At 46.6% G+C, this 576,716-nt stretch overlaps 1 protein-coding gene and 1 pseudogene across 1 annotated transcript in view; both read right to left on the reverse strand.

Annotated features, from left to right (window-relative positions):
• Window positions 1–26,013, reverse strand: part of ATP6AP2 (ATPase H+ transporting accessory protein 2) — a 59,290-nt gene extending 33,277 nt beyond the window's left edge. The window contains exons 1-2 of the mRNA XM_086933280.1: window positions 25,878–26,013; window positions 1,830–1,960 (exon numbers count right to left, since the gene is read on the reverse strand). Coding sequence (XP_086789406.1) covers window positions 1,830–1,960; window positions 25,878–25,926 — 180 coding nt within the window. The 5' untranslated portion in view covers window positions 25,927–26,013. The remainder of the gene's footprint in view (window positions 1–1,829; window positions 1,961–25,877) is intronic.
• Window positions 26,014–52,690: 26,677 nt separating this feature from the next.
• LOC147697047 (uncharacterized) lies at window positions 52,691–55,457 on the reverse strand (annotated as a pseudogene).
• Between the last annotated feature and the right edge of the window lie 521,259 nt (window positions 55,458–576,716).

A 576,716-nucleotide genomic window follows, 5' to 3' on the forward strand; every position in this document is an offset into this window, starting at 1 on the left:
GGGGGGGGGGTAAGAGGGGGTGGCGTGGCGAGGGGAGGTGGAGTCTTTCCCACCCCCATCTCCTTCCTCCTGTGGCCCGCTTACCCCAGTGGGGCAACACAAGCCTCCAGGACAGCCAAGAGTCTGCCAGCATGTCCGCTCAAGCAAGCAGGGATAGCACTGAGGCTAGGCGGTATGCCCTTTGCCACCGGAGCACCAAACAACTTGTTGGCAGGCAGGGCCTTAGCGGAGCACATGTGTCACCAAGGCAGGCTACAAGCCACCCCAGAACAACAATCCACAACGGGAGGGGAGGGGATTAGTAGCACAGCCTTTGAGTGGAGAAGAGGGGTCTGATCCTTCCCCTGGGAGCAGGCATATCGTGCTCAGCCATTCCTTTGGCAGCCCCAGCAAAGGTCTAATAGTTAGGAGTGTACCCACGATCTTCAAGTACGATCCCTGCCTGCCAGCCCAAGCAGTCTGCAGAGGATGAAATCTAGGAGCTCGTGTCCAGCACCCCACCAGGTAAGCCGCAAAGAGGGGGTTTCTCACAAGTCAGCGAAACTGGACCCCGCAGTCATCGGGCCTCCTGTCACTGCCAAGGGAGACAGTAGCGATATCCGTGGTCTTGGTCACGGGGCTCTGAGTCACAATGAACTCTGCTCAGGGGCAGGGCATGGAGAGGGGAGCCCAAGCAACACCAGTTCAGGCCAGCCGCCCCTATCTCTAGGTGCGCACGGACACTCCCTCAATTCTCTGGCCCCTGCACCTCCTCCTTTGAAAGTCCAGCACTGATGGCACACCTCGCACCGCAGCATCTTGCTTACTTCCAGGCCGGTCGGCCTCTCAGACCCGCACTTTCCAGCTTCATGGGAGACGCTAGTCAGCTGCGACGAATAGTAAGCGGTGGCTCTCCTCCACAACAGGCCCCGCTCCGCCGTCCCCGCAAAAGAGCCCCCTCAGAGCCGCTGATGAAGTTGCTGCTGGCCCGCTAAGGTCTATGGGTCCTGTCTTCCTCCTCCAGGCCTGCAGCTTAGTCGTGGCCCCCCATCTTGCTGGCGCATCGCGGCAGTCACTTCAACTCTGGCCCAGAATGCAGTCCTGCTGCGAACAAACATCTTGGCCCGGCAACTGGGTCCCCTCCCCCACAAGACGCAGCAGAGGAGGATAAACCTTTGCTGTCGGGCAAAGGATGACAAAGGATTCTTTTTGGAGCCGCATGAGCAGCCCCAGAACGCACCCGCCATCTTGGCTGCTGAAGCCACACCAAGTGACATGTTACTGAAAGTTGAACCACAGGAATGAAATGTTAACCTGAACATCACCATGTTCAGTTTGTGTACTGATTTCAGGGTGAAATAGCATGAAAATGCTTACTGTGGCTATTAATTAATTGGAAATCCTTTCTAACGCACGATGGAGAGCGAAATGTTGTCACTCCAGATCATGAAGGTTTCACTGAAAAGATTTATTTTCAGTGAATTCTTAATATTTTTATTTAACATGTAAAAAGAAAAAACCACAAGTGTGCTTCAGTAGGATTTTTTATGCCAATATTTGCAAAGCGGTTTAACAGTGGCATACTGAATGTAACTATTTGCATACTCAAGAAATGACTGTTTAGGGAATGTTTGAAAGGCCCCAGTACTTGGACTGGCTTCATAAATCCCAGTGTAGGCTGTGATGGTTCCCAGAGGATCCATCACAGCCTACATTGGGATTTATGAAGCGAGTTCAAGTACGAGTGCGTCTTGCACTACGCATGGAACAATTTGTAGGTTGTTTAGATAGGGACACAGTAAAGAAACACTTTACATCCTCTCTCACAAGTTTTTTTGGTTGACACTTACTTCTTCAACGGAAAAGCCCATAGTCAAGCTAACCAGATCTGGGATCCGCTCACCAGGAACCGGCCAACTGCCATCTCTGAACGTGACAGACGGGGGAGATTTCAGGATGTTCAGCTCATCAGAAAAGGTGCCTTAAATAAAAAGATTTTTTTGTTTTAAATGTGCATGAAACATTACCAACCAAGCATAGTTTGTGTGTGTCTTATCAAAAAAAACTCCTTCAAAGCTGAAACAGGTGCCAAATAGCAAAGAAAATGTGGGGCTGCAGAGAGACTTCACACGTTTCCCTCTCTGCCACCAATTAGAGTATAAAGAGAAAATACGTACAAGCAATATTCAAAGGTTAAGATGCACACAGTCTAGAGGAGTTTCAAAACAACTCCCAAGTAGCACAAATGAGCCAACTAACTCGCAGGAAAACCCCTTGTCAGGAAGATGAAACCTGTATACAAAAAGCTCAAACACATTACTCCGCTACCACGAAAACATTCGCTTTCATTCCTGGGGTCGGGGCAGGTGGATTTATTACTACTGTACTCTAAGTGGAGAGGAGGGAAGAAACTTACTACCATATTCAGCAGAGTAGATATCAGTGCTTTAAATGGGCCAGTACTGTCTGGAACGGAGTACCAGCACTTTTTTTTTTTGCAAGGGAGAATACTGGCCCTTCTCAAGAGAAATGTAACACTTTTAATTGGAGAGTACCAGCCCTTCTCAGAAACAAGCCGGTACTCTGATACAGGAGTTCCTGCACTTTTATTTTTCCATTTCATGCACTGGCAGATATGCTCCACAATCCATTACTTGTATTGCAATGGAACATTTATATGGCGCTTACTACCCCTATGGCGGGAGCGGAAGCCCTTGCCTACACTGTCAGCGTCCTGTACCACTGCAAAGTCTGTTTGGATTCGGCAACATGTAGCTCCTCCTTATTGACGTACAGGATGCCATCAAATGTAAACGAAAACACCAAAGCTCCAAAATGAAATAAACAGGTACTTTCTGTATAGAGCTTGGATTTTTGCCCCTTATGGGAATCACCCTGTACACATTTATCACCATGCATTTGTAATTCGGTACATTTTCAAGCAGCTCTTTATGTATGTTTTTATGTTCTGCCTCTGCTTTTCAATTGTAGAAAGAAGGGGACCCGGTCACTCGTTTTTTTGTTCTGCTCTTTTTTTATTTTGGGCAGAATCGTACACTAAGGTATTTAATCCTTATGTGTAACTTATATTTTTGAATTTTAGAAAAGAAATTGCAATGATTTTTACAAATTTAATGACAGTCCGAAGAGTTACTTACTGTCCTGCACAAGAACACATGTATTTACAATAACTCAAAATTTACATTGAAAAGACAGAAAAGAATTACACATTCATATGCTTTTACAGAAAAACATTTAACCATCAATTGCTCATTAATGTTGAGAGTACCCTGTCCACATGTTTTATGTCAGGCCACTAGAATCATTGTTTTCCTTTTTCTTTTGGCCTAATTGCGCATTGGGCGACTAATATAACAAACATTCAATTTATTTGAGAAAAACAAAACAAAAGCCTTATGCGCAGTGAAAGGGCATTCGGAATTAAGACGAATGCAGGGTCATAAGCCTGTAAGCCGACGCGTTTCTGAGCCTGTCTATATACTTATTCAGGCTCGTCTTCAGGGCTTCGGGGCTGGGTACCTATATGAATACAAATATAGGGCATGATAAGTTTTTGACCCTCTTCGATGTGTCACTAAGACTGTTCAACTTGCGTTATCGTTACCTTTTTGCTTAGAAATGCAACTTGTATCAGTTCATCTGATCGATTTCTCTTGGTGAGACTCTTTAAATTCTGCAACGGAAACAATAATATGTGTATGTTTCCAAAAAATTCTTATGTTACGTTATGGGTTTATTAGCATCGCATGTTTCACTCACGTGTTTTTCAGCCACAACGTTTTCTAGCGGTTTGTAGATCTTCCTTTTTTATTAAAAAAAGGGGTGAATGGACGCTGGCGCTACAAAGTGAATAGGCACGTATTTAGCAATGTGGGAATATTATGAATTCAATGCATGAATCTAGCAATATTATACAGGCAGCTGATCGTTTCTGCACTTACTTTTCAACGTTCATTGAGCGCGGAGCGCCTGGCTTGTCTATCGTGGGGCGCCACCTCTTATTGATTGGCAGTAGTCGGCGCTGTAAGTTTAAGAGGGTATTATTTTTTATGCTTTTCAAAGCACGTGCCCTGCAATTTAATATTTCGTTTTAACAGGTGCGGTGGCAGTGAAGGAGGGGGTTCATTCAGCGCGCACTTTCTTGCACGCCTGCTTTACAAATAAGTTCACTTATAAATAAGGCTCCCTATTTTCCGTTTTTGCTGATTTTAACAGATAAATACAGACAGAAAACATTTACTTGTCTGTATTTGTTTTTAAATGTGGATAAAAACGGAAATTGAGTTGCTTTTTGGGTAATACTAAATACTGTCTGCCATGACTAACATGCCAATGGATGTGTGGATTGATAGATAAGGGGGTTAAAAAAAATAAGGAATTTTAGTAAAGGGGCTTTAACAGCAGTAGATATGTGCAAGATTGATACTGAAATGTGCATATTTTCATATAAGTGCACTGATTTATATTTCTGCGTGTGTTCACAGCACTGAAACCAGGCAGACATTCAAGCATGAGTGCATATTTATTGGTTAAATAAATGTGGAAATATCCTAATTTCAACTAATTTTTTCAACAAAACCAAAAATAAATATAGATACATACAGATAAAATTAGCAAAAATTAAATATGAATACAGATGGAAATGGCAAAAAAATAAATACCATAAAACCGGGAGCCCTACTTATAAACACTCACTCTTGCCTCTTCGAGGTCTGTCACTTCAGAAAAGATTTTGTCATAAAAGTCCACAACGTGAGGAGTGCAGTGGTATAATACTAGCACACCTTTTTGTTGGTTAATACAGTTAACACAGAGAGAGTAAAAGTACAACACTTCTTGTTCAAAAACATGGTAATGAATACATAACCTAAATCGAACTGAGCTGACTGACGCAGCTACACGTTAAAAGAGCTGGCCAGAAACCAGGTGTGCTCGCGACTACGAAGAAACGTGCTGCTCTTCAATGGCAAAACTGCCTAGAAAAAATTACAATGACTAAAAACCGTAACGGGGATGGACTCTGTAATGCCACTGTAATTGTGTAAACACTGCATCACCAGCTCAACGGCTGTAGTCAGGTCACATGACCTTGAAATGCGGACAGGGTTGTGTTACTGTCAACCAAACCTGTTGACAGTAAACAGCTCCCTCAGCATCAGTAAAACATTACCAGAGTTTGAGTGTAACGCGTTTCTGTTAGGATGGTCTTTAATGAAATTTGTCACATTTTAGAAACCCACATCTTAACAAATGATAAAGCGCAACGATCCCAATACCTATCCTCCATAAATTTGTAGATAGAGATGCTGGTGGAAGGTGCACAGCTTGAATTCACATGAGCGTTGGAAAAGTCCAATAGAAGGTCAGGCCTTACCCAGCTGGTGCGAATTATTATTATTATTATTTTTAACTACTGCAAGCATATACCACAAAAATAAATGGAAAACATCCCATCTTAACGTGACAGCCATATGCTTTCAATAAAAAAAATATATATATATATACACATTTTTAAAAAAATAACAATCTCCGATCATTTTAATCAAATATTATGGTTCTTATACAGAACACATGCACATAAACTATCTTTATTTTAATTAACATCACAGGAAAAAATTATTCTTGTGGGTGTATAGAAAAAGCTCCTACTTAGTTTAAAAATATAGGCATGACAAAAGCTAAGAATGGAAAGGAAAAAAATAGGCATTAGCAAACTACTAGCCTTGGCACCGAATTGTATTTCTATTTTAGTCTGATCAGGGGAAATGCCGCCACTTACAGTGCAAGAGAGAATGACTGAAATGGGCTAACCCACTCGACATGTAGTATGTGAAGGAAGGCAAAGGCAAAATGTGAATGACAGTATAACATATCAGTCGATGAAAAGGGCTAACCCAAAGTGCCTCTAGGTATGTATTTTTTTATTAAATTGTGAATGCTTTTGTATCGTTGAGGCTGCTGAGACAGCAAAAGCCATCGCTATTACAAACCTAAACAATCGTTGTTAAAGCCAATAGGTCTGGTATATTGAAGAGCCATAGGCTTTGTCAATTTCTTTTAGCTATGTTGTACAGCAGTGTGGCTACTGTCCAGCAAAGCTGAAAGATAGAAAATTAGTGCTATGGTGCAGCTAGCGCGGACCGTGAAAGGGCAAGGATTTGTTTTCTTGATATGGGATTATTCACAGCCTTCACAAAAAAATACATTGTTAATTATCTTATATACGAGTTAGTGTGCCATTTTGGCTCCACATGAAGACAGCGCCAAAAAGACCATGCCGAGTAAGGAGCTCAGTGCCATTTGAATCTTTGTAGCATCTGGACACACCCTTGGCATGACTTTGGGGCATTTTTTTTCCTGATGGGACAGAAGGAGGTAAGCAACAATGAGAAAGGGGGGAGGGTGGATGGGCAAGCAATAACGTGGGAGGGGCAGACCAGAAAAACAACAACGCAAGAGGAGGGGTGGGGGGGTGGCGCGGAGCAAACAAATGAGGGAGAGGGAGGAAGGGGATGCAAGTGAAAGGAAAAAAAGAACCCATGAAAGCAATGAGCAGTGAAAGGACCCTGGGTATGGGGAGCAGTATTTGGGCCATGCTTCAGTGTAGGAACAAACACGCAAAGAAGAAGTTAACCTGGCACTTGGTGACCAATGAGAAAGAAGGAAATGAGTGTGACGATGAAGCCAACCAATGTTAAGCAATAGGTGGGTTCTAAGCCCACTAAGTAAACAGAATTTCTCAAAATCTACAGAACATACCCTGTTTCCATCAAGACCTTAAGTATAGGGGCGAGAGGTGTGGAGGGAGGGGGTAAAGAGAAGAAGGCGCCCGCCAATCATACTGAACGGCATAAAACTGCCCATGCCCCACCAACATCTGTGTTACGTGTGAAGGAAATAGCCTTTATCTCACAGCCTTTACCATGCAAGACCTTCACCTGCAGTCTTTACCACACAGGAAAGTATGTGTTCCTTTAACCACACACAACTTTACCATGCAGGTTATGTATTTTTTTAAATTACAGACTTGTATGTTATGCTTTTAAAAAATTATTTTAGGGTTTAGGAATGGGTAGAGATAAAGGGAGGTAAAGGTGGGTTGAGGGTAAGTTGAGGTAAATGGAGGAGAGGTTGACTTGAGAGTTCAGGGGTGGGTAGTAGTATAGGGGAGGTGGGGTGAATTGAGGCTCAAGGGTGGATAGAGGTAAATGGAGGTGAGTGACTTGAGGGCTCAAGGTTAGCTAGACATAAAGGGAGGTGATGGTAAATTGAGGGTTCAGGGCTGAATAGCTGTAAAAAGAGGCGAGGGACACTTGAGAGCTTGGGGTATGTAGAGGTAAAGGGAGGTGAGGGTGACTTGAGGGTTAAGGGTATGTAGAGAATAAGGTAGGTGAGAGTGCCTTGAGCTCAGGGGTGGTTACAGAGAGGTGAGGCTGACTTAAGGCCTCAGGGTGGAAAGAGGTAAAGGGAGGAGAGGATGACTTGAGGACTCAATGGTGGGTAGTGTTAAAAGGAGGCGAGTATCTTGAGGGCTCAAAGTTATGTAGTGGTAAATGGAGGTGAGAATGAATTGGGGACTCAGGGGTGGATAGAGGTAAAGGGAGGTGAGCGTAAACGGAGGGCTTAGAGTATGTAGAAGTAAAAGGAGGCGAGGGTGTCCCGAGAGCTTAGGGTATGCAGAGGTTAAGATAGGCAAGGGTGACTTGAGGGTTAGGGATATGTAGACGTTAAGGGAGGTGAGGCTGACTTGAGGGCTCAAGGTTATGTAGAGGTAAATGGAGGTGAGGATGACTTGAGGACTCGGGGGTGGGGAGTGGTAAAAGGAGGTGAATGACTTGAGGGCTCAAGGTTATGTAGAGGTAAATGGAGGTGAGGATGACTTGAGGACTCGGGGGTGGGGAGTGGTAAAAGGAGGTGAATGACTTGAGGGCTCAAAGTTATGTAGAGGTAAAGGGAGGTGAGTATGAATTGAGGGTTCATGGATAAATAGATGTAAAGTGAGGTGAAGGAGTCTTGTGGTCTTGGGGTGGCTAGAGGTAAAAGCGAAGTAAGGAGGACGTGTGGGTTCAGTGGTGGGTAGTGGTAAAGGGAGGTGAGGATAACTTGAGTTCCAGGGTAGGAAGAAGTAAAGGGAGGTGAGGGTGACTTGGGGGTTGGTAGGTGAGGGTGACTTGGGGGTTAAGCGGTGAATAGCAGTAAAGGGAGGTGAGGGTACATTGAGGGTTGGGTAGAGGTGAAGGGAGGTCAGGGTGACTTAAGGGTTCAGGGGTAAAAGGAGGTGAGGATGACTTGATTGGATAGTATGATATGATACGATATGATACGGCCAGTATAGAAATGAACGGTATGGCCAGTCATTGTATAGTATTCCCTGTTATTGTATGGGGTGTTATGCTATGGCCTCTTATTGTATACTATGGTATAATATGTTTTGGACTGCCATTGTATTGTACAGTCTGGCCTGTTATTGTATAGAATGAAGTGGTATGGTTTGTTATTGTATAATATAGTATGTTATGTCGGTTATTTTAAAGTCTGGTACAGTGTGATAGGTCATGACCAGTTATTGTAAAGTATATTATGCTAGGAGTATGGTATGGCATGTTATTGAGGCATACAATATATGACCTGCTAACAGAACACATGTATTTAGGCAAGCACCAATATTAACAGTTGGTACAATTTAAAACATGTAACTTATGCTTGCTTTCCCAAATTGGATAGAAAGGCGGCATTACACGGAATACGATCAAAATTAGTATGGTCATAAACACACCCTTAGTGAATGCTTCAACATTTAACTTTATTAAAATACAATACATTTTTTCATGTGTGGGTTTGAAAAATCTGGAAAGCAAACGCTGAGTGGTGGGCCAAAGGTGAAAAAGCAAACATGAATAGGCAGAACAGCAGCTAAAAACATGACGGAACAGCATAAGAATATGTTAAAAGAACAAACAAACAATATACACTCGCAGAAAAAAAAAACGTGTACAACAATCCAAGCGCAAGCAGCACGGCAACACAATAATCAATCATTCTGTACTAGGTACATTCTCCAGGAAACAAAAGAAAAACACGGAGACATGAAGACAACATGCACTCACTACTGAAAAGTAAGAAAATAAGAATTACAATGAAGCCAACCAATGATAAGTACAGGCAGGCTAAAAGCCTCTTTTTAGAGATTTGGTTTTCAAAGAACGAATAGATAGTCGTAAGCCACAGGTTAGACATATAACCCCCCCCCCCCCTCAAAATACACATTTAAAAACAAAACAAACAAAAAAAATAGCTTATGTCGCAGTCATTCAGCTACTGCAAACTGCACAACATAAAAGCTATGTTTTGCCTATCAATCATGTCCTGTTATAGACCTTTCTGGGGCGAGTTTGTGTAGGATACCGTTCACTATTTGGACCACCTGCATTGGCCAATATGTATTTTGACAGGTGTTTTAATACTGCAAATTGAACACAGGCCACTTACCTTCAACAAACACCTAAAAGGTTAAAATACATCCAGCATGGATTCAGAAAGGGTGCTAGGAGCACAATGCAAAACATGCATCTTTGTGGCCTCTTTGGGGCTATTAAGTGCCATTAAAATGCTACAATACAATATACCTTTTTCCATGCCGCTGCGCCAGCACCGAATTATAAGCAACCTCTACTTCGCCTTCCAAAACCAAAAGAACGCACACTCCAAGGAAAGAAAAAATCTTCAGTCTATTTCTTTCAATCCACGTTGGGCAAAAAACACTTATAAATCTGCTTTTCCTCTAGGAGGAAGTGGCGCAATTTAAGTTGCATTAATCACACAGTAGGAGGTAGGTAAGATGCTGCATTAATTAATAGAGGAGACTATATTATAATGCAAATCTGTGTTGAATTGCATCATTGTGTCCCTAGCCAAACGGAAAGGAACACACATGCAAGGCCAAATCACCAGTTCATTCCAGAAAAGCCACTGGATCTCAATACATGCATCTACAGAACGTGACTTCTAGTCCTTCTAAAGCACAAAACAGATATGAAGCACAGGGCACTGCACAAGAATATTAAATAGAATCGGAGGCCATGAGGGGTTTCCTCCAAGGCCATTATGACTTTGGATGTAGTACTGCAGATCAGGGCCGGACTGGCCATACTAGGCATCTGGCGTTTCCCCGGGAGGTTGGAAGGGTGGGGGCGGTTTTGTTACTGGGGGCCGGTTTCGCAACGGTGCTGCAATATCGACCCCAAGTAACAAAAGCAGCAAGCAAGTAAGTGTTTCCAGCCTCCCAGGTTCAGGCAGTGCTTCTCCAGGGGCTGGTCCGAGTGAATTGCCAGGGCTGCTTTGTGTTCCCAGTCCAGCCCTGTTATAGATATGAAGCAGTTGATGGATGAGTTGGGAAACTAAGACATGGGCATCTTTGCAGACAGACATCCTTGCTCAAGTTTGCAGTAACTGGTAATGAGCACAAATGCATCTTTTGAAAATTTAAAATACGCCTTCGACAAGTAAGCCCATTTGTCAGAGAAGCAGTTTTTAAGGCAGCGGAGTGTGGGTACCATGGAGAAATTCATGATTACTTGAGAAAGAACTATGCCTCTGGGCACACTGTTGGATCCAGAGATTAACTTAGACCCTTGAAAAGCTCATCTGTGCAAACTGGAATCTGTTGTTCAGCATGAACACAATTTCAGGACTGTGTAGCTGGAGCACATTTTCAACTAGCGGGTTTTGAGGAGAGATTGATGGTTAGTAGTACTGAATGCACAAGTGAGGTTAAGCAAGCCTCGGAAACAAAGGTTGCCATACTCTGCCCGCAGAGAGGGAGCTAGTTTCTGCCACCCAGGCAGCATACTTTTGAAAATACTATGCAACCCTTGCAAATGCAACCAAAATAAATTAGCTCACTGAGAAAGGGGCAATGACTAGCCTTTGGCTCGTGGTAATGTGGGCATATTACAAGCCAAATATTACCCAGACGTGCATATACGCCTTTTCTTCTATGCCCCACCCACCTCAAGTATAAGACATGCTTCTTCAGTTTGTTAGACAGGCCCCCCTCTTCTACAACTAGGAAGGAATTGAAAATATTTCTTCCCCAGCACCAACTTCCGTCAACCTATGCAGTCTGTACAGCTACCCATTAGTCCAGTTATGCCTCCTCATCACCATACTACTAGCCGTCTGAGGCGGTCTGCCTCCAGCCTTTGGCTAACAATACTCAAGTGAAGTGTGACTAAGTGGCCTCCGTGTGGATGTAACATTGATCTTCAACCTTGAAACTGGTCTTTGATAATTTGCCTCTGCCATTCAGACACACCACTTTGAATCTTACACCATGCCACTGCTCTTCCCTACACCTTCTAAGCCATCTCAACCCCGATCTATTGTACTATTGAATCGTGCACCATTCTCTCTATAAGGTGCAGCACTACTTTCTGTAAGAAAGGCGGACCTTTAAAAACTTCTAAAAACAAGAAGCACTCTTCCTCTCCACCGGACAATGACTTAGTAGCAATCTGACCGTGGGCTCTCTAGGTTAGCTAGATAGACTCGGGCACAGTAAACTTGTGCAGTTCTTCTTTTACCATTGCTGGTAAACACTGAATGTTTCCGGTGGAAGAGATGGGTGTCACATGCTCGTTTGGCAGGTGCTCAACTTAACCTGCTGATATGGTTTCCAAACAGAACACACGCCTGTTAGACGCAGAGGGCTTACACAGTCGTCCTTTGTTCAGAGCAGACTACCGTTTCCGGGTACAAACCAGGACACAACTGGTGCAAACTTACAGATCCAAGAAAAGCCGAATAATTTTGCCAAAAGGAAATATTTTATGTTGATTGGCTAGAATACCAATGCACTTTTACTAATTCAAAGTACCGAATTTAGAATATAAAAGCGGGTATTACAAAGATAATCCACATTAGTGTCAAAAGTGAAGTTTAAAGCTAAGCATGAATCAAGGATTTTATGATTTAAAGTGTTATCTAAGAACGGTTTTTTTTCAGGAGGTAGTTGCTTAACCTTAATCAGAGAATTCGGGCAAGAGTGAAACTGGAACTTACACTTTGCAGTTAGCCTCTTATCAAAGCAGTGCCTCCCCTACGACACCAAATCATGTCCTAAAGGTTTTCCCAAGTTTTCACCACTAAGAAACTTAAAAGGAAGAGCTACTTCTCTCTTACAGCAAGCACGCAGCTACCATGCCCAACCCTCGGTGTATAATTTACAAATGCAAAATCACCAAGAAACCTGCCTGTGTTACCAAACAAAAGTCTGTTATTTTCAACACAAGGTGGTGTGTTCAAACCAACTTCAGCCGGGAAGTGAGCCCAATGTGACTTTTGCACTGTCTCTTGCTGGAACAAACAGCAGAGAAGTCGACCGAGTCAGACCTCTTCCCTGCACCAACTAGATAAATCTGGACCGAATAATGAACACAATTACGGAAGGAAAAAAGCTCAGAGGTTTTCTGCATTCTACAGAATAGCGTGGCCGGTCTTGTTCACGCACACAGGCATCCTTTCTTGCATTTGGAGCACACTGGATGGTGTGTGGCATGACCGAGTAAAATACATATATTCATGTGATACAACATGGGGCAGAGGGTCGGCCTAATTCTGCCATTGGCTAACTACAATGTGAGTGGAGGCATTCTGCTCTTTCACAGAGAGAACATGCAAAGTAGCTCCATTCAGTGCAAGGGACTACTATTAATGTGTGCGCTTTTTTTTAGTTCAAAAATTATTTTTGCTTATAATGTATTTAAGCACCCAGCAGCTTCCCCAACAACATTTTACAGAAAAAACTCAAAAGAAACAGACAAAATCCAGAAGGCTGCCACTGGGTTGGCTTTGCTGGCGTGAATCAGAAACATGTCGCTCTCTAGTAGATTGAAGAAAAATGTGAATGACACAACAGCCCAATGAATGAAGAGGGCTGACTGAAACCTCTGTAAGAAAGTATACTAAACATTTAATTTTAGTAAAATCAAAAAAAGGTCTTGGCTAACGCCTCAGAGTGGTAGATGCGGAAAGCAGCCTTAAGGCTTAGTCCTGAAGGAGTGTAAAGCAGCTTGTTTTACTAACACTAAATCTTATAGTATGGGTTAAGTGAAAAAGAACCACGCAGGGTAGTTATAAAAATATGTATTTGTTATTAACACTCACTAACACAATACTGTATCTCCTACCTGGAGATATATGCATAATACACACAATAATTGTCAATAGAATAAGCGAGAAGCACAAATGCACAGTGGTCCCCAGGGGGAGACCACCAAACCATATACTAAAATAGTGGAATGCGAACCACAACTCAAGTCAAGAGTGAACCCAGAAGACGTAGAAGAGTCGGGGACCCAAGGAACCACCCAAGGTGAGTATCTAGGAACCCCACGGAGGTCGTGTGCAGTGTGGGAACACAACTGCGTACTCATTTCAAGTCAATGGGCAAGTCGCGGTCGCAATTTTAAAGAAGGACCCATCCCAGCGGACCCTGAAGCAACCCCTTAGAGGACGGAAGGTTGGAGAGCCACTCAACCCATGGATACCCAAGGAACCAGAATACCTATACCAGGGAAGTCAGGTGCATAGGTGCAAAGTGGCATCGGAAACCGCCGTGGGCCACAATGGAGGACTTCAGGAAGATGCCACTGATGAAGAACGTGAGAAGAGTCCACTGGAACCCAAAGGTGGATTCAAGTTGAGAGGTACCTGCAAGCAGAGGGGACAGAGTCTATGCCACTCAGGAGTGCCCAGGAGGCACGGAAGACGAATGCCCCCGATGTCGGAGATGCAGGAGAGTCGACGGTGCGCGGACTCAGCAACACTGACGAAGACCAGGAGCCGTTCACGAGCAGTCCCACATCGGATATCAAGAGGAAAAGGGTTCAGCGTACGGCATGAGCGCCAACAAGCCTTGGCAGCAGCAAACAACGTAGTTGAAGATAAAGATGCAGTGTCGGGATCAGCAAGGTCCAAGTGACTCACCACGAGCAGGTAAGTCAGAGTAGGCCCTGAGCAAGCAGGGGAGCCCAATGGAGCCAAAGAAGACCCTCAAGAGGACCCCCGGGCCGGAGGCACAGGAGTCGCAAGAGGACCTTGAGCAGCTCACCAGAGGATTAAGTCCCACGGTGCAAAGAATGCGATGTAGGCAAAGATCTTGGCTGTAGGATATGCTTTAGGCTGGAGTTTCTTGGAGCCCTAAGATCTCTGGAGATCAGGGGTTCTGTTCCAGCGGTTCTGACGAGGGATACTGGACTCAAACAAAGGTGAGAAGACAGTGCAAGCCTTAAGGGAGTTGCAGAACCACCACCTGTGTTCCTGCGCCTTTCGGAGTCCGTGGGAGCACATGATCAGCAGACCGTTCAGCTGTGTTGAAGGTGTCTGCTGATGCAGGGGAGAGACTCCTTCACTCCAAGGGAGATTCCTTCGGGTGTCTTGGATGTCCACAGGTCTTGTGAAGAACCTATATGGGGCACAGGCACAGATGTTGCAGCGGACTTGCAGGACGACGAGACCAGGAGCAGCAGTAGTCTTCCCAGTTGCAGTCTCCGTTCCCAAACCGTAGTCCAGAGTGCCCAGGCGGTAGAAATAGAAGTGATTTTGGATCTGAATCTTGTCCCACGACGCATCTAAGGAACCACCAACAGGAAAGCCCTTAAGTACCCTATATAAAGCGTTGGGACGATTCAGGGGTCTCTCCCACTGGAGGGGCTGGACAGTGGGGAGAATACACCCATGTCCTTTGTCCAGTTTCATGCCAGAGCGGGAGCCAACAGCTCCCTGAACTGGCTCCAACTGGAATATGCAAAGAGGGCACAAAAAGTGCCCTTCAAAGTAGTCTAGTGGCGCTGGCAAATGCCCCTACCCTGACTCAATACACTAAATCCTGTCTGGGAGGTGGTCACACCACACTGCGACAGGAAACCTATTGTCCTGCCTTCCCCTGCTCGAGCTTGGCTCAGCAGCAGGAGATCAGAATCGTGTCTCTGGTCGGCAACAGCCATAGTTTGCTGTCCTGGTCTAGAAGACTGGTACCGGGAGCACCGAGGGCCTCCTGGGAGAGCTTTATTTACAGTGCATCGAATCATACCTCGGGTGGTATGATGCCAACATTCTTGAAACCAAACATGACAGGGTTTGTTACAGCCAGTTTAGAGATGTTATCGCATAAAGACACATGGCCACTCTATGTATCTTAATCTTAATGGCTGATGCACATACAACCTGGGAGAATGGACTCCGAAGGTTGTAGGGGTGTCCTGCTCATGCAGAGGCTTTCCCACACTTAGAACCGGGAACCCTGACTTCAGGATAAAAAGGCCTGCCTTAAGGGGGACATAGATTTAGGTGCAGTGACCTAAGATATAGGAAAACGTATATATGTCATAAGTGGTGCTAGCAACAGCTTACACAGGCTCACAATTGGAGTGGTCTCTCATGGGTGGCATAATACATGCTTCAGCCCATGGGAGACCCCTGATGTACCTATGCCCTGGGTACCTTAGTACCATATACTAGCGACATAAAAGGCTACACCAGTAGCCAATCTACAGTGTACCCAAGTACTCGCCATGTCCAATTTAGGGAAGTAGCACAGACACTGGGGTCTTGGTTAGCAGGATCCCAGTCAGACTTGTTAGTAAAACAATGACACCAGCAAAAAGCAGGGGTGACCATGAAAGCAGATCCTACTTTCCTACAACTACCTGTGAATAAAGCTGGAAATCTAGCTTAAATGGGGATGCATGGATTTCATAAAAAGTCCCTTCACACGGCCAGCTGCGATAAGCCGCCCTAATGTCACTTACCTGCACCTATGGAACTCTGTGCAGCCTTCATTGCATTATAGGCGTCTGAAGGCCTAAAGCATTTTGTACGAGTCATGTTTCCCCCCCTTCTAACATTGATAATAGGATGTACTCCTCCCTCAGCTCAAATGGTCCCTCAAACAATGTGCTTAAATGTGCCATCCAGTGTAGAGAAAAAAGAATGGTTCCCTTTATTCAGTCCTCCATCACTAACAATCACCAACAATAGGCATTCCAGAATGATCTTTTCTTTGATCATATCTGCTAGTTTTTTATGATTTATTGTGACCTCATTCACTTGATGGCTCCTTTACAGGTTCCTAGTGAAACTTGCATATAAAAAGGACTGGGGTAAAGGAGACCTAAACGTTCAAGAATACCTTTTTGTTATTGCCAGTCAAGACTGAAGCAACATAAAACCATTTTTACCACCAAGAGAGATTCTGCTGAAGCTTAAATCATACCCTACAAATTAAAATTCTGGTCCTTTAAGTAATTTTTTTCGAAGATTAAGAAAAGGTTTCAATGACCCTACTACTTGAAAATGTGGTATGACCAAGGCCATCCATCTTGTAATAAATTCAGGTCCGAGGTCCAGATTGTAATATTACATTTCGATGTACGTGTAACTCCAAAGCGACCTAGCAAATAACCTGTAGTCCGACACAAAAGTACTAGCAACATCTTGTCTTATAAAAGGGCGCATGCATGCACATATGTAGTTTCCGTTTACACTAGAGGTTCTTGCCAAATCAACTACTCACAGGCTGTTGGAACCGGCCTCGTGGCGTGGTCCCACTCCTCCCGCATGGCGGGCCCCGGACGACATCGACCCCTGTCCCCAAGCCTGAGGCGACCCCCTCCGACCTGCACGAGAGCCGCCACCCATTGCAAACCCGGCTCTCCCCCTCCAGAACATGGCGACCCTTACTCGCCCCTCGCTGCTGGTCCGATCCCTATCCTGGGCCACCCTCTCAGGCCCCGACTCCATCTTGGGCCTTCCCCGTCCAGGCCTGTGGCCTCGGCCCGACCTCGGCCGCGGCCTCAGCAAAGCCCCGACATCGAGGCACCAAGATCCGACCAGGGGGTAAACCGGCCACTTGACGAGGAGGGGAGTTTCGATGGCCCTCCAGCCGTCCCCGGACGCCTGGTTTTGATCGCCCTCTGGCCCCCCTGGGCACTGGCTCCGCCCTCCTGCTCGGCCCCTCTGACCCCCATGTGCGAGGGTCCGGACATAAAAGGACTCCAGACCTATATCTGGGGCAGCCCTGGAATGGGTCGGGAGTTGTATCCTGGAGTCGAGAGACACCGAGAAGAACTCACCTACTTCGAACCCCGTAACCATCTTTGGAGCCCTGCTGGCGCTGCCGCGGCCCCACCTCGCTGAAACCATCCTTGGAGCCCTGCTGGCGCTGCCGCGGCCCAACCTCGCTGAAACCATCTTTGGAGCCCTGCTGGCGCTGCCGCGGCGCAACCTCGCTGAAACCATCTTTGGAGCCCTGCTGGCGCTGCCGCGGCCCAACCTCGCTGAGAACATCTTTGGAGTCCTGCTGGCGCTGCCGCGGCCCAACCTCGCTGAAACCATCTTTGGAGCCCTGCTGGCGCTGCCGCGGCCCAACCTCGCTGAAACCATCTTTGGAGCCCTACTGGCGCTGCCGCGGCCCGACCCTGAGGAACCCCCCAGCTCGAGGATTGAGAGCTGAGCGTAGGGTATCCCGGTACCAAGCTGGTACCAAGACTGTCCCGCTACCCTCTTCCCGCAGCTACCACAACCTTACGGATCCCTCGATCCATTTGTACTTGTATTGCTGAGATAACCTGCCTTGATTGCTGATAAAGACGTTAAGAGCCTATCCTTGTGTGGTGTCCATCTGTAGTGGTGTGATTGCTCGACTTGTACGATCCTAGGAGAGGAACCTCACGCGGAGGCCTCTCGACCTCGCTTGGCCAGTTCTAGAGGGAGAGGTGGCTCTTGGGGTGGTCGGTCAGACGATCTCTGCCTACCCCCCTAAGATCGCCTTTCTAGCACAGGCCACCCCACCTTTTCCACAATACAAGGTAATACAAAATTACCTCTGCATTCCTCGTCCTAGATCCAGTCATAACCAATGAGGTAGTATCCAATCAGAGACAGGAAACACTTGCTAACCCCACCCACCTTCCGGCTAAGGGTTATAATAACAATAGCCTTACCATAGCACTTCCTGTTTCCTGTCTCCGATGGGATACGGGGGACGCTGAGGTAACTGCTGGGCTTTTACCTCCAACGAAGTTGCGTGATTTTCTCTCTCTGCTGAGCTTGGGGGAGCGGGACGCAGTTATGGTCGCCTGCAACTCCAGGTTTGTGCTTCTTCCTATTTTCCCCAGGTAGAACTGCATGCTGGGCTGGCTTTTCTCCAGGTGTGCCCTCATGCTGGTTGGCTTAGGCTGATCGACGCTCCTGCACGGTCAACGTGTTGGTAACTATAGCGGTCACTGCATGGGGTTGCCCGAGTGGTTGCCATACATAGTTTGGGGGGAGACAAAGCTGCTCTATTCTCCTAGTCAGCAAGGGCTCCACTGACTTATGTTGCCTGCCTCGTCCGCTGCATGTTTGGGGGAAGGAGGGGCGGGGAATGGAGGAGCATGGCTCTCATTTTGTGTACCAATGGGAGCTTACGTCAAGTCCAGCTGCAGCCGAGCGCCGATGGTGCAGCTGGGATCTGCACAGTGGACCATTGCTGTCCATGACAGGGCGTGCCGATGGTGCTGTCTGAGGTTACTGCCCCATACAGGGTGGCGTTTGTCAGCATTATAAGGATGTCCTGTCAATCACACATTGCTCATGTTGGATGCGGTTTTAACTGCATTGTTCGGCTGCTTATATCTGTTGATGAGCCGGGTTGTTGGCTCTCATTGTACTGCTCTTGGTGTGGTGTTGGTCTCCTTCTGCTGGCTGCCCTACTGGTAAGCATGCTGGGAAGAGGAGGCATTGTTCACCCACGTCTTCTTTTGTGGGGAGTTCAGCTCCTCCCCCTAAGGCTAAAAAATTGGATTACGAGGAGAGGCTTAAGCATCTTATTTTGGAGACTGTGGCTTCAGTCAAGAGGAAGAAGCCTGGTTCACATTCTGGTGGTGGGCAGGAGCTGTATTCAGACATTTCCAGCTCGAATTCGTCTGAGGATCCCTGTGTGAGTTACATGGAACATAATAGGAAGTAAATCTCTAAGGACATGTTGGCGGACATTCTTTCCCATGTGAGTGGGAAAATGGGCTTGCCCGATGAGGAGATGGCCAGCACTTGTCAGGACATGGTGTTGCCGCAATTTCTGAAGCATTCTACTAGAGCCCTGTCAATTCAATTCAAATCTTTATTTCGGTTAAACAAACCATAAAAGAATCATTGACATATAACACAATACAATCTCTAAAAACAAGTGGTACCAATAGTATCAGTTTCAGTTTCCAATTAATAGTGGGCCATAGAGAAAAAAAAATTGTTTTTAAAAAAAAAAAATTAAAAAAGAAGAAGGGATATAATAAGGAGTGTGACATTTTTCTAGGGGGGACTAACCGAACCAGACAATTATAAAATTCTTAAACCACAATTACAATCAGTCGGTCCTTAGTTTGCTAAATGCACGAGAAATACACGGTTTCGAATTTTACGACAATTATAAATAAATATAAATAAAAACCACGTTCTTAAATTAGTTAAAAGTATTCAGAATTATAAAAACATGTTAAAAAGAGATTAAAAAAATAAAAACATTTTTTAAAAAACTATTTCATCCATTCCATATAACAAAATTTAGATGTAGAAATGATTCAGTGACATATCCACCACTAGGCCAAAACCGTATCCATCTACACTATTACAATTTCAAACCTTGTTTTCTTCGTACTATTGCTACAGCAAAAAGGTATCGGCTTAAACTAAATACAATGGTCCGTGTGGTATCAGATTTAAACACTCTTTCTGCCTCCTTGATACGTCTGAATCCTAGGAGACGACAAATAGGTTTTAGCTACTTCTTCCTGCTATGTTGGTATGCTGGGCAAAGAAATATCACATGGGCCTCATCCTCCCTTGTGCCCATATTGCATAACTCGCAGTTTTCGAGCGAAACATCTCCTATTCGACCCTAGCGAAACATTTCCTATTCGAGCCCTGTCCATTCATTCCTTTGTGATGGATGTTTTATTGAGTGAGTGGAAGGATCCGGAGCGTATTCGGATGACTTGCTTCACGTCCAGGCTTTATCCTTGGAGGGATATGGAAGATTTGAATCCTGAATCAGTCCACGTGAAGTGTATTGTGACCAGTCTTGTAGGGCGCCCATCAATGGTGGAGGATAATGTCCTTAAGGAGGGGACCGACAAAAAGATAGACTCCTCTTTGATGAAGCTCTATGCAGGGTCTAACCTTGCCATTCTTTCTGGTATATATAGAGCGTGTGTTGCGCAGTCGCTATTGTCAGACTTCAAGGCATTGTTCACTACTATGCAGGAAGGTGGACGTTGTCCTGAGCTTTTGGATTCTATGGAGCACCAGACTGAATTCTTTTTAGACATTGCATTTGATTCAGTCAGAGTATCAGCTTTGTCCTGTGGTGCTTCTATTGCGGCCAGGTGCAATCTGTTGCTAAAATCGTAGAACGCAGAGGCTGCACAGAAAATTGATGGCTTTGAGGTTGCCATTTACATGTCCGAGACTTTTTGGCAAAGGGCTGGAGAAAAAGTTGCATACGGTTTTCAAAGAGTGGAAACATTTTTACTTTAGGAAGAAGCCTTTCTTCTCTTCAGCAAAGTCATTTAGTCAGCCTTCCTGTCTGGTGCCGTGGGCCAGGTCACACATTCGTCCCTTGCTGTGGCACCTACACCGGTTTGTTAGTTTCCCAATTTAGGATATGGCCTTGGAGGTACATGTGTCTCCGGATGTTATGCGCAGCTTACAATGGTCGCTGGACTCCTCAAATCTCATCAAGGGCATGTAGTTATGTCCATCTCCCCTGACGGTGCTGACTACGGACGCCAGTGCTCTGGGTTGGGAAGCAACTTTGGGTCGGTGGTCCATTTAGGCTCGTTGGACCCAGTCAGAGGCCCTGCAGTCCTCCAACTGGAAGGAGATGTCTGCTTTGGAGAGGGCCCTTCAGTATTTCCAGGCCCACCTGTCCGATTGCTATGTTCTGGTGCGTTCTGACCATACTGTGTCTGCGGCATATGTGAATCATCAGGGTAGCCCTCACAGTCGGTCATTGAATCGGGCGGCTTGTGCTGTGGCCAGTTGGGCAGAGCTGCATTTCCAGGCCATTTCTGCACAACACATCCAGGTATGGACAACATGGTAGTGGATGCCGAGCCGCAAGTTTCCTTCATCTCAGGATTTGTGTGCCTCCCAGAGAGTTCTGCATAATCTGCCAGAGGTTCGAATGCCTGGAGGTGGATTTGTTTGCCTCCAGTAACAATGCTCTGTACCCGACATTTTGCTTCAGGATTTCGGAGGAGGGGGCCTGGGGCATTGATGGATTGTCGATCCCTGTGCCTCCGAGGTTTCTGTATGCCTTCCCTCCCTTTCCACTCATTCAGTCGTTTCTTTTGAAGGTTTTGAGGGAAAAGGCTCCATTGGTGGCTGTGTTACCGTACTGGCCACAGAGGTTGTGGTTCCCACTGCTGCTGAGTCTGGCTCTGGGACCTCCTTGGATCTTGCCTTGGGGACTGTCTTCTCTGCAGTCTCTCTGTCATCTCTCACTGGTCCCTCTCACCCTAGTGGCTTGGAGGTTGAACAGTGGACTCTAGCGAGGAAAGGTTTGCCAGCCCACATTATTTCTGTGGTCCAGGGTTCACATAGGGGCTCTACTCTGTGTTATTCTAAGAACTGGTCTGCTTTCGACACTTGGTGTTCGCTTTATGGTCTCTATTCTACATTGTGTCCAGTTTCTTCTATCCTTCAATTATTTTTGGCTGGTTTTCGGAAAGGCTTTGCCCTGTCGCTGTTGAAGGGCTAGTGGGCTGCTATCAGCGTCTTCAGGGATTCTGCTTCTTTTTCCTTCGATGCAGGGCCGTTGGTTTTCCCGGTTTATTCAGAGTTTCTCTCTTACTTCCCCTGCTGTCTGTTCTTCTGTACCATCATGGGATCTTTCTCTGGTCCATCACGCTATTGAGTCCTCTCCTTTTGAGCCCTTGGCTTCTGTGGATTTGAAGTTCTGGTCTTTTAAAGTGGCTTTCCTCATGGCAGTCACGTCAGCAAAGAAGTTGGGGGACTGTCTGCCCTAAGGTGTTCACCTCCATTTCTTAGGTTCCTGGAGCTGTGGTGTTGAGGCTGGATCCTAATTCTTCCCCAATGTTCGTTCTAAGTTTAAACCTCACAGGAACTGGTGTTGTCTTCTCTCTGTCCTGCTCTTTCTCCTGAGGAACAGTTTTTACACACCCTGGATGTGAATTGTGACTTATCTGTTTATATGGACAGGTCTGCTGAATTCCATTCTTCTGCAGGTTGTGTGTCACTTTTGGTCTTGCAGGGCAAGGGAAGGCTGCATCTAAGATGACTCTGGGGCATTGGATTAAGGACACCATCTCTTTGAAGTATCAGGGAGCTGCTTTGCCATGTCCTTCCAATGTTTAAGCCAGGTCTACTAGAGGAGTTTCTGCCTTGTGGACCGCTTTTAAGGGAGTGCCCTTGGAGGAGATCTGTTGGGATGGGATTTGGTCTTATGAACATACCTTTATCAGACATTACCATTTGAATTGAGCTCAAACTGACCGCTTGAATTTTTAGGAGTTGGGCTTTGAAGGCTGTGGAGCCTCCTGCTCAGTTTGAGTTGTTCTTTGGATATGGCATTAAACTTCACTGTGGGGTGCTTCTATCCGTTGTGGTTCTTTGATTCAGACAGTATTTCAAAGACCTTCTATTTATATATCTGCTTTGGTATACTTCATTGGTTATAACTAGGGTGAGGGACGTAGAGGTAATACCCTGATTACTTACCAGTAATCCTCATTACTCTTAGTCCTACTCGTTCTCAACCCAGTCATTCTTCTCACCCACCCTCCTGGTACCAGGCCTTTGTGTTGCATGGTATTTTAGGATGTGCTATGGTATGGCTATTGTATTATAGCCCTTAGCAGGAGGGTGGGTGGGCTTGGCAAGCGTTTCCGGTTTTGTTACCGGTCTCTGATTGGATACTACCTTATTGGTTACGACTGCGTCGAAGACGAGTAGAACTAAGAGTAATGTGGATTACCGGTAAGTAATCAGGGCATTACTCTGTAGATTGGTGGAGAGTGGTGCACCACAGTTTCAGACTTTACATAAATGTAAGACTCAACTAGGAGCAAATGGGTATGGATTGGGTCATCCAAATAACAACAGAACAATAAGTAATTGGACTGTGGACAAGTGTGAGAAGTGTGGCTCAAGTGGTTGGAGCGGCAGACCCTGATGCAGAGGTCTGGCCCGGACCAGGGTTCAATTCCCCGCCTCGGCGGGTCTTGGGCTCAATTTTCCCCGGACCTGACAATTCTCGCCTCGGTGCCTATTCCAATCATGGAGTCCCACTCTGTAACTCTGAGCAATAGCTTGCTTAATCTCCACAACGGCCCCTCGCAGCGGGATGCCTGGCTTTCACCTTGGGGATGCCGAGTAATGGGTTATCTCGCAGGGGAATACCAGGACGGGTTCCCTAAGCAAGCGCTGGGACGCTTTCGGGCAGCCATGCGCTCTACAAATCAAATTTCATTTCATTTCATTTCATGATGTTTGGGGACCTAAAGAACACATGCATCTCACTCTTTCACAAAACCCATTTAAAGCTGTCAATTCAGACCACTAAAAAGAAACCCTTTGCTACAAACCATTAGTCGTTCATTCTACCAGAAGGTAAGAGCTGTGGCCAGCTACAAAGACAACAAACTCCCTGTCCAAAACAAATTCAGTACTAATCTTCTAGAATAAATGAATAAAGTGTGCCTAATGCACATACCATATGATTCCACACATCTTCTACACTAGGGATCAAAATAAAGATACAGGAAACATTTTCAGTATAACCACCGACTATGAAAATGAGTTCTACTAGAAACCACTGTACATAAATTTGTCTTCGGTGTACATCCTGTGAATTTGGCAATGACACAGACCATCTAACCCTACTTCAGATATCCACATTGTAGACTAAACTACACAAATAGGAATCACATTACTCAACAGTAAATCACAAAACATGCAAAAACGTTTTAAAAAAAACGTCTGTTTCTCTTACTCATTTTAATATATTATAGATCACTTAAAACTAATAATTCAAATCATTTTCTAGGTCGGAAACTTTAGAAGACATTTACCAGCAAAAAGGATTAATCTACGCAAAAGGCTACAGTCAAATTCAAAACATGTTCATTAAAATATAGTCAAAACCTGCTCCTCTATATGTTGTTACTGCAGGAGAACTCTTGAAATAGGAAAAAACAATCAGAACGTTTATGGAATCATTTATTTTAGGATAGTGAAGAGATCATCTAACCTCCACACAGCCGAGGATGTGGTTGTGCCTTCATCTCCTTTACCCAGTGCTCTGCCTAGAATGCCTGGATCTAGTTCCGTACCATGGTCTTCCTAAATCTAATTTTCTGACTGGGAGTAGTTCATGTCAAACCCCAGATGTGGTCAGGTAGTAAAACACCATGTATTATAACCATATCCAAAAGAGACAACATTGGGTATGAACAGGATATGACCCTCTTTTGTATGATCATAGAAATCCTCGCAAATGCAAAATCCGGGTTAGGCACAGTTGAGACTCCTATATTTCACAGTAATGCAAGCATCCAACGAGAACGCTCACGTGTGCTTTTGCCCCTGCAGGGTATGAATTTAAAATCAACTACAATTACACATTGGATTGTAATTTTAATTGCATTTATATAGCGTTTACTACCCCTGACGAGGCGTCGAATGCAAATAATCCCTAAATCAGATGAGAACAACATACCAAGATTTCCAGCTCAGTATATTTGTATTTCAGAATAAGGCATAATTTCATAGCCCTTGCGAATAAAAGAACAAGACTATAATTACACCATTCAGAGACTGCCTTACCTTTCATGCGAATAGCAGAGCTGGTGTATGTAAAAATGTTTGAAGATAACAAGTAATCTGAAAATACATCAACACGTTTAGGACGTAGAAAATGGCACCGTTTCAACGCAAGTGCATAGACCTGTCTGTACCTGATAATCAATAACAACTTATTACCACAGTATAAACAGAATTCCTAAAAAACGTACATGATTGAACTCTGGAGTTTCCCCATCGTTTCTTAGTTTATTTACAACGTTTTGTCTCGTTTAGGATTTACATGTTCATGACATCAGCTGACTGATGTTTCGTTGGACAGTAGTAAGGAGGCAGCAGTATCATCTCTCTCGGCCTGTAAATTCGTTGCTGTACGTGGTACTAAGGCCTAAATGCTGGCAAGCGGGTGCATTCTTCCGCTATGTCATGTGTTCCATGGGGGAAGATGTGGTTAAAGAAAACCCAGTACGACTAAAGCTGTGAGTAAATGCAGCGTTGGAAAGGGGAAGCATTAGTAGAAATAATGAGTATAAAAAGAGGATGTGTGGTAAAAGGTGGAGTAGGGAGATGTTCCGGTCCCTCCTCTCCGGTCACGCTGAGAGATCAGCTGATGCGTCAAGCGCACGACAGCCCATGGTCGTTTCCAATCGAAGGACATCCCTCACTTTATGCATTTCTCAGTTTTACACACTGGTCAAACCCACCGCACATCCCGATGTAGGTGTCACAGTCCCCATTTAAACCCATTGAATATTTATGCTTCGGAAGCTGTGCTTTACATTTTTTACAGTCAACCCCTCGAACGCATTACTGACCAGACAGAACAAACCCGACTCGGATCGTCTGTGCAAACTCTCAAGACATTAATGATCTTAGATATAGCGGAAACTCATTCTGACCCATCATTTAGTGTGTGGTGTAAATGGATGAAAATGCTCATCTTCTCCGTCTTGCACAACCCGTGCAAGACGGAGGTGGCCCCTAACTGGCCTACTAGCTCACAGGCTTCTTTCACTTACCAGCCACAAACGCAGCAACCACTATTAAACAGTGAATGAGCCTCTCCATTGCCGCAGCGATATTCGGTTTCGCCTTCCTGCTCCACCACTGTTATTCCTTCAAGCAACAGCAACGACTGTATTCAGCAAAGCACTGTCAGAGTGACACCCCCTCCCCCATGCCACCTCAGCCAATCACCGTCCACGCAACCAGGTCACGGAAGATGAAAAAGCCAATAGAAAAGTAATGCTTCCCATTCCTGGTGTATCGCTATGAAAATAGAAGAAGGAAAGATCACTAGCCACGGTTTCCGAATAAATGCAGTGGCCATCTTGAAGGAGTCAGAAGTCATCACATAGAATTCAGCAATTATTAATTACAGAGAAAACATGGGCAGAGTCGAATTTTATGTAAGGATTCTACCGTTTTACTTAAATTAAGGCGCGTGCGGAAAACAAAACAGTTACTAAAGAATTGAAAATGTAAATTTAATGGCACTCGGAAGCGCTCACATTTGTCTTTTGATAACATTACCACGGAAACGATCAACATTTTGCCTTTAATAGTAATGGGGTTGATACCTCCCCGTAGGCAAAGGTCTTTCTATGAAAAAGAAATTACTCCAATTTCAAAACGGACGCCAAGATTACCAAAATGACAGAGTAGCAGGAATCCTTGTAAAAATATGTATTTGTTGTCCTATATAGTGTGAACACTGCTCAAACGGGGTATAGGGCCCTCTGGAGGAAGTGTAACCAACAAGACATAAATGAGGACATTGCATCTAATGAGGACATGAAACACACGTATGACAGAAGGTTTGTTCATTATATTTATAGAGATAATTACAGCACACTGGATGTAAATAAATGTAAAACCATTTGCCAGCACACTATGCTCTCACTCAATCAATCAATATAAAGCTTTATCCGATTTCTTAATTAAGTAAATCATAAAAGCAAACAGAAAATTACAGCATGAATGAATATTAGTTGCTGTTGGGGGGGACAAGAAGGGTATCAAGACTGGACAGACATAGCACGAGGTATGTCGGACTCACCTAACAAATAGCTGAGGACCCCTAATAATAGGTTGAAGAGGATTATGAGTGAGGATGGAGTAAGCTGATGATGTATACCAAGAAAATTGTACCCTTCATGTATAAAACGAATAAAATATGTTTTTTAAAAAAATGAATGAATATCAGATCATAAAACATTTTAAAAATAAATATACAAAATTAAAGGATCAATTATGTACATAGTTGTCAGTCCATTTTCCTAATCGCACTCAAAGCGGGCTTACATCAACATAGTTTTCCTACATTTAAAAATATGTTTTAAAAACAAAATTATAGAGGTAATACAAAATTAATTCTCTAAAAGTTGTAAGACCAATACCGCAGGACGACATTGTCTAAGACTGTGAGTTTTAAAAATCAGGAAAATCCACCTCCTTCTCTCCACAGCATAAAATTTGCAAAAAAAGAATGCATGTAGCGTCAACTGTTGAGATAAATCATCACAAGGACATTTGCACATCGGTCTAGACCGATCATTCAGATCAGGAAAACTAATTGTTCTGTGTATATTGCCTAATCTAAAACGAGTTAACAAGAAACTATCATAACCACCTTCAATAATCCTTAAATACGGCTGAATACTGTATGTGTCGGCATAAGTTGGTGCGCTGGTACAGTTGATTATGATAATTTGGTTGTATTTCTATTTAATTCCAATAGGGACATGCAACAGCTTTTAAGGTCTTTCCTAGCAATTGCGCTCATGGTATTGGGGTCATTATAATATTCTGGGTGGCCAAGGTTGATTGTACATTTTTTAATATAAATTAGCCACCTAATGTTCATGCCCTCATGTAATCTGCAACTGTCATTCAGGATTTGGCGAGTTAATAAAGTTTTCTCCGGGGTCCATATCCTGTGCCACAGTAGAATTGGCTGTATTTTTATGATGTCCGTTATATAAGGCATTCCTAATTCTGCATGTCAGATATGGGTGGAAGTGCTATCTGGAACAGCCCAGCAAAAATCTGAAAAATAATTAATGACCATATGATCCCAAATACCAGCACCATAAATGGCAAATGACATGCACTTTGCCTTGTAAATTTGCAACAATTCTACTCGTGGGCGCCGCCCAATTTTCTACTGAAGTTGAATAGGGCAGCCAATGCCTTGATAAACAATAATCTCCTGGCTTTGACTGCCTGAGTCCAGGTACCCTGTTGGTCGAACAGAATCCCTAGGTAAGGAAAAGTTGTTGAACATTGGATCCTTTTGGCATCATGATAAACAATAATCTCCTCGCTTTGCCTACCTGAGTCCAGGTCCCCTGTCGGTCGAACAGAATTCCTGGGTAAGACTCTATGCTCTCACAGACAGCTGCAGGAAAACCAAACTCTGTAAGAACCTGCTCTACTTGTGCATTTTATTTTCTACACTGATTAACATTGAAAGCAGTTTTAGATGGTAGGCAGCTAAAATAGAGCAATTTTTGGCTTTGCAAACTGGGAGTCGCCCGCTTGCATCGGATCTGTTGGCATGTATGATGTCATCTTAAGTCACTGATAAATAAAATGTTGAGAAAAAGTGGGTATCAATAAACTTAAATAATATTTTTCTATGAGTGGGATGACTCGGGTTAAGGGCCTAGGCTGAGATGTATTTTAGACTCAGTTAAAAAAGGCAATTTGTTGTTGATATGACAATTTATTTTTTTAATGTGAAAGTACTCATTTACTATTTTGGTATTTTTAATTTTGAATAATTTTACCAAAATAAATATTATTACATTTGAAATTATTCGATTTGGTAGCAGGATGTTTGGGTTTAGATGCTCAGGGTGTGGAATATTTTAAGATTAGGTAAAGAATAGGTATGTAATATATGATTTTGTCACTTTAAAAAAAATAGTTTGGCACACTTTATTTAAAAAAGAAATACGAACAGGCTAATATGTACTAAACTTAAATTTTAGGCAAGTAGTAGAATCATAGGGGCTAATTGGTCCTGGATTGTGAATATTTTAAATTGAAGAAAAAAATTGATTTGATTTTTAAATATTAACTTAATTATACCATATTTTAAAGTTAAATGCTTTTATTAAGCATTTAACCATGAAAGATTTACATTTATGTTAATATGAAACAATAGGTATATTTTAATCATAAATGTAGCAGTCATACATTTTATGTAATTTTATACATAAAAAATAATATGACACAAATATATTTAAACAAAAATAATTAATTTTAAAATGTAATAGATTAATAATTTGTTTTTCCAAAATACCTTTGTTTCATGTAAAAATATTTTCATACTAATGTAGTACAACCAATATTGAAATAATTTTTATAAATTCCAATGAAAAAAATATATATATAGTACATATACCCATGTTTTCTATGAGTGAAAGTCTTTTTTTCTCTTTTTTAACTGTAGCCATTTTTTCACATCTTTCTTGTGTTTATGTTTCTTTCGTCAGTTGGTGGAGCATCACGATGCAAGTTTCTACCGGAAGGCACTAGGATATAGTGAGAACACCTGGAACTCATAAACTCCTCTCCTGGAATGTCCGGGGATTAGGGTCATATAAAAAGCTTTACAGGGTGTTATCACTCCTTAAGGTGCATAGAAGCACATTAGGATAGTGGTCAGACAAGCGTCCCCCTGCCATCACTGCAGGCGGGCGACCGCCCAACAAGACGTTGGTGGTCACCCGCCCAATTTCGACATGCCCGCCGAGCTGGCGGGTGAAAAGTGCTCAATAACACTGCGGCTTGTGCTGCAGCCCTGGGAAAGGTCTGCTGCAGAAGCTGCAGTGCGATTGAGCACTTTGTGCACATTCATGCACCATGTGCACGAATGTATGTGGTTTCACTACATGTGCCCCCAGGGCCACATTATGGTGGCCCACGGAGGACAGGGGTCCTGCTTGGGGCTAGTCAACAACAAAGGTCTTAGTTCTCATGGCAATTTTCTTTTGCTACACTGTAAACATCTATGGTCAAAATTTGTTATCCAAAGGATCTCTTTAGTCTCAAGAGAATCCTAAGATGTTTCAATCTATTGCCTCATTAAAACCACAACCTCTCTGATTGATACATACAGGGCAGCACAAACAAAAAATGTGTGAAAAGCGAGATGACACCTCACGGGCGCACCACCAATGGGACCCCTGGTTGGTACTCACCAGGATGGCCCTGTTCTCATCATCGGTGCCATCAAGCTAAAACCAAAAAACGTGTCTCGAACCTCAAAAATAAAAAGACAGTGAATGGTGCAGTGGACACAACTTATATGTGACAAAACTAACAACATTTAACATATAAGACACTGGGCAACTGGGACCATAAACTTTACTATTTTTCCCTTTCTCTGTTGCAAAACAGTGAACACACATATACTAAAAAAGAAGAGAGTAAATACTACCTATCGATTTACTCTCTACTCACAGCCGACATGTTTCATTGCCTTGGTTTTTATCAGGCAATTTCTTCAGGGCAATACACTTTAAATGCCACTGCAAGAGACACTGAAGCTTGAGTGCCTGCATGCAGTTTTGCCTCTCATACCAGTGATGAAGTAATGGGGATGCAAGATGGGGAACGGCCAGGAGCAGCTTCCGTTAATCTGCATTGTGGCCCACGGCTTACATTAAAGGAGGGTCACTCACGATATAAAAGAAGGAGGGAAGCCCATCCTCTGTAACCCTGCAAACAGGTAGTCCCATTCCAGGGAATCAAAGGTCTTGGTGGCGTCTAGGAAAACTGCCACTGTGGCCAAATCGGGGCTCCATATCCTGTAGCAGCACAAATAGCATGCACAAATTATTGGATGTAGCTCTTCTGGTATGAACCCTGACCTTCCATCAGCAAACTCAGCCGATTGGCCAGGACTTTTGCTAATTTTTTCACGTTGCATCTTATGAGGGATAACGGCCAGTAGACCTCGCATTGAGTAGCTGCCTTACCCCGCTTGAGAAGGGAGATAATTGTGGCCTCTCGCATGGAGAGTGGGAGAATCCCCATAGCACATGCTTCCTCGTACAGCTTTTTATGGACCTGGACTAGGGTTCCCCAAAACATTTATAAAAGACTGCCCGGTAGGCCGTCAGGGCCCGGCGCATGTCCGGATCTCAATTACATTATAGCTGCATGTATTTCCTCCTCCTCTGTGTCGGCAGCAAGGAATTCCCTGTGTGCGTCACTGAGCTATCCCAGAGCTATGTGGTCAAGATATGGGGTCATGTCAGTAGGGTGAGCCCTGCGTGAGGTGTAAAGAATGGAGTAAAAAGTAGAGAAGGTGAGCAGGATATCCAGAGTGTCCTTTTGCAGAGACCCTTCAGCGTTCTCCACTCCCAAGATGTAGTTGATGAATCTGGAGCAGATATTGCCTCAGCCAAAGACTTCCCTGGCCAGCAGTGGTATTTAGATCAGAACAAACATCCTCACTGAGTGTAGGGTCTGCTTCCTATGGTTACCCCCACTTTTTGCTGTGATTCACTGTTTTTTTGACTTTAGTCTGGCTGTGGCCCTGCTAATCAGGACCAGAGCCTAGCTGTTCTCTCTCTAAATTGATACCATGTACTTTAGGTACATACCTGATTGGTTACTGGGTCACCCTTGTACCAGGTACACAGGGCATAGGTGCACCAGAGGCCTACCAGGTGCTGCAGCATGTATTGTGCCACCCCTGGTTAGCCTTTCAAACTGAAACCACAGGTCTGCAATTGCAGCCTGGGTAAGGTGGTGTAATCACCCCTTACTTAGATATAGTATACCTATATCTATATATATATAGACACATATTAACATATAAGTCACTCCTATGGCAGGCCTTGACAATCCTGGAGGCAGAGTGTTTGGTTTTGTGTGAGAGGGTGCCCTAGCATGAGCTGAGCCCCTCTGCAGCTTTCGGAACCATCTCCTTATAGCTGTTCTATGATATAGCCATACTGTATACTCTTAAGTGCATTATAATCTTTGCGGTTAATGCTAACTTTGGTTTCGCTTTATCAAAACATGTTGTGTAAGGTGTCAAACACTTTGGAATACTACCCCCCCCCGCGCCGGTCCTAGCTGCGGGGGTAGTGTTCCACCCTTCTAGAGGGAGAAGGCATGTAGTTACTGGTAAACTCGGTTAAAGTTAAACAGAGCCTCAGCATCACAAAATGACAGGCAACAAAAGTGTCTTTGCCGGTCTGCATTGTCGAGGCTCGCCGGATCCCGAAGAATCTGCGACACAGGAAACAGACTTCCAGACATCTCTGACACTGACCTGTGCTCCCAGCAAAGCCGAGACCTGTAGCAAACACAAGAGACCGGAACTCCTGGACATCCTGCATTTTTGTAACTGCACCTACTTCCCCAAGTTTCCCGAAGTTGTGCATTGGGGTATTTGAAGCCCATGCCCGATCCCAAGCCACGAGTGTTCCGTGGGCCTGCATTGTGCATTTCCGCTCAAGGCCCCTTTGCAGTTCCTAGTCCGTTGGCTAGTGAGCCCCCACGAAGGACAATCCTTTGTTTCTTGAGTTTTACTGGTTGCTCCAGAAGTGCTCTCACTCCTCTCCAAAGGAGAAGTCCCTCAGGCCTTGCTGGTCTGAACCAAAGCCAATCTCGACATCTTGCGTGGTTGCTGTTGCCAAGGCTTGTTGGGTCCAATATGGATTCCGACACTGCAGCACTTGACATCCTTCGTGGGACAGCTTTAATCCAGCTCCTTCTTGTCGTCGACGCCTCCTGGTCATCGTGGCTGAAGAGTCAAGCTTCATCTCTTTCACCTGAAAACACCCGACATCGACTGGCATCTTCTCCTCGCCATCCTGGTCACTGGCTAGTGACACAGACTCTGTCCCCTCTGCTTTCAGGTTCTTCACATCTCTGATCCACCCTTGGATCCACCCGGACACTTTCCACGGTCGCCTGCAGCATTTCTTTGCAGCTCTCCATTGGAATCGACGACGAAACCCGACACCAAAAGACACCTTTGCTCCCGGCTTCCCTGGCTGAGGTAACATGAGTTATCCGGTGCTCCCGTGGGCCTTGACTCTCGAAGTGTCCTAGTTTAAAAGGGTTCCATCGTAGTTCACCTCTAAGTGCCCTTAATCTTTAAAATTGTAACTTGTTCGTTCTCCATAAAAAGTCAATGGTGATCCACGGCTGTGTTTAGACACCGCACGCGTTCCCCGTGGGTCTCCTGTGTCCCTACTTTGGGTAGTTCCTGGTTGTCCCAGTGGTTCTACAGGCCCTATGCCTGCTTTCTAACCCTCACGTGGTTCTCATACCACTATTTTAGTATATGGTTTGTGAGGTCCCTAGGGCATAACGTATACTGTACAACTTATCGTATGCCAATTAAGTTCCTTGTATTGTACTTTTACCTCTGACCTCATAAAGAGACCAGAGGGGTTGTATTTAGATTAAATACATATATATTTTATATGTACCTTGTGTGGTGTGCTTTCATTTGGTCATTCAAGAGATAATTGGTAAAACAACTTGCTTAACTCACCTCTAAGTCTTAGCCTGAAGGCTGCTCTCCACAGCTACCACTAGGATAGCTTTCTATAAGGTTGACTTTACAACCTACCATCAATATGGGTCGTTTGGACTGCTGCAAGGTGCCCTTTAGAATAGTGGACATCATATACCAGGCCAACTTCTCACATTGGTGTGCAGCATGTGGGATTATAGCTAGCATTTTTTTACCAAATAATCTTGAGAATATCATTTGAAAAATCACATTAAGGTACATATAAATCAAGCTTATAATACATAAGTTCTACTGAACATAGGAGTTGTAGGTGGTAAGGGCTTAGCACACCCTGACTACAACTCCTAGAGAGATTCTAGTAGGAAACCAAGTAGTGTAGGTAGGTGCACACACCACACCTCACTAGTCATGGCTTTAAAAGCAGAGCCTAGTGGGCCTCTTCTGGATGACAGCCCAGTGCTGCCAACTAAGTATGCCACATTCACCTTTCAAGAGTTAAGGGGTCTGTGTGCCATAAGGAAATTAAAGCAAGGGCAAAGTCCCACCACCCAACACCTAGATATCTTAGTGGCAGAGGACTTGGAAAAAGCATCAGATCCCGATAGACTAGGTAATGGGAATGGGGTGAAACCATCAACTGAAGGGGATCCCAGTGGAGTACCCCACCAGGACTCTGAAGATCATGAGGATGCAGACCAGGTTAGTGTCAATGGACCCAACTTGGGAGACACAGGGCTACCTGGAGATGAAGTGGGCCAGAATGGGACTCCCTCCATCCCCCCACATAGACCTGGTGATGTACCTAGAAGGAACAGATCACCTTCAGTGGAATCTTATCATTCTGATACATCAATAGGGTCATCTGCCTCTGCTAATAGGAGAAGAACTTCTCCTAAGAAGAGGGAACATAAAGCTAGAATGAGAGAAGTCAAGCTTAGGATAAGAAGGCAATAAATTGCCTTAGAAAAATATACCCTAGCTCTTGAGAAAGAGACAAAGAAGATGGGGATAGAATCCCCTGGTGGCAGCAATATCCCTAGTGGTAGGGATAGGTCTTATGACCATAGAAACCTAAACAAGATTGTCCCTCCCTATCAGACTGGGGGTGACATCCACAAATGGATCACTACACTGGTGAGGGCCTGCAAAGTACTGAAGGTACCCCAGGAGCAGGGGGCAGCAATCTTGTGGCTCTCCTTTGCAGACAAAGGTAGAGATAAGCTCCTCACTGTCAGAGAAGAGGATGCTGATGATTACAAAGTCCTGAAGAGTGCTCTAATAGATGGGTTTGGCCTAACCACTGAACAGTATAGGTTGCAGTTCAGAGATACCCAGAAGACACAGACTCAGGACTGGACTGACTTTGTAGATTGTGCTAGTAAGGCTCTAAAGGGCTGGTTACTGGGCAGTAAAGTGTGTGACTATACAGGATTGTATAATCTAATCATGAGAGAACAGATTCTTAATAATTGTCAGAACCAGTTGTTGCATCAGCACTTGGTTGACTCTGATCTGACCTCTCCCCAAGAATTGGGTAAGAAGGCAGACAAATGGGTCAGAACCTGGGTGAAGCAGAAGGTACAGAACCAAGGTGATGACCAAAAGAATCAAGACCAAAAGGGTGGGGAGAAAGCTAAAGACCAGAAGTCTTCACAAGATCCCCCAAAAGCTTCTAATAGTGGGGGTCCCCAATCCAAAAAGAAAGAAGGTCCAAAGAAACCATGGTGCAAAGTTTGTAAGAATAATACTGGACTAGTGAGTGCACCAAAAAGGAGACAGCTCCAGCCACCATTCCCCTAAGGGAACTGTTCCCCCTAGTTCAGCTCCAAGTGGTGGTTCTCAACAGAAGGGTGTAGTAGGTTAAAGCCTGGGAACTGAGATGGACTCTGGCCTAGTCAGAGTACCAACTCAAGCTGTTTTGATCTGTGATGGAGACATAGATATGTCCTCCTATGTGAGTCCCAGTAACTTGGGCAAGTACAGACAAACTCCCTTAGTCAATGAGAAAAAGGCTCAGGCATACAGGGACACAGGTGCCAGTGTCACTATGGTGATACCAGACTTTATGGACCCTGGACAAGTGATACTTGGTGAAACTTACCAAGTGATCAATGCTAGCAATGTCACTACCACACATAGTATGGCAGTTGTTAATTTCTCCTGGGGAGAGGTAACTGCCCTGAATGAGGTTGCTGTTAGTTCAGACCTCCCTGTAGAATGTTTGCTTGGCAATGACCTAGAAACTGTAGCCTGGTCTGATGTGGAGTTTAGAACTCATGCAGAAATGTTAGGAATCTCAGCACATGTCCTTGCAGTGACTAGGCCACAGGTCAAAAAGTCTAACACTGAACAGGCACTGTATTCTGGAATAATGGATCCGTTGCCTACCAGGAAAAGGAGCAGTACGGTTAAGGCAGTACCTTCCCCCTGACTCAGGATGAGTATCAGCCTTCTGAGGAAGCTGATTGTGAGCCTGAAGAAGGAACTGTCCCAGAAGAGTTTGAACCTGATCAGATTGAGTTTCTTGGGACAGGGGGCCCTTCCAGTGCAGATCTGAGTCAGGCGCAGTTGAACTGCCCTTCTCTTGAACCTCTCAGACAGCAAGCTGCTGCTGAGGCTGCAGGGAATGCTAGTGGCACCCATAACGTATATTGGGATGAAGGGCTCCTGCATTCAGAGAGTAGAGACCCCAAGCCTGGAGCTTCCAGGAGGTTGGTCGTACCTTTGGCATTCAGGGGCTTACTTTTGACACTAGCCCATGATATTCCCTTAGCAGGACATCTTAGCCAGAACAAGACTTGGGACAGGCTTGTCCCTCACTTTCACTGGCCCCACATGTCAGAAGACACAAAGGAGTTGTGTTGCTCCTGTGTAACCTGCCACACCAGTGGCAAAGCAAGTGGCCCTACAAAGCCCCCCCTTATACCACTACCTATGGTGGGGATTCCCTTTGAAAGAGTGGGGATTGATATTGTTGGACCAATGGATCCTCAGACAGCATCTGGGCACAGGTTTATCCTGGTGGTAGTGAATAATGCGACCAGGTACCCAGAAGCTATACCCCTTAGGACCACTACAGCACCTTTTGTGGCAAGAGCCCTCTTGGGAGTTTTCTCAAGGGTGGGTTTCCCTAAGGAGGTTGTATCAGACAGAGGTACACACTTTATGTCTAGTTACTTAACTACAATGTGGAAGGAGTGTGGAGTGAACTACAAGTTTACCACACCCTATCATCCACAGTGCAATGGTCTAGTTGAAAGATTTAAACACAAAAAGTGGGATAGGCAATGCACTGCGTTGTTAATAGGTAAGGTGAAATTAAATCTTCACAAATACATTCATGTGAGTTTAAAGGTGCTCCAACTGGTAGCGTAACCGTCCGTTTACGCCAGATTTAAGACTTTAAATACGTGTGAACATTGGAAATGCGCACATCCCAGTATTTGGGCACTCCCTCTGGTTCAAAGAATGGGTTGACTCCATATGGTTTTATAAATTTATTCGATTAAAGTTATTTCGTGTTTCAAAAGTTCATCAGTGGATTATTTTCATCCAACTAATTCTGTTTATCACAAAATCATCATCGCTCCGATGCATTTCGGGTCCAAAACCCTTTCTCAAGGAGCACTGCAAAAAGAAGAACGATCTATATTGACATCATAGTAGTGTATTCAAGCAGAGCAATTCCCAAAAAAAAGTAAAACCAAACGTGTACATTCCAAAACACAAAACAAAAAGTTTGTGCAAACATTTATACAGAGACTATAGGAAAGTAGTATAGACCGATGTATGAATAACCAGAAAATGTAGCAAAGTAAGTTAAACGAAGGTTGGCTGTCGGTTTTCCATTCGTTTAACACTGCACTCGCGTTTCGAGTGATTACTTAACCGCCCGTTTTTATTTCTCCTTCTAGCACCGCGTTACAGCTTCACTTACACGTGAGCTCGGATTTTGTTACCCCCGCCTTCTTGTAACGTATGCACTCCTCTGTTAGGTGCATTAATTTCATTCTGACACAGCTTCCTGTCTCCCAGTTGGGTTTACTTTGCTACATTTTCTGGTTATTCATACATCGGTCTATACTACTTTCCTATAGTCTCTGTATAAATGTTTGCACAAACTTTTTGTTTTGTGTTTTGGAATGTACACGTTTGGTTTTACTTTTTTTTGGGAATTGCTCTGCTTGAATACACTACTATGATGTCAATATAGATCGTTCTTCTTTTTGCAGTGCTCCTTGAGAAAGGGTTTTGGACCCGAAATGCATCGGAGCGATGATGATTTTGTGATAAACAGAATTAGTTGGATGAAAATAATCCACTGATGAACTTTTGAAACACGAAATAACTTTAATCGAATAAATTTATAAAACCATATGGAGTCAACCCATTCTTTGAACCAGAGGGAGTGCCCAAATACTGGGATGTGCGCATTTCCAATGTTCACACGTATTTAAAGTCTTAAATCTGGCGTAAACGGACGGTTACGCTACCAGTTGGAGCACCTTTAAACTCACATGAATGTATTTGTGAAGATTTAATTTCACCTTACCTATTAACAACGCAGTGCATTGCCTATCCCACTTTTTGTGTTTAACCGTTGACCGCCCATCATAGGCAGTAGCACGCATTTAAGATGCAATACGAAACCATATCAAAATCCACAGAAGCAAGAGCAGACCTCCTAGCTTATGGAGATGAGGAAAAAGAACGCATCTACGCATTAATTCAAGATGATGTATCACAAGAGTCCAGCACTCGCACAAGAGAACAATGTGTCAAACATCTCTTATACTTATCTAAACGACGCATCAACCAGCAACTGCACGCAAATACATTAATAAAATACCACCAAGCCCTCCGCATTCCCCGTGGACTCAGAATCGCACTCAAACCGTCTTTGTGCAAGAATTCTAAAAACTTCCAAGCCAAGTGGAACGCAATCCTAAACAAATGCAGTTTAGATCTCATACTGCTTATCATCGAAGAATTGTCCAACATCCTCGTTGACCTCACTAATGAAATCAAAGAAGTTGAGAAAGAAATTGAAGTGTTCAAAACAACAGAAGATATTACACAAATGCTAGAGGATATGAAAATCCAATTGGATAAACACACAAAGGATATCAACGACAGGAAACTCAGGAAATTCAAACGTGATACTTTAGATTATCAACTGGATGAGGTATATACTTGGGCTGATATTTACGCCCAACGTCGTCGCAATAAACCGACAAGTCAACACACGGATACCTCCTCCTCTGGGAGCGACACTTCGAGCAGACAAACTAAGAAGACAACCCCCGACACTAATAGGGGTCAAGATCAAAACAGAACACAAACGGAAGAGAGCGCTTCTACATCCAACACAGGTCCTTTTTTAGAGAGAGGCCCCCCAGAAATCGACGACCCAGGCGAAGTAAGAGAAAAGGAACCAGAAGCTCCAAACACAAGAGGCTCCAAGAAGGACAAAAAGAAACAGAATCGCTAGTGATTAACATCTCTGATATTCAACTTTCAAAACACGAGACTGAGCTCCTGCAAAAAGGTACATCGTTTGTTCCCACCTCTTACACCAACCTATTGGAACTAGAAACCAGCACATTTAAACTGACAAGGAAATTAAAGCTACGACACTTCTTTGAGAATGTGATTCCGCCAACTACAGATCAGAAACCGGATCAACTTTGTGGATTACGCCCAACTAGCTCATACATACCACCCACCAGTCACAAAAGCATAGATACATTTGAGACTTTAGTTAAACAAGACTTGGGTAAAATAAACTTCAAGAAAAGAACTGGGACTAGAAATTTGACTCAGAAAGACAATGACACACTGAAAAAGATCGCCAATAACAAACTGATTAAATGCATAAAAGCTGACAAAGGCGGGGCTCTCGTCGTCATGAACTCTAGTATGTACGACACCAAAATGAATGAACACGTCAGTGAATCTGATACTTACATTCCGCTGGAATCTAACCCTACCTGTTCATACAAAGCTGCATTGATATCAATCATAGATAAAGCTTATGATACAGGCACTATCGATGAACGCACTAAGAAATACCTAGTGGTTGAGTACCCAAGAAGTCCCACCATAACTCTTTTACCTAAGATACACAAAAACCTGATGGACCCGCCAATGCGGCCTATAGTATCCACCAAGAGATCCCTTCATGAGCCTGTAGGCAAATTTTTGGATCGTTATCTCCAACCATTTGTTAAAGAATCAAAAAGCTACGTGAAAGACACCACCGAATTCATACTCAAACTGTCAGAGATCAAAATAAACCGACACGACAACGTAACCTTTTGCACTGCGGATGTGAACAGTTTGTACACCTCCATTCCACACAAAGGTGGAATAGAAGCTATTGAGAAAACCCTAGCACACAGCAACATCCCTGAAGCCATGAAAGTTTTCCTGATGGAGCTCATGATTTATACACTTTATCATAGTTATTTTTGTCACAACAATCACTGGTTCCAACAATCATCTGGGATGTCCATGGGCAATTGCGCTGCTCCAGCGTACGCTAATATCTATATGTCTAATTTCGAACAGCAGTACATATACGACAATCCATCTTGGACCGAAAACTTGTTGATGTACGTTAGGTACATCGACGACCTATTCATCATGTGGAAAGGCACCAAAACCACGTTGGAAGATGAACTCAACAACCTCAACACCAAAGACCACAGGATACAAATGACATGGAACATCAATGACAATCAAATCAATTTCCTGGACGTTCTAATCACTAGATCTGATACCGGCTTGAGTACAGACCTCTACAGAAAGCCGACAGACCGCAACAATACGTTGCATTTCGCTAGCTTTCATCAAAATTCGTTAAAATGTCACCTACCATATAGTCAAATGCTGCGAGTTAAACGCATTGTATCCAATCCGGAGATTCTGGTTCAACGGATAGATGAAATGAGTTCAAGATTCACATCCAGAGGATACCCAAAGGAAACCACAGAGGAGGCCAAGACTAAAGTTTCCAGAATTCAACGCCAAACAGCTTTGAAAAAGACAACCAGAAAAGAGACCAACCGGATGGTGGTCGTCTCTAAATACTCAACAGTGAGTGGAAGATTTAAAAAAATCATCTTACAACATTGGAGAATTCTGGCATCTGAACCTGATTTTAAAGACATGTTCAAAAACCCTCCGATTTTTGCTTACACCAGAGCTAACAACCTAAAGGAGATCCTCTCAAAAGAGACACCCATTTCACCCACCTATAAGGGCACCATACCGTGCCTTAACTGCAACAGTTGCAACAACATCATAAGGGGTAACAAAATCAACCACCCCATGAGAGGAACAGCGATTAATTTGAAAGTCAACGCAACGTGTGATTCGTCCAATCTAATTTACCTCCTCAAGTGCCCATGTGGCAAGACTTACATAGGTAAAACGGAGCGAAAAATCAAAGTTAGATTAAACGAACACAAATCTAATATCCGGACAAAGCAAACCAAATCTAGTGTGGCGGCACACTTCATGGAAAATCAACATACCGTGGCACAATTGAAATTTTTGGTCCTCGAGATGATTGAAAAAAAAGAAGGAAGAGACAACAATAAGTTTCTACTACAAAGGGAAACTTCATGGATCTACTTTTTGCAATCGTATAAACCTTTTGGGCTCAATGATCGAATAGAGCTAAGTTGCTTCCTGTAAAGTACCCAGCCGGGTACATAATGGACACATTCATATTGTGCGAGTTCTTTGAGATGTCAATTGCACTTCCAAGTTTATTATTATTTTTTAAGTTTATGTCAATGTAACTGATTTGCATCCTATTTTCATCTTACTATTTTGTTTAATTTTTGTTTTCCATTTTCCTTCCACTTGTCAACTCGTTTACTGCACCGTGTCAGCTGCATGCCCTTTATGTTCACGTTACCTCCCACTCTACACCGTTCCAACATGGCCCCCATAGCTAATAGTATTAAGTCCTTCGTTAATTTCCTTGGTGGCTGATCCCGCGTTACTTTTAAGCTTGTCTATTTCACTCGCGAGCTGTCACTTCAGCCCGGCGAGCCTGAGCTGCAGTAAGAACTAGGAGACTTCTTCTGTCCCTTCTTGAATATCACATATCGGTAAGCGCATTAATGGAAAACCGACAGCCAACCTTCGTTTAACACTGCACTCGCGTTTCGAGTGATTACTTAACCGCCCGTTTTTATTTCTCCTTCTAGCACCGCGTTACAGCTTCACTTACACGTGAGCTCGGATTTTGTTACCCCCGCCTTCTTGTAACGTATGCACTCCTCTGTTAGGTGCATTAATTTCATTCTGACACAGCTTCCTGTCTCCCAGTTGGGTTTACTTTGCTACATTTTCTGGTTATTCATACATCGGTCTATACTACTTTCCTATAGTCTCTGTATAAATGTTTGCACAAACTTTTGTTTTGTCTTTAGGAATGTACACGTTTGGTTTTACTTTTTTTTGGGAATTGCTCTGCTTGAATACACTACTATGATGTCAATATAGATCCTTCTTCTTTTTGCAGTGCTCATTGAGAAAGGGTTTTGGACCTGAAATGCATCGGAGCGATGATGAATTTGTGATAAACAGAATTAGTTGTATGAAAATAATCCACTGATGAACTTTTGAAACACGAAATAACTTTAATCGAATAAATTTATAAAACCATATGGAGTCAACCCATTCTTTGAACCAGAGGGAGTGCCCAAATACTGGGATGTGCGCATTTCCAATGTTCACACGTATTTAAAGTCTAGTTGAAAGATTTAACAAGACCTTAAAGGGTATGATTAAGGGTCTCCCAGAAAAGCTCAGGCGGAGAGGAGATATACTGCTATCCGGCCTTTTGTTTGCATACAGGGAGGTTCCACAGAAGGGGGTTGGCTACAGCCCATATGAACATTTGTTTGGGTACCCTGTCAGAGGACCACTTTGTCTGGTGAAGGAGGGATGGGAGTTACCGCTCAAAACTCCCAAACAGGATATTGTGGACTATGTACTTGGTCGCCGCTCCAGGATGGCTGAGTACGTGAAAAAAGGCAACTAAAAACCTGGAGGCTAGTCAGGAATTACAGAAAGCCTGGCATGACCAAAAGGCTATTCTGACTGTTTGCCAGCCAGGACAGAAAGTATGGGTGTTGGAACCTGTGACCCCAGTAGCTCTCCAAGACAAGTGGAGTGAACCCCACACTATTGTTGAACAAAAGGGAGAGGTTACTTATTTGGTAGATCTTGGAACTCTCAGGAGCCCCCATAGGGTGCTTCATGTCAACAGACTGAAACCATATGTTGACAGGGCAGACATGGGCTTGCTCATGGCTACTGATGAAGGACAGGAGGAAGAGAGTGACCCTCTCCCAGACCTGTTCTCTCAGAACCCTGATGATGGATCAGTAGATGGTGTAGCCTTGGCAGGCAGCCTCACTGATCAGCAGCAAGCTGACTGAGGAGAAGTTTTGCAGCAGTACAGACATATGTTTTCACTGACTTCAAGTCAGACTACCTGGTGCACTCATGAAGTGGACACTGGAGAGAGTCTGCCTGTTAAAAATAAGATTTACAGGCAACCTGATCATGTCAGGGACTGTATTAGGACTGAAGTTCAGAAAATGTTGGAATTGGGAGTGATTGAACCTTCAGATAGCCCTTGGATTAGTCCAGTAGTCCTAGTACCCAAACCTCACACCCAGGGTGGTAAGAGAGAGATGAGGTTTTGTGTAGACTACAGAGGTCTCAATGCAGTCACTAAGACTGATGCCCATCCAATATCCAGAGAAGAGGAGCTCATAGATAAGTTGGCATCTGCCAAATTTCTGAGCACATTTGATCTGACATCTGGCTACTGGCAGATCAGACTAGCTGATCATGCAAAGCCAAATACAGCATTTTCAACCCCTAGTGGACATTATCAGTTTGTGTCAATGCCCTTTGGTCTGAAAAATGCACCTGCCACATTTCAAAGGTTGGTGAATAAAGTCCTTACAGGACTGGATGACTACTGTGCAGCTTATCTGGATGATAGTGCTGTCTTTAACTCCACCTGGGAAGATCATCTGATCCACCTGAAACATGTTTTGGAGGCCCTGCAAAAAGCAGGCCTAACTATCAAGGCTACTAAGTGCCAGATAGGGCAGAGTCAGGTTGTGTACATGGGCCACCTTGTAGGTGGAGGCCAGGTTCAACCATTGCAGAGCAAAATCCAGACCATAATGGACTGGGTTGCTCCAACCACCCAGACTCAGGTCAGAGCTTTCTTGGGCCTGACGGGGTACCATAGGAGATTTGTCAAGGGGTATGGTTCCATTGTGACACCCCTGAACGACTTAACTTCTAAAAAAATGGCTAAGAAAGTTCAGTGGACAATCAGCTGTCAAAAGGCATTTGAGGACCTGAAGCAGGCCATGTGCACTGCACCAATTCTGCAAAATCGTAAGTACTCAAAAGAGTTCATTGTTCAAACAGATGCTTCAGAGTTGGGGGTAGGGGCTGTGCTATCACAATTGAATGAAGAAGGCCAGAACCAGCCAGTAGCTTTTATTAGCAGAAGGCTGACCCCTAGAGAGAAACGTTGGTCAGCTATTGAGAGGGAGGCCTTTGCTGTGGTTTGGACTCTGAAGAAGCTGAGGCCATACTTGTTTGGTACTCACTTCACAGTTCAGACAGACCATAAGCCCCTCTTATGGCTAAAACAGATGAAGGGTGAAGATCCCAAACTACTCAGGTGGTCCATTTCCCTACAGGGGATGGACTATACCGTGGAACAAAGACCTGGGAGTAACCATGCCAATGCAGATGGACTCTCCAGATATTTCCACTTAGAACATGAAGACTCAACTATTCAAGATTAGTTTAATGTCCCTGCGTTGGGGGGGGGGGGGGGAGGTTGTGTAGGAGAGTAGGGTCTGCTTCCTATGGTTACCCCCACTTTTTGCTGTTATTCACTGGTTTTTCGACTTTAGTCTGGCTGTGGCCCTGCTAATCAGGACCACAGCCTAGCTGTTCTCTCTCTAAATTGATACCATGTACTTTAGGTACATACCAGATTGGTTACTAGGTCACCCTTGTGAGCCCCTGTATATGGTACCTTAGGCACGCAGGGCATAGGTGCACCATAGACCTCAGGGGCTGCAGCATGTATTGTGCCACCCCTGGTTAGCCTTCAAAACTGATACCACTGACACCAGGTCTGCAATTGCAGCCTGGGTAAGGTGGTTTTGTGTGAGCATGAGCTGAGCCCCTCTGCAGCTTTCGGAACCATCTCCTTATAGCTGTTCTATGATATAGCCATACCATATACTCTTAAGTGCATTATAATCCTCGCGGTTAATGCTAACTTTGTTTTGGCTTTATGAAAACATGTTGTGTAAGGGGTCAAACACTTTGGAATACTACCCCACCCCCGCCAGTCCTGGGGTGGCATTCCATCCTTCTAGAGGGAGAAGTCATGTAGTTACTGGTAAACCCGGTTAAAGTTAAACAGAGTCTCAGCATCACAAAATGGATGCTGCTGCCACAGACACGAGTCTGCCCTCCTGCTGCTGGTCGAAACTCCTGCAGGGAAGGCCTTGACAATAGGTTTCCCGTCCAGGGAGGTGCCAGCACCTCCCCAGACAGGCTTTAGTGTATTGGGGCAGGGTGGGTTGCATTCAGTGAATGCTTTTCAGACACTGCCTGGGGCACACAAGGTGATCCATGCATTTCCCAGTTTAAACAGGTTGCTGGGGCACTCAGCCGCAGCTCTGGCACGAAACTGGACAAAGGGGAAGGGGTGTAACCACCCCCTCCCCAGGTCCTCCCATAGGTGGGACCCTAGAGTTAGTCCAGCCCCTAAACTTGCTATAAGAATAGGATCCCAGTCCCTAGGACTTTAGATTACCCTGGACGAAACTCTGCAACATATATCTTGGACCTATGACATTCCACATCGACTGGAAGACAGACGAAATCTCCCTTGTGGTCAAGAAGTGACCACCCTGTTCAAACAGGCAACAAAAACATCTTTGCCGGCCTGCATTGTCGAGGCTCCCGCCGGATCCCGAACACTCTGCGACACAGGACATGGGCTTCCAGACATCTCTGACCTGTGTTCCCAGCAAAACTGAGACCTGTAGCGGACACAAGAGACGTGTGACCGGAACTCCTGGACATCCTGCATTTTTGCAACTGCACCTACTTCCCGAAGTTTCCCGAAATTGTGCATTGGGGTATTTGAAGCCCCTGCCCAGAGCACCTTTTGCACCGAAGCTCAGAGGCCTACACTCCACGAGTGTTCCGTGGGCCCGCTTTGTGCATTTCCGCTCGAGGCCCCTTTGCAGTTCCTAGTCCGTTGGCTAGTGAGCCCCCACGAAGGACAATCCTTTGTTTCTTGAGCTTTCCTGGTTGCTCTAGACGTGCTCACATTCCTCTCCAAAGGAGGAGTCCCTCAGGCCTTGCTGGTCTGAACCGAAGCCAATCTCGACATCTTGCGTGGGTTGCTGTTGCCAAGGCTTCTTGGGTCCAATCCGGATTCTGATGCTGCAGCACTCGACATCCTTCGTGGGACAGCTCAAATCTAGCTTCTGGTCATCGTCAACGCCTCCTGGTCCTCATGGCTGAAGAGTCAAGCTTCACCTCTTTCACCTGAAAACACCCAACATCGGCTGGCATCTTCTCCTCACCATCCTTTGTCACTGGCTAGTAACCCAGACTCTGTCCCCTCTGCTTTTAGGTTCTTCACATCTCCGATCCACCCAGACACTTTTCCTCTGGTCGCCTGCAGCATTTATTCGCAGCTCTCCATTGGAATCGACGACGAAACCCGACACCAAAAGACACCTGTGCACCCGGCTTCCCTGGGTGAGGTAACACAAGTACTCCGGTCTTGACTCTCGAAGTGTCTTAGTCTAAAAGGGTTCTGTTGTAGTTCACCTCTAAGTACCCTTAATCTTTAAAATTGTAACTTGTTCGTTCTCCATAGAAAGTCAATGGTGATCCGCTGCTCTTCTTATACCACTATTTTAGTATATGGTTTGTGAGAGCCCTAGGGCATAACGTATACTGGGCAACTTATCGTATGCCAATTAATTTCCTTGTATTGTACTTTTACCTCTGACCGCATAAAGAGGCCAGAGGGGTTGTATTTATATTAAATACATATATATTTGATATATACCTTGTGTGGTGTGCTTTCATTTGGTCATTCAAGAGATTATAATTGGTAAAACAACTTGCTTAACTCGTCTCTAAGTTTTAGCCTGAAGGCTGCTCTCCACAGCTACCACTAGGATAGCTTTCTATAAGGTTGACTTTACAACCTACCATCAACAAGGGTCGTTTGGACTGGTGCAAGGTGCCCACTAGAATAGTGGACATCATATACCAGGCCAACCTCTCACACTCAGCCAAAGCCTTCCCTGGCCAGCAGTGGTATTTAGATCAGAACAAACATTCTCGCTCTGCTGTCAATTGGTACTCAGTTACCAAGACCCGGAGTCTAGCCTGTTTATTGCCATCAGGGGCATCCCCAATTTGGGCCTCAGTTTACTTAAAGTCAGCCTCTAGTTTCCAAAGTGTCCCTCCGATTTCCAGCAGAATACCCCCTCCTTCCGCAAGCATCATCACCTTGAAGGCCTCCCAGACAACAGTCATGTTCAGGACTGAGCCCACGTTCCTGAGAAAAAAATCGCCTATTTACCGTGCTTATTCCTTACAAAAGCATGTATCCAGGAGAGTCATAGTGAGAAGTCGCCATGCCTAGTTGGAGGGGGGGGCACACCTCTGCAGCTGCAGATGCACCAGCACCAGAGAATGATGAGAGTATGTGCACGCAAGATGCACTGCTTTATTTAGCCGGGTCCCAAGCCCCCCGTGAAAGAAGGCAGTAATCTACACGTGACCAGCTAGCATGGACATTAGAATGGAAGGTGCCCTCTTTATGGGTAGGGTGTAACGTTCTCCAGACATCTACCAGTTTGTGTTCAGCAACAATATCACTAAAGTGTCTCCCCACCCTGGTAAGTGATCCTGATGTGGTGTGAGATCGGCCCATGCAAACGTCTACAACCGTATTGAAGTCCCCTGCCCATATTAGGTATGTGGAGCCAGTGTCTAGAATGATTCCCCATAATTTGTTAAAAAAGGATGCATCATCTATGTTGGGGCCATAGCAATTGACCATGGTGACGGAGTGAGCAGCAATGCATCCCCACATCACACAGTAGCAGCCTTGTGGATCTTGGGGGCGCCAGTAGGAAAGTACTGGACGTAATGCCTTATCAAGATGGCCATAACCCTGTCATAGGTAGAGTAGGATTTAAAGCATCCATGGGCCACCCATTTCGATGCAAAGGTAGTCAGTGCCGGGTCTAGGTGCGTCTCTTGCAACAGCGCAATGTGGATATTGTGTCTGTCAAAGGATCCAAGTATGTGTCTGCGTTTTCGGGGGTTGCGCAGGATGTGCACATTCCAAGTCAGTAAGTTATGGATGGGACTAACAGGGGTTTGTAACATGATCATTTGTCAGAATCGCCAGTGTCTGCAGCAAAGTGTGTGTCTTCATTAAGGAGAATTCAAACCAATATGACCATCACAGGAACCATCTGCATGACAGTGAGAAACAGCAAGGTGCACATTAAGAACAAAAATCCTGTATCCCATCCCTCCCCCCGCCCACACCAGCGGCCCAATCCAGCGGGGGAATCCCATAACTCAATAATACCCAACGGAAGAATAAGAGAGGCAGCAGTCTACCAAGTGTCAATGGTTGAAGAGACACACCAGAGGATGGGTCCCGAGTTTGTAGTGAGACAGGTAGAGCTAAGATAAGGAAGAAAGAAACATTGCGAACAAAAGGTAGAAAGAGAGTGGAAGAGGAAGACCAAGCCTGGGGACAGTTAGAGGAAAGCATATAAGGGAAGTTTAAAAATAGAAAGCTTAGAGACATAAGTCGTAGTATTGACTAGGGAATTCCCGCAAGGGGGTGTCACCAGAGATCCTGGCGGTTCTCCTTGAATGAATGAGGGTCGGGGAAGAAGGATGAGGCCTACTTGGGCTCGATGAGGCCCGTGGTCCTGGTGGGACCTGTTCAGCATGCCATGTCTATGTTGCTCCCAGCGGAGAAGTAGGTGAATTTAAGAGGCCTAGCCAAGTTCCGAGAGCAAAGATGTGGCTCTAGGGCTGCCCGCAGACCACCTGGGTGGGGATACACCGCGGTTCTTGTGCCTAAAGAATTCTTGAGCTTGTTGCAGGGTGTTGAAGCCATAGTGTTTCCCCTGGAAAGTGATTCATAGTCTAACTGGGTAGAGCATGGCATAGGGGATATAGGCCTGCTGCAGCTTCCGCTTTACTGGCATAAATTTCTTGCGGTCTTCCTGCACCATTATCGTGAAATCCAGATAGATGGAGATAGAGCACCCCTCATAGTTTATATTGCATTTTCATTGGCGAAGTGCTAGATGGTGTCACGAACTCTGTAGTTCAATAGCCTGTCAATGATGGGCCAGGGAGCAGCACCTGGAGGGAGCGTGGCAGTAAGGGATCAGTGCACCCTCTCCATCACCAGCTGCTTGGAGAAGGACGAGGCCTCAAACAGTTCCACCAACATGCGCTTCATGCATTCTTCCATCCACCCGGCATTTATGGACTCTGGGAAGCCCAGGATGCGAATGTTGTAGCTGCACAAGCGCACCTATAAATCCTTGTTTTTGGCCGCTATGACTTTAAGCAAGTGTTCCATGTTTTGCAGTTGTTCCCCTCTCATTGCAGATATATCCTTCAGACTAGAGATACGATGCTCAGTTTCACTAATGCGTCCATCATGTTTCCCCAGTCTTTGTATAATGAAGTCTATGCGCATACTCATGGGGTCCATTTTAGCCTTGATTGATGCAAGGCTTTGGCATATGGTGAGTAGTAAGGAGCACATGTCGACATTGACTGGTTGTCATTATGATGTGTGTCCTTCGGCCATGGCGACTCCAGAGTCTCCAGAAGGGCCTCTTAACCAACTTCCTGGAGTCAAAGGGCAGCTTGGCCTGCTTGCCCTCCATTCTGCCCATAGCCACGGCACAAGTTTGTTAGTGGGGAACAATGCAGCGGGGAACCAGGGTTAGCAAATTGAGGGGAGCAGCTAATAGGCAGCAAGCAGCTAATATCAATGCGGGTCACCCTGCGACAATGCTCAGGGGAGTCTGTGCATACTCCCGGGGGTAGGGGAATAAATTGCACTCCTGCAATGGCTATATACAGCTGCCGCCTATCCTTACAACCCACCTGCAGTCGCAATGCCTCGCAGGGCCCGGCAGTCCCCGTCGCCAGCCTACTCACCAAGCTGCGGGAGCCTGCTCACAGGCCCCTGCGGTCTCAAAGTCCTGCTCTGTCCAAGCAGATCCATGCCGCTCCCTGGTAGGCGCCTGTCCCAGCCGGCTGGCCACCCCAGGAAAGCATTGGGTCCACCCCTGGCAACAGCCTCCACATCCGCAGTGCCGCTCTTCCTCCACCTGATCAGTGGCAGTTGCAGGGAGGAAGGCCGCGATTAGCGCACACAGGCCCAAATGGATCATGGCATTGTCCCAGCCTGGTCACAGTCAGCTCGGCCTCCTCTGGCATGGGGAGCCGAGTGCTGCCTTGGGGCGCCCATCCACGATGGCTGCCAGCGGCTATCTGGGCCCAGTACCTCATGGGCTCATCGCGGCTCCAGCAGAAGCCCCCGCAAGATAACCCGGAACTCTATACATCGCTCTAGCTGTTCCCGGCCACCATCTTGCCGGGCCCTTGGCGCCACTCGCCAAGAGTAAACACGCTGAATTTCACTGGCGGTGTCAATATTCTTTCAATTTTATCTAAGGCCGTCACTGGGGAGCAATTTTAGATAGCAGTGGTCCAGATCAGGACAGGATGTTGTAGGATTCATGTCCCGGATGACAGAAGCCTCATGCAAGTGCGGCCATCTTTCTCACTGACTCTCTGGCTCATCCCGTGGGCTGAGGATTTTAATTGTGTTTTGGATGGTACCCTTGATTGACATCCCCCACTCTAACACTAAATCCAAAATAACAACTGCACTGCGGGAGGTGACAGACCTACCATGGCTTTGTAATATTTAGAGGGCCTCCCAGCACAACTAAAGGGAATATTACTCCACAACACATGGCACCTTTAGCAAACTTCACTGCATCCTATTTTCAGACTCCCTGAGCTCTAGGGTACTGGAGGGGATGCACCTGTCCCACTATCTCTCTGATCATGCTCCTGTATGTTGTGTGATTGAATGGGCGAGAAGTACTCAATCTCCCTATGCTTGGAGGTTGCCTCAGGAACTGTTTCAGGAAACTATAGGCAGGGAGACCATAGATGATGCTATTACAGAGGTTTTGTAGCTTCACTGGACCTCCACGTATAGTAGGGCGACTGGTTGGGAGACCATGAATACAGTGATGCGGGGACGGTGCATTGGGCTATCATGTGGTGTCAGGCGGGCTTTGTAGGCAGAGCTCATACGGAGGGAGGAGGAGCTGGTGTGTTTTCAACAGCTTCCCCAGATGATGAGGAGAGGCGCAGGGGGGAGGTATCGGCTCAGAGGCTGGTGATGTCTGTATGAGCTAGGTTGGAGAAATATACTTTAAAATCCTATCAACAGTTACTCCACTTGGAGGGAGACAGTTCCTGGAAACTCTTAGCCAATGTTCCCTCTATTTTTTTCCACTGTGTACAGCAGTGTAAGGTGCACTGCAGCCAAGGGTACGTGTGCCAAGATATTTACCATTTATGCAAATGCAGTGTGCAATTACAGAGCTCAGAGGCATTTGCCACTTCATACTTTTGTTTTACAACTAAATCAAAAAAGGAACATTTTAACAAACATTGCTCCATTTAAAAGGGGATTAAGGCAGTTTTGTGACCTAGTGGCACACCCCAAGGACATGACCTGTTAAGTAACTTCTACACCCTAGCTAGAGACAACAAAAATCAGGATGTTGAACCATCATCAAACTTCACCGAATACTCTCAGAGTGCTGAAGAGGGCCTTACACATCAAATGCAGCAAGTTGTACAATTACATAGCATTAACAATTTGATGCACATACTACTGATAAATGCCATCATGCCCTGCTAAGAGGCAGGGTGAGAAATGTTTATATCCACATCGCACATGGACTCACTGTAAGAGGAGCCGCGTCAGAGTGTAGACTAGTCAGGTGGCGACACTAGATGCGGACATGTTTGCTTCTCTCAACAGTTCTTGCCATTCTTCCAACGCTTATAAACTTGGTCTGAGTCAACTTTCCCATTTGAGAGTTAGGCCGTTCTCCTCATCAGCATATCTAGGTGACTCTCTTCTAGTCTGTTTCTTAATTTAAACTTGATTGTGTTCATGAGCTGGAATCCTTATTCGCAGCCTGCATTTGAAGCCTGAAAAGTTGCACAGACATTAACAAGCTGAGACAATACATTATACTGTGCAACAATCCTCAGAATGACATTCGACATGTCCGGAAAGGTCCTAAACAACCCGCCTTTTACATGTTCTGTCACCACATATTTATAATCTCTGTATTGCTGAACGACATCATCAGGTGTGCCACAATCACCCAGGACCAAGACCTTCTTATACTTTTCAAAAAAGTTTTGGTACAGTCTCAGTCCCAAAATCAAACTGTGATTGTGTTGCTACTGCATGGAAATCAAAACTTGTCCATTCCTTTAATTCATCTTCTGGGAACCTTCTTTCCATGTGCTCACAAAGAAGTTTAATGAAAGATAACATGGGCTCACTATCATACCCTTGATCTTCTCTGTACAAAGCCATCAGATCTATTACTGTGTTGCTCTAAAAGACAGTGTCGCCAAGTACTGTTCCTTGATTTGGCCAATTTGTGCTCTTACATACTGTGCAGCTTCAACAGTGGTCAAAGACTTTTTCTGAAACAACTTGCAAGAATATGCAAATTCACCCAGAATGTCATTCAGTGCTGCTAGGAAAAAATTGTTGTTTAAGCCACATAGTTTTTTTATAGCAATATTTAACAATTGGGTCATTCTCCTCAACTTTTTCATGTTCAAATTATTTAATGGCAACCTCATAATTATGCAAGAGTGCACCAACAGCAAAATGCCTTGAAAGCCACCACACTCCATTCAGTGGCCAAAAGGAGATTGCTTCACATTGAGTGACTAAAGCAATTTTGTCCAGATTGGACTTTCTTACAGGAGTCCGGGAGAACACAGTGTAGACAGACCTCAATAACGTCTCCATTAGCCTGATCATCATCGCTTATTTTCCAGACATCATAAACTTCCAAATCTCCTCGATGCTCAACAAAGTGCTGCTCAACTAGATGGGGAATGGATTGCTTAAGGCAGGTGGCACCACCATTGTTCTTTCCTAGCATCATTGATGCACCATCTGACGGAAACATGACAATTTTCATAAGGTCCAGTTTACTGGCAGTGTAGAAGTCTTTTACAGCTCTAGTGATAGCCTCGGCATTACATGTACTCAGAGTTACTATTGCACCAAACACTGTTTTGTGCTCTGTTGATGTTACAGACCAGAACTTGAAGTAGAGGATGAGAATTTTTGTAACTGAAATATTAGTGCTCTCATCAATTATCAATGTGTGATATTGATAATTGCCAACAAAGTTCTGCCATGGCGTCAGAGCTTATCACGCTGTGGATGGCCTCTAAAAACTCAAAGGCATAGCTCTTGCTCCTCCAGCTGTCTGGTGTCTTCACATACAATGCTAGGTGGTCATGGATGTCTTGAACAGACAACATTGAAGTGTTCATCTTGACCTCTAGCAACACATTGTTGATGAGAATCTTTATCTCTTCAGGAAGGGATCTTTGCTGTTCAACCACTTCTAGTCTGATTGCTCTTTTTTTAGTTGGTCATCATCCTGCCAATTAACCTGTTGGCGATACTCACATTCACCTGCGAAAGCAAAATGGGAATAGAGTCTTTCTAGACAAAAAATCTAGCTGTTTCCATTCTAACCCCTCTTACGCTTAACACGCAAGAATACCAAAGAGGGGGACTCGGACCGGAGCAGAGGAGTTGGCCTAACGGCTAGGACTTTCGACCTCGGACCTGGGGAACTGGGTTCGAGTCTCAGTAACGATGCTGAACATCCTGTGATTCTGGGCAAATCACTTAATCTCCCTGTGCCTAACAAAAAAATGTATGTGTGTCCTCATGTAACGTAACTGGTGCTATGTAAAGCGCTCTGATACCTGATTCGGTTGCGGGTCAAGTTCGTGCTATATAAAACTCTGCACACAAAAAAAGAAAAAAGACAGCTATTTGTTGGCTTGATCATTGGACCCTGTTCCTCTGGCACCACTCAACCAACATAGCCCAAGTCTTTCCTCTGCTTCTAGGATCGCACGCCATATCTTGTTGACTTATATATATATGATGCTGTTTTTACAGTCAGAGAAAAGGGGTGGGACAGCCGATTTCCACGCTTTACAGATCTCTCATCTTCCCAATTAAACAACATACAAAATTAGCCTTGCCGCAGCCTTATTTGAAACCAAAGTACTATCCTGGCCTAATCTAAAAAATATAAGCGTAGGGGTTGCTTCTATTCGGATTCCTGTTACATCTGTCAAAAATTCCCATACATCCATCCAAATTTTTTTAAATACGGGGCAAGTTAAAAACATATGACTATCATTTGCTGAAGGATCCTGACATCTTGAACAAATATGCTGAGTATAGAGTATAGTACATGGAGACTAGAGGGGGTTTATTCCTGGAAGGCAGCTTAATGAACTTACCTTCACTATGATGGGTATAATAGAGTTGGCAGAATCTTTTAATCCTCCAGTGACGATGGTGACAGTAGATGCTGCTAAAGCGTTCAACCAGGTTCACTGGCCGTACCTTTGGGAAGCTCTAAGAACGTACAGCTTCCTATAAACTTTATAAAAGCGTTACAGTTGCTTTATAGTGCACCTAAAGCCAGAGTTATTGTTAATGGAGAATTAACGGATTGGTTCAGTATTATGCGGAGAACAAGGCAGGGATGCCCTGTGTCCCCCTTGTTGTTTAACATATATATTGAACCCTTCGCAGCCTTAATTAGGCAGGACCTTTCTATTCTTCCTTTTAGATATAAAATTCTTGAGGTTAAAGTAGCTTTATACGCGGACAACCTTATTCTTTATACTTAGAATCCTAAGGAGGCTATTCCTAAATTGTGGGATAAAGCAGATGTATTTGGGAAGGTCTCCGGATATAGCGTAAATAGGGATAAGACTGAGGTAATGGAGTGGAAACAACCCTCTCAGACCCTTGGAGTGAAATCTCAAATGCGATATCTTGGCATTATAATCACACAAAAGTGGATATCCCTGGGGTCAACTGGAGAAAGATCAACCAGGAGGTTGGAAGATTATTGATCAGATGGGCTAATCTTCCCCTTAATTTATATGGAAGGGTGAATCTGATCAAAATGATTATACTTCCTAAGATTACTTTTTTTTAAAATAATATACCTCTCCCATTTGATAAGAACGAGGTAGCAGAATTACAGGGCAAGATAGGAAGCTTTGTTTGGGAGTCAAAAGGCCCACGTATATCTTGGAAAAAGTTGAGGAGAAGGTTAAAGAGTGGTGGTCTTGCCCTCCCGGATTTATGGGTCTATGCACATGTATTTGATTTTAAGAATTTTCGAATGTTATTAAATAGTATGATTGCTCTGTCACTGGCAGTTTCTGTCAGCATGGTGCACCGTCCAAAACCCAGCCTGTCAGGAGCACTTTTGTTTCTTAGGGTCACCAAAGCAGATTCATGAACTTTGCTAGATAGATGGCGTTTCAAGTAGTCCAGCTTCCAGCCATCACTCCGTGTCTTGCCAGTAGAAAAGGCCCCTGCAATCTTTGGTTCGGCATATACTTTGCAACTCAGGGCTACATCCGGGTTGCAGTGAAATAGCTCACCCAGTTGTATGCAAACCTTGCTCTGTGACTTCTGTGTCTTAGTCTCCACAATTTCTTTCACCCATTCTTCTTTGAACACAATGCAGCATTTCTTTCTCTGTGGTGAAGCACTGCCCTCTGCAAAAGTGACAGCTTTGCTCTTGAACATTTTGGTGGCATTCAGTCTGAGCCTAATATTCTACAAGGCCTGCAAAAAAAGGAAACATTTTTACAGTTGGTTCTTCTGCTCATGAATGCAATCTGTCTGACAGTACTGAGCTATCGCTAAGAAAATGTAGCAAGCAATTACCTGGACCTTTCTGTTTGTTCTCACACCGCCCGTCAAACTCTGTATGAGTACTGTCTGTAATGCCTACAATGGAAGAAAAGATGGTTAAAACAGGTTGTTGGTTTATAATCTACTAGATGCACTGCATGTAAGGTCAACCAGATCATTAACTGGTCTGTCTGCTTCATGTCTGCCCGTTGAAATTTAGGTGTAACACTGTCCGCAATAGAAGTAAATAATTGTTATAGCACATGGTTATGTTCCAATGTCCCAAGTGCACCACAAGGAAAAACTACCAAATAATTACCTGTTCTTTCTGCTTGTAGTTACGTCTGTCCATTCTAATCAATGAGTGTCACTGTCTAAGAAGCCTGCCAAAGAAGAAAGAATTGTTGACGTTGTTATACTATAATGTACAAGGTGCACCACAGGGGAAATCTACCAAATAATTACCTTGTCTGTCTGCTTCTACTCACATGTGCTTTTTCTAATCTATGAGTAGCACTGTCTGAGATGCCTACAACAGAAGAAAAGGTGGCTAAAGTATGCTGCCATTTTACAGTGTACCAGGTGCACCACAACGGAAATCTGGTAAATAATTACCTTGTCGTTCTGCTTCTACTCATGTATGCCTGTTCAAATGTATTGCCTGCAAAAGAATAAAAAATAGGCAAATCACCTGATTATGTTTACATGTCTCAGAAGCACCACAAGGAAAAACTAGAAAAAACTAGCAAGTAATAACCTGCTCTTTCTGCTACTGTTCCCGTCTGCCTCTTCTAATCTATGAGCAGTACTGTCTGAGATGCTGCATCAGAAGACACGGTGGTTAACAGATGGTTACAAAATGTTGGCATATTATAATATGCCAGGTGACCCAGAAAGGGGCTCTACCAAATAATCAGCCCATTCAACTCTATAACTTGCACTATCCGACAAACCTGTAATAGAAGAAAAGGTGTGGATCATGAACTTGATTTATCTAGATTCCCCTAATCCCACCTGGAACGTCTACATAATTACCTGGTCTTCGTGGGTACTTAAGCCTGCCAGTTCAAATCCAAATGTTTACCATCTGCAATTGGAAAGAAGATATTTAGCATAGATTATAGAACTTATAAACAAAATCAGGCGCATGCATCAAAGCCTTTTGCGATCGCAAACGGTGCGATTCGCAAAAATCGTCCGTTTGCGATCACAAAATTAGCTTTTGCGGTGCATCAAGGGTCAAGGCCCTCTCAATTTGAGAATTTGCAATTAATTGCGAGTTCTCAAATTGCGATTGCATTTAAGGAATTGCATTTTGCGATTCCTTTAATGCAATGCATGAAAGTAAAAAAATCTGCGATTTCGCTATTTGGGGGAGCAAATTACCACGAAGTTGAACTTCATGGTAATTTGCAAAAACTTTGAAAAATGCACTTTTGTGCATTTTTCAAAGTTTCATGTTGCGCACACACATGCCCTTAGGGCATGTGTGTGCGCAACATATGTGCACAGATCAATTTCAGGGGGTGAAACAGGGTGTCCTTTTGACACCCTGGCACCCTTGAAATTGCATTCTCAATTTGCAATTGTCTAATTGAGATTCGCAAATTGAGGATGTCTTCCCATTCATTCCTATGGGCCTACAGGCCCATAGGAATAAATGGGGCTGTATTCCTTAATTGCGACTCGCAATTTGCGAGTCACAATTAAGGAATGTTTCGAAATTGCTATTTTTAAGTGATTTCTACATGCATAGGCTTTTGCGATTCCTTAATTGCGATTCCTTAAAAATCGCAATTACGAATTGCAAAAGCCAACAATGATGCATGTGTCTGAATGTGCATAACAGTTCCAGAGGCTCCACTAGAAAAAGTAAGCGAATAGTTACCTGGGGTTTCAGTTTAGACAAACTCAGGTGAGTGCTCACATGGTTCCATATTTTCATCCGTTTAAAAACCTACATCATGCGTTAGACCTTCTGTGATGCAGCCTTTACAGGCCTCGAGAGACCTGCTCACCCATTTGCTATGACTAATCCGATTTTAGCTATTTTTAAGGCCTTTTGACCCGTTCTGGCAAGCTGACAAAAACAGTTGATCTGTTCATTCAGAAAGTGAATGAGCAATAAAGACGTCTTTAAATCTTGTTTTTATCTTGTCACATTTCCTGTGGGTTCAAAGACAGAAGTCCAATGCAAGCTTATGTCTTCTTACAATTTGATGCTTATTTTATCCTGTAGACTGTTGGTTACATTTCTGTCTCTGACTGCAAAGTTAGAGGATTTAGTAAAGTGAACTGTATGAAAATCTTGCTGTTCAGGGAGTGTGAAATGAAAGGCTGTTGGATATCAGGTTTTTTTCTAACACACAACATTTAAATGGCTAGTACATGAACTGTACAAATATTTTGAAATGTATTTCTGTAGTTTCGAAAGCACATTTTTTGGAAATCTGTGTGGTGGAAACAAATATTTTAATAGGATCAAAACAAGTCAGAACACTTTACTTGGTGATGTGCAAATGATAAACCTAAATTTGTACTGCGTGAGTGGTTGAGGTGGGCAAGCTAGGAATTTCATGGAGATGGGTCGGACATATAGGAGCTTTCAACTCTAACACTCAGTATATTTAACGTGAATCCCCATTTCCTAACAATGGTGCACATGGCTTTGTGCCCAAAAAATACCAACTCCTTCCGGCAGACATTAATAGTTAGACATGTTTTTATTTCTCATAACTTTGCAGGTTATTATGTTAAAATGGTAATACAAGAAGTACGTATGAAATTGCCACGAGTAAATTGAAACTCTGTAAGGTGTGATATTCAAAATGTTTATTAATGTATCAAAAATGTAACATGTGCTTTGTTGCTGGCGTTTAACCTGACACAATGGTTGTTATCACCATTGTTGGACTTGGCCCTTTTTGCAGGGTTATCTCCAAACTTTTTGCCTTCTTCCTCCTATTTGTTCTGACCTGTTTTTGTTGGTTTTAGGACTCTGGGCACTTTACCACTGCTAACCAGTGCTAAAGTGCATATGCTCCTTGTTTAAATTGTATTGGTAATTGTTTTATCCCTGATTGGCATATTTGATTTACTAATACGCTCCTAGTAAAGTGCACAAGGTGTGCCTAGGGCCTATACACCAAATGTGACTAGTGGGCTTGCAGCACTGATTGTGCCATTACAAAAATAGCCCTGCAAAACATGTCACAAACCTGCCACTGCAGTATCTGTTGAGTGCAGTTTTTTAAACTACCATGTTAACCTGGCAAGTGCATGCACCTGCTAGGCCCAAACCGCCCTTTTGCTATATGAAAGTCACTCCTAAGGTAGGCCCAAGGCAGCCCCAGGGGAAGTGTGCAGTGAATTTAAAAGGTAGGACATGTACTGGTGTGTTTTACCTGTCCTGATAGCGATATACTGTTAATTTTGTTTTTCACTATTGTAAGGACTAGCTCTCCCACAGGGTAACAAGGGGATTGCCTTGAAAGATCTTTAAAGTGTAATTTCCCATTGGGAGCTGGTTGAGATTTGGAGTTTGGGGTCTCTGAACTTATTTAAAAATACATCTTTTGGTGAAGTTGATTTTTAAATTGCATGTTTGAAAATGCCACTTTTAGAAAGTGGGCATTTTCTTACTTAACTATTCTGTGCCTCAGCCTGTCTGTAGAACACATGTCTGAGTTGGCTGACAGTTGAGATCTTGTGCATTCACTCTAGACAGTCACACAAAGGGAGCTGAGGTGTGCCTTGCATATTTTGATGGCCCTTCACCAGGCTGACCGGTCTTCCTGGGCTAGAATGGTGGGAGGAGTTGTCACTGACACCAGGATAGGGCTGGACCTGTCCTCACACAAAGCTGTCTACACCCCCCTGCAGTGTGTCTGGAGCCAGGCAGGGAGAGGCACTACAAAGACTTTCCTTTGAAGTTTGCCTACTTGAAAGGCAGAAAGGGGTATAAGTATTGGACCTCTGACACCCCTAAATCAGAACACTTCTAGACTAAGGCCTTTTTGCCAGGAAGAAGAGGTGGATTATGTAGGAGGCACTGCCACTCTGTCTGTTGCTTTGTTGTGCCAGCCTGCTGCTTGCAGCTTCTGTCCTTGAGCGAAAGGACTGGGCTTTGCTTTCTGTAACCTACTTCCAAGGTTCTCCAAGGGCTTGTGCATGCTTGCCTCCTGTTAAGAAGTCTCAAGTCCATCAAAGACTTCAACTTCCAGTGCGTGGGCTCTTCTGCTGAGAGCCCTGACTTGCAGAATGGTGCCAAATCTCGTTCCAGGGACCTTGGAAGTGTAACCTGGTGAGAAAATCCACGCATCGACTTTCAGCACCTGTTTTCTCAACGCAGCACCTGCTTTGCGTCTGAAGAATCGACACAGCACCTGCTTTGCGGCTGAAAAACCACTGAAGCGTAAGTCCCAAGAACTGTGTCACCAACGTTTGTGGCACCCGCTCCGAAGCAGCATCTGCATTGCGGCTAAAAAATCAAAGCAGCTCCTGCTTCGGGCTGTGAAATCGACACAGCACCTGCATCCCAGCATCAGTGTAGCACATCTGGATTTTTGATGCATCTTCCCTTGACGCCGGCTCTTCATCGACACCAGGCAGCAGTAAGGAACTGAGGCCGCATGTCCAGAACTCAACGCATCACCTCCTCTCCCAGTAAGGAACCAACACATCACCTCGCCTGCCAGTAAGGAACCAATGCAACACCTCCCCTATGGAGTGTTTCTCCGGCACCTCACCTCCCCTTCGCCTGTTCTCGTTTTTTGATTTTTGACACATCTAAGGAACTTTGGGGCAGATGTATCAACATTGAATTTTGCGAGTCCATAATAGCAAATTTTACTGATTCGCTATTATGGAATCGCAAAATGCAATGTATGTAGGTTTCGTGGAAAAAATTGCAATTTGCACATATTCCTTAATAGCGAATCGCAAATTGCCTAGAGGCCCATAGGAATGAATAGTAAGACATTCACAATTTGCGATTACCAAATTGGTAATTGCAAATTGCGAATGCAATTACAAGGGTGATAGGGGGCCAAAAGGCAACCCTGATGCACCCCCAAAAAAGGTAAGTGTGCACATGTGGCGCACATACATGCCCTAAGGGCATGTGTGTGCGCCAGATGGCACTTAAAAAATGCAAAAGTTGCATTTTTCTAGGAATTTGCAAATTACAACCAACTTGAAGTAATTTGTGATTCCTTAAAGCAAGATTGCAATTTTTACCTGCTTCCTGCATTGCATTTAGGGAATCGCAAATTGCAATTCCCTAAATGCATGTGCAAAATAGGTAATCGCAAAAATTGCGATTCTCTATTTTGGAAATGCCTTTTGGGATGATACATCCCAAAAGGCTTCTTACATTTCGCAGACGGGCCGATTCGGTTTGCGACCGGTAAAAGGCTTGATACATCCGGCCCTTTGTGCTAAAACAACTGCGTCCATTGATTTCTATGGATTAAACGTGCTTAAACTTTTAAAAGCGATATCTTGACTTGTGTATGTTGGATTTTTGTTGTTTTAGTCTTGTTTTATTCAGATAATAATTAGCTATTTTTCTAAACTGGTGTGAATCCCCCTTGTAGTGTTTTCACTGTATTACTGCGTGTGTATGTACAAATACTTTACACATTGCCTCCGGGATAAGCCAGACTGCTCGCGCCAAGCTACCAAGGGGTTGAGCAGGGGTTATCTAAGCTGTGTGACTCCCTTACCCTGACTATCGTGAGGGTCCCTACTTAGACAGGGTGCAAACCCCTGCCAACTAGAGACCCCTTTTCTAACAACCGTAGAGAAAAATGTAATCAAGAAATTAACACCCAAAAATACCTAAATGTTGCAGTTCTTCCCATTTTATGTAGACACCTTGTTAGAACATAGTCAATGGGTCAAGGCCAATGGAATTATGTGGCACGAGAGGGACAAATTATATGCCAGAGATGAGTAAATTATGTAGCAAGAAAAGGCAAATTATTCAGCATAATGCAGGACATTTTGTGATGGCATTATAAGCAACAGAAAAAGTGACCAGTCCACCTTTGCAAAAGGCCTTCCACTGCGCAACACGTGTTGGTGCATTTTAGTAACCTTTGAACTGTTTGAGCTAGAAACAATTTTTGGTGGTTGAAATCTGCAGATTATGCGGCAGATGATCGGATATATGGCGAATCTGTATTTATGCGAAAATGCTGCAGCCACACAATCGCATAATTCCAGTGGCCCTGAATATAGTGCATCCTACAAACTGAAGTCACAGGTGCTCAACAAAAAGTAAAAATTAAGAAGTAGGTTGCCTAGCCCCAAGATCTCTAACACGGAAACTGACTTTACTCCATCAACAACCCTGGGTAATCCTCACACAATCCCATACAATCAACACAATAGTTATACAAATACAAACAACAATTATGAACAATAACAATTGATGGGAAACATAAGAACACAGAACAAGAATATTAACACATTTGGTAATTCATGGTTAAATGTGAATGCCTGTTTTGAAACCACCAAAGCAAAGTGAAAAGGGGGCAAGAGCTTGCACAATGTCCATTAACATAGATACATTTAATGTGTTACTGCGCTCTTGCGTAATGCCGACGCGTTTCAGGTTCGAGCAGAACGTATTCGAACCCTCATCAGGGCTTTGTAAATAGTCTGTGTGAAAAAAGAGAATTGAAAAAAATATTGAAAGCCAAGACTAATGTGAAGCAATTAAACTCATGGGGTTGTGAAAAAGGAGGGTACCTGTGGTTGTCAGGCTCCCAAGAACTGATCGATGGACAGGGGGCGGTGTCACAAAGGTTTAATTCTAGAATGAATAGAGCACATGATGTTTAAGGCGTTTCATATAATTATAATCCCATTTGCACCAAAAATGGGTGGGAGAATCAAGAATGGAACCTACCTCTATGTGCACCGTCCGGCGCCCCTTAGAGGGAGGAGATCGAGGATAAAAGTCTTTATGTCCTGTCAATTAAAAGCAGAGGCTAGTGATCTGATATCGACCTCTTAAGGACAAATTTTGCATTATTTAAAAACCGGGTGGGCCCCATACCTTGCGTTTTATGTGGAGAAAAGCGGTGCCCCTCTAGGTTGAAATCAGCGTGAAGCATCTACCTAAAAAAATTCATTAAAACGAGCGTCACACCGGCTACACATAGCCAATATTCATCAACTGAATCGCATGCGGGTGGACAGGAGCCTACCTGGGTTAGCTGCGAAAGTCGTGGCGGCCCAGGGATCAAAGAGCGGAGTATTTCAATTTGTCTCCGTTTCTGCGGCGCGCTGCAAAATGGGGACAAAGGCGCGGATGAGTTGCGCGGCTGAAAGCTGACGGTTTGAACGTGAATGAAAGCTCCCGGAGGGAGCGGGTTCCTTACCTGTCCTCGGACAGTCAGTATTCGAATGTGAGGCTTCTCAAAGAATGCCCGACGTTACGTGGGGCCATTTTGGAACTGCTAGATCAAGGGACGACCAGCGTCCCATTGAATTCTGGGATATGTAGTCCCGATTGGGAAAATTCAAAGACGCACCGGGTGAAAATGAATTAATATTTACACTCGTGGATGGGATAAAAATTCGAACACAGAGAAGGCAAAAGGGAGCCATTGTGTAGAGGATCATTATGACTACAAAGGGGGTCCACCTTATGAATACAAAGGAGACAAATGCAAGGCAGAGGGGGGCAAGAGAGCTAATCGAAGCTGGGTCATTGTGGGAAAAACCAGCTAAATTCTTGATAATTCAGACATGCTGTTCAGCCCTGTGAGGGTGCTATTAAACTTGAGAATCAGGTATGCTTCCTTCTGGAGTAACACCTTGTCGATGTCTGCCGGGCGCTGTATTGTACCAAGTGTAAATAGTACTGACCATTTAAATTCCAATTCTGAATGAGATTTATCAATAAAATGTTCAACCATGGGTGCCGTAAGCACTTTCTTTCTGATCCTGGACCTATGCTGGCTGACGCGGAAATTGACTTGCTGGTTTGTTTTCCCGATGTAAATCTTGGGGCAAGGACACTGGATGACATATATAACGTTTTTAGTTTTACAGTTAGAAAAACCGGAATGCTTCCATTTGATCCCCTGATGTTCGAATTCATTGCCCTCAATCGTGCTAGAGCATGCTATACAGTTGCCACATCTATGGTGGCCGTCAATTGGTTTCAAATTCCAACAGGATAGAATATCATGTTTGGATTTTGGCAATGACACATCAGCTCTGACAATTTGTTGTCCAATGCTTTTGTTTTTCTTATAGGCAAAAATGGGCCGGGGAAAGGGGCATTCTAAGCCATCAAGAAGGTGCCAGTTTTTGAGAATTACTTGAAGTAGGTGGTAAACTGCGAGTTTTTTACGACTGCAATTGCGGTAGCAAAACAATTGTATATAGAAGTGCGACTGGCTATTAAGAAGGGACGCCATTGGCACGCCCCTTCCTAACAGCGAGTCGCAAATCCTATTTTGCGAGTCTGTAACCTAATAGGGTTTGTACATTGCACAGACTAATTTAGCAGCTGCAAATGGGACGATTTCTCGTTTGCGAGCGCGAATAAAGGTCATACATCGGGCCGTCAGCTTCTTATGTTATGTTATGTTATGTTATTTTTGTCTTGTATAGCGCACGGCTACTCAAAGAGTGTCCCAGCGCTTTATTGCATACCTGTATCACAACATAACAGAAGAAAAAAACAGAAAAGTGGGGAGATCCCTGACTAGCGGTGAAAGCTGATATCTACAAAATAAAAAGCCAGGTTTTAAGGCCCCTCCTGAACGCCACTAGATTGGAGGTACTACGCAGTGACACTGGCAGAGTATTCCAAAGTTGCGGAGCTAACAGTCTGAAAGATCGACCTCCTATACGTGCCCTTTTTATACGAGGGACCACAGCAAGAAACAAAGACCCCGATCTCAGGGACCTTGCAGGATGGTAAAAAGCTAGCCTTTTTTGAAGGTACTTTGCTCCTGAAGCATGTAAAGCTTTATGGGCCAAGGTCAGGGCCTTGAAGACTATCCGCTTCCGGATAGGGAGCCAATGAAGAGACTGCAGGAGGCCCGAGGTTCTAGCACGGCCGGGTAATCCAAAAATGGCCCGTGCTGCCGAGTTCTGGACCACCTGCAGTCGTTGCAGCAGATACTCCGGCAGGCCGAGGTAGAGGATATTCGAGTAGTCCATTCTCGAACCGATTATAGCCTGAACCGTTATCTTCCTATGTTCCTCCGGTAATATAGGAAGAAACTTGCGGAGCATCCGGAGAAGCCCGAAGCAGGTGCCGGTAAGACCAAGAATCTGGGATCGCAGCGTCAGGCCATTGTCGATCTTAATCCCCAGGTTCTTGGCTAACTGGGAGGAGCCTGCAGGAGGAAACATATTCGCAGGCCACCATTCCTGCCAGTCTGGGTCCGATCTGCAGCCGAAGAAAAGTACCTCCGATTTATCCGAGTTGCACTTGAGGCTGTTGAGCTGGAACCAATTAAAAACAGCCCCAAGGCAACCCCGGATACTCTCTCCATCAAAATCTGCTCCTTTCCCGCAAGTAAAGAGGAGCTGGGTGTCATCGGCATAGGAAACGATCTGGGCCCCGAAAGGCTCCGCTAGTGCCGCCAAAGGGGTCATAAAGATGTTAAAAAGAGTCGGGCTCAACACTGAGCCCTGAGGGACTCCGACACCCAGTGACGGCATCTCGGCGGAGCAAGAGGAGGCCCAGACCGTTTGTCGGCGGCCGGCCAAGAATGAACGAAACCAGCTGAACACCGTCCCCCTCAGACCGATCTCATAAAGTCTGGCGAGGAGACCCTCGTGGAGGACGGTGTCGAAGGCCGCCGACAGATCGAGCATCACAAGCATCGCTTTGCCTCCTGAGTCCAGCACCTCCTTAATTGCTTCCGAAACTTCTAGAAGCGCTGTTTCGGTGCTTAGGTTAGTGCGGAAGCCGGATTGAGTGGAGTGCAGTAAATCATGGGATTCCAAAAAACCGGAGAGCACCTTGTGTGCGTGCTTCTCAAGGATCTTGGCATAGGCGGGCAGAAGCGCCTATGCCTAGCCCCTTATAGCCTTTGTGTAATCTTCTTCTGCACTCTCTAGTTCTAGTCTGTGTGCACTTCTTTAGAGTGTCTTCAGCTGGCGAGTGCCATGACTCACTACTGAGTCAAGAGCAATATTTTTGGAAAACGCTGGAAGCTTTGACTACCTCGCAGTATCACACACGTTTTTAAATCTCTTCTACATTTTAAGGCCAACTGTCCAAAACGGGCACTTTACAAAGTCATGTAAAAAGTGTTTGAATCACGTTTACTCAAAAATGCAATCTGCCAGCTACTGCACCGCTGAGCCCTGGTATATCTATCTAACTGTGTCAAACAGAGATATGGCGTACAAAAAAACTAAAAACACCACACAAACTGAAATGTATTAACAAACAAGCCACACACTGCTTACTTAGAGTCGGTGGTTGCGAGTGGTGGGCACCCACACCTATTTTTCTTCATCAGCTTTTTACTGAGTGCAAGAGAGAAAACACACAGATCTGAAATTCGGGAAAAATGAAAGACTGCAAAAGGAGAAAGCAGGAGCCTGCACCATTGAGAAAAGAGGGCAGAGAGTGTCTGGTAGTGAATTAAAGGCTACCAGCCGTGGTATTCGGGTGCACAGAGGGGCGCACAGGCATGTAATTGCTCCGGCCGCTGGCACCTGGGCAGAGCTTTAGGAACAGTCAATAATAACTTAAGTTAAGCATTGAAGCCACTTAACAAACAACCATTTACAATGGAATCGGACAATGTATTTTTTTACCTGTGGGTTTTGCTTTGGAGTGGGGTGGATTTATGTGGGTTGGAGTGGAATTATGCGGGTTGAATTGGGATTGTTAGATGTGGAATTGTGTGGGGTGGGATTGTGTGGTGTGTAGTATATTTGTATATTTGTGTAATGAAATTATGTGGCATGGTGACTTGATGAGCTTCGCAGAATAGATAGAAAGGAAAATAGAGAGGGATTAGTAGTTTGTGCACGGACTGGTGAATGAACTCAAGAAGAGAAGCAGAAAGAGTATGTGAGAAAGAGAGAAAGAAGGGGAGAGCAGGCCGCAGACGCATAAAGAGTGTGCGTGTGTAGGCAGAAGACACCCTAAGAAGAGGAGGAGAGCGTGGGCTTGGGGGACGGATATCTTGAAAAGGCACTGGAAAGATCTACACTCGAAGATCTGAAGGAAACCAATTTGAGAGAGGCTGGAAGAGTGCAAGAGACAGCGAGAGAGAGAGAGAGAGGGAAGAGTGGGAGGGGCTCTCAGAGGGGAAGTGGAGAGGCAGGAGGTGGACGAGGATGCAGCGCGAGGAGGTACAGGAAGGGAGCATGTGTGAGCAGGCAGTACAGAGAGGAGGGAGGGTTGAGAGGGGGCCATGGAATTGCAAAATGAAACGGGGTAGTGGGAGTGTGAAGGAGAAATGAGAGGGGCATTGGGTGTGTGGAGGAGAGATGACAGGGTTGGTGTAAATGTTATGTTATGTTATGTTATTTATTCTTTTGTATAGCGCACGGCTACTCAAAAAGAGTGTCCCGGCGCTTTTTGGAAAAGAAAGGCTGCAACACAATAACATAACATCATTAAAAAAAGAAGGATAAAGGCAGAACGAGCAAATACACAAAAGAAACGGGCTACTGGGTAAACAGCCAGGTTTTAAGGCCTTTTCTAAAGGCAAGTAGACTAGTAGCTCCCCGCAAAGTGAGCGGCAGAGAATTCCACAGCTGTGGTGCCAGTAGTCCAAAAGAGCGGCCTCCCAGGCGAGCTCTCTTCACAAGTGGGACAGCCGCCAAGAGCAGGGATTCCGACCTCAGAGAGCGCGTCGGATGATAGAAGGCCAGTCTCTTTTGAAGGTACTTTGCTCCCACAGCTTGGAGGGCCTTATAGGCCAGAATCAGAGCCTTAAAGGCAATCCGCTTCCGGATTGGGAGCCAATGCGATGTAGATATGAGTTGTATTGGAATTGTTTGTTGCGAAATTGTTGTGTAGTGGAGATATGTGGCATGGTGTGCTGTGGAATTATGGGGATAATTGTGGAATTATGTAGAGTGAGATTGTGTGTTATGAGTCAATAAGTGGAATGGTATTATGTATTGTGTAGTAGCATGTTGTGGAGTTGAATTATGTGGTGTGATGATTGAAATTAAGTGTCATGGTGTGTAGTGCATTATGTGGATTGCTGGTATGTCACATAAAGTGCATTTATGTGAGGTGTTTTTGTGTTGTATTGAGTAGAGTGTAATTATGTGGTGCTGAGTAGTATTATGTGAAGTGTAACTATGTTGTGTGGTGCAGAATTGTGTGGCATTGAATTGTGTGGTGTTGTGTGGAATTATATTGGATGGTTTAGAGTGGAATTATGTTGTGAATTTGAATTTATTTTACGGAGTGTAATTATGTGTTTTGAAATTTAGTGGAGGTATGTGGATTGTAAATATGTGAGGTGAAATGTAGTTGAACTATCTGGAGTTCAATTGTGTTGTGTCAAATGTAATTATATTGTTTGGTTTGTAGTGTCATTATGTAGCATAGTGGTATTAAGTGAAGTGGAATTCAATGGCATGGAGCGGAGATGAATTATGTGGAGTTTTTTTTGGTTTATAATTATGTGGCATGGAGAGGAAATGATGTGGAGCTGAAGTGTGTGTTGTGGAATTATGTGGCAAGTTATTGTGAGATGTTAAACGTGTTGTGTGTAGTGGAGTTATGTGGCATAGATTTGTATGTTGTGGGATTGTGTGACACCTTCAGCCAGTTCTGATGCTTTACCCAACTACGCTTTGCATTTTGGACCTTACAGGTCTATACTTATAATAGGAAAAGTGAAGCCACAGGCTCCGACAATCAAAATACTGCTTGACATCTGTCACTTACTTACATTAGCAATACTTTTAATATATATATTTTTTAATTCCTGGCATATTTTGAAAATTATGGGAATACCAAAAGAATGTGTTTAAAGTTACAGGTTTGCAATTGAAATTCCTAATAGCATTACTTGTGTTAGGACTGCCTAGACATTTAATGGGAGAAATAAAGACCAAAGGCTGAAGTGCCAGCATACGCCCCCGCACAGCTTTCATTCAAACTTTCAGGGTTGTTTAACTGCATGTATCCACATTTCCCACTAAAAACGACCATGCCCCTGAAGCTGTATTGTGCTGCTCCCTCTCAGCCACAGTCAGGCACCTCCTTCACAGCTCCTAGAAAACTGACATAGTGACATTGGACACCCTGAGCACCAACAAGTCTGACACTTGGTTTCCAACGCCGGCTGAGTGCAGGCAACGGGACGACCCACCCCAGTGTGTGAAAAACCTGCAAAAATGGGACGCTGGCCACGTTCGTGGTTGCGTGCATTACCTTGCAGGTCGCTGGCCACTTTCATAGTTGCACGCATTACCTTGCAAGCCGCTAGCCCCTTTCGTGGTAGCGCGTGTTACCTTGCAGGCCGCCAGCTACTTTCATCGTTGTGCATTACTTTTTTCAGGTCACTGGTACTTTTGTGGTTGCGCGCATTACCTTGCAGGTCTCTGGACACTTTTGTGTTTGCATGCATTACCTTGCAAGCTGCTAGCCACTTTCGTGGTAGCGCGTGTTATCTTGCAGGCTGCTAGCTACTTTCATGGTTGCGCATTACTTTGGAGGTCACTGGTCACTTTTGTGGTTGCGTGCATTACCTTACAGGTCGCTGCTCACTTTTGTGCTTGCGCGTATTACCGTACAGGTTTCTGCTCACTTTTGTGCTTGCGCATATTACCTTACAGGTTTCTGCTCACTTTTGTGCTTGCGCGCATTACCTTACAGGTTTCTGCTCACTTTTGTGCTTGCGCGTATTACCTTGCAGGTCGGGGTGGCTGCTCAGAGCCAGCGAAGGGTGGTTGTGCATGGCTAGGGTCTTCCATTAATTCTGGGTTGGGTGAACTTGTTGCAGCAATTGACTGCAAGTGAAGGGGCACCATTTAGGGTTTAGTACAGCTGTTGGTAAGAGACATTATTGGCAGCATCCTGTGCACCATCTCCAGCATTCTACCTCGGTTTGCATCGATACATGTGTCCTCTCAAACATAGATGCAAGATGACAGAGAATTGATTTCGTCACCAGGTGGCACAAACCCTTTTATTCACATTCTGATGTCACCAATGAAAAGGTGGTTTGTAACCCAGGGGTAAGTGGTGCACTTCTCCATATAGGGTAACACCACTGCTGAGCAGGTGCACAGGTGCACTAACCTAGCAAGGGTGTAATGTACCTTAATTTAAGGAAGGGAAATCCTCAGGTTTGAGAGTAACAAACACCCATGAGCGAGAAGCAGCTTGCCACCACACCTGCTGTACTATTGGTAGCTACCCCCCTGAACAGGCAATACGCCATAATCTCTCCTAACAGGCAGTCGAGTCAGCATTATACTTCTCTGATTCACGTCACTCCTTGACACTCTCACTGAGCGAAGAATGTAGTCAATTCGCATTGGTTGAGTTAATCTCAACATCATACATATAACGAACTTAAAGAAAGTCTACCCCTCACATTAAGGTCTAAGAAGGGAATGTCAAGTACAATAGACAAGTTTTTGAAGAATATCCTTCCAAATGACCGGTGGAATGTCTGAATTGTTCACCTACATAGCTCAAAGGGCTATTGGTTTCTTCCTTTTTTGGTCCACGCCTACCAGACAGAGCAGCTGTCTAGTTTGCTAAAGGCATCTTGGGGACATTTGGGAAGCTTCCCTGGAAATGTATTCTGCCCATTGCTTATCATTAGCTTTGTGGTTTGTAACTGGTTTCTATTTGCTGACTTTAATTGTTTTAAGCTGTCTAGTTTGAGTTCGTCCTTCCCTTGGAGCATACCCTATTTACTTCTACCAGTGCTCAATTTCTTTAACCAGGCCTTTAAATCTTATTCTTATCTTGTCACATTTGCTGTGCATTTAAAGACAGAGGCCAAATGACAGGCTCTGTCTTCCAGGGAACTTGGTGTTTACTTTTTTTTGTCTGTTTTAAAGTGAGAGCATTTATGTGACAATCATGCTGGCAACTGGAGGTGTGCTGAAGGAAGGCTGGTACGATGTTATTTTTTTCTAGCACACAAAAAATGTAAATGTCTGTGAATGAACTGTGCAGATATTTTAGAATATATCAGAAGTAGCAAAGCACAAATTAAGCAAATTGTTTGGTAATTTTGAAGTGAGATGGAAACAAATATTTTTATATGATCAAAACAAATCAATACACTAGGTTAAAACATGTTCTCATATTATTGTATGTGCACTGTATACTTTTAGCACTAAAACTGTATGTCTGTGCAAATGTATTGGTCATTTCAATTGAAGATGTGTTGTCTGTAATGGCAGTGCACTACTACACCATGCATACTCCACTTTATGACACTCTTTTCTACTGCACTCTACACCACTGCAATGTACGCTGCACCATTCCACTCTACGGCACACCACTCTACTCAGTACCACTGTATTTTTCATCCTTCTACTCTAACCACTGCTTTCTATACCACTGCACTCTACGCCAACACACTGTATACCACTTTACTCAAAACCAATGCACTCTACGCCAATCTACTCTGTACCACTGCACTATACTCTATGCCACTGCATTCAACACCATTGCTTTCTACATCACAGCACTCTGCACCACTCTATTCTACTCTGTGAGAGTGCACTCCATGCCACTGAACTCTGCACCAATACACTCTACAGCACTACACTCTACTCCCCTGCATTTCATGCCAATGCATTGCATTCCACCACACTCTGCTCTGCATCACTCCACTCTATTCCACTGCACTCTACCCTGTGACTCTCCACTCCACTCTGCACCAGTCCACTCTATGGCATTCCACTTTGACACTCTCCTCTGCAATACTGCACTCTTCGCTGCTGAACTCTCTGCAACTCTACTTCGTATCACTGCACTCTATGCCATCACATTTTACAGTGCACCCCTCAAAACCACTTCACTCAGAAACAATCTACTCTGTACCACTCAACTCTATGCCACTGTTCTATAACTGCTGCTCTCTACACCACTGTACTCAAAACCAATGCTCACTGCGCTGCTCTACTCTGCCCTGCCCCACTCTACTCTCCACCACTCTACACTAACCATTGCACTCTATGCCACTCTAACCTAACCACTGCACTCCACGCCAATGCACTTCATGACATTCCAATCCACAACAATGCACTCCATTTCATGCTCCTTTCCGCCACTAATGTTTAGCCGAGCTGAACAGCAGCCATGTTGGTGTACAACATGGTTAAAACACATTGATAAAGCCAATAGCTTTTACATAAGCGAGAACTACATAAGCGAGAGCTATTGGATTTGACAATGCTTGTTTGCATTGCCAGAAGATTAAATAGCCTTTTTAGGTCGAGACCTGCCAATGCGCAAGCATTGCAGCTCTAGACATATAGAGGTGGATCAGGAAAGTTGACCAAGGGGCTTTGGCAGGCGGATTACGCAGAGTGCATGTGCCCGTGCACGCGCTTGCCATTTGCTCCCCGAGCCGCCTCGCATCATCGCATCAGACCCGCCACAGCAATGCAGAGAGCTTCAGATTTCAAAGGAATGCTCTCCCCCCTCTGCGCAATGCCACTCCGAAGACTTTTTTTTTACACCCCATATGCTCAAGCCTTGGCATCAGACTTCAAAGGGATCCCCTCCCCAGCCCCCTGTCGCCAGCGCTTCCCTCCCACTCGCTCACTCCCCTGCTCCTTTCGCGGCCGATTTTTACTTCGTGGCTGCCGCTAATGCTTGTTTTTTTCGGAAGGTCATATCATCAGTTCTGCCCGCTGTGGCGCAGAGTAATAATAGTGTCAGAGGTTTTTGGCATGGTGATCCTTGCTTGCCTCGTTTGTCACCATTTTGTTTTTACTAAGTTACTTTATCAATATAATTATAAGCGTTTGTTGTTTTGTCTATCGACAAGAACGTAATTTACAGCTTAAAAGATGGAAATGCTATTTTGAGGTCCCTCCCCTGTCTGGCACTTCCAGACTGACCGTTTAACCTAATTTGTGAAAGCTTGACTCCTCATTTCATCATGCTGAGGTTGAAAAGCATGAGCACTCGAATGAGGTAATATCACCTATTGTTTCCAGTGCCTTAATTTAGTGCTCATAATGAACCATTATGGTATTTATATCTACTTACAAATAGCTTTTTCCTCGCTTGCCAATTCTTAGTTCCAAGTCAATGTTTTTCAATCCCTCATATAACAAGCATTGATAAGGTCAATAGGTCTGGCCGTGGCTGCCGAGCTACCGACTTATTCAACCCTCACTTTCTTTTGGTTAAGTATAGCAAAACCTTTCAAGCTGTTCCCCTACACAGGAACAAGTTTATGGACAGACGGGTGGCCATCTTGCAATTGTTTTTGTTATAATTTGTTATGAAACCAAGGGGATGTGCCGAGGCAGGCTGCACCCAAAGGTTTTATGAGCTGCAACTGGCCCCTTACAAAGTAAAACAAGCTGTGGAAACGCCAATAGGTTTAACGTCTGAATGGTGCCTGATGCCATGCACCTAGCTAAAGTCACACACTATCCAGTTGGACATGGCATGGTGACCTGTGGAAACTATCTCATGCTGATTGAAAATCAAAAAGGCAAGTGCGAATGGAGTGCCTTCACATCTTGATTTCATGCACATTAGAAACAAGGTGTAGCTTTTATTTAATGGTAATTCACTGAAGTGCTATTATTTGCGATGTTATTCGGGTTGTTGATAAATTGAGTCAACCATTCAACCATCCTTTTGATCACTCGGCCATACATTCATGAATGCATATGCTCAGTCTCACACTCATCCACTCATGGTAAGTCACTACTATTATATTGAGGCGGATGGAGCGCTGAGTCAGAAACTCTGGGATTGAAATCGTTGATTTTGCAGGTTACCACATCATTGATACAGCAATACGTCAACCCACTAAATTGGCTGTTCAGTTTTCACTCAGATCCACTAACCTTTCAGGAGGCATGGAGCCCACAGCATACCTGTCACACGACTGGCTCTGCCCCAGCCCTGCTGGCCATTCAGATGCATGGACATTTCATCCTATCTCCAGATGTTCCCCTAGACTAGTCGCTGTTACGGGGACTCCTAATTTCAGCAGCCTTTCCGGAAACACACAAGCATTGAATTTGTCAGCTGCCACAACCTCTCCCGTGGCCGCCATGCGGTTGTGTAGAGTTGTCTGCACAGCCTGCAATCAGCCAGGGCGCTTCACAGACCGAAGAAGAATCCGTGAGATTAGCATCTGTTTTATTGTACTGTGTTTTTTTCTAAAGCGCTCAGAAATCTTAGCGCTTCCGTGTAACACTATTGCGTGTTGTTTAGTTTGTAAAAGAATCCGTGGAAATCGCAACCAGACGAAAAATAACGGCCTCCTATTGGAAGATGCAAATCCTACATAACAAGAACGTAATACAAAGTGTTTTACAGTTGGCAAAAGGGTTCAGAAAATTACACGGGTCCCCGTTGTATTCCGATCATGGGCTTGAGGGTCGTCGGTTCGAATGCCAGAATCACCCACTCTCTCTGCAGACTTCCGTAAATGACTTGCCTTTAAATATGGAAATAATGATGCGCTGTTTGCAGCTCAAACGGAATAGCGCTCCGAACGGCTGTATGCAGCGCTATACTGTCTGAGACTAGTAGAATAACATTGGGCTTTGTGTTTTTTGTAAATTGTGCAAATGCAAGAATGAACAGAATATTCTGGTTTTAAGGTACTTTTTTACCCCTCTTTTTTAGATATTAACCGTGGCTGCTCCAGAAGAAGGCGCTGGTTCGCCGAAACGCGCGTGAGATTAATTTAGCCACATTTTTCTCATTATATTGTTTGTGTATTTTATGTAAACCTCATTTGTTGAATTAATTGCTTCTTTTTAATGATGGTGTTATATATTCCTGATATATTAAGTTATATGTGTTAAATATAATTTGTGAATGTATATTTTTTCCCTATGTGTTTTTAAAGAATCTTTGTGAATAAAATTGTACCTCCCCTCTTTTTACAAAAACCTTTGTTTCAAGCTCAGTTCATTTCAACCAACTAATTTGCTGTGTTGCCTAGATTGATACATATCAATTGATTTGCAGCGCTATAAAAGACAAGTTATTGTTCAGACTCATAGTGAACCATTCCATTCGCCGTGATGAGATCTGCGCGTCGATATATGTCACATTGCCAGGGAAGTTTCCAGGCACTAAGCATAGTGGATAAATGAAAACATCTGTATACTGCCCTGAGAGGAAACGATCCCTATGTTCTATTCATTGGAGCGACTGCGGGTTAATAAGTGTGACGTCATAAATACGGCACTCAGTTCATTTAGACATGTTGGCGCCAAAAGCTTTGTGCACTAGCGCCTCGGGAATACTGCAATCTAGCGCTCAACGCGGCCGGACAGCTGTGTTTCATCCTCTCAAGCACAGACCCTATGCACAAACACAGGGGCAACCCTGACACCCAAAAGCTCACTTACGTACATTTATAGTAAACCATACATTTTTAAGGTAGTAAACATTTCACTAACTTACATGCACACATCTAATACATTTTGGGGCATATTTACTAACATTACACGCAAAGCAGGGCCGCAAGCAAAGTTGCTGCGCTGCTTGAAACAGAGAAAAGTTGGCAAATCTACAAAGATATTGTGCATTTCTGCTGCCTCCTAGCGCTGCCTCGCACCAATGCATGCGCCCTTGCACCACACAGAGCCACACACACAACTACACACAACCACAGCCACACAACCACACACACAACCACACACAGCCACACAACCACACACACAACCACACACAGCCACACACAACCACACACACAACCACACATACAACCACGTACACAACCACACACACACACCCACAACCACACACACACACGCTACCACCACCACACACACAACCACATACAAACTACCACAATCACACACACACTACCACCACACACACACACAACCACACACACTACCACCACACACACAACCACAACCACACACACTCACACACACACACACAACCACACACACAAACAAACACAACACACACAAACACAACACACACAACCACAACCACACACAACCACACACAACACCACACAGACAACCACACGCACAACCACCAGCACACACAAAACCACACACACATACAACCACACACACAACCACAACCACACACACAAGCACACACACAACCAAACACACACAAACACAACACATACACAACCACACACACACAACCACACACACACACACAACCACAACCACACACACAACCACACATACAACCACACACATAATCACACACACAATCACACACACACAACCACACACAACTACAACACACACACCACACACACAACCACCATCACACACAAAACCACACATACAATCACAACCACAACCACACACACAACCAAACACACACAACCACAAACACAACACACACACAACCACACACACACACACACACAACCGCACACACAACCACACATACAACCACACACACAACCACACACACAATCACACACACAACCACACACACAACCACACACACACAACCACACACACACAACCACACACACACAACCACACACACACAACCACACACACACAACCACACACACAGCCACACAGTCAGTGCACACTTTCAACAGGCACAGACGCCATCAGTCGCCAGTGCACGCTTTCACCGGGCACAAACACCACCAGCCGCCATTGCACGCTTTCACCAGGCACAAACACCACCAGCAGTCAGTGCACGCTTGCACGCTTTCACCAAGCACACACACACACCACCAGCCGTCAGTGCACGCTTTCACCAGGCCCACACACATCACCAGGCCCACACACACCACCAGCAGTCAGTGCACGCTTTCACCAGGCACAGACAAACCACCAGCCGTCAGTGCACGCTTTAACCAGGCACACACCACCAGCCGTCAGTGCACGCTTTTACCAGGCACACACCACCAGCCGTCAGTGCACGCTTTCAACAGGCACACACACCACCAGCCGTCAGTGCACGCTTCCACCTGGCACACACACCATCAGCCGGCAGTGCACACTTCCACCAGGCATACACACCATCAGCCATCAGTGCACAATTTCTACGGGCACATCCACCACCAGCCATCATCAATTGTTAACGCATCCACAATTAACTATTGTAGCAATCGCAGTATGGCGCACTTTACTTTTAAACATATTCATCTAAAGTTCAGCAAGCCACCATTGCTACAAAAATACACATTTTTTTGCCTACAATTTATAGACTTTTGTTGCAATTGGTGTTGCAATATTTAGCAATGCCAATAGCTCAAACTTAATTAATGCGAGACCTATTGCATTGCAAATGCTTGTTTAGCCAGTGCGAGTAAACATGAGCATATGTGCACTGATAAAAGTGCCTAGTTTTACGGTTTTCGCCGTGATGGAAGCAAATGTGTCATTGCACATCATAGAACCGAACAGGGGCATTATTTTATTTTCTAATTAGTCGTCAAGAGCTGATATCAAAATACCAAATTATCTCAGAAAAGATGTGTTGTGGATTTTAGTTCTAAAAGTGAAAGTCTTTCTATGACCTGTGGGTGGAGCTGTGGTTCCAGGAATAAATGGTCGACCCTCACACAAATAAGAAAGGGAATGTTTGCTTTTCCGCACTCCTCTGTAGACTTCACTTAGATTGGAATTAATAACGGGCCAATAGAAACATTAGTGATTTTCATTTCATTCTACAGCTTCGGTTTTGTGCCGCGTTTTTTATCAAACCGCAGAACTCTTCTCCAGTGCTCAGCTATGAACGTTTCTCTTATTGAGGTCACAGGTCGCAGAGCAAACAGATTTTACGGGTGACCTTGTTGACGCGAGTCAGACTCGCCTTTGGTTGTCCGAGTTTGCATTGGAGAGCGGTACGGATGCCCAAGGCAAGGGTACGAGTTTCTTCGGTGCTTAAAACGTCTTTTTTACTCCACTGGAGTGGAGCCGGCCCTGGTCTCCAGAAGGAGTGTCGGTCCCCGCAACTTGCAGCCACCGGTACAAATGAAGCACTGGCTTCCTTATCAGAGCAACGAGGGGTTTTTACTATCAGAGTAAGAGTAGCACTGTGTCTGCCAGTGGCGTAACGAAACTTTAGGGGCCCCCCTGCAGGATATGCTGATGGGGCCCCCACCATGTCTCCCCACTCCAATAAATCCAGTAAATATATATATTTGGCGGATGAATTATAGGCTAGATATAGGATTGCCCATAGTGAAACCAGCAGAACTAACTTCTATTTAGTATATATTTGTATTTTGTTTTCAGGTATGCAAAACAGAAAAGTAAATATTTTACTAAAAAATGATTTGAAAAAAGTCCAATTTAAAACATATTACATCTTTAACCGCTACATGCCCCTTGAATATAAATGAATTTTTTTTACCGAACATAGAGCATAAAAAAAAAAACGTTTGAATTCCCAGTCCCCTGCTAGTCACAAAGTCATAGGGGTTGCAACCACAAAATGGCTTTTTAATGTGCACTAAGCCCATTTTGCAATTCAGTAAAGCCTTTCAGACTCCCCTTTCGGCAATAATTCCCTTACAACCGTCTGGCATTCTCCTCATCTGCCAATAAAATCATGTGCTTGGTCCGCTGCCTAGCCAGCCACAGATTCCCTTGTTATACATGAGAGAAGGATGTTAGTTTGGAAACTAAGGGTCAGATTTACAAGCCCCTTGCGCCTCATTTTTGCCGCCGTTGCGTCACTTTTGTGACGCAGCGGCGGCGCAAATCCTGCTTCATGGAGCGGGGGTACTTACAACGTGACGCATCTGGGAGATGCATCACGTTGTAAAGCCCTGCGCCACATGTAGGCGTTCCTGTCCAGCGGGGGGCGTTCCGGCGCAGGAACGCCTCCTAAAAGTGGCTGAGTGAAATCTACAAGATTTCACTCAGTCACTTTTGAGCCCATGCTGCGTCAAAACCCTGCGTCTGCCTGAAGCAGGCTAAGGATTAAGGCAGCATTAACTACATAGGGCCCCAGAGCACTGATGGAGCTGCGTCGCGCTTGCGACGCAACTCCAGCAATGCGTCACTTTTACCGCACAGATGCGTCACGCATCTCTGCCGTTTTTGCCCCATGGTGCGCCGCATTGTAAATGCGGCGCATCCATAATGGCGGAGCTGTGGCACATAATAACTGCCACATCCCTGCTGATTTGCAGGGATGCGCCAGTTATTGTAAATCTGCCCCTATGGGGCAGATTTACAAGCCCCTTGCGCCACGTTTACGTCGCCTTGCGTGACGCAGCAGCGGCTGCGAGGCATTTACCACGTGAAGCATCTAGGGAGATGCGTCACGTTATAAAGCCCAGCGCCACAATGGGGGCGTTCCCAGCAGGGTGGGCGTTCCGGCGCCTGTGCGCCTCGCAAAAGTGCCTGCGTGAAATCTACAAGATTTCACGCAGGCACTTCCGCGACGATGCTACGTCAATTCCTTACGCCTGCTTGAAGCAGGCGTAAGGACTGACGCAGCATGTTAAGTATTGGGCGGCCCTGAGCCTTGCTGGAGTTGCGTCACACTTGCGACGCGACTCCAGCGATGCGCCGCCCTTACGTCACGAGATGCGTCACGCATCTGCCTACCCTTGCACCACGGCGCGCCGCATTGTAAATGCAGTGCATCTGCCATGACGCAAGGGTAGTTTTGCGTGCGCATTTGTTCTGGCGCATCTCTGCTGAATTGCAGAGATGCGCCAGAACTCGTAAATATGCCCCTTTAATTGCAATGCTGCTGAACATTCTGTTGTAATAAAAGGAAGCTGGAACTGTAGGTTCTTAAGTTACTTTATTAAGATGTTAAGTTATAATGTTAACCCCATCAGGAGCAGCTGTCCTGCTGCTCAGCCCTCACTCAACTGACATTCATAACATACTAACATTCCACTCATCCAACATTCTACAACACATGCATTCTAGCTGAGCAGCAGAGAGACTCAAGATACAACATATCTCCCTTCGTTATAGGGGAAAGAATTGCATAGTGAACAAATAAGATAATGACCACATGTTAAGTACACATAGTCACAAACTTAAAACAATGCACAAATAAAACATATGCAAATATGCAACACCATTCTACCAATGAACTTACAAAGAAGATACATCCTGAATCGCTATACCACGATTCACCAAACATCAAAAGAAAACAACCCGAGGCACTATGTAACGCCTCATCTCACACACCACAGTCTGAGCAGAACGTCACGAAAGATCCCTGAAATAAAGCGCTATCCATCATCATACACCATCAATCCGAAATGCCACACATCATACCAGTTGGCCAGACCAGAACAACATGCAGCACTCACCCGAACAAACCATAGCACGAAATAACAGGAATCAACGTGTACACTACAGACAAATGAACAAGCCCTTACAAAACTCATTCACACACCAGATCGAGCACTTACATAACTCAATCATAACCAGAACGAGCACTTACATAACTCATTCATACACCAGAATGAGCACTTACATAACCCATTCCTACTCCAGAACGAGCACTTACATAACTCATTCTCACACAAATTAACAAGCTCTTACATAACTCATTCATACACCCGATCGAGCACTTACATAACTCAATCATAACCAGAACGAGCACTTACATAACTCATTCGTTCACCAGAATGAGCACTTACATAACCCATTCCTACACCAGAACGAGCACTTACATAACTCATTCTCACACAAATGAACAAGCTCTTGCATAACTCATTCATACACCCGATCGAGCATTTACATAACTCAATCATAACCAGAACGAGCACTTAGATAACTCATTCATACACCAGAATGAGCACTTACATAACCCATTCCCACACCAGAACGAGCACTTACATAACTCATTCACACGCAAATGAACAAGCCTACATAACTCATTCACACACCAGATGGAGCACTTACATAACTCAATCATACACCTACCACCACTCATCCATAACACCGTAATAAACTCAAACGCAGTGGTGAAGTCCTGAAACCTTTGACCCTAACCATCAGACACCATTCTTTTCCGTATCGTCTCAAGATCATGGACGCTTTCCTTTTCCAGACACCTCGAGGCTCCCTAGCCTTTGACCAGTCACAACTCCAGAGCAGATGATCCCGCTTCCAAAACTTTGACCATTGTTCTATTTTAACTTCATCTTTGCTCACCGACCAACTTCCATTAGTGAAACCAATGTCCCGATTTAATTGGGCACTTAAACTTCTATTTGGACGCTGTTGTGAGCCTACTGCCGATAACCCCTGAGCAAAGTTCATATCCGATGGAAGTTCTTGTCTGTGACATCCTTTGGTAATATAAAAAAAACTCCAAAACGCACTTCTTTACTCCTTTAGGCAGAACTAACTGTAAATAGAAACAATTCCAGTACCTGATAAACTTCACGGTGCAGCGTCCACTTAACACCACTCAGACGACAAATCTACGGAGGCACGCATGTCAACGTCGTGCCGGTTGGTTCACGGCACGTTTTAGCACCACAAACGCCGCACATTTGTCTTCCGGGAATGGAGTGACGAGTCGTCACAGAGGATGATGCCGAAGACGACTGATGAGGTAAACCCTGGGAGTTTAGGCAGGCTCGTGCCGATTTTAAAAGGAAACAGTAACCGCTATCTTTTCCTTGCCTAATATAATGGTAAAAATGATAAAAATATATTACTTTCATTTCGAATAGCACAAAAGTACAGGACTGTCTCTTCCAATCCACTCAGCATTCACGTTATGCCACCACAGCGCCGTACTTTTTTCCCTCTTTTTATTTATGCAAAGGCTTTACCAAACTAAACACCGAGGCTCGATTTCCTGCCTCCGAGTTCAAAACTACTGCACTAAACGTTGCATGGTGGATTGATTTAATTAATGCCTGTACTTGGTAAAAAGAAACGCTGTATAAATTATGCACTTCAGTATTTTTTCAAATTTAAACGCCCTTCACACTTCACTGTGGGTCGCAACCTACACAGAGGCTCGATTTGTGCCCCCGGTCAATTAATTGCTTTTTTCTTACTTCCACCGAAGATAAACCGACCACACAGCTGTTGTTTTTAAAGGATTTCACTTTCAAAGTCTCGATCCATCACAGTGCAATTTCCATCCTTTCAACACCGTGACTCGATTTCACTGTCCCACAGAGGCTCGATTTCCTGCCCCTGAACTCGTTTTTTTTTAAATTCTCCAAATGCTCGGGAATCATGCACCATCTAACAAATGGCTTTCACTTTTCTCTGAGGCCCGATTTTTTTTTGCCGCCGAGCAACCAATCAACTTTTAAACAAGACCACAGCTTTATCTCCTGAATAACATTTATCTGACACACTTATGTATCAGGGCGACCGATGGTAAGGTCACTGATGGGGTTCTTCCTTTTTGTGTCAGACAACGTTTGAAACAGGCATAATTCATCAAATAAAAGTCATTTACCTCAAAATTGGTCTTTTCCAACGATGTTCTTTGACAGTCCAGTTACACTCTTTTCCTTTTAATTTCTCTTCACTGTTTCACTCTTCTCTTTTCTTTTTTTAATTTGCACGCGTAGATTCTTCTTGACAGTGATCACCAAATGTCGCCAAAATGTTGTAATAAAAGGAAGCTGGAACTGTAGGTTCTTAAGTTACTTTATTAAGATGTTAAGTTATAATGTTAACCCCATCAGGAGCAGCTGTCCTGCTGCTCAGCCCTCACTCAACTGACATTCATAACATACTAACATTCCACTCATCCAACATTCTACAACACATGCATTCTAGCTGAGCAGCAGAGAGACTCAAGATACAACACATTCCTCTTATTCCAGTATGAAAAACACAAATGTACTTTGTGGAAACAATGAAGGAAAATGGTTTCATGCTCTGTGTGTGTACAAGAAAACAACCATTAAACCCTGCACAGTGACCTCGTGTTTTTGCATTGCAGGTGTGAGTAGTCGATGCATTGCATTATGGTTCTTGTAGTCCTGTCTATAATGGAAAATGCAAAATAACAAGTGTGAGAAGTTGGCCTGATATGTAGTGCTCACTATTCTAGTGATCACTGTGTATCATTCCAACGACCCTTATTGATGATTGGTTGTAAGTCAACCGTAGACCAGCTATCCTAGTAGCATGGACAAGAGCAGTCTTTAGGCCAGACTCTAGAGGGCGTGTTAAGCCAGCTGTTATACCATCACATATACCCCTTGAACACCAAGTGAAAGGACACCACACAAGTTGTTATGAAAATAAAAGTATGTTTATTTAGAACACAACAGCCCTGGACTCTTTATGAGGACAGGGCGCTAAGCACAATACAAAGCTCTTAGGAAAATACGCAAAGTTGCACAATTTACACAAATGCCCGAGGGGCACGAAAAACCATATACTACAAAAGTGGAATGCGAAATTACTAGCAGGTAAGTACTACGCTAACAGGCTTTGGGATCGCTAGGACTTGACTACTGAACCTTCAGATTACTAGCAGGAGGCCTAGGGAGATCGGGTGCAGAGTGTGCACTCTCACGCGGGATGCGGGACAAAGTCTATGGATGCTAGATTTCGTAAAGTTAGTGATATCGGACGAATCCGACTAGGTAGAGCTGAAACGAAAAAGGATCTGGACCCTTGGATAGCAAAGCTATGCTGGAGCACCGAAATGCTGAGTTTACCTAGCCCAGGGGCTGCGGATGCATAGGTCTGGAAAGACGTCGGGAATCCTCGTTGCAGTCTATGGAGCCTGAAAGAAGAAGTTGCTGGCTGGCGACCAGTGAAGAGATTCGGATGGATCCAAGCCTGGATCGAAGATGGAAGACACCTGTAAGCGGAGGGGACCAAGTTCTGAATCACTAGTCAGTGATTAGATGGGCACCAGGATGGCACCGGATGGAGTCACCTGGACCAGGTGAGTGGGCGATGCTGGGCTCTGCAGTCTCACGGACCAGGAGGCGTTGTCGGCGACCAGGATGGAGGTGCGAGCTGTCCCACAATGGTATCTGCTGTCGACGTCGCTGGACCCAGGATTGCGGCAACAAGTCTTGGCAAATGCAAGCCCACACGGTGGACTCAAAATGGCGTCTGGAGTGGACCAGGAGGGTCCGGGGTGCTCCTCTGTTGGAGGGGAGCAAGGGCCAGTCTGGAGCAACCAGACCAGCGGTGTTGATGTGGTCGTTCATCGTCGGGAAGGCCACAAGCCAGCGGGCTAGTAGCCAGACAACGCGGTGAGCAGCAAAGAGCAGAAGGGCCCCACGCAGATCTCGTGGAGGCTGGGAGGCTGAACTTCGGTGCTGGAGCTGCTCAGGGTTGGGGATTCTCACTCCCCAAAGCACTCACTCGAGGATCCCTCGGCGGTCGTGCTGGGCAAGCGTCGTGCAGTCCTGAAGATGGCCGGTCCCTCGAGGTCTCGTCACACCCACGGATCTCAGCTGAGCTGAAGATGTAGGTAGAGGTCAGAGGTGCCAGGGAAGCCGGTTCTCGTCGAGCTGGGCAGTCTTGATCTGGAGGAGAGACTTACAGCAGACCGTGATGCTGGGATGGTGCCTGCGGATGCAGGGTGGCTACTCCTTAGTCAGAAGGGAGAAATCTTGAGAAGAAGTCGAGAGTTCCTTTCGTAGAAAGTAGTTTCAGGATTCAAAGATGATCTAATTTGGAAGGGTTCCCGCTCCCACCTTTATACTAAAGAAAGGGGCTGGTACGGGACTAGGTCCTGCCCATGGGTGGGACCAGGAAGGGGGGTGGTTACACCCCTCTCCCCTGTCGGACTTTCCCCAGCTCAGGGGCTGGTGTGCCCCTGGAACTGGTTCTAGCCGGCAGATGCATAGTGAGCACCGGGGTGCCACTTGCAGTCACCTTCCTCTAAAGCCCTGCCTACCCAGGATACACAAAACCCTGTCTGGGATGGTGCTAGCAGCGCCCCTGACAGGAAACCCTTTGTCCAAGCCTCCCTCGCTGGAAGGACTCCCAGCAGCAGGAGGTCAGACTTGTGTCTGTGGTGGCAGCATCCATTTTGTGATGCTGAGGCTTGAGTTAACTTTAACCGGGGTTCACAGTTACATACATGTCGTGTCCCTCTAGAAGGGTGGAATGCTAACCCCGTCGCCAGAATTGGCGAGGGGTTAGTATTCCAATTCGTATGACACCTTACTCGACATGTTTTGATAAAGCGATACCAGAGTTAGCATATAACTGCGAGGATTATAATGCACTTAAGAGTATATGGTATGCGTTATCATGGAACAGCTATTAGGACTTGGTTCCGCAAGCTGCAAACGGGCTCAGCTCATGCCAGAGCACCATCTCACACGATTCCAAGCACTCTGCCTTCAGGATTGTCAAGGCCTGACATAGGAGTGACTGATAGGAATACGGGTGTCCATTTTAGGGTTAGATATAGGTATACTATATCTAAAGCAAAGGGTGATTACACCACCTTGCCCCAGCTGTCGTGCAGCCAGTTGTGTCAGATTTAGATGGCCAGCCAGGGGTGGCATAATACATGCTGCAGCCCCTGGAAGGCCCTGGGTACACCTATGCCCTGAGTTACAGGGTCTGATAAGGTGGCCCAGTACCAATTGGTAAATGCACCTAAGGTACACGTGTCAATTTAGTGAGAGAACAGCAAGGCTGTGGGTCTGATTGGCAGGCCCACAGCCAGAGAAGTCGTAAACCAGTGAAGCAAAAAGCAAAAATCTGGGGTGATCATAGGATTGCAGACCCTACTCTCCTACAACAAGAACCAGGTTGCAAAAAAGGATACATCTGACAAGAGAGGTTGAGATATTTGCTTTAAAATACTGCAATTTAAAATGATTATTTAAATATCGAATTCACTGAATATTTTTATGTAACACAAAGCCAATCTGATTTGTAGACTACTTGGAGAAGTGTGGCTCAATGGAGAAGTGTGGCTCAATGGTTAGAGCGGCAGACCCTGATGCAGAGGTGTAGCCCAGGACCAAGGTTCGCTCCACAGCGGTATTCGTACAAGCGCCTTGAGACCCTTGCGGGTGAGTAGTGCGCTATACAAGTATCAATTTACTACTTTGGTTAAAAAAAAATACAGAAAACGCTTGGAAATATTTAAGTGAAGCTGGGCACTTTCGTTTTTCAATGTCATGCTTTCATGCGTGGAGTGGTGTGGCTCACTGGTTAGAGGCGGCAGACCCGGGAGCAGAAGTCGGCCGGGACCAGGGTTCAATTCCCGACGCAGCAGGGTCGTGGACTTTGGTCAGCGGACTCGATAATTCTCGCTTCGGTGCCTACCCTAATTCAGGGGTCCCACTTGGCAACTCTGGGCATCAGCTTGCCTAATCTCCACAACGGCCCCTCCAACGTCTGGGATGCTTGGCTCCACCTTGGGGACTCCCAGCAGGGACCATCCCACAGGGAAAAGCCAGGACGGGTTCCCCAGCGTTACACAGCGCCAGGAAACCTCTGGGTAACAGTGCGCTTTACAAGCTCAAACATAATAATAATAATAATAATAATAATAATTGGTATATATTTGTCAATTATTGTTAAACTAAATGTATTGCCTGCCACCTCATTCAAAGCATGTCTAGGGAATCAAGAACTGTGGGATTCTTTCAGATCCTTTAATAGAAACATTGGGAAATCACTTGCAATGACTAACATTTAATGGCTGGCATTTATTCCCTTATCAATACATTCCTTTAACAGTTAATGTAAGAAGAAAACATGTTAAAATGTGTTTTCAGCTGCCCTAATGGCACCTGGCTGATAACTTAACTAAAGAAAGACAGACAGGCAATGTTAAAATGAATACAGTATTTCATATAAAGTTCTAGAGAACTTTATATGACTTTATGTTTCTAGAAAATAAGTGACGAATACATGAGGTGGACATGTAAAACAGTAGTTCAAGAAATGGGCAGGAGGGTGAATAATGAACAGCATTAGTGAGTATACCAACCAGCTAGTGTTTAATTGTCTGTGAATAAAATGGGTTATGGGTGAAACAGGAAGTGCTTTAAAGTAAAGAGGATGCATTGAATGGGGCTGAGGCAATGGGCAAGAGGGTGGTGAATGGGTAAACAAGTTTGTGGGAAACTTGGTGATTGGTTGATTAAATTAAAGAAATATTGACCATGCTAAAATGCTTGGGTATGAGAGTGAACGGCTGATTTATGGGATGGAAGAATGAGCGCATGGAGGAATGAATGAAGGCAAGATAAGTGAACAAAGGGATATTGACTAAAAGAATGAGTGAGTGTTTGATTGCCAAGGTGAATGATTAATGAAAGTAAGCCAGAAAATTGGATCATGCATCGTTTCTGCCTCCTGTGCACCCACAACCATGATTCAAAGCACTGTTATATGGGAGGGAGCTAGCTTCATGGACCTATGTAAAGAAACCTGAAAGAATGTGAGACATTTACAAGCAGGTGCACACTCGGGATGACTGAAGGACATGCACCCTGACGTTGCATCAGCCACAATGGCAGTATTTGATTGTATTTATTCAAACTGGGGTTCATAGCAGGAAAATCATGTAAATGTGTGAATGTAAATGTATTTGAGCTTATATAGCGCACAGCTACCCGCAGTGGGTTTCCCAGCGCTTGCTTAGGGAACCCGTCCTGGTATTCCCCTGTGAGATAACCCCGGCAGGGTATCCACAAGGTGAAAGCCAGGCATCCCGCCGCGAGGGGCCGTTGTGGAGATTAAGCAAGCTATTGCCCAGAGTCGCAGAGTGTGAACCCATGAGTCGAGAAGGCACCGGAGCGAGAATTATCGAGTCTGTGGAATTTTTAGCCCAAGACCCGCCGAGGCGGGGAATTGAACCCTGGTCCAGGGCCGATCTCAGCTTCTGGGTCTGCCGCCTCTAACCCCTGAGCCACACTTCTCCACTAGCCACATTTCTCCACAATCATCCCCTGTTCCTGACAGTGAGTTTCATACCAGAAAAGTGGCCTATGTGTGTCACCTTCAGTCGGGCCAGTCTTTGTAAAAATCAAACTTTATATGTTCACATGTGTAGGCCACAGCTGTGATAGGAACAGAGCCGATGTTTTCTTAAGGTGAGGAGAGGCATACTGCAAAGTTGTGCAATAGCCGCAAAAACCTGAACATTTGCTTTTCTGTCGAGGGGAGCACTCCAGCGGCAACATGCTTCTTTCAAGGGACTTGCATGTCAAACATCCTTGCGTTGTTCATGAATAAGAAATCCAAAACTACAAGTTTCAGACTGTTAAAAGGCCAGATTGAGGAATGGTGCTGGTGGGGCCTGTGAACAGGCTAAGGCATTAGGATCATCAAAAGGGAGGAGGGACCCATTTTCCTTGCTTGCATTAAGGTCAGTGGCACCCTTGCTACACTTCTGAGCAGTACAGGGACTCAGCCGTAGCTGCTGACATCAAGCTTGACTATACTGGTAACCCGGTGTCAAATGGTATAGATAGTTGACATCTAACTATGTCCCCCATGATCTGCGCATAGGCAGACTCACAGTTTTCATAAACATATACTTTTCGTTCTTTCTTAAAAGCTTTCCTTAGACGTGCTGTCTTGTTAGCAAAGAATGGCACAAGCTTGGCATAATACTCTGCTAACAGTAGGAATTACCTTTACTGGTCTAGGTCCCCTTCGGCATAAGACTCCTCACCAGTCCTTGTGACCCTCATTTTGAGTTCTACCTCCTTCTTTGAAATTTGGTGCACCTGATAATCCACCTTTTCTCCAGGAAACTTACACTTGTCCTTGTGTAACGTTAATCCATGTTCCCATAGGACTTTCAACACAACCTACTGCCCTGCTTCTTCTCATCTTTCCAACAAACCAGGATGTCATCCTGAAAAAAATGCCAAAACACTAATGTTTTTGAGCAACACTCCTATGCCCCTTTGGAAAACAAAGAATGCTGACACTAGCCCAAATGGCATGTGCTTATATCGATATACATCCTCCAGTGTTACAGAATTTGTAGGGTGTTTGGATTCTTTGCACAACAAAAAAAAAACGATAGACATGTCACGGCATGTAAATACTTCATCATTCTTGAGGGTGTTCAGTATTTCAGCTATATTGGAGAGAGGTTACAGATCAACCCAAATGTCACAATTCAGGTTACCTAAGTCAACACACAACCTTAAAGTTGTGTAAGACCACTGGGGTCAACCACTCTGAACTCTTGATAGGTTTGATGATATTCAAATCCCATCCTCTTTTAATTTCTCCCTGCAATTCTTCTTTTCAGCACACTCTGCACCTTGTTTATTACACTCTGTTTAAGGATGATCGTATGCTCAAAACCTTAAGCCTCCCCATGTTCTCGCTAAATAGCACGGGAAAGATCCAGCCATATTTCAGCCTGCAGATCACTATTGCCGACTTGACCAACAATTAGTACTTTGGGTCTGGGAATCACTTAATTGGTGTGTTTGGGGTCAACAATGATATTAATTTCTCCAAGATCCTCTCACCCTAACAAGTTCGACCCCTCCGGTGCACATTTACCACACCGTCGAGTACTTTGCCATCAAAACATACGTTTTTTCTCAACATAGGCGAAAATCCTTATCTTGGATTCCCTAAGTACCTTTGAGGAGAAGCGTGGCTCAATGGTTAGAGCGGCAGACCCTGACGCAGAGGTCTGGCCTGGGACCTGCGTTCAATCCCCGCCTTGGCGACTCTTGGACTCAATCTCCCCGGACCTAATAATTCTCGCCTCGGTGCCTAGTCTAATCATGGGTCCCATTCTGTAACTCTGGGCAATAACTTGCTTAATCTCCACAACGGCCCCAGCTTGGATGCCTGGCTACACCTTGGGGGTGCCCAGCAGTGGACATTTCACAGGAAAGCCAGGAAGGGTTCCACAGCGGTATGAATACAGCGCTACAAGACCTCCGGGTAGAAGCGCGCTATATAAATACAAACACATTTACATTACATTTAAGTACAGCAGGTTGAAACATTTGAAACATATCCTCTCCAATCAACTTAAAAGGCGAACTATAGTCAGCTATGACCTTAACGCCGTGACCATTTATACTGGTATCCCAATATGGGGGTTTCCTCTTCCTCCTCATTACTACAGCTAAATCTCCTTTACATATGCTGTTCATTAACTGTATCACTCAGTTATAGTCAACACATAGTTACCCTCTCTTCTCATCTTCCCCTCCTACTTTAGATACAGTATTACTTTACCTTTCACAGCACTATTGCATTTATAAATGCAGGTGAAATGACCATTCTTGTTCCATTTAAAACATGTTTGTGACAACACTGGACAGTGTTTCGCATTTCCCACGTGCGATTTACTCCCACTTTTGAAGCACACACAATCATAGTTATTCAGGGACTTTTTTTCTGGCATCCTGACTGTACTGAATCTTATGACTGCTTTTGGCTACCATCTTTCCCGCTTGGCCATTGTGCTGTCTTATTCTCCTCGCATTGCCTGGCATCACTGGAGCTGCCCATTTCGCTTATGTTCATTTCGGAGCGTTCAGTCCCACTTGCAATGTTTAAGGCTGTTTCCAGATCTGGTTCTTCTATGGACAACAACTTTTCTTGAATTTTGTTGTTGTTGGTTTTGTCCATGGGATACACCCAGACTATCTCATCCTTCAAGTCATGATAGCTGCTTCTGGCTGACAAAGTTCCTAAGGATGCTACAGATTTATCCACAGGGCCTCCTGATTGTTGAGCTCTTTGTAAAAAAAAGTGTGTCTCTCCAGGACAGCATTCTTGTGAGAACAGAACCTCACAAAAACTTTTTAGAAGATTTTCAACACAGTAATATATTCATCATAATGTCTACCGAATTGAGTTTGTCGCCTGCATGAATCTTTACCTCTTGTACAGGTAAGGTCTATAAATAGTACTACCTTCCATGCATAAATTGTGTATTAATAGTGGCTCTTTAATTCATTTGTAAAAGCATTCAAATCAATTTCATCTAAGTAAACATCAAAAACGTACTTTCATTGTGTGCCAGGGACTGTCAAGAATGGTGCAGGGGGAGACACTCCCTCCATGATTCTCAGTCAATGGATGTCAACAATACGCCAGAGGTAACCCGCACCAGAGAGAAATGACACCATATACAATTGTGAATTATTAGACCTCAAGCAAGCATTTACACATTGGAGACATCACAGAATCGACTGATCAAAAAGTTGTAAGTGTTCTGAACAGCATGCAGTGTGCTAATGCCTGGCATGACAGGTGGCCTCTTTTCTTGTGCTCTGCTATGATACCACTGATAGACCAGGTTCAAGGCAAGGAAAAGCTGATGTTCTCCCAAGACAAGGGCATGGCAACTGGAATGCTGCAATTCTGCAGCTGCAGCGTTTTCTGCATAATTATAGGTTTTCCTTGTTTCCACATGATCCATCATCTGTGCATATTGGTTTCCTACTTGATCTACACTTGTTGTTTGTGATTCGATGTGACCACCACTTCTCAGCATCTCCTAGTGCTCATGGAAGATTTTTGGGTTCTTCCTGAGGTTGTTACCTGTAATTACTAAGGAGCTTCGGTAAAATACAAGGAGATGTGGATTCTAATATGAATGTTCTATTAACAGGACTTGTATTGTTTAACATCTATCTTTGTTGTTCTGTCAGAGGTAGCTGTACCATTGGTAGAGAAGGGTTTCCAAAGTCAGTCCTCGAGGTCCGGACCTAAGCCAGATTTTTAGCATATCCCCATTTAGATAAATGTAGTTATCCTAAAAATCTGGCATGGATGGATCCTGCCCTCCGGGACCGACTTTGGACAGGGCCGGACTGGGAACCACAACCGGCCTTGGCAAAGTGCTCGGCCGCCGTCCCCCTCACTCGGGGGCGGGGGGTGGGGGGGTGGGGGGGTTTATTGGTGCCGCCGAGCTCTTTGCCGGGGCTCGTTTTCGGCCGATTTTGATACAGAGCTGATTTTGCAGCTATGATTGCCCGGTGCCTGCTATGGCCAGTCCGGCCCTGACTTTGGAGAACCCTGGGAGAGAGCATAAGCAAGAGTCTTACCATATACCTGCTGTGAGAGGAGCCATCTGCTCCAATGTGCGTCTCTTCTACTTGTTCCCCATTATGAACCTGTAGAAAGGAGATGTCCTATTCCTCCTCTTGCAATTCTTCATTGGTGTAGATTTGTGGATGAGCTTCAGGACCTGCTCCTTCTACCTGGCTCACACCGAGCCGCGGCAGAAGGGTTATAGAATGGTCTCGAGGAAAGGTGGAGGGCCAAGGCAGAGGCTTTAGTGTCTGTTAGAGACTATTAGATAACCAGTGGATCTGCATTCTGAGGTTCTGTATCTGACAACTATGTTGTGGAACTCTGTGGAGGGGCGGAAGGAACATCATTTTACTTTTCTGATGTTGGGCTATTTTGTTATGCTGGAGATGCAGCTTGTCTGTCTCAATGTGCTTGCCTTTTTTTCTCCAGCATCTGCTCTTTTTTGGACCACCTTCAGTCCTGATTGCATGATGACATCTGCAAATGATTTTTTTATTCACTGTTATAGTGTCCAGGGTGTGGCCGTGTCCCGCTTACAACTGGCGTAGATCTGGCGTAGATCAACAGTGCCAACATGTATGAGGTGTTCTAGGTGGGGCAGGTCGGATCTGCGGAGCTCTCCCAGAATGCATATGCTATGGTAATCAAATGCAATGGATGAGATAAAGTCTAGTAGGGCCTCTGCAAAAGATCATTTGAATTCAGGGGATCTGTAATCCAGCAGAAATGCAAATAGGTCCCTGTTAGATACACATCACATTACAAATAGAGATTTACACTCTGCTACTGAGCTCCTCCTGAAAGCAAGTGGTGTTTATAGTATTCCTGCAGATGAGAACGACTCAATCCATGGTTGTCTTGCTTGTTAACTTCAGGGTATGGATGTTGGATGAAGGTATAATTGTCTTATGTAGATGAAGTAGGCAACAACGTCTTCAAGCCATGTTGTTGTTATGGAAATGTGGACCACACAGCATTCCGAGTCCAGGTCAAAGATGTGTGACCATTTCTTGATGATGTATCTTGCACTGACAAGAATAAGGGAGACAGAAACATAGAAATGTTGGTTAGGGGAAATGTTGAGGGGTGGGGACTGGTGGGAATACAAGTGGCAGAATCAGAGTCCGCCTGAAAAAGGATCACAATAGATTTGACAAGATTGAGGCGAAAGTGGTGTCAGAGGAAAATAGAATTTAGTAGGAGAGGCATTGTGGAAGTCAGTAGGGTGGTGGAGGAGGTATATGTTTAAACAAGCGAGAGGTGCAGAGGAGGATAAAAGGTGAGGAAATCAAGGGGCGAGGGAACAGTAGGACTACAATTATATCTTGATGTGTGGTACTGAGTATGAGTGGGAGTGTGGTAAAGTGGGTGGGAAAAAGGAACTGCTTGAATTATGGTTTTGTCGGCCGAACTGGAGATATGTCAGTTTAGAAGGGTGTACGGAGTACAAGGAGAGGAAGGGTTGGAGTTGATGGTGTCGAGGTAGGTGTTTCTTCAGGTGGATGGAGAGGGGGGCAGAAGCATGATGGAACAGGGGTGTTGGTTCACTTGTGAGTGGAGCCCATTCAGGAGGGATGAAAGCAGACTTTGCCAATGAAGAAAGGTGAGTGACAGTCATCAGTGGCCATTTAGACTTTATAGATCTAGAGGGTAGGTTTCAGTGGCAAGGTCAGAGTTTGAGGTTAATAAATTTAATAGGAAGGTACCAGAGAGGGACACGTAATGGAGTGGGTGGAATGGTAAAGGGAGAGGAAAGAACTTGAGTAGAGAGTTTATATGGGGTTGAAGGTGAGGCAAAGGAGTAAGAGAGAAGGAGGGGCGAGAGTGTGTGGTGGGAAATCTGTCTAGGATGCAAGCTCACAAGTGAGTAGCCTGGGCCAGATGGTGGCAGTTTGCATGACGTACACAAGAACATGAGATTATGGGTCCACTTAGGTCGGGCACTGGTCTAATTTTCAGTGGTAAAGGTTACCTGAGCACTGTGAGGCAAGGTCTGTATTGTTGAAGGAGTGAGCAGGGTAAAAGGCAATTTTCTAGCGAAAAAAATAACAAACCAAGTTGTTTAAATTGTATGCTTTCCACTTAAGGGAGGCAGTGGTGTGACTAATGGAAGACCTAATTGCTACTAGAATCAAAATTCACTGAAGATTATGTGGCCCACTCAGGAGTTGCAAGGGTATGACCAAAAGAAGATGTGACTTCCTAGTAAAAAACCAATGTTACCTCAACACTGTGAGGCCTTCTCAGGAGTTGTGAGGGAACCCAGTGGCAGATGCAGCTTCCTCATCAAAAAACAATATTACTTTAGCACTGTAAGGTCCAGGTAGGAAAGGCAAATTATCAGCTAGTGTACTGCAGAGCTTCCTTGTAAAATACAAATATAACTTTGAGGTATACCCAAGAGCAGCTAAGGTGACGCCAGCAGAAAAATCAGCTTCCAAGTACACACGACTATGGGCCGACACTGGATCAGGAAGATTTTGTCTATATAGATGACCAGGAAGTACTACCACTGCCTGTTGGTCTTGCACGAAGACATGCTACTCTGAAACTATTGAACATATGTGTCTTCAGGACCAGAAGATGATGGAGAGGTGCATAGAGCAAGGATGCCACCTGGAAAGAGGAATTGTGTCTTCGATGAATGTACTACACTAAAAGCCTGAATGAAGGCAAAAAGGACTACATGTCTCATGGAGCTACCAGATTCTCACAAGACTTGCAATACATGGCGGTCATCTTGAATGCTTTAAGTATAAGTTTCTTGTGGTCTATAGTGTTATTACTAGACAATCACTGTGCATATTTGAGGCATCCGGGCCCTGTTTCTTTGTTGGAATGCACTCAATCCATTATTCCTGCAAGTTGATGAAAGCCATACCTGGATTCAAGAAGTATCTTCTCACTACTCACATAAAAGGAAAGAGACGCTGCACTTGAGGTTCCGTAAATTCTGAACCTGGGTCATAAAGGTTATGGTTCCGTTGCGATTTTGGTAACAACGAACCGTAAACAGTGAGATCAGCAAGCATGAGTGTTTTCGTAAAGTTACACTGATGGATTCACTGTGTATTTGACAATTTCATTCTGAAACCCTTGGGTTCCATTTTGTCCATGGCAGCCATTTTGTGATTGCCCTCACATAGGCTGATGACTGTGGCCAAACGAGTGTTTGGGACACGTACACCTTAGCTTGAGTTTGTGCTGACTTCTGTTTGACCTGAGTGAATTGACCCTGTTGCCTGAAGCTGACCTTGCCAAACCAGTTCTTGCCCTTTAGCTGATCAAGATTAAGGATCAGAGCACAGGACATCGTAAAGTTTTACCACACACAAACATGCCTTATCCTACTTCTATCTGTTTTTGTTCCTTCTTTATGGTCTATTTATGATGTGGGCTGCGGGCCTTTTTATTATGGCTTTGTCCGGCCTTGTTTAAAGAAGAATGTTGGGTTTGTTTAATAATTTATTATGGGCTGGACAACTGGAATGTGGGTTTGTCATCATGCAATGCTTTGGTCGTGTATACATGGGATTGGTCAACTGTAAATAAGGAATGTTTGCCTGAAGCACAATTTTTTGTATAAAAAGGGATGGCTTGCTTTGTAAAGTTGAGCAGTCTCCTGAGAACATACACCGTGTTGTACTTCTAGGACCTCTGTTACTGGCTGCAGCCAATACATTTGATCTTTGACGCCACCAAGAATTATCCTGTGTCTCTGTATTCTAAGACAGGAGAACCCGAAGACTTTGGGCGTGCCCCTGGCGCCGCTGGGTTTAAATCCCTGTTCTTCAGTTGACGCCCAACGTAGAGCGACTTCAGGGGTACCGGTCCAAGCCTGAAGATCATGAGGAGCTTCGTGTGAAAATTCTGGAGGAAGGCCTACCACTTCATTGACCCCTGTATGTCGTCGTGGTCTGAAAGTCTTTGCTTCAAGGTTCCCCGCTTTCCAACGGCTACGAAGGACTGCTGCCCTGATTGTCTCCCTGTCTTGGAGCCCTTTGGTGATTTGTAGAGCGAGACGATAGACGGGTCTTCTGGCGACGTCATCGATACTTCAGTTAAGTATGAGTGGAGCGTCTCCCAGTCATTAGTTTTTGGGAATCCCTTGGGATCTTTGATTTGGGACTTGCAAGCTCCAAAGCCGAGGGACTCGTGTATTCACGAGGCTATCGTATTCAATATTCCCTTGAAGTTTGAAGCTAGACTAATAGCAGACTTGGAAAGATATTTTGTTGTGGTTGTAATAGGGATTCCCGATTGGAGGACTCGTGTCCGGTGCCTCCGATTGGAACTCCGACCTATGAGCTCTATTTGAAACATGGCGTGGGCCCCATCACGTATAATGAAGTATGGATTAGATATACTAGGAAGGACGGTGTCCTAAAGTGGCCCCAATATGGTAGTTATGATGCGGAGATTTTAGGGGGCGTGGTTTGGCGCCGACCGGGATGGCCATGTGAGCATGTAGCTCCTCGCTGAGTCCCGTAATTTATCCTGTTGCTGCCGCCTACGGGACCTATGGAAGCATAAATTCGCCGTGAGGGGTGAATTCTGGTCGGTGCAGAGAGTCTGGCTGCTGGCGGTGCCTCGGGGACCGAGCGGAGACGGGGATCCGGAGCACGGAGGTGCCTGGCCGTGCACAAAGGCAAGATGGCGGCGTAAGGCTCCGGAGCGGACCGCAGACTGAGGGCGTTTACAGCTGGTGTCCTGGTGGCTGCCGAGTGGAGTGAGGGGAGCGGAGAAGCGCTTGAGGGCTCCTTCAGGATCCGCGGAGGGGCTGGAAACGTTGTCCCCCAGACTGTGGTTAGTGCAACTCCCTCGCGCCCTCCCCCCTCCCGGTCCTGGAAGCTGGAGCAGGACGGACTGCCTGGGGCTGCGGCGCCTGCGGCGGGCGGTGGGCGCACACACAGAGCGCTGGCCTGAGACGCCTGGAGGGGGCCTCGCTGGCAGGCGGACCCGATCGCATGAGGATCGGCTGGTGCAGGCGGGCGGCGGACACTGAAGCCGCGGTAGCAGAGGGGCCGGAGCAGGCGCAGCTGGGGACCCGGGCATTTGGGAGGCGATGCAACGCCTGTGAGCTCCTGGGAACGGGAGGTGCCCTGCATTCAACTGAGGACCACAGGGGCTTGCTCTATTAGCGGGGATCGCCCGCCTGGATTACAGCACTTGCGGAGGTGGGGCACGTGAGGAGCAAGGACTGAGGCTGTACAATTGGCCTGCTGCAGTGTCCTGGTCGGGCGGCCGACGTGAGTGGCCCCGGGGGGCACCCGCCTCCTGGTCTGGGGGAGCGTTGCTGACCCGGGCGGCTGGATTTGGGAGGTGGCCCAGGGCCCTGATGGTAGCATTGGACTGCGTGTTGCTGGTAGTGGCCGGAGCCTGAAGGTGTGTTCAAGGGGCACGGTTGGCATTAGATTACCCAGAAGAGCTGCTTCTGCAGCGGCTCTCCGGTCCTTGCACTGGCTCCCGGTCAGAAGCAGGGTAGAATTTAAAGCACTTTGCACGTGCCATCGGATCATTCATGGGAAATCCCCTCTTCCTCTACAAGGACTCTTGACACCTTATGAGCCTCCCCGCTCTCTGAGATCTTCTGGCTCTGGACTCCTGGCTGTCCCTAAGGTATCCAGAGCTCGGATGGGGGGTAGATCTTTCAGATGCCTTGCAGCCGTTAGATGGAACAAGCTGCCCATGGCGTTACGACTAGAGCCATCTGAGTCAATTTTTAGAGCTAAGCTCAAAACTGCTCTATTCGCTGAGTAGGTGTGTCGTTGTATGGTCCAGTAATAAAGTAGCTCCTCAGCGCGGGGACACGCCGTTGTTGCGTCACCATGCGCTTTACAAAACCCCCAAAATAGAAATAGAAAATAGGGCGGGCACAGGAACTGACTTTGCTGCGTTGTGGGGAGCCCTACTACGTGTAGCCGCTATCTTGCCCGGGAAGGAGCAACAGGTGGTGTGACTGGAAGGAGAGCTGTGGATGGAGGGGCCATAAGCGGTGGCCTAGGGGGAGCATCTTCCGAGCGCAAGATGGCCGCTGCGGCCGGGGTTCTGAACGCGCCGCCAGGACAAGACGACGCGTCCACCTCGAATCAAATGGGGGGTACCCGGGCCCCACAGGATGACACTACGCCGGAACAGAGGCTGAACTTGCGTCTAGACGCTATCCTGGCTGCGATTACCACGACAAAGGAAACGCTGCACGATGATATTGCGCAGGTTGCCACGGGGCTAGGCCTCCTGAGGGCTGACCATACCAAGCTCTCGGATAAGGTGAAGTAACATGAACAATTACTCCTGGACCTGAAACCTGCTGTGGTGACGGCGGAACACAAACTGACGGATATTCTTGGTCGTTTGGCGACTCTGGAACGACGGGCGGAGGATGCGGAAAGTCGTAACAGGAGGAACAACGTGAGGGTGGTGGGCCTTCCGGAAAAGATCGAGAAAGACGACGCAGTGGCGTACATGGAGGACTGGTTTAAGACTGTAGTGGCGCCGGAGGGGCTTTCTCCTTTCTTCTCCCTGGAGAAAGCACATAGGGTCCCGGCTAAGCCACCCCTGGAGGGCCGACCACCCCGACCAATGGTGGTGAAACTGCTGCACTATAAGGACCGCGATCTTTTGATACAGAGGGCACGGTCCCAGGGTCCCTTCCAAGTGGATAATAGCAAGGTCACGATATTTCCGGACTACACGCAGGAAGTGCAGAAACACAGGGCATCCTTTCTGTCAGTTAAGAAAGAGCTGAGGAAAGAGGGGATTCAGTATTCCTTACTCTTCCCTGCTAAACTAAGGATTATCCTCGATGACAGGACACACTTCTTCCAAACTCCGGACGAGGCCTGGGCGTGGCTGGAACTATACCGTGCTGGGATGGACCGCACGAATAAAAGCGGCAGGGAAAGACCGAAACCGATCCGGATCAGGAAGTCGCAGCGCATTCGCTCACGGAACAAGCTCCAGCGGGCAGTGCGAGATGCCCAGATGGCGGAGGACAGGAAAGGGGCAGTGGCTGAAACGGCAAGCATTACAGGATCACAGCAGGAAAGAACGTCGGAGGGGTCGGCCTCGGAGGAAGAGGGCGAGAAATCTGGAGGCGATGAATCGGAGACGGGGAGTGCCAGGGTGCCAGTGGTTACCCCACAGACTTCGGATGGATTGTTTAACGAGTGACGTTTCGATGACGCTGGTAACTCCGGGGTACCTGCTGGGACTGACTCTCCGGACTATTGGCTTGCTGTCAGGTATGGGGCTGAGCAAGCAGTATGGGGCTGGGGCGCGGGGTGGGAGCTCTGTCTGCCCTGGTTCGGTGCCCTATCACCCTCTTGTGGCCCTTAAGGCCTTCTGTGGTGGCGACCACAGATTAGTGTGAGTGTGTGGTTTTGATGGTTTGGAACGGGACTGAAGCTGGGTTATTAGGTCCTGTCCTGGGGAGCGGGGTTTGGGGTGTTTTATGGGGGGGTTGGGAAGGGGGACGCAACTGCTGCAATGCGGGGAACAACTGTTTAATGGTGGTATTGTGCAGAAATATCTATTATGGGGTCGTTACCTAATGTGAAATGTATTACGTGGAATGTCCGAGGACTTCAGACAATGGTGAAACGCCATAAGGTGCATGCATACTTGGTGAGGTGGGGAGTGCAGATAGCAATGCTTCAAGAGACTCATTTAACTAAGAAAGAATGCGGAGCCTTGCAAAGGAGATGGCGGGGTCAAGTGTTTGGCACAACCTATTCGGCATTTGCCAGAGGGGCCCTAATATGGGTAAGAGCGGGGACTCCGTTCCAAGTCACGACACAGCGGGTAGACCCCGAGGGTAGGTATGTGGCGGTAGAGGGACGACTTTACGGTAGAGAGGTGGTCCTGTGTAGTGTGTATGCCCCCAATTCCGATCAGGCCCGTTTTTTTGACGGCTTAACGAGTTCGCTGGCTCACTTTTTGGCTGGCCCGGTCTTCTTAGGGGGCGACTTTAACTCGATCACTGATGTGGAACTAGATAGGTCACATCCGCCGTTGGTCGACTCCCCAGTGCGCAGGTTGGTGGCGCATAGGAAAGATTGGCAGGAGAAGTGGGGACTGCTTGATGTGTGGAGGGAGCAGCATCCAGAGATGAGGGACTACTCCTACTTTTCTACAGTACATGAACTGCATGTTAGATTGGACGCAGTGCTGTGTAGTGGCGCTTTGGCGACGATGGTGACCCATACTGAGTACCTGGCTAGGACCATATCGGATCATAACCCCTTATTGGTGTCAGTGCAGTGGCAACGGGCTAGGTCGGCGGTCCCATCGTGGAGGCTGAGGCCTGAGACACTGGAAGATCTGGTGTTCAGTGACATGGTTCAACAGGGCATTGACCGCTACTTTGCGGAGAATGAGGGGTCTGCCTCGTCACGATCAGTAGAATGGGATGCGATGAAAGTGGTGGTGAGGGGTGTGTGCTTGGGTAGATTCTCGAATGCGCGGACGGCGGTCTTGAATGATTTGGAGAAAGCGGAAGTGGAGTTGCGAGGCCTGGAACGACAGAGGCCTGACCGGCCAGATCTGCAGGAGAGATTGGTGGAAGCTAAGGAGGTGGTGGCGACTGAGACTGAACGGCTGCGGTGCTATGACTATAAGTTGTACAACATGAAGGTGCATGAGGAACGTGATAAAGTGGGAGCGCTCCTTGCCAAGCTTGCAGATCCAGACCCTAGGGGGTGCCCGATTATGAGTATAAGAACGGAGGGAGGGGAGGTAGTCTACTCGCAATCAGCTGTGCTGGCGTGCTTTCAGTCATACTACTCGGGATTGTATGAATGCCACCTGGAGGCGGAGAGGGATGAGATAGGCGACCACTTGGCCTTGCTCCCACTGCCAGTGCTGGACAGTGAGGATGCTAAGGAACTGGGAGGTCCGATAACACTGGCAGAGGTGAGAGTGGCTATTAAACAGATGGCTCGAAATAAAACCCCAGGGGTGGATGGCTTGCCGATAGAGTTCTATGCCAAATTTGTTGATACCCTAGCGCCAAAACTAGTGGTGGTGTATTCGGAGGCCCGGCAGAGGGGTTGCCTGCCTGAGTCAATGAGGGAGGCACTAGTGGTGCCACTGCTGAAGCCCGGCAAAGATGCGTTCAATGTAACGTCTTACAGGCCATTATCGATGCTGACGGTGGACTATAAGATTTTGAGTCGCATCCTGGCCACCAGGTTACTGCCGCACATGACAACATTGGTGCATAGGGACCAAGCGGGGTTTATCCCGACTAGGAATACCTCCATGAATATACGAAGGCTGGTCCGAATTTTGGATAGTGCCGGATCTTCGGCTCTTGATTCCGTGGTATTGGCAGTTGATGTCGAGAAAGCTTTTGATAGCCTTGAATGGGAGTATTTAGATGAGGTACTGCTGAAGTTTGGAGTTGGGGAGGGGTTCCGGAGCTGGACGAGGGTACTGTACACGTTGGCTAGGGCAAGGGTGCGCCTGGGCCCGCTGATATCTTCGGCCTACCCTGTTTGCAGAGGGACGAGACAGGGCTGCTCATTGTCCCCCCTGCTATTCGCACTGGCGATGGAACCGCTAGCGGCGCAGGCGAGGACGGGTGCCATGTATGGAGGGATCACGCAAGGGCCGGAGTCGCATTATATATCGTTATACGCTGATGATTTGCTTCTGTACTTGGCGGACGCCGAGCGGTCTCTGGAGGGAGCGGTGGATATGCTGGCTGGATTCGGTCGGTTGTCGGGCCTTAAAGTGAATTGGACTAAGACCTGTGTATTCCCGCTGCGGGCAGGTACACCCTGTCCCCTGTTAGCGAGGGAGGTGGTATGGGAGCCTTCTGGCTTCACCTACCTCGGGGTGCGCATATATCACGAGGCGGTTGACCTACTGGAGGGGAACATAGGGCGATGCATACGTGCACTGAAGAGCAGCATGACATTTTGGGCCTCGCTCCCCCTGTCGGTCATGAGCCGAGTAGCGCTGTTAAAGATGGTGGCGCTACCGCGGCTGCTTTATTATTTTCGAACACTGCCGGTGTGGGTTCCGCAGCGGGTCTTTAAGGAACTGAAGACGCTGGTGACTGGCTTCCTATGGGGCCAAGGCCAGCGGAGGGTGGCATTGGAAACTCTGATTAGGCCTAAGACTGAAGGGGGAATGGCAGTCCCCGTTTTTGAACTGTATTACTTAGCGGCGCAACTGCAGATCCTAACACAGAATGTGGCTCGAGAATTTAGGGGTCCTGAGAATGACCGTGGTGCTGGTATTCCGAGGTGCATCCTCTCTTATATATTATGCAACAGAAACTGGATTCGAGGGAGCTTACGGTGGAGGAAAGGACGCTTCGGATGTGCTGGCAAAGAAGTGTGAAGAGAGCGGGGAAAGTCCGGCCGTATGCACCGGAGATACCGCTGGGGATGTTAACCGCGCTGCCGCATGGGGGTGACTGGTCCAGGCTTCTGGAATGGGAGGAGTTGGGGCTACAGATGGTGGGGGACCTGTACATTGATGGAGCATTGGTTCCCTATCAAGTGCTTCAGGAGCAGTTTGGCTTGCCAGACGGTACCTTTCTATTGCACGTGGCAGTGGTGGTGGCGCTGCAAAAACATTGGGGGGTAGGGCTCGCTGAGCCGGAAGTGTCCATGGCGTGTCAGTATGTGGTGATGGCCGCAGGCACTGTTAAAGCGGTAACGTGTCTCCACATGAGGATGTTGCACGAGGGGCTAACACCGATGCTGGCATTGAAGTCGCGATGGGAGGATAGCATAGGCAAGCCCATTCCGGACACGGTCTGGAGTCAGATCCTGAGGCGGACGTGGAAGGGCACGAGGAACGCACGGTTTCAGCAAGTGCATTTCTTTATATTACACAGGGCGTACCTGACTCCGGAGAGGTTAAAGCGGTACTTCCAAGTGTTTGACGCAGTGTGCCCCAGATGCTTGGCATCCGAGGTTGACTTAGATCACCTGTTGTGGGGATGTCCGAAACTGGGGACGTATTGGCTGGAAGTGGGGGTGCTTTTGAATGCGGTGACGGATAGGGAGGTGGACTTTGATATGGCGGCATGTCTCCTGCTCTGGTTCCCGCATACTAAAAAAACGAGAATTACGAGTAAATTTATTGATTTGGGACTTATGTTGGCACAAAGAGAGATAACCTGGCACTGGAAGTCTAGAGAAGGCCCTTCAGTGAGGAGGTGGATGAATGAGCTGTTGAAATGGGCGGGCTGTGAGAGCATCATTAGAATGCGACAGGCTACTAGACTTGGCAAGGAGAGCTGTTTGGACATGGCAAGAGCTTGGGAGTTGGTGGTGCAAGCGTTGCATGATTACATGGTAGGAGATGACGAGGAGGAGTAATAGTCCATGAGGATTCCATGCGCTCTTATCGATTGCGAACGACTCCTGGTAGGTGGCGAGCCCCTGAGATGGTACAGATTTGGACAGCCCGCATTAGCAGCAGCAGCAGCAGTAGTTTGGGGGATGGGGGGGAGGGGCGGGAAAGGGTGTCTTGAGGGAGGTTGCTCGACATAGCGGCCTGGATTGAACTTGGTGGATAGTGCGTAGGTCTGGCCCAGGTAACGGGGGACTCCCGCGATGGTAGGCAGGCACTCTGGTAGTCATATTGGGGGGCCCGGGAGGGGGACTCTGGAACGATATGGTCTGAACTATGTTGAACGGGGTAGGAGCTGGTGACGGTGTTTCCTGGAGAATCCTGTGTTTGCTTGTTGATGCATGGGGGGGGAGTTTTAGGGGGTAAAAGCAGATACTAAAAAGTGATGTTGGTCGAATCCTGGGAAAGGGATACACGGAAGCATCATCCTGGGAAGGATAGTCCTGAAGCGCCGCCCAACCTCCGGGATGTGGGCTAAATGGCTGTGTATGGTATCTCTGGCATCTTTAAGGTTGTGATGCTGCACGTGTACTGATTGGCCTATGATGTGGTCTTGTTCCTAATTCTGCAATAAAAACAAATTAAAAAAAAAAAAATGATGCGGAGATTTTAGATAACTTAGAAGTTAAACTGTTCAGGTAGAAAGCCCGGCCGGCAATGTTTGACTCTTTCCGCCTATGGCGAAAGGAAGCCAAACAAAAAGAAATTAAATTGGCGAAGAGAAATAAAAGAGAGAAGGGTATTTCGATAATGCAAGCTGCTATACAGTTTAGAGATAACGAAGAAGAACAAGCAAGTGAGCAGTTGCAAAGGCAACGTAAACTGGCGATTGATAAATGTTATCCAGCTTTGCCGCCTCCTCAGCAGAATGCAGCGAAGGACCTTGAGAAAGATTCTTTGATGTCACATCTATTGAGTTCGCCACCCCTTTATGTACAGAGTGCTACAGCACCTCCGCAACCTTTAGTTGCGCAACCTCCGGTTGCTTTGCCTCCTGTTATTTTACCACCGCCAGCTCCTCTTCAGTTGGCTCCTACTCCTTTGGTGCAGCCTTCTCCAGGGCCACCGATTTTTCTACCTGCTTCGTCTCCAACTCCTATGCCTGTATTGTCTACTCCTTCTGCTACTACTCCTATGCATACTTTGTCTCATCCTGTTTTTCCTCCTGTCCTTTCGTCACCTCCTTTTTCTGTTCGACTGAGAATGACCGATACTGTTACTGGTCTCTTTTCTCCTCTTTTTGGGTCATTGGGTATGACCCCTGTTGCAGAGCGTAAACAATTGCGTAGCCAATTGCCTGGTTCGGATGAGCGGACAGTATTGGATCATTTAGTGCGTAAATGGGTTACTTATCCTTTGAGGTATAATTTTGAGTCTGTTATGGATGTCTTCCGTCAATGGGAAGCACCGACGCAGAGATATGTTTTTGGGACAATGTGTACTTTCCTTCGTGAAGAATGGGAAGATGGTGATTTGGGACAGGCTCCCCCTGAGTTGTTCCGTGTACAGTCCGAGTTTGCGAAGGGAACTATAGTGGGTGTTGACGTTGAAAGAGCAATTGCGACGTTGTTGTCGTTTAGGAGTGAGTCTCCTTCTCAGCCGTTGTTTGAGCCTGATCCTTCTGTTAGGAGAAAAGTGCGACAATATCCAATGAGAGAGGTTCCTCCGGTGTGGAAGGAAGCAGTTCAGGCTGACGCTGGGTTGGGTATTGTAGCCGCGCCGGCTCATTTTCAGCGTGTTTGGGTACATGTTCCATGGAAGCAAGCTGAAGTTTTGGCCCTTAAGCAGACTTTGCCTGATCCTCATAAAAATCCTGCAGGGTACTATAAGGAATTATCACAGACTGCAGACTCATGTACTATGAATTTAGCCGATATAGACATGTTGTTTGGAAATGTAGTTCCACAGCCTTTATGGGGATTGATTCGTCATACGGATCATGCGCAAGAATTAGGTGATACATGGGCCAATATTGGTGCCTCAGATGGCAGACAGGTTGGTGGTGCTAAACCTGAGCCTTTAGTTGCAGAACTTCCTGGTAGGATTATTAATTATATGAAAATTTTGATGCCTGCTATGCGTGTAAATTGGGACCAATTGTCTGCATGTAAGCAGAAGAAAGACGAAAGTGTGTCTGATTTCTTCACTAGGTTTGAAGAAACGTTTATCGACCATAGTGGTCAGGACATGAGTACGGAAGGTGGTCAACGGTTGTTTGTTGATAAGTTTGTGCATAATCTGCTTCCAGAATTGTGCACTAAGTTGAAGTATTCTGAGAGTTCTTGGGCTGTTTCTTTGTCAGCGCAGATATTGGCTACTGCCCAGTACTATGAGAATAGAGATAAGGACGAGAAAGCCGACAAGAATACTAAAGAGTTAAAGACGAAGGTTCTTTTACAGCAAGCGTATCCGCCTCGTAATAATCAGCGTGATTATCAGCAACCTCATCAGTATCAGAGAAACTCGCAAAGGTACGAGTCTTCTCAACAGCGATTTCCTGTAGGCCCTAATCAGTGTGCGTATTGTAAAGAAGAGGGTCATTTCAAGAATAGTTGTCCGGTTCTGTTACAGCGCACAAATGGTGCTTCTGGTGTGAGAGGTCGAGGTGTTCAGCAAGCTCCGCGAGGTAGAGGACGTGGTGTGTCTCAGAATGCGCGTCCCTTGCCTCCACAGAATATGATGAATAGTTTTGATCAGCAGAATGGTGTGTTTGGTGGACGGCTCAGTACTATTCGGACGATTATTACGTCGAAGGTGAGAATATGGATGGTAATGATTGCTAGGACAGCCATAGACAAAGAGAGGGAGTTGTTTCAGTTCCAGTAGATCAGAGTGGACCTTATGTTGAAGTGATTGCATCAGGTGTGTCAGAGCCTTTTCTGTTGGATACTGGTGCTGCGAAGAGTTCTATCATGCACTCTAAACTCCCTGGCGCACCTTTGTCTGGCGTAACAAATGTTTCAATAGGTTTTTCTGGCGCCCCGGTTAGTAATCCGATTTCTAGTCTTTGTCTCTTTCTGTTGGACCTTGTAATTTCGAAACACCCCTTATTTTGACGACGGGTTGTGGTGAGAACTTGTTGGGATTAGATTTGTTGAAAAGATTGTATGAGACGCTATATTGTTCTCCTTCAGGAGTACAGCTTACATTGGGAAAGAGAGTAATCTCTCCGATGTATTTGTCTAAAGACCGACTTCCAGCTGAATTGTCTTCTCTCCCTAATTCTCTTTGGGCTACTGGTCCTAATGATGTGGGTCTTTTGGAGATCCCGCCATATGTTGCGACGCTGAAAGCGAATGTTAGATTGCCTCGTATTCCCCAATATCGGATTTCCAGCGATGGTGAAAGAGCACTTTTTGCGATAATTTATGATCTGATTGAGAAAGATGTGATTGAAGAAACGAGAGGTAATGTGTGCAATAGTCGGGTTTTGCCTTTTATGAAGCGTACTGATTCTTCACAGCCGCCTGTATATAGGTTTGTGATTGATCTTCGCGAGGTGAATAAGATTGTAGTTCCGCAATTCCCTGTTGTACCGGATATCACTGCTTTACTTACTTTGATTCCAGCTTCTGCTACTTGGTTTTCGGTGATTGACTTGAAGAATGCTTTCTTCAGCATCCCGATTGCTGAGGAGAGTAGGGATATTTTTGGCTTCTCTTTCGGAGGCCGACGTTTCCGGTTTAAGCGTGCTCCTCAACACTATTGTGAGAGTCCATCGATCTATAGTCAGGCTTTGAAAACACAGCTTGATTGTCTTACCTGATGGTGCTGCCCTTATTCAGTATGTCGACGATTTGTTAGTTGCTGCTGACAATGAAGAGATTTGTAACAAGGCTACTTTATCGTTGTTGCGTCATTTGTATGATTTCCATCATAAGGTGTCTCTTTCGAAGTTGCAATATTGTCGACAATAAGTAACCTACTTAGGTCACCTCTTATCGAAGGAGGGAAGAAGATTGACCCCAGAAAGAATTCAAGCTATTGCAAAAATGAGTGTGCCTACGACACAGAGAGAAGTACGTGCTTTCCTGGGTATTACGTCGTATTGTAGACAGTGGATTCCGAATTTTTCACTTCTTGCGAAACCTTTGATAGCTCTTACTGTTAAGGATACTCCGAATCCTATTCATGGACTGACGAATGTCAGAAGAGTTTTTCAGAATTGCGTGATGCGTTGTGTTCGGCTCCTGTGTTGGGTACTCCCGACTACAGTAAGCCTTTTACACTCTATGTCCACGATAGAGAGGGATGTGCATTGTCAGTTTTGACTCAACAGTTTGGCGATAAGCAACGTCCATGTGCGTATTTCTCATCGACTTTGGATCCGGTAGCTAGAGCGTTGCCGAGTTGGTTTGAGATGCTACAGCGGCTGTCTCTATTAGACAGTCTGCTGGTTTGGTAATGTACAATACGTTGATTGTAATGGTTCCACATGCAGTGGATACCTTATTGAATCGAACAAAGACACAGCACTTAGCTAGTGCTCGGTTGTCAGGTTACGAGTTGACACTTTTAGCGGGTCATGTGCATATAAAGAGATGCAACACGTTGAATCCAGCTACGTTGTTTCCGATTTCAGTTGAGACAGATGTTTCTGAACAGCATGATTGCTTCCTTAGGACAGAGGAAGAAACGAAAGGGAAAATAGATCTTAGGGACACTCCTCTTGCAGAGTGTGATGGTACCTTATGGGTTGATGGTTCGTGCTTTAAGCTTCCAAATGGTGATACGACTGCGGCATATGCTGTTACGACTTTGCATACGATTGTTGAAGCTGCACGTATCCCACATAATTCAGCGCAAGCAGCAGAGTTGATTGCATTGACAAGAGCGTGTGTGTTGTCGAAAGGGAAACAAGTGACTGTGTATACCGATAGCCAGTATGCGTTTGGTGTGGCTCATAGTTTTGGACGATTGTGGAAAGAGCGTGGGTTCCTGACTTCGCATGGGACTAAGATTCAGCATGGTCAGTTGGTGAATGAGCTCCTTGAGTCACTTACTTTGCCGTTGCAAGTTGCGATTGTGAAATGCAGTGCGCATAAGAAAGTTACTGATGATGTAGGCCGTGGTAATGCGTTTGCAGATGAAGTCGCGAAAGAAACTGCAAGAGATGTGATGAGTCGAATGTATGTTGCAGGTCCGGCGAGATGGGTTCCGGATAGAAGTATGTGTGAAGATACGATAGTGTGAAGTCTATTCAAGCTGAAGCTACAGAGAAAGAGTTGAGTGAATGGAGAGAAAGTAAGGGAAAACTGGATTCGAATGGTTGTTGGGTTGAGTTGTCAGAGCATCAGCGATGGTTGTTACCCGATGCGTATGTGCTTCCAGTGGTTACGATGGCGCATGGAATGGCTCATATCAGTGCGAAAGGGATTTGTAAGTTGTTGGCTCCAGTATGGCACAATGCTGGTATTCCTAAGTGTGCAGAGAATTTGGCCAAGAATTGTATGGTTTGTCTGATGTACAATCCTGGTAAGGGAACTCCAACTCCAGCTGGTCATTTTGCGCCTCCGACATATCCGTTTGAGGCTTTGCAGCTAGATTTCACCCACATGGAGAGGTGCAACAACTTAAAGTATGTGCTCGTTGTTGTTTGTGCCTTTTCTAGATGGGTAGAAGCATACCCCTTGAAAAATAATACTGCCTTGTCCACAGCTAAAGCCCTTGTTAAGGAATTTTTCCCTAGGTATGGATTGCCGAGAATGGTCTGGAGTGACAATGGAAGTGAATTTGTGGGTCAAGTAATGAAGAGAGTGTGTGATGGTTTAGCAATCCGCCAGAAATTTCACGCTGCAAATCATCCCCAATCAGCTGGTTTGGTAGAATGCTATAATGGCACCCTTAAGCTAAAACTAGCCAAGATTCAGGCGAGCTCTGGTCTACAATGGCCAGATGCTTTGCCACACTCACTTTTGTCAACGAGGATGAATGTACATTCGCGAATGGGACTTAGTCCGTATGAAGTGGTGTTTGGTCGCCCGGCAAATATTTGGGTAGTGCCTCTGCCGACAAAATTTTGCAAGATAGAGCACCCTGTATTGCTTGATTACCTTTACGAATTGACGGCTAAATTGCGTGTTTGCACCAACAGGTTCATGATACACTGCCACAAGCATCTGAAGATCCAGGACATGCTATCGAACCTGGCACATGGGTCTTCGTGAAGAATTTCCAGCGGACTAAGAACGAGCAGCCCCGCTGGAACGGTCCCTACTTGGTGCTTTTGTCCACACGTTCAGCAGTACGAGTGCGCGGTAAAAAGAACTGGATCCACGGCGTACATTGTAAGAGAGCTCCTTTGCCTCTGCCGTACGACTGGTGGGTCCAGGATGGTATTCCAGACGCTGAGACTGAAACCGTGCCTCGTTTTCTGCCTTTTAGCGATGCACGTTTGATTGGGACGAACTCTGAACGAGAAAGTGACGATCTTCTGCAAGAAGCTGTGCCTCTGTCAGTTCGCTTGGACACTTCCGAACCTGAACTTTGGTTTCGAGATCAGACATTGCCTGGCAAAGGCCGTTATAATTTGCGACCAAGAGTCGTGGGACTAATAAAAAAATTAATTCTTTCTTTGCTATTTTTAAAGGTTAAGCTCTCCTCTGAGAAACATTTTTTTTTTTTTTTTAAATATTTTTGAAAACCTTTATTCGTGCATATAAAAAGAACAAATACGGGCCTACAACCGTCAGGCCGGCCACGACACGTTTAAGCACTGGTGCAAACATTACGCCCCCTTAGCATCAACGGCCAACAATAGCAACGATTTATGGATATTACACTGGAGAGACCCGTGACACCAGGGGATAGGAGAAACGAAGGTTAATTTTAAAGTTTTTATGTAGTTCCATCAGGAAAAAGTCAGTGAAGAATAAGAACCAAGGAGATTCGAGTCCGCACGGTATCTTCACAGCACGGGAGAGCGGCAACATTATATAACAACAATGGAAAGTAAAATCCCAGGCAGTGAGGCGGTGCAATTCAACAACTGGATAGTCACATCAGCAATTACGCACCCCTTCAGTGCCGCCCCCACTCTGTCAACCCCACACCCGGACCCAGAATCGAAGCAAGGAAAGCGCAGAAACATAAAAGAAGAAAAAGGCCCATAGAACTAATTAGAAATAGTAAATTACCCCCCCACCCTACACCAATGCGGAGGCTACGGCCTGCCCCCCCCCCCAGCATAGTGCCTGTCGCCCTTCAAAACCCGAAATATAGAAAAGAGAGGAGAGCGAGAGTAGAATAAAGAGAAGATAGAAAAACGTTTAAGAATTGTAAAGAAAAGTTTCACACTTGAGACATAGGGAGTGAGAAAAGGACAAGCTAATCTACTTCTCCCAGGAAAATCGCGGGGAGGGCCAATTCTACACGCTCCCGGTCCCACCAGCCACCCATATACCTTCCTCCTACAAAGCATCAGTACATTAGCAAATGGCAATATAAATACAGTTGGAGAAAGTCATTACACGGTGTGCGCACGAAGCATATGCAGAACTGTTCCAACCCCGTCCCCGCCAGCCCGTGAGTCGATGGCAAACAAAAGCAGCCTAGCCCTGACCCGATCGTGGAGGCACCCCTGCATACATTCCCCTGGGGAAACCCACCCCCTCAGACATAAAGAGACAAAATGGCCGCATGAAAGAAGGAAGACCACCAGGAGCGCAAGATGGCCGTCTATAGTCACCACAAAGTCCTTTGTCCACATGGCATAGATCCACCGGGATATCTGGAGGAGATTGGTGCCACATGGAAAGAAGCGAAGGCCACGGTGAAGAAGCCTGTGAGGGGGCCAGAGGTTGCGTTGTTGGTTTCCCAGTCAATAGTGATGGCGAAGGCAACAATGAGTCAGGCTCCGGAGGAGGAAGAAACAAAGTAGCACAAGCGGGTCTGGCGGGCGGCCGGCCGCGGGCGCCCATGGAATCAGCAGCAAGCACACAGTCACTGCAATCACTGAGAAACACTGTATCGCCGCAAGACGGCAGGGGCAAATCCAATCCTGCCTGGAAGCAGACATCGCATTCCTGTCCCGGACGGGACACCATGTTATCAAATTGTGCACCCAATACCTGGAAACTACTGCGCATAGCTAGGCGAAAGTCACACAGGGCGGCCAGAATAGACTCACATGATGATGGTAGCTGCAGCTCCCCTGTCCCCGCATCCCAAGAGAGTGCATGCGAGCTGGTACACGGCGCAGGCAGGGTGGCACAGTCCGTGGGCAATAATGGGCGTCCTCCATTGTGCCAAGGATCTTTCATCAAAGCCATGGTTCCGATGATCCGGTACAGGAGATGAGGCAGCTGCGGCACAAGCGAGAGCCAGTCCAGGTCTCAAATGCCACCAGGGGCGTCCAAGCAAGCACCCGTCGCCTGGAGCCGTCCCGTGTTGAGCTGAGCGCTGGGACAGGGAAGCAGGCAGCCTACATCGAGTCCGGCCGCCGAGCGACCCACACAGCACACACTCGGCTCTGCAGAAAGGGTCCTCACCTCCGAAGCGTCCCGCCCCAGCGAGCTCGTTCCAAGCTCAGCTTATGGTAGTGCACAGCAGGCAGAACAGTCAGGACAGCGTCTCATGAAAAAGGCGCCGCTTGCGAGTCTTCAGCGCTACACGGGCAACCCGGCCGCCATTACTCCACCGAGGTCCGGTGACGAGCGGCAGTACAGACGAGGGTCCAGGGCCGCCAACAGTCTTGCAAATATCTCCGACCCACGGGCAGGCTGAGAGCTCGGGGAAATACGGGCGGAATCAGTGCATCTTCACAAACGTTCCGCCGCCAAAATAAATCAGGATGGTAAACAGGATAACGGTGCGGAGCTCAAGGGCTGGTGGAGCCGGGAGCCTACACGTCTGCTCCGGTCGCCATCTTGGCTCCTCCCCATGAGAAACGGTTTTGATCGATTTTTGTTTTTCGAACCGCCATCCGGGTTCAGCTGTAAGGTCGTGGTGCAAAGACTTTGGAGTGCAAGCCGAAGACGTTAGTCGACGGTTCTGGTTGGTCTAAGGGCGTTCACTGGACTGACAGACGCCTTCCTTAGCACGGAACACCCTACCGCCGCGAACAGCACGATTAGAGGATGGAGTTTTTCGAGATGGAGAGACCTGCTGAAAGAATGAGCTTCAAGAGCAAAATGTGTACAGTAATGAGCAGAAAAGTTTTTTAATATTATGCTTGTTTATGTTGTTTAGCTTAATGATGTTTTTAATAGGATATGTGACATTTTCTTTCAAAGTGACGTTTGTACCCACTACGCAACCTATGCCTCCTCCTACTGTTTCTTCGCATTCTTTTCACCCTCTGCCCGAACATGAATCTATTAGGAGATTAGAATTTGCTAATAATTCCTTTGTTCAGCTTCTGCAACAACACCAGCTAGTAGTGAACACGACTAATTGTTGGGTGTGTGGCCTTATGCTCCATACTACCGATAAAGGTATTCCTTACCTGGTTCTGCCTTTTAGTTACAATGGTTCTGTGTGGGCATACAGAACGATGTTCATCTATGCTCGTGAAGTTAATCCCCTACGTTCTGTGAAGGATAATCCGAAGAATAGTGCTCTGGTCAAGGGTATAGTCGACATGATTAGAGGAATTAGTTCCTATGAGACTATCCCGAGAGATGAGACGCAAGCATATATTGGATGGAACGTGACTGGATATGGAGTTAGTCTGAGTGTTAACCAGCGAGCGAAAAGATCCCCTCCGATTTGGATAGTGCCCCATCAGGGTCATTATTGTCTGCAAGGTAATGGCAAGAATCCAAGAGATCAGTTAGGGAAGAGTGTCTGCACTGAGACGTATGTTTTTGCGTCCCAGAATTCTCCATCGTTTCTAGCAGCTAAGGGTACCTACTTTGTCTGTTACGATAGAGCGTACACATTGTTGCCCTCTGATTTCTCTGGCACATGTTTTGTCTCGTTCCTGTTGCCTCCTGCATATACAGCTGCGGCAGATTACCACAAGACGAGAGTTGCTTGAGGTGTCTTCAGTAATGAAGATACTGCAGGACAAGAATTGGGAGATTTTCTGAAGGGTTTTCTGCCGTTTTGGGGACCTATGGCTAACAGCAGGAACATTTGACAGTTGATGAGAGTGGTTGAGTCCACCATAGTCGAAACTGCCGGTGCCCTTAGTAACTTGACTGCTGAGCTCCAGTCGGATCCCCTTATGACTCTTCAGAACAGAGTTGCGTTAGATGTCATACTTGCAGATAGAGGAGGGGTATGTAAATTGATTCAATCGAGCTGCTGCGTTTTCATTCCAGACAATGCTCCAACAGTTTTCCAAGCCATTTCCAAGCTACATAAGATCTCCGAGTCTGTACATGTGGACGAAGGAGATTGGTCGTTAATTGGATGGTTTTGGGGATTGTTATCCACCTGGGGATGGAAGATTCTGATGGTCATTGGGAGGATCTTAGCTATCCTTTTCCTGTTCTGTCTTTGCGTACAGTGTGCTCCTGCTATATGTGGCCTGTGTGCTACTTCGTGTGCAAGGAGACCTGTCCAGATAGAATTACTAAGTACTAGGATGTTGCTACAGCAACATCTTGATGATCTGATGAATATAGACCTGGATTCAGATTGACGTGAGTTTAGGTTATTGCCTATGTAAGGGCAAAAGGAGGGTCTGAGGTTCCGTGAATCCTGAACCTGGGTCATAAAGGTTATGGTTCCTTTGCGATTTTGGTAACAACGAACCGTAAACAGTGAGATCAGCAAGCATGAGTGTTTTCGTCATGTTACACTGATGGATTCACTGTGTATTTAACAATTTTGTTCTGAAACCCTTGGGTTCCATTTTGTCCATGGCAGCCATTTTGTGATTGCCTTTACATAGGCTGATGACTGTGGCTAAACGAGTCTTTGGGACACGTACACCTTAGGTTGAGTTTGTGCTGACTTCTGTTTGACCTGAGTGAACTGACCCTGTTGCCTGAAGCTGACCTTGCCAAACCAGTTCTTGCCCTTTAGCTGATCAAGATTAAGGATCAGAGCACAGGACATCGTAACGTTTTACCACACACAAACATGCCTTATCCTACTTCTATCTGTTTTTGTTCCTTCTTTATGGTCTATTTATGATGTGGGCTGCGGGCCTTTTTATTATGGGTTTGTCCGGCCTTGTTTAAAGAAGAATGTTGGGTTTGTTTAATAATTTATTATGGGCTGGACAACTGGAATGTGGGGATTGCATCATGCAATGCTTTGGTCGTGTATACATGAGATTGGCCAACTGTAAATAAGGAATGTTTGCCTGAAGCACAATTTTTTGTATAAAAAGGAATGGCTTGCTTTGTAAAGTTGAGCAGTCTCCTGAGAACATACACCGTGTTGTACTTCTAGGACCTCTGTTACTGGCTGCAGCCAATAAATTTGATCTTTGACGCCACCAAGAAGTATCCCGTGTCTCTGTTTTCTAAGACAGGAGAACCCGAAGATTTTGGGCGTGCCCCTGGCGCCGCTGGGTTTAAATCCCGGTTCTTCACACTTAGCAGACTTACTTTGCACGTGTCTGTTACACAACAAGTCATTGTTCAGCATTACAAACTCTTACCTTGCACTTGCTTATCACATAAGCAGTCATCCATTAGGATTACAAACTCTTTAAGACACTTGTGCCATTTCTACTAAGGGAGTTAGGTACTTCGTCTAGCACAGGCGTAATACTTTATGTATTATAATCTACACTAATATAATAAAGAGAGAGCCCAAACCTTTGAGGCGGGTAATCTCAGGAACCACAGCACCAATCACAACACCCTATACAGCGTTGAAAAAGGCAGTTGCAGCAGAAGGGCATAGGCTACGCAGACGCCCACCATATACATTTAAAAGGTAAAAGAACCGTGCCAGCAAAGTAGTCCCTTGTGGGCGTGTCTGCATTGTGCTGTGGGCGTGTGCTGGGGGCGTGACAAACGCTGGGGGCGTGTGGTACGTTCCGCCCTTCATTCCATGTCTCATATCGTGTGCTCTGGGCGAGTACTGGGGGCGTGGGCGTGTGCGGGCGTGGGATTACGGAAAAAAAAGAGAGCGTTGTGCCCAATATTTCATTGTTTTTTCTTCCCAAGTTCTGTACATTCTAGCTCCAAGTGTCCACCCTGCTCCCTTTAAATACCCCTGCACCCCATAATCATAACCCACCCTTACTAATTAAAATACCCCAACACCCTTAAATACTAATGTATCTTAACCCTATAAATATACCCTGTACCCCAAAACCCAAACCTATCCCTAAACCCTAAAAATACACCTGTACCACAAACTCCAAACCTAGCACTGAACCCTAAAAATACCCCTGTACCCCAAAACCCAAACCTAGCCCTGACCCCTAAAAATACCCCTGTACCCCAAAACCCAAACCTACCCCTGAACCCTAAAATACCCCTGTACCCCAAAACCCAAACCTAGCCCTGAACCCTTAAAATACCCTTGTACCCCCAAACCCAAACCTACCCCTGAACCCTAAAAATACCCCTGTACCCCAAAACCCAAACCTAGCCCTGAACCATAAAAATAACCCTGTACCCCAAAACCCAAACCTACCCCTGAACCCTAAAATACCCCTGTACCCCAAAACCAAACCTAGCCCTGAACCCTAAAAATACCCCTGTACCCCAAAACCCATACGTATCCCTAAACCCTAAAACTACCTCTGTACCCTATAACCCAAAACTATATCTGAACCCTTAAAATACCCAAACACCCCAAAACATATACCTCAGTACCCCAAAACATATACCCCTAAACCCATACTTACCTTATCCAAACATTAAAAAAAACATGCTTTTATCATTCATGCATTTACAACGAATTTCGTTGTAAATGTATGCGTGGTAAAAGCATATCAAATGTAATTCCATGTGTTATAATGGCATTGCGGAGTCATGGTACTTTCGTAATGAAAGTATGCGGAGTCATGGTATGTGGAAAGAAAGTTGCGGAATAAAGGGTGTTTACCCTCCCGCGGTAAGTACATTGGTGGCACGGCGGCCCACATCTCCAGCAACATACTCATATTTTTTCACCACCGATTTGAAAAATGTACAGGTCTCTCTCATTGATGGCCAGCACCGACATATACTTTTAGACACACCTCCCGCCACAAGTTCTAGAATTGCGAACTTTAGAGCTGGGGAGCTACGTTCGAATCTCGGCATCAGCTCAACATCCTGTGATTCCAGGCAAATCGCTTTGTCTCCCCGTGCCTACCACAAATGAATGTGTTCTTCTGTAATGTAAATTGTGCTCATGCCATGTTGTCGAGTTCGCGCTATATAATATTGCAAGGAAAAATAAAGTAGGGAAACTCGAGTTCACACACTACTGAACGCGCACTCTTAAGTGCATCAGCAGTGCACTGTGAATCGGAACGTTTCACATGCCTGTCACAGATATGAAAGCTATCAAAACGAAATCCTACAAAACAATATACTACTGACTGGCAGCAATTCATACCTGGACAACGCCGGGACTGGCTGCTAGTAAAGATATAAAGGTAATGCTTTGAACAAGTATACGATTTTTGGTTGTAATGCAAATTATACACTGGTACAGCTTTCAACAAGTTATGTTGAACATAATCAGAACTACGAAATGTTACCACAAAATGTTGTCACAAAATATTGAAGCTTGTGCTCTTCAGCAAACAATGTTGTTGTTCACAGTTATTATATCATCTCTAATTGTGTATAGTTCTTAGAAGATTATTGAGTTTCATTCCACAAAAGAGAGTTGAAAATATAGACATTGTCAGCTGTTGATTTGTATATAGTATCAGATCAATGACAAAACCAAAACCATAGCAATACTAAAAGTATTTTCTTGTCTTAAGAGATCAATGCTTCTGCAGTGCAGATCAATCCCAGTGGTGCAACCAAGCAGGGCGCTGATATCCGATGTCACTATTTCTCTCTCTTTTCCTGTTCCCCGGGTCTTCTTTTGACCTACTTGTTGTTCATGTACTGTTTGCAGTGGGTTCGGAGAACTGCAGGAGCACACAACGCTACTTTTGGATCTGGATTACAAGGTTAGTGAATCTTGACAGATTTTCTGTCAGCACAAGATTTAACTTCCTAGTAAAGAATCAGCGTTACCGGTGGAGCATGAGGCCCACAGAAGAGTATCCATATGAGACACAACTTCTTAATAGACCAAAGCAGGGCTATGGGTCCACTCAAGGAGCAGCGAATGGTGAAGTGAACTCAAGATGTGACTCTCAAGTAAAGCATCAAGGATGCCTGAATGGCAGCAAATGTTTGACCAGAGGAAAGCACAGCTGCCTACTAAGCTCAAGACTTCTGAGGACAATGAGGTCCACCAGGAGTAGCAAAGGTGCAAACTGTGAAAAGTGCAGTTTCTAGGTAGAAAAAAACAAGTTGCCCGAGGACTATGGTGTCCACCAGCACTCTGCAGAGGGTGCAAAAAGTGAGAGACTTACCCTCCTTGGCGATGATCAGGGATGCTTAGTGACCCGCCCTGAAACAAACAAAGTGCATTCAATAGAATGCACAACTTCCTAAAGTATACTTCCTGAGTGGGTGTTCTAGACCGCTTCCTTGGAAGAGAAAAGGGAGGCCCATTGATGGCAACAGCATATTTATGTAAGGGCGGAAATGACAGCCACTCACAGCAGGAGAAGAATGTTGCTGGGCAGGTCAGCAAGTAGAGCTGGCAAACTCATACCAAATGGGTTCTGTCAGTTACTTACTTATTTATGTAGTCTTGAAAAGCAGACATTACACAAAGATGTTAGAGCCCATTTGGCCTGGATGGAGCTGAATGTGAGTTCCCTAGAACCACATTTGTCATAAAGTTTAAGGGGCCTGTACAGAGCCTGCCCTGATTATCATCCATGAATCCCTACATCCAAATCCATAAAAAGAACAGAAGCTTGGGGACCAAGTAAAGTTGTACATTTTGATTGTATTTACCTTGCCATAGGAAAGTGCAAGTATAAAAATCGAATAGAAAGTACCGAGTTCCATAAAGTGCAAAAAGGGGGTGGAGGTTGACCACATGCTCCTCAATGATTCACTCACAATGGGAGCTTTCTCAAGCTCACATGACTAAAATCTATGCCCTGTTAAATACCCACATGCCTCAACATACTCCACGTGCCTCCACTTAATTATTAAACTCACATTTGCACTTGATTTGTTATATTTATAGAAGATCCATGTACATAAACATTGATTGACTGTTTTTTAAACATTAATCAAGTGGAAACGATCTCTAACATAAATATTTCTAAAAATAATTAATTGAATACTGTTGGAGAATACAGAGATACTAGGCTACAAATTGCCAAAAGAAAAATGGTGGGGAGAGAGAGGAAAAGGAAAAAATCAGTGGCTAGAAATAGCCCAATTTAATTTCTAAGCCTTTGACAGACTAAGTAATAACTTCATTTGTCTTTCCCCCTGTATAAGAGTTGATCACAGTAAGTTTAAAAATTGTTATACTATGGATAATATTTCTTGCCTTATTTCTTAAACCGGAAATAAATAGGATAATCACTTAGTATGATGTATACAACGTATATCCAAATTATTTAATCAGATAGAGAGTAAACTGATTGGAATTCACAAATTTTTAATTCTGAAGGAATTAATGTTTCCTTGTCCTAATTTAAACCATTCGGATGCTGGGTAGTTAATTGAGTTCTAATTTTAGATTTAAAATTTCTTCCCGCATGTTCATGATTATAGCATAATTGATGTTTAAACAGCGTACAAATTCTGACAAACACACATGATTTTAGATTCAGATTTGCTTACTTTAAGATCATGATTACCTGCACAGACAGGTTAAACTGCTTACATAGTCTAACACATTTATATTGATAATAATACCCATTATGTCTTGCATGGAAAAGAATGGCTACTGAGTATCAAAGATGATTTTTCTTATACAATAATATGTTTTGTGACTGGATGCTGTAATAGCGAGATTATGCTTCCTGCTCATTGTAGGCCACATGGGCAATTCAAGAATGAAAGATCAAATGTAGTTTTGCAGCTAATGAAGGACTTCATATTAAATTGGTGGCTTTTATTGCCCCGTACTTGCCTCCAACTATCAATTGCTAAAATACACAAATTCAGTCACACATCTTTTAAATCTACTGTCCTTCAGCCAAGTTCTCTTTAGTTGTGTGGTGTAAAATACACTTTTAATGACTTAGTATCCAATGTTCTCAGCATAAAAGCATAATATATTAGCTTTCTAATCTAAATAGGTCTTCAATTTCGAATTAGACAGTAATACTTGGCTGTGTTGATTGAGAATTTTCCACTGTTGACTTCCTTGATTTGAATATCAGGTCAAAAATATTTTTCCACAATCCGGCCCATTATCATTAACTTTATCTATGTTTTCTTAACTAGTTATTCTCATTGATCTCTCAGTTCAAGTCTCTCCCTAGCCTATATGGCCTGTTTAAGAATTTGCTTCAAATAACGTCAATGCCTGAACCGATCTAACACATCAGAAGCCACCAAAATAAGTTTCACATTGGATGCACAATTTCTTTTAGCTCTAATAAACTCTTCACATGAGAGCTGTTTGACAGTACTACAAGGATGACAACTTTGCACTAAAAGTACTGTATTGGATGTAGTTGCTTTCCTAAAGGAAGAACTATTAAGCTGATTATTTACTGCCGTAATATGGAAATCTGAATAATCAATCCAATGGTGATATGTTGGGAAATTCAACTTCAAGTCCATGGATTGTTGTTCAGGACCTAAATATATTCAGTTAATCACTCTTTGCAGGAACTCCATATTAAGAATACATGACCAATATATCTAATCAAGATTTAGATACCTTTAAAATATTGATCACAATCGGAGTTCCAGGCACAAATATTTCAAACATCTTCTACATAAGATTTGTATATGATGATGTGCAACAAGTGCCCATGGCCAAAAAGAAAGCAGATATTGAGGATAAAGTAAGCTTGTTCAATAAGCATATTACTATGACCAAAGTAAGAGGGTGATCTGTTGATAGTATATTTATGCATCTAAGCCATAAAAGGGCTCAAAAGATCTGTTGGGAGAGCATCAAGAGTCACTAGAAAGCATCCACTTTAGACAGGGATACCTTACAGCTTAAAAGTTGAATCTTTAACGTAGAAAGGCAGAACTGCCACTTATAAAGTTAGAAATGTGCTGATACATTTGAAAAGATTCTATGTTAAATTTCCATTATTGCTAACTACAGGCCTACCTGGGGGGTTATTCAGGGATTTATGGATTATTTGGAGACAATAGGTATCAGTTAAGACAGGATGGCTTGCACATAAAAATCTTCCCCCTTCATGGTAAATATTCCCCGAATCAATTGACTTTTCAATGACAGTTTTCAATTTACTCTGTAGATATATTGCTTGATCTCATTTAGTTTCCCTTAACATTGTCTATTATTAAGCTGGTTATATGCTTCAGCCATATATTGTTCTCTTGACATAATCACAATATTGCCCCTCCCCCTTTATCAGCGGATTATATTAGAAAGAAATCATCTTGGGATAATACAGATATGGCTTCAAATTTTTCTTTCTTTCATCAATTTATATTTTTTAGTGTTTTACTTGGGATATGTTTTGATAATGCATAGGACAGATTGATATACATTACTCCCAAACATCTGGCATCTTGCATCTCCAACAAACTGTATCATACATTGGTCTGCAAATGTTTGGCAAATCATACCACACACAAGCACAATGGGGCAGATTTACAATCCCCATGCGCCTCTTTTACGCCGCCGTTGCGTCACTTTTGTGATGCAGCGGCAGCCCAAATCCAGCGCCATGGTGCGGGGTGCTTACAATGTGACACATCTGGGAGATGCTTCACGTTGTAAAGCCCTGCGCCACATTTAGGCGTTCTGGCAAGGGGGGGGGGGCGCGTTCCAGTGCAGGAACGCCTCCTATAAGTGGCTGAGTGAAATCTACAAGATTTCACTCTGTCACTTTTAGGGCCATGCTGGGTCAAAACCCTGCGCCTGCTTGAAGTAGGTGTAAGGATTGATGCAGCATGTTAGAGATAGGGCACCCCCGAGCCTTGCTGGAGCTGGGCCGCGCTTGCGACGCAACTCCAGCAATGCGCAGTTTTTCCCCCGGGGATGCGACACGCATCGGCCCATCCGTGTGCCACGATGCGCCGCATTGTAAATGCAGCGCATCAGTGGTGGCGCACGGGTGGGCAGATGCGTCGCAACTCTCCTGACGCATCTCTGCTGATAAGCAGAGATGCGCCAGAAGTCGTAAATCTGCCCCCATGTGCTGTGGTTATACGAATGGCAGATTGTGTGCTATACAGGTGCTAATTAACAATAAAAGGTAAAAGCAACTTTACTGAACGCTTGGTGCTTTTCCTACAAGGTATTTCTGATATCAAGTGGAAAAGGATGCTTTTTAAGGCACATAGTAGCAGTAATATATGTTAAAACCTGGTTAGGTATCAAAGACAAAGTCACAAGAGTATACAAGGCTTTTATTCGAAAAGGCATAGGCTTCTCTTATAGGAATACTTTTTTTAAATGTAGCGCATGGATAAAGTGTCTTGTGCCTACACTTTTTTTTTTTTAGAATACCACATGCAATGAGGCAATAGATTTGTTTAAGCAAACAAGAGCAATGGCTGAGATATACAGTTGCCTCTTTACTTTGAACAGCCTGGACACCTAGGGAAAAAAACAGCAAGCTCTTTACTATTGAGCATCATTGCTATATAGGACCTTTGATCTATCCATTTAATGTGAAACTATCACTTGCAAAAGGGGTGTGTGTGGCGCAGCGACCAGAGCGGCTGACACCGGAGAGCAGGGCTCACGGTTCGATCTCCGGCGCCGATGGCAGCTCAGCTCAGCATCATGTGACTCTGAGCAATAGCTCACTTAATCTACCCGACGGCCCCCAGTGCCTTGTAACCCTTAAGGGGGTGATATGTTCAAGCTTTACAAATAGGAATTATTATTATTATTATTAAAAGTATTAGAACTAATTCTACAAAGTTAAGGTACTTATAGTAATTGCTGTTATGTCTGGCTGATAGACAGCTTTAGCATATAAGCATATAGCAAGAGGATTGGAGTCAGCCTTCTTCATCCATTGACCGGTACACATGCCATTCACATTTTGCTTTCACCCACCACAGCATATAGAATGAGTAATGGGCCAGCCCACTTCAGACACTGGATCTCTTGCACTGTGAGTGGTGGCATATTCCTGATGACATGAACATCTGGTCAAAAGAAGTGCATTTCAGTTCCAGGGCTAGTGGACCAGTACTTTACTTTGCAAACGCTTTTCTTCTTTCCATTCTTTATCCTTCCAATGTTTGTTTTATCACCCTCAAATGTTTAACATACATTTTCAGGTTACAATAATTTAAACCTGAAAACCTTTTGTGCCACTAACAATCATATTATTATTTTAATGTACATTAAAACTAAAACAAAGGGGCCAATACCTAGTTTTAGGACACCTATCAGCTAAAAAGCATTCATACCATTCAATTAAAATTATTTGTATCAGTTTTCTTTTTTATTCTCATTTTTAAGGCGTATGCTTGCAAAAATCTAAAAAGAAATGTACCCATTGCACAAGTTTACCAAGACCAGACATAATGGATTTGCCAGTGCTTGTTTATATGGTTTGAAAATAGTGCTAATATAGGAATGCTGAATGGGTTATTGGATTTATATATATATATAGCCACAAAAAGCACTTAAAATGATTTGTTTTAATCATGTATTTATTGGCTGCAATCTTGCGTGCTTTCTTTTGACTCGTGTTTGTGTTACCATGACCAGAAAATGTGAAATAAAGTTAACCAAACAGACTGTACATCAAATTATGCTTTTAAAGCACCTTGAGACAGTAATAGGAGTCAAGGCTGCAAAAGGTTGTGAGACAACAAGGGGGTCTGTGAACATATAGAGAAAACAGTGCATAGTAAGGCACACCAAGTCAACAATAATGATAACGAGCATTTACAATGCAACGGTCTCGCCTTTGCAAAAGTTAGAGCTATTGGCATTGTAATTGACAACATTTTTATTTATGTGTTGATTTTGAAAATAAATAAATAAATGACATTGCCATTTACAATGCCAATAGCTTAATCTCTAGCAAATGCGAGACCTATTGCATTTGCACCCACACAGAGCAACACACAGAGGCACATGCACCCACACCGAGCCCCACACCCACACACACACACAGCCCCACACACACACCCACACACAGAGCCCCACACACACACCCACACACACAGCCCCACACACACAACCACACACACACAGAGCCCCACACACACCCCCCACACACACAACTCTCTCTGCACAAATATGCAGATATAAATGTGTATATGTAATGTACATATACATATATAGAGAGAGTTTAAGCGTGATATATTTTCGTGAAAATACTGAATACATTCCATTTGCATGAAATCCTTTTTGACAAGGAGCTCTCACTCTTGCTCTAGTCTAGAAAGTAAAACTTCCCTTCTTCCGATTACTCTTAATTCCGAAGGGTGAGCTTTGCACGTGTAAGCCATTGGCTCCATATCTCACTCCTATGGGTGCCGATATTTTATTAAGTCAGTTAAGAGTTGTTTTGTGCACGAGCCCCACCCACCCAGGTTGAAGAGCGCTGCGCAGGGCATCTTAAGGCTGAATTCAAGTACATGTTGGCTTAAGCAATTTGCCTACTCGATATTATCCAAAGAGAGTTTACAGTTGCAAGGCCCACATACTTGTGCACACTAATAATACGCTTTATAACACATAAATCATGTTTCCAAGCATAATTAATAATAACTAGGAAGGGTAATATGGTGAATATATGCAGAGAAAAGAAAAGTCGTCCAACGGTAGATTTGCCCATTTCTCTTTGCTCTCAGTTTCACTTAGGAATTCATTTCGACACAAATAAAACTGCGATAAACGAATTTGCCCAGATCACACATTTTGATATAGCCCATAGTCTCTTGCCCCAGAGCTGCTGAAAGTTGCCATCCACTCACCTTCTCGACAACCTGCCCCTGCTGCACCTTGGCGCTTCCCAGCGAAAGACCAGCACGTGTTAATGATACATCTCTGTCGCCCTCCTCGTTCAGATGTGTTGAAGATGGGGGTGCTGCGTGTCTTTTTATCCAAGCTTCCCTTGGCTCAGAAACCTCTCCTGCCAGCTCCCCCATTTCCAGCAGCCAATCAGAAGCCCTCAATATCACCCCTTCTCACCCACCCACCCACCCCGTACCCTCTGTACTGCACCTGCTGTTGCAAAGGCCACTTTGCTGTTGTTGTTTACAGTGCACACTAACTGCTGTCCTCTGGGGCATGCACAACCGCCATGACCACAACAAGCTGCTGCCTGCAACAGCGACTCCAACACAACAAGTTATCATAGGGTAACCGCAGACCACAGGGCTCCCCACTCCCGCCCCTCTCGCACTCCCCAACTCCTCACTTGTCGCAAACCTGCGGCGTGTTTACTCCTAACCATATGACGAAGAATGTATTTCTGAACCTGCTCCTTCACGTTCTGCAGCTTAGCAGCTAATAGGCACGTGGCATGGTACTCATCTTATCGGCTTTGCACGGATGAAAGTTGGAGCTGAACTCCCTGGTTCTCAAGCCGGTGAACAGCGCACTGAAACAGAATTCTGTATTAGGCGCCTTTGCGCGACGGTCTGTGTTATGCCACACGTGGCTGTCTGGTTGGATGGTAAAACGTGATTGAGGTAGAGAGAATGGTGGTTGAAATGAGGAGCCAATCATGTCAGTCGGAGATGTAGCAGGAGGTGTAGTGTTTGAATGAATTTCTTAAGATACAACGATATCTCTGCGGGTATAGGTACGGGGAAATCTGAACGTACCGTGGTAGATTTCCAAATAGATTGGCGTATCCGAAAATTCAGTGGGGCTGGGAATGTTAGTCGGTGCCTCTGGAAAGCTTTTCTAATTGGGGCCGAGTCAGTCACTTACCTGGCCTCTGCCCCAGAAAGGGTGTTATAGCTGCGTCCAAGTCACTCACTGAAAGAGCCCGGTGCGTGTCAGGACGGTGCTTCTGAAACACCAGTGGGGCCAGAGACTACACAAGCAACCCGGCCCCTTCCTGCTAGAAGGGAAACCCAACACCACTGTCACCGCACAATAGGGTGTGCCCAGCGCAGCGCCTCATTTGTCTGGAATTTGATCCCGTCTGAGTACACAGCAGGCAGCATATGGGCTTTGCAAAGAAGCTGTGTCCAGGAGGATTGCAGACAAATGTGAAGGTGGCGAGCCGAGAAGTCCCGAGCCTCGTCCCGGGCAAATGCGCAGGCGCGGCTCTTGTTCCTTGGTGCTGGCGGTGAACACGAGACCACCTAGGAACCCAGCCCCTGCCCCTTCGCCAAATGTGTGAGACAAAAACAGAATAGTACGCTGCCTAGTAAAATAAAACGAGGAGCCGAGCTCGGATCACACGAGGCAGAGCTCGGATCTGGGGGCGGCAGAGTTAGGGGGGGGACAGCACCCCTCGGGGTGAGCAGGGCTCGCTCGGGCAGTCGTGACAGCAGAGCTCCAACTGGGGGCTCGAAAGAGGAGAAGGCAACATAAAGAGCGCATCCCACTCCTGCAAAAGGGACAACGGTACACTGAGACGACAGTAGACAAAAGAAGCCACGAACAAAGCTGAAAGAGGAGACGGCAACATAAATAGCGCAGCCCACTCCTGCAAAAGGGACAACCGTACACGGAGACGACAGTAGACAAAAGAAGCCACGAACAAAGCTACACGGAGACGACAGGATACGGCAACAAAAATAGAGCAGCCCACTCCTGCAAAAGACACAATGAAAAGAACAAAAACATCAGTGAAAAAAATAAATAATTAAATAAACGCCCACCGTCGCATGACGTACGAAAAGAGGCTGAGAGCGAAAAAAATCGCCGGAACGCCCACGAATCAGCTCCGGCAATGACGGACAGATCTCTCTTCCAATGGCTAGCCTCCATTTATGGAGCTAGCCAATGGAAGAGCAGGCGGGACAAAGCCTCCGTACTGTTCTAACATAAGATTTCGCCTGCGCGAATGCTGCTGCGCAGCGGACGCCAGGCAAAACCTAAAAACTAGATAGGAGTTGACAACATCTTTACAAGACTGTTGTAGAAATGCACTCACAACCCACTCAATCACTTCGGGGATAAAAACTGGAAAATAGAGAATTTTACAGCACCGTAATTCACTAAAAGTCAAAAGTGGATAGGATTTAATGACAGCTTTAGAATGGGGCATTTTAAAACACATTTGGTTAGAAGAGTCGATGAAACCAATATTGGATGCGTTTTCTGAAATGACTTGATGTAATAGCCATAAAATTCACATAAGCTTCCAATATATATAAAATCCTGTCTCAAATTCCTATGCGGTGTGTGGCTGTCCTTCAGAGCCATTATCGTGACTGCTGACGTTCAAACGCAGCCTTTCACTGCTCTCAGGTCTCATCAGTGAGAAAACAAGTTTTATTAAAGACTGTGATAGAGGAGGCTCCAAGACGGTGCACCTTTTTTGCGGCGATTTGCCTCCTCGTGGGTGGTGCTTCTGTGCTACTGACGCAGCAGCGGCCCGTCAATATGGGCTACGGGGACCCCCCCCCCCCCCACCGTTTTCCTAGCAAGAAAAATGCATCTCAGGCTGACAAAGTTCAGCCTGACGGACTCTCTTGTGACCTCTGTAGCTTGAAAAAAGTGCCTCAAAGGCCCTCCTCCTCGTGACAAAGTTAAGTGTCACTGATTGTCTCGGACATTCGCACTTCAGTTTTAAGCCCTGAAGAGTCCAGGGCTGAGTGCCAATCTGTGTCACAGACTGGGGTGGGGTCAGCAGTCTCACTGACCCCATCCCACCCGGTGACAAGTTAGGGACTAAGGTAAGCCAATGAGGGAAGGCAGCAGTCCCAACCCTCCTGGGACCTCTGAGGCTTCCCTCCTGGAGAGCAGTCAGCGCAGCGCTGCCTCCCCTCTCACACTGAGAGCAGAGAGCCCAGCTCTTGGCAGGGATAGGGAGGTAGGTTCTGAAGGGGAGGGAAACATATTTTACAACGCGGTGTTTACACCGCAGTACCTTTACAACAATGTCATTACAACGCAAGTCGTTACTACGACTTGCGCTGGATGGCGCTGTTGGATAAGGAATATTGTAATTTTATATTCCAACACCTTCCCTACTGTTACGTGGGCTGGTGTTGGAATATAAAATTATAATAATCCTGAATCTGGGCACACCAACGCAAGTCGTTGTAACGACTTGCGTTGTAATGGCAGCGGTGTAAAGTACCGCGATCTAAAAGATCGCGTTGTACTGACGTACATCCTGAGAGAAGGATATTGCTGAGTGTGGATAGGGAGAGTTTTCGATTGGGGAGGAGGAATATGTTCTGAGGGTGACTGGGGAGGGTGGCAAGATACCAGGTTGTGTTTTGGACTGGTTGTGGAATCAGAGGGTTCGGCTTAGAGTGGTACAGTAGGGGACTGGAAGTTAGTTTAATACTTGAATGAGGAAGGTGAGGCCTTATTTTGCATGGAACCCACAAAGTCAATGATTCATTTACACCTGCCTTGAAAATCTGAGCGGGGGAGGAGAATCCGGGGGTGGCATACATCACATAAAATTGTAGGTGGGTAGTTAGTAGTAAAATATAGCTAGAGCTTTGCCCTGGTTGTCTATTGGATTTCACTTGGAACGACTTTGTGTGAAACATCCCTGTGACTGACAGCTACCCGTCTACACTAATAAACATTACAGCCTACTTGTGATATCACTGATCGGCCATAATAAGACAATTATACAGGTACTCTATGATAATACGTTATTACACTTAAGTTGTGATATCACAATGCATGCTGCCATACCCAACACACAGTTTGAAATGCAGGTCACCGAGCAGGATTACAACTGATGCTTAAAAAAATGATTTTTTTAGGTATTTTTTCCAGAAATGAAGAGAGAAGTAGAAAGGAGACATTTATGGCAGCATACTTTTGTTTTGGGCGGCTGGTAAGACTTTATTACAAGACGGCAGGAAAGTCTATAAACGTTACTGTAGCAAATTCACCTTTTCTGCTTGGTCACCCCAGATTTTTTATCGTTTTGTGGACCGTATGTTTGCTGGCTTTATCGTCCACTGCTACAGAGCTGCACAGTGCGTGAACTTCCCATCTAAATGATGTGATGCTCACTGGAATGGGCTATTTGACTATTTACTTTCCCCATACGTCCACTGTAAATGGTGCCTAAAGTGTGTCCATGGCCTGGAAAGTTAAAATCACCAGAAAGGCTGCAATGAGTATTTACACCACCAACAGATATGATAAAAATATGTTTGCCAGGAGCACTATTGTGATCTGTCTATGCTGCTGCTTAAATACACTGCAGTAAATACATGGCAGAGGAACATGTCTTTGACTAGAATTTTCTCTAGTAGGCCCAGGTGGGTTTGAGGTCGTTATGTTCTATCTCTGCTTAGGAAAGTGTTAGAAAAATGCTTAAAAATTAATTCATGCTTAGTTTATTTAATCTGGTTTAATGGTGAGATCAGATTTTTGAAAACCTATGCAGAGAAACATTCTTTATGCAGCCTGTGCCAACACTAATTTACCCCGAGTTGTACCACGCATCACACCTCCAGAACTGGAATACACACACTTGGATGGGAGATTTACCAATTCAGCTTGCCTATGAGATTAAGAAATGCCAATGAAGGCAGGAATCAGGGATCTGGGAATGGAAAGAAAAAGTTGTCAGGACAAAGGACAACTTAAGAACGATATCTCTTAACTTGGGGATGCTAGGGAGGTATTTTCTCCTATTCATCCTCAGAGCCATCCTAGACAATTAGGTTACAGCCACAACACGAGGAACAACCAGGTTTTACCCTGTCAGGTAGGGGTGTGGCCAAGAAGCTGGAGATAGGTCTGCCTGGCGGCAGCTAGGTCCTGCCATGTTGAAACAGTAGATCAGGGGTGGCCTTAGGCATGTGCAAGCTGTGCACCTGCACAGGGCCGCCAAACCCCAGGGGCCACCACACCAATACTGTAGCCTTGTTCTGAGTCTGCTTAAGTGTGAGAAATTATGACGTTGCATGTTCATGCGTCCTTGCGCACACACCAATTATATTTCGGCTCCTCAACCGGCACCGGCGTTTTCTAAACCATGAGCTACGGCCGGCATTGTAAGGTAAGCGAGCTTGCTGCTCGATACCCCTCTGTTCATTTGTCCTACGCTGCACCAGACAAGGCACACACCCATAGCTGAACCAGCTTTTTACCGATTCTTTTTGATGCACGATACCCTGCGTGTCCCGTCTGAGGATTAGAGGATGGCCTACCGCCCCCACCTCTCTAATTTATCAGGAGGCGTTCGCCCCCCGCCTTCAAATAATACCGCAACAGCATGTGCCCATTTTTGTAAACCTTTGCCGGGCGGGGAACATTCTCTAACTCAGGAGGCCCCTTCCCCGCATACAATGACCATGTTTGACTGTGTAACCATTGCCAGCATTTATGAAACGTGAGCACGCCCCACGTTTTGGTTTAAATCATGTCGCCCCTACCTAGCCATTTTAACCTTTGCCAGTACCGGTAATAATTGTGAGTAGGCGCACGTATTTTAGGCCACACTCAGCCTTTCACGTTGAGCCCCGGCCTTTTGTGGACCTTTTATTAAAACACCTTCTTGAGCTCCGGGGGGCTTCGCCCCGCCCTGACCCCCTCTTCCGGGGCCCCTTACCTACGCTCCCTGCCCAGGGCCGCCATGAGCATAGAGCCGCCCCTGACGAGATCCTGGGTAATTTTACAGTAAGGTACACAGGAAGTGCTGCAAAAGAAAGTTGGAGGCTGCAAGTAAATAGTTAGATTTGGGTGTTCAATTTTGTAAAACACCTGATAGCACCCAGGATTCAACCGCTACCTCATGAAAACATTCCTGGACCTGGAAAGTCTTTTCTAAAGAAGGTGACCCTGCTGGAAAAAGAATAACATGAAGACTCAAGGACAGGAATTCTTAACATGAACGGGAGTGATAGAGGGAAGAAAAACCGAGACCTTCCTTATGTTTACACACGAACACCTGAACTAATAATTTTAAAGTTTAAACAAGCAGGCCGAGCAGTGAAATGCAGAACAAGACTACAAACGCGAAGGACGAGGAATGTTGCCACAAGAGTATTCCAAGTTTTATTATTATTATTAAATTACATTTATAAGGCGCACAGCTACCCGTAGGTTTCCCGGTTTCCAAACCTCAAAGCAATCCTGTGGTGATGCCAGGAAGCTCTCCTTGCCAAAGTAGAATGTTTTCGAGTGCGAAACTTGCCATTCCAAGTGTGAAAAATAAGATGCTCTCAATCCACAATTATTATTTTCCCAATCTAAGAAATACACCACTTTTTCAATCATGCAGTTTCACATTTTTGAGTGTGAGAAAAGTAGTGAAGGGCACTGCAAATTTCACACTGCATCCAGTAAAGAATGCATCCTTATCAGGCAAGACTTTGGCTTTTACCAGCATAAGAAATACTATGAAGTCCCTCATGATGGCAATGCTCTCCGTGTTCTGGTGGCGCTGGCGACATCGAAGATTGGGTTTTGACGTAGTGAAAGATATTCTCTTTCCTTCCAGCACCTACCTTCGGGAGCTGACTGTTGTTAAGAAATAAGTGCAAAAGCTGGAAACTGAACTCTCACGTTTGCAAGAAGCAATAACGAATGGTGGAACACTCAGGGGTAGATTTACAAGCCCCTTGCGCCATTTTTGCAGCGCCGCTGCGTCACTTTTTGTGAAGCAGCAACGGCGTAAAAATGCAGCCCATTTACAACGTGGCGCATCTAGGGAGATGCGTCACGTTGTAAAGTGCTGTGTCACATTATACCTGCTTCAGGTATAATGTATGCAGGGTGGGCGTTCCCAAGCAAAAAAGCCTTGTAGAAGTGACGCAGTAAAATCTACAAGATTTCACTGCGCCACTTCTAGGCCGCCACTGCGTCAAAACCTTACGCCTGCTTGGAGCAGGCATAAGGAGTGACACAACACAATGAAGATAGGCCTCCTCGTGCATAGCTGGAGTTGCGTTGTGGCAGCTGGTAAATTTTTTAAAAGGTGGGACTTAAATACCCTAACTGAAGTGAGTGAGTCTGACTATTCCTAGGTGGGCGTTTGGGGAAGGAGTAAATTGGAGCATTTTTTGCCACAGTATACACAACCAATTGGCCCAGAAATTATATTCTTTAAGATGCAGTTCTTAAGGGGTGCTTGTTAAATATTCCTATAAGGCACTGCAAAACAGCATGGAGTCACAACCAAATATTGCCTCAAGCAAAACCAAATTGATTACACATTTTAAATCGGGCTGTGTTTATAACCTAACACAACACTTTAAATAGGGTCAGAGGCCATATTTAAAGACCTACTGGGATATCTTGTCCAAATTTACAGACTTAACAAACCAGAAATACCCCAGGGTCTAGACAATACTAGAGAACATTGAAACCTACTTCTTAGAAGCTCTACCGCCGAAAGAGTAAGAAATATTTAATAATTTTACAGACCAATCACTCACCAACCTGGTGACATGCTTCATCATCTGGGTCTCCTCTGAAAGTCAACCTGGTGACTTTAAGGGCTACAGCTCCATCATAGTGGTGGAGGAGCCCGAGGATGTTTTCATATCAAAGGGAGCATATCTATCCAATGTATCAGATGTGAGCAGAAGGGTGTGTGGGAAATGAATGCAGTGCAACAGTGAAGTGTGAAATTTAAAATTGAACCATTGCAGACCCAATATTTATTATTGTCCACCGTAACTCAAACTAAAAACAGTGCAAAAGACAGTTTCAACAAATAGCTGTCTGTAATAATAAAGTGGTCAACATGTTTCAGCTCATGCGGACAACAATTCGCCCAGTGCCTTCGTCAGGACCAAAAAACAGAACAAAATTATTTTACTGCTGCATAATGTGAAATTACAAAAGTGTAAAAAAAAATTATATATACACAAGTACACCATGAAATGGTTGGAAATTATACAACCGGGTCACCTGATTTGTGGTGTGTACAATCCTTCCTCAAAGATATTCGGATACCTCGAGATATCTGAAAAAAGTAGGAGGGATTACAGTCTGAGGTAGTCAAAGAAAAAGGAAAAATGTTCTCTAAACTGCAAACTCTAGTGACAAAAACATTGCCAGCTATCATTCTCCATTTTGCGATATCAGTCACACATTCTTACCTCAAATTTATGAGGAGACTACCTCGCCCCACCTGGCAACAACTCAGGGGAAACGAGACACTGCTCTAAAAGGAAAAAGCAGAACAATCCTTCATTTATCATGGTGTTCCGCTTGTCCTAACGTCCTATTGCTCATTGTCTCATTCTCAATACGCACACAGAACCCCGCATGTATGCACAGTTAAAACAAATAGACACCTCTCACTGAGGGTACTTATATCATGTGGTATGTATTTCATGTATTCTCATATTGTACTAGTTCTATAGCTATTAGTAAAGATTTTGTCATATACTGCATCCTGATGTTAAAGGAAAACAGCTCGTTATATTTTCGAATATACTTTTGAGATGTTTAAAGTCTCAAGAGAAGTTCTCTCCAACAATGCTGAGCAAAATGTATAAATTGGTCCCATTTTCTACAAACTCGTTATCTTTTTTTTTTTTTTTTCATTTTTTTTTATCCTCATTTGCTTTCATTGGCTCCAAACTGTCAAGACAGAAGACTACCGCAAAGCAGAAAGTCAGGCCATGCCTCTGTACTAACTCAGCTTCAGCTGGTGGGGATAACGTTGGAGGGATGAAGGACAGACACCCCATTCAGTAACAGCTGGCTGGCCCTGAGATTCTAAACATGCGGGCTCTGTTAGACCATTGTGCCCGAAACATCGAGGCCCTTTTAAGCAACGACACAAAACATAACTGTGGCGGAGCCAGAAGGTGAGCCATGCCAGCATTAATCATCGGACCTGGGGAAAGAAAAAAAAAAAGAAAAAAAAAAAACCCCAGGTATCAACGTGGCCTCTCCAACAACTTCCAAAAGGCTCTTTTCACCTGATTTCCTCCCCTTGCCAAATCAAGTTTCGAAATCTGGAGAATTGAAGAACGCCATTCGTAGAAGGTAGGTGGCAAAGCGTCCTTCCAGTGTCTACAAATTTCCCTGCGGGCCGCCAGAATGGAATAAAACACTATGTTGGAAGCAGCAACTATGTTATCGTGCAGCACCCGTCAGACCATGATATCTACTGAATATAGCTCCTTTAGTACTTTCATCTGTACTGTTATCTGGTAAATTGAAAAGCTACTTTCAAGTTTAACCTCTCAATAATCCCTTTTGTTTCATTTAGAAAGGGAATACATTTTTAATTTTTTTTACAATCAACGATCTATATTGCCATGAGTCTCATAAGGCAAGCATTTCTTTCGATATCTATGGCATCAGCCGTCCGAGCCGTTGGGGAGGTCCCGACTCCGCGGAGCTATTTGGCACAAAGCGTTACCTAAACAGTCAACCACATAGATAAATAGTTAAGAACTCCGTAGAGTCGGTACCTCCCCGACAGCTCGGACGACCGTCTTGAGGTACCGACGGACAGGTGAGGAGTCGTGCTGGACTGATGCTATAGATATCAAAAGGAATGCTTCCTTTTTAACTCCCGCGTTCACTTTCTGAGCAAGATCGAGTACATTTGAGTGAGAGAGTTATTCTGCCACCCCCGGTTCTTGATATGCCTTGCAGTTTTTTTGTAATAGCGGGACATGGACCATATGAGATTAGAGGAGAATAAGAGGGGCTGAGTGGCCTTATGAGACTCATGGCAATATGGATTGTTGATTGTAAAAAATGTATTCCCTTTCTAAATGAAACAAAAGGGATTATTGAAAGGTTAAACTTGAGAATAGCTTTTCAATTTACCAGATAACAGTATAGATGAAAGTACTGAAAGGAGCTATATTCAGTAGATATCATGGTCTGACTGGTGCCGCATGATAATGAGTTTGTAGAAAATGGGACCAATTTATACATTTTGTTCAGCACTGTTGGAGAGAACTTCTCTTGCGACTTTAAACATATCAAAAGTATATTCGAAAATATAACAAGCTGTTTTCCTTTAACATCAGGATGCAGTATATGACGAAATCTTTACTAATAGCTATAGAACTAGTGCAACATGAGAATACATGAAATACAGAAATATACCACATGATATAAACACCTTCAGTGAGAGGTGTCTATTTGTTTTAACTGTGCATACATGTGGGGTTCGGTGTGCGTATTGAGAATGAGACAATGAGCAATAGGACGTTAGGACAGGCGGAACACCATGATAAATGAAGGGTTGTTCTGCCTTTTCCTTTTAGAGCGGTGTCTCTTTTCCCCTGAGTTGTTGCCAGGTGGGGTGAGGTAGTCTCCTCATAAATTTGAGGTAAGAATGTGTGACTGATACCGCAAAATGGAGAATGATAGCTGGCAATGTTTTTGTCACTAAAGTTTGCAGTTTAGAGAAAATGTTTCCTTTTTCTTTGACTACCTAAGACTGTAATCCCTCCTACTTTTTTCAGATATCTCAAGGTATCCGAATACCTTTGAGGAAGGATTGTACACACCACAAATCAGGTGACCTGGTTGTATCGTTTCCAACCATTTCATGGTGTACTTGTGTATATATAAAACATTTTTACACTTTTGTAATTTCACAATATGCAGTAGCAAAATAATTTTGTTCTGTTTTTTGGTCCTGACGAAGGCACTGGGCGAATTGTTGTCCGTATGTACTGAAACATGTTGACCACTTTATTATTACAGACAGCTATTTGTTGAATCTATCTTTTGCACTGTTTTCAGTTTGAGTTACGGTGGACAATAATAAATATTGGGTCTACCGTGGTTCAATTTTAAATTTCACACTTCACTGTTATACTGCATTCATTTCCCACACACCCTTCTGCTCACATCTGATACATTGGATAGATATACTCCCTTTGATATGAAAACATCCTTGGGCTCCTCCACCACTATGATGGAGTTGTAGCCCTTAAAGTCACCAGGTTGACTTTCAGAGGAGACCCAGATGATGAGGCATGTCACCAGGTTGGTGAGTGATGGGAATCCGTAAAATTATTGAATATTCCTTACTCTTTCGGCAGTAGAGCTTCTTAGAAGTAGGTTTCAATGTTCTCTAGTATTGTCTAGACCCTGGGGTATTTCTGATTTGTTTAGTGTGTTTATAACCTCCCTCACAGTCCAGACGGAAAGGCATACAAATTTCGAACAGAATACTGGAAGCAGACATAACTTACAAAATTCAATTATAGATCTGGTGGCCTACTAAGTGCATCCCCTGGCCCCGGTACATGTTGTAATGATTTCCAATAAATTATAACTTTTGATGGGGTTTGACGAGCGCAGCCTCAGGGACAACTGAAATTGATGGGACACTATAACCTATATTAACCATTTATAAAGGTCAGCTTTAGTAGTCTGGTGACCTTGATTTGGCCAAATGCTGGTGCATCATCACTCACCAGTCACTGTTAGTAGGTATGTGTAATACATTTAAGCGGACATCATGATATTGGTTGCAGGATCACACAGACTGCATTGCAATAAAATCGAATGCAAGCATTTTTAAAGTGAGCCCATTTGACTGAGTTTTTGTGTCCGGGTGGGGGAGGCTGCACTAAGATGTCCCTATTATCGGTATAAAAAACAATAAAACATGATCAATGGTGGCTGGTGTCATTTTAAAATGGTGGGTGTAAAATATTAGTTGGAGTGTACCACGACGAGCGAATGTAGTGAGCGAGCACTAACAACCTAAGGGGGTTCGGGGGGATTCTCCCCAGAGAACGTTTTGAAAAAAGAGTGGGCAAATGGCGCATTTTCAAGCAAATTTTAGAAAGCAAAGTTGTATTGTGCGCCATTCCTGCCAGTATGAATGTCTATGCATTTTGGGCAAACATTGAAGTGAGCACAAATCGAGTTCTCTACTCCCATTTTATTGTTAATTGACTGCTCTCTCTGACCCTTTTCACCACTCCTTATTACATGACATTTTTCCAATTAAAATGTGCCTCAATCTGCTTTGTTCCACCAGTGGAAATTAATCTATTCATTTTCACATGTACTAATGCTGAGCTGTCACCCAGTAACTGCTGCCTTCGTTCTTCAGCCCCTGCCGCCTAAACTCACAACCACACTTCTGTCTCATCCCCACTTCCTTCCCATCTCACTAAGCCCACTGCATTCTTTATTTATTATATTTTGCCAAAAGTATCTGTCATAATGGCTCCCCAATTCATCTATGGACAAAGATCTTTAAACAAAATCTAGATAGTAGCATATGAGCATTTACTTCAGTTGGGGGCGTGGCTAAGCGCGATCCTTGATGGCTGCGTAGTCCCGGAGCTTCGTGGTCGATGAGCCCCGCACTTATCCTGAGACCATATCCTGAGGTCCGGAGTGTCTCCCTCGGGACCAGAAGAGCCGTAGCCTCTGCCGCTTGTTTTTGCGCTGCCTACTGTCCTGGTAGTGGAGCTGGGGAGCGGATCGTCGATTGCAGAGTGAAGGCCGCAGACCGGAGCCCACAGTGGAAGTCCAGGACCGATAGCAAGCAACTTCCGGTTCGGCCGGAAGGTGGGGCCGCGACATACGGAGTTCCGCCTCGGGCCACTGTCTGGCCCCACTATTGAATTTGGGCTGCCTGCGCTCCTTTGGTGTGAGCGCCGAAAATTGCAGGGAGCAGCAGCGGCGCAGGTGCTGCAGGGAGCAGGGGCAATGAAGGTGCTGCGGCGGCCGCGATTTGTGAGGACGCCGCACTTGCTGGGATCTGCTGTTCTGGGGGGGAAAACGGATCTCCCCCCCTGTCATTTTGCGGCTGAACTTATAAGGCCTCCTCCCGTTGCCCCTGATGGACATAGTTTTTGTGCGCCTCAGCGAACTTTGTGGGGACGGGCAATTCCACCCTCTCCCCCTTCCCTTCTTCTATCCTGGTGGAGGAGCTCCTGCACAAAGTGGTGACTACTGGGGTGCCTTTTGAAGCCGGCTGCTGTCTTGGTGGGGTCCTTCTCCCCCGTCTCCCCCTCCAGACTGGATTTCAGTGGGCACTATCGCATGCAGGATTTCAGGGAAGGTGGTGACCTCGATGTCAGAGACTGGGGACCTTCTGTGATTGAGCCATAATGCAGCTTTGAGGTGGGGTGCGAAGGTGGAGCTGTAGTGTGGAGTGTTGGTCCTGTGGGTTGGCATCGTGTTGGTGGAGGAGTCTCCCCCCCCTCTCCTGTGTTCTGTGGCTCCCCTTCCCTGGCTGATCTTCTGAGGCACGGAGTAAGGTCGTGAAAACAACTGTTGGCACATTGAACGTCTCTGGTTGCCATCACTGCCTGGTGAGCCGCGCATGGGCATTACGACGCCACTTGCTGTTGTGAGTGGGGGTGCTGGCCAGCGTCTTACGGTCCCGCCTGGGGGGCCCTAGCACCAGCCTATCACAGGAGGACTGAGGCGAGGCTGATCTTGCGGGTAGCAGCGGGTCACCTGGGGCCCGAGGGGGACCTAGCTGGGATCTCTGTTAGGGCCCCACAAGGCGAGGATAAATGTGGCAAGGACTGCCCTGGCTTTGTCATGAACCGCGGATAGCGAAAGAAATCGCAGAGTAGCGCTGCCCCAGACTGATACTGCGACCAGCCACAGGAAGTCAGGTAACCGGGACAGCTGAAGGGAAGGCGGAGGAATCGGACCACGAGAGCCGCCCGGCTGGCGGAGAGCAAGAGGGGGTAGTAGTTGAAGCAGGACACAACCGCTGCTGCACCTGGAGGGAGCTACTCTCTAGCGGAACTGCGACCTGAGCTGAAGAACCGAGCAGAGCGAAAGCGCGGCTGCTGAGACACCTGAGGGACGGCCCCAGCGCAAGACCAACTGGTCGCAAGGAAAGGGCGCAGGAGTAGGCCGGAAACCATAACAAGCAAGCGCTGCCAAGTGTAACCGGAGGCGGCGACTCCCCGGGCTCGGAGCAGATCCCCCATCGCGGACAGCACCACGAGGTGGAGAATGCGGTGATGGGAACGCGGTGATATACGCCCGATGGGCTCCTGAGAACCCGAAATGAGCACAAACAGCGGCAAGTAACGGACTCCCTAGTGGCTGATAAAATTGGGGGCCCATTGTTAGCACTCAAAAAGGACACTGCTAGAGGCGACGCACCACCTCCCCATAACACCGTGTGACTGAAACTGGACGCAGCTAGCTCGCTGGTGCAGTGCAGAGGAGACCAGTGCTTTGTGGGAGCGATCACGGGTAGCAATCCCTGGGGCCCACTTAAGAAGACTTGACCACAAAGGACGGCCCAGTCCAATCAGTTCCAGCAATACCTGATGATGGGGAAACCGAAAGGGAGTAAGAGCGGTACCCAACCAACTGTGGAGGAAGAAACACCTTTGCGGAAATAGCAAGGAGACCTGGAGCAAGTGAGGCACCCTCACCTACAGCAACAGCTTGATAGGATCCTGTTAGCAATAACGGACACACATACGGCGCTCCAACAGGACATAGCACAGGTAGCCACGGGACTGGGCTTATTACGAGCCGATCATGGGAAATTAGCCGACAGAGTCACAGCAGTGGAGGGCGCGCTCCAAAGCATCGAACCACTACAAAAAGACCTCAAAGCTACCCTGACCAATGTGTTGGACCGAGTGGATGCCTTGGAAAGAAGGGCCGAAGATGCCGAGGGTCTTAATCGCCGGAACAACATCCGCGTAGTAGGATTGCCGGAGAAAATTGAAGAGTCGGACATGGTACGATATCTAGAAACCTGGCTCCAAACAGTGGTGGCACCAGAGGGCCTATCTACCTTTTACACCTTGGAGCGAGCACACCGGGTGCCGGCTAGACCACCTCAACAAGGCAGACCTCCACGGCCAGTAGTAGCCCGGCTCCTGCACTTTCGGGACTGGGACTTGATCCTTCAGAAGGCACAGACGGATGGCCCATTCCAGGTGGAGAATAGTACGGTCAACATCTTCCCTGACTACACATACGAAACCCAACACCTCATTCTTGGCAGTCAAAAGGGAGTTAAGCACCGAAGGACTCCAACTCTCTCCTATTTCCGGCCAGACTTAGGGTCATTGTGGACGGCAAAACATGTCTTTTTAAACCCCGGACGACGCCTGTCCCTGGCTGGAACTCTACAAAGCTAGAAAGGACAACGACGAACAAAGAATGTGGACCACCTCAGAGAGCTTGCCTCCGCGGAAATTGCGACGGATTCGAAATAGGCAGCGAAAGGAGGCCCTCAACGTCACAGACGGAAGCAGAACGGCGGGATGTGTTGGCAGCAGTGTCCACGTTATCGACTACACAACAGCCTGCATCGGTGGATGGCACGGACTCTGAGAAAGACAACACCTGATCTGATACGGAACACTCGGAAACGGACAGCATGAGCTTACCGAAAGTCACTCTAAAGACGGCTGAGGAGATGTTGGACGAAGGGTAGCTGATCCTGCAGAGTCGACTGGATGGAGAACTTGGCGCTGCAATGGACTTCCTGATGGGGCCTAACAAGGGAGGTTGGTCGAGTGAATGATATGGGGGGTGTGGGGGGGCTGGGATGTTTCGGGGGCACTAGTTACCTGGGCTTAATGGGACAGGGAGGACTGTCGGAGTAGGTGACCACCGGTTGGCGCACGGTCCCCCCTCACTGCCCTTAAGGCATGCCCACAGTGTCTGCTGGCGGGCTTCGAAATGTGTTAGAAGTTGAATTAGTTTGGATGGGAACTAGATGGTTGTTGCTAGGTCCTGTTCTGGGGGGGAGGGATGACAGGGACAGTTTGGAGGGAAGTTTGGGAGGGATAGTCACTGATGCAGACGCAAAATCAGGAAACATGATGTGCAGGACACTGATGGAAATTGGGTGATACGGCAGATTTAAGATGTATAGCCTGGAATGTGACAAAACGACACAAAATACATGCATACTTGGTCCGCAGGGGGGTACATATAGCACTGCTCCAGGAAACCCATTTGACCAAGGCCGAGGGTATAGCGCTACAGCGTAGGTGGAGGGGCCAAGTATATAACAGCACATACTCTGCGTTCGCTAGGGGCGCACTGATCTGGGTTAGGGCGGGAGTCCCTTTTCAGGTAACTAGCCAATTGATAGATCCTGACGGTAGGTTTGTAGCAATACAAGGGAAACTTAGAGGTAAGGACATAGCATTCTGTAGTATATATGCACCTAATGTCGATCAACTGGAATTCCTGGCGAAATTGTCTGGGTCTCTGGCACACTATGTTGCCAGCCCGTTAGTAATGGGTGGAGACTTCAACTCCGTTGCGGATGTTTCTCTTGATAGATCACATCCCCCATTGACCGAGTCCCCAGTCCGTAGGTTGACTAAGGGCAGACAAGACTGGCAAAGGAGATGGGGCTTAGTGGACATCTGGCGTGCACAACACCCGAAGGAACGGGACTACTCCTACTTCTCCGGGATGCATGAATTACACGCCAGGCTAGACGCGGTGCTATGTTCCATGACAGTACAGCCCGCCGTAATACAATCTAGCTAGGACGATATCAGATCATAATCCTCTGCTCATCACGATGCACTGGATGACCGGAGTATCTTGTATCCCCACTTGGAGATTGCGCCCCGAGACAATGGACGACCCACTTTTTCAGGAAACGCTAAGAGAGGGGATTACCGACTATTTCACAGAGAATGCACATTCGACGGCCACGAGAGCAATGTAATGGGAGGCTTTCAAGGTGGTTGTCTGGGGAATTTGCAAAGGGAAGCACGCAGGGGTGCGAAAGGTACTCTTAACAGATCTGGCTTCGGCTGAAGCTAAACTGCACGAGATAGAATTAGCAAGACCCAGTCACCCCGAATTGTAGGAAGAGGTTAGCACAGCGAAGGAAGCAGTAGCAGCGGAAATGGAACGGTTGCGTAGCTATGACCATAAAGCTTACGTGATGAGGGCCCATGCGGAGGGCGATAAAGCAGGGACGTTGCTGGCCTGGTTGGCAAACCCCACTAAACGAGGTTCATCAATATTGGTGCTAGAGGCAGGGGATGGGAATGTAGTCAACACCCAGAACGAGATCCTGCAATGCTCCTTGCGCTACTACGAGACACTGTATCAAAGCACAGTAGTAGCCGGGGATCCCGCTGTTGATGCCTTCCTGGAGGCACTACAACTGTCGGAACTAGAACGGGAACAGGCAGAAAGCTTGGGAAAAGACATAGAACTGGGAGAAATCAGGGGCGCAATTAAGCACATGGCTCGCAACAAAACCCCAGGTACAGATGGTTTACCTATTGAATTCTATGCAAAATATATAGATGAACTAGCGCCAAAGCTCCAAGAGGTCTACAAAGAGGCAAAAGAACTCGGACAGTTGCCCCAGTCTATGCAGGAGGCGTGGTGATCCCGCTGCTGAAACCGGGTCGAGACGGAGGAGAGACGGCCTCCTATCGCCCGCTGTCGATGTTAATCACTGACTAAAAAATACTTAGCAGTATATTGGCAACCCGGCTTTTAAAACAAATGACCACATTGATCCATGCAGATCAAGCTGGCTTTATACCGACAAGAAGCACAACCACAAATGTAAGGCGGTTGGTGCGACTACTGGAAGAGGACCACCCTGGGGCACAGCAACCCATGATATTATCAGTGGACATCGAAAAAGCATTTGATAGCTTGGAATGATGTACCTTTACAAAGTGATGGGGCGCTTTGGCCTAGGAACGGACTTCCTACAATGGACTAAGGTGCTATATACATCGGCAGTAGCCAGAGTAAAAGTAGGAACGCTGATATCAACGTAATATCCGGTCAGTCGGGGAACAAGGCAGGGACGTTCGCTGTCCCTCCTGCTGTTTGCCCTGGCGGTAGAACCTCTTGCGGCGAAGGCCCGGATGGGAGACTACTATGGGGGCTTGGGAAGTTGAAAGGGTCAACAATACATATCACTTTATGCAGACAATATGCTGCTCTTCCTTGAAGATGCTGGTAGAGCATTGGTGGGCGCTGGCTCCCTCCTTTCGGAATTTGGAAACATATCAGGCTTGAAAGTGAACTGGCCGAAAACATGCCTATTCCCTGTGCAGCAGGGGGAGACACGGCCTATAATGGAGAGAGAGGTGAGATGGGAACCCACCTGTTTGAAATACCTAGGGGTACATATTTATCACACAACTGCAGACATGTTAGAAGGGAATGTGGGGCGTGGCATAAGAGCGCTAAAGGGCAGTATTGCTTTTTGGACCACCCTCCCGCTGTCGGTGACAGGCCGGATAGCCCTATTAAAAATGATAGCGCTCCCGCTCTTCCTGTATTATTTTAGAACACTGCCGATATGGATACCGGGTTCAACCTTTAAGTTGCTGAAATCGCTCGTTGTGGCCTTCCTCTGGGGTACGGGTAGGCGTAGAGTTGCCCAGGCAACGCTCGCCCGGCCTAAAGCTGAAGGAGGATTGGCGGTCCCAGACTTCGAACTATACTATCTGGCAGCCCAACTGCAGTTTTTCACTCAAGCAATAGCAAGGGAATTCAGAGGACCGGAACAGCAAAGAGGTAGGGGAATACCGCGCCATATCCTATCGTTTATAACATTACAACAGAGGCTGTACCTTAAAGATCTTTCACTGAAAGAGAGAATGCTTAGACTCTGCTGAAACCGCTTCCAACGCAGAGCGGGAGTCCTGCACCCACACGTGCCCGAAATTCCGCTGGGAATGATAACGGTGCTGCCGCACGGCGGGGATTGCTCACCATTGCAAGCCTGGTAGGAAGCGGGCCTCCAAGTTTTGGGAGATCTATACGAAGATGGGGCCATGTTACCCTACCAGACACTACAGGAAAGATTTGATCTTCCGAGAGGGAGATTTTTGTTGCATGCAGCCTTGACGAGGGCAATAGAGGCACACTGGCGGGAAGGGCTTACGGACCCAAGACGACGATGGCCTGCCAATATACTATGATGGCGGCTGGGACCTTCAAGGCGGTCACGTGTCTCTACTCTAGAATGCTTACTGAGGGGTTGACTCCCCTGAAGACGCTGAAAGGGAGGTAGATATAGGGAAAGAAATCCCTGAAACCGCCTGGACGCAAATAATACGGAGAGCATGGAAGAGCTCAAGAAATGCAAGATTCCAGTTAATACATTTCTACATCCTCACAGAACGTACTTGACGCCTGGTAAGATCTGTAAATATTTTAAAGTTGCTGAAGCAGCATATCCCAGGTGTGCACGGGCCGGAGTAGAATTAGAACATATGCTGTGGTCTTGCCCAATGATAGGGTCCTACTGGGTGGAAGTGGGAGACACCCTAAATGAGATAACAGATGGACAATTGACATTTGATATGGCCACTAGCATCCTACACTGGTTCCCCCACACATCCAAAAACAAAATAACAAGTAAATTCATAGACATGGGGCTCATATTAGCAAAAAGGGAAATCACGAGACATTGGAAAGTGACAGTCGGGCCCAACAGCAAGAGGTGGAGAAATAAGTTTGTAAAGTGGGCGAATAGTGAGAGCGCGCTGCGATTTCAGCAACCGCGAAGACGAGGCAATGATAAGGAACTGGAAACAGCGGCAGCGTGGGAAGCGCTAATACAGGCATTAAGGGTCTATGAGACACAAGAGGACTAGCTGGAGTGTGACACCATACAGGGGAAGCCCCATAGCATAACAGGAACATCGAGAAGACTAGGATATAGTGTTTTCCTGAACACAAATGATATAAGGGATTACTACTGCTGATGCATCAGTGACGAGAACTGGGAGGAGGGGGGGGGGGGCAACTGTTGTTAGAAAAGGGAGTTGCGGGTAAAACTAACAGGGTTTATTGGGATTTCCTGGGGGCACTGCTTGATTAAGGTTGACACATGAATATGATACGCAATGAGATTTAGACCGGGATATCCCACCATAGGGAAGGTATTATCGAGGCCATTGGGTCACCTGTATTTATGTCTGTTTTGTACGAAAACCAATAAACTACGTTTACATTTTTTTTTTTTTAATGAGCATTTACTTCAGTCATATCACCTTAACAGCTTATATGTTTGTAAACCATTATAACAGTTTATGTAATGTAAAGTGCAAAGTTTGGTCTACAATGCAAGGGTATGATCAGCTCTGTGTCGGCGGCCCGCTCATAAAAGTATTTGATTAATTGTATGCCGCTTAGTAAAAAAACAGTGTTTCAGAATGATACAAAAGTGCTCTGTGCCTTAATGTGAGTAATTTCAAACACAATTCTTGGGCAGTCGTTAATTTAACAAGCAAGTAATTACTTTCTGGCATTCTGTGCAGCCTTTGGTTTGGCCTAAAGTGCAAGGATTAGGTCAGCGCTTGAGACAAGTACATGATTAATTTGAAGTCACTTAGTAAGTAAGAGAAAGTGCTAAAGTGCAAGGTTTGATCTAAAATACAAACATGACAACAGCAGTCCAGGTACAAACACAAGTGCAATGTGCCTTAATGAGAGTCACTGTGACCAGCATTCGTGGGCGGGCGCGGAGAAACTAGTAGTTCCTTTCTGGGTTTCTAGGAGGGGGATATACAACCAATGACCGTCAAATGTTGTCTCCCCTTAGCTGGGCCGCCTCTATGGAACAGTATTTTGCTATTCCAGCCGGTTCCATTGGACCATCACACATGTACATAAGTAACAGCTCCCGGCAAGTTCCTATCACAGGCTTCATGTAAATGTAAATGTAAATTGATACTTGTACAGCGCACTACTCACCCGCAAGGTTCTCAAGGCGCTTGTACGAATACCGCTGTGGAACCCATTCTGGCTTTCCCTGTGAGGCGTCCACTCCTGGGCACCCCCAAGGTGGAGGCCAGGCATCCCCAAGGTGGAGGCCAGGCATCCTTAGCGTTGTGGGGGCCGTTGTGGAGATTAAGCAAGCTATTGCCCAGAGTTGCAGAGTGGGACTCCATGATTGGAATAGGCACCGAGGCGAGAATTATCAGGTCCGTGGAATATTTGAGCCCAAGACCTGCTGAGGCGGGGAATTGAACCCTGGTCCCAGGTTAGACCTCTGCATCAGGGTCTGCCGCTCTAACCATTGAGCCACACTTCTCATGAATAAAGGTGTCCGCAAAAAGCGTCTGTCATCAGCGAGGGACAACAGCAAAATAGGTGACTGCGCGATTAAGTAACATACGTGCACAAATGACACCACTGCTGGAACGCAGTTTTTGATTTATAATGTGCTCTGAATTTCCATAATGGTAGTACCAGGATCCTCATGTATAGTATATTTTTTAGAGCTGACCTGCCTATTGGGGCCTTCAAATATAGCTCAACGCCTGCTGCCTCGTATGAATGAAGCAAACCTGGAGCCCCCCAAAGTGCATTACTTCTTGCACGCCAAAAGCTTCGGACAATTGCCTACCTTGAGTTTTTAGAATGCGCTTTATCTGACGGTGTATTACCGCAGTATGCTTTATGAGTCTGGAATTCAAGTTCAAGTATTGAGAGCATGCTGCAGGTAATTTGGCCAAAGGCCTAATCCTTCTTTAAAGATGGCCTGCAATGCGCTCTTCATTGTACCTTCCTTAGCAGAGGCAACCTGATGGGGATATTTTACAATTGAATAGCCAATTTGCACTCAATTTCCTAGCGTAACAGCCCAAACAAAGTTGGATGCGCCGTGTGTGTTTCGGCATGCCAACAATTTTCTTGTTAGCTGGTTCGGGTCGGTAGGTTATACTGGGCCCCACTTTCCACATCATTCAGTGTGTCCATCACTTCCGTGCACTATGCCAGTCAGAAGTGTACCTGAGTCCAGGGACCTTATCTTCCTAGCAAAATATTTTGAATCTAATAATACCTTCAAAAGTATATTTGATCTGAGCTGCTGATGTCGGGCAATACATAGATCAAAAGATAACATGGATCGAATTTGCTTCACAGCGATTGTGATTGAGCCGTGACTCTGCACGTAGGATGCATAGTCACAATACTTGCGGGGGAGGGGAGTGTCACGAGGGGGGGCGGGGTAGTTTAAAATTAAATAAAAAGAAAACTTACCTGACCAGCTGCAACCCCTCTCGGGCAATACTGACGCTGCTCCAGCAGTGCCAGGATTGGCTTAGCAGGGATACTCGCCGTCCGCCAGCCCGCCCATTAGGAGACCGAGGTTTGTGACGTTGATCAACTCTCGATCTCCTAATGCGCAGCCGCCAGCCAGAGCAAACACTAGTGCGCATGACTGGGCTGTTCGGAAAAATTCTCTGACCTAAACCCAACATGCACACTTGTGCTGCTGCCTGCTGTGCGGTCCGTGCCACCCCCCCTGGTCTGACAATGCATGTCAGTCAGCATGACGCCGGACCGCCCACCCCCTTCAAACTCTGAAGGGGGTGGACGGTCCGGAGTCTTGTTGACTTACATGCATTGTCAGTTCAGACAGAGCCGCCAAGGGAGCTGGGGTGCGGCTTGTGGGTCAACGCTCCAGCGCCCTAATGGATGCACCGCCACTGAACATGAGGTGAAAGAAACACCTGCCAGGTCGACCCAGCGGATTAAGGGGAGTTTATGTATTACATTTCTAGTTAAAGTGCCTGCCCTGAAATAATTAAAAAACATTAAATATGTACTGATCGATACTTCTTCATCCTCTGCTCCTGCCTGGCCCATTACCAGGCCGTGCTCCAGAGTCCTGCTGTCGGCATCCGTTGCACTCTTAAGAGACCTAGGAGTCACATTACATAAGTGCCTGCTGCTTGTGCACAGTTTTACACCCTGTGGCACTTTGCACCATTCTTCTGTCATATCTTTTGACACTTTTGAGGAGTTGACGAAGATAACACAGGTGCACATAGTTTTATAAAACAGAAGTGTTCTCACCCGAGCCTTCCGCTGTCACTGCAGTATATACTTTGCGCGCCAGTGCTGGTTTCCCTCCTGAACGATAAACAGTCAACACAAACACCTGCTGCGTGCTGATTATAACTGAAATGAAATCAGAGCTGCGTAGACAAACTCTTCCACACTTTACTCTTTTCATTGTCGAATCAGGAGGCTTAAACAATAGTGCAAACATGAAGGGAGTGCTTCAGTTGTTGCCACCCACTTCACTTTGTCGATGTAGGACAGCCCTGCCCCATACCATTTAGTTCGCTGGCGCTCTGCTGAAAACGCCTGGGCTACAGCAGAAGCGCCCCATTTAAAAAGTTAATCATTGTCGCTTCCTCCGGCCACTCCCATCATGCTGACATCCCTCTCCTCATGTGTGCCTCGAGGGTGAGCAATGCCCCGGTTACTTACCGGTAATCTTCATTACTCCGAGTATAGTCTTCCTCGCCACATGACCTACATAGTGAGCTTCAGCTCCACACCAGAACCCTCCAAAGCAAAAAGTTAGCCTCCCATGCCTCCCATCCCTTCCCAAGATGGCCGACCCATTACCACCTGACCTCTATAAGAGGCGGGACGGCCCAACCCATCAGCCTGAAACCACCAAGCACAAACATGAAGCCGACAGCCAGACAGGGAGGGAGGGATGGGAACTCATGTGGCGAGGAAGACTATACTCGGAGTAAGGAAGATTACCGGTAAGTAACCGGGGCATTACCTCCTCGTTAGTCTTCCTCGCCACATGACTTACATAGTGAGCACATACCAAAGCCAAGCGGCTTCATGGAAACTCACAAGAAACCAACAGACCAGGGGATGACCACGAAGGAGCCCAAACCCAACAGACCAGTACGAGCGGAAGGACCACCCAGGAGAGAGGCAACCACGAGTAGCAGAACCAACCCAGGACCGAAGACACCGGGAAGGCCGAAAAACAAACCGGACCCCAGAGACACCAAGAGTCGCCAGGAAAACCGCCCCAACCGAAGGAAGGCAGAGAAAGGCACAGGACCGTACCGCACTGAGCCAAAAGGCAGCAGCAACCAGGGCCAGAACAGAAACGAGCAGGTCCGAACAGCACACCAGCGCAGCCCAACAGGCAGCACAAAGCGAGAAGGGAGCAAAAACGAACAGAGGACATCCCCACCACAGCGACCCAACAACAAAAAAAAATCACCAGTGGAAAGAGACAACCAGACCGCACAACACAGCAACACCGCAAGGGCGGCCACAACCCACGAGGGAGCCGAACCAGAAAAACTGGGAAGCGGCACCAGAGCCATCCAACAGACAGGCAAGAGCCGGAAGAATGGAAAAGGGAGCCGAAACGAAACAGAAAGGGGACAAACCCCCGTCAAACAAAGGACCCCCGGAAGGGACCGCGACCCCAAGGAGAGAACCCAGGCAGGCACCAGGGAAAACGAACCCAGGAAAGGAGCCGGAAACGACACCGAGGGGACCCGGAGGAGACCCAACCAGGCAAAGGCGAAAAAACTAAAAAACCCACAGGCCCGCCAACGGCCAGAAGGGAGAAGAAGAGGCAGAAAGAAGCCAATCGGACAGGCAAGGGAACACCCCGCACAGGGACCAAGCAACCGGCCCAGGAAGAAACACAAGAAGGGAGCGAGCCGCCGAAGAGAGCACCCAGGCGGGCAAACAGACAGCCAGCCCACAACCAGGCCCAGCCCAGCGAGAAAAAGAAGAACTGACAGGCACAGGAGCGCGGCAGCAACACACCAAAGGCGTGAAGGACAGAAGGGCAGGGCGAAGACGAGCCCGAGCCATGACAAAACACCCAGGGAGCCAACAGGACCCGGGACCCCAAAACCAGGGCAAAGAAACGAGGACACACCCACACCGGAAGCGCAGGACCCCGCCAGGGAACCCCAAAGCACCGCCGGAAACAAAAACAGCCAGCAGGAAAAGGGACCCCAGGAAGCGCAAAGTCAGGAGCCCAAAGGTGAAGGCCGAAGAGCCCAAAAAAAACAGAGATCCAAAGGAAGCAGACAGGGCCAGACGGACCCAGGAGACTCCCGAACCAGGCACAAAGAGAGGTCCGACCCACAAACCACCGGAGGAGAGGCGAAGAGAACATGAGCACCCAGGGCCAGAAAAGCCGCAGCCAAAATGGCCCAGGCAAGGACAGTACCAATGCGCCAAAGAAACAAAAGGGGCGAACCCCGCACACACCCCGGAGCACGAGGCAGGGGACAAACTCACCACAGGGACCAACAAGCCCCAGCAAGGCAGGGGAAAACCACAGAGAAACCAAGGAACGGCAAAACAGAAGCCAGACGGGAAAAACGACCACAGGGAACCCACCGACCCAGCACAGACCAGGAACCCAAGCATGGCCAGAGGAAGGTACCACCAACACACGGGCAGGAGGAACCCAGTGTCAGGCTCCACCGGTCGATCCTCAGGATGGTGCAGATGTAGTTTAAAAAGCCCACCTCTAGATTGCCCCAAATCTGGCTCGTGTTACAACACAGACTTAGAGGGAATCAAGCGAGGGGCGCGGGAAGGGAAGGGGACAGCGGGGAGGGAGATCTTGTGGGAAACAAAATAATAACACCAAGGTAAGTACAGTTCAAAGATATACTTTACACAACAGGCACATAGATTTCATACCCTGTCTTTTCCCCTCACCTGAAAAGAAAAATACTTGAAGCTCCAACCATAGAAGAGAGGAAAGGGCAGTAGAGAGGCCGCTACACACACTAAATGAGCAACACACAAAAGACAAAGAATACTATGTTACCCTCACAGCTAGTATTTATGTCACTCTTCAAGAGAACTATAAGGAATGAACACAAGTCAAGTCAAGTCAAGTCAGAGAATTTATATAGCGCACTACATACCCAGAGGGTCCCAAGGCGCTTAAAGAGGAGGGGAGGATTATTTGTCAAATATCCACGTTTTAAGTTGCTTTCTGAATGCTAGGTGGTTCTGGGTGAGGCGAAGGTAAGCGGGGAGTGAGTTCCAAGTCTTAGCGGCCAGGTATGAGAAGGATCTGCCTCCCATGGTGGTCTTGTTGATGCGAGGTACAGTGGCGAGGGCTTGGCTGGAGGAACGTAGGTGGCGGGACGGGGTGTAGAAGGACAGTCGTGAGTTGAGGCATTCTGGTCCGATGTCGTAGAGTGATTTGTGTGCGTGGGTTAGCAGTCGGAAAGTGATCCTCTTACTGACGGGTAGCCAGTGGAGGTCTTTAAGGTGACCGGAGATGTGTTCGTTGCGAGGGATGTCTAATATGATCCTGGCTGAGGCGTTTTGGATACGTTGGAGTTTCTTCTGGAGTTTAGCGGTAGTACCTGCGTAGAGGGTGTTTCCGTAGTCCAGTCGGCTGGTGACCAGAGCATGGGTGACCGTTTTCCTTGTTTCGGTGGGGATCCAGTGAAATGTTTTTCTAAGCATGCGAAGAATGTTGAAGCAGGAAGATGATACGGCGCTGACTTGTTTTTTCATTGAGAGTGAGGAGTCCAGGATGATGCCCAGGTTTCGTGCGTGGTCTGTCGGGATGGGTGCCTTTCCGAGGGCTTCCGGCCACCATGAGTCGTCCCATGCAGAGGGGGAAGTACCTAAGATGAGGACTTCTGTTTTGTCTGAGTTCAGTTTCAGACGGCTTTGTTTCATCCATTCGGCAACTTCTTTCATTCCTTCGTGTAGGTTAGTTTTGGCTGTGCTGGGGTCGTTGGTGAGAGAGAGGATAAGTTGAGTGTCATCCGCGTAAGAGATGATGTTGAGGTTGTGTTGGCGTGCGATGGTCGCGAGGGGGCTCATGTATACGTTGAAGAGGGTGGGGCTGAGTGAAGAACCTTGAGGTACTCCACAGATGACTTCGGTGGCTTCGGACTTGAATGGTGGGAGGCGGACTTTCTGAGTTCTTCCTGTAAGGAATGAGGTGATCCATTCGAGTGCTTTTCCTTGGATTCCGATGTTATTGAGGCGTTGTAACAGGGTGTTGTGGCAGACTGTGTCAAATGCTGCTGATAGGTCGAGGAGGATGAGGGCGACTGTGTCTCCATTGTCCAGTAAAGTTCGAATGTCGTCTGTTGCTGCGATGAGGGCGGTCTCAGTGCTGTGTTTTGCTCGGAAGCCAGATTGTGAGGAGTCGAGGGATTTGTTGGCTTCGAGGAAGGCGGCGAGCTGGTTGTTGACAGCTTTTTCGATGACTTTGGCCGGGAATGGGAGGAGCGAGATGGGGCGGTAATTTTTGAGTTCGGTGGGGTCCGCTGTGGGTTTCTTCAGGAGGGCGGTGAGTTCAGCGTGTTTCCAGTCTTCCGGGAAGGTGGCGGAGTTGAGGGAGCTGTTGATGACGTCTCGGAGGTGCGGTGCTATGATGGAGTCTGCTTTGTTGAAGATGTGGTGAGGACATGGGTCTGTGGGGGATCCTGAGTGGATGGAATTCATCAGGCGGATTGTGTCCTCAGTGGAGATTGGGTTCCAGTCGTTAAGGGTGTTCACGGGGAGAGAATGTTCAGCAGATGGTTGGGTGGGTTGGTCTCCGGGATGGTTGCAAAGCTTAACCTCAACACTTCATGTGTACTGACCCCCTCAATCTCTCTCCTGTAAGAACAAAACAAAGGAATTCTGAAATCTTGTATCCCAAGAATCACTATATAAGTCTCATAGCAGGTACACTCCAGTTGCAATCACATCAGCATGAAGAGCTTGTTTTAACTGAAGTCACAGTTCGTCTGAATATGAGGAAAACAAATAGAATGGCCAAATCCCAGTGTGAATAGTTTTCAGGGGAACACCTCGTACAGCAAATGCCTCTTTGCTATATGGAAAGCAATTCAGCCTCTCTGCACGAGATCTAAAGTCTGATCTCCTCCAACAGAGAAGCTTCGAAAACACACAGAGTCCTGACCCGGTTCAACTCTGCAATGAGACCTTAGGAAACTAGGTCTCCTCCATCAGAGGATGTGGTCTGGACTCGGAAGAACAACAAGTCGGGCAATCCCACTCTTCCAAACCTCAGAGCGGACCCGATTCACCGAGTTGAAGAACTCAAGAGAATGCGGTATCAAGGTTGGTGCAGGTGCACCCTTACCGCCTTTAAACCAATTCCAAGCAGAGCCGCTAGCCAGGGACCGCCAGCATCCAGGTTCCAAGGAAAAAATCATCTGCAAACTCTCCTCCGGGCGCCGCCATGATAACGCGGCTGCGGAGGTGACGTCACACGCATTGCGTGCCCCGCAGGAGTCTGGGTAGTGTAGTTCCGCCTTCCTCCGCATACACCGGCATACAGTGACTGCCGGAGAACGAGCGCGAGTATGACAGAACATCCCCCTTCTGATATTCACTGTATGCCTGAGGGCTTGCCTGGATGCAAGCGATGGAATCTAGCCAGGAAACGAGGGGCATGTATTGCATCTCGGGGCTCCCAAGAGTCCTCCTCTGGGCCATAGCCCTTCCATGACACCAAGTACCAGACCTTCCCTCTCACCAACTTAGAATCCAAGATACCCTTCACCTCATATTCCCTCTCATGTTGTACCCAAAGATGAACAGGAGCTTTAGACACAGGTCGAGCAGAGGGCTTAAGCAAGGACACGTGAAACACAGGATGTATTCGGAAATGGGCCGGCAAACGCAGCTTCACTGAGACCGGATTAACTTGTTTCACCACTCTGTAGGGGCCAATGTACTTAGGATTGAATACGCTGTGTTTCTTAAACTTAATGTTTCTTGTGGACAACCATACCCAGTCCCCTCTATGGTAACCGACCCCAGGCCTACGATGTTTGTCAGCCTGTGCCTTGTATCTAGCCTTAGCCTTATCCAGATTCCTACGAGCCTCCGAAAAGTTTTTGCGCATCATCAGCAACCTGGAACGCAATTCTGGAAACCTAGTCTCAGAGGAAGGCAGAAGAAAAGGAAGGAAACGTGGATGGAAACCATACGTGCAAAAGAAAGGAGTGAGTTTGGTAGAGGAATGTACAGCATTGTTATAGGCTATCTCAGCTGCCCACAACCAATCAACCCAAGCATCAGTGGTGGTGTCCACAAAACATCTCAAGTACTGCTTCAGGGTTTGGTTCAACCTCTCAGTTTGACCATCGGTCTGAGGATGGAAGCTCGTAGAGAGGGAAGAAGTTACTTGTAATTTAGTGCACCATGCCTTCCAAAACTCTGCAGTGAACTGTGCGCCCCTATCGGATACGATGACTCTGGGAAGGCCGTGGAGCCGAACGACATGTGTCAGGAGTACATGAGCTAATTGAACAGAGGAAGGAGCCTGTTTCCATGCCACAAAATGCCCCATCTTTGTGAGATAGTCTATAATCACTATGATCGCAGTCATTCCTTTGTCTTTCGGAAGCCCTACAACAAAGTCCACAGAAAACCTTTCCCATGGTAGTTCAGGAGTTGGCAGGGGGTGCAACAACCCCTGTGGCCGTCGATGGTCAGTTTTCATTTGCATGCATATGGTACAGTTCTTTACCCATGCGACCACATCCGGACGTATGGAAGGCCACCAAAACTGTCTCAACATGGTCTCCAGTGTCTTTATGGGTCCCATATGTCCTGAACATGGAAGAGCATGACACCAGGCGAATGCTTGTTTTCTCAGGGCAAGGTTGGTTAGGAGCACTTGTTTGCCTCTTTTAGGAATGCCTTGGACTATCCGCCACTCCGGATGGCTCCTGAGCCATTGTTTCCATTGGAAGGTTTGGACCCCTTTCTGAATTCTCCGAAGGAAATCTTCTATTTGAATAACTCCTAGCACCTTGCTAGGTTCAATGATGGCTCTTTCGGCAGGTATTCCGCTTGATATCCCCTGCTCCAGGCGCGTGAGGGCGTCCGCTTTTTTGTTATCCGTTCCCGGACGAAAAGTGATGATAAATCGGTATTCCGCAAAAAAAAGCATCCATCTTAATTGTCTTGGGGTTAAATGGCGGGCTGCTCTCATATACTGTAGATTACGATGGTCCGTAAATACAGTAACTGGGTGAGACACCCCCATTAGCCAGTGTCTCCATTCCATAAAAGCGTCTCTGATTGCTAATAGCTCCTTTTCAGCTATGGTGTAGTGTTGTTCTGAAGTGTTCAACTTCCTGGACATAAAGGCGATGGGATGAAGATATCCAGTGGTGGCATGCCTTCGCGACAGTACAGCACCTACTGCAATATCGGAGGCATCTGCTTCCACGACGAAAGGTAACGACGGATTTGCGTGGATCAGAACGGGTGCCGTGGTGAAAGCTTCTTTCAATTGGTCAAATGCCTCTTGTACTTCCGTTGTCCAATCAAAGGGTGTGTTCTTCCTGGTCAACCTGGTAAGAGGAGCTACCAAATTTGAGAAATGCCCAATAAACCTCCGGTAAAAGTTGGCAAAGCCTAACAGACTTTGAATGTCTTTAACGGTTTGAGGGCGAGGCCAATCCAAGATGGCTTGTACTTTTCTCTCTGCCATAACTTGGCCTGTGGGGGTGAGCATCACTCCCAGAAATTCAACGGTCTGCACGTGAAATTCACACTTCGTGAGCTTGCAGAAGAGGAAGTGCTCTTGTAATGCCTGTAGTACTCTTCTTACGTGCTGGATATGATCCTCCACAGAGTCTGAGTAGATAAGAATGTCGTCGATATAGACGACTAAGAATATAACCAGAAAATCACGCAGCACTTCGTTCAGAAAAAACTGGAAAGCTGCGGGGGCATTACACAGCCCAAAGGGCATTACTAGATATTCAAACAGCCCATACCGCGTTTTGAATGCCGTCTTCCATTCATCCCCCTCACGCATACGAACAAGGTGATATGCCCCTCTGAGGTCTAGTTTCGTGTATATGCGTGCTTGCCTCACTTGTTCCAATAATACCGGGATTAATGGGAGCGGGTACTGGTTCTTGATAGTTATAGCATTCAACGCTCTAAAGTCAATGCAGCATCTCAACTCCCCATTTGCTTATGGAATAAAAAAGAGGGGAGATGCTGCGGGGGATAGTGATGGACGAATGAACCCCAGATCCAGGAGCTTGTCCAGATAGATCCTCAGATGTTGGTTCTCTGGTTGTGTTAGTGCGTAAATCCTCCCACATGGTACCACCGCTCCTGGGACCAAATCAATGCGGCAGTCATATTCTCTATGAGGCGGAAGAACCTCTGCCCTTGTTTCGCTAAACACCTCGATGTAGCTGTGATAGTGGACTGGCAGTTCTACCTCCTTTTCTGCGGCTGTGGCTATGTGCATCATGGTAGCTAACACAACCGAGGGTTGTATCATTTCGGTATTGCAATGTAATAGGCAATAGTTTGATTGAAACTGCAATGAGTGTTCCGTCCAGTTGATCACAGGTTCATGCTTCTTCAACCAAGGTAATCCAAGAATCACCCCATATAAAGGGGCTTGAATGATGTTGAAGGAGAGCCTCTCTCTGTGATGATCGTTACAAATCAGCTCATACTCCTGAGTATGATGACTGATGGGACCGGATTCCAACTTGTGCCCATCTACCGCAAACACCTGTTTGGGTGTCGATTTACTTATCAAACGGACCCCTAAACGTAGGGCTTCTTTAATGTCCATGAAACAGCCCGTAGCCCCTGAGTCCACCATGGCTCGCAGGCTTTTTATGTCTTGGTCAATACAAATTTCCATGGAGATAAAAAAAATGATCCGGATCATGGAATTCCTGGGTATCTACAGAAGGAATGATGTTAATGCTTGAGTTGTTCCCTTCTCCTTCACTCAAGCGTTGCAGTTTTCCGCCCCCTTCTCGACAACCGCCATCTGGCCCGGACGGAACCTTCCAGTTTTAGGCTTCACAGGACATTCCCGTAGAAAATGGCCTTTCTTCCTTCTATGGTCTCTTTCGCTCAGCGTAAGGGAAGCCCGGACTGTTCCTACTTCCATGGGTTCGGGCCTTACATCCGATTTCTCCACGGTATGTCCCTTCTCGGCAAAAGTGGAATCCTTTCTTTTGTGGTCCCCTTTCCTTTCTCTGATTCGATGATCCAATCGCAGAGCCAGGTCGATGAGGGCCGCACATGTTTGTGGTTGTGGGTCCACTTGCGCCAGAACGTCCTTCATGTCTTCTGTAAGTCCTTGGTAGAACATCACGGATTGTTTGGCATCGGGCCAATCCGTTTCAGCAACTAACCTCCGAAAGTGATTCAGGTAGGTAACCAAGTCGTTCGGCCCCTGCTTGAGTTTTAACAGTTCTATGTCCGCAGAGAAAGTTTCAGCCCGACGATCAAAAGTTTTCTCAAAGGCTGCACGAAAGGTATCCCAGTCAAAGAGCATGGCATTGTCTCCCCTGACGATAGGGACTGCCCATTGTGCTGCCTCACCCCCTAAATATGAGATGAGGAAGGCCACTCGGGATTGGTTGGTTAGGAATAGTTTGGGTTTACATGCAAAGTGGAGCATGATTTGCGTCATGAACACTTGCACCTTCTTTTTGTCTCCGTAAAACCTTTCAGGAGGGGCAAGAGGTACTTGGACAGGCATTTCCACCACCACTGATGTTGAGGGAGAGGGAGCACGTCCATCAAAAGGATTGCCCTGTATCTGGTCTACCCTGGCCTGAAGTACTGCAGTTTCTTGACGAGAGGCCGCTAACTCAGTTTGCACCAAGACCAATGCGGCCAACACGTCATCTAGGGTACCCATTCTTAATATCACCACCACCGGGAGGAAATACGTATCGTGGGCCGATGATTCTGTCAGGCTCCACCGGTCGATCCTCAGGATGGTGCAGATGTAGTTTAAGAAGCCCACCTCTAGATTGCCCCAAATCTGGCTCGTGTTACAACACAGACTTAGAGGGAATCAAGCGAGGGGCGCGGGAAGGGAAGGGGACAGCTGGGAGGGAGATCTTGTGGGAGACAAAAGAATAACACCAAGGTAAGTACAGTTCAAAGATATACTTTACACAACAGGCACATAGATTTCATACCCTGTCTTCTCCCCTCACCTGAAAAGAAAAATACTTGAAGCTCCAACCATAGAAGAGAGGAAAGGGCAGTAGAGAGGCCGCTACACACACTAAATGAGCAACACACAAAAGACAAAGAATACTATGTTACCCTCACAGCTAGTATTTATGTCACTCTTCAAGAGAACTATAAGGAATGAACACATACCATAATGGCTGTGGTGCGAAGCTTAACCTCAACACTTCATGTGTACTGACCCCCTCAATCTCTCTCCTGTAAGAACAAAACAAAGGAATTCTGAAATCTTGTATCCCAAGAATCACTATATAAGTCTCATAGCAGGTACACTCCAGTTGCAATCACATCAGCATGAAGAGCTTGTTTTAACTGAAGTCACAGTTCGTCTGAATATGAGGAAAACAAATAGAATGGCCAAATCCCAGTGTGAATAGTTTTCACGGGAACACCTCGTACAGCAAATGCCTCTTTGCTATATGGAAAGCAATTCAGCCTCTCTGCACGAGATCTAAAGTCTGATCTCCTCCAACAGAGAAGCTTCGAAAACACACAGAGTCCTGACCCGGTTCCACTCTGCAATGAGACCTTAGGAAACTAGGTCTCCTCCAACAGAGGATGTGGTCTGGACTCGGAAGAACAACAAGTCGGGCAATCCCACTCTTCCAAACCTCAGAGCGGACCGATTCACCGAGTTGAAGAACTCAAGAGAATGCGGTATCAAGGTTGGTGCAGGTGCACCCTTACCGCCTTTAAACCAATTCCAAGCAGAGCCGCTAGCCAGGGACCGCCAGCATCCAGGTTCCAAGGAAAAAATCATCTGCAAACTCTCCTCCGGGCGCCGCCATGATAACGCGGCTGCGGAGGTGACGTCACACGCATTGCGTGCCCCGCAGGAGTCTGGGTAGTGTAGTTCCGCCTTCCTCCGCATACACCGGCATACAGTGACTGCCGGAGAACAAGCGTGAGTATGACACCCAGCACCCCCAGGAGCCAGAGCGGGAAGAGGCGGGGGAAAAAGAACCAAGGAAGGGCCAGAGGCACCGAGACCAACAGGAAGGGGAGGATCCGCAAAGGAAAAACAGGGGTGAAAAAACACCGCCAGTCCACAAGACCCAAACCACGACCAGAGGAAAGCCCCACCAAGGCAGACAACCCCAACCGAAAAACCCACGAACAGGACCCGGAGAGAAAGGTGCAGCGAAACCGTCAAAAGCGACCCTGCAACAAAAAGGAAGAACGCACGCCCCACCAGAGGCAGGCGTCAAATCCCACGCCCGACCAGGCAGGCAACACCCAAAGGAAGCAGAGCCACCAAACGGCCATAGCCCCAAGGGCAACGTAGGCCCGGAAGAGAAGGATCGCAACAAAGACCCGACCCCCAGGGGGCAAGGAAAAGCACGGTGACAGCAGAAAGCCGATAGGGAAAGGGAGCAAGAGCCGCCCGCCGAGTCCCGACAAGACCAGGAGAGCCCTCCAGGAGCAGAAACAGCCAGCAAGAGAACACTGACGCAGCCCAGAGACGGACGGACAGACCCCAACAGCAGGAAGACCACCACAGACAAGCCGTAGCCCACAGCCCCCGGAAAAAACCCCGGAGGACGGCCAACAAGGAACCAACCGGGACCGACCCCACACAAAAACAGCGGGGACAGGAGTCCACAGGACAAAAGGACCACAGGCCGAAAGCCCGGAAGGTAACACAGCGAATCACGAAGCAGAGGCCCCACAACCCAACGCCACAGGCGCCGTAAAACAAGCAACCCAAAAAAGCACCACACACGGATACAAATACAACGGCCGGAGAAGAACCCCGGCCTGAGACGGGCGGGCACCACCAAAGGGACAAGACATATCATGGACCCAAGCCAAAGCAAGGAACCCTGCGATAAAAGCAGAGAGAGCAACCCATCGGGAGACCCTGAGGTGACAAAGGAACGTCACACGAATAAGCGTGACAACCACCGGCAAACCGGCAACCCCAGAGCCCGCAGGAGGCGAAGCGAACAAAGCATGTGAACCACACACGAGGAAGGAGAGCACTGGAGCAGGAGGAGGGAAAACCACCGCCAAGGAGGAAAACCCGAACCAAAAGCCAACCCGGAGACCACAGAAGCAGCCCGAGAAGAAGAACAGGAGCAACAGCCCCCGGAAACCCCAAAGGCCACACCAAGCAGGACCAGGAACAACTGCAGAGGGCACAGAAATGTCCAAAAAACACAGCCCTACAAGAGGAACCGAGAACCACCATGTCGACAGTACCAGGCAAACACAGGAGGAGACCCACCCAGGCACTAGCCCCGACCACGCCCAACGACTGAAAACAGACGAGAAGAGGAGCACAAAGACCCAAAATGGCCGGACCTGACCCCGACACCCGAGGGCAGGACAGAGGACAGAGACACGGAACGTGGGAAACCAGCCACCCAGCGACAACCAATACGTGTAAAAGAAGAAGAAAAACAACGTATGACAAGGAACCGCCCGAAGGTATGGCCCCAGCAAGGCAGGACTCCAACCCTGGGCCGCAAGAGTAGGCGTCAAAAAAAAGGTAAACCACTTGCAGAGCCAAAGCCCCATCCAAGAGCGAGGCACAGCCACATAAAATGAGCGCAGGGACCGGGCATGGAAAACAGCCACCCAGCAAATGTAAAATGAAATACTAGAACACTGAGCCACAGCACCCGTAATTCAAAAAAACAAAAACTGATTGAAAATATTCCACCTCGGGAAATTGCTACAGCAACGGCAGGAACCGAACCCTGGTCCGCGAGGGCCGTCCACACCAAAGGCACAAGACACACCCATGAGCTATAGCCCCCTGGCTGAGACCCGAGAGCGACAGAGAAACCACTCTAAAACATGCATCAGCAGGGCCCACGGCACACAGGCAAAGCCACCGAACCGGTGGCAGAAGAGCGGGGGACCGTACATAAGAGACCCACAAAAAAATAAAAAAACAAAATGCGTAGACTAATCCTCCTGCAAACAAACATAAACAGAATGCCAAACCAGGGATTGAACCAGGGACCACCAGAACCGCAGTCCAACGGACTCCCAACTGAGCTAACCCGGCCTGCCTGCCGCACCACGTGAGCGAAGTCAGAGAAACCCGGACCCGCCCACCAACGGAGGAGCAGAACGCCACAGCCACCCAGGCTGAAAAATGCGGGAAGAAGGACACCCACCGGACCGACACAGGCCGCGGAAGAGAGGACCGGCCAAGGACCGCACCCGCCCGGACGGTAAAGGTGAGTCCGACATTGAACCAGGCTGTCAGGTCCAAACCGTGAACACGACCGGAAGACACCGGAGCGCCCACAAGAGCACCATACAAAACAAGGCACACTCGGCAGGCACAGGCAGAGCCTAGGAGCTCGGAACACCAATGCGGGACACCGCAGGCAGCAGACAAAAAAAACGGGGGCTACCGGGGACTGCAGGACGGCCCACCGGACCCCCCCCCCCCTCCGCCAAAAACAGTGCCAGGGAGGAGTGAATAGATCCCACGAAGGGAACCCCATACGCCAAACGGGCGCCAGCCGCAGCGTCCAAGGACAGGCGGCGCTAGCTGACAGCCACCGCCCGCCGAAGACCGAAGGGAAGGCGGGCGGCGAGCATGCACACACAAGAGCGGGCGTCAAAATGCCCCCCAGCCAGCACGCAAGCAGCAGAAGGCAGGCGTAGCGCCACGAGGGAAATGCAAAGCCGCCACCCGCCGCAGCGCCATGAAAGGCAGGCGGGTAGAGGAACCGGGCACGGGGTAAAGGGAAAGAAAAAGAAGAGGCACGGCAGCGCCGGCCACTCCCAAACAGTACCCCGGCCACCCCCCCTGCCCCCAGGAAAACTAAGGCCCGCTAGAGCAGAGCCCGACCGGCACAATATAGACACCAGGGGAAACAAAGGGGGGGGGGGAATCCCAGGTCCCGGAGTCCGCTAGAGCAGGACCTCCAACCTGAGACCCAAGCACCAGCTAGCGCAGGCACCACTTACCTGAAGACGCATCTGGAGGGAAATGACGCGCAGAACAAAAAAAACCAGGCTGATGGGTTGGCCCGTCCCGCCTCTTATAGAGGTCAGGTGGTAATGGGTCGGCCATCTTGGGAAGGGATGGGAGGCATGGGAGGCTAACTTTTTGCTTTGGAGGGTTCTGGTGTGGAGCTGAAGCTCACTATGTAGGTCATGTGGCGAGGAAGACTAACGAGGAGGTAATAGCCCTCGCCCCCAGCCAGCACATGCGCAGGAGGATTCATCTCTGACCTCACTCCAAAAAAAACCTAGAATTTGCACGAAGCAGTGAGCGCTTAATTTAAAGCTGCTCCACATGGTGTACTTTCTCTCTCTTCTCCCGGATGCTAGTAGGGCAACGCCCCTTTCGCCCATGAAAACCAGCCCCCACTGATCCCCCCCCCCGTTAACAGGATATTTAAAATACCCTGTGTTCTCATTGCCATCATCGTTTGTCCTTTCCTTTACAGTATTTCCGATAGTATGAATTCCCAGATTCAAGTTATCCTAATATATTGTTGTGTTGTCTTTAATCTATAGTTGCATTCTTTTCATGCTCGAAGTCTGAAAAAGAGCTTTGCTGCACTGAAAACTAAATGTGTATGTAGCCTAATTGTTGGTGAAGAATTAATTGTCTTGCTTTTAAAATATTGTACTGTACCATGTTTAAAATACTGCTTTTAGCTTATATTAAATATATATATTGTTGTCAGCCAGGGACTGGAACTGCTCTCCAAGGGTCAGGTGGTTTGCCACCTACTTACCTACTTCAGGGACACAAAAAGCAGGTTAACTACTGATTTTAAGAGGGTCCATCTGACTATAAAGGACTAGACTCTAAAGGATATCAGGCAGGGGAGAGATCTGGTGCCCAGAAGCCTGTGTTAAGGAGCTAGGGGCTTCAGGCTGAGCAGAAGGAGCTTTCCCAGCAGTTGGAGACTAACAGCCTTGTTTAGAGTTTTGCAGGAGGGTACTCCATCACAACAGTCACAAAAACATGTTAAAAGTTCGACAGATGGTACCATCATTTTTACAGTACCATCCGTCAAACTTCAAGTACATTGACAGAAACCTCCATCAGAGCAGTTCTTGCCAATGTTAAGAGATGTGCGCTGGGCAGGCGGCATCTCTAAATATGGCTGGTGGGCTCTTCTGCAGTAGCCACATAGTTGCATGGTTTCCTACAGGTGGTCACAAACACAGTGGTTTGTAGTTTTTACAGCACTAGTTGGGGTGATGCTGTTCATGATGTTCAGTATGAAAAAAATAATTCTTCTTGTCTTATCTTTACCCTAGGTGGAAACAGCAGTGGAAATCTTTATGGCTGTAAATGGACCACTGGATGCACTGGTTTTATCATATGAGATATAATATTTCAATCGCTAGAGCAGATTGACTACACTTTTTGGTCCTGATGAAGGCCTTACAACTCTTTGCAGTGTTTCTAACAAGGTAGAAACATGTTGATCCCTGCATTCAGATCCAGGTTGAAAATTCCCCATTTGCTTCTGCTTTTACCTCCACCCCTTGGGAATAACATTGTTTTTAGGCCACCATGAGGTAGTTTTAATCCTTATGTTTCACATTCTGCATCGCCCATTCATCCACACCAGTTCACAAACAGGGCTCTCCTTCTTTTCAAAGAAAGAATCATCCTCAAAAGAGCTCCTTCTTTGTTGACGGAAGTAGTAGCCAGCACAATTATACACCACTAATGGTGGGAGGATGAACCCTATGGTGAAGCATTTCGCCTAAGGTTGGATGAGGATTCTCATTCTTAATAGGCAAACTTGTCATATATCATACACAGCGGACACCCAGACAGCGGCGGACAGCATGGCTCATGGGTCGGGGGAGTGGGCGCATGGGTTGAGAGGGAGGAAAGAGGAGGAGTGTTGCGGGTGGTGTCGCGAAATAAAAAAACAACATACCTTGAGGCCGGTACTGCCTCGCTGCTCCTGCTCTCCTTTCTGCAGCCAGGCTTCCTCCCCTAAGCTTATCACAACGCTGCAATGCAGCATTGTGATTGCCAGGGGCTGCAAGGGTGGACACGTTCTCCATGCAGGCTGTAATGCAGCCTGCATGGAGAACAAGGAAGTGCGCATGACTAGTTTTGGCGGCCCGAGAGTGCTGACCAAGCAGTCAATCATTGCGCACTTAGGAGCGGGAAAACCACTCATCCCCTGCCCTGCACCGTGAGTAGAGGAGCCCTGCCCGCCAGCGAAGTAGCAGGACATGCCACGAAGCATAAAATGAGAATAACAAAGTTATTATTGTTTTATGTTTCTCTTCTTCACACGGCTTAAAAGCAGTGGGGCGACGTTCCTCCGCCATAGTGGAGGAGCCGCCCCTGCACCCTGATGATCCTCCTAATGAGGAGGATCGCAGTATTAGACTAGATGCTTTTTTTGTGGCATTGTTGCTACAGTTAAGCATTATAGGCAGCAGGCTCGCAGCATGACTATAAACGGCCACAAGAGTGCGCCAGAATACCCCAAATGGCTCATAATGGCTTTGTTGCTGGGGGAGTAAGGGCCCCAAAATAATATTGCCCTGAAAATCCTCACAAGAGGTGGCCCTTGTTCTGACACTAAGGCCAAGGTGGTCGAAACAAAATAATATCTTGCAGGCGAAGCTCAGTTTTAGGTGTTGGAAAATCCGCCCCTGCACTTCTGGTTTAACGAACACACGGACAAAGACAATATATTTACTTAGCAAGTACGTGGACGCAATACCCAGGAGAGAATCCAATTAAGTATAAAAGGAACCTTGCTGGGCATCGGTGATTAGCATCAGCACTAGCCGGTGATTTGAGGCACTTTTGCTAATTAAAATTCCATCGTTGGCTGAGAAAACAACCATTTTATTAGAAAATGACAAATCTGTAGAATTAATGAGAGCGAAAGCAGCATAATGCGGGAGGAGAGCATGGACTTTTTAAGGCCTACCCCAAAAACAATAATGCCACGCCAAAGCACAAAAAATACGTTGTCGTTCCTCCTTTCGCCTCAGCCGCACAGAGGTTGTTCATCAGACCAGAAGGCGCAGAGGCAAGTGTAATGCGCTCGTGACTCATGGGCGCGTGCTGCTGCCAGTCACTGATGCGCTCTCACGCGCTGCCTGCAGACGAGTTTCAGCGGGTGACGTGATGCACTGCCAGTCGACCACCTGCAGGCTGCAGCGTGAGTAACAGGGCTCCTTATGGCAATAAAATGATAAAGACTTAGACTTGCTTTATGCAGCAATTGAGACTTCGGTGAAGCAATTTAAAGAACATGCCTTATTATTGTTGCTTTTAAAAGTATCGACCTCGGAATACTGAAACCCTGTATTGGCACAAGCGGGATTCAAACTTTTGACCTTGGGCACAGTGATGGAAACGCCATTCCTGAACTAAATGGTGGGACCGAGTCCTGCAAACGCCTCCAACTCTTGCAGAAAATGAGAGCACATTGCGCATGTGTCAAATGCTAACAGAACTTTGGGGCTTTTGAGCGCAGGGGTGGCTCCTCCATTAGGGCGGAGGAGCGTCACCCCACTGCTTTCTCGCAGTGCGAGAAGCAGAAACATAAAATGGTATTTTAAATACCATTTTATGTTTCTGCTTCTCGCACAGCGAGAAAGCAGAAGGGTATGCCTGTTTGGGGGCGGGCAGATCGCCGGGCCAGGGTGGAGTGGCTTGCCCAATGTTACGGGCTCCGACTGTTTGGTCGGCCCTCTGGACCAAACCTGGCATGCCCATTCTGGATTTTATCTATGTAGGCTACATGCAGTCTACATCAGGGCACAAGTCCTAAATAAAGAAGTGGGGGGTCGCTTAAAGACTGGAAGTGACGTCACGACAGGAAGTGTCGTCACGAAAGGTAAAAAAACATAACTTCTATGGGGGATCTGAGAATTAAACGGTTATCGCTGTCTTATGTTGTTATCTGCATCTCAACTTCCAATCCAGAGAAGACAATGTCAGTTTTCATCGTTCCAGGGTCGATAAAGAGAGCACTGCTCACTGCGTAGCGATTTTATAAACAACAAAAATGGAGAGCATAGGTTCGAAATAAAATACCTTACCTGTCTACTTTGCACAGAAATAGTATCCTGAACAGAAAAACGATCTGCACATAGTAATCTGAATTCCTAATGAGCGCTGCGGTCTTCTCATCAGAAAGAACGTTGGCTAAATCATCACAATCGCAGCCGAAAAGTTTCACGCTGATGTCGAAATTGTGTGGCAAACGGATTTAGCTAATTTTTTTACACTTTATTCCTCAGCAAGGTCATCTTTGCAGGGGGGGCGGCGTTCACCAGGTAAAATAAGTGGGGGGACGTCGTCCACTCGCGTGGTACCCGACTCGAGCCCTGGTCTACATAGAGATAATGGCATCCGCATAGGCACCAGGCTGGGCGCCGTCCTCAACAATCACAACGCTGCCATTGCAGCTTTGTGATTGGCTTAGGAGAGGGGAGGGAGGCTGCCTGCTTCCTGTTCCTGCCAGAGGCAGGAGAGCAGGAAAGCAGCAGGAAAATGCGGGACATGGCCAGGAGCGAAGGCAGCCCGGGACAGGTAAGGTACGTTTTTATTTTTAAATCCCCCCCGCGTGAACGCCCGCGTGACCACCACACACGCTCCCCCCGCCCGCGAGTCAAGCTGGCCGCGACTACTTGCACCGAAGGTCGGTCACTTTTTCCCATATTAAAAGTGACGCACCGGCTGCGCAAGGGGCTTGTAAATACGCTCCTTTGTTTCAAGCACAGCCCGAGTTTAAGTTCTGCCCACATGAAAGAGAAATGCTTCTTTTCAGCGAAAGCAAAAGTAGTTGTATACAGTGTTTAATTTGTAAAAAAACATTAGTGCCAAGGCTTTAATCGGGGGCCACTGCAGTTTTAACAACACATTGACCAAGCTATGCTGCCAATGATTGTAAAAACACAACTACTAACCATCACACTCCTACAAGTGTGTCAATTCAGATTATTCCAGGCCCCCAAAGTTATAAGAATGGCTTGGGCGGCAAGTAATAGTCATGTTAATGTATATTGAACTGTTGGTGTGATCATCTCTAAATTAGCCAGACAGCACCACCTTGTGGCAGACTGTCACAAGCCCCACTGTTAACAAACAAGTGCCTGTGTTAAGCACCGGAAACGACTGGTTGAAATTAAGCACTGGTTGTATACAGACTAACATTTGCTTGTGGTTTTTAGATACTGCTTGTTTCCACATGCTATCAGTTTCTTAGCAATGTTCTAAGGCGCGTTACAACTATCTAGCAGCCTTAATTTTATTCACCTATAAGAATGAAGGCTGAGTTTGCCACAACCACATTCACGCTTTGCCGATTCTCAGATTGTCCTTAGGTTACTACTGAAGGAGCAGTGTCCAGTGAGTTATCTTTTCAGCTACATCCACTGGCCATTTGTATTGAATGGTTGTGTAATAAATTTGTGCTCACACCAAATCTAAAAGAATAAAAATGTGTATTAACAAAATAAAATTAACCTCTGATTCACAGTGTTGGATAACAAAGGGATCCCTGAGCATAAAGCTAAAAGCAGTCATGTATAGAACAGAAAGTTTTGTTCATATACTCAGGACTTCAATGCAGTTAATGTGATGAAACTGAAATAAAGGACCAAAGCCGGCTTTAGTGTGGTGCGTCTAGTGCCACCACACCAGGCGCTGAGCTCAGGTGGTGCTGCGTTTTGAAATATGTATTGGTTTAAAAGCACCTGCTACAGAGTTCCTTGTGTGTCCAGCAATTTTAAGGCAACAATAAAAATGCCAGGATAACGCTGGTGATTAATGTGTCTGCTGGAGAGAGATCAGTTTTGCCTAGTGTCAGTGTTGACTGAATATTGAGTAGCATAGAAGGCGAATATGCTTGCTGCAAAGAATATGTATCATGCAGATAGCTCTGTGGGTTCCTGCTTTTGTCACAAATATATTTTTGTTAATTGCAGTACATAAGTTACAATTGTAATATAGCACAGTGAGCTATGAACTGCCATCAGAGCTGCATGCAAACTGCATTGGGTAGGTTAGAACATTATGATCTTTTTTCCAGTATTTAATTATCCTACTATCGCTTAAAAAAAGGTTTGTTTGGGTAGAAATAAATTCCTACTAGGTGAACAGCAAGGGGTATGATGTCTTGGTTTGGAATATAGGTGTCATTGACTGCGAAGCCGATAAGGATAGTAGCATATTCATATTCATCAGAGAGTTGCTTATGTAGGTTCAATTTAAGACATAAGTTCCTCTTTACCATAAGGAACAGGGACCCTTGGCACGCCCCCTTGAGTGCCGGGGGGGAAGTGGCACAAATCCATCACAAGGAATGTTTGAGACTCTGTTGATATTGCTCTAAAGGGTACAAAAAGCTACTATCAAGGATGGGCACCATTCCAGGTACTGCTGGTTTGCAGGCACCTGTTTCTGGTTCCTCCAAACAGAGCCACATCGTGACCAGGGCCGGACTGGGAACCACAACCGGCCCTGGCAAAGTGCTCGGCCTCCCCTCCCCAGTCGGGGGGGTTGGAGGTGCTGCCGAGCTCTTTGCCGGGGCCGGTTTTCGGCCGATTTTGGTACAGGGCCGATTTTGCAGCTATGTTGCAAAAACAGCCCTGAAACAAAAATGGCACCCAGGGGTCCAAAACTGGCCCCCACCCGTGCGGACACCGGGGGATTGCCCAGTGCCCGCTATGGCCAGTCCGGCCCTGATCATGACCCAGATCAAGATGGTTGCAGAAAAGAAGGTTGGCCGGACCCACAGAGGGATCAAGTAGCTGCAAGGCTTCCAATGACCTTGGGCCGAGGTGGTAATCATAGGATGGATGAGAGCTGCACCCTGTTAAGTGCAAGGTGGAGGATAGTTGGCAGCAGAAATTTCTTTTTGAGGCGTTGAGGTATGGGTAGTTACTGCAGCAGGAAGAGTATAAGTAGGAGAAGCCTATCTTACAGGCATGGAAGCAGCTACAGGTCTGGAGTCTTTCGACTCAGTGGTCCTCCATCAATGGCTGGCGGACTCCCAGGCTGATATTTCGTGACACTTTACAGCAGTGTTTATGGTCAGCAGGACTTGGAAGGGACCACACCAGTAGGCCTAAAAGGCAGATTTCCACTAGTAAACGCGCACATGGACCCAATCCTCTGGTTGTGGGCTGTGAAAGGTTTCGATTAGCCAGACAGGTAAGGCAGATCAAACCTGAGAACAGAGGCTGCAGAGACAGACAGCAAATACGATGTTAGCAATATTGGTGAGTAATATCGTTTAGGTGCAAAAGAAGGGCTGATGGGGACACAGGGGATTTGACAGAAACAGCTTGGATCGGCCCACGACAGTCTCATATGCACTTAGCTTTGTATTTTGGTTTGGGAATGCTTTGATTGACCTGAGTGGCAACGTAAGTGTGTTGGGCCACTTAAGACCTCTCTCAGCAAAAATATTAGCCATTTTGTTTTTCAAAGCACAGCTGAAACACCCTACTTTTCCTGAAGACTTGAGGTGGTGAGCACAGGGAAAGTTTTAATTCGATTCCTGAAGTCTAGGATAGCTCCAGCATTACAGCAGACACAAAGTGAGTGCCCTTATCACTGCCTATCCCAAGTCCAGGAATGAAATTCCTAATCCGCCTTTTCACAACTGTAATCATATCAGCATAGGAGCTAGGGTAGGCTTCCATCAATTCTGAAAACATTCAGACTAGGACCAAGATGCTTCAATGGGAACAACATTTAGACATTGGGATGAAATCCATCTGGATGTGGACAAAGGAGTCCCATGCAGGTGGGTGACAAATGCAAAAACAACAGTTGATGGACAGAATGCAGAACAATGTCTTACATTCACCCCAGTACAGAGATCTGGGCCTAAATCCATTGTTTTTTTCTCATCATGCCATTCCAGTTTTAACCCAGCCATATGAAAATCAGTCTTGACCCTGCACCCAATGGTAACAGTCCAGCCCGAACTGCCAGGCCAGGTCCTCCCTGGACTGGAAACAAAGCATCCTAGGACGGGTTCAGGATTTCACCCCTCATCAGCTAGGATAGCTTGATACCAGTGGCATGGAAAGCACGGAACCCAAACCTGGGCATACCCGTCCCACTTGGGAAGACAAATGCAAAAACAACAATTGATGGACAGAATGCAGAACAATGTCATACAATCACCCCAGTACAGAGATCTGGGCCTATATCCATAGTTTATTTACTCCCCATGCCATTCCAGTTTGAACCCAGCCACATGCAAATCAGTCTTGACCCTGCGCCCGATGGGAACAGTCCAGCCGGAACTGCTAGTCCAGGTCCTCCCTGGACTGGAAACAAAGCATCCTAGGACCGGTTTCAGGGTTTCACCCCTCATCAGCCAGGATAGCTTGATTTCAGTGTCATGGAGAGGACGGGACCCACGTCTGGGCATACCCGTCCCACTCGGGGTGACAAATGCAAAAACAACAGTTGATGGACAGAATGCAGAACAATGTCATACATTCAACCCAGGACAGAGATCTGGGCCTAAATTAACCAGTCCCAGGCTGCTTGTTTCCACTTCAGGGAAGACCTGGCTTGGCAGTTCGGGCAGCAGTGTTCCCATGGTGCACAGGGTCAAGACTGATTTGCCTATAACTGGATATGAACTTAGGTGGCGAAGTGAGCTAAAGAACGATGATGGATTCAACCAGATCTGTGACTGGGGGTGAGTGTCTGAAAAGTTTCAGCGCTCCGTCCATCATCTCCTTGTGTTTGCTTTCTTCGCCCTAAGTTGTCAAGGTATGCCCGGACGTGGGTCCCTTGCTCACTTTGCCACTGGATTCCAGCTAGCTTGGCTGATAAGGGTTGTTACCCCGAACCCGGCCCCAGGATGCTTGTTTCCGGGTCAGGGAAGACCTGGCTTGGCAGTTCGGGTTGGACTGCTCCCATGAGGCACAGGGTCAAGACTGATTTGCATATAGCTGGGTCTGAACTGAGGTGGCGAAGTGAGCTAAAGAACAATGATGGATTCAACTCAGATGTGTGACTGGGAGTTAGTGTCTGAAAGGTTTCAGCGCTCCATCTATCATCTCCTTGTGTTTGCTTTATTCGCCTTAAGTTGGCAGGCTATGCCCAGACGTGGATCCCTTGCTCACTTTGCCATTAGATTCAAGATAGCCTGGCTGATGAGGGATGTTACTCTGAAACTGGTCCTAGGATCCTTGTTTCCGGTTCAGGGAAGAACTGACATGGCAGTTCGGGTTGGACTGTTCCCATGAGGAACAGGGTCAGGGCTAATTTGCATATAGCTGGGTCTGAACTGAGGTGGCGAAGTGAGCTAAAGAATGATGATGGATTCAACCCAGATCTGTGACTGGGGTGAGTGTCTGAAAGGTTTCTGGGCTCTGTTCATCTTCTCCTTTTGTTTGCCATGCAGGTGGGTGGGCAGCAGGGGTGGGTTTTAGATCCCTTACCAGTATTTTGGTATTGATAGGTGGCACAGGAGTATCACTACTGTTTGGCAACTTAAGGGAAAATAGAGCAAACCAGGGGGTATTTGCAGCACAGGCTTATGCCATCTCTGCTGACATGGGTGATACTTCTGTACAGTAGGGCAGAGCTGGGGAGGAAAAACTTTAGAGCAACTGTTCTCTAGGGGCTAGCCCTTCACACTCCATTGGTGTCCCTTTTACAGTTCTGTTTTATCAAAGCATACTCCTCTGCTTTAGGGGCACATGAGGCACAGGGTCAGACTGATTTGCATATAGCCATGTCTGAACTGGGGTGGCAGAGTGGGCTAAAGAACGGTGATGGATTAAACCCAGATCTTTTGACTGGGTTTGAGTGTTTGATTAGTTCAGATGCTCCGTCCATTACCACTCCCTTTTGTACCGCTTTTGGCCGCCATAAGTGTGGCAGGGTATGCTCAGACATGAGTCCCTTGCTCACTTTGCCACTGGATTCAAGCAAGCCGGGCTGAAGACGGCTGGAATGCCAGAAACCGGTCCTCGGAAGCTTGTTTCCGGTCCAGGGAAGGCATGGCTTGGCAGTTTGGGCTGGACTGTTCCCATGAGGCACAGGGTCAGACTGATTTGCATATAGCCATGTCTGAACTGGGGTGGCAGAGTGGGCTAAAGAATGGTGATGGATTAAACCCAGAATTTTGACTGGGTGTGAGTGTTTGGTTGGTTCAGATGCTCCGTCCATTACCACCCCCTTTTGTACCGCTTTTGGCCGCCATAAGTGTGGCAGGGTATGCTCAGACGTGAGTCCCTTGCTCACTTTGCCACTGGATTCAAGCAAGCCGGGCTGAAGACGGCTGGAAAGCCAGAAACCGGTCCTCGGAAGCTTGTTTCTGGTCCAGGGAAGGCATGGCTTGGCAGTTCGGGCTGGACTGTTCCCATGAGGCACAGGGTCAGACTGATTTGCATATAGCCATGTCTGAACTGGGATGGCAGAGTGGGCTAAAGAACGGTGATGCATTAAACCCAGATCTTTTGACTGGGTGTGAGTGTTTGATTGGTTCAGATGCTCCGTCCATTACCACCCCCTTTTGTACCGTTTTTGGCCGACATAAGTGTGGCAGGGTATGCTCAGACGTGAGTTCCTTGCTCACTTTGCCACTGGATTCAAGCAAGCCGGGCTGAAGGCGGCTGGAATGCCAGAAACCGGTCCTCGGAAGCTTGTTTCTGGTCCAGGGAAGGCATGGCTTGGCAGTTCGGGCTGGACTGTTCCCATGAGGCACAGGGTCAGACTGATTTGCATATAGCCATGTCTGAACTGGGGTGGCAGAGTGGGCTAAAGAACGGTGATGGATTAAACCCAGATCTTTTGACTGGGTGTGAGTGTTTGATTGGTTTAGATGCTCCGTCCATTACCACCCCCTTTTGTACCGCGTTAGGGGCACTTGAGACAAATCTTTTAGGGTAGACATGAGTGAATAAATAGCTTCAGAAACTTAGAATGACTTCAGAACCTCACGACAAAGCAGTTTTTTGGGAGATTGATCAACAAAAACTTTTTTTCTTGAGACTCCGGAAGGAACTCCAACAGAACCCAATGAGCACGCAATAGGACGTGCCTTACTTTAAGATTGAGACCCAATTGTACAGACCTTATCTCACCATAACACTTAGGCTGATAGCGAGATCCGGGCGTACCCTTGACCCTTACCCACACCCAATGCTGACACTGCTGCACCTGACAAGCACTTAGCCCATATGACTAGCACATAGCTGACTCATACGGGGGAGGTGGGAGGGAGGACTTGAAACATAGTTTCATTATGGGATACTAAGATGTATAAGTTTACACATTGTTATCACTGGATCACAAGCCACGATGTATCCAAAAAAATACAAGAGTATTTCTCCTAGCACCTCATCTGGAAAATACTGATGTGCAGCACATTTTCCAATTGCAAATTTCCATGGTAGCATCATGCAAACCTTTAACATAAGTACCATTGTTAATGTGCATCTAGAGGACCCAAAAATTCATGGGCTACCCGGAGGACATTTTTTGAGTTAGTAACCTTAGTAACAATCTTTCTAGCTGCAAGAACACAAGCACGGGTTGGAGCAACCAATTCAGCAACTTGAGTAGAATGTGCTGGAGGTAAACGGCATTCGACAACTTCATAAACGGCTACCAGTGAGGCACAGTTATTCATCAACATAATCCACAAGATCACAATTGTGGATTGGTGCATCAGATGGATCATTATGAGGATTAGTCAGATGGGAGCTTAGAATGAGGCAGTCTTGTAGCTTACCACCCTGGTCAGCATGGAGGTGGGTTTTAAAACAAAGCAACAGACTAAGGTAATGTGGGAAGCGGACAACAATCGAATTTTGGATTGGGATAGTCTCCTCATGAACAAATGTTGGGTTATAGTTCAAAAAGGGCATCTATTGCATTACATACAGCGACTATGGGATTGCAGCTAAAGGATAATGCAAACCAGCCAACTTGAAGAACAATGTCACTTTGTGAGAAGGGGCGGGCCCCTTGAAGGGGTGGGGTCTCATGCTGAGAAGTACCAACGAGGCACTTTTGAACCCCACCCCGCCCTTAAGCCCCCACCCCAAAAAAAACTTGCTGAGGCTGACGCCGATGTACTGAGGTATTTTCACACCCCTTAATGGACATCGGCAGTTCAAATTCTATGAGAAAGAAGGGGCCCCTACAATGTAAACAGTTAGCTACTCGTAGGGAAGGTAAACTATGTAGAGAAAGGCAGTGTAGCTAAACTCTAAGGGAAAGGATACTCCCTGAATCAGAATCTAAACAGAATAATAGACCCTTTAAAACAATCAAATAAATGTGTGCTGAAACGAAAATTTATACAAAAATCCTTTAGTTTATTATATATTATTTGTTTTTGGTATATTTTGTTTGTTATTTATATCTTTTGTGCAAAATTCATTTACTTTTTTAATTCAATGTTTACATTTAAGAAGAAGGTTGATGTGTATTCCATGATATCAAGAAACAATAATAAGTGAGAACAGAAAAATTTACATAGACACAATTACATATATACATTAACCCCGTGATATACGAAATATTCAGTTGTTGGTAAATTGATGAAGGCAATGCGGTTGAGTGGAACTACGCGCGTTTCGGCCTGAGGCCTTCGTCAGGTGACCGTCATTCGTATGTTAAACATAAATCAAAAACAGTGATTTAACACAACAAAGAATAGGATGACGTATCAACGTTTTTGCCTCTTGTGGTGACACATTTAATATCATTAATCCAATGTTGGGTATTCTTATTTACTCCTGCCGCGTGGTTTTGTATCCATTAAATCACATCATATGTTGAAGAATAAAGTGAAACTTTGGGATCCTTAATTTAGAGAACTGGTTCTTAAAAATCTGATATTTCTGAAGTATTTTTGTCGCAAGGTAAACCACTGAAGAGGTACAGGCTTTTGAATCACTTTCTTTTTAGTTAATCTTGATCTAATAGCGCTGTCAGCTGCGCTTGCTGAGGGTATTTGCCACTTATAAAACTGGTGCTCGAACGTTCTAACGGGGGTTCTGTTGCGATGATGCTTCCGATGTCGCGGTCTATTATTCTGTTTAGATTCTGATTCAGGGAGTATCCTTTCCCTTAGAGTTTAGCTACACTGCCTTTCTCTACATCGGCAGTTCAAAGCCTTGGAAAACAAGATGGAAAATCACTATTTACGGTGGTATTCAGCTCGTTTTCCCTGCCACAGTGTAATATGGGCCCCTCACCGGATAACAGTGAGAGCCGATATCACGTGTCACACGGTGGCACCGGCACCGTGTGATTTGGCAGGTATGATAATGTTTTTGACGGCTTTACTGAGATGGGCAACAGCTACCACAGTTCCTAAACAGGTTAGAAGTTGTGCTTTCGCTGTATTAATGATGTTGGTTAGTATGCTGCCGGTTTCTATGGGGAACAGCCGACACACTGCATCTGAACCACAAGTGTTCCAACTCTACAACCGGGTTATTTTAAGTGGTGCTGGGGGAGTGGGTTGGATTCTTTTGTAGGCTGGACATGTCAGGATGGTTTTGTGGGCTGGGGATGGGTGGACAGGGTTATTTTAAAGTGGGGCTGGGGGTGGGTTGGGGTACTTTTGTGGGCTGGGGGTCGAGGGTTGTTTTGTGGGCTGCGAGGTTGGTCAGGAATGTTTTGTGGGCTGGGGATGTTTTGTAGGCGGGGGGGGTCAGTGGTAGTGTAGCTATGGACGAATGGAAGCAAGAAGAGATCTGGGGTGATGTGAGTGAGTCTGGGGGTTGGGTTGGGGTACTTTTGTGGGCTGATGGGTCGGGCTAGTTTTGTAGGCTGGGGGGTTGGTCGGGGGTAGTTTTGCGGCTTGGGGGAGGTCGGGTAGTTTTCTGGGCATGGGTGGGTCAGGGGTAGTTTTCTAGGCTGGGGACGTTTTGTAGGCGGGGGGTCTTCGGAGCTGGGGGGTTGGAGGTAGTTTTTAGGGCTGGGGCTGGAGGTAGTTTTGGTAGTTTTCAGAGCTGGGGGAATGGGGCTAGTTTTCAGTGCTGGGGGTGTGTCTAGTTTTCAGGGTTGGGGGTGGGGCAAGTTTTCAGTGGGGGTCAAGGGTAGTTTTCAGGGCTGGGGGTCGGAGTAGTTTTTAGGGTTAGGGAGTGTTGAGCTCATTTTTTAAAGTGGGTGTTAGGGTATTAGGCCTCAGGGCAGGGGAAGGGAACTGGATAGTAGGTTCATTTTTAGGACTTAGGGGAGGGCGGGGCAGTTTTTAAGGCTGAGTCAGGGCTGGCCAGGGTCAGGTTAAAGGACAGGATTAAGGGGCTGGGTTATGGGCATTAGGGCAGGGGGAGGCCACTGAGTGTGGGTTGGGAGGGGGTAAGGGTATTTGCATCTCAGGACGGGAGGGGGGAGTTTGTACCCTTGGGGGGAGTGGCGACCTTAACCACGAATACCCCTTTACCATGCATGCGTTTACCACGAAAATTCGTGGTAAAGGCATGCGTGGTAAAGCAATGCGTGGTTGAGGCAAAGTCATTATTCAGACCACGTGGTATAGGAATGCGGGGTTGTGGAACTCGTTGTTCCATCTTACAACCGGTTTCCATTGATCTCTGTGATCTTGCACCAACTCTCTTTATGCAAAGCCATATTTTCATTACCAGTACAAAAGTAAATGGCTTATAATCAGGTATCCCTAATGCAGGGGCAGTGTCTGGCTTGTTACCCCCTGCCACTGATGCGGAGATGTGGAGGCCCATCGAGGGTGACGCTATATAAAAACGCATAAAATAAATAAATAAATAAATAAAAATGCTGAGCTCTGGAGGAGAAAGAGAAAAATCACAGGATTACGGATGTAAAGGCGGTAACGCACTCACTCACCAGCGGTATTCTGTTTGAGACTGCAGCCTCAGAGGAAATTTGCCCGCTATAAATCTAATTCTAGGTCTGGGATAAGGGGGAAAACCCCTCAAAAAATCTCACTTGACCTGTATTTCTTCTATTGTGTTTAAATAGCACTGCATGTTCTGACCTTGAAAAGCACAACACAATATACATGTTTGTAGAAAAGATTTTTTATTGAAAATGTTTAAAAACAATTTTTGTTCTACTTAGTATCATCAATAAATGTATCACTCTCATATATCTATTGATTTCACAAATATTAGCCATATCATAACATCAACATCTAAAGTGTAGCTATTTAGGTCTGTTTGAGACCAATTCCTCTTGTCAGAGGGCAGGCTATTAAAGCATTCCCCTTCATTTTGAATTACAACAGTCTTGCTAACGTGGAATACTAAAAGCGACTAACAGCCTGCCCAAATCAGTCTGTTCCCTCCTGAAGAATATCATTGTTACGCATGCATTTCGAACTATTACAGTTCGGTGAGACTTGGTTATTTTACTGCAGGTTGTATTATTTTACATGTAATTTTCTGAGTAATACTTGTGAGTGTGGTTAACTTATGGTGTTATTGATAGAGCTATAAACCTTTTGAGACACAAAAAAAGGGTATTGACTACCAAGAAACTGAAATTATGTATAATGTGCTTTTGGTTGTCTGCATAAGACATTTTCGTGATAACCTCCCTTACGTTTTTAAAGGCTCTAGTTCATGGGCTCCAGGTGTTGTCCAGTAGCCTTGTGTTATGTATTCAGTTCCTGTCCTATCCATGAATTAATTATATGGATATATACACATTGCCTAGACAGATTGACAACCCTTTCCCCAGTGGTTAATTTGTAAAATAAAAACAAATGCTGGGGCTCTTGTCAGGAGGCAGCTTGCACCAGCCCATTTCTCCTGTTAGCACTGCCTAACATAGAAGCAACTAGTAACCATGAAATCCTACAAGTTGGGAGAGGATGTGGTGTGGCAGGCTGCCGACTGCAGGTCTCGGCGTGGGCTCAACATCTTCTGATTCTGGGCAAATCACTTAATCTCCCTGTGCGCATCAAAAACGAATGTGTCCTTAACTGGTGCTCAAGCGCTGGTGTTAATGATTCGGTGCCAGTGCCGAGCACCGGAAACCACCAGCTCAAATTAAGCACTGCCTTTCCTTGTCTATGTTTGTTAAGGTTTTTCTACTTCCCGAGATTTCTGCCGTTACCTCTGCTCACTCCCCAACGGAACACTTACTAGAGCAGCTAAGTGCAGGCGGGGAAGAGGGATTAAACGGGTATATTATATCACTAGGAAACAACAGGAGGGGGAACATTATTTCTTTATATATAACTAACCAGGCTTTCTTCCTGCCTTACAGGAAGTGGAACCAGAGCGAGTCTCCCTTGGCGGACTTCAAGACTAGAACCTGAGAACACGTAGGAACTGGAGCAGTCTTTCTTTTATCCATTCCCCTCTTCCCCGTGGGGCTAGAGTTGCCTTGATTGAACCTAGGTCAGGTAGCTTAAGGCTGGTGGTGGAGTTGGGATCCAACCTTGCCCACTCCAGCTCACTCCAGCGGGAAACTCAGGTGAGTGCCTGACAGGCAGATGATGGTTCCAAGGTCAAAGAACAAAGGCTTCTCCTGCACCAGTGGTCCAAGGCACAGGCTCTGGGGTATCTTTATGTAATCTTGAAGGGGTTCAAAATAGTTGCATACCCCAATATCTTGGTCCGGGTAATTTATGGATTGATTCAAAGCTGTCTGTAGACAGGTGCCTATTACATGCTGCGATGTCGTGATTTAGTTAGCAATAGCACATTGTATTTTCTCTTTAGAAGCTTTGTGTCCTTTCTTAGCTTATTCTGTAAGGGGATACAGGGAGTCAGTCGCGCATTGGTCCGCGAAGTGAGATGTCACCGACAAATCATCTACATATTGAACCAAAGTAGATCCTCCAGGAAATAGGGGGGTGTCGATCTTTCTTGAGTGCTTGAGAGAAGATTGATGGTGGCTCAGTAAACCCCTGGTGAAGTTGACACCATTTTAGCTTGCCCCCTACGAATGAAAATATAAAATGATATTGGATGTCGGGGTGACCAGGGATTGAGAGGAAGGATAGATGATTAGGGCTGCCGGTTTTATGGTATTTTTTTTTACATTTCCATCTGTATTCCTATTTATTTTTTGGCCATTTTATTGGTATTTTGCGATATTTATTTTGTCTTTTGAGAATAAAAAGGATGGAGACCGGGTAAGGTTCTACCACATCTAAAGAAGCCCCCAGCTGACCGCCAAAGTGTTATCTAACTTCAGGCCCCTCGCCCTGCTGCTATCCAGCAAAGGTTCTGGAAAAAAACATTTACACCCTGCTTTCTAGTTTCTTGGACAACTAACCAACTTCAAGATGCATTGTAATCAGGCTTCTGTGCTGCCTTCAGCACAGAATCTTCTTTTATATTGTGTCACGGATAACATATGCTGCATCCGGAATCAGGGAGCATTGGCAGTCCAATCTTGGACCTCAGCAGTTTTCGACACAGTGTCACATGATATACTGCTGAAATATCTGCGTTGGTTCACAAGCTGCCTATATGCCCTCATATGGCTACATTATTTTAACACTGATCGTACTCAATCAGTCTGGATTGCATCCTTCCAATCTCACGCTACAAAAATTACCTGCAGCCTCTCAAGGTTCGTAGCTGAGCTCCACACGTTTTAATACCTACCATGGCCCTCTAGCAGCCATTATCAAAACTCAAGGTTTCAAAGTTATGCGATATGCAGATAACACACAGCTGATCATCTCCATATCTGGCAAGAACTGCACCGTCCAATACAACTTCAACATCTGTAAGTAAGAAGTCGCCAAATTGCTCCAAGAGAATGGTCTCAGGCTAAAGGCCAACAAGATGGAGGTTGTTCTATTTGGCAGAAGCACCACCTACTGGTCCAGAGACTTTTGGTCCAAGAATTGGGTCATACCCCTACAGAGGTCAACGCTGACAGAATCTTGGGTATTATCATTGACAACGAGCTCTCTATAGACAAGCAAATCTTGGCTGTCCCTTTAACATGCTTTGGCATCCTCAAACTCTTGCTCAAACCTTTGCCTGGGTATCTATAAACATCCACAATATGGTCATAAGTAGACTGGACAATGAGACTGCCCTCTATATCGGCATTCTTGACTATATGGTCAGAAGCCTTCATGTAGTCCAAAACACAGCTTCAGGACTTGTGCTGAAGCTCCCAGCATGCACCAAGGTCACCATCATCTGCTAACCCTCCAAATGTTCCCAGGACATAAAAAAGCCCTTTTCAAATTATTAAGTCACTCTTTGCACGACAAATACTATTACATTGTGGCGCGTAAAGTGTATCATAATGAGGCCCGTTCTGCTAGATGCAGTGTCTCACGTACTTGAGCTACCTATTCTAACCCCATTCCGTCCATTTTACAGTCTTTAAAATTATTCTATTTGTAAATACATCAACCTAGATCAATTTGGTTCCTTGATTCACATCTGACAAATTAGGTTTGTAACATTCAAAAACGGTTTGCAATTTCTCTTAGAATTTGGATTTTCAGAGATATTAGGAAACTATTTCTTAACATTACCAAGGGACATGAATGGTAAGTTGACCTACAGCTGGTCCCAGGTACTCTTGCAGAGGAAGGATGAAATAAGATTGGTTGAATGATCAAACAGGGAACTTTTTCCATTTCATCTGGGACTGTCCCGCTGTGTGGAAATATTGGGATGAAGTCACCAAGCAAATGAGAAGGGCGGGAGGTAAGACTCTGCAGACCACCCCACAGCTCTGCTTACTGAATATTTGGGAAGCGTCTGACCTTACACAAACTGAGAAAATGTGGGCCTCACTGGGTTGGGCCATTGCTAAACGAAACATTGCGCAGAACTGGGGGCGATCCCTACCATGCGTGATTGGGCAACGGATATGGACAAAGCAATGATAGCTGAAAAAGATGTCTTTAAAAACAGGGGATACCTCAGAAAGTGGGATCGTAAATGGAGTGGGTGGAATAAATACAGAGGTGACATCTGCCGGTCTCCGACATTCGAACTGAGGCGTGACCGGCTCTAAATGGCAGACGTATCTGGCATTGAGAATGTGAGTTTACATGGGGATGAGTAATGTAAATGTTTATAATTTGACTTTGCATGTGAAAAACTACCTTAGTGGGAACTTTGGTATTTGAGTGTCTCATGGGTCTCTTTCATTCCCCACAGCTGAGACTCCTTTTTGTGTTTGTCGGTTTCCTAGAACTAATTTAAGCTGATCATTGATCAGTTTCTATTTTACGTTTGGGTTATTTTAATCTTTTTCAGGGGTTATTCCAGTGCTTTAAACCAGATACCTCCCTGTGGAAGGAGCTTCTTCCCATTCCTATAAGTGAGTTGAACGCACTGCATTATATACATCTACTTGCTTTTGATGTACTGGTGGTAGACCGCATGGGCAGGAGCCCCTTTAGCCTGGGCATGCCGCGGTTTCCACTTCCATGCCTCAGTTTCCCTGACTACACCCTCACTCACCACCAGGAGCACGTTCAGGCGTTTGCTAGCCTTGTGTGGCAGGTCATCTCATGGAGCGGGTGCGATAGAAGGGTAAATGTGTAACTGTGGGACTAACATCTATCTTCAGTCTGTTCTCATAGAAGGAGGTAAGAAAGCATCTTGAACACTTGCCAGTTGACCCCATTGCTTTGAAAGTCTCCGGTAACAGAGAAAACGTGCTGCTGCCTAAAAGTGACAGTCATTGCTTGCAGTAAAAATTCACAGGTCAACCCCTTAACCGCGGCGCGAATTACGCCGCAGTCAGGAGTTTAATTGAGTGGGCAGGGCCACGTCGGCCTACGGACGTGCGCAGCACTATCGAGGTAGTGCTCGCGATGGCCGTTGGCCGACGCGCACACCAAAGGGGTTAGACCCACAAATATGGCAAAAAAAATAACAAGAATATTTAATGGAAAGAAAAAGGATTGAAGAAGTGACGCATTTGCCCTCCAGCTCTGGCACTCAGGTGTACCTCAGTTTCGGCCGATGTGCACATACAATCAGGCAAAATCCTTTCACTCACAGAGCAAGAGAAGGAGCTGCTGAAGTGGGCTGACCCATTGCCATATGCTGTATGATGTGGTGAAAATTGCAAAAAACACAGTTGATGGACAGAATGTAGAACAATGTCATACATTCACCCCAGTACAAGGATCTGGGCCTAAATCCATCGTTTTTTTGCACTCCACACCACCCTGGGTTAGACACTGGCTATATGCAAATCAGCTCTGACCCTGTGCCTCATGGGAACAGTCCAGTCCGAACTACCAAGCCATGTCTTTCCCAGACCGGAATCAAGCATCCAAGGACCAGTTTCTGGCTTTCAGCCTTCATCAGCCTGGATAGCTTGACTCCAGTGGTGTGGAGAGCCTGGGACTCACGTCTGAGTATACCCAGCACACTTGGGGTGAAAATTGCAAAAAACACAGTTGATGGACAGAATGTAGAACAATGTCATACATTCACCCCAGTACAAGGATCTGGGCCTAAATCCATCGTTTTTTTGCACTCCACACCACCCTGGGTTAGACACTGGCTATATGCAAATCAGCTCTGACCCTGTGCCTCATGGGAACAGTCCAGTCCGAACTACCAAGCCATGTCTTTCCCAGACCGGAATCAAGCATCCAAGGACCAGTTTCTGGCTTTCAGCCTTCATCAGCCTGGATAGCTTGACTCCAGTGGTGTGGAGAGCCTGGGACTCACGTCTGAGTATACGGCGGCCGGCACAGGTAAGCGCGGTAGGACGGGATGGGGCGCAGCAGGGTGAGAAGTCGACAGACAATGGAATAGGTATTATTTATTTATTTAATTTTACCTATGCCGTATATGGCCAATCTGCCATGGCCAGGTCTATTGGGTAAGCACTAATTGCTTCTTTCACTATTGTGGGTCTGACTCCTTTTGAAGTGAAAATCCCGTTGGATGTAGACTTGGGCGCTCTAAAAGCTGGACACAATAGTTGCAGCCTCAGCAGCCAGGTGCAGCAATGTGGCAACACTTGGGCATTATCAAGATGAGTCTCAACTCCCTGTGTCACACAGATTCAGCAGTATTCATATGACATACCCCAAGATACAGTCTCACTCTGGCAGTGCGGGCCTGTAGAACGGTGCAACCAGTGCCGCCACACAGGGCACCAAGCTTGAGTGGGCACCCTTTGCATCACAAGCTGAGGCAAGATAAGAGTAGCCTGTAGAGATATGTGGGTGCCAGGCATTTTTAATGGGATAATAGCAACAGCCTTATAACTCTGTTAGTTAATGCACTTGATAAAAAGATCTGTGATTGGTCTAGTCACAGTTTAAGTGAAGATAAAGTAGTAGAGAGGGCTAATGTCCGCTCTGCAAAGCACAACGTGTAACATGCAGATCACAGGTTTCTATTTCATGTAGATGCCTCAGCGGGTTACTGCTTTTGTCACAGAGATTCTTTTGTGACTTGTATTTCATAAGTTACAATCCTTCTAATATAGTGCATTAAGCTATGCACTGGCATCAAAGTGCTGCATTCAAATTGCAAGCGTAGGTTTTTCCCCAATCTTTTGTTATTATAAGATTGCTAAAAAGGGCTCCTTTGGGTAGTAATACAATGTTATTGCTAGGGCATCCCCAGACGTGTTAGGTTTCAAACCCTGAGTTTCTGGGGTGGATTTACTAACATTTTGCACCTGATTTGCATCACAAACCTGATGCAAACCTGGTGCAAAGTGTTGTTTTGGTGCTTATATCCAGCGTGAATCCTGAATTGCACTGGAAAGTAACACAAAGAAGCGCTATGCACTCCTTTGCATCAAGGAGGTGTACCTTGGGGGAGACATGGGCGTTCTCATGCACCCATCCCACCTATCGATTTTGTGCTAATCTCTATCTACTAACATTGATAGAAAAGGATTTGCATAAAAAATTACACCTCCTCAAGGCAGGTGTAAAGTTGTATTAAAGAGTTATCTTCTTCTAACCTTTCCAACTTTCCATTTGTAGAGCACCATGCAGCACTTATAGAAAGAGGTAAAGTGTTAAACTTTGTCACAACATAGAATTTTGTGCCAGAGCGGTACCCTTCCAGTATGCAACCTATGTTTGTCATCTCACACATACAGCCTTGCACAATGGTGCAAGAGTGTGTGCACTGGTGCAAGGCAGTCTAAGGTACACCAGCACAAGAGGAGAGAGCAACGGCACCATTTCTTAGTATGTGTGGTGCTGTTGTGATCTCTCCTTTTCAGTAACACAGCACATCAACGTTGGTTCCTACACTGTGTGAAACTTAGAAAATGTGCCCCTTTGTTTCTCCAGACCAAGCAATCTGACGTTCTCTTTGCCTTAAGTAACATTTCATATACATTGATTTCCACAGTGGTATGACTCATTGTCTCTCTATTATATGTTTGTGATGTAAAGTGCTTTGATACTCTACATTGACACGAGTAGCGCTATAAAAAGAAATAAATGCGAGAGAGGAGCTAAGGAGAGATGAAGGGCATGATTGGAGTAGTAGTAGTTGTGAGTGACTCCATAAGCAAGGTCATTGTAGGGGCGTTCCCCATCTAAGATTGTTGCACGGGGTGCCACCAAAGCTAAAGGCTGTCCTACACATGGGGGAATACAATGTGATCTGAAAAAACGTGTTTGAAGGGGTCGATACCGACCAGATCTGTGTTGAATTTTACAGCCTCAACAAGGCATGTGAGGCTTAGCCAAATGTCATGGCTTCTGAAGGTAAACACTGGTTGAGCCCATTGGCTATTGGCACTCCAATGAGTATGGGACTAACAAAGGAGCCAAAGAAAAAAGAAAGAAAGACAAATAATAACAATGTACCCCAGAAAGATTGACATACAGTTCACTTTTCAAAATACGGTCACTTTGCAATCAGAGAAAGAAAGTGAACACCAATCTCCTGGCAAAAAGAGTAAGCAGCAATTTGTCATGAGACACAGTCTGACATTTGACCTCATAGCCAATGTGACAAAATAAAAACCAACATTTAAAGACAGCTTTATTGCTCACTCAACTTCTGAACTCCAGCAAGGTCATTTTGGGGGTGCTACAGCACCCCCTCCCTCCCCCTCGCCCATTGTTTCAGCGCCTCTGGTGAAGAATGCATGTGGAGCCTCTGAGAATGTATGACTGGAGGCAAGAGAGACTCTCATTTGGCTTTTTATATGTGTATGGCCACCTAATATGGTGGAGGGCTTTGTGCAGGTTCCCATGTCTTTGCTGATCCGGGAGCCTGGAAAGAAACGGAGAAAAAAAATGGAAGAAAGAACTAGAGAAATAAGGAGTGAGTAAAAAGAAAGAACAAGAGAAGAAACAATGGCAAGGCAAAGAAAGAAAGGGTAAGAAAAATATTAAAATTAAAGAGTGAGGCAAAAGGATGGAAAGGTAAAGAGCTAAGAAAAAACTCACAGAGTTGGTAAAAAAGAAAGAAAAGTAAAGACAAAGCAAGAAAGAAATAGAAGAAAGACAAAACGGGAAAGAAAAAACTGACAAAGAAAAAAATGTAGCGAAAGAAAGAAACAAAAGGGTAAAGAAAGAAAGGAAGGAAGAGTAAAGAAAGAGAAAAAAAAGATGGGACTAGGAATGAAAAAGGATGAATGAATGAGAAAGAAGAAAGGAAGGTAGAGAAAGAAAAGAATGAAAGAAATAGGAGGGGTGTGTAATCGAAAACGGCATAGCATGAAAAAGGATTCAGGGTAGAAAAAAAGTCAGTCAAGCGGGTGAAAGGGAGGATTGAAAGAGGATAGGGGAGGGGAGAGATAGAGAGAGGAAGGAGATAGGTAAGGAGAAGACTGGTGAGAAGAAAAATAAGCTCGAAATGGAAGTGTGTAAGGCAGTTAGGAGAGTGATGAGATGACAGGAAAAAGGGATAAAGAGAAGTAGGGAACTAACAGTTCTTTGATAGCCATAAGAGGGACATATGGAGATATAGGGGAGAAAAAGAGAGGAGTCAGACGAGAGAGGGGTGGATACATGGAGGCCTGAGAAGCAGAGAACTTGAGGTCATCAAATGAAAGAGAATTGAATTTGAGAAGAAAGATGGAAGATTGCGGTGAAAGTAACACTGATTGAAATTGAGATAGACAGTTTGTGCCACACCTTAGCACACTGTGGGCAATCTATGCAATTTGATATCCCTCCTCTGGATGCAGAAGCCATTCTAGATACAACGGGGCCCTGACAAAACATGTTCCTCATTGACATAATGTGGACATTCTAGCCATCATGATTTGCATAATTATGTAATGGCGGCTCTGGAGATAGATGGCTGTCCTGGGCATACTGATAGCTGGCTTTACCTTACCATGGCCATTATAGGCACGGTGATGGGCATTTATGGCATGTAATCAATATTCAAAACAATTGTTCTTGCCTAATATTTCCAAACTATAAATATACTTTTATACAACAATCATACCATACCACTTCATCAATTTAATCTTACGCGAGTATGATACATGGACATGAGGCAGAATCCATCCATGTTGAGCAGTAGTTCAAATATGGTCTTGGTGAAAATGTCAGCGTGTTATTTGGGGATCATCTTCATGAATTTTCTATAAATAAAAAGCTGGTATTTCGGAAACCAAAAAGAAAATCTTGTGTTCAGGAACAAAGGCGAAACTCACAAAATTCCAAAAAGATCTCAAAAAATTTAAATTTGAGAACATATATCCCTACTCCGATCCAAACTATAGTGCTCCAAAAAAGGACACCAACAAATCAGATGACTCAGACAGCAACTCCTCAAGTGGGAGTACAGCAAGCAATCAGAGTCCAAGACAAAGGGGACGGAGAGGAGGAAGGGGTAGATTTAACTTCCCAAACCAACAACCCAGATGGCAGAATTATGGCCAGCCTAGCAACGGTCCTGTACCAATGTTCTATCAACAACCCCAGTTCCCTATGATGAACTGGAATCCGTACATGCACCCCCAGTTTCCCCTCAATCACCCTCCGATGCCTTTTTTAGGGAGGGGCGGGAGAGGACGTGGACGGAACAGAGGCAACACACAAGTGACCTGGGAAGACGAGGATGCAGTGGGGAAACACACCCGCAGCAGAACAGCGACAGCCAGCACCAGCGCAGTGTAAGCCTGGCCACCAACCTCTCTAAAAAAGTCATAACTCCAGAAGAAACAAAAGTCTTGGAAAAAGGCCTGGGATTTGTCCCTACCTGTCGTCCTGACAAATTCCTCCTACACTGTGAACTTTCACAGTTTTTTCGGAAATTAAAATGAAAGGCCTTCTTTGAATCTAAGGACCAGCCCTTGACAGAAGAACAGGAGTTTGACACTAATCTCAGACTAAAATCCACGTTTATGCCACCTCCGCATACGATCCCTGCAGCAATTACTGCCTTTGAACAGGCAGTTATAAAAGACCTGGAAAATTGCGAAGACCCCAAACGATTCAACAATTTTTCCGCTGCAGAACACAAGGCCTTGGACAACCTGAGAAACAACAAAGAAATAACCATAAAACCCGCTGATAAAGGCGAAGGGATTGTGATCCAGGACACCACTGAATATGATAAGGCCTGTATGACACTTTTGAACAACATAACTAATTACTTGCTCCTCAACACAGACCCTACCACAGAAATGAAGGAACGCATTCGAACCTTAGTACAGGAAGCAGAGACTGATGGTCACATCTCCCCGCATGAAGCAGCATTCCTTATGGCAGGGGGACAAACCATACCCTACTTTTACACTCTGCCTAAAACGCATAAAAATGTGGTCCCACCTCCAGGTAGACCAATAGTATCAGGGATCGGGTCAGTTCTGGAACCCTTATCCACCTTTTGTGACCACTACTTGAAACCGCTAGTACAGAACTCCAGAACCTACTTAAAAGACACCAAGAGCTTACTCAAATTACTGAACGATACCACTCTACCAGAAAGCTCAGTAATACTGGTAACAATGGACATAGAGAGTCTGTACACTAGTATCCCACAGGAAGACACACTACGGGTACTAGGGGAAGCATTAGACAAAGAAAATTGGGAATACACCACCCCCAAAGAATTCATCCTGAAATGTGCACGAATGGCACTCAAAGAAAATTACTTTGAGTACAAAGGCCAATTGTATTTACAATGCACTGGGACCTCTATGGGGAGTACTTTCGCTCCTAGCGTAGCGGGGTTGTATGTTTATGATTTCGAAACAAAACACATCCTACCACCTACCAACCCCTTTGCCTCCTCCATAGGATTATGGAGGAGGTACATTGATGACATTCTTCTACTATGGACAGGGACGGAAGCCAGTCTTTTGCAGTTCCTAGATTGGGTCAATACTCTGGATCCCTTCTTGAGGTTTACTAATAACTTCAGTAGGGAATCGATCATTTTCCTTGATGTGGTAATCAAAATAGAGGGCACCTCTCTCACAACTGTGACCCACCACAAACCAACGGCGAAAAACAACCTCCTTGACTTCAGGAGTTTCCATCCAAGACCTTTAAGGGAAAACTTGCCCTACGGCCAATTCCTACGGCTGAGAAGAAATTGTAGTAACATTAACGACTACAAGGAAAAGGCCAAGGAGCTAACAGACAAACTAACACAAAGAGGGTATCCCAAAGGAGTACTGAAAAAAGGCCAAACTAGAGCACGAAACCAACCCCGAGATGCACTACTAGAGGACAATGTAAGGACAACCACGGAAACACCACTCACGTGTGTAACCACCTACAGTACCCTCTCAGACACAGTGAAAAAATCCATCAATAAAAATTGGAGAACTATCAGCAGCAATTTCAGTAACTGGGAAAAACCCCTTTTTTCCTTCAAGAAAGGCAGGAGTATTAAAGATGCCTTGGTGCATACAAGACCATTAACGACCCCCAGTGCAAACACAGCCACCAGGTCTATCACAGATGCTTGGCACCTACCCCCAGTTACGGGTCATTTCCCATGCACAGACTGCAGTGTCTGTCATCTGACCACTCATTCTAAACAACTCAACTTGGAACCGGGAAAAGTGTGGACACAAAAATCCCACACAAACTGCAACTCAACAAACGTGATTTACTTGATCACCTGCCCCTGCGCGAAACGCTACGTGGGGATGACCACCAGGAAAGTTAAGACACGCATCGGGGAACACCGTAGCAACATTCGATGCAAAAAAATCACCACAAAACTCAGCGAGCACTTTCTGCAAGCCAATCATACCCCGAATGACATGACCTGGACAGTGATCGAACAGGTCAACTGTGTAAAAAACAGAGAAAACATATTGTTTGAAAAAGAACAGCGCTGGGTCTATCGACTCAGCACCCATATTAATGGACTAAATGACCAAATTCCGTGGACCAGCGTCCTCAAACACTAAAACCAACCTGAGTTCTCTTTTGCCCTCCCACCTCTAATGCAAGTACCACAACCATAGGTGTTGAGTGATTTATTCACACCAGCGCTGCTATCAGCATTTTCTTAATAATAATTCCCATGTTGAAAACCTGAATCAGCTAAACCTGATTAGGGTTCCCACATTATTGCTGTTCTTTGAAGCCTTCATCTATACTGGGCAACATATGCTGGACATCGCGCTGTCCCGCAAAGTACTATCAGTACGCTAGGGCGGACCCCACCCACTCCAAGATCTAGGCTTGCGTTTCATTACAGCTTGTGTTGCAAGCCTCACTGTCACCTCACGCGACCTCTCACGGGATCTCGTGAGCACCTAGACAATAGCCCTGGGAGTAGTATACAAGGGCAGACCCCGCCCATCCCATGATCGAGGCTTGCGTCTCAATGCAAGCCTCGCTCTCACTCCACAAGACCTCTCGCGGGATTACGCGAGCGCCTTCCATCGTCCCCCTATTGACTGAATGGCTTCTGGCTCCAAGCCTCGATTTGATCTAAGGACTCAGATTGGCCCGTGCGCAGCCACCGCTCCATAAACGCCCCGCTCGCCCTTCGCTAAGGATCCACGAGATCCAGCGAGGGTGCAGCTAGGTGCAGAGCGGGTGCTGAGCGTTGCGGGCGTAAGAGACCTTACTTTGGAGACATCTTCTAACCAGATAAGTTGTATGAATGGGACCCTGCCAGTTCTAAAAACCTCCTTTGTGTGTATCTGTTTCTCTCCCCCTTATTTACAGGGTGTGCCATTGTCGCTCCCACCCCCCTCCTGTGTTCTATGGGGCGTGGATCGATTTCTTTACAAGTGAGGACATCTTTCCTATACCTTGTACTTAGTGTTGAGTGCTTGGGTAATTTATATACCACGGCCAGCAGTGTCACGGCGCTTTGCACCGGAACACTGCTCTAACGTTGTTTTCCTTCGGGGTTCATTCCCTGACACCCCACCATAGGTAGTGTGATACTTTCTTGTTCTACCTCACAAATAGACTTAGACACGATAAGTCTTCTTGTTTAGCCACTGTTGCTATACCACACATATGCAACAGCCCGCGCTGAATACATTTGATCAGCGTTAGTTGAGGCCCCTCCACCTCGGATTTCGGCATGACCTCAACCACGCATCCCAGGCATACCGGCCACGGCCCTTGATAGGTATGCAAGCACGTGTCATGCCACAAAGTCACTCTTTATGGCCACTGTACATATGCACAAATCATTGATTCGATATCTTTGTGTTTATGTTTGTATTTGTCTGTTTGTCATTTTCTTCCTACAGACTCCTAGGTTCCTCGTAAAAGAGGTAAAACCCCACTACTTATGAGTTTGTTTTTCTTTCTTTTTTGCACCATTTTACACATAGTGCTATTTTTAACTTTCACGACCATTGGCAGGGCGGGCCTTAGCGCGCCCCTCCTGTCATTGGCACACTCGCTTACCGGTCCTGATGAAAGCCCAGTAAAGTAACACATAGAACGGGCAGAAACATGTTGACCTTCTCTACAGGGTAAACACCAGTATAAAGTAATTGGCTAGTTTCCCTTCACATATCTTGTTTTTAATATGTCAGGTTGACCAGTGAATAAAGTTTTTTTTTGGTACAACCTTTGACATTTTTAAACCTCGTAATTTTTCACACTTCATCTTCACACAAAAACCTGCTCCGCAGTCTCCTGGCGTCGCAGCACACCGGGGAGGTATTCGATCTCTCCCGGTGGACCCGATGATGAAGCATGTCACCACTAGGGTGAGTGAGGGTTTCCTGAAAAAACAGTGTATTTTTTCTTGAAATTGGTCTTACCACCGGACCACTTACAACTGGCCTCAGACTTCACGTGCGACAACCACCTTTTTGATATACTTTACCTTTATGGTCACTCTTCCTTTGATTACCAGGAACAAAGTGTGTCTGTTTTTAAGAACAATCAAGCTGACATTTGGGGAGAAAATGGTTGCACTTCATACTAGATGCATGTAGGCTGGGTAATCTCAGTGGTGTTTTGATGTCCTTAATGTCAGAATGGGCTTGCAGATGTGATTGTTATTTCATGGTTTGCATGGAGCCTTTACATCAGCTATATTAGTAAAGTATTTATGGTATTAACACAGGTATAGAGGTTTTGGGGAAAAAGTCTTTACGGTTGGTGTAACTTTATGGATATGTTGACTGTCTGACCATGTTACCTAGTGGTACCCATGCTTTCTGAGGCTATGAGTTGAGATGTGTCTAGCCTGAAATCCAACCCTGCAGTCTACGTACAGAGAATGATGTGGGATTGACTTTATTGTCCCAATCTGCCAACTCAACAAATTCTCAGTTATACTAAATGACTGCCAATTTACTTGCAAAGGACAGGATTGCTAAATTAAAGGCGGTGTAAGGGCAAATTGAAGAAAGATGTAATATACATCTTAGAAAAGATTGGGTGTGTTAATTTACATGGGTGTGTTAATTTACATATCCAGATTATTTGAACTGCCTGTAAACCATTTGGTTTGTTAACATAAGTTCTAGGAAAGAAGACAATTGTTTTACAATCTTTCTTTACCGAGTTTTCTTGGGAGATAAATCTCCCTGGAACATAAAAAAAGTGAACATGAAACTATTGAGATATAAGGGGTGCAACTTCAGAACATCCGGTAACCCCTACTACTTATATCGGCTTTTTTTAATAGTAGTGTTAAAGGTAAAATGCAATTCCATCTTTTTAAAAGTTTTATATGGAGTGATACACTCCGGAGAGAAGAGCAACATTGGTAGGCAGTCCTTCACATTTTGCATTATATCTTGATATCATCTGTATCTGTCTGGAAAACAACACATTTTGGTCAAATTCTTTAATAATGTGTACTGTAAAATGCACTATTGGGCCTCTTTCTTCAAAATGCCTTATAGGGAGAGTGAGGCTTTCAAGTTTCATTTGCTTGGTTGATGCCATTTAGGAAATCGTTTATAAGTGGGGGGTGAGGCTATTGCATTTTCTGACTAATCCCTTAACCAATCCAATACAACACCTGCCTTTCCAATGTCCCCTTAATTTCCCCCAATCTCTTCCCCACAATTTAATAGGAACAGTCAATGACCGTGGATAATTTCAATAAGGGAGTATAGGAACAGTGAGCCTGCGTGGGATGGACAAAAATGCTGTTCTGAACAATTAATGAAACAATCAAATTACAAAATATTTACATTGTTTTGGGCAGAATTTGTATGTAACCCTTGAAAGGGAAATCGGAAAAGACTGATAATAGATTGAGTGTAGGATCTTTTTTTACTCTGCACACAATGTGCTCGATTCATAGAACTAACTTAAGACAAAATCCTAAACTTACTACCATTTTGGCATTCACAGAAGGGGCTTACTCATTTTGGTATTCACAGAAGGGACTTGCTCATTTTGCTATTCACAGAAGGCACTTATTGATGAGTAAGTGCCTTCTGTGAATATCAAAATGAGTACTCATTTTGGTATTCACAGAAGGCACTTACTCATCAATGAGTAAGTGCCTTCTGTGAGTACTCATTTTGGTATTCACAGAAGGTACTTACTCATCAATGAGTAAGTGCCTTCTGTGAAAGTGCCGTCTGTGAATACCAAAATGAGTAATTGGAAGTAAGTTTAGGATTTTGTCTTAAGTTAGTTCTGTGAATCTGGCCCAATATTTTGTTCCAAAGTACAGGAAAGGCTACCTCTCTGTTGCTCCTGTCATTAACGACTTAACCGCGGTGGCAATTCCGCCGTAGTGCGGGCGTTCTGAAAGGTGGGCGGGGCTGTGATGGCCGTTGGCCGTTCGCAGCACCAGGGAGGAAGTGCTCCCGTCGGCCGTTGGTGACGGGAGCACGGAACGGGTTAATCCATCTAGAGATGCATTAATCACAGACACAAACGTGATTTCTTGGCCCAGGTGGTGAACGGAGAGAAGAAAGGCGGGTATTTTTATTTTATTCTCGTCCATTCCTTCCATACAGTTTTTTTCAAAGTAATGTCCACAAACCAGTCAATTTACAGCAGCAGAGGCGAGATAATCTAAAAATAAATAATGGCCCTATGATAAAATTGTGCTATAATCCATATTCTAGTTGTTGAACTGTTTGGCACAGATATCCTGAGAATACTGTGCATGCATTGTGTAGGATGGAGAAAACATTCCTCCGAAATGCGCACAATCCTCCTGTTAAGGAATTTCTCAACTGATTCGCTGTGATTTTCGTGAAACCCTTCGATCTCATGAAATTCCATGGAATTTTACAGGTATGTTTTTTATGAGAACTTTGGCGAAACAGTCAAAAATTCCAGTTTCCTAACTTATCTCTGCCACATTTTTCCTGAGTTTCAATCAATCCAGAAGCAAAATTCACTAAATGAAAGCAATTTTGGGAAACAAGAAAAATATCACCCAGTTCTAGTAATGCGTAACTTTTGAAGAGGATGATTCTTTAACCCGGTGAGCCATAGACAACCACTGCTTTACTGTGGGGTACTAGTTGTGAGACAGTGTATCGTTCATAAGAGAGCTTCAATTATCACCAAATAGAAAACTTGTTTTTACTTCAGCGACTTAAGTGTAAGTGAACTTATCCTCCATTATGCACTGAGATTGTATGTCACTGAATGCATTTGACCCTTTCTGCTTCTGTGCAGTATTTAATAACCTTTAGCAGCGCACTATGTGGCATCAACATTCAGTGTAATTCTCTCTTAAAACAGTCACTGCCAACATAACCCTACTTACCTGTACTCCTCAATGAACTCTGATTATAGACTCTGTTTTCGAATCAAAAGAGCAGAAATTCATACACACATCATTATTTTACAAAAAATAAGACTTTAAAAAATTGTAGGAAAAAAAACCAAAACGAATGTCTAACATCCAAATTCATGGTTTTTAGGTTATTTCATTACAGACATTTAAACAGAAGAGGGATGCCAAACCTATTACTCATGATCAGATTTCATGCAAGAGATTAGTTTATCCATTTGGGAATATATGTTTTCTTCAAAGACAAATCAAGTTGGGAGTTCTGAATGTCAGACAATACACAAAGGTGTCCATGAAAAATATATGGTTAAAGCCCAAAATGGTATTTTATGGCTGACTCTGGGTAATCCAGGGATGACCACTTTGTAAATTACCATAAACACTTTCTTTACTCCACTATCGCGTAATTATCAATCCAGCTTTGCCAATTATCATTCTCGCTAATAGACATAGGTGTAAACAGAGATGATATCGGCCCTTGCACTGTTATTATGGGCCCTGTGTATTAACCCTTTGGCATTTGATATGCAAAATGTTTCTGAAATATCCTCCCTGGTTTAATAATTTTTTAGGTCTCGCCTGCTTTGCAGTGCATACGCTGCTCGCCTTGGCGAGACCTATAGTTGTTGGTTTTCTGTCTGTGTTCATCGGAAGCGGGGTTTGTGTCAGCCCTGTCTATTTAGGCCCCGCCCACCCTGCCTGGAGATTCTGCTCGCGCGCGTCATCAGCGCAACACAGGACCTTCAGGCAGTCTCCTAACACCGTCCACCCTCATGCAAGCAGGCTGCCGCACACTCACTGCTGTGTCCCTCCCTCTTTTCTCCCATGCATTTTTCCTTTCCTGACTCATCACCTCATTTTGATTTCTAATAGAACTCGATCTTTTTCTCGTCTCTCTCACACCCTCTTCCCGTCTTTCTGTCAGTCGTGTCTTTCTCGTACTCTCAGGGCCCCTCTCTGTCTCTCTCCAACACTGTCTCTCTCATCTCTTTCTGTTTCTCCTTTTGCCTCGTCCTTACTTTCTCCATCCAATGTGTGTCTGTTTCTCACATCCTTTTACACAGCATCTTCTTCTCTACGACTCGACTCGCATCACTCCCCCCTCTCCCGCCTGTCTCACGTTGCCCCCCTACCCCCTCCACCCCCTCCCTGGGTAACTGCCATGCGCATCTCTCACACCCCGTTTCTCCTGCCCACACATGCACTTCCCTCTCTTCTGTCACCCACAGGTTTGTTTCTCTCCTCCCTTTGCATATTTCTCTCTTCTCTCCCTTCCTTCATGTGTCTGTGTCTGTGTTGCTCATGTTCGCACCCACCACCTCTGTATATTTTTTTCACAAATGTTGATTGAATAACGCATGTTTTTAATATATTCCTTTATAGTAAGAAGCACCCCGGAACTAGTCGTCAATGTCCGGGTTGGACGGGGCGGGGCTGGCTGCAGAGACTCTGGGCTACCCAGTCTTACCACTTCTCCTGGTCCTGTAGAGGGTGGTAGAATAAGGGAGGGTGTGATGATCAGTGGAAGGGTGGGAGTGACTGGTAAACATGCAGTGGTTATTTTCCACGCAGGCCAAAGTAGCCGGGAAACAGCCCATTCCAGTTCAAAGTTTAGTTTGCAGCAGTTGAGTGTTGGAAGGTTATTGAGAGCCAATGGGATGTTAGATGCATGTTTTCATCTGGTTGTGGTGACCAATGGAGTTTACAGTTCAGAGGGAACGCAATCATGTCAGTTGTTGATTATTATCATAACTATTGTATGCTTAAATAGTGATTTCTCTGTAATAAAGCATTGCAGCGTTTTTATATGAAGTGATTTGTGTATGATTTCTACACTGAAATAAAATCAAAATATATAATAAATATATATTTTAAAACATGTCCAAGCTATGAGTGTTGTGCAGCCGACTCTGCCCAGTCTTCCTGCCTTAAAACCTGCCAATTTATTTATTTCCTGTCCTGTGACGTTCCCTTTCCCAGCCCCTGAAAGAAACAGGAAAGGGGGGGCCGACATTTTCCAGCCGCAGTTATGGCGGGGCTCACCGGCCCCCACCCGCCCCGGGTCCCCTGGTTACCCGGAAGTGATTTTTTAAAAAATTTAATACGATTATATATAGCGCGAACTTTACCCGAAGGTGTCAGAGCGCTTTACATAAGAACCAGTTGCAAAACATAAGGACTAAGGGTTACATGCATTACATAAAAGATACAAACAGAAAAAACTGCAAATGTACAAGATGTAAAGTCACACAAGGAAGAGATACACACAGAAAGAAAAATTGCACATTTACAAATAGTAAAGTCACTCAAGGAAGAGATACGAATGGATATACACTAAGAGTCACATAGGAATGGTAGAGAGTACCAAGGTCTACTTCATATACTAGTGATTAGAGTTATCTCTATATACATAAGGAAGGGATACAAATGGATATACTCTAAGAGTCACATAGGAATGGTAGAGAGTACCAAGGTCTACTGCATATACTAGTGATTAGAGTTATCTCTATATACATAAGAAAGGGATACAAATGGATATACTCTAAGAGTCACATAGGAATGGTAGAGAGTACAAAGGTCTACTGCATATACTAGGGATTAGAGTTATCTCTATCTACAGAAAAGCAGAGTTCCATTAAGTGGGGTCGGAGGGGAGATGCTGTCACAGCACCAAGGGAGGGTGGGTGGGATGCACGGGTAGGGAGAAAAGGCAAATCAGAAAAAGAAAGAAACATTTGAGGATTGTCAAGGGGAAAACAAAGGAAAACGGTTAAAGGACGAGGGAATGGGAAAGATGGTGGGTCAGGGTCCAGAGAAAAGCGGCCGAGAGCAGCAGTAAAATGGCGGCCAGGACAAAAGAAAAAGTAAAGAAGTCCAGGAGAGTCCATGGCGTAGTTTCTTTCCTTCGAATGTGGCTGCAGGGCTGCTGCCTGCATCTGGTTTTTTCACGCCCGCTGCTTTGTTTTATGGAGGGGTGTGTGTGCCCCGAGGGCCGCTCCGCACGGGCTCTCTCTACTGGCCCAGAATTGCGGGGGCTGCTGCAGATGTGGGGCGCCGGTGAGCACAGCCAGGGCTCACCTTTCTCGGCGGGGGCTGCATGGTGATCCTGCAGGTCCAGGAGACCACCTGCGGGTCACGAAGGAAACAAAGGCCAGGCCGTTTAGATCCGGCCTGGCCGACTAGAGGTTAAAAGGCCGTGGAGCGCGAGAGTCTGCCTCTTTGACTCCTGCGCGCCACTGCCTGCCCTTCCAGCCTCTAGGAGGCTGTAATTATTTTCTGTCTTTGTTCCCACTGCAGGTTGCCGCGGATGGGTCACCAACGTTTGGAGTGTCGGCGGAGTGGAGCGGGTCCGCTGTGAGCGGCATGAGTCGGTCGAGCCGAGGTCTATCTTCACTGCATTCACTCTTCTGGGCTGGGACTAGTGGAGGCACGGAGAGCGGGGGACCAGCGGTTCCGGTCTTCGGGAGTGGTTCGAGGAGTCGGGCGCTTTGCAGAGCGGTGAGCATTTAAGCATGCAGGCTCTTGATCGTTCCGTGTTGCTGCAGTACGCCCTTGAGCATCGGGCACATCGTGGGGGTGGCGCACTTGCGGGGTTCAGCACAGGCCCCCAAACGCGGGGTCACTATGGCATGTGGAGGCATTGTCAGGTGATAAGCAGCGTCTGCAAACACCATTTGATTGATGGAGTAGCATGCTACTCGTGGGCAAGTGCTTCTGCACCCCACGTAGGGGTAGTAAGCAATATGGAACTGCTGCAATGAAATTCAATACAAGTCCAGTGGAAGCTATGCCGCAGTTGCCCGGGAGTTAAGGTGAAACTGGACTTAAGGAGGCTTGGAGTGTCTATGCTAATGCAGGAATATGGTCAGCTCAGCGGTCATTTGCCTCTGAGCACTCGACCAAAGTCCGAGAATCGGTAGAAGATTTCTCACATGCTTATCGTGCATGGTTGAGTGTTGATTGGTTTATATGCTGTGATTGTTGTCCCTAATTTTGTAAAGCAGGGTTCAGAGTGATGTACAGTCAAACAGTAGTGATGCTAGAGTGTCACTTGCTATGCCCTATGGTGATTTCCAATGCACTGACGCATTGAGTATACCCGACTTCCTTCTTTCCACGCTGGTTCCTACCAGACTCTACCAGGGAGAGGGATATTGTGTCCACCGTGTGCTGCAAGCACAGAAGTGGCAATGTAACACATTCTATGCCGCGGGAAACATTGGTTTTGGTTCTTCTGCTGAGCAGCGCTGCATATGACCGGTGCTTAATTTGAGCAATGGTTTCCGATGCTCTGCACCAGCACGCACATGTCAACACATGTGCTTGTGACAGTCTGCCACAAAGTGGCGCTGTCTTTCTAATTTAGAGAGGACCGCGACAACAGTTAATTATTAATGCAATGTAAATTAAAATGACTATCACCTGCTGCTCACACCATTCTTAATATTTAACAACAAGGGGTGGTGATGGACAGAGTTTCTGAATTAAGCAGAATACTCTCACCCAGTCAAGAGATCAGGGCTAGATCCAACACCGTTTTTTAGCTCACTGCACCATCCCAGCTCAGAACCCGGCTATATGCAAATTAGTCTGTTCCTGTCCCAGTGCATGATGGGAACAGGGCAAACCAAACTACCAAGCCAATTCTTAAACTGGGAAGGAAACAAGCTCCCGGGACCGGTTTCTGGCATTTCAGCCGTCGTCGGCCCGGTTTGCTTGAATCCTGATGGTGCAATGAGCAAGGGACTCACATCTGAGTATACCCTTCCACGCTTAGGGTGGACAAAATATTTAACAACAAGGGGTGGTGATGGACAGAGTTTCTGAATTAAGCAGAATACTCTCACCCAGTCAAGAGATCAGGGCTAGATCCAACACCGTTTTTTAGCTCACTGCACCATCCCAGCTCAGAACCCGGCTATATGCAAATTAGTCTGTTCCTGTCCCAGTGCATGATGGGAACAGGGCAAACCAAACTACCAAGCCAATTCTTAAACTGGGAAGGAAACAAGCTCCCGGGGACCGGTTTCTGGCATTTCAGCCGTCGTCGGCCCGGTTTGCTTGAATCCTGATGGTGCAATGAGCAAGGGACTCACATCTGAGTATACCCTTCCACGCTTAGGGTGGACAAAATATTTAACAACAAGGGGTGGTGATGGACAGAGTTTCTGAATTAAGCAGAATACTCTCACCCAGTCAAGAGATCAGGGCTAGATCCAACACCGTTTTTTAGCTCACTGCACCATCCCAGCTCAGAACCCGGCTATATGCAAATTAGTCTGTTCCTGTCCCAGTGCATGATGGGAACAGGGCAAACCAAACTACCAAGCCAATTCTTAAACTGGGAAGGAAACAAGCTCCCGGGGACCGGTTTCTGGCATTTCAGCCGTCGTCGGCCCGGTTTGCTTGAATCCTGATGGTGCAATGAGCAAGGGACTCACATCTGAGTATACCCTTCCACGCTTAGGGTGGACAAAATATTTAACAACAAGGGGTGGTGATGGACAGAGTTTCTGAATTAAGCAGAATACTCTCACCCAGTCAAGAGATCAGGGCTAGATCCAACACCGTTTTTTAGCTCACTGCACCATCCCAGCTCAGAACCCGGCTATATGCAAATTAGTCTGTTCCTGTCCCAGTGCATGATGGGAACAGGGCAAACCAAACTACCAAGCCAATTCTTAAACTGGGAAGGAAACAAGCTCCCGGGGACCGGTTTCTGGCATTTCAGCCGTCGTCGGCCCGGTTTGCTTGAATCCTGATGGTGCAATGAGCAAGGGACTCACATCTGAGTATACCCTTCCACGCTTAGGGTGGACAAAATATTTAACAACAATGGGTGGTGATGGACAGAGTTTCTGAATTAAGCAGAATACTCTCACCCAGTCAAGAGATCAGGGCTAGATCCAACACCGTTTTTGGTTCTGAGCTGGGATGGTGCAGTGAGATAAATAACGGTGATGGATCAAGCCCTGATCTTTGGACTGGGTAATAGTAGTCTGCTTAATTCAGACACTCTGTTCATCACCACCCCCTTTTCTGAATCGATTTTGGCCACTATAGGTGTGGCAGGGTATACTCAGACATGAGTCCCTTTCTCACTGCACCATCAGGATTCAAGCAAGCCGGGCCGAAGACGGCTGAAATGCCAGAAACCGGTCCCCGGTAGCTTGTCTCCTTTCTTGTGAAGAATTGGCTTGGTAGTTTAGTCTGCCCTGTTCCCATGATGCACTGGGCCAGGGACAGACTGATTTGCATATAGCCAGGTTCTGAGCTGGGATGGTGCAGTGAGATAAATAACGGTGATGGATCAAGCCCTGATCTTTGGACTGGGTAATAGTGGTCTGCTTAATTCAGACACTCTGTTCATCACCACCCCCTTTTCTGAATCGATTTTGGCCACTATAAGTGTGGCAGGGTATACTCAGACATGAGTCCCTTTCTCACTGCACCATCAGGATTCAAGCAAGCCGGGCCGAAGACGGCTGAAATGCCAGAAACCGGTCCCCGGTAGCTTGTCTCCTTTCTTGTGAAGAATTGGCTTGGTAGTTTAGTCTGCCCTGTTCCCATGATGCACTGGGCCAGGGACAGACTGATTTGCATATAGCCAGGTTCTGAGCTGGGATGGTGCAGTGAGATAAATAACGGTGATGGATCAAGCCCTGAACTTTGGACTGGGTAATAGTGGTCTGCTTAATTCAGGCACTCTGTTCATCACCACCCCCTTTTCACACCATTCTTAAAGCATTAAGGGCCTGAAATAGTCTGAATTTTACTACTTGTAGGAGTGTGAAGATTCAGTAGTCGCGTTGTTAAAATCATTGACAGCATAGCAGAGCAGCGTGGTGCGCGCTGCAATGATCTCCTGACGAGAGCCCTGACACCTATTTATTTGTTCTGTTACAAATTAAGCACTGCATGTGACAGGGTTAAAAGTCCACAAATGGCTTTGTCTGCTGCGATTTTCCATCTGTGAACACGCTGAACTCCACTGAAACGGGATTCATGTTTTGTGCTGAGAAGTAATAGTGTCGAAAATGTCTGTGGGGGAGATTCCAACCAGGGGAGTAAGAGATTGTGAACCACCTTGAGACGGTCTTTACAAGAGGTGTCTAGGCAACGTCCAAGAAAACCGTGCACATATCCACTCTATCGATGGAAATGCATTTTCACAGAGTGAATTTGAAGGTATCAATTACATTTACTTCAGAAGTTCTGAACAGTACATATTCTTTAACAAAAAATGATAAAGCAAATTCTTCGCTAGACTCAAAATGACCCCAGCGGTTTCAGACCTGGGTAGCGCCTCCGGGGTGGGAGACTTTTGCCGAAAGTAAATGGTTGCGGTAGTACGGGTCCGGGATCAGTCGGTAATTTCTTGACTTGAGCCCAGGTTCTCGCACCGCTCCCGCCTCCATGGTGCTAGTTGCTGGCCGAGGGGTACTATGAGTTGTACTGGATAGGAGGACGGTAGTCCAGAAACTCGGTAGGCAGAGCAGTAGCAGAGCCGAGACGTAAGCGGCGGTGCGATTGGTCCTTGACACGCTACAGCTTGATCGCCCAAAATGACCAGACTCGGACACATGTTCCTTGAATAGCAGAAAAGGCCACCTTTATTTTAGATCAGGTAACTCCAGAATTCTGGCAAATACTTTATAAGATCCACAATTTAGTAAAATATTCCAAAACCATTACTATTTCCTTGGGTATAAAATATTAGCATTTTCAGACCAAAACCATCCAATATTATGTGATCACAATCTTTCAAAACCTTGTGTTTCATTACCCTTCGTTGTTTACCTTTATTCTTTTCACCTTTCTTTTTCTTTAAATCCGGGGCGGGCAAGCCGCTACAGACTTACCCCCCCCCCAAACTACCGCCACGAAGGAAAACCGAGGAGTTTTCCTGGACCTCACCCATGTCATGTTTCAAAAATTTCAAGCCATTCCTGTGCACCACAAATTGACTTGCAGTTCCTTTGCTAACAAATCTCGCAGCTCAAGCAAATAATACGCTAAACCCAGATCTGTCAAATGCACCCCATCCTCCCTAAACAAGTGGCCTTCTCTGCTACCAATGTGTTCATGGCAAATGTACTTTATATCCATTCCTGCACAAAAAACCTTCATAGCCCAGTTCAGTTTCCTTCGAGCCTTGTCCATCGCAGAATGATCCCTAGCATTCCTCCAGTGTCGTCTGTATACGAGTACCTAACCAATTGTCTTTTAAAACTGCTAAATCTAGCTGCATACATTTTATTAATGTTAATCCAGACAGGGGCAACAAGTCATTTTCGCCAAGATGTATTGCTAACACAGCTGGCAAACCTCTATCATACCTCATCTTGGCTAAAGTAGGGAATAGTTCCTCCCATCGCATACCACCTTTCCTGCGCCACTGTAACTCGTGTCCATCGCTGGGAATGCCAAGGCTCCTTACATAAATTTGCCGCTCAGCAAAGATGGCCACCCATTTGACGAACGAATGTCCGACAATCCAGATTTGTTTCTTTCCTGTAACCCCACGAATATCACCTATATAGAGAAAACTATTTGCAAACAAGAAAAAACACAGCAAACCCAAACATTATTTTTTCACGTAACGTGCGCAGCAACCTGATTTCCATCTCCCTATTTTTTTGATAGCCTCCCATCCCAAGCCCAACCTTGCTGCTTCTGTGGCGCTCCTATCCTGAATGAATGCACCCCGTATGCTGCAGGGTTTTCTCCAATGATGCACAACGCCTTCCTTAAGACCGCAAACAAATGGGCGCTTGATATATGTGCACCAGACTTATGGACAAAAACCTCCTTTTAAAATCCCAGAGCAACTGAAATTCCTCCCACTCTAAAACTGGGCCACAACTCAAAATACCACTCTTTCTCAGAAAAACCCAAACTCCCCTGCCCAAATGGTCCGTTTTGGAGCGTTTCAACCATATCCTGATACTATTGCCCTCCAATACCACATCCTCTGACCTGAGGCCTTCTTTACCCCTCACTCCCAATAATTCTGAAAATCGGAAGGCTCCAAAAAATAACCAAATCATGCAAAGTCTGAATGAAGCCACTTCATGTGAATTGTAACAGCAACTGGGTAGATTAACTAAAATCTTTTGTAACAATTGAAATGTAATGGGCGCTCGAGGCTTGGGGGCTATATTTGCCTTTTTACTCAAGCCTTTCAACATCCTTGTGACCAGAAAGATATCCACTGGGTCGATGCCCCAAAGTAAACGACTACAAAAGGAAACCCCAGCTAATTTCCCTCTGATTGTATTAGACAATAAACCCTTGGTAGACAGAAAAAGGATATAATCCAACATAATGGGGACCGTTATTATTGCCTTGCTACTGATCTGCAAAGAATTAACATAACTGATGAACTCCACCCATGCTTGTCAGTAATTCCTTTTAGTAGTGTCGGCCAAGGAGTCCTCTATCAGTTGAGTATTTCTCAGACCCTTAGGGCCCAAATCCTGGGGGTTTTGCTGGCCTCTGCCCCTGGCGCCAAAGTACAAAAACGCTGCCAATTGAAACGAGCCAAGGCGTCAGCAATGCAGTTATCAACCCCAGGGATGTACTTTGCTTTAAAAACAATCTTCAAGCACAAACTGATCAACATAAATTCCCTGAGTAGTCACAAAACCCTCAAATCCTTTGCTTTCTGATGATTGATAAGATTCACTACAGCCATGTTGTCTACATGAAAAAGGAGCGACCTGTTTTGAAATTCTACGCCCCATACCATCAGTGCCCCTTTGAGGGGGAATAGTTTTAAAAAGGCTATACTCCTCCCTTGTGACTTCCAATTCTCTGGCCACTCCTCGGCGCACCATTGACCTTCCCAAAATATGCCGAAACCTTTAGAACCCGCTGCATCCGAATATAGTTGCACCTGCCAAACCTACTGCTCATCTATAAAATGCAATGGTACCCCGTTAAAATCCTGCAAGAATGTCAACCAAATCTTCAAATCTTCATTCACTGTTCGAGACATGCGAACCCTATGATGTGGCCGCCAGGCACCAGACATAGCCATGCCCAGTGTTCTACAAAAAGTCCGGCCTGCTCTGATGACTCTGCATGCAAAATTCAGATAGCCTAATAAACGCTGTACCTGTCTAAGTTCCAGTTTTGTTTGTCTCAAAGCACTTGTAATACAATCCTTAATCTCCTGTAATTTGTCGTGTGGCAGCTTTGCTATCATTGCAACTGTGTCAATCTCAATGCCAAGAAAAGTTAATCTTGTAGTAGGTCCTACGGTCTTTCCCGGCGCTAAGGGCACACCCAGGTCCTCTGCCAATTTCTGAAATGTAGTCAATGCCACCTGACAATCCTGTGTCCGCCCTTTGCCCATGAAAAGAAAATCATCCAAGTAGTGACATGCTTCACCCTGCTGCCAAATCTGCTTGAACACCCAATTTAAAAACATGCTAAAGATCTCAAATAACGCGCAGGAGGTCGCGCAACCCATGGGAAGCATCCTGTCCACATAGTAAAAGCCTTCAAAAAACATACCCAACAATTCAAAATCTGCCGGGTGTATTGGTAATAACCTAAATGCAGATTGAATATCACACTTTGCCAATTCTATGTCTTTCCCAAATTATTTACCATTTTCAGCGCCTCATCCACTGATGTGTATGAAACTGTTGTATCCATGGGCGAGATAAAATCGTTAACTGATTGGCCCTCCGGCCAGGACAAGTGCTGTATCATTCTAAATTCCACCAGTTGTCTTTTTAGGGATAACTCCCAATGGTGACACAATCAAATTAGATAAGGGACACTTCTCAAAAGGACCTGCTACCCTGCCTAAGGACATTTCTTCCTCCAATTTCCTTCTCACTATGGGCCAGATGTAGGTAAATCTCATTTACCGATTCATAAATACCGAATTTTACCGATTCGGTATTTATGAATCTGTAAATGAGATGTAGGTAAAAATTCGGTATTTTTTACAGAATCGGTAAGATTCGGTATTTACCAATTCGGTAAATACCGAATCGGTATTTGCTATTGAATCCTATGGGCCTTGAAGCCCATAGGATTCAATAGCAAATACCGATTCGGTATTTACCAAATCGGTAAAAATACTGAATTGCTAAGGGGGACAGGGTGCCACTTTGACACCCTGTTGCACCCCTGTAACTGGCTTTTGCGCCATGTGGCACACAGACATGCCCTTAGGGCATGTCTGTGTGCCACATGGCACAGGTGTACATGCACAGATGTGCATGTACACAAGAATTCGTAAATTACCATGCAATTGTATTGCAATGTAAATACCGAATTCTAAAGGCCCTGTAGCACTGTTAAAAGTGCTACCTACATCACGAAATAAATTTTCGGTATTTTTACAGAGTGGTAAATTTACCAAATCGGTAAAATGTACAGAATCGGTAAATTTACAGATTCTGTAATTTTACCGATTCGGTAAAATGACCAATTCGGTAAAATTACCGAAAATGTACGTTTTTTTAGCCCCTACATCTCCATAGCCCTTTACCGGTCGGAAACGGCCGAAAATCGGTACTTTCGGCCGTTTCCGACCGGTAAAGGGCTACCTACATCTGGCTCCCTGTTTGGAAATTCTTTCGCTGACCTTAGATTTTCCGCCCAGCGTTGTACCCTAGGCCCTTGATAGCAAATCTGAAAACCTTCAAGAAATCCCCAATACAACTTGTTCGCTGATGCCAGTCCGGGTAAATTTCTAACCATGGAATCATAGCTTGTAACTTAATTGGCATATCTACCTTTTTGAACAACTGGGAATGGGGTCACCCTTCCTCTCGCACCAAGATTCGCCTCTGGCACCCTTTGTCCTCCGGCCCCTGCTGGCACTGCAACGCATTGTGTGTAATAGGATGCCGGCCCTCGCATTGGGAACATTCTTGTCTAAAACGGCAGACTGGGGTAGGGTGGGGGAGAGGGTAGTTGGGGTTTTTCGTACAATGTATGCATTGTTACAGCGACCAACTGATTCTCAATCTTTCAAACGCGGCCGGCCCAGCTGGGTTGTAGGCGGCATGCTGTGTTTAATATGCTTCGTAAGGAACTCGCATTGGCAATGGCGCGGCAACTGTATTGTCACTGTTCGGCCTGTGACTCCACAAGCACTAGTCGGTGTATTTGCTTTGAATAAAAAAGATTTAATACTAAAACGGCAGACTGGCCTGCCGCAATAACCTCTGTTGTAATTTCAACATGTTCCACACCCTGCCAACTGACCTCTCCCTGCATTACCCGCTCCTGGCTGAGCGGGACGCGGCAGAAAGGGCCGATAGACTACTGGTAGCTCGCTAGCCGTATGTGTTGTCGCTGGCGGATTTGTTGATGACATCCATTGTAGCCACAATTCCGCATCTACATCCCCCCACGGTTTCTCTGGATATATACTCATTCTGGCTCTAAATTCTTCCTCATAGTTAAGCCATGAATAGCCCCCAAAGTGCATCTGTGCTTTTCTTACTACATCCAGATATTTAAAAAGGGAAACCGCTCTCACTGGGTATTTCTCAGTGTATATGCTGGCAAAGATGAGAAATGCCAAAGTCCAGTTCTCAATACTGCGGGGAACCCTAGGACGCCTCGCTAACTCCCACTCCTCCTCCTTTGATCCCTCCTTGGCCTGCACATCCCTATGTAGCAATTTAAACACGTCTACATATTAGTGGTCCCAAATGTTTAGGTTTTTTTTTTTTGTATAATTTTTATTAGGAAAACCTCAACGGTACATCACAGGCAAAAGCAAGCACAGGCCGAAGAGCCATTAGACAATAACATTCAAGGATTCAAATATCGCACAGCGAGGGGCGACATCACAAGAATCTTCAGACCGTCTTATACAATTAAGTCAGGATTGATGAATAAATTCGTCCACAATGTTCCAGGATATGGGAGGATTCCAATTTATGATAAGGTTGAAGGATCGGAGAGCATGCAATATCACAACATCGTATACTAAGCGAGTCACAAATCAGGATAGTAAACTTCAATAGAGGCGCACCATTGGGAAAACAATAAAAGGATATGCAGCTATAAATGCTTGTACTGAATCACAGCGTCCTACTCATGAGAGCAAGAGACGGCAACAAACTTTGTTTTAAGAGTACACAAACATAAGTGCTCCCAAGGAAATCGAACCCCCGTCCCTCATCTAATAAAGAGGTATATAATAAGAAAGAGAAGATGTACAAAGAAAGGAGAAAGAGAAAAGAAGGAGAAAGTGGGGCCATAGAAACAAAGAGAAACAAAAAACACATCCCATCCCCCTACCCCCACCCTGCATGCTGCGGAAGGCCACGGCCCCCCCCCCCCCAAAGGCATGCCTGTCGCCCCAGTGAGAACCCCGAAAAAGGGAAAAACGGAGGAGCTCCCTAGCTCGGGCCCCAAACACGCCCCCCCCCCACAAACCCGAAAGGCGTGTAAGCCCATCAAGATGAAGAGCGAGCGGCAAGTTACGTGCATCCCAGTCCTCCTAAGTCACAAACACAAGCCATGTTACAATTCGTCACCGGAATAATCCACAAAGCACCATAAACAGTCTAAGTTCAGCCCTGTCCAGTCCGAACAGAAGTCGACAAGTTCCGCATTCCGAGGGCAGGCAGACTCAGTAGACCAGCAAACCCTATATAGGCCACCCCGGCCGCAAGTGGAAACAGCAGCATTGATTCAATGGTGTATCTCCATGGTTCACTCGCCTTCGAGAAAACTAGATGCTGTAGAGCAGGAGATGAAGAAACAGAATGGAGGGTAGAAGGGGCAGCAGACACACAGCCTCGGTCGCATTGCTCACCGATCCCACAGTACAGTACTACACACTCCAGGGAGTCCTCAGTGTCAGCAAACTGGGAAAGGTCGGGCACCCGATCCTCCTTGTGCCCGACCGTCGTTGAGGATCCTGTGGTCGACTGTAGGTCGTTCACGACCAACCACCGACATCTCAGGGTTGAGTGTAAATCCTGGATAGCCAGAAGGATATCCCTCACCGTCGGCTCCATCACCCCTTCGCCGATATACACAGCATCAACAGGCAGCCGGGAAGTCAATCGCTACTCGCGGCGTCCGAATGGGTCGTAACTCGGCACACTCGAGCCAGCATTCACACACAGCGCCGCATACCGCTTACCACCCGTAGCTGGAGTCTCCCGCTGGTAACAGCCTCACACTGAGTGTAGTCACTCTCCGGCAGCCCTCGGAGTAAGGCAAGTCCTGGCCGTGTGTTTGAACATGCTGCCGATTTCACACGCAGTCACCGGCACCAACAAAAACATATGCAGTGATGCTCGGGAGCTCCAGCGTCAAGTCACGCCCACTCGCTTATAGCCTTGTGCAATTTCAAGTCCCAGTCCGGGTCACCGGACCGGCGCGGCCGACCAGGGCCGATGTTGTTCACTTCTGTGTCGGCTGCGGCGCCACTCGAGGTCCCGGCTCGCCCACTGTAAGGGCCGGACACTTCACGACGACGGTTCTCGGTCGTCCGGGGCTGTTTTCATGTCGGAGTCACATGGCCGGGCGCCGCATGCCTTCATCTGTACGGGGCCACGACTGGGATGTAGGATCGCCGCCAGGATGGTATGGGAGGCGAGGGCGAGCGGCGGAGCCGGGCGTCTATGCGGCCATTTTGGCCGCCGTCGTGGCTCCTCCCCCTTTAGTTTTGTTTTTAATGATAAATGTGTCCCTAATGGCCTCGCCAAACCCATATATGGCAGGCGCTTCCTTGTGTTGACCTCATTACCTGTCGTCTTTTGAAGTAAATGCTGTTTGTCCTGTTGGACAACCTCATCACTCCCTCCCGCTTCTGCAATGGGGACGCTTCCAAAGGTATCTTGCAAATTACGCTTCTTGCTAGCCCTTGACCTTACCTGTTTGTCCTGGTCCCGTACTTCTCCCCCCACCCCTCTGTCTAAAGCGGGACAAGTTGCATCCCAAACAGACCACCACTGTTGCTTACCTCTAGGAATTTGCTCCGCTCTGTCTCGGAACTCTTGCATGACGTTCAGCTACTTCTGACGTGTCGTCCTCTCCGCATTCGTCATGTCCGCTCTTGACTTCTGCAATGAGTGAGCACAAAAAGTTGGCCCCCTTCCCAACCCACCCGCTTCCCTCCCTTCACCTAACCCACCACTCACAAATTGTACGTTAAATAATTCACTTTCTTCTAAAAGATTGCCATCGTCAGCAACCTTAAAAGTTGCCTCTCCACCACAAGACCGCTTAGTACTAGTGCAAGGGCATTCGCCGTCACCTACGCCACCATCAAATTGAATCCAGTCTCTGGCAGACCGCCGCTCGACCGGTCTGCCCGCTTGGAGGGAATCCACACGTGACCCGTCACTCACAATAGTACTGTTGGCACCCGCAAACTGTGCCGCTGGCCGAGTCTTCCCCACCATACGTTTGTCATGCGTGGCAGCTACCAAAATATGCTCCCGAGTCCTATTACCTGATGAACAATTAGGAGAAAGGGGCGAGTCCTTCCCTGGATATAAGCCGTAAAAAACATTCTCCTTGTCGCCAACCTGAGACTTGTTGTGTGACACCCACACCCACTGGCCTTCCTCTTCCCACATGACCTGAGCTGGGCTATGAGACCTCTGTCCGGGGGGGGCCTAGCACAAGGAAAAACATATTCAGTGTTATAACGGCTTGGCTGCTCATCCCCAGTATACTCCTGACTTTCAAGCCTCTGTGGAACTGACGTCCTGTGGGCGCTCACCTCCACTACCTCAAATTCACAGTCAGCTGCCTGGGTTAGGTCATCGCCGTCCGTCACATTCCCCATTTCAGGCTCAACATAAGAAAGCATCTTGCCTGCACGCCCCGCAAACTGGTCCTTCGTCACGCTATTACTATTAACCTGCTTCAGAACACCACCAAGTGCGTTTGCCAAAGTAAAAATCTCTGCATTTAGCGCAGGCTCCAACACCTCCTGTTCATCCTCCGAATCACTAGAATACAGTACCAAAGAAGGGGTCTGCTGTGGAGTGGCAGACTTAGTAAAAACAAGCATTTGCAATGCAATAGGTCTCGTATTAGGAAAGTTTGAGCTATTGGTATTGTAAATGACACATTTTTGTTTTTTGAAAATAGCGAAATTAATAGCTTTGTCATTTACCATGCCAATAGTTATAACTTTCGCAAATGTGACACCTATAACATTTGTAATGCAATATGTGTTGTATTTACGTGACTTACATGTATTGATATTGCAAATAACAATGGTTTTTAATTTTTTTAAATAATTAATACTTAAATAAAAGTAATTGTAATTTATAATGGCAATAGCTTAAACTTGTGTAAAAAACATTAGTGAAGATTATGTTCAGTGTATTTTATTGTGACGAAAATCCAAGAACATATGTCAAATACTAACATCTTTTTGTTACATTTGTAATAAAGCTTGAAACATTGAGATAACATATTTTAACCAGTTGTTGTTGAATGGTTGCACAGATTGATGCTGTGGTGGAGCTCAGTGATGTTGTGGTGCAACTGAATGATGCTGTGGTGGTGCTGAGTGATGCTGTATGCTATGCTATGTTTTGTTTTGCTATCCTATGTTTTGTTTTGTTATGCTATGCTATGCTGTTTTGTTATGCTATGCTATGTTTTGTTATGCTATGCTATGCTATGTTTAGCTATGCTATGCTATGTTATGCTATGCTATGTTTTTTTATGCTATGCTATGCTTTGCTATTCTATGCTATGTTTTGCTCTGCTATGCTTTGTTATGCTATGCTATGTTTTGTTGTGTTTTATTATGCTATGCTTTGTTTTGCTATGCTATGTTTTGTTATGCTATGCTATGTTTTGTTGTGTTGGTATGCTATGCTGTGTTTTGCTATGCTATTATGTTTTGTTATGTTTTGTTCAGCCATGCTATGTTTTGTTTTGTTAAGCTATGCTGTTTTGTTGTGTTTTGTTATGCTATGTTTTGTTATGTTATGCTATGTTTTCTTATGCTATGCTATGTTTTATTTTGCTATCCTATGCTTTGTTTTGTTATGCTATGCTATGTTTAGTTTTACTATCCTATGCTTTGTTTTGTTATGCTATGCTATGTTTTGTTGTGTTTTGTTATGCTATGCTATGCTATGTTTTGTTGTGTTTTGCTAGGCTATGCTTTGTTATACTATTCTATGTTTTGTTATGCTATGCTATGTTTTGCTCTGCTATGCTTTGTTATGCTATGCTATGCTTTGTTGTGTTTTATTATGCTATGCTTTGTGTTGCTATGCTATGTTTTGTTATGCTATGCTATGTTTTGCTGTGTTTGGTATGCTATGCTGTGTTATGCTATGCTATTATATGTTTTGTTATGTTTTGTTAAGCCATGCTATGTTTTGTTGTGTTTTGTTAAGCTATGCTGTTTTGTTGTCTTTTGTTATGCTATGTGTTGTTGTGTTTTGTTATGCTATGTTTTGTTATGTTATGCTATGTTTTGTTATGCTATGCTATGTTTTGCTATCCTATGCTTTGTTTTGTTATGCTATGCTATGTTTAGTTTTACTATCCTATGCTTTGTTTTGTTATGCTATGCTATGTTTTGTTGTGTTTTGTTATGCTATGCTATGTTTTGTTGTGTTTTGCTAGGCTATGCTTTGTTATGCTATTCTATGTTTTGTTATGCTATGCTATGTTTTTCTCTGCTATGCTTTGTTATGCTATGTTTTGTTATGCTATGCTATGCTTTGTTGTGTTTTATTATGCTATGCTTTGTGCGGCTCGAGATTGAGACTCTGTCCTTCTGTCCTTGGTGTCAGCTTAGCTCGCTACAGGAGTAGCTGGGAGCCAACGCGTCCTGTGGGGGCATATTGCAGTTGTCCAAAGGAGGAGCCGGCCGCAGTGGAGGTGAGAGGCGCGGCGAGCGGGACTGCGAGGACCAGCATTCCTGAATAACACCGCCAGCTGGTTCCTCTTCCCGCCGCGCCCCCTCCCAGTGCCACGCCCCCCCGCCTGAACGCTCATTACCTCTCGCGGCCCCCGCTTCGCGGGAGCCGCTCGAGATTGAGACTCTGTCCTTCTGTCCTTGGTGTAAGCTTAGCTCGCTACAGGAGTAGCTGGGAGCCAACGCGTCTTGTGGGGGCATATTGCAGTTGTCCAAAGGAGGAGCCGGCCGCAGTGGAGGTGAGAGGCGCGGCGAGCGGGACTGCGAGGACCAGCATTCCTGAATAACACCGCCAGCTGGTTCCTCTTCCCGCCGCGCCCCCTCCCAGTGCCACGCCCCCCCGCCTGAACGCTCATTACCTCTCGCGGCCCCCGCTTCGCGGGAGCCGCTCGAGATTGAGACTCTGTCCTTCTGTCCTTGGTGTCAGCTTAGCTCGCTACAGGAGTAGCTGTGAGCCAACGCGTCTTGTGGGGGCATATTGCAGTTGTCCAAAGGAGGAGCCGGCCGCAGTGGAGGTGAGAGGCGCGGCGAGCGGGACTGCGAGGACCAGCATTCCTGAATAACACCGCCAGCTGGTTCCTCTTCCCGCCGCGCCGCGCCCCCTCCCAGTGCCACGCCCCCCTGTCATACTTAGGACCACTTGGGAACGCGCATCGCGGGACGCGCGCGGGGCGGAGAACGGGGCGAAGACCGGGCAAAGAGCGGGCCGTTCTAGGCCGTTAGAGGCCGGCAGAGACCGGACCGGGCCACCCCTCTGACGCCTCCTGCCCCACAGCCCCTTTCCGCTTAATCCCATAATGGCGACCAGGGTTTCAAGGAGCAAATCCGCGCAACAGTCTTCAAGTACACTGGAATTTTTTTTCCCAAAGGCGAGTGCTCTAGCTAACAAATGTCAGTCAGTCACGGAATCGCACCTGGAGCTGGGACCTGAAAGCGTGACATTGGACCCCGGGGATACTTTCTCTACTGACGTTAGTACGCCTATACTACTGGATGCCACCCATATGTCACTAATGGACAGTATCGACCAGACCATTGAGTCGGTTCTCCAGCAGCTAAGAACTCCATCATTCCCCCAGAGGGATAGTGACTCCCCTCGGCCATCCGGGAGCTCTGACCACTCCTCTATTCCGGTCAACACGGGAATAGAGCTGCAGGAAGCGAGACAGGTTGTCCTGCTTACAGAGCCAGCAACTAGTGGAGTGGAACAACCGCCAAAAAGGAAAAGGTCGAGGAAACCTAAGAAGGCAAAAAGGGCTAAAGTTGATTTAATTGAGTTAAATCTGGATATCAGCACAGACATCTCGGCCTCCCCTGAACTCAATTCACCAGGGGTTAGGTCGGACCATATAGCCTCCCCAGCAGCCACGGCCTTACCATCGCACTCGGGTCCATTTATTTTCGGAGGGGTAACTTCCAGTAGCACTGAGATAATAATCAACTCACTCTCACAGACCTTTAAGAACTTGCTGAGTCCTATCTCGGACAAATTGGATGCTATAGAGGCTAGACTCAAGGCTTTGGAAAATATTCACAAAAGGAACAGTCATGGGTCAGCTACAAATGCTCCTTTAGTCCCCCGGGACACATCTGGGAACAGACCGTCGTCTGCCGCACTGACCCAGGACCTAAATCTGGTCCCTTGCAGCACAAATGGTGCGCTTGCCCCTCAAACGCACCCTTTGTCATCCCCAACACCTAGGCCCCCTGTTCCGGCCCCCAGAAGATCTAAGCCACTTCCTGCTCCTCAGTCGAGGGGAGTTGAGAATTCTACTAATGGTCCCACTGGCAACACTAATACCCCCCTGGATAGGCGGAGGGTGGTTATTCTGCCCCCAGAAGCAGTACCATACACTGCAATCATGGTGGAAGTACCGGAGCTAACTGGTGACACAAGGGAGCCCCAGGACTCTCTACGCAACAAGGTCATAAGTTGGCTCAGTATTAACAGGCCTCTGCCCTCAAATCTGAAAGGGGAGGTTCTAATGGTCAGGAGGATCCCATGGATTGGCCATACCCCTAAGAACAGGGCAGGGGATTGCATTATTGTCAGTTTCAAAAGCCCACATGTCGCCAACTACATCTGCAACTGGCTCGTAAGGCCTGACAAGTCCAACATTGAACTAGTACCCCTCTCACACTTCTACCCAAATGTTTGCAATACGGAGGTGGGGAGGGACAAGGGGTGGACTAGAGTAGGCTTTGCCGTAGACGGCTCACGTTATAGACCAAAGCATTACCTACCACCTGTACCGGTCAATGTCACACACTACAATAGATTTTCATGCCTAGACCAAGTTGACTGACCACAAACTGGGGAGACTTTCCTCAGCCCTGGAAAGCTGGTGGGTGAGGCGCAAAGTTGGGTGGGATTGAGTGCTGCCCCTGTAACTGAGTGTGGCCCACAGGATACCGTCAAAGAACAAATGGCTACTCAGGATGATACTCTGGGCCAGCAGGGGCCATCACCTAACACTGGGTCTGATCACAGTGTGCAGACCATGGAGGTGGAGGTGGATGGTCCACCCATCACCATGGTCTGTAATACTGCTCCGTCAGACCCATATCCCCCCACAGTTACTGCACCACCTCCTACTGGAGGCCAAGGTGCACTACCGCAAGATCCAGGGTTGAGAATTCTCTCCTGGAATGTGGCAGGAATCGCAAACAAGGTAGGCACACCGGAGTGGGATCACTTATTAGGCTCAAGCGATATCCTCCTTCTTCAGATAACATGGGCGAGGGAACCCCAAATCAGGAGAGGGTTCGAAATATTTGAAATCCCCGCTAAATGGAGTGGGAGAGGGAGGCCGTCAGGAGGCCTGGCAATCTGGATAGCGAGTCACACTCGGTGCCAGGCGGAACAGGTGCATACGTCCTCGCAGGACATCCAGTGTGTATTGCTCACATGGCCTGTCAAACCATCGTGGGCCATTGTCAATGTCTACTCGCGACCAGTTGCTGCGTCAAATGAGTCACCCACTTTAAATGATTTGTCCTCCTTCCTGGGTCAACTGCCGGGAGACTTTAAGGTAGTGCTGGGAGGAGACTTTAACTGTCACTTTGAACCCCTGGAAGGCCTACTGGAGGGTGCCCTCACTGCTGAGGATGAGTATTGGGGGGTACCACCCTCGTCCTCACCCCACCCTAAAGCCTGGTCCCCTCTAGCAATACAACTCATGTCCCTCACCTTGAACTTCGCACTGAGGGCTTGTAATGGCCGTACCCCTTCCGACACCCCCTCGGTGTGTACTTTCAATAGAAGGGGCCATGAGTCGAGGCTAGATTACATCATGGTAGATATTACAATTTGGTCAAAAGTCCTCGACTTTAGGGTAATAAATAGGTCAGATAGTGACCATAATGCCCTCTGCTTAAACATCCAGCAGCCCCTGCCCCCAGTGGGCCTTCCCGTAGAAGATGGTGGAGTAGACATGGGAGAGTTGCTCCTTACAACAAATAGGCGTCGGGTCAAGTGGGGAAAGCTCCTGAGCTCAGAAGATGCTATCAATAAGTTATATGGGTTGGCACTCCCAAGGTTCATGGAGGTGGATGTGCTTTTAAACGAACCACGAACCCCAGATTATAACGAGAAACTGGGCAGCATACACCAGGAATTAGTGAGGGATCTGGCGGAGGTATTTCACCCGGTGGTGCCAATCCGAAAGAAAAAGACCCATGTCCCCACCTGGTACACCTCCTCCTGTAGGGCAGTCAAATCTGAGCTTATTGCCGCAATTAAGGAGGGGTCAAATAAGGCCAAGGTACGTGACCTCAGGAAGGAGTATAAATTAGTGATGGCAAACACCAGGACCGAGTGGGACTGGAACCACTGGCAGGACCTCCATGATGCCCTAAAAGCCAGGGACTCCAGGAAATTCTGGGCCCTGGTAAACAATGGGATGGGGGAACTTAAGAAAGCAATTGAACCCAACATTGCCCCCGGGGTTTGGGAGGCTCACTTTGGGGCATTATATCAAGACACCAATACTTGCCCAGATAGAGCCCTGTCAGTGCCTATAGGCTCTTTGGACTCAGCCCTGGAACTATCCCTAGGGGAGTTAGAGGCTGCACTGGAGCACTTATCGTTGGGGAAGGCGCCGGGTCTGGATAAGCTACCCGGGGACCTCTTTAGGTACCATCCGGACATCAGGGGTCCGTACCTCCTTATTCTTTTTAACGCCATCCTAGGAGGTATGGCGATCCCCGGGTCTTGGCTGGGGCAGAGATCGTACCGATTCACAAGAAGGGGTCCACTCTGCTCCCGGCCAACTACAGGCCCATTAGCCTAATAGATGTATCCCAAAAGCTCTTTGCGCGCCTCATTCTAAACCATCTGCTGGATTGGGTGGAGGACAACGACATCATGAGCCCCCTCCAGGCTGGCTTCAGAAAGAACACGTCGACCATGGACCAGATCTTCCGCCTCCTCCTCCTCCATTGGAAGACGGTGACGATAGAGGGGGGAAGACTGTACATGGTCTTCGTGGATCTGAGGTCAGCCTTCGATCTAGTCCCTCGAAGGAAATTATGGGAGGTTTTGGAAAAGCTAGGAGTACCCCCTCAGCTACTCAGCATTATCATCAGGTTGCATGAGAACAACTATGCACAAGTGAGGTGCGGGAGGGATGGCAAGCTTTCGTCCAGATTTCCAGTCCGTAGAGGAGTCAGACAGGGCTGTGTCCTGGCGCCGACCCTGTTCTGTCTTTTCATCAATAGCGTTATATCACATCTTGATAACGTCAAGGACAATGATGCCCCGCTCCTGGCAGGCAGGAGGGTCCCGGCAATAATGTTTGCTGATGATACCCTCCTGCTTTCCAAATCCCCCATGGGGATTCAGAGGATCGTGAACGGTTTTGGTCTTTTCTGTCGCCAACACGGGCTGGAGGTGAACACAGAGAAGACCAAGTTCATGATCTTCAATCCCCCCTCCAAAACCAGACCCAATCCCACACTGGGGGAAGTTAGTCTTGAGAGGGTCTCGACCTTCATATATCTGGGGGTAACACTCCAGGAAAATCTCTCATGGGACAGCCAGATAGCTAGATCCAGGGTAAAACTGTCTCAGCTATCGGGTGCAATGCTGAAGGTGGCTAACAAGTCCACCTTTAAGCCTGTAAGCCCGGCCCTGGAAACATATAGGTCCCAAGCCAAGGCAGCAGCCATGTATGGTAGCGAGTTATGGGGACACAAAGCAGGGAAGGCTTTGGCAGGAGTGGAAAATAGTTTCTTAAGACGCCTACTTGGTCTTCCGAAAGGCACGCCACTCCTGGCCCTAAGACTAGATTTGGGTCTTCCCTCCATTGCAGACGATCTTCTGTCCAAACCCGTGAAGTTCTGGCACCGGATATGGACTACTGATGAACTGCACCATTACAGACAGGATCTTATTCATGTATTGAGCCTGAATGGTAACAACAAAATTCCCTGGCTGGCTTTTATTAAGACGGAATTGCTCAGTTTGAACTTGCGAGATCTATGGGATGATCCAGCCCAAGGCTGTCAAAGGATTACCCGCAAAACCCTGGCCCAGATGTATAAGAATAAGAACTTGTCCCACATGGAAAATGCTTTTAATAGTGGCACCCTGACGGCCCGTTTTATGGAATCCAAAAATTCTTATGTGTTCGAACCTTTTATTGATTTTATCTTCCCTGTCCTGGCGAGGAAATTGTTTGTGCAATGGAGGTTCGGTTCACTCCCCACTAAAACATTTACCTGCAAATGGTCAATAGGGGGTGACAAACTCTGCCCTTGCTGCAATGTACATGATGAAGATGACCTACATATAATGTTTGTATGCCATGCTTACCATAGACCCAGGAAGCACTGGATAGCACCGCTTTGCTGGAACCTGGGCTTCAGGAAGTACTTACAGGCTTACAGGGTCATGAAAACCAGTACACTGGGCCACATTGTGTTTGCTGTTTCAAAATTCTTAATGGCAGCGTGGATATTTAGGAAGAAAATGTCCCCCGGAACTGGTACTGCCTTGCACCTTCTATCCCTCGCTGGTCCAGTATAGAGTTTTTATATGTATCTAATACTGTATTTTAAATGTATGTATTGTATTTTACTGCATCTTTTATGGCCTATATGGCCGAAATAAAGCATTTTTGGAATTGGTTTTGTTATGCTATGCTATGTTTTGCTGTGTTTGGTATGCTATGCTGTGTTTTGCTATGCTATTATATGTTTTGTTATGTTTTGTTAAGCCATGCTATGTTTTGTAATGTTTTGTTAAGCTATGCTGTTTTGTTGTGTTTTGTTATGCGATGTGTTGTTGTGTTTTGTTATGCTATGTTTTGTTATGTTATGCTATGTTTTGTTATGCTATGCTATGTTTTGTTGTGCTATGTTTTGTTATGCTATGCTATGTTTTGTTATGCTATGCTATGCTTTGTTTTGTTATGCCATGCTATGTTTTGTTGTGTTTTGCTATGCTATGTTTTTTATGCTATGCTGTTTTGCTCTGCTATGCTTTGTTATGCTCTGCTATGTTTTGTTATGGTATGTTTTGTTATGCTATGTTGTGTTGTGTTTTGTTATGCTATGCTATGTTGTGTTTTGTTATGCTATGCCTAAACAAAACTCTGCCAGTTCCTACAACTAACTTGTTGCTGACCTCTTTCTGGCGCCTTGACCCCTGGGAACATCGCAGGACCACCGCAGCAACTCGCCGGACCCGCTTCGCGGGTCCCGCAGCGCGGTCCTAACCGCCGGAGCCTGCTGCAGCTGGAGTGGGGTTCTCTGTTGCTCTTTCTGACGGCGGATACCGGCAGGGCTGCGAGTAGAAGCCAGGGACTCCACGGACCAGGAGTCCCTGCGTGCCTGATCTGCTCCACCTGGGCTCCTCTCCCTGCCGGCCCCGCCCACCCGCTCACGGAGGTAAAAGGGAGCGCCTTGAAGAACCAAATATTTACAATACTCCTTCTCAGGGGTCTTACCAATAAGTAGTCCATTCAAAAGTGGCAAAGAAATCAAAAGAGAATCTGAAATATGAAAAGACATCTTTATTATAATTAATTGTGAGGCTGCGTCGCCCAGTCACGCTTAAAGCAACTGGATAAGGGAGTCTGTCTGCATGGCCTCTGCACAGACCTTTTATACAAAATATTGTGTCCTAGGCACACATTCCTGCTTTGAAGTACATTATTGTTGGTCACTCCCAGGACGTACACACAAAGCACCACTTTCAAGATAAGTCCAGGCCATAAAAGGATCGCACACATGCTTGGTTTCCTGTTCAATCAGGCCGGACAAACCCATCATAAAACCTTCAACCCAGATCGATGAACATGTCTTAAAGGAAAGGCAGAAACAGATGGGAAGGAAGATAGAGGAGTGGGAATGGTGGGCCATTAAGTCGGACACGTCCTGCTCTTTGATCTTTATTGCGCCAGCTGCTGAACAAGGAACTGGCTTTCCGAGGTTAGCCTCAAGCAACAGGGTCAGCTTTCGTCAGGCCATGCAGAAGTCAGCACAAACCCATGCTAAGGTTATGTCCTTTAAATGCTTGTTCTGCCATGGTGAGAGCCTACTGTAAGGGCAATGCATAACATGGCTGCTATTCACAAGATGGAACCCAAGTGTTCAATACAAAACCTTCAAATGCACAGTGAATCCATTGGTGTAACATGATGAAAATACTCACAAACTGAACCGTTGGTACTCCTACGTGACCCTGCAACTGGCAAATGGTAACCAATCAAAAATTTAACAAAAAACATAATACAATTTCAGAAAAAGCAAGAGAAAAAGAAAAACAAAAGTCAAATGCAAAATACTTGCACAATCCTAAGCAGAAAGCAAATCCTAGAATTATCTAATAACATTTTATATAGCTATGCATTTCAGTAATTTATTATATGTTCAAGTGAAACAATGGTGTTCCTGATCAATGCTCTCAGATGAAAAAGGGATACTCTTCCACAGAGAGTGGACTTTATTCTGCTTTTACTAAACAGAATAGTACTTTAAAACAATGCCAGCAAAGCAGCAAAAATTAGTTTCCAAACTTCAAGTCTATACAAGCTCACAGAAAATACCCAAAGTCCATCAAAGCCTCTCTTGGCAGGCTTCTATTGTCCATCAAATCCGCTTCCAGTGTTTTCTTTGCGTTGGGCCTCTTCAGTTCAGGCTTTTTCATGAGAAAACAATACTGTTTAGTTGGAGTGCCCTCCGGGCAAAACACTCACAGCTCACTCGAAAGTCTCAATGTCTCAAAACAATGCACCAGTGTCTCTTCTTTGTGGCAGACACTACAAATGATGTGCTCTTCAAGGGCACAAAGCATCTCGTGCAGATCCAAGCACTACTTAGAAACAACCCAAGAAAGACTCCAACACTCATTATTTAGTGTCAGAGGACGCTCAAGCTGCTCTCTCATGGGCACCAGAATGTAGTGCCTTTTTCCAAACGTGGATCCTTGGGTGCACTGCCTTTCCACTGGAGTGAAGCAAAAGAGGTGTGAATATGGCCAAAACTCGGGCCAAGGGCTCAAGGGAATGTACACTGACAGAGGTTTCCAGCACATAACAAGTACAGAGCCCAAACAACGAATAAAAGAATCAGCTCCTCCTTTCTTCTGCAACGCCTTTCGCAAATCAAATGCCTTGCTTTGGAGGTACCACTGATGTCGCGCTGATGATCGCTGTCCAGCTTCGCGACTTTCTTGTTGCAAGAATTGTAGAGCCAGGAAATCTGTTCATCTTATAGCGGTCACTGATGGGGAGTGAGCTTAGTGTTGATCACAGGTCTGCAGGGAATCACTCTTCCTTTAACTCTGGAAGGTCTAGCAGAACCTAGTGATGCAGGGAATGTAACACAATTGTTAGTTTCCTCCAAATCAAGCACAAAAACAATTCATGGGTTTTAACAAGGGGACTGGCAAGCAGGTGGCCTGCAATCTGCAAGGGAGTGACAATGTGCCATGGGCATAAAATACAAGAGCAAAGGCAAAAGGGCAAACCAGTATCTTTAAAATCTTCAGTTATGTTCTTTTCATTATTCTCTGTCATCTATAGCTACACAGGAATTCTATCCAAATGAATTTCCTCACACAGTGGCATTGTCTAATGGGATAAATACATGTGTTCCCTCAATGACTAAGCCTAGGTGTTCCTAAATTCCTTATCTAGAACATCTCGAATAGAAAAATAACATGATTCAAATTATCAAGGACATGAAGAAAAGTCCCTTAAAAATGTGCATTAAGTGCACTATGCAATACAAAGGCTAATGATCAAATGTGAAGACAAAGAACAAACACTAGAAAGTCCTGGTATTTGCATGATTGGAACACATCTAATCCCACCGAAAATGAAAGCAGCAGGAACAAAAGAGAACTGAAAAATTAAAAATTGACATTGGAAATTCGTCATGTTTAAAAAGGTAAACGTAAGGTATCTCCTCTCGGGATGGAAAAATTGTCTTACTATAATATTGAGTCAGTTAACCAGCCTATCACTACCTTGACAGTCAGTCTGAAAAAAACATTTTACATAACATGGGGGGTCCCTGATACATAACTACAGTCTAGAAGTGTGCACATAAACAATACACCCATAATAATAAATGGGCTGACTGGTGAAAGGAACATGGAAGAGTGAAATGAAAGTAGGACACAATTAAAATCCCTAATAACTAAGCATAATGCGACATTGGTCAGGGGCGGAACAACAAAAGAAAAATCTATAGGAAGAACAAGAGTTTGCTTGGGTGCCTCAGGCATGTGACACAGCACCAAGAGAACGGGGAATACACAAAAGGGCCAAAGTTACACACATTCTAACTCCACCATATACAGTAATCTTAGCTAATGTTCCAATTCCTTCTTCAGGGAGAGAAAAATGAAACCTAGTTTCCTTTCAAGGGACAAAGCCATATGCTATTTGGGAAACAAAACATGATTAAGTAATGCAATATAGAAATTAGGTCACCTTGAGTCACAGATCTATAATTCTATCCTTAGGTCCAATCAAGGATACATAACAATTTAGGGCTGCCTATTCCTTTAAGGGAATGAGCAGTAAGTAACATCAGGTGATACACTTTGAACCTGTTATATTTGTTTAGTTTTCTTCAATATCAATATAGCCAAATTCAGGCATGCACTGGTAAAAGTGCTGCCTGTCTTCCTCACAGTATGCAAACCATATCTGTGAAATTTATCATTATACCAAATTCATCCAACTGTTTTGTGCAATGGTACGTATCGTCATACGAACCCCTTCACAACACAGGAGAACTTGTAATGGTAACAACATAAAACAAAACATACCCAAAATAAAAAAATGCACAATGCACATGTCAAGCCATCAGATATATTCGCTGTATACTTTATGCACTGTAAACCTGCAGCCCAAAATGCATTATTTGGGCCTGTCTAAATTGTCAGGTCTAAACTCCATACAAACTCTATACCCTCCGTTTGACAGTGAGCACAACGCAGTTGTAGGTCTATTGTCAAATATAATATATCATGACAGCTGTAAATACCTCAAAAAAACATGAACATTTTTTTTTTCTGTCAAAGTAAATGACGCAAAAACACATCTTTTGTCAATTAGCCAAACTCACGTGTCTTCACCTCTTAAGAACAATCCATAAACAATCTGTTGGCAAAAAGCAGAAAAATACACAACACCAAAAAACACATCGGAACAGACACAGAAATAATTTTACATTACTTAACTGTGACTCTCTTGCCAGTGCACTTCGCAACATCAAACCACCTTATTCTTACCGTTCTAAAAGAAATTGTTACACTGACACTCCATATGAATGTGGCACCCATAATGTGCACTGAAAAAAATAATACCTAAAGAGCAATTTTTTAACTAGGCCTATAACCTTCAAAATTGTGTTAAAAGGATGCATGTTATTTTTATCTAAGACTGGATGCAACACTTCATTGTCTGTAAAATAAACACAGCTAGCAAACATTATTTTCCTTAGAGTGGAAACACAATGTATCAGTTCTGCCAAGCATTTAACATGATCTTTGGGACTTTCAGAAAAACCCCTATTTTTTCTTTGAAATTAAGTTCTTTCATTGTATTTATTTTCTCACGAAGAAACCAGAAACCTCACCCTTAGCAGCTCGTTCAGAGAGGTCATTCTGCATTCCTTGGAAACAAAGTCCTAATTAAGAGGCTGTAAATGTCAACACACAAGGGGCCTTCTCCATTATTTAAGGGGAAACACTGAAAAGATGACATCAAATTCTCCCGGCCCCCGGCCTCTGCCACAGTGGAACTGACAAAGCCAGTAGGCTCTATTTAATCCTGCAAGAATGCAAGCTATTGTAAAAATAATTTCTCCTTTTAGGCGCTAAAATTATCACTATTCCAGATTATTAGACTACATTCACTGTCAATTTATCTCAAAAGCTCAAGACACACAGACCAGTTTTTTTTTTCAAAATGCAGTTTAAACTGTGATTTTACTCAAAATCGACTTTCTCATTTTGGGCATTAAAAAATGAATATCCTACAATTTTCTTGCAGAATATGGATTACTAGAAAGTCTATTACATAACCCATGAGTCAGGTATTTGAAAATAATAATTTATACGTTATAAAAATGAGCTTGCTTGCGCCTATGGCAAGCGGAATTATACACATGAATTCTTGTCATTTTAGTGATGCAACATAACTAAAATCACATTTTAATGCTAGGAGGTCATAGTATGAGTGTTAAGCTTTATAAATATTAAAAAACGATTTTTGTAGCACTAATATTTAATAATTATTTTTCCATAATTAATAATTTTTGTCTTCTAATAAAACCCAATTGTTCCTTTTTGTGATTGTTCTACGTATAAGAGCCCGCTGCATCCCTTGCCTCTTATTTAGATGCATTAACTCACAAACCTGAGCACATATGCCTAACTTAAAAAGCGTCACATTCTGCGTCACTTTTTGGGCCTCTTTTATGTAAAAGGGCCGTCATGCAAAATTCCACCCGTGTTTAACTGCAAAAAGTGCTGGCTGAAGAAACATTCCTATCAAATATACTGCAGCTAAAACGTTTGCCTGTGAACATTTAACACAGTGCATTTAAGTGAAAATGCTGTAAATGTATTTATTTTTGCAGAAACATGTAATTTCGTTTTTGTCTGGGGCCTTATCTATATCCATTAAATGTGAACCACACACATTGAGCTCATTTCAGACATAAACAGAAAGTATTGAAACATTTAGGACACACAATACAACGCTCTCTAACCATTTCTTGTAAATAGCGCCGTCGCAATTTACAACAAAACCCACAAACAAAATAGACATTTAAACACACATTTTAACCACGCATTCAAACACACATTTAAACCCACAAATCAACACTCAGGACGAAAACAGGACAGTCCGGACTGTACGTAGCTGTAAGTCATATTTACAAGAAACACTGCTCATTAATTAATTAATTAATTGCAAGTTTATATAGCGCTAGGATCGACTCCCGGAGGAGTATCTCCGCGCTTCGACCGCTGCGAAACCCTTCCTGGCTTCCCTGAGAGATGGTCCCTTAATGGGTATCTTCAGGGTGAGACCAGGCATCCCCGGCGGTCTGGTGGGGCCGTTAGTGCAGATGAGGCAAGCTTATGCCCAGAGTTGCCGAGTGTGATCGCTGATCAGAGTGGGCACCGAGGCGAGAGAATTATCGAGTCCGCTGACCCTGGTCCAGAAACCTGCCGCGTCGGGAATCGAACCCTGGTCCCGGGCCGTCCTCTGCTCTCGGGTCTGCCGCCTCTAACCAGTGAGCCACACTACTGGTTAGTGTAAAAACCAAAAATACACTCAATTCACTAGCTGTAGCTGGCAGAACACCAAAAAATCGTTCTGCATATCCATTCATAAAATTGCACAGAGCAAAAGATCCTTGTTATGCATTATGTCATATTTTAATTCCCTGGGGATACAAAATCACCAAGGAAGAAATATGTTTGTAAATCTAACCTATTTAGATAAACCGGCTAATTCAAACGTATACAAAGTTGGCCAACACAAATCTCCAAATTTGCTAAGATCAGGCATCTTATAGCTCACTAATCCAGCTTCAAACTTCAAGGGGTTATCTCCATCGATACATTTGCAAATATACAAAACCCTTGGTTATTGAAAATTGCAATCTTCAAATAATACTAAGAACCAAACAAAGAACAACAAAGGACTGGGAGCGACCCACTTAAATACTAAGGACCAAACAAAGAACAACAAAGGACTGGGAGCGACACACTTATACCTCAAGTAAAGCACATTACCTGCCTACACAAATTGCAATTCGCATATACAAACCTATACAAACTTATCAAAGCTGTACCAAACAAATAGTTGTCCAAATTCTAACTGCCAAGTTCTAACTGCACTAACAGTCTCTTTTTTAACAAAAAACTTACGCCAAAAAGGGTTGCTCAGTCAAGAGTGACATCTTTTGGAGAGTTTTAAGTCAGAAAAATCAAAAATATACTGGGCCGCAAAGACAGAGAATCCCCCAGAACCTCCGTGCACAGAGTACTTCTTTTAGTAGATTTCTGTCTTGCCTTCCCCAGCAGAATTCTGTTCTCTGACAAAATTTCTCCTCCAGGTAGTCACTTCATGATGAGGCCCGCGTTGGTTGCGCCAAACTGAAGAACCAAATATTTACAATACTCCTTCTCAGGGGTCTTACCAATAAGTAGTCCATTCAAAAGTGGCAAAGAAATCAACAGAGAATCTGAAATATGAAAAGACATCTTTATTATAATTAATTGTGAGGCTGCGTCGCCCAGTCACGCTTAAAGCAACTGGATGAGGGAGTCTGTCTGCATGGCCTCCGCACAGACCTTTTATACAAAATATTGTGTCCTAGGCACACATTCCTGCTTTGAAGTACATTATTGTTGGTCACTCCCAGGACGTACACACAAAGCACCACTTTCAAGATAAGTCCAGGCCATAAAAGGATCACACACATGCTTGGTTTCCTGTTCAATCAGGCCGGACAAACCCATCATAAAACCTTCAACCCAGATCGATGAACATGTCTTAAAGGAAAGGCAGAAACAGATGGAAAGGAAGATAGAGGAGTGGGAATGGTGGGCCATAAAGTCGGACACGTCCTGCTCTTTGATCTTTATTGCGCCAGCTGCTGAACAAGGAACTGGCTTTCCGAGGTTAGCCTCAAGCAACAGGGTCAGCTTTCGTCAGGTCATGCAGAAGTCAGCACAAACCCATGCTAAGGTTGTGTCCTTTAAATGCTTGTTCTGCCATGGTGAGAGCCTACTGTAAGGGCAATGCATATCATGGCTGCTATTCACAAGATGGAACCCAAGTGTTCAATACAAAACCTTCAAATGCACAGTGAATCCATTGGTGTAACATGATGAAAATACTCATGCATACCGCATTCGTCATTTGCGGTTCACTGATACCAAATTCATAACAGAATCATGATATTTTAAACACAGATTCAGAATTTTCAGAACCACAGCCTGGCCACAAGCGTTGGGACCACCTAAACAAAACTCTGCCAGTTCCTACAACTAACTTGTTGCTGACCTCTTTCTGGCGCCTTGACCCCTGGGAACATCGCAGGACCACCGCAGCAACTCGCCGGACCCGCAGCGCGGGTCCCGCAGCGCGGTCCTAACCGCGGGAGCCTGCTGCAGCTGGGATGGGGTTCTCTGTTGCTCTTGCTGACGGTGGATACCGGCAGGGCTGCGAGTAGAAGCCAGGGACTCCACGGACCAGGAGTCCCTGCGTGCCTGATCTGCTCCACCTGGGCTCCTCTCCCTGCCGGCCCCGCCCACCCGCTCACGGAGGTAAAAGGGAGCGCCTGGCCACAGGCGTTGGGACCGCCTAAACAAAACTCTGCCAGTTCCTACAACTAACTTGTTGCTGACCTCTTTCTGGCGCCTTGACCCCTGGGAACATCGCAGGACCACCGCAGCAACTCGCCGGACCCGCTTCGCGGGTCCCGCAGCACGGTACTAACCGCGGGAGCCTGCTGCAGCTGGAGTGGGGTTCTCTGTTGCTCTTGCTGACGGCGGATACCGGCAGGGCTGCGAGTAGAAGCCAGGGACTCCACGGACCAGGAGTCCCTGCGTGCCTGATCTGCTCCACCTGGGCTCCTCTCCCTGCCGGCCCCGCCTACCCACCAATCACACCCTGTATAGGCTACTTTAGAAGGTCGTGCACACGCTGCGCGTGAGCGCGCGGGAGCGCCCGGGGCTAAGCCCGGGCAAAGGGCGGGCCCTCTAAGGCCCTCGTAGGCCAGAGTAGTCTGTAGATCTGCTGTCCCTGTTACAGGCAAGTGTAATGGCTATGTCGTCTGAAGAGGGAACATCTGGGAAAAGAGGAAGACTACGTAATGGGTCTCTGGACAATTACTTCCCTAAGGTCTTGTGTGACGGTGATAAGGAATCATCTTTGGCTGAGCGAAGGGCTGAGCGGCGACGTTCAGTCGAGAGTTTGAAAAATAGATCCCTCACCGACAGTGCTCCTCTTACTACGGCCCGGGTAGAAGGTTCACTTGATATGAGCGGGGAAATTGCTAGTCAAGAAGGTGTCCCTTTTTTGCTGCGCGATTGTACCCCCACCCCCTGCTTGCCCTCAGACCACATTGTAATTGTTTCCCCTACTCCTACTTGTACTACTGTTACAGCAAAGCCTAGGAAGATGAAATCTAAGCAATTAGTTGTAGCCCAGATCCATGGCCCACCACCTAGTAAAAAAAGAGGAAATTAAGGGCGGGCCTAGGCAAAGTTAAAATTCCCCACTCTGACTTTGGAAAAGTGTTAAAAATCCCCACTACTCATGAGAGGGCAATAGGGGAGGTGCCAGAATTTCCATCATCCGAGGCACCACCGCCAGAGATTAAATCACCCGAAATGGCCACAAATGTTGTAGGTTCTGATAGTAATGCGGGGGTTGTAGTATCAGATACATCATCTCCTCCTACATTAATAGGGAACTTGGAATTCTTACTGAGATCTCTGCTCCTACCCATTAATGAGACCATTAAGAAAGTTGAAATCAGATTGACAATCCTGGAGACTGCTATAAACAGCATGGTCACCTTAACCAAAGCCCAGGGGAGCGGGGTGGCCCATCCCATACCTCCAGTTAAGCTACCTATTAATAATGCTACTAATACCCCAATTGCTCCATCCCAGCCGACTAAACAGAAGCCACAGCCTCAGGGTAGGGCTGAGCCCGGCCTCCAAAATCCACTCCCCCCTAAACATATAAATACTCCAGTAGTAGAAACGGGTGGTGACCCCAAAAGGCTAGTGACGAAGGCCCCCATAACAAACAAACGGGAGGAACATGGGGAAGGTAGATACACTAGAGGTCCAGTAAACAAGGGGCCGCAAGTGGAAATTCCTCCAGAAGCAGTGCCCTTTGTGGTAGTTTTGACCGGGGTTCCACCGTTAGTAGAGAACAAGGAGGGATATGCTGAATTAAAAAATAAAATCATACATTGGTTGAGGACATATAGGCCCATAGCACACAATATGGATGGGGACATAGTGCATGTCAGGCGGATCAACTGGCTGGGTAGTAGACGCAAAGATATTGAAGGGGACATAGTGGTGGTTAACTTTAGAGACCCTCGGGCAGTAGACTACATTCTAAACTGGCCCACTGGAAGTGGGGACAATCGTATTATCCCTTGGGCTCTAACATATTTCTATCCTAGGTCAGTTGCTTTTCCCCCCAATCACCAAAACAAGTTCCACCGTTTTAGACCTAACCCTCCTTTACCACATAGCAACATCTATCCTCCGTACGGGCAGTACCCTGCCCAGGCCGCTGATCACTTTGGCTGGACTACAGTACCCCAGAGATACAAAATGAACCACGACACTAGGATGGAACATCTGAGACCCTTTACTCCTCTGGACACTTGCAATAGGTTTTCGCAGCTTTCTGGTATGGAAGACTGCGATTGATGTTTACAGTCTAAGGGGGAGAGAGGTGGACAGTTAGGTGTGGAGGCTCTGCGGTTAGCTGGACATAAAGGTACAAGTCAGGAGGGATCCTTTGTAGTTCAAAATGCGGCTTGCATCAGTACCACTGGGGCCTCGTTGGAAGCTCTGAGTACGGATAATACTGTTGGCTGTACTGTACACCCCAAACCTTCTATCCGTGTGGTGGATAGCTGTACGACTAAGGCGGGTGGTGATGGGGGGAGCAAGGGGGTCCATGCCAAAGTTCTTAAGGGCCGACGGGTAATAAACCTGTTATCTTGGAATGTAGCGGGGTAAAAAAGGAAGATGGATATACCGGAATGGCATACATTCATCGAGAAGTTCGATGTTTGTCTGTTTCAGGAAACCTGGAGCCTGCTACCAATAAATAAATCGGGTTATACTACCTTTTTTCTCCAGCAGTAAGTAGAAGGAAGGGCAGACCGGCGGGAGGCCTCACGGTCTGGATAAAAATTGATCTGGACTGGGATGTGATCCTCCATGACTCGGAGTGTAGTGATATACTACATCTCTCCTCTAGGGGTCATATTGAGGGACATAGGCTTGAACTATTCAATGTGTATGCCAGAGGGGCCCCGGGGGATACTATTTCAGCAACTAGACTAAGTTTAGACTCAGCATTAGCCAACTGTCCTCCTGCAGCTAAAATTATTGTGGGGGGGGGGGATTTCAATTGTATGTTTGAACCTCTCCTCGGAGATGACCCCCTAGGTATTGAAGAAGAAGATTCTAAATGGTCCATCCCACTCTTGTCATTACCCCCCATTCGAAAATGGTCTGCAAGGGCAATCCAAATTAATGGCCTTATCAGGGATCACAAACTAAGAGCACTTAACGGTAGGACCATGTCCGACCGGGCAGGTGCGATGACCTTTAATAGGCTTACAGGGCCGTCCAGAATCGATTACATCTTAATGGACGTTAGTATGTGGACTGACCTAATTGATATGGAGGTGGTATCTACTCTGGATAGTGACCATAACCCCTTGTGCAGCAAGTTTAAGTGGGGTAACCTTAAAGATAGGGGGGTGAGTGCCCCCATGAAGTTAACTGAAGAGATTATACCATATAACAATAATCGTAGACTGAAATGGGATAAGGCAAACTTGAAGGAGGACCAACTAGGGACCATTAAATCCCTTGTGGTGGGCCTGCATTTTGATCTGGAGGTTTGGGATCGGGAAAACGGGAGTAGCCCGAATCCTCTCATCACCCTTGATACAGTTTATAAAGCCACAATAGAGCAAGTAAGTCACTATTTTCTCTCTAAAGGGAAAAGTTGCAGAATGAACAACACCCCCCCCCCATTTCAAGCTACCCTTGGTATTCGGCCCAGTGCAAGGGTAAATGGAAAAACCTGACAGAAGCCCTTCTCTCAAGGGATCCTTTACTAGTTAGAGCGGCTAGGAAGGATTATTTGAAAGTATTAGCGCTGGCTAAACGTGAATGGGAGGAACAGCATTGGCAGGATTTAACAGATGCTGTGAGTATGAGGAACCCGAAGCTATTTTGGGACTTAATCAATAGAGCTAGACAGGGGAGATCGCAACCACTAGCAGCTCATATAACTAGCCAGCAATGGTTTAATCACTTCTCAGCTTTATATGGCGGAACTGAAGATACAAATAGCCCCGAGGTAGCCAGCGGTGGGGGTGGGGAACCTACAGGGGAGGACGAGCATCCATTTACGGCCTCAGAAGTAGCAGTGGCTATTAGACACTTGACCCCAAAGAAGGCGGCCGGTCCGGATGGGATCCCAGGGGACCTCTTGATTGCGGAACCTATGGCCTGGGCCAACTTAATTGCCATTTTAATGAATTTGATTGTAAGGGGCCATCCTGTGCCAGATTCCTGGAAGGGGGCTGAGGTGGTTACTGTGTATAAGAAGGGGGCAAGAGATGACCCTGCCAATTACAGACCTATCAGTTTGATAGATGTAATCCAGAAAGTGGTTGGCAGGGTCATTATCTCAAAGGTTGGCGATTGGATGGAGGAGGCTAGCATCCTCTCCCACCTCAAAGCTGGATTCCGCCGGAAAGTGTGCACGATGGACCAGGTCTTTCGCTTTTTGTTATCTATTGGAAGACAGTTACCATCAAAAAGGGCAGTCTTTATATGGCCTTCATAGATCTCAAAACAGCTTTTGACCTGGTCCCTCGGGCTAAATTGTGGGAGATTCTAGGAAGGATGGGCTTCCCCGGTAGACTCTTGAGTTTAATTGTAAAGCTCCACGAGGGGAACTACGCGAGGATCAGATGGGGTACCCAGGGACAGCTGACTGATAGGGTCCCCGTGAGGAGCGGAGTACGCCAGGGCTGTGTTATGGCTCCAACTCTTTTCTCCTTGTTTGGGAATGGAGTGGTGGATCATCTGAGAGGGGAAGAGTCGGATGCTCCATCCCTGGCGGGGGAAAGATTTCCCACTCTACTCTTCGCTGATGACTCTATACTGATCTCCAAATCCCCAGCAGGATTGCAAAAGCTTTTGAATCGATTTAGCTCCTTCTGCATAGATAGAGGCTTAACCATCAACACCTCGAAAACCAAGCTGATGGCTTTCTCACCCTCCAAAAGATTTAAAAACAATTTCTCGCTCAACAGGGCACCCCTGGAGATGGTCGATTCATTCGACTATTTAGGGGTGCGGATAAATAGTTGAATGAATTGGAAGGACCACTTGGCTAAAATGTTACTTGGTCACAAAAGAGTAACTGGGGTGACCTTGAGGGAGTATCGAGAGTCAACAAGTAAACCTGTGTCTCCGGTCATGGCCATTTATGAGGGCCAGATACTCCCGGCTGCATTATATGGCTCTGTGCTTTGGGGGTTCGAAAACGTTTTGGAACTTTCCTTAGCGGAAAATAAGTTTCTGAGGGAGGTGGTGGCTCTCCCCGCCTCTACCCCGTTGATCCCCTTGCGACTAGATTTGGGTAGACGAGCCCTAAAGGACCTAGTGAGGCTGCGCCCATTGCTCTTCTGGGTCCGCCTAAGAAGGACCAAGGAGCTTGCCAAATATGCTGAAGGGTTGGATGACCTAATATTGCTTGATACTGGCAACAAGATTGGATGGCTGAAAAATGTGAGACACCTGGTTCTCCAATTGGGATTGAGAGATGTGTAGGAGACCCAAATGCCGCCGCCCAAACTAGTGATCAAGAAGTTATACTGGGATTGGGTGCAGGGCGAGGCAATACGTGGTGGGGCTGGGGGTTTACTCACTGAACGGTTCTTAGAGTTCAAATGGGCTAGAAAGCTGGAACCCCTTTTTGATTTTATAACCAAGCCTCTAGACAGAGTGTTATATTTAAAACTAAGGTACGGGACCCTCCCGGTGCATGAATTCACCGCGAGATGGTCCAATTCTGGTGGCCCTTCGCGTTCGTGCCCTGGTTGTGCAGCCCCTAAGGAGTCTGTGGCCCACTTACTTTTTGCCTGCCCCGCCTACAAAGTGGCACGGAATATCTGGCTGAAACCTGTATGCAGGGAGTTGGGGCTGAGGTGTCACAGACTGGCCTTACGTGTACTCTCTACTGACTCATCATCCACTGCCATGATATGCGGGGTGGCAAAATATTTGAGCAGTGCATGGCTGACGCGCTCAAGGATACTGAAGCTGCACTCTAGGCTACCAATCGATTGACTGTATGTAATTGATGGTTCTCCTATTATAACATAGTGAACTGTTGAGGATGTTTTGGCTAAGGTCCATATTAATTATATTGTTATATTTTATCATTGTTCTAGCGGGGGAAATGTACTTTTATTGTGTATATGTACTCTTTTATGGTGAGCAATTTTACCGAATAAAGATATTCAAACAAACAAACAAAAGCTATGCTAAGCTTTGTTTTGTTATGCTATGTTGTGTTGTGTTTTGTTATGCTATGCTATGTTGTGTTTTGTTATGATATGCTATGTTTTGCTATGCTATATTTTGTTATGTATGCTATGTTTTGTTATGCTATGGTTTGCTGTGTTTTGCTATGTTTTGTTATGCTATGTTTTGTTATGCTATGGTTTGTTGTGTTTTGCTATGTTTTGTTATGCTATGTTTTGTTATGCTATGCTTTGTTATACTATGCTATGTTTGTTTTGCTATGCTTTGTTTTGATATGCTATCCTATGCTTTGTTTTGTTATGCTCTGCTATGCTTTGTTTTGTTATGCTATGCTATGCTTTGTTGTGTTTTGTTATGCTATGTTTTGTTGTGATTTGCTAGGCTATGCTTTGTTATGCGATGTTTTTTTATGCTATGCTATGTTTTGCTATGCTATGCTTTGTTATGCTATGCTGTTTTGTTATGCTATGCTATGTTTTGCTCAGCTATGCTTTGTTATGCTATTCTATGTTTTGGTGTGTTTTATTATGCTATGCTTTGTTTTGTTATGCTATGTTTTGTTATGCTATGCTTTGTTATGCTATGCTTTGTTATGCTATGCTTTGTTATGCTTTGTTTTGTTATGCTATGCTATGCTTTGTTGTGTTGTGTTATGCTATGCTATGTTTTGCTATGTATGCTATCTTTTGTTGTGTTTTGTTATGCTATGGTTTGTTGTGTTTTGCTATGGTTTGCTATGCTATGGGTTGTTGTGTTTTGCTATGTTTTGTTATGCTATGTTTTGTTATGCTATGTTTTGTTATGCTTTGCTTTGTCATACTATGCTATGTTTTGTTTTGCTATGCTTTGTTTTGTTATGCTATCCTATGCTTTGTTTTGTTATGCTATGCTTTTTTTGTTATGCTATTCTATGTTTTGTTGTGTTTTGTTATGTTTTGTTGTGTTTTGTTATGGTATGCTATGTTTTGTTGTGTTTTGCTAGGCTATGCTTTGTTATGCGATGTTTTGTTATGCTATGCTATGTTTTGCTATGCTATGCTTTGTTATGCTATGCTATGTTTTGTTATGCTATGCTATATTTTGTTATGCTATGTTTTGTTGTGTTTAATTATGCTATGCTTTGTTTTGTTATGCTATGTTTTGTTATGCTATGCTTTGTTATGCTATGTGTTGTTATGCTATGTTTTGTTATGCTATGCTAAGCTTTGTTTTGTTATGCTATGCTATGTTGTGTTTTGTTATGCTATGCTATGCTTTGTTGTGTTCTGTTATGCTATGCTATGCTATGTTTTGTTATGTATGCTATGGTTTGTTGTGTTTTGCTATGTTTTGTTTTGCTATGTTTTGTTATGCTATGTTTTGTTATGCTATGCTAAGCTTTGTTTTGTTATGCTATGCTATGTTGTGTTTTGTTATGCTATGCTATGCTTTGTTGTGTTCTGTTATGCTATGCTATGCTATGTTTTGTTATGTATGCTATGGTTTGTTGTGTTTTGCTATGTTTTGTTTTGCTATGTTTTGTTATGGTATGTTTTGTTATGCTATGTTTTGTTATGCTATGCTTTGTTGTGTTTTGCTATGTTTTGTTTTGCTATGCTATGCTTTGTTATACTATTCTATGTTTTGTTTTGCTATGCTTTGTTTTGTTATGCTATGTTTTGTTATGCTATTGTATGTTTTGTTGTGTTTTGTTATGCTATGCTTTGTTATGCTATGTTTTCCTATCCTATGCTTTGTTTTGTTATGCTATGCTATGTTTTGTTATGCTATGCTGGTGAGGGTGAGTGAGGGTGGGTGGGTGAGGGTGGGTGAGTGAGGGTGGGTGAGTGAGTGAGGGTGGGTGAGTGAGTGAGGGTGGGTGGGTGAGGGTGGGTGGGTGAGTGAGGGTGAGTGAGAGTGAGTGTGTTAGAGCGAGGGTGAGGGTGAGAAGGTTGTGAGGTTGTGTATCCTATGCTTTTATTTGTTATGCCATGCTATGTGTTGTTATGCTATGCTGATGAGGGTGTATGAGGGTGAGTGAGTGAGGGTGAGTGAGGGTGAGTGAGCGTGTGTGAGGGGGTGTGAGGGTGAGGGCGAGGGTGTTATGGTGTGTGAGGGTGAGAGGGTTGGGAGGGTGAGGGGGTGTGAGGGTGAGGGTGTGAGGGTGAGTGAGGGTGTGTGAGGGTGAGGGTGTGTGCGGGTGAGGGGGTGTGAGGGTGAGGGGGGGTGAGGGTGTGAGGGTAAGGGTGTGTGAGGATGTGAGGGGGTGTGAGGGTGTGAGGTTGAGTGAGGGTACATAAGGGTGTGTGAGGGTGAGGGGGGTGAGGGTGAGCAGGGGTGAGGGTGAGCAAGGGTGAACGGGGGTGAGGGTGAGCGGGGGTGGGTGAGGGTGTGTGAGGGTATGAGTGTTGTGAAGGTGAGGGGTGTGAAGGTGAGGGGGTGTGAGGGTAAGGGGGTGTGAGGGTGGGTGGGTGGGTAAGGGGGTGTGAGGGTGGGTGGGTGGATAAGGGGGTGTGAGAGTGAGAGGGTGAGGAGGTGTGAGGGTGAGGGGGTGTGAGGGTGAGGGGGTGTGAGGGCATAGAACATAATCTGTGACATAAATAGACTAAGAACATATACACTTCTAGAAACAATGTCTTTAAGACATTTTCTAGCCGATCACTACAATCGGACTGTGCATCCGTCTTACAAAAATCCCTAAAAGGGTAAATTGGAAACAAGTGCAACAGGTATATATGTACATGTGAGTGCAATAGGTACAATAGGTACACGTGGTACATGTTATTACATTACATGCCATTACAATATGTACACGTAATTACATCCAAGTACAATATGTGCATTTATTTAGATGTAAGTGCAATACGTGCATGTAATTACACCTGTGGATCTGCGTGACTGGAATTTATAAACGTTTTTTAAACTGTTTCAAATTAAGCGCTATAAACTGTAAAACTAAGTAAATCTGTATTGTTTATTGGGACTCAAATTTGCTGCCAGATACACGATAATAGGCCACTTTGCCCTAGAATATGCCGACACAAGTGAGCGTCAAACAATTTGGTACATAAAGTCTGTGGGGGTCGCTTCATTCAGGAGCTCAGAGTCTAACAAATACCCTCTGATCTGAGAAAGAAGTTCTTTCTCGTGCAAGGCTCAAAATTACGTGTGAGTTCCTTTAGGGACCATCGCTATAACCCAGGAAACCTCTTAAAACTGGTTGAATGCGCATTAACAGTCAGCAGTTAGTCAATCATGATGCGTGGGCTAATGCAGAGAAAGCAGACATCCAAAGCAAACTAAAAACACAATTGATAACAGTGTCTCATCTGAATAGTTCAACTGGAGAAGCTAAGGGAACGGCATGCCTGGAGAGAGGTCTGCCGTCTGGGCAAGAGCCAGTTTAGGAGAAAGAAAAAAAATGAGGGCTGACAGCAGAAAACCACAGAAGTGAAGCTAGTGGGAGAGAAAAGGAGATAAGGAGAGAGGTGAGAAAGGCTCAATAGAAAGGACAAGCGGCAGGGGGGGGAGGCGGGGAGCGGATCCCTTTGAAGTAGCTCATGGCCTCGCGGCCGTGATAAGAGAAAGCAATTAGGGGGGAGGTGGGAGGGAGGCTGATGGCTTTGTGTGAAGCAGGCAGGCGGCTCGGGAAGCAAATGGAGAGCGCGTGCACGGACACACATGCACTTGGCAAAATCCGCCTTTTACCTTTCTGGTTTAACGGCAATAGGTCTCCAATTTTCAGGTCTTGTACTGCAAAACGATACCACCTTAAGTCCTTCAGACCATGGCCATGTGCAGCAGAGCTAAATCCAGTACTAGGTAGCAGCATACTGCACAGACTCACTGTGCACATGCTTTAACATGCCTATCTTCTACTGAGATGCTGATGTCACAAGCGCAGTAAAAAGAAGGGATAGGTAGTCTGATGGGGAAGTGCAGGAGGTCTGGCAGAACTGTACACTGAAGCCTTGTTGAACTAGTGCCTGCTGAAGGTACAGGTCAGACCGCATTCTGCTGCCAGGCTACCTCTTAGCAGGCAGGCAGGTGGAATGGTATGAGGGGGAGGGGTACATTTCTGGAGGCAATGTAAAGCGGTTATCTTTTGCACTAGGGGCCTGAAGCAGGCACCGGTCCCGCTACAGTCTACACCACAGGTGTCTGAAGCAAAGTTCTTGCCATTGGTCAGAGTCCTGTAGGCTGCCTAGAGTCACACGGTCTCTTGCGCTAGGGAGCTGCAGGAGGCACTATTCACATCCGACCTGTGCTGCAGAGCAGTCTTGCAGCAGGATGATGTAGGCAGTGTACCTCAGAGCTGTGTGTTCCACTAGGGCGCGATAGGAAATGTCCCACTAGAACCTGGAGGAGGGATAGTACCCACAGGCTGTGTACAGCAGAGCGGCCTTGTACACGAGGACGCTGCATGGTGTCCAAGGTTGCTGTGTACAGCACAGATGGTAAGCTGCTGCTGATAATCGACCTGGCCACTCGAAATATGCGATTTTGCAGCTCTGGTATTTTCTGCATGATTATGGTTTTGCCACACTTGCCATATAATTTCTTATCTGCTGCTTAATTTACAGATTTTAACAAAAATTACTATCCCAAAAGGATCAAAAGTTCATGAAACCGCTGCCACTTGTGTTACAGCAAACTGGAGGACCTTTACCAAACTGGTCGTCTTCAATTTACTGATTTGTTTTTAGTTGTTGCAATGTGTAAAGTTGACAAAATAATGTGGTAATGGTGTTACAGAATGTTCCGCATTACACTACATCATTTGGCTTTTCTTGCTGCATAATTTAGTTCCCCGGCTGCCTAACTTGGGCCTCCGCTACCACATTATTCCAGTGGCCCGGCTCATAGCCGCCTCTGTTCAGCACCTCCTTGCACAGGCATGCTGGGGTCGAGCCATGTGATGGAAAGCTTCTGTGCTGGTCAGTGCTGACGGCGCATATCCTGGCAGGCAGGCGGGCGGGCACTAGCTTTGCCGCATATGCAGACCGGGGATTACAAACCCGTGCGGCGCGACTCTTCTGGATAAGGACTTCGGCCACTCGTGTATTTAATTATTCATTTGTTCTTGGGTTGTTGTGCATCCGTTGCAAGGTTTCTTTAGATCTACTTTCCCCTAGATTCAACAGTTTTACGTCTGTATTGATCATTCATTGAGCGTGAGTGATCGCGAGTGACATTCTTTAGGCCGCATTACCTTAAAATAAAGGGATTCAAATGCTGCTATGTTGGCATAAGGGGCAGCCGGGGGTGTCTGCCATGTAGCTGTGTCAAGAGTGGCTGAGTGACTTGATGACGCTTCGGTCGGGAAGCCTCGGTTTCTAATCGTGGCTTCATTTCATATCTAAAGGATATGGCCACGGAGCAGCTGGCACACACTGGACATGCTGTACAGTGTGTGGTCCAGCGCCAGGCATTGGCGCAGACACAAACATTCAGCGGGTTTCGTGTGTCCACCGTGATGCACAGATGAATGATGATGCTGCTGCTGGGCAGGTTGTAGCGACTGTCCATGCATCACGTTATCCCGCGATATCTGCGTTCATCTCTCCTTATCCGCTTTGATACGGCAGAGCGGGATTGTATCGGCATGTTTTCTGGCCCTAAAAAGACCCCCTGTGCCACGAGGCGGCCGTAAAGTGTGAAGCAGTGGCCGGGGTAAGGGGCAGAAATGCGAGTCACGGCCCATGAGAGTGAGAGGGGGGGATGGGGAAATGCAGCTGACTGACATAGATGCTGTAGTCGGCGTGTTTGCGTGTTTGCTCGCAGTAAAGCTAAATAATTAAAATTAAGAGCCTGGTGGGGGTGGCTGGGGAGCGAGCGAGTGGGAGGGAACAAGCATATGGTGATGGGGTGTGAGGCCGGCCGAGCGCACGCTGGGGGAGCCTTTGAAGTCATGGGGAGGGAAACCTGTGGGAGGCTGATGCAGGGGGGATTAGAAATGCGAGTCATGGCCTGCGGCCGTGAAAAGTGAAGTGAATAATTAGGGGAGGGAGGCTGATGCCTTTCATGTGGGGAAATGCTTGTGCTTGTTAGGTCTTGTGATTCACGTGAACTGTTAGAAATCCGCCTGGTTAGGTAATTTTCTGGTTTAACAGTAATAGGTCTCTCTACGAGACCTAACAAGGGCAACATTGCCAGGCATCCCTGAATCCTCCGTCAAAGGCTGCTGCGCAAATCCCTTCAGGGTATCCACCACCTGGCCTGCGTAACCATCAACTCGCCCACCACGCTTCACTCCCTGCCTACTGTAACCTTTAAAAGGAGCCTTGCACACCCCAGAACTGCTGCCAACTCCGGCCAACTGGCCCCTACCTTCGACTGGTGGCAGCCATTTCACCGGCTCTGCAATCGCCAAACTTCCATCCACAGGAACCCCAACTGGTGACAGGGAGTGAGCCTGTCTCTTCAGCGCTGTTCGCGCTATGCACCTGGCTCCACAAACACTGGCAGGCCTTTTTCTTGTCACACGACGTGCTCCCCGCCCTCTCTCAGCTGTCGGCGATAAGCATGCCGCTACAGCGCGTTGAACGCCAGTCGCCGCCTGCCTTCTCTGTCTATACGGGGAATGCTGGGACACTCTACAAGCCTCTGCCGATAATACATCGGCCCTGCCTGCTTCTTTGATGACGCGGAGCGCCTCGAGCAGCTCCGCTTTTAAGGACATGCTGCCTTGATAATGGACGCTCAATATTCTGCACAAAATCATGAAAGCACTTTCAATAATTCAAAGCGCGCCGCAAAACACAAGTAAGAAGCCCTGACACACTTGCAAAAACGACCACCTGCCTCCCATCTGCCACCTCGTAGCCTCCCTCAGCGCGGACTGTGAACATTCCACAGCGCGCCTATCTCTCCGCCTGACTCTGCCCTCGGGCTGGTCCTCTGGGCGAATTACCCCAGGGGGAGACCACTCGCGCTCTGCTCACCCTGCTGAGGCCCCCATTCCGGTTGACTGTGCTGCATTTCTGGCACAGCTGGGTTTGTCACTGTATTATTGCACAGAAGCCTTTGTATCTTTCAGAGCGAGCTGTGTTTTTACGGAGATTGTGTAAAATCCCAAAATGTTCTTGTACAGCATACCTACCAGAGCAAAGAGTGCCTGTATCTTTGCTTTTCGTTTGGAGATAGGTGTTTTTTATTTTTTAATAGCATCCATTAGGCTCTTCCGGGATGATAATTGGCTGCAGCCAACATTTTGCTGCACTGTTTGCAGATATAAATGTTATAAGTTACCTGTTGTACGTGCCTTTGGGGCAATTCAATACCTGTTTTTTTTCTCGCTCAAAGCAATGAGCTGCCAAGCCACCTTCTACTACTTTTACTGTCTTCTTATAGGCAGTCAGCAAATGTTTGACCCCTGCAGTCATAGGCAGGGCTATTCCACCAAATGCATATATTTGCCCAAGTAGGAAGCTAGTAAACAGCATGTTGTACATATTTGTCAGTAATGACTTCTGAGTAAATAGTAAGCAATACTATGTGTTAGAACTGGCTATTTCTGGTGGGCTAAGGCTGACGCCAAAGCCAGGCAGAAACCACCATTCTAGTCAGGGCAAGGAAGTCACACGCCAAGATAACCCCTGCTCACCCCCTTGGTAGCTTGGCACGAGCAGTAAGGCTAAACTCGGAGGCAATGTGTAAAGCATTTGCGCCAGCACACAACAGCAACAACATACTAGGCACACCACAAAAGGAACTCCACACAAGGTTATTATAAAATAACTTTTGTATTGTAAAAACACATCATATAAAAGAATCACACATGTACATTGTGCCAACTGGCACGGGCAACATTCATAAGGGATTATATACAAGACTGGGCCACAGGGGCCACTGTCAAAATCAGCACTTAGTAGAAATGAAATACTGTCAGTAATTAGAATTAAAGGATATAAAATCACTGTAGCACAAAGTAACAGTTATAAATCACATCCAGTAACTACTGGGAACAGGTACCAGCACCTCACTAGGACCACCTGTACTAAAAAGAACAACCACCTAAGTATCACACAGCATTTAGGGGTCTAGGAAAGAACACATTACCCATGATGCATAAATATACATTCAGAGGAGTAGTAAAGAGAAAAACACATGATGCATAAACCTACACATTCAGCGGTGTTAAGAATAAAGCACATGATGCAATAAGATACATTCAGAGGTGCAGCGCAAGAAGACACATGACGCCTAAAACATTCAGAGGTGCAGCGCAGGAAAGAAAGACACATGATGCATAAAAATACATTCAGAGGTGTAAGACAAGGGAAACACATGATGCATAAACCTACACATTCAGCGGTGTTCAGGACAGGACACGTGATGCAATAAAATACATTCAGGGGTGCAGCGCAAGAAGACACATGATGCCTAAAACATTAGGAGGTGCAGCGCAGGGAAAAGGAAGACACATGATGCATAAACCTACACATTCAGAGGTGCCAGAACAATACAATAGCGCAAAAACTCACATAAGCCACTACCTGTGGCAGTCCCTAGGCCAACTGGCCTTGTTGGGGCAAAGATGCCCTGGGTCCAAATGTCAGCAGCTTCTTCCTGGGGACCCGCCAATCAGAGCGCGGCTCCCCAGGACCAGCCCCTCTCGATGGCCCAATCCCCTCGCGGCCTCACAGGGCGAGCCTCCCAGGCCCGCCAATCGCAGCACGGCATTCCTCGTGGCTCGGCCAATCAGGTCGCGGCATCTTCATTTCTCTCTCCGCGGCTCCTAGTCAATTGCAGGTCCCCAGGCCGCGATGGTGAGAACAGAGGGCAATACCGGGTGGGCACCGGCTTCCATTAAATATGCAATAAAAGCGCTACTAAGCGCTTGGGCAAGATAAAGCGCTCCAAAGCGCTAAAGGGCAAGAACACGCACCCTCAAGCCCAGGAATTCAAATAAAGCGCTATCAGCGCTAAGAATCCAACTACAGCGCCCCCAGCGCTATAAGGACATCCAAAGTCCTGTAAAATCTTTCAGGAGATGCAGCAAAGTCCTGGGGGGATAAGAAGGTACAAAGGATCCCAGGGCAAGTCCATCAAGTGTCCAGGGGCTGGGCAGGGCCCAGGGATTCTCCTGAGCCCCAGCAGCAGCATGCCTCTGGCAGATTCAAGTTAGAAACAAGAACAAATTGGAAGGGGACAGAGCCCCTTCTTATACACAGAAAAGTCTTTGAAGTCTTTGTGTAGGCAGTGTGAGAACCAGCTAGAAACTGGTTATAGGGAAGTCCTGTCAGTATCAGGGACAGAGGTGACAGTCGCCCGGCAGGGTGGAGCCAGCATTGTGGTTTGGCAGGCACAGCCCTTCACTATCAGGTGCCATCTCCTCCCACTTCCCTGGCAGCAGATGCTGCCTTTCATCCATGGGCTGACTCAGACAACCTCCTGGGCTCTCCAGCCCCTGTCACCCTCAAACCAGACAGTCAATCCACAAGCAGGCCCAGGCACTCCTGACCCAGGCTCACCAGCCAATCACACGCCAGACACAAATTACACAAATATGCCAACTTCTAAAAGTGGCACCTCTAGACTAGACACACTCATGCCGCATATACCATTACGCAGCATTCAATCTCACGGGTTCGCACGTATCAAACTCGCCCCTGCACTCCCCACACATCAGGAACTACCATGGGCAAGGGCCGGGTCCAACACTATGGATAGCATCATGAAAAATATGCCAATGTAAAGTATACTAATGTACAGCGTCGTTTAGGGGGGGTCACCAAATATCATGGTCATCCTATCTGTCTTGGGGACAGAAATGCCTAGGTGCACGCTGGACATTAGAGGAGAATACCTCTATGCCATTCACCAGTGTACAGCTAGTTTGTTTACTGAATAATAACGTTATGATACCCAGTGGGGGCCACTAAAATTATTAGATAGCAGTAAGAAGCAAGACAAAATCTGCTAAACGAGGAAATTGAAGGGGGCAGATCAACATACTTTAATACTTGTGCTATGAAGATTGAGACACTGCTGGCTATTATACACCACTACTGGATGCCTACAGCAGTGAATTACATTCCCTCCACCACCACCAACAAGTATAGATCATATCTTCTTTTAAAGAGCAGCAGGTTCCTGCTTCAGTGGTTTCCCTGTGCCCACTAGATCAAGTGTTGGCATTGCAGTAGTACAACGCCTGGATATGCTAATGTGTCAGTCACATGAGGCGAACAAGGGAATTGGCATGGGAACCCGATCTATTGGACCAAAGGCTAAGAGCACTGATCATCTGTGGCAGTGTCCAGGCGAGCATGCTATGGGGCGCAAGTCCAGCTCAGTACACAAGCATAATTTGCCTGCTCGGATGTCCTTTACATTAGCTGCATTTGGGTGGTTTGGGTTTCACACAGTTACACATAACATATGTCACATCAGGTGTTGGGCTATATAACACATTCTCATTTGTTTAGTGCGAAACATGAATTGCCTTACTGTTTGCATCACATCTAGAGATTCCAAGCCGGCATGTCACAACCCATTCCACAGTTTTGAGGTCAGTCTTGCGAGGCTACACATACGAATTAGGGGACTGTTAAAAAAGCATTGAGGCACCCATTACAGGTACACGTAGGCATTAGAAGTGTATGTCACATGGATGGGCTCTGCTCTACTTATGAGCATACGACCAATGTTCGGGTCACTCAGTACCTCTGCACCAGGGCGCCTGGACACTTGGTGCATTGGACGTCTGTGTGGAGCCACATGGTACCGGTGTACCCTATGTGCCTGATCAAGCATTATATGCCTATTGTGGTCGAAATTGTAACAGTAACCAGGTTTACAGTTTTGTATGGAGCTATAAGGGGAGGTGCCATGGCCTGTAAACCAAATACTGCTAGTGGGCTTGTACCACCGGTGGTGCCACCCACAGGGGTGTCCTGGAAAAAGTACACCCCAGTTGGCAATGGCCTCGGGGAGGGTCACTCAGGTACACTCTCAACATTGATGACGTCAAAACAGTACACCCCAGGCCCTGTTGTCATATCTTCAAGTTGCGGCGGTACATGGGAATGTGGGGCCTGTGTCTAAAGCCCTATGCACCATGCGCGGCTACACATAAGCTTCTGGGTGGGTGTCATGTCACACAGATACGCTCATACACGTATGTGTTGACAGACTCCGGGAATGCCAATAGCAGCGGCCTGGCAGGAAATGTGCTTGGCAGCAGCATACCTTTAAGTTACCAGGAATGCGCTATTTCAATGCACTTCACACTTTGTACTCGTCTTAAGTAATCATGAAGGTGCTATGGCATTCACTGTAGACTCCAGGACTATTCCTTAATGAAGGTCATACTACCAGGCACCCTCACTGTAACACTAATTTAAATGCTCCGCAAAAGACACAAACTGATGCTATGCTAAACACTTGCAGTTGCAAGTTTGAGGGGAATGCGTCTGGTGCTAATCTTAGCTAAGGCTTAGCATGTGACAGCAATGTAATACGGGCAAGTGTACTGGATCTTTCGTCAGGAAGCCAGAAACACTAATTGTTTGTGTTTGTTTTTTCATTTATGTATGACCGGATCCAAGGCGGATACCTGGGAAGTGCTCCACACCGCAACAACTGCAAGAGGTGGACAGCCAAGGCATCCTATACACCCGAAACGGGAGTGTCAAACAACTGCATCAAGTGTGATGGGCGCCATGTTGTATTAGGGGAGGCCAGATAGTCGGTCAACTACGCTGGCCTGTGGCGGTAAGGTCATGATTGGTGAGCAGTTAATTTAAGGTCCTTAAAGGGCGGCGCCATTCTCGAATGGGGTCACCCAAAGGGAGGGACAAGTGGTCTCTCCTAGAACTCCAGGGGCAGTTACAGCCTGTTGGCTACATGGGTACGGGGGAGGGGAGAGTCACGCTTTCTCTACAGGGGCGGCTATAGGTTCATAGTGGCCCTGGGCAGGGAGCGTAGGTAGGGGGCCCAGGAAGAGGGGGTCTGGGCGGGGCGGAGCGCGGAGGCCAGTGAAGAGGGAGGGTCAGGGTGTTTGGAAGTGGAATAGAGCCAGAGGCCACCAAATCCCCGCCAGGGGCCGCCACACAAATATGTATCCATCCTCAGAGGATTATTATATTAAGGAGATATATTGATGTGGTGGCCCCTGGGGTTTGGTGGCCCTGTGCAGGTGCACAGCTTGCACATGCCTAAGGCCGGCCCTGTTCTCTAGGCTGGTTGGCCACCCCGCACGTGCACAATGACACCAGTAAACGGCGCAGAGATGCAAGGGCCCCCTTTAATGAAGTTAATAGAGCGTACGAGGTAACCGGGGGGCCAAAGTACCCTCCCGGTAAGCCTGCCCTCTGCGCATGCGCACTTCGACGGAAAGGCATGGTTAATAGGGAGTACGGGGGTAACTGGGGAGGGGGTGTACCCCAACAGTAAACGGGCCCTCTGCGCATGCGCACTCCGACAGGAGGGCGTGGTTAATAGGGCGTACAGGGGTAACCGGGGAGGGGGTGTACCCCCACGGAAAACGGGCCCTCTGTGTATGCGCACTCCTTCAGGAGGGCGTGGTTTAGTGATAAGGATCTGACACCAGTTATTGACCTTGCCGTAGGCCCAAATAGGTATGCAGAAAGTTAATATTGTATAATGTGATTGATATGTTAGTCTCGGATAGGAAATACCTTGTATTAGAAGTATGTTAAGGTTAGCCATCTGATATCTGTATATATCAATTGTAACGTTTTCTGTGTAATTGTGTAAATATTGTTTATTTCAATTTTTTATTTATTTTGTATGTTTTAATAAATACGGCTGGGGGGTAGAAAGACCCCCCGCCTTCCAAAGAAATCCCTCTCATGTCCTGTTAATAATGTTGGTTAACGGAAGGGTGGGGGTCCTCCGGCAGTCCCTGGCCATAATGCCTGCAAGCATGTTACTGACTCGATCCAGTCCAACTGGCCGTTCAAAGCCACTGGCATTGCCGGACGCGTTACTCCTTTCCAACCTTTCAGTAACACCTGTCTCTAGGCAAGCACTGTGACTGACTTTACCACTGCCCTACTGGCCTTTCAAATATTGTTGTCTCTGGCCTGACCCATGGCTAACTCTGTGCCTGCCTGTCGGAGACACCTGTCTTTGTAAAATACATTATGGCTGACTCTGTCACTGCCCTACTGGCTCGTGAGTCGCAGTGTGCCAGGTTTTAAGTCTCTACTCAGAGAGTAAGTGGGAGGGCAGACCACCATTGGGGTTTGTGAGTCCTAGTAAGCCTGGTTTAAGTGGCTCTACTCAGAGAGTAAGTGGGAGGCCAGAACCACCAATGGGGCTCGTGAGTCATAGTGTGCCTGGTTTAAGTGTCTCTACTCAGAGAGTAAGTGGGAAGCCAGAACCACCAGTGGGGCTGGTGAGTCGTAGTGTGCCCGGTTTAAGTATCTTTACTCAGACAGTAAGTGTGGGAGGCCAGAACCACCGGTGGGGCTCGTGAGTCGCAGTGTTCTTGGTTTAAGTGTCTCTACTAAGAGAGTAAGTGGGATGCCAGAACCACTAGTGGGGATCAGGAGTCGTAGTGTGGTGGTTTTAGTGTCTCTACTCAGAGAGTAAGTGGGAGGCCAGAACCACCAATGGGGGTCGTGAGTCATAGTGTGCCTGGTTTAAGTGTCTCAACTCAGAGAGTAAGTGTGGGAGGCCAGAACCACCGGTGGGGCTCGTGAGTCGCAGTGTTTCTGTTTTAAGTGTCTCTACTCAGAGAGTAAGTGGGACGCCAGAACCACCAGTGGGGATCATGAGTTGTAGTGTGGTGGTTTAAGTGTCTCTACTCAGAGAGTAAATGGGAGGCCAGAACCACCAATGGGGGTTGTGAGTCATAGTGTGCCTGGTTTAAGTGTCTCAACTCAGAGAGTAAGTATGGGAGGCCAGAACCACCGGTGGGGCTCGTGAGTCGCAGTGTTCCTGGTTTAAGTGTCTCTACTCAGAGAGTAAGTGGGATGCCAGAACCAACAGTGGGGATCATGAGCCGTAGAGTGGTGGTTTAAGTGTCTACTCAGAGAGTAAGTGGGAGAACAGAACCACCAGTGGGGCTTGTGAGTCTTAGCGTGTCTGGTTTGCTTGTCTCTACTCACGGAGAGTAAGTAGGAGGGCAGAACAAGTAGTGGGCCTCGTGAGCCGTAGTATGCCTGGTGTAAGTGTATCTACTCAGGAAATTTGTCATTAGCTTGTGATATTGTCCTTCATAAATACTGGCTTCTGATTCGTCAACAGGCTTGTTAGTCCCTCCTTAGTACCGCCTTGTCTTCATTTGTAACCTTCCATTAGAACTGACCCTTTTACTTCAGTTGTTACACAGTACGTCTTATATACTCTGTAAGCACTGTTTTCTGCAATGGTTTCTCCTACTGCAGGCAGTACATGCTTTCCTGCAACATTCAATGCACCATGTGTGCTTTTACAAAAAAAGCATTTGTTTGTCAACTTGACAAACAAATACGTTTTTGGGTAAAGGCGCCCCATATCACGCTTTCAGTATAATAGCGGCCACAGACCTTTCTTTAGACATGGCTTGTCTAAAGAAAGGGGTGTGGCCACTAGTGAAAGCGCAGCATGGGGCACTTGTAATCAACAGGCATTTGCAATGCAATAGGTCTTGCATTTTAGAAACTTTGACCAATTGGTATTGTAAATGACAATGCATTTTAATATTGCAGGTTTTTTAAACCCAAATAAACGTTTTTGTATTTTACAATGCCAATAGCTCAAAATCTCGCAATTGCGAGACCTATTGCATTGCAAATGCTTGTTTTCAGAAGGCTAACCTGCAGACCAATAAGCTCCTGCTTTCCCATATCTATATAAGTACCTGTCTTTTTTCCTGCATTGACATTAACCTGAAATTTGTGTTCCTCTCAGCTAACTAACTATGCCCAACCTTTGGAATTTTTTAGAGTCCATTGCAATGCCAGTGAGCGTCCGTTCACGCCGGAGTCATTGGCTCCTGCCTTTCACCCTTCCTGGGGATGTTTAAGTCCCAGCCACTTCCCGAAGCCCTCGATTGATGGCTGGCGCTACATGGGCAGGTGGTATCCACACATATGGGCAGAACCTCAGTGCCAGTGATTATTGAATTGGATTTTGGAATGTCTGCACATAACAGGGAGATGTTTGTATGAGAACAAGCTCTGAGGGACTTAACTGCCCCGGGTGCAGTATGGATGTACTCCAACCAGACTAACTATGCACCTATTGGAGAGCTTGCATCCAGGCCATTGTCAGATAATCAGACCACATGGGTGAACATGCACTTAGGAGTCCCCTGAGCTAGTCAGAGGGCTGACTGTTAATGCTACTAGAGATGAATTGTAAGCATTTTGTAGAGCTGCGGGTTGCATGGTTTACACTCATTAACTGTGAGATGCACACCCACTAACCACTTAATACAGAATCATGATGGCTTTTACATTTTTACCTCTAGTATGATCTTATTTCGCCCTCATTTTCAATAGGTTCTTCCACTTGAAGGCACAACTTTATGGTTGGTGAAATTTGGTGAGGGTACGGTTCCACATGTTTGCATGTATATTAACCGCCCCTCGGTGAGCAGCTAAAGGGATTACTGGTCCTGAAGAAATGCCACGATCTAACAGACACCAGTAGGCATGAACATGTAGCCCCACATCCTTACTCAACACATGCTTGATAGGATCATTATATCCTTTACTTGCAACATCGAAGGTTATTTTAATCATAACATAGAATCCGTTAATTAAAGCTGGTTGAGCGGGTACTCATAGTTATTTTTCACTCACACTTTCCCTACACTCTACTCACCATTTATATACACCACACACACCACAAACACCCACTCTTCATCATCGGCTGAGATACCAGGTAAAAGATCTCCAGCAAAAAGCCCCCTCGTGGGGCCTGTTGGGCATTGCAGCGCCGGCCCAACGAGGAGCTGCCCAATGATGAAGCATGACACCTCTTGGGGTGTGTAAGGGCTCTTGCTCCTATTAGGAGCACTCCCCTCCTGTGTTCACCAGATTAGGACATCCTCTCATTTCTCTGTCCCCTCCCTTCACAGGAACAGCATACCACTTGTTTTCTCAGTTAACCCCTGGGGCATATATGCTGGACCATTTTTCCCCAGGCCCCTCCTTGTTTTTTGTTGACAAGTGAGGTAGGCAGAGATTGAATGTATAAATCAGTCACTAATGGACATTTATAGTGTTGACTGTATTAGAAATGTTCTAAGTTGTATTAGAGCATTGTAAAGTTGGGAGCGCCATTGAAAACAATGGAGTGCTCCGTGCTTCTAATGGCCGGTAGAAGCCTGGAGCTCCAACATTCTAATGTTGTCATTCACAGCTGTTGCTGTTATCAAAGGCTTCACGGAGCCCAAGGGGATTTCAATACCCTCTGGCTCAGTGAGGCCTTTGTTTTATTTGTTAGAACACTCTGCCTTCTAGTGGCGGAATGTTCTTATAATCTTATAGCCCTCCGTAGCTGGGCTATACTGGCATTAAAGTCTCGCTCCCTTGTTAAAGGCCCTTGCCTTTGGCTCAGGCCTTTAACGCTGGAGTGGGCCTTTAATGGCCGGTATAGCCCGCGACGGAAAGCAATAAGGCAATAGTAGAACATATGAATGTTGGGAGCTCCCTTGAAGAAAATGGAGTGCTCCAGGCTTCTAAGAGCTGGTAGAAGCCCGGAGCATCAACATTTCAATGTTTTCCTTTCCCAGCTGGTGCTGTGAACAAAGGCGTCATGGAGTCCTAGGGGATTTTAACCCCCTCAGGCTCGTTGAGGCCTTTGTTTTACTAATTAGAACATGTTGCCCTCTAGTGGCAGAATGTTGTAATGGCCTTATAGCCCTCAGTTGCGGGCTATACCAGCCATTAAAGGGAAGCTCCCTTTTTAAAGGTTCTCGCCTTTGGATTAGGCCTTTAAAGCTGGAGGGGGCCTTTACTGGCCAGTATAGCCTGCTACGGGGGGGCTATAAGGCTATATTTGAACTTTGGAATGTTGAAAGCTTCATTGAAGACAATGGGTAGTGCCAGTCTTATAATGGCTGGCATAAGCCTGGAGAAATCCAATGTTTGTCTTCATGTTTCTCCATTATTAATTTAGAACATTCTACCCTCAGTGGGTGGAATGTTCTGAATGGAACAGCAAACAGTTGGAGAGGATATGGCGCACTAACAAGGACACTTTCAACAGGCAGCTTCGAGACCTCCCTCAACCTCTACCACAGCCTACGGAGGGCAACAAACAAGACAGCCCTTGCTGCATGCATCAAAACCAGCACCAACAACAACAAGGAATGTTTCAACATTGTTAAGGAATTCTCCATCCCAGCTGCCAGCAAAAACAACATCACACCCTCACAGGAGCTGTGTGACAACTTCTCCCACTTCTTCCATGACTAGATCGCAACCATATGCAGAAACCTCAACCCACACCTATGGACTTCCTCAACAGATACACCACCATTGTTACCGACTCGAAACACACACTGGTGACGTCTCCACCTAGGACACCCCCTCCACCATGAAATCCATCCACTTGGGAGCTATCTCAGACCCATGCCTGCACCACATCTTCAAACTCAGAATTCAAATGGTCAGCCAGGAACTCACCACCCTACTCAACACCTTTGCTGTCACCACTGCAACATTTCCCGAAACCTGGAAACACGCCGAAGTCAGACCACTACTCAAAACACCCTCTGCCAAACCTAGTGAACTCAAAAATTACAGACAATCTCCCTGCTCCTAATCCCAGCAGAGGTACTGGAAAAGATCATCAACAATCAACTCATGACACACCTGGAACAGAATTAGCTCCTCAACGCTTCTAAATCCAGCATCCGCAGCAATCACAGCACCAAAACCGCCCTGATGGCAGCAACCCACGACATCTGAACTATACTCGACAGAGGAGAAACAGCAGCTTTCATCCTCCTCAACTTCTCTGCAAACTTCAACACCATATCCCACCACACACTGATCATAAGACACCACCACATCGGCATCTAAAGGGATGCTCTAAAGTTGATCACTTCCTTCCTCCTTGGAAGAACCCAGAGATACGACCTCTCACCTTTCACCTGTGAACGCAAGGACCCACAGGACTCATCCCTCAGCCCAACGCTCTTCAACGCATGTATGACCCCGCTGGCTAACATCATCAGATCCCATGGTCTCAACATAATTTCCGAAGCAGATGACACTCAACTCATCCTCTCACTCACTGACATCCCCACTACCACCAGAATCAACTTCCACAGATGTATAACAAACTTCCCCGACTGGATAAAGAACAACTTCCTGCAGCTGAACACAGACAAGACGTAGTTACTGATCTTTGGCAACAACAGCAACACATGGAATGACTCCTGGTGGCCATCAGACCTAGGACCCGCACTCACTCCCTCCAATCACGCCAGAAACCTCGGAATCATCATTGATAACAATCTCACCATGAAATCACAGATCAACGCTGTCTCCACCACCTGCTTCCTCACACTGTGCACGCTACATAAGATCTTTAAGTGGCTATCCCTACACAAGAGACACACTGTGACAAACGCCCTGATCACCAGCCGACTGGCTGGATTACGGCAATGCCATCTACGTAGGAATCTCCGCACACCTTCTACAGAGACTTCAGACCATACAGAATGCCGCAGCCAGATTCTTTCCCAGCAAACCAACATCACACCCCACTTCAGGAAACTGCAGTCTCCCCGTACAGAAGAGATGCCAATTCAAGCTGCTGACCCACACACACAAGGCTCTACACAATCTAGGACCTACCTACATTAACCACTGCCTGAACTTCCACCTACCATCGAGAAGATTACGCTCCACCTCCCTTTCACTTGCAGATACTCCCCGCATCTACTGAAGTAGAAGTGGAGGGCGCTCCTTCTCCCACATTGCAGCAAAGACCTGGAACATCCTCCCTATGCACCTCCGGACCATCACCTCACTTCCAGAATTCCGAATGGCCCTCAAGACCAGGCTGTTCAAATAAGCCTCTTGTGCCTGTAAGAACCTGGATACCCTATTGGATGATTAGCCGCGCTTTATAAATCCTGATTGAATGACTGATTGATTGAAAAGCCTTGTAGCCTTTCTGCCTCACGCTATACCTGTTGTTAAAGGACTGTTGTAATTTGGCAGCGATTAGGTTAGCATTAGCAGAAGCCATCCTGTATTTAGAGACTATCTTGTCCGTTTTGTGGAATCCATTTTGTATTTTGTCAGCCATTTTGTTTGCCTTGTGCTACCATGTGCTTGCCATGTGCTCTGTCCTACCTTCCTGTTAACTGCTCTTGAAATCTGCCTAGTGACAAGGTATATTTAGCCTCTTCTGCTCAGCACATGCTCAGTTGAGCTTGCAGCTGTCCATGCAGCTGCTGTTAGTCTGTAACTGTCAGGATGTGTTCACCTGAAGTACCGAAAATTATTTACCACCTCCCAATTATAGTTATATCCCCAACCAATCCCATTCCCATTACCAATAATCCGTCAGTTGGCAGTGTAGAAGGTCCAAGCATTTATTAGACAAACAAACTCTGCCAGAGGAGCTCCTTGCGACCTAACCCCACGAGGTCCGCCAAGAAGACTGCTGGCACACTGTCAAGACATCATATATATACAGTTGCATTTGCGAAATCATGGCCCAACATGGAAAAGTACAAGCTGGTACAGTTTGGTACAGAAAGGAAAGGCCATATATGGCAGACAAAGCGCTCTTGGTTTAGCTCATCTTAGATTAGCAAGGTCGGACGGGTGACTCCCTTCTGCCAGCTCCGAGACAGTTCGCCCAGCACCCCTCCCGGAATGTGCTTATCAGGCCTTCTCCTACTACCTACAACCTTGACGGGCCTAACGAGCTGAAACAGCAGTTCTGCAACAGTTGGGCTATTTCTCAGGAGAACTACGAGGGTAGAGAGAATGAATGGAGTCTGCTAATGTAAGGCTTCGAGCGAGACCACAAAATGGCGTCGGTCGAGTCAAGTGAGTGTAAAATTGCAAAAGAAGTGCAAGCTAAAAGTGGATAATGGTGTAATATGCATTTATGCTAATGTTTGTGTGAGTATGCTAAATCATTTAGATACACCATGCTAATCTCAATATATCGATTATAAGTGTTGCACCACCGAAAATCGATTCCGGTTCCTCAAACCCTCCTTTTAGCGTGGTGTGGCTAAATACAAGGTCAGACAGTTAGTCTTTAAAAATCTCCTCGTTAATAGCCATTAATTCATGAATCTCTTTCTGCAGCATCCGAAGCTTCGCGGGAGCTGGGGCGGGTACACACAGTGTAGTAATACGGGAGGCACAATAAGAACAACAGGCGGGGCCCCATTGCATTAGGACGCAGCAAGTAAAGATGATACCGGCTGCCCCTGCTAAAACCAACAATATCTTCCATCCCCAGGTGGACAGGAGCCCCCAGAACCACCCTGATAGTGACCAAGACCCATTGTCAACATGCATTTCGGAGGCAATGCGGTGCAACTTCTGAATAGCTAGATGTACAGAGGGGGCGGAGTCTGGAATATATACACAGCAAGAGCTGCCAATCACGCGGCATGCTCCGCCTCGATCAGCTAAGATAACGTCTAAAACCATACGGATTTGGAGCGCAACGAGCCTTGTCGCCTAAAGCTCAACAGTTAAGTTGGCTAGGATGTCAGTTGTAATGTTTATGACATTTTCCACGATTCTGGACAACCTCCTTATTTCTCTGCTATTGAAAATGGGTCCCCAGAAGGGTACTAAACCCTTGCTAAAATCTGTGAATTGCTGCAAAGAGGTGTCAGTTTGGTCGACATCTGTCATGTCAAGTTGTGTCCGGTACCTAACAGGTAACCCAGTGGGGGCTGTGCCTACGTTATGTGGCTGTACAGTATGCAGTCGGTGTGTTTTGTGATAATCAGATGGGGCGACATAAACAGGTGGGTATAGGAAGGACATGTAGCAGCGTCCGGCCCAGTTACGCGGTGTGATACGGGACTGTCGCCAGCCCCGTCCGTACCTCCCGTTCTCGGACATACTCCCTTCATGACAGCCAGCGAGGAAGCGTCCTTGGACACAGCCCTGACAACCAGCAACCCTCCCCTCTCTGTCTTCCAGGGACCAATCAGGAACGGACGACTCCCGGAACCACAACCACCTGACCCCGGAAGTCCCGCCTCGGAATCACCGCCGGAACCAGGAAAAAGCGGAAACGCAGACAGAGACGCCGTCGGAGCAGCGATCTCGTGGCAGGAGGCTCGGACCGGCGTTGAAGCAGACCAGACGAAGGAAGAAGCCGAAGAGTGGAGCGAAGACTGGTGGAGTCCAGAGGAGGAGGCTGGAGAGCGGCTGCAACTCACTTGGGAGTTGCGGCGGAGCGTGTGAGTACCACCGAACCCACCTCAGTAGCACACTAGGTGCCTTGTAAATATTGTTCCCCTCTCTCGTATAGTCACACCAAGCCTGGCCTGCACTGTAAAGACTTGTATAGCACGCCCCACTTGTAAAGGACTTAGTTCTTAGGTCTCCCGCGCACATCCCTCACCAGACACCCTCTCTTTACCCCTTCCGAATCCGTCCCGTTGCCTTCCCTCACTGTCGCTTATTCCTCTTGCACACTCCTGGTGTTGGTTACGGGACCGTACCATAGCCAATCAGGCCAGACTAACGGCTCCTTGTGTTCTCTCCCTTTCCTCCGAGGACCACCACGTTCACATCCTCACCGGAGTACCCGTTCGATCGCCTGAGGGAGAAGACCGAACATCGTCGCCAGGAGCACCATTCCCGACCCACCTCTTCCCTGCTTGTAAAGACTGTGTTCTTGTTGCAATTAAAGACCCATCATTGCCCACTACATACGGCCTCCTTGCCTGATTTTCCGGCCCGCCATAGCCCCACGATCACAGGTGGTGTCAGAAGTGGGATCAGCTGGAAGTATGGAGGCCGTTGTCAAGCAAATGGCGGAAACCCAGGAGCAGTGGGGAGCCTTAATGGAGAGGTTCCTTAAAACCGCAGAGGACGACCGGGGTCAACTTCATGACGTCCTCAAGGGCCAAGGAGCCGCACACAACCAGGCTATGGGAAAACGTAGTGATGCCCTGGGTCGGCAGAGGCCGGTTGCCTCCCACCCATCGATCGTTCTACAGAAATACGTGCCAGGGGAGGATCCGGACAATTTTTTTACCAACTTCGAGAGGCTCGCCCAGGCGGCCTCATGGCCAGAAGATCGTTGGGGTCAATACTTGGGCCCGCTTTTGACCGGCGATCTCCAGGCCGCCTACCAACAAGCCAACATACAGGGGAACACACCCTATGCAGACATCAAGACCTGTATCCTGGAGCGCTTAGGTATCGATGATGAGACGTACAGGGTTAAGCTGCGACAAGCTAAAGAGGGACCGCAAGAAAACCCCAGAGCCCTCTCCTTCCGCATCAAAGACTTGGCAAACAGATGGCTGAAACCTGAGACATCTTCAAAGGACGATATCCTAGGGAAAATATATTTGGAACAATTTCTGGCCTCTCTACATCCGGCTACTCAGAGATGGGTGCGACAACACGCCCGTCTCACACTCAATACGGCTGTAGAGATAGCCGCTGCTTACAACAGAGCACAAGAACTGCAACGAGGGCGTGAAGAACCTCATAACCGACCGCACAACCCGGGTGGTAGCCGACCACCCAGACCCCTGCTTCCCCGAAGACCGGAGCCTCCTCCCCTGCTGCCTAACCCCATAATGTACAGACCACCACACCCAGGGCCGCAATGCTATAATTGTGGGGATACGGCCACATTGCCCGCATGTGTCCACAAAAGGAGGAACCCATGGAGGTGGGCCTCGTACGGAACTATGGTTGTGTCAACCCGGGGCTGCCCCTCCTCCATTCCATATACCGGTGCACATTGATGGACAACCTGTTCTCGCCCTAGCTGACACTGGATGTCGGCAAAGTGTCCTACGTCCTCAAGACCTGATCCATCCCGTTGGACCACACCGAGGTATGGTCGATATACAATGTGTTCATGGCGACACGAGAAGGTACCCGACAACTCGAGTCCGGGTGCAGCACCCTGCTGATCCCGGAACCGATCTCACCGTCGGATTGGTCCCAAACCTCCCAGAACAGGCGATTTTGGGGAGTGATTATTCCGGCCTCCCCGGACTCCTACAATACACAACTGATTATTTTTCTCGTTGGTGGAAAGAGGCCCCGTTTTCCCAGGAACAACCAGTGATGGCTCCAACACCTCGACCCAAGAAAACAAGAACCCAGAGACGCCAAGAGAAAAAGAGCCACTCCAGTGCTTTCCCGGTGATACCTGTGGAACACCCCTGGCAAACCGATAGAGAATTTAGGGCCGCCCAAAGGGAAGATCCCCTCCTGCAGGAAGCATGGGCCAGAGCCGTGGATAATGAAGACCCCCTACTTGTAGGTCCCTATTTTTTTAAGAAAGCAGGACTGTTATACCGAAAGGGAGGGCCCCAACAGGTATCCCAACTAATAATCCCCGGTCCGCTCAGAGATAAGGTTCTGTTTCTTGCCCATAGTCACCTCCTGGGGGGTCATTTCGGAGACGAAAAAACAAGTCAGGCTGTCCTGGAAAAGTTCTATTGGCCGGGTGTCCATCAACAGGTGAAAACCTACTGCCGGGAATGCCCAGTCTGTCAGAAAAACAGCCGATACCGTCCTCCCAGGGTTCCCCTGCAACCGCTCCCCCTCATCGATGTCCCCTTTAGCCGGGTCGGGATGGATATTATAGGTCCCCTTATTCCCTCCCAAAGTGGGTGTCGGTATGCCTTGGTCCTTGTAGACTACGCCACCCGCTTCCCTGAAGCTGTTCCCTTACGGCAGCCCACCACTCAGTCTATAGCCAAAGCACTCATCGCTATCTTCTCTAGGGTAGGATTTCCTCGGGAGATCCTTACGGATCAGGGCACCCCTTTTGTTTCCCACCTCATGCGAATGGTGTGTTCTCACCTCGGGATAAAACAGATCCGAACCGCAGCATACCGCCCCCAAACGGATGGGTTAGTGGAACGCTATAATGCTACCTTGAAACTGACTCTAAAGAAACTGTTAGCCCTAGAAGCCAGGCGCTGGGAAGAGATGCTGCCATTGGCCTTGTTTGCCATACGTTGCAAAACCCAGAGCAGCACTGGCTATTCGCCCTTTGAGCTCCTGTATGGTCGGCCCCCCGTACCCTTCTGGACATGGCCCAGGAAGCCTGGGAAGCCGAACCAGATAGGACCCGTCCCCTTCCAGAGTATGTGGAGAACCTTAAAACCCACCTGGCCGTCATACGAGACATTGTCCGTCAAAACCTGGACAAAGCCCAGACCCACCAGAAAGGACAATATGACAAAGGCACCAAAACCCGTACCCTGAATGTCGGAGACCTGGTCCTCTTAATGATGCCATCATCTGATCAAAAGCTACTGGGCCAATGGCAAGGCCCCTACACCATTCTCCGACAGGTGACCCCTGTAACATATGAACTAGAGCTAGACCCCACACGGGGTACGACCCAAATATATCATATCAACCTCCTTAAGAAGTGGGAGGGGCCACAACCCGTCTTGACTACTGTACCTTACCACACAACCCCCCCTTTGAACCCTGTTTCAACCCTGAATTAACTACGAGGCAAAAACAGGTTCTTCATGAAGTCCTTTTGCCCTCGTGCCACGTATTTTCCTCCTCTCCAGGGCATACCACGATCACGGAACATGCCATCCATACCGAACCAGGGAAAGTAGTCAGACTAAGGCCTTATAGGGTCCCTGAAGCCCGACGGGCCGTTATCCAACAGGAAGTCGAACAAATGTTGCATATGGGAATCATTGAACCCTCTAGGAGCGATTGGAATTCGCCCATTGTTCTAGTTCCCAAACCGGATGGGTCGGTACATTTCTGTATAGACTTCCGCGAGGTAAACAAGATATCTTCCTTTGACACATATCCCCTACCGCGTGTGGACGAAATGGTCGAGCGGATAGGGAAGGCCAAGTACATCTCCACACTCGACCTATGCAAGGGATATTGGCAGATCCCCCTGCGAGAACAAGACAGGAAAAAGACCGCTTTCTCCACCCCAGCAGGGTTATACCACTTCACTGTTTTGCCCTTCGGCTTACATGGTGCCCCTGCCACATTCCAAAGAGCCATGAACCAAATACTGAGGCCCCACTCCCAATACGCAGGGGCATATCTCGATGATATCATCATCTTCAGTGACAGTTGGGAACAACATCTAGAACACCTGGGACAGGTTGTCACTTCATTGGGTTCCTATGGGTTTACCATCAACCCCGCTAAAACCACCTTAGCCGCCCAAACCGTCAAATACCTGGGTTTTCTCTTGGGAGAAGGAGTCATCAGACCCCAACAGAGCAAAGTAGAAGCCATCCAAGCCCTTCCATTCCCCAAAACTCGAAGGGACCTTCAAGCCTTCCTGGGTCTCCTAGGATATTATCGGAGGTTCGTCCCTAACTTCTCCCAAAGAGCGGCTCCCCTTACAGACTTGTTAAAAAAGACCTCCAAAACCGAAGTCACCCTACGAAACCCTACACCTACACTTCTGCATGCCTTTCAAACGCTTAAAGCTTCCTTGACCACAGAGCCCGTATTAATCAGTCCCGACTACTCCCGTCCCTTCTTGTTACAGGCGGACGCATCAGACCAAGGCCTAGGGGCCGTTCTTTCTCAAACAGACAAATATGGAAACGAGAAACCAATACTATATTTGAGTAGGAAATTGTTTCCCCGCGAAATGAACTATGCGTTGTAGAGAAGGAGGCTCTTGCCATTAAGTGGGCTGTTGAGAGCCTACGCTACTACTTGGATGGAAGGGACTTCACTATCTACACGACCATGCCCCGCTGGAATGGATGGCCCGGAACAAGGGTCATAATGACCTGGTCCTCCGTTGGTTTTTATCCCTCCAACCCTATCGTTTCACTACCATCCATCGTAAGGGTTCTGACCAAGGCAATGCCGACTTCCTCTCCCGGTACCCCCTCAGTCCAACCCTTACAAGAAGGACAGCTGGGGGAAGGGGATGTGATATGGGACTGTCGCCAGCCCCGTCCGTACCTCCCGTTCTCGGACGCACTCCCTTCATGACAGCCAGTGAGGAAGCGTCCTTGGACACAGCCCTGACAACCAGCAACCCTCCCCTCTCTGTCTTCCAGGGACCAATCAGGAACGGACGACTCCCGGAACCACAACCACCTGACCCCGGAGGTCCCGCCTCGGAATCACCGCCGGAACCAGGAAAAAGCGGAAACGCAGACAGAGACGCCGTCGGAGCAGTGATCTCGTGGCAGGAGGCTCGGACCGGCGTTGAAGCAGACCAGACGAAGGAAGAAGCCGAAGAGTGGAGCGAAGACTGGTGGAGTCCAGAGGAGGAGGCTGGAGAGCGGCCGCAACTCACTTGGGAGTTGCGGCAGAGTGTGTGAGTACCACCGAACCCACCTCAGTAGCACACTAGGTGCCTTGTAAATATTGTTCCCCTCTCTCATATAGTCACACCAAGCCTGGCCTGCACTGTAAAGACTTGTATAGCACGCCCCCACTTGTAAAGCACTCAGTTCTTAGGTCTCCCGCGCACATCCCTCACCAGACACCCTCTCTTTACCCCTTCCGAATCCGTCCCGTTGCCTTCCCTCACTGTCGCTTATTCCTCTTGCACACTCCCGGTGTTGGTCACGGGACCGTACCATAGCCAATCAGGCCAGACTAACGGCTCCTTGTGTTCTCTCCCTTTCCTCCGAGGACCACCCCGTTCACATCCTCACCGGAGTACCCGTTCGATCGCCTGAGGGAGAAGACCGAACATCGTCGCCAGGAGCACCATTCCCGACCCACCTCTTCCCTGCTTGTAAAGACTGTGTTCTTGTTGCAATTAAAGACCCATCATTGCCCACTACATACGGCCTCCTTGCCTGATTTTCCGGCCCGCCATAGCCCCACGATCACACGCGGCAACCAAGTATATGCATTTTCCCCACAGACGAAATACACATTGGGTGGCGTAGCTAAAGGGGGGCTAATACGTTTCTTTAAACGGTAGGTGTAATTGCAGATGCTGTCTCCAACCTGTACACGGCCTACCCCTTGCACACAGAACACTGAGGAAACATTCAAAATAGGAATAGGTACAGTACGATCTCTTGTAACATTTCGTTCAATAAAAAGCTGGAAATATTGAGAAGCATTGAAATTTCTAAAATCATAAAGCTCATTCTGCAACCAGGTGTCATTGATAGATACCATGTACAACTGCATGCATGCCTGCGGGTCTATTGTTCCCCGCCCCCCATTTCCCGACTGGTTAAAACCATAGTGTGCGCTGATATAATCCATAACCATATTATGCTCATTAATATCAAAATCCCTACGATTTTCACCCCAGTGTCGATAGATGGCTGCAAACAATTTAAACCAGGCTTCACAGCTCCCCAGATAAGAGAATGGTAGCGAGAGAAATAGATCGTGGTTATGGACTACGGATGGCAGAAGCCCACAAACCCAGCAATCAGTAACATTGGTAACACTGTGCGTTTGATGCAACATCTCAACAAATACGTTTTTGGCATAAGTCTGGCGATGTCGTTCTTTGTGAGGTGCTAAAGTGTACAACAAATGCTCAGAAGGGACAGCAGTGGTGGGTAAAAAATCCTGCAATGGGTATTTGTGTTCTAAATAGACAAATAAACCCATAAACACAGCAATAATGACAGCTATAACCACTACAAATGCTATTTTGACCTTCGTGGTCCATGTGGAAAACATTGGCTCATAAAATGGCACGTGACGTGGTGCAATTGGAAATTCTTCTTCTAGGACAATACGGCCAAAAGGGTACATTTCTAGCTAAAAGTCCAAAAATAAACTCGGGCCTAGCAGTCCGTCCTGCCAGAGGGTTCTTCTCCCTGTGTCCGTCAGAGTCTCACAGGCAGACTCCTGTTGTTCATCCAAGCAGCAAAAGAGTGGCAAACAAAACCTTTATTTTGTTGTACAACCTGGCCCTTTGCGCTAGCTGGCCTTCTTTCTGAACAGAGCACAGTGATCAAAGTTCCATCTCTCAACGTGTTCAGTCCAGTGTCTCGCTCAGTACCTCAGACCGACAAGCTAGCAAACCCTGACTATTCAATCGAGTCTTTCCTTATCTCCTGGTGTTGGGGTCTGAGGCACTGTTTTTCTCTTCTCTTGGCCGCAGGTTGTATCGCACATTACCCGGCACTTCCTGATCAGGGAATAGTACACCAGGCACATTTTGCACATGAGAATTTTTGCTTGCCAGGGTACTGAGAACAGGATTCAAAGCGCTTGCAGATTCAGTAGAGACCAAGTCGTCTGATCTCGTCACTCCCTCTTCTAGCCTTGTTTCAATCTCACAGGCATCAGAAAAGGGTACAAATGCAGCAGCTCTTTCAGTTTCCTGCGTCAGAATTCCCCCTGGGCGTTGCTGATCATAGGGAAGTGGAAACGGCAGCTTCTTCAGATGGGAGACATGTATCCAGTGTTTTCTCCCATCCACTTTAACTGCCGTCCGGGTGGCTAGAAGAATTTGCCGGGGCTCGGACCACCTTGGAGCCAAGCTGGTATCTCACTCAAATTTCTTCACCAGTACCCACTGGCCGGGTTGTAGTCGATGTCCGGGGCCCTCTGGCAGCGGCTGCAGTAAGGAGGCTACCTGCTGATGAACAGAACGAAGGTCTTTAGTTAAAGCATAAAGGTAATCGATCAACATAGGATATTCAATATCAGAAAAGGATCGTGGCCGGGGTACTCCCCATACATTAGCGGGTCTGCTGAAGATAATCTCATATGGAGAGAGACCAGATCGGGAATGTGGGGTAACACGCAGTGACATAAGGGCCAGAGGCAAGGTGTCAGGCCATTTCAACCCTGTGCTTTCCTGTATTTTGGCCATTTTAAGTTTGAGGATACCGTTGTATTTTTCCACGAGCCCTGGTGATTGGGGATTGCGGCCAGCGTGGAACTTTTGCTTAATCTGTAGGCCCTCGCAGATATGCTTGACAAGGGCCCCATGGAAGTGCCCCCCGTTGTCCGACCAGATCAAGCGGGGCAAACCGAAGCGGGGCACAAACTCTTTGAGAAGTGCTTTAGCTGTGGCCATGGCAGTATTTTCTTTAGTGGGGTAGGCCTCAACCCATTTGCTAAAAGCACAGACTACCACCAGGACGTATTTCAAATTGTTGACACGCTCCATATGAATGTAGTCCATTTGGAGTACTTCAAAAGGCAGCGTCGGCGGTGCAAAATTCCCACTCAAGACATTCTCTCTCTTCCCCGGATTGTGTTGCAAACAAACCATGCAGTATTGGACCAACCGGACAGCCGTCCTTTGGATATTAGGGTTGTTCCAAACTGGATCCAGAAGCCCACAGATACCTTTCGCTCCTATGTGTGCAGGGCCGTGGGCCATAGTCACAACGGCCTGTACTAGTGCATTAGGCAATAACCATATCTGCTTTTCTGTCAAGTCAACCCAACAATTATTTTCATCCAGTCTTCCTACCTCCTTTTCCCATTTTTCTAATTCTGCGGGTGTGGCCTCTTTCTGTAATACCCGCACACACTCCATGATTCTTGCATTCGGTGCCTGAGGCTTGAGCCGGGCAGTTACATTTCTTTTTACTCCTTGTTGAAAGTGTTTTTAAACTTTTGTATCTTGATTGCACTACCCCCTGTGTCCTCTTCCCCCCTGCACCCAGCGCGCGAATTTAGCGCGACGCTGATTGTCTTTGCCGATTTTGGGTCAAGACATCTTTTAAAATTGCTAAAATAATTCTGACCTTATCTTTACTCACCACACCCAGCGCTACCTTCCTCTGAGGGTCCGGCCGATCTTGGGGCTGTTTGACCTGGGGTTAGGGCAGAGCTAGTGCGGCAGCCATCTTGGGCAGGGCTTCCTCCCTTGGGGCGAGAGGAAAGACTATAAAAATAGTAAAAGGACTCCAGGCGCGAGATTCTTGCATTCGGTCCCTGAGGCTTGAGCCGGGCAGTTACATTTCTTTTTACTCCTTGTTGAAAGTGTTTTCAAACTTTTGTATCTTGATTGCACTACCCCCTGTGTCCTCTCCCCCCCTGCACCCAGCGGGCAGATTTAGCGCGACGCTGATTGTCTTTGCCGATTTTGGGTCAAGACATCTTTTAAAATTGCTAAAATAATTCTGACCTTATCTTTACTCACCACACCCAGCGCTACCTTCCTCTGAGGGTCCGGCCGATCTTGGGGCTGTTTGACCTGGGGTTAGGGCAGACTAGTGTGGCAGCCATCTTGGGCAGGGCTTCCTCCTTTGGGGCGAGAGGAAAGACTATAAAAATAGTAAAAGGACTCCAGGCGCGAGATTCTTGCATTCGGTGCCTGAGGCTTGAGCCGGGCAGTTACATTTCTTTTTACTCCTTGTTGAAAGTGTTTTTAAACTTTTGTATCTTGATTGCACTACCCCCTGTGTCCTCTCCCCCCCTGCACCCAGCGCGCGGATTTAGCGCGACGCTGATTGTCTTTGCCGATTTTGGGTCAAGACATCTTTTAAAATTGCTAAAATAATTCTGACCTTATCTTTACTCACCACACCCAGCGCTACCTTCCTCTGAGGGTCCGGCCGATCTTGGGGCTGTTTGACCTGGGGTTAGGGCAGAGCTAGTGCGGCAGCCATCTTGGGCAGGGCTTCCTCCCTTGGGGCGAGAGGAAAGACTATAAAAATAAACGGCTATGACTCCGCGCAGCGGACGCGTTCAGCGGACGCGCCGTCATCACGCCGGAGTCAAGCCTGAGTCCTGCCCGTCTGCGCCCGTCCGCGCCAGGACGGGACCAGGGGCCATTCCTTCTGCCCCTGGCTACATAACATACTCCCGCTCTGACTTATTATCTTTACGGACCTCCTCCTGCACCTTGGCTCCAATTTTTAATTGCCAAGGGGCTCCTTTAAAATGTCGTGCCTGTGCCCTCACTCTCGATGCCATCCCTTCGGTCACAGACTCCCTGGCCTCTTCCTTCTGGACCACCACCCAGGCCACGCACTCGACCCCCTCTAATATGCCTACATCTATTCCTTCTATGAATTTCATCAGCATAAACTGCCGTTCACTGGCAAAACATAAAAGAGATATTTTTGATCTTCTCGAATCGGCAAGTCCTACCGCCATGTTCCTAACGGAAACATGGCTTAGCAATAGCTCTGGCCCTGACATTGCTATGGCTCTCCCTAACAACTACACCTATTTGGGGAGAAATCGTGTGCTCAAGGAGGGAGGAGGCATAGCGATAATTTTTAAAAGAGAGTTTTCTTGTAAATGGGAGGACTTAGATTTCCCAAACTGCTAGGCTGGCCTCTTTAAACTTTCTCTCACCCCGCATTATACTTTGACTGGGACCCTGATTTATCGCCCCCCGGGCTCGGCCAATACATGGGCTTCTTCCTTTCCCGAGCTTATTGCCCCTCTCATTTTACAATCCACTAACTTTTTAGTAGTGGGTGACTTAAAAATTCATTTTAATCTCACATCTTGTCCCATTAGTATGCATTTACTTCAGGACTTAGCTGCCCTGGATCTTCACCTACACAATTCTGGCCCCACCCATAAAGCCAGTAATTTACTGGATCCCATTATCTCAAACCTCAACTGTATTACCTACCACTCTTCTTCTCCTGTCACTTGGTCTGATCACTTTATTGTAAACTTCTCAATTAGGATTCCAGCTCACAATAATTCCTCTAGCTCCCACCCTTACAAAGCTAGTAGGAATTGGAAACGTTTGGATATAGACAAACTAAATTCCTGCCTCGACAACTCTAAACCAACGTCTCCTATTATCTCTACCAAGGAGGTACCTGTGGTCAATTCCTGGCTAAATACAGCCCTAGATTTGTGTCTTCCCACTCAGAGGAATAAGTCACAGTTCCATCACCCACCAGCTCCCTGGTTTAACGACTCATTGCGTCAGGTAAAATCCCGTTGCAAGAAATTGGAGCGCATATGGCGTTCTGACTATTGCACACTTAAGAAATCAAACTACAAGGCTGCCCTTCGGGCATACCACTCTGCCTGTGACACTGCCAGAGCCAATCATGCGAACAGCATCATACTCAAGGCCCAAAATAGACCTAAAGCTTTGTTTAAGTTAGTAAAAGACCTCTCTGGCATGTCCTCTGCACCAAAAGATCCTTCTCTGGATTATTCCCAATGCAATGTTCTGGCTGAATTCTTTTTGGACAAAATTGATAAGATCTATGCCATTTTTGACGCCACTCCCAATGCTCCTACTATCCCTGAGCCCCTACTCCCCACCCCCTGCTTCTTTGCTGCTGAAGATGGTATTCATACTACTTCACCAATTCACTCTTGGGAACCGATATCTCGCCCGCTCCTCCAGAAATATTTACAGGAAATAAAATCGGGCTCCCCCCTTGACCCTCTGCCCCCTCAAATAATGGGCACCTTGGACCCAAACCTGCTTCAGATCATTTTAGATATGCCTCATTGGAGGAGGCTACAGTCCCCAGTGAATGGAAACACGCGATGGTGGTTCCATTGCTAAAGAAGGCCAATGCGGATTCTAATAACCCTTCCAACTTTCGTCCTATCTCTCTCCTTTCCTGTTATTCTAAAATTCTTGAAAAACATGTGAATTCTCTTCTCACCTCTTATGTCGAATCTTCTCACCTCCTTCACTGCTCTCAGTCTGGGTTCAGGGCTGGCTTCTCCACGGAGACTACGCTTCTAGGTGTGTCTGAAACCATCAGGCGACAGGTGGACAATGGGGAGACTGTGGCACTCATCTTGCTTGATTTGAGTGCCGCATTTGACACCGTCTCCCATCCCATCCTATTGTCCACCTTGCAATCCGTGGGGATTGATGGTACAGCCCTGGCTTGGATTGCTAGTTTTCTCTCTAATCGCACTTTTCAGGTCTTTTCCTCTACTTCTGTTTCTTCTATCTACTCTTCCCCTCACGGTGTTCCCCAAGGGTCGATTCTTAGTCCCCTCTTTTTTAATCTCTATGTGAGACCGCTTGCTTTCTTGGCAGAGCAGGCGGGTCTCACAATATATTCTTATGCTGACGACACTCAAATCGTCTACTCACTCTCCACCAAGAATCATTCGCCTACGTCTTCCTTGCAGGCTGGTTTGGAACAGATCGCCAACTGGATGCAGAGACATAAATTAAAGCTCAATGGGGACAAAACGGAGCTGCTCCTATTTGGTCCTAACACTTCTCTGTGGGGCCGCAACATTGGCCTCTGCAGATGGGCCCGGTACCTACCCCCTCAGATTCAGCCCGTAATCTCGGGGTTCTGCTTGACAACCAGTTGTCATTGAAGCAACATGTAGTAAAGGTCTCTGCCACCTGCACTACCATCGTCAGGTGGCTTAGAAAAATCACATGGATGCTTCCAGTGGATACCCTGAGAACCGTGGTCCAAGCCCTTGTCATCTCACGGATGGACTATGGCAACACACTACTGCTTGGCGCCTGTAAGGAGGTATTAAAGAAACTTCAGGTGGTTCAGAATATGGCTGTGCGCCTGATTTGTAACTTACCTGCTAGGTCTTCGGCCACTACCCATCTGCACAAATTGCATTGGCTACGAATTTAAAGCCGTATCAAGTTCAAAGCCCTCTGCATTATGCACCGTATTAAAATGGACAAAGCCCCGAAATACCTATCTTCCTTGGTCCAGCATTATGCCCCATCCCGCACTTTAAGATCTTCTACCCAAAACAAGTTTCAAATCCCACGTGTTAAGCGAGCCAAAATGGGTGGACGCTCGTTCGCCTTTTTGGCTCCTTCTTTATGGAACTCCATGCCCCAATTTCTGCGCTCGGAATTATGCTATATGACATTCCGCAAAGGTATTAAGACCTGGCTTTTTAACATGTAACTGCCTTGCCTATGGCCTTCTTCACTGGTTCATCCTCCGTTTGCTCTAGCGCCGGGAAACCTCCGGGTAGCTGTGCGCTCAACAAATGCAATTATAATAATAATAATGGTGTTATCAAACAATTCAGATTCCTCCACCCACCGTGCAGAAGAGTTCACAAACATCGTCGACATTGGGGACTGCGCTGTCTGTTTGGCCACCTGATCTGCGAAGGCATTTCCTTCCCCCACCTCATCCACTATCGATTTGTGTGCACTGCATTTGATGATGGCTAATTTCTTGGGCAAGGTGAGGGCGTCCAGCAGCCGCAAAACCAGGGGACCGTTTTGTATTTTCTGACCATGGGAAGTAAGAAAGCCCCTCTCCCTCCACAGCCGCCCAAAGCTATGGGCCACACCGAAGGCGTATTGGCTGTCAGTGTAAATGTTGACTTCGAGTCCTTCACTTAATTCGCAGGCTCGCAGGAGGGCCAGAAGTTCAGCAGCTTGGGCTGACCGATGAGGTACTCGGAATGTTTCGACTACTGTTTTCAAAGTCGTAATGGCATATGCAGCTGTTGTTGTTCCATCTGCTAGTTCAAAACAGGACCCATCTACATATAACTCTCCTTGGGGTTCAGCTAGAGGAGTGTCCGTGAGATCGATCCTGGCTTAGTTTCTTCTTCAGTGCGATAAATGCAATCATGTATATCATCATTAAGTTCACTCGTAGGGAGTGGTAACAACGTGGCAGGATTCAGTGTTGCACATTGAGTGATCGTAATATGTGGTGTAAATAATGTTAGTTCATATCCAGTGAGGCGCGCACTTGTAAGATGCTGTGTTTTTGTTTTGTTTAGTAATGTTTCCACAGCATGCAGCACCATCACTGTCAGGTTGGAATTTAGGACGAGTCCTTCCGACTGTCGGATCGCCCCTGCAACAGCTGCTGTGGCCCTCAGACAGCTAGGAAGTGCTTTTGCGACATTATCCAGTGTGGCTGACAGATAAGCGCAAGGTCTTTGCCTACCACCAAAGTCCTGCGTTAACACCGAAAGTGAACAACCGGCGACCTCATGCACGTATAGTACAAAAGGTTTACGGTAGTCAGGAGTGCCCAAGACAGGAGCGGAACATAAAGCAGTTTTTAAAGAGTCAAAAGAGTGCTGACATTCATCCGTCCAGGGGAGGGGTTCATGCACGTCCTTAGTAGTCAGATGCAACAGAGGTTTAGCAAGAAGGGAAAAGCTAGGTATCCATTGGGGACAGTAAGAGGTTATGCCAAGAAAAGCGCGAACTTTGCGTTGCGTGCAAGGGTCGGACATTTTAGCACTAGTAGTAATACGTTCAGGTGTTAGTCGTCTACCCTCCTTCGATAGTAGATGACCAAGGTAGGTCACCTCCTGTCGACAGTATTGAAATTTCGACAAGGATACCTTATTCCCTTTAGCAGCCAAATGGTGCAGCAATTTGACGATGGCAGTTTTGCAACCTTCTTCCGTATCCGAGGCAATCAGTAAGTCATCCACGTATTGCAAAAGGACATTACCCTCCGGCAAGTCCAGATCGTCTAATAAGGCCTTAATGGCTTGGCTATATATGCTCGGGCTTTCAGTATAGCCTTGGGGTGCGCGACAGAAGCGGAAGCTGCGTCCAGATAACGAGAATCCGAAAATCTGCCTGCTATCAGGATGAATGGGAATACTGAAGAAGGCATTCTTCAGATCAATGACCGAAAAGTACTGGGCGGTCGGTGGAATCATTGTAAGGATCGTGGTAATGTCGGTCACCACGGGATACTGTGGCACCACAATTTTATTGACAGCTCTAAGGTCAATCAGAAAACGATAAGCAGCATCCTGACCCGGTTCACCAGAATCAGAACTCCTTTTCAAAATCGGAAGAATCGGGCTATTACAAACATTAGCAGCTGTTTCCTCCACTACTCCCTTGTCGATCAAATCCTGAATAGTCAACAGCAAAGCCCGTTCCCCTGCTGGTGCCATCTTGTACTGCGGGATGCGCTGCATTTTCGCACCTTGTTTCAGCGTAATGTGAACCGGGGGAATATCCAACTTACCCACATCAGCATCCCCTGTTGCCCAAAGCGTGGCTGGGATGCCATCAAACTCTGGGGGAAGGGGTTCATTTTTGGCAAAACATTGTTTCATGTGTTCAGTGCAGGGTCGAATTGTCAAATAAACCCCATCAGCAGAACAATGTATTGTCGCATTTAATTTTTTCAACATATCCAAACCCAGCAAGTTCTCTCCACAATGTGAGGTCAGCAAAAGAGGAGTGTTAATGGTGGCGGGACCAATCGAGAAGGGGAGAGGTCTGGAGATGGGACTGACAACTGGGACTCACGAGAATCCCACTGAGACATTATTTTGCCCAGACAGAGCCGCCCCTGGAACCAATGATCGAGCAACAGAACTATTCATTGCTCCCGTGTCAATTAGGAAATTCTCAGAAGTCCCCATCACTTCCCCTTTTACATAGGGTCCCTTTTGATTGACCGGGATCGACACTTGGCCCCTACTCTGTCCCTGGCTGTCCTATGCTTGTACATATGTATCCTGATCTTCATATTCGTAATCATTGTGATAGTACTGCTTGCCCTGATGATTATCGAAATGATTACGCTCAGACTTGCCTGCTCCTTCTTCTCTGCGCATATCATTCCGGTCGGGCCTCCCCGTCCACGTCCTCGCCCTCGGACTGCTCCGTTCTGGGCAAGCAACAACGGACACTGCGCTTTCCAATGCCCCTCCTCTCTACTATAGGAACACTGGTTCAAGCCCACAGTCGGAGCCCCGCCCGTGCCTCAGCCTGTACCCGCCCCTCTGCACATAGGCCCTCTAGCTCCTCTTCCCCCTCCTTGTTCCCATATTACCTGCTGCAGCAATACTCGTGTTTTAAGGTCTTTGGCCTTCTTTTCCACTTTCTCCTTACATTCGTTCTCTCTATGTTTATAGTACTGGGCCATGCTTAATATCACAGAAGGGGTAGAGGTAGTCCAAGTACTCTCTGCCGCTTGCAAACGTGCGGAAACTTCCGGAGCCAAGTTCGTAACAAATCTATTCACAAACAACCTAATTCCACCTTCCGTAGCCAAATCCTGCCCACTAAAGTCAATAAAAACTCCTTTAAACCTAGTGAAGAAGTCGGACACACTTTCATCCTTTTTCTGCCGGCATGCAGTCAGTTTGTCCCAATCAACCTTCCTCGGAGGTATCAAGGTGTGCATAAAGGCAATGATTTTTGCCGGTAAGGATGTTATTTCATTTCTAGGTTTGTCTCCCGGTTTGCGGTCTTGATCCCACCCTCGTAGCTCATCCCACGTCCCTCCCAGTTCAGCGTGATCAGAGTCATGCACCTGCCGCCATATATCAACGGGCACAAGCAAACCAAAGAATAGCTCGACATCTGCTAATGTCATTACGGCAGAGGCCGCAGCTTCGGTCAAATCTTTGTAGTAGGCGGTAGGGTTCTTTCGGGGGTCGGGCAGTTGGGATTTCAGTGAAAGGACCTCACTTCTTTTCCACGGAGTGTACACCCATTGCTCCTGAAATAGGGTGTCTATCCGTTGTCGGGTGATCAGTTGGTTATCATCACGTAGTTCAGGAACTTCGGGATGATAAATGGGATGGACCTCTCGCATGGGGTGCTGCGAGGTCCACTGAGTCAGTGGGTGTTCTGAAGTCCACTGAGGGCTTTTTAGGAACAATCTCCCTCGATACTGGACCAGGTTGACCATATTTTTGTACACCTCTTGTGGGGTCAAATTAAATCTATGAGTCCAGTCTCGAATTTCGTACAGTATTTGAGGAGCGCTCCCGTTATTGAAGCTGACCTCCCAAGACCAAATAAGGGAATTAGACATTTGAAATATCACATGTTGTTGCATTACCAGTTCTAAATCTTTTACTGTACTCCATATGTCTTCCACTGTGTATGCATCGCTCCTTATCCATTGGACAGCCTGATCTGCTAACACTTCCTTCTCACCATACGCCACAGATGACCTAGTGAATAATCGTTTACCATCCAACCCTCCGGATGCCCCTTTCGGGGTCTGATCCGCCATACCGGGTGTGGTGCTGGCCGAATGAGAGACCCCTACAGGACTCGGGACGTTCAATTGTACACAAGGGAATGGTAAGGTCTCTCTAGAATCAGGGACAAGGGTGACCAAGTTCCCCGGAGAGGGGGACGGGATGCCGGCATCATGTCTAGGGGTGACAGAGCTTCGTTCCTCTGGTGCGGATGCTTGGGGTGCAGCCGCTGTTTGAACAGGGACTGCGGGATATATGCGCTACGGGGCATATGGCGGAGGAGGTCTTTTGTCTAGCAGATCCTCAATCTCATCCTCAGCTTCATTTTGCGTTACATAGCTCTTATCAACTTGCAGCCTAAATCGTCTATCTTCTTTTTCAATATTCTTTTCTGTTTTATTTTTGTCATGAGCAATAGCTTTCTGTGTTATTGTTTGCCCTTGCTGTATCTTGAGTAATTTTTCTGACCGAATACGTCTTCTCTTTGCCTCTTTCTGCCATTTGTTAAGAGTGTCAAACATGGCCTGTCGGCTGCGTTTAACAAAGAGGCGCTCTTGTAAATACTGAATCTTTTTCTCATCAAAGGATCCAGTTTTCGGCCACTGTAGTTCTACGTTATCCTTGGTGTACTTATGCCACAAGGAATTAAAGAGAAGGGGGCCAATACCGTGTTTGCAATACATATCATGGCTGGGTGTTCCTTCCGGAGGGGCAGGTTGACTTTCGTCTAACCTCACGCTCTCTCGGTGGATACAGCCAAAGCATAAATTACTAAAGCACGGCATTTTCCTTCTCTATTCTATGTGAGCTGAAAAGGAATCGATTATTATTATGCAAAACAACAAAATCAAGTTACATCGGTCACAACTCTCTTAAACAAATGGCCATGTTCTCATTCGACAGACATACACACGTTTGTGAAACGAAAACTCTCAAATTGAACATAAAACAAGACACGGTGCTTTTGCACACGATAAAAACGAAAGGAATACCAATATTCTGCAAACAGAAGGTGGAGCCCGTCGACTCCCACCTGTGGAGAACCCTTTATCCAAATATCCAAAGTTGCAAAGATCACCTTTCAACAACAGTCTTGTCCTTAGACTGCCTGGAGATAGTTTACACAGGTTTCTAAACCACAGACCAACCTACAGGCCATCCAACAGTATTCATGGTTCACCTCCCGGACTATGCTGGCTAAGCCCGCTTTTGCAAGCGCCTCTCCAGATCTGTCCGAGTGCTACCCAATCTCAACTGTTGGCGTTCCCGAGAACAATCCGGCCAAGTGAGAACCTCAGTTCCCACAAAGGCGTATAATCGCTATCTCCAGTTATTCACCCAAATCAAACCAGAGGCATCTGCACGTGCTATTTCAACATTGCCCCGTCAGATCCCCAATTCAGAGTATCTCCGTGACCACAGGTCACCAAATGCCAAGAACCAAATCCGGAATTCAAAAACGCAATCCAACACAAAACTGGACAAAGCACTCACCTGGTGCACACAGGTCTGATTGCACGTTCTCCACTGCCAACTTTCGATAGGGCCAACGTGGCTGGTTCTCGGGTCACACCCGAAGGACTCCGGCGTGGGGCCACTAGCAGCTGAAGTCCTCGCGATCGGGAGGGCAAAGCAAAACCCCAAATTCTTGTTGGTCTATTCTGCAACCCCCCCGATCTGGAGCACCCCTTTCAATGTCCCGATTATCTTCTGAAATACAAAGGGACGACCCCAACGCGGAGTCCCGGCGGAGTCGCCAACTGAAGTACTGAAAATTATTTACCACCTCCCAATTATAGTTATATCCCCAACCAATCCCATTCCCATTACCAATAATAAGTCAGTTGGCAGTGTAGAAGGTCCAAGCATTTATTAGACAAACAAACTCTGCCAGAGGAGCTCCTTGTGACCTAACCCCACGAGGTCCGCCAAGAAGACTGCTGGCACACTGTCAAGACATCATATATATACAGTTGCATTTGCGAAATCATGGCCCAACATGGAAAAGTACAAGCTGGTACAGTTTGGTACAGAAAGGAAAGGCCATATATGGCAGACAAAGCGCTCTTGGTTTAGCTCATCTTAGATTAGCAAGGCCGGACAGGTGACTCCCTTCTGCCAGCTCCGAGACAGTCCGCCCTGCACCCCTCCCGGAATGTGCTTATCAGGCCTTCTCCTGCTACTTACAACCTTGACGGGCCTAATGAGCTGAAACAGCAGTTCTGCAACAGTTGGGCTATTTCTCAGGAGAACTACGAGGGTAGAGAGAATGAATGGAGTCTGCTAATGTAAGGCTTTGAGCGAGGCCACAAAATGGCGTCTGTCGAGTCAAGTGAGTGTAAAATTGCAAAAGCTGTGCAAGCTAAAAGTAGATAATGGTGCAATATGCATTTATGCTAATGTTTGCGTGAGTATGCTAAATCATTTAGATACCCCATGCTAATCTCAATATATCGATTATAAGTGTTGCACCACCGAAAATCGATTCCGGTTTCTCACACCAGAATTAGCAACTTTTAGCTCCTCCCACTTGTTGACTGTGCATTTTCTGTGTGACCATATATGTACCTAAAACCAGCATTTTGTACTTGTACCGCCTTCTTTTGAGCCCCCGTGTGGGTATAAAAGGACCAAGCTCCTTCCATTCAGTGTGCTACTTCATACATTACCGAAGGGTGTTTTGTGAATGTAGTTCCACTTCATGAGGTTTAATAAATCTTCTATTTTCTATTCCAGATTATGTGTTGACTTCTTCTATTGGTCTGAGGACTCTGTGCAGAGAAGGGAGAACCCCTTGCACTGGTAGGCCTTGCGGAGGCTCACCACCACAGGACCTCACCCTCGTTATAGACCCTCACCTGCAGCTCGGGCCTATAACTCGGGTTCATGGCCTTTAACAACCGGTATAGCCCTCAGCAGTGGGCTATAAGAGTGTCTAGGGTGAAATGCCTCAGTAACCCTCACAGTCCCTCATTAGAAATCATAGGAAGATGGTGGTATTTTTACTGTGGATAATTTAAAGCTGTGATGCTCATTTACATTAAGGTAATGTCTCTTCAAAAGTCAATTTTATAACATGAAACTCAGCTGACACTTGAGATCAGAGCTCTGTAAGCAAGATCTACTGGCCTTCAGAAGACTTCTCAAGACCTGGCTCTTCAATCAGTAGCAGCACCCCCCGCGCCTTGAGACCCTCACGGGTATGTAGCGCGCTTAACAAATGTCCTGATTGGTTGATTGAAGGTATAGGCTAACGCCAGACCCAGAAAACATAACCAGGAAAAGGAAGCCATTCGTGCAAAAAATGTGCATGGCAATGACCAAATAACCAGCAGCAAAAATAAGAACAGGACTATATATTTTTTAGGTCTCGCTGGTGTTAGCAGCGCGAAACGCTGCTCCAGCGAAAAGACCATATGTTGTTCACTTGCCGGGAATGTTGGACAGGGGAAGGGTACGCGCTTCCCCTCAGCGATTTCACCTCGTGGACGCGCACGTCCAGCCCTCCGACGTGGACATCTCCTGTCCACATTCCCAGCAAGTCAGCCTCTTGCCTCTCTCAATCGCGCGCGCACACACACACAGCCACACTCACGCAGCCTGCACACACACACACACGCACACACACACATGCAGGCACACACACACACCCCTCCCTCTCCCCCCTCTTACATCACCGGGCTCTTGTCGCTGCGCTGGTGTCATCTCTGCATCATCTGGCACACGCGGGGCTTCTTCTGGTTAACAAGGTGGCCTGCAAAGTAACGTACGATACAACAGCACAGAAAACAAACACATGTAAACAGTTGTCCTACCGTTGGCGTGGCATGTTAGTACATGAAACAAGACTGCAGGTGGGAGCGACCCTGATGCAGCCGGACAGGCAGGTTTGCACACACCGGTAACTTGCACACAAGTGGCAGAGTCCGGCTAAGGCACTCAACTGCTGTGCGCGTGCGCCTCTCACGCTGCTGACGCAGTCTCTCACGCACTCGGGCTCGAGCAGTCCCCAGGCGTCACGAGGAGGTTTCCTCTCACATACCCAGGCCAGAGCCCGCCGGGGGCTTCCCGCGTCTGCAGACGGCTCTATCTAGCCATCCCCACCGACGAGCTGGGAACCAGGAAGCTAGTGGCGGCAGCAGAGGGCGAGGCCTAGAACTGGTTAGTATTTCAGCATCTTGCATTGTCTCGGCTCGCAGGCCTCGCGCAGGGCTCCTTGGAAACCGGGGCAGCGGGCCTGAGACTGGTCCGCAGTCCGCTCGATAGAGCGAGCCATACACGCACAGGAGAAGCACTGAACACACACGCAATACAACTGCCACATAGATCACCGTGCAGTCTGAAACACATACACACACAGACACTCTTCATAGAAGATTCAGACTCTTTTTTTATCGTTACCTTCCAATGTCGGACTGGCTTATACTATAGGGCTTTCAGGCAGTCCCAGAAGGGCTGGTGTGACAGGTCAGTGTAGGTGTTTTTTTGGCTGGCTTGGCCTGTTTAAAGTTTGACTGACTGGTTTTTGTTGTCGATTTCTCAGATATTACTAAAAACATTACCTGCAGCAAACTCGAATGCATGCAGTATTCCACATCTTACAAACTAGCATTTGCAATGCAATAGGTCTCGCATTTACTAGAGTTAGAGCTATTGGCGTTGTAAATGACAAGGCCTTTATTTTATGTGTTGGTTTTTAAAACATAAATAAAAGGCATTGTCATTTACAATGGCAATAGCTTAAACTCTTGCAAACGCGAGACCTATTGCATTGCAAATGCTTGTTTTATTTAGTTCTATGTTCCATAAATAATACATTATTAATAGGGCTCCCGGTTTTCCGTTTTTACGGATTTACACATATAAATACAGACGGAAATCTATATTTCCTTTATCTGTATTTATATTTATAAACGGCAAAATACTAGCAAATTTTATCACGCTGCCGTCTGGTATTTTGTTACCGACGGGGCACTTGGAATGACTTGGGATGCCTGCTGTAGTAGAGGCTTCCCACACTTCAGTCTGGCAAGAAGGGGTGAAATAAACAACAAAGCCTCGTTAACATGTGAATGGTCTTTTTAAAGACCTGTGAAGTACTCGGGTGAGGCTTGTCAGCTTCGTTATCTCGCGCAGCAGGAAACTCCTGTCAGGGCGCCCCCGGGCCCTCACCACGGCGGCGGATTCCTTTCAGAAAGAACACTGGTTTAGAGTATGGCCCTCCTTTGCTGGCTCATGCTGCGGGACCCCCACGAGAGTAAATAGCTGCCTCTGGGAGCTGACTGCGTGGCGGCTCACTGGTGTTTAGTGTATTGCCTCCTTCTTTGCTGCGGGGGAGGAGGGGGTATACAATGAGGTAGCAGTGACCATTTGCTGGAGCCGAGTAGAGATTGTCACCAGGCACGGAGAGAGGTGAGCCAGGCGGCCGTGTTGCTGCTCTCGGTGGCACAGGCCATTGGTGCTAAAGTAAGTGTGCCTACAGTGTGGAGCATAAAACCATTTACCAGCGCGCTGGTGTTGTAATGTTTTAAATTCCAAAGTGCTGGCTGCACCAAACACACAACCCGCACTCGCGGCCACAGACACTTTATTTGCACATTTAGTTTAACATGCCATGCACAGACTGCAGTGCTGCTCTAGGTACGAACCGTTTTACACAGACTATTAACAAAGTTGCCCTCTCCAGGCAGTGCAAGGCGTGCATGATCTGTGATATGTATTCGGATACTGCCGCACGATGAAAGGAGCAGTGGTCAGAGTGAGCATGATTTGAAACTCAAACAAAACCTTACCTTCTTTCAGTGTACCACCTGTGTCTGAAGCCAGCTCAAGCCACGAGTCTGCAGACCGAGTGCGGCTTTTTATTAGACAAAATAATTAATGCACAGCCTTTATGCCAAAAGTGTCAGTGAGACTGTGCCAGCCACGTGTTAATCTGCAAATTTACTTTTTATTGCTAGTGCGCGATTATGACTCGGTATCACTGATATCGGACACGCCAATGAGGATGTTTAGTGTAAAATGTCCTAAATACTGTGTGCCATCCGGCCTCCAATGCTGCAGCACTGGCAATCACAGCCGTCCGGTAGGAGGTCTGAAACTACCCGATGGAAGCAAATTTCATATGCCCAGCTCTTCAAGTGTTGCGCCCCACCTGACTAAGAAAACATCTGCGTACTTCCGAGGGGCCTGAGGCACACCTGTCTGGTTCTGCCAAGGTCACTGAGCGCACAGTGACTGGACGCCGCTCTCCAGCAGCATGAGTGACACAAGTAAGCTGTGAACTGGACTGATGCATGATTTGCAGCGATTTACAACTGTCCTGAGCTCTAAGACAGTAAGACACAGCCTCTGATAGTGTGCCTGTCTACCTTACCGTGGATTACTAGACAGCTAATCAACCCACTCTTAAGTAGTTTTTTTTTTTTTCAATTTCAAAGCTTTATTCGACATTTGTCATAAAAGCATCCTTCCTAACCCTATTACAATAAATACTACAGCTAAAAATAGTTCTAAAATACATATTAAACGTTGACAGTCGAATATTATACATAAAAAATACAAGAAGATTTCCAAATATTCCTAAAAAATTAGTTCTTTTAAAAACAATTCATACAATGGAATGATTAATTAAAGCAACCCGATTTCATGTTATTGTTACATTTGACTTTAAAGTGCGCGTGCGAATTGCCCATGCCCAAGCAAGAAATTTAGCTACAGCAACTACAAATGGTGTGGAACAATCAGATTCTAGTATTCTAAGGGCTGTCGATTGACTACGGGTGCCAATGTTTAAGCAAACTGGCTTTAGCCATTTACGCCTAGGGCTAGCATATAATGGGCAGCAGAACAACAAATGGGAAATGTGCTCTATTTGATCTTTACAATAATAGCAATGTTCATCCCACATTGGAGACCAGTGTTTTTTGAAGGCATTCACTGGTAATGTTCCTATACGAAATTGAAAGTATAGTTTCCTATCATGTGGTCGTTCAATTATATCCCAATATGTTTCGCATGATGGATACATTTTAATGTCACAAAAGCGAGTTGTCAGTTTTGATTGGGAACCTTTACAGAACATTGTTACATACACCATCTCCCAATATAGTTCTTTCAATTTTGCTTTCGAGGGAAAGCTAGCCACATCATGATTGCCCCAGAGGTGTTCCAGCTTTAACGTTACAAGAAGCCCCAGTAGTTCTTTTAGCCATTCAATACAATGAAATCGATCGAACTTGACAACATCCGCCAGAGCTGCAGCATAATGGCTCAGCTCTGGGGTCACCATCAAGCGTCTCCAGTACAAGAGTGGCCGTAGTCTAGCTATGTCCTCGATGTTTTTTCTGCCAAGGTCCAGTTTCAAAGGAGTTGTGGGTGTACTTTGGGGGACCATAGCAAGCCCTCGTAAAAATCTGTTTTCTGCGTGTCCCAGCTCTCCAAGATTTGAAAACCCCCATAGTTCGGATCCGTATAAGCAGGCGCCCAATACTTTCATATTGTATATTTCAAGTGCACAATTAACCGGCTTTGTTAGCGATTTACGATGTTTTAAAGCAACTGCGCCTGCAAGCTGGTTAAACTTCAATAATGTCGTATTGATATGCGATTTCCACTTCATGGTTCCCTGAAGGGTGATGCCTAGGTAAGTAAAAGCATCCACTTTCTCTAAAGGGGTACCTTTGTATTTGATTACACCTTTGAAAGAGGACTGATAGTTTAGGCACATGAATTTGGTTTTAGTAGTGTTCAGTTCAAGGCCCCTACTATCACAGAATTCACCAAAGGCATCAACCACTTTTTGGAGACCTCTCGGCGTGCGTGAAAGTAAAAGCGTGTCGTCCGCAAACATTAGAACCGGCACGTGGGAGCCTGCTATAATTGGGGCGTCGCTTGGGGATTTCATTAGATGGTCAACAATTCCATTTATGTAAATAGAAAATAGTGTTGGCGCTAGGACGCACCCTTGCCTTACTCCTCGTTCTACTGGGAAAGGGTCTGTGACTTCTCCCTGCTTGCCCCATCTGATTTTAGCGAAATTATTTTCATGGAGGCGAACAAGGAAGGTGAGGAGTTCCTGGCTTAATCCTACATCAGCCAGGGTCTGCCACAATTTTTCTCTAGGGACTAGGTCGAAAGCTGCTTTTAAGTCCACAAAGACAGCATACAACAAACCCTTTTTAAGTGTGACATTTCTCCAATAGATGGTTATGAAGTAGAGAACTTGGTCAACACTACTAGTCAGTGGACGAAATCCTGCCTGGTTAGGCGACAGTATGTTCTTTTCGTCGATCCATTGTTGCAACTTATTCTGGACTAAGCGCCCCATCAGTTTTTGTGCTGTATCTATAAGACTGATGGGTCTGTAGTTTTGGGCTAGTGTTTTATCTCCTTTTTTAAATATGGGGATTATTTCTGCACCCTTCCATGAAACGGGCACTTCCCCTCCCATCGCCACAGCATTTGCCAACATTTTAAAGTAAGAGCACCAGGAATTCCGGTCCGATAAAAATACGTCGGCCGGGATACCTTCCATACCTGGAGCTTTTCCCCCCGCTATGCAATCCAATGCTTTGCTCACATCCTTCTCATTGAATATTTGGTGTTTAAAAAAGGTGGATGGGGGGGGTTGATCAGAAGTGTGGGCAGGATTTTGGGCATACTGTGGTTTAAAAAACTCAGTCCATTTATTTATGGCAACATTATTTTGTGGTTGGGCAGCTATCCCTCCCCTCTCCCATTTTACTATGGCCCAAAAACGCTTAGAATCCTTTGCTGCACAGGCCTCCTTCAATTCCAGCCAGCCTTCTTCATCCCAGCGTTTCCTGGCCTGTTTTTGGGTTTGTCTATAAATGTCTCTCGCCCTCCTGGTTGCTATAACATTGCCTGTTTTCAATTCCAAGCTCAGGTTGTGTCGTGCCACCCTGCAACTCTTATCATACCAGCCTTGCCTTGGTTGAACTTTTTTCGCTTTACAGGGATCTGCTCTTTTAGTGAAGAAGCTTTGTATTTTAGAAAAGAGGTTTTCGTGGGCCTCCATCATGTAGTCTTGGAAGCTAGACTTCCCTTGGTGGGACTTGATGTTATTTACTTCATCGACTACTAGTTTTTTGAGTACCTCTAGTTTTGCTGCGTCTTCTATTAGCATTCTCCATTTGAGGTGGCGTAGGTTGTTCGAGCATGCAACATCCTGCGTCACCATTCCATTGTTATTAATGTGCATTATAGACTCATAATGGGAATAGAAGGTCAATCGCAAGGGGTTGTGATCGCTTTCTAATCTTTCTTCTACAACCATGTCTAGCATTTTGCTCCAGGTCCTTACGTCTAATAGTATATAATCAATTCTGCTAGTTGATCGGCCGTTATCAAACGTGTTATTCCCTTTTAAGTCAGAGGACGAGCGCCCATTTACCGCTCTCAAGCCTCTAGCTAGACAGAGACTTTTTAGCTGGATTGCCACTGTACTCCATTTTTTAATCGCCGGCAACTCCAACTGGGGTATTCCCCACTTGGCGTCCTCTTCCTCAGACAAGATCCTATCCTCGTCACCCAAGGGCTCAAAAGTGGCGTTAAAATCCCCTCCCACTATTATTTGACTTTGCGGTGTTAACATTTCAATATTCTGTTCTAAAGTTGTTACAACATCTGAGGATTTGCCACCAGCCACTCCCCTGGCGTAAACATTGAACAGGATAAGCTCTTGACCATTTTCCCATCTAATGTTGAGTGCCATAATATCATTAGATGGTATAGATAGTTGTTTTATAGTGCAGTTCAAGGACTGGCGTATTCAGATTAACAAGCCTCCAGAGGGGCGTCCTAAACGATTTCTGGTTGCTGGGATGTAAAAATTTAGATACCCCTCTCGAAAGGTTGGAGTAAGAGACCAGGTTTCTTGTAGCATGATGATATCATGTTGGTCAATGAAGTCAACCCATTCCAGTGTAGTTACCTTGCTTGCTATGCCTGCAATGTTCCAAGATACAAGGGACAGTAGTGTGGTTTCTTGTAGTTGCAATAGCTGGCCATTTTCATCATTGCTTGCAGATGTTTTGCTTTCTGATGTTGTTATTTTTCCCTCCATTAATGTAGCCTTAGTCCCTTTCGTCTCTCTAATACAGATAGTACCCTCTGTAACTATCTTTTGCTCTTCGGGTGCAGGGTTTTTACATACCATGGGATCTGATTTCTGTTTGCCTATTTTCTGGTTGACCAAGTAAGTACATATCATATTTTCTACACTTCCATTCTTTTGCATCATCTGCCTATTGGGAGAGACTAGTTCACGGCTTGTGAGTCAATCACATTCGTTTAAATCGGATAAAGCCGAGAAGCAATTTTCCAGATTTAGCCCCCAATCACAGATGGGTCCAACCCTGGCCCTTCTGTTTCCAACTACTGACCACTTAGTCCTTAATATACTTGGCTTTGCCACAAGGCCTCTTCTGCTATAAAAGAAGTCTAACGTAAGTGGGATTATTTCTGCCGTTCTGCGTTGCGGCGGAAAAATATTATGCAGAATGTCTGGTAATACATCTGGGACCCTTAAGGTTTAGTACCACACAATCTCCAGCGAATTTCTTGGCTTTAGTCCCTATCCACTTTACTCTTCTTGCTGTTAGCAGATCTTCGGACAGCTTTTCTTTGCCCCATGGAGATATTTGCATATTATTACTTAACCACTGTAGAGATTTGTTTAAAAGGGAATCAGAAGTCTCAATCTGGTCTTTTTTCAGCGGTGGGACATTGGCAAGTACTAGAACCAGGGGTGAGGCTTCCACTATCAGCTCCACAGGGTTTGATCCTATATGGAGATCAGGTGTTAAAGCATTCCGTTGGGTTGTCGGAGGGACTATAACTATGGAGTTGTTAAGATCATTACTAGATCTGGTGGTACCTATTTGGGTTGGGTCAGGTATAACTTTTGGGTTCCCTATCATATTCCCCTGTTTTTCATCCATTTTACTTATGATCGGATTTGGTAATTCCCCCATGTTGTCATTTGTTATTTTTAAAAGGGTCTCCTGTTTGTGTACTTTATCGGACAAGTGGTCTATTTTGGATAGGAGAGGTTTGATTAATCGTGATATCTTGGATTCTAGCATACCCATGAACTTACTCGATAACAAGTCATCCCATCCTGTGGTGCCATTCCCTCCCTCCCTTATTTCTTCAGTGACACTTTTATGTTTAATTTTAGGGGGGTTGCTGGTTTTTTCCTACTGGACCGAAGTCCTGGTCTTTTGGGGGGAACCTTGGTGAACCCTTTTGCTGCTCTAGGAGCGGGGACTGGCGTTGGTGGAGTGATGCTCTCTTCAACTATCTCTAAGTCATTGCAGGACATGTGTAACTCATCCCCCATTAATAGATCAACATTTATATCTGGTTGTGGGGCAATAGGTGTTATAGAAGCATTTAATACTGAGCAATCATTATTTTCTTCAGTGTGTACATCTATTACATTCATTGCATCAGAATCCAGTTCAATCAAGCCTATAGTTTCTCTTTGAGCACACGGAGGAGAGTCATTAAGCCCCAAAGAAGACCTCAGTTCACTATTTATTTTTGCCACCATGTGCACTAAATAATTGTCCATAGTGTTGGCAGGGGTGATAGGAGTTTTCTGTTTCGACATATGGGTGGCAGACAATACTACAACAGTTAGAACAGGCTTGTAAGATGCTACAGGCAAGATGTTAAACCTTACGTCTATAGACAGTCAATGGCAACAGGGCGCAAGAGCAAATGACTCACGATACTGATGATGTTAGAGTCCTGGTCCAGTCCAGTCGTGGCCAGTCTTGGACTGTCTTAGACTGTCCGCCTTTTGTCCGGGCTTCGTCCGGGCGTCCCGCTCGCGTCCCGCGACGCGGAGGGCACCGGCAATTTCAAGCGCCTCCGGGCGCGGTGACCCCAGAGATGTCTTCCGGGTCGCTGGGCAGTCTGGGAAATGTAGTTTCCCTCCGCTCGGCGGACGCGAGGTGGACTCGAGCGGCGGCGGGAGAGAAACCAACTCCAATGTAGGGCGAAGCAAGGTTCTGGCAGCTCAGCGTGGCAGGTACAGTATCCCCAGGCAATTAATGGCAAGACACCCGCTCCACCGAGGGCGCCGGCAATTTCAAGCGCCTCCGGGCGCGGTGACCCCAGAGATGTCTTCCGGGTCGCTGGGCAGTCTGGGAAATGTAGTTTCCCTCCGCTCGGCGGCCGCGAGGTGGACTTGAGCGGCGGCGGGAGAGAAACCAACTCCAATGTAGGGCGAAGCAAGGTTCTGGCAGCTCAGCGTGGCAGGTACAGTATCCCCAGGCAATTAATGGCAAGACACCCGCTCCACCGAGGGCGCCGGCAATTTCAAGCGCCTCCGGGCGCGGTGACCCCAGAGATGTCTTCCGGGTCGCTGGGCAGTCTGGGAAATGTAGTTTCCCTCCGCTCGGCGGCCGCGAGGTGGACTCGAGCGGCGGCGGGAGAGAAACCAACTCCAATGTAGGGCGAAGCAAGGTTCTGGCAGCTCAGCGTGGCAGGTACAGTATCCCCAGGCAATTAATGGCAAGACACCCGCTCCACCGAGGGCGCCGGCAATTTCAAGCGCCTCCGGGCGCGGTGACCCCAGAGATATCTTCCGGGTCGCTGGGCAGTCTGGGAAATGTAGTTTCCCTCCGCTCGGCGGCCGCGAGGTGGACTCGAGCGGCGGCGGGAGAGAAACCAACTCCAATGTAGGGCGAAGCAAGGTTCTGGCAGCTCAGCGTGGCAGGTACAGTATCCCCAGGCAATTAATGGCAAGACACCCGCTCCACCGAGGGCGCCGGCAATTTCAAGCGCCTCCGGGCGCGGTGACCCCAGAGATGTCTTCCAGGTCGCTGGGCAGTCTGGGAAATGTAGTTTCCCTCCGCTCGGCGGCCGCGAGGTGGACTCGAGCGGCGGCGGGAGAGAAACCAACTCCAATGTAGGGCGAAGCAAGGTTCTGGCAGCTCAGCGTGGCAGGTACAGTATCCCCAGGCAATTAATGGCAAGACACCCCCTCCACCGAGGGCGCCGGCAATTTCAAGCGCCTCCGGGCGCGGTGACCCCAGAGATGTCTTCCGGGTCGCTGGGCAGTCTGGGGAATGTAGTTTCCCTCCGCTCGGCGGCCGCGAGGTGGACTCGAGCGGCGACGGGAGAGAAACCAACTCCAATGTAGGGCGAAGCAAGGTTCTGGCAGCTCAGCGTGGCAGGTACAGTATCCCCAGGCAATTAATGGCAAGACACCCCGCGTACTTCCGAGGGGCCCGAGGCACACCTGTCTGGTTCTGCCAAGGTCACCGAGCGCACAGTGACTGGACGCCGCTCTCCAGCAGCATGAGTGACACAAGTAAGCTGCGAACTGGACTGATGCATGATTTGCAGCGATTTACAACTGTCCTGAGCTCTAAGACAGTAAGACACAGCCTCTGATAGTGTGCCTGTCTACCTTACCGTGGATTACTAGACAGCTAAGTCAACCCACTCTTAAGTAGTGTTGCCACCTTCTCTAAACAAATACCTGCCATTGGTTCACCTCATTTTAGGATTCAATAAGAGTCAAATAGAATTTGCAATGTTATGAAAATTGTCTTTATAAAGTTTCTTCGTTTTTATAAATCGCCTTTCTGTCTGTTTACTTTAATTAGCAGCCAGTGATCATTAGGTTGGCTGTTCCAGAACATTGCAAAGTGCATTCTTCTTGTTTTTATTGTTTAATGTATGTACAACTGAGTATTGTGCTGCATAACCAAATACTTATAAGGTCCCAAAGGCGAGACCTATTGGCTATGCCAATCATACATGCCAACATTTCAGGAGAGCAAAGTGGGAGATTTAAAAAAAAATCGGGAGAATGGGACTTTGAATCGGGTTACTGGCATGTATGGGCTTTGGAAGTGTGCTGCTGTAGGATCGGACATTTGAAACGTAAATGCACGTTTTTTTTCTTACCTTTCAGAAGCATGGAGCATAATGGCAGGCAGAGAGGGTGATGCAAGTGTTGGGCACTGGCTTGGCAGGTAGTTGGCAGTGCATGCACCCCCACCCCCCTGTGGCAGCCCGGGCTGAAACAGCCCCCCCCCCTCTACTTCGCAGGTCTTTAAAAGACGATTCCCTTGTTAATGACGCTTTGTTGGTTTTTCACCCCTTTGAGAGCCCCTGCATCGCCACTCTTTGCTGGAAGAATTAGCACTTTACATAATACCAAGCCCTGTCAGCTGAAACCACCGAGGAATCGGGTTTTTGCTTGTAGGAATCGGGAGGCGGGAGACTAGCCTTCAAATCGGTAGTCTCACGCCTGAATCGGGAGGGTTGGCATGTCTGACCAATGCTTGTTATTTGTTTTCTAGTACAACATAGACTATATTGTAATAGAAAACGAATAAAATTGTCAATTTGAATAAATGTGGAAAAATACTAGCTGTAGCGTCTTTTGCTTGTGGCAAAAATAAATGTGGATAAATACAGAAAAAATGGGCAAAAAATAAATATGGATAAATACAGACGGAAATGGCAAAAAAATAAATACCATAAAACCGGGAGCCCTAATTATAAAGTACGGCTCTAGAGCGGATTGCGATATTTGTCGATGAATTCTTAAACCGGTCAAGAGATGGCAGTGTTGCACCAGCACCCGACTTTTCCTCGCAGACTGGTTTTACAAGGACAACTTGCGATGCGCGCACAATCCAGGTGGTAGGTTAAAAAGGGCTGGCGCGGTATATTAAACCAGCCATTCCACAATCTACGCCCACGCTGTGAGGTTCTTCAGTTTCGGCCAGAGCAAAGGCAGCAAACAAACCAGTGATGAGTGAGGCACAGGCAGGTGACAATAGGAATCTACCTCCATTCAACCCTTTTTGTGATGTATCGAGTCGAAAATGTCCGCAGTCCAGGTGCCTAAGGACTCGAACCAGAGAGGCTTAATTTGAAAAGGCGGTCGTTTTTAATATGCGCCTTTTATTGTTTTTTGTATAAATAGTTCATAAATCTTCATTGTTGTTCTGCTGCTTTGTACAATTGTATTTTTTATTGTCATAAATGACTTTCATAAAGTTGATGACATAAGAACTGCTTACGTAAAATACTGTTTCGCCTTTTAGACCTGAGTGAAAAAGAAACCACTGGTGACCGAGTTTAAACTTCTGGAAATTTAAGACAAACGTCAAAATTAAAGAAAACCCCCTACCGAAACCGTGTCAGAAAAGTATTTTTAGAAAGTGTAAAAAATGTATATTTAGAATGAGAATCCTTTAGAAACATCGCATGTCATCCGCCAACTTTTTTCCCCGGTCGACTGCGTTGTTGTGGTCACACATGACATCACGCGATACACCCCATGCGGGATGGGATTTCAGGTCTTGAGCAAGGACATTTCATCACCCGTTTTGAAAATCTGATTTAAGGAAGCTCGGTTGTCGTCTAATTTGAAGGCGTCAATCATCTTTAAAGCGATTATTTAGGACGTTTTGTCATTTCCGGAGTATTTGGGTGTGACGGGATTATGGTCGAATTCATACAAACCTAGTTTTATTTTTTCAAAGACTCAATTATAGCTTTCCATGAAGCGCTACATAAATGCCACTATAATACCATAGCTGTATCCATTTGAAAGAGCGTTTTTGAAGGGAAAACCATCAGCTCTGGCGAGTGCTACACCCGGACAGGTACTGTCAGGTTCTGCCCCCCCTCCACCTGCTGTCGGGCGGGGAGGCCGGTCCAGGGGCTGCCTGTGTGCTGGAGGCGACGCCGTGAATAAACAAACGCTCAATGTAGTCCAACCAGGAATGCGTGGGATTAAGAGAAGTTTACGAGATAAGATTTAAAAAAATGAGAAACAAACAAAGAGCTTTATTGTGCGTGGGTTGAGAAAGCAGACAAGAGTCGAGCCGGTTTAAGTATTTCTCTCTCCGCACCCCCTGTCCGGAATCCCTCCCACCCTTCACAGGCTGAGGAATCTGATCAGGGGGTGGGTTCAGGCTCTGGGGCAGCTGACTCATGTTTGTGGAGCCCTCCCCACTGAGCTGGGGGTGGGGGGGGGGGGGGGGGGGGTGACATGCTCTAGAACAGTGGTCTTCAAACTTTTTAATGCTGACCCCTCCACCAGTGAAAAAAAAATCAGCTGTCAAATGTTTTCAGAATTATTCTTTTAAACTGCCATTGTTTAAATATGCCTAGACTTATTTAAATTTTGCAGTTAAATTCTGTTACCGTTTTAAAAATGCTGTCAAATACATGATCGCCAAACTTACTATTCTGGTCAGGCGAGCCTTACTTACTGTACACATGTCCACAGTGTGATTATTTGAAATGGAGGTGGGGGTTTTAACCCCTTCCTTGCTGATGACGACCCCCAGCATCATGGTGCTCGTGTGCTGATGACGGCTGGGGGCCGACATGAACCCGCCCACTATTAAAAAGGGCCGCACAGGCGCAGAATCGCGGCCGCGCCCAAGGGGTTAAAGAATATTTGGAGCCCTTTCCCTTTTGACACCTTTTCCCAGGCAGGATGTTAGTGCTGGACCATTGCAGAGTGTCTTACTGCCGCTCATTTTTTTTGTGCTGAAAACAAAGCACTACTAGCAGCATAATGCTCCTTTTGGCCAGAGCATTGTTCCCACCCTGGGATCCCTTGAGGGGCCCCCTAGTTTGAAGACTTCTGCTCTAGAAGGTACTGCGCCCAGGAGTGCGACCCCACGCAGCATTAGTAAATAGCCCGGCGCCAAGCTCTGCTCGTAGCATGTGGCGAGGTGCTCAACGCCCATTGGGCTGAACACTTTCCAGAGACTGGCTAAAAATGAACACAGTATTGTGAAACTGTCTGTTGACCTTTCACCTTCAGATAAACACATATAACCCAGATAATTCAAATGAAAAATGAATGCAAGGCAAATTAATCAGTGGGGAATGTGTTCTTTTAAGTTCTGAGAGATCTGTTAATACAGCCACCGCAGATCTGTGTGTGTGTAACCAGTCACAGAACTGAATTGTTGTTTTTACACTGGGGTACAACATCTGTTGCGTGTTTATCTAGGTTCCTGATCGATACTGCGACCTTATGCCCCTATTCGGCTATAAATCCATTTATTCCCTATATTGGCATAACCGTTCAAGTGCGATATTCAGAAAGTCATCTCTGGCCTCACACGAACAGAGCCACATTCCAGAATAGTTTTCTGCCACTTCCTTTGCAACCAATTAGTGCAATGACAGAGCAGAAGTCACTATCTGATATTCCTAGATTAACACTCTGAGTTCTTCAACAAGATAAAAACTCAGCAAACCTGGAAATCTCCGCTTGCTGTGTTTTGATTAGTAATGGAACTCTAATGAGCAACTGATAGCTATCACTTCCTAGTGACATCTTTAATTGACGTCTTATGTCCAGCAAACTTGCGTCAAACCCGGCACCTGTCAGGTATAAATACTACCAACGTTGCCTTAAGCAATTGCTGTCGTGCACCCTGTTGTGCATCCCGTTGCTGTTGTAAGCTGCATGCAGTACGCTGCTGCTGCTGTCCCCGTGGTGGTGAAGCTACTGATACCCTTATCGCTGCTAAAGCACGGACGATGGTGTGGTAAGCTTAGGAGCTGAACAGCCGTCCCTCTGCGAAGAGCCCAGCAGATTCCAGCTGCTGCGGACGCTGTCCCCCGCCTCCTCCTCCCGACGCGCTGAGAAGAGAGCCGCTGCCTTTCTCCTGCAGAGAAATCCAGCTCCAGCGTTTCCGGTCTGCCCTCGCGGGTGACTGGGATATTGAGTGCCCCCTGAAGGAAATACCAGACTTCCATCATTCTATTCAGAGGTATGGTGTTGACTAAACCCTTAGATGAGAATTCTTGAAGCAAACCTTGGCAAAACCAACTTAACTTAAAGCTACTTACTTACTCCCCTTCCACGTGTTAGGCTTAGGTCAGGCACACTGGGGTAGGCTTAGTTAGAAGCACCAGTTGAGTATTTTAGCCTAATGTAGATATGAATGTATATATGTTTTATTACTTTTAACCATTGTATGGCTAAGAAACCATATCAATGCTTTTACAGTATTATTTCGCAATCCTTATCTTACTGTACGTACTTTTTATAATAACAAGTCTTGCAATTGTGGCAATACATTTCTCTTGTACGAGAAGAAAGACTGTTCAATAAATGCTAACCCTTTATTGACAAACGCCCGTCTCTCTATTCTCTACATCTCGTGAAAGTAAACTGCACTAATCTGACTGAGTGAAATACATGTCTATTGTTTCACACGACCCTAGAGATTGACTCTTGATCTGAGGAGCAAAGTTGTCATGTTGCACGGTTGTTGGAAAGCTGAATCCCTTCTTGTCTGTGCCAGGGAAGCTGATAACTTCCTATACAGAGAAGAAAGTTTCCAGTGACCTCTGAGCTAGTTGGTAGCACACCCAATTAAGTTTAGCATAGTCAGTGGAGGCCTGGAATATCCGCAGTTCCACGTCGATACTACTGTTTATGTTATTCAAATGCGCAGGGCCTAGTGGGAAACTAGGAACTACACTACACATCATGTGTGTGGAAGAGTGGCAAGATGCCCCAGCCTATGACTGAAAGCACTAAATGTGCAAGTCCTCATTTAAAAAAGATCTCACACAATACAAGATAGCCTGCTGCAAAATGTGCATAGAGATTCAGGGCCAGATGCAGGAACCCTAATACCGGTCGGTAACGGCCGAAATTACTGAATTTCGGCCGTTACCGACTGGTATTAGGCAGTTGGGATGTAGGTGGCTACATTTCAGATTCAGTAATTTACCGAATCGGTATTTAAGAATTCGGTAAATTACAGAATTCTCAAATACAGATTCGGTAAATTACCGAATCTGAAATGTAGGAAGCACTCAAGTGAGCGCTTTTCACCTGTAAGGATTCGTTATTTACCACCAACTACAAGTTGGTGGTAAATAACGAAAACCGTTAAAAAAGCAATTTTTTGCTTTTTATTCAGTGCCATGTGGCAGACATATATGCCCTTAGGGCAGGTATGTGTGCCACATGTGCACCCATGCACTATTCAGGGGTGCAACAGGGTGTCAATGTGACACCCTGCCACCCTTGAAAGGGTTCCACCTATTTCCGATTCGGTATTTATCGATTCGGTATTTATCGATTCGGTATTTACAGAATCGGTAATTCCCATTCATTCCTATGGACCTCTAGGCCCATAGGAATGAATGGTAATTACTGAATCGGTATTTACCGATTAGGTAAATACCGAATCGGTAAATACCGATTCTTAATTACCGAATCTTACCGATTCGTTAATTTTTACCGAAAAATTGTCTACATCCCATTTACCTATTCCTAAATACTGAATCAGTAGAATTCGGTATTTAAGAATAGGTAAATTGAGATTACCTACATCTGACCCTCAGTGTTTGAGATAAAATAAAAGCGTTAAATTATATTTTTTTAGCAATGCAAAATCCGACTATCCAGTGCAAACTTATTTTATAAGTTTCCACTAGAAGGACACACTCCAGAATTCAACTGATAACACCCATACATTAATTTTGAAAATAATAAATCTTTGCCACTGTGAAGCCTTAAATAAGTCCATCAGTTAAAACCTACTGGCTTCAAGCAGCCGTTAGATTTGCTGATTAACCAGTTGCATACATTTACATTTCTTTCAGGTAGCAGGCACCCTGGTGAGATGGCTTGTTTCTTCTTTCCCTGCCTACCTCTACCACAGGTTCACAGAACAGGAGGCCTCCTCCCTACAGTATAAGTCAGAGGCACCCAAAGATTGGCATTATCTGTTCTGGAACTGTTATTGTAAAATTAAAAAAGGATTGGAAACATTGTTCCCAACAGATCCTGCCCACTTTAGCCACTGAGGTCATTCAAAAGACATTTACAGTTAGAAGAGGCTTTGATTGCGTGTTCATTGCTCGACATGACTCATGGTTTCGTGCTCTCTCTGCCAAATCAGCCAAATTACAAGGTACCCGTAAAAGACGCGCCCGATCGGGAATTGTGTGAAGCAGAAATCCTGTGTTAAATTTCACCCTGCACAAATATAGGTGGTCCAGAGTTCCTGCACCCAGTTTTACCAACCGGAAAGCCCAGCCGGTAAAATCACTGCGGGAGATGGCTGCATGGTAGCATAGACCCCTTCCATGACCTCTGCCCACACCGTGGACAAGGCACAGGGTGCATTACTTGCTTCTGGTGCATTAAAGCCGCTAGCATATGGTATATAATGCTAAAGAAAACGCCCAAAATGATCTGATAAACAGCAAAGCCTCCTTCTTTAGAGTAGGATGGGCTAGAAATATAGTGGCAGATTTACAACCCCCTTGCGCCTCTTTTGCGTCATTTTACCCATGTTAAAAATGACACAGAAGTGGTGCAAGGGGCTTGTAAATCTGCCCCATAGTTTAGATATAGCTGGTAGAGGTCAAGGGAAGAGAAAAAGGGCTGTAAACCCTTACTTTTGTGTGTAAAAAGTATACAACTGCATTTAGCAAAACACACACTTGTGTATACACACACACACATACATACACAAACACACAGACTTTCAAAGCACCACATAAGCGTCAACAACGCATGCATTACACATTGTCTCTTGCTGCTACTAAGGTCTCATTTCAAATTCAATTTCTCAAGCACCAACTCCTCAAGGGCACCTTCCAAGATTGTCTCCAATCTCACCAATGTGCCCTGTGCTAACATGACTGTTCTCCCTCTCACGTAGTTTGTGATAATTTGGCCACTTTTCTTCAATGAGAAGATCCAGGCCATTCATTATTGTATTGTCCGGCGGCCAATTTCATCCTGTCTCATGCAGAATGATTAAATCTTTTTTGTCACTCCTCTTGCATCCCTCCCAATGATCAAGGAGGAGAATGAGGATTCCTCCTCGCCGCAAAGACCTGGAACACCCTCCCCATCCACCTACGGCAGACCCAAGACCTGCTGACCTTCAGAAAACTCCTCAAGACCTGGCTTTTCGAGCAGTAGGACCATTCCCCACCCCAGTGCTTTGAGACCCTCACGGGTGAGTAGTGCGCTTTACAAATGATATGATTGATTGATTGCTTACCTCCCTAAAGGCGGGATGAACAGTCGATTTATGTTTTGTCAGAGCTCTATAATTTCCTTCCTCTGTAACACTTGTTTTATCAGGCCTGTTTCTAGTGGACGGAGGACCCCTTTTAAAGACGTGAGACCCAGGATGTGCTCCTCACACATCCCTAACTCAGAGGCTTTAAACTACTAAGATCAACACTCTGAGACCTATTCTTGTGTGTGGCCTCAAACACGTATATGCTATCTCTCGATGAGCAGACTGAAAACGTATTTTTGGTCAATAGTCAGACAGTGGCGTCTTTCTGTAGATAGAATTAAACTGTTTGAAGAGCTCATTATCATTTCACAGAAAGGAATTTTCAGTGAATTGTCAAAAAATGTAATTGTCTTGAAATGTCTGCGAAAACTGTCTCTAAAGTGCTTTCTATTGAAATTTTTAGTATCTGCTATTTACTTGTCAAATCATTAATTCCTATTTTTAAAGATCTCTGTCAGGAGCCTATAAACATTGCCAAATTCACAAACATGTTTGTTGTAATTGTGTTGGTTTTGACTAGTATGTTTAAAATATACAATTTATCACGCTGTTTTCTTCTATTGGGACTAAGGATAGCTCCACCCTACTATCTGAAGAGTTAGCCCTGCCTCAGTTGCTGAGTCTGTTAGCCCCATTGAAGATCGAGCCTAGTTGCGCCCCTGCATCTGTCTGACTGTTTCAGCCCCACCTGCTTACAGCCAGTGCTTAATTTGAGCCTGTGGTTTCCGATGCTCAGTACCAAGACCTAATTGTCAACACTGGCACATATTACGGTCTAAAACCAAGGAGACGATGGACTGAGCGCTGAAACATTTCAAAAACTCACCCCAGTCACAGATCTGGGTTGAATCCATCATCGTTCTTCAGCTCACTTTGCCACCCCAATTCAGACCCAGTCATATGCAAATCAGCCTTGACCCTGTGCCTCATGGGAACAATCCAGACCGAACTCCCAAGTCAGGTCTTCCCTGGACCGGAAACAAGCATCTTGGGACCGGTTTCATGGTAACACCCCTCATCAGCCAGGATAGCTTGAATTCAGTGGCAAAGTGAGCAAGGGACCCACGTCTGGGCATACCCTGCCAACTTAGGGCGAACAAAGCAAAATAAAGGAGACAATGGACGGAGCGCAGAAACTTTTCAGACACTCACCCCCAGTCACAGATCTGCCACATGGTGGCGCTGTTTGCCACACTCAGAGATGAGCAAAGCAACACGTTTAATAATTCAATATACATTAAAATGACAAAAACCTGAGCCCAAGCTATTTTGTTTATAGCTTTGGAGGCCTGGAATATTCAGAATTATCCCACTTGTAGGAGTGTGATGGTTAGTACTTCTGGTGATACTGCCATTGGCAGCCTGGCAGGGGCAATGGATGGTGCAAGCTGCACCAAACTCCTGAGGTGGGGCCAGGCATTTAAAAAAAAAAACAAATTTAGCACTGCTCACAGCAATACTCTTGTGTCAGGAAATGTCCCAATTGCACTGTTGGCAAAAGCATTCAGGAGCCGTCGGTGAGGCAAGAAAAAACTCAAAAAAACCACACTTCAAACGGTGTAAAGTCCACTGAGTGTAAATGGGACTGCTGCTAAAGTAAGTGCCCTTGAGGGTTGCATTCTAGTAATGTGTGATGGTGGAGGTCTCTATCTCTGTCTACTATTGGTTTGCAGTGATGAAAAACCTAGAGTGCTTCAGGTTATGGAGCAATAGGAAATATTTATTCCTCAGAGCTCTTAGCACTTCTGCCACAGGTGCTAACACAGGACAGTGATGCTATACACACAACATACACCAGTGTGGTTTTCAGGGGCATGTGCAGGTTGCACAAGGAGATGACGGACGGAGCTCTGAAACTTTTCAGACACTCAGCACTCAGATCTGGGTTTAATCCATCATCATTCTTTAGCTCACTTGGCCACCCCAGCTTTGTTCACCCTAAATTGGCAAGGTATGCCCAGACGTTAATCTCTTGCTCACTTTGCCATTGGATTTAAGCTAGCCTGGCTGATGATGGGTAATATGCTAAAACCGGTCCCAGGATGCTTGTTTCTGGTCCAGGGAGGACCTGGCCTAGCAGTTCGGGCTGGACTGTTCCCATGGGGAGCAGGATCAAGACTGATTTGCATATGGCTGGATCTAAACTGGAATGGTGTGGCATGCAAAAAAAACGATGGGTTTAACTAAGATCTGTGACTGGGGGTATGCTTGATTTGTTCACAGCGACGGCTCGTGGAGGGAGTTACGGTGGGGCAGGAGGGTGGGGAGGGGGAGGGGCAGGGTGGAGGTTGCTAAAAACCGGCATATGGATAATTGCAGGTAAGTAAACAATTTAATTAATAAAACGAATTTCGTAGCTCGCACTGCATTGCATTTTGCGATGCAAGGCGCACTACGAAATTCGTTTTATTAATTAAATTGTTTACTTACCTGCAATTATCCATATGCCGGTTTTTAGCAACCTCCACCCTGCCCCTCCCCCTCCCCACCCTCCTGCCCCACCGTAACTCCCTCCACGAGCCGTCGCTGTTTGTTCAGCATTCCATCCATCATCTGTTCTTTTTGCATTTATAGCCGTAAGTGCGAAGGGTATGCCCATACGTGGGTCCCGTGCTTGCTATGCCATCAGATTCAAGCTAGCCTGGCTCACAAGGGGTAATACCTCAAAACTGGTCCTAGGATGCTTGTTTCTGGTGCACAAAGGACCTGGACTGGCAATTCGGGCAGAACTGTTCCAATGGGGAGCAGGGTCAAGACAGATTTACATATGGCTGGGTCTAAACTGGAATAGCATGACGTTAAAAAAACGATGGATTTAACCAAGATCTGTGACTGGGGGTGAATTTTGGATTTGTTCAGCATTCGCTCCATCATCTCTTCTTTTTTCACTATTCTTGATTCCTTCACCATATAATTCCAAAGAGGTTATTGTAGTATATTTGCGTTCAATGTTTCTGTTATACTCAATTTTAAACCACTTGTCAAGGAAATGTATCCATAAGCAATGACACTTGGTCTAAAATGGATTATGTTGGTGGGTAGAGCAGGGTAATTGTTTGTACGGAGAGTGATGTTGGGGGGAAGTCGAGTATTACCAGCTGAACACCGCCTGCTGGTCACTACACCGAAAGCACTATTTCTATTACAAATCAATAAAAGTTGTAGAGAAGCAAAAGGAGTGCTCTGTATCTTTAAGAGAAATGGAACAAAAAATAGACACGGCCTCCTATGCGAGTACAATGTGCAAGCACTAAATCAATGAATACTAGAGGTGTGAACTTTAGGACGTTAAAAGTAGGGAGTCAGATCCATTGTTACACATGTTAAATCCCTGGAATGGTGAACTGTAATTTTATCCCCAAACGCATCTGGAAGGTGTTGTTAATTTCCAAAAGAAAGTAGCTTGGATACATATTCGAGGTGTTCATTTGTAGGTAGAAGAAAAGTTAATTGGGTTGGAAGAGGAACAGTTTCTCTACATCACGCACAGCCCCGCAGCAAGAAAGCAGCTGATGGACCAGCCTTGCTCTCAACATGTACTGAAATAAACCAAAATGCTTGGTTTTGTGGTTAGCATCTCTGCTTGAAAAATGTCTTCAGGATGGATGTGTGGAGTCTGTAAGCAGGACCCCTAGGAGAATCTTGAAATCTGGCATGGAAAGTGGCCAGTATGAAAGGAAGAAAAAATGTGTACTTCTGTCTTTGTGCGAATATTTTTTAATCCCGCTTGCACATAGTAAAGAATATGCTTGTATTCCCTTCTCTCTGTTGACTCCAATGTAATATATATAGTGCATTCACTTTTTATGTCTTCCAGATACACTACCTGAAATGACTAATATTCAGTTAGTGATGTAAAATCCTCATCGTCTGTAAGGCCACACCTTGCAGTGACAGCCCACCATCATTTTAGCTGAGTAATAGTTTTCCAATTGACCGTAAGGAAAGCACTTTGATGCAGTCACTCCTCAGTTTCACCTAAATATGCTTCTAGCGTATTTTCAGTCTGTCTTGTCAAGGAAAATAGGATTGTTATTTTGGGATAACCCATGTACCTGGGGGATGTTTTCCTGAGGCAGACTGAAGTATGCTAAAACATTACCCTTCCAGCAGATGCACTTTTGGGCAGTTATGGAACAAATTATTTAAAATGTAACCAGAAACTGAGACTTCGCTAGAGCAAATCTGCAAATTTTAAATACATGTCAGGTGTCATATCGCAAGTAGTTGAACACACATACGACTGAGAAACTTAGGGAAGTTGGCTGGTGGGTGAAAATGTTGGGCAACATTGCAGCAGCTTTAGAGGTTCCCCATCTTCAGAACATCTTCTTAGCCCTGTTCAGCTTCCATGTGACCAAAACAGCCCTCATGTGGTGGTCTAGGACTTGACTACTTGTCCTATCATCCCCGAATGCACAGCAAGTGTTACATGTCTCCAAGGAATGGCCATAATCAAGTTGAGTAAAGTCATGCAAGGATGTTTCTTGACAGCACATTGTGCTATGTCTTACTTTCTTTGTTTAACCTACTTAAAGATTTTTCCATGAACTAGCTAAAACGAATCTTTTCAAGTCTTGCAGGACCCTTTGTATTCGGAGCACATTGATGCACATTGCTCTACATTGGAAGACATTTTTTGTAAACGTAAACAGGTCCCCATCTGATCAAATTGTCTAGTTTTGATTTCTCCTACTTACTTTCTTTTTGGCTAACCATGTGACCTAAATGTAAGAATTTACATGTAATCTTTCCTTTATCTATCCAGTTGTTTGAAGAACAAGAGCCTTGTCTTCTGCCACCATGAACATTTGCTTTCTCCCTTCTGCAAGTGAGAATTACACACACAATCGCTAGTAAAATTCAAACGCAAATCCTGAACTGCTGATTGAAAAGGTGCCTCTGATGACTTTCTTTTTCTCAAAAAGATAAGCTGAGTAGTAGAAAATGTTCTGGAAGAGATACATATTTTGAAATAGAAATGGAGAGTAAGATGTGGGCAGAAGTGAATTTCCAAGCCTGCTAATTTTTCTGTGGCCATATACTGGTTTTGAACTGCAATCAAGTTTAAAGTATTTGCTGGTATTTAAACAGATAGGCCAAGGTTGCTTGGAAGCAATATCACATGGCCATGGTCTGAAGGAACTGGTTACGCTTTAAACTGCGGTAACCATTTTTGCAAGATCAGAATTATTGCTGGAATAACTTTCTGGAGAATTACTTTGAATGAAGTAGCATTGTGGCTGCCATGTTTTAGAGTAATTGTCGTTTGTCTTACCAAATAACTTTGTATTGAACCGGGGTTATGGTTGTCTGAGGTGCATTGCTTATCTCCTGAATTAGATATCCTATATGTTATTATATAATGCAAGGCCTTTTTCAGAAGAACAATTTATTCTCTCCCACGAAGATAAAAAACATCACAAACCTTATTTTACAATGAGAAGTTGCGACACAAAATGTGACAGAGGTGATGTAAAAGTTATGAAACTTCTGTTTTAAGGTTGTCTCACTGCCAAAGAGTCTTTTTTAACATGAATCAGTAATTATACATAGAAGTAATTGGTTAGAAATGTGGATACCTTTTAGATAAGAACTCTGGATAAATACTTAACAGGAATGTGATCCAGATATGTTATTATTTTGCATCAATTTACCATAAGCAGTATATTTATACATCTTTACACAAAATTAGCATTTTCTGACAATGGAGGCAATTTTCATTTTGTCTCTGAAATATAGATACAGGTTCATCTTATCTCTTTTATCTGCCACATTGTGTGATTATAATAGTGTTTCTTCATGAGTATATGAGGAAGATTGCAACACATAAATGGAGTGCACTTGATACATTGGTCATTCTTTAATGAGCTACAGATCTTTTAAACTTTGCATATAAGTTTATATGCAGTCATGCTTTCAATATATCTTACTTTGTACCTTAATGTAACTATTCCTGCAGGTATCTTTTAACGAAGATAAATTAACATTCATGGTTGGCTTTATGTATATATATATATAGGGAAAACAAAGAATTTGAAACTAGCCAGTAATATGAGTTTCTCTACCGCCTTAAGTAGCTCCCAGAACTTTGCTCTGTGCAACATTGATGATAATTCCTCTCAAATATTAGACTTTGCTCTTGTGGTGATGCCCAAAAACCTTTCTGCCAATAAAGTACCCATTGTAGTGGCTACTAATAAAAAGCCAAAGAAAGATTCTCCTTCTCGGCTCAAACCCCCAACACCAATTTCTCTAGAGCTCCTTAATATATAAATTAGAGCACTGAAAGCGTACATTAAGGAAGCCATAAAGTATTGTAGGGATTGGATGAAAAATTATCTTTTATTTTAGAATTATTTATGTAAGCATGTTGATATTGTATGTTTGTGCATGTGTATATATATATATATATATATATATATATATATATATATATATATATATATATATATATATATATATATATATATATATATATATATATCAACGGTTACAGGGACGTTCTAGTTAGGCTCAGATATCACATGTATAAAATCATAGAAATGCAGCTGTTATAATTACCTGAGCTAACTATAATGTAGACCCACGTAATGAACTGCTTATGACCTCACATATTACATCACTCATGACATTGTCAGTGACATCATTCATGACATTTCAAATGATATCACTGATGACATCATCCACACTGCCACTAACACACCTACTCACACCCCAATACAACCTCTCATACATTCACTTGCACACCCACACAATCACTCATATACCCATTCACAGTCCCATAAAACTACAGCCACTCACATAGACACTTACTCTCCAATAGAGCCATGCACACACCAGCTCACTTAACCAAACACCCACTCAAAGAGCCACTCACTCACCCATACAGCCACTTGCCCAGTCACTCACTCATACAGCCACTAAGTCACCCATACAGCCCTTCACACACCCACTCACACACCGATACAGCAACAATCACACACTCACCCATACAGCCCCTCACACACCAACTCATTCAACAATACAGCCACTCCCACACCCCTGCAGCTACTCACACGCCCACTTATACAGCTATACAGCCACTCACACATCCATACAGCTACTCAGACACCCACTCACACATGGATACACACAGTCACCCAGCCACTCACATAATATATGTTAGAATAAGTATCACTCATTAACTTTTAGGTTTAAAGTATTTTATTGAAGCAGGGTGGGGTAGGACACAAAGGGGCAAAAACAAGTGACCCACAGGATCCGCTCATCAGTGCGCATCATCCAGCCAACACAACAATACAATTACAAATTAATAAGAGGCTCTGTCTGACTCTTGAGCCTAGCTTCAGCCCCTGTGGGCACTGACAAACCTCGAAGGGGAGGGGAGGGGGGGGGGACGGAGGAGGGGAGGGGGAGGACGGGGAAAGGAAAAAAGGGGGGGAAAAACCAGGAGGGGAAAACAAAAGGAAAAAAAAAAAAAAAAAAAAAAGGGGGGGGGGGGGGGCGAAGGGAGGAGAAACAACCCCGCTCCAAAAACCTACCTAACCAAACGTAAACCCCCAACTACCATACCCCGACCCACCCCCTGTACTGTGCCAGCATCTACAGTCTCCGCCTCAGCGAACTCTACATGAATCTCCACTATGCAACACCAACCCCACCCACTCAGGCAGGCGGGTCCAGCGGCGGTGTCAGCCTCAACAATCGAAGATATCTAGGGCAGGTAATCTCACGGAACTCGGAACACAATAGGCTGTGAAAGGGCTCCCACAACTCCTCAAAGGTATCCGTATCCCCCAGGGCTACCAGTGACATCTTTTCCATTCCAAGAACATGCCATAATCTGTGCAACCAACCAACTACAGAGGGAAGTGTTGTAGTGCGCCAGTGTATGAGAATATTCTGCACCGCTGATCCCAGCGCAATTGCGATCTGCCTACCCCTTTTGGACCTAAGGGGATACATCAACCCATTCGGCAACCCCAACAGGACATAGGCCGGGAACCTAGGCAGTTCTATCCCAAAGCATTTGTCCACCTCGCTCAGGACCTCTTCCCAGTACGGAGCCAACAGGGGGCAATCCCACAATATGTGCGTTAGTGTACCAGTGTGGCCACAGTCGCGCCAGCACGTCCCTGGTATCGCCCTGTCCATCTCATGCAGTTTCTCCGGAGTGCGGTACCAGTAGGTCGAGATTTTGGTGAAGGTCTCCGTGAGACCTGTGTGGTAGGCCGAGTGGCGCGCTCGGTAGGAGATGTTGTCCCATTCTTTATGACTCAGCTCACGCCCAAGCTCCCGCTCCCATCGTCCCCGACCAGGGTTGTGAATGTGAAATGAGGGGGGCTGCAACATTCTATACAGGTCCGAGATCAGTTTGGCGTCCGACGTGCGAGTAATTAACCAACGCTCATACTCCGTGATTTCTCTGTGTGCCGCGTCGCGCACTTGCGGTTGTAACGCCCAGTGGCGCGCCTGCAGGTATCGCATGCGTTCCGTCTCGGGGAGGCCATATTCTCGCTGCAGGTCCCGGAAGGAGACAACTCCCTCAGGGGAGTACAAGTGGTACAGAGTGCAGCAGCGGGCCGCCCGCCAGCGCTCATAGGCTCCCTGTTCCAGCCCCGGGCCGAAGTCCGGGTTGCCAATGAGCGGCGTGAAGGGAGAGGGGAAAGTAGTTAACTCACACCTGGCAGCTACCGAGTCCCACGTCTGGAGCGGGGCCCGCGTCACCAAAGACGCATAAAGATTGGGGGGCCGATGGGCTCGCCGCAAGAACTGTACCTCCTGCAGCGTCCTACCCGCCACCGCTTGATCTTGGAACAACCAGTGTTTATCAGATTCCCACCGGCTCCATTCCACGAGGTATCGGAGCTGAGCGGCCTGAAAATATTTCCGTAAATCCGGTATCCCCAACCCTCCGGATTCCGGTGAGAGCATAGCGATGCTTCTCTTGATCCTCGGCCTGCGGCCCTGCCACACGAAGCGTGCAATGGCGGTCTGAGTCTCTGCGAGCCACCCCGCAGGAGGGTGGAGCGGCAGTGCTCTGAAGAGGTAGAGCACCTGGGGAAGAAGGGTCATCTTCACTGCGGCCACCCTACCCAGTAGTGACAGCGTGCCCCTATCCCACCGGCCCAGTTCCTCCTTGATTTTCGTGCCCAGAGCTGCGTAATTGGCCTTAACCATCTCCGGGAGGGTGGGCGCCAGCAGGATCCCCAAATAAGGGATCCGGTCCTTGGACCAGCTCAGAGGATAAAGCCTCTGCAGTTCCACTCTAGTGGCAACGGATAGCGAGATGTCCAGGGCGGCCGACTTACCCAGGTTCACCCTAAAGCCCGCAACGTCAGCAAATAAATTCAGTTCCTCCACACAAGCCGGCAGTGATCTCCGCGGGTCATCCAGCGTCAGAATGACATCGTCCGCGTACAAACTAATCGCGTGGCGAAACCCGCCCATCTGGACACCGATAACGTCAGGGTTCTGCCTAACCCTCTGGGCAAATGGCTCCATGTACAAAGCAAAGAGCAGGGGGGAGAGTGGGCATCCCTGTCTCGTGCCCCGTTCAATTGGGAAGGGCCGAGAGCTGCCGCCGTTCACCCGGACCACCGCAGATGGGAACCCTATCCCAAATTTGCCCAGGACCCTCTCAAGGTAGGGCCAGTGCACCCTGTCAAAAGCCTTCTCCGCGTCTATGGACAGGAGCATCCTCTCTCCAGGGATCCTAGAAGCCTTCTCGAGAATGTGCGTCACCCTCTTCGTGTTATCTGTCGTTTGCCTACCGGGCACGAATCCCGCTTGGTCCGGGGCAACCATGCCGGGGAGATGCAACGCCAGGCGTGCCGCTAAGATACTGGTGAACACCTTCAAATCGGTATTCAACAGCGAAATAGGACGATAGGACCCACAGGCGGTCTTGTCCTTGCCCGGTTTAGGGATCACGGAGACCGTGGCCTGGAGAAATTCGGAGGGGATGGCTCCGGGGTCTGCGAAAGAGTTAAAGAGGCGAGTCAGCAGAGGTGCCAGTTCCTGACAGAAGGTCTTGTAAAACAGCGGGATGAAGCCGTCCGGACCCGGGGCCTTGCCCAGTTTGAGTCGGGATATCGCCGTGACCACCTCCTCAATACGGAAGTCACGTTCCAGATACTGGGCCTGGTCCTGTGTCAGCGACGGGAGCGGAACCGAGTCCAGGTAGTCCCCCTCAGCCTGGGCCGAGGGGGGTTCCCCGGAGTAAAGGTCCGCATAGAAGCCGCGGAAGACATCCGCTATGTGTTCGTCGGTCGTGACCCGGCCTCCGGCCGGGTCTAGCAGTTCCTTCACTCGGTGCTGTTCGTGCTGCACCCTTAGTTTGTTAGCCAGGAGCCGCCCACACCGATCGCCTCCCGTGTAATATTTGTGCTTCAGGCGGAGCACCGCGTACTCCGCCCGATCCGTGTCCAGGGCCGCCAGGAGCTTCCGCGCCGCCTTCAGCTGCCGCCACACCCTGGGGGCACCCGTCCTGTGATGGACCTGCTCCAGCTCCCTCACCTGCTGGGTGAGCTCCTCTCTCTTAATTTGCCGGTCCCTATTCTCAGCGGCGGAGATCGCGATAAACTCGCCTCGGAGCACGGCCTTAAGGGCCGCCCACTGTGTCGCGCGGGAGGTATCCCCATTATCGTTCACGGTCTGAAAAGCCAAAATGGCCGCCCTGATCTGGTCCACTACCGATCGCCTGTGCAAAAGCGTATCTCGAAGCCGCCAAACCCCCCTCGACCGAGTCACCGGCGGTAGAGCGAAAGCGCCTTCAACTGGGGCATGGTCAGAGAGAGAGAGGACTCCCATGTCCGCATTCGGGGCCAAAAGGAGCATCGGGCCTGACACTAGGAGGTGGTCTAAGCGCGCATAAGATCTATGGGCATGGGAGAAATAAGAGTATGCGCGAGTGGTAGGGTGGAGGCAGCGCCACATGTCATGCAGGTCCAGCTCCGCAAGTCGAGTTCGAATCGAGCCCGAAAGCTCGCCCAACTGCTGGCGCCGCTGCACAGACCTATCCAGCGCCGCGTCAAAAACCAGATTCAAGTCACCTCCCAACACTATGTGCCTATCAGAGGTGAATGCAACGTCGTCCAGGGCCCTGTGTAGGAATTGGTCCTGATGATCATTGGGGCAGTAGACGGAGCCTACAGTCAGTGCTAAGCCCCCCACCTTGATTCTATACACCAGGAGTCTTCCTTTCTGCTCCGCCACCTTGCTCACCACCTCTCCCCTGAACCTTCTAGAAAACAAAATGGCCACCCCTGCCGTCTTGGAAGTGCTAGAGGAGAATAGCTGTGTGGGGAACTTGGGGGTTCGCATCCGCGGGCAGTCCTTAGCCAGCAAATGGGTCTCCTGCAACAGGCAGATATCCGCTTGTGAGTTTTCCAGCAGGGATAACACTGCCCGCCGCTTAACCGGGTTGTTCAGCCCTTTCACATTGAGTGTAAGCACCTTAAGAGCCATCAAAGAGAGAGTTCAAGAAGCACATATCACAAGGCAAAGCCCCATCAGCAAACACAGAGGGCACCCTTCGAGACCTCAAAACATAGCGACGTTGAAGCAACCAGTGGCACAGTACAGTCCCCGATCCCCAACACCCCACAACCAAAAACACCCCCCCCGCCTCTACCCCAACAAATCCACACCACCCCCCTCTACCAATCCCCCCTCTAGGACCCAAGATCAAAACAGCTGCCCGTCCACCCCGACCCCTTCCCCCGCTTCCAAAACCTTTCAAAAAAGACATTGTCCCAGTCCGGCCCAAAACGGGCAAGGCCGTGGAAAGTCAATCTAGTGGACGTCCAGCCACCACCTCCTGCACTCGCCCTTCCTCCCATGCCACCCCCCGAAACCCCGCACCTGCAATGAGAATGAGCTAAAATAGACTCCCCCCGGAGTGAGTTCAGGCCGTCAAGGCCACTTCGCCGGTCGCCGTCACTCTGGAGGCCTCCTGGATGGCAGCCGCCATTTCAGCCCGAATTGCAGGCGAGCCCGGGCGCTCCGCCGGGGGAGAGGCCCCCCCCTCGGCTCGTTGCCAACCGTCACGGGTGCTGCGCCTCCGTCGCGGGGCCGGGGTGTCCGTGTCCGTTGCAGTGAGGCCCAGTACCGCGCAGACGTCCTGAAGGGACCGAAGCTGATGTAGCACACCGTTCCACCTGAAAATCAGGCGGAAGGGGTGCCCCCAGGAGTACTGCGTTTCGTGTTCGCGAAGGAAGTCCGTAGCGATCTTGAAGGATTTCCTCTTCTGCAACGTGACTGTGGATAAGTCCTGAAACAGTGCCACAGGATGGTCCCGGAATCGATAAGGCTGCTGTCTCCGCGCCTCGCGGAGGATCCGCTCCTTCAGAGGAAAGTCCGGGAGAAAGGCCAGAATGTCCGGCGCGGGCGCCGTGGCTCTGCGGGGGCGACCCACCCTGTGCGCTCGGTCGATGCGAATCCGAAAGTCCTCCGGCTCACCCAGGATCGCTCGGAAGAGGGCCACCAGATATGCCGTCACATCTTCCCCCTCCTCACCGGACGGCACTCCGCGGACCCGTATGTTGTTCCGCCTGGACCGATTTTCAAGGTCCTCGGCGTGGGCCTGTAGCTCAATCTGTTGCTCCCGGAGCCGTAGGACCTCCTGCTGCAGATGGGTGATCTCCTCATCCCTGGAGTGGCCCGCTTCCTCTACTGTGTTCACCCGATCCCCCAGGGAGTCCATGTCTCTACTCACTTCGCGGACCTCCCCGGCCACCTCATTCTTGAGTGCATGGAAGTCTTCCCGCAGGGTGCTGAACAGGGACTCGAGAAAGGACCTCGTCACCGGGGGTTCGCCACCTTCTGCCCCCCTAGTCGGTGCCGGGGAAGTCGCGGCCGGTTGAGCGCCTCCGCTGCGCAGGGCGCCCCTTCCCAGCATTTCCGGCAAGGTCCGATCACCTCTCCGCTGTCCCCTTGCATTCGACATTGCAGCACAATAATGGATCCTGAGGCTCGCCGAACAGCAGAGAAAGCAACTAAATGCAAGCCGGGGGCGATCCACACAAAGAGTACCAGGAGGGACAGGCTGCCCGGCCGAGCTCCACAAAATGGCCGCTCAGTAGTGTCGTAGGGACAGCGCCCAAAATGGAGACCCTCTCCTTCTTCGATCCGAGAGCCAGATACCCGGCTCGGGGGCTAAGTCACAATGCGACAGTCACCAGTGGCCGCCACTCCAGGGAGAGATCAGCTTCGGGGGACTCGGTCTCCAATTCCGCCCAGTTAACCAGCCGAGGCGACCTCCTCCAGCAGGCCACGTCAAGCCACGGGCTGGCGTAGCGAGGTGGCGCCGACTCCGCCACCGCTCTGCACCTCCGCTCCGCTCCGCTCCGCACTGCCGCTGCTGGACAGCTCCCAGCCTCACGCGAAGCCGTCTCCGAAACCCACTCCAACAGCTCATGCACCACAGCGGGCTGCACACCTCGGAGGCCGGTCACCTCGTCGCGCTCCGAGGGTCGGGGGACTCGCGACTGCCAGCTCTCACTCGGGTCGTACACGGGGTCCGACCTGGGCTATTTCGGCCAAAATCTCGTCCCCGACGGCGCAAACCAGGCTCAGCAGGCTCTTCACACCTCCGCCGCAAGCACCAGGCTCAGTGGCCGCGTGATCCGGGGGGGAATCAGCGGTTCCGAGCGATGCAGGAGTTCAGGGGTCCGGGAGCCCTCGGCAAGTGCGACCGCTCAGCCCGCCATCTTGGCCACGCCCCCACTCATTAACTTTTAGAAAACACTCACCTCACAATCATTGCATGATGTCATCAGTGATGTCATTAGGGATGTCACATACCATGTCGATAGTGATGTAATATGTTTAACTCATAAGCAGTGCTTAGTGCGGACGTAAGTTATAGTTAGCTCACTTAACTGGATCCCTCCTTGTCCATCACAGCCAACGCCGGGAAGAAGGCCCCTTCCAGGAATACATCTCAAGGCAAGGGGAGGTGATTTATGTTTTCAGTACACTCCCTGTGCAAGGGAGTTTCAACTTAATAGTGCCCCATTCGCCATTGAAAAGGCAGACCTTAATACAACCCCCCCCCCCCTTCAATTATTATTTTGGGACTGTGATGTCATGTGACGTCTCACTATGACAGAGAGGATAAACCTTATGCCAGAGGTGCCACTGGAATTATTAAACTCTGCGTCCTAAAATTACTCCACAAAAATACAGATTTGCTGCACTTTCCACACAATCCGCAATCTGCTATATAAAGTGCAGATCTCTACATAAAAAGTTTCTAGCTCAAATGCGTCATAAGTTGGTGCCATACAGTTTCCAGCTGTAGAAGATCATTTTATTGACCGGATGCCACCAGGGCTAAAAGTTGGCCCTGAGCCTCAAATTGTAAAGCGCTCTGATATCCTTCGAGATCAAGTTTGCGCTATATAAAACTTTATAAATAAAAAAATAAAATAAATCTGAATACCAGTGCACCACAGTACCCTTTCTGCCTTCGACTAAATCAATTATTTGAAGCCCCTACCCATACAATTAATCTAATTTCTGTTGCTGCGTTGCAGGGGTAAGTGAAAGCACTTAAGATTTATTCCAAATTATTGCTATCCCAGATAGTATTCGGTACTGGGTAAATTCTTGTATAATAGGCGCAAGTGCTACTGGGGTTACAGAGATAAAGGGTATTGTCATCTGCATACAGGGATATAAATAAATTTTGTGGCGCAAAAGCTATTCCCCGATTACCATGCTACTGTTGAATAGCACAGGCCAATGGCTCTGTCGCCAAAGCAAATAATAAAGGGGATAAGGGACATCACTGGCGGGTGCCTCGCTTGATCACAAACAGTTCGGTGTCAAGACGTTTATCCGTACATGCACTTCATGAGCAGTGTATAACAGGCATACTATCCTTAGTAAAAGGATCTGGAAGCCCGTGTGACCAATTAAGGCAAAGAGATACCCCCATTATGTAGAATCAAATGCTTTAGTAGTGTCCAACATCACATACACTGCTTCCTGCTGTGTGTCAAGTAGATGTAATAACACAAACAGTGTGCGTAAGTTGTGTGATGTAGAACACCCTTGTATGAAGCCCACCTGGTCAGGAAGGACCAGGTTTAGCATCAATAACATGATTCTGTTAGCGAGGATCTTGGCGAGAATCTTTGCATCAGTATTGGTAAGCAATAGTGGATGATGCGAGTCCGGGTATTGTCCCTTTAAGAGGGTAATTAGGATAGCTTCTTGAAAGCAGGGGGGCAGGAAGCCAGCTTCCCAAGCCTCCACATATGTTAGCTGGAGCCAGGGCACCAGCAGAGGCACGTATGTTTTATAAAATTCAGCTGTGAACCCATCGCCTCCCGGTGACTTGCCTGTGGAGAAGTTAAAAATGGCTTAATTTATTTTGTCTAATGTAATAGGTTCATCTAAAAAGAGGCAAAGCTGTCCCTCCAGCCGAGGTAATCCGCTCAAAATAAGTAGTACATTCCTCCGGGAGGACTGAATGTTTCACTTCATAAAATTTAGTGTAATACTCCCACAAATTCTTGCATATTGGCCTCTGACTCCTGGAGCAGCACTCCATTCTCGCCCTGCATTTGTAACACAGGATAGGATTCCCTATCCTGGCTCACCAGGCGGACAAGAGCTCTTCCCAAACGGCCTGCTTTCCCCTATGTTCGGGCAATAGCAAAATGAGAGAGATACGTCACCTCTCTGTTTGCTTTCTTTCTTAACTCCTCGAGGGTGGCTCGGGTGTCCGGCAGAACATGCAAGGAGGGTTCTGATTGTATTGGTGATTTAAATTATGTAGTGCTGTTTCTAGAAAGTGTAACCATTGACAGATAGCCGATCGTACACTGCGCGTTTTTGGCAATGCATCTTCTCCTAATATAACCTCAAAAGGGCCTCCTATAGAAACACTGGGGAGGCAATAGAACCCTCATTACTAGAAAAATACACCAAAATCTCATCCTTATCTCCTCCACAAATGCTGTGTCAGTGAACCGTAGTGAGAGAAGGTACCACACGAAAGTGTGGTGCCTAGAATGTGGTAGCTTAATAGTGAGCTTAACTGGGGAATGGTCAGAGTACGTGTGCAGGTGATGCTCCGCATTTGTAACCCAGCCCCTAGTGTCTGTGGTACCCAGCGATTAGTCCAGTCTGGCCCAGGTGCTGTGCACTGGAGAGACATATGTGCCTTCTTTTAAGCCTGGGTGCATAGCACGTCATAGGTCTACAAGGCCGTAAGTCGCCAAGAGGTTCTGAAGCACGCTAGTTGCTGCATGATGTGTGCATGTGAGCTCATTAGAACTGTCGAGGTGCTTGTCTAGTACCAGACTGAAGTCACTCCCCACCCATAAGACCATCCAAGGGGACATCTCACATCGCTCCCACACCTGGCATATAAACCTCGGGTCCCCTAGGTGTGCCCGTATATATTAACTATTGTGAAATGTTGGGTAGCTATTCAAGCCAAAATAATAGTGTACCTGACCTGGGGATCATTGTCTTCTGTTGTGACAGTTAAGGGCACCTCACGGGGAATCAATATGAATGTCCCTCTCGCGTTTGTGGAGTAGCAGGAAAAATACCGGTTACTTCTTCAGCACGAAGCAAGAGGCGAATTTGTCAGCGCCCAAAGGTGAGTCTTCTGCAGGGGCAGTATGTCAATTCTATGTCAGTCTAAATATGCTAAAGGATTTCCTGCCTTTCGATGATCCTCCTACAGCTCGACTGTTCCAGGTCAAAAAGTTTGCCGTAGATTTTAATAGCTCCGTTGCAGCAATTAGCCTATTGAAGTTCCAATACTTGCAGTCAGGGTGTTGTGAGGCAACCACAACCCACCAGTAGTCTGGATATCTAGATATGCAAAACAGTCATGTGATATTGTACAATTACAACTGTCCACCTCCCCCACCCACACTAGCCACACCAACCTGTCAGTGAATCATACCCACCAGAAACTGTCCCTTAGCAATATGTTCAGAAAACACAAAATTTCCATGCCTGCCCATGAGGTAAAACTATCAGGGGGCTCCCTACGGAGGCCAAGGGGGAGCTTCAGGAGGAAGTCGGGGACCCAATGATTTATGGGCTTTCTCCACAGCAAAAAAGGATTAAAAGGCATTGGCACCAAACAAGTGTTTGAGGACATGTTCAACAAAGGTAGCCATATTTCCAGTGTTGGTGGATTCTGGCAGCCCCACCAGCCTCAAGTTATTTCACCAGGATCGGGCCTCAATGTCCTCGTTCTTTGCCTGAATCACATCAAGGATCTTTGGCATATCCAGTAGTTTGTCATTGGCTCCACCTACCGTATTTTCTAAGAGAGAGATACAGGATACAACTCAACTCGGTGCGTGAACGTATTAAGTTTGCTGTCGATTGATTACGAGCTTTGCTGCATTTGGATGAGTAGTGACTGAATATTTGGCTTAGTTGTGTCTACAGCTGAGTTCCTTTTTGAACTTATCAATGTTGGTACTTGAGATATACATTCCACCCACTTCTTTCCTTTTTCAATGTCTGACGGTTTATATCCTCTTTGTAAAAATTTCCATTCAGGTTCCTTCTTTTTTTCTTTGAGTTCTTTATCATCCGAACAGTTCTGTTTCATCCTTAGGAATTCACCATAAGGAATGCTCTTCTTCAATGGCTTCGGATGGAAGCTCGAGCCATGCAGGACAATGTTGGTTGCTATTGTCCTGAATGGCTCGAGCTTCCATCTGAATCCTTTGAAGAAGAGCATTCCATATGACGAATTCCTAAGGATGACCCAGAACTATAGGGCACGAGTTATAGTTACTTAATATGAAAAACAATTGGTGTATTTCAGTGGTTTTATTAGTTTAAAACAAAATGTTTTAACTGACATTTATATCTAGCTATAATGTCATCTTACCCTTTTTTTCCCAGTGAATGCCGATGGGTTTTTAACATAAAGTAAGATGACCACTGCTGTGCATGGCTCGGGGTCAGACACTGGGCCCGGCGACCCCTCCTTGCAGGCACCCGATTTCTGCTGCACACAGAATTTAGCCTTGCATAGCATGGGGTTGAGCGCAGGGCCAGGCCTACGGCCAGGCCCTGCAATCAACATCACACGTGCCCAAGACCTGCAGGCACCGACCCCACTGCGCAAGGCCTTAGCATGCTTGTGGACCAAGATATAGCTTAATGGCAAATTTGGTGTAATGTATAAGAAATTAAGATTCAAAACTAATTGTATATCTGGACAGGTGGGTTAGAGGGACTCTCGTGAGAGTCCCGTGAGCTCAACCTAAAAAGAAAATAGAGTCTTCTGATTGATCTAGGGGGCTTTTTTCCCTTGAAACTCCTCGCTTTCACAGGAGTGAGCTTCCTACAGGAGCAAACTCTCTGATTGGCTGGCCACAACATGAAAGTAAATGTTTCAGTAGCCATTGCAGGACTCGGGGGCAAAAAAACACCCTGCGACCCTCAGGCGAATTTTCTTTTAAAAAGGGTTTTTCCTGCAATCCTTGCATTTCCCTGCACTATTTAGAATTGACGGTAACACTATGTTTACACCGGTGGCGCCTCCATTTGTTGTTCCAGTGTAAACCTATGCTCTGGCGGTCCATTTGACAAGGTGCCACCAGGTCGCAATAATGGTCATCCCACCCTTTTAAGGGCAGGGCAACCGTCACTTAATTTCCCTGTCTTTGTTTGTCATGCACTACCTATGGTGGACATGGGGGAGGGAAAATGCAGAATGCCCACATGCGAAGGGAGAAACCTCCCTGCGGGTCACAGCAATTTTTTTTAACAGAAAACAAACTCCGCTTTGGGTGTTTATTTTCTTAATACAAAAACATTTGGTGAGTGTTTCTCTTAAACATGATGCCCACTCCTTAAACCTTCAGCGCTGTGAAGGGAGGTAAGATTGCTTCCTTCACAGTAGAGATCCCGACTTGGCAGGTGGGGAATCTTTTAATAGGGCAAAGAGACATCTGCAAAGATAGATCAGTCCATGGCCTCTATCACCATGGTGGACCCACAGATCATCCATCAGGGTCTAAATAACCCTCTAAGCCAACCCACAAAGAGATTGTGTTTACAATTCTAGCAACTATACTACAGTTTTCCTCATTTTAGAAAAAGTAAAAAATAAAAAATATAGCAATATTATAAAAAGATTAACCAGAGCCAATGGATGCAGACTCTCAGCACACACCACTGACTCATCAGCCAACCTCAACCAGGCTCTCCACAACTTCTCCAACTGGATCAGCAAATGCGCCGAGAAAGTGGCCCCCCCTGAAACTGGCAAAAACTAACAGATAGAGCAATACAAGCTCAGAACCGCCAAGTGCAAATGTCTTCTACTCGAGAAGTCATGGCGCATCCCCAAGGATCCCTCTGACAGAGCCACTCACCAAACAGCACTCAACAACTACCATCGGCACATCCGGTAGGTCAAAAAAGCAGCAATCACGAGCCGCATCAACGCCTCAGCTCCTCATCCCCAGGAACCTTTGAAAATCATCAAGGAAATCTCCAACCCAACTGCCACAGAAAACAAAGTACATCCCTCTCAACAACTATGAGGATGACTATCCGACTACTTCCACAGCAAGATTGCTAACATCTACAACAACTTTAACTCCCAACCCACCTCGCTTAGCCTTGACAACCTCATCCAACCCGCGAACCCCAGGCCAGCCATAACTACCTGGTCCCCACTCGACGTCTAGACCACCATGACCATCATGTCCTCCATCAACTCTGGGGCACTCACTGAGCCCCGCCCCCACCATCTCTTCAACCTCGAATCCAACATAATCAGCCCTGAACTCACCAACCTCCTCAATGCTTCCATCCTTTCATCTCCACAGCATCCTTCCCAAACGGATAGAAGCATGCAGACATCAGACCCCTCCTAAAGAAGCCCTTAGCCAACACCAGTGACCTCAAAAACTACCAGACGATCTCCCTACTTCCGTACCCAGCCAAAGTACTCAAAAAGGACATCAACCAACAGCTCACAGACCTCTTAGAACAAAACCACCTACTCTACACATCACAATCATGTTTCTGGGCCAACCTTGGCACAGAGACCGCACTGATTGCCGCAACTGATGACATCAGAACCCTCCTCGACCAAGGAGAAACAATGACTTTGATTCTCCTCGACCTGTCTGTGGCATTCAAAACCATGGGCCACAACATCCTCATCGACAGACTCCACAACTTAAGACACAACACGCCCTCACGTGGATCATCTCATTCCTCTAAGGACACACCCAAAGCATCCGTCTATCTCCTTTCAACTCCGCTCCCAGGGACATGATATGGGGCATCCACCAAAGATCATCTCTCATCCCCACTCTGTTGAACATGTACAAGACCCTCCTCATGGACATAGTCAGATCCCACGGACTCACATCATCTCCTACACCAATGAAACTCAGCTCATCCTCTCGCTCACCAAGGACCCCTCTAACACCAAAACCAACCTCCACAACACCATGACCATGTAGCCGACTGGATGAGAAACAGCTTCCTCAAACTGAATGGGTTACCCCATTAAAACTTAACACTCAAACTGAACTCCGACAAAACTGAGGTACTGTGCTTCGGAAAGAACACTTCCATCTGGGATCACAGTTGGTGGCCGGAAGAACTTGGGCCCACAACCCCACGACAGACCATGTTTGCAACCTCAGCATAATCCTGGACAGCTAACTGACCATGAAATAAGTTAACGCAGTCACCTCTTCCTGCTTCCACGCCCTCTGCTAAATTTTCAGATGGATCCCAGTAAACACCAGAAAGGTCGTTACGCAAGCCCTCATCACCAGCCGCCTCGACTACTGCAACGTGCTCTACACTGGTATCTCCACCCAGCTCCCCAGAAGTCTCCAGACAATACAGAACACGGCAGTTTGACTCATCCGGGACCCCCCCAAGTGTACCCACATCTCTCCTCATCTCAGAAACCTCCGCTGGCCCCCTGTCCAGAAAATATACCAGTTCAAGACACTCACAGACGCCTGTAAAGCCCTCCACAAACACAGAACTTCCTACATCAACCACCGGCTGAACTTTCATCTTCACTTGAGACATCTGTGCTCCACTTCACTTGCCCTCGCACATGTCCCCCACATCCAACGCACCCACATCGGTGGCACGCATTCTCCTACATTGCCCCCAAAGCCTGGATTGACCTTCCGCTACACCTCCGATCTGCACCATCCCTGGCAGTCTTCAGAAAGCAATGCAAGACCTGGCTTTTGGATGCTGAAGCAGCTACCTCAGTGCCCAGATACCATTTGGGGTGATACTGCTTTGCATTAGAAATGATTGATTGAATGATTGATTGATAATAACACAAATGAGATTATATTCATAATTTGATAACAACACAGAACCTCAATGTAATTTTGTAATACAGAGAGTTAAATTTAGGTGAACTGAAATCCAAGATTCCTACTATGTGTGATCCCTAATTTACACAAAATCATTTATAACAATGTGGGACACCTACTCCTATTTGGCATTCACATACTATTTTTAGCCTCAATTACAGTTCATGGAGCATTTTCTGTGCTTCCTTATTACAGCGATTAAACCATACTCAAACAGCATGTTCCAAAAATCTGAAGGAATTGCACTTGAGCCCACCACTGATAGTTGCAGTATCTCTCAAAAGGCATTGCTCATTAATAACCGTGCAGAATTATTGAACTTAATGAAAATCTTCTTCATTGTAAAACACCAGTTACATTCCCAATAAAACACCAGCTTCTGTGCAGGCAAAATATCGCTCATTTGATTGATGCAGCACCATTTGTTTAATTTGAACAAGTCCCACAGCGGCGGCTCCTATGCTGTGGCGTAGGAGCATCGTCTCACCCAAAAAAGGCAGAAAAGGACAAATAAAAAACTTGTTTTATTTCTCCTTTCCTTTCGTTTTGGAGGCGGGCCTGGGTGGTGACTACACTGAGGGGAGGGGAGTGGTGTGTGCACTCCCTTCGCTGCGCATGATGTTTCGGCCGGCCGTCTCTGGCCAGCCAAACCATTGTGTGCAGTGAAGCTCTCTTCAACCACAGCTGCATTGCTGGGATTGGAAAGAGTAGGCACAGGCTCCCAGTCTTTCCTAGAGCGCTAATTGAGAGTGCTCAGGCCAATCCTGAAACTGCTCTCATGCGAACAGCTAGCTGCTTCAGGATTGGCCACAAGGCAGGCTGGGATCCTGTGTCTGAAGACGAGGAAGCAGCAAAGGAGCGGGAAGCAGCCAGCTGAAGGTACATTTGAAAAACATTTTTTATTGTTTTTTATTCCCCCCTCCCTTCACGACCCTGTGCCCCCTCACCCGCCACTCATTGAAAACACTGGCCGCTACTGCAGTCACAACACTAAACTGTGTTTTGCTGACTGGACCAACCTGCACATCACCATCCAAACAAATGATGCAATCTTTCTTTCATTAATCTTTATTTGGTCATCCAGTGACCATAGAAGACCGAGTACAATAAAATTGCACAAAGTACATAAAAAACAGACATTAAAATCCAATATCATATAAAACCATAAAACGATAAAAGCAAGGTTGTATCTCACAGGAATATGAAGTTCATGAAACAATTGCGGAACACACACGAATTGATAACTTTTGCAAAAACTCCTTACAGCCTGATTCATCAAGCCGAAATCGGCTCGCAAAGGGCCAGATTCTGAGAATCTGGCCCTTTGCGAGCGCTATTTTTGCATTTGGGATTCATCATCCCAAATGCAAAAATCGGTAATAGCGATTTCGCTATTTTGCGAGGAATTACATTTAAGGAATCTCTATTTGAGATTCCTTAAATGCAATTCATCATCCATTTAAAAATTGCGAATTCGCAATTTCGGCCCGCTATTTACCGCGAGGTCAAACCTCGTGGTAAATAGCGAAAAACTTAGAAAAATGCTTTTAAAAGAATTTTTCTAAGTTGCATGTTGCACTCACACATGTCCTTTGGACATGTGTGTGCGCAACACCTGTTTCAATTTGCATTTAAGGGGTGCTACAGGGTGTCCTTTGGACACCCCTGGCACCCTTTAAATCGCTATCTTATTTGCGATTAGCTAATTGCTAATCGCAAATAAGGAATACTCACCATTCATTCCTATGGGCCTTTTGGCCCATAGGAATGAATAAGGAGTTATTCCTTATTTGCGATTAGTAGTTTGCTAATCGCAAATAAGGATTGTGTTGGAATCTCAATTCTTTTTGCGATTCCTACATGAATCCCGTTTTGCGAGTCTGTAATAGCGATTCCTTGTGAATCGCTATTATAGACTCACAAAACGGATCTTTGATGAATCAGGCTGTATGTGCATAGTGCTTTGTGCGGAAAATCCATCGCATTGACGTGCAGGCAAGCTGTCAGCAAACATACCTTGCTTGGGGTATGGAACAAGAAAATGAACAGTGTTCAGGCGTAGTCTGGCCAACAAGAAAGTATGATGTGAGTTGCATAGGCAACAACTGTGGACCTTCCTGAGTTTTTTAACATTCTCTCCTCTGCACATTTAGCTAAAAAAATTTTGTCAACGGTCTAGTGAAACTAGCCATGAAGGTGCACGGGTTCGAAAACGGCTCATTTAAATCCATCAACTGCAAATCTTGGATATGTATACAAACCAAGGAATTTTTAGGTTTTCTTTCGATTTCAAGCAATCAGCTAGTATTGTGGAATTCAGAAGGTTTTCCTCCGTGGTCCATATTATAGGCCATAGCAAAAGAGGTTGCAACCTCACAAAATCACCTATATACCTTAGCCCAATTTTCATGTGGCATATGTAATTTCTAATGGACCTGGGTACAGCAAGCAACTTTTTTTATAGCCATTTTCTACCTTCTTTAGTCCCAGTTGGTCACAAAAACCCTAGACACCAGCTCCATATTTGGCACCTGGGCAACACTTGGACTTGTACATTTTTAATAACTCTTCGGTTTGCTTAATACTTAGGGCCTGATTACAAGTACGGCGGTCCATAGGACCACTGTACTTACAGTGGCATGGCAGGGACCCCTCCACTCGGAGTCCCACCACCACAAGACCACCGCAACCGATAGGGGATCCGCGATCCCTCGGCCGTGGTGTAGCGGTCTGGCCCAGAAATATGCTGGCTGTGCCGCTGCAGCACCACCAAGCATATTCTAATTTTCCACCCCCCCACAGTTTTCTGTGGCGGTGAGGAAACAAAGGGGACCCTGCAAGGCCCTCTGTTTCCTCAGGGCCATGGGGTGCCTTCATAGGGCACATGTGGTGCCCCCATTTACTGCATTGCATGGACTGCATAGCACATGACTTGCAGAAATGGCCTTTGGCGCTCCCATTGCAGTGCCTTTTTGATTGGCACCAAACGGGACCGCCAAAGCACCGCCCACCAGACTCGGGAAAACATTGGAAAACTCATGGTGCCCCCGCTACCACATGGCCAAAGTCAGAGTCAGACCTCTAATCTGGCTGCAAAGCCTATAACTGCTTCTATGCTCCTATCTAGAGTGGCAGCACTGCCAACTTTCAGAGTACCCCAAGTCAGCTTCTCAAGAATAGATCTTACTAGTCTTTTTACTGTTATAAAAAAAATCCTTATTTTCCTTGTCTCGTGGTCCAAAGACCATGATGTGAGTTTTGGATTTGGTTACCATCAGGTCCAGACTGCTCAAGAAGGCACAGAACTGGTCTAGTAATTGCTGCAAGCCTATTGCTATTCTGACCAATAAAACAGTGTTGTCAGCATAGATCAAGGCAGGTACACTTTATTTGCCAACCATGGGGCAATCAGTGCTAGAATTTAGTAAATGTTTTTCCAGACCGTTGATGTACAGAGAAAAAAGAAAGGAGGTCAGTACGCATCACTGGGGCATACCACTATCAAGTCTGAAACTTTCTGTTGTTTCCCCAGCTGGGCCATATCTCACTCATGTATCTCTCTCAGGAAATAAATTATACTAGGCTCGACCCCTAATTCCTTCATGATTGCCCAATGTTTTGACCAATTAACTGAGTCAAAGACCGCCTTTAGAGATTGACCTCTTGATCAGGATCTTCACCTGTGACACTGCCCGTGATCTGTCTTTGCTGGGGGCCCTGTTTTCTGCCAGCGGGTGAGCCATTCAGCCTTGAGCGCCTCTCTTCATCCGCGGACCGCGCGCTGCCCAACTACAACATGCAGCGGGCAGCGCGGTCTCGCGTGAGGAGCTCGGCAGCGGCCCCGCCCCCCCTCTGCCCTTTAAATCAACTGAGGGCCAACGCGCCGCGGGACGCCTTTAGAGATTGACCTCTTGATCAGGATCTTTACCTGTGACACTGCCCATGATCTGTCTTTGCTGGGGGCCATGTTTTCTACCAGCGGGTGAGCCAGTCAACCTTGAGCGCCTCTCTTCATCCGCGGACCGCGCGCTGCCCAACTACAACATCCAGCGGGCAGCGCGGTCTCGTATGAGGAGCTCGGCAGCGGCCCGCCCCCCCTCGGCCCTTTAAATCAACTGCGGGCCAATGCGCCGCAGGACGCGTGCGGGTTCGCCCGGGCTAAGCCCGGGCCAAGGGCGGGCCCGTCCTTGCCCGTCACTGACCGGACCTGGCTAGGCTGGGACATTCCCCTTTCAATCTCAGTTCAAACCGGTAAGATCAAGCGGGCTCACAGTTTTTACATCAACTCGGTCTGGGATACATGCTTGTTTTCCCTAGAGAGCATTTGTTGTTTTATCCTTGGAGTTGCTATCTCTCTGGACTGGAGTCGAAAAAATGAACTGCAGCAACTGCTAACTCTTATTATTCCGTTTTTAATTTGTTGTTTATTAGTATTATAATTTTGTTAAGTTGGTGTCTTTATTGTTGTACATAATTTAAAAAAAATCCCAACTAACTTTTATGTATTAAATATTTTATTGAGCACAGGCAAAAAATGCACCTCAGCGACATCTGTAGGGGCCGCCACCACTCTAGGGAGGCCGAGGTCAGCGACCCCGCGGATACCCCACATAGGGCCAGCGGGTACGTCATCTTATTAACACAGCAAGCCGCCTACAACCCAATGGGCCGGCCTCGTCTTAAGAGGTGCTACTACGGTGCAAGCTGGTCAGTGCTAGAGCATTGTAATAGAACACGAGAAACAAAGAACTGTAAACAAGCCCCCCACCCACCCCACCCCAGCCCTCCCTTCTCCTTGTCCATGTCTGGAATTCAGCTATAGGTTGTGAACCACCCTCAACAGTCAGTGGACGCCACGTGCGCGGGGCCTGTGCGCTTACGGGTGTGTGTTTTGGGGTCCGGGAGAGGTGTTTCCGCCAAGCGTAGCAGACGCAGGTAGCGTGGGCAACTCACCTCCCGAAACTCCCCGGTAAGCAAGGCGAGGAATGGCCGCCAGAGTTCCGCAAAGTCCGCCCCCCTCCCTGATGCTGCCAGCGATAGTTTCTCCATTCCCAGGATCGCCCATAGTCGGTGAAGCCACCCCAGTTGTTGCGGAGCCTGGGTCGCCCTCCAGTGTGCCACAATGTTTTGGACCGCAGCCCCAAGCGCAAGCGCGATCAGGCGCCCGCGCCAGGATTTCAGAGGGTACATGAGTGCGTTTGGGAGGCCTAGTAGAATGTACGCTGGGAAGCACGGCAGTTGTGTGTCCAGATGTGCATCTATAAGATCCAGGATAGGGTCCCAATAGGGGCGCAGCGCCTTACAGCTCCAAAGCAGGTGTTCCAGTGTCCCTAGTTCCCCACATCCCCTCCAGCATCTGTCACTGATTCGGGCATCCCAGTGGTGTAGTCTCTCAGGGGTGTGGTACCAGTATGTTGCTACCTTAGTCAATGTCTCGGTAAGGCCAGTGTGGTGCGCCGAGTGTCTGGCTCTATGGTACACCCCCTCCCATTCCTTCCTAGTGAGCTGCCTCCCCAGATCCCTCTCCCACCGGACCTGGCCCGCGTTGTATGTGTGTGCCTGCGTGAGGAGCAGCTGCTGATAGAGGTCCGATATCAACTTCTTATCCGAGGTGCGTGTCAGCAGCCATCGTTCGTAAGGCGTGAGGTGCCGTTGGGCTCCGGGCTGGATCGAGGGATGGAGCACCCAGTGGCGCACCTGTAGGTATTGCAAGCGTTCCGATTCGGCCACGCCGTAATCCGCCTTGACCTGCTGGAACGGCAGGATGCCCTTGATATCGAACATGTGTCCCGCCGCACGACAGGGTGTCGTCCGCCACGTCGTGAACGTGCCGGTGTCCAAGCCCGGTGTGAAGTTCGGATTCTCAAAGATGGGAGTCATGGGTGAGGGGAAGGTGGTCAGCCCCTTGGCCACGGCTACTCTATCCCACACTCGCAGGGCGGCGCTGGTGATTTCAGAGGCGTACAAGTTAGGGGGACGGTGTTGGCGCGGAAGGAAGGGCACGCCTTGGAGGGTACGGCCGGCCACTGCCTGGTCCAGGAAGAGCCAGTGCTTACCGGACTCCAGCTGGAACCATTCCACAAAGGTGCGCAGCTGTGCCGCCTGGAAGTACAGGGTAAGGTCTGGCACGCCGACCCCTCCGTTCGCGGGGGGTAGGGTGGCGAGAGTATGCTTGAACCTGGGTCGCCGGCCGTTCCAGATGAACCGTGACAATTCCGATTGAGTTTGTTGAAGCCAACCCGCCGGGGGGTTCAGGGGGAGCGTCTGGAACAGGTACAGAATCTGCGGCAGCAGTGTCATTTTGACTGCGGCAATTCTTCCTAACCATGACAGCGTAAGTGGTTTCCAACGCCGGAGCTGCTCCCGGAGTTTGCGGGTGAGGGCCTCGTAATTGACCCGCGCAGTGCCTCGGACAGTAGGAGCCAGGCGAACGCCCAGGTACGGGACGGTTGCGTCCGACCATTGGATTTGGAATTCCGATTTAATCTAGGCCACCACATCCGGGCTCAGTGAGATGTTCAAGGCCTCAGATTTGGCTTCGTTGATTTTGAAGCCCGAGGCCAGGGCGAAGGTGTGGAGCTCCACAAAGAGAGCACGCAGGGATCGCATTGGGTCAGTGAGGGACAGCAAGACGTCGTCGGCGTACAGGCTGATCTTATGCGTGTCGGCCCCAAATTTGATACCCGAAATGAGAGCATGTTGCCGCACCCTCTGGGCCATCGGCTCCATGTACAATGCGAATAGGAGCGGCGACAGCGGGCAGCCTTGACGCGTGCCTCTGCCAATGTCGAACCTCGGGGAGGTATGACCGTTCACTCTTACCGCGGCGTTGGGCCGGCGGTAGCAGTTGAAGATGCGGTGGCGGAGTTTCTCTCCAAAGCCGAAGTGACGGAGGGCCTGGTCGAGGTATGGCCAGTGTACTCTGTCGAAGGCCTTCTCCGCATCAATGGTGAGCAGCATGCAGCCGGGTTTAGTGCGCGATCCGGCCTCAATGAGGTGCAGCACCCGCTTGGTGTTGTCGCTGGTTTGCCGTTGGGGGATAAAGCCCGCTTTGTCGGGGTCTATCAGTTGTTGCATATATGGGGCGATGCGGCTCGCTAGTATGCCAGTGTAGAGCTTCAGGTCTACGTTCAGTAGCGATATGGGTCTGTAGGAGCCGCAGACTGCCGGATCACGGCCCGGCTTGGGAATAACAGAGATAGACGCCTCCAGCAAGTCCGGATGTATGGCGCCGGGCGTGTCAAACGTGTTAAACAGGTCGCGCAAGAGGGGGGCAAGCTGCTGGCAAAAGGTCTTGTAAAATGCTGCAGTATAGCCGTCGGGTCCCGGGGATTTCCCGACCTTGAGGCGGGCAATGGCCGAGATGACCTCTTCCAGGCCTATGGGCCGCTCCAGAAAGTCCGCTTGGGCCTGGGTAAGGGTGGGGAGTTCCGCGCCCCGCAAATAGGCTGGGCCGGCGTCAGGGTCTAGGTGATCCGCGTCGTAGAGCGCCGCATAGAAGTTGCCAAAGGCCGTCGCAATCGCTGCGTTCTCTGTGACCAGGTCGCCATTGGGCAACTGGAGAGAGCGCACATGTTGCCTCTGGGTTTGCGCCCGAAGCCTACTTGCCAGCAGTCTCCCGCAGCGGTCGCCACCGGTATAGTAGACGTGTTTGAGGCGCATAGCGGCGTATTCCGCCACATCTTGGTCCAAGGCCGCTAGCATTTTCCGCTCGGCGCACAGTTGACGCCATGCTCTGGCCGCCCCTGTGCGTTGGTGCATCTGTTCCAATTCCGCCACGCGCTGGGAGAGCTCGGCACGTTTCAGCTCCCTCTCTTTGTTGTTGGCCGTGGCGATGGAAATGATTTCCCCGCGCAGGACCGCTTTGAGGGCTGCCCACTGGGTAGCTTTGGTGGTGTCATCATTGGCGTTGTGCTCCAGAAAACGGTTAAACGCTGTCGTGAGTCGGGCCTGGGTGTCAGGCAGCTGTAAGAGACCGTCCCGCAGCCTCCAGTGCCGTTGTGGAGCCGGCATGGCTCCCACCCGAAGCGTCGCCACCACCGGGGAGTGGTCCGAGAGCGCGGCTGGCAGTATCTCCACGCTCTCCACCTGTAACGCCAGCTGCGAGGAGCCCAGAAAATAGTCTAGCCTCGCATACGTCTTATGCGCAGCCGAGTAATACGTGTAGGCAGTAGTTTGGGGGTGTGTGTGCCGCCAAAGGTCGATGAGGCCCAGGTCTGTCAGGTGTGCGTGACCCGCCGCCGTGAGCGCCCCTACTTGACCGGATCTCTGACCCGAGCGATCCGCCGTGTTATGAAAGACTATGTTGAGGTCCCCCCCCAGCAGCAAGTGAGTGTGTGTGGTGGCTGTAACGGTCTCTAGAGCTGTATGCAGGAACTTTTCCTGACCCTCGTTCGGGCCATAAACGGAGCCCACAAGCAAGGTGTGGCCCGCGAATTGGAAGCTATAGAGTAGGAGCCGCCCTCTAACTTCGGCCTCTTTCTGGAGGACTTTCCCCTCGAAGGACTTAGCCACTAGGATCGCCACCCCCGCAGACTTCTTCGGGGAAGAGGAAAAGAACTGCCATGGAAACGCGCGGGATTTGAGTCTATGCTGGTCGCTGCGCACAAGGTGTGTTTCCTGGAGAAGGCAGATATCCGCCTTGGAGCGCTCGAGATAGGATAGTATCGCCCTGCGTTTGTTCGGACTGTTGAGGCCCCGCACATTAAGCGTGAGCACTATGAGGTGTCGTGGCATATCTGGGATCGTACGAGTAAAGCCAAGCCCGCCCGGCGGCCGTGACTGTGGGCCCGCGGGTCGTGAAAGACACTGCGCTGGGGGCCGCGTCAGAGCACCTCTTGGCGACCGAACCCTCTGGACAAGGAGAACCCCCCCGCCCCTCCCCCCTCTCTCCCCAAGACCCCCCCAACCCCAACTGCCCCCCCATGTCCCCGCTCAACCGGAGCAACTGGAGCCGCCTCCCCGCCCGGGTCCCCCCCTCCCCCGGTGCAAACGCTTCCCATCCAACTCCCCGTGCCCGCCCCCCTACCCAACCCTTCTCCCCAACTGGCAAAGAAATGCGGTCCAACATTGTCCCAGGTCCAGGCACATGGCCGCTGGACCCGTGGTAAGGTAAGTCCGTAGAATGGGGGCAGTGGCGGCGTCGCAAGCAGGTCGGCCCGCTCGAAGCACTCCGCCACAGACGAAGAGACAGAGTCACCATCAGGGAAGACCAAGGAGCGCTCTGCACGCGCCCCCGCCGCCGGACTAGATTAGCCCGAACCAACCATGGCTTGTGGAACTCGTGCGTCGCTCTCCCAGCGGTCAGCCATTGTTTGCCGGCGCCAGGCCCTGCGCCACCGTCTCCACCGCAGCCCTCTGCCCCTCTTCTATCTCAGTTGCCGCGGGGCGTCTCGGCCTGCGTCTGCGTCGTTGCTGCTGCCAGCGACCTGGGCCAGCCTCGTTAGAAGTCTTTTCTCCCGATGACCCATCGTTGACCACCGGCTCCTCCAGGCCCAGCACGCGGCAGGCGTCTCTGAGGGTGCGTGGCTGATGGAGGACATTGCCGAGCCGAAACACCAGGCGGAAGGGGTGCCCCCAGCTGTAGGAAATGTTGCGCTGTCTCAGTTCCGCCGGTACTGGCCGAAAGGTGCGCCGTTTCTCTAGGGTAAGTGCAGCCAGGTCCTGGTAAAGCGCCGGCGAATGGTCGCCGAAGGTGATTCTCTCCATGCGGCGTGCCTTGCTCAGGATCTCCTCTTTTGTCCTGAAGTCCTGCACGCACACCAGGATGTCCGGTGGGTGAGTTGCGTCGCCCCTTGGCGGGCACGTCCGATGGGCCCTGTCCAGTCGCAGGGGGGCGTCCGCCTGTCGGCCCAAGATGTGGTTGAAGAGACCCTGTGTGAACCGAAAGAGGTCCTCCGTGTCCGGGGCCATTTTCACTCCTCGGATCCTGACATTATGCCGCCGGGAGCGGTTCTCCAGATCCTCGGCATGCGTCTGGAGATCCACCTGCTGGTTATGGATGCGGGCCAGTTCCTGCCTTAGGGCCTCTATTTCGGCGTCCCGTGTGTCGCTCTTCGTTTCCAGGTCTGCCACTCTCTCCCCTATGGCATCGGTGTCGCGGCGGACCTCTTTGATCTCGTCCTGGAGCTCCTTCTTTAGGGCGTGGATGTCCTCCCTCAGCCCAGTGAACAGGGACTCCAGAAAGGACCGCGTGACTGGAGCCTCGGGATCCGCTCCCCCAGGGGGCGACGAGGCCACTGTCTGTTTGTCCGCGTCTCCCCGGGGATTTCACCCCGCGGGGCCATTCCGCTTCCCCACGGTAGGGGGGGTGAAGAGATCCTTAATGGTGCGGTCCTTCCTGGGCCTCCCGCCGGACATACCGTCCTAGAGCCCCCAGCCGCGTCCGCCGGTATCTCCCTCTGCTGGCCGCAGATCGATCCTCAGGTCTCGTGGGCACCGCTCCGGCCCCGGGACAACCAGTGCAATGTGAGTGGCACCTCCGCGATCCTCCTAGCCTTCCGCCACTCCGGGTGAGCAGTGTGGTGTCGCCGTTCCACGAATCCGCAGCAGGGCTCAGGGGGGGCCGCGTGATGGGCACAGGGGCGCCAGTTCCAGAGGACGAGGCAGGGAGCGCCGGCCAGGCCGGGCGGGAAGCCGCCCAAGATGGCGCTCGCGGTACACCGCGGTGCACTGTCCAGGGGGTGAGAGCTCAGTACGGTCGCAGGGGCCTCTTCGCAGCAAGGGGGGCCCGCTCGCCTCCGTGGGGGTCGTGGTCGGGAGGGTTCGGCCACTCGTGTGGGTGCCTCCAGCGTCTGCGCAGGTTGAGAGCTCCCGTGCTGTCCCACCACGTGCGTGGCCCCCGTGGATCTTCTCCGCGCCCCCCGCGCCGACAGGCCACCACCTCTCCTGTCGAATGTCTAGGTGCGTGGACGCAGCCAGGGATTGGGGCAATGCTGCAGGCGGGGACCGGTGGCCGCGGGGGGCCACACCGATAGGCCCTGCGCTGGCCGATCGTGATCTCGACCGTCCCAGACTGTCGCCGTGTTGTGCTGCCAGTGGACGGGCCTGCGGGGGTGCCAGCCGGTCTCCGCTGTCTCCCGGCGGCACCACGTGAAAGGGGGTCTGCTGGGCTGGGGGGGTAGGGGGCCCCCTCCACCACCGCTCCTCACCTCCTTGTCCTGGGGTCCCTCACTCGACCCAGGCCGGGTCCGTCGTCGATCACCGCCGGCCAGGCACTCCGATAAGCCGCAGGTCAGTGTGGCGAGCCCGCAGAAGCCCCCGACAGGTGACCACGGGGCCACGCGCTCAGCAGCGCGGGCCGGGCTCGCCGTCTCAGCAGCCGCCGGGCACAGGCGCCTTCGACTCGGCGTGCAGGCTCCGCCCCTCGCGGCCTCGCTGTCGCGCCGTGCTCCTTCCAGGCCGTCAGTGCCACCAGGTCGCCGGGCCGGGCCCAGCCGGGGTTCCGCGCCGGGAACCGGCCGCACAGCCGTCCTGCACCCCCCCGCAGCAATGCTGGCCTCAGGCCCGCCGGGGAAGTGCTCGGTTCAGGGCGTTTCGCTAAGAAATACGCTGTAGTTAACGGCCGGCGGCGGGAGCTCCGACAAAGCACGTCTGCTCACGCCGCCATCTTGGCCACGCCCCCCCAACTAACTTTTAAATAGAAAATATGGGGAAAAGGAAACTACCCAGCCCCAAACTCAATGCCGGGAAAAGGGTGCACATTGAGTCCCAACAAACTCTACTAGGCTAATTAACGGGAGCCATGGGGGCATTAGAAAGACAAATAAATTCTGTAGTGGAATCACTTCAATCCAGCTCAGCACGATCCAATGAAGAGGGGGGGACACACTTGGAGGTATCAGACTCCTTGGAACGGGCCAAAGCCACGAAGAATCCAGTTAATGGGTGTATCCAACATATTTCAGATAAGATTGTGTTAAATGATACAAATACAGCACCTCACTCGCCCCAAAAGAATCAAATCTCCCCCCCTCTTCCATCAAACAAAATACCCTTTTCAACTTCTGATAAAACCAACTTACAGAAAGCTCACAGTTTGCAAAGTCCTAAATATAACAAGAGAAGAAATTCCAAAAAATCTCAATCTAAAGATAGAACCCGGCTTACGAAACCACCAGATCCCTTTGAAACAGATTCTAAGAATTTAGTACCAACAATCGAGAGGTTGGACCTGTATCTTAGAGTCAGACTTGACCAAATGGATCAGAGACTAACATCGATCGAAGAATATATAACTATTGCTAAGAACCACATACATCCTAACGTGTTTGCTCAGTTAGTTGAACCAAGTTCACTTACCCTAGCACCCACTTCAAGTACCATATCTCGAGATTCTATCTATAATTCCTCTTCAAAACCTCAGCATAGGACTAGTAGTACATCTGTTCGCCCCGAAAGTACCTGTGCTGCTTGCCACAAATCAATAGCTCATCAGATAAATCAGGGTATCCTTCCTTTGGGAACAACAACAGAGGAAGGGCCAGGGTCTGGCTCCTCAAACCGGGCCACTACACGTGACCCACATATCAGCCGTCCCTCAAGTCACCCAAAACATAACATTTGCCCGGAAATATCTACCCCGAACGACCATCTTGAGCTTCCCCCTGCTGCTACACCCTATGTTATTGTTTTGGCAAATGTGCCAAAAAATCATCTGTCGGTAACAGAAGGTTGGGAATCACTAAGAAATAAATCTCTCCATTGGTTGGGAAGTTAAACAGGTCTAATGGATTCTCTGTTGAGAGAATTTAAATGGCAAGAAGAGTTAAAACCGTGGGTCCATGGGGGGATGTTTTCAATGGTGATTTAATTGTCCTTACCTTTCGATTGCCCCAATTGGTATTTGAATATTTTGGCAGCCTAGGTATATCGCAGAGCAAAATAAATATACTTCCATTAGGTTTCTTTTATCAACCTCCTTTGCAACCGCAAAATCACTTAGGGAGGGGCAGAAATATTCCAATTTACAATAGACCGTTCGACATTTTGTCCCGTAATAGATATGAGGCTATATCTGGCCTGGAAGATCTTGATTGACTGTCCCTTCCCTTCCTAAGCTCACAGGGGAATCCAGAGAATGCAACTAGGGAACCATACTCATGTCTACCCTCAATCCCCCTTCCTGAATTACCACTCCAATACAGTAAAACTATACATGACCTAGATTCAGCTATGGATTCACAAGAGTATCCGATATCAGAAATAAGGTTAGCACCAAGGTTGTCCGACAATGTAGAACCAATTGTACCCAACACTAAACACATTCCCGTATCTCTCACTGAGATTACGGCAAATAACATAGATAAAAATAAGTCCTCAATCGTTGTTCTCTTCTGGAACGTTGTTGGACAGCGTTCCAAGGTAGATAATGATATTTGGGTGAATTTCATCCAAAATTTAAAAATACTATGTTTTCAGGAGACATGGACGACCTCAGAGATCCATATGGAAGGCTATAAAACTTATGTTTCATCTGCCCAACCATCTCCCTCTGGTAGAGCAAAGGGAGGTTTAACAATTTATATTTCTAATCTGATACAGACAGTTGAAATAATTCCATTAAAACTTGAAGCTAATTATCAGGTTCTTAGCCTCCGTCTTAATAAAGTGGATACCTTCCTCTTGGTAAATTTCTATAACAATCTCCCCGAGGGAGAATTAATGCTGCTAATGCGCCAGATTCGTCTCCTACTAGTAAATATAATAAAGGGATCAACGAAAGGGGTCAAAATTATTTGGGGTGGCGATTTTAATCAATACCTATGCCAAGCCAGTAAGCAGACCATATGTGGTATTACGGACGAAAGACACAATCCAATCATACACTTCTCTCATACAAGAATAGGAAATAGTTTAAATGAAATCTTGTTTGACCTAGACCTAGGAGTGGCAAATAAAATGATTCATTCTAACTCAGCGATGGCCCCTACTTTTCATGGCAGAGGTAGACAAAGCACCATAGATTATATTTTTGTTTCTAACAGAGTGGAAAATATAGCTATAAATTGTACAACACATATAAATGTACTAAGTGATCATTACCCCCTTAGCATTACACTACCATTATCGCATAAACCTACTCGAAGTATTGCCAGCATACTGACACAAAACAGCTTGACATTAGATAGGCTAAATGGTTCCTCAGTAAAATGGGAAAAAAATGATCCAATTGTAATTACCAACGTAGTAGTAACAAAAGCGTATTCTTCCATCCAGAAATGCTTAGATTTGACTACATCAGACATGGAAGTTATCATTAACTTTGGGCGGTTATTAAAGCAATAAACGTAGCATTATTTGTAAAAATTAAAAATACACAATCAAATAAGAAGGGTTGGTTTAACCATAGGTGTACAGTAGCCCACTCTAAACTAAAATTTGCCCTACAGAAGGCCGTTAGGGTTCCACATGAAATTGTAAACCTCAGAAGGGATTACAACGCTGCGATAAAGGATAGGAAATTAGAACTAAAACAACAACTTTGGGATCAACTTCATAAAAGTTGTACCCAAAAAAATAGTTCTGCTTTTTGGTCTGTGGTAAAATCCCCTTTTCTGACCGATAAAAGAAACGAACCTAGCATTGAAGTGTCCATTGACGAAAGGGCCTGAGTAGAGCATTTTTCAGAGATTTTTTCAAGGGATTTAGTGGTTACAAATGAACAAGAAACAATTGTTTTCGACCAATTGCCCCCCTCCTATCCCATAGACCTAGATATTATCATTGATCCAGTAGCCCAGGCCTTAAAAGCAAGTAAAAACGGGAAGGGTCCAGACGGGGTTCCAATAGATTTTTTTAAATCATACCCCGACCTTTGGACCCTGCACTTGACCAGGGTTCTTAAAGCATCATGTGCGGTAGGGCTTTTAGATTCATGGTCCAAATCAATCCTGGTCCCTATTTTTAAAAAAGGTGACCGGTAGCTGATATCCTTCTATCGTCCAATCTCACTGTTGGACTCTCTAGGTAAAGTGGCTGGCCGAGTAATTCTTGAGCGTCTACAGAGATGGGCGGACGATGGCAGGATTTTATTGGATCTCCAATTTGGGTTCCGAGAGGGATTAGGGACCACCGAACAAGCCCTAAAGTTGTCACTGTTGATAGATAAGTATGTTAGTATGAAGGCAGGTGCTCTGTTCATGGTGTATGTAGATTTGTCAGCCGCTTTGGACTGTGTTTGTCATGCTAAACTCTGGTCTGTCCTACTGGAGATGGAGGTAGAATTGAACTTGGTAATTTTTTTGAGGGAACTATACTCAAATGCTTCTGCCAGGGTGAGGTATGGGGTATAGGGTGAGTTAACCGCGTCGTTCGGAGTAGAGAGAGGAGTCAGGCAAGGTTATGTCCTGGCCCCCTTTCTCTTCACACTTTACACCAATGGTTTGGAGAGGGATATGATCAAGGGGTGCCAGGACCTGCCGATAATAAACCACCGCCCGATTCCGGTATTACTCTATGCCGACGACGCGGTAATACTGGCCCGTACTCCCCTTGAACTACAGAAGGCGCTAAATAGATACTCTTCCTTTATGGCTAAGCTGGACCTAAACATCAACATCGGAAAAACTTTTGTTATGAAAGCAGGGTCCTGCAATAAACGAAAAATAAAGGACATCTACCTGAAAAATGAAAAATTAGTGGCCACTGATTAATACCTCTATCTTGGAATTTTGATCGACCAAAAACTCACCTGGAAACCGGCAATTGAGGAAAGAAAACTCCTCTTTATGAGAACCACTACTGCCCTTGTAAATTTCTCTAGAAAAATAGGGAAAAGGCCTCCCTTTGAGCTCGTACAAATTTACAAAGCTAAATGCTTAACAGTTGCACTGTTTGGGGCGGGTGTGTGGGGGCACGTCAGTACGGATGTGTTACAAGCGGTAGAAAATACCTTTCTGAGGTATCTTCTCACTGTACCTCGGAGTATGGCTACCTTTTCCTGTCACATGGAATTGGGTCTTTCCTATTTGGCAGACATAGTGAAAATACGGTCACTTCTCCTGTGGCATCGAATCTGGTCTTCAGACAAAACCGCCTTTTCTCAGGCGATCATTTTAGACTGTATTGCCCTGGAGAACGTACATAAATCTGGATGGTTATTATATATAAAAAGGTTTTTATGTGACCTAGGGTTGGAAAAATACTATCACGATCCTCCCTCAATTCAGGAGCTATCTAGGAAAGCTTTTGAGGCGCATTGTCTTACCCACCTTGAAGAATTGCATCTTTCCAAAGAGGTCACTAAACCGTCCACTAAACATGTTTTGGCTGTACAAACAACCTTTGCCATTCAGCCCTATCTAACTTATGATTTTACCACCTTTGAGCATTTTCTTTTGATTCGGTTTAGGCAAAAAAAAATTCATCGACTGGTTGCATTTCCAACGAGAAACAATTGGGCAAATACATTACCAGCTTGCCCATGTGATGACATTTCTAACCAGTCAACTATACACACCATTCTATTCTGTAAATTTTGTAGCGAACACAGAAAGATATGGCTTACACCGTTATTAAAACAAATGGGTATTAGAAGATGTCGACCAGCTTTGCTGTCTCTACAGTTCCTGGATGAGGAATGGCTAGCAAAGACTATTATTAAATTTTTGAAGTGCATTGTTCGTCATAGACCCAACTTAGAATGAATGAATAAATAAAATATCTACCCGTGTTAAACTTTTTATGTATGTGTTAAACTTCAAAAGAAAATGTCTCTATATATAGCACTGTACATACAGTATAATTATAAACCGTTTCCCAGCCTGTTCTTTCTCTATGGTTTTTAATATAAAAGTTTTATTATTTTATCAAACTAAATCTGGAAAATGTATATTATTTTTATCTAAATGTGCTTTTATGGTTTTGTACATGGAAAAAACCGAATAAAGAAACATTTGATTTGATTTGAGTCAAAGACCGAGCTCAGATCCATGAAAGTTTCATAAACTTTGCCTTGCTTTGATACTGTAAACTTATGAATTAGCAGGTATGAATTTAGATATTGCTCTATGGTCCAGAGACTAGCACGGAACCCAAACTGAAGATCAGAGAGCATGTTATTATCAGTTGCACAGGTTTGCAACAGTTCTCGCAAGATTCTGCCCATTATCTTAGCTATGAAGTTTTTTTTTAAAGATGTAGGGCAGTAGCACTTTGGATCCTCCTTAGATCTTTTCTTGAAGATCAGAACTTTTGTTGCGTATGACCAAGCCTTAGGTGGGCCCACAGTTAAGGTAGCCCTAAGAACATTTGTCAAGAGAGGGGCCCAGAGATGTAAATTTCCCCCCAAAAGGTCCGCTGGTATCCCATCTGGGCCTGGAGCTTTCGCGTTGTGGCAACTATTGATGGCCTCGATCACATACAATCAGTTTTATGGTTTGGAAAGTAAAAGTCTCACAGGGTTTCTTGTAGGTTTCATGTCACGATATCATTGACAAAAATATCGTCATACATAATATTGCATCTTAATTGTTGTTAACAAAAACATCATCCGGTGGGTGCAGATTTTGTACTATTATCTACAATGGGACAATATTTTCACAAACTATATTTAGTGCAAGAAGATTTTGTCAGGTGATGTTTGGTCCACAAGATCTGGTACCATACTCTTGGTATCTGGCAGATTCGATGCAAGAACATGTGAAAAGCATCTCGGGCACATGTTTTGGCCTGATATGAATGCTCAGGAAGGATTGCCCATGGATCCTTCACTCAGCAAGAAAATCTCTAATTCAAGCACTTCTAGTAAGTAGACTTGACTCCGGCAATCCCCTACTGGTAGGGATAAGGGAAGGTCTACTCTCAAGGCTGCAGGTAGTGCAGAACACAACCGCTCGCTAGCCCTTAATCGGCCTTCTCGGACACCATCTGAACCCCTCTTGCGACTGCACCGCTGGCTGCCCATTAGGAAACGGGCAATGTTTAACAACTTGGATGCTTGAGATATCTCTCTGCTGTGCTGGGCCATAATGTTAATGGGTGTGGTCATGACTAGCTCAGCTCGTCATGAGCACCATAGATATATACCTCATGATGAGCTGAGCTCGTCATGAGCATCGAAGGGGTTAAGCTTCTGTGTCTGGTCTTTAAAACACTATAGGGGAATGGTCCAGGCTACTTAGAAAAGTAGCTAAAACCATATATTCCTTCTCCTCAGAGGATAAAGAAAACCAGAATGGGTGGCCGCTCATTTTCGTATCTGGCTCCCAGTCATTGGAACAAACTGCCGGCCCATATTCGCTTATGCACTAACCTCACGCAGTTCAAAAAACTTCTTAAAACATGGCTGTTTAATCACTAACCAGCTGTCTCCGTTCTGTTTGCCTGTTATTGTGGCACCAAGAGATCCCCTTGGGGATGATTCTTCCTTGCGCTTAATAAATAATAATAATAATAATTCACGTTTTATGGACAAAACCAACTGATAGAACTATATTCATTCACTACAAAAGCTTACATTTGCCATGTCTAAGATAAAATCTACAGCTGGACAATTTTTTCATCTGCGACAAAAATTCCTCTTAACAAAAGACGACGGAGAACGTTCATGTCTTTTAAAACAAAAAGAACCTTAATGAAAGAGGTTACCTAAAAAGGTCAGTAAAAATAGCCCATAAGTGGATTCTTAAAAGTCTAACAGACGAATTTCTCTACCTAAAAGAGAACAGTGACTAATCCGAACGATTAGACTGTGTGAACATTTCAGCAATGAGTAATAAAACAAAAGAACCCAATGCAGAGCTACTGACATATCCTGAATATTGAGAGGAAAAAACTATTTTTTTCAAAAACAGGTGAAAATCAACTTTTTGCAAAAACACCAAACATCTAGTGTAGATGTTTACATTGAGATGTATGTTGAGGACCCCTAGTTCTAATACCATTGTGGAATGTTGGGCTATATTGCCAATATTCATATACATAATTATTTTGTACACCAGCTCATAAAACAGCAAACTAATTGCAGAATAAAGATCTGAATGTAAGTTACATGCTTTTATAACTCACAACAATCCTTTTTTTTTACTTTATGTCATTGTTTGCCCATACAACATGATGCACATAGAACAAGTTCCTCAAAGGGTAAAAAAAAATTGCCCATACCCCCCTTTCCTTGAAGCAGTCCATACAAATGAAGTTTATATGTGCGAAGACCTTGAACAATCCAACAGAGTTCTAGAGATCGCACCTTGGAGAGGCAGTTATTTTGATCAACATCAGTATATTCACTAAATACAATAAAATTAGGCCTGAATGACAGGTGTGACCATTTCAAATAGCAATATATATCTGTGTTTAAACTGGAATGGCATGGGGAGCAAAAAAACAATTTAAAAAAACCGATGGATTTAGGCCCAGATCTTGGTACTGGGGTGAATGTATGGCATTGTTATGCATTCTGTCCATCAACTGTTCTTTTTGCATTTGTCACCCTGAGAGGGATGGGTATGCCCAGACGGGGGTCCGTGCTCCCCATGCCACTGGAGTCAAGCTAGCCTGGCTGATAAGGGGTGAAACCCCGAAACCGGGCCTAGGATGCTTGTTTCCAGTCCAGGAAGAATCTGGCCTGGCAGTTTGAGCTGGACTGTTCCCATTGGGCGCAGAGTCAAGACTGATTTGCATATGGCTTGGTTCAAACTGGAATGGCATGGTGAGCAAAAAAATGATGGATTTAGGCCCAGATCTCTGTACTGGGGTGAATGTATGACATTGTTCAACATTCTGTCCATCACATATTTTATTTGCATTTCAAATATCAGTCAGCTGTAGTGGTCTGACTACTTACTGGTAAACGACATGAGAATGAATCCTAACCTGTTATGTCACAATCTTAATAGTACGAGGGTGAATCAAATCTATAAAACAGGCAACGGTGTTAGCCCTGTGAATCAGCGGTTTTTGCTATCAGTATTAATCCCAAGCGGGCACTAAAGGGTATAATACTTTATCGACCCCCTGGCCCCCGTAACCCTTTTCTCTCTACCCTCTCTGACCTGAGTGACAATGTCATCTGCTCTGATAAATTTACTATATTGGGAGATTTTAACTTTTATTTGGAAGACCAGGACAACCCAGACACTGCCCAACTTACGACTGATTTTGCCAATCTTGGACTGCACCAACTAGTCAAGGGTACTACACATCAAGCCGGACACTCCTTGGACGGGCTATTTACTAATGATCCTGACATTACTGTATCAGACATTATTCCAATTTCATGGTCAGACCATAGGGCTATCATTTTTCAATTAGATACACGACTCTCTGCCTTTCCGCACCCCAGACCTCGCATCAAGATTGGTACCCGGGCCTGGAAAACGGCAGATCTCCCACAGATGTTGCATTCCTTGGCCTCCTCCTGTCCTCAGGGAGGAAATAGCTTGTCACCATCAGCTTCAGAGTTCCAGGACTGGATCAGAAGTGCCGCTGATCTAGTGGCCCCAGAGAAATTTATGCAACCAAATAGAGTATCTCCTTCGGCCCCCTGGTATAATGAAGATCTCCGTCTACATCGCCAACACTGTAGGAATCTAGAAAGGCGCTGGAGGAAAGCTTACTGTGACACAGCTAGACAAACTTACAAAGATGCTCTTATGATCTATAAAAAGGCGATCCTGGCCCGAAAAACAGTCTTTTACTCAGCACAAATTGAGACTGCTGCTAATTCTGCCAGAGAACTTTTCGCCGTCGTCACCACCCTGTCCACCCCCTCCACTGTACCTGGAGTGGAGCCCTCACAGACTTTCTGCAATGAACTGGCCATCTTCTTTACTACTAAGGTTGCAGATATTTACGCTTCATTTGGAAATGACATTAGAACTGAACATAGAGGTGACAGCAGGAAAGAAATTCTGTCACACCTTAATCCCGACTCCTTCTCTTGTTTCTCACCTGTTTCACATCAGGATGTGATCAAAATCATCTCCTCCATTAAATCAGGCTCTCCTTTGGACCCCTGTCCCCCGTCCGTGATGCAGAAACTCACAGAAGTGATCTCACTCCCATTGATGGAAATCTGCAATAACATATTCCTAACAGGCCAATTTCCTAGTATATGGAAGAAGGCTGTTATTAAACCCCTCCTAAAAAAACCGTCCTTAGATCCTACTGCTGTCGCAAGTTATAGACCAATTGCGTGCCTGCCCTTTCCTGCCAAAGTATGCGAATATCTGATGAATCAGCAGCTCTCAGAGTTCGTCGAGACTCACCAACTTCTCGACGAAACGCAGTTTGGATTCAGGAGAGGGCATGGAACAGAGACTGCCTTGATAAAGGCCTCTGATGAGATCAGGACGATCATGGATCAGGGAGGGGCGGCTGTTCTTATCCTTATGGATTTGTCAGCAGCCTTTGACACGGTCGACCATGTCACTCTTGTCGACCGTGTCACAACCCTGGGGATAAATGGTCGGGCTAAGGATCTTATTTCATCCTTCCTGGCAAACCGTACCCAGACAGTAAGGCTCGGAGACTTTTACTCTCCCATCTCTGCACTCCCTTGTGGAGTCCCACAAGGCTCCTCGCTAAGTCCCATGCTCTTTAACATCTATGTAGCGGACTTAGCGAGGATAATAAAGGCCTATGGGATACAGTTAACATCGTATGCAGATGATACCCAGCTGGTGCTGGGTATCCATAAGGATGGCCTTACTGTAGCAGCCAACTTCCAGAAAGCTATGCTCGAGGTTAGCACTTGGATGGCCTTGAATTGCCTCAGGCTCAACTCGGACAAGACCGAGATCATGACCTTCGGAAAACTCTCCCCTGAATGGTCCCTCTGTTGGTGGCCAGATAAGCTCGGCCATCCACCTGTCCCAGTGGAAAAAGCCAGAAACCTGGGAGTGATTTTCGACAACAAGCTGGTCTTTGACCTCCATGTCAATAAGGTTGTGTCATCTTCATTCTACATCTTGAAAAAGATCAAGAAGCTGCTACCTTATCTCCCTCCGTCAGCTGGGAAGACTCTGGTCTCTACCTTAGTCTTCTCAAAAATAGATTATGGGAACGCTCTCTTCCTCCACACTCAGAAGCGTGTCATCATGAAGCTGCAATCTATTCAGAACGCGGCTGCTAGGATTCTCCTCAACATCCCTCGCCGCAAATCTACCACCTCTGGTATTCGTCAGCTTCACTGGCTGAGAGTTGAGAGCCGCGTTAAATTCAAGGCTCTCTGCATTGCTTATAAGGCCATACATGGCACAGGACCCAGATTCTTGATCGAAGCTTTTCAGCTCTATACCCCCAGAAGGCAACTAAGATCGGCCAATTCCAGTCTTCTGCCGGTGCCACGTACAAGATCAGTCACCTGGGGCGATAGGCGCTTTCTCGTGGCCACTCCAAAACTTTGGAATCTCCTGCCAACTGCCATAAAAGCTGCTCCGAATCTGATTAGTTTCCGTAGGCTTCTGAAAACATGGCTGTTTAACCAGTGAGAAGACGGTATGATGATGAACCTTTGTTGCTCCACAGCGCCGAGACACCTTCGGGTATTTGTCGCGCTATAAAAGTTGCGTAAATAAATAAATAAATAAATAAATACATTTTAAGTTTAAGAGCAATGTTTTGGCACTTTCCCTTTGCCAGAGCACATAGAAATATTGGACCTCACAAACTGAAGCCCTCTTTGAATCTCTGGTTGTATTACCCCCGCTTTACCATAGTGATCAAAGACCACCTTTGAAGGATTAAGAGAATTGAAGAAGGTGGCGACAAAGAGTTGGAGGAGGAGTTGGCCTAAAGGCTAGGGCGGTTGACCTTAAATCTGGGGAACCGAGTTCGAGTCTCGGAAATGACGCGCAACATCCTGTGATTTTGGGCAAATTACTTAATCTCTCTGTGCCTAACAAATATGAATGTGTCCTCATGTAACACAACTGGTGCTCAGGTAAAGCGGTCTGATACCCGATACCTTCGGGTCAAGTTCGCACTATATAAAACTCTATTCATTTTTTTGTTTTTTAAAAAGAGTACGACTTACTGTTGCAAATATTACTGAAAAGAAATCAGAGAATTACCACTTTGTCCTTCATCCTCGTTACAATTGTGAATAAAGAAAATGAACAACTGTTGAAAGAGACTGACATGTAATACCTTCCGATGAACTTTCACCAAATAATTAACAAGACTTCATGATGGAAGTGAAAGGAAATGAACACATTTTTTCTGAGAAGCAAACGGAAACTTATTGGACCACCAGCTGTGCTGATGACGACTAAATTGACCCAGAGCTGGGACACATGCCTAAAGCATGTCAACGCACACCATAGAGTATATGTAAAGCACTACATTTCAGTAAGGTACTGTAAGGGAGATACATGAATCAAAGAAGAAGGATCTTCCTCCCTCAGTACATCAGTCTTGAGCGTCCAGTCCATGAGGCCTAATGGACATCTGCGACCTCAAAGTTACAAAGAACATGAAAGCCCCATGAAAAAAAACACATTTGCCCACATAGAGAAGTCCTGAGGAGTGATCAAACAGCCACCTTCAGAATCCTTGCTGGTACTGTCAATAGTAACTAACGGAAAAGACCCATTGTATTAAAACTAACCCTCAGAAGGGGACCCTGGTGAATGCTAGAACTTTAAATTTTCTGCGATGAACGCAAGGTGATAGATGGAATATTTTAATTAATCTCAGCAGCTGATAATTATTCTACACTACATTCCAGTCCATCATTATTTGCACGTTGTGTTCCTAGACGAAGGGACCAACCAGATGCAATTCCGCCTTGATTCAACCCCCAAAAGGACCTTCCAGCCAAAACTGGTAGGCCATGCCACTCTGCTCAGGGACATAAGGTAGCCCAGAAGATTACCCATGGGAAATGAGTCAGCACGTCATACTCCAGAAACTTATAAAGGCACGATTTATATCTTGGCAGTATAGGTACTCAGTTAACACGAAGTACCTATACCAGCAAGATAATGTTCCGCCCGCCCAATTTAGATGCGGGCAGACCATAGATTTGGCTATGGCGGTGACTACAACATCACCACCATAGCCACATCTAACCGACAGTTAAATGTCCTCCACCCACCCAATTAGGATGGGTGCACATATAGCTAGTTTTTATACTGTCTGCCACTGCCAGGCAAACCCTGGTGGTGAGGGACGGGAAAAAAAGGAATAGTGCTCCTTCGACATCGGTGATAATTCCCAAACCAAGGAGTGCATCTATTTTTTTTATTTTCAAAATGACAATCAAGTTTTGGGATTATGTGTTTGAAAATCCTGGCGCAGGGCTGAGTTATCTTGCCGCAGACCTACATCAAACAGTGTAAAGCATTTTTATGGTGTGCCACTGGACTCGGCCTGCACCCTACTGATGAGGGTCAATAAGGCTGAAACATAGTATGAGGACGCTTCTCTTTGTGTTCCCTTGCAGAGAGGGTGTGGCCTGGCAGTTCCAGGATGGACGGTTCATTCAATCAATCAATCAGTACATTTGTAGAGCGCACAACTCACCCGTGAGGGTCTCAGGCACTGGGGGGGCTGCTACTGCTCGAACAGCCAGGTCTTGAGGAGTCTCCTGAAGGCCAGCAGGTCCTGGGACTGTCGTAGGCAGATGGGGAGGGTGTTCCAGGTTTTTGCGGCAAGGTGAGATAACGATCTGCCCGTGCCGGTCGCTCGACAGATGCGGAGGACAGTGGCGAGGGCGAGGTCAGCGGAGTGAAGCTGGCGGTTAGGGGTGTAGAAGGTGAGTCGTTCATTGAGGTACGCTGGTCTGGTCTTGTGGAGAGCTTTGTGAGCGTGGGTGAGGAGCTTGAAGGTGATCCTCTTGTTGACGGGGAGCCAGTGTAGGTCTTTCAGGTGGGCTGTGATGTGGCTGTGGTGGGGGATGTCGAGGATGAGGCGTGCTGAGGCGTTCTGTATGCGTTGTAGTCGTTTCTGGAGTTTGACTGATGTTCCTGCATAGAGAGTGTTGCCGTAGTCCAGTCTGCTGCTGACGAGCCCCTGGGTGACTGTCATCTGGGACCAGTGGGGATCCATCTGTAGATCTTGCGGAGCATGCGGAGGGTGTTGAAGCAGGAGGAGGAGACGGCGTTCACTTGCTGGGTCATTGACAATGCAGAGTCCATGATGACTCCTAAGTTGCGTGCGTGGTTAGTGGGCGTCGGTGCAGCTCCCAGTGCGGACGGCCACCATGAGTAGTCCAAGGTGGAGAGGGTGGATCCGATGATGAGGACCTCCTTCTTGTCCGAGTTCAGTTTCAGGTGGCTGATCGTCATCCATTCGGCGATGGCCTTTATTCCTTCGTGGAGGATGGATTTGGCGGTGGTGGGGTCCTTGGTGAGGGAGAGGATCAGCTGGGTGTTGTCGGCGTATGAGGCAATGTTGAGGTCGTGTGATCTGGCGATGTTGGTGAGCGGTGCCATGTAGATGTTGAAGAGTGTTGGGCTGAGGGACGATCCTTGGGGTACGCCGCAGATGATCTTGGTGTCTTTAGAGCGGAATGGGGGGAGGCGGACACTCTACCGGTGAGGAAGGAGGTTGTCCAGGTCAGTGCTTTGTCGAGGATCCCTCTTGTGGAGGCGTGTGCGGAGGGTGTGGTGGCAGACAGTGTCGAAGGCAGCCGAGAGGTCCAGGAGGATGAGGGCCTCAGTTTCTCCATTATCCATCATGGCCCTGATGTCGTCAGTTGCAGCGATGAGGGCTATTCGGTGCTGTGGTTGCTGCGGAATCCAGATTGTGACGGGTCAAGGATGTTGTTCTTTTCGAGGAAGGAGGTCAGTTGCCTGTTGGCGATCTACTCTATAACTTTCGGCGGGAACGGGAGGAGGGAGATGGGACGGAAGTTCTTGAAATCCTTGGGGTCAGCTTTGGGTTGCTTGAGTGGGGCATTGATCTCGGCGTGCTTCCAGCTCTCGGGAAGGTGGCGGTCTCGAAGGAGCTGTTGATGCTCTTGCGGAGATGGGGTGCGATGGTGGAGCATGCTTTATTGAAGATTTGGTGCGGGCAGGGGCCTGATGGTGAACCGGAGTGGATGGTGTTCATGATTTTGATGGTGTCTTCGTCGTTGACGTGGGTCCAGGTAAGCAGGGGGTCGATGTGGCCGGGGGCGGTGAGTCTGAGGTGTCTGTGTCTGTCGGGGGGGCCTGGTTGCTGAAACTGTCATGGATTTTGCGGTGGAAGAAGGTGGCGAGGGAGTCGCAGAGGTCTTGTGATGGCGGGATGTCGTTGGAATTGGAGCTGGGATTGGAGAGTTCCTTCACGATGTTTAAGAGCTCTTTGCTGTTGTGGGTGTTGTTGTCAATGCGCTCTTTGAAGATGGTCCTTTTGGCTGTTAGGATGAGTTGGTGGAGTCTGCAAATGGCGCTCTTGTAGGCTGTGTTGCTGTCTGGTGTCTGTTTGTGGTGCCACTTCTTCTCGAGCCAACGGCAGGCCTGCTTGGATGCCTGGAGGTCGGCGGTAAACTAGATGGCTTTCCTGTTGGTGCGTCTGTTCGAGGATATCTTGATTGGGGCGAGAGTGTTGGCGCAGTCGTCAATCCATGGCCTGAGGTTGAGGGCGGCGGAATCAGTGTCGGTAGTGTCTGTTGGTGGGTTTCGAGCGAGGCTGGTGACTAGCTGGTACTGAAGGACTGGGTTTTATTAAGACCCAGCGGTGCCAGGGGACAACACCTGAAACCTTCGTGGGTAACCTGTTCCGGCGTACCAAATGACAGAGACACGGGACACTTCCTTCGGCATCAAAGATTCGAGGTTTATTACTGCAGGGAAAACAGAAGTCACGAGAAGTACAACACGTGTAAGTTCTGGGAGACTGCTTCAAATTGTTGATGTGGGTCGCTCCTTTTATACACATTTCTCTCATAGGTTAACATGATACACAAAGGTTTACAGCTTGGTTCCCATAATAAACCACAAGGAGGTTGCTTTCATGCTTTCAGGGCCCGGAACATAAGTACGGAAACATTTGGTGGTTCCCAACTATAAAAACCCATCTTCCCACCATTAATACATTCCAATCAGCAATAAACAGATCGAAGAAGGAACAGGAACAGGTGTAGAGGAAGACAGAAACAGTGGGGAGATCGAAAAGGGTGTAAAAGAGGTGGTATCGGGAAACACGAGTTGCAAGCATCAAAGGGACGCGCCTAATGAGATGCACGGCTAAGACAATAAACCGGCACGGCAAGATGAGCCTCGAGCGGGGCCATCTGCCTTACAGTATCATCCCCCTCATCATAAAGACACTTTCAAAGGAAACGTGTCTTCCGCAAGAGTCTTGGGAAACCCAGGGTCGCGAAGCGGACAGCGTCCGTTCGCTGGCTACTTGAGGGCAAGGGACAAAATGGATGCCGTATCTAAGATGGAACCCGTGGGTACAGATATAGAAACCCACGAAACAGACGAACGGTTTAGGATAGCACAGCGAAACTGCGTACACCCACTAAACTCGTCATTTGCGGTTCATAGATACCAGACTCGACTATATTCGTGCGAGTCAAAAACACCACTTACGATCGTCACGGAACCTCAGACGCTCCTTTTGCCCTCATGTAGGCAAGCACTAGTCAGAGTCATATTCAATATTCATCAAACCATCTAGATGTTGCTGCAACATAACTCTATCCATCTGAGCTCCTTTGGTAACAGGTGGCTGTCTCATACACGTTGTAGCACAGAGGCCACATAAGGCAGGACCACACTGCACGCAAAGGCAACACGTGAACAGAAACGCTGCAACAACTCCGACGATCATCAGAATCTTCCAACCCCAAGTCGACATTAGGCCCCAAAACCACCCAAGTAGCGTCCAATCCCCTACGTCCACGTGTATGGACTCAGAGATCTTATGCAACTTCGAGATGGCTTGATAGACAGTCGGAGCGTTGTCTGGAATGAAAATACAGCAGCTCGAATGGATCACCTTACATACTCCACCTCGATCTGCTAAAACAACGTCTAAAACCATACGGTTTTGTAACGCCATGAGCCTATCTGCCTAAAGTTCTGTGGTGATATTACCAAGGGCACTGGCAGTGATATTAGCTGTCGATTCCACCACTCGAGTCAACTGTCTCAGGTTCCTACTATTGACCATAGGCCCCCAAAACAGAAAGAAACCCTTGAAAAAGTCTCCTGCCTCTTGACCGGCAGTGTCTTCTTCGCTAATCACGCCTCTCACAATTCTAGTCTTGTGATAGTCTGCATCAACAGTAAACGTCGGAGGCAACAGATTTGCGATATAACATGAGCCCACAAAGTCAGAGGGCAACCATGTATACGCACGATCATGACAGATGAAGTATGTACCCTTGGCAGCCAGAAACACAGGGGAAGAGAGCATTGGTAGGAGATAAGTCTCGGAGCAAGCGCTCTCTCCAAGACGGGCTCTCGATCTTCGGCCACGACCTAGCAGACAGAGATTACCACGGTGGGGTACGATCCATATCGGAGGCGAGCTTCTGAGCTGTTTTTCACCCACGAGCGCACTATACTCGGCCTCACTCAGGTCCCTATAGGCTCGCACCTCTTCCTCTGGGATGAGCGATGGCTCATAGATATCCCTATCTAAGTCCGCAATTGCTATAGCCAAAGGCTTGTGATACGGACCAGGACCAAAGTGGGGAGAAAGTGGCTCTCGATTGGGGTAGGAATCTAGTGCGCTTCGAAACATAGTTTGGAATGCTCGAGCTGAACCCTGGGAACTATAAGGAAGGACCAGATATGGAATTCCCTTATCCGTGGTATGTGGCATTAACCCACACACCCAGCAATTTGTAGTATTCACCACTAACTGATGCTGATGAAGGAGCTGAATAAAGGAATTATTTCTGAATTCTGCACGTCTAGCCTGCTCGTGTTGTGGTAAGATGTGGAAAGAATGAGGAGAAACAGTGGAGGTAGTTTTAGGTTCAGGAGAAGGGGTAGGTGAGGCAGTAGGCAAAAACGTCAGTATCAGATAATACACCCCACCCACCAATAATGAAGAAACAGTTAAAAACAGTAGGAGCACCTGAAACATAAAGCATTTGGTACGGGTAATTTGTTGCAGTCTGAATCTTTGCGCCTGAGCTTTTTCCAAGTCCACAAGCTTTGAAAGCGCCATCCCCTAAGACCGTCCGCAACGTTTCTTGACGCACTTCGTTCTGTGTAGCAGTAGTCAATCCCTAGGAGTTCCCAGGAACCGACGGCCTTTGACCTAGTGTCAAGACCTACTAACCAGAAGGAAGTACACGCGCGGCCCTACGGTACACCTGGATGCAAGGTATCTTTTTCACAGATATATGCAAAAGTCTCTCAGCTGTGGAAGCAAAAACACAGATGTGGAAAAAAACTCAAAGTTTACAAGGAACAGTTATGTGAGTGTTTGGACTGATCATAGCAATGGGGTAACGTGAATGTCGAGGAATAAAAGCAATTTTTATTAGTCTTTGGTGTTGGATCGCAAAAAGTATCGGCTCTTCCCAGGATGTGTCTGTTCGTCAAACAATGAGTCCGATGAGGGAACAGAGTTCTGCTGATCAGTCAAATTTCCGGATCTTGAGCTTTGGGATGACAAATGTTCAACAATGTCGTTCTGCTGCGCTGAGGATTCTCCAACAGGCTCGGCATCGCTAAAAGGTACGAAGGTCTGGAATTTCTCTGTTTCAGATGAAGCAATGCCTTTCCTCACCCACGAGTCCGCCGGTAAAGGTATAGGTACCTTTTTAGTATGGGCGGCATGCACCCAGTTCTTCCGGCCTTCCAAATGGACAGCAGTTCTCGTGGCAAGGAGGACCTGGAAGGGTCCAGTGAAACGAGGCTCGAGGTTTCTCTTTCTTCCGAAGTTCCTCGTCACCACCCAGTCTCCGGGCTGGAGCTGGTGGCCTGGACCCTCCGTCTGCGTCGGCAGTGCTTCAAAGACCTGTTGGTGAATTAACCTCAGTTTAGCAGTCAGATCATGAAGATAATCGATCAACATTGGGTACTCAAGATCAGAAAACAAACTCGGTCTAGGGACCCCCTAAACATTCACAGGACGGCCGAACACTATTTCATAGGGACTGAGCCCTACTCGGGAGTGTACAGTCGCCCTTGTTGACAACAAAGCTAGAGGCAAAGCGTCAGGCCACGAAAGACCAGTCGTAGCCTGAATCTTAGCTAGTTTAAGTTTAAGGGTGCCATTATACCCTTCAACCAAACCTGCCGACTGGGGATGATTGGCGCTATGGAATTTCTGAGTAATTCCAAGACCCTTACACACACTCTTCATCACACTCCCTACAAACTCACTTCCGTTATCAGACCATACAATCCGAGGCATTCCATACCGAGGAAAGTATTCCTTCAGTAGGATTTTCGCAGTGGACAAGGCTGTGTTGTCTTTAAGAGGGTAGGCTTCGATCCATCGGGAGAATGCGCAAACCACAACTAAAACGTATTTCAGGTTATTGCATCTCTCCATATGGATGAAGTCTAGCTGAATCACTTCAAAGGGATATGAAGGGGGAGCAAAATGGCCAGGTGGTGTAGGGGTTCCTTTACCAGGATTGTACATCATACATATCATGCAATTCTTCACCAATCTCTCAGCACACTTAGTGATACCATCATTCTTCCACACAGGGGACAACAATTTACAAATACCTTTCGCACTAATATGTGCTAAACCGTGTGCCATCGTCACAACAGCTAGCACATACGCATCTGGCAACATCCATCTCTTATGCTCCGACAAATCAATCCAACAACCATTCGCATCCAACTTTCCCGTACTCTCTTTCCACTTCGTCTTTTCAGTCTCGGTGGCCTCGTTCTGTATCGTTGTCACGCTCTCGATGGTATCCTCGCACATACTAGTTTCTGTAGGCCACCTAACCGAACTCGTCACGTACATTCTAGTACTAAGGTTCCGGGCAGTCTCCTTAGCAGTCTCATCCGCAAACGCATTACCACGACCAACATCATCCGTCACCTTACGATGCGCACTACATTTAACAATCGCCACCTGCTTAGGTAACGTAAGTGCATCCAAAAGATCATTCACAAGCTGTCCATGCTGAATCTTAGTGCCATGCGATGTCATGAAACCTCTCTCTCTCCACAATCGTCCAAAGCTATGAGCGACGCCAAAGGCATATTGGCTGTCGGTAAACACATTCACCCGTTTCCCTTTCGACAACACACACGCTCTAGTCAGAGCGATCAGCTCTGCAGCTTGGGCAGAGTTCTGATTCAATCTCGCAGCTTCCACAACAGTATTCAACGTCACCACAGCATACGCAGTCGTCACATCACCATTCGGCAATTTAAAACATGAACCATCCACATACAAGGTCCCATCGGGATCTTCCAAAGGAGTGTTTTTAAGGTCCACACGACCTTTTGTTTCCTCCTCAGTCCGCAAGTAGCAGTCATGAGGGGTTACTTCATCTGACTCCATGCTAATGGGCAACAAAGTTGCCGGGTTCAGGACATTACAACGTCTTATCTGAATATGACTTGCCAAAAGCGTCAACTCGTACCCAGACAATCTCGCACTCGTCAGGTGCTGAGTTTTCGTACGATTCAAAAGAGTGTCAACTGCATGCGGAACCATCACCGTAAGCATATTATCCATGACCAATCCTGCTGATTGTCGGATGGACACCGCAGCTGCCGCAGTTGCTCTCAAACAACTCGGCAATGCTCTAGCTACCGGGTCCAAGGTCGAGGAAAAATATGCGCATGGACGCTGTTTACCGCCAAAAGGTTGCGTCAGGACACTCAACGCACAACCTTCTCTCTCGTGAACGTACAGTGTAAACGGCTTACTGTAGTCAGGGGTACCTAACACAGGAGCCGAACACAACGCGTCACGCAATTCAGAAAAACTTTTCTGACATTCTTCCGTCCATGGTAAAGGAGTTGGAACATCCTTGCACGTAAGAGCCACCAATGGTTTCGCTAGCAATGAAAAATTTGGAATCCATTGCCTGCAGTATGACGTGATACCCAAAAAGGCACGCACATCTCTCTGAGTTGTTGGCACAGTCACTCGGGCAATCGCTGCAATTCTCTCTGGGGTCAACCTTCTTCCCTCCTTTGACAATAAGTGACCTAGATAGGTTACTTCTTGACAACAATATTGAAGTTTAGAAGGAGATACCTTGTGATATAAGTCACAGAGATGTTGCAACAATGATACCGTAGCAATTCTGCAAATGTCCGGAGTATCTGCAGCCACCAATAAGTCGTCGACATATTGGATCAAAGCTGCGCCAACCGGCAACACAAACGCATCAAGTTGGCCCTTCAAAGCTTGACTGTATATAGATGGACTTTCACAGTAGCCCTGAGGAGCACGTTTAAACCGGAAGCTGCGACCACCAAGAGAGAAACCGAAAAGGTCTCTGCTTTCCTCAGCAATCGGGATACTGAAGAACGCATTCTTCAGATCGATCACTGAAAACCATGACGCCGAGGCTGGAATCAGAGTCAGTAGCGCCGTGATGTCAGGCACAACAGGGAACTGAGGAATCACAATTTTATTTACCTCCCGTAAATCGATAACAAAACGATAAACAGGCGGTTTTGATGGATCTGTGCATTTTAAGATGGGCAGTACAGGACAATTGCACACGTTTCCCAGAGTCTCCTCGATAACATCTTTCTCGATCAAATCATAGATGATCGCTAACAGCGCTCGCTCACCATCAAGGGAGATACGATACTGGGGAATACGTGGCAGTCGCACATTAGATTTCAGGTGAACAACATAAGGGGAGATATCAAGCAGGCCCACATCATTGGGACCTGTTGCCCACAAAGATGCAGGAAGAGAACTCAATTCCGGTGGAAGCTTGTCGAGAGACAAATACATTGGAGAGACAACTCTCTCACCCAACGTAAGCTTCACTCCCGCAGGAGAACAATACAGTCGCATACAGACGTTTTAGCAAATCCAAGCCCAAAAGATTTTCACCACACCCAGTGGTCAAAATCAACGGAGCTTCCAGCTCACGTGGCCCAATTGTAAGGGGCAAAGGGCGCGAAACCGGATTGCTAACAGGGGAGCCAGAGAATCCAACAGCAACATTTGTTAAGCCAGACAAAGGTGCGCCAGGGAGTTTCGAATGCTTTATAGAACTTTTCGCTGCACCAGTTTCCAACAGAAAAGGCTCAACGACGCCCGAGGTGGCAACTGCGACGTAAGGCCCTCTCTGATCGACCGGAACTGATACTACTCCCTCTCCTTGTCTATGGCTGTCCTAGTAATTAGCGTCGTCAGCATCCTGATCGACGTAATAATCGTCCACATTATACTGAGCAGATCGCCCTTGTGACGATCCACGCTGATCAAAACAAATATTGGAGTCAGAAGTGTTAGTGGAACGATCGTTCTGAGCACCGCGACCTCTACCACGTGATGTCTGTTGAGAACCACCACGACCTCCTCTGGACGAATTACCACTATTACGCTCATTGAGAACCGGATAATCGAATTTCAAATGACCCTCCTGTCTACAATAGGCACACTGATTGTACCCTAACGATGATCTCTGCAATGAGGAATCATTTTGTGATTGTGACCTATTAGATTGCGACTGCGATCTATTACGTTGTTGTGAATCATTCTGATTCGAACGCGGAGGATACGCCTGCTGCAACAACACTTTAGTTTTAAGATCTTTCGTCTTCTTGTCAGCACGATCGTTCTCCTATTTCTCCCTATTCTCATAATATTGAGCCGTAGCCAATATGTGAGCAGAAGTAGAAACAGCCCACGCACTTTCAGAATTTCGCAATTTGTTGCTTAAGTCGGGCAGTAAATTTGAAACAAATTTGTCCACAAACAACCTCTGACCACCTTCGGTACCCATATCCTGACCACTATGGTCAATGAAAGCCTCCTCAAATCTCGTAAAGAAATCAGAGACGCTCTCATCCTTCTTTTGTTTGCAAGCGGACAACTTGTCCCAATTTACCTTCATGGCTGGCATAAGCGTTTTCATTAGGGTAATAATTCTCTGAGGCAAAGCCGTAATGAGCTGTTCAGGTTTAGCCCCACCAACTTGCAAGGCGTCTGCCGCTACAATAGCAGCCCAATCACCACCTAATTCTGCCGCATGATTTTCTTGACGAATCTTTGTCCATACCGGTTGCGGTACGACATTGCCAAACAGCATATCAATATCGGCAAGATTCATTATCGTAGCATCCACGAGCTGCGATAATTCTTTATAATACCCTGCAGGATTTTTGCGAGGGTCAGGCAAAGATTGCTTCACCTGCAAGACTTCCGATCGTTTCCATGGGAGGTGTATCCACACCCTTTGGAAGTATGGTGGAATAATGGGGTTAGCATTAGGATCGCCAGGCATCCATACTGGTGGGACTTCGCGCATGGGAAACTGACCAGGCGCGTCTAGTGGTCCCTCAATGTCTTCTACAAACAATGCTCTCGGCATTATAGAAGGACGAAAGGATAACAGCTGCTCAACAGCGCGTCGAACATTTGAATCCACTATCATTCCGCTCGAAAACTGAAGCTGCAAATTAGTCAACGCAGTCAATACATCGTCAGATGCATCTGCCGATATTTGATCACGTAAAACCTTACACATTTCCTCAAAAACGTATCTTTGCGTCGGTATATTGAATTGACAGAATGTGTCAAGCACCACACGTGGAGGATTTCTAAGAGGGTGTCTCATCCAACCCATCGCCATATTATACAATGCAGCACGTTCCCGATTACCGGGAAGCTGACTACGTCTTTGAGTACCGTCCGAACCAGCGGACTCAAGAATCGGTCCAAGAGAATTGAAAAAGTTAGTAGCAACAGAAGGGGTACGACGTCGGGTAGATGGAGAAGTATAACATAGAGGATTAACAAGAGAAGAGTTAGAAGCAGATGAAACAACAGGAGTAAGTAGAACAGGAGCAGCAGCGGGAGCAGGAGTATGAGGAAGTACAAGCGGTGGAGCAGTAGGAACGGCAGTAGGCAAGGGAGCAGGAACAATCGGAAGAATGGGTACAGGTTGAGGAACGGGTTGAGGAGCAGGTACAAGAGCAGGTACAGGGGGAACCACAGGAGCTGCGGTACCCTGTGCGTACGGAGGTGGTGATTTCAAAAGATAGGACATTAGAGGGTCCTCAACTGATTCTTCCTTCTTATCCGACTCCGTTGGCAAAGCGGGGTAACATTTATCTATAGACATACGCTGAAGCCTATCGAAAACGTCCTTTTCCTTTTCCTCCTTATCTCGCTGAAACTGTTCTGCTTTCTTTACGATAGTAGCAACTCCATCTCTCTGATTACGTTTTGTCTGTCTGATTTCTTTCTGTTTGGCTTCTTTATGCCACAACCGAAAGGCATCAAAACATGGCCGGCCTTGACTTTTTCTTAAACAATTTAGCCTCGAGGTTATCTAAGATTGGGGTCTCGAAACTACCATGAGGTGGCCAACTAAGTACACCGTCTTTTCTAGTGTAGCGAATCCAATATTCATTAAAGGTAATCAGACCCAACCCATGTTTGCTATACAATTCGTAAGTTGGAGTTCCAACCGGAGGTATCGGACACGAGTCCTCCAATCGGGAATCCGCACCGCAACGACCAAAACAACTGAACAAAGTACTACGACCAGGCATCTTTCACACTAGCCAAGTTTCACAAACTTCAAGGGTTACGGGATTTACCAAGTCCCAGCAAAGAGCAAAAACCATCGGTCTTTGGCGACTGCAGACGTCAAATATTACAACAAAGAACCAAGTACTAAGAACCACAAATGCAATGGAACCATGCAACAACTAAGCACCCACAACTAAGGACTCTGGGAGCGACCCACAAATACTTAACTCAAAGATCGATGGCGTCACCAGGAAGGCCCGTCAATCGTCTCGCTGTACCAAGGTCTACGCCAGGCGCCAAAACAGGTCTACAGTCAGGGCAGCAGTCCGTCGCAGCCGTCAGGAGGCGGGAATCTTCGCGGGAAAAGTCGTCGGGCCACTTGTTTCGACAACAGGATCGATGAAGCGGGGTGCACCTTCCCTCGGAGATTTCACACGAAGTTCCTCACGATCGTCGGGCTTGGACCGGTACCACTGATGCAGCCCCACGTTGGGCGCCAACTGAAGGACTGGGTTTTATTAAGACCCAGCGGTGCCAGGGGACAACACCTGAAACCTTCGTGGGTACCCTGTTCCGGCGTACCAAATGACAGAGACACGGGACACTTCCTTCGGCGTCAAAGATTCGAGGTTTATTACTGCAGGGAAAACAGAAGTCACGAGAAGTACAACACGTGTAAGTTCTGGGAGACTGCTTCAAATTGTTGATGTGGGTCGCTCCTTTTATACACATTTCTCTCATAGGTTAACATGATACACAAAGGTTTACAACTTGGTTCCCATAATAAACCACAAGGAGGTTGCTTTCATGCTTTCAGGGCCCGGAACATAAGTACGGAAACATTTGGTGGTTCCCAACTATAAAAACCCATCTTCCCACCATTAATACATTCCAATCAGCAATAAACAGATCGAAGAAGGAACAGGAACAGGTGTAGAGGAAGACAGAAACAGTGGGGAGATAGAAAAGGGTGTAAAAGAGGTGGTATCGGGAAACACGAGTTGCAAGCATCAAAGGGACGCGCCTAATGAGATGCACGGCTAAGACAATAGACCGGCACGGCAAGATGAGCCTCGAGCGGGGCCATCTGCCTTACAGTATCATCCCCCTCATCATAAAGACACTTTCAAAGGAAACGTGTCTTCCGCAAGAGTCTTGGGAATCCCAGGGTCGCGAAGCGGACAGCGTCCGTTCGCTGGCTACTTGAGGGCAAGGGACAAAATGGATGCCGTATCTAAGATGGAACCCGTGGGTACAGATATAGAAACCCACGAAACAGACGAACGGTTTAGGATAGCACAGCGAAACTGCGTACACCCACTAAACTCGTCATTTGCGGTTCATAGATACCAGACTCGACTATAGTCGTGCGAGTCAAAAACACCACTTACGATCGTCACGGAACCTCAGTCTTCGGTGACTTTGCTCCAGCTGTGGTAGGGGGGCCTGTTGTGTGCAGTGGTGCGTGGTAGGCTTCTCGAAGGTGAAGCGGATGCAGCGGTGGTGGAGTTTGGTGGTGTGGCTGAAGGTGACGTGGTTGCTGGCTGAGATGGGGTCCGGCGGAGTGGGTGGGAGTCGTGACGAGCTGTTTGAGTCCGAGATTGCCAAGGTTGTCGAGAAGGGTGGTGGAATAGCTGTCATTGGTGTTCTCGAGGCGGAAGTTCAGGTCTCCGGGGAGGATGTAGTCGGTGGATGCAAGGGCTTACGTGCTGACAAAGTCGGCGATGGAGTCACTGAACTGTGGTCGGGGGTCGGGGGCCGGGTGGTCTGTAGATGAGGGTTTCTCTGAGGGTGGTGTTAGGGTCGGTGTAGATCTGGAAGTGTAGGTGTTCGGTGGTGATAAGCATGTCATTGGTGCTGGTGCTGGTTGAGATTCTGAGGGTGTTTCTGTGGACGATGGTGATTCCTCCTCCTATTCCGTTGGTGCGGTCCCCGCGAGTGATCTTGTAGCCGTCAGGGATGGCTATGGCGATGTTGGGTGCTGAGGAGGGGTTCATCCAGGTTTCTGTCAGGAAGGCGACTTCTGGGGAGGGGGAGTCGAGTAGGTCCCAGAGTTCGATGACGTGTTTGCGGGCGGAGCGGGTGTTGAGTAGAAGGCATCGGAGGCTGATGCGACCTACCCCGGTGGGCGTGGTGGTGGTTTGGAGGCTGGCGTAGCGGTAGTTCCAGCAGGAGAAGGGTCCATGGGTCCGCTTCGGGGTGACCCGGAAGCAGGTGTGTGATCGCCCGGCGTTGAGTGCGTGGAGGGTGCTGGCGTCGTAGCGGCGTCGGGTGTTGTGGTGTTTGCAAGGGCCAGGGTGTCTGGCGCTGGGCGCGGTCCAGGCACGGACAGGCGCAGACGGGCTTGCCTTTGGCACGCCAGCTGCTGCCATAAAAAGGGGAGGTGGGAGGGAGGAGCAGCTGGGAGGCTGGAGCGGGACGAGTGGGTGAACGGGCGGGCGGGGCTGCAGGGGATGCAGCGGCGGGAACAGGAGCGCCAAGCGGGTGGAATTTGCAGAAGGGCACAAACTGGCACAAAGCAATACAGGAAAATACAAACACAAATTAAATAAATAAAGGGCAAAGCGAGCGCACAGAACCTTCGGCGACCTGCCTGGAACAGGGTCATGGGTCTCTCTCCTCACCGCGCAGCGGCCGCCATAAGAAGGGAGGTGGGAGGGAGGAGCCGCTGGGAGGCGGAAGCAGGATGAATGGGTGAACGGGGGGCGGGTCGGAAGGGGATGCAGTGGCGGGAACAGGAGCACCGAGCAGGTGGAATTAGCAGAAGGGCACAAACTGGCACAAAGCAATACAGGAAAATATAAACAGAAATTACAGCGCAGAGCACAGCAAAAACACATCGGGCAGACAGGAAAAAAATAAAGGGCAGAGCGAGTGCACAGAACCTACGGCCTACCACTGGCCACCAGGGATGAGGCGCAGGTGGTAGCCTGCAGGTAGAGAAGGGCCTCGAACTTCCAGCCGAAGCAGCAGCAGTGGGCTCAGGGACACGGACACACAGGTGGTGCTGTGTGGCGTGGGGGGTGACCTGCCTGGAACAGGGTCAAGGGTCGCTCTCCTCACCCCGCAGCGGCCGCCATAAGAAGGGGAGGAGGGAGGGAGGAGCAGCTGGGAGGCGGAAGCGGGACGAATGGGTGAACTGGGGGGTGGGTCCGCAGCGGCGGCAGCGGCGGGAACAGGAGCGCCGAGCGGGTGGAATTAGCAGAAGGGCACAAACTGGCACAAAACAATACAGGAAAATATATACAGAAATTACAGCGCAGAACAGAGAAAAAACACAGCGGGCAGACAGGAAAAAAATAAAAAGCAGTGCGAGCGCACAGAACCTACGGCCTACCACTGGCCACCAGTGATGAGGTGCAGGTTGTAGTCTGCGGATGGAGGAGGGCCTCGAACTTCCAACAGAAGCGGCAGCAGCGGGCTCTCAGGGACACGGACACACAGGTTGTGCGGTGCGGCTTGGGGGGCGACCTGCCTGGAACAGGGTCAAGGGGCCAGTACTGATTTAATGTGGTTACTCCCTGTCTGTAGGAGTACAGTGAGCACACCATCCCTTCTGAAAACTTCACTCAAAATTGTCCAGTGTTCATACGATCAACACTAACTGGCTGCTTACTGAAGAAATCCACTAAAACCATAATGTACTTTTCAGCAATAGTGCCAATTTGAACCAAACTCAAATCTCCTCCTACATTTCCCCATAGCAACCCATGACACATCACACAGAGTTATAAGCAAGACATACAGCTTCACACAAACTACAACTTCTTGCTCTACAAGGAACGTCTGTACTTTGCCTCAAATATCTCTCTCATTGTCCTCTTTATTCTGCCAATGCTTAACTGTTCATGGAACATGCTCACTTTGTTATCTCTTAATCCAATTGGAGGCTTAATTATGCCCCATTTGGAACACGAAACCCTTCTACGGACAATTCATGGCGCACCTCCCAATTCTGAGGTGTCAAAGCGATTTTCTTCAGCTATCCAGTTACAGCCCACGCCTTTATTTTCTGTGACAATTCATCTTTGAAATCCCTTAATTACACTCCTTTTACAGAAATATACTTTTCTCATTGCCTCGCTCCGAAACCACATTTTTACTTTCCCTGGAATGCTCGTCTTATGCTTTGTATTGAATAGGAGTCCTTGACAAAAATCAGCTGTGACAATCCTCACATATAGCATGCATTCCACCGTCTAACTGCATTCGGCTCTGGTCGGGTCTGGTGTGTCTCAGTGGACTAATTCAACCCTTCTAGGAATCCGTGTTTGACCTCTTGGTCGCACATTTGAGCCTGGTGAGTCGAACCAGCTATTAATTCTGCCAAGGTCGATAAAATGAGTACTTTTGAGTTGAATACCAAGAAATACATATGATTCAGTCAAAGAGATTTATTATGGTCTCCCTTAATGGATTTTCTATCCAGACATGTTCCCTGATTATTTAGTTGCCTATACCCTTTCTTTAGTGATTATTTGCTAAATCTTGATATTATGAATTTGTGTATTTTATTGCCTCCTTCTTCCCCTCTTTCCTTTCTTTTCCCCCCTTTTTTCTCTCTTCTCCCCACTTATGAAAACTTCATAAAAGCATTGTTTATAGGTATAAGCTTTTCCCCTTCATGCGGGTATGTTTTCAATTTGCATTCCTGTTATTCGATGTATTTTACTTCTTTGCTTTATTTTCAGATGTACTGAAAAAGAAGAGGCCACAAGGGTGAATTTGTGCTTTACAAATACACATATTATTATTAAAGCTGCACTGACAGTCTCAATGCCCTGGGTAAAGCTTTCTGCGTTCCCTCCTTGCATTGAAACTGAATATATGTTTATTACCACTTCTTACAATAAATGTCTCCCTACTCATACTGCCTGGAGTAATTCCTCACTACTCCCTCTCCACACACCAGCATGTCTTCCCCCACCACAGAAAATGTTTCCTTTGTACCTGTCAGTCTTCAAGGTGCACAACCCATAAGTCTATCTTTTCCCTCTTACAATTGAGGCACAGCAGCGCCCACACCTTGTTACTTACATTCTGACTGAAGGGTACCCGCGCGGAATCCAGATGTTCTTTGCACCCCACCACGATGGTCCCTAACCAGCGCCTGGAGGACACGGGATCCTCGATGAGGACACAGAGGGGGAAGGGGAATCCGATGTACGCGATATCCGCTGGCTGACCATCTGAGGAAATGGTGTCTCCTAGCTCCTAGGTAGTCTGTGCGCTCAGAAGAGTTCAAATCTCCCTCTGAGGAAAATTAATAGTTGAAAACAGAGGGCACCAGTACATAACCTAGACATTACCACAACCCCAGATGTGTTTACAGCTACACCTACATCCTGCTGGATTATGTCTTCGCCCCTTGGGATATATTTACCAAGAAATTACGCAGAACAGCTCTGCAAGTAATTCAGCTGTGCTGCGCCATTTTAAAAATGCAGGGATACGCCATATTTACAAAAATACGGCGCACCCCTGTGTTTTCCCTTGCCCCGGCGCTGAAAAAGTTCCTAGCGCCAACGCAGGCGTCCTTGCACCATGGTGCATGGGTGCCTGCGTTGCTGGGATGACTGTATATGTGCAGGAAAGGCGACCTTCCAGCACATAAACAATCTTTAATGCCGATTTGCTCCTTCTATGTGTGCTGTGGAATTCAACACACATAGAAAGAGTTAAAACCTAGGAGAAATAAAAGTATTTCTCCTTGTTGCGCCATTCTAATGCCACCCTTTCAATGGCCTTAGTTGTTGGCGGTGACTCAGATTTACCATTTGTTATAAATCTGGGGCAGTGTCAAAAAGCGATGGGTGTTGCATGGGGACGCCCACAGCAACACCCCCTTTGCCCCAAAAAACTGCACAAGGCAATGTTAAGCCACGCAAAGTGGCTTACCGCCGCCTTGTAAATATGGAGAAGAGCATTGCGCCACCACAGCTTCATAAAAAGTGACGTTCTAGTGGCAAAATGCCCTTGTAAATATGCCCCTATGTTACTGGACACCTGTAGACAAGAACAACCGTCCTGGTAAACTGTCCTTAGGTCCTATGGCTGGTTTCCCTTTTTGCCTCGCTTTCTTACCAAGCACAAAGGTATGTGCTCTATGGAAGACATGGAAGAACTGTGATAAATAGAAGGATGGTTCTTCACACTCCAATGTCATATGTATGTAGCCAAGCAACAGTATCTGTTTCTCGCACTGAGGTTCAAGCAGTATGACCATAGCCATTGTATTCTTTTCTTCTTCACACATAACATTGTATGCTGTGTAGGTGACATATGCAAAGCTTCTTCTCACTCCCCAGTGCAGTTACATCTTGACTCTCCTGTTTCGGGTTACGTTTTCCACAGAGGATGGTTAAGAGCGGGTTGCTCCTTCTCCTGAAGGTTTATTGGAAATCGAAACCATGGCTTTGGGTGAGACCCTTATAAACCAGCCCTGTCCAAAATGGCAGCTGTCTTTTCTGCTAGATTGGTGAAGTCTCACAATAAGATCGATGCCACTCAGGAACTGTTGAGCGCATCCCGCGAAAGGAAAAGGAGATCCTGTGGGACCCGCTGGAGTCTGTAAATCCTTCTGGGTCCTTGTAGATAGGTTCATTCAGTTGTGCAATCTATTTCTTGAGTGATGTCATGAGAGGGAGTCAGATGCACACTGCTATCTGTGAAGTTGGTTGTTATGGTTGGGATGGCTGGGTCCTCTTTCTCTCCCTGCTGCCTGGTATGGTTAAGGGTTATAACCTGACTGTGTGGCAGCGTACTTTCTGCTTGGCATGACACTGATATAAACTTGGGGATCACTAAGCCTACTATTGGTGAGGCAATCTTGCTAACCTGCTGTCTGCCTACAATAGCTTCTGGCCCCTTCCGTCCCTTGAGAGATTGCATTAAGCTTTGGCAATGGAAACCTACGAATATATGACGTTACAACACAAACAATTACAATGCATGCTTTTACAACACGGTTTTTAGATCGCAACTACCATTACATCGCATGATTTTACAACGCATGCCATTACAACGCATTTTTTAACACTACCATTACAACACATTCCATTACAATGCATACCTTTACAATGAATACCATTACAACGCATAATACTTTTAGGGCAACAGTAGGGTAAGTTTTGGATAGTGTGGGGGTAAAAATTACTATTCCCACTCCAGTGAGTGCAACTGTAGGGTAAGTGTTGGATAGTGTAGGGGTATAAATTACTATTCCCACCCCAGTGAGTGCAACAGTAGGGAAAGTGTTGGATAGTGTAGGGGTAAAATGTACTATTCCCATCTACCCCAAAACCCAAACCCACCCTAAAACTGAAAAAACTCTATTAATTTTCTTATAATGCGTTGTAATGGCATGCGTTGTAATGCCATGCGCTGTAAAGGAAGTTGCATTGTAACAGGTGCGTTGTAAAAGCAGTGCGATGTAATGACTGCGTTGTAATGGATGATTCCCGAAACCTACCCATCCATGTCCTCTTTTTCGGGTCTCTTAGATCAATGGACATACAAACCTTCCGGCTAATTTTTCTAAAAGAAACTAGGTGAGTTATCCATAAGACGGCTTCTATGAGTTCCATGATGCCTACAATTTCCACTTTGTTTCAGATTCACCTCAGCTTTATCATGAACACGAAATGGAATCTGTCCCATTTTATTGATATTGCCTTCTGCTGTATCAGGTATGGCACTCGAATACTGCTATCAGAATATAGTCTGAGGTAAATATTGTGCCATAAATATTGTTTACAAAAGTGTTGCTTCATTGAAGATCATGATAAAAACTCAATACCAAATGGCATAATATTTGTGTAAACGATATGTATGTCCCAATATTTCTGACAATGATACTCTGGCATACAGCCGCTTTATCTTTTAGAACCATCTTATGCACAAACACTTGCAATTGTCCAATAGCAACTGTACATGCCTCTGGGAACTCCTAAACATAATCACATGCATTTCCATTAAGGATTTTAACAACTAACAAGTGTTTTTCCCCACATGAGTCTAATTTATTATACAATAATTTTTTATCCTAATATTCACAGTCGTATGGGCTGATTATGAGTTTGGCGGTCCGAGACACCTCCAAGCATATTACGACTTTCCTCACCACCAGCTATCTCAAGGAGGTTCTTCTTCCATTAAACTTCTGGTGGAGGGGAATGAAAGGGGGCACTGCAGGGCCCCTTCTTGCCCCTGTGCACTGGGGTGCATGCAGGGGGGCAGATATTGTGCCCCCCTGTAGTTTTACACTCCCAGTTCCTGCACCGGAAGGAAAGCAAGACATGGTGCATTCCTTCTCGTGCAGGAACGTGCACTGGCGGTCCTGTGTCGGTTCAGTTTAAACCTCATTATGAGCCTTTAAGTTGCCCCGCCGTGAGACCACCACACTGCCCACCCGCCAAACCACAAAAATACTTGTAATGGCACGGGCAGGCTGCCGTGAGTTTTGGCAGTAGGTGAGCATGGTGGTGAAGCGCTGCCCGCTCTGCCACAACTCTTAATCAGGCACTTAGTGTGGGACGTGCATCTTCCCAAACAACGTCTTGGCTTTCAAATAATACTACAGTTTTCTAAACCCTATCAGATTTATAGAAGCTCCATTCATATTCAAATCCAAAGTATAACTGTCAATTTTTTTCCAAGGTTCCCCCTTTACACATTTTACTATTTTGTTACTATTTTTTATACAGTCTTTCACAAAATGTCTTTTTCTCTCACATTTATCACACTCTTACCAAATTGCTTGGGGGGTTTTGTTGTTTAGAACATGGTTGCTGCTTCCACAGCAATGGTATTTCTATATCTTCTTCATCTCTATCCCTTGCCTTATTTATGCTTGATTTTGTTCACCCTTTATACTAACTCCTGGAGGTGTCCCTCTTCCTATTCTTTCCTATCAACTCCACCATACCAGTACTATTACTCTTTGTAGTGTAGGTTCCCCTTGCTCCAAAAACCTATCTATTGTTGTATACATCACTACTCTTTTAAGTTACAAAGCCTATAATTTGCTTCTGTGTTTAATAAGCAATGAATGTATTTATCCACTCTCGCCTTCTTTCTTTGCTTTCTTGAGTAGAATATGTGGCTATGAACTCAAATCCATATATTTGGACCACGAAGCATATAAAGTTGCCACAACAATTCTATAGACATCTCTACTTTCATGCTCTGTTTAAGGGATTTGCCCTGGGTTTGTTGTGCTTCTGTCTCTAAGACTAGTATATCTTTTTTTCCTGCAAAATAAAGTGATTCTTCCACTGTACCCTGGTAATTGATAACATGTTCCCTCCCCTCCCTCCAATCTAAAATGTGTTTGCCTGAGAGCAGTAGGAGTGGCTGTGGCAGCGTTAGATTTACCCAAAATGTCCTCATCGTGAATGAGATCAGTTCCTAGTCTGTACTTCATATCTGCAGGTTTTGTCTAAATTCGTCTTTTCCCCACAGTCACTAAAAATCCATACCCAACTTCTGATTCCTTTCCTTCTCTTAAATTCTAAAATTCCCTGGCTATTTCAACAGTCAAGAAGATCTTTAGCTAAGGAACCTGCACCTCAGGCCTCCGGTGAAACCAGGAAATGTAATGGGAGACAAAATGCCCCCTACATGGGAAACATCCTTTAAAACAATGTTTTTGCCTCGCGGTGTCTTCACCATGTAGCGTTTACCATGCAATCTTTATCATGCATTCCTTTACCACTTAAAGTAAGAATAAGGCTGTGATTTTTTGTTCGGTGATAGGGTGGTAAGGGTATTTTTAGGGTTTAGGGGTGGGTAAGGATAAAGTGTGGTAAGGGGAATTTTAGGGTTTAGGGGTAGTTAGGGGTAGAGGGTAATAAGGGATTTGTAGGATGGGCAGGGTTATGTATGTATATGTGTGTGTACATATATAGCACAAGATAAATATTTAACTTACCTTATTTATACTTACCTGCGTGGTAAAGGCATATGCATGGTAAAGTCATACATTGCAAAAATGCATGGTAAAGGCATGTGTTGTAAAGTCATACAACCCTCTTACACATCTGTCATCACTTCCTGTTTGATCTACTTCATTTCCAGCTAGTTGTAATACCCTGCTCCTCCAATGACCTTTCCTGGAGTCTTAAGAAGAGGCCAGTGTTTATTATGGATACTTGTTTTACTTCTTCCCTCCTGATAACATCTTCTTTTCCTCTGTATGTTGCTCTGTACACATTTAGCTGCACAAACAGTGACTCCAGCCGCTGATGCTCTCTTTCCCTCAATTTCTTTCCCTCGTGTGCTTGCCAATGATGTGCTCTCCTTAATATTTGGCATAGTCACACATAAACCGCACACCAGGCGTCACAGTCACAGTAGTCCAAAGTTGTAGCTTACTGAAGGATGAGGAGTCTGAACTTGTCTAAAATGTATATCTGCTTTTGTGCTCACTCTCCCACTGGCTCGAGTTGCATTGTAACAAATCTGTCTATGCCTACATGCACCATAGGCCCCAGCCCCATTGGAATTATATGTTTTGTACTTCCACGCGGAAATGTCATCTGATGAAAACAGCTGAAATCTCCCTGTGAAATGAAGAATTCAGGGGAAAACTAGACCCAGAATTACCAATTCCTGGGTAATTCCACATTTCTTAGAAGACCACTATGGACCAATTTATAGGGCTTCGATTTTCCCCATCCCAAGAGTTACCGGTACCCAAAGTATTAGTAAATTCAGAGTTAGGGAAAATCCAGCCCACTTTCTGGGCCATTTCATAATGAGGGCATAAGATTGTGTGGCTGTTCAACTTGAGCGTCACTATTTACTGGCAGATATACATTGTCTTTCTTTGAGAAGTTCTGCTGTGTAGTAAATTGGTGATAGCCTCAAGTTTACGCAGGGGTCAGTCTACTCATTCATGGCCAGTTGAAAGGTTGTAGATGCTCTATCTCTCAAAGCCTCATTACTAGCACAACACAGGTTACAGTGAAACATCCAGCAGCAACAGCCTCACTAACATGCCCAAGCCTCAATGCCTTACAATTATACAAAAGCCTACAGAACTCTCTTACATCATGTTACTCATCAAACATAAAATAAACACGACAGAACTATATTACGCATGCAAATCTCTTGAATGATGGGTTTGCCCAGACATAGGTCCCATTCTCCTTTGCCATAGGAATCAACCTGCACCTCACTGATGATGCCTTATAAGGCTGAAACCCGTCTGGGGTTGCTTGTGTTTATGTTCTAGCAGTTAAGACTGATTATGATATGGTTGTTCCATGTCTGGAGTGGCACAGTGGCCATGCTGGAATGCTGCCCGAGAAACTGCTTGCCAATGAGCCATCTCCAAGCATTCCCCCCATCACCTTTTGTTATTTCTCCATTGTATGTATCACTGCTCCTCTTTGTAGCTCATTTTCGTGTTCTGTCCACATGACGATCTTTGGTGATCCCTTTTGATTATACAGTTCTCGTTCATAGTCAATCAGATTCCGAATTCAGATTATGAGCCAGCTCACAAAGTCTAAATAAAATGATTACTGTACATTTTGTTTTTTAATTTTGAGAAAACTATCGACCAAGCACAATCTTCTGGTGTGACTTTGGTGTCGCGAACAGCACAAATTCATATAGGAATTTGACAAGGAAATACAACTTTTGGGAACCCCACTACAAGAATGTAGCAAGGCAACCACTATGACAGCTTCAGTAGGGGTTGATGACCCTTCTTAACTTAGATCACTGATTCAAGGACCACAAAACAGATAGGGAAACTAATAAATAACACTGTAAGTATAAGGCGAAGGCCAAAGGGTGGCAGGCGGCAATGAAACAATTAGACCTGGCATCTTTTGGCCTGGTTTCCCATTCTTTTTGCTTCTGACCTCCTGTTTTTGACTGTATGCTGAACTTCGTTTTTGCTGGCTTTGGGACTCTGGACACTTTACCACTGCTGACTAGTACTAAAGTGCACATGCTCGTGTCTAAAATGTAATGGCATTGGTTTCTACATGATTGGCATATCTGATTTACTGCTTAGTCCCTAGTACAGTGCACCACATGTGCCCAAGGCCTGTAAGTAAAATGCTACTAGTGGGCCTGCAGCACTGATTGTACAACCAACATGATTTGCCCTTCAAACCTGTCTCAGGCCTGTCACTGCAGAGCCTGTGTGTGCAGTGTTAAACTGCCATGTGGACCTGACAAGTTCACCTACTTGCCAGACCCAAACTTCCCTTTTATTACACACAAGGCACCCCTATGATAGGCCCTAGGTAGCCCCATGGCGACAGTATATTTAAAAGGTAGGACATGTGCTTTTCAGTTTTACGTGTCCTGGTAGTGAAAAACTGCTAATTCGTTTTTCACTTCAGCAAGGCCTATCTCTCCAATAGGTTAGCATTGGAGCTGCCTTGTAACATTTTACAAGTGCATTTTCCAATTGGGAGCAGATAGAAAATTGGAGTTTGGTGTCTCCGTACTCACAGTTTAAAAACACATCTTTTAGTGAAGATGTTTTTTAAATTGCAGGTCAGAAATGCCACTTTTTCTTATTTTAACCATTCTGTGCCTCTGCTTGTCTCTGGAATACATGTCTGGGTTGGATGACAGTTGGGCTATGTGAATTCACCCTGGACAGTCACACACAGGGAGCTGAGGTGTGCCCTGCATATCCTGATGGCCCATCACCAGGCTGATGGATATTCCTGAGCTAGAGTAGTGGAAGGAGTTGACACTGGCACCTGAATGGGGCTGTGCCTGTCCCCACACAAAGAGCTGCATTCCCTCCTCTAGTGTGTCTGGAGCTAGAGCCAGGATTGACATGGTCTCGTGCACCTTTCTTTAAAGTCTCCCTACTACAAAGGCTAAAATGGATATAAGTACTGGACTTTTGACACCATATACTGAGAGCACTTCTGAACTGAGGACATGCTGCCAGGATGAAGTGCCGTTGTACTGCCAGGAGGGACTGCCACTTTGCTGCTTGCTTTGCTGTGCTGGCCTTCTGCCTGTTGCTTCTTGCCTGGGAGTGAAAGAACTGGACTTTATTCTCTGCATCCTGGTTTCTAAGGTTCTCCAAGGGCTTGACTGAGCTTACCTCCTGTTGTTGAAGTCTCAAGGACATCAAAGACTTCACCTGCATCTTGAAACCAGCACCTGAGCTCCTCTGCTGTGAGTACTGACCTGCCAAGTGGTGCCAAAACTAGCCCTGGGCCCTTACTGGTGAATTTGGTGCTGCAACCAAGAAATCGATGCATCGACCCAAAGTGTGAGTTTGGAATCGGCACATCCCTTTGAAACCTATGCATCCCTGCTGTCTGCACCGAAGGACAACACCCGTGGACAACACCCGTCGAGAGTGCGACGCAAAGACCTCGACTTTCAATGCAGCCCTGGCTTTGCCGATGCAGCGCCTCCGAAGAACCGCCGCTGCGTGAGTCTCGAGCACCACATGACCAAAGGCCGTGACACACCACTCTGACTCTGATGCAGGTTTCAACCGACGCACCGCCTTCCGCCCAGCGGTTCGACTTTGACACCGCGGAATCGACGCACTGCGCTCTTGACCTTGATGCATCATCAATTGCGTGCCACCCTCAGAAACCAAGAGCTGGCACCTGCACCTGATGCATCGCCTCCTCTGCGCAACGTATCGTCTCCAAGGGTGGAAGCTCAATGACCCTGTACCGCCTTAAGGAACCAACGCATCACCTGCAACTGTGACGGTTCGCCTGCTCTGATTGACACATTTTCTTTGATTTCCAACACATCCAGAGTACAGAGTAAGGGAATCTCCGTGATTCCTGTATCTGGCCTGTGTGCCATTGCAGTCGGACTGAACTTTTGGATTTGTCCCGGTCAAGAACGACCAGATGTTCCCAGTGGGAGCTAAAGACTTCTAAGCATTGCATTTTACTTTAATCTTTAAAAATTAATATCTTGACTTTTTTCTGTTGGATGTTTGTCGTTTTGGTCTTGTTTTACTCAGATAAATATTGGCTATCTTTTTAAACTGGTGTGGAGTACTTTTGTGGTGCTTTCACTGTGTTACTGTGTGTGTGTGTGCACAAATAGTTTACAGATAGCCTCTTTATTTTAGCCAGACTGCTCTGTGCCACTCCACCAGAGGTTGAGCAGAGGCAAACCTTTAGTGTGTACTACACTTATCCTGACTAGACTGTGCGTCCCTACTTGAATAGGGTGCATACCTCTGCCAACTAGAAACCCCATTTCTAAAAAAAAAAAACTAGTTAAAGAGAAAAGTTAGAAAGTGCAAAGAAAAAACATAGGGGAACAGCAAATGGAATGTGGGTTTGAAAGAAGAAAGAAAATTAGATTACAAAAAAGGAAAGAAAGATGGAAATAAGAAAAGAGATGAAAGGAAGGATTGGGGAAACAGTTCCAGGGGACCATCCAGAAAAGTATCAGGTTTGCATGGTTCGCTCACTCATGTAGTGAGATATGGCTCAAAGTAGTTAGTATATTATTTGTCTGGAGAGTCCCATGCCCCGTTATACATACATATTTTATTTGATTTGTCAAAGCTATTAGCAGTAAAAAATAAAGAGCCCCTATTTTGGTTTGAGCTAGTTCGGTCTTTTTAAGAAAACTGAAAAACTAATTTTGGGAATGTTTTGTTAGATGGGATCCTCGAACTGTCAATCTAAACTCGGCCTTTGAAATGAGTTTTAGCCTACACTGCTATTTTGTGGTTTATGAAACCACTCAACTGGTTTGCGAAACTTGTAAAGAAAATAAATTGCATAAGGGCCATCCAAGCCAAAATTAAGAGTGAGCTAGGGCAAGAAAGATTTTTTTCATCCAAAAATTTCAAAAATTCTTTTGAAACATTCACCTCATAGGCTAGTGGACCAATGGTTCATGGACCCGAATCCTGGACAAGGGGAGCACACACATCTACAGGGAGTTACGATGCTTTCTTAATTCACAAGATCTGAAAAAAATGAAGGGCAGGAGTTTGGGAACAGACTTTTTTGTGAATTAGTATGCAAATAGCTTGAAATACCTTTAGACTTTGAGCACCAAAAACAGCACAACTCTAGTAATACACACCTTCACCAACATTCAAGGCAATTTGAAGGCTCTGTACCTCTGTCAACCTCCAGATGGCTTCACTGGCTATTTATACAAAGAAGGCTACTACTATTTTACTCAAAACTCATTGATAACTTTTTGGGCATTAACAGCAGCTGTTTTACTGCAGTGTTAGTGTCAACACCTAAGTGGCCTTGCACTGATTATATGAATGTGAAAGTCTCCTGTAGTTTCACTCCCAAGTAAAACATGTTGGTATTCACATTAAATGCATCTCAAGGGCTGTAGTCTCACTGCCAACTACGATACATCCCCGCAGACATCATACACATGGGGGAATAGTGTTTACAACGCAACTTTTTCCACGCACTACCTTTACCACGCAACTTTTACAACGCAAGTCGTTACAACGACTTGCGCTGGGGGGCACTGTAGGATAAAGAATGGTTTAATTTACTATCCAAAACCTTCCCTACTATCCACGAGGACTGGAGTTGGAATAGTAAATTAAACTATTCACTATTCAGCGGCCCCCAACGCAAGTCGTTGTAACGACTTGCATTGTAAAAGTTGCGTGGTAAAGGCATACGTTGGAAAAGCATGCGTAGTAACAACATACATCCATACACATGGGAGAAGGCTGGTGCAGTTGCACTCACAGCTCATAGATACCTTCTTATGCTTGAAAGGCAGATGTGAGGCTGCAGGACCACTGTCAACAAGTTGACATATCCGCAGAAATTATATGAATAACAACGACTGCAGCAGTTATAATTCAAATCACATAGGTTTGGTAACTTTTCAGCATATGTTCAAATAGTTAATGATAATTCAGTTAAATCCTCGGTAGGTCCTGATTCGCCTGGAAATTGTGTTTCCAGGTGAACTGGAAATTACATCAACTTAGGAATTAGCACATTCATGGTAATCCCAGCCATGGAAGTTTTACCAGCTAAATACTGGTGATATCTCTGGGTGAAAGCAAGCTGGAAATAGGGCATTACAATGAAAACCTAGTGCACCATACCTAATTCCTGTGGTAATTCCCAATTCCTCAGGTCACCCTCAGGGACATACCAGTAATACTGCAGTATTGCTGTATACTATAATTAATGATACCCACAGTATCAGTAATTAAGGGTGCGGCAATACTGATGCGGTAGTGCCAAGGGACCCGTGGTGGGGGCTTCAAAAGTCATCAAGTGCACAATATATGTAGACCGCATTTAATTATTAAGTCTAATCATTGCACAGTGATGAAAAAACACAAATATATATTTTAAAAACACTCTTCTTTTTTTTCATTCAAATAGTGATCATATACTACAGAGCTTTCCAAACGGTGTGTCTCAACACAATACTGTGTCGCCTGTAAATGGTGGGTGTGTCGCGGGATGCACCAGTATTAAGGGCACTTAGCACATAACTGCTGCTAATTAAGAGGCATTCCTTTGAAAGAGTGTTTCGGAGTCAGCCGCAGCGGCGCGGACTCCGAGACACTCTGCTCTATGGGGGCCGGGCGATTCACAACAAAGCCCCATTAACAAGTAAATGGTCTTTTAAAGACCTGCGAAGTACTCGGTGCGGCTGTATGTGGGCCCGGGAAGCTGGGGTGAGGTGACAGAGGGAGAAAGGCAGTGGGTGACAGGCAGAGGGAGGGAGGCAGAAGGAGATAGAGGGAAGAAGACAGAGAGAGAGGGAGACAGAGAGAGGGAGAGAGAGAGACAGCGGGAAGGGTACAGAGGTAGACAGACAGGGAGACAGACAGAGGGAGGGAGGGAGACAGATAGAGGAAGACAGACAGAGGGAGACAGATAGAGGGAGACAGACAGAGGGAGGGAGACAGAGAGAGAGAGAGGAAAACCATGGGAGACAGAGAGAGAGGTAGACAGAGGGAGGGAGTCCGGGGTAGACAGTGGGAGGGAGAGGGAGACAGAGAGAGGGAGGGAGACAGAGAGAGAGGGAGACAGACAGACAGAGGGAGACAGAGGGAGAGAGAGAGGCGGAGAGACAGATGGACGGAGACAGAGGGACGGAGACAGAGAGAAAGAGACAGAGGGCGACAGACAGAGGGAGACAGACAGAGGGAGGGAGACAAAGGGAGGAGGGCAACAGAGGGAGGAGGGTGACAGAGGGATGGAGACAGAGGGAGGGAGACAGATAGAGGGAGACAGGTGGAGAGAGACAGGTGGAGGGAGACAGACAAGAGGGGGGAGAGGGGGAGACAGAGAGAGGTAGACAGAGAGAGAGAGAGGGAGACAGACAGAGGGAGGGAGATTGAGAGGGAGGGAAACCGTGGGAAACAGAGAGAGAGGGAGACAGAGGGAGGGATTCCAGGGTAGACAGAGGGAGGGGGAGGCAGAGAGAGGGAGACAGACAAAATGATACAGTGGAAGACAGAGGAAGACAGAGGGAGACAGATAGAGGGAGAGAGACAGAGGGAGGGAGGCAGAGAGAGAGGAAGACAGAGAGAGAAGGAGACAGAGGGAGAGAGAGAGGGAGACAGAGATAGGGAGACAGAGGGAGGGAGACAGAGGGACGGAGACAGAGGGACGAAGACAGAGGGAGGGAGACAGAGGGAGGGGACAGACAGAGGGAGGAGGACGACAGAGGGAGGAGGGTGACAGGGGGATGAGACAGAGGGAGGGAGACAGATAGAGGGAGACAGATGGAGGGAGACAGAGGGAGGGAGACAGACAAGAGACAGACAGAGGGAGGAAGACAGAGGGAGGGAGATAGAGGGAGAGAGAGGGAGGGAGACAGGGAGAGAGAGAGGGAGACAGAGAGAGGTAGACAGAGAGAGGGGGAGATAGACAAAGTGAGTGAGAGGGAGACAGACAGAGGGAGGGAGTTTGAGAGGGAGGGAAACCATGGGAAACAGAGAGAGAGGGAGACAGAGGGAGGGATTCCCGGGTAGACAGAGGGAGGGGGAGGCAGAGAGAGGGAGACAGACAAAATGATACAGTGGAAGACAGAGGAAGACAGAGGGAGACAGATAGAGGGAGAGAGACAGAGGGAGGGAGGCAGAGAGAGAGGAAGACAGAGAGAGAAGGAGACAGAGGGAGAGAGAGAGGGAGACAGAGGGAGGGAGACAGAGGGATGGAGACAGAGGGACGAAGACAGAGGGAGGGAGACAGAGAGAGGGAGACAGATAGAGGGAGACAGACAGAGGGAGGGAGACAGAGGGAGGGAGACAGAGGGAGGGGACAGACAGAGGGAGGAGGGTGACAGGGGATGAGACAGAGGGAGGGAGACAGATAGAGGGAGACAGATGGAGGGAGACAGAGGGAGGGAGACAGACAAGAGACAGACAGAGGGAGGAAGACAGAGGGAGGGAGACAGAGGGAGAGAGAGGGAGGGAGACAGGGAGAGAGAGAGGGAGACAGAGAGAGGTAGACAGAGAGAGGGGGAGATAGACAAAGTGAGTGAGACAGAGGGAGAGAGAGAGAGATAGAGAGAGGGAGGGAGACAGAGAGAGGGAGGGAGACAGAGAGAGGGAGGGAGACAGAGACAGAGACAGACAGAGACAGACAGAGACAGGGACAGACAGAGACAAATAGAGGCAGAGACAGGGACAGGGGCAGACAGACAAAGGCAGAGACAGACAGAGAGGGAGACAGAGGGAGGGAGACAGGGACAGACAGAGACAGGGACAGACAGACAGATAGAGGCAGAGACAGGGACAGACAGAGGCAGAGACTGAGACAGAAAGAGAGGCAGATGGAGAGGGAGAGAGAGGGAGAGGGAGGGAGACAGATAGAGACAGAGGGAGGGGGGCAGAGGGAGACAGTCAGGGGGAGATAGAGGGAAGGAGAGGGAGACAGACCGAGGGAGATAGACAGAGGGAGGCAGAGAGAGACGGAGAGAGAGGGAGACAGAGGGAGGCAGACAGAGGGAGACAGACAGAGGGAGACGAACAGAGGGAGAGAGAGAGGGAGGGAGACAGAGGGGCGGAAACATAGGGAGACAGAGAGAGGGAGGGAGACAGAGGAACAGAGACAGAGGGAGGGAGACAGAGGGACGGAAACATAGGGAGACAGTGGGAGACAGAGGGCGGGAGACAGAGGGCGACAGACAGAGGGAGCCAGACAGAGGGAGGGAGACAGAGGGAGCGAGACAGACAGAGAGAGACAGAGTGAGGTAGACACACAGAGGGAGACAGACGGAGACAGACAGAGGGAGAGAGAGGGAGTGAGACAGAGGCAGAGAGAGGGCTAGACACAGAGAGAGGGAGATAGAGAGAGAGAGGGAGACAGACAGAGTGAGGGAGAACCCCCCCAAACCTCCCTAAGGTGGTTCGGGCTCGCTACGCTACGCTCGCTCGCTACACTGCCTTACTGTGTCCCAAAATGATGCATCTCCAAAAAGTGTGTCCCCAACATGAAAAGTTTGGTAAGCTGTGATATACTAGATCGGGAAATTGGTAGGTGAAAATGGTAATGAAGGTCCTAAATGTAAAACTGGGACTATCTAGAGCACTGATCAAATGAGTAGACGGAACTGAGTCTCCTGAAAATTGTTTGAGGATAGAGATTCTCCAACGGTCAGCAGTTATGTGATCACCTGTATGGATTCCATCTTGGGGGAATTATTAACGATTTTTTTGTATATTAGTCAAATGGCCTTAGTATTTAGGGGATCAGTGAGCAGCCAATCCTCCAACGGCGAGGTGTACCCCAGATCCCCCCCTTCCCTTAAATGGTGCTTTAGGGCATGTCCCAGTTGAATGTACCTCAGCCCCTCCCCTTGCCCCATTTCGAATTCATTTTGTAGCGTTTGGAATGTGATATATCTCCAAAAGTCCCCCAAACTGCCGAGTCCCAGAAGTTTCAACTTTTCAAACTATCTGATTTGGCCCACCATTGTCAGTTGGTCACTATCCCAAAGAGGGGTCATCCAAGTCAACTTCCTGTCCCCAACACAAGAAACTAGTAGAGGCTCACCATGCTTTTAACATTGTCAGTGTGTGGGGGGTAGATCACTCAATTTTGGTTAGTTGTACAGGAGGAAGGGATAGCCCCTGGTTCCCATCGCCACTCTATCTACCCGGAATGCTGGATCCAATCTGTCAGTGAATACCCAGTTGTTGAGGCACACCATTTGAGCGGCCCAGTAGTAGGCCTTGATATCTGGTATAGCCAGTCCTACCTCATAGACTCCTCTGTTTAGTTCACGTAAAGCTATGCGTGGCGTGTTTCTGTTCCATATGAGCGTCCTCAGTTCTGCGTCTATTTCCTGAAAAAAAAACCTTAGGGATCTCCTAGGGCACATTCGGGATTGTGTATAACACCCGAGGGAGTGTCATCATCTTAAATAGCGCTGCTTGGTCCATTAGCATAAAAGGTAGCAAGCGCCTGCGATAAGTTACACTTCTTTGGCCAAGGCCCTTTTATAGAGAACCCCCATCCCCATTGCCATCCTAATTAAAGCACTGGTAACACTCTTCTCCTTAGGGAGCTATGTTAAGGAAAATGAGATTGCAAACAATGGATAGCTTATCTTGTGGACTGGCCGGAGTTAACAAAATGCAGACTCTACAGATCAGGCAAAAGTGGGCAGTGCCACTCCTATTGGTACTGCTGGTGCATAGCTGACTGAGCAGCTGCTGCGGAGCTCCTTGCTGGAGTTCAGTGCTGGTACACGTACTTCTAGAGAGCTGTGCTGTAGGCAGTAGAGCAGTAGGTGTCCTTAGTTCAAGGGAGAGTGCATAAACAACAACGGCGGTCTGTGCAGGTAAGCGAGGTGGGTCAGAGTCGACAGATGACGGAATATGGAAAAATAAATAAATCCAATTCCGTTCACTGTCGACATCCCCCCTGCCCCACCACATTTACCTGCATGGACCGCTGCTGACAATGAAGCCAAATAACTGATGTCTAGATGTTATGCCGAAATCTTATCTCGAGTAGCCTTGTAACATGGCATTCAAATTAGAAATGTGAACAGTTTAGGCCTCTGCAGGAGCATGGTTAAGTTTCAAGGTAGGTGGTAGGTAGGTAGCACATTTAAATAGCTGCTTGGCCTGCTTCCAGTCATCGAAGGCTTGACTTGCATTCAGGTCCTATTTGAGTATCGCATCCTACCCTGATGAGGCTCTGAAGCACTAGAAAGTTTTCCCTATGGCCCAGATATACTAATGCTGTATGCCGAGTTTGTATTACTTTTGTAACACAAATCAGATGCAAAGTGTAATGCTGGGATTTACTATCGAAAGGCCATAGGGACTGAACCTTTTCAAGCACAGTGTTCTATGATTGTAGATAGTCACTGATAAGAATTGCTTTATTATTGCGCTTGGTCATTTTCCCTTTGTAAATATCCATAACAACAAAATTGTACAGATCACTCATTGTTTCATGTTCTGTTTTTTTGTTCACAAATCACTGGGGACACATTGCACTTTTTTTGTATATATGTCGCTGTTATAACTATTAGACTGAGTGTCTTAAGTTGAAATACAAGAAGTAATTTCTTTAAAAAATTAGTATATATGTGTGCTTCTTTCCTTGCCAAACCCTTTTTCTGTTATAAGTCAATAGTGCTTATTTAAGCTGTTATATTAAATATTGTGTAAAATAAATATGCCACAGGAACCACTGTTCTTTGGATAAAGGGATTTACTATCGAGCCCAAATCTGGATTTGCATTGGATAGTTTCCCAAAGTATGGCAAAGTAATGTTAAGTGGTGCTTTGCGTTAAGGTGGTGTTCCATGCGAGGTAGGTGGCATTTCCATGCAGCCACCCATGTGTTTTGATGTAACTACTGATCTACAAACATTTCCAGACAGGGATTTGGGCCAAAATCTTGCTCCTCCCAGAGGCAGCCTGTCGACATTCCTTAGACACAGGCCTCGGGCTTCTGAGCAGAGCTTTGGGCATGGCATCGATTCTCTTATAGCTTGAGCAGTGCACTCCCACACAGATAGATAAGAAAGAAGGAGCCCTAAAGCCTCATTGTGCCCATGGTCATATTGTCTGGCTATGAGGAAACAAGAGGCAGACCCAACCTCTGTGCACAGCAATTAAGTTAAAAAAATGAATGTTATCTTTACATCACCACAGAAGCAGAAACCAAAAATAGCTCTTAGTTTCGTTTGCTGCAATTCACTGAAGTCTGCTCAAGGTGCTAACCCTGCAGGACATCTCAGCTATGCAACTGCAGCAGCATGAGACATGTGCATTCTGGGACACTGGTCTATATATGTCAATTGGAAAAAGCATTGAAAATCAAGTTGTTAAATGAAAAACAACTGCAGAGGCAGTATACCATTAGGCGCAGTAGACACCAATATCTGGTTTCAAGGCACAACTGGGGTCTCTTGGAATGTTCTCTGTGCACTAGGTTTCTTCACCCAGTTGTGAGGGGAATAAGTGATTTGCTGAGGTAGAATTATACCAGTGGCGGGAACTGTATAAAGAGTTTTCTGTATGAGCAGCTCATCCGGTCCAGCTCTATGCTTTGCATTCTAGAACTTGCAGTCCATAACTCCATTCTAAATTTCAAAGTTCAAGTGCAGGGCAAGTGCAAGGCAAAATCTGGGTTGGGGTTGGACATAGCGGATTGTAGTGAATTATACGCCGCCCAACCCCCGGGATGTGGGCTAAATGGCTGTGTCCGATAGACATGTTATTTGACCTGTAAAATGTCGCGAGAGGCGATACCTCTATGTTTGTATGCGATATGACTGTCACGGTTGAAAAATAAAATAATTATTATTTTTTTTTTTTTAAAAGGCAAAATCTGGGTTGGAGGGCCACTCGTACATAGCCCGGAGAGCTCTGTCTTCCATCTGTGCCAACCACAGAGGGCATGAGCTCTCGCCTGGCGCTCAGTGTTGTTTCCGTAAGGCGCAAGGTGTTGGTGTCCCTCATGCCTGAATAAAGTACAGGCAGGTTGTTGCTACAGTTTGTGGTCCCAAATACATGCTTTTTCCAGGGGTGTTGTTTCAGGGGGTGGTGTTTTGAGTGTTACACTACCCCTAATAAATGCATTTTCTGCTAAATAGTTGGGTACAGGTGCTATCAGTCGGGTATTGTGAGATGTCAGTCAGATTTCACTCAGGAATGTTTACATACACACAGAACAAAACACACACACAGTCACTCCCTCTTTGTTTTTGAAGGTCCTGAAAAATAGTGTTCATTTTGACAAAATATTGTGTTTTCTCTTAGTCCTCCTACCAATCCACACTCCTCTCCCTTTGCACTGCCCCTTACGCCCCTTTCACTCACCCTGCTTGTCGTTTTACGTATTTAAACATTATATGCCAGCCTGATGGTCGGAAAATCTGAAGCTACCACCCTCTCAATCTTACTGACCAAGCTACGCCCCTGCCTTTTCCCCATCACCTCCAGAAAGTCTGTGGCATGACTTCTGAAAGTAAGGACAATCTTGTCCTTGTGGCTGGTACCCCTCCTCCTCTCCTCAGCTCCTTTCCCATATCTCTGGTTCATATTCACCTCCCATTCAGGAGATGCACTGGGACCTGCAAAGGGTATTAGTTGAATCCTCTACACAGCCTTATAAGAAGAAAGCATCAGGGAGGCTTTTTTAAGATGACATATGACAAGCCGGCCTTAAAAGCGGTGAAATGAAAAAAATGTACAATATGTTTTTATCAAGTAATTTCTCTCTCCCACCACCCTACAAGGCAACCCAGTGAGGGTGGCAAGCCTGGAACTTGAGATTTCCCCCCTCTTCAGATCCTACTGTGCTGCCTGGATGAGGCCTTTTAGCGGGTGAGAAATGGAGCAGTGTTATCTCACCCCAAATCCTAGCAATGGAGACCATACCTACAATTTAGAAGAGGAGAAGTCTCAGTTTATTGGCTGATTTCACCTACAAGCAATCTGTCATATGTTCCCTTTGTGCTCTACGTTTTGACAGTTTCTCTATTGTTTCCCTGCTGGTAAATGTTCTCTGGTATCACCTTCAGCTGTTCAGACATACTGTGGGGCGTCCACTTGTGGTGCTGATGTTTACGTCTGTCAGGCATGCTGAGTGAACCCTTCACTTCCGGTGGCATAGTTCAATAGACACCATCTGATAGAAGCTACGTTTCATTATCTTCAGTCAATCAGGCATGCCGGGTGGCTGACCACTTCTGGTGGCTGAGCCTTACTCAGTCAGGCACACCGGAGACCCCTCACGTCCTGTGACCGCGCTTCGACAGTCGCACTCTTGTAGCAGTAATGTTTGGTTCACCTTCAGTCAGGCAGCCAGATGGCCATCCTCTTCCTTTAGCCATGCCTCTGTAAGTCAAGCACAGCATGGTTCCTTCACTTCAGTGACCGTGCTTCAACAGTTGCAATCTTACAGCCGCCATGTGTAACTCACATTTAGTCACTCGGGCCGACCACCGATGTTAGCCATGCCTCTGTCAATCAGGCACTCTGGATAGATCTCCACTACCAATGGCTGTGCTTCACTCACCGTCACATCGACCAGGTCTACCATATACCCATACCACTCCCTAGTCATATACTCCATTCCAGCATAATGAGAAGACACACCCGTGCACCTCCAAGATAGTCTCTTTGATCCCTTAGCTTATTTAGCGTTTCATCTGGATGCCGCCGGGTTGCAGGGACGGCGTACACAGTGGACTAGGACATGTGTGAAGATTGTGGAACGTAGCATGGCTCCACAACCATAACCTGAATTGAGAAAAACTGATATCACAATTGGAAGAATCAGTAGTATCCTGCATCAGCATTCATGATTGCTCTAAAGATTGGTTGAACAAACATATATGAATTGCATCCTCAAAATTTATAATCACTTATCGGAATTGAAAGTCTTTTCTACAATTTACAAAGCCTTGAAAAAGCCCAAAGGGGGCGAAACGCGCGTCGGCTGTGGACCATAAAGTTTGGAAAAATAAAGACTTGAATCCTTTACGTCTGGTGTGATGAAATTGACTGTTTGACCAAGGATATGAATTCCAGATGAAATGCTAAATAAGCTAAGGGGTCAAAGAGACTATCTTGGAGGTGCACGGGTGTGTCTTCTCATATTGTAAGGACTTCCATTCCAAATGAACTTTGGTAAGGGGGTCGTGGTTTGATGCCAAGGTGGATGTGCATCCAACGCCAAGTAGCACTCCATATTGAACAGTGTGGATATTGTACTTTGTCTTTTGACTATTGAGAACTAAGGTTGATGTGCAAATCAAAATAGCAAATCCACCATTTTTTTGTCCGTACTCCATTCCAGCATAACATTCACTGGCATATTTGATGTCTCCTGTCATCATTTCTAGGTTCTCCGCGTGGCTGTGTCGTTGTGACCTGTGTTCCCATGTTTTTCTGGATGCCACCTCTTCGACATGGGTTGGTAGCTGAACCTGTGGTTGTAGTGGATCCGCTTGTAAATTGTGCCACATCTTTCTAGTGGCTCCTATCGCCATCAAGTCCCCAGGCTAGCCTTTTTCTCTTCCAAACTCTATTTGCCACCCCTGGTGATTAGAATGTGGTGTCTGCTCTGGCTAAATATACCCATGCTTGCATTGGAAAGATGTATCAGTGTCCACAGCTGCAAGACGCCTGTACCTTATTCTTATGCGTCCATGTCCATATTGTTTAGGTATTTTAATGAGACTAATTTTTAGCTTCCTCCTGGACTCTTTCTTGTGGGTTTGCCCCATGCTAATATTGCCTGATAATCCTATTCTACCAGATTATTACCACGGCATCATGATCTCTACTTATAATCACCATAGCAGTCTGTAGCAATGATCCCGCTTGCTTTTCTCCAAGAGGTCATTCCCACCGTGGAGTATCACTATAGTGGCAGCCGTGACTTGAATGTATCTTCATGCGTCCTTCTCAAACCTACACTGGTCAGATGAAGCTCGGTGAAGCCTGTCCCACAGCATGACTGGTGTGCCCCTCCTTGTCACTTTTGCACATCCCTTCACTCAAACTGGCTCTTGTCTTCTAGCTAACCATCAATATGTGGCTATGGTAATCTTTATGGCAACCTTCTTTGTTGCGAACTATCTTTAGTAGGGCACAATCCGTATTACAGGTTTGATATCAAGTGCTAGTTGTTCCCCTGTGTTTGAGCTGCAGTCAAACATGCAGCATTCATAACATATCAGTATTCTCAGACGTGCACCTTCGGTAAGGGTTCCTGACCATAAAGAAAAAGGTTATTCAAATACGTTACTATCAGTATCATGAAATGCCATACCTAAGAACTTACAAAATCAAGTATTCACAAAAGGTAAGCAGTTCCTGTGCAGATAAAATCCTTTAATCTGCGTGAACTGCATACCTTCTATGGATACTTAAAGTGAAAGGTTGCAGATGTATATAGTGCAGCTTATCACCCGTAAGGGTATCCAGGCGCTGTCCATGGGCACGCGGAGATTGGGTGATTTGCCCAGAATCACAGGCTGGTGAACCAATGCCGAGACACGAGCTCGGATCCCCAGATCCTGAATTGGCAGCTTTGACTGCTGAGGAAAAGACAGACAAATGATGAACGGAATGCAGAACAAATGAAAACATTCACCCTCAGTCAAGAGATCTGGGTTAAATCCATCATTCTTTTCCTCGCCATGACACCTCAGTTTAGACCGAGCCATATGCAAATCAGTCTTGACCCTGTTCCTCATGGGAACAGTCTAGTCTGAACTGCCAAGCCAGGTCCTCCCTGGACCTGAAACAAGCGTCCTAGGACCGGTTTAGGGGTTTCACGTCTCATCAGCCAGGCTAGCTTGAATCTAGTGGTACTGTGAGCCCGGGACCCGCGTCTGAGCATACCCAGCGCAATTAGGGTGTGAAAGCAAAAGACACACAAACGATGGAAGGAAAGTGTGCATTAACACATTCACCCACCAGTCAAGAGATCTGGGTTAAATCCATTGTTCTTTTGCTCACCATGCCACCCCAGTTTAGACCCAACCATATGCAAATCAGTCTTGACCCTGTTCCTCTTGGGAACGAATAGTCCAGCCCGAATGGCCAAGGCAGGACTTCCCTGGACTGGAAACAAGCATACTAGGACCTGGGCATCACCCCTCATCAGCTTGGCTGATGAGGGTTGATGCCCCGAAACTGGTCCCAGTATACTTGTTTCCTGTCCAGGGAGGACCTGGCTTGGCAGTTCAGGCTGGACTGTTCCCATGAGGAACAAGGTCAAGACTTATTTGCATATGGCTGGATCCAAACTGGGGTGGCATGGTGAACAAAAGAATGATGGATTTAACCCAGTTGTCTAGACTGGGTGTGAATGTTTGATTTGCTCTGTATTCCGTCCATCATCTGTGTCTTTTGCTTTGGCTGCTGCGACCCCCCCTAACCTTATACACTTAGGGGCGCATGTATGCTGAACCTTACACGGGCTCCCTGACCCTCTTTGTTGTTTTTACAAAATCAAGTAGCTCAACCTCACTCAGCATGGCGCCAGATATATTCTGTTTTCCTTATGCCCTTCCAAAAGGATGGAGTTGGCAATACAGTGAATGCATAGCATGTTAACACCCATTGTGTCAGTCCGGCTTTTTCGCTGTCTTTTTTTGCCCATATGGGTTACCCGGGCGACAGCAAATTAATGTAAATGGGATTTGAAGATACAAGGGCGACCTCACTTGAGACCCGGAAGTCTTTTAAAGTGGCTCGTGGCCACAGGCAGCGGTTTGCATCGGCTGGTGGGTGATGCGTGATCCTGTCAGCAGAAACGTGAAACCTGCGAGGAAAGAAAGCCGGGCAGGCGCTGCCTTGTTTCCTGCTTCACCGACATTGTGTAAAAGAATGTGAACATTCAAATATGTATTTACTTTTTTTGTGAGTGTAAAAGACAGGTGGCAGGAAAACGCAAAGTACATTGTGGGAAAACACACAAATTGTATAATTTGATAACTATATTATAAATTACAGAACCAGAGTTTTATTATAAACGCGTGGAAAAGTCAGAAAGGCACATGGTGCAAAAACATTAAATTTAGCACCTTGTACTTAAGACATTAGGACATTGCCAAAAAGATGTGGGCGATTTTTCAGACACAAATTAAAGTTACTACTGTTTTTTATGCTTCCAGAGTGAAGATTTGTTTCTCTGCCTTGAAAATCTGGGATTGTAACCCTCTGATTTATTTCACACATCTTTAGGTTTCTCCTTTACCTTGTTTTCATTGTTTGAAATCTCATATATGCCAGCCCTCCAGATTCAGGGGGGGAGACTACCAAATTCAAAGCTAGTCCTGCATTCAATTTCCCAATTCCCCTGCGGCTTTCAGTCAACAGGGACTGCTCTTGTGTGATTCGGAGTATGAAGTGCCAGTACCCTGCTCCTGCATGCCAGTGCACACGTTTGTCATGCTCTCTCTGCCTGCCATAGAGCTCTCTCTGTGCTCATGACAGGTAGGGCAAAACACGTATGTTTGCATTTCAGCTAGCCAGTCCTGCAGCAACACACTTGCACTTTGTTGTCTAATGCTCGTCGTCCACCTCCCTCATTTCAGGAAAAAATTACCTATAAATATACGCAAATGGCACACGAAATTGCGTTCCTTACCCTTCGGTATATCTGTCTGCCTCTTACCTCTGTTCATCTGTTTCCACTTCAGTTTCAGTTTCATTAACTTTTATTCGATTATCATTTCAATAATCATAAAAAGTACATAGTTTAAAAAGAGAAGAATTTTAACACATGATATAGAAAACACAGTATTAATAACATTTTTGAGTGGAAATAAAGAGCTAGGGTTTAAAATACTGTTCAGTTCTCATTTAACTAGAAATGCTGCGACGTAATGTTAAGACTTCTTTAAGAAAGGTCGCTATAAATTTGGCTTCATGCATTGACTTTAAAGATTGCAAATACAGATATGCTGCATGCGTTTGTCTGTAACCACTGATTCGGAGAATCGGAATAATCAATTTTTTCCTTGATGTTTTATAATATTTGCAGAAGAGGACTACATGGATCGTAGTTTGTTTAGAAATTCCGTCACAGGGACAGTTCAGCAACTTTGGTGACCAGTTATTCGTTTCAGGGAATGTAACTAGACGAAAGAAAATGTTAAATCGAAGTCTTGTTAATAGATACCTTTCACAATTAGATAAAAAATACGTCAAATAAGGCTGTATGCATTTTCCAGTTTGTTGGGCGCCGATTTTTTCGTTTAATGGTTTGATAATCTCTGTCTGGTTCCGTAATTCCCTTAGGTGGTCCAGACACATTACCTTTAACTGCTTCCTGGAGATATCTTCTACTGAGGGTGGTTCTTCAAAGTAGGAAACGCGGTCCAAGTCTTTAAAGAAGTTGAATACGTAGGTTAACCATGGGATTTTGCGCCAGTTTGCCAGAGCTAGGCAGTCAGCGATGAGGGAGCGGGTTAAATGACATTCAGGGTTGCACCATATTCGATGCCACAAGAGAATGGGCTGACATCGAATGGTGTCAACAATATACTCCATACCAAGCTCCCGATGTGAGGCTAATGTCGGCGAGCTTTGAGGGAGGGACAGGATGTACTTTACAAAGGAGTTTTCGGTGACCTGTAATTGGTCAATACGTCCGTAGCCCCAGATTCCAGCACCATAAGTAGCCACGCTATGACATTTTGCGTAGTATATAGTCAAAAGTTCAGATGGGGCTGGTTTCCCCAGTTTCCGTGAAAAAGATGTTAAGGCTGATGTAGCTCGACGAAAGTGAAGATTCCTGGCCTCAATTGCCTTCCGCCAATTCAATGCATCGTCCACTAGGATACCCAGGTATGGATAGACCTGGGTTTTTTCCAATTTGATGTTATCTACCACTATTGGTTTTGTGGTTTTGGTCCTGGGACCGAGGTGCATTGTAAAGGTTTTCTTAATGTTTACTTTGAGGCCAAGTGACTCCATAAATGCTGTGTACTTGTTGGTTTGGATCTGGAGTTGGTTTAGGGTCCGTGCTAGGATCACTGAGTCATCAGCATACAACAGCGTGGGTATCGGGCGATGATTTACCTGGGGGAGATCCTGGGCCCCTTCCAGCATAGCCTGTTCGAGTCCGTTCGTATAAAGATTGAACAGGAAGGGAGCCAGGACACAGCCCTGCCTTACTCCCTTCGTTATCTGAAATGAACGTGACAGCTCGCCTCTGATGCCATATCGAACTCTGCCTTCAGCATTTGAATAGAGTTCTCGCAGGAATGTTATTATCGGGGGATCCACACCCAGGTCGCTTAGTATCTGCCAGAGTTTCGCGTGCTGGACGCAGTCAAATGCCGCACTTAGGTCGACATAGACGAGGAAGATGTTACCTCCTTTGGCGTGTACATATTTACCAGCCAGTAAGACGAGATTCAAGGCCTGCTCCACAGTCCCAAGTCCCTTCTGGAAACCATATTGCAGATTGGTTAAGATGTTATTCTCCCGGGCCCAGGATTGTAAACGGTCCAGGAGTACCCGACCTGCAATCTTGCCCATTGAGTCCAGAAGGGAGATTGGTCTGTAGCAAGCGGGGTCATTGCGGTCACCTTTTTTGAAAATGGGCAAAAGAATGGAAGTGGACCACGAGTGGTACAGGCCGATCTTAGTTACTGCTGACATAACCCGGATGATTAGCTGCGACCAGAAATCCACATCATGGAGAAACAGGTCCATTGGAACACCGTCAGGGCCTGGGGCTTTGCCGGGTTTGGAAGCCCTGATTGCCTTTATGATTTCATTTAGATGAAAATGGATCTTAATTGGGTAGATGTTGCTTCTCCTTGGCTGAACCTCGTATGTTGTGTTTTCTGTTGCAGGGACTGGGGCTGTTCCGAAAATTTTGGCGAAGTGGGAGACCCAGTTTTCCTCTGAAATAGCCACATCAAGGTGTTCAATATCTGCGTTGTTGGCCAGGAAGGGCGATCTAATGATTTGCCAGAATGCAGTACTGTCTTTTCTTTGGGCACTGTCGTGTAGGCGCAGCCAGAGATCTTTTTTAATTTGTTTTCTACGATCTTGCCTTGCTGAGTTGTAGATCTTCCTCAAATGGGAGATTTCCTTAGGATCCCTGGTAGGCTTATGCAAGGCGTCTTTGAGTGATGAGAGGGCCTTTCGGCATGCGGTGTCGAACCATCTCGCAGTAGGGTGTTTGATCTTGTTTTTTGTTTTGACAAATAACTCATCCCTTATTGTTTCCTGAATGAATTGTTTCCACTTTAGTTCACCTTCCCTTACATTTGCAACTGAATGTGGATGAGCGTTTTGTCAAACCAAGGCTAATGAAAATAACGTTCCACATACTTGAAAGCTATAGATACATCAAGGACATCTGCAGCAGGCAAATACAGTATCTCTTCTAGCAAACAGTCTGCATACATCTGTTCCAGAAGTCCGGAATTCCACCAGGGACCAATTCTACTGTTTACTTTCAATTTCTCTTTTTCATATGACTAGGGGCAGTGTTCCCAGGGCAAACATTCAAGGGTTCGAGCCGTTCAAGTCCTTGAGGTAAGTACCTCAGTCGCAAATGAAGGGTAGAATAATACAGGACCTAAAAATAATTGTATTTCTATGACCCCGGCAAATATCTACATCCTTGAAAAGGACTGATTCATCTGGTCCAGGAACAATACTATGACTGATGTTCCAATATATTTATTTATTTATCAGGTTTTATATAGCGCGAACCTGACCCAAGGGTATCACTGGTAGAGTCACCTCGTATTACTTGTGGGACCCTGAGGGTCCCCTATAAATAGAGAATATAACATGGGATGCTCCTGGCCTGTGAAGTATCAAATGTCAATCAAACTGGGATTATCACGGAGTTCCTAACGAGCCCCTGGACTGGGTGACGTCACCTCCTGGAAGCCCGCATCCCTCTCGGAGCTCTGACCGCCTTTTCAGTAACTAGTTGAAAAGATATTTAGCTGCTGCGCAACGATCTGACAGAGGGACGGGGCCTTTGCCTCGAGGGCACTAGTTGAATGCTGGCTGAGGGCAGAAGTGACTGAAAATCATTACATTCCGATCGCTGTGCAGTCATGCACGGTAACGTTTGTGGATGCAGCGCTGTGCTCGGTGGGCTGGCGCGCTGCATGTAAAAATCCGCCAATATAATTGACAGCTCTTTTGGAAATGTCAGCACAGCAACCTCAGCTGATGCTGCCTGCCTCGGAAGGAGGCGACGAGGTAAGACTAGCAGGCAGGCCAGGCGGCGGCGCGTGATTCTGTATCGGGGGATTCAACGAGAATCATGCGTGGGCCATAAATATGCATTTGGAGGACAAAGTAAACACAGGATCTAAGAAAACAAGGCATTTATTGTTATATTGTTAGATATGTGTGTGTATTAATATATATATATATATGTATCACACGAAACCCCTTTCGGTAGGATGGGAGAAGAGGCCACTTGGGGAAACTTGTGGAGCCATTTAATTAGGACAGCAAAGCAAGATGCATTTCGGCGTTGTAGCCTTCCTCAGTGTCCGCTGCTACCGTGATGTGACTCCACCCACGCCTTATGTGTGTCCTGCATTACCCTCATTGGAAGGTGAGTGAGTTCCAACCCCAAGTCACATGGTTGTTCCCCGATGTGGCCCAGATACAATTTCAACTCCCAGAAAGCACCGCACCCCGGTGAGTAAATATCACAATATTCAGGGTAAAGGTGCAGTAATAAAATGGGGTTCCACAGTGAAAATGATGTCCACGAACTTTCTCAGGTCCCCTTTACGTTCCAGCCCCAAGTATTCAATTCAGTCGGGTCTTCAGACGAAAATACAGTGATATCACCTCCTTGTGCAGTCACGAGCTGCACCTGGCAGTAGTGCCTGGCTGACCTTGTTCCAATTCCTCGGAAAAAAGAAAACAAGCTGAGACAGCTGGTGCCAGCATTTCTCCTGCCGCTTTGTGGAACGGGGTCTCCCTGCACACCTCTGGCTAGGGAGCAAATTGTATCACACAAAACCCCCTCCGGTAGTAAAGGAGAAGAGGCCACTCGGGGAAACTTTGGGAGCCGTTTAATTAGGACAGCAAAGCAAGATGCATTTCGGAGTTGTAGCCTTCCTAAGTTGCCTCTGTGACCGTGATGTGACTCAACCCACGCCTTATGTGTGTCCTGCATTACCCTCATTGGAAGGTGTGTGAGTTCCAACCAGGGCTGGACTGGGAACCACAACCGGCCCTGGCAAAGTGCTCGGCCGGCCCCCCTCCCCACTCGGGGGGGAGGGTGTTGGAGGTGCCGCCGAGCTCTTTGCCGGGGCCGGTTTTCGGCCAATTTTGGTACAGGGCCGATTTTGCAGCTAAATCGGCCCTGTACCAAAATCGGCCCCCAGTGGCCCAAATCCGACCCCCACCCGTGCACCGCACCGGGGGATTGCCCGGTGCCCGCTATGGCCAGTCCGGGCCTGGTTCCAACCCCAAGTCACATGGTTGTTCTCCCGATGTGGCACAGATACAACTTCCACTCCCAGAAAGCACCGCTCATATATATGTATATACACACACACACACATATATACATAAATATACATAAACACACACATTAGTTAGGATGTAGTTTCCATAGGAAGGGTGTTTATTCATTTATCAATAACTTTGGCGTATTTGAAGAATCCTTGCGGAATTTTGAAAACTAATGGGGCAGTCACTTCAGCTGCTGTCTTGAAAATTTTGGGTTGATCTGTCAAGTGGGGGCCGAGAAAAAGGGGGATCCCAAAATGCATTTTCTCCATGTTCATTTCCACAGGAAACTTTAGACTTGGCTACAGCTCAAACTGGTGAACAGGATTACACCAAATTTGGCAGAAAGGTAGCTCTTGGTCCAGAAAGCGCCCTTTTTGTTAAATGGTGTAAATTTGTTCAGTAGTTGCTGAGAAATGTAAAGATTACTCAGATATACAACTGAGGCCGTGGTGGACCTGCGCAACCCACCTGATCAGGTGCCTGAGATATTATTGGCTGCCAATACTTCAAACCAGGAAGTGATGGCAGCCATCTTGTGACTTGATTGAACTGAGTCACAAGAAAAAAACATTTAAAAAAAAGATATGGGGCAGGGTAGAAACACCCTGACCCCCCAGGCCTCTTGAGGGGTTCCCACAATGACACCACAGGGCCCAAAAAGTATTTTTTTAAATGAGTTGGGTATCGCATTGGATTTGCGGCTCCAGTTGAAAATGAAAAAAAGGCCGAAGTGCGGGCTCCTGCCCTTTGTTTAATTAAGGCCCCTGGGGAGCTCAGGTCCTGGGGGCAATGGAAAATAATGATGGGGGGCCCATGAAGGCCCCCGCAACCCCGGGGACCGCCACCTCCTTGGGGCCAAACTGTGTTTTAAAGAAATTGTAGGGCGCTGCATGCCCCCTCCCGGGGCGTTCTCGGCCCCGGGGTAGGTCCTAGTCTAGGAAGGAGGGGGGCTGTGTTGACCCCCCTCTTGGAGCCATACATGATCCTGGGACCGCCACCCACCAGTGCCATCTCCAGCAGTGTCCCAGGGTTCCCCCCCTCGGGACATTGCAGTTTGCTATGGCCATAGCAAACAAGTGCTCCTCTTTGACCAAGCAAGAGCATGCTTTTTACGCACAGGGAGCTGCATGTCAGCATTAGTCACCAAGCTCCCCTCTTATATCCAAGACACAGGGGATTTTTACGTAAGGTCTATGACATGCCATGGAAACCCGATTTTCTTTTAATGACAATTGATGTGACGACATTGTACACCAGCGTTTGCTACAAGGATGGGTTAAATGCAGTCTGGCACTTTCTAGGTGGAAGATCAGCTAAATGTTGGCACCATACTCAAATGCTGTTATCCATGATCACCACATGTCTGGAAAATAATGTTTTCCTGTTTAATGAAGAGCTTTACCATCAACGCTGTGGTACGGTGATGGGCACCTGCTTCGCCCCCAGCTATGCTAATTTTCATTTGGGCTGGTGGGAGGAGCAGGTGGTCCAGTCGCTTTTTCCACAAGAATGGCAAAACAATGTGATCAGTGGAGTCGCTATATTGATGACTTATTTGTAGTCTGGAAGGGAGACAAGATCATTGCCTGTGAGTTTGTGAGAAAACTGCAAAATAATCATCTTAGTTTGAAATTCACCAGTGCCATCAGCAGTGTCGAGGTGAACTCTCTAGATCTGACAGTCGATATCCACCAAGGGAGATTACAAACAAAACTATTCCGTAAACCCACCAATGGAAACACGATGCTACATGCAATGAGCTTCCACCCGGTGAATTTGGTAAGAAGCATTCCCTATGGGGAATGTCTCCTAGCCATGAAGAATTGTAGCTCCAACAGGGATTTAGAGATGGAAATAGAATGTCTAAAGAGTGGGTTCGCAAAGAGAGGGAATGCACAAGAATACATTGATGCAGCAGTACGCAAAGCAACTAACAAATCGAGGAAGGCATTACTTTTTAATCCCAGTGGGAAAAAAGGGCACAAATGCAATAGTGGATTCCAAGTGCAGGATGATTACCACTTATAACAACCAGCACAATGATGTGCGGCGTATTCTACAAAAACATTGGCATATCATAAGTAATGACCCAATTTTGATACAGTGGGTTGAGAGAAGGCCATTGATCACTTTCAGAAGGGCACTTTCTTTCAAACAAGCAATAGTCAGTAACATGCTGTCGACAGGCAAAGCCTCAAAAAACAACAAAACATGGCTATCTAGGAAGGACGGTTTTATAAAGTGCCCAAAATGCAAGGTTTGTACCTTCGGAAAGAATACAAGCAGTTATCTGCCAGGGTTCACCACGAAAGAGCAAAAAATAAAAGGCCAATTCACATGCAAGACAGAATTTGCTGTCTATGTGCTTCAGTGCCCGTGTGGCCTGAGGTACGTAGGCAACACAATTCTTCAAGTCCACAAGCGAGTGCTGCAGCACCTACGAGCTATAAAGAATGCAGACAAATCCAATCCTGTTGCCTGCCATTTTGAGCAATGCCATAGCAAAGATGTGAAGGGACTAACATACTTTGTAATAGATGCTGTACCAGCCAACACTAGAGGGGGTAATCGACAGAAAACCTTACTCAGACTTGAATCAAGCTACATTATCAAACTTAACACCAAGGACCCCATGGGTCTGAATATGGAAGAAGATTTGTATACATACCTATGAATTATTCCTGTGATCCTGTTAGTTTTAACAGTTTTCTTATTAATTATTATTCACATTATCACATTGAGCACGAAGGAGAAGACTACGTCGTTTATTAAAGCATTGTGTATGATATCTAACATTCAGGGAGGATAATGGGCCCACTTGGGCATAATTGGTAGAATCAATGATTGAGTTTTGCATACATGCACTGTTGGAGATTGTTTAAACTATTTAAAAGTACTGATGCCACAATGTGCACAAGGTAATACAGGTAATGATGCAATGCAACCGGGGCCCCACAAATGTTTACAAATGTTTTTAAATATTGAAGAGGCATTAATAACACATGTGCATAAGATTATGAAGTAGATATACAGTACTAAGGATGGGGAAGAAATGAGGCGGTTCACTGCAACAACGGCTCATGTTTCCCCGACAGTTTGGTGCATTGCTACATGCTGAATTAGAATGAATTGCTAAATATCCCCAAATGTGCTATATGAATGCCGGCATACTGATTTTGTCATAAGTTTTTAATTTGGAACCTCGTTCAGACAAATAACAATTGAATGGTATATTGTAAAATACAATGAACTACGAGTGTGTCTTCACTCTCCATGGTTGTAGTTTGCACGTGACCCGGAAGTAAACACAGTTAAAATGGCAAAATAACTTTAATGAAATTGTTAGTGAGCAAGCTTGCTGGGCAGGCGAAATGCGTCTGACTTTTTCAGCTGACAATAAAGAAGATTTCCAAATGACACGGCGTCGACATTCCGTTATTGGAAAACTGTGCATATTTTAAGACCGGGCTTCGGAGGTCTATTAAGCGCCCACGCGCCTTTCGCTTAGGAGGTGGCGGGTTTTCTGAATATATATATATATATATATATATATATATATATATATATACATATATATTAAAAGGAGCAGGCCCCCTGGGATCGGGTCCCCGGGATGAAAATGACACTCTGCCCCCCTCTCATAAAAAATGTTTAAAAAAAGAAAGCCTCCAGCAACTTGCTGGAGGCCATGCCTCCTTCACCACCACTCTGCAAACGCAACTCCTGGCACAGTGGTAGTTGAGGGATGAATTTCCGTATGATGTTGAGGGTCTGCAGGGTCCAGGAACCCCTTCTGTTACCTCCAGTAACTCCCAGAGAGTGGGATTGCTGAGAGGACTTGCAGGCCATGCCTCATTTCTCCACAACTCTGCAAATGTGCCTCCTGGCGCTTCTGGTTGGGGAATTATTTCCACGATACTCCTGAAGGCCTCGGCACTAAAGTGGACTTCGTCCCCCAACTAGTAGGGCACTAGGAAGCGAATTTGCTCAGTGGTGGAGAGGGAGCATGGCCTCTGATGACCTGTCAGCAATCCACCTTTGTGAATCTTACTGGAGGTAACAGGAGGGCTAGTTGGCCCTCAAGGACCCTCAGTATCCAAAGGGACTTCATCCCCTACTAGTAGTGCACCAAAAGGTGCGTTTTCTATACCCTCTCAGCAATCCTGCTGTGTGGGACTTACTGGAGATAACAGGAGGGGTAGTTGACCTTCAAGGACATTCTTGTGGGCCAAGTACCCCTTCTGCTCTCTCCAATAAGTCCTACACAGTGGGATTGCTAAGAGGTCTGTGGTGGCCATGCCGCCTTTCTCCATCACTCTGCAAATGAAACTCAAGGTGCAGTATTGGTTTTGAAAGGAAGCCCACCTTACTCCTGAGGGCCCCTGGGGGCCAAGAACCCCTCTTGGTACTTCCTGTAAGTCACACACAGCGGGATTCCTGAGAGCTGGTCGGAGGTCCTACCTGCTCCCTTTCTCCACCACTCTGTAAAGGCGACTACTAGTTAAAACACCTTAGAAAGTCACTGAAAAATCAAAGGTTACAAGGACGTTATGGTTAGGAATTTGCATTTAAAAGAAACGTAGAAATTCATAAAAAAAACAAAGGTTACAGGGATGTTACAGTTTGGAAATAGAATTTAAAAAAACATAGAAATTCACTGAAAAAAACAAAGGTTACAGAGACTTTATAGTTAGGCTAACATTTCTGCCGTTAAAGTTAGTGAGCTAACTATAACTTGCGCCCCCGTGATGTGCTGCTTATGACCTCACATGTTACACCACTCATGACATGGTCAGTGAATTTACTGATGACATCGCTGATGACATCTCTATATCTTTAGCAGCCCTCTCAAAAAATTTAACAAGTCTGGCTATGAAGTGTTTTTTTACCAAAAAAAAGGTATCTAACCAGAAACACTGATGTATGAATTTAGAAAAGATGCAATGCACTGTATTTTGGATGTAAACTAAAACAATGTTTTATTTTGTTTAGAAAAGTGGCTGAATATTCATTGTCCTGATGAAGACAAAAAATATTGTCGAAACGCGTTGACAGACACAGCCCAGTCCGCCAGAATCAGGGATCATTTTATTGCTGATTGTTGATTAAATTTCGTGATTTTTTAAAAAGAATTATATCAGGAACTATCAGATTTTATTGTGTAAACATATCATGTATACAGGATTATATGTATTTATTCACTTTTATTAATATAATTAAAAATTATTTTATATATCATTACAGTTCATTGCGCTACTTTCATGTTTGTTTTTGTATAATGTGTCCTTAAAAAGCCAGTTCTTGTTATGTAAGTCTGCCTGGGCGTATACCTTTGCACAAAAAAAAAAAAGACATCTCAAATGACATCACGGCTAATCACCCAATAGGTTTTCTAGGCACTTGCATATCCCGTAGCCTTATTCGAACAGCAAGGTCTTGAGGATCATGCGGAATTCCGGAAGTGAGGTGATGATCCGAAGGAGCGTAGGGAGGCTGTGCCAGGTCTTTGCTGCAATGTGGTAGAAGGAGCATCCTCCACTTCTGCCTCGGTAGATGCAGGGAGTATGGGCAAGTGAAAGGGAGGCAGAGTGTAGTCTTCTTGACGGTTGGTGGAAGTTCAGGCAGTGGTTAATGTATGTGGGTCCTTGGTTGTGTAGAGCCTTGTGTGCATGGGTCAGCAGCTTGAATTGGCATCCTTCTGTGCGGGAAACCTGTGGAGTTGCCTGAGGTAGGTTGTGATGTGGGTTAATCGGGTAAGGCAGAGGATGAGTCTGGCCTTGTTTTCTGTATGGTCTGAACTCTCTGTAGGAAGTGTGCAGTGATTCCTATGTAGGGCACGTTGTCATAGTCCCATTTATTGATTTGTAACTTTTTTTGCACACTTGATAGTATCTAACCTGGTTTTACTCTGATCATGTCTGAGAGTGTTATTTCCTTGAATTTTTCTCTCTCGAACTGGCTGACACTACAGTGTCCACCAAAACTCCAGACCAGGATAACCATGCTGGCCAGAGAAAATCGAAAGTTCCCTTCCTCCTGAAGCACAAAAAGAGCACATTTTTGTTTCCTTATTAGGTGTATTACGATGTGCCCAAAGCATAGCTCTGTTAGAATCTTCCACATCCACACCTTCCAAAGACACTCCGCGCACACATTTCACTACCATCTTGTTCATACGCTCAAAGAGTCCATTTCCTTGAGGATGATATAAGCTACTATGTTTGTGCTTAATGCCAGTCCCCTGTAAAAACTCCAACATCTCCTCTGAGGTAAATTGCACTCCATTATCCAACATTAATTCAGCAGGAAACCCCTATCTAGGAAAAATGTCAGCACTCTTTGTGTGAGTTTATACCCCTTACATTTGTAGATGGGATAAGTTTATCACTGCAGAAAAGAAACTCTCCTTCAACTGTTCATCTTGAATTTTCAATTAACTCTGAAACGCCAAAAGTAACTTTTTTTCTCTACGCCAAACACAAGCTACATACTTTCTCGCATGCTTAAAAACATTGTCCTCTTTCACAGCATCAATCCACTCCTGTTCAGACATGCATCCTATATCTGACCAATCAATACTGGCAACTAAATATTCTGCATCCTCTTCTTCTTGGTCAACAACTTGGTTAGAAATATCCAATACTAAAGGAATCTGTAGTCTTGAAAGGCAATCAGCCTTCTTCTTCCCACCCGGGATGTGCACAACATCAAAATGGTGTTCCAACAGATTTGTACGAACTGTAACCCATCTGGCTTTGGTCTTACTACTGTTTACATTGGGACAACTTAATATAGAAATCAGCGGTTTGTGATCTGTTCTGATAAAGAAATTTGTTCCCTAGGCATAACAATGACATTTTTCCATGGCCCAACTGCAGGTCAATATTTTGTGTTCTATAGTACATTCTTTCTTGTGGTTTCAAAGTACATGGTTCAAACGCGATGGTATGCTCCTTGCCTGCACACTCCTATGTCAAAAACCGCACCAAGTTCAACTGTACTGGCATCTACCGTTATACACATCTTCTCTCCTGACGAGAAAGGACTCAGTAAAGGAGCATCACTAAGTTTCTGTTTTATGACACCAAAAGCTACTAGCTGTTCCACACACCACACAAATTTGGCACTCTTTTTCAACAACCTTAGTAAAGGTTCACCAACCGTGGCAACATTTTGAATAAACTTGGCATAAAATTCGCACATGTCCATCATCACACAAAGTTCATCATGATCTCTGGGTGTGACAGTCTCCCTTATGGATTTAGCAACCCTGGCCTTGGTAAAAGTCTCTTGCAAGATACCACATGTCCCAAATATCCAATTTCTTTAACTCCAAACACACACATTTCCTTTCTTAATTTCAAACCTCTTGCTGCCAATGCTTTTAGTGCTCTATTCAGTCTGATGTTGTGTTCACATTCATCCTTCCCATGAACCAACACGTCATCCTGAAAAATTAAATACCAGGAATCCCTACAAGTACATCCTCTATCATTCTCTGAAAATTGGCAGCTGGAAGGACAGAATTGAAAAACACCACCCGGAGTCGCAAAAGCAGTTAAGTTATTGGAGTCCTTACTGAGAAGAAGCTAATGATCGGCAGACAACATGTCCAACTTAGAAAATAAAGACGCACCAGACAATGAAGTCATAAACTCATCATTTTTCGGAAGGGGATGCCCATCCACCCATATAGCTTTATTTAGGCTTCTCAAGTCTAGGCACATCCGTAATTCTTTGTTTTTGTTGCAAGCAAAAATAATAGGGATACCCATAATGAGGACTCAGTTGGTTCTAAAACCCTTTCCTGAGCGGAATCCTTGTGGGCATGCCTCGACATAACAGCATCCTGCAAACAGTGTTCAATCTGTATACTCCTGTCCAGGAAAAAATGAAGTTCTTCCGGGGATTGCGAAATGCTGGACTTAACATTTTGCCACACTTTACACTGGGAGGCTCCCTGATTTATAGGCCCCCAGGTCCTGCAGGTGCTTTTCTTAAGGCACTGGGGGATGTCATTGTTCCCCGAGCACTCTGCTTCTCCAACTATATTGTTCTTGGGGATTTGAATATTCACCTTGACCAGAAAACTGCGAGGGATACCCTTGAGTTTGGGGACACATTGAGCCTTGCTCAGCTTACCCAATGGGTCAGCCTCCCGATGCATTCAGGGGGCCATATTCTCAACCCTATTTGCTCTAACTTTCCCATTTGGGTTGAAGCTCCTATTCAGGTTCCTTGGTCGGATCACTTTTTGACATACTTCTCTTGGGTAGCGGCAGACGTTAACTCCCAGGCCAGGCCTAAGTGCGAGCCGGAATTTGCAAGAATTGAACCATTAGTGTTCAGCCAGGCCTTGGAGGTCTCCAGACCCAATCCTATGGGTGACATTGAAGGAGAGCTTGCTTTTTTCACAAGCTGGATCTCTAATACCATAGATCTCCTATCCCCATCCACCCAGCATAGGCATTCCAGGGACTCTCCCTCTAAACCATGGTTTACATCTGCTTTGAGGGTTCTAAAGCAGGAATGTAAGAAACTGGAGAGAGACTGGTGCAAGGTTTACTGCCCCAGGGCCAAATTTGCGTTGAGAAGTAAACAAAAAACCTATTACATGGCTATAGCACAAGCCAAAAGCCTTTACTATGCAACCAGAATTGACTCAGCCAGGAATAACTCCAAGGACATTTTTTTTTGCTCAGAGTTTCCTGATGCCCAAAGTGCAATCTAGCACGCTTCCATCATCAAACTCCTGGTGTGAAAACCTCTCTAGCTCTTTTAGGAAAAAAATTCTCATACTACAGGCATCCTTTACTTCCTACAATAGGGCTACAGTTGCCCCTTTGGTTGTAGGAGTCATACCAACTCCTCCCCCCCATCATTAGTTGCCTTCACCCCTATTGACCTGCCCAGTTCACTTAAAATTCTTAAAGGTCTGAAATCAGGCTCTCCTTTGGACCCCTGTGCTGCCAGACCTATGGCGGCCGGAGCGGATACCGTTAACCCAGAAGTTAACAGACTCATTAATATGTCTCTCCAGGAGGCTTTTGTCCCAACAGCCTGGAAGCAGGCCAAGATTTTACCTTTATTAAAAAAAACATCATTTGACCCGCTGTGCCCCGTGAGCTACCGTCCTATCTCTCTTTTGCCCAGTGTCGGTAAGGTGCGGGAAAAAGGGGTAACCAGACAGCTGACCGAGTTTACTGAAAACTCAGGCCTTCTACACCCAGCTCAATCAGGGTTTAGGGCCACTCATAGTACTGAATCAGCTCTGGTGGAAGTCTCAGAGGCCATCCGAGATTGTTTGGATACCGGAGGGAGGGCAGCCTTCATTTTGCTTGACCTCTCGGCGGCGTTCGATTCGGTTCCCCACTCATTGCTGCTTACCACATTTGCTGAGATATCTAGCCTTGGGCTGGCTTAAATCTTTCTTGGAGGACCGGATGCAACAGGTTTGGCTCCCTCCATCCTCCACCTCACCACAGAGAGTGTCCACAGAGATCTTCCCTGAGCCCCCTTCTTTTGAATATTTATGTCACCCCTTTGGTTCAATTGGCAGAGGATTTGGGGGCAAAAAATAATTGCCTATGCTGATGACACCCAGCTCTTGTTTACATGGGGGAAAAACGAGGGCTCCACCTCAGTTGCTAAAGAATGCCTGACCGCAGTTTTTCACTGGCTGGCCTCTGCAGACCTTAAATGCAACAAGGAGAAATCCGAAATTCTCCTCTTTGGTAAGTTTCTCCCCCAGTACCAAGCAACACTTTGGCCGTCAGACTCTGTTCTGCGAGTTTTAACTGGGCACCCCGTTAAGAATTTGGGGGTCTGGTTCGAGGAGAACCTTACTTTCTCGGCCCAGATTAAAAAGCTGTCCAGGACCTGCTTTGGGTTATTGAAAACTCTTAGGAAATTTTTTCCCCTTCATCCCAGGGCTGCCAAGGAAACAGTACCCGAGCCCTTATTCTATCGCGTATAGTGTTCAAGTGGTTCAGGACGCGGCAGCCAGGCTTCTTTTGAACATTCTTCCCAGATGCAGCTTCAGACAACATCTTTGTGCTCTTCACTGGCTGACCATAACTGAACGGGTCAAATTTAAAACACTATTAATAGCTCATCACGCCCTCTATGGCTTCGGACCAACCTGTCTTCAAAAACGCTTCTCCTTTTACACTCCCCCAAGACAATTGCGCATGTCCCTCGCTTCCGGTTGCATAGGACGGGTGGCAGCTCCCTTGCTGTAAAGCCTGCTCTAGCATGGAATGCGCTGCCTCTTGCGAAATGCAGCATTCAAGACCCTCTTCAATTTAAGAAAAATCTGAAAACTTTTCTTTTCATCTAATCTGACCCTTTCTATCTCTCAAGGCTGTGCCGGGACACTCTTGAGTATCTATGCACGATATAAGTGTTAATACCATAACATAACATACTAAAGCCCTGTTACTTAACTAATGCCCTACTGCTGACAGTCTTTACCTGTATCAAATCCCTGACAGTCACTGACTCTACATTGTGACAAGAAGTGGATATTAGTAGAAAAGTGGGTACTGCTGACACTGTTTACTCTATGGAGAGATTTTACCACTCTGTTTGCACGCTGTGAAACTCTCATGAGAAATACACCACAGAGTATTAAAACATATCTACTAAGAACAGTGTACACTCTATGCAAAACTTGTCCAAAGAGCGACTAGTCACTGAAAGTAAGCACGGTCTGAGGGTACTAAAGATCATACTACCTGCAGCCTTCATACTGTGGTGAAACATATGTATGCCCATATTCTGAAGCAAAACAAGCACATGTACATAGGTTAGTACCTGGTGCACACAGTCTTCCATGATAAGTAGAAATTGTCATGCTGAGACGAATCTGTCTCTAATTCAAGCTACTTATAATACTTAGTAGGTAGAGTATTTGCCATGCTGCAAACTTTATCAGCAGCACTAAAACACTTGTGTGGAACATAATGAACACAAGTCATCAACTATTATTATTTTCACTAGTTTAATTTCAAGAGAGAATATTTGCACTGTCACTTAACATTTTGGGAATCCATCTGTGTATAAAATAGAAAAACATTTTTGAGAAAGACTTTGGAGCCAGTCGAAACGCGTTAACCAATAGCCACAATAAAGCCTACCTTGAAAAGCGAGTCTGACCGTGCTGGAGCCTGTTTTTGAAGTGTAAAGCGGGCAAGGCGAAAAAATGAGGTGGGCACTCCAGACAAGGCAAGCAATTTCACGTAATCTTTATTGCAGTATTCACATAATATATATTTTACACAAAACAGAAAAATATTAACAATTCAATTTCAAAACATTAAATAAATTACCAAATAAAATAAAAAAACACATTTACAAAAATATAAGTATATATATATATATATATATATATATATATATATATATATATATATATATATATCCTAGCGTAGTTTTGGCAGAAATCCAAGCCCCAAACACGGCGGGCAACACGGCAGGGAATGCCACTCCCTCAAGATTCATACAAAATCCAGTCTAAGAAAGTAAATAACTTTACTGGTGCCGTGGCCACGTTTCATAAACGGTCTTTATTTTTAGGCTTTGCCCGAAAGCCTAAAAATAAAGACCGTTTATGAAACGTGGCCACGGCACCAGTAAAGTTATTTACTTTCTTAGACTGGATTTTGTTGGAATATATATATATATATATATATATATATACATATATATATATATATATATATATATATATATATATATATATACAGTTTCACAAGGTGCCCAAAAGCAGAGTGCACTCCCTGCTTGCTTTCTCCAGTAAGGGGGGGTTTGCAGATGCAATCAGCGCCAGCAGAGCCTGATGCGTTTTGAGTTATCCACTCTTCCTCATAGGCTGTCTGCAAATTGAGTAACTGCAAGCAAAAAAACAAACCAGTATCTTAGTCCCTTAGTTATTGCCATTATGCACCATAGAAATCACCTGATACTTTTCATCACAAATGAACATTATAAACATGATGTGTGCTGGGACTGGTAGTCTTCCAATATAATACCCAAGTGGGCTGCCTGCAGTTGCCTCAATCAAATCATTCATGTTCACGAAAGCACTTGCATAGTAACCTCCCTGTTCAAGTTATCGGCAAACCATATATATATATATATATATATATATATATATATATATATATATATATATATATATATATATATATATATATATATATATATATATATATATATATATATATCTGGAACACTCCAAACTTTCTCATCCAAGTAAGGCACTGACTCCGTGAAATTTTGTTGATTCCAAATAAGTTTATTCTTGCATATAGGCTGCTTGACGCGTTTCGGCGGTAAGCACCCGCCTTGTTCACAACATCATGACATTCTGTGTTTGTATTTATACCCCTTAGTCATTGCATTACATCATGCATGTTCAACTCCTGTTTTTACGCACAATTTAGCTTGTTTTTCTCATTCCACACACTAGTCACACCCAGTTTCCATGGTAATCTGGGGCGTCGTCCACTTACAATTGACATGAACAAATTACTTTCAATTTCATTGCTAATTGGTTACAACATCCTCCCCCCTGTTTGGTTTCGTTACTATAGAAACCCTTATGTCACATGAGCCTGGTGATTTTCTCATTCCTGCCTTGCCTGTTGCTCGCTGCATATGTATGCATTGTTTCTGCCTGGATGGACTGAATGCCACGAGTTGATTCCCAAATGGAAAAATTTTCTCGGCGCTGGTAAGTTAGTAACCAGACACCATAGGCTATTCCTGCATGTTTGTTCTCAATCCGAGTTTTTGTGTCAGTCGCGCTGCTGCGTGTACGATATATATATATATATATATATATATATATATATATATATATATATATATATATATATATATATATATATATATATATATATATATATATATATCGCTTGGAAGGGCACTCGACAGGAAGATAGCCATCCGGCTTTCATTTGCTGGTTCCTCTCACCTTCAGGATTAAAATTCCATTGCCTGACGTGTTTCGATGTTTGGCACATCATCATCAGAGGCTTGTTATCAACAGCATCACAGACGAGGCTCTCTTTTATTTCTGCATGCAAATTTTTATTGGTTCATTTCCCTAAGTGGGCTCCTCATTTTACAAGGTTTAACATGCTGCATGCTGCATGCTGGGAAACATGGTCCCTTTCAGAGCGATATATATATACACAGTTTCACAAGGTGGACCTGGAATGCTTATTTAATTATTACTTAATTAACTTTCCTCAAGACCAAGTCAACAAGTTCTAGGATTTTACATCCTAAGGACCAGATGTACAAAGCATTTTTCCTGGGCGCAAACAGCCCGATTTGCAGAATAGGACCGTTTGCAACCTAACAAAATGCCTTCTCAAATGCACAAAATGCAAAATGTGATTCGTAATTTGTTACCGAATTCCATTTTGCATTTGCAATATGGTATTTGGAAGGGGCGTGCTTAGGGTGTTTCTTCCAAATACCAAATTGATATGGTATGTATTACTGTTTAGCAACCGAATTCTGGTCATAAAACAGTAAAGCTTTACCACCAGTTTAAAACTGGTGGTAACCCATTCGCAAAGGGGAAGGGGTCCTCAAGCGACCCCTTCCCATTTGAGAATGTAAATAAAAATATTTTTTAAGACCAGGCAGTGGTTCCACGGACCACAGCCTACTCCTAAAAAATGAAACGCCAAGGTTTTTCTTTAAACACATCTCCTTTTCCTTTAAGGAAAATAGGCTGCATTAGAAACAAGAAAAAAAATGGCTTTATGCATTAGGACTACCAATTTCCTACTTGCGAATCGAAGAGAATTCCAGTTAGGAAATCTGTAATGCTAATGTTTGTACATCTGGCCCTATATGTCTTATTTAGAGTTTGGGTGTAAAGGACATCTGCAAATAAGTACAAGATGTTGTGTGCACTGTCTTTACAGTGCCATGCGCCACATCCGCCAACCTCTGAATAAGGTCCTAAGACCATCGATTCGCAGCAGTTGTGAAGGCAGTTTTTATTTTTTTGGTTTTATATAGCACAGCCCAAGTCGAAGTTGTTGACCCAACGCATGACATTTTACATATACAATAAATGTCATTGTGATTCAAAGTGATTCAATTCTCAAATCAAAGTTACAAACAGGTATGAACTTCTTTGGTGGTCAGAAAATGCTCCTGCTGATGATTCACAGCAGGTGAAATGATCTTATTGTGATCTATTTGTTGAGGTCTAAGGTGTTGAGGACATTATGTTAGTACAAATGGAAAAGGGGCCTGTAGGACCCCAAAATTTGTACTGTGGAACTCATGCACGTAAAAAGCCCTCATTTGATCAGAGGGAACCATCTTGCTGGTTTATTCATAATTATTTTAGTTCTCTGGTAAAAGTGATGTATGAAGCATCTGCCTTGAGATCCGAAAGGATTCAATTCCATATTCTAGGTGCTTCCCTGCAGAAGGATCAGATGGGTGTTTTTGCTTAATGAATTTGATATTTTTTCCATCAACAATTCTTTCTGCCTGGAATTTATCTCTTACTTTAGGTCTTTTAGCTCTTGTGTTGGGTAGGTTAGTGAATATGAAGTATGAAGTATGACTGTACTTCATGCACATAGTTCTTAGCATACTGTTACTCTCCATTGAAAGGCTGGTCATGTTAGAGGAAACCTTCCAAGAAACAGAAACCAAGTGCTGCATATGGGTTTGTGGGCATTTGACTATATATGACCACAAAAATACCACATTGGAACCAACAGACACAACTATACATAGATAGAATAAAAAGAATAACAATGGACTCCAGGCCCATAATGTAAAACGGAATTAACTGGAGTCTACCTCAGACTCTTTGTATATATTTCTGGGATATGTACGGAACAAAAAATGTACATAATGAAAACATAGACTTAAAAAAATAAAGTGAAAAAATGCAAACCTGAAAACGTCTACTACCAATATATCTGTCATTCACAAATATCTCCCTTCAAAATGCTGGCTTGCTTCTAACTCGACTGTCAAACACTTGCCCTCAACACGAAAGAAGCTGGTTTCGAATACATATTCTAAGATGCCTTTGTGAATTGGCCCCGAAAGCTCTGAAATTAGAATAAATTGGGCATATTCAGAGAATATTCATATACAATTAGCACAAATAAAAAGGAATGTACCTCTTTTACTTTGACTAATATGGACATGGAAATTTCAGGACCGCCACATAAAGGTATATAGGAGTATGTAAAGGGTATTCACGCAGTACTAAGTCCGGTACTCATGAATGCTTTTTTGAACTGGCCCCTTAAAGTTTGCATTCTGTGTTTTGTGATCTGTCTTTCCAGATGCCACTAAAGACCACCCCAGTGAGAATCTTAACATGAATGTATTCACCAAAAGAAAGTGGTAGCGAAAGTGATATAATTTTCCTTGTAATGCCCAATGACATCATAAGTGTGACCCCTTGTCCTACCTTTATTTTCCTCAATAGATAATGAGTGGAAACCACAGAAAGTAAACATGGCTCATAGAGCCCTTCTTACTTTTTGTTCTTCACACTCCTTCCCAGCATGCCCCCAGAGAACAGTAGTAAGGTTTGTGCTAGGGGTACCAAATACATATTAGGCATAGTAGCTATTACCCCTAGCTACTCCTTATTAAAATCCAGGATGGTTTAAAAATCAAGGCGCTTTCCTTTATTTTCGGGTGATTGCACAGCTTCATCTTTAGTGATGAGGTCTACTCCAGTCTGCCCAAGCTCTATAGCAATGATACTCAAATTACGGCCCGGGGGCCGCATGCGGCTCTCCTGACCTTTAGGTGCGGCCCTCGGGTCAACAGCAGCCCTGGGCTGCTGTTTACTCGACAACCTACTGACATTAAAATATGTTAAATAAACGGGCAAGCGTTTATTTAAAAGTTAATTGTGGCTAAAGAGAGTTATTAACTTGGGTGTCCTTGATAGAGCGCGCAGGTCACCCGGCTAGGATATTTTTACTAAATACTCACCTGGGCCCATAATATTTGATACAACCATAATATTCACCTTGGGTAACTCACGCTCTACTATCAGTATATCTTGAGATTCTTCTACTTATTTTGATTCCTGTATCTATAACCTAGCAATGTAGATATTAGGAACCTAATCACCTAGCATCAGGGAGTTGAGTCAAAATATTAGGTAGTCAAGACTTTATAAGCATTTGAGAAATATGAAATAACCACAGACTCTGAGTAGGTTCAAAACTTTATCTAATCATCATCATATGTCATGAGCAGAAAATTGAATGTGATAAGGCTATCAATAACTAAAATCAGAAACAGTATATAGCTATGAATAAGACAGAGTATGCTTAGCATCTAGAATTTTAAACTGAAGGACAGGTAAAAACAAGGAACATACTAATCTTAGATACCAAGCTTACGCAACATTGATTAAAGGAGGGTAAAGAAAGGGAACATGCTATATTTGAGAGTCTTTAGAGCAGTTAAAGAAACTTATTGTAATTCGAAATTCAATTTTAGCTCAAATACTAAAGGGTAGGTAAGATTTGGAACATACGATTCAGTTCAGCTTATCTCCTAGAGGGAGGGTAAGATAAGGAACATATACTAATATAGAAACGATTTAGCATTAACTAAAGGTAGGTCAAAGAGTGGAACATGCTAATAGACGAGTAATGCATGAAAAGCTCATTTATAAAGGACTGGGGAGAAAAGGGAACATATGCAATTGTGCTTTACAATATTCGAGAATTAGAAATGCAAATATAGATAAGCAATCACCCACACAGACTTTATATTTACCTAGGATAGAGTGAAGACCAACCCTGGCCATGGGTCAGTTTTGGAAAGACGGGAAGGAACCCTCAAGGACTTAGGTGCCAGTAGGCGAGCAGGTACAGCTCATGGACAGTCAGGACAGGATAACCCCAGAATTGGATCAGGACCAGGTTCACCAAAGGGTACGACCAACACCCGCAGCTTCGGTTGCAATGCCTGCGCTACTCCCTCTCTGCAAGGAATCTGCCAATTACCCCGATTGGGTTCTCGAACCACCCAGCAAAGTGCTTCGCCAGAACTTTCAATTACCAGAACCCCGGAATGGGTTTCTCGAACCTCCCAACAGAGTGCTCCGCAGCTCTCTGTATCAGTCACCTAAAGAGTGTGTTGGGTCTGTGGCAGGTCAGCTATTCGGACAAGTCGGACAGTCTCTCTAGCTAAACCTACGCTAGTTATACTGTTTTTCGGGTCAGTGTACCACCCCCCAATGTTGCAAGTGTAAGGATCCCCAATTTTGATTGGACAAAGGAGGAGGTTAAGTCATCACACCACCTAAATTTTAGACTTTCTCAGGCTTAATATTCATTCTCTGTACCCACCCCTTAACTTCCAACTTCTCATGACATATGTCTTTCATATAACAATAGTGAATACAAATTTTTAATACATTTGTTGCAAGTTTGGTACAGTTCAGCTTCGTTAAGCTAGGTCGCAGGTCAGGTTCCCAGGAGCATCTTGGCTGTGGCTGCCAGCTGGCTGGGTTCCACTGCTGCAGAGTTTTCTATCTCTGCATCAAGACCTGCGCAGTAGGGACTTCCAATATGGAGTAATAAGCACCTCCCAGGCCCAAAAGGATACGATACATGAAAAGCAAGAGAAAACAATTTAGAACACAGTAATAAATGATTACACTGTATACCATGAATCACTATACTACACCCATTACTTCATAGTAACTATAGCATTATTGGTTATGCAGAACAGACAGCTTTGCGAAAGCGGCAATGCAAGCTTGTAGCATGTGAAAGCACAGAGCGGCCATGTTAGCTGTATTGCGCATGAGCAAACACTTTCCCACCAGAACTGCGAGTACGCCACGCCACATGGGTATGACCGACGCATGCGCAGTCTAAATTCCCGCGTAGCAGCGACCATTTTGTAGTGCAAGCGTATTAGGATTAATAAACACATAGGCAAGCGTCTCTTGGACACCCCGTATAATGAAAAAATTTGCAAATTAGTAAGACGAACATGTTGATTATTTTATTAACATTATTTGAGGTTCATGATACAAGCAAGTCGCTTAACGTGCGAATCCTTGCTCCATCATCCTGAACTACTTAACTTTAGGAAAACCTTCATTTATAAAGACATCTTGCAGCAAGCGTGAAAACATATGCTAAAAGTCTCTTCAAAATTTAAAAAGTGCATTTCATTAACATAATTAACCTTTCACTGTAGTAAAGCAGATTCTATTAGTGCTTTGAGAAGTATATTTTTTTTTACAAAGGTGAGAGTTTTCAAACATGAATTTAGAAACATTCATGCTACCCTCCCGTCCTGGCAACGTCAATAGTGAACTAGGAGACATGTCAGGGAATATGTGCAGCCTTCGGGTGCCTGGGGTTCCTCCATACATGAACATTATAGTTTATCAAATTAAACACATAAGAAGGTTTTTTACAGCGCACATTCTGAAGTCATGTATTTCGAAGTCCTCTTGCATGTGAAAATGAAGGGAAAGGAGGGAAAGTAAATTAAAACAATGACCCAGGTTCACACAATTAGGTCAAGGTGGAAAGCCGTGATTGTTCCCGGGTTTTCGGTTTCCACATTGTGCAATTCAACTACGCCAGTAGATGTTCATGCTTCTTTTTTTCTCACACCCACCTTATACCTCCCCCCACTCCCTGCTGGTATCTGTGCGCCCCTCTGTCCCATCAGTGACCAAACCTTTTGGCCCCCGGGAAAATGTTTGCGAGTACCCATGCTCTATTGCAGGGGTACTCAAAGTACGGCCCGCGGGCCAGTGGCGGCCCGGCAAGCCTTCAGTGGCGGCCCGCGGAGCTTGAGACATTGCACCTGTGTGGTTTTTTCTTAAACTTCAGCAAACACCTCGGGGAGCAGCAGTGCGTAATCAGAGAGACTGCTCTGTGGGGGCCGGGCGATTCCAGTCACAGTGAGAGTGGAGCTGCAGGGGCGCTAAGAGGTGAACAAAGCCTGATTAACAAACAAATGGTTGTTTAAAGACCTGTGAAGTACTGGGGTGCGCGGGAGGCTGTGTCAGCCAGGCTGACACACAGGGGAGAGGGGGGAGGACAGCAGGAACTGAGAGCCTGGTGAGGTGGGAGGGCAGAGCAGGGATTGAGAGCCCGGGTAAGGGAGGTGGGAGAGCAGCAGGGAGTGAGAGCCCGGGTGAGGGAGGTGGGAGGGCAGCAGGGAGTCAGAGCCCGGATGAGGGAGGTGTGAGGGCAGCAGGGAGTCAGAGCCTGGGTGAGGGAGGTGGGAGGGCAGAGCAGGGAGTGAGAGCCCGGGTGAGGGAGGTGGGAGAGCAGAGCAGGGAGTGAGAGCCGGGTGAGGTGACAGAGGGCAGAGCAGGGAGTGAGAGCCCGGGTGAGGGAGGTGGGAGGGCAGAGCATGGAGTGAGAGCCCGGGTGTGGGAGGTGGGAGGGCAGCAGTGAGTGAGAGCCCGGTGAGGTGGGAGGGCAGCAGTGAGTGAGTGCCGGGTGAGGTGGGAGGGCAGCAGGGAGTGAGAGCCGGGTGAGGTGGGAGGGCAGCAGGGAGTGAGAGCCGGGTGAGAAAACGCAAACCTGAAAACATCTACTACCAATATATCTGGCATTCACAAATATCTCCCTTCAAAATGCTGGCATGCTTCTAACTCAACTGTAAAATACTTGCCCTCAACACGAAAGAAGCTGGTTTAGAATACCTATTCTAAGATGCCTTTGTGAATTGGCCCCAAAACCTCTGAAATTAGAATAAATTGGGCATATTCAGAGAATATTCATATACAATTAGCACAAATAAAAAGGAATGTACCTCTTTTACTTTGACTAATATGGACAGGGATATTTCAGGACCGCCACATAAAGGTATATATGTAAAGGGTATTCACGCAGTACTACGTCCAGGTACTCATGAATGCTTTTGTGAACTGGCCCCTTAAAGTTTGCATTCTGTATTTTGTGATCTGTCTTTCCTGATACCACTAAAGACCACCCCAGTGAGAATCTTAACATGAATGTATTCACCAAAAGAAAGTGGTAGCAAAAGTGATATCATTTTCCATGTAATGCCCAATGACATTATAAGTGTGACCTCTTGTCCTACCTTTATTTTCCTCACTAGATAAGGAGTGGAAACCACAGAAAGTAAACATGGCTCATAGAGCCCTTCTTACTTTTTGTTCTTCACACTCCTTCCCAGCATGCCCCCATAGAACAGTAGTAAGGTTTGTGCTAGGGGTACCAAAAAACATATTAGGCATAGTAGCTATTACCCCTAGCTACTCCTTATTAAAATCCGGGATGGTTTAAAAATCAAGGTGCTTTCCTTTATTTTCGGGTAATTGCACAGCTTCATCTGTGATGAGGTCTACTCCAGTCTGCCCAAGCTCTATAGCAGTGATACTCAAAGTACAGCCCGGGGGCCGCATGCGGCTCTCCTGAACTTTAGGTGCGGCCCTCTGGTCAACAGCAGCCATGGGCTGCTGTTTACTCGACAACCTACTGACATTAAAATATGTTAAATAAACGGGCAAGCGTTTATTTAAAAGTTAATTGCGGCTAAAGAGAGTTATTAACTAGGGTGTCCTGAACTACTTAACTTTAGGAAAACCTTCATTTATAAACACATCTTGCAGCAAGCGTGAAAACATATGCTAAAAGTCTCTTCAAAAGTTAAAAAGTGCATTTCATTAACATAATTAACCTTTCAATTTAGTAAAGCAGATTCTATCAGTGTTTTGAGAAGTATTTTTTTTCACAAAGGTGAGAGTTTTCAAACATGAATTTAGAAACATTCATGCTTCCCTGCCATCCTGGTAACAATGCCAATAGTGAACTAAGAGGCAAGTCAGTTAATATGTGCACCCTTCTGGGTGGACTTGAGGTTCCTACCATACATGAACATTATAGTTTATCATATGAAACACAAAAGAAGGTTTTTACAGCGCACATTCTGAAGTAATGTATTTCGAAGTCCTCTTGCATGTGAAAATGAAGGAAAAGGAGGGAAAGCAAATTAAAACAAGACCCAGGTTCATACAATTAGGTCAAGGTGGAAAGCCGTGATTGGTCCCGGGTTTTCGGTTTCCATATTGTGCAATTCAATTACGCCAGTAGATGTTCATGCTTCTTTTTCTCTCACACCCACCTTATACCTCCCCCCACTCCCTGCTGGTATCTGTGCGGCCCTCTGTCCCATCAGTGACCAAACCTTTTGGCCCCCGGGAAAATGTTTGCGAGTACCCATGCTCTATAGCATCACGCACTCATTTCGAAGTTCAAGTATTTTGCACACCTCAGTAAGCAGAAAATGAAAATGGCTGATCGATAAACATCTTGAAATGTGTGTAAGTTGAAGTTAGCAAATAACTAAAACAAGCAAAGAAAATGGGCTGCAATGTCACAGTTGCGTAGTAAATAGCACTGCCACAAATGGGGTTTAGTGGAACCTGATACACCGGGGTACTGGTGCAACTGCACCTACTGCACCAATGAAAGCTAAGGCCCTTACTTGGACGAAAGCAAATACAAAGCGGTGGAAGGAAAAATTAAGGTTTAAAGTGAGGGCTTGAGGCATTCCCCCAGTAAAAGGAAAAGGGGAGACAGACCATTTTGAAAAGCTAGGGTCATTGACTGCATTCGCTCTTCTTGTGACCGCACCTCAGCAGTGACATATACTATGGCCAAGCTTTGGTAAAATGCTATTTTAGTCACTGTGGCAGAAACGCAAATTGGCAACTTTCTCCTGATAGCTGCACATATTACAATTATGCATCGCAGCCGGTCGAGTGAGGTTCAGCCATTCCGTGAAACTCAGGGCCGGACTGGACATTGGGAGGGAGGAAAGGAGGGCAAGCAACACCGACACCCATTTGTGTGTGTAAACAGGCGCTTTGTTGAAACAGGTGCACGTCACACTTTATTAAACTGGCCATTCGCCTTACAAAACTAAAATCTCTCTAAACATCGAATTACCTAACCCCCTTTGACATTTCCTCCCCCACCTCTATGATCCCCACATGATAAAAACCCCCATCCTGCATCATACAATACATAAATGCAATACCTTAAATACACAATCCTCTCACCTACCAATAACTCGTACCCTCCCAAGACCTACAATCCTATTTGCCTTCCTGCAACTGTAACTAACGACCCTCTAATGTGAATTTCCCAACCGCTTAACGTTTCCCCGCTCCCACTCACCAACTCCCCAACTTAACGATAAACTGCCAAACTCCAGTCAAACTTGGCCAACTTCAACAACAACTCCGCCACCCAGGGAAAGGTGGATGGGTAAGTGGTTACACCGCCTCTGCCTTTTCCTGCCCCTCGTTCCCCCCCCCAAAGCCTGCTCTGCAAAACGTCCCCACTCACCTCCTCACTCCCGACGCACCCCCAACAGCTTGGACAACACTTCCCTTAATTCCAGGAGGTACAAGCCATCCCCAAACGAGAAAGGTGGACCCCGTCCCCCCGAAACAATTCCGGCGCGTCGTACCGCAAATCCTGGTGCCAGATCCTCGCAAACCCCAAGTGCCTACAAAACCGCACCATCTCCACATTAATCTTAAGTCTGGCCTTATCCACCGCCTGGGGTTTGACCGCCCCCCTCCAAACCCGCCGCAGAACAAACTCCGTCCAAATTACTGATTAACCCGCCCAGTTCCTCCTGATTTCCTCCAAGTCCCTTTTCATGGCCCTCATGAGAACCAAACCCATGTCCCTCACCATATCATTTTCTCCCAAATGGAGAACCAACACATCCGGGCACCAGCCCCCCACTACCAGCTCATTCAGTGTCCCCACCAGCTCCTTTCAACGCATCCCCCATCGCCCAAACCAGTGGACCTTAAAAACCTCAGGATTGAAACCCAGATTCTCGCCAAAATAACTATCCTGCGCCTGTAACTGAGCTCGCTTGACAAAGGAGTGGCCCACTATCCAAATAGTCATGTCACGGGCGAGGAGACCAGCCACAGAACCTGCAACGAGAAACAAAAGTCAAAACATGGCCGACACAAAGCACCGCGCTAGCATTGCTGCCCATCGCTGCGCAGATAGCGTTTATAGCAGTCGGATGTCCAACGCCCCAAATGCATGATGTCTGCACGCCCCCATCCCCTCCTGTGCGCTTCCGACACCGCGCCAATGTGAAAAGAGTGCGTCCCAAATTTCCTTCCGTCCATCCCCAAGCACTCCAAAGCCTTCTGCAACACTGCCAACAATTGCGAACCCGACGCCCCTTTCCCATCCGCGTGGAAAAAAAAAAAACGTCCTCGCCACCCACCGCCTGCCATCGCCACCCCCAGCGAAACGGACACACCACTTTCCTGTCACTGCTAGCCAACGGCACCCACCTGCCCACACTCCTCTGGTCCGTCTTGGATTTTCGAAGCCATAAGCAAACCACCCCCCCCCCCTCCAAAGGAGACTTCCGCCCACCGCAAACCATCACCCGACCGCACCCCCAGCAATTCAGATACCCGAAACACACCTGCAAACAACCAAGTCATCAGGGTAGCAAACAAACAAGCCACCTTCTCATCCCGGCACACGCCTGACAAGACCCCCACGATACTCCCTAACAGCGCCCCCGATAAAGGGAGCCGAACCGAACCAGCACTCCCACATTCACGGGCCCAACCCTCCAACATCCGTGACACGAGCTCACCTGCCAACAGTGCGTATCCCCACAAGAGTTTGCCCATGAAAGCAATTCCGGCTAACTTACCCGCTGTAGTGACCCGCGTAAGACCCTCAACGATCAGCGACAGTATAAACTGCACTACGTCCTCCGTCCTCTCCCGCCCCGGGGCCCGCCAACATGCCCCGGACGCCACAAACTCTCCCCATGCAGAAACATACATGGTCCGTGTCGATTCCGCCAAAGACCCTAGAACCATCTGCAACATCCTGTGTTGCCGACTCCCCACAGCTGCTGGGGCATGGCCGTCGGGTCCCGGTCTGCATCCTTGGCTAACCCACGGAATCTCTCTCACTGCGAACGAGATAAAGCATCCGCAATGTCATTATTGATCCCCGGGACGTGCACCGCGCAGAATGCAATGTCATGGTGCAGGCAACCCAACACAAACACCCGCAACAGCTTCAGCACCTGCTCATCTATGGCGGATTGGCGGTTCACCACCTGCACCACAGCCATGTTGTCCACATTGAAAGTCAAACGCCGATGGGCCAGCACCTCACCCCACAGTTCGATCGCCACCACCAGCGGAAAGAGTTCCAAGAACGCAATGCGCCTGCCACCCCCCGCCCACTTCGGGGGCCACCTCTCCGCGCACCAGCGCCCCTGCCAGAACAGCCCACACCCGTCGCTCCCCGCCCCGTCGGAAAAGATCTTCACCTCCCATACCAGGTCCTCCCCTCTCTGCATCGGAACTCCATTAAATCGCTGCAGAAAAAACTGCCACATCCACAGATCTTCGCGAATGCCCGCAGACAGCCACACATGGTGATGCGGCGACCTTTTCCCCGCCAATGCTCTTCCCAACCTTCTGCAGAACGTGCGCCCCACTCGCACCACTCTACAAGCAAAATCCAGATGCCCCAACAGCACTTGAATCTCCAAAACCGTCACTTTTTGCCTGACAACATGACCGCTAGCAGCCCCAATATCTGCTGCTTCTTTTCAACTGGCAATCGGGCCTCCATGGCCCCCGAATCCAGGTCAATGCCTAGGAATGACAGTGCCGTGCCTGGTCCCACTGTTTTCTCCGGTATCTTAGCTGCAAAATTGGCCCGAAAACAAAATCGGACGAAAACCGGCCCCGGCAAAGAGCTCGGCAGCACCTCCAACCTCCCCGAGTGGGGAGGGGGGCTGGCCGAGCACTTCGCCAGGGCCGGTTGTGGTTCCCAGTCTAGCCCTGGTGATACTGCATCGACGAATGGATTTAGTAATTCTTTTATTTTAGGTCAATTTCTAATTTCAAAATGGATTGCTCATTTTGTGAAAACCCCAAAGTTCTGAAATTCAGCAGATTTTGGAAAGTGGTCTTTCCTGTGGCGGCCGCAAGAACATATACAATAATACACTTTGCATTTGCGTGCTTTTAATTTCTAAACAGAATAAGCACAGAGTATTCCTTTTGGAGTACTGGAAAATTATAATTTGGGCGAGAGGGAACAGCACAGACAACTGACAACTTGTAGTGTTGAAAGGCCAATTTAATGAGGCAGATGCACATCACAAACATTAAGGTAACTGTAGGCAAACGGCCTACAAAATTATCACCTACTATCAATGACTATTCAACTACCACTTAGCCTGCCTCCCACCCCTAATTTCCCCCCACAATTACCGCAACTCAACTGCCCGTCACTGTAGCTTATACTCTACATCCTAAGTTAACTTTACTTTCTAAAACAGCAAACCTTTAACTTAGTGCCTTCTGCAAGTGTAAAGTTACTCCCACCCTCCCTTCAAACTGCTTCACCCACCCAAAAGCAATAAAAACCTCTTCAAACCATGAAGATCTAATTGCAAACTGCCGCTCAGAAAACCCCACCTCTCCCCCATTGCATGTGCCTTCCTCCCTTAAAACTGGTGCTCACAATCAAACTCCTAGTTCGTCCGACAGGGCCTCACTAACCTACATCAAGTATAGGTCCATTCCAATTTTTCCATGTTTTTTCTATGTTATTTCTACTTTTGTTCTTCCTACATTTGTATTGTAATGCCCTTTCACCGTGCATTATGAAATAATAATGTTGTACTGATCATCCTTGAGAAAGCCCTTGGGGAGATAGCCAGATGGACGAAACATGTGTCGACTGTTCCTTCCCTACGCTATTTTGATTACGTGTTCCCAACGCAATAAAATTATGACCCACTAATGTATTGTCATCGGAATTTGGAGAATTTATTCCAGGAATTCATGTATAAACTGCAGGAGCTGTCCCTTCTTTGACAATTATTCTCCAATTTGGGTGGACTTTGGGGTGTAACCACCAGTCAGGCTTTTCTGCATTTGCATTAGGACTTAGGGCCCTGTCTAGTTTCACATGAACCCATACAGCTGCAGACCACACTTCACTAGTAGCCATTCCTACAGTACACAGATGAACTCCATAGCCCCTAAAAAATTGTTGCACCTAAAAACATTGCTCTGGGTGCATTATTGTGCCCATAATCTGCTCCTGCAAAACTTCCACACTCTCTATGCACCTTTTGCCTAGCCTTGTCTATGGCCGCGGCCTGGCTGCACTCCGCCATCCTCTCCCCAGTATCAGTTCTGCTCATAAAATAAAAATCCCTGCCTGACCGTTCTTTATCTCTCTCATATCGGCTTTGATAGCCTTTATCAGTTCCAACCCTACAATCCTGACCACAATATTCTCTAATAAATGGGTAGCCAACACATCCAGGCAACCAGCCCTGCCTAAAACCTGTTCAGCCACAGCAGAAATCCCTTCCATAACGTCACCTCTCCCATACCACTTCACACGTATGGCTTGTTCTTTGAACCCCAATTGAATCCTGTACTGCCTATTGCTTGCTCTCTTCTCCGCCCACTTCACGAAGGAATGTCCTATAATCCATATGGTCACATAATCCCAGACTGGGCATGGAACAGAACCTGCAACAAGAACAAAAGAGGCAAATTACATCAAAGTTTTCCTTCCTCCAGGAACACACTTCTTGTAGCAATCTGATGACCATCTCCCCATCTGCATTATCTTTCCTTTGGAACATTCTCTCTGACTGCCCTCTGTTGCTGCCAGTATTCTAAATGAGTGTGTCCCATAATCTGTCGCCGCTACCCCCACATATGCTAAAGCCTTCCTCAATACCATTAAAAACTGAAATACCTCAACCTTGATCCATCCAAGTGTCTGCCATGTTACTGAATTCTATGACATCCATAGACCAGCATAAATTCCACACTGGGTAAGACTTCAACTGCACTCTTGTTACCTTAGCTCTCTGATCTGTTTTTGACTGCCTAAGGTTAATCTCCATCTTGTCGGTGTGCAATTCTGTGTCTGCTCATACAAAATTGCCACCCCTTCTTCTCCCCAGCACTTCTTTTTTTATTTCTTTTTATTTTTGAAAACCTTTATTGTGCAAGAAGAAGCGTACAAATACGGGCCTACAACCAATCAGGCCGGCCACGACACATCAAGGACGCACGAACTCAGTATTGAAATTCTCCAGCAGTTTCTCAGCAGTACATGAACAATCAGACAACATTAAAAGGCCCGGTATAACCGCTAGGAACAGGATAAGAGAAGGTTAATTTTATATTTTAGTAGGAAGTATAGCAGGACCAGTTGCAATTGTTAACATCTGAATTCCTATGGCGGGCAGTTGGTAAAGCATCAGTACAAAGGAGCAGTGAGAATCGGAAATAATTGCAACAATTAGCGAAGTCAACACACAGTCTCCCCGTTTCTAATCAGGTCCCACCACTGCCCACCGTCCACCCACCACCACCTGAATATATGCTGGGACAAATCAAAGAAGTCAGAGCAGCAACGCAAAGATAGCCATCCACTATACTAACCCAAGGAGAGGGAAAAGGAGAGAAAGGGTAGGAAAAAGGAAGGAATATTAAAAACAATAAAGAATGAACGCAGCACCGCAAAACGCACCCCACGGCGAGCAAAGCACACAATACTAGAGACCCACGGTGGGGGTCGAGGCAAGTAAGAATCGTAAGTGTGCTATCATTATCATTAAAGCGGAGAAGTCATATCCTACACTGTCAGCCAACACCCCATGGAGTACGTGCGGGACACAGCGTCCCGATAAAGGGATACAAAAGAGCCATAGAACTAAGAAAAAAAGAAAGGTATACAGACCCCATCCCACCCACACCATCCTGCACTCCTGCAGAAGGCTACGGCCTACCCCCCCGGCAGCGTGCCTGTCGCCCTAAGTAGAACCCGAAATACAGAAGAATCAGAAAGTAAGAAAAGAACACTACAGACAAAAAGAGGAAGGAAAGGGGGAAGAAACCCCCCCCCACCAGTGGGAGAGGAGATATGCACTCGAACATCCAGCTCCCCCCCCCCGCCTGAATACATTTAAAACCCTCATCAGAACGAGATCGATACAGACTCAAACATCAGGAACATGAAGCGGAATCGGTCATACTGTTACAGCTGCGAGCAGTCCTCGTCTCCATACATTAATTAGCAGTCCACCGAGGCAAGTCCGTCTCACCCCTGTCCACTCCTGATCATTACTTTAGCACACAATAAAGAGAAGTACAGCAAGCAGTTAGGCATGAAGTGTACATAGGATCGGAACAAGATAGGCCAAGGGTGCAAAACAGGGGATCCCAATCTCGAGCAGCAATGCAAACTATGGTGGCAGCGGACCAAGCAGATGAAGAGCAACGTCAGGAGCAGCAAACGGCGCGAGTGCAGTCCCGCCGACCAAAGGGGGGAGGTGTCCCCCACGGAACAACCGTGGGACCCCACCAAAGCAGTTCGAATCAAACAGCCGCCGGGCACCCCAGCCAGACTGACCTGGACAGACCCCAGCGTGGGGCCCTCACCCACGTCCGCCACAAGCAAAACCTCCTGGAGACTCGAGGCAGCAGGTATATGATCTCCCAAATGAGCGGCGGCAGCATTCCTCGCAGCAGCCGGGAGAGGCAAGTCAGCACACTCCCTCAGTCGGGCCGCATGTATGGGGGGCGGCCCAGCAGGCCCGGCGGCAGGACCGCTATCCTTCACAGCTGCGTCAAAGGCCATGGTCGCACGCCAGGAACACAGGGCAGCGAAGACATCGCCAATCGTGGGCTCATTCCCACAATCTTCAGCCATCGTGCAATTCGATAGACCGGAGTCGCCTCCCCCAACAGGTCCAAGACCCAGGGCGCCAGCCGCCATTTTGTCAGTGCAACAAGGGCGCTCCGTTCCTCAACCCCGGACCAGGCCGTCGAGCAAAGCCCCGCGGAGTCTCGCCGGGTCCCGCTAATGGCTATCTTGGTGCAGAAAGATGGGCCGCCAAGAAGCAAGGGGCAGCCAGCTCCACCCCACCATGGGCGCCGCCCGCCGATTCCGGGCGAAGGGCTTCAAGATGGCCGGACAGGACAACAAAGGGGGGGACAAGCCTCCTATACGGTCCACCCCCGTCCGAGGCAGGCCGCGCCCCGCAGCCGAGCCCCCGGGCCACCAGACCGGGCCCGGTCAGTCGCCACCGGTTCAATCGCTCAATGGCTTCTGCAGCCAACCCCTCTCCTCCACCGGGGGTCGGCGTCGATACCCCGCTCCGGCCGACCGTCACAGGCGAGTCCCCGGCCTGCACGCCACGGAGGCTCCGGAGCAAACAAGGGCACAGCTCAGGATCCGCGGCACTCAGTAGCTCCCGGGACAAACGGTGAGTGCAAGCAGCCTTTCATCTTCCCATAATTCGTCGAATGTATCGCCTCGGGGCAGGATAAAGTACAGGATTTATGGTTCAGGCGGGAAGGTTGACGGAGCCGAGCTACAGTGCGGCCATCACGGTCGCGAGCTTGGCTCCTCCCCCCTCCCCAGCACTTCTGACATCCGAAAGGCCCTGAAGAACATACAGCTCATAGGCAACAAACAAATCTGCCTTCTCTTCATTGTGGTACAAAAGGGGGTGGTGAGGGACGGAGCATCTGAATCAATCAAACACTCACACCCAGTCAAAAGATCTGGGTTTAATCCATCACCGTTCTTTAGCCCACTCTGCCACCCCAGTTCAGACATGGCTATATGCAAATCAGTCTGACCCTGTGCCTCATGGGAACAGTCCAGCCCGGAGTGCCAAGCCATGTCTTCCCTGGACCGGAAACAAGCTTCCGAGGACCGGTTTCTGGCATTCCAGCCGTCTTCAGCCCGGCTTGGTTGAATCCAGTGGCAAAGTGAGCAAGGGACTCACGTCTGAGCATACCCTGCCACACTTATGGCAGCCAAAAGTGGTACAAAAGGGGGTGGTTATGGACGGAGCATCTGAATCAATCAAACACTCACACCCAATCAAAAGATCTGGGTTTAATCCATCACCGTTCTTTAGCCCACTCTGCCACCCCAGTTCAGACATGGCTATATGCAAATCAGTCTGACCCTGTGCCTCATGGGAACAGTCCAACCCGAACTGCCAAGCCATTTCTTCCCTGGACCGGAAACAAGCTTCAGAGGACCGGTTTCTGGCATTCCAGCGTCTTCAGCCCGGCTTGCTTGAATCCAGTGGCAAAGTGAGCAAGGGACACTTTTAAGGTTTTGTCTGAACAGCGCTTGTGCTGTGCTTCTGAAATCTCTTATAAAAAGAAAAAAAGTTTAAAAAGGGCATAGAACTAGCCGATTACTTACCATTGGATGGCTTCTATGCCGCTCTTGTTTTCCTGCTTCTGATTAGGCATCGCCTCCTGCTTCCTCTTCGCTTCCTCTTCTGTGTCGACTGTTAGTCCACTCCGTGGAGCATGAACCAACTACTGTTTCCTGTCTGCAGGGCCAGAGTCCTTCCACTAGCCACACGCTTTCTGAGGTACTATTTTTTACTTTCTTACTAGCACTCCATATGAGTGCAGGTATTTGTAGCCAGTCTCCCCTTTCCGCTTTGGTCCTGTCTTCTTGCTGCCCCCTCCTGTATCCAAGATATTCGTGATAAGTAAGTTAAACCTCTGGAGCATTTAATTATATCTAAAAAAAACTTGAGCTATGTGGCTTGTTTCCTGTGCTACTGAAGCGGGCAAGAAAAACACTGTGCTTTTTGTAATTATGTTTATGAAACACCAGGCCTTGCAGTTTCTTGATAATGCCTCCTGTTCCAGAGCAAAGAACACCCATTCGCAAGGATCCAATTATGGAAATATTTGATCAGAAGCAGGTTGGTCTTAACAGACAACATCTTATGTCACAAAGCAATTAGGCTGATTAACAGACCGGATTTCCAAACAAAACACAGCAGCGGGAGTAGGCAGTTGCGAAAACAGCTACCGGGCTTCAACTCAACTCTCTATGTGCAAATATTTGATACTGCAGATCAGGGTATGATGCCATATCCTGCAGCCATGGAAAGTTTGCCTCCAGGCTTGCTTGAAAAAAATAGTTTTTATCCAAGACAAGAGGCATAGCTTCCATTGGTGCAGCAGGTGCATTGACACAGGGGCTTGGAGGTGTGGGGGCCCATTTAACCCTGAATATCTCTATTTTTTACAATTCAAACAGCAGCTAAATGTAAATGTAAATGTCATGGTACTTATAGTGCGCACTGTCACCAGACGGTCACCTTGCGGTGTCGCCTATGCGGCTTCCTGGCGCTGATACTCATAGCGCTGTGGAACTCCTCCTGGCTTTCCCTGTGAAGTGTCCACTCCTGGGCACCCCCAGGGTGAAGCCAGGCATCCTTAGCGCTGTGGGGGCCGTTGTGTAGGCTAAGCAAGCTATTGCCCAGAGTTGCAGCGTGGTGCCCGTGATTAGAATAGGCACCGAGGCGAGAATTAACAGGTCTGAGGTAATTGAGCCCGAGACCCAGCCGAGGCAGGAATCGAACCCTGGTCCCTGGCCAGAACTCTGCATCAGGGTCTGCCGCTCTAACCATTGAGCCACACTCCTCCAGCTAGGGGGTTCATTCCTTCCTTGCACTAGGGCCTATCACACACAGGGATGGTTCTAGGATTTTGGGGACCCTGGGTAGAAACGCAATGTGTGAGGCCCCTCTAATTTGCATACAACCTTACACATTCAGGGCTGTTTGAACTCAGTAGATAACCCTGGTCCTGTTGCTTTTTTTACAGACCCCTCCCGGGTTAAAGCCCCTCCCTCTCAGCCACCTACAAGCACCCCTTAGCAGCTCATAATGGGCTGAATGTGTGAAAGTTGCTTTTCATCAGAAAGGTTTAACCCCTTCCACGTGGGGCTAATTCCCCTGCGGTGCGGGGGGAGGATGGCCGCGCGTGGCGCCGAGGTGCTCGTGACTAGCACAGCTCGTCACGCTGCACAGTGGAGCTGTGCTCATGACAAGCTGAGCTCGTCATGACTCCGCCCACTCAATGGAACGCCCCGCACAGGAGGGGAATTATCCCCACGTGGGGGTTCCGCGGCTGTTATGACGAGCCCAGCTCGTCATGAGCACAGCGCCACTGTGCCTCATGACGAGCTAAGCTCGTTGTGAGCGGCGAATGGGTTAAATCTGCTGCAGGACAACGGGTGTCCTATGGTGCCTCTGAAAGGGCAGCAGGGCAGGAGGCCTGATTACAGGACAAACCTGCAAAAGGTGTCACCTTGCAACTGGGCAAATAGGAGAGCCCCGTCCCCAAGGTCCAGGCCCAGGGGAAGGGCCCCTCACGGGGGCACAGTTGCAAGGAGCTACCTTTCTCTCAAATTAAATGAGGAGAGGTCAGGAGAGGACGCGTGTGTCGTGGCCTGGCTGTGACACACTGGTGTGGGGCCCTGTGTTCGTGGGCTGAGAGCCGTCCCTGGGCAGCTGCCCACACTGCCCATGCCTAGCACCGGCCCTGATCGCCTATTGCCAATAGATGTGCTCAAATAATGCCTGAATCAGCTGCAGCTGCTCCCAGGCTGGGCCACGATACACGGCCGAGCATATGGTCACAATCAGGAATCCGTAGGAGTGACCCCTCCCCACTGAAATCCACTTTGTGCCTCTGACATGCGAGCCACCAGGGCTACATTTGAACCATGCTCCATCTCAACCAACACACAACTCCTCCTGCTCTTGCTTGGACCATTCTACCCTTCCCCGCCCATCTCAACCCAAGGTGTTGAAATGGTCTCTTCTTGTCAACACAAACCATGAGAGTACTGCTCCCCTAAGACCAACCTCTAGACCCACAGGTTTCACTGAAGAGCTGCTACCCTGTCGAGTGACCTGAAGGCCTCTTGCTCCACTGACACCACCTCTACTTCTGGAACAACGTCAAAGCCAACTCGCCTCTCATCCTTCCAGTGCGGATAGTAGAAAAACTGCTGTTTAAAAGCAACATCTTTGATGAACGCCAAATAAAAATGTATAGCTATTTCTAAAATGTCATACTAATTTTATTCTTGTAGTTTTATGTCATGGGAGTTCGGCCCAATGGCATTGAAGTGCTTTACTTGAGCACCCCTTACCTTACACAAGGTCAGATTTATTTTGTACTTTTTAGCTGTGTGGAGATAAGATGGTTTATCAGAACCACAGGATGTGGAGTTGACGTCGTGACTCGGTTCTACTGCCCCAGTTCTACAGTCTACAGCTCTGGCCGTGACACCACATCCTCCGCAGGGTGCCTGGTGGATATTCCTTAGTCGAGGTGTGGATGCCAGCGCACTCCATCTGCATTTTTTCATGACTTCCGTAATTGGCGGGTATCATAAATAATGAGTTTACCTTACTTATAAATAAGACTCCCAGTTTTCCGTTTTTACTGATACATCCAGGCAGAAAACAATGTGTTTTATGTCTGTATTTCTTTTTAAAAGCAGAAAAATACTGAAAATTGTGCTTCTTGTGAATGACTCTCCATCCTGTCCTACATGAATTCAAGGCCAACAGCTGAGCAGATAGACATCATGAAGAGTTAAAATAACTACAGCAAATTTCCCTAAGTGAAAGCATACATTATTAAATGTTTGTATGTAATGGTAATATTTACCTGTGAGTGTAGTGTTTTGTTATGTTCGGCTGCTTAGCTAAAACGTGGCATGCATTAAATGATGAGTGCATGTTTTTCAGTTAAATAAATGAGGAAATATACCAATTTACTTCTCCATTTATTCTCAAAACACAAAATAAATATGGAAAAATACCAATAAGATGGCCCAAAAATAAATATGGATAAATACAGATGGAAATGGTAAAAAAATAAATACCATAGAACCGGGAGCCCTACTTATAAAGGGTAGGTGCTTAATGTTTTGTCATTATCCAGCATGTTTTATGATGCTTGATTTGTTTATTTTTAGTTCTATGTGTGTGCAATTATGAGCACCTTTTACTTGAAAGGACCTCACGGGGCTTCAGCACACCAGCCAAGCAATAAATTACTGTCTGTACAAAGTGACTGGGAAGAGAGAAACCAGAAAAATGCATAGGGAAGGAGTATAAAAGGAAGTTTCCTTTGGGACATCTCTTGCTGACCCGTGTCCAATTTACAGACATAAGTTCCTCTTCTGCGCTGTAAAGGCCAACAACAGACAAGCGCTTTGAGAGAATGTGTTTAATGCCCCACGGATGACTTCTTTATTTTGCTGATTGCATGTGTTTAGAATGAGAATTAAAGACGAAGCGCAGAGTTTCAGTAAGTATCAAACAAGGAATTAAAGTCTTTATAGAGCTGCATGGACATAGAAGGTGCAATGCAAAGATATGCACGTCTCATATTTAATCAATTTCTCAGTATTAGGAAAATATACAAATTTAGCAATTTTTACTAACAACCATTACAACATGGCCAAAAAAATTCATTGACAAAGGCAACAGATCTCGCATCAGCAAAACCTATTGGCTTTGCCAATGCTTGTTTGTCTTCTGGCAACTGTGCCTCCATTTTCACTGTATCTATTCCAATACCCAATTATGGTCAGCACTGTGCATGGCCCGACTGTGAATTCACAAACAGCACTCCTATGTCTTCCTTGAGCTCCTTAACACTGTCCAACATCTGCTGGCAGTCTGTGAAGCCGGGTTTCCAACAAAAAAGAAATTGTCTAGGTATAGTGTCACTGTTGTATGCCCTGTCACAAATGTGAAAAGCCACTGCAAAAAACGGCGAAACTTCTCAAATAGGTGCATGATGTGGAGCAATCCATTGGCAAGGCTTTATCTACATACCACTTTCCTAGGAATACAACTGTATTTCTAGCAACTCAAAACCTGACTGGCACACCGACATCCTGAGGAATATACACCATGTATGCCCCTTCGCCCACTGTATTGACTAGTTCCATGGCTACATCTACAGAAGAATACGAAACTACAGACAATTCATCTGAAATTAAATCATTCACCGACTGGCCTTCCAGCCACGATAAATGCGAAATCATCCTGAACTTCTCCCTTTCTTTGGGAGCACTGCAGTAGGAGAAACCATCTACCTATCCAAAGGCCAATCATAAATTGGACCCTCCATCCAGCCTTCCTGCACCTCATTCTCCAACTTTTCTCTAACTACCTGGGAATGTTTTATTTCAGACTTTAGATTCTCAGCCCATTTCCTACTGCGTGACCCAGTTTACCACCAACTTAAAACCATTCAGAAACCCTTCTAACAACAAACTAGCACCCTCTGTCCTTCTGTGCCATTGCAATTAAAATGGCACTCTATTCAACTTAATTGGCATACTGGCATTTCCCTGCAGGCCCTTGTGATCCTCCGCCTCAGAGCCCTTGAGGTTGCCAAGCCCCTCCCTGTGCTCCCTGTGCTCTCTGTACACCTTATGTATTCCCCCTGCAATGAATGAGCAGGTACCTCACTGTGTATTTAGAGCATCCATGCCAGAACTGCAGTATTCCCTACCGCAATAACCTTTGTTAATAGCCCAGCATGCTCTCCTGCCCCACCTGGCCTGTAACTGCCATTCCCACCATTCCTTGTGTGGGACTACCCTGAAAGGGCCAGGGCACTATGGGCAGACCCCTGGCAGTAAAGACTATGGGAGCCGATTTTGCGGGCCCCATAGCGTGAAGCCAAAGGTCATTCTCCAAATCCACCCCATTTCCCCTCTGTATCTTCTGCTGGTCGCCCCTTAAAATCTTCGTTGTACCTTACCCGGGCATCCCCTCCAAATCTAATGTGGGAATTCCACATTCCATACATTTATTTAAATAATTCCACGTACCATTCCGGGAATTTTTTCCAATATATGCTGGCATGGTGCACAGACACAATATCGAGTAAAAAATATTGAGTTGCACAAATATAGAGTCATTAATATCGTGGATCAGAAATATCGACAGCAAGAATATTGTGGTGAAGAATATCGATGTAAGGTAAATAATATTGATTTTAAAAATATCGAAGTGTTTAATATTGTTTGCAAAAATATAGTTGTTAAAAATATCGTTTTTATTAATGTTATATATTTTAGTATATATTTCATATGTATGCGATGTATTTTTTTGTATAAGAATTATTTGTATTTTTAATATATGTGTTAAATGTTTAGTAGTTGTTCATTTTATTTTAATTTGAATTTTGCGTTTTTAGTTCCGTAGCAGGTTGTGGGTTTATAGGGGAATAGGGTGGGATGTAATTTAATTATATTACATTTATCGATTTTTTTTATTTATTAATGTTTGTTTAATTTAGATGTTAAAGTGTAAAATGTGTAAAGTAATTTATTATTAATTCAACAATAATTGGTTTCTAATTAATTTGAATTAATTAATTGGTAAATAATTATGGTAGTTGAGTAATTAATTTTAGGTGTGTGTTGTGCTGTTTATAGGTGTAAAGGGTGGGGAGTAATTTACTTTTAGTTGATGAATTATTAATTGGTTGTTAATTAATTTTAAATAAGGGTGGGAAGTAATTTGTATTTGATTAATTCATACATAGTTGTTAATATTATTTATTTGATATTTATTTTGGGTAATTATTTTTTTGTGTATGTTTTTACTTTTAAAGGGGTAAAGGATGGGTTTTAAACACATTTTAATTACTTTATTTTTAGTTGTTAATTGTAATAGTTTTTTATTTAAAAAGAAGTTTAAATTGTGTTTTTATTATTTTATAGTTTAATTAATGTTTTGTTTGTAAATATTTTCTAGTTTAAAAGAATGATTTTTTATAAATGTATTTATTTTATTTTATATATTATCTGTATGTTTTTGTTACATAAATAAACAAAAAGAATCCACTCCTTGGGTGTAGGGTGTGTCCTCCAATATTGGGGAGCACCCCTGTTGTTTTTGGTCCCCTCACACACCAATAGGCCCCTTGGTGTCATGCTTCATCATTGGGGTCCCCGTAACCCTCTACAGGGTACGGCGTGCTGTAACCTACGGATACGCAGGAGCACTTGCAATGACTGTGTGGTGTGGATGAGGTATTTAAATGTGAGTGTGTAGTGGGGTTTTAATCTAAGTGAGTGAAGTTTAAAAAGTACCTGGCTCGTGGGGTCGCAAAAATTTTTAATGGGCCCCCGGGCTGGTGCTATTAAAATTAAGTGTGGGAGGTTATCAACCAAAACAATGTGCATCACCTCCTTCCTGTGTGCGTCGACATGTTTCGGTGTAAAAACACCTTCTTTAGGACGGGGTACACAAATCCCCACCTTACTCAGGTTTCTCTAACTTTTTTCAGAGTCTCTAAAAAAGTGAGATCTACAGTGCAGGTAAAATAATGTACCTAACAAAACGCCGCTTAATAGTCGACTGTTTTGAAGGGGTAGAGATGCCCCATGAGCCAACAGTCCAAACGTCAGGGTCCCTCCTGCTATTTAGCACGATTTCAGCGAGGAAATTCCTCCCGACCGACCCCTTCGTGGCTCCGGTGATTATAATCATCGGTGCCACGGAGGGGTCGGTCGGGAGGAATCGTGCTAAATGGCAGGAGGGACCCTGACGTTTGGACTGTTGGCTCATGTGGCATCTCTACCCCTTCAAAACAGTTGACTATTAAGCGGCGTTTTGTTAGGTACATTATTTTACCTGTTTTAATAGTTTAATGTTTTCATTTATTATAGATTTATGTTTTTTAAATATTTTAAATCATTGTTATTTTGTATATTGGCATAAACTTTTAACAAATTAAAAATAATAGTTTATCAATTGTTTTAAATTAAATATATATGTATAACATATTATATGGGTGTGTTTATTTATTTTTATTAATATTATTTGTTATTTTTTATTAAAATGTATATAACATTTATTTTATTTTGTTAAAATTATATTTAATATTTAGTATATTTAATTTTTTTTGTATTTATATAAAAGTTGATATTTTATACATATATATTTTTTTATATCAATATTTTTTAGTCAATATTTTTATACTTACCTGTTTAAGTATAGGAGTCAATATTTTTGTTGTCAATATTTTTTATTCGATATTTTTTACATCAATATTTTTTACATCAATGTTGTGTCAGTGGAATATATGAAAAACACTGCTGTTCAATTCTCTATTGTAACAGGGACCCTGGACGGTTATGCTAGCTCATACTCCTCTTCTTCAGATCCTTCCTTCACTCAAACTTCCGTATATATAAGCTTGAACTTATCCTTGTATTCTCCTTTCCATAACTCTCCCTTCATCTCTCCCCCATAAGACCCACTCCTTAGGGCTTCATCATATCCACGTAGAGTAGTTAATAACCTTCAGCCCCTTGCTCTCTTTTATTGTCTTTCTCTTTATCTCCCTTCACTTTGCCTTCTGACATATCTGTCCCCTGACTCATCTCCCGACCGTCTGTCTTTCCTTCTCACCTCCACCTTTGCCTTGTCAAGCACCGCTCCTTCTTTTCCTTCAGCCGTTGTTTTTTTCCATCCAAGCCCGCAGTCCCTACTCCCCTATCTACTACATATATCCCCTTCGATTCTCAAACCTTTTTTCCATGCCCTGTGACATCACTCCCCAAAATCCACTCCTTTGGAGACTATAACTGGTCGTTCACCATTTCTCCCACTCTGACACTGCGTCCCCTCACTCCCTTTCTCAACTCCCTTTTGCAGCCATAAAAGGTCTCCCACTCCCTTTCAACTGATTACCCGACCTCAAAGTTGGCACCTGCAACCCTTTGCCGCCTAGCCAGCGTTCCATCTCGCCTTGGGGGCTGCCGGGGCCGTGCCGGCCAGACTTTGCGCTCCGATTCTGAACTGGTTGCACTCCGCAAATCATAGGTGTCAGGGCGTCCCCAGCACTTTGCGAGGTATCTCAGCAATCCTCGAGAATTAAGCAGGGATCACCACACTTTTCTGTGCTCCCTCCAACAGCACTGCGGAGAAGATGGCCAGGATAACTGAGGGATAGGGCACAGAGAGGTTTCAGAGCACATCCATCTTTGGCGGTTAGCGACGCCCCCTTTGGTATTTCACTTCATGCAGGTAAGTGTAGACTTAACGCTCAGTATTTTGAATATTTGGGACATACTATTATTACAAAAGGAATTTCTCCACAATTTTTGCTTGGTAAGGCCATTTAGAAGCACAGCTTCCCAGGAACAAAGATTCTCTTAAGTACTTTCTTGGATTAAGTGAGTATTATTCACGGTTCGTTAAAGGGTATGCTTATGTTGTGCCGTTCTTGAGAAACCTGTTAAAAAGAAAGGCATGAAATATATATGGAATCCTACTCACAGTGGACAAGGGGGAATGTCAACAACAGATGCGGGGACATTCAGTGTTTTGTAAAATACCCCTCACACACCAACAGGCCCCTTGGTGTCATGCTTCATCATTGGGGCCTTCGCACCCCTCTAACGGGATGCGGCGTGCTACGACCAACGACTACGTGGGAGCACTTATAGTAAAGACTATGTGTGGTGCGTGTGGTGGAAGAGGTAGGGTATTTAATAGAATGTGAGTGGTGGGATGTGGTGAAGGTTAAAAAGTACCTGGCTCGTAGGTCTTAAAGAAAAAATGTTATTCAACCTCGGGCTGATACTAGTAAAAGAAGTGCAGTTTGAGGTAGTTAGCTGTCGTGATTATGGACAGTACCTCTGGTGTGCGTCGACATGTTTCGGAGCTGGTGCTCCTTCTTCAGGACGGGGGCACAACTTCCCCACCTTACTCACGTTTTTCTATTTGGTGTATAATGAACCAAAAGTGAAAGACTATTTACAGTGTTTTAAAGTTAATTAAGGCTACAGTGTGCCTACAGCGGTTATGGAACATGCAGTTGCATGACCTAGAGAAAAACAAACCAAAATTAAAAATAAGTTTGGTTGCCCCGGTTGGGCTAGCTCAGACAGGTGCAGTCACCTGGAGCACCAAAGATTCAATGATCCTGTGAAAGGAAAAGGACACAAAAAAACACACAACATAAAAAACACATGCTAAGTTAGAGAGGCACTAGGTCATACCTAATGTGTTAGGTTTTCTTGCTTCATGAGCATCAAGTGAACGTTGAGGGTATTGTTGTTGCTAAATTCGCAACCTGGATAGATAAAGATTAGATTTCAGTCTCTTGTACTCACTGTTCAAGGTAGTAGATGGTGTTTGGGTGTACCAAATACTTACAAGCTCCAGGTAGAAATTTCTCCGTGTTCCCCCTACGCTGCTCCGCTGGTAATGACTGCGGGAGCTCTCCCTGTTGTATTTATACAAGAAGTACTTAATTATTCTATGCCCTTCATTGGTTAATTTGCGGATGTATGTTATGCCCTTATAAGGTTTATCCGCCCGTTAACCAGTAGCATGCGACCGGTTTTAGGTAAATAACAGCCGTCAGCTGTCAGCCGTCATGCCCTTTTAAGGTTAATGCGCCCGTTAGCCAGTAGCATGTGTCCGATTCTTGGTAGATAACAGCCGTCAGCTGCAAGAGAGAAGGACGTGTTCGTGAAATTGTCATTGGTGCGCGCATGCGCATCAACAGTGCCGCTCCCAGCGTTAGATGAAGGAGAGCGCATGCGCGAACGAGTAGCGTGTTGGTAGAGTGTCTACGCTCTCTAAATGTGCATGCGCGGTGACACTCAGTTTGGTGCAGCGCGAAACCCCTATTAAATAAGCTATGGGATCACTATGGTTGTGTGAGGCTCAGGATTTTGAAGTCAGGTTGTTAATTAAGCAAGGTGGTGACATATAAATGTTTAAGATGTTGGTAGCCACTAAGGTAATGATATGTCAGCCTGTGAAAGGGAGGTAGTGGAGGGAACCCATCGTGAAATACGATGGTCAAGAGTCCCTAGCGCTAGGTTGCACTGCGTTTCAGTGGGAGTTTAGCAGGCGGCTCTAGGGGGCCAGCCTTTGGGAGCAAGTTAGTCCGAAAAGAATAGGTACACATTGTGTTTCAGTGAGAATATGCCAGCTGGCTCCAGGTAACATCATCATTTAGACCATGGGTATTTGTACCCAAACGGAATACCCACCGTTGTTCTTTCAGAAACAGGTCTGAGTCAGTTGGTATGTGTTCAATTACTGTTCATTTCAAATCATTTACACAGTGTTGTTTTTCCATGTAATGGGAAGCCATTTTGGTGGTGGATTTTTTACAGCGCACATTGCTTTTGTGCTCACCTATTCGTGTTTTCACCGCTCTTGTCGTCATTCCTACATACTCTAAACCACAAGGGCATGTGATCATATACACAACATTTTTTGTGTTACAGTTTGTGAAAGCACGTTGTTCCCAAGTTGTTCCATTCCTAAAAGTCAATGTCTTGCTTTTTTGCGTCAGGTGGCAACTGCTGCAATTCCCACAGGGAAAGTGTCCTTGAAGCCCAATTGTGGTTTGTCTCATTGGAGTGTTCTTTTTGGGTCTTGTGTGGACCAGTAAGTCCTTCAGGTTTCTGCCCCGACGGTGTGCATGCATTGGTTTCTCCAAAGTCATGTTCCCACAATTCAATATTTTCCAATGTTTATCTATGATCCTGGAAACTTTGTTAGATATTGTGGAATAGGTCGTAACACATATTTGTCTCTTTTTGTTATCTGTACTCTGTAGTTTTTCTTCCAGCAGGGCATCCCTGTGGTTATTCTTGGCTCTTTTCATCGCCTTGTCAATAATCCTGGCGGGATATTGTCTTTGCATCAACTTCCTCTTCAGATCACCAGCTTGAGTCTTGAATTCACTCAGTTTGGTACAATTTCGTCTTAACCTTAAAAACTGTCCGTAGGGCAGATTCTCCCTAAGATGTCTGGGATGGAAACTGTCATACCTTAAGAGGCAGTTTCTGGCCGTCGGTTTGAAGTGTGTAGTGCTCTTGAGTCTATTGCCGTCGGCATAGACGTTCAAGTCCAGGAACACCATTGATTGACTTGACATTGTGCTGGTAAATTTCAGGTATGTATTCTGGTTATTGAGCCAGATCACAAAATTTGATGCACTTTCTGCATCGCCGTCCCATATGATAAAGACGCCGTTTATGTACCTCTTCCAGGTGTTTATGTGGGGTCTGTATGGATTGTCCGAGTGTAGAATCTTGTTCTGCTCTAGGTGGTGAACGTATAGTCCAGCTATACTAGGAGCAAATGTACTACCCATGCTGGTGCCATGGGTCTGCAGGTAGAGTGTTTGGTTATACTGGAAGAAGTTTTCTTGTAGTGCCAAAAAGATGCATTCCAGTACTAGACCACGGGGGGTTTGGTATTTCCATAGGTTTGTAAAGAGTACTTCTTCCATGATCTGTAAAGTCTTGTCGTGTGGTAAACTAGTGTATAGACTTTCTACATCTAGGCTTAACATGAGTTGTTTTGTTGAGTCAAAAGTCTTCTCTTCCAATAATTGCAGTACTGACTTGGTATCCTTCAGGTAGGTATTGGTGGACTGTACCAGAGGGAGTAGGAAGGCGTCAGCAAATTTGGAAAGTGGCTCAAGGATGGAGCCAATGCCAGAAACACCACACGACGAGACTTTACAGATCATTGAAGAAGTACTCTTTACAAACCTATGGCAATACCAAACCCCCATGGTCTAGTACTGGAATGCATCTCGTTGGCACTACAAGAAAACTTCTTCCAGTATAACCAAACACTCTACCTGCAGACCCATGGCACCCGCATGGGTCGTACATTTGCTCCTAGTATAGCTGGACTATACGTTCACCACCTAGAGCAGAACAAGATTCTACACTCGGACAATCCATACAGACCCCACATAAACACCTGGAAGAGGTACATAGACGACGTCTTTATCATATGGGACGGCGATGCAGAAAGTGCATCAAATTTTGTGATCTGGCTCAATAACCAGAATACATACCTGAAATTTACCAGCACAATGTCAAGTCAATCAATGGTGTTCCTGGACTTGAACATCTATGCCGACGGCAATAGACTCAAGAGCACTACACACTTCAAACCGACGGCCAGAAACTGCCTCTTAAGGTATGACAGTTTCCATCCCAGACATCTTAGGGAGAATCTGCCCTACGGACAGTTTTTAAGGTTAAGACGAAATTGTACCGAACTGAGTGAATTCAAGACTCAAGCTGGTGATCTGAAGAGGAAGTTGATGCAAAGACAATAACCCGCCAGGATTATTGACAAGGCGATGAAAAGAGCCAAGAACAACCACAGGGATGCCCTGCTGGAAGAAAAACTACAGAGTACAGATAACAAAAAGAGACAAATATGTGTTACGACCTATTCCACAATATCCAACAAAGTTTCCAGGATCATAAATAAACATTGGAAAATATTGAATTGTGGGAACATGACTTTGGAGAAACCAATGCATGCACACCGTCGGGACAGAAACCTGAAGGACTTACTGGTCCACACAAGACCCAAAAAGAACACTCCAATGAGACAAACCACAATTGGGCTTCAAGGACACTTTCCCTGTGGGAATTGCAGCAGTTGCCACCTGACGCAAAAAAGCAAGACATTGACTTTTAGGAATGGAACAACTTGGGAACAACGTGCTTTCACAAACTGTAACACAAAAAATGTTGTGTATATGATCACATGCCCTTGTGGTTTAGAGTATGTAGGAATGACGACAAGAGCGGTGAAAACACGAATAGGTGAGCACAAAAGCAATGTGCGCTGTAAAAAATCCACCATCAAAATGGCTTCCCATTACATGGAAAAACAACACTGTGTAAATGATTTGAAATGGACAGTAATTGAACACATACCAACTGACTCAGACCTGTTTCTGAAAGAACAACGATGGGTATTCCGTTTGGGTACAAATACCCATGGTCTAAATTATGATGTTCCCTGGAGCAAGCTGTCATATTCCCACTGAAACACAATGTGTACCTATTCTTTTCGGACTAACTTGCTCCCAAAGGCTGGCCCCCTAGAGCCGCCTGCTAAACTCCCACTGAAACGCAGTGCAACCTAGCGCTAGGGACTCTTGACCATCGTATTTCACGATGGGTTCCCTCCACTACCTCCCTTTCACAGGCTGACATATCATTACCTTAGTGGCTACCAACATCTTAAACATTTATATGTCACCACCTTGCTTAATTAACAACCTGACTTCAAAATCCTGAGCCTCACACTACCATAGTGATCCCATAGCTTTTTTAATAGGGGTTTCGCGCTGCACCAAACTGAGTGTCACCGCGCATGCACATTTAGAGAGCGTAGACACTCTACCAACACGCTACTCGTTCGTGCATGCGCTCTCCTTCATCTAACGCTGGGAGCGGCACTGTTGATGCGCATGCGCGCACCAATGACAATTTCACGAACACGTCCTTCTCTCTTGCAGCTGACGGCTGTTATCTACCAAGAATCGGACACATGCTACTGGCTAACGGGCGGATTAACCTTAAAAGGGCATGACGCCTGACAGCTGACGGCTGTTATTTACCTAAAACCGGTCGCATGCTACTGGTTAACGGGCGGATAAACCTTATAAGGGCATAACATACATCCGCAAATTAACCAATGAAGGGCATAGAATAATTAAGTACTTCTTGTATAAATACAACAGGGAGAGCTCCTGCAGTCATTACCAGCGGAGCAGCGTAGGGGGAACACGGAGAAATTTCTACCTGGAGCTTGTAAGTATTTGGTACACCCAAACACCATCTACTACCTTGAACAGTGAGTACAAGAGACTGAAATCTAATCTTTATCTATCCAGGTTGCGAATTTAGCAACAACAATACCCTCAACGTTCACTTGATGCTCATGAAGCAAGAAAACCTAACACATTAGGTATGACCTAGTGCCTCTCTAACTTAGCATGTGTTTTTTATGTTGTGTGTTTTGTGTGTCCTTTTCCTTTCACAGGATCATTGAATCTTTGGTGCTCCAGGTGACTGCACCTGTCTGAGCTAGCCCAACTGGGGCAACCAAACTTATTTTTAATTTTGGTTTGTTTTTCTCTAGGTCATGCAACTGCATGTTCCATAACCGCTGTAGGCGCACTGTAACCTTAATTAACTTTAAAGCACTGTAAATAGTCTTTCACTTTTGGTTCATTATACACCAAATAGAAAAACGTGAGTAAGGTGGGGAAGTTGTGCCCCCGTCCTGAAGAAGGAGCACCAGCTCCGAAACATGTCGACGCACACCAGAGGTACTGTCCATAATCACGACAGCTAACTACCTCAAACTGCACTTCTTTTACTAGTATCAGCCCGAGGTTGAATAAAATTTTTTCTTTAAGACCTACGAGCCAGGTACTTTTTAACCTTCACCACATCCCACCACTCACATTCTATTAAATACCCTACCTCTTCCACCACACGCACCACACATAGTCTTTACTATAAGTGCTCCCACGTAGTCGTTGGTCGTAGCACGCCGCATCCCGTTAGAGGGGTGCGAAGCCCCCAAAGATGAAGCATGACACCAAGGGGCCTGTTGGTGTGTGAGGGGTATTTTACAAAACACTGAATGTCCCGCATCTGTGGTTGACATTCCCCCTTGTCCACTGTGAGTAGGATTCTTTTTGTTTATATAAACAGTGCCGTGGAGTAAGAATCCTAACTCTCCACTCTCCCTCCCTTCTGTTGTTACTTCATGAAATATATATGGCCTGATGAGGTTCATCAAGCATTTCAGGAGGTGAAAGATCTTATTGATTCAGCTCCTGCACTTTCTCCATTCTTGGCTGGCATGGAATGCATGTTTAAAGTGAATGCTAGTCAGGTGGGTTTGGGAGCCCTTTCATCCCAATCTGTTCAAGGAAAAGAGTGCACTATTGCTTTTGCCTCATGTTCTCTTTCTGTGGATGAATCCAATTACAGCACAATTGAATGTGAGGCATTAGCAGGCTCCTAGGCGGTGGAAAGATTTAAAAACTTTTCATGAGCAACTCATTTTGACATGTTCTCCGAACACAACCCCCAATACATCTGCTTAAGAGTAAGCAGTCTGGTAGAGTCTCTGCACACCTGGTCAGGCTGTTGTCCATGTGGCAAGAGTTTGATTTTATTTTTAAATACATTCCTGGTGGCAAAAATGTCAGTGCAGATTGTCTGTCAATGTCACCTTTTTCCGATGACAACGTGGTGATGTCTGTGAACAAGAATGTGTGGTTGCATTGGTGGATGAGATTTTACAAAACTCAGGCCCCATTTCGCATGATAGGTGGTTGGAAGCAGTTATTTCTGATCCTGTGTCAACAGGAGTGGCTTTCTTTGTAAAGAATGGCTAGCCTAAGGAAAGGAGTGTAGAAACTGCATTACAACCGTATGTGCAAGTCTCAGAGAAATTAGCTTAGATCAATGGTGTTTTATTACGGTCTGACCCTTGTGTACCTAGCTCTTCGTTAAGAGAGCTTCTAATTGAAGAGACCAATAAAGGGCACGTAGGTGTTAGCAGCACTTCTAAGGCTGTCAAGCAGTTTTATTGGTGGCCATCATTGGACACCCAAGTGGCTTGTTTTGCTGATGGTTGTCCTGCATGCTTGGTCTCCGACAAGCATTGGAAGACACCTCTACTTCCTGTACCTTTTCCAGAGGAGCCTTGGCAAAAGGTGGCTCTAGACTTTTCTTGGCCATTTGAGTTGCTTCCCGCCAGTCAGAGATTCATGATAGTGCTAACAGATTATTTTTCAAAGTGGGTGTATAAGGATTTTACATCTAATCCCAATACTGAATCCATTGTTCTATTTTTACAGTACATTTTTTTAGTGGACGGTGCACCTAAGGAAATGGTCACCGATAATGGCACACATTTTGTTTGGATCACTGACAGAATATCAACAGCAAAAATATAGAGCTACAAAAATATCAACACAAAAATATCGCTGTCCGAAAGATCAAAGTCCTATCTTCATAATGGTAAGTACCCTAATATCGAGAACAAAATATTCTTGTCAAAAAGATTGTTTTTTTAAATGTTTGAAAAATAGTGTAAAATAATGAAAATAATTTATATAATGAAAAATGTTTTAAAGAATTATTAGAAAATGTTTAAAACTATGAATCATAAATATAATATAAAAATAAATTAAACATACATATATAAAATATAATATCTATATGAACGTAATATAACTAATAAATAATTATTTTAATAAATTAAAAATGTTAGAAACGTATTACAAATTATAAATGCACACATATATATATATATATATATATATATCTATATATATACAAAGCTTCAAAGTTGCTCGCAGGCAAGGTCGCACTCTCCAGCAGCTTGTCACAAGCATATTCCTCGCAGCAACTTTTCAGGGTAAAAGCAGCACTTCGTCCTTCTGTGATTACAGTTCTCGTGTCGCATAATGAAGCCTGACGCGTTTCTGGGCTAATACCCTCATCAGAGGCTCGACAGGAGATTTGTGGAGTAGACACACCCACACCTTTCGTATTTACCCGTCCTCAGATAGGCTTCTCCCAGGTAAATAACCGCAATGGCTTACGGGCTATGTAGTGCGTGTCTGCCACGTTAATTTAACAGTTTTAGGTGCCCTCGATGGGCCCCGAGGGGCGGGTGAGCCATAGATCCCCTGCTGCTGGTCCATAGTGGGTCTCAGTAGGCTCCAAGTCCCGTGGCCCCCTACGACAGGGGGTGGTGTGCACCTTCACGGCCGGGCCGCGGCGTAAGTATTCAAAGCTCGCAGTCAAGGTTGCACTCTCCAGCAGCTTGTCACAAGCATATTCCTCGCAGCAACTTTTCAGGGTAAAAGCAGCACTTCGTCCTTCTGTGATTACAGTTCTCGTGTCGCTTAATGAAGCCTGACGCGTTTCTGGGCTAATGCCCTCATCAGAGGCTCGACAGGGGCATGCCACGGAGCTGCGTTGCAGAGTGTTGTAAACTGGGGCGTGGCTTCTGAGCACCTCTCTGCTTCTGGCGCATACTGGAGGTATCTGGTGGGCTATTTGGCCCCCAGGGACCCTCAGGATTGAGGAGGAATTAATTCTCCAACTTAAAACGCGCCACAGGGCGTGTTTGCAGACATGTCACATCAGGCCACGCCCCCTTCCTTCACCATTGTGCACACGCGCCCAGTGGCAAGTTGTAAGTTTGGGAATTAATTCTCTTTCAATACTGAGGGTCCCTGAGGGCCAACTATACCAACAGGTATCTCCAGTATGCGCCAGGAAGCTGCGTTGCAGACAGGTGTTCAGAGGCCACACCCCTTTTTACACCTCTCTGCAACGCAGCTCTGCGGCGCTTACTGAAGGTACCTAGTGGGCTAGTTTGACCCTAGGGACCCTTAGGTTTCAAGGGGACTTAATCTCTCAACTTAGAACGGCCACAGGTGGCGTTTACACAGGGGTGAAGGGAGGGGATGGCGCCTGAGGTGATGTGTGCAAACACGCCCTGTGTTAAGTTGGGGAAATAATTCCCCTTCAATCCTGAGGGACTCTGGGGGCCAACTAGCCCACGAAGTGCTTTCTATAAGCACCACTGCGCTGCAGACAGGTGGTGCAGGCCATGCCCCTTTTTACACCTCTCTGCAATGGCGCTTACTGGAGGTACCTAGTGGGTTAGTTTGACCCTAGGGGCCCTCAAGATTCAAGGGGACTTAATCTCCCAACTTTAAATGGCCACAGGGCGTGTTTACACAGTGGAGAAGGGAGGGGACGGGGCCTGAAGTGACGTGTGCAAACACGCCCTGTGGCACATTTAAGTTGGGGAAATAATTCCCCTTCAATTCTGAGGGCCCCTGGGGGCCAACTAGCCCACCAGGTGCTTCCAGTAACCGCCACTGCGTTGCGTTGCAGAGAGGTAGTCGAGGCCATGCCCCTTTTTACATCTCTGTGCAACGCAGCTCTGTGGCGCTTACTGGAGGTACCTATTGTGTTTGCAGACATGCCACATCAGGCCACGCCCCCTTCCTTCACCATTGTGCACACGCGCCCAGTGGCAAGTTGTACGTTTGGGAATTAATTCTCTTTCAATACTGAGGGTCCCTAGTGGGTTAGTTTGACCCTAGGGGCCTCTCAAGATTCAAGGGGACTTAATCTCCCAATTTAAATGTGCCAGAGGGCGTGTTTGCACACATCACCTCAGGCCCCCCCCCATCACTTCACCAGTGTGAAAACGCACCCCGCAGTGCATTTTACGAGGTAGTTTTAATCCTCCTGCCCTATTATATACTAGGGACTTAGAGAGGAGGTCATGCTAATCACAGGGGTACCCCACGCATAGTGTTCCCTAGTGTATGTAGGTGTTTTAACTGTATTCTAAGTATCTTTTAGCAAAGCACTGGCTCTAGGCCTGGTTAGTCAGAGTCAGTTACCACCAGTACCCATATGAAAAAGTTGAGGGTACAGGATGATTTTGCAACAAGGCCTCTTTCTGCTCCTCTGTTTGTTCTTTCTGCATGTATTCCTTCTTTCTGCACTTTTCTTCATCTTTGAGGACTTCTGTTCTTTCTGCATTTCTTTTGCTTCTTTCTTTGTGTTTGTTCTTCTTTCTTCACATGTCGTACCTCTGTAGAAATTGGTAGAAACTAGCATTTAAAAAATCTTAAAAATTCACTGGAAAAAACATAGGTTTCAGACATGTTATAGTTACAAATTAGCATTTAAAAAACCTTTGAAATGCACTGAAAAAAACATAGTTTCAGGCGCTTTATAGTTACGTATTAGCATTTAAAAAACCTTAGAAATTCACTGAAAAAACCATAGGTTTCAGGGGCGTTAGTTAGTTGGACATTTTACTCGTACAAACCATTGAAATTCCCCCGTTATAGTTCAGTTAACTATAACTTGCGCGCCCGCAATGCACTGCTGATGACGTCACACATTACATCACTCATGACATGGTCAGTGACATCACTGATGACATCTCAAATGACATCACTGATGACATCATCCTTGTGATAGAGTGACAGACCTCCTCTCGCCCTAATATAACCTTTGATACACACACTCAGAAATAGAAACTAACATTTTCAAAACAATGGACACACCAATACCACTTACAACACACTTATTAAGTAATTCCAAGATCTACACACACATCCATTCATTTACCAACAGTCCTATACAGTCACTCATACATGTACTCACTCATCATATGTACTCATACACCTATACATCCTGTTACACAGTGACACTCATCCACAGAGTTACTCACACACGTAGTCACACAGGCAAACAAAGTATTAAACATCCATTAAATTGCATATACAGTTATACACACACCACCACACTTACTGCTACAGAAGCTTACACATACTTACTTTAAGCAATCACTTATAGAAACGCATACTAATTTATACAGGAACTCTTCCAATCTCTCACTCTCACATATACTCACTTATATACATCAATACTCACATATACCAATTTAAAACATATGTAGTTACTCATAAAGACACTATTGAGACGGTCATTCACTCACTAACACACCCATACACACACTCATCCACCCATACAGTCCTCCACACATGCTGTCTTCAACACATACAAACAGTGAGTCACTCATTCATGCATCTATGCACTACGTAATAACCCCCACCGAACCATACAGACACTCAGACACTCATACTGATACTCAAAAAACCAACTAATAACCTATATAGATACTCGTGTAGCTACTCACCAATTCATGCAGCCACTTATACACAAAGTGAGAGACTGATACAGATATTTACATATTTAAACATTACTCACTTACCCATGTATTCACTAAGATACACTTAATCAGTCAGTTATACAATCAATTTTTCCCCCAAAAATCATCCATTTAGACACTTATATACCCATTTATTCTTCCATCGACCTCGAGATATACATATATAAAACATATTTAATTTTCAGAAAAACACACATTCACTGGATGATGTCGTCTGTGATGTCATCAGTGATGTCATTTGAGATGTCATGAGTGATGTCACTGACCATGTCATGAGTGATGTCATCAGCAGTGCATTGCGGGCGCACGAGTTATAATTAGCTGAACTAACTATAACGGGGGAATTTCACTGGTTTTGTACAAGTGAAATGTCCAACTAACTAGAACGCCCCTGAAACCTATGATTTTTTCAGTGCAAAAAAGTATATATATATATATATATACACACACATACACCGGTAAAATTACATTTAAAATATATATATATATATATATATATATATATATATATATATATATATATATATATATATATATATATATAAATATTAAACTATTTTTTACAATTACAATTTACACTACATTAACTGCAACAGTAGTGACAATGTTGAATAACGAAGGGGATAACATTACTATTCCCACTCCAGGGAGTGCAACAGTAGGGAAAGTGTTGGATAGGGTAGAGGTAAAATTTACTATTCGCACTCCAGAGAGTGCAACAGTAGGGAAAGTGTTGGATAGCGGAGGGGAATAATTTACTATTCCCACTCCAGCGAGTGCAACAGTAAGGAAAGTGTTGGATTGCGTAGGGGTAAAAACTACTATTACCACACCAGCAAAATAGCAAACATTAATTAACAAACAACTAATTATTTAAAAATTATTTACCTCCCACCATATTCCCCTATAAATGACACCACCAGTGTTGTAAATCATAACACAATTAACATAACAATTAGCAATTAATTATTAATAATTAACACACAATTTAAAAACAATCAATAATAAAGTAATTCACACAAATAACACTAAAAAACAACTGAAAATAATTTTTCTATAGATATTTAATAAAAATATGTTAAAATCAAGTTACTCCCCACCCTATTCCCTTTATCATCCCACAATCTGCTCCTAAATAACATAATCAATAATTAATTAGTAACTATTAATAACCAATTATTAAATAATTATGAATGCATTATTTACCACAGTTAACAATATAAAATGTTAAATACATAAATATTAAATATTTAAAAATATAAATTAATTATTATTAAAATACTTCCCACCCTACTCCCCGATAAACCCACAACCCATTCCTAAAAAAATGAAACAATTCACACATACACCAATTAATTAATAATTAACAACCAATTAATAACAAATTAATAACAACTTGATTACCATATTTAACAATATAAAATATTAAATACTTAAATATTAATTAACAAAAAATAGTATTTCATTAATTATAATTAAATTATTTCTGACCGCATTCCCCTAAAAACCCACAACCCGATCTTAAAAAAAGAACACAATTAAGATATATACCAAATATTAATTAATAATTAACAACCAATTAATATATACTTAATAATAAAGTCATGTACACAATTATTAATATTAAACATTAAATACCTAAATATTAATTAATGAAAAGTATTAATTATAATTAAATTAATTCCCACCCTATTCCCCTATGAACCCACAACCCTCAACGGTATGATATTACTTACCTTCAACTAGATATTCTTGTCAACGATATTCTAACTGTCGATATTTTTGTATCCCGATATTTTGGACTTGATATTAGTGTCAGTCAATATTTAAAACTCGATATTTTGACTGTTCACCATTTTGTTTCTCACAAAATGAAATATTTTCTTGAAGATCATCCAACCACATTCATTAAAGTACCTCTCTACCCGCCCTCATCTAATGGTCTTGTGGAGCGCATGAAAACGTTCTTGAAAGAAGGAGTACAAACAGCATTGGCCATAGGTTATAAGGTCAATCGATTTTTGATTATGATAATTTGGTCTTACTTGGTAACACCACATAGCACAACTAGGGTATGTCATTTTGTTTTTTTGCACAAAAGACTTCACCGTCCACAGTGGATAAGGAAAATAAATAAGAGCAAAAAGTGAGGATTCTGAGTGCATTTCATCCTGAGTTACTGCAAATCAAATTCATGCAAAGGAAGTTTATGACATGAAACACAAAGTTAAGATGTGTTATTACGAAAGGTTCTTGGGTGCTAGTGAGAATTCACACAAGAGTCAAGAAGGAGCAGTCTAAAAGGCCTTCACCATCCTCACTGGTAAAAGTATCTAAGGGTTCGATCTGACAAGGGGTGGTGGCGCAGGATAGATGTGGTGAGAGTCACAGAAGATCAAGCCCGTAAAATTATGACTATCAAAAGAGTATGCCCTGATGACAGCTATGTTTTTGGGGATCTAGATTCTGCATCTGCCCAGTCTAGCTCTCAAGCTCCAAGAGCTGCAGTAGTTCAAGTGGACGATGGAGGGTGCGAGTATTCAGTTTTCCTCTTCGGTGCAGGATGTACAAGCAACATGTCAGGGCTACCGTCCTCCACTGAGTAAGGTTTCTCACAATGTAGTCATGCCTGTAAAGTTCAAAGATTATTTTGTATTATAGTAATAGGTTTTTTTTATTATTTGAAAGGGGGAAGTTGTACCATGAATGTAAGCTATTGTTGAAGCCAGGCGCGCAACACCCATTGGGCTCACTGGGCTTCAGCCTCCCCCTGTCGTGTATGTCAGCCCGGGCGGAGACAGGTTCGCGGGCTGGCGAGCATCTAATTACAGCCGCACCCGAGTACTTAACAGGTCTTTAAAAGATCATTTACTTGTATTGTAAATGAGGCTTTTGTTGTGTCTTCACCCCTTCTTACAGCCACTCTGGTCTATGGTTGGAAGAATTAGCCCCCCCGAAATATTTTCCCCTCAGGCATGCCGTTGTGTCATTAAAATTTCAGTCGTAGCCACCTAGTGCATCCACTGTGTTCCATGTCCCCTACATCCCGAACCCCAGGAGTCAATATTGTGGAAAGAGTGGAAGGAAGCCCTCAACTAGTCCTGCCCAGGCCCCATGCTATGCTCGAGCCTGCGAGGAACCTCTGGATTCAGTCGCCCGGTGCTGCGCCCACCTCCCCCAGTATGTCTTCTGTGTCCTCAATGGCAGACTGCTTGGCATCATGCTCACCTTTGACACCTCTGTTGAATTCGCACTGTTCTTTATATATGCTTGTTCTCTCTTTCTTAATTTTGCTCTCAAATGATAACACCCTGTTGCCATTTTTCATTTCCTACTTTGCACATCATTGCTCATGTTCCGTTCTTCACTTTTACTTATCACCAACTTTTACTTTATATTCCCACTGGTGAAAAAATTCGAAGACGTAGCCAGATATTGTGCCTTGAAAACTCTGCTCTAGGTTGTGTGTTACCAGTGGCTTCCGGCACGGATCAGGGTTGGAGGGGCGGGATGAAAGGGGGTTTAAAAAAAAAACATACATACCTGATGCAGTGTTTCTCCTCCGTGTCTCGTCACCGTCTCTATCCTGGGGCCAGAATACAAAGCACTCATGCTCCCTTTAGCCAATCACAATGCTTCAATGCAGCGTTGTGATTGGTAAGCAGCCAGGCTCCCCTGAGCCAATCACAACGCTGATTGTGTCAGGGTCTGACTAACGTGCCTACCTAGAATTGGACTACGTCTCCCAGAATGCCTAGCAAAGGGGGGAAGGCATATATTCTCTAGGACGCCATCTACTGGTGCTTGTGATTTGTCTTGCTGAGCCCATTCGGATGCGGACGCCCTGTCCCCGCGGAGTTCCAGGGAAGGTGTGGTTCGTGTTGTTCTGTGGCTGCAGAACAAGCTGTAGTGATCCTTGTTACGACAGATACCGGCTGGTACTGTCGAGCGGTTTCTACCGCAAGACGCGTGAGACGCCAGGATTGCCCCCTCCGCGTTCTTGCGCTTCTGGTTCCAATTGTTTATGTGAGTAACAGGAGACGCTTGGATTTCCCCCTCGCTGTTACTCACGGGACACGGATTTATCTGTGCATCAAACACCGGCGGGTGTTGTACTTCATAGGTGGCGTGGGAGACGCGGGATTTCACCCTCCACGCTCATCTAATTTCGACCATTGTTTCTCGGCTGAGAACTCTAAACGGGAGACGCAGGATTGCCCCCTCCTGTTCCAGGGATTTTACTTTTGTTGTTCTTTTTCCTTTTATCAGCGGATGCTGATACACCTTACAAGAAGCGCCTGGGAGAGACTGTTATCTATCCAGACGCCTCTTGAGAACCCCATGTACAGTCACAATTTCCACAGGCTACTGGTGAGTGAATGAGGGTGATACAGGTGGGAGATTGATGTGTGTGTTACTGTCAGGAGACAAACAGGCTATAACAAACTGTTCTTCCATTTAGTCTGAGGAAGATTCCATCAGAGGGAAGGGTCTATTATTTCCTGAGAGTTATCAGGTGAGGAATTACAACAGCACATGTGACATGATTGAGGAGTTAGAGTACAAGGAACTAACGTGTCCTTCCTTGTCGTTACAGGTCCTTTTCCCTGCTGTTCCTTCCCCTTCCCTGGTTTTTCCCTCGCCTGACTGCTTTTACACTCTGGAAATACTCAGTCAGAGTGTGGAGACGTCAGGAGGTGGACCCCTATTGAGCATCTTTCCGATCCTGAGGACTAGCAGCCGTGACAGAATCACAAGCCCAAGAAAGTATTCCTCCTGGTCGGAAACTTGCTCATACCATGGCGACTATGGACGATGTGCTCCAGGCCCTGGTGTTAGTCCAACGGGAACTAGCGACATCAAAGGCAGAGACTACTGCCTTAAAAGAAAGGCTAGATCGGCAACAGGCCAATCCTTTCGATGCTGCTACCAGTGGCCGCACTATCCAAGTAACCGTTCCCCCCCCGATACCTTTAGCCAGCCCAGAAAGATATTCAGGTGACCCGCAAAAAATCCAAGCATTCCTGACACAAGTCACCTTGCATTTTTCGTGTCGACCAGCGTCGTTCCCGAACAATATGTCTCGAGTGGCTTTTGCCATCTCATATTTATCCGGGGATGCGGCGAACTGGGCAGTCCCTTTCGTCCGAAACGATGACCCTATCCTGAATGATTGGACGGCCTTTCGCCGTGAGTTTGAAAGGGTGTTTGATCGCAGAGCGACAACCCTGAGTGCAGACAGAGAGCTGCTGGGTCTTAGACAGGGAAAGAAAGATCTGGTCACATACATGACTACTTTCAATCGTCTGGTGGCCGAAACAGCATGGCCCGAAGACAAAAGGATGGCGCTGTACTATCAAGGCCTATCAGATGAGTTGAAAGATGTAATTGCTCAAATCGACCCTCAACCAGCAACCTGTGTCGATTTAATCAACCTCACGCTCCGCTTGGATCATCGTCTAGGCGAGCGAGGAGGGGACCGTAGGAGACATGATGGCCCTTCAGGGTCTATGGGACAAGGACCTTCATCCGGTCCTCGACCTTGCGATAACCCGCCTGAGCCAATGGATGTTGGCGCCATCAGGCCCCCACTTACCAGAGCAGAAAGAGAAACCCGCCGCACACAGGGCCTGTGCATGTATTGCGGGAAGAAGGGGCACTACGTTAAAGAGTGTCCCTCTAAGCCCAAGAGATCCAAGACCTTTTTCTCGGGGAAGAAAGTGGCTCTCACCACAACTGAGTCCGAGGAAAACGTCGAAGAAGCTCCTTCAGCTCAAGGCCGGGAAAATAAGGAATGGAGACTAACATCGTTAGCCTCGGTTGAGAACGAAGCCCCGAGTACTCATGTAGCCTTGCCCACTTCCCTGTTGTCTCAGGGAAAGACACATGCGGTATGGAGCATGGTGGATTCGGGGGCAACAGGGAATTTTGTGGACGACGGTTTGGTGCGTCGTTTAGGGTTAGGAAGAGTGTCCGTTGACAACCCAGAGACCGTGTTGGCGGTGGATGGCACCCCCCTCAAATCTGGTCCCATCATTGAGCGTACGGAGGAACTGGTATTGATATTGGAAAACAGTGCTCTTTCCCATGTCGAGAGCATAGTGTTAAATATAATCGAAGCTCCGCAGTACGAGCTGATATTGGGTATTCCGTGGTTGGAGAAACACAATCCTTCTATTGACTGGAGGGAGAAAACGTTGTCTTTTCGGTCTGTTGAGTGCCAGAACTTGTGTTTAAATACATCCACAGCACATACTGTGGCACTAACTCAGACGTTGTACGTCGCTACCGCGGCGGAAAAGTTAACTGTCTTGCCCAAAGAGTATCACAAGTACAGTGAGGTGTTCAGTGAAAGCCAGGCCGAGGTACTACCCCCACATCGGGAGTACGACTGCCGTATAGACCTGGTGGAAGGTGCTGTTATTCCTTCTTGTAGGGTATACGCGTTGTCTGAACCCGAGTCCAAACATTTACAAGAATATCTGGCGCACTTTAGTGCTATCGGCTTTATTAGGCCCTCCCGGTCACCAGCAGCGTCCCCTCTGTTCTTTACGACGAAGGCCAATGGGGAGCTGCGCACCCTCATTGACTATCGCCAATTGAACAAGCAGACCATACGGAATCGGTATCCTCTTCCACTCATCCCCGTGCTGTTGGATCAGGTGAGGGAGGCAGTGATTTACACCCGGCTGGATCTTCGTGGGGCCTATCATCTGGTCAGAGTACGCAGCGGTGATGAGTGGAAGACGGCCTTCAAAACCCGTTATGGCCTTTTTGAGTATTTGGTAATGCCGTTCGGGCTTTGTAACGCCCCGGCGGCATTCCAATACTTTTTAAACGATGTGTTGAAAGAGTATCTGGACCAGTTTGTCATTGTGTACATCGATGACATTCTGGTCTACTCGGATACATGTCAACAACACGCCGTTCATGTCCTCCTGGTGTTGCAAAGGTTGCTGGAGCACCGACTATACTGTAAACTCAGTAAATGCGAGTTTAGTGTGGAGGAGGTGGAGTTTCTAGGGGTTATCCTGACACCGGGAGGGTTTCGCATGGCAGAGAGGAAGGTTGATGCTGTGCGTGCCTGGCCAGTACCTACCTGTGTGAAAGAGGTGCAGTGTTTCCTCGGCTTCGCCAACTACTACAGACGTTTCATCTCCCAGTTCTCCTTGTTGGCCTCTCCCCTTACCAAACTGTTAAGGAAAGGGTGTACGTTCCAATGGAACACTGATGCCATGGAAGCATTTGAGTCACTGAAGGAAGCCTTTGTCACTGCCCCAATCTTGACACATCCTCAACTAGATCTGCCTTTTATCGTCGAGGCGGATGCCTCCGATACCGCATTAGGAGCTGTGCTGTCCCAAAGAGACAGGGAGACGGGCCAGCTTCATCCGGTGGCCTTTCTGTCAAGAAAACTGAATACTGCTGAAGCCAACTACACTATCTCGGAGAAGGAATTGTTGGCCATCAAGCGAGCATTCCAGGAGTGGAGACACTATTTGTGGGGGTCACAACACCCAGTGACTGTATATTCCGACCATAAGAACTTGTTGTTCATGAAGACCGCTCGCCACTTGTCCCAGCGTCAAATGCGGTGGATGCTGTTTTTCGCAGAATACAATTTCATCGTTACGTTCCGTCCCGGAACAGACAACAGAAAGGCAGATTCGCTCTCTCGTCAAGGGGGGGAGGCGGCGCCAGCGAAGGAACAAACAAGATCGATAATCGATCCAGAGAAAGTGGTATGTCTGGTGACAGCTGACCGTTTCATTGAACAAGTACAAAAGAACAGAGATCAAAGTCAATGGCGGTACTGGGCAAGTCAGAACAACACCCGGACCATCCACCATGGAGTGCCCTTGCACGGAGGGAAGTTGTTTTTGCCCTCGCACGAACTGCGTCTCCAGGCGTTCAACTGGTGTCATGGGAACACTATGGCAGGCCATCCGGGGGTGAGAAAAACAGTACACCTCGTGAAACGCCAATTTTGGTGGGACACTCTAGTGAAAGACGTGGAGAAGTGGATAGGACAATGTGACACATGTGCAAGAGCGAAGGGGGACCATGCCATGAGTCGGGGGAAACTCAGACCACTGCCCACTCCGTCACGTCCGTGGCACACCATCAGCCTTGACTTCATCGTGGGGTTGCCCATGGACCAAGGGTACAACGCAATTATGGTAGTTGTGGACAGTCTGACCAAAATGGGGCATTTTGTTCCCTGCAAGAACTTACCTACTGCCAGCCAGACTGTTCAAATGCTCTTGACTCAAGTTGTACGGATACACGGTCTCCCACGGGTGATAGTCTCAGATCGGGGGCCGCAGTTCGTGGCCAGGTTTTGGCACATGTGGTGTAAGGCTCTGAAGGTGGAGGACGCTCTGTCTACCAGTTTCCATCCCCAGACAGACGGTCAGACAGAGCGGCTGAACCAGACTCTCAAACAATACCTGAGGTGCTATTCGGAAGAAGCCAGTCATTCCTGGGTTTCTCTTCTCTGGTTGGCGGAGTTATCATACAATAACGCATGGCACAGTGCTATAAACGAATCTCCATTCAAGGCGAATACTGGGTTCCATGCTAACACCTTACCCTTGACCGTACCCAGTGAAGTTCAGAACCAACCCAATGTGGCGGCACATGTAAAGGCGTTGCTGGAGACTCATCGGCAGATCCAAAAGTCTCTGGGTCAAGCAAAAGGCTCCTATAAGAAATGGGCAGACAAACATCGACAGGAGAGTCCTGTGTATCAGATAGGAGACAAGGTCTGGTTGTCTACCAAAAACATTCGATTCAGGTATCGTAGTATTTTCCATCCACGATTTATCGGCCCTTATGCTGTCATCAAGAGAATCAACCCAGTGGCGTACAAGCTGAAACTACCCATGTCTATGCGGATACACCCGGTGTTTCACAGCAGTTTGCTGAAACCAGCTGGTTCGCTGCAACAAAGGGCTGCGCCACCGGTGCTGAGGGACGGACAGATGGAGTTCGAGGTCCGGCGTATCGTAGACTCCAAGATCCGTCAGGGTAAGCTATGGTTTCTGGTCTCTTGGAAGGGCTATGGTTCCGAGGATGACTCGTGGGAGCCCTGCTGTGATGTCCACGCTCCACGCCTAATCCGTTCCTTCTTTGCTCGCAACCCGACGAAGCCGGGCGCTAGGAGGCACAGAGCAGGGGGGCATACTGTCAGGGTCTGACTAACGTGCCTACCTAGAATTGGACTACGTCTCCCAGAATGCCTAGCAAAGGGGGGAAGGCATATATTCTCTAGGACGCCATCTACTGGTGCTTGTGATTTGTCTTGCTGAGCCCATTCGGATGCGGACGCCCTGTCCCCGCGGAGTTCCAGGGAAGGTGTGGTTCGTGTTGTTCTGTGGCTGCAGAACAAGCTGTAGTGATCCTTGTTACGACAGATACCGGCTGGTACTGTCGAGCGGTTTCTACCGCAAGACGCGTGAGACGCCAGGATTGCCCCCTCCGCGTTCTTGCGCTTCTGGTTCCAATTGTTTATGTGAGTAACAGGAGACGCTTGGATTTCCCCCTCGCTGTTACTCACGGGACACGGATTTATCTGTGCATCAAACACCGGCGGGTGTTGTACTTCATAGGTGGCGTGGGAGACGCGGGATTTCACCCTCCACGCTCATCTAATTTCGACCATTGTTTCTCGGCTGAGAACTCTAAACGGGAGACGCAGGATTGCCCCCTCCTGTTCCAGGGATTTTACTTTTGTTGTTCTTTTTCCTTTTATCAGCGGATGCTGATACACCTTACAAGAAGCGCCTGGGAGAGACTGTTATCTATCCAGACGCCTCTTGAGAACCCCATGTACAGTCACAATTTCCACAGGCTACTGGTGAGTGAATGAGGGTGATACAGGTGGGAGATTGATGTGTGTGTTACTGTCAGGAGACAAACAGGCTATAACAAACTGTTCTTCCATTTAGTCTGAGGAAGATTCCATCAGAGGGAAGGGTCTATTATTTCCTGAGAGTTATCAGGTGAGGAATTACAACAGCACATGTGACATGATTGAGGAGTTAGAGTACAAGGAACTAACGTGTCCTTCCTTGTCGTTACAGGTCCTTTTCCCTGCTGTTCCTTCCCCTTCCCTGGTTTTTCCCTCGCCTGACTGCTTTTACACTCTGGAAATACTCAGTCAGAGTGTGGAGACGTCAGGAGGTGGACCCCTATTGAGCATCTTTCCGATCCTGAGGACTAGCAGCCGTGACAGATTGGTCTGAGCGCAGTGTTTCAGCACTCAGCCAGGAAATGGGAGCCTGGGCATGTTCTCCAGGCAGACTTTAACCTTTTTGATGCTCATGACTAGCTCAGCTCGTCATGAGGCACGGTTGAGCTGTGCTTATGACAAGCTGAGCTCGTCATGAAACTATAGTATTCAAGCAAGGTATACTTTACCTTTCCATATGTAAAATACGTTGTTGATGTATCTGATCCAGAGAACAATGTCCTCCTCATATCAATCAAGGAAATTGTCAACCTGCTCCTTGCACCAGCCCAGAAATAGGTTACCATAGCTTGGAGCAAAGCAGGTCCCCATCACTGTGAATTGAAGACCTGCCCATCAAAGATGAAAATATTGTGTGAGACACAAAGTGATTATGTTAAAAATCATTTCTGTATGTTATAGGAAATAAATGGACTTTGCTCTCAAGAAATATCTACGTGTTGACCCCTGTTTTGTGTCCTATGTTAGTGTATAAACTACCCACATCAAGGGTCATTAGAAGCTCATTAGGTTCCCAATGTAGGTCTTCAGGGAACTTAAGGGAGTTGTTGCTATCGTTGATATATGATGGCAAGACTGTCTCAAATAGCCAAAAGAAAAAGTCTACATTATTTACCAATAGACTTTCAGTAGGAGAAAAAATAGGTCTACCTGGTGGTCTGGTCATGTTCTTATGAATCATGGGAAGGAGGTATAAAAGTGAATTCTAGGATAATCATAATACAAAAATGATGTTATCAATGATTCCATATAACATGTCATGAGTGATGAATTATGTGAGGTCATAAGCAGTGTATAAGTAGTTCAGTTAACTATAACCAGGATGTCTGGAAATCAGTTAAACCCGATTGTGCCCAACAATACCCTATTGACGGAAAATCAGCTGACTTGGTTTAAGCCGAGTGTCACTGATTTTTCACATTTATTGCATAGCTTGACCACTTGAGGGAGCTGAAGCAGAACAAAACAGAACTGTACTGGAAAGTGCAATCTGAAGCAAATAGTGGGAAACAATACAGCTCGAGTCACCCCCATTAAATTAGGGGAGACTCATTGATTGGTAAGGTTGGTGAGTGAAGTCAGGCCCTATAGAAATTGCTGTGCGGACTATGTCTGGCCCTTCACACCACATTACACTGCAGATAACGACGACCCCCAGTGCTCCAAAACTCAGCAGGTAAGTTCTGCAAGGGAGGCCTTTCACTACAGTTTACACCACCCTCACTCCCACCCTCACTGTGCTCGTCCCCTCTGCTACCAAATCTGCAGAGAGCCCCACATAGCAAGGGAATTATCTGCCCTCAAATGCCCTGAAAGGCTGTTGAGCATTTATGTACTTTTTGGGTATTCAGTTTTCTTGTTTTTTTCAATATGCAAAGGTGGCTCACCCGGCAGCAACATCTTAGCTGGCTGCAACAGCGAATGCTGAGATGGGGGCAGGGTTGGATTGGGATCACAGTTAGGACCAGGTACTCCAGAAAAAATGGCCCGCATTCCCAGATCATGCCTTTATCGATCGCCATTTTTTACCAGAATGATTTGTGTTGTAATGCCCTGACTAACATGAAAATGTGTACCAAACCTGCCATAATAAGCTGTGAGCCGTGACTGATACTACCTAGCTAGAAAAAGGCAAAAATCCAAGTTAAAATGAATATGGGGGTTTATAGGAGTCCTCTTTAATTAGCATGTCCAGGCCTTTGCACAATATAGCTGGATATTTTGTGTTTTATATAGTGTGATCTTGGCCCAAAGGCACTGGAGTGAATTACATGTGTGCCGATTACATACAAGATAAAATTTAGTTTAATTTAGGCCTTGGAAGATTAAGTAAGTTGCCCAGAACCACAGGATGCTGAGCCGACGCTAGGATTCTGTCATGTCACAGCAAGGCCTAAGCAAAGGCACATCCCCTCCACCAAAGCCTAAGACACTGGGGCTGAGATGACAATACCTGGCCCCCAGCGAGGCCCAAGCATGCTTCTTCCTCCCCCAACTACTATGGCCTGCATGTGGTGCCCTGACAGGGAGGGGGGGTTGAAAAACACTGCTGCTGGGCAGGTCCGACACATGGGGGGCCGAGGTGTTAATGGCTTAAGAGCCGGAGCAAAACCTGCCTCCCAGCCCGGTCCACTTGGAGGGGGCGGGATGAGACTGAGGTGAGGATGGACCAACAGACGCTGCTGTACACGCCCCTCCCCTCCATACTCTCACACTTCAGTTTGTCAGTACGGCAAGGGAGTGGGACAGTAGGGAAGGGTCTGGAGGCTGGTTGATTGAGGCCCTAAAAACATTAAACAATTAGCCAACATGTGAACACTATCGGCTTGTGGGCATGAGATATGAGGACATTGTTTAATAGAATCGTACCATTTTATATAAAAATATATATATGAGGTATATGACGTGATATAATGAATTGCGGATCATAAAACTTTGTGATGCGCAGAGTTGTTACAAAAACCTTCTGTCCAACAACCCTTAGGACTACCGATAGAATATAAAAATTGCTTGCAAGGCCCATGCATACTTCTTCCTCCCCCCACCTTCTATGGCCTGCATGTGGTGGCCTGAAGGGGAGGGGCCAGGGGGGAACACTGCTGTAGGCCGGTTCGACACATGAGGGGCCGAGGTGTGAATGGGCCAGAACAACACCTGGCCCCCAGCCAGGCCCAGGTGAAGGGGAGGGGATCAGGGACGGATTGGCACTGCGGTCACTCGGGCATGGGCCGAAGGGCTGATGTCTCAGTGCACTCTGTGGGCCGTTTTCCCCCTTTACCAGTCCACATAGAGCACTGACAGGGAGAGGAAAGCAGCTTCGCGGCCAGCCGTTTAGCGATGTTCAGCTGTGGCCTCTCCTTGACCCCCTGCCCTGCCAAGCAATCATGCTGATGGTGGGCTGGGGAGGGGTGATTGTGTGCCAGAATCGGCCTCCCAGGGGGCCAGGTGTTGCTCAGGCCTATGAGCCATTTTCACATCGGCCCCCCTGGGGCCCACGCAGCCCAAGAATCAGTGCTTGCATTAGTCCTCTCGCACAGCCCTTCTCATTCAGGGCATAGTGGTCGAGGAAGAATGGGTCTCACTATGGGGGCCAGGTGATGTGGGGAACTCGCAGCATCTTCACCTTAGCCTCCACCCAACTGATGGCCCAAAAGCTGTGTTTTTGCTTCAGCCCCTCTCCTGCCACGCCATTGCCCTGAGGCAGTGAAGGGCTGGGGAGGGCTGAGTAATTTACAAATAGCTGGGGCCTCTCTGTTTTTCAGGTGCTCCTGCGCTGGAGGGCTGGGGAATCATTTTTTAAGAGAAAGGGGCCTTGCTGTTTTGAGGTGCTCCTGCGCTGGAGGGCTAGGGAATATTTTTTTAAGAGAAAGGGGCCTTTCTGTTTTCAGGTGCACCTGCACTGGAGGGCTGGGGAATAATTTTTTAAGAGAAATGGGCCTTGCCGTTTTTCAGGTGCTCCTGCGCTGGAGGGCTGAGGAATAATTGTGTAATAGAAAGGGGCATCACTGTTTTCAGATGCTCCTGCGCTGGAGGGCTGGGGAATCATTTTTTAAGAGCAAGGTGCCTCGCTGTTTTCAGATGCTCCTGCGCTGGAGGACTGAGAATAATTTGGTAATAGAAAGGGGCCTGGCTGTTTTTCAGGCGCTCAGCTTGTTGTCATTGTCACCTTGGCCCTGTGTCCTTCCCGAGAACAATATCCTCCTACTTACATTCCTTGTGTGTTTCATGAAAGGGCACGCCCGCAAATGTGGGCCACGCCTGCGAAAAAAGGCCACGCCTGCGAATGTGGGCCACGCCCCGCAAATGGGGCCACGCCCCGCAAATGTGGGCCACTTTTTTCGTCAGTGCCTGGGCCAAATTGTGATCCCAATCCGACCCTGGAGGGGATGACTGAGGTGAAGATGGCCCAATGGCTGCTGCTGTACTCCCCCTTTCCCTCCACACTCTCTCACTTCAGTTTGTCTGTATGGCAGGGGAGTGGGACAGCAGGGAAGGTTCTGTGGGCTGATTGATCGAGGCCCTAAAAACATTAAACAATTAGCAAATGTGAACATTATCAGCTTGTGGGCATGAGATACGAGGACATTGTTTGATCACAGTGAGGCCTAAGCAAAGGCACACCCCCTCCACCAAGGCCTAAAACACACTGGGGCCGAGGTGACAATACCTAGCCCCCTGCGAGGCCCATGCATACTTCATCCTCCCCCACCCACTACGGCCAGCATGTGGTGGCCTGGAGGTGAGTAGTCCCCCCATCTCCCTCTTACTTCAGTTTGTCAGTATGGTAGGGGTGTGGGACAGCAGGGAAGGCTCTGTGGGCTGGGTGACCGAGGCCCTAAAAAAACTGCCCAGAGGTGACCCTGAGTAACCGGCCTATTACCCAATCCGACCCTCGATGGGCATGGGCGTCCCGCAGGCCCAGTGGTGCGGGGGGGGCACTCTCTTCGTTAAATGAATGGATCCCAGGCCCCCCCTCAGCTCTTCAGTGGGAGCTGTGAGAGAGGCTTGCGCTTAAGCAAGCCTCTCTCCCTCTCCCTCTGAGCCCCTCGCCCCCTCCCTCTGACTGAAGAGAAACAAAGTATCAATAATAATAAAATAATAATAAAACATTTATAAAGCGCATGGCTGCACAAACTGTGTATCCCCGCGCTGACTGCCAACAAAACTCACAGAGGAAAAAGGACGGAAGAGGAACAGAAAAGTATTATTGGGGGAAGAGGTGAGTTTTTAGTTTGGCTCTGAAAAGAGTTTCTGAAGGTTCCATTCGCAAATGAACAGGGAGGGCATTCCAGTGTTTTACTCCTAGGTAGCAAAAGGAACGACCACCTATTTTCGCTCTGTGGATACGGGGAAGTTTGAATTGTGTCATTCCCGAAGATCTAAGGTCTCTGATCGGACGATGGATAGTAAGAACAGTACATTGTTTCTCTTCAGTCAGAGGTGCCAGGCCCAGAAAGAGGATGCAGTGGGGGCCCCGAGCAGGATGGGGGCTCCAGAGAGAGAGGAGGCAGCACAGAGCACTGCTCGGGACCCTGACAAGGACGGGGGCTGGGGGCCCCAGAGGGAGAGGAGGCAGCACAGAGCACTGCTTAGGACCCTGACAAGTACGGGGGCTGGGGGTCCCAGAGAGAGAGGCGACAGCATAGAGCACTGCTCGGGACCCTGACAAGGACGGGGGCTGGGGGCCCCAGAGAGAGAGCAGGAGGCAGCACCGAGCACTGCTCGGGACCCTGACAAAGATGGGGGCTGGGGGCCCCAGAGAGAGAGGAGGCAGCACAGAGCACTGCTTGGGACCCTGACAAGGACGGGGGCTGGGGGGCCCAGAGAGAGGGCAGGAGGCAGCACTGAGCACTGTTCGGGACCCTGACAAGGACGGGGGCTGGGGGCCCCAGAGAGAGAGGTGGCAGCACAGAGCAATGCTCGGGACCCTGACAAGGACGGGGGGCTGGGGGCTCCAGAGAGAGAGGAGGCAGCACAGAGCACTGCTCGGTACCCTGACAAGGACAGGGGCTGGGGGCCCCAGAGAGAGAGGAGGCAGCACAGAGCACTGCTCGGGACCCTGACAAGGACGGGGGCTGGGGGCCCCAGAGAGAAGATTAAGTAAGTTGCCCAGAACCACAGGATGCTGAGCCGACGCTAGGATTCTGTCATGTCACAGCAAGGCCTAAGCAAAGGCACATCCCCTCCACCAAAGCCTAAGACACTGGGGCTGAGATGACAATACCTGGCCCCCAGCGAGGCCCAAGCATGCTTCTTCCTCCCCCAACTACTATGGCCTGCATGTGGTGCCCTGACAGGGAGGGGGGGTTGAAAAACACTGCTGCTGGGCAGGTCCGACACATGGGGGGCCGAGGTGTTAATGGCTTAAGAGCCGGAGCAAAACCTGCCTCCCAGCCCGGTCCACTTGGAGGGGGCGGGATGAGACTGAGGTGAGGATGGACCAACAGACGCTGCTGTACACGCCCCTCCCCTCCATACTCTCACACTTCAGTTTGTCAGTACGGCAAGGGAGTGGGACAGTAGGGAAGGGTCTGGAGGCTGGTTGATTGAGGCCCTAAAAACATTAAACAATTAGCCAACATGTGAACACTATCGGCTTGTGGGCATGAGATATGAGGACATTGTTTAATAGAATCGTACCATTTTATATAAAAATATATATATGAGGTATATGACGTGATATAATGAATTGCGGATCATAAAACTTTGTGATGCGCAGAGTTGTTACAAAAACCTTCTGTCCAACAACCCTTAGGACTACCGATAGAATATAAAAATTGCTTGCAAGGCCCATGCATACTTCTTCCTCCCCCCACCTTCTATGGCCTGCATGTGGTGGCCTGAAGGGGAGGGGCCAGGGGGGAACACTGCTGTAGGCCGGTTCGACACATGAGGGGCCGAGGTGTGAATGGGCCAGAACAACACCTGGCCCCCAGCCAGGCCCAGGTGAAGGGGAGGGGATCAGGGACGGATTGGCACTGCGGTCACTCGGGCATGGGCCGAAGGGCTGATGTCTCAGTGCACTCTGTGGGCCGTTTTCCCCCTTTACCAGTCCACATAGAGCACTGACAGGGAGAGGAAAGCAGCTTCGCGGCCAGCCGTTTAGCGATGTTCAGCTGTGGCCTCTCCTTGACCCCCTGCCCTGCCAAGCAATCATGCTGATGGTGGGCTGGGGAGGGGTGATTGTGTGCCAGAATCGGCCTCCCAGGGGGCCAGGTGTTGCTCAGGCCTATGAGCCATTTTCACATCGGCCCCCCTGGGGCCCACGCAGCCCAAGAATCAGTGCTTGCATTAGTCCTCTCGCACAGCCCTTCTCATTCAGGGCATAGTGGTCGAGGAAGAATGGGTCTCACTATGGGGGCCAGGTGATGTGGGGAACTCGCAGCATCTTCACCTTAGCCTCCACCCAACTGATGGCCCAAAAGCTGTGTTTTTGCTTCAGCCCCTCTCCTGCCACGCCATTGCCCTGAGGCAGTGAAGGGCTGGGGAGGGCTGAGTAATTTACAAATAGCTGGGGCCTCTCTGTTTTTCAGGTGCTCCTGCGCTGGAGGGCTGGGGAATCATTTTTTAAGAGAAAGGGGCCTTGCTGTTTTGAGGTGCTCCTGCGCTGGAGGGCTAGGGAATATTTTTTTAAGAGAAAGGGGCCTTTCTGTTTTCAGGTGCACCTGCACTGGAGGGCTGGGGAATAATTTTTTAAGAGAAATGGGCCTTGCCGTTTTTCAGGTGCTCCTGCGCTGGAGGGCTGAGGAATAATTGTGTAATAGAAAGGGGCATCACTGTTTTCAGATGCTCCTGCGCTGGAGGGCTGGGGAATCATTTTTTAAGAGAAAGGGGCCTTGCTGTTTTGAGGTGCTCCTGCGCTGGAGGGCTAGGGAATATTTTTTTAAGAGAAAGGTGCCTCGCTGTTTTCAGATGCTCCTGCGCTGGAGGACTGAGAATAATTTGGTAATAGAAAGGGGCCTGGCTGTTTTTCAGGCGCTCAGCTTGTTGTCATTGTCACCTTGGCCCTGTGTCCTTCCCGAGAACAATATCCTCCTACTTACATTCCTTGTGTGTTTCATGAAAGGGCACGCCCGCAAATGTGGGCCACGCCTGCGAAAAAAGGCCACGCCTGCGAATGTGGGCCACGCCCCGCAAATGGGGCCACGCCCCGCAAATGTGGGCCACTTTTTTCGTCAGTGCCTGGGCCAAATTGTGATCCCAATCCGACCCTGGAGGGGATGACTGAGGTGAAGATGGCCCAATGGCTGCTGCTGTACTCCCCCTTTCCCTCCACACTCTCTCACTTCAGTTTGTCTGTATGGCAGGGGAGTGGGACAGCACGGAAGGTTCTGTGGGCTGATTGATCGAGGCCCTAAAAACATTAAACAATTAGCAAATGTGAACATTATCAGCTTGTGGGCATGAGATACGAGGACATTGTTTGATCACAGTGAGGCCTAAGCAAAGGCACACCCCCTCCACCAAGGCCTAAAACACACTGGGGCCGAGGTGACAATACCTAGCCCCCTGCGAGGCCCATGCATACTTCATCCTCCCCCACCCACTACGGCCAGCATGTGGTGGCCTGGAGGTGAGTAGTCCCCCCATCTCCCTCTTACTTCAGTTTGTCAGTATGGTAGGGGTGTGGGACAGCAGGGAAGGCTCTGTGGGCTGGGTGACCGAGGCCCTAAAAAAACTGCCCAGAGGTGACCCTGAGTAACCGGCCTATTACCCAATCCGACCCTCGATGGGCATGGGCGTCCCGCAGGCCCAGTGGTGCGGGGGGGGCACTCTCTTCGTTAAATGAATGGATCCCAGGCCCCCCCTCAGCTCTTCAGTGGGAGCTGTGAGAGAGGCTTGCGCTTAAGCAAGCCTCTCTCCCTCTCCCTCTGAGCCCCTCGCCCCCTCCCTCTGACTGAAGAGAAACAAAGTATCAATAATAATAAAATAATAATAAAACATTTATAAAGCGCATGGCTGCACAAACTGTGTATCCCCGCGCTGACTGCCAACAAAACTCACAGAGGAAAAAGGACGGAAGAGGAACAGAAAAGTATTATTGGGGGAAGAGGTGAGTTTTTAGTTTGGCTCTGAAAAGAGTTTCTGAAGGTTCCATTCGCAAATGAACAGGGAGGGCATTCCAGTGTTTTACTCCTAGGTAGCAAAAGGAACGACCACCTATTTTCGCTCTGTGGATACGGGGAAGTTTGAATTGTGTCATTCCCGAAGATCTAAGGTCTCTGATCGGACGATGGATAGTAAGAACAGTACATTGTTTCTCTTCAGTCAGAGGTGCCAGGCCCAGAAAGAGGATGCAGTGGGGGCCCCGAGCAGGATGGGGGCTCCAGAGAGAGAGGAGGCAGCACAGAGCACTGCTCGGGACCCTGACAAGGACGGGGGCTGGGGGCCCCAGAGGGAGAGGAGGCAGCACAGAGCACTGCTTAGGACCCTGACAAGTACGGGGGCTGGGGGTCCCAGAGAGAGAGGCGACAGCATAGAGCACTGCTCGGGACCCTGACAAGGACGGGGGCTGGGGGCCCCAGAGAGAGAGCAGGAGGCAGCACCGAGCACTGCTCGGGACCCTGACAAAGATGGGGGCTGGGGGCCCCAGAGAGAGAGGAGGCAGCACAGAGCACTGCTTGGGACCCTGACAAGGACGGGGGCTGGGGGGCCCAGAGAGAGGGCAGGAGGCAGCACTGAGCACTGTTCGGGACCCTGACAAGGACGGGGGCTGGGGGCCCCAGAGAGAGAGGTGGCAGCACAGAGCAATGCTCGGGACCCTGACAAGGACGGGGGGCTGGGGGCTCCAGAGAGAGAGGAGGCAGCACAGAGCACTGCTCGGTACCCTGACAAGGACAGGGGCTGGGGGCCCCAGAGAGAGAGGAGGCAGCACAGAGCACTGCTCGGGACCCTGACAAGGACGGGGGCTGGGGGCCCCAGAGAGAAAGGAGGCAGCACAGAGCACTTCTTAGGACCCTGACAAGTACGGGGCTGGGGGCCCCAGAGAGAGAGGCGACAGCACAGAGCACTGCTCGGGACCCTGATAAGGACGGGGGCTGGGGGCCCCAGAGAGAGAGCAGGAGGCAGCACCGAGCACTGCTCGGGACCCTGACAAAGATGCGGACTGGGGGCCCCAGAGAGAGAGGAGGCAGCACAGAGCACTGCTCAGGACCCTGACAAGGACGGGGGTGGGGGCCCCAAAGAGAGAGCAGGAGGCAGCACAGAGCACTGCTCGGGACCCTGACAAGGGTGGGAGTGGGGGCCCCCAGAGAGAGCATTCTCCAGGGCAAAGCTCATATGAGAAGGGATGAGGCAGCAAAATGGTGCCCTCAGGTAAGCACTCTTGTTAGAAGCACCATGTGGGCGTCCGCAAGGGGGGGCAAGGGGGGCCGAGAAGGGTGCAAGGCATAGGGGAGAAGGGTGCATGGTAGAAAGGAGGAGGGTGCAAGGCAGAGAGGAGATGGGTGCAAGGCGGAGAGGAGATGGGTGCAAGGCGGAGGGGAGAAGGGTGCAAGGCAGAGAGGAGAAGGGTGCAAGGCAGAGGGGAGAAGGGTGCAAGGCAGAGAGGAGAAGGGTACAAGGCAGAGGGGAGAAGGGTGCAAGGCAGAGGGGAGAAGGGTGCAATGCAGAGGGGAGAAGGGTGCAAGGTAGAGGGGAGAAGGGTGCAAGGTAGAGAGAAGGGTGCAAGGTAGAGAGGAGAAGGGTGCAAGGCAGAGAGGAGATGGGTGCAAGGCGGAGAGGAGATGGGTGCAAGGTAGAGAGGAGAATGGTGCAAGGCGGAGAGGAGATGGGTGCAAGGCAGATGGGAGAAGGGTGCAAGGTAGAGAGGAGAAGGGTGCAAGGCAGAGGGGAGAAGGGTGCAAGGCAGAGGGTAGAAGGGTGCAAGGCAGAGGGGAGAAGGGTGCAAGGTAGAGAGGAGAAGGGTGCAAGGTAGAGAGGAGAATGGTGCAAGGCGGAGAGGAGATGGGTGCAAGGCAGAGGAGGAGCAGGGTGCAAGGCAGAGGGGAGAAGGGTGTAAGGCAGAGGGGAGAAGGGTGCAAGGCAGAGGGGAGAATGGTGCAAGGCAGAGGGGAGAGGGGTGCAAGGCGGAGGGGAGAAGGGTGCAAGGCAGAGGGGAGAAGGGTGCAAGGCAGAGGGGAGAATGGTGCAAGGTAGAAAAGGATGCAAGGGGGAGGGGGAGAAGGGTGCAAGGGGGAGAGGGAGAAGGGTGCAAGGGAGAGAGCGAGAAGGGTGCAAGGCAGAGGGTAGAAGAGCGCAAGGGGGATGGTGATGAAGTAAAAAATGTGCCCCCCCTGGAAACATTTCTGCGGACGCCCATGGAAAAGCACACTACTTTGTGAGAGAGAGTGGAGTGAGAGAGAGAGTAGAGAGAGAGAGTGGAGCAAGAGAGTGAGTGGAGCAAGAGAGAGAGTGTAGCAAGAGAGAGAGCGGAGCAAGAGAGAGAGTGGAGCAAGAGAGAGAGTGGAGCAAGAGAGAGAGTGGAGAGAGAGAGAGTGGAGAGAGAGTGGAGAGAGAGTGGCGAGAGAGAGAGTAGAGAGAGAGTAGAGGGAGTAGAGATAAGGTAGAGAGAGTAGAGAGACAGTGGAGAGAGACAGTGGAGAGAGACAGTGAAGAGAGAGACAGTGGATAGAGAGACAGTGGAGAGAGAGTGGAGAGAGAGAGAGTGGAGAGAGAGTGGCAAGAGAGAGAGTGGAGAGAGAGAGTAGAGAGAGTAGAGAGAGAGAGTGGAGAGAGACAGTGGAAAGAGACGGTGGAGAGAGAGACAGTGGAGAGAGATTGGAGAGCGAGAGTGGAGAGCGAGAGTGGAGAGAGAGAGAGAGAGAGAGTGGAGAGATAGAGTGGAGAGAGAGAGTAGAGAGAGAGTCAAGGGAGTAGAGATAAAGTAGAGAGAGTAGAGAGAGAGTGGAGAGAGACAGTGAAGAGAGACAGTGAAGAGAGACAGTGGAGAGGGACAGTGGAGAGAGAGACAGTGGATAGAGTGACAGTGGATAGAGAGACAGTGGAGAGAGAGAGAGTGGAGAGAGAATGTGGAGAAAGAGTGGAGAGAGAGTAGAGAGAGAGTAGAGAGAGACCGTGGAGAGAGAGAGAGAGTGGAGAGATAGGGGAGAGAGAGTGGAGAGAGAGTGGAGGGAGAGTAGAGAGACAGTGGAGAGAGCGAGAGAGTGGAGAGAGAGAGTGGAGAGAGAGAGTGGAGAGAGAGTGTGGAGAGAGAGAGTGGAGAGAGTGAAGAGAGGCAGTGGAGAGAGCGAGAGAGTGGAGAGAGAGAGTAGAGAGAGTAGAGAGAGACAGCGAAGAGAGAGAGAGAGTGGAGAGAGAGTGGAGAGAGGGAGAGAGAGTAGAGAGAGAAAGCGAAGAGAGAGAGTGGCGAGAGAGTGGAGAGAGAGTGGAGAGAGAGAGAGAGAGAGTGGCGAGAGAGAGAGAGGAGAGAGAGAGGAGAGAGAGTGGAGAGAGAGAAAGTGGCGAGAGAGAGTGGAGTGAGAGAGAGAGTGGAGAGAGAGAGAGTGGAGAGAGAGAGAGGAGAGTGGAGAGAAGAGAGAGTGGAGAGAGTGGACAGAGGAGAGAGTGGAGAGGGTGGAGAGAGAGAGTGTGGAGAGAGAGAGTGGAGAGAGAGAGAGTGGAGAAAAAGAGTGGAGAGAGAGAGTGGAAAGAGAGAGTGGAGAGAGAGACTGGAGAGAGAGTAGAGAGATAGAGAATGTGGAGAGAGGAGAGAGAGAGAGAGTGGAGAGAGAGAGAGTGGAGAGAGAGAGAGTGGAGAGAGAGAGTGGAGAGAGAGAGTAGAAAGAGAGTAGAGAGAGAGAGAGAAGGGGGAGTAGAGAGAGAGAAGGGGGAATAGAGAGAGAGAAGGGAGAGAGAGAGTGGAGAGAGAGTAGAGAGAGTGAGAGACCGTGGAGAGAGAGCCAGTGGAGATAGAGACAATGGAGAGAGAGAGAGTGGAGAGAGAATGTGGAGAAAGAGTGGAGAGAGAGTAGAGAGAGAGTAGAGAGAGACCGTGGAGAGAGAGAGAGAGTGGAGAGATAGGGGAGAGAGAGTGGAGAGAGAGTGGAGGGAGAGTAGAGAGACAGTGGAGAGAGCGAGAGAGTGGAGAGAGAGAGTGGAGAGAGAGAGTGGAGAGAGAGTGTGGAGAGAGAGAGTGGAGAGAGTGAAGAGAGGCAGTGGAGAGAGCGAGAGAGTGGAGAGAGAGAGTAGAGAGAGTAGAGAGAGACAGCGAAGAGAGAGAGAGAGAGTGGAGAGAGAGTGGAGAGAGGGAGAGAGAGTAGAGAGAGAAAGCGAAGAGAGAGAGTGGCGAGAGAGTGGAGAGAGAGTGGAGAGAGAGAGAGAGAGAGTGGCGAGAGAGAGGGGAGAGAGAGAGAGGAGAGAGAGTGGAGAGAGAGAAAGTGGCGAGAGAGAGTGGAGTGAGAGAGAGAGTGGAGAGAGAGAGAGTGGAGAGAGAGAGAGAGGAGAGTGGAGAGAAGAGAGAGTGGAGAGAGTGGACAGAGGAGAGAGTGGAGAGAGAGAGAGTGGAGAGGGTGGAGAGAGAGAGAGTGGAGAGAGAGAGTGGAGAGAGAGAGAGTGGAGAAAAAGAGTGGAGAGAGAGAGTGGAAAGAGAGAGTGGAGAGAGAGACTGGAGAGAGAGTAGAGAGAGAGAGAATGTGGAGAGAGGAGAGAGAGAGAGAGTGGAGAGAGAGAGAGTGGAGAGAGAGAGAGTGGAGAGAGAGAGAGTGGAGAGAGAGAGAGTGGAGAGAGAGAGAGTAGAGAGAGAGAGTAGAGAGAGAGAGTAGAGAGAGAGTAGAGAGAGAGAGAAGGGGGAGTAGAGAGAGAGAAGGGGGAATAGAGAGAGAGAAGGGAGAGAGAGAGTGGAGAGAGAGTAGAGAGAGTGAGAGACCGTGGAGAGAGAGCCAGTGGAGATAGAGAGAGTGGAGAAAGAGTGGAGAGAGAGTGGGGAGAGAGTAGAGAAAGTGAGAAAGTGAGAGAGTGGAGAGAGAGACAGTGGAGGGAGAGACCATGGAGAGAGAGACAGTGGAGAGAGAGTTGACAGAGTTGAGAGAGAGAATGGAGAGAGAGAGATAGAGTGGAGAGAGAGTAGAGACTGACTGACTCAGAGTCTGAATTCTGACTGACGGAGAGACTGACTGGCTGAGACACTGACAGAGAGAGAGGGACTGACTGGCTGAGAGATAGAGAGACTGACAGAGAGAGAGAGAGAGACCGAATGACAGACAGACTGACAGAGAGAGAGAGAGAGAGAGACTGACTGACTGACTGACTGAGAGAGACTGAATGACAGAGAGAGAGAGACTGACTGACTGACTGAGAGAGAGAGACTGATGCATTGAGAGAGAGAGAGAGAGAGAGAGAGAGAGAGAGAGAGAGAGAGACTGTGATGGAATTTGGGGTCACAGTGTGTATGAAGCTATGCAATGCCTCTTAAGATTGCTATTGTCTACTAATTAAAATGTATTATCAAAATGTGCTCTTTGTAGTTACATCTGCTTTCGAAATACTGCATTGTCGCTTTGTCTAATGTTTTAAAACGGAAACGAGAAGGAGCAGTGGATGCACTTTTTCAAAACTGAACGATGAGTGGGCCCGATGTTGTATATCATGACAGGAGTCTGCATCAGGAAACCCACCTAAAATTGGGCAAACTTCCCTGGAATACTGATGGCTGGGACCCTGTAATGAATTGAACACCACCTATGATAGCCAGCTGGCAGACTAAGCCCAACCTTTAACTCCACCATCCAGTGTTACTTATAACGGCTGTATTGGTGACAGTGGCGTAACAATCGCCCCACATCCCCTGCAGTATGGCGGGTCGCTGACCTGAGAGCTCTAGACTGGCACGGAGGATGGGAGGGGGGCCACCTCTATGCAGTTTGCAGGGGGGCCCCCTCAAGTTTCGTTACACCACTGTCGATGGGGGAGCGGGTGGCTGTGTGCTGTGAAACAAACATTGAAGATCTTGCAAAATACATGTCTGTTGCACGTAGTAGACCCCTCCTATGTTTATGAAAAAGCTGGCAAATTGAAAATGCAAGCATGTCATTCAGGATCTCCGAATCTTTGTAGGAGAGAAGGGGCTCCTACTGCACAGATGGGCCAGTCCTACAGCCAATCCAATTGTAATCAGATTTAGATCTGAACTATATTGAGACTTTATGCAAGCGCCCTCCACATTCAGTTGCGAAAGGGCCCGCTTGCTCTGGGAAGTATTGGGCAACAGAAACTCCCCAGCTGACTGGAACTGGCTCTTTTGTGGATTTGCATTATTTGTTTCCCTGTTGCTTGATAAACCATGCAGCCTTTCTAGACTATTTGCTTCAAAACATCTCCACCATGCCGGCGGGCTTCTGCATTTCCCAGTATTTTGCCAGGTAGGCAGCATTTGTGCATTCTTGCTGCATTCAATGCATGTGGCACTTTCAGGGAAATCAATAGTAAAAACAGCTGGAAGGAGGAACATATATGTGTGATCAAGGTCACTCACTGACTGAAACACATAATGACGGATTTCTAATAAAAACCAAGCGGAAGAAACAAGAGGAGTTTGTGCCCTTTGTGTTCATACCAAGGAGGTGAAGGGGTGCTTCTGGTGTTTACGGTATATACAAGTATATATATATATATATATATGTATGTATATGTATATGTATATGTATATATATATACACATTTATCAAAGCTCCAAGGTTCCCACCTGTTGGAGACGCACTCTGACATCCACTGCAGCAACCTTCATAAGGTAAAAGCCGGAATGGCGGGCCTCCACTCGCACATCCGGCTTGTCAATCCTCCATGGATGTCTCCACATTGAGACTCCGTGATTCGGAGCTCCGTGACCCCAAATTTCCGGGTGGTGCATCTCCCGCGGCTGGGAGGCCGCCTATAAATCAAAGCTCCAAGGTTCCCACCTGTTGGAGATGCACTCTGACATCCATTGCAACAACCTTCATGAGGTAAAAGCTGGAATGGCGGGCGGATCCGGTTTACAGCATGCCTGTCGATTCACGCCGGACGCGTTTGGTGCTCATTGCACTCTTCAGCGGCGCCAAAATGACTGTCGGTGCTCAACAGGACAGGAGGAGCGTCGTGCAGGTCATATGGTGCAGCTAGGCGAGCGCAGGACACTTGCCAACCCACTGGGGTTTTTGATAAACTCATACTATACAGCGCGCCAGCTACTCACTGGAGATTGATAATGAGCACCACAGAGACCAGCAGGCAGTGCGCCTGCCACTCCCACTGGGGCGGACTTCCTGGGTGATTTCAGGTGCTTCTGAGATAGGCGTATGTATAAGAGACTCAGCCTATGACAAAGTGCTCAGAGGTAGCACGAAACGAGTCAGCTTTTTGATAATGGTGAGGAGCCCCGACAACCATGCTGTAGCCTATGCTTATAAACCCGAAGTCCAAACCTACCTGTGCGTGGATTCCTTGAGAGGACAACTCTCTTTGTTTGGATGTAAAACGGCCCGTCCTGCCGTGAGGAAGCCCCGCCGCAGAGTAGCAGCCCGAAGTTGCCCTAACCGGTGCTTAACAGGACAGGAGGAGCGTCGTGCAGGTCATATGGTGCAGCTAGGAGAGTGCGGGACACTTGCCAACCCACTGGGGTTTTGATAACCTCATACTATTCAGCGTGCCAACTACTCACTGGAGATTGATAATAAGCGCCACAGAGACCAGCAGGCAGTGCGCCTTCCACGCCCACTGGGGCGGACTTCCTGAGTGAGTTCAGGTGCTTCTGAGTTGGGTGTATGTATAAGAGACTCAGCCTGTGACAAAGTGCTCAGAGGGAGCACGAAACGCGTCGGCCTTTTGATAATGGTGAGGAGCCCCGACAACCATGCTGTAGCCTGTGCTAATAAACGCGAAGTCCAAACCTACCTGTGCGTGGATTCATTGAGAGGACAACTCTCTTTGTTTGGATATATATATATATATATATATATATATATATATATATATATATATATATATATATCAAAAGAAACATCCAACTCCAATGAAGAAGAGGCATGTACTCGAGGTAGGCAGGAATATGGCTCATTTATTGTATTTCAGATCTCCCTCGACCCTGCATTAGATGAGATACGCGTTTTGGCTGCACAGCAACGTTATATATATATATATATATATATATAACCTACTGGCGATAGCCAGTAGGTATATATAGGTAGGATTTTTTTCCTATGGGATTTCTGAAAAATTCTATGTCGAATAACTTTGGCGTTTGTGGACGGAATTGGCTGAAATTTTCAGGAAAATGGCACATTTTGTTTCTGAGCAGCCCCTGAAAATTTGAGGGGGGTTTCGTCAAGGGGGGGCTGAGAAAAAAGGGGGTCCCAAAACGCGTTTTTCCCATCCATTTTTCCATAGGGCGGTTGGACTCACTTTTAGCTCGAACGGCTGAATGGATTTACACAAAACTTGGCAAAATTGTAGATATGGTTTGCCCAACGTGCCTTTGCTATGTCTCAATATATGTGCTCCAGTGGATTTTGAGAAATTAACGTTTTAAAAAATATATATATCTGTGACAGCGCTCCGGTTAGCGCCCCGGTTCGCGTACCGGAAGCGTAACGGAACTTTGCGAAGCGAAGCTGATTGGCTCTCCGGTGTCTGTCAACATTCTAAACAGTCCGGAGCGGCCGCCATCTTGTCTCTCGGTAGGATCGAGAGACAAGAGGTGGTGAAAAACGAAGGGGGAAATGAAGGAAAGGGGGCAAGGTAGACCCCTCCTGACCCCCTAGGATTGATGAGGGGGCTATTAAAGTGCCCACGCGAGAGTAGAGGCGCGTCCCGGTACGCGAACCGGGCAGCTAACCGGCAGCGTAACGGGAGTCCGCCATCTTGTGTTTTTGGAGCGTCCGGTTCGCGTACCGGGTAGCGTTCCGGTAAGCGTAACAAGGGGAAAACCAAGAGAAACAGTAAAACAAAATTTAAGGGAATAGATTTCCACCAAACTTGGCAAAATTGTAGGGACTGTTCGTTTGATGTGCCTTTGCAAGGCCTTAAGATATGTGCACGTGTGGATTTTGTCTAATTAAGGTAAAAAAAAATATATATATCTGTAAGCCTGCTCCGGCGCGTTTACGTTACGGGTTTTGTTTGCGCTGCAGAGCCGATACGTCACGGTTATGCGACGCGTCATGAGGCGTCTCACATGGCTACGTGATACGTCACGTAATAAAGAATATATTTTACAGCTATAGATATTAGCTTTTAAAAAACCAATGAAATTCACTGAAAAAACCATAGGTTATAGACCATATATAGTTAGGAATTTGCATTTACAAAACCTTGAAAATTCACTGAAAAAACCATAGGTTAGAGACCATATATAGTTAGCTGGCCATTTTATTGATATAAAACCAATGAAATTCCATATATAGTTAGGTGCACTAACTATATATTTCGCGCATCCGCAATCCAATGCTGATGATGTCACATATTACATCATTCATGACATGGTCAGTGACATCACTGATGACATCACTGATGACATCTCAAATGACATCACTGATGACATCACTGATGACATCTCATTTAACATCAATGATCACACCACTGATGATATACTTCATGTGATAATACAATGCACCTCCTTACACTCTAATATAACCTCTGTTACACCTAGTGTAAAATACAGAGTATCATTTTTGAAACCATTGACACACGAATAACATTTACTACATACACACTCACTGATTCCTACCTCTACACACACATTCACTCATTCACCCATACAATCCCTCGTACATACAGTCACTCATCATTACAACACTATCATATGCACTCATACACCTATGCAGACACTCACACACTGCCATTCATCCATGGAGTTACTCACACACCTAGTCAGTCCTGTAAAGAATCAATCACACTTCGATTTCCTCATCTATACAGTTAAACACAGAACACCATACTTTTTCGCACATATACTAACACATACTTACTCTCTTATACAATCACTGATACAAGTGCACATTGATATGCACAGAGTCACACACCTCCCAGCCAGTCACACACACACTCAGTCTTCCATACATCCACTCATTCTTCAATATGTAAAACATATTTAAACTTTACAAAAACACACAGACACTAGATGATGTCATCAGTGATGTCATCAGTGATGTCATTTGAGATGTCATCAGTGATGTCATCAGTGATGTCATTTGAGATGTTTTCAGTGATGTGATCAGTGATGTCAATTGAGATGTCATCAGTGATGTCATTTGAGATGTCATCAGTGATGTCATCAGTGATGTCATTTGAGATGTCATCAGTGATGTCATCAGTGATGTCACTGACCATGTCATGAATGATGTAATATGTGACATCAGCAGCATTGGATTGCGGATGCGCAAAATATATAGTTAGTGCAACTAACTATATATGGAATTTTATTGGTTTTATATCAATAAAATGTCCAGCTAACTATATATAGTCTCTAACCTATGGTTTTTTCAGTGAATTTTCAAGGTTTTGTAAATGCAAATTCCTAACTATATATGGTCTATAACCTATGGTTTTTTCAGTGAATATATATATATATATATATATATATATATGAAAAAAGCAGTCCTTGTTCCGTCAATGGACGGCGGGACTTGTTAGGTCTGGACCTCCTGAGCCTCACACAGTACAGCGAAGTAGAGCCAGGAAATAATAAATCCTCAAATGAGTTTGCAGGAAGACGGTTTATTAAATGAAGATGACGCGTTTCACTCCACAAGGGAGCTTGTTCACATAGCGCGCCCAAAACACTGAGAGACTTATATAGTAAAAATAAAGGTGGGACAATACAAAAAAAGTGTACACGCCTTCTCTACATTTCATCATAAAAATGGTGGAAAGACTAACTGACAAGCAAGTGCACAAAATCATAAGGGTCAGACCAGTATTTACAAAGTCAAATAACAGTTCATATGTTGAGAATGTGATCATAAAAAAATCAATGAAATAGCAAACATTAGATATAAAGTGCATATTTGGAGAATAGTAAATTCATTAATAAACAATTTGTTCTTTTTTTACATGAATGTCATTTAACCTCCTATTTCATTGTGAACTAACAAAACTAATCATCCAAAGGAATAACGACATAGTGCCATAGAATGAAAAGAATAATGAGTGTTCACAGTGATAAAATAGAAACACAATATCCAAGTTGTGACATCAAATCAATAGTCAAATAACATGAATGATCACATTGTAATGATAGCAGTGAAAAATACTGTCTGCACAATAGAAAATAAAGCCGGAGAATAGAGAAGGAACTGTGGTGTCAAAATACTAAAAGGAAAAGTGCGAAAATAAACAATAAGAATTATTAAATATATAACAAAAGGTCACAACCGAAAAAATGACAGACTGAATCAATATAGTCAATACTATAAATCTCTAATCTTGGAATAGCAGTACCTAACACATTATTGTCTATTGGTAAATATTAAAGATAAACACCAGACTAAATCAAGAAAATGTTACAGCCACGCGGCCAACCAAGAAATTAAAACAATATAATAGAGAAAGAAAAAACAGATCTTAAAGATATCCAGAACTAGAGAACATCATGGGCATTAATGGGGACCAAGTGCATTGTAATGAGTAGAACAGTTCATAAGAAATTGCTCAGATCCTCTGTTAAGTTCAGCCCATTAGGGGCCTTGGTATCCCTGGACAGTATCAGATGTGATTCCTTCTGCCTTAGTAGCTTCATGCCCCGGCCGGGTTGAGGTACCGAACATAAAACGGTATATTCAAAATCTTTGAGCTTTTTATCATGCACTGAACGGAATGTCTAGCAACAGGGTAACTGTTATCGCTATTCACAATCGCACGAATGTGCTGCAGAATGCGTTGGTGTACAGGAAGCTTAGTACTTCCAATGTACTCAAGATTGCACGTACATTTCAATTTATATACAACGAACTCGGACCTACAGGTGAGATATTCACGAATGGGAATAGGTGTAGTGCTAAATGCTGTGACATGTTGGGTACTGTTCCTGGCAAAAGTGCAAGCACGACAGGAGGTGCATTTAAAAAAGCCTGTTTTGCTGACAAGACTTTTTTTAGTTGGTCCCTCTGGCATCGGTCTGTCGAGTGCATCACGCATCGAAGGTGCCCTTCTGAATGTTATGTTAGGTGTGTTAGGAAGCAATGGCCCAAGAATGACATCAGTAAGTATTATGGGCCATTCAGTACAAATAATTTGTCTGATCCTGTGTTCCTGTGTGCTAAAGTTGGTAATAAGCCTCACAGTACGTTCAGAGGTGGAAGTATTGTGGACCTTGGGTGCTAGGAGTGTTTTGCGATCAAATGAGCAGGCTTTTTGAAGGGCTCTTTCCAAAATATAATCGGAGTAGCCCCTGTTAATGAAGCGTTGTTTAGACTCACGGAGGCACATGTCAAGAGAATCTTTGTCACTGCAAATCCTGCAAATGCATATGAATTCCCCATAGGGGATGCTGCTGATGGTATGGGCAGGATGAGCACTTCGGGCATGCAGAATTGCATTACCCACTGTTGCCTTTCTATGTAGACGGGTTTCAATTCTGTTGTTCTTAATGAAAATGTGTACATCTAAAAATTCTGCTGCATCTGTTGTAATAGTAGATGTAAACCTGAGATTGAAATCATTGACTTTCAAATCAGTAACAAATGCATTAGCCTCCACTATTGACCCCTTCCAGATTATACAGACATCGTCTCGATATAACGCCAATAATGTACATATATATATATATATATATATACAAAAAAGGAGAGAACTCTGAAATGAAGCACCAATATGGCCCTGTGAGTTCAAGCGCTGCCCTATGATGTGTGCCTAGCTCCTCCTCTGAAGAAGACCGAAGTCAACGGTCGAAATGCATTAGGTAAATGGAGCCTTGAAATAAATTTCAGCTGGAAACTACCGCGATGTGTGTGCGCGACTCAGTTCTGTCCTTGGAGAGGTGATTGGAATATTATGACGGCTTGGTCTTGCCGTGGAATAACGCACCGCCAAACAAAGAGCGCCTCAACTGCCCGAAATAGACACTGTGAAGATTTCCGCCGTAAGGCATTAGGGCAGTGGCAGCCGCCATGGACTAGACTATGGAATTGGCCCTAGCAAAATCGAAAAAGAATTGTCGGGGTATCGCGGACCAAAAGCATTTGGCAGAAATCATCACCCACTGAATGGAAATTACTGATGGCGGTGAAGTAACTACAGGTACCTGGATGCTCGATGTTGAAGTAACGCCCACTGGAGGGCTGGACAATGAAATGAAGCACCAATATGACCCTGTGAGTTCAAGCGCTGCCCTACGATGTGTGCCTAGCTCCTCCTCTGAAGAAGACCAAAGTCAACGGTCGAAATGCATTAGGTAAATGGAGCCTTTTCAGCTGGAAACTACTGCTATGTGTGTGCGACTCAGTTCTTTCCTTGGAGAGGTGATTGGAATATATATATATATATATAAATATATATATATATATGCAAAAAAGAAGGAGAGAACTCTGGGTAGTTCTCACGTTTAGGTGGAAAGCAGCTCCTGTTAGAGCACTCTCAACACCAGCGACACTCTAGATCTGCTCACCTCAAATGTCAGTTTTTCTATCAAAGTCTTTAAGCATAGGATTAGCACAGTGCCATCCTCACCGAGATAGAAAAGGACAAGGTATTTTGCCATTTCTACAACAAAGTCTTTAAGCATAGGACTAGCACAGTGCTGTCCTTGCCGAGCTGTAAAATGACAAAAGCCATTTATCACTCCAGGCACAATATTACAGCTTTGAATTGGTAAAATACCAACTCAAAAGAAGGGGGAACCCCACATCAATAAAAGGCAGGTAGATGGGGAAAATCAGGGTATCAAAACAGGAAAAGAACCTGCCCACAAGTTGGTAAGAAAGGCCTAGAATAGGTCCAAAAAACTACAAATCACTCTGAACCCAGGGGGATATCTCATAGACACATAGTAAAAGGTATTTTATCAAAAGGGTTTATTATAGATTATTACATTTCATTTTTTCTCTCATTTTCATTAGGCATTTCATAATGCATACATACAATAAACGTTTATAAATATACAATAAAAAGTCACATAAGAACGATTTTTTCCAAAACAAGGCCCATGTTCCCGCAGTTCATATCAACAACACACACTCAGTCGTCCATAATCATTCACACTTCACTTGACACAGTTGCCACAGATGAACAGGGTGGACGTGGGACAGATGGCATGAAATCCCAAAGATGTTTTTTAGTAGGTTCCAGGGATGGAACAAGCGCCGACGCGTGTTTCGGTGTAGGGCTGCAGGTGGGATACACCTTCATCAGGGCGGAGGACAGGTAGTGGGAGACGAGGGCCACAGAAGATAGGGGTTTCTCTTGGGAAGAGGGATGGAATGCTGGGCGAGCGAGGATCCCCTGCTCGCTAGAGGGTCTGATTCGCTAGCGGGTCTGGTTCAGCACGAGGTAGGGCATCCAAGATGTTTTGGAAAAAATCTTTCTTATGTGACTTTTTATTGTATATTTATAAACATTTATTGTTGAACACATCTGTATGCATTATGAAATGCCTAATGAAAATGAGAGAGAAAAAACTTGTGGGCAGGTTCTTTTCCTGTTAAAATACCAACTCAAGCCAACCTGAAATGTGTTTTGCTCTAATTAGAGCTCTTCAGAGAGGTATAGCTTTGTCCAGAAACAAGGGAGCACCCAGTATAAGTCAAAACAAAACCCTTTCAGGCATAGTGACTCATAAATTATGCAAAAAAGAAGGAGAGAACTCTGGGTAGTTCTCAAGTTTGATGGAAAGCAGCTCCTGTTAGAGCACTCTCAACACCAGCGACACTCTAGATCTGCTCACCTCAAAAGTCAGTTTTTCTATCAAAGTCTTTAAGCATAGGACTAGCACAGTGCCATCCATGCCGAGATAGAAAATCACAAAGTCTTTTGCCATTCCTACAGCAAAGTCTTTAAGCATAGGACTAGCACAGTTCTGTCCTTGCCGAGCTGTAAAATGACAAAAGCCATTCATCACTCCAGGCACAATATTACAGCTTTGAATTGGTAAAATACCAACTCAAGCCAACCTGAAATGAGTAAACGCAACCCCTGACGCAGTGTTTCGCTCTAATTAGAGCTCTTCAGAGAGGTATAGCATTGTCCAGACACAAGGGAGCACCCAGTAGTCAAAACAAAACTCTTTCAGGCATAGAGTATATATATCTATTGATAAAGCGGGCTGCAGAAAATATTTTATTCTGGCTTGTGGATTCAATTCCCCATAACATTAACTGATTAATTAATGCACTGTTGCATGATTTATTTTATTAATCCAACCTAGATTAAGTTTGCACCACACATGAACACGCGGGAAACTAATTATATGTGCTTCTGTTGCATTTGCAAGTCTGTTTTTGTAACACATTATTAATATTGTCCTGTTTGTTATGTCAGTCCTATTGTCTTTGTCACTATTAATATGCAGCTGATCATTCATGGCATGTGCTTTTATATGTGCTTATATGTATGTCCTATGTTGTGTTTGTCTGTCTGTGTATCATTTAATTATCTTTTTATTCTTTCAGAAACATTAAGCTGGACTACATGAAGAATGGTGGTTATTTTATGTGCTGCTTTAAATGTTTGCTTTTGCTAAATGTTTTTATTAGTGGGTTAATTAATAATTAATAGGGGACTGGGTGATACAGAAGGGTTTGCTTTACTTGAATTAATCACTCTTTTTGTGTTTGTTTAAATAATAGCTCAAGAGTGAGCTGAGGCCTAGTCTTTGCTTTGGAGAAAAGTTGATTGGCCTGAACTGAGCAGAAGGAGCCAAGCTGCACGTTGAAAGAAAAAAACTTTCCATGCAAGAGGTTATTGAACTTACTTCTCTGGCTCTGACTTTTTATAAAAAAGAGACTCTTACAATGGAGAATATTTTCATGGACTGCTCTGAATGTTCTTATTCAAGGCCGAGGAAGTGACAAGCGTGAATCTGCCGAGCTTAGGTGGAAGTAGATTGGCAACTTTTTGTTGCAATGCCTCGGAAACTGATGTCACTCTAAAGGACAATGGCACGGTGACGCGCATATTCTCTGGACTGGTAGCTGTGGTGGCCTGACAGACATTAACCAATCACAGTGCTGAACTTTTCAAAATAATAACATTTAGTTAGTTTTGAGAGCGAAAAATGATATAAAATTGGCTCTCTTGAGGGGTTTGGGACTGTCTTTTCCAGAGGGGCGAAGCGCTGTCGGATTGCCTTGGGAGAGTAAGCATGCAACTGTTTATTATTTGTTTCTCTTTCAGGTTAGAAAATTAACTTAGAGAAAAAGCTATGATTTCTTAAATTCATCATTTTGATTATTTCTAATTTGACAGCTTACTTTGTGCCAATGATTATGTGATTTGAATTAATAAAACTAAATGCTTGATTTTAATAAAGTGAGTAATTAAAGATTTTCAATTATGAATTTTAAAAAATAAACTTTTCAAATGACAAGCTGGTCTTGTTTATTGTAGATAGTTTATTGCTAAAAGTTATACAACATATAGTATCCATTCACCTCACTCACTATGTTTATGGGCCTGGTATTGATTGGTAAGTGTGATAGTGGATTGTGTCATCATTTATAAAGAATTTTAGTTTCTGGGCTCTATCAATTTGGTAGCTTCAGACGGTTTATATGTTGTTTTTGACATGCATGTTACACATATGTTGGTATAGACATAGGATTGATGTTTAACAAATGTTAAGTTTTTGGTTATGTCAGAGTGTTATATGTAGTCTTAAGGAATTTTTCCAGCAGTGTAAAAAAATTCCTGGTTTGCCATGGCAAGAGTAGTGTAGCTAGAAGAGTTACACAGTGCATTTGTCTGTTTCAAAATTGTGGTATAGAATATATCACGTGTTGTGGGCGTACAACACAAGTTTAGGGACCTTAGATTGTATGGTTAAATGTTTAGTGAGGATTGCCTATGAAATTGTAGCATTAAGCAGAGGGACCTGGTGAGCCTGTTTTAAAGCTTTTTGTGAAAAGAGTAGTAGGATTTATTTAAGCTTGAGTGAAGGGTGAGATAGCGTCGTCTATTCTTATCAACGCCTGACGTTTTCTGTGGTTGGTTCAAGTCCTGCCAAGAATTCGTGTGTGTATGAACAGGGTTTTCCTTGTTTGAAAGTGTGTGAATGGTTTGTAAAACTGAAGGGTAGGGTAAGAATTACTCTATTAGCAATTGAAAATATTCTGTGAGAATAGCGTCGTCTATTCCACACTAAGGATACTTGAATGAATGTTTAAAACTATCTCTTTGTTAGAGAAGCAGACAAATGGTTTGTTTTCAATGTTGTTATTAATTGCGTTTTTATAAAATGATTGGAAACGTTTTTTGAGCCTTAGAGTAAAGAAAACGCTGTTTTAGGGTGTTATAAAGTGATTTCCGCCATTTAAATACATTTAGAAACATTGTGCGCTGTTTAATTCCATTTAAAAGTGCCCGATCGAAAATTCTGAAGGGAGGGGCTGTTTTAGGAGTAAAGCGTGTGGGGAGAGAGCCTGCAACCGCAGCTGCTGCATACGTCAGAGCCTGCCGCGCTCTGATTGGTTAATATGCCTGGAGTGTCTGAGCAAAGTAGCGCTCTCATTGGTTGAGGCGCGATCAATGCTCGAAATACTGTTTTACTTAATAAGTATTTCTTTTTGTTCCGATTTTTGTCTTTGTTTGCAGATTACGTTATTTTAATAAATACTGGCTTAATTGCATTGCCCTAGTCTTGTGAGCTCGTTCAGTAGCGTCCCATCCCCAGATTCTTTGTCAATTGCCGTGCTGCGTGTGCTTTTCCTCCTATTTTAGCTCACACGCTGCGTCCTGTGTTGAATAGTGTCAGAATCGGTGACACGAGTTTCCTGCTGTTTGTGCATTCCCTCTTATGAATATTAAACATTTTGACAATCAGTCTAGTTATATGCGCTCCATCTCGAGCCTTTCCTTTTGTTTTACTGCTTGTTAGTGGATCGCTTTGTTTCTTGCCGAGTTTATGCAATGTGCTGAGCATTTTTTGTGAAGGAGGGGGGCTGCTAAGGAGCGAGTGAGAGAGCGGTCTGCAGCGGCTGTTTACGTTAGCCGCCGCGCTCTCATTGGTCCAGGTGCCGTCGCGTCATACACGGAGCCGCGCTCTGATTGGGCGAAGCTCCGTGTGTTGTGCGAGGTCAGGCTTAGGCAGGGTGAACCGCGCTCTGAGGCTCTGGCAATCTGTAATTTAATATTTATTTTTTGCCCTTGTGAAAAGTTAACAGCGTGTCAGCTGTCGTCGCGCTGACATTGATTAAAGGCTCTGTTACGCCGCGCTCCTATTGGACGCTAATGCGTCGCGTCATCGGAGAACAGCGCTCCTATTGGATGAGCCTTCGTGAGCCGCGCTCCTATTGGGCGAGGCTCCGGCGAGGTCCGTCTTGCATCTGTGACCGCGCTGTGTGTTTTGAAGAAGCGAGCGCGGTGATAGAAAGTGACACGCTCTCGTTAGAGGAGCGAGCGCGTGTGTTTAAAAAGTGACACGCTCTCGTTTGAGGAGCGAGCGCGTGTTAGAAAGTGACACGGTCTCATTTATAGTCGCGCAGGTTTTTAAGGAGCGAGCGCTGTGGTGACACGCTCTTGCTTATAAGCATTTATTTCTATTGTGGAGCAGAAGCTGAGAGGAGGCTTTGTGAGGCTCCGTGAGACGAGGTGCATCACGAGGGACAGGAATGAGTTGGTTGTGACGTGTGTAGTCACATGTTATGTCCTGATTGGAGGCTGAGGATTAGCTCTATTCTGATTGGTTGATGACACTACAGTGTCATAGAGAGGCTGCGACCGGATTGGTCGAGAGACAGTAGGCATTTTCATTGGCTGAGTGTTGTGTAGCCACACAGTGATTGGTTAAAATACACAAACACATTGTTTACATTTGCCAGAATTGGTTTTCCCACGCTATTTATGCTCAAAGCTTTATTTCTTTTAAATTTAAAAATTATTTTGATATTTATCACTGTTAATTAGTAAATAATACAGCAATAAAGACCCTAATTAGGATATTAATAGCAAGGGTGATTAAAATAAGGATATTAATTATTTAATTAATACAAATTAGATAAAAACAGTTGTTTAAAATTACAAATAAAATTATAAATTTATAGTTTTTGAATTAAAATACAAACATGAGTTATTGGGATGATCATAAAAAAAAGCCTACATGGTTTCAAAAAGTGAAAATTTATTTTAAACCTGACAAGAAAATTGAGACACGTGGTGGTAAATTACTTCATAAGTACAAAACACCTGCAGCCTATATGGAAGGTGAATATGGTTATCATACTGTAATTTGGTTTGATAACTGGATGCAGTATACCAAAAAGGATGGTGTACTAGCCTGGCCAGAAGATGGGTCATTTAATATGAAAGTTTTACAAAATTTGAGAGGAAAGATGATGGATCTTGTACCAAAGCCAAGACCTACACAATTTGAAGCCCTAGTTGAGTGGGAGGTTGAGATGATGGAACTTGAACGTGAAAGCAAGTGTACAGCACCTAAATATTCAAAATATGTTGTAAATAAAGAAACACATGAAGATAAAGTGAGACGCTGGAGAAAGGCAGACATGTATGATGGTCTGTATCCCATAAGAATAATGATTAATGAAGATTTAGAACAAAAGACAGCTGGAAGAGGAATTGATGAGGAATTAGATGATGCTGTTTTAGAAGATATTTATGCCACTAAACCCAAACCGCCACCTTATCAAGCAGGTTCTCAATCTACCCCGAGAGTTTCTACAGAAGCTTCTCCAAGTGCACCACCTAGAGAAGTTGAGGAAGGTTCTCCCAGATTTTTAAAATTACCTGGAAGGGTAGGCTCAGTAAATAATTGTAGTACACCTAACAGAAGCAGAGTAGCTTATCAAGAAAATAATTCTGTGAGGAATCAGGAAAGATTACCAGCTGAGCAAGAAATTTCTAGTTATAATAAAGCAAAGCATGATTTAATTGAACAGCTGACAAAAGGCATGGAAGCAGTTACAGTACCAGTAACTATTGGTCCTGTGGTACCGGTTTTTGACCAAGGAGATAATAGACAAACAGCCTTAACAGTTCCATTAAATGCTGAAATTCAAAAGGTTGCTGAAAAAATTTATTCAGAACTTTCAGAGATTCATAGAGAAAAATCTATGATGCCAAATTTAACACTACATGGACGTTTATCAAGCTCACAAACACCAACTGTGGCAGGTTCAGACTCAGGTTTGTCAGAAAAAAGTTTAAACAGAACAGAATTATCTCAAAATGGAATGTCACCTGAAGCCCCTGATTATAAAAAGCTTGATGTAGCTAAATTAAAAGCTGATCTGGAGGAATTGATCATTGGCACAATTGGTACTGATAATTTGAAGTTGTATCAAGATGATGAATTATTGTTCATTTGCAAGAGTATACAGTGGAAAACTAAAAACAGGTATGAACAACTGGAAGAAATGGCTGCTGAGTTAGAAATTGATTTGAGCAAACAAAAACATTTACAGAAACATTACAGGGTGGATTTCTCTGAAAGGGACATTGATAATTTAAATGCTGCTGGAAGAATAGCTCACATAAGAGAATTAATAAGCTTTCTCAGAAAATTAGGTGAGTTAGGTAAATGGAGAATAAAATGGTCAAAGAAAGAACAAGATAAAAGACTAAGAAATGATGAAATTTCTGAATTTCCAATGAGAGAAATAGCTGGAGGTGGGTATGTGCATGTTCCTTGGTCTAGACAGGATATTCTTCTATTTACCAATGATTTTCCACGTTTGAGGGAAAAACCAGTGGAGTGGTACCGTCAGGTAGACAGATTCATAAGGGTGTCAAAGGTTCTGTGGATTGATCTGGATGGATTCTTTGATATTGTTGTTCCATCAGATCTTTGGACAGAATGCAAGATCTCTATAGATTGGCCAAAAGAAGAACCTGCCCGAGATAAAATTACAGGTGCCCCATCAAAAGATGTCATGGACCTTTATAAGAAAGTAATTTATTGGCTGAAAGAGAGAATTCCTTCAAAAGAAGTAGACTGGGTTAAAATAGACAGAACAAATCAGGAACCAAAAGAGTCAGTTCATTCATTTTTTCGTCTCGCTCAGAATCTTCTGCTTCTTCTGAATCTCTTTTCTCTCAGAGACTCTTCTTCAAGCAAATCATCATCATCAACATCTCGATTTCCAGTTTTCAGATCTTCTTTATTCAAGTTCTGACTTCCATCTAGATTTTCTTGATGTTGATTTTCTTCTTGATCACCAAAATCAGAATCTGAATCTGAATCAGAATCAGGATCTTCTGGGTCTCTTTCTGAATCTGAATCAGCTGTTATATCACCTTCTTCATCATTTTCAGGAGGTGACACACGAATTGTATGGCTTGGATGAATCCACCTTTTTAGTCCTCTGCATTTAATTGCATTTGTTGTTATTAGGATAACTTGACGTGGCTTCTGCCACCTCGGTGACAAACAGTTCCTTCTTCGGTGAACCTTCGTCCTGACCCAGTCACCGGGTTGCAAATCATGAGCTTGTACTTTTTCTTTTGAAATAATGTCAGTTCCCACCTGATGAAATACAGAATGCATCACATCAGATAGATTTCGGCAGTACTCAAAGATTGCACTATCATTAATACTCATTAACTTGCCAACTGGAACAAATGCTTGTCTCATCACTCTGCCCATCACAATGTCGTGAGGACTAAGACCTGTCTTTTTATCTGGGATGCTTCTCATTGACATTAGAACAAGTGGAAGTGCATCTGTCCACTTTACTCCTGTAGCATCACACATCTTTGCGATCCTATTTTTTATTGTGCCATTTACTTGTTCAACGACACCTGATGCTTGTGGTCTGTAAGCACAATGCATCTTCTGTTCTATGTCTAAAGCATTACAGATCTTTTTCATCAAACTGTTCTCAAAATGCCTTCCACGATCATTTTCAATGGTAACCGGAAATCCATACCTAGGTATGATTTCTCTTAGAAGTAACTTTGCTACAGTAACAGCATTGGCATGACGAGTTGGGAAAGCTTCCACCCATCTTGAAAACAAACAAACAAATACCAAAATATAACGTAGACCATTATGTCTTGGCATTTCAACAAAATCCATCTGCAATCTGGTAAAAGGACCACCCTCCCGTCCTATGATTCCCAAGCTTACAACAACCTTTTTGTGGGCATTCATCTGTTGGCAGGTTAAACATCTTTGACAAAGTGACTCCGCAATTGTTCTAAATTTTACATTGTACCATGTTTGTCTGAATAATCTAATCATGGACCCTTTACCCATATGACCTTGACCATGGCACAATCGTGCCATATCAGCAATCATGCTGTCTGGCATTACAACTCTTCCATCTTTGTGTACCCAGATCCTGTCTTCCTCTCTTGGTCTGCAATCACCTTTTAGCCATGTGTCTTTCTCTTCCTCACTTGCCTCATCCTGTAAATCTTTTACTTCCTGCCATGTCTCAACTACAGAAATTAGCATGAGAGAATTCATTGTGTGACTATCGTCTTTTTCCCGATTGATTGCGTAATTGTTTCTGGCACAATATTTTGCCATCTCATCTGCAAAAGCATTTCCTTTGGTAATGTAATCATCACCTTTTTTATGAGCTGAACACTTCACTACTGCTATTTGTTCTGGTAATTGAATGCCATCAATTAATCTTTTAATTAACTTTGCATTTCTGATTGGTGTTCCTGCAGAAGTTAAATAACCTCTATTGGACCACAGTTGTCAAGTACCAGTAAAAGTATTGTTTCAAACGGAGTGAAGTTGCCGAGTAAAGAAGTTCCTAGGTACAGATTTGATGTCTCTGATACAGACACTGAAAGTGATGAAGATTCTGAAATAAGAAAACACAGAAAAAGAGCTTGGAAAACTGAATGCAACGAAAGTGTGCCAAAGAAAAAAGTCTTGAGAAAAGGAGACATTTGGCCTGAAAATAATCTGAAATTCAAACTAGTGAAGAAATCAAAGGAACAGGTCAATGAAGTTTCCAGTCAGGGAAGTGAACTTGAAAAAAGTAACGAAGGTGAAAACAAGAAAATAGAGGTTATTACTCGCAAGACAAAAAGAGTAATTAGGCCAAACCAAAAATATAGATCTCCAGAATGGACATATATAATTATCCCACCTATTGTTGAAGTGGAAAGCAGTGGTCAGGAATTCTTAGAAAGTGACAGAGATTAAAATTGTTAGAAATCAGTTGAGGATCTATTTCCTGGCACAAGGCTGAAGAAAATATGTTTTAGGTAACTTTTTGTTTCCTGGCATAAGGCTGAAGAAAATTTGTTAGGTGACATAAGGTCGAAGAAATTCTGTTTAGCTAAAAGAAGACATATTTTGTGACACAAGGTCGAAGAAAAACTGTTTAGGGTTAAAATCTTTCTAAAAAAAAAAAATTTTTAAAAGGGGGGATATAATTTTGTTAGTTATACTTACATTTTTATTTAAAATTTTTGTTTTGAAAATGCCTAGATCAGATACTTCTAGGTGTTCAATTTTTAAAAGGTGTTGTAAGATGACCTTAATTTGTGTGATATTATTAATTTTACTTTGGCTAATTTTAGCTGTGGTCTATCCTTTTGATGTTAATAAGCGAAAATCTAAGACTAATATTACTAGTAAAGTAGAGTCTAATCATGAGAAGCATGCTGGCAAGTCCAGTAGAGTTATTAATCATGATCCACTGTCTCATCAAGATAGATCAATTGGTGATTTTTCAACCAATTCGTTTTCAAGGCTTTTATCTGAATATGTCAAAGTAATGAATGTCAAAGATTGCTACGTGTGCGTAAAATTACCCGCTTCTGTTTTTGAGGGAGTGACATATAATATATTACCTCTCACTTATGGCATTACCTGTAGTGTGATTGCTAGCCTGTTCTATCAAACTGGTCGTCTGGAGTATTATTACTCAGACTTTGATGAGGTTTTTGCAAATCTCAAAAGTGTAAATAGCCTAAACAAAGTAAGATCTGCGACGCAGATGAGGGAATTCTTTTTAGTTACTAATGAACTAAACTATGAATATGCCTATAGAAATAATTTAACATGCAAAATGAGAGCTGAAGAAAAGACTTTTCTTAACATGGTTGAGGAGAGAAGGGCTGTTTACAAAAGAAATGAAAAACTAAAACATGCTAAATCCAAATACTGGCAGTTAGAAGATGCAAAGTTAAATGGTGTTAATACTAATGCAGCAATACACATAGATGAACCAGTTAGTGGTAAATTTTGCATTAGAAGAGATAATACATTATATGATAATCTTTTTGTAGGTGCTAGTCAATGTGAAGATACTTATCGTATTGAAGGGGGATGGGGATTCAAAGGTGGAAAGGATCCAATTTTCCCTGGAATTTATTTTATTTGTGGCAATAAGGCTTATTTTAGCCTCCCGGACCACTGGTACGGGACATGTTATCTTGGCCTGGTCTTTCCAAAAATATTTCATGTTGACAGAAATGAAAAAGGTACTTTTGAATTTGGTGAACACTTGAATCAAAATAGATACAAAAGAGAAAGCTTTACTGAAATCCTGGGAGACATTTGTGGTGCTGTTATTCCCATGGTGGGGATTACAATGAATTCTATCAAAATTAGAAAAGTTTCTACAATTGTAGATAGGTTGTCAACTGATACTGCAAGTGGTTTCCAATTGGTTAGCACAGAACTTGTTGCAACCAGAAGTATGGTTATGCAGAATCGTCTTGCATTAGACATTCTGCTTGCAAAAGAGGGTGGAGTCTATGGGGTCTTGCATGTCCAACATTGCTGTACTTATATACCTGACAAAAGTCGGGATATAGAGTTACTTGTTAAAAATATCACTCACTTCCATGAGGAAATTGAACCCATGGAGGAGGAAACCTTTACTGAAAAAATTGGGAAAAGAATGGAGGCTATCAAAGATTGGTTTTCAGAACTTGGCAGTTCCATCATTGGCAAAGTGCTCTATCCAGTAATTGTCATTATTATAATGATAATGCTGCTAAAAATTAGTTGTTTGATTCACAAGAGGAGGAAGCGTCAGAATGAAAAGAAAAGAATTTATAAACTCAGAAAGGAACAAGAAAAGGAATATGAATTAGAAGAAATGCGAAGAGTTCAGTTTGATAGAGATAATCAGACAGCTGAAACAGGGGGTTAGGGAAACTAATATTGAGAGAATTCAGTGTGTGTTGTCTCTAAAATGGGTAACATTTTTTCTAAAATTTTTTGGTGTGTTGTTTGGTGATTTAAATATCACCAGATGAGGGAGTTGATAAAGCGGGCTGCAGAAAATATTTTATTCTGGCTTGTGGATTCAATTCCCCATAACATTAACTGATTAATTAATGCACTGTTGCATGATTTATTTTATTAATCCAACCTAGATTAAGTTTGCACCACACATGAACACGCGGGAAACTAATTATATGTGCTTCTGTTGCATTTGCAAGTCTGTTTTTGTAACACATTATTAATATTGTCCTGTTTGTTATGTCAGTCCTATTGTCTTTGTCACTATTAATATGCAGCTGATCATTCATGGCATGTGCTTTTATATGTGCTTATATGTATGTCCTATGTTGTGTTTGTCTGTCTGTGTATCATTTAATTATCTTTTTATTCTTTCAGAAACATTAAGCTGGACTACATGAAGAATGGTGGTTATTTTATGTGCTGCTTTAAATGTTTGCTTTTGCTAAATGTTTTTATTAGTGGGTTAATTAATAATTAATAGGGGACTGGGTGGTACAGAAGGGTTTGCTTTACTTGAATTAATCACTCTTTTTGTGTTTGTTTAAATAATAGCTCAAGAGTGAGCTGAGGCCTAGTCTTTGCTTTGGAGAAAAGTTGATCGGCCTGAACTGAGCAGAAGGAGCCAAGCTGCACGTTGAAAGAAAAAAACTTTCCATGCAAGAGGTTATTGAACTTACTTCTCTGGCTCTGACTTTTTATAAAAAAGAGACTCTTACAATGGAGAATATTTTCATGGACTGCTCTGAATGTTCTTATTCAAGGCCGAGGAAGTGACAAGCGTGAATCTGCCGAGCTTAGGTGGAAGTAGATTGGCAACTTTTTGTTGCAATGCCTCGGAAACTGATGTCACTCTAAAGGACAATGGCACGGTGACGCGCATATTCTCTGGACTGGTAGCTGTGGTGGCCTGACAGACATTAACCAATCACAGTGCTGAACTTTTCAAAATAATAACATTTAGTTAGTTTTGAGAGCGAAAAATGATATAAAATTGGCTCTCTTGAGGGGTTTGGGACTGTCTTTTCCAGAGGGGCGAAGCGCTGTCGGATTGCCTTGGGAGAGTAAGCATGCAACTGTTTATTATTTGTTTCTCTTTCAGGTTAGAAAATTAACTTAGAGAAAAAGCTATGATTTCTTAAATTCATCATTTTGATTATTTCTAATTTGACAGCTTACTTTGTGCCAATGATTATGTGATTTGAATTAATAAAACTAAATGCTTGATTTTAATAAAGTGAGTAATTAAAGATTTTCAATTATGAATTTTAAAAAATAAACTTTTCAAATGACAAGCTGGTCTTGTTTATTGTAGATAGTTTATTGCTAAAAGTTATACAACATATAGTATCCATTCACCTCACTCACTATGTTTATGGGCCTGGTATTGATTGGTAAGTGTGATAGTGGATTGTGTCATCATTTATAAAGAATTTTAGTTTCTGGGCTCTATCACTATATATATACATATCAAAGAGATCCCAGGTTCCATCGCAAAGGAAAAACACATGAGCACTGACTCCAATTGATGTGTAGATTTATTCCATTAGAACAAGGTCCAAATGATGCGTTTCGGTCGCCGACCTGCGGCCTTGATCACATCATATATATATTGTAATTGTAGATCATCATCATATAAAAATACACTCCGTTGTGGAACTTTCATGTGGCAATGACCTAAAACATGTTTGGTAAATCATGAAGACCATGAAAATGCTGTCTTTCTCATTTTCTCAATAGTGTACAACCTGTTTCTAAGTGGATTTTTTGTATTAACCTAGTTTGCGCAGAACAACATGCCCCATAGAATAAAGACGGCAGAAGATTATGCACTAGAAAACAAAGATTTCATGGTTGAAGAAGTGCGTGACCAAAAGATGTTAATTTGCAGGTTTTACAGAGTGACTGCCTCAATAGTAATTGGGAAGACTGCAAGCCGCATTGCTGAACATCTTGTCACCAAGACCCACTTGAAATTGGAAGAGTCACCTAATAGTGACAGCTGATGCCAGATGTCTCTTGCTGAGACAATGACATGATTCAAAAGAAAACGAGAGGAAGAAAAGGATGTAGTAAATGAATTGGTACATGCCCTAGTGCAATCTGGAACCAGTTTACACCAAGCCGATGGACCGATTGGGAATCTGTTCCGCAAACGTGCACCAGCATGCAAAACATTACCAAAAGCTACACAAATGTATAATGATTATCAAACAGGGTAGTAGTGGTTTCTCATAGGGAAATTTACCGCACATCCAATATTAGTGTATTATTTTCAATCAAATCATGTGTGAATACATTTTTTTTCATTTGGAACAATACTAATCAGGTTGAGGTGCTGTATTGGTTTAAACACCCTACTATCAGAAGGTGCAAATAGCAATTTAGAAAACGTAATCTTCTGTAACATATATATATTAAGACCTTTTTTTGGTGAGTACGGAGTCTTGTCGCTGTAGTTTTGGAAACTCTATTCGGTGAGGAGGCTTATCAAAGACTTCCCCTCTACAGGATCCCTTTTGCTGGATCGTGGTTCAAATACCAGGCTTTGATGGTTATACTGTTGTATACTTTAAAAAAAAAAAATTAAACGAGGCAATCATGCTGTAGCGCAGACATCTTTATTTGGTGATTGACACTTGGATGCTATATTTGGAGTTGGAACTCATGCACCAACTCACTTACAAACTCGTCCTAGACATTTACTGGTTTATGGATATGGATCTAAGACATCGGAATAGTGGATTTTGGAGGCCAAAGTTGCCTAGACATTTTACTGCTGAACTGCCTTGAATAAATCTTTACATAGACGAAACACGTGTCGGCTGAGTGCTGAATCTATGCTGAATGGACTGGGCTGATTTGTGCTGGATATACTAAAGGATAAATCAACAGTTGAATTAACAAATGAATGGACTCGGATGTTTGTTTCCGTCTTGAGAAGAGAGATCGTTGACCTTGGAATTTTTGGCATTTGGAAGTGTTGTCTGGAACAACTATACTCTTGTTGTTAATCTATTCATGACTTAATGGTCAAGTGTACCTACTACACAAATGCATGAAAAATACCTATCAGAGGTGTTCCTTGCAGATATTGAACATATTTCAGAGTTACTCCAAGGTGATGTAAAGATCTGTTACCATTGATGAAACTCCAGAGATGCGTGGTGACCCAGCAGTGGCTGTGCTAATCACATTTTGCGATGCATAAAATGTATGGTTCAGATGTACCATCATGGCAGATCTAGATGTTTTGGAAACATGCAACACAGTGTCACTTGGAATGCAGGAGCCAAAATTTACAAATATTGCAGTGATATTGTTTGTATTTGCAGCGATTCATTTATGTATATGAAAAAGTTGTGTGATGACTTGTCAAAAGCAATACCTGAGCTGAAGTGTTTCCCTGTAAGAGATCCTTGCCACTAGCTAGATGGTATGCTGAAAGCATCTTTACAATTTTCAGAGTTAATGAAGAATTCTATTGATTTCGTAGTCCATTCGGGAGGACTGTCTTGTTATCCGTGGGAACTAAAACACACATTTTTCTCCTTTTGTGTGGCAGCAAAGAAAGAGTCATCCCAACTGTGTCAGTTAGTCAGTGGTTCTCAGTCCTAGAGGCCCTGAATGCTATATTATCTATGTGGTGACCGTTTACCGAATTTGTGGTTAGTGATGATGCCAAAGGCAAGAAATGTAAGGATCTTCAGGCGCATAGTGATAGTGATGTGAAAAAAGTACACTCTACTGCATTCTTAGATTTTTACAGGAAAACATAACTGCTGTAGTGAACATAACCAAACAACTAGAGTCTGAAACCACCCTTGTCTACCAGGTGTTCAGCATAATTGGTGTAGATGTGAAACATCTCCTCAAGAGTAGGCTGAGTGACACTTTTAGTGACTTTGGAACTGCAAAATGTTCCCTGTTAGAAAGCTTGCCACTTGGTAAGCAAATAAATATTGAGGAGCAATTCAGGAACTTTATTTTACAGTGTATGAGAAATGGTTAGCAATGATGCATAGAAATGTCCCTTTACCAACCAGGGCGTTTGAAGGCAATAAAGTGGTACTCTGCACAAGTGCTAGGTCCCTTCGGTAAAGAGGAATTTCCTCCAGACTTTGAAAAGTACTGCTTCATTTTTGACTGCTTCAATAACTCTCAGGGTATATGTACCCAGTTCAAAGCAATAGAATGTACACCAGTGAAAAATGGATCATATCTAAACTGATTTGCAAAATCTTGTTTTTTTAACAGCGGGATTCATTGACACAGTCACTGCGAATGAACAGATTAAATATTGTTCATGTGTTCATGTGAATTATTTCTGCCACAGCAAGTTTTTTCAAGGTACTGAAACCAAAAAATCAATTTTTAATGGTAACTAGGTCCTAACTATACCTACCCATTGGCGAGTTCCACTGGGTAATACATACACACACACGCACACAACGAGAATAGGAATTGCATATTACTCAATGTGAATTCTTTTTCAGTTGCATAAGAAACATTCAGAGTCAAATAGTGCACATGCACAAAGCAAGAGGAGGTTATCCTACCAACAGATAAGGAGGGTTGCATCATTTAGAAGTCACTTATATTTTGTTATTTTTGAGTTCTAGGAAGGTTAGTTCCAAACCTTAACACATAGACAGTTATCTATACAGACATATCCTTATCATAATCAGGGCAGAAGCAAAACAATCATGACATATTACTAAGATATGTTTATTTGTCTTTAGATACTCATTCTGTCCTTCAAACTTCAGAGAAAAGCAGAGTGTATCTGGTATTCCAACAAATATTGTGTAAAGAAATATTGTGATGCACAAATAAACCAAAACTATTGTGATGTCAAAAATATCATTGAACTGAATAAAGAAGGTAAGAATATTGTTTCTTTTTAGATTTTGTAATGTATTTTTTTGGAATGTAGTTGTACATAATATTGTTTTTTAATTATTTGCGTTTTATTCGTTTTTGTGTGATACATTGTCAATATTTTAACGTTGTTTGTTCAGTTTTTCTTTTACTTGGTAATACATTTTTTGGCAATGTTTTTGGCGGGTTGTTGGGTTTGTAGTGGAATATGGTGAATTGTATTTTAAATATGTATTTTTAATTGATTGTAAAAATATAAATGAATACAATTTAATTAGTCAATTAAGGATTGTATTAGATGTTTAATAGATATTTGTAACAATACAGTATTTTTTTACCTACTGTCTGATTGGAGGGTTGTGTAATTTAATAATTTGGATATTAATTACTCATAATACGTCTATTTTTGTCAGCGATATTTCATTGGACAACTGCTGTATCTATTGTCTCTGTTTTGTCTCTTATCCTATCCCTGTTTCCGGCACTGTCCCTCTTGTTACTGATGTATATGTTCATTGATGGAGGCGTTGAGAGAGAGACGAGTGCATCACACTTGTTGGATCCAGAGAGCAAGTGAACAGCTTTCTGACAAGACATACATGGATTGAGTGATTGCAGTCATGGCTTTTTTAATCCATTCTTACCCAATGAGGAACACAATTGAGTCACAAAGATGAATTGTAGGTTCCCTGAAATTATTGGGTTTACACCAGTAGACTTCCTAAGCCCCAAAGGGAAACTGTCAATTGTCTCTCACACCTCCTGCTGAGTTATGCTCTTGTGAGGAAGAGTGTTAGGAATGAGACAGTCCTCACTGGGAATAACTCATGTGCAGGTTAGATTGCACAGCCCCACCCTAAACCCTGAAATCACCACACACACGTATTAGTATTGTACAATACACACATATTTTTTATGTGCTATCATTCTACTACAAACATGAGTAAGTATTATCAACACATCAAACAAAATAGATAACAGTGTCAACTCTAGATGCTCCCAATTATATATCACCCATACATCACCATTAGTCTAAACCCTACATATGTTATAATTAAAAGACTTGCAGCTCGATCAGATTGGATTGATTTATGCTGAGTGGTATAAAGCCCCTGCCTAGCATTATGTAATTTAACCTAAAGCTGAAGTCCAGTAGGTCAGTATTCCTCTAGAACCGTGGTTGGCGGCCCGTGGACCTTGCAGGTAATGTACCCATGGCAAGAGAGAGAGAGAGAGAGAGAGAGAGAGAGACAAGAGAGAGAAGAGAGAGAAGAGAGAGAGAGAGAGAGAGAGAGAGAGAGAGAGAGTGGAGAGAGAGAGTGAGAGAGAGAGAGAAGAGAGAGAGAGACAAGAGAGAGAAGAGAGAGAGAGAGAGAGAGAGAGAGAGAGAGAGAGAGAGAGAGAGAGTGTGAGTGGAGAGAGAGAGCGAGAGTGGAGAGAGAGAGCGCAGAGAGAGACAGTGGAGAGAGAGCGTGGAGAGAGAGAGATGGTGGATAGAGAGAGAGGGTGGAGAGAGAATGAGTGGAGAGAGAGAGAGAGAGCGAGAGTGGAGAGAGAGAGAGCGCGGAGAGAGACAGTGGAGAGAGAGCGTGGAGAGAGAGATGGTGGATAGAGAGAGAGGGTGGAGAGAGAGAGTCAGTGGAGGGAGAGTGGGAAGAGAGTGGAAAGAGAGTTGAGACTGACTGACTGAGAGAGAGACTGACTGACTGAAAGAGAGGGAGACTGACTGACAGAGAGAGGAAGACTGACTGACTGAGTGAGAGAGACTGACTGACCGACTTAGAGAGAGACTGACTACGGGAGAGAGAGAGACTGACTGAGAGAGAGGGAGACTGACTGACTGAGAGACTGACTGAGAGAGAGGGAGACTGGCTGACTATGAAAGAGGGAGACTGACTGACAGAGAGAGGAAGACTGACTAACTGAGAGAGAGAGACTGACTGACTGACTTAGAGAGGGACAGACTGAGATAGAGAGAGAGACTGACTGACTGAGGGAGAGAGAAAGAGAGAGTAACAGAGAGAGCGAGAGAGAGACTGGCTGACTTAGAGAGACTGACTGAGAGAGAGAAAGGCTGACAGAGAGAGAGACTGACTTGGAGAGAGAGACTGACTAAGAGAGAGGGTTTGACTGACTGAGAGAGAGACTACTTACTGACTGAGAGAGAGACTGACTAGCTGAGACAGAGACTGGAGGGCCTGATTGAAAGAGAGAGACTGATTGACTGAGAGAGATAGACTGACTGACAGAGACAGAGACTGCCTGACTGAGACTGACAGAGTGTAGCGATCACCCTTGGCAGGGCAGCAGGTTGTAGCAGACATTATGTTTCAGGTCACCTATGGAAAAACTACAAGTCCCAGAAGGCCAAGCGGCGCTGGGATCTGACACAATGGGAGGATCTTACTTAAGCTCCACCCCTGGAATGAAACGGGGCTTGTCAATCCTGTTCCTGGTTCGTCCTCTGTATGTTTGTTCGTTAGAGTCCTGCCTTGGAGAGTCCGTGACTAGCCTGCTTTTGTCTGAGAGTAAGACACCCGCCGCGACGACGAAGTGCCTGCGTGGCCAGAGATCAAACACCCGCCGCGACAACGAAGTGCCTGCGTGGCCAGAGATCAAACACCCGCCGCGACGACGAAGTGCCTGCGTGGCCAGAGATCAAACACCCGCCGCGTTCCTGTGAGTAAACAGAACCGCGTTGGATTTGGATCCACGAGGAGAGCGGGCTCGCTCTCCTCTGCTACCTTTTCTTTTCGTTTGTTTGGAGCAACGTATAACATTTTGTGCAGGTCGCACCTTCCTTTGTTAGTTTCTATCAGAATCGTCTTACCACATACCTGGTTTAGCCTGCAGATAGACTACGACTATTCTTACCCAAAAGAATTATTTTGGGTCCTAGCGGAAACCTTACCTTACCTAGACTTCTTATCGTGGAGTATAATACGTGCCTTGTTTACCTTTCCGGATCATGTTCGAGAAGTGAGTTAACTTTTCGATACCTTTGTGCAGACTTTCCCTCCACCAATAGATGGTTAAGAAGTCCTTCACGGAGTCCATATTCAAGAAAGTGGTAAGTCCCGGAACACAGGGGAAGGGGGACTATTTTAGACAGTACAGATCTGCATTATTCTCTCTGTCTTCTTACCCACCTCCAGGGAGGTCTTACCCGTAATCCGCTGAGCCTAATTCTCGAACTGAAGATATCTGCAACATCCCTCCACCATTTCCCCTTGCTGCCTCCGACTGTGCTCGCTCCAATAGCGGTGATTGCTCCATTATTGGGTGTTGTGCAGAGGGAGGTAGCGAGGACTGTCATCCCTTCGTCTCTGCTGGGCATTGGAGTCAGGTTAGTGGCGCATGCGAGTTCTTGCGCTGCTTTCAATCATTACACAGAGAGAGAGACTGACTGACTGAGAGAGAGGGACTGACTGACTTAGAGAGGGGGACTGACTGACAGAGAGAGAGACTGACAGAGAGAGAGACTGACTGACAGAGAGAGACTGACTGACAGAGAGAGAGAGAGAGAGACTGACAGAGATTGACTGAGACTGACTGACTGAAAGAGAGACTGACTGAGAGAGAGACTGACTGACAGAGAGAGAGACGGTCTGACAGAGAGAGAGAGACTGACTGACTGAGAGAGATAGAGACTGACAGAGAGAGAGCGAGAGAGACTGACTGACTAAGAGAGACAGACTGACTGAGAGAGAGAGACTGACTAGGAGAGAGACTGACTAAGAGAGAGAGAGAGAGAGAGACTGACAGAGAGAGCGACGGACTGACTGAGAGAGAGACTGACTAACTGAGCGAGAGACTGACTGGAGGGACTGACTGACAGAGAGAGACTGACTTAGATAGTGGCTGACTGACAGAGAGAGACTGACCGAGAGACAAACTGACAGAGAGAGAGAGACTGACTGAGAGAAAGAGACTGACTGACTGAGAGAGAAACTGACAGAGAAAGAGAGGCTGACTGAGAGAGAGAGGTTGACTGACAGAGAGAGAGACTGACTGAGAAGGGGACTGACTATGACAAAGAGACTGACTGATTGAGACTGACTGAAAGAGAGACTGACTGACTGACTTAGAGAGAGACTGACTGACTGAGAGAGAGAGACTGACTGACTGAGAGAGACTGACAGAGAAAGAGACTGACAGAGAGAGAGCAAGAGAGACTGACTGAGTGAGACCGAAGGACAGAGAGACTGACAGAGAGAGACTGACTGACTGACAGAGAGAGAGAAAGACTGACTGACAGAGACAGACTAACTGAAAGAGAGACGGTCTGACAGGGAGAGAGAGAGACTGACTGAAAGAGAGAGAGCGAGAGAGACTGAATGAGTGAGACAGACGGACAGAAAGACTGAGAGAGAGAGACTGACTGACTGACAGAGAGAGAGACTGACTGACAGAGAGAGAGATTGACTGACAGAGACAGACTGACTGACAGAGAGACGGTCTGACAGGGAGAGAGAGAGACTGACTGACAGAGAGAGAGAGACTGACAGAGAGAGCGAGAGAGACTGACTGACTAAGAGAGAAAGACTGACTGAGAGAAAGACTGACAGAGAGAGAGCGAGAGAGACTGACTGAGTGAGACAGAGGACGGAGAGAGAGAGAGAGAGACAGACAGAGAGAGACTGACAGAGAGAGACTGACTGACTGACAGAGAGAGAGACTGACTGACAAAGAGAGAGAGAGACTGACTGACTGAGAGAGTCTGGCTGAAAGAGAGAGAAAGACTGACTGACAGAGAGAGAGAGACTGACTGACAGACTGAGAGGGGGAGACTGTTGGAATTGGGGTCAAAGAGTGTATGAAGCTATGCAATGTCTCTTAAGATTGCTATTGTATGCTAATAAAAATGTATTATCAAAATGTGCTCTTTGTAGTTACATCTGCTTTTGAAATACAGTAATGTCGCATTGGCTAATGTTTTGAAACAGGTTTGATTTATTTTACTGTGGCCCTCCGCACCCCCTTGCCCCACCCACACTGACCCCACCCCTATCGGTGTGGTCCTCGGGCCACAAACCACACTGTAATTTTAGCACCCGACAGAAAGTTTGTGAGTACCCATGCCATAGAACATGGGTACTCACAATCAATTTCCCGTCCCGAGGCTGCAAAGTTTGGTCTTTGGTGTGACTGAGGGCCGCACTGATGCCTGTGGGGGGGTGTAAAGTGGGTGAAGGAGAAGCGAAGCATGTATATCTACTGGCTGAACTGAATTGTACAATGCGAAACCTGATAACCTGGGATGAATCCCGGTTTCTCCACTTGAACAAAATGTGGTAGCCTCTGCAATTGTTTTATTTCAATTTCCCTCCTTTCTCTTCATTATCACAAATAAGAGGACCTCTAAACACATTATTTCAGGGTGCGTGCTGTACAAAACCATCTCCTGTGCTTGTACGTAATCACTAAAGGCATTGCTGTCTTTGCATGAACATTTCTAAATTCATGTTAGAAAACCATCACTTTAAAAAGATACTTCTGAATGCACTACTGTCATTTGATTTAATGAGGTGAAATGGTTCAACAGGTCAATGAAATACACTTTTTGGATTTTGAGAAGACTAGCGTATTTTAACATTTTTGCTGTCTTAAAAAATGAAGACTGTTCTTAAAGTCAAGGGTATATTTACATCCTTTTGTTTAACTGCAATTAAGATTTAAAGAAGTGCCTGCTGTATATTTAATGTGTTTTTTTACTGTTAGTGCTGAGTCCAGTAAACAGCAGCCCAGTGCTGCTGCTGCTCATGGGGCCGCATGTAAAGGTCAAGAGGGCTGCATGCGGCCCTCCGGTCGTACTTTGAGTATCACTGCTCTAGAAGGTCCCTATTCCTTCCCTCATCCCAGTCAAAGGAATCTTTTACACTCTTTCCGATGATTATCATCCATGGAGCAAGGAGTGGATGTTCACATTCAGCTTTTGCATTTTTTGGGAGGGGAGTTTTATATAGTGCGAACTAGACCCGAAGGTATTAGAGCGCTTTACATGAGCACCAGTTGCATTACAGATGGACACAATAATATTTTTATTTTTAATGTTTTTTGTTAGGCACGGGGAGATTATCCCCCAGATGCATCAAGAACCCATTTTGCTATTCCTTAATAGCGAAAAATAACGATTCGCTATTAAGGAATAGCAAAATGCAATGCATGAAGAAATCACGAAAAAAATAGCGATTTCTTAATATTCCTTAATTGCGACTCGCAAATTGCGAGTCGCAATTACGGAATACCTCCCCATTCATTCCTATGGGCCTTAATTCTCAAAACACGGGATTTATATGGGTAAAATATCAATAGGATGGGCAAAAAATAAATATGATACAAATGAGAATGTTAAAAAAAAATACCATACAACCGGGAGCCATATTTATAATTTCGGAGGTGCAATAAAGCAGCTGCTGTTGTATCCTTCTAGCTCCTCTGATATGGAACCCTGCAAGGTCGCTTGCACTTGCAAAGAGATCCTTAGCTACCCTTGAATGTAAAATGTCAGAATCGTTGGAAACCCCCTTCTGTGTCTTTCTAAATGTGAGCAAAGGGAAAATATGTAACAATTGAGCACAAATACTTCAAAAGTCTGCATAAAGTTCAGAGGCCCACGTTAGAGGTAAACAATCCTGTTTTCCAGGCCGTAAACTTCTGTCAAGCTCCTCAGCACTTCAAGAAACAATTACCATGTTTTACACAGAGGCTTGCTATATATTATTATATTGCTAAAAAAAACATTTTAAAAGCAATTCCAAATATATCACCACGTCTAGTGCGAAATTGTAAAAAATTACAATCTTACTCCTGTCTTGTATGCAGATGTTTCCATAACAATAAAATGTCTGTATTCACGTAATTGTGAGTAGTGGGTGAAAAATATACTCCGGTATAAGAGGAATTAGTTCCTTTAAAAAAACATGTTCACGGGGCATCAGGGAAGTAGGCTGCAATTTACCCAGTACATTGGACCAATTGATTTGTCTTGGGGTTATTCTTGAATGAATCACTGAGAGATGTCTACGTACAGTTTTGAGTATTTTTTTCATTTTTTTAACAGCAATTCTCAGCAGAAGGGCTCACGTGCATAATATTGTTTGAGAAACCGTATATAAAGCCAAAATAAATGATCGTGGATAAGCCACCAGTAATAGTTATGCTACCTCGGTTGCACTATGTGACACTCGAGATGTATAGTAGTCAGCTGCAGAATTTAATGTCATATCTTACCTTTTTTCTAATATAGTCTTTATTGGACTTTACCAAAGACATTTCAGCAGTCCATTTATCATATACATTCCCTGGGAAATTGGCCATACAAACGAAGTACAAGCGTGAGTAGAATTATATAAGGCCCTAAAAATAAAAGGCTCCAACAAAATTTTGGAACCTTGTCAGGAAAAAATCAAATCAAAATGTCTGGAAAAAATTTCCAGCGGTCACAGCCCTGCAGTGGATGCAATACATTTACTAGTTGTACAACCTGGGTGAAATAGAAGGCTACCAAGAGGCACTGTTCGGAGAATTTTCAGACTGCTCCAGTACCTCCAGTACCTCATTTTGACCAGATGTGATATTCCGTAAGGCTTCAATTAAGTACACCTTAGCCTCTTTTGAGCCGCAGTAGCCCCCGGCCCTAACGGCATCCCTATATGGATTTTTTTAAATGCTGCAGAAGACTCAGATGACCTTCTCAATCCGCTTTATACAAAATGTTTAATGGAAAACACAGCGCCGGACAGGCGCTATACTTACCCCAATTCACAACAAGCATTAAAAATGCAATAGGTCTCACCCTTTATTAAGTTAAAGCCATTTGCTTTGCTATACAATACCATTGGCAAAGTAAATGGCTTTAACTTAGTCAAAGGCGAGACCTATTGCATTTTCAATGCTTGTTAGTCCCTTACAGCAGCAGATTAAAATTCTGTGTTAAAGTGGACAGTAAGCAGGACAAGGAACGTTCGTAAATCATGCACCTTTAGCACAGCACTCAATGTTTTAATAGACGTCTGCTTGTTGCAGAGGAATACTGCTTCTGGGTACACACCAAATTGTTGAGATATTTAAAGAGCTCCTCTTCGGGGCTGTTTGTAATACCCACAGCTTTTAAGCCGGTACATTTTGAGAACGCTGCAGTAAAAAAAAAATCATAGTCTAGCCGGTTTTGTAAAAACACTACTTCAGGACCCTGAACCCTATGGATTACGTAAGGGCTGCGTTCATTGTGCTCGCGCCATTTGGGGGTGGCATTAACTTAAGCAGTTTCCATGCCCCCGTAGCAGCTCCGGTAGGACGCTCGCCACCGTAGGATTCATAAATCGACAAATGACCCTAACAGCTGTGAACATGGAGTCTCAGGTGACGGTCAACACCCTCCTCCTCACCCCCTCATTAGGACGTCAGTTCCCCCATCTCCACTAAATCCATGCAAAGCTAACTTTCAGAACAAAACCGTCATTTACAAATAGCTGTAACAAGGCTGGAACGAAGAATTGTGGCCAGATACATTATGCAAATTGGCCTGTGTTCCCCCGAACCTTTACCTTGCCCTCTCTGACCTCGACCTGCTGAATGTACCCTGTCTGGGTCACAATAAATGAGCGACCACCAGGAAAAGAGCTCTCTAGGGTGCGAACCCTGCCTACCCTCACCCAGGCACACCGAAGGCTTGTCTGAAAGCCATGTCTGAAAGCCGGAGCCCAGCCGCGGCGACTGTGAACCCCAAAGCCTGCTCTTGAACGGCCTTGTGGCCTCAGTCAGCTCCGCGACCCCCTGGACATCAATGACAATGAATCCTGCCAGGAGAGGGGCAAGTAAACAAAGCACTGACAATAGCTTTCATTCTCCTGCAGTCCGTTCTCGTGCATGCAGTTAGGTGAGGGGCTCAAAGTAACCAAATATGTTTTCTTTAATTAACACAGCACCTGCTTCGTGCAGCATCTGTGCATTAAATGGAAGGGGGTGGGGTATATTTAAAAGTTAAGCTGACGTGCTATGTGTTTGAGGGAGGGAAAGCAAATGCACGCACCAAGCGCGCATGATGGAGGGAAAGCGAAAACACACCGCCATGCGTGAAGTCCACATGCGTGTGTATTTTTTTGTAACTCTGTGTTTGTTGCCATGACAATACAAAGCTATTTAGCACAAGATGGCGTCGGACTGTCCACTGCCCTTACGTACGCGTGCATGTTTAGCTTTGGATAAATGGCGAGAGCAGCCCTCTTTGTCCATCTGTATGCGTGCATGTAAAGCTTTGGAAGAGTCGATCGTAAAAGGCACTCGCATGGCGAGAGCAGTGCATGCGCGCTGCTAACACCAGGCGAGACCTAAAAAGGGGCCTTATTGCCATACTGGATGTGGAAGGCAAATTCTGCTAAAAAAAGAACAAGGAGCTAGAAGAGTGGTCCCGCACCGAGGCACTTATTCCCATCAACCAAACAGGCTTTAGATGCGAGCACAGAACAGAAAACAACTTGATGATACTCTACTCGCTCATTTAAACTGCAAATACTTACAAGTCTCTACCATTATATGTTGCCTCAATAAACTTTAAAACTGCCTTCGACTGAGTGGACAGAGGGAGATTGTGGCAGAAGTTATCAAATTTGGGCATCGCGGAAGGCCTCCTAAGCCCCATAAGCAGGTTATACTCGAACACATGAGTAAAAGTGAAAGTAACATCCAATAGTCACTACACATACAATTAAGACCACCACTGGAGTAAAGCAAGATAGCATTATGGTGCCATTGCTGTTTAATCTTTATCTGTCTGACAATTAACAAAGCATTGGGAGCTACAAATGCAATGCACTCAAAGCGTGCCGAGCACCACATACATTGCCTCCAGTACGCGGATGACACTTTATTATTTGGTCACAAGCAGTAGGGCTGCAGCAATCACTGGCGCCCCAAGCCAGTTATTGCATAGAGAATAAACTTGAAATTAACAACAGTAAATCGAAAATTATGGCCTGAGATGCAAACGGTCAGCCAAATTTTTTTATGCATAAACAATGTGGTTCTGGAACAAGTGGCTAGTTTAAAATATTTGGCCATCTATTTTAACACTCACAAGTCACACGTTAAACCTTTAGAGCACCTTAAAGTTTCTGCTTTTTCAATGACAATGAGCTTTAAAAAGCTAGCTTCATCAATGATGGGCCTGATCTTACAGGTATACCAGTGCCAAATTTATGGCCACTCTTACGTATCGCACCTTGATTTTTAAGGATCATATTTTTGGCTCGTGGACAAAGCTTAACTGAGTTGTTATAGAAGACATTTTAACCTCCATGATGCCGCTATCTTACCTTAATAGCAATACAAATATACTCTGTAATTTGTCATGATTTGCCCATATGAGCCTGTTAGTATTAGGCCAATAAAGCAACATGGTTGCCTCTTGCTGAGGCAGAAATAATTCACATGAACAATATTTTATCTGTTCTTTTGCAGTGACTATGTCAATGAACCCCACTGTTAAAAAGCCATGATTTTGCAATCAGTTTAGATATGATCCATTTTTCACTGGTGTACATTCTATTGCACTGTTCTGTATTGGGGATGCAATCAATAAATACTTATCATTTTCATTTTTACAATCAAATTCAGAATGTATCGTGATTTATTTGCATGTTGAAGTAGCATCCAATGGCTAAGTGCATTCAGCCATGCTCAGGAAGGCCAGATGGTTTTCTAGTGAACAAAGTAAAGTAAATGGAACTTGCCAGTGAAACGTCGTTGTACCATTTCACAGCTTATTGTACCACCCCATTTTTTTCGTACTAAACAGCCCTGGCAGCATAATACATTATTGGTAGAGAAATGATTCCATACTTAAGCCATGTGGCGCAGAGCTCTGCAAATGATGCTAGAGGGAACAAATCAAACTCTTGTACTGAGAGCACATTGTACATTGAGTCTCGTTTACTCATAGCCCTTTGTTTAGAATTTATACCATATGTTTACTTAAAACATGACTGTGTATATAAGGCCTAAGTCTCTTAAACAATACAACACAATAATTATCCTTTAAAAAGAAAACATAAGCCGAGAACACGGCGCAGCCTGCGCCAGATGGAGACCGCAATCCTCTTCTCTGAGCCATCGGGGCGGCGCGGGTGTCTCAGCTGGTGAGGCCGATCTGGTCTGGAGTAAGGAAGCGCCACTGCCGAGGTGCGGATATAGTACGCAGGACTTACTAACGGACACACGATATGAGAGCTGAGCCGTTGCTGGTACCCGCGCTACTCCTCGCAGCTGCCACTGCCTTCTCTTTGCCTGCCCCCTGGTTGAGTAGCCGCGCTGGTGGTGTTGCGCTGCCTGATGCCCGGAGGGGGGGGGTGTCCCGCTACTGCTGGGCCCTATTAGGGAGAGAGGGCCCAGAACGCTTCCACCACCCTGGATATGACCTGGATTGGGCAGCCGTTGTGGAGGGCCGCCAGCCCGCTGGGACCCCATTGAGAGATCTGCTACATGGCGGGGCCGAAGAGGGCCCTGCGTGTGGACAGATACCCTCTCCAAGATCCTTGACTGCCCACTCGCGACACGTGCTGTTAGCTGCCATTGCGGCCAGGCTGTGGGGATGATGGTCTGCGCCCAGGCTTGACTTGGAGCCCTCCGTGCCTTAGTGGTGTTGCTGGGCGACGTGAACTGGCACACTCGAAAGGCTTGCTGGTTATCTCCTAGGCTGGTGCTGCCTGCCTTGTCATACACGCCAAATCCTGCTCCGCGGTGCTCCTCTCCCACGTGTCTGGGGCTGCTTCTAGAGATAGGCAAGGACAGGCCCGGGGTGCAGGCCCCAAAGAGGGCACCATAGATCAATTCACAGCGCCCACTACGGGCGCCACGGGCAGGGATGAGGGCGGCACGGCTCCGGACTACGCGGCACTCCTGGCAGCAATCAATCATGCCCAAGACACCCTGGATGCCAAGATAGGTGGAGTGGGGTCTGAGGTCTCCTTTCTACGCCAAGACCTCCGCAAGGCTGTGGACCCTATCACCGAGGTTGAAACCAGAGTCTTGACAGTGGAGGACACGATGTCCACCCTTCAAAATAAGGTGAACAAGCTCACTGTGGTGTCGCAGGAACTGGCCTCCCGGGTGGAGGATGCGGAGGGTCACGCAAGGCGAAACAATCTACGCATTGTGGACCTTCCAGAGGGATGTGAGGGGTTTCGATGACCAACTTCATCGCCAAGTAGCTCACATACCAAATGATCTCCTCTGCTCGAACTTTGTGGTGGAGCGGGCTCACCGAGCCTTGATGCAAAAACCTCCCCCAGGTGCGGCTCCCAGGTCAGTCATTGCCAAAATCCTGAACTATGCCGATAGGGACGCAATCTTACGATATGCCAGGACTCACAAGGACGGCTTTCAACATGACTCTCGCTCCATTATGGTATTTTCGGATTACACACGCCAGGTCCAGCAACAACGCCAATCCTTCACCAATGCGAAGCATAGACTGCGCGAGCTGAACCTTCAATATAGGCTGTTGTATACAGCCAGGATGCGCGTGATCTACAACTCCAAATCATTCTTTTTTTTATACCCCAAGGCTGTCTTCACATGGACAGATGAGCGCCCTCAACTTAGACCGAACTCTCCACCAGTAGTTGATTCAGACTTTTCTCGCAGCTCACTCAGTCAACGGCCATGGCGGAACAAGTCCAAAAAACGACGTGACTCCGGATCAAGCAAGATGTCGGAGAGTCTGGAGCGGCCACCTTGACCGTACCGGAGCTGTACAGGTGACCGAACCGCAAGTTCATTTGGGTCTGGATTGTTTAGAACTCTGATAACAATAGTCTCCTCAGAGAAGGCGTGGGGCAAGACCATGGGACTGCGTAGCCACGGACTTATTGTGCCCCTTGTTTGGCCTGGTTGTGGGATCCTTTGGTGTGGGTATGGGGAGCCCCCTCGTTGGGGCATTCTGTTCCACACACCGCAACAGATTTTTTGGCAGTGTCGGTGGGGGGTGGTGGGGTCTTAGGGAAATTTAGTTTTCATATGTTAGAGTTTTTATGTTCATTTTTACAGACAGGCCATCTTGGGAATGATCTCCGTGCTCTCCTCCCTTCAATTTCAAGAGGTGATGATGTCAGGTGATGCTACTTTCATTGGGGACCTAACAGTAGTGTCTTGGAATGTCAAGGGTCTCCTCAATAAGGTGAAACGAGGGGTAATTTTATGGCAGGCAAAAAGATATGGGGCAGACATCCTAATCTTATAGGAAACCCACTTATTACACACTAAGGCCCCCTGTCTAACTCGATTTGGTTTTCATCATGTGTACCATGCTGGGTTTACTCGGGGCACTAGGGGCGTGGCTATTCTTATCCACCGTAGAGTCCAATTCCAATACATTGCACACAAAGCAGACATGGGGGGACCGCTTCCTCTTTATTACATGCACATTGTTCGGTGAACAAGTAACCATAGGCAGTATTTATGCACCTCCCCCTCTTGGAACTGCATTTATTGATAAACTGTTAGGGATCTGGGGCGACATACCCGAGGGCTTGACTTTGTTAGGGGGCGACTGGAACGATAAAATGGGGCCACTAGATCAACAACGTAGCCCAGACAGTGCCCCTTTACCAGGCCCAACTAAGCTACATACGTTAGTCTCCACCATGGGATGGGTTGATGTGTAGCGCAAATTTCATCCCACCGACCACAACTTTAATTACCTCTCCACGGTGCATGGGTCACAATCGCGATTAGATAATTTTTTTCATTCCCGGGTGTATCTTCATAGGTTCTCCCATGCGACTCATCTGCCCCGTGGGCTAACCGACCATTCTCCGGTTAGTCTACAGTTTCACACCTGCTTCCGGAACCCCCCCTTTGTGGAAATTAGCAATATTAATGTACATAAGCGGCGTTCATTTGCCTTCTTCCATCCCCCTCCCTGTAGGCACCATGAATACCGTGAAACGTTGACCGCATCATTCCGCCAGTAAAAGCCCGCGCCCATATGTACATGACAGTCATTTAAGGCACCATGGCCTTTTTGCCCGCTCATTGGAATCCCCGGCTTCCCTCCTGCGCGCATTTGAACACCCCCCCCCACTCCCACATGCATAGACCATAAAACCCTCTCCCTCTGCGCGACCCTGCTCTGAAAAGTAACCCTCCTGCTTGACCCACGCACCCCCCCCCCCATTTCCTCTTGAAGAAGCATCCTTCGCCTCAGCTGACATAACCACCCCAGCTGTACCTGACTGTCCCCGCTCTCTCATGTACGGGTCATAAGATCTCTCTCTCTCTGTGCGACTCTGTCCCTGGGAATCACACCCCGTGCCTGACCATCACCTCCTTTCTCCCCATGAATACCCCTCCCTTGATGACCCCTCCACTGAGCCCGATTGTCCGCACGGACCACTGGTCATCTCCTTCGCCTGAGGATACAGTTTGTTGCCCACCACTGTATGCACTCGCCCCTCTTCAAAAGAGCTACTATTGATCATGACCTCCCCACCCCTCCGAGAATCGATCAGGCGCACACATTCCAAAGGAATCAGCGGAACACTCAGCTGAGTGATAACCCCCTCCCATTGTATGGGGTGAGGACCTCTACTGTAGCCACGTGTTGGATTGCGCCAGAAGCGGGGAGGGGTCGGGGATGTCTTTTCCTTGCTTCACAATGTCATTATTGTAATAAGGAATGTTTGTGATGTATAAAAGGCGATGTCTTAGAGAACTTGTTAGAGCACCTCCCGATGACACCTTGTTCCGTGTCTGAAATGACAGGTTCTCCTCAAGAGTAATAAACTCTTTTCTTGTGTCCCTGCTTCCAGCGCTCGTCTCTTTGTTTGGTAACTATTCAAAATGGGAACTAAGAGGCGCCTTGCGCCAGCAGCCTGGGCATCGGTAGCAGTTCGGGCTGATTTTCCTCAATTGGCGTCCCAACGCGGGGCCCATCAGCGACATAAGGTCCGGTAAGAGAGGTCCAGACGATGGGGTGAACGTCGAAACGATTGGAGTATACCTGCCTTGAGAGGGCCCTCGCCCGGCTGCCGATTGAATGAACTTCACCGATTCTGAACGGACCTCTCTCGGGTGACCTACTGTCCTGACTGGGATCCCACAGGAATGCTGCGGTAAATAATGAAGTAAGAGAACGATCGGGCGCTGGAAGGAGGAAGGCGAAGAACTGCCCATGCGGTCCGGGTAAGGTCGTGTAAACACGACAAATTGCGAAATGATTGTTTGATTGTTTGGAAAATACTAGTATTGCTCTTTTGTTGGTTCTTCTGGAGATTCACAGTCTGCAAACGGAGAAACAACAGGCTCTCCCTTTGCAAGCAGTGAAGGATAGGTAACGCAGACTTTTGTCCCCGTTGTAATCCGTTGTGCCTATCTTCCTCCCCCGCTGTTTTCCCGAACTGTTGTTCGCGGATTGTTGTCTGGAGATTCTCTGTCTGCAAACAGGGAAGAACAAGGTCTCTCTTTGCAGGTAGAGAAAAAGTAGGTAACGCAAACTTTTAACCCGCCGTACCTACTTATTCTCCCCATTGATTGTTTGATTGACCGAACATTGATTGTTCGATATTGGTTCTTTTGAGGTATTCACCGCCTGCAAACAACGAAGAATAGAAATATTCTGTCTAGTCTTTGCACGCAGTGATAAGATAGGTAGTGCAGACTTTTGTCCCCGTTGTAATCCGTCATGCCTATCTTCTCCCCACTGATTGGTAGCCTGTTTAGCCCGGACCGCTTATTAGAGATGAACCATCCGGCTCCACTGGAGGGCACCCCTAATAAGGACATGTTCATTAAGCATGGACTAGTCGCTATAGCTTATAATAAGTTATGGCATAAATATACAAAGAAGGACCCTGAAAGTCAGTGGCCACTGATAAGTTCCTTTGATGATAATAAAATAGAAACATTAGAAGCAGCGCTCCAGAAAAATAAGACTACGCCCACCATGCTCGATAGTGTCGGCAGGTGGCGCAAAGAAGTGGAACAACGAAAGAAAAGAGAAGAAGCAAAAATAGGGAAGGAGTTACGAAAGGCAGCCCACCTAGCCGCTAAGCAACTAGAAGAAGAAATAAAGAAAAGAAGGAAAAAGAAGTCGAGAGAAATCAGTAGGCCACTGATGAGCTTTCGACTTCGCTAAAAATAAACGTTAGAAATAACCCACAATAAGAAACATAAAAATGGCGAGGGAAGCCAAGCTTGACACCAAGGCAGACACGAGGTAGTTAGGCTTCACCGCCCCTCACTGCCCCAAACATGTCTGTCCCACCGCCCGCCGCGCCTAATAACTGTAAAATGAAATAGATACAAATCAGCAGACACCTACCCCCATTCCGGAAGCTCCCGAAGTGCAACAGGTCCAAGGCTACGCCCATCCGGAAGGCGAGGCCTCGACGCATGCAGAGCAGGGCCCGGCTGACTACCATCGGAGGGAGAGGCCGTAGGGCGGATGGCCCGACAATGTGCTGTTCTCCCCATTCCCTTCTCCTGCCGCCCTGCAGGCCACGGGGGGGGGATGTCTTGCCTCTGCCTCCGACCCCCCCCCCTCTCTTCATTGCCTAGTACGGCCATCCCAAAGTGCTGGAGCCGAGAAACGGCGTGGGGTCGCTGGAAGGGGGAGGCGGCGCGAACGAGCCTCCCCCACCTCCCTAGGTGGAGGCTTCCGGCGACACCCCAACGTTTCGATCAACAGGGTCCCAATCGAAAAACGGCTTTTGGCCCAGGACTGGTGCACGTCCTGTGCTCTTCTCCTCGACCTTGAAGATTCTATAAGAGCCGGGGGGGCCCCGACCCCTCCACGGGCGCCACCGCCCCCGTCCCCCGATGGAGACCACGAGACGTCGGCGCACTCATGCCGGCACCAGCCTCAGTCTTGAAATGCCCAAAATCCTGCAAAACTGCCAACGTGATCAGTTCCGGTGGGACACCAGTATGACCCGGTAGGAAAGATTGTTTCCTCCCTCCCACTTTGACTGATGGTTCATATCGCCAGCCCCTTCTGTTACCCCTTTCACGAAACTGTTTGGACTTCCAAAAGAGGTTCTGATCCGATCACGAGGTGAGGGAGACATCTTGACCATACTCGGATCCGCCCGACCACACCCAAGATGGCGCCGGTACAACTGAAACTTTCAGCTCTTTGTTGTACCCTGATTGCTCAAGCCTTGATGTTCTGAAATACGTATGTAGTTTTTGGACAATGAAAGTGGATAAGATGGATATTGATAATGTGTTCAGAAAAGGAAGTGATATAAGATGGATATTGATTATGTGTTGGGACAATGAACTGGTATAGGGTGGGTACCAATTATGTGTTAAAGCAATGAATTGATATGAAATAGGTACCAATTGAGCATTCGGACAATGAATTGATATTAAGTTTTAGCGCACCATGGTTATTGAAAGTTTGACTTTTCGACATTTATGACGCTTACTCCCAATGAATTTCAATACAATGTTATTGCACTTGCCGCACTTTATATTATGAAATAAATGGCCACCGACTTCGTTCCCCTCACGCCCGGCTCCAGTCTGCTCTGTGGCCGGCCCACTGGGTTGTAGGCTCGTATTTGTGCGCCAACATTTTTATTAAAGGTTTTTGAAAAGGCAAGTACAACTGTAGCGATTGCATTAATGAGTTTCGAATGTGTTACTACTGTCTCCGATATAAGCGAAAGGTAAGCAGCTTTATTAAGGTTGAAGGTTAAAAAGCCCAATACTTAAGCCATTACATTGTATGCCACAGGCAGCAGGAAAAACGTTTTAGATGCCCTTAAGCAATACTGAAGGAACGCCACCTGACCACCACCCTCGCACATGATCTAAAAGACCACCATCGAGTGATCCATGCGGATACGCAGAACACCAATGATTATGTTTCTAACACTCCTAGTCCCTCTGGGCTTAAACACCGAGATGGTAGAGAATGCACCGTGTGGAGATAGGTCGAGTATGTGGTAAGTAAAAACATTTTCGGATTTGTGCGCGCTGATGTGTTTTGAATGTTGCCCCCACCCCCCTTCTTTCTCCTCCCATCTGCAGGACACGTCGGAACATCGGTTGAAGTTTGGGGGAGTGATGACCGAACGACCGACGGAAGGGAAAGTAGGGAATTTGAGCATAGTGCTTATACATGACAAGCTTTGTTAGATGTAGCACCCCCCCTTACTTAGACATGACTGTTCCTCCCTCAGAACCCAGTGATTGGGAGGATGGACTGACGTAGATACTCGACGGGTTAGTACGATATGACAGACTATGACTCGAACCAGCATGCCAGATAATACAACTATGACGTTTAACTAGATAGGGAAAGGACAAGGAAAGTTCCGGGGTAAGGGTTACCTAAGCACCGCCCGTCTGGAAGACTAGGAATGTTGTTAATGTACCACCTCCTTCTCGCACCCTTATAGATATAGCTAAGCTGTCCGACTGTTCTCCCGATTAATGCCCTCCGTTGCCTCAGCCTGGAGAACCTTTTCGCCAAAAGTGAGAAAAGGAAAAATGATTTAAGGATCCCACCGTGAGCAGTAGCCCGGCCAGGTTAATTCCGGACCAACTGACCAAGGTGCAAGTATTAGTAACCGAGAACACTCGCAAAGATGGCAAACGAGAAGAAAAAGGAGAAAAAGGGTAAAACGAGCTCAGAACGTAGATAAATAGGATACTAAAGATGCGCAGCATGCAGAAAGAGATCTTTTGGCCAATAACTGTTCTATATTTTGTCGTGAATTATTTGTATGTAACACACGTACTGTCTTCCCTTGTCTGAGTTTGTGTGTATGTAATGTATGGGTTTATGTCTTCCCTCTGTTTGCGTTTCCGTGTTACCTGACCCCTGCCGTTGTGTGTTGTGAGCGCACTAAATGACCTGTTACCGTACACGTCTCTCTCTCTTTCTCTCTCCCTCTCTATCTCTCTCTCTCTCTCTACCTTTCTACATGTCATACGTGTACCGAATGGCTCGTTTAGAATGCGGACGACTCTCACTCTCTATAAGAACCCCCCCCTCTCTATTGCCTCTTCCTTTTTGTGGTAGAATTGTGCCCTGCCGGCACCAGCCTAATTGGATACTTATTGAACGCGAAGGTGTTCAGCAAAATTCACAGAAACTAAAATGATTGTAACTCGCCATATTACTACCTCTCCTTTCTGCAAAATGAAAGAAACTTGAATTGGCTAAAAAAGAAGGGACAGGTAAGACGACTGATGTCCCCTAATCTGGCCCTTTTTATAGGGGGACTATATGTCAATGGCATCCTATTTTCCAGTTCGTTAGAGATACGAGCCCCAATGTCCAGATTGATCCCCAATGCCCAGATTGCCCCACCCCTCTGCACTCAAGCACGAATGTCCAAAGCGTCCCCGCCTCTCCCTGACCCCTGCTTCATATCAGCTGTCCTCAAAGTATAACTGATGGCCTTGATTAACTGTCGCTCCTCGATGAAAGCCTGTTTTTCCCTCTCTCTCTCTCGATGATAGCACCCCTGCCCTGTTTTTGAAAGGGTTAGCCGGAATGAACGATAAATAGACTTGGCACAGACACAGTAGGAATGCCGACATATATACTTCATGGTGGTAGGGTTCTGACTGTGACCGATGAACGTAAACCCCCAAGTGCGTAGGATTGAGGGCGGAATTCAAATGCATAAATGTCTTCTCCTGCCAGTTCTCTAAAACTTGTTTTGTACCCATTCAAAGATATACGATCATCGGAGGAGAAGGGTCGGACGTGACGTACAGCCTGGCTGCAGATCTTGAGACACATGTGACTTCGACCAAAGGTGGAGCTGCAGAGCAACCAGATACGGGACGAGACAGCAATCTCAAACGTGGAAAATAAAAGGTTGAAGGGCTGCCCTGAAGCCCTCTGTCTGCTAACCCACGTGTGCCTGAAGTCTTCGCCCCCTTTCTGGGCCCGATTGATGGGCCTGCCTGCTCGTTTTCCTTTGCTCCCTTGGTCCCTTGATGTGTCCAAGAAAAGACCTGACCCCACTCCGCCCCCTCTTCCCTCGACTATCCAACACCCCCTCTTTTCCACATGACTTTTTGACTCAGACAAGAAGAACAGCATTCAGATGGAAATGGGGTTTGCCACAGAAGGAAAAAGGAAATACAGGTGCCGAGCATAAGGCACCCTTAAAGAATTGGTTAGGGAACAGGACTGTGGTCTAACAGCAGAGGACTGACCGCACCCTGCAACGCGTAAGGTTAGATCCAAGCTGGACCTATAGCTCCACCGCCGGTGCTCAACAGCGCCAACGAAAGAAAACGGACTAGAGCCTACCAGTGATGGCTCCCCGCTAAAAAGACACTGTGACGAAGACACCCATCAATTCGACTAAATTACTTGTGTCTAACTGAATTCCGCCCTCAACCACTTTGTATTGCTTTCAAAATGTTTTTCGGTCACTTTTGAAGGCTGTACATTGATGCCACCGAAGAGAAAGTCGGAACATTTGTACTGTGTAGTATGCTAAACTCTAGGCTTGTATAAGTAACCCAGCAACTGTGAATTCATATGTGCTGCATTCCACCAACCGCATCGATTGTGCCATGGTTATATGCAATTCGCTGGTATTTAACAAATGCTATCTCATCGACCACACATGTATTATATGTACGCCCATTAGTTAGGAAATGAACTCACTTATGTTAAAAGCGGCGACTGTGGAAATTAGCAATATTAATGTACATAAGCGGCGTTCATTTGCCTTCTTCCATCCCCCTCCCTGTAGGCACCATGAATACCGTGAAACGTTGACCGCATCATTCCGCCAGTAAAAGCCCGCGCCCATATGTACATGACAGCCATTTTAGGCACCATGGCCTTTTTGCCCGCTCATTGGAATCCCCGGCTTCCCTCCTGCGTGCATTTGAACCCCCCCCCACTCCCACATGCATAGACCATAAAACCCTCTCCCTCTGCGCGACCCTGCTCTGAAAAGTAACCCTCCTGCTTGACCCACGCACCCCCCCCCCATTTCCTCTTGAAGAAGCATCCTTCGCCTCAGCTGACATAACCACCCCAGCTGTACCTGACTGTCCCCGCTCTCTCATGTACGGGTCATAAGATCTCTCTCTCTCTCTGCGACTCTGTCCCTGGGAATCACACCCCGTGCCTGACCATCACCTCCTTTCTCCAAATGAATACCCCTCCCTTGATGACCCCTCCACTGAGCCCGATTGTCCGCACGGACCACTGGTCATCTCCTTCGCCTGAGGATACAGTTTGTTGCCCACCACTGTATGCACTCGCCCCTCTTCAAAAGAGCTACTATTGATCATGACCTCCCCACCCCTCCGAGAATCGATCAGGCGCACACATTCCAAAGGAATCAGCGGAACACTCAGCTGAGTGATAACCCCCTCCCATTGTATGGGGTGAGGACCTCTACTGTAGCCACGTGTTGGATTGCGCCAGAAGCGGGGAGGGGTCGGGGATGTCTTTTCCTTGCTTCACAATGTCATTATTGTAATAAGGAATGTTTGTGATGTATAAAAGGCGATGTCTTAGAGAACTTGTTAGAGCACCTCCCGATGACACCTTGTTCCGTGTCTGAAATGACAGGCTCTCCTCATGAGTAATAAACTCTGTTCTTGTGTCCCTGCTTCCAGCGCTCGTCTCTTTGTTTGGTAACTATTCAAAATGGGAACTAAGAGGCGCCTTGCGCCAGCAGCCTGGGCATCGGTAGCAGTTCGGGCTGATTTTCCTCACCTTTTGGTGGCGTATGTCCCCTTGGCACCTACGGGACCCCACATAACAGGATATGCTCCATAAAGCGATCACTACAAATTTGGAAGATAACTGCCCCACTGCCCCCTCTCGGACTATTTTGTGGGAAGCCCTTGAACCGACAATCCGTGGTGTCGAAATTAGCTATTGCACTAACGAAAAGCGGGCAAGACGGGAGCAGTTGGAGGCTCTGGAGTCTCATCAAGCGACATTGGCTTCCCAGCTTAATATCGATCCCAGCCCTATTATTCGACGGAACCTGCTGCAGCAGCAACAGGCTCTCATGCATTTCTCATTGTCTCAGGGCAGGTCGAAGGCTGCTTGTGCTGCTTCCCGGTGCCATGGTAGCAGGGCCGCCTAACGGCACAACAGCAGAACGTCTCTTGTGGTACAACGGTGCCATACAAGGAATTCGTTTCTGCTTTTTTTTTTTCAAAACAAAATGTTATTGTCATCAGCCAAAATATGCCTGTCAAGGCCAAGTACCATAACAGCAAAATATACATAGCAACCATGGTGATAGACTTTTTGTATCCAAATAAGCATAGTAGGATCATATGCATAACAACATATCATATTAACAATCAACTGAAGTGTCCTATATCCATTATGTAATAAAATGCATGTCAAGTCAACCCTCGAGTAAATAGTTAAGTCGCTGAGCCCATGTTCCCCCGCCCTGTGGTAGTTGTGGCTAATTTCAATCTATTGTGCCATCTGGGATAGGTTCTAAGTAAATCCCTTGGAAGTCTGCCCATCTTTTCCAGATCTTGGGATGTTTCAGGTGACAGCCCCTCGCAGTAAATATAGGTATCTCCAGCCCCATAAAGAAATCAAGGCCCTTCTTCCAAGCCCCAAGGGAGGGTAAGGCAGCGTCCTTCCAGGCCTTCACAATGTTCCGCTTTGCCAGTGTAAGGCCCAGTAACAGTAGGTGGCATTTATATGTATTGACCCCGATATCATCATTTATGTGCAGAAGCGTTAATCTGGGTGAATAAGGGATGTCCCACCCCAAAACATGTGACATACATGTAATAAACTCGTGCCAGAACCCCGAGAGTGATGTGCATTGTCATAGTGTATGGATGCTGGTTCCCTCGGCCATGTGGCATTGCAAGCAGAGTGGAGAAGCAAAAAATCCTGTTCGCCAGAGCTGATACCTAGTGTAATATACCCTATGGAGGTACTTGAACTGTATGTATCGTAGTTGAGTCACTATGGTGGCACCTCATGAGGATGCTAGTGCCTCGGTCCAATTCTCATCATCCAAGGGGCCAAAGTCTGTCTGCCAGGCCTCCTGTGTTTTAGATAGTGTCGTATGGTTGTTCGTGACAAGTGTACATTGGATTTTGGTGATCTTGTGTTCCCCTAGTTCTCCCATGACAACTTTTGCCTCAAGAGGGCTGAAATAAGGTATAGTCTCCTGGAGTGTGAGGTATGGAGAGAAGGCATGGCAGAATTGAAGATATTTGTAAAATTGCGATCAAGGCATCGTATATTCTTGCTATAATTCCCGAAACGACTTCAGGGTCTGATCATGGAGAACATCCCCCACGGTGGAGATTCCTATTGCCTCCCATCCCGAAAATCCAGGTAGCCTAGCGAGCTGCGGCAAGAGGCCATTGTGTCCGAGGGGAACTTCCTTTGTTATTATGCTCCACCATCCCAGCTGGCGAAGTGTACATTTCCATAATTGAAAGACTGTGACGGTCGCCGGCAGAGGAGCTTTTCGGGTCGGGCCCGCATAAAGGATTGTATGGAAGGGTGTGGTGCCCATCAGCCACCGCTCAACTGCATATGCAGGGTCTGACCTATCCCCCTACCACCAATCATTAAGAATGAGGAGGTGCGAGGCCACATAGTACGCCTGAACGTCCGGTGTCGCCAGTCCACCGCAGTAGGTTGATTTAAAGCATGTCTTTAATACCACTTGGGCCAAGCCCCTTCACCGCAGAGAAAGTGCTGAAGAGTAGAGTTAAGTTGCGTGAACCAACTTGAAGGACTGGGTTCTTTAAGACCCAGCGGTGCCAGGGCACAACACCTGAAACCTTCGTGGGTAACCTGCTCCGGCGTACGAATGACAGAGACACGGGACACTTCCTTCGGCGTCAAAGATTCAAGGTTTATTTACTGCAGGGAACACAGAAGTCACGACAAGTACAACACGTGCAACTTGGGGAGACTGCTTCAAATTGGTTCTGTAGATCGCTCCTTTTATACAGAATTTACCCATAAGACAACATGGTACACAAAAGTTTACAACCCGGTTCCCATAATTATCCCCCAGAGGGGTCGCTTTGGTCACTTTGATACACATAAGGTCCGGAACATAAGTGCGGAAACATTTGGCGGTTCCCAACTGTAAAAACCCATCTTCCCAACATTAGTGCATTCCAATCGGCAGTAAAACAGATCGAAATAGGAACAAAGACAGGTGCAGAGGAAGATGGAGACAGTGGGGAGATCGGAAAGGGTGTAAAAGGGGAGGTATCGGGAAACACGAGATACAGGCATCAAAGGGACGTGCCTAATGAGATGCACGGCTGAAACAATAAACCGGCACGGCAAGATGAGCCTCGAGCGGGGTCATCTGCCTTACAGTATCATCCCCCTCATCATAAAGACACTTACAAAGGACATGCGTCTTCCGCAAATATCTTGGGAAGTCCCAGGGTCGCGAAGCGGACAGTGTCCGTTCGCTGGCTACTTGAGGGCAAGAGACAAAATGGATGTCGTATCTAAGATGGAACCCGTGGGTACAGATGAAAAACCCACATAACGAACGAACGGTTTAAGTTAGCACAGCGAAACTGCGCACACTTACTAAACTCGTCATTTGCGGTTCATAGACACCAAACTCGACCATATTCGTGCGAGTCGAAAACACCATTTACAATTGTCACGGAACCTCAAACTAGTTGGTATCAGATATGGGTGATTTTGGAGTTGGTATAATAAGCGAGGCAGGGAGACCATCTTGAAAATGGCGCACCTACCGAATAAAGAAAGTGGCAAGTGTTACCAGGAGCGAGTCTGTTCCTTTATGTGCACCCACAGCGGAGCTAGGTTTCAATACCAGGACAGGGACTGTGAGGCAGCCAGGAAAACCCCCAGATATTTAAAGCCATCACGCACCACTGTCACCTCCCCCGACCATGGGCCCAGAGGGCCTGCATTGTGCATGGGCCACAGATAAGTCTCACAGGGTTCATATATAACCCAGATGTGTAGACAAAGATCTGCATGATTTTGAGCAGTCTGGGTCCCGATCGGTTTGGTCGCATAAGAAAGAATAATACGTCGTTCGCATATAGAGCTATGCGGTCGGACGCCTCTCCACACCACTCAAACCCACAAATCTGCGCATCCACCCGTACCCAAGCTGTGAGAGGCTCCAGAGCGAGCGTGAAGAGATATGGAGAGAGGGGACAGCCCTGATGGGTGCCACACCTGGTAGGAAAGGTTTGTGAGATAGTGTCCGCCACATGGAGAGAAGCAGTGATATCTGTGTAGAGAAGTTGGATATATTTCAGGAGATGAAGACCAAAAGTGAGGCGACAGAGCGCAAAGAGATATGTCCAGCTAAGGGAGTTGAAAGCCCTATCTATGTCTGCGAGCAATAAAGCTGCTGGTTCACCCAGATGGTCCGCTGAAGCAATGGCATGGTGTGCACGTCAGATGTTATCATGTGTGACGCGGCCCGGCATAAAGCCCACCTGGTCCGAGTGGACTAGATCGGAGATGTACGGGACTATACGATTAGCTATGATCTTGGCAAGTAGCTTGGCCTCCACGTTGTAGAGTGATATTGGGTGATACGAAGAATGAATTTCAGGGGGCTGGCCCAGTTTTAGGAACACCACTATCTCAGCATGCCGCCAGTCTGCTGGGAGAGATTGTTCGTCTAGAGCGACATGGAGTGCGGCTAGGTAAGATGTGGTGATTATGGATTGATACTTCTTATGGAACTCACATGAAAAGCCATTCAGGCCAGGCGCATACCAGACAGCACCTCCTGAACCTCCTCAGTTGTTATTAGGGCATCTAATTCTTCCCGTACAGGGTCTGTGGGGGAGCGCGGACGCATGTCATCTATAAACTTCTGAACTAATCGTGGTGGTATAGTCTCCCGGGAGGCATATAGCTCAGCATAATATTCTGCAAAGCTTGCTGCAATTCGTAGGGGTTCTGTGAAGACCCTCCCATTGGGGTCACACAGGCTCAGAATGTAGAGGGGGCAGAGAGCTCTTTGGCACAGACGATGTAATACAGCGCTTGATTTGTCGTCCCACTGGTATATCCTGCTGCGAGTAGCCAGCCAGTCAGGCCACCCGAGCCTCGTCCATAAGCTCACTGGCGTACACCTGCAGAGTGTGGAGTAGTTGTCTATGTGAGTCGTGTCCATTCACCTCCCTTCCTGCGCGCTCTGCAGCCAGTAGCTGGTCTTCCACCTGAATCAGTTTTTCCCAACGCAGCCTGTATTGTGCTGTGCAGTATGCAACGTCTGCCCCCCGAAGTGTGGCCTTCATTGCCTCCCTCACAACTGCAGGCGATTCTACCGACACGGTGTTGTGAGAGAAATATTCTGTGAGGGCATTATGCATATGTGACCTATATTTGTCATCTTGTAGGAACCATGGTGATAGGCACCAGCGGAAGTGGGGCGTTTGGTGTCTAGTCACAATTCCATTTGCAGTGGAGAGTGATCTGAAAGGCCCTGAGGTAGTATTTTGGCCGCCGCAAGTCTGTGTAGATGTGCAGCTGACAAGAAGATGTAATCTATGCAGGAGAAGGACCCATAGGCGCTAGAGAAATAAGTGTAACCCTGTTCAGTGGGATGTTGTCGTCGCCAAGTGTCCACCAAGTCCAATCCCTGCACAATGGTTCCCAGTTTTTACTCACGGGGCTCCACCATATTCCCTGCACTGCGCCACCTGTCTATAGAGGGACATATGGTGTTGTTCCAATCACCCCCGACTAAGGTCAGCCCTGGGGGGATCTCTACCCAGAGCCTCATCAAGCGTTTCGTCAAGTTCCATGTAAGGGGCGGAGGTGCGTATATGCATCCCAGGACGAGTGACTGACCATACAGTGTGCCCGTAACAATGACAAACCTACCCTGGGGATCGGTCCATAATTTCTCATGCAGGAAGGGGAATCTGCGGAGGATCAGTATCGCTACCCCTTGTGAGCCTCTAGTGAATCCAGAATGGAAGGCTTGCACATAACCAAATTGTTTTAGGCATGGAATTCTATTCCCAAGTAGGTGTGTTTCTTGTAGTAGCAGAAAATCTATGCCACAGCGTTTGGCTTGGTGTAGAATAGCCCTTCTTTTAACCTTATCCAAAAGACCTCGGACATTCCAACTGACCACACGGAGGCGTCTTTCCTCTAATCTAGGCATGCTTAGTGACGGGCGGACTACGATGTGTATAATAGGGGGACCGCATGTAGTGGTCACAGACTTAGACACAGCAGCAAGATGGATATGTGTATGACACTTAAAAACAAGAAACAGTAACTTTCCCCAACATCCTCCCTCCCCTACCCCCAGGGCTTTAAGTGGGATGAAAAAACTGGGGGGTCTCTCAAAGGGGCGTGGTCAATGTAATTAGGGGTGTGGCGTGGCTTTAACACACTTACGCTAAAAATCTGTGTTTAGCATAGTGTGCCGCCCGACTTGTATTTTGCTGTTCCTGTCATTGCATCCAAATATGTGAGACAACAAGTCACATTACACTTGCAACAAGTAAGGACTATTGGCTTTGTCAATGGTTATTAGTTGCATAAGATAAATAAGTTGCAACTATGGCTGGTTACATATAACATTGAAAAAGCTTCCAATTGAAGCCCTGGTGACCCTACCGCAATGCTGCTGCTCTAGCGTTCCAGAAATAGAAGGGAAATCCAGAAAGAAAATGACTCTTTAAAGGATTTCCCTTCCACTACACCGCTCACCTGGCATGACGTCATGCCGCAACTTCTCCCCTAGTGGGAAGTGAGCAATGTGAGCACGTACACACCGATGTGCCTGCTGTCTTGAAACGGGTCTCTATCAGGCTCTGTGCGCCCTGGCACATTTTTCTGGACTGCACTGACAGCAAACTGCTGTCACTGCAGTCCGGGAAAAAACGGAGCGCCTGTGCCAGAGCTCAAAACAGAGCCCGATAGAGACCCGTTTCGAGGCCCCCTTTAAAAAACTGCTGGTGCTCAGACCCCTTGAGACCCGGCCCACTTAAAGCCCTGCCCACCCCAATACCTCATGAACGTTGAAGCATCTGTCGCGGTATGAAAAGCCCGAACCCCAATGGGGTCCGGAGCAGTTCCCAGCCAATGGATCCCTATGTGGCTTTCCCTAGACACAGTGATGTCTCAAGGTCCAAGGGAGAGCATTAAAAAAGGGGCAGCCCATAATACCATGCCGTCAATAATGGAATAGAAAATTGTTCATTACAATGAGTGTCAAAGTGAAGTGTCCTTCATGCGGTAATCTCTATGGATCATACGTGGGATTTGCTACGAGATTTGAAGCGTTTCTTGGATGGCGACCGTCGGCGCTGCTCCCTGGAGACTCGGGGCTATCCACGGCCTGGTCCCCTGGATGAAGAGTCTGAATCAATTCTGGGCGGAGTGTGCGGTCTGAGCCTGATATTCTCGTCTGTCCAAGCGTACACCTCCTCAGGGGAGTCATAGAAGTGTGTCCGCTCTTTGTCAGAGACTCAGAGCCTGGCCGGAAACAGCAAGGAATATTGAATCTTAAGATGGCGCAATTTGGCCTTCGCCTCAGTGAAGGACTGCCGGCACTGTTGGACCAGCCTAGAATAGTCTGGAAAAATAATGATCTTGTGCGAGGAGAAGAGGAGGGGATCCTTAAGTCTAGCCTGTTGCAGGATGACATCCCTGTCCTTGAAATTTAACAATCATGCGATCAGTGGGCTAGGAAGAGCACCCAGCGGTGGCTTCTGTAGCAGGGCCCAATGTGCACACTCACTGACGAAGCAAGGGGACATGAGACCGGGGAGAGCCAGTCCGCCAGCCATTTAGTCAGGAGCTCCGCCGTGTCGCCGCCCTTGGGAACCCCATAACTCGAAGGTTGGTCCGGTGGGAGAGCCCCTCCGCATCCTCTGCTCGCGCTGCCAGGACCTTTGTGACAGATTCCAGGGCGGAGACCTTCTTCTGAAGTATCATGCACAGTCCTCCACCGTCAATATCCTGGACTATGCGTCAGTTATACACTGTACTGCATTGCACCCATCTTGCTTGAGGAGCATGATGTCGGATTCAACGGCCCCGATCTTGGCCTCCAGCAGGTCCCTGGATTGTGTTATGGCAGCTAGTATGGGTGTATTGTCCGGCATAGATGGCGATGGGCTGCTTGTAGTTGAGGTTTGCGCAGCAGTGCCAGCATATTTCTCTATGGTACTCTGCTGTGACGTCACGCCAGGGTTTTTGTCTTTAGTCATGGTGCAGGAGTATGGCTTTCACGGTAGTAGGCACCCCAATAGTAGGATCAATAGATAAGTATGGACCCGGTCAGGGTGATAGAAAAGTTCTCTCAGAACCCCTGCACCCAGACCGTCTGTGACGTAGGGAAGTCATAGTGGCAGAAACCGCAGCACCGGGCAAAGCACCCCGATTCAGGCAGTCTCTCCCCAGATATTTCTTCCTGCAGCCTCCAATAAGGTACGATTCGCGCACACCCTGGCAGATAGGGGAGTGAGGCACCACCTTCCTGCGGTGATCCATCCACTCAAACGGCCCAGTCGGTGAAGCACACACATATATTGCAGGGCCCTTCTTTACCGCTGGATCCCAACAGTCAATGGCTGCCCCAAGATCACCAGGCCCAGCAGTAAAGGCGCAGGAGTTAGGTATATAGTGCTCAGCTCACCTCGAAATTGGCTCCCCAGGATGTAGAGCGGATCGCTCCTCACACAGGGGCGAGGATCTCCAGGCCGCTGCTGCCTGTCGGTGCCAGACCCCAACCACGGACAGGGGGCCACCAGCAGTCTGACAGGCCGGGCTTGGTGCCGACAGTAGAGTCACCCACCTCTGCGCAGCGCCCGGCTATACGGGTTAGACGGCTACACGCCGCAGCACGGTACAGCTGCTGAGTCCGGTCGGGCTCACTCGATGGTGCGGCTCCACAGGGTGAATAGTGGCACACTGTGGCCCGATATGACCGCCGAGTCTGGTCGGGTGCACCCGGTTGCAGGGGAGGAGAGATGGTACACCGCGGCCCGATATAGCTGCCGGGCTTGTTGGGCCAACTGGAACAGGTGCCGCTCCCCGTTGTCAACACCCCACCACTGGCGCGCAGCAAGTCGATGCGGTGTCCAACGCAGTACGACGAGGCATGTTGCAGCTCCGCGGCACCACCCCCCCCATGCAAGGAGTGAGGATCAAAAGGCTGCAGTCTCCCCTCAACGACCGGACATCTCACGGGCGGAGCAAACGGGTCTGACATGGCTCATATGGGGTCGCCAGGCTTGAGGAACATCCACCCAGAATGTGGCTCTGCATGAAGGGCCGAAAACGGCAGGATTTTAGACAGATTAATACTGGGCTGCGGGAGCTCGTCTACAGTGCGTCTCCCATGTTGGACCGCTAGTTTCTGCTTTTTGGCAGGCAGAAGGAGCATTTCAAACCAGAATTCAACACTTGCTGCCTGACGTCATGTGTCAGTTTGGAATGGCGGGTAGAGTCAACTGGAGGGGTGGCATCCATTCATTCTTTCATCCATCAATCAGTCTTTAACCACTCATTCTGTCCTTCTGCTGGTGTCCCCATCCATATCCAAACCTATTCAACCATTTCCAAACCTATCTATTATCTACCCTTCCATCCATCTTTTCACTCATCCAGCCTTTCATTCATCCATCCATCATACATACATCCACCCTTTCCCCTCATCCATCCTTTCACTCATCAATCCACACTTCCACCCATCCATCCACTCATCCATCCAACCATTTATCTGTTCACCCATCGACCCATCCTTTCACTTACTCATCCATCCATTTGCCCAGTCACTCGTACGTCCATTCGTCCATCCATTCACCATTTAATCATCCATCCATCCTTTCTCCCAGCTCTTCACTCTCCCTTTCACTCATCTATGCATTCTTTCTCTCATCCATCCTTAAATCCTTCTTTTCACTCATCCATACACCCATCCTTCCTGTCAAACATCCATCCATACTTTCACTCATCCATCGATCCCCCATTTCTCTCCATCCCCCTTTCACTTAGCCATCCCTTCACCCACCCACCCACTCATATATCCATCCATTCTTTCTCTCATCCATCCATCCGCCCTTCCATTCATCCATTCATTCTTTTGCCCATCGAGCCTCCCTTTCACTCATTCATCCATCCTTACATCCACCCTTTCACTCATCCATACATCCATTCACCCTTTCACTTATCAATTCATCAATCTATCCATCATTTCACTCATCCATCCTTTCACTCATCCATCCACCCTTCTACCCATCCAGCCACACTTTTACCCATACATCAGTCGTTCCACCCATACATCTATTTATTTGCCCTTTCTCTCATCCATCCTTCCACTCACTCAACCATCAATCCTTTGTCTCATTATCCATCCATTCACCATTTCCCTAATCCATCCAGCCATTCGCCCATTCCTTCACTTACTTACTCACCCACCTTGTCACATTAATTATGAGCTGAGCTTTTGTCTGCAGAGTTGTAGATAGAAGAGGCCCATCACCATTGCTGTAGTTTCTAAACCAAGGGGTGGGGTGAGGGAGGGTTCTCTATGCCCCTGCAAATAGGCAATTGGAAAACTTTGAAGTCATGAGTCTTGCATGATGCACAGTGCCAGGACTTGAGGCGACTGTGACATGGTGTTGTTTCCAGAGTATTAAGTGGGTTGAAAAAACGTAGGGTCTCTCCAAATGGCGTGTCCAATGTAATTAAGGGCAAGGCTTAAAACACATGTTAAAAATCTGTGCTTAGCATAGTGCGCTGCTCGACTGGTATTCTGCTACTTCAGATATATAATACATTACAACTACAACAAGCCAGGACTATTGGCTTTGTCAATGGTTATTAGTTGCATAAAATAAAAAAGCAGCAACTATGGATTCATTGTATATAATATTGAAAATGCTTCAGTTCTAAAATGATGAGACTGTGAATGAACTATAACCCCTTCTTTTTATTTTCTTTCATAGGCTTCTTTTCATGTACTGGATTCTGTACATTCCTTTAGGTGAGGTGCAACATTTTTCTTTATGTACTGGTAAAACAGAACGCCCTGCCCTAGACAGAGGCAGGAGGAGGCCTGCCACATGCAGTAACGGCCCAGACTGGCCAATTTTCATTCTGTATGTGACAATCAGCTGGCAAACAGAATGACAATGGGCGGGGTGGGGCTGCTCTTGTGCTCAGAGGAAGAGTGCAAGGAGCCCCATCAGGGAACTGAGGCTTCTGGCAGGGGAACAGTGCGGTCCTCAATGCCCAAAATTATGGACAAATTGTGCCTGTAGAAGGGATCATCACGGACAACGGACATGAGATCGAAATATGGGACGGTCCGTGAAATTTACGGACGTTTGGAGAAACCAAAGAAAGAGAAATAGAGTTGAGAGAGAGAAAGATCACTTTCCCAGGGGAAGGGGCAGAGTGGGTGCTTGGGAGGTGAGAGCCTGGACAATTGCCACTTTGCCCGTGCCTTAAGGGTGGGTCTTTGTCCCTTTGATCCTTCAGCCCATTCTGCTGATTGCTTCAAGTGAAACAGACGCCTTGGGCGTCTGTCTGGTATTTAGCCTTGGTCACTGATGTACTTTTTATTAACCTGTTTCAGTGCTGGCCATGGTCCCTTCTCTGTGTGCACAAACGTAGAGTTCTCTTTGCTTCCTTCCATTTTCCAATATTCAGAACATTACCTAGAAGTCACAGGCCCTACGAGGCTTTAAAGCACCTAATTTACCATAAATGTATTTAACAATTAGCCAGCAAATTAGAAAAAAGGCAATTTTTCGCAAAGGGTCGTAATCTGTGAACGTGGGTCTATGTTTGGTCCAGATACGACTCCGGACGACCAAAGTACTTTTTACTAAGCTCACGTAGCTAAACCTGGTCACGAGCTCGCTAAGTGGCAACTGCGACACCGTCGCCTATACTGCAGCATCATACTTAGGCACCTACTGTAGCATATAACAATCTGCGGATGGATTTTCCGAAAGCGACATAATTATTCCTGAACGGTATAATTTTGTCAAACTTCAAATGCGATTTTACTTTTCAAAGTATATTTTTTAGTTTTCCTTAAAAATGTAGGTAGCGTCAACGATCCTGTCGTGTTGAGAAGTCGTGATCGGAAGGATGGGGGGGGAAGGAGGTTGCTATGGGTGTAGTAACCCACTTAGCCCCCTAGAGGGCACTGTGGCACCGTTAGTACCTCTCGCTTTTGTTCCCCTCGACTTGCGGATTGAGGGAGAGAAGAAAGCGGCCCAGACGCGAAGCCTTCCAGTCAGAGCAGCACCTGAACATCCATAACAAGTGCCAGATAAAACGCGCGGCAAAAAAATGCAACGACCGCTCAACTAATTATTTCCCTTCCTTCCTGCCCCCTCCCCCGGCACGCTTCCATGCCTCCCTCCCCTCCTCCGCCCTCTCCCTCTCTGGTAATGATTTTCACTCCATCATTTAAAGTGCGGGCTCCGAGCCGGCGAGGCGGAGTCCGCCCTCAGCGGCGCCCGCGCGGGAGGCGGCGGCGGCGCGCGCTCCGTGCAGACAGCGCAGGCAGCTCGCGCCCGCGGCGAACGTGCTGGCTGCGGGTTCAAGTGCCACTTCCACGCCTGTGGTGTGTCTCGAAAACCCTGCACTGGTGCGTATTAGACGAATAAGAATACTCTGCAGGGCCTAATACATAAATATGCATGCACACGCCTATTCTGTGAGCTGCTGGAAAATGCAGCTCCAAGTTTTCGGGGTATAGAAAGTGAGGTATAACATTAACATTAACATTAACAAGCCTGGGAATATTGTGTGGCCGCTGCGTGACTAAGAACTGGAGTATCTCTGTTTTGCGCTTGCTCCTTAACACATGCATGTCAGTCCTCCCGATTCAGACGGGAAACTACCGATTTCAAGGCTGGTCTCCCTATTCCTCGATGATCTTCTCCTTCAGGGCCTATCTTATGTGACACAGAGTATGCAGTGCCAGGATCCAGCTCCCGAAGGGTAGTGCACCGCATTTTTGTTCTTGCTCTATCTGCACCTTCTCAATAGACCCGATTCAGGCCTCTCAATTCAATGGGAGAAGAATATTCTCCCGATCATTGTTTTTTAAATCTCCCACTTTTCTCTTAGAAAGTGATGGCATGTATGTTAAATGTACTTACTGTAACTAGGAAAGAAATCAAAGTGACGTGCACGAAGCACTACAGTCATCGCAATCCGGTGGTGGCAACGCATCCAAAAGAACAGGTAATAAGTACGTGTTTTACCCCGCAGTTTAACGGTACTGGATTTGTTGACACTGGATGGATGGATGACTGAATTTATCAATCTTGATATTTTATATGCAGTCCGCCCCGCCCCCCTCGGCCCACAGCTGAGAACGTTAAAAAAAAGTCCACGATTGGAAATGATCCAGGCCAGAAGCCTTGCTGATGCTGTTACTGCTATGTATGGGTTGCCTCCCAATGTGCAGAATATATTCAACCCTACTGGTTGGCAACAGATACCCAAACCTCAAGTCCTCCAAAATAAACTTTCCCTAGAATGTAACAGGTATCAATAATATATGTTTATTATATTTCGGATAATTGTTTTGGATATTAATTTCATATACAGAGCATGATGCGGTAGTTTCGCTGGTTTTATGCATACTAAATATTTAAGCGTTTAAAAGCACTTCTCGCCCGCTGGAAAATGGCTACGCTGCAATGACGGGTGTTTCGATACGTTCAATTCATGCACCCTGTCAGTTGTGTCCGTGGGAAGGTACCGAGGACAAGGAGTACCGGCAATTCTCAGCAGGTAAGGTCCTAGTACAAGCACTTTTTAGTAGCAAACTGGTGCCGTGAGTCAGTGGGCGCCTGCACTTCGAAATTTCCATTACAAGCACTGTGCGTGTATGGAGGGGGCGACAGTGCGAAGAGGACGAAAACAAAAGCCCTGGTGTGCCAAAGTGCGAAAAATGTGCAGCACTTTGCTGCTCACTAATAACCCTAGTTGAAAAAAACGCTAATAAAGTAACACAGGGCAGCTAGTTTTGACCTTGTAGCTACTCAATTTAGTCAATTGGAGCAACAGTGGAGGGACATAAAAGAATGCTGCCTGTTAGGCGCTGGGAAACTCAATGAGTTAAACGCTTACGGCTGGGTGCAACGGTGACCCAAGGTTGGCAAATTGGGAACAGTAACATGGGCAATTCACGATTGACTAAAATTTAGTAAGCTCATTGGCATTTATGGGACCCCTTGGTCACAAGCCAGCACTAAACAAAACAATTTACTTGTTACTGATTTTGTACAGTGAACACTATACTTGAAATGCTTCTAGGTGCTCGCGAGAATGTTCGTCCAAGTCTCACCACTCGCAGAAACAAATCCCACTGTAGAACTTGTATAGCGCGTCATAGACTTATGGAGGCCGCAAACCGCTTTGCTACACCTCGTTTTTGTAGCGCTTAGTTAATAGGGCGTGGTTTGTAGTTTTGCCTGCGTAGTAAGTGCTGGGCCTGTATGGTAAGTGCTGAGAGAGGCGTGTGGGGTTGGAGCTACAAATATGATGGCAGTGGACGTCCTTAACTATAAGTGTTGCGTAGAATCTTGAGTAGTCGCGGACACTGCACTTTTTTATGTAGTGCTTAGTGTCTCATAGGTATGTATGTGAGGGCCCAGGGTTGGCATGCTCTCTGGAATTAAAGGTGGTTGCTAATTGTTACAAAAACAGTAATCTGGTGCAAAATGTACGTATCTCCAGTTTCTTAAATTGCACAGGCTTGACTCAAACACCCCGGGTTCCTTCCGTTGCACTCCCACGCGTGTACTGCATTGATTCGGCAGGTGCAATGGCACTGTACCCTAAAACCAGCTGTTTTTATTCCATCCCTGGGCCGGGAGGAGAAAGCCCTTGTACTTGCTCGTATTCGGGCCCAGGACACCCTTGCTCCGCAGCTCCTGCGCAGCCGGCTGAGGTAAAGCCCATCCCCGCGCGCCCTTTAATGCGCGCTGCCCCCCCCCCCCCCCACCACCCCCGCACCCCGCGTGAGGAGGGCGCCCGCCATTTGAATGTGTAATCGCCACTTTGTTTCGGCGGCGCGGACGGCGCTTTGAATGCGAGACAATCGATTAAGCACGTCCCGAGCCGTGCGAGGGGATAAGAGGCGGCTGAGGCGAGCCTCTGCGGGCTCACGACTACCTCCCTCTCTCTGCAGAGTGATCGCGCCCGCCCTCCCCTCGACCCTCCTCCCTCGCCTCGGCCCTCCTCTCCGCGCCCCCTTTGTTCTGCACGCTCGGCACGTCGGGAAATGGTGGCTTATTATAGCCCCGAGCTGAGGCTTCCGCGCGGCGCTGCGCCCGACCGTCCTCATGGGCTGCCGCAACCAAGTCGCTGCACCACAACCTCTGTGGGGCAGAGGCGTGGTTTCCATTGATGCAGCGGGTGCAGGGGCCCCGGGACCCAGATGAGCCGACTGAGCCCCCTAATGCTGCATTTCATAGTTCAAACAGTGGCCAGGGAGGCAATTTCCTTCCTAGCACTAGGGCCCATGATACACTAGCTACCCACAGCCTGGTGGTGAAGGTGATGGGGGGGGGTGGGGGGGGGGGGGGGCTTGTTGCGGGTTTGACTAAAGCACAGATGCTGTCCCAGATGTTGGTCGGCAGCGAGAAGCCGGTGGCTGTCCAACATCGTTCTCCAGCTAGTTATAGCGCTTACTGCCAGCACATAAGCTTTCGGTGGTCTAAAGTAGGGTTGCCACCTTCCTTAGAAAAATACACCGCACTTTTGCTTACCTTTTGCTATTGTTAGGCCGCGGAAAGCGTAATTGAAACTGAACGTGCATACAATTGTCAGGGTTGTTTTGCATCAGGGCCTGTGCTTAATTTCTTAATTTGAGCTGGTGGTTGCAGGCGGGGCCCACCATCACTCGTATTTTGTGGGACTGCCACTTATTTTTTCTCAATACACTTGATCGTGAGTAAAGGAGAAAAAATGTAAAAAGGGAAAGACTGACATGGGAAAAGTGAAAGGGGGAAAGATTCAGAGACGAGGTTTCTGGCGGTGAGTTAAAAAGGAACAAGAGAGACTACTCAACATTGGTATTCCGCACCCCTGCCGAATGAGGCTTCTGAGGTAAACCGGCACTTATTAATTTATTTTACAAAATAAGCAATGAGGGCAATTATCACGTGTTTGCTCTTATAATCACTTTGAAGAAATTTAGACAGCTCACAAATATTTTTAACTGATTTGCTTTATGTGTTTGCTCTTTTAAGCTTATGTTTTCTAAGGGGAAATGGCCTGATTTCTCTGTCTCTCCCAATATTTTTACTAGCCTGGACTTGGACCAGGCCTCTGGCGACCATATCTACATACATGCACCTCTGGCGACCATATCTACATGCAGTGGTGCTGCAAGCTTACTATTGGCCCTAACGCAAGAATGTAAATAGGCCTCTTTCACGTTTGGCTGCGTAGGTAAAGACAGCCGTATTGGGGTGCAATTGACCCCTCGGAGCCTTGGGTCTGGTACCACTGCACCTGCTGCACCATTGAGAGGCAGACCCCTGCTAGCAAGTGTGCCACAAATCAAACACGCCCTCTCGCCCCTCTGGATGGTGACTGGGGTGCAGGGTCATATCCATAAATCTCGGGCCACTGCACCTGTTGCACCATTGACGAGTACGCTCTCTGATTGGGCCCCAATAGAATCTGGGGAAATAGTCAAACACGGTGCCCCGGCGCCACTGCACCTGGTGCACTTTTGGCAGCGACACTCGTCTGCGCACTTGGTAGTTTGCCTGTTGCCGAGCAGCGATCTGCAGACACACCTACACAGAATCTGCAAGGTGTGCAGGTGCCACACCTGTCACGCGACGACAAGGGCGAGAACAAAGGTAGAGAGTCGTGCATTAGCCAGGCTTGTCCTTCCCGCGCGCGAGAACACTCCCCGGACAGCGACCTGGAATCATCCATTCAGCAAATAATAATTGGAGCAAGTGGAAAGGAAATATCAAATGCCCCTCCGCCCGCCCATCAAAGGTGTCGGGTTTCCCTTTCATCGGGCCCTCCCCCACTCCCTGCCCTCCCCCCTCCGTCCATAAAGCCTTGCAATTAGCAGCCAGTTCCTGGAGAGCGCCGTTCCAGGCAAGAGAAATGGCTCCCGCGATCATTTAGCCCCCCTGGGGAGATGACAGGAGGAAATTAATCTTCCACCGCTAATCTGCTTTATGATGCCGGATCAGGCGCGGGCGCCGGGAGAGGAGAGCGGCTGCTGCTGCTGCGGGGAGGGGAGGGTAGGGGAGGCGGCGGGGCGCAGCCCAGGGAGGACAGCGCGAGCCGAGGCGAGGAGAGCGACGGAGGCGCGCGGGGGCTTCCGATACGAGCGCGCGACGAGTGCGTGTGACAACAGAGACCCGTGGGCTCGTGCGCCTCTGCTGAAATGAGGTGTCTTCACCCAAACTCGGAAGCTTATCGTTCTGCGAATGAAATGAGTACCCTTACATTTTGTAACTGCATCCCCAATGAGACTTTCATGCCCCCTCACGGGTTCATTATTCTGAGCCATATATATATTGATCCTTTAAATGCGAGGACCAGTCAAACCTCGCCCACACTCCGAGTCCCCCAGAGAGATTTTTGAGGCTCCTGGAGTTGATAAAATGAGTACCCCCGTCTTCCGAGGCTGGTAAAATGCGTAAAAACGGGTTAAGGTGTCAGTATCGGCTATTCCTTCCCCACATGCATTTTTATACATTCTAATTTCTGAGGTCGATAAAATGAGTATCGCGGATTTTAAGATAGATTGATAAAAACATATTCGTTGTTTCGGCCCCGCATTTCATTCTCTGGAATAGATAAAGTACATAATAATGGACTCGCGAAAGACTGTATCCACCTGTCTTCATCTGCCAAGCCACATCTGCCAAGCCGCTGTTCATCCTTCCATGTGGATAAAATGTGTGCCAGCCACTAAGTTAGGCGGAGGACCGTATGGCGAGGAAGCCGCAGGCCTGTGACTGCTGGCACTAGATACAGAAAGAAGCGCCCCACGAGCAGCCAGCCTTATGTCGAGCCCTGTTGCCCGGCGGTGGTAGCCAGTGTATTATGGGCTCAAGTGCAAGGAAGTCAATTACCCCCATATCCCTCCCCCCCCACCCCCGCCATGTTTGAATTATAAAAATACAGCACTAATCCGCGTTCTGTGAACTCCGGTGCCATTGCACCTGATGCACCAATGGCAAAGACGCTGGGAAGCAAACAGAATGCGAGAAAAGAGACAAGAGACAAACACACCAAACGTGCGGCTTAGGCTCGTGCGAGGCGCTGTACTTCGAGGAGATGAGCTCTCGGCGCAGAATACATCGTGCAGCGCCGTCTTTTCATTTATAGCTTCGGCGCCGCAGCCTGACAGCCCCTCGGGGGAGGGGCGGGGGCCGGGGCCGGGGCGAGGTCTTTCTGGAGCGTATGTTTATTCTGCAAGAGGGAGGCAATATGCGGTCATGCATGCGAGAGAGAGCTCTTAAAGGGAACATTACATACAAATGTATTTTTCTACAAATATTACCCTTTGCCTAACAAGTCGACTTTCAAGTGTCCCGTGTGCAGTTTGCTGCATGCTTCTCATGTGTCACCCTCAGGCAGTACGAGGCGACGGGAGGAAAGCCGTACCAGGAAGAGAGCCCGTAAGGGGCCAGGTGGGAACCAGAAAAGGGCAACATGTGTTCGAACGGCCTGGACTGCAACATACTAACAGCAGCAGAAAACAACCCCCTCCGACAGGGCCAGTCGGCACATAGAAACTGCAAAACAGAACCGAAGTGCCACAACAGAACCAGCACTGTGCCAAGACAAAACGTGCTGTGCCAGAAAAACATAAGAGTGTCAGGTCAAATCCACCTCAGTACCCGAAAAGGACCAAAAGGACTCGAAGAATAATTCAGATTTCGCAGAAAGGTAATACGTCTGTGCCTATAATAACTTGTACCATAACAATGTCAGACAGAACCCTGCTGTGTCTGAGTATAGCTGTAAATGTAAATGCTGTAATAGTCCCGGAAACAACTACACCACAAAAACAAAGCCAGAGACAATGCATAAGCAACTAGGATCTCATCAGTGGCAAAAGAGAGCCGCCATTGTACCACAAAAGCGCCAACGTTCACGAAATCCAACAATGCCAGAACACGACGAGCTATGGGGTGAACTGAAAAGTGAAAACTCGAACAAGGCACGAGAAGAACAAGAAGCCAACAGGCGAACCGCTCTGAATTTGTTGTCTGACTGCTTGCTCTAGTTCATGTTCAGTATTGTATCTGTTGCTGGCCAGCTGCGGTTTATTGTCGTCCGTTCTGTCCTCAGCCTAAAAAAGATATCACGGCCTGCCTGTGCTGGTTGTTTTTGCTGCCATCATTACACAGTTTGTTTTTTCTATCCAGCTATGAAGTGAAGGCTCCTCGGCAAGTTAACTCCACCACGGAATTCTACGTGCAAGAAGCAGTCTCCGGGGTCCATTGTAGTCGGGCTGAGTCAGACGTTTATCCTTTTTTTAACCAACGGTGTCAGTTTGCAATGAGCAGTAACATACATGCTTGTCATTTACAGCTCTGCGGATGTACAACATCGTGGCAGTTTAAAAGAATTTCTAGTTCGGTAGGTACTGATGTGCAGAAGCTGGTGGAGTAGCACTGGGATACAGTGGTTTGTGGGGTCTCGGCACATTATATATATATATATATATATATATATATATATATATATATATATATATATATTACATATACACAGTTTTAACCACCACACTAAGGGGTGGGGTTGAGATGTACTAAAGCCATATTTCGCCACCTCAAAGTAGCCGTAATTATTATAAGTATTATTGCGAATAATGCTGCTGGATGTCGTGAATCCAGGGACTCGAGCCTCCAAATGATAAAAAAACGGGTGAGGGGCCTTGAGTTGATGCAGTCCTCCCCCCTTAATTTACATTCCACTTATATTTTATTTCAGGCGAGCTCTCGAGGCCCGGCCTGCGGCGGGGGCAGGGAAAGGCCAGGCCGCGGCAGCCTGCCACGGAGGGGCGCGGAGGACGAGTGGGGGGGGGGGGGTCAGTGTTCAGCCCGCGGCCGCCGAGGCCCTCCAGCGCGCGCTGCCATCAATCCCGCGCGCCACAATGGACGGGCCTGTGTCTAATGCCGACCAGCTGACCGCCTCAGCTGCGCACAATGCGCGGCGCCTCGTGAAATGTCACCCGGGGAGCCGGCGGCTAAAGGAGCCGCTTGTTCCAGCCTGGCCGGGGGCGGGAGAGGGGAGCTTATCGAGGGAGCCATCGCCGAGCGGCCTGCGCAGCGCCGCGCCCCTCCCCGCCCTCTGAGGGGACCAGGCGACGCTGCAGTCAACGGGGGAGCCACAGAGCACGGCCGAGACAGCACGGGGTGCATCCCACCTCTTACCAGAAGAAAAGGGCCCCGGCCCACCCCCTGGCCGACCTGGGAGACGCCAGTCCTGACTCCGTCGTGCCAAGGACGGGCTGCATAACCTTTCGACGGCCTTTGCCAGAGCTGGCCTTTCCCCTAGCGCCCCGGGCGATACCACGTTTAGCGCCCGCTCCCACTTGTTCTCTTTAATTTGTTTATGTAATGAAAGAGTAGGAGAAAGGTGGAAAGGGCAAGATTAAGGCGCGCCTTGAAAAGAAAAACAAACAGACAAGGACAGCCTTCAGAAAAAGTGTTTAAGCACACTTTACTTTGGACCGAAGTGGTAGGGAGACTGCTGCAAAGCGCTACAGAGCGCCTCTAGGGAAACACCCTGGGTGTGGGCCCAGCTCGCACGGGCCAAAGGCCGCCCCTGGCCTTTGATACTGCACCTCTGATGGAGCCTCCGGTGATGATGAGGGCGGAAAGCAATGGGCTGGAAAGGTAAAATAGACCTGGAAAACAGTGGAATTCGGACTCCAAATTGTCAAGTCAAGTCAAATAATTTATATAGCGCGCTACATACCCAGAGGGTCTCAAGGTGCTTGAGGAAGGGTGGGGAATTACTTGTCGAATATCCAAGTTTTAAGTTGCTTTCTGAATGCTAGGTGGTTTTGAATGAGGCGAAGGTGAGTGGGAAGTGAGTTCCAGGTTTTAGCTGCCAGGTAGGAGAAGGATCTTCCTCCCATGGTGGTTTTGTTGATGCGAGGTACAGCAGCAAGGGCTTGGTTGGAGGAGCGTAGCTGGCGGGAGGGGGTGTAGAAGGAAAGTCGTGTGTTGAGGCATTCGGGTCCGAGTTCGTAGAGAGCTTTGTGTGCGTGGGTTAGGAGGCGGAATGTTATCCTAAAACTAGTGATCGCATGACCTCCTCGTCCCAGTCCTGGTTTCACCCTGTAAGGATTGTGATGAGTAAGAAAGTAATGAAGATTACCGGCAAGTATTAGTAACTGGGCAGTAATCCAGCTGGCCTTCTCCTTATTTGTCTGTAAATTTGAGATGCTGAGGAGGCACTAGTGTATCAAAGTACAGCCAAACAATACACAGGGATTTATTAAATACTTTTCCTATAAAGCAATACATTGTACAGAAAAGAAGGACAACTTTTGAACCAGTATCACAATCAGGCCAGTTCCACAGTGTACCAGAATATAATACACCATAGATGGACCAGCTTCCACAATTGCCAGTGTACAGAAGACAATAGCCAGGCCTGTTTGCTGCAGTATGTAAAGCACTGTAGCCAGGCAAGCTTCCGCAGTGTTCCCAACTGTAAAGCACCAAAACGAGACGACCTTTTACAATATCTCACTATTTGAAGCACCACCACCAGAACAGTGACCCAATAGGCAAAGAGCAGTAGCCAAGGCCGTTTCCACAGCTTCTAGCATATAACACACAATTCCCTGGCCTGTACTTACCTGGAATTTCACACATATTAACCAGGCCAGTATCGACAAATCCTTAAGCACCATTCCTTAGACTATATATTGTTATGTTAGGCTCCATTCAGGAGCCAGTATCCACAATGTCACTGTATGTATGCACCATCTTCCAGCCAGTGTTTACAATAAGTGCTGCAGCGACAAATGATGGACGGAATTCTGAATGAATCAAATGTTCACCCCCAGTCAAGAGATTTGGGTTAAATTCATCGTTCTTTTGCTCACCAGGCCACCCAGTTTGGGTCCAGCCATATGCAAATCAGTCTTGACCCTGTGCCTCATGGGAACAATCCAGCTCAAGATGTCAAACTAGGTCTTCCCTGGACCGGAAACAAGCATCCGGGGACCGGTTTTGTGTTAACACCCCTCATCAGTGAGGCTAGCTTGAATCCAGTGGCACAGTGAGCAAGGGACCCACATCTGGGCATACCCATCCGACTTAGGGCAAAAAGTGCTGCAGCAACAAATGGTGGACAGAATGCTGAATGAATCAAACATTCACCGCCAAGTGTTTACAATAAGTCATTATGTAATTTAACAAAATCAGACTTAGTCTCCTGACAGGGGTTGAAGTAGCCCACAGTCATAAGGGGGCTATCAAGGCATGACCATGGGAGTCTTTTTATGATAGGGCCTAAGGAGAAGGGAATGTGGCCCTTATCCCTGGAGGTCAGTTGGAACCTGCAGACTAGAAAGATATTGCACTGTCTTGCACAGGTGCAGTATTATTTTCTCTTTTGGGATCCTGAAGCTATGCAAAGTCTGAAACTCATCACAGAGGCTAAACAATATTTGGTGGATGGTCTCAACTCTCGTGGACAGCCCGCCTAGGTCATCTTGCCGCTGACTGCCCTGGTTCACTTGTAAATTAACCCAAACCAGTCCTTAATAAATGTACAACAAAAAGTATAATTCCAGTAAAAGGCATGCAGTGTTTTGTTTATTACAGATAATTCACTTACATACATTTAAATACCATATCCTTGACGCCACCCCTATAAGTGGACCTTCAGGAAATGACAGAAGTAGCCAAATAAGGATTTGTAAAGCGGTCCTACAAATCCAAAAATCAGTAAACACCACCACATTTTTATGTAGGTACCTCAATTTTTGAGAATTTTGAAATTGGTCCAAAGACAAGTTAAAACTTTACCAGCCAGTGGAATACTAACTTTCATCCCTCCTCCTCCTGCAAGATAGGCTCTAGCAGAGCATCGTGAGTGCAACATGAGTGCTAGGGTACTCACTTCCCTGTCCTGCCTGAAAGAAGCAGAACACTTGAGGCTCCACCGGGCCTTAAAGTTTGGGCTGCTCAAGCACTAATAACACTTCTGCATCCATATAAGGCATTTCGTTTTCTTTAGCGTTGAGAAACCATTCTAAAATGTTAGGACACTCAATAAGAATTAAAATAACCTGCACTCTATTGATTTACATTGACTATACTTGTTTGACTTGTCATGCCAGTGATGTTTTGAGCCAGTGTGTCTTTCTGAAGACCAAGTCTGGAAGGTAGGGTTTTATTCCGTGCTTTGTATTAAGGATTGCCACGCGTCCAGTTTTATACCAACATGACCAACATTTATTTTATATTCCAGCTGGTACAAAAATTAGGAAAATCAACCAAAGCTGATATTTTCCCATTATTAATACATACTTAAGACATTAAATATAAGACGAAAACACTTTAAAATATGTTCTAAAGCTACCTTAATGATTCCTGGCTGATAATCAATTAACACAAACAGAAAGGCATCTTTAATAATGAACACAAATGATGTCATATAAAATTCCATTTATGTATAGTGTCTGGGCATTTGCAGAATCTTAAAACGTGAACACAAGGCCAGTATTTTTCTGTGTGAAAGATGACAATCCAATTGGTATTGTGACAGCATTTATCGAGGAGTTTTATTTACAGTTTATCAGTGGTTTGATATCCTTATGGACAACATCCTTGTAAATTACAAATATCAACCACTGAGACCATGAAAGTCAAAAGATCATGTCACATAACTTATGAAAGAGATAACTGGAAATTTAGACCTGATTAGTTTTACTTGGCACTAGTAACTTGTATATTACATAGCATGTCATACCTTCCTTCTGTCTTTTGTAAGTACTGTAAATAAAAAGTGTTATCATTAGTCAAGTTAATGGCACTCTGTTTGCTTAACAAGAAAGGATTAGAGTTGATCTTGCTGATTTGGAACCTGCAATGCAGCCCTAATATCCACCTTGATAATAGGAGTACGGCTGAAAAATAGTAGCCCCTGAAACTGAGCCACAGAGATATGCACCTGTTTTTTAACGTAACTGTTCTCTCAACAGCACTTATGCAAATACTGAGGCCTTCATTCCAAGTGGCCTGTAATTAAAATTGATTTTCTTTCCCCAAATCACTATTACAAGTAATGTAAAATTGTTGCATACGGTATTCTTACAGACCTAGTTGATGTTTTTTTTAGGGTACATTTGCAAAGTCCCAGCTGGGAGAATTAGTGCCCAGAAAATAGCTCAAATTTAGGAAGGATGTGGAAAAGTTTCTGATGTTTTTTGTCTGTTCCTTAGGGGATAACTACGAATGTTGCAGTAATTTTAGATTTTACTGATGCCTGGGGTATCTGTAATTTCAGGTGTGAAAGTACTGTAGCTGTATTTGGTACCATACTTGGAAACTCTTGGTAAATCAATGCGCTCGATCAGCAGCACAGTTTGGAAACACACAGTGTCACATGCTTACAAGTTGTGCTGTGTGCAGCTTATTCACAAACTTGGAGGAGTCACATTGGGTAGGATCTATTGGGAATGACATTCTCAAGCTTTCTTAATTTTAACAAAAGTCACCATATTAAAAAAATACAACAGTTCTTCCTGCATGGCCGATGCCAACCTTGACTTGTCTTATGCTGTAAGGGAAGGTGGGGGGCTCGTGCAATGTGAAGGGAGAGGCAGCTAGAGAAACAAGCCTTCTCTCCAGGGTGCCTGGCTCCTGCCTGAAATAAATGTAAGCAGTGGCATCTGGCACAGATCAGGGGTGCAAAAAAAAAAACCAAAAACATATTTGATTGCCTCTCCGTTGACCCTCCGCCGTCTCTCCCGGTCAGAGCAGGAAGCACCAGGATCCCCAAGCTAATCACAACGCTACAATAAAGTGTTGTGATTGGTGTGAGCGCCGTGGTTCTGAGCTCAGACAGGCAGTGGGAGCCTGGGCATGTTCCCCACCCAGGATTTAATGCAGCCTGGGTGGAAAACATGCACAGTCTGCATGACTATTTGACCAGCACGAGACCGCCGGCCAAACATTCATGCGCACTTGTGGCGGGCAAACCACTCCTCCTCCTGTGTGAGCAGCCCACCCGCAAAGCTGCAGCAGCAGGAAAACATATGATGATAATAACATGGAGATATTATAATTTTATGTTTCTAATATTTCACTGCTGCAAAGTAGTGATGGCAACACTCCTCCGCCTTAGCGTAAGTGTGTGCAACTGGTTCATCAGCAAAGCTGTTGCTGCTTGGGTCCTAGAACAGGCTTTAATTGATAGAATCTGTTGAAACATCATGGTGACTAAGAGTTACTCTTTTTGAGGGATATGATAAGGCTGCCACCAGTTCTGAAATGCCGCTTGATGGAAACCTGTAAAAAAGGTTTGCACTAGATACAGTCTGATTAAGTATTACTAAAATTATAACTTTTGAAAGCGCTGTAAGCACTTAAATATACAATCTTTTCGCATATTCTGCAACCTACCTTATATTGTGTTATGCATTTTTTTTAAACCAAGGACTTACATATTCAGTGCTTTCTGTCACAGACAGTGACCTCATAGCACTATAAATACACATCAATACTCTCCAGATCACCAATCATGATTCAGAGACCCACGCGTTCTTCTGAAGTGGCTGCATTAGCCAACTGAGATTGTCTCTTGTTCAAAACAGTCCCACAGTTCCATTCTGCACCCTTTTCTGCATATTGTTCATGGAATCTTTTTTTTTTAATGAGACTGCAGCAATAACGCCATATTAAACCCTGGTTATAACCATCATATCACAGAAAAGGCCGTGCAGCACCAGCACCCTGGCGTCTTTAGAGGGGGGCTACATCGGGCCTATGCCCCATCTCTGTTTGTTCTCCCCCCCCCCCCTCCCACCCCTTGGGCCTGCCACAGCTGTTGAATGTGCCAGCAGAAGACACAGATGGGGGGAGGGTTTAGGAGCGGGGCACACCCTACCTTGCCACAGGCATACATTTATCTAACTACGTTACACTACCGAAGAGCGTTGTTTGCTTAAAATGTTTAAATCTGACTTTGTATCTGTGCACATAGACGTACAGGTAAGAAAGATACATACAACACATGTATAGTTAGATGTAAGCATTTTAGGCAATCTACACACACACAAAGCACACTCTACCGCTGACCTCTGTACGGTCAGTTTGAGCTGTGGTTGCTATCAGCCCCCCCCCCCCCCCCTTCAAATAAATCGCGTCCAGAGACGCCACGGCCGCGGCCCTCTCTGCTCTCTTTGTTCAGAGGCCTGAGAGCCGCGGTCTTCAGACCTGCTCCCAGCAGCAACCCGGCCGGCGAGAGGAATGCGGGAGGCGGGCGAGCTCCGGCACAGGAGGGGTGAGGGGAGACGGAAGCCTACCAGGCGAGGGGTCGAGCGGGCTGGACAAGGCCGCCGCGGTGCCGCTCCGGGCGGCGGTGTCTGCAGCCCACACTCGGCCACAGCACAGCAGGCAGGGCCTCTGCCACGACAAGGCCCCCGCGGGCAGTGAGTTATGACTGGGGTGGGGCCGCCCTCGTCTCTCTGTGCCCCCTTGCCCTGCTCTGAGCAGAGTTTTTTTTACGACCTCAAAATCAGCTGCTTTAAGAAGATAACTTGTCTGACCTTTGTCATGTGCCTGGTCATGCCCTCAAGGAGGCAGAGAAGAAGCAGAGGGGAAAGGTTAAAAAGAGAAATGTATATTTAAAAAGAACAGAGCAGGAGATGTGGCCTAAAGGCTAGGGTCAGTGAGCATGGGACAGGAGGGGTTGCGGGGGGGGGGGGGGAGAGGGGGGGGGGGGCGAGGAGATTTAAAAATCCACATCAAAAAGAAGAAAAAACATCGACCGTCAAGCATAGATGGGAAAGAGCAAAAAAGAGCAGGAAATCAGAAACGAGGATGAAAGAGTTTAAAATAAACTACAAAAGAACAAATTAGTGGGGCATGGGGGGGACAATGCACCATGTCATGTACAATGACCACATGCAGCGCTCTGCTGCCTTTTGGCTAGGTTCGCGGAATAGAAATACCGTATACATACAAACATGCAACAAGAGGAGAATCCAGGTGAAAGAAAGCCGGAGGAAAAAATGAAACAAGTCAATATATACTACAGAAGGAAGTGGATAAAGTAAACAGTATAGAAAATAATGGCTTAAAGGAAAATAATCTAGAGAACTTGAAAAGAGAGAAAAGGAAGGGAAAACATAAAATATAAAAAAACTAGAAAAGGTATAGCAAGGCATTATATGTTGCAGGTTAACCCTTGAATAAACATACCATAAGAGATATACATATTGCAGAATTCTAAAAACGGAGGTCACTGGTTCCAGACCCAATTAATAGGGTTATTCAAATTATTTTAAAGGCTACAGAGATTTAGGTATTTTCGGATTGCAGTTTGCAAACCCAATTAGAAAACTGCGCATCCTGGCATCTAGTGCAAACAAACATGTATCTAATGGGTCTCACACAGCAATTCCAATGTAAATGATCAGTGGGTTAATGCACCTATTGCAGAGATGTGTGGGTAACATAGCTCACATTTTATTATGACTGTGAGCTACACCAGTGGGTCAATGTACCTACCACTATTTCTACGTTTGCACCCTGTATTTTTCAGGCTCCAAACCTGGTGAAATAGCTCCTTCCCATCAATGCTTATCAGGGTGAGCCCAACAGTTAAAAATAAGAAACGTAGAAATTAAAGAGCAGTAAATATTTGCTCCTAAAATTATTCGGTGTTGCACCAAAGACCATCTCTGACTCTGGCCAGCCTGAGACCTGCGTCTGCTATCCAAACCTTCCACCACTAGGTGCTCTGCAGATCTTGCCTACAAGGCCCTTTACCTTGAAACATGCATTGGAGATGAAGAAGCTTTGTCTCACAGACAGATCTGTGAAATAGTTCTGCTTCCTGTACCGCCCGTTCTCAGATTTGGAAATGCAGATCATACACTGTAAGGGCGCAAAAAAGACATTCTCACACCTGCTATGTTAGAGGAGCTCGAGTCGGCCCACTGCAGGTGCAAGTTGATGGCTACCAGTCAGTAGAGGTTGGGGGTCTTGCGGATACTGGCCCGGCAGTACTGTTGCATTGCAGATGCTTGCCTGCAGACAAAGGCAAGTAGTAGTAGTACTATATATACACTGGGGCATTTGGAGTGGTAGTACTTTACCACCCTGCGGTACTGCGGATGGTAGCCTGAGGATGCTACATTAAATTCTGGAACTTGGAGACACTACTTTGGTTTTGTTCATTCATGTGATACCACATTGTGAAACTGGGTCAAAGATTGTGGAATACATACTGTGGCATTGTACATACTGGTCTCTGGGTACACTTTACGTACTGCGATGTTGTATGAAGCTCAGATGGATATTGTGTTTTACACACCAGGACACTGGTGAAGCTTGCCTGGATATTGTGCTTTACATACTGTGATGTTGTGGAAGCTCAGATGTATAGACACAGGAGAAGCCTACAAGACATGCTGCTTTGCATATGGGAAAAATTGTAGTGGCGATTATTGGGCTTTTGGTGGTGCTTTGCATATGAGGACATTGTGAAAGCTTGCCTAGGATTGATGTTTTGCTTAATGGGGCACTGTGGAAACTCGCCTCTATACATTGCTTTACATACTGGCAATAGAGTAGCATGTGTGTCATAGGCCATAGTGCTAGGAAGGAAATTGACCCCTTGGCTACTCTCTGAATTATTAAATAGAGTAATAATCAAGGTTCAGTGGGACACTCAGGCCTCTGGGCTCCTGTGCCACTGCACCTGCTGCACCAATGAAAGCTACGCCGCTGCATACTGGTGCTAAACTGGCCTGGCTACAGCAGTGGCTGGCATCTACCGGGGTCGTGGGGGCAGGCGCGCACTTAAAATAATATATATAACAAAATAAAACGTACCTGAACTCGTCCTCGCTCCGGACTTTACTTTCAACATGAACTGGAAGCGGAAACTCTCTCGGCCAATCCTAGGGCTGCTCTCACCAGAATGAAAGCAGCCCTAGGATTGGTGGGTGGGGCCTCACTTGGTGCTCCCTAGTGCTCTGGAGGCTTTGGCTTTCTCTAACCCAGCTGTCTTAAGATATTTGGGTTAGAGATGTTTAAAGTGTACTTGTGTGGCTGGCCGTCGCAAGACTGCAGGCCAAAAAGACATGCGCACTTTAAACAGTGCCCTTCGAGCCCACCCTGCTTCCTACTGAGTGACATGCTTCTGTCTCTTAGCAGCGGCCCCTGCCCCGATGCTCAGTTCGGGATGGGAGGGAAAATAAAATGGTAATTAATAAACATTTTATTTTTTATCTTTGGGGGATTTTTAAGTGGGTCGACACTCTTCCCGTCAAACAGAGGAGCTGCCCCTGCCTGGCTACTGTGTGGTTTACGCACTAGGGATTTTGAAAACTGGTCAGACTATATGTTGTGCATGTCTAGAGCAATGTAGGATTGGCCTGGTGATAGTGTTATTTCAGAAATTCTTTAGGACTGCCCGACTAATGCAGTACTTTATAGAAAACCGATTTAATAAATGGTGCCATTAAAAATATTTCTAGGTTCCATATATTTTTTTATTTTCTATAAAACATTATTTTCCTGGGTCTGGTAAACCCCTATATCACCCTAGACTAGAGAATAAGTCTCAGGCTTGATTGCTACATCGCTCCTTCCCTGCAATTTGAGGCTGGCATTACAATATTTTTCAGTGCTGATTTGCATTCTCAGTCCATCCCTGAACGCGTCTCGGTATGCTTGGCATCACTTGAGAGTTCTGATAAGAGAGATTTAGGAGAATTCTAATCTTCCTGAGGCGAGCACCGGAGGAGAGTATTTTTCTCATCAGGGAAGGAAGTAAAGGGCATTACATTTTGAATGAAAGTCTGGAACTGGTGAAAGTCCAAAATAATTAGGAAGAGTAGCCAAAATGGAATCAGGGGGTGCGGTGCTTTGACTCAAAACCGCTTTCCCTCTGGCAAGGATGTCTTTTCGCCCTGCCCAGCAGCAGTGTAACACCAGAAAATCTGGGGACCCTCCAGACACGCAAGCCGGAGCCAGCAGGAGCAGACGGTTATAGCTGTAAAATAGTCCCACTTGAAAATCAATGGAAGGACTCAGAGGCAGAAGGATATATCTACAGAGCCAATACCATTAGATGAGAGATAACTAGGCCACTGGGCTGAGGCAGGATGTGATTGACATAGGGACCGGATCCCCCAGCATGCTCCACGCCCTCCCATCACCCACCCAATAATTAAAACTTGAGATTTAGGTGGGTGTCAAAAACGGCCATGTTTAATGTCAACACAACATAAACATGACGATGCATAATTATTAAAATTATTAAAACTTGCAAAGCGGAACACAAAATTAAAAACTGTACATTATCATTTTCATAATCACACAGAATGACATTATCCCCCCAGCACCAAGAGGCCCTCTGGCTAGGCTCTCCCCAGGAAGCGATGCCCACGCGATGTGCAACCCACCTGCGTCATAGAGTGATGGGCCCCAGCCCTCGTAACCTTGTCCGCCATTTCCAGGGCACCACCACTCCTCCACCAGGTTGACCAGGGACCCAGGAGGCTCGTACCTGTCGCCCTAGCCTCCCCAACCGGTGGTCTCCATCCCCCTGTGAAGAGCTTACCCTCTCTCCCCTCAGTGCTGGCCTAAGGGAGTGCTCAAGGTGGACTCCCGTCTATGCTATCTATCAAGATCAGTGTTCCAATGTCTCTTTTCCGCCACAAGGGATACTAGGGGCCATAGGTCCGGCGCCCTTCCCCCCTTCCAGCAGATGTAGCACAAAAGACCAGATTCCGTTAATCCATGTGTCCATGCCAATGTCCGACAAGTGCACTCCATCATGGTGAAACATAGCCGGGCCAGAAATCATCTTATGTGGTAAGTGCAGCAAGCGGCCCTTCGCTGAGCACAGCTTTGCCAACTCACCATTCAGACGTCTCACTGATATGTTCAAAACCCTAGCCCTGATGCCAGTGCCCCAACATTTCCTCGGAATCATACATGAGCAAGCAATCCTGGCCTGTGGGAAGGTGTGACCAAGCCAAGAAAATTCCACGAGGAGCGCCTCCTTGACTGCCAAGCGTCCACGGTCCACCATGTCGTTGCCGCCCAGATGGATTACGATTAGGTCCGGGGACTTCTGTCCCTCGCGTTCTTTAATCTCCTCCACGAGCCGCCGCAGATGCCGGATGCGCATTCCTCCCACACCGTGCCATAGAAATTCCGCCCCGGCCAAACTCGGTGGTTTCGTCAGACGGCGCCGTCGCAGATGCTCAGCCGCCCGCCGCACAAATGAGTGACCCAACACCCACACCACCATTCCCGGCATACTAATCAGAGAGGAAATAGAAAAGTTAAGCAAAATCGTGGCAAAAACTGTTTGTCAAAGCAATTCAGGGCGAATGTACCGCTTAAAACAATCGGACGACCAACGGCCCACCTTTTTCACAGCCACAGATGTCAACCCTGCTCCTGCAGCCAAAGTTGCAGCCCCTATTCTGAAGGAATGGGAAGAGTAACCTGCGCCCCCTAAACCCAAATGTGACAAGGCTTTCAGCAATACTGCCTTGAATTGGAACTGCGATACGCACTCCCCACTCTCATGGATGAACAAGGCTGTCCCCCCCCAACTAGGGCGTATGGATAAGTACTCCTGCATGGAGGCCATCGGGCATACCGGGGCTCCGTGGGCGGGGCGCAGGTGAATGACAGCCCCCTTTCCCGCCTGGTCGGTCTTGGATTTCGTAAGGATCACCACCAGGTCCCCGCGCTCAATCCTCGTGTCCCTAAACTGAATCCCCCCATCTTGGTTGTTATGGGAAGAACCTACAATCTCGCCCAGGCGAAAGGCACCATAAAATGCCAAGGAAAAAACTGCTGCAAAGAGCTTGCCCTCATATGATGAGGTGCAGAGCATAGGCAATACCCGCAGGATGTCCCCCAAAGTCCTCACATCTAAAGGGCGTCTGCAATCCCGCCTGGGTCCCTCCAGCCTGGCCCAACCCGCTAAAGCCTTCTTAACTACAAAGGATGACCCAGGATCATGTGAACCAGCCAATCTAGCAAAGAACCCCACTGCTGAAATATGAGCCCTAGCATAAGAGAGAGACCTGCCCAGATCCCTGATTCGCTGCAAGAAAGAATACATGGCCTGATCGGAGAACCAATTTGTGTTGCCCGCCTCCTGGACCAGGGACCTGTAAGTCAAAAAACACTGTTGATACCCAACCCGAGTGCGGTCACTCAGTGAGGCACCTACCAGCCCCGCTAGAGCGGGGCTCCAATCCTCCACAGTGATGGGGGAAACACTGTCATCTCGTCCTCTGCTTCCGGGTGGAACTTCCTGAACTCCTGTAACTTGGAACGAGACAAAGCATCAGCAGCGTGGTTGTCAACGCCCGGAATGTGCGCCGCCCTGAATGTCAAATTCAACCTCAAACACTCCAACACCAGCCGTTTCAGCAATCTCAACACGTGTGGACATGTAGCCCCTTGCCTGTTAATAGCTTCCACCACAGCCATGTTGTCAGACCAAAAGATCACCCATCTGTTCCTGAAGTGCTCTGCCCAAATGCTCACTGCTACCAAGATCGGGAACAATTCTAAGAATGCAACGTTCCTAGTCAAGCCACTCTCATGCCACTCCCGTGGCCACTCGGCCCCACACCAACGCGGGCCCAAGATTGCCCCAAAGCCAATGTTTCCCGCCGCATCCGTGAACAATCCTAGCTCTTTGCTAGAGACCGCCGGTGCCGGCCAGACAACAGAACCATTAAAGTTTGCCAGGAAATTCAGCCACACCTTCAAGTCATTCTTCACCTCCGCCCTGAGGCGAACCCTGTGGTGCTTCTGGGACAGGCCTACCATAGCTCTTGCAATTGACCTCGAGAATGGGCGCCCCATAGGAATGATTCTCAGGGCGAAATTCAGCTGGCCCACTCGTACCTGTAACTGATGTAGAGTCACCTTAGCAGAAGCCAATGCCGCCTCAATGGCCCTAGAAAAAGCCTGAACCTTATCAACGGGCAACCTGCACTCGCCCGCCACTGTGTCAATCTCTATACCTAAAAATGACATACATGTCGCTGGGCCCACCGTCTTACCAGGGGCCAGGGGGATCTTGAACCATGAAACATGGCCACTAACTGTTCTAATGCATGCTCACAGTCTGCGGAAGCCGCAGGTCCCATCACCATAAAGTCATCTAAGTAATGCACGACCCCCGTGTAACCTGACCTATATGAAAATAGCCAGTGGAGCATTGAACTAAAAGTCTCGAAATACCTGCAAGATACTGCACACCCCATAGGCATACACCGGTCATAATAGAACTTGCCATCCAACTGGAAACCTAACAGGTGATAATCCTCAGGGTGCACAGGCAAAAGGCGAAAGGCAGATTCTATGTCTGTTTTTGCCATGATGGCTCCTGGGCCTAGGTCCCTTAGTTTCTGCAAGGCGGCATCAAATGAGGCATAATTCACTGAACACAGAGCAGGGTCAATTGCATCGTTGACTGAGGCCCCTCTGGGCGCTGACAGATTATGAATCATCCTAAACTGACCCGGATCTTTCTTTGGGACCACCCCTAGAGGAGAACACACATAACCCGGCAGGGGAGGAGTCAAAAAGGGGCCCGCTACCAGTGCTTAATTTGTGCCGGTGCTTTCCGGTGCTTAGCACCGGCACTTATTAATGAGGGCCGGGTCTACACACGTCTGTACGTCATATTGCATTGAGCATATAATTACCTCACTCATTTGCGGACTCCGTGCAGACAGTGTTCATTTTATCTCCCTCGTGATGAATCCCGGTAAAGAGTGTTGCGTCTGCGGTCAGAGCTAGGATTCATATGATTTGAATCAACTCAGACTGGTCCTGACTCCTATCATATATATTTATTGCCAATATCCATATCGCATGCGCATTGCGAATCTGCCTTAGGCGCCACCGCCGGCCCTTATTTCAGTGTTGCCGGGAGGATAGGAGGACACTGATTGGCCAGGCCTAGATTTAGTTTGACGGGGGTAGGCAGCAGCGTGAGCAGGCAGCGTGCGCAGATTTCTTTTTAGGATGCCACGCCCCAGCACACGAGTCAACAGAGGACGACGTTGAGGACATGCAGCAGCACCTGCAGACCAAGCCTATCAGTTAATAAAAAGGAAGTGTCCCGGCCAACCACCACCAGTAACTGTAAGTAATAAGTAGCTATGCTCATTTTTTTGTTGAGCCTGGTGTTGTGACGGTTACCGCGGTAGCGCGCCAAAATCTGAAGACTCCATGATGCCCAGGGCCCTGGCCTACTGTACACATTATATCACGATAGGGCCGCCGGGGTTAAAGGCCCTCCCCGGCCCCTGCCCGTGAAGTATCGTTCCATAAACACTTGGCGCTCTGTTTGCAAAAATATCAGCTCGAATTTATTTGTGGAGCATTAAAGCTATAATGTCGGCGGCGGGCTCTGGGTGTCCGTCTCAAGAAGACACATGAGGGGTGGGGGCTCTCACTCTGGGAGTGCGAGCGGGGACTTTATAGCAGGCCCCAGGGGGCAATGAATCAAGCAATATGGATATTTCTGGCCCAAACCACAGTGGTCTCTTTTAGTCAGTTCCGATTACAGCCGCTCCGAGCGCCGAGCAGAGGACTAATGGAGCAGGGGGCTCCGGCCTTGGGTACCTCTAATCTGCCCGACAGAGTTTGTCGGAATTAAATGGCTGGCAGGGCCGGGGCGGGTTGGCAGCAAGACAGTGGGTAGAAGCAGTTGGGCAGACAGAGGTCCGTTTTATAGAGAGGAAGTGACGGTGAAGCAAGGATGTCATGCAAGAAGGTAAAATAGCAATCCCCTCATTTGATAGTTAAAACCAGTCTTGATTGGATTTTAGTGCGCCACTCGCACCCATAGACCCGGTGGCACTGTGGCCCTGTTGTACGTTTGATAGGCAAGCCCTTGGGTGGGGAGAAAAATACCAACTGTAGTGACGAGTGTGCATTCACACCAGGGATGGCTACATGCACTAATTAAGTCAGTGAAATACCAGAAATACTAGATTAAGTTTCCAAGTGGGGGTCAGTCCAGAGCAGTGAAGCAGGACCCTGCTAAATTATTACTCTCAATTAATTGACAATGATTAAAAATAATACTCGTTCTAGAATACAATAATTTAATTCTAGTGATTCTTCAGTGGCGTGCGCAACACACTGCCTGACATTTCATTCTAGAACGATTTTATTTTAATCATGGTTAATTATTTAAATGTAAACCGAAGTGCACACCTGTAATTAGCGTAGGGGCGGACGCCAAGAGGTGTTCTTAGTGCGTGCAAGAATAGCAAGAACGTTTGGTGGTGTGTGAGCAATACAGCTCCAAATGTTTTTGTTTTTCACTGCACACACTCTATACGTATTACACTTTGGAGATTAAGATTAGAATGAGTTTTGGTGGTGACCGGAGCAATACTGCGAGAGTGCGTGCATGAAAAAACGAAAGTATTTAATGGTGTATTAATCACAGATCACCAAATGTTTAAGTTTTTCACGGACGCACTCGTCTTGGAAGAGGTGTTAGTTGGGCCTAGTAGTAGTTGGTGAAAATAAAATCATTGTGATTGACCGATGAATGCAGGGAAGGAGATAGAAGACGAGGGAGTCAATGACAGGCTAGAGAGAAAAAAGACCCCTTGCTGTGCTGATGCTTGAGTAGCTCTTATGCCTAAAAATCACGTGTTCCTAAGTACTGACAGGGAACTTGGGGAAAGAGGACATGAAAGGGAAGAAGGAAGTACAATAAAGGAAGAGGGAAGAGGCAGGATATTCTCATGTTGGTTGCTTGTCTAGCACTTATGCTAAAGCATGGGCTGTTTCAAGGCGCAGAAGTAAAGCCTAAGTGGAAAAGAGAGCCCATGAGAGCGAAAGCAGGAATAAAGTACAAAGTGCATTTATTTTACACACAAAATGTATACTTTTGAGCAGACAGGGCTGACTTGCAGTGGGTTAGTAGAAAACGCTGGTTGTTGAAGGCAGCATCTTAATTTATCATTCCTAGCTACCAATATATGCTCGATTATTGAAAATGTCAGTATATTTCAATGCATTTATTATGCAATCTCAGTCTAGAGAATGAAACCACGGGACAGAGAGGACAACAGAATAATGCCCCAACTGCATCAAAAGTATGCATTTTGCTCAGGTTCATTCTAGGCCTGGCAACGTGTTCCTCTGTAAATTCCCTAACACTATGGCAATAATTTCTTAATATTTTTGTTTATTTTACATTTTCCTGTAGCACTGCTTTTTATAGAGCCATTGAACTTTCTACCACACCATTTCACTGTAATCTTTTACTTTATTAAGGATTTGCACTGGCCACTATGTAGAGTCAAAATAAACAAGGGTTCTTATTTATATGGCTTGTGACTGAAAAGGGCTAGAGAGCACAGAAACATAGACCTAATTAAGGAAGGTGTGACAAACTTTGAACCCCTGACTTTCAATGGATCTGGTGAAGATACAAATACGAAGCATGTGCCAAAGAGGGATTTTACTGTTTGTTAACTATAGAAATTGCCCCTGAAGTGCCACTGAGATCTACATTTTTCCACATTGTCAGACGTTTTCATGTCTTCTGGAAAATAACTTTCTGCCTCTGCCGCTGGTAAGAGAGAGGATAGCTCTCTCTCCTACGAACACTTTGTTCCAGCTCCACTGGCTTGGGTGCTTTTGTGTGAAATGTCCATGTTTCCTGGTCTGGGAACTTGTGCGTGACATTACCTTGCTTTCTGGGATTACAACTGATTTATAGCAGTGTCAGTTGAGGATTTGGTTGGAACCAATAGAGTAAGTGGGTGGGGCCAGCGGAGGACGTGGGTGGAGCCCAGGGCAAGTAGGTGTGGCCTCCGACAAACATTTGAGCACCTGCACTTCATATTTTACAAATTAAGCACTGCCCGCTACCCGCCCCAACCCCAGTTCTTTGGCAATCTTGGATTTCACCACTGCTGGCTGGGCCCGTGCTGAAAGTAAATTATTGCAATAATCAACAGGGGGAACGTCCTGTGCTGGGATGCGAAAACCCTCAGAAAAACCACGGTACAATAACTCGGCTGCTGACCGGTCAGGATACTGATTCAGCCAATAAATCAGTCTCCCAATGTCTACGGGAGTGGGCAATTCAAGGCTGTGGGGGCTTGATGTCCTTACCCCCTCCTCCCTTCTCTTTGGATTTTTTAATGCACTTAAATTCTGGGTGGGAGGGATGCCCACAGTAGGAGCACACATGCTTGAATTTGCACTTATCGGAGGGCCAGGTGCATGTCTTCCTATTAAAGGCCCAACAAGTTCCTCTTTTCTCACCGGCCCCCCCTTGCGAAGTCCGAAAGGGCTGTCTGGCTGGTTGAAACCCCCCAACCCTACCACCATTCACACTTTCTAGCCACACATTGACCTCCACCTGGTCCCACCCCATGTCGGGATCCTGCACCTTTTCCCATCTAAAGTCCCTATCATAGTCCAACCAAGCAGAACCACCATGAGTTGCGTGCACCTTTAAAATCTTATGCTGATAATAAACTAAGGATGCAGCTAGCTCCGGCTTCTTTTCAATCAACACTGTCATAAACACCTGAAAGCCAAAAAGCCAGTTTGTGATGGACTCCTCTACTCTCGGCCTCCTATCCTTGGCAGCGCTGTCTTTACCATCTTTGTCCTTGCATTCTACCTCCCACCTTTTGGGCCGAATGAGAGAAAACAAATCCACATATTCCTCTTTCCAAATTTTCTCCTTAATTTCAAGTGACACATGAGTAGCCAAGCGGCCAGGTTTAGATAACACATAACCTTGCCCACCCTCGGCTTTTCGCCCACTGGCAGGTAAAACACTCGGGCCCTCAGGCTTACCTCCTGAAGACGCGGAACCGATCGTCCCTGATGCGGTGGTCTGTTGACCTAACTGCCCTTGTGCTCCCCGCTCCTTGACCAGTAGCGCCAGTTGGGCCCTAATCTCGCTAAGGGTAGGATCTTCCGATGCACTTGGGACCCATGGCGCGACCGCTGCGGTGGCAACCACTGCCCCTGCTGCGGGGGAGGGGGCTACCGCTACCGGCGTCGACCCCACTCCCCCACCTTCTTGTACCTTAGGACCTGCTGACAATGTTTTAAGGGCCCCCAATATTTCAGTGAGCGGGTCCGATGCTGCCCCCCCTGGGAGAGGAGTCACTGGTGCTATAGATTGGGGTGCCGATGGGACCGCTGGTGGGGTCGCCACTGGAGCTACAGTGCCAGGTGTGACTGGGACCGGCGCAAGGGCCGCTAATGCACCCCGAATCTCCTCCAAAATCGCCCCCGTCCTATCCTCTGGAGGGCCAACAGGGGGGGGGCGCCCCCGAAGCACCATGGGGGCTGCCAGGTGCTACTGGCGGTAATTCAGGCTGCCTAGGGGGCGGTATGATCACAACATCTGGTTCGAGCGGGACCTCCTTAGGGTTCGCCTTCGCCCGACCTCCCGCTTTCTTGTTCTTGCCCCACCCGCCTTGCTTCTGTACCCTAGGCTTCTTATTCAGGGGGGGGAAAGCGGCCCTAGGGTGGACATCCGGCCTACGCGGGCGCTCTACGATCACCTCGGGCTCGGTCTCAGGCTCAGGAAGCTCCCCGTCACCCTCCTCCTCACTACTGTCCCCGCCTCCATCGAATTTGGCTAGCAGCGCTTTAAGCAGCTGCGCTACTTCTGGGTCTTTACCCTTTCGTTTCTGGTGCACGCCTTTAGGTGGCATGGCGCCCTCAGAGTCTGCACGCGGGAAAATTTAAAATTGCGCCTCCCGCTCGCGAAAACCCTACGCAGCGCCGCTCCAGCCAACCCCCTCCTGCCTTTGCAGCTCGCGCCCAGGCGGCAGGCAAGGGGAGTCGGAGCTCAGCGGGTACCTAAAAAACAAGACGCCGCAGCCTGAGCAGGCCCCAGGGACACCCACCGAACGACAAAGAAACAGGGCGAACCCCGAAGCCCACCCAAGCCCGCAGCCTCGTGAGCCACAACCCCATCACCTGTCGCACTGGTCGCTGCTGCCCGACTCTGTTTCACCGCGATCCCGCTCAGTCCAGCTCGCACTCCACCACGCCTTCACGACCAGCCGCCGTAACTTCTCGGAACCACGAGGAAGTGAGGGGCGACTATGGGGCAGGGGAATCTATAAGCACAGGGACCGGGCAATACTTAAGTTTAAAGAACTAGTTTAAAGAAAACAGGCTACCGAGCCTGGGGGCAAAGGGGGGCGGTAGGTGCGAGCAGGTCCGTGCGCAGGCGAGGAAAGAGGCCGACCAAATTCCGAGTGAGACCTATATAGGTCATGGCCTCTGACCCCGCCCGCGCCGGAAATGCGTCACCGCCACCCGGAAGTACTTCCTCTACCCGGTCGCCTCCCATAGGGTGGACGACCGGCTACACTGCGCGAATGGGGTGCGTGGGCCGGGGGGCCGGCCCCTAAAGGCGGGCTCGTCCAGCCTCGCCCTTGGTAAAGACTCTAGCCAGTGGCTGAAACTGTTTGGTTGAAGAAAGTCAGTAATTAGAGGAGCGGACCCAATGCCTGCTCTATATATACAGAAAGCGAGGCACTGTCAAAACGCCCCAACAGTCAAGGCCTCGCGCAGGAAAGATGGCGGAAGAATGAGCCGGATACAGTATAACACACAATTACACCGCCTCAGTCCTCACTACCGGGACATATGTGGGGCAGCCACAGAGATCATGAATGGTGACTCTCCTCCCTGATGGGTGAGGGGGGGACAGCAATGACTCCAGGACTTCCTGCTCCTTTCATGGTGAAGATAGAAGGAAAAGAGGGCACGGTTTAGCAAATTTATAAAGCCACTGCCAGCCCTCTTTCTTTGGGACCATCTTAAACGGGACTTATTCTACATAATCTTATTAGTGTTACAGGGCTGTTCAAACTCAATAATGGCCCCGGACCCAGCAAGTATAAAAGGCAGGTACGGTACAGTACCCTCGGGCCTGGGAAGTCCCACTGTCCCACACAATCGGGGCTGTGGCAGGACGCCATGGGGTCTCAGCCTGTACAGCCGAGGGACCTGAGCAACTGTGAGGCTGGCCTGGGACCAAGACAGAGAGGAAGTGCACTCTGACCCGGAAGAAACGGGTGTCCTAAGAGGTGGTGCCAGCGAAGAACCTGAGGCGCGGACGTGAATGTGGTGTTCTTGGCAGCGCTGACGCTGTTAATAGTAGCGCATAAATATTTAAGAACACAAGGAGCCGGATGTTAGTTTAATCGCGGCTCCGGACTATCTCCGTGGCCACGCCTCTTTATCATTTATAGCGAGCGCATGACGACATGCGCTCGCGCTAACGTGTCCTCACAGGCGCGGGTAGGCTTGAACGCTACCCTGCGTCGTAGGACACTACATTCCTTCTAACCTTTATTTGAACAAAACACAAACAGCATCATAGAAAAAAACGAGGGTCTCGTTTCCAGTGTAAGAAGATATCAAGAAGCAGGATGATATTGGTTCAGGGATTTAATGTCACAAGCATCCGGTCACAAGTCCGGTAGAAGTCGTAATGCCCGCATCATTCCAACCTCCCAACAAACCCACATTTCAAAAGATGCAGCATGTGCACCAACCAACACGAGATAGACAAGAGTCACAATCTTGTGCTATCTCGTGCTATACAATAGTTACCAGTCTCTTGGTTTCAGTCTCTGGATGGTCACACCATGAAATCAGCGAGCCGGGATGACGGGGCTGGATTCCGGTGCAATCCATACCTGGATTGCTCCCCTCGGGATAGTGGCACGGACGGTGTCACTCTCGGTGAGGCCCCACTTGTCGGAGACTGCACGGAGAAAGCTATTCCCTGGTGTTTCCACCATCGGCTGGGTGTCCAGGTCCATTCGGTTCTCATTTTCGGTGGGGTACTGCCTTGGTAGCTCATATTCATCTTCGTCAGTTTGCTGGCTGGGCCTGGCTGGCGGGTGACCTGGCTCCTGACGATCTGGTGCTCCGGGGTGTACCTTTTTGAAGAACGAAATGTTCCTAGTGACGACTTCTGATCCTCTCTGTGCGGTCACCATGGTGCCAGTCCGGCGTAGAACAGTCCAGGGCTTGTGCTCGAACGGGAGACGGAACTTGCTTCCTGGATATCGGTCTTTGAGAAATACGCTGTCCCCTTCTTGGATGTCCGATTCTCTAGCCCCTCTCCTGGCACTGGCTTGATCATTGGATCGGGTCCGGTTCGCCAGGGTCTTGTCTACATCCACTCTAGCGGGGATCCAATCGGGGTGGTTTGGGAGAGTGTCCTTCACTGCTCGGCCCATGGTTGCTGGGCCGGGGGCTGCTTCGGTGGTGAGATGGGGTGTCTGCCTGTACTGCCTCAAGAAGCTGTATAAGGCTCTTTTCACAGGTGATCCGTCTGTATGTGCGATGCGTATTGTTTTGTTGAGCGTACGCATGAATCTCTCCACTTCCCCGTTGGCTTGGGGCCAGCGGGGGGTTACTTTCCGGTGGTTGATTCCCCAGCTCCGTAGGTAGTCCGCAAACTCCTGTCCCTGAAAAGGTGGGCCATTGTCTGTTTTGACCACCTCAAATATTCCGTGCGTGGCAATGGTTTTTTCGAATTTGGTGATGACTTCCGTGGCTGCCTGGCATGCTACGATTTCCACTTCGGGGTACTTTGTGAAGTCGTCAATGATTACCAGCGAATAGCGCCCGTCCGGAAGGTGTCCAAAGTCCGCGCTTACGCATTCCCACGGCCTTTTGGGGTTCTCCTCCATGATGATCCGGTGATGGCGGTCAGGTTGCCCGGCTGCTTGACACCATGTACAAGTCCGGATTGTTTGTTCCACCATTGCGTCCATTCCCTGGAACCACACATTGGCCCTCAGCCTACTCTTTGTTTTGACCATGCCTTGGTGTCCACGGTGTGCCAGGTTCATGGCTTGCTAAGCCAGGCTGAAAGGCATCACCAGTCGTGGTCCTCGCAGGAGGCAGCCCTGGCTGTCGACCGATAGTTCGTCTCTGATATCATGGACTCTAGTGCCCCTTTGGCTTGCGCTGTCCGCCGGTTCAAGGTGGCTTGGATCGGACGCCAATCGTTCATTTGGACCGCTGCGGCGACCAGTTGTAGACACTCATTTCTCTGGATTGCTTCGATGATAGATTCCAGACTCATTGGCAGGGGCCGAGCTCTCTCTAGTACCAGCCAGACGTACTCTTCGGTATCTTCCGCCTCCTCTCTTTCTTTCTGTGTGGCCTTTCGGGGATGTCTTGAGAGATAGTCGGCCGGGTTCGACGAGCCAGGTTTGTACTCGACCCGGTAGTCATAGCCCTGGAGCTGGAGTATCCACTTTTCGATCCGGGCGGAGGTTTGGACACCGAGCCTTGGAATAGGGGTATGAGTGGTTTGTGGTCCGTCGACACCGTGAAGGAATGGCCATACACGTAAACGTGGAAGTGTCGACAGGCCCAGTGGATGGCGATCGCTTCCCGTTCTATCTGTGAATACCTCTGCTCCGTGTCTGTTAGAGAGCGGCTCGCGTATGCAATCGGGGCCCATTCTCCATTGTCTTGTAGTTGAGTGAGCACTGCTCCAAGTCCATATGGTCTGGCGTCCACTGCGACGTTGGTGGATTTGGTCGGGTCGAAGTATGACAGTGTTGTGTCTGCCGATAGAGCCTGTTTAATGGCATTGAAGGCTTGTTCCTGCTCTGGGCCCCACTGCCACATCGTGGTGGACTTAGTCAGTTCCCTCAAAGGTTTAGTGAGGTTGGAAAGATTGGGGACGAAGCGCCCGCAAAAATTTACCATGCCTAGGAAACTTCTGGTTTCAGAGATGTTGGTGGGGGCTGGGGCTTCTTGGACGTCCTTCACCTTTTCGGGGTCCGGGGCGATTCCTTGATCTGAGGATGTGTAACCAAAAAAGCTGATCTTGTTTCTCAGGAATTGACACTTCTCCCGATGTAAGGTCAAACCAGACTCTCTGATCCTTTGTAGGACTCCCCTCAGCCTCTGATGGTGATCTTCAACTGACGATGCGTAGATGAGTACGTCATCGCTCACTTTTAAGACTCCCGGGAGACCACTGAGTACTTCGCGAATGGGGTTTTGGAACACCTCAGCGGCGCTCGAGATCCCAAAATTGAGGCGTCTGTACCTCCAGAGGCCTACGTGTGTGGAGAAGATGGTTAGGTATCGAGAGTCCGGGTGTAGTGGCAGTTGGTGATACCCTGACCGGAGGTCCATCTTTGAGAATCATTGCGCCCCGTTCAGCTCTCCCAGGATGTCGTCAATGGTTGGGGTTAGATGACGTTCCCTCTTGACTGCAGCGTTTGGGAGGCGCATATCCACACAGATTCGGACCTGTCCAGGCAGTTGCGGTTTCCGCGCCACCACGATCGGGGACACCCACGGGGTGGGTCCGCTGACTTTCTCGATAATGCCCTGCCTCTCCAGCGCCTCCAAGTCCTCCTTGACCTTCTTCCTCAAGTGAAACGCGATGCATCTATGTCTCAGTGCCACCGGTTGGACCGAGGGGTCAATGTGGAGAGAGACTTCCTTCCCTTTTAGGCATCCGATGCCTTTGAAGACGTCTCCAAACTCTTCTAAGATGGCCTCTAGTTCATCTTCCAATACTGCCATGGCGAATGATATGAGCCTCAGCTCTTATGCTGATTGTCCACTAAGCAGCATGCCGCTGCCTTCCTTGGTGACGTATACTGTGGTGGGGACTTTGAGGCCGTGATGTTGCAGCTCCGTTTTGAAATATCCTATGAGTGGAATGGGCGTCTTCTGGCCATATGCGAATACCGTTATCCTTGCTTCGCGGAGGGGGGGCTTATTGCTAAGCTGATTATACACGTTGGCTACCATCAGTTCAATGGATGCTCCTGTGTCAATCGTGGCTCTCACCTCTTGCAGATTAATGTTGATCCGGCATTTTGGCAGGCGTCACTTCTTTTGCCGTGGCTGATCAATCACAAGCACATAGTGAACCGCATAGTCACTGGTGTCGTCGTCCATGTCTTTGCTATCTCGTTCCTCCACGACTGCTTGTGCAGCTTCTTTCTTTGATCTCGTCGACCTGCATACCGCCGCATAGTGGTTCATCCACCCACATGCGCTACACCTCTTTCCTTTAGCCGGGCAATCTTGGATGCGGTGAGGCGGTCCTCCGCAGTATCCACATTCCTTGCGCTTGTCCTGCTGTTTCTTGCCACCACATTGGCGCACTTTTGGCCTCACGACGTTCGCCGTCTCCGCCTTATTAACTTGCTCTGTCTTGATGGGCCGATGGAGGGCTGCTTCCATATGGGACGCTCTGGCCTGCGACAATTCCTTGGATCGCCCTAGTTTTAGGATGTCCGCCAGCGGTTTGTCGTCTTCCTGGAGGATGGTGACTGAGTTTGGAAGAGTAGCACCCTTGGATTATTTGTCCTCGGATTTCTTCCTGTTCGTCCTGGAATCCACACGTGCTGGCCAATTCTTTCAACCTCCCATGGAAGGCGTCAAGTGATTCTTCTGCGTCCTGCTTGGCCTGGCGGAAGATGAACCGCTCGTAGTCTTTACTTGACATAGGCTCGAAGTGTGCGTTCAAGGCGTTGAGGAGGGTGTGGTATGTCTTCGGCGTGGCTTTCACTATCGTTTTGTACATGCGGTGGATATCTTTCCCTCCCAGGTGAAGGAGTAATGCTCTGCGCTCCTCCCGGGCCGTGCCTGCCCCTTCAAAATAGATTTGTAGGCGGTCCACCCAGTCTCTCCATCGCGGAGCGAGGGATGACCGAGCTCTGTCGGCGATAAATGGCGGGAATCATCGCCATTTTGGCGCGTGCGTGGTGCTCTCTGCGACACGTGCGCTGTACACCCACCTCACGGGGCGCGGGCGAGGGGTTGGCCGGGGTCAGTGATGACTGCGCCGGGCAAAACTCGAGTGGCCGTCTCCCCTCCCTTCTTCACAGATGGTGGCCTGCCAGGTGCACAGCCCTGACCTCAGTGGGGGGCTCACGTGGCACTCCGGCGTGGGTCAGCTGCAGGGGGTGGTGAGGGTCTCCTGCCTGTGTTGCCAGGGGCTTCCCACGATGGCTGGTACGAGTGGGACTCCTCAGGCTTACCGGCAGCAGCATGTAGCACTTGGAGCCAGCAGCAGGCTCACACGAGGCCCTCGTGGTCTTTCTGGGCCTAGATAACCCAGCTCACAGACCATGCCTCCCAGAATGCAGCAGAGGGGGGGCACTAGGCACTGCACGGGGTCAATAAGCCCCTCGTCGCCAGTATGGTGTTCTTGGCAGCGCTGGCGCTGTTAATAGCAGCGTATAAACATTTAAGAACACACGGAGCCGGTTGTTAGTGTAATCGCGGCTCCGGACTAACTCCGTGGTCACGCCCCTTTATTATTTATAGCGAGCGTACGCTAACCTGTCCTCACAGGCGCGGGAAGGCTAGAACGCTACCCTGCGCCGCAGGACACTACAGTGAACTGCTTCACCTGGAAGTAAAAAACAGTCAGTCAGTGTAATCAGCATGTGGTAAAATGCGGCATTGCGTATTGATCGAGGGCATGCGGCCTAGCAACAAGTGCTCCAGCGCCGGCCTTCACTCGCACCCTGTGATTCTGGGCAAATCACTTAAACTGTTCATGTCCTCCTGTAAAGCGCTGCAATGATGTCGGTTCAAGTTCGCGCTATAAAAAAAGCACAAAGAATAAACAATTGCCCGTGGGGTCACACCATATTAATATGTTTGTAATAAAACCTGCAGTCTATCCAATTTCCACTTTGTAGAATAAATTTGTGCTTTTAATTTACGAGGAATTAAAGCAACGAAACCGCTATTTTATGCAGACCACATTTCTTTTTACATTGCACGCATCTTTTGCACATTACACACACAACGTGTAGCAAGAAATGAAGAACAAAATGCTTTCAAGACTGGGAAGGGGTGTAAACGCTGCATATATCAAGGGGTGGGGGCAATTTAAAGAACAGCCTACCCTGTGTACCACTGCAGTGAAACTGCACCCCCCGGCCCCGCCCCTTCCCATTAACTAGTTGCATGCGAGGCCACCCCCCACCCCCTGCTGTGACACCCCATTTCCCATGGCGGGGAAATGTGAAGTCAGCGGCCCAGACGCGGCTTTGGTCTTGGAAAAGCACTCAGCGGGGAAAGGTTTGATTGATGCAGGAAGGGAGGTCCCTTTGAAGCTGCGGTGCGTCCGCTCGTAAAGGACAAAGTGGCGACAGCCCCCGCCCCCTCACCTTTGGACAGAATGTCACATCCAGTCAGAGATAAGCAGCGCCGCCCCACGTGGCCGAGAGCGTCTCCGGGAGGGCTCTATCACGTGAGAACCATCGCTCTCGAAGCTAAATTACAAATCCATGGGAAATGAGAAAAGGAGGGAGGCAGCTGGAAGCGGTGGGGTGGATGAGAAAGGGTGGGGGGGGGATGCGCGTCCAGGGGCGAAGTGGGAGGGGCACAATTCCCACCGCGATCCCTGTTCTCTCCCACCTCATAATCGCCGAACTTCCAGTGCACCCCCCCCCCCCCCCCCCCAGATGTATTGTTTTTTGTTTCCTTTGGACTTTGTTTTTTAAAATCCCAAACCTGACACGAGGGCAATAACTAGAGCGTTTTACAACAGACCCAGATCACAAGGGTTTTTTTTTCTCGTTTAACACAGGGTGATGACATGATTTGCCCCATATCACAGGATGTTGAGGCAAAGCCGGGATTCAAATTTAGCCAATTCTGGAAGGCACTTCTATGCACTAGACTAGACCATACAAATGTAAGTCAGCTTGTTTTGGGGCCTAGTGCACTGAAGGGAATGGCTGCTGTTTGAACCGTTAAATACAGCAATAATCAGAGTTTACTCAGGCCTGTCGGCCCCGGTGCCATTGCACCTTGCACCAATGAAATCTGCTCCCACCCCCGGCCATGTCTCCTCAGCCTGATCAGGTGGTGGAATGACCAGCTGGAAAACACAGCAAGGCTAAAAACTGTTAAACATTTCTAGGCTGCGCCAGGGTTAGAAAGGCATTTCGGGACAAATGTTATGCTTATAAAAAAAACATTTTTAGCAGTATTGCTTAATGCTTCCAAAGCACTGTGGATATTGCTACGTCTGTACATATAGAGATCGTGTGACATTTAATCTCAAAAGGTGAAATAGTCCCAAAGGTGAGTGGGCCCTAAATATAAGTCAAAGAAAGTGCACGAAAACTGCATTTGTGCTCTTCTCCACAGAACAGAGTTGTGCCCCTGTGCACTTATGAGGCGTGAGGGGCGCTGGGGGGAGGGCACCTGTTCACAATGAAGGCAATAAAATAGATTAGCAAAACTAAGAGGCAACGCAACCCCCACAGGTTTGTTCTCAGGTTACTGCTTCCAGTGGGACACATCAGTGAAGTGTGGCACCGCTGCCAGCACAGATACGCATTTACTAGTCTACACCTAAAGAGCCATGTAGTGTCAGAATTTGTATTTTCATTCCGTTTGTATAGGGCTTCCATACTCCTGACAAGGCGTCAGTGCACATTAGTGGATGGTTACAATCTGACAGGATCACATCATGGGAAGTGCTTGGTTGGGAAGAGTGTTGAATTGTGGTGTTGTCTACTTGGGAAGTGGTGTCAAGTGTGGACAGTTAGTTGCTAGTTTGAAATAGAATAAGAGCTGGTGGCGTGTGGTGGGGGAGGAAAAGGGGAGGGGGGTCCAATAACCCCTGCTATTCAATGTCAGTTGCTGGAAACTAATCCTGTGTAGTCTTGATTCAACCTAATGTTTTAGTAATCTACCCATACACACTCCCTGCTCCTTTATCTTACACTTTGAAAGTTCTTTTTCATTCTCGCTTTCTCTTTTTGTCACTGTTTTTCCATCTTTCTCGTCCTCCTTCGTTTGTGATTTTCTCTCTCTCTCTTGCTCTCAAGTGAAGTCCGTTGAGGAAAAATAAGTGTTGATCCCAAAAATGCGTGCTGGTAGGCCCCATCTGCAACCACCGGCCCAAATTAGGCACTAGGTACGAATGAGTGTTGTTATCCTGACATAGATGCTGTGGGCAGTAGGGCAGGCATAAGTGAGGTATAGCATGTGTGAGCTTTTAATAAACTATGTTACTGTGTGTTAAAGTACCTGACCGGGTTGTGGATGTGGCCTATATGGGAAGTGTTCTGGGGTTTTCTGTTAGGTTACAATTACTTACCGGTAATTCCATTTCTCTGTGTCTATTGTTCCTCGTTCTAGACATTATCGATCCATCAAATCCAGTAGAAAATATTTCCCATCACCTCATTCTGGAAATAATTCAGCCCCTAAAGTTCCTGCTTAAGGGCAGAGACTTCAGCAATCCTGATTAATGGGGTTTGATAAGGAATAAGGGTCCCATTGGTGCTTGTGTCAAGATTTTGCAACAATATGAGAGGTCTGAGGGTCCCATAGATAGATATTGGACATACTTTGGAACATAAACTGTATAGATTCCTCATCCACCCTCCAGACTTATGTGGACACCTGTCAGACGTGCTATCGACAGGGATCACTTCTCTGATTCACGAGACAGCTGTGATTCCAGTACCCCAAAAATAACCGGGTGGGAGGGTACTGTATCCTATTCCTGGTTGAAAAGGCCTCAGAAGACCGGATTGCTGGTTTGTCCAGAACTATATCTGAAGATGATGAATTCTTTGGTGCAAGCAACACACTTCAAAATAGGTTGTTTGCAAAGGATCATTCACATAATTAATTCAGGGGAATTCTTGGCTACACTGAACGAACAGGGCCCACCTCAGATACCCAATGACCACAAGGAGTAAGTGGGCAAGGGGGTATTGAGTAGTGGCTTGCACTTCTTGTGTGTTTTGTGTTTGTATAGCTGTGCTTATGCTTGAAGTGGAATGAAGTTGAATGAGAAACAGATACGCCTCTTAGCCTCCTGTCCTTCATCAGGATGTTCTCTGCTTCTTCAATGGGACTTGTTCCAGGTTCATACACAAACAGACATGTTTTGGCCTGGAATTATTCCGGTGCCTACCTGGGAAATCCAGCTGTGTGCTTCAAAGAGTGCAATGCCAGAGGAGTCGAACTAGCTATCAGTGGTGGCCGCCACATACAACAGTGGTTAGGTGCGGCTACGGGGGAGGAGGGACAAGGGTCTATAATAATAATAAAACAATAAAAAAAAGTTAAACTTACCTGCAGCCGGCCCCTTCTTGCGTCACGCCTGGGGGCTGGGTCTTCTGTGTCCCAGCAGACACTGTGGCTATGTCACAGACTCCTTGATCCCTTTGCTGCACAGTGATTGGCCTGAGCAGGCAGGAAAGAAGCTGCTCTGAGGTCAGGGAGTCTCTGGGGTTTCACTAACCCGGCTTTTCAATACAGCCGGGTTAGAGAAACCTAAGTGCGCATGTGTCTTTTGGTCGGCCTGAGATGGCTGGCCAAACACATATGCTCACTTAGGGAGTGCACGCAGCACTCCTCCTCCCCCGCCATGGCCCAGCCCCTCCCTGCACATGCTGGCTGAGCCAGCGGCTTAAAAATAAAACAATAATGAAATATCGTTTTATTTTTTGCTGCTGGCTCTGAGCCAGTGGGAGGACACTTCTCCGCCATTGTGGGGGAGCCTCCTTCAATTTAGCTCTAACTTGACTCAGCAATTCCATGGTGGGACCAAGGGTCGAGCCTGGACCCGGCCGGCTCGAGGCCTCATTGACTCGCCCAGGCAGAGGACCTACTGGTTATAAAAGCTGGACTAACTAAAGATGTGATAACATGTTGGCAGCTACAAAGGCTGTAGCCATTATTATTTCGTTAGTTTTTCGTGCGTTTTAGCATTTCACCAGACAGTAATGGATACACACTTCAACCGTGCAGGGGATTTAAGTCACAGATCCCTGAATACCGCAGCAAAACAAGGCTTCCTCTCGAGAGCGCAGCTCTGCCCCGGCATTGTTCTTTATTTTATTTTCGAGTTAAAAACGTCATTGCCGCTGTTTACAATGAGTCATCGCATTCAGAGGTAAGTGCCTTGGCATCGCCCCGCAGCTGCCAGTACTTGGCACTAACAGAGCGAGGCGTGGAGTGCAGGGCTATTTTCTGAGCACGCGCCACCCTCCCGAGGCCCCCTGTCAGCGTCTCTCCCTCGCGCGCCTGCAGCCTCGCGCCGCGGTAGGCCTCGCCGCCACTTGTGAATGATGCGATGTTTCCATCACGCGGACAGGCTGTGCTGTAACTGGGACGCGCTCGCGCCGCGCACCTTCCAAGACAGCGCTGCCGATGCACGGGGAATGCTTCTCCTCAGCCGGAGGGGAGGGGGAGGGTTGTAAGGGGTCATCCGTAGTCTGGTCAGCCTGGCACAGACGCGGACTCCGCTTTAATGCTATTTAAATCGCTGCATTTATTTATGGCCAGACTGCCGCTCGCCTTGCCGTGCTGCTAAATGCACCGACTTGAGGACAACGTTTTTTTAATGAGGGAAGACGGGTGACGTCCTTTGTGCCGCATGCATGGACATGGGTTCCGTTCTAAAATTAGCTGCCTTTATTATTTGGCATGTTTGGATTCATTTCTGCTAAACACTGCGACTTCATCTATTACCACACTAACAAAAACTTGATTTCTTAACCCTTGGCGCCGATCCATCCTTTCTAGCAACCCCTGGGGTTTAGCCATCGCCCCATTAAGCCTCACGCACCCACCCCCGTCTGATGGGCCTCTCTTGGGCACTGTGGCGTTTCCAGGTGTAGACAAACACTGCCCCTGAAAGCCAGACAGTTGCTCACGTGTACTCACGACGGTGGAACACGGAAGTTGGTGTAGAAATGTAGTTTTCTACACATGGGTGCGGGCGCTCGACGTTACGATAGTGGTCTGTTGAAATCAGCTGATCCTAGGACCGCGCAGCTGGCGATTCGTGGGGTCTAAATGTGCTCAGATCTGTGCACATCGACATGTCAGTGATGGGTGGTGGTGTCCTGGCTAGGCTCCTGTGTATGCATCCCGTTAGGCGCATGGGTATGGGTACTCACAAACTTTCTCGGGGGGGGGGGGGGGGGGGGGGGGCTGGGGTGCAAATTTACAGGGTGGTTTGTGGAGCATTAGTCCACTGAGTCACCAGACCCATTATACACAAGTCTGTCTGTCTATCTGTGTCTGTGTGTCTCTATCTGCGTGTCTCTGTCTGTCTGTGTGTCTCTCTGTGTATCTCGGTGTGTCTCTGTGTGTCTCTGTGTCTCTATCTGTGTCTGTCACTGTATGTGTCTCTGTATGTCTCTGTCTGTGTGTCTCTGTCTGTCTGCCTGTGTGTCTGTGCCTGTGTGTCTTTGTCTGTGTGTCTATGTCTGTCTGTGTGTCTGTCTGTTTGTCTCTGTGTCTCTGTATGTGTGTCTCACTTTGTGTGTCTCTGTCCGTGTGTCTGTCTGTGCGTCTGTGTGTCTGTCTCTGTCTGTGTGTCTGTCTTTGTGTCTGTCTCTGTGTCTCACTCTGTGTGTCTCTGTCTTTCTTCTGTGTGTATCTGTTTGTGCGTTTGTGTGTCTGTCTGTGTGTCTCTGTGCATCTGTGTGTCTCTGTCTGTGTGTCTGTCTGCGTGTCTCTGTGTGTGTGTCTGTGTGTCTCTGTCTGTGAGCCTCTGTTGGTGCGACTGTGTGTCTCTGTCTTTGTGCCTCTGTCTGTGTGTCTGTGTGTCTCTGTGTCTAAACAGGAAGCTTCCCAAAAGGCCCTTTAAAAGTCAGCTGTGATAGCGCTTATAGCTGACTTTTCTCACAGCTGACTTTTAAAGGGCCTTTTCGGAAGCTTTCCAACACCCTGCCGGGCCGCTGGCGGCCCACGGGCTGTACTATGAGCACCAGGGCGTTAGGGTATTATCTGCCTTTTAACCAACACTTATCATCATTGGCATAAAAAAGTGAATTTGTGGAAGGTATGGGTATCAACTTACAGGTTTTTTTTATAGTGCGAGCTCGCCCCCAAGGTATTGGGGCGCTTTACATGAGACCCAGTTATATTACGCAATGATTTTTCTTGGCACGGGACGAATACGTGAATTGCCCAGAATCACAGAATGTCGACTATACGCCGAGACTCGCACCTAATTCTTGCTGAGGTCTCTTTCTACTCCCCTGTCTTCAGCCCCTTCGCTTCTCTTTCTGGGTAAATACACGCATGTGCTATTTTATTCTTACAATAAATAAGATGCCCAACATTGCCTTTTCACGTTGAACCCGATTTTCATTATAGAGCTGTTGGATTTTATTTTACGAAAATGCTTTCAGCTGACATTTATTTTTCTTGTCTAAATGCTAACGCATGCTTCTTAAATTATGTTTTTCTGTTCCCATTGCATGTGCTATGTCTGTGTAGGGCTTCCCTTCTGGCTCTTTTTATGCCTAATTCATCGTCTCGTACACGGGACATTACACGGGTTGACCAGGTGGGAGGTGAAAAGATTAGGGCATCTTTCTGGGGTGCATTCATCATTTGGGGTTTTGGGGCCAGTGGGACTTTGAGCCGTGGCCCCTTTCAATTCCTCTTTCACGTCCCTTCGTGAACTCACCCACCCACCCACTCAATCTTTGTTGAGCACCATACATACTTTCTTTGATAGTCAACCCTGTCTCCAGTGTGTCCCTCCGCTCCTGGGCAGACTCAGTCAGGTGGTTTAACAGTGACTCAAATTTATTTATTTATTTATTTATGACGTTTTATATAGTGCTCTCAGGGTGCAGGCTTGTCAGAAGTTAGCGGGAGGCCTGGGGGCAAGAACATAATGCTGAGTTCTCTGGATGCTTCTTCCGGTTTGACCAGGTGCAATTAGCAGCACCTTTTTCTAAGTGTTAAAAAAATGCACTTGAGGGAAAGAGTGATGTCTGTTGCCATCTATTGGTCCGACCACACACGCAGCCTTATGATTAATGAAGATGGCAGGATTGCTGGCAATTAAAAATCTATAAATACATTTTGCTGAAGGAGAGGGGGAGCTGACAAGCATGGGTCCTGGGGCATAATACCCCCTCCCCTCCTCCCTGTGACTACCCTCCTGGGAAAACTCTATATAATAAATATTGGTGGCGTGGCAGCGGTTCCAATGGGTTGATCCTGGGACAGCTCCATGTAATAATCCTTGATGGTTTAACAGTGCCTGCAGTGGAGTTATTTTATCTGCGACAGTCCTGGAAAGGCACCATATAATGCATCCTCGCCGTGTAACAGGGCCTCCAATTGTTTGCTTATCTGTTGCTCTTGTCTTGCTCCTGGATCGACTCCGTACAATAGTGTTTTGTGGTTTAACAGTGTCTTGAGTGGGTTGCACCTCTGTCACTCCTGAGCGCACTCCTTATAATTGCTGTTCTTATATAACAAAATCTATCCTCACGAGTAATGATGCGAAGAACTGTGCACAAATAACAGAACAACTAGAGCACAAACAGCATCACAACTGGTAGATAAATGCACAACAACTTTATTAATAGAGAAAGACAGAGCATGAGCTTGAACACTTGAAATTAACACCCACATTTGGAACTGGCACTAAATGGTCACAAAATGTGCACGAGAAGGAATACTACAAATCACAACACTGAGCTGAACCATCACGATTAACTATAACCATTATGCTAAATCTCTAGCATTGGGATCTTTGGGGTAGAGTGCTACGCGTCCGAAATCACTTCAGTGCCTCGTCAGGGTGGGTAAGCGCTATAAACATACCAATACCAAGACATCCAGAGAGCAGTGAAGCAATCCCTTCTGGATTTTGCTGCATTGGGCAAAGATTTCCTTATGGTAGCAAACACAAGCTGCAGCTGTGATCACAGGGCAGCGGCAGTGCACGCTTTGGTCTCTAGACTATTGCTGTTCATGCCACATTAAGCAACACAGATGCTAGGGGCATCGATTGACAATTTCTATGCAAGATAAAGGTTACATGCTAATAGTTCAGCCCTTGTTAACGATGCCATGCAAAATGAAGGAACTGGAGTGTGGCGATCAGGATCCCCTCATGCCTGACCCCACAATGGCATATTTCTACCCACACTGGAAGAAGGAGCTTGTGGTTGGTGGTCCCTGTGGGCTGAGATCTGCGCTGTTGCAGAAGGAGAAACAGGGAGAGTGCGTGCAGGTTGCTTGGGCCGGTTGGGCTCTGACCGCCAAAGATCAGTGATTGTTGCACACTGAAACGGAGGCGAAGGTACATCTCTGCAGAGGTCAGCATTTCTTCTGGATGTTTATGAGCCTCTTCTGTGAGTCATGCTGATCATAGGTCACTTACACCTTTGTTCCAGAGATCTGCCCTTGACCGGCTCCACACATTGAACGATCAGTCCTTTAGCTACAGAAGGAACACCATGAGGAGACGTGGCAGCCAGGAGCTGACAACCCTGCTCGTTACCTCTCTTGGTCTACCAGACCCACCACAGCGGCAGGCCCGGATGAGGCTGAAGAGTACTTGAGGTTGGTGATTAAAGGGGCAATGCCTACATCACCCAGTCTATATGAAGTTAATCAGGCCACTGAATACCTACAATAAGTAATGGCTGATAATCTGATATGAATCAGGCCCTCCTGAACCTACGTTGGGCACCACTGTTCTGATGCTTACAGGGGCAAGTGCTACACTGAACGGTAACCTGTAGGTCCAAGTGCAACACCACTGATCTGTAATCTGATAGTGCATGGCATGATTGGTAGAGGGAAATGGTGCACTGGATCAATCAATCAATAATTTGTAAAGCGCACTACATACCCGCAAAGGTGGTGAGAGGGGGGGTGCCGTTGCTACTGGTCGAACAGCTAGGTCTTGAGCTGTCTCCTGAAGGCTAGAAGGTCTTCGGTTTGTCTAGGATGAGGGGGAGGGTGTTCCAGGTGTTGGCGGCGCGGTGGGAGAAGGATTTGCCTCAGGCTGTGGTTCTACGGATGCGTGGAACGGTAGCCAGGGAGAGGTCTGCGGAGCGGAGTTTCCTGTTGGGTATATAGAAGTAGACTCGGCTGTTGAGATAAGCTGGGCCGGTCTTGTGGAGTGACTTGTGTGCATGGATCAGGAGCTTGAAGGAGATTCTTTTGTCGACAGGGAGCCAGTGTAGGTTCTTCAGGTGGGGGGTGATGTGGTCGCGGCGCGGGACGTCGAGGATCAGGCATGCGGAGGCACTCTGGATTCTTTGCAGTCTGTTGATGAGCTTGGTCGGGGCTCCGGAGTACAGGTCGTTTCCGTAGTCGAGTCTGCTGCTGACTAGGGCCTGGGTGACTGTTTTCCTTGTGTCTGTCGGGATCCATCTGTAGATCTTGCAGAGCATACGGAGGGTGTTGAAGCAGGTGGAGGAGACAGCGTTGACTTGTGTGGTCATGGTGAGTTTCGAGTCGAGAATGACTCACAGGTTGCGTGCGTGGTTGGCGGGTGCGGGGGGTGTCCCCAGCGACGAGGGCCACCAGGAGTCGTCCCATGCTGAGGGGTTTTGCCCGAGGATGAGGATCTCCGTCTTGTCTGTGTTCAGCTTAAGGCGGCTATCCTCCATCCAGTCCGTGACGGCCTTCATTCCCTAGTGGAGGTTGGATTTAGTGAGGGGGTCCTTGGTGAGGGAGAGGATCAGTTGCGTGTCGTCGGAGATTATGTTGAGGCCGCGGTGTCGGGCGATGCGTGCGAGAGGCACCATGTAGACGTTGAACAGCATCGGGCTGAGGGAGGATCCCTGCGGGACGCCGCAGATGATCTCAGAGGATTCGGATCAGAACGGGGGAGGCGGACTCTCTGGGTTCTGCCGGAGAGGAAGGAGGAGGTCCAGTCCAGGGTCTTGTCTCTGATCCCTGCGTCATGGAGTCGTGTGCATAGTGCGCGGTGGAAGACGGTGTCGAAGGCGGCGGAGAGGTCCAGAAGGATGAGGGCCGCCGTCTCGCCGTTGTCCAGTAGGATCGTGATGTAGTCTGTGGCGGCGATGAGGGCGGTCTCGGTGCTGTGGTTGCTGCGGAATCCTGACTGGGAGGGGTCCAGGATGCTGTTATCTTCTAGGTAGCGGCTGAGCTGGATGTTGACTATCTTCTCGATGACCTTAGCTGGGAACATATGCAGGAAGATGGGCCGGAAGTTTTTGAGTTCGCTCGGGTCCGCCTTGGGTTTCTTCAGTAGGGCGTTGATCTCGGCGTGTTTCCAGCTTTCAGGGAAGGTCACGGTCTCGAAGAAGAGATTGATGATGTTGCGCAGGTGGGGTGCGATGGAGCTGCCGGCTTTGTTGAAGATGTAGTGTGGAAAAGGGTCAGAAGGCGAGCCAGAGTGGATTGTGCCCATGGTCTTGATTGTGTCTTCGATGCTCACATTGGCCCAGGTTGTCAGGGGGTCGAGGTTGGTGGGGTGTGGTGGTTCCGGCTTGTTAGGGTCGTCTGGAGGTTAAAGCTATAGTGGATGTCGGCGATCTTGCGGTGGAAGAAGGTGGCGAGGGAGTCGCACAGGGCTTGCGACGGCGGGATGTCGTTGTCGTTGTCGTTGGAGAGTTCCTTCACAATGTTGAAGAACTCCTTGCTGTGTTGTGCGTTGTTTTCGAGTCAGTCTTTGAAGGAGGTCCTCTTGGCGGTCCTGATAAGGTGGTGGTTGTTGCGGATGGAGTCTTTGTGGGCTGCGCGGCTGCCCCGGCGACTTCTCGCTGTGCCATATGTTCTCCAACTTCCGGCAGGTGCGTTTTGACGCTAGGAGTTCCGGGGTGAACCAGTTGGCTCTCTTGCTGGTGTCTTTGAGGGTTTGTTTTTTCAACGGGGCTAAGGTGTTGGCGGAGTCGTCCATCCATCGTCAGAGGGTGCGTTCACCATCGTCGGGATTGGAAGGGTTGGTCGGTGGGTTGAGTGCGAGGTTTGTCTGTAGTTGTACTTCGGTGATTTTGCCCCAGCAGCGATGGGGATCTTTAGGGTGCGGTGATGTGCGACGGGTTTCCAAAAGGTGAAGTGGATGCAGTGGTGGTCAGTCCAGGTGGGTTTGGAGACGTGGCTGAAGGAGACGTGGGGGTTTGAGGAGAAGATGGCGTTGATCGTGTGTCCGACAATGTGGGTCGGCGTCGTGACGAGCTGTTCCAGTCTGAGGTTGGCGAGGTTGTCTATTAGGGTGGAGGAGTCGTTGTTGTTCTCCAGATGGAATTTCAGGTCTCCGAGGAGGATGTAGTCGGTGGAGGTCAGTGCGTGCGTGCTGATGAAGTTGGCGATGGCGTCGCAGAATTGTGGTTGGGGTCTGGGTGGTCTGTACACAAGGGTGTCTCTTAGGGTGGTCTTCGGGTCCGTGTGGATCTGGAAGTGCATGTGTTCTGCGGTGCTGAGAGTGTCGTCGGTGTTTGTTGAGACCCTGATGGTCTTTTTGTGGACGATGGCGATTTCTCCTCCGACTCCGTTGGTGCGGTCTCTGCGGGCGATCTTGTATCCATCGAGGATGGCTATGGCGATGTCTGGAGAGGAGGTTTCGTTCATCCAGGTCTCGGTCAGGAAGGCGACATCTGGTGCTGTGGTGTCAAGTAGGTCCCAGAGCTCGACGGCGTGTTTCCGTGCGGACGCCATTTTAAGGGGAGGTGGAGGGAGAAGCAGCTGGGTGGCGGGAAGAGGGTGGCAGGAGGCAGCGAGTGGGTGCAGGGGGGGCGGAGCCGCAGGGGATGCAGCGGCGGGAACGAACATAAGGCAAAAATGGGTAGCGGGGCACAGGACAACAAAGGCACACAAGAGCGGGGAAACAAAAAGAAAAAAGGGCAGCGGGGCACACGAGAACGGGGAAACAAAAGCAGGATGGGCAGCGGGGCACACAAGAGCGGGGAAGCAAAAGCAAGATGGGCAGCGGGCCACACAAGAGCAGGGAAACAGAAGCAAGATGGGCAGTGGGGCACAGAGGATCAAAAGAGCACAGGACATTCGGAGAGCGCAGGTGGAGCTGCAGCGGGGGGAGCGACCTACCTGGCATAGGGAACTCTGCAGAGGGATGAGTAGTCATGACTGTGGCACATTATGCTGTGGTGAACGCCACAGCAGGCTAAAGACGTCATCTTTTTATATGTGTCGCAAAAGCATATTACACATGCAGGCCGAACTGTGTTCAAGTGGCTCAGAGGGGAAGCTTGAAAAATAACAGAGAATTTGCTACAAAATTCTTCTGGTGTAGATATTGAAGATAGGCTGACTGCAATGACTGTCTGACTTAAAGGTCAGGGCTCTCTCAGAGGAGCGCTGTGTAATGTCCACCATCTTGTCTGCTGAGTAGCTGTAACATTCAAGCTTAATTTTCAATCCCAGCTCACCGCTCTCGCCAACATGTACAGATTTATTACTGCTAGGAAGGATTCAAACACACTGCTCACTTGCTATTAGTACCCCCTCGACACATGCCACGTGACACAGCTCCTGCCTGCCTCTCTCCCCCACAACCCTTCCTTGCCTATTCTGCATGGATGGCCAGCCACCATTGGAGGGGGCATTGACAGCCACGGCCCGTGGAGGGAGTTCCGGTGGGGCAGGAAGGCGGGGCGGGGGAGGGACAGAGTGGGGGGGTGCTAAAAACCGGAATATGGATAATTGGAGGTAAGAAAACAATTTAATTAATAAAACGAATTTAGTAGCGCTCCCTGCATCGCAAAATTGTTAACTTACTTCCAATTATCCATATTCCGGTTTTTAGCACCCCCCACCCTCTCCCGCTCCGCCTTCGTGCCCCACCGGAACTCCCTCCACGGGCCGCGACTGGGCATCGATGTAGCAGCTTAGCACTTGTAGGTCCCACTGAACTATTGATGTGTACCTGATGGAACCCCCTTAACTTCGATATGGGACTCACAGGGTTGGAGTGAGAAACCCATACATACCACTGTAAGAGAACTCCATGACCGAGCGGAAGGATGTGGCCGAAGGAGCCATACACAGCGGAAAAGAGAGTGACAGGATGAAACTAGGAAGGATAACCTGGAACAGTCAATGGGCCTGCCTTGCATTTTGAGTCCTGCCACAGGGCCGGCTCTAGGCTCATGGTGGCCCTGGGCAGGGAGCGTAGTTAGGGGGCCCGGATGAGGGGGTCCGGGCGAGGCGGAGCGTGCAGGCCAGTAAAGAGGGGAGGGGGTCAGGGAGTTTAGAAGTGGAACAGAGCCAGAGGCCGCCAAATCCCTGCCAGGGGCCACCACGCAAATATGTATCCATCCTCAGAGGATTAATATATTAAGGATATATATTGGCGTGGTGGCCCCTGGGGTTTGGTGGCCCTGTGCAGGTGCACAGCTTGCACATGACTAGAGCCGGCCCTGCCTGCCAAAACAAGTTTAAAGCCCAGTTGAAGTGAAATAAAACGAAAAATTATTTTTGAATGCAAATCATTTATGATGCAACAAATATAATGTGTGATTATTCTGTGTACTTTTGAGATTCAAAATAGTCTTGCATGCATTCTAGTACGCGCTCTGCAGAGGAGGTGGAAAGATGCACCAAGGAGTCAATAGTATGAGGAGAGCTTGGGTCTTTACACAAAATATCGGGATAAAACAATTATGCGGACAAAATATTGTGTCAAGAATATTGAGCAAAAAAAATATTGTGAAGTCCAGTAACAATGGATACGCAAAGATTTATTATATATAACTTCACATACATGTACCTTGACAATATATATATATATACCTATACTAATATAATAAAGAGAGAGCCCAAACCTTTGAGGCGGGTAATCTCAGGAACCACAGCACCAATTACAACACCCAATACAGCGTTGGAAAGGGCAGTTGCAGCAGAAGGACATAGGCTATGCAGACACCCTACATATACATTTAAAAGGTAAAAGAACCGTGCCAGCAAAGTAGTCCCTTGTGGGCGTGTCTGCGTTGTGCTGTGGGCGTGTGCTGGGGGCGTGACAAATGCTGGGGGCGTGTGGTACGTTCCGCCCTTCCTTCATGCCATGTCTCATATCATGTGCTAATTCCACCCTGCTCCCTTTAAATACCCCTGCACCCCATAATCATAACCCACCTTTGCTCCTTAAAATACCCCAACACCCTTAAACACTAACCCATCTTAACCCTATAAATATACCCTGTACCCCAAAACCCAAACCTATCCCTAAACCCTAAAAATACCCCTGTACCCCAAAACCCAAACATAGCCCTGAACCCTATAAATACCCCTGTACCTCAAAACCCAAACCTACCCCATAACCCTAAAAATACCCCTGTACCCCAAAACCCAAACCTACCCCTGAACCCTAAAAATACCACTGTACCCCAAAACCCAAACCTACCCCTGAACCCTAAAATACCCCTGTACCCCAAAACCCAAACCTAGCCCTGAACCCTAAAAATATCCCTGTACCCCAAAACCCAAACCTAGCCCTGAACCCTTAAAATACCCCTGTACCCCAAAACCCAAACCTACCCCTGAACCCTAAAAATACTCCTATACCCCAAAACCCAAACCTAGCCCTGAACCCTAAAAATACCCTGGTACCCCAAAACCCATACCTATCCCTAAACCCTAAAACTACCCCTGTACCCATAACCCTAAACTATATCTGAACCCTTAAAATACCCAAACACCCCAAAACATATACCTCAGTACCCCAAAACATATACCCCTATACCCATACTTACCTTATCCAAACATTTAAAGAAAAACATGCTTCTACCATTCATGCATTTACAACGAATTTCGTTGTAAATGTATGCGTGGTAAACGCATATAAAATGTAATGCCATGCGTTATAATGGCATTGCAGAGTCATGGTGCTTTCGTAATGAAAGTATGCGGAGTGATGGTATGCGGAAAGAAAGTTGCGGAATAATGGGTGTTTACCCTCCCCCGGTAAGAACATTGGTGGCACGGCGGCCCACATCTTCAGCAACATACTCATATTTTTTCACCACCCATTTGAAAAATGCACAGGTCTCTCTCATTGATGGCCAGCACCGACATACACTTTTAGACACATCTCCCGCTACAAGTTCTAGAATTGCGAACTTTAGAGCTGGGGAGCTAGGTTCGAATCTCGGCATCAGCTCAACATCCTGTGATTCCCGGCAAATCGCTTTGTCTCCCCGTGCCTACCACAAATGAATGTGTTCTTCCGTAATGTAAATTGTGCTCATGCCATGTTGTCGAGTTCGCGCTATATAATATTGCAAGGAAAAATAAAGTAGGGAAACTCGAGTTCACACACTACTGAACGCGCACCCTTAAGTGCATCAGCAGTTCCATGTGAATTGGAGCGTTTCACAGGCCTGTCGCAGATAAGAAATGCTATCAAAACGAAATCCTACAAAACAATATACTACTGGCCGGCAGCAATTCATACCCGGACAACGTCGGGACGGGCTTCTAGTATATATATATATTCAAGTTATGTAGGTGTGGAGTTAAGAATAATAAATCTACACGTACATATTTGCAATTACCTTCTCGATATTTTTGGACACAATACTTTGTCCACTGTATTCTGTCAATTAACCACATGTGGCATACAAATAACCTCATCATTTTCAAAAGTTTCTTGTGCGGATACACTTGATTTGGTCTCTCATTTTGTGCTGTTTGGGAAATGATTGGGATGGGAAAAAAGTATTTTTTTTCTGGCAGCTCCTTTGCCATCTCAGAATCAGGTGTTCTGTCTGCTGCCCTGTGACCAATGACAGCTTACCTTCCTATCGGTGACGTTTTGATGCAGTATTGAGATTTCAAAGATTGTTTAAAGAACAGATCTTTTAGGACACTGGTCAAAGTACCTATAAACATGAAATCACCCCTATATCACAGAGTAGGCGGCAAGGGCAGCACAGGGAGTAAGGGAGTAAGGGAATAGGGTTGGCTTATACTTATGATTTGGTACAAAGCCCAAATGCAGCCTTTGCTGAGTATTAATTATTTGTAAATCAAATGCCCGGGCCTTCAACTAAGTAGTGCGTGATGAAATAGATTGAGGTGATAACCATACTGAGTAGTATTGGAACCACCAAAATTGAATATAAAGCAGCACAGAACAGCTTTTCCCTGCTTGGAGTCTGGAACATACTAGGAGAGACATTTTATACCACATGTGCTGCTTTTAGTTTGCCTTGGTAACAAGGCCACAATTGAAATAAAAATATGCATGTTACTCCCAATTAGCTGGGCAGCAGCTGCCATTTTTTTCTTCCAAAATGTCCAACACTCTGGTCACTGCACCATCAGTGTAAGCAAGAAAGAAAGCACATTGGTTCAGTCTTGGTGCACTAAAATAAGCTCCGTGGCTGAGCCCCAGCTAACACCTGCTACAATTAAGAATTACCTTAAAGGACCTAACACCTAGCTTGTCTGCACTGGGAACTTCACTTCTTGGACCCATAAGTTCTCCTTGTCATTTCCACCCCATCCAAAACACTTCAGGGTCTAGACAACGGCCAGGAGACCAGGCCTCAAATAGAAGATAGCACTATTAGCACAAACTCCCTGGAAGAAGACAAGGCTGCTTTGCTTTTCCCGAGCTGGGGCAACCCTTCAAGTTCAGCATAGCCCGGTGCACCAGGGCCTTTAGCATGGGCGAGCTTGGCCTGGGTCCAGGGCGCAATTTTCTGAGGGGTGCATGGAGCTGTGTGCATTAAGGTTACACCAACAGCAGCGCCCTTCTCATCTTGCTCCAGCCTTGTCCTCATGCTTGTTGGTTTCTGTCTGATTTGCCAGTTTAAAAGGGTTTTAGTCCTTCATTATCATACAAGCACATGTTTTTAACACCCTTTTAGCCCCCTTCCTTGTCCTCCCTTCACCCTCTGACCCCTGCTGGCTTGCACACAACACCATCATCTGCATGAGGCAGTTCAGCTATCAGTTATTTAGGTGAGCTGGGGAGGTCCAGGGATGTTTGTGTTCAGGGGCCAGTCTCCTGCTCATCCAGATACTGAACAGTGAACATGAAAGAGACCCCCTGCTGCCTCATTTAATCACTACTATCAGCAAAGGTGCTAAATTTCTCTCCGCCCACACCCAGGGCGCTATCTTAGCAAAGGCCATCTTTGACTGCTGGCCATCTACTGAAAACGCAGGAGGAGCATGCCTAGTTAACTTTGACTGTATCTTGATGCTAACAATCAGGGTATTTGGTTGACTAAAATGATGAAGTAAGTTTGGCACCAATCCTGTTTTTGAATAATTGAAAAAATTTGATAGTGATAATTTGCACGAGCATACTTTTTTATGTTTATTTTTATATTGGCCACTTGGCGTGTATTGTAAGAAAATTAATACATGATAAGTATTACACAATGGCAAAAAAATGGCAGGTCACTTTAAGCACATTGAATGTAGAAATGTGGAGTTAAGGTAAGCACTTGCACTTTAACAAAAAACTATAAATGGTCCTGTGTGTACAGGTCAGCAAAAAAAGCAGTAAACTTTAAAATATAATCATGTGGGACAAATGGATAAAATGTAGTGAGTAACATGAATGAATTTTATTATGTGAGGAATTTAAACATTATAACCGTAGATGTTTGAACCGATATATACATATGCAGTAATATGTGACTGTCAAGCAAAGTTATGTGCACAAAAGACAAAAGAGAAAAAGTACTTTACTATCAAAGTCTGTTTTCAGTTGCACTGAAATTTTGGCCCATGTGATCGCCAGGTCCCCAGGGTTTTTAAACTCTTTGTTTGTAAGACACATGATGTGTGAACAAGGTAGTAATGCCGAAACGTGTTACAGTGTAATTAAATTGCAGAAACAGCATGTCTCACTTGTGTTTGGTGTCCGATTCGTATTTGCAAATTGGAACTGGAAGGAATATGTGTGTATATATATATATGTATATGTATATGTATATATATATATATATATATATATATATATATATATATATATATATATACATACATATATTGTGTGTGTTTTTTTATGAAGTTAGTTAAATCAGTACCATGGAGTAGAGCTCATCTACTTTCAAAGTATTGGCTCTGTAACCCAAGTTTTGCCTCTGTTTTGGTTCCTGTGCTGCTTGATTTCATTTGCACCATCTATGAGAATGCAATAGATGGAGGGCACAATGGCAGCCAGTGCCTCCCTTCCTGAATAACTAAAGTCCTACCACTGGGGTAGCTCACCTTCACACCTCACCCGTTGTTTACGCAAAGTACAGATTGGTCTTTTTACATCTCTAGGTGACCACCCCAAGTGCTCCTAGCAAATAACTGACATTTATGTTAATTTACTTTTAGCTGGGGTCCACTGCACCCCAGTAGAGGCTATCTTTTTCCACCAGGGGGCAGAAGCCCAGTTTCCTCACTTGCATTAGAGCCCATTATACCCTTGGTGTACCACTGCCGAGGCATCCTGCAGAATGTGGTGACAGGTACTGAGTTCCCCATATCTCAAAGATATTAGTTTACTTTGGTCCAAATGGGTCCCTTGAAGCATTGGGTGCGTTCTGGAAGCTCCACCCCCAGGCAGGTGCATGTTCTAGTCCCCTGGCTGCTGTCCCTACAAGTGAACTGTGATGGTTTACGTGGTAATAATGTGTGTTGCCTACAAAATCTCTTCTTCCTGCAATTGCTGTTATCAAGGACATTACTATAATTGGTGCAGCAGGTGCAGTGGCACCTAGTCCCCTTGGGACTGGGCACTGCGCCCAAATTATGACTGCCTTGTTGTTTTTCACTACCCACCAAACACTTAGGAGGTCACAGTATCCTTGTCTGCGCCAGCCCCCGTGGCACCCTGGGAAGGCTGCTGGCTATTCCATCAGCGGGTCCTTCACCCTCGGTGGAAGAAATAAAATAAAAACGTCCAGAGAAGGAGGGGTTTCACTGCAGAGATCAATGGCAACTCGATTTTAAGAGCCAGGCAGCCGTCCACAGCAAAAGGTTTGATGTTGTTTGCAGAAGCAGAAGGCAGCCGAGGCCCGCGTTTTTACCAGACTTCCTGAAGTCTGCTGAGCGCGAGGCAGGAAGGCAGGGATATAAATAAATGCCACTAAACCGCCTCTGCTGAACATGCACGGTGTGGAAGCGCCGCTGCGAGGTCAGGTGCCGGCGGATGCGGCTTGTTTGTCAACCTTGGCGAGTTCAGCGCGCACTGTGCTTGGTCCCCGGGGTGAGGCGCTTTAACAAGCCGAGGCGTCGGCCCACCGAGGAGCTCAGGCCCGGATTATTATTCTCTTGTCTGGAGCCGCGCGCGAGATGAATTGCTGCGCTCGCGCTGATCGCGTGATCACGTGATCTGCAGCCCTCCCCCCGCCCGCTCCACTCAGCAGCAGACGTGCAAGTAAAGAGTGCGTGCACCGCCGAGCCCAGGGAGCTAAAGAGAAGGGTACTGTATTAGCATATAGCGCTTTCAGTTCCCCTTAGAGGCCTAAAGCGCTTTTCTGGGTCTTCCGGTTGCATTATTTATACAGCGCTAGCTCCTTCCTCAGGCGAGATCACGAAACACTTGGCTCGGGTTCCTGGTCTTTCGGAGTGCATGTTGAAAGGGTGTTGTTTGTGGTTTGGCTTACATGGCACGTTTTCAGTACCATAGCCAGTGTGTCCTGGGCCTTAGTGCAAGGAAGGAAATAGCGGTAGGGTTGCGTCATTGTGTGTGTGCTAGACCTGGCTTCCTGGGCACCAGGGCAATTAGTGGTTACTGCGCTCCAATCAGGGTCGGATTGGAGCCCAGTAGAAATATGACCTATTTGGCATACCATTACTTCGCTGCTTTTTACTGCGATGTTTTTACTTAGCAAATACCATAACTATGCAAGTTTTTAGTTAGCATACCTTTACATTGCAAGAGTTAATGTATGCAAACTAAAACGTGCCTAGTAATAAAAACCTCAACACTACACTAAATACAAATACACTACCCTATACATCACAAACCCTAAAACACTACCCTACACTAACACCACAACACTACCCTAAAATACTACCCCAGCACAACTTTGCCCCTACCCTCATTCCTGTCCCTACTCCTAAACACTACCCTGCACGACCCCCCAACACTACCCTAAACCCTAAAACACTACCCTACACTAACACCACAACACTAGCCTAAACCCTAAAACACTACCCCCAGCACAACACTGCCCCCACCCCGTTCCTGTCCCTACTCCCAAACACTACCCTTCAAGAACCCAGACAACTACCCTAAACCCAAACACACTACTCTACACTACACAAACACAACTACACTACCCTTAAACCAAAAAGACTACCCCCTTGGCGACCCTCCCCTACCCTAAACCCCTAAATACTACACAGCCCCTCTTACCTCTCTCTCCTCGGTTCCAGTTTTTTCACGTCTCAAGTCAATCAGAGGCAAATTAACCCGAATATGACTCGTTATTTCGCATACCAGGGCCACAAGGTAATGTGGAGCAGGAAGCACAGAGCGGCAGATAAATGAACTAACATGGTGGTGTGCAGTACGTTGTGATAAGGCAATGTTAGTCTGGTTATTTTCTTTTTATTGTGAGGTTGTGCCATTTTTACTTTATGAATGAATGACTACAAATACCAGACAGGAAAGAACAATATGGGTCAGCATAGCTATTCCCATCTAAAATGAGAGATCTTCAGAACATATTAGAAGGAAGGACAGGGCATTTACAGCCTCTACATGCCTCTACATCCTTGTGATGAACCGGAAGCGCGTTGAAGCGGAAGCACATCCGTTTACACACAACTATGTGGATTGCCTTCACTTCATATGCATTGCAACGCATGCAATGTAACAACTTGCGTAGTAAAGGCTATGCGTTGTAACATTGCATGCATTGTAACCCTTGCGAAGTAATGGTACACGGTATAACAGCCGCATACTAATGGATGTTTACACTCGGGATATGGCCGAAGGGCCAGTAGCAGAGTTCTAGCTGTGGACTGCTTTTTTGGGCAGCCTGGAGGCTGTGTTGTTACGATGCCACCAGCGGCCCAGTGGGTGCCTGAGTGGCCTTTCTGTAAGCAAATGGGCAGAGGTATCACTCCCTTCTCTGGCTAGGCCGGCCCATTAATGTCTGCTGATTGAGCGGGTGCAGAGGGCCTGAGCAGAAGTGGTCTTACTTGCATTCATGTGTGGCTCAGCAGTGTGAACTAATCTGTGCATTTTTTAAATCTAAATGAAGTTAATAAAACATGCCCCCCCACCCCCTTTCTTGTCATAAAACGTTGCTGAAGCAGTGTTTTGCAGAAACGCAATACACAAATGTGCGCCACTTTTTTGGGTGTGCCCGGGTTGATTTTTTATCCCAATCGAACCCTGGCTCCAATCACATCAACTTGAGGGTTCCCCGCTGGTGCCCTGAGGCTTCAGTACTGGTGGACCCAAAACTGGAAAACCAAGTACTCCTCTCCAGCTCTTGTCTCTCAGGGTGGCGAGACAGAGTAGTCCATGTCTTACTCAAAGATGTGTGGTGGGATTAAATATTCAGAATACACGGCACAAAGTACTACCAGATGATAAAATCAATGTCTAGTCTGTGCTTTACTTTTTATAAAAGAAAAGTGCTTTAATATACACAAGATAAATATACTACATACAAAACTAGGATACACAGTGAAAACCAGATGTCTCCACAACCCTCTGGGCCAGAGTTCTGACCCAAACAGAATTATAGCGCCTAAACGCTAAGCACTATAAAAACACAGTTAACATGAAAACACACAGTTAGCATTGCATATTACAGACCATGCTGCACAGGGTTGCTCTCATTTGCTAGAGCAATGATACCAATCCTTGAATTGACATGAAATAGTGTCGCCGATTGATGTGAAGTCATATGTTCTTGATCAGCCCCATAACCCGCCACCCAAAGAAACAGAAGTGCCCTCCTTTCCTGAGAAAGGCCACAGCTCAGGTGGTGTCAGGGATCTGATAACAGTTGCCTGATTTCTTGGCACAGTTTACTGGAGCCCCACTGCTCCAGTAGCCAGTGGCTAACTGTAGGGGGGTAGTGGCTGGCCAGAGTGCCAGTACACCCTTATACCTCAGATATCACAAACAAAGGTGGGGGTCTGTATCACTGGACACACTTCACCAGCTACAGATGTAACTGAAGTTTCACACATACTCCCACAGCACAAGGGAGGTGTATGGGCACAGCGATCTCACCTTCAAGGACTAGGATCAAGGTTCCCCGTCTCCCTCTGCTTCCGTTGATATGCTGCAAGCTTCATCATCTCGAGAAGCTGTCTGCAATTTCCTTGTTCAGAGCACCAGCTCCACAAGCATCACAGGAACAGCTGCTTCTCTGGCCGATTCTGCTGCTTCTTGTCAAGCTCATTTGAAGCATAATCCATCCATCACAGAGAACACTTCCTCAAGATAACCCCCATCCAGGGTTGTGCAGAGACGCTGTGAGCAAGCCACTAATCTTGAGTGAAGAAAGAAGGGGGTTCCCCAGTGGGCTTTTTAAGGATATAGGCAGGTCGTGGGGGGAAGAAAACTGAACAAAGAACAAAGGACGTACCCCGCCAAATGATGAGATGGTCCCGACAATAGGATCCCAATATATATGGGGTGATAAACCTAGGAGCTGGCACTGCACAAAAGAAAATTAACTCAATCCAATTATACTCAAGAGAAGGTTCTTAGCAAATATATATATATTTTTATTTTTTTATATATACTCTTAGAACTGATGTAGAAAACACTTACATACATAAATAACATATAATTTTCTTTAGAATATTGAACAACATACATAAGAAAATCAAGAAGGGTAAAAGAGACAGAAATTCATTTTACTTTTGGGCCTACCCAGTAACACTTCACACTTCAGTCATACTCTCATACTCTCAAATTTTCAAAAAAAGGGGGCGTCCTACCTAAAGTTCTATCATTCCACTTTCATTCTTCCAAACATTCTTCATCGTTCTGGTGTATGCAACACATAGATGGTAAATATGTAGCATAGACCAGAATATTGTTCCAGTTAGACTATCTTAATACGGCCTCTAGTTAGTATAGTACAATATGCCGTATTTCTGGAGACACAAGCCGACGCGCGTTTCGGTGACAGGCCGGATGGGCCACACCTTTGTCAGGGCTAGGAGTTGTTGACTGGGAGGGGAGGAGATAATAATCTATGAATTTCTATTCAGAAATGACATAGAGGCTCGGAACCAGATGTCTTGAATCTACGGAAGGATATTTTCTAATTTCTTTAAGGCCGATTGTAGAGATGGAAGACCTGATATAGTCTTAGGACGATTCTTCAGTATCAAAGCGCATTTCATATGTTTTCAAGGAACAGAGATCCTGAATCGTTGAGCTAGTATATCAAAGAATAGGTTCCACTGCGCGGAGGTAGACGGTGGAGGAATAAAATTAGGTTCGCTGTACTCTGGATTTTTTTAAGGCTTCAGGTATCAAGCAGACATCCCGTGGGCGAGTAGAGACTATAAGGCGGTTGGGTGTAGTAAGGTATGAGACCACCGTGGCTGCTGGCATGGGCAGGACAACAGGTATCACGAAGACGACCCTGTTAGAAATAGATGTGCATGCTCGCTACGTTTTTTAGCTGAAGGGACAGCGCGTTGCTGCAGTTGGAACTGCCTTGCGCAGTGGAAGCGCAGTCCATAGATGGGGTTCCGTCAATCCGCCGTGTCGACCTTACATCTCGGGAGACAGGATTCACCTGTAAAATGAATTTCTGTCTCTTTTACCCTTCTTGATTTTCTTATGTATGTTGTTCAATATTCTAAAGAAAATTATATGTTATTTATGTATGTAAGTGTTTTCTACATCAGTTCTAAGAGTATATATAAAAAAATAAAAATATATATATATTTGCTAAGAACCTTCTCTTGAGTATAATTGGATTGAGTTAATTTTCTTTTGTGCAGTGCCAGCTCCTAGGTTTATCACCCCATATATATTGGGATCCTATTGTCGGGACCATCTCATCATTTGGCGGGGTACGTCTTTTGTTCTTTGTTCAAGCCACTAATCTTGCCTTCACACTGCGGGCCGTAAATTGTTTTCTCAGACGGACCCCATGTAGGGTTGCCTCTTCAGAATCATAGACCAGTCATGAACAACAACTGACCATTAAGGCCAGCCTTTTATCGCCTCTGATTGATAGGCTGATCCAATCAGTGGGTCTGCGACTTTTGAATCCTGGGTGCCCCTCCAATCACAAGGCACATTTATTATCATGTTCATTGTGTAACCAAAGCATGCAAAGGATGACCTACTGTCTTCCCTTGTACCAGCTTGGCTATTCCCCAGAGAGGAGTTTTTATTATCTCCAGACCAGGGGGGGCCTGAGCATACCCCAACAGATAGGGCCCCTCCAAACAGGGTTAGGGCAGCTAAACACAGAGAAGAGAGAGTGTCTACTCGCAGTCCACCAGGCATGTCCAAGGAATTAGGAGGTGCAAGGGGGAGCTGGAATGTCCAGCAGAACTGGCCACATTACACACAAAGGCTCAACTCACCATGGTTCCCCAGTACACCCATGTCTTCTCAAACACACGCCCGGTAGACAAAGGCAACAGGACCAGTGGCATGAGAGACTGCACAGACTTGATCAGAAGGATGGCTAGTTGTCCTCCCTTCTTAAAATGCAGGGATACAGATATCCCGGACAATAAATGTATTGCTGCCACCACTATCAGTCTATCACGGCCTGTGTAGAGAGAGGGCAGTAGCCACTGTCTGTGAAATAGGGGTGCACTATGCATGCCTCCCCTCGACCTCACAGCCAAGCTCTTCAGTCTCAATCCAAGTAAACAGGGAGACCCTTAGTGGACTTGCATGATTGTCATGCTCACTGAGGTAGGGATCTAGAAACCATGCAGTAACGTTTAAGTGACTTGCCTGGAGATCGGCATAAGGCAGAGAAAGCATATTCTCCAGCGAAATGCAGAAGACTTCCATCCCAATAGTGAGCAACACCATGTGGGATGCCCGAGGGAGGGGTTTCAGGTATGTGCCTGCAAGTGTGCTGCAGATGGTTTATTCTGATGTTCGGCATCAGGAAGTTAATAAAAGCAACCAGCGGAATGGGCGTTTTAAGTTAAGCAGCCATGAGTTGAAAACCACCAGTGTGTCCATATCCCTCATTTAACCCCTTCCACGCTGATGACGAGCTGGGCTCGTCATGGCATAGCCTCCTCGCACGCTGATGACGAGCCCAGCTCGTCACGTAAAGTGCGATTTAAAAAAACTCAGCACAGAAGCGGAATTGCGCTAGCGCGCATGCGGTTAAGCGTCCAATAGCGACACACTACATTGGCGACGAGGAGGCGGCACAGACCCTGCGCCAGTCTCCTGTGCTGGCACCTGTTTGATCTGAGGTGTCCCCAGTGCGGCCACCCGCTGCTCCAGACGTCAGCCTACTGTGTGCTCACATCTCTGCAACTGCTATAGGTGACTGGCAGTTCACCCTCTGCCGTCGACAGTTCCGTGGAGGGGACCTCGTAAATGTTGCTTTCCCTGCCCTCGCAACACTGCATCTGTGCTGAGTGGCCAGGCCCACAAAGCTGTCCTGCACATTGGGCGCCACTCTCACCTGCTCCCCATGTGGTGATGAGGCATCTGCTGATCGGCAGCTGCCAAGCCGGTTTTGCCTTGCCCGGAGGGCCTCAACAGCTGATTGCTCTCCCAGGAGCTCACCATGTGTCTCACCTGAAGCAGGCTGTCAGCTGCTCGTGGAGGCCACAGCTACGGAGGCCAAGCCGGTCCCTGAGGCCTAGTGCAGACGCCATCCTGGTAGAATAAAGCTTGAGTGTTCCACATTGGTTGCTGGTGAGCTGCACCTACACCTCATGCACATCATCAGCCCATCCTTTGTGTGGACACCCCCTGGCCCTTCCATCAGCCCCAGCTCCCGGGGCCTCCTGCTCCTACCTGTGAACATCTGTGGCATTGGGGTTCCCTGCGCTGCCTGACCTGGCTGAAGTGCTAGCAGGAACGACGTGAGAGTGCCCTGGGTCTGTCCCTGTGTACGACTGCTGCCCCACTATGTATTCCATCCAGGTCCTAGAACCGTTTGCAGTCACTGGGCCCCTGTCAACACAGGCTGGTCTGTGGATGGCATGGGTGTAATGCCATGAAACCTACTTTGACGCAGTGGACATTGCTGATAACAGAAAGAGAGACCTTTCACAAAGACTGAGCTGATGTGCATAAGATCTCTCAGTCTGATGTTGAAGCTGGCCCCTCACGCACGTACACAATGCTTAAGAATGCCATCACAGTGCATTTCAAGCCTTACTCTAACCCTGACTATGAGCGCTTCCTCCTCCGCCAAGCGTGACAGCAGCCGGATGAGTCAGCAGACATATTTCATAGCTGCCTAAAAGAACTAGCAAGCACATGTAGGTTTCCCAATGAGGAAGACGGAGTGTAGCTCAGTTCATACATTTTGCAAGAGCCTAACATGTCCATGAGAGACATTCTGAGCCTGGGGCAGTCCAAATAACTTTCTAAAGCATAAATGGTCCACATGGACCCGGCGCAACCATCACCCATCAAGGTAGAACTTGTCAATGTGATAAGCAAAGATGCCAGTAAACCAAAGTTAGAATCATCGAGACCTAAAATCCCATGCCAACCCTGCAGATGGTGCGCAGGTAAGTACCCCCCAAACAAGTGACTGCCTAACACATGGAAAAACGTGCAGCACCTGTAGGAAGCTTAATCATTTTTCCAAAGTGTGCTGCTTTACCCAGAGGCAACCAGCATGCCCGCCAAAGAAGTCTGTCAGTGCTGTTCACTCCCATTCTTTGCACTGGCAGAGAGCGACATTGGCGAGGATGAGCAGGAGCTAGTACCCGTTGTCTGGACAGATAAACCACATTGCACTGCACCACACCCCTTCGTCCCCACGTGCCTCATTGACATCCAAAACCAAACAGTCACCGCTGTCATTGACGCTGAGGTCTCTGTAAATCTTATGGCTGCTGACGTATACCACAACCTGCAAGACCGCCTGCTCTGCGTGCCACCAAGATCAAGGTATACGCATCTGGCAGTCATTCTCCCCTGCAACTGGAAGGAGTGTTCCACACAGAGGTTGCCACAACACCACCTCTAAGAGAGACAAAGTTTATGTGTCCCAGGAAAGGGCGGGATTCTTCTTGAGCTGCCAAGCGGCCAAAGATCTACACCCCCGCCCGCCAGCTCCACTCCGCTCCGCAGACAGCGTCCCCCGCATCCGAAGAGTTACCTCCGGTGGCAGATCATTCTCCCACCTCACCGCTAAGACGTGGAACAGCCTACGGCAGACCGAAGACCTCCTGACCTTCAGGAGACTCCTCAAGACCTGGCTCTTCGAACAGTAGCAGCGTTGCCCCCCCGCGCCTTGAGACCCTAACGGGTATGTAGTGGGCTTTACAGATGCTATGATTGATTGAAAGATCTCAAGTTTTTGTGGTTTGCCTTCATTGTACACATCAGTGACATTGACAGACTGATACAGGAATTTGCTCCGCTTTTCGATGGCATTGGATGTCTGGATGGCAAGACCGTCCACCTGCATTTCGATGAGTCGATTGCTCTGGTAGCATTCCGACACCTGTGGATAGCTTTCCATCTTCGCCCCATAGTAGAGAAAGAACTGAAGCTTCTTGAGAAGGCTGGCATCGAGAAGGGGATCCCCCATTTTGTGGTTGCAAAAAAAAGCTAAACAGCCTGAGGAGTCCGTATCTGCATTAATATGAGAGTGCCCAACTTAGCCATTGAACATGACCACCACCTGACAAGTACCATTGATGACATCATTAGAGAACTCTCAGGATCAAAGAGGTTCTCCAAGGTGGACCTTCGGTCTGGCTACCACCAGATACCACTGCATCCTGGTTCCTGCCCCATAACCACTTTCTCCACTTATATGGTTACATTCAGTTACATATCGAATGCAGCGGAAGTCTTTCAGCACATGAACAAAGAAGTATTGACAAGTCTCCCTGGGGTGTTGAACATGAGTGACAACATCTTGGGACATGCCCGACAATGGGTAGCCATTTCACTCGCCCCCATGCCGTGTTTTCCATGCTGAAAGAGTACAATTTGACTCTTCACAGGAAGATGTGCGAGATCCTGAGGATAAACATCAGTTTTTTTGCCTAACAGTTTTCGGACTGGGGTATAGGTCCTGACCCGAAAAAAGTGAAAGTCAATTAAGTTGCCACAGCACCCACATCCATATCAGCTGTCCGCAGTTTGCTTGTCATTGTGACTTACTGAATGCATTTCATGAAGAACTTGTACATCACAGGCCCCCTTCGTGAACTCACCAAGTCTACTAGCTCATGGGTATGAGGAGAGGAGCAAGAACAGGCGTTTTGCAACACAGAAGAAACCTTATCGGCCAACACAAAGCTGGTATACTTTGACCCCAGGAATGAATCTCAGTTGGTGGTGGATGCCAGTCCCACAGGGCTAGAGGCAGTACTGGTTCAACGTCAAGAGTGCGGGAGTGGGCCCTGGTCACCTATGCGAGCTGGACACTTATGCAGACCGAACAAAGATGCTCTTGAATAGAACGGGAAACCATCACAATCCATTTGGGGGGCCGGCACATCTACATATACTTGTACTTTTAATTCCTTTGTTCTGGGGGTCCTCATCCAAACCACCCTGAAGATTGAAAAATGGATCCTGCAATTACAGGAGTTCACCTTTACTGTCAAGTACCGGCTGGCCGGGTACCCGCAACCCTATTGATTTCTTGTTATGCCATGCCCAACCCGTTACCCTCTCTGAAGCCAAGGAAGCACAGGACACTGAGGAGTATGTCCGAATTGTTGTCGAAACATCTAGGTCCATCCCCATGTCCCTATTGGACATTGCGGATGCCACAGAGTGAGATGAGTGCTTGCAAATTGCCATACAGGCGAAACTCACAGGAGACTGACATTCTCTCCGGTACCCTGTTGCGAGAGACAACGTTTACAACGCAGTCATCACATTGCAGTTCCTTTACAACGCAGTTGTTAGAACGAACACGTTGTTAGAACGCAAAGCCTTTACTATGCAAATCAGTAGATCGACTTGTTTAAGGGGGCGCTCTAACATAAGAAATAGCATAATTTACTATTCCAACACCTTCCCTACTGTTGCTCAAGCTGGAGCTGGAATAGTAAATTATACTATTCCTAAGTCCAGCGTACCCCCTACAGCAAGTCGATCTAATGACTT

Source organism: Lissotriton vulgaris, chromosome 8 (assembly GCF_964263255.1).
Source record: "Lissotriton vulgaris chromosome 8, aLisVul1.2, whole genome shotgun sequence".
Lineage (NCBI taxonomy): Eukaryota > Metazoa > Chordata > Amphibia > Caudata > Salamandridae > Lissotriton > Lissotriton vulgaris.